At 37.9% G+C, this 511128-nt stretch overlaps 34 protein-coding genes, 2 long non-coding RNA genes and 1 pseudogene across 61 annotated transcripts; 18 read left to right on the top strand and 19 right to left on the bottom strand.

Moving 5' to 3' along the window:
• Nucleotides 1-17740: 17740 nt before the first annotated feature.
• Nucleotides 17741-18627, bottom strand: LOC115770880 (atrial natriuretic peptide receptor 3). Its single transcript, XM_030716315.1, has 3 exons — nt 18255-18627; nt 18015-18198; nt 17741-17951 (listed from the first exon to the last, which is right to left on the bottom strand). The coding sequence occupies exons 1-3, from the start codon at nt 18625-18627 to the stop codon at nt 17741-17743; spliced, it is 768 nt and encodes a 255-aa protein (XP_030572175.1).
• Nucleotides 18628-29900: 11273 nt separating this feature from the next.
• LOC115770840 (globin CTT-VI) lies at nt 29901-35729 on the bottom strand. 2 transcript variants are annotated; one of them, XM_030716275.1, is made up of 4 exons: nt 35672-35729; nt 30638-30868; nt 30414-30575; nt 29901-30346 (listed from the first exon to the last, which is right to left on the bottom strand). In XM_030716275.1, the coding sequence occupies exons 2-4, from the start codon at nt 30794-30796 to the stop codon at nt 30206-30208; spliced, it is 462 nt and encodes a 153-aa protein (XP_030572135.1). In that variant the 5' UTR covers nt 30797-30868; nt 35672-35729; the 3' UTR covers nt 29901-30205. The 2 variants fall into 2 exon arrangements, with proteins under 2 accessions (XP_030572135.1, XP_030572136.1); XM_030716276.1 differs by lacking the exon at nt 35672-35729 and adding an exon at nt 34649-34747.
• A 2039-nt stretch (nt 35730-37768) lies between these two features.
• LOC115770653 (poly(U)-specific endoribonuclease homolog) lies at nt 37769-40339 on the top strand. 2 transcript variants are annotated; one of them, XM_030716019.1, is made up of 5 exons: nt 37769-37993; nt 38059-38218; nt 38305-38477; nt 38943-39175; nt 39246-40339. In XM_030716019.1, exons 1-5 carry the CDS (start codon nt 37861-37863, stop codon nt 39486-39488), a joined length of 942 nt encoding a protein of 313 aa, XP_030571879.1. In that variant the 5' UTR covers nt 37769-37860; the 3' UTR covers nt 39489-40339. The 2 variants fall into 2 exon arrangements, with proteins under 2 accessions (XP_030571879.1, XP_030571878.1); XM_030716018.1 differs by having other exon boundaries at nt 38272-38477; nt 39246-40334.
• A 204-nt stretch (nt 40340-40543) lies between these two features.
• Nucleotides 40544-50240, bottom strand: LOC115770754 (serologically defined colon cancer antigen 8 homolog). 2 transcript variants are annotated; one of them, XM_030716166.1, is made up of 9 exons: nt 50005-50240; nt 48128-48338; nt 47212-48066; nt 46424-46951; nt 45882-45966; nt 45399-45516; nt 42189-42313; nt 41180-41964; nt 40544-41133 (listed from the first exon to the last, which is right to left on the bottom strand). In XM_030716166.1, the coding sequence occupies exons 1-9, from the start codon at nt 50238-50240 to the stop codon at nt 40558-40560; spliced, it is 3519 nt and encodes a 1172-aa protein (XP_030572026.1). In that variant the 3' UTR covers nt 40544-40557. The 2 variants fall into 2 exon arrangements, with proteins under 2 accessions (XP_030572026.1, XP_030572027.1); XM_030716167.1 differs by lacking the exons at nt 40544-41133; nt 41180-41964; nt 45399-45516; nt 50005-50240 and having other exon boundaries at nt 42282-42313; nt 48128-48328.
• Nucleotides 50241-67841: 17601 nt separating this feature from the next.
• Nucleotides 67842-71219, top strand: LOC115770824 (F-box/LRR-repeat protein 7). Its single transcript, XM_030716246.1, has 4 exons — nt 67842-68670; nt 69474-70304; nt 70376-70555; nt 70620-71219. The coding sequence occupies exons 1-4, from the start codon at nt 67875-67877 to the stop codon at nt 71153-71155; spliced, it is 2343 nt and encodes a 780-aa protein (XP_030572106.1). The 5' UTR covers nt 67842-67874; the 3' UTR covers nt 71156-71219.
• On the bottom strand, nt 71091-72248 carry LOC115770827. Of its 2 annotated transcripts, none has more exons than XM_030716261.1 (2): nt 71322-72248; nt 71091-71172 (listed from the first exon to the last, which is right to left on the bottom strand). In XM_030716261.1, the coding sequence occupies exon 1, from the start codon at nt 72158-72160 to the stop codon at nt 71444-71446; it is 717 nt and encodes a 238-aa protein (XP_030572121.1). In that variant the 5' UTR covers nt 72161-72248; the 3' UTR covers nt 71091-71172; nt 71322-71443. The 2 variants fall into 2 exon arrangements, with proteins under 2 accessions (XP_030572121.1, XP_030572120.1); XM_030716260.1 differs by having other exon boundaries at nt 71143-71219.
• Nucleotides 72249-72376: 128 nt separating this feature from the next.
• LOC115770828 (mitochondrial import inner membrane translocase subunit Tim16) lies at nt 72377-73046 on the top strand. Its single transcript, XM_030716262.1, has 2 exons — nt 72377-72657; nt 72714-73046. Exons 1-2 carry the CDS (start codon nt 72495-72497, stop codon nt 72968-72970), a joined length of 420 nt encoding a protein of 139 aa, XP_030572122.1. The 5' UTR covers nt 72377-72494; the 3' UTR covers nt 72971-73046.
• Nucleotides 73047-73129: 83 nt separating this feature from the next.
• LOC115770825 (synapse-associated protein of 47 kDa) lies at nt 73130-108187 on the top strand. Of its 12 annotated transcripts, none has more exons than XM_030716248.1 (11): nt 73130-73514; nt 73874-74534; nt 89559-89606; nt 98445-98678; nt 101225-101322; nt 101684-101784; nt 101856-102130; nt 102194-102312; nt 103100-103420; nt 107309-107519; nt 107692-108187. In XM_030716248.1, the coding sequence occupies exons 2-11, from the start codon at nt 74323-74325 to the stop codon at nt 107732-107734; spliced, it is 1662 nt and encodes a 553-aa protein (XP_030572108.1). In that variant the 5' UTR covers nt 73130-73514; nt 73874-74322; the 3' UTR covers nt 107735-108187. The 12 variants fall into 12 exon arrangements, with proteins under 12 accessions (XP_030572108.1, XP_030572110.1, XP_030572111.1 ...); XM_030716250.1 differs by having other exon boundaries at nt 73130-73659; nt 98445-98669; XM_030716251.1 differs by having other exon boundaries at nt 73130-73659; nt 101225-101301.
• Nucleotides 96988-97511, bottom strand: LOC115770829 (RING finger protein 166). Its single transcript, XM_030716264.1, has 2 exons — nt 97265-97511; nt 96988-97115 (listed from the first exon to the last, which is right to left on the bottom strand). Exons 1-2 carry the CDS (start codon nt 97427-97429, stop codon nt 97074-97076), a joined length of 207 nt encoding a protein of 68 aa, XP_030572124.1. The 5' UTR covers nt 97430-97511; the 3' UTR covers nt 96988-97073.
• Nucleotides 108188-111170: 2983 nt separating the features above from the next.
• On the bottom strand, nt 111171-112790 carry LOC115770702. The gene is made up of 2 exons (XM_030716096.1): nt 112530-112790; nt 111171-112470 (listed from the first exon to the last, which is right to left on the bottom strand). Exon 2 carries the CDS (start codon nt 112453-112455, stop codon nt 111406-111408), a length of 1050 nt encoding a protein of 349 aa, XP_030571956.1. The 5' UTR covers nt 112456-112470; nt 112530-112790; the 3' UTR covers nt 111171-111405.
• Nucleotides 112791-112883: 93 nt separating this feature from the next.
• On the top strand, nt 112884-113820 carry LOC115770703 (zinc finger CCHC domain-containing protein 10). Its single transcript, XM_030716098.1, has 2 exons — nt 112884-113051; nt 113106-113820. Exons 1-2 carry the CDS (start codon nt 113005-113007, stop codon nt 113659-113661), a joined length of 603 nt encoding a protein of 200 aa, XP_030571958.1. The 5' UTR covers nt 112884-113004; the 3' UTR covers nt 113662-113820.
• Nucleotides 113821-113873: 53 nt separating this feature from the next.
• Nucleotides 113874-114272, bottom strand: LOC115770704. The gene is made up of 2 exons (XM_030716099.1): nt 114143-114272; nt 113874-114090 (listed from the first exon to the last, which is right to left on the bottom strand). The coding sequence occupies exons 1-2, from the start codon at nt 114251-114253 to the stop codon at nt 113896-113898; spliced, it is 306 nt and encodes a 101-aa protein (XP_030571959.1). The 5' UTR covers nt 114254-114272; the 3' UTR covers nt 113874-113895.
• Nucleotides 114273-114682: 410 nt separating this feature from the next.
• On the top strand, nt 114683-117665 carry LOC115770912 (retinoblastoma family protein). Its single transcript, XM_030716357.1, has 2 exons — nt 114683-114840; nt 114906-117665. Exon 2 carries the CDS (start codon nt 114913-114915, stop codon nt 117283-117285), a length of 2373 nt encoding a protein of 790 aa, XP_030572217.1. The 5' UTR covers nt 114683-114840; nt 114906-114912; the 3' UTR covers nt 117286-117665.
• Nucleotides 117666-118060: 395 nt separating this feature from the next.
• Nucleotides 118061-123736, bottom strand: LOC115770748 (SWI/SNF complex subunit SMARCC2). Of its 3 annotated transcripts, none has more exons than XM_030716150.1 (8): nt 123524-123736; nt 123306-123431; nt 121987-122914; nt 121598-121928; nt 120677-121454; nt 120397-120610; nt 118504-119484; nt 118061-118447 (listed from the first exon to the last, which is right to left on the bottom strand). In XM_030716150.1, the coding sequence occupies exons 1-8, from the start codon at nt 123638-123640 to the stop codon at nt 118305-118307; spliced, it is 3618 nt and encodes a 1205-aa protein (XP_030572010.1). In that variant the 5' UTR covers nt 123641-123736; the 3' UTR covers nt 118061-118304. The 3 variants fall into 3 exon arrangements, with proteins under 3 accessions (XP_030572010.1, XP_030572011.1, XP_030572012.1); XM_030716151.1 differs by having other exon boundaries at nt 118504-119478; XM_030716152.1 differs by having other exon boundaries at nt 118504-119241.
• Nucleotides 123737-124080: 344 nt separating this feature from the next.
• Nucleotides 124081-137443, top strand: LOC115770601 (TATA-binding protein-associated factor 172). Its single transcript, XM_030715939.1, has 7 exons — nt 124081-124867; nt 130209-130295; nt 130352-131316; nt 132174-134329; nt 134394-136444; nt 136509-136749; nt 136803-137443. Exons 2-7 carry the CDS (start codon nt 130285-130287, stop codon nt 137241-137243), a joined length of 5865 nt encoding a protein of 1954 aa, XP_030571799.1. The 5' UTR covers nt 124081-124867; nt 130209-130284; the 3' UTR covers nt 137244-137443.
• Nucleotides 137444-137846: 403 nt separating this feature from the next.
• Nucleotides 137847-157372, top strand: LOC115770586 (cadherin-99C). 3 transcript variants are annotated; one of them, XM_030715911.1, is made up of 12 exons: nt 137847-138083; nt 138145-138210; nt 148015-148188; nt 148897-149075; nt 149425-149547; nt 151554-151733; nt 151811-151876; nt 152202-155120; nt 155176-155712; nt 155774-155892; nt 155955-156716; nt 156780-157372. In XM_030715911.1, the coding sequence occupies exons 3-12, from the start codon at nt 148020-148022 to the stop codon at nt 156919-156921; spliced, it is 5196 nt and encodes a 1731-aa protein (XP_030571771.1). In that variant the 5' UTR covers nt 137847-138083; nt 138145-138210; nt 148015-148019; the 3' UTR covers nt 156922-157372. The 3 variants fall into 3 exon arrangements, with proteins under 3 accessions (XP_030571771.1, XP_030571772.1, XP_030571774.1); XM_030715912.1 differs by lacking the exons at nt 137847-138083; nt 138145-138210 and adding an exon at nt 143903-143987; XM_030715914.1 differs by lacking the exons at nt 137847-138083; nt 138145-138210; nt 148015-148188; nt 148897-149075 and adding an exon at nt 149296-149376.
• On the bottom strand, nt 138398-140225 carry LOC115770588. 2 transcript variants are annotated; one of them, XM_030715916.1, is made up of 2 exons: nt 140175-140225; nt 138398-139421 (listed from the first exon to the last, which is right to left on the bottom strand). In XM_030715916.1, the coding sequence occupies exons 1-2, from the start codon at nt 140177-140179 to the stop codon at nt 138527-138529; spliced, it is 900 nt and encodes a 299-aa protein (XP_030571776.1). In that variant the 5' UTR covers nt 140180-140225; the 3' UTR covers nt 138398-138526. The 2 variants fall into 2 exon arrangements, with proteins under 2 accessions (XP_030571776.1, XP_030571777.1); XM_030715917.1 differs by lacking the exon at nt 140175-140225 and adding an exon at nt 139769-139825.
• A 427-nt stretch (nt 157373-157799) lies between the features above and the next one.
• Nucleotides 157800-158835, top strand: LOC115770589 (pyrroline-5-carboxylate reductase 3). Its single transcript, XM_030715918.1, has 2 exons — nt 157800-158609; nt 158670-158835. Exons 1-2 carry the CDS (start codon nt 157831-157833, stop codon nt 158731-158733), a joined length of 843 nt encoding a protein of 280 aa, XP_030571778.1. The 5' UTR covers nt 157800-157830; the 3' UTR covers nt 158734-158835.
• On the bottom strand, nt 158829-159948 carry LOC115770587 (pre-mRNA-splicing factor 18). Its single transcript, XM_030715915.1, has one exon. It carries the CDS (start codon nt 159865-159867, stop codon nt 158851-158853), a length of 1017 nt encoding a protein of 338 aa, XP_030571775.1. The 5' UTR covers nt 159868-159948; the 3' UTR covers nt 158829-158850.
• A 68-nt stretch (nt 159949-160016) lies between these two features.
• On the top strand, nt 160017-161009 carry LOC115770590 (coiled-coil domain-containing protein 124). Of its 3 annotated transcripts, none has more exons than XM_030715920.1 (3): nt 160017-160086; nt 160161-160606; nt 160679-161009. In XM_030715920.1, the coding sequence occupies exons 2-3, from the start codon at nt 160161-160163 to the stop codon at nt 160863-160865; spliced, it is 633 nt and encodes a 210-aa protein (XP_030571780.1). In that variant the 5' UTR covers nt 160017-160086; the 3' UTR covers nt 160866-161009. The 3 variants fall into 3 exon arrangements, with proteins under 3 accessions (XP_030571780.1, XP_030571781.1, XP_030571779.1); XM_030715921.1 differs by having other exon boundaries at nt 160040-160086; nt 160158-160606; XM_030715919.1 differs by having other exon boundaries at nt 160049-160606.
• Nucleotides 161010-167547: 6538 nt separating this feature from the next.
• On the top strand, nt 167548-172227 carry LOC115770878 (mucin-17). Its single transcript, XM_030716314.1, has 2 exons — nt 167548-169803; nt 169877-172227. The coding sequence occupies exons 1-2, from the start codon at nt 167548-167550 to the stop codon at nt 171935-171937; spliced, it is 4317 nt and encodes a 1438-aa protein (XP_030572174.1). The 3' UTR covers nt 171938-172227.
• Nucleotides 172228-172834: 607 nt separating this feature from the next.
• LOC115770706 (poly [ADP-ribose] polymerase tankyrase) lies at nt 172835-176012 on the bottom strand. 2 transcript variants are annotated; one of them, XM_030716102.1, is made up of 11 exons: nt 175684-176012; nt 175475-175630; nt 175218-175415; nt 174944-175156; nt 174794-174814; nt 174568-174685; nt 174434-174514; nt 174089-174375; nt 173845-173930; nt 173719-173788; nt 172835-173661 (listed from the first exon to the last, which is right to left on the bottom strand). In XM_030716102.1, exons 1-11 carry the CDS (start codon nt 175810-175812, stop codon nt 173188-173190), a joined length of 1833 nt encoding a protein of 610 aa, XP_030571962.1. In that variant the 5' UTR covers nt 175813-176012; the 3' UTR covers nt 172835-173187. The 2 variants fall into 2 exon arrangements, with proteins under 2 accessions (XP_030571962.1, XP_030571963.1); XM_030716103.1 differs by lacking the exon at nt 174794-174814 and having other exon boundaries at nt 172836-173661; nt 175684-176005.
• A 333-nt stretch (nt 176013-176345) lies between these two features.
• LOC115770707 (rho guanine nucleotide exchange factor 4-like) lies at nt 176346-178553 on the bottom strand. Of its 2 annotated transcripts, XM_030716105.1 has the most exons (5): nt 178472-178553; nt 177969-178401; nt 177752-177914; nt 177586-177692; nt 176346-177515 (listed from the first exon to the last, which is right to left on the bottom strand). In XM_030716105.1, the coding sequence occupies exons 2-5, from the start codon at nt 178178-178180 to the stop codon at nt 176414-176416; spliced, it is 1584 nt and encodes a 527-aa protein (XP_030571965.1). In that variant the 5' UTR covers nt 178181-178401; nt 178472-178553; the 3' UTR covers nt 176346-176413. The 2 variants fall into 2 exon arrangements, with proteins under 2 accessions (XP_030571965.1, XP_030571964.1); XM_030716104.1 differs by having other exon boundaries at nt 177969-178539.
• Nucleotides 178554-179198: 645 nt separating this feature from the next.
• LOC115770603 lies at nt 179199-205469 on the bottom strand. Its single transcript, XM_030715940.1, has 12 exons — nt 204800-205469; nt 187315-188794; nt 185616-185727; nt 184694-184970; nt 184462-184626; nt 181845-184304; nt 181666-181784; nt 181467-181604; nt 181121-181395; nt 180958-181046; nt 180731-180895; nt 179199-180664 (listed from the first exon to the last, which is right to left on the bottom strand). The coding sequence occupies exons 2-12, from the start codon at nt 188496-188498 to the stop codon at nt 180477-180479; spliced, it is 5172 nt and encodes a 1723-aa protein (XP_030571800.1). The 5' UTR covers nt 188499-188794; nt 204800-205469; the 3' UTR covers nt 179199-180476.
• On the top strand, nt 200131-200898 carry LOC115770604. Its single transcript, XM_030715941.1, has 2 exons — nt 200131-200420; nt 200487-200898. Exons 1-2 carry the CDS (start codon nt 200232-200234, stop codon nt 200637-200639), a joined length of 342 nt encoding a protein of 113 aa, XP_030571801.1. The 5' UTR covers nt 200131-200231; the 3' UTR covers nt 200640-200898.
• Nucleotides 205470-209662: 4193 nt separating the features above from the next.
• LOC115770783 (ATP-dependent RNA helicase DDX54) lies at nt 209663-212660 on the bottom strand. Its single transcript, XM_030716203.1, has 6 exons — nt 212589-212660; nt 211983-212529; nt 211579-211922; nt 211109-211519; nt 210766-211047; nt 209663-210708 (listed from the first exon to the last, which is right to left on the bottom strand). The coding sequence occupies exons 1-6, from the start codon at nt 212589-212591 to the stop codon at nt 209806-209808; spliced, it is 2490 nt and encodes an 829-aa protein (XP_030572063.1). The 5' UTR covers nt 212592-212660; the 3' UTR covers nt 209663-209805.
• Nucleotides 212661-214593: 1933 nt separating this feature from the next.
• LOC115770692 (farnesol dehydrogenase-like) lies at nt 214594-215557 on the top strand. The gene is made up of 2 exons (XM_030716084.1): nt 214594-215208; nt 215277-215557. Exons 1-2 carry the CDS (start codon nt 214636-214638, stop codon nt 215451-215453), a joined length of 750 nt encoding a protein of 249 aa, XP_030571944.1. The 5' UTR covers nt 214594-214635; the 3' UTR covers nt 215454-215557.
• Nucleotides 215558-215986: 429 nt separating this feature from the next.
• Nucleotides 215987-217816, bottom strand: LOC115770784. The gene is given in 4 exon segments (XM_030716204.1): nt 215987-216586; nt 216640-216838; nt 216897-217107; nt 217174-217816. Coding segments are annotated over 3 exon segments (912 nt in total). The 5' UTR covers nt 217780-217816; the 3' UTR covers nt 215987-216586; nt 216640-216743.
• Nucleotides 217817-219977: 2161 nt separating this feature from the next.
• On the top strand, nt 219978-220820 carry LOC115770877. Its single transcript, XM_030716313.1, has 3 exons — nt 219978-220142; nt 220205-220577; nt 220642-220820. The coding sequence occupies exons 1-3, from the start codon at nt 219978-219980 to the stop codon at nt 220818-220820; spliced, it is 717 nt and encodes a 238-aa protein (XP_030572173.1).
• A 1931-nt stretch (nt 220821-222751) lies between these two features.
• Nucleotides 222752-223591, top strand: LOC115770876. Its single transcript, XM_030716312.1, has 3 exons — nt 222752-222922; nt 222986-223355; nt 223425-223591. Exons 1-3 carry the CDS (start codon nt 222752-222754, stop codon nt 223589-223591), a joined length of 708 nt encoding a protein of 235 aa, XP_030572172.1.
• Nucleotides 223592-225902: 2311 nt separating this feature from the next.
• Nucleotides 225903-284170, bottom strand: LOC115770647 (putative transcription factor capicua). Of its 2 annotated transcripts, XM_030716009.1 has the most exons (20): nt 283899-284169; nt 282960-283192; nt 253226-253277; nt 241078-242488; nt 240873-241010; nt 239809-240473; nt 238813-239022; nt 238581-238705; nt 235810-236622; nt 233743-235106; nt 233352-233562; nt 232967-233269; nt 230911-231062; nt 230004-230436; nt 229608-229929; nt 229384-229547; nt 229230-229322; nt 228979-229163; nt 228722-228914; nt 225903-227956 (listed from the first exon to the last, which is right to left on the bottom strand). In XM_030716009.1, the coding sequence occupies exons 4-20, from the start codon at nt 242272-242274 to the stop codon at nt 227823-227825; spliced, it is 6702 nt and encodes a 2233-aa protein (XP_030571869.1). In that variant the 5' UTR covers nt 242275-242488; nt 253226-253277; nt 282960-283192; nt 283899-284169; the 3' UTR covers nt 225903-227822. The 2 variants fall into 2 exon arrangements, with proteins under 2 accessions (XP_030571869.1, XP_030571868.1); XM_030716008.1 differs by lacking the exon at nt 253226-253277 and having other exon boundaries at nt 228979-229322; nt 283899-284170.
• Nucleotides 284171-295965: 11795 nt separating this feature from the next.
• Nucleotides 295966-350758, bottom strand: LOC115770716 (neuroligin-3). Its single transcript, XM_030716116.1, has 12 exons — nt 350528-350758; nt 339267-339705; nt 338975-339192; nt 336622-336771; nt 336108-336541; nt 334557-334913; nt 331735-332162; nt 331266-331384; nt 329930-330244; nt 319396-320433; nt 307736-308177; nt 295966-296752 (listed from the first exon to the last, which is right to left on the bottom strand). Exons 2-11 carry the CDS (start codon nt 339518-339520, stop codon nt 307777-307779), a joined length of 3714 nt encoding a protein of 1237 aa, XP_030571976.1. The 5' UTR covers nt 339521-339705; nt 350528-350758; the 3' UTR covers nt 295966-296752; nt 307736-307776.
• LOC115770719 lies at nt 313408-314777 on the top strand. The gene is made up of 3 exons (XR_004018882.1): nt 313408-313443; nt 313495-313672; nt 314470-314777. It is a non-coding gene; the product is annotated as an uncharacterized LOC115770719 (long non-coding RNA).
• On the top strand, nt 344930-346367 carry LOC115770717 (uncharacterized oxidoreductase YjmC). The gene has a single exon (XM_030716117.1). It carries the CDS (start codon nt 344999-345001, stop codon nt 346319-346321), a length of 1323 nt encoding a protein of 440 aa, XP_030571977.1. The 5' UTR covers nt 344930-344998; the 3' UTR covers nt 346322-346367.
• Nucleotides 350759-356267: 5509 nt separating the features above from the next.
• Nucleotides 356268-357711, bottom strand: LOC115770845. Its single transcript, XR_004018904.1, has 3 exons — nt 357577-357711; nt 356659-356776; nt 356268-356558 (listed from the first exon to the last, which is right to left on the bottom strand). It is a non-coding gene; the product is annotated as an uncharacterized LOC115770845 (long non-coding RNA).
• A 24945-nt stretch (nt 357712-382656) lies between these two features.
• LOC115770837 (myophilin) lies at nt 382657-388228 on the bottom strand. The gene is made up of 3 exons (XM_030716271.1): nt 388132-388228; nt 383110-383430; nt 382657-383043 (listed from the first exon to the last, which is right to left on the bottom strand). The coding sequence occupies exons 1-3, from the start codon at nt 388135-388137 to the stop codon at nt 382861-382863; spliced, it is 510 nt and encodes a 169-aa protein (XP_030572131.1). The 5' UTR covers nt 388138-388228; the 3' UTR covers nt 382657-382860.
• Nucleotides 388229-439280: 51052 nt separating this feature from the next.
• LOC115770875 lies at nt 439281-443598 on the top strand (annotated as a pseudogene).
• The last annotated feature ends 67530 nt before the right edge of the window (nt 443599-511128 follow it).

Genomic DNA, 511128 nt, shown 5'->3' with positions numbered 1-511128 from the left:
AGTATTGGTGTTTAGAATTCTCAACAAGTTAAAGCATCGAAACAGTGGCAAGAGTGGACTTGATTGCAAAGTGTGCTAATGATTTTTTTGAAATAAGTAGTAGGTAATCAGATAACCTGCATTTTGCTATACTTGTTCATTGTTTGGTGTTGTTTGTTGGTTATAATATACAAAAAACAAAAATAAAATAAAAACACAATAGCCTTGAGCCGGCCAGCTTACAATTTATTAGCTTATTCTTTAATTTAACCTATTAGAACCTAATATTTGTGAATTAACTATAATAATTGTATGTATATAAACATGTTTTCCATATATAAAATTTCTGATTTTTTATTATTGAAAACAAATTTAAATAAAAATGCCAAAGCATGACCTTTGATTAATTTATATACATTAATAGACTATCCTCAGACTTTTTCAAATATGACATTATTATCACTGCCAAAACGACAAAGTCAATGCTACCCCTTCAAATATTTCAAGCGAGCACAACAAAAGGAAATCATTCAAGTTGAACTTGGAACATAATTTATTCTTAACAGCAGTTTTTGTTGTCGTTGCACTTGATACCTTATCTGCACATTGTGGAGTTTCAATTTGGATACGTGCGTGATGCAGTTCATTTGCTTAGATTACTCAAAGCACACACAGATACACACAAGCACTCATGCACATATCATACATTCTCAGCATGCCACGCCGAAACAGTTGTAACTGAGTGCGGGCTTCAGAGGGTACTGGTGTGTGTATGAGTGTAGGGCAGGATTTAATTCTGTGCTTTTCCTTTTTATACCCCAGTAGAAGGTATTATAATTTTGTCACGAGATGTGTAGCGCATATATGAAGGTGGATCTGCTCTCAAAGAGTACATATATGTTTATGCATGATCAGTATCGATAGCCGAGCTGATATATTCATGTCTGTCGGAATGGACCATTATATCATGTAGCTGTCAGAAGAATGATTGGACCAAAATTAAATGTTTGTTTTTCAAGATATCTTGAGAACGAATCACATTAACAAGCTTTCTATAAATGAACAAACCCTTATCAACATTGGTATATCTTAATAATTTTTTTTAAAGATATCTTGTTTTTCAATATCTCTGCCAATCTGTTTCACATCGGTCTACTGTACGACTGAACTTAAAAGGGTATTTGATCATCTAAGATGCCTAAGATGGCTGGATATCCTTTGTATTTTTTGTTTTTATTATTATTTTTTATTTTATACTGCCGCAAGGCACAGTTGAACTTAATAAATCATATGCCTGAGACGAAGGCGGCTTACGGGCAAGGACATAGCGATTGAGTCTTATCTGGCACGTGCAATTAATATCAATGGGTGTGGCTGTGTGTGAATGTGTGTGTTTGTGAGCAAGCGTGTTATGACACACTTGTTGCCCAACATATTTTGGCAACTCATCTGGTGCTGGTCCGTATTTCATTTATCTTTTAGCAGCTGGATTTCGGTAATTGTTTGCCATAAATTCGCGCTGAGCTGGCAGAATATGCATTTTTTTTGTTATGATGCACACCCACACACAAACGCACTTTGGTACGCTGATTTTTTATTGTTTAGGTTGCGTTTGACTTCGTGTGCACTTGGGACCGGGACCCAGGCGAATGTGATAGAAATTAGTTTCTTGCTCCTGTCTCTTGGCAGCTCGCATAAATTCAATGGCAATTTCCAATTTCCTGACACGAAACCAAATCAATCGACTACGCACAATGCCTGGCAATACTGTTGCGAATAGCAGATAGATAGGATTGCTTCCAGCAAAGAACAGATTTCAATCAAATGGCGAAGGATATCCGGCTGTATACGGCAGATGGAAGAATCAATGCAAAATGTCAGCTTGGGTTGTTTTGATGGACCCAGGTAGTATGGCTTTACGTATGTGTTCGTGTGGTATTAATTTAACATATTTACATGTCCTTTAGAAATAAAATTATTGTATTTTATTCCATTAAATAATAGTAAAATTCATGAACACGAAATGCGAGTTTGCAATCGCAAACCATTGAGCACCAGCACTGTGTAAAACGTTTCAGGCTTGTATACGCAACATGCTTAATAACGTGTAGTTCAAATAATAATTATAATAGTAATAATAATAATAATAATAATAATAATAAAATTAATAATAATAATAATAATAAAAATAGTAATAATAATAATAATAATAATAATAATAATAATAATAATAATAATAATAATAATAATAATAATAATAATAATAATATTAATAATATATAAAGGGAGGCTGATAAGCACAGCAAATCAAGCCGGTCGACTAGAAATCGTACTATTTTATAATAATCCACATGTGTATAACAACAATTCAATTATTTATTTACTATTGCCCAATATGCAATATATACAATATGCGCACCATATTTTATCTCCACCCAAAATTCGCATCTGAAGAATGTTTAGATAAATTATATGGTACATGATGATTATGATTAAGAGCTGAGTCTAATTCATAGGTTTTTTGAAGAATCGCCAGTTTTCGAATTTCGGTTAAATAATATTTCAGTTTTTCTTATTAAGGTTCGGAATTGTCTTACAGGTCTCCGTAAACAATAATTACTGGATCGATGGGAAAGCTTTAAGTTAACAAATTTTAAACTGTTCTTTTAATTTAATTCAAACAATATTCAGTTCACAGGAATAACGATTCAATTGCCATCTGAGTGTTGAGGGACATTATAAAATACTTTGCAGTATATTCCTTATTGATAATAACAACCTTTCCATCAAATCTAATATGCAGCTCCTATTTTCTTCTAACAATACCATTACAACTACGGACAACTACAGTTGGCATGGGTCAATCAGCAGTTTAGCACCATTTCACTACCAGCAATCCACATAAATTGTCAATAAAATGCGTATGAGTCAATTGCTTTGACAAACAAATTGAATATGTTGCGTGCTAAATATGTAAACGATTTGCCTTAATTCGAGTCCGGGCCTTGGGTCTGTTCTGTGTGAGAATTGAAAAAGAACCGACAAGTGCTGAACGCGATGACAAAACAAAAATGTCATAGCCAAGAAAGGCCCTGAAATGTAAGAGTTGAAAATGAAAAGCAGTAAATGTAAACGACTCCCTTTCCGCCTTTCAATAATTCCACAACTTCATAACACTCTTCTAATCGATTCTTGGTGTACATGCTCGACTTTGCCAGGGCGCGTCGACTTTATGAAAAGTGTCATAAACGTCGAGTTTTCACGATGATCTTTGAAATAAGCTTACCATCCGCTCGGATGATTAAGAAAATTCGAATGCAAGCATTTTCCACTCCCTTTCCACAGTTGCGGGTGGAATTATGCAAAACAACCCAGGCTGCACATACATCACATAACGTGACTACAGCAACAATTTAGCGTCCAAGCTCTAGATCAGTCAATCAGTCAGGTCTAGTATTTTTGTATATATAGTCAAATCTTACATAACGGAGTGCTCCTTTAACCCGGCAGGTCCATTGACCAGACAAATTTTATAGATGCAGACTTTATAGTTAGCTTTACTTGTTGTTCATGTTAAATATCAAACAAATATGCGTATGCAAGAACACCCATTTCTAAAAAGGTTTAACTGCAGGTTAAATAATTAACAATTATGTCAAGGGACCACATAAGTTTTCCTATTTCGAAAACTAGTTTCTGGTTTGTTTTTACCACTTTGTAACTCCCAAAGGGTAATTAAAATCAATACACGTCAACGCTTTTAAGTTGAAAAGCAAAGAAAAATACGAAACTTCATTTTTTAATAATGCACCAAAGGGTTCATTAATTCTAGTTGTATTTTTGATAGTCGGAAACTTTACAATTTTTAATAAAATATTAAGCAAAAGTATGTCTCATACAGCAAAGCGCTCTAAACTTGTACGCTTAACTAGGCTTTCCAATAAAATTGGCCCTGCCATTTGGATATGTCCTGGCAATGGCTTCGCTGTGGTCGGCCATGGAAAGTCCTCCCACCGCTGTGCAGGTGTCAGTGTGTGTGTGTGTGTTTGTGCGAATGTTTTTGAGTGGGCATGAGTGGCTGTGAATGCTTTACGACCGCGCCGCGTGGCTGTTGCAAGGAAATCTTGACCAAAACCAACCACAACAAGTAAGAGGTTCTAGTCGGAAGCTCCCGACTAGGGGATACCCTGAAACCTCTTCTTCCAACATCAAATGCATATACATTTATATATTCTATTTTAAAAGCTATATGTCAAGTTTGGTGACTCTAGCTCGTTTTATTTACCAAAATTGTCCAAAAAACAGTATATCGAACGGAGGAAGTTATCGATTATCGGAAACAAACTCGATCCGCGCGGGAACTAGGAGCATCTACTTCTAAAATTTCAAGTCTCTAGCTCTTATAGGTTCTGAGATCCTTGCGTTCATATATACGGACGGACGGACGGACGGACGGACAGACAGACGGACATGGCTAGATCGACTCGGCTATTGATGCTGATCAAGATTATATATACTTTATGGGGTCGGAGAAGCTTACTTCTGCCTGTTACATACATTTGGATTTTTCACAAATATAATATAACCTTATACCCATTTTTAATGGGTTCAGGGTATAAAAATGATTTAAGGAAATGCTTAACTAAATGTTTGTTGCTTCGTATTTTAGCTTATGCCAACATTGCAAACTGGTTTTGAACCGAACTAGTTTGTATCCGAGCCTGATTAATTGTATAATCTAAGCCTAAACTGAATGCTATTTTTTCAAATAAATGGCCAAGTTTAAAAACTATGCTTTTCTTGCTATTTTAAAATATTCAAACATTTCTCAAATTTTTAGCTTGTCCAATTTACAATTAATTATAAAAACCAACCACATGAAACTAAACAAAAATAGAATTTAAGTATACTTGTTTCATATAGCAAATAATTCCAATCCAATTTTACCAACCAGAAACAAAACCGCATTTTAAAATAATTTAAAAAACATATTAATTTTCTTTGTTCAAATTAATGAAGTAAAAAAACACATAAAAAATGTTTTATGAAAAGAATAATGATTATAAAAAGTCAAAAGACTGTTTTTTACAGTGCTAAATGAAGACCGCTACCGATGTCCATTAATTTCATGTTCCTCTGAAAGCCACACTCCTTTTCAAAATGTCATATACTTGCAGGTATTATTTCCATAATATAATCGGTTTACTTTTATTCGCAAGACGGTCCAGTAAGCTGTGAGAATTTGCTGCATGAAGTGTGTATGTGTACTATTGTACAGGTCTCAAGGATTAGAGTATCTCACACCTAAGCGCTGTTCACTAAAATGCACAAAGTTTCTTTTTCCTTATACAATCATTGCTTTAATCGGAGTCGCTCACGAGCTACCGTTTGACATTCACATTCCGAGTATTTGGAGAGAGTTGTGGTCATCAAAGCTGAAGAAGTCGACGAAATTACAATCAGACTTTGCTAATGATGCACAGTTTGCAGTTTGGCTGACTGCCTGACGACTTCTCTGAACTGATTTATGCACATTTGTGAACTGTTCTCTTTGCAAACACCATTATTACAATCATGAAAGTCGATTACGCTATTCAACTGACCTGACAGTCTACTTCAAAATGGCTGACTGTAAATGTTATTCTTCAATTTAATTGGCACAGGTTCAGGTAATGTAAGGCGTCAGCTTTCAACATGCCACAAACGTGGAGGATCTAAAGTGCACATGATACCGTTTTGTTGTTGCTGCCGTGAGTTGTACAAATAACAGGCAATTTTGTAACCCAATTCGCCTGATTTGTTTTTAATTTGCCAATTGGCTGCGTTGGCATGCAGTTGTGCTAACGAGCACACAAACAACATACAATATTGGCACGCTTAAATAAAACAATTCAATTTTAATTTGATGACCCATAATTGATATGTCCTGTGTAGATTTAATGACTATTATTGGCACTGACAATTAAATAAATTAAGTAAATGAATAACTAACTAGAGCTTAAAACTTACACGTTTATTGTGTATAGCTTTGAAAATAATTTTAAAGCCAATCAAACGACACTTGAATTTTTGTGTGTACAACCTCTGTCATCTATATTTAACTATTTCTCTGAAGAATTTAGACAAAAAGCTTTGCCCCGAAACGTTGCCTGGAGGGAGGTGGGAGGTGAATTTTTCGAAAAATGTGAAACAAGTGTCCAAGGAATGAACGCACTGAAATTTGCCTTAAAGTTAACAGTTAACAGAAAATGTTACAAGCCGTTTTAAACCTATTTTCCACAGTTGCGGGTAGAATTTTCAACAACGCTTTTTCAGTGTAAGTAAATATAACTTAGTAAGCAATTTTTTCAATTAAATGTTGTTTTCTCATTTTTACACACTTTGGTAAAATGACTGTACAAAAGTATACTTATGTACAACACCATACACGTTGTAAGAAAATGAACCAGGGTGTGTTTATTCGAATTTATGAATATTAGCTTGTTGACTCATTAGAGATGTCAGAGGTGTCAGGAGTGTAAAAAACACGCGTGTGTTTTTTGTCCGATATGGATAGGCTTGATTTGCGCAAATAAGCTTAATTAAGAGACTAAAACGAACGCAAGCGCACATACACAGAGTCAATCAAAGTGAAAATACAAATTTCATTGCATAACTTAAAGGGCAATTTGTCTATGACAAATTGATTTGAATTTGTGCTGCCGATTTTCTGCTAAACTGTAGGAATTCCAATTGTTTTACGTCCAATCATGTATGGTATATATATATATATATATATATATATATATATATTTAGTATATAGTATATATAGTATAGTATATACTATATATATATATACTATAAATTTGTGTACTAGCAATGCTTCCAGAAGCTGAAAGCTAGTAGAAGACCAGTGACAGCATCTGTAACAATGAAAAATTCCCAGCTCATGTAGAAAAAGCTGTATAATGTTAGATGTTATTTTTGTATAATTTTTTGTATGTTAATTTTGTATGAATAATGAACAAAGATTATAATGTTAAATAGTAAATATCTTTGGCAGACAAAGCTTAAGCCCTTTATATGCATGTGTGGGTGGTTTGTGTGTGTGTGTGTTTGCGTGTGTGTGTGGACTGTGTGAGTTTTACAGTTACCCAGTTAGGTCCATTTCACTGTAATGTTGCCTAATCAAAAATGATTAGCATAAAATTAAAATGCAAACATACAAAGAGCTCTGCGGTTAGAGGGAAAGAAGGGCGGACAAGAGATCATATGTATATACGTTGCATGTGCCATTTTCAAAGGCGTTGTTGAAAATTATAATTAAAAATTAAAATACAATTGAAATAAACAAGGTTATGTATGTGACTAAGCTTATATTGGTATTCTAAATATTCATTTCGATTTGCATACCCCTTAAATTTAAAGTTTTTTAATTGACATCGTTATTTAAATAAAACGAGACATTCACCTATTGTTGTCAAACATTCAATCAAAACAATCCAATTAATTGCAATTTCATTTCAACTTGAAATTCCGGCTAATCGGAAACGAACACAGTTTTTCACTTAACGAATTTATTTGCATTCAAATAAAACTTTTTGCATTTTCGTGCTGTGTGTGCTCAAACCTACTTTTTTGACCGGTTGCACGAGAAGGAGAGCATGCAGTAGCAGGAGCATTAGCAGGAGCAGGAGCATGAGCAGGAGCAGGAGCATAGAGCAATGTAGCAGGAGCAGGAGCAGAGCCATGAGCAGAGCAGGAGCAGAGCAGAAGCAGAAGCATAACCAGAGAGCAGGAGCAGGAGCAGAAGAGAAGGAGAGGAGAAGCAGAATTAGAAGCAGAAGATAAGCATAAAAAGCAGAAGCAGAAGCAGAAGCAGAAGCATAAGCAGAAGCAGAATCATAATCAGAATCATAAGCATAATCATAATCAGAAGCATAATCATAATCATAATCATAATCATAATCATAATCATAATCATAATCATAATCATAATCATAATCATAATCATAATCATAATCATAATCATAACCATAATCATAATAATAATAATAATCATAATCATGATCATAATCATAATTCATAATCATAATCATAATCATAATCATAATCATAATCATAATCATAATCATAATCATAATCATAATCATAATAATAATTATATTTATAATCATAATCATAATCATAATCATAATCATAATCATAATCATAATCATAATCATAATCATAATAATAATCATAATGATTGTTATGTTTATTTGTATAGTTGCCTGAAAGGCTGGGTAACTTAGATCATTCTACCGATGCTTTAAATTTATATATTGCCTTGAATTAATTTTATAGCATGCTTTAAAATTCGATAACAATCAGTTCGCAAATTTGATTTGTTCAGGCGCGAGCCAGCAAGTGGCTATGAAAATTGCAAGATAAACACAATTAGTTGAACGCCAGAAAATTAAAGTTGTCCCAAAGTTTGTGTCAAGAGTTTGCTTTAGAGAGTTTTGCCACAGTATTGCGGTCTTTGGGAGGGCATAGTTATTTGATGCTAAATAAAGCATTGCCAAAAGAAAAATAAGTTGTTATTTTGCGGCAGCTTCTCGCCGCACAGCAAAAGCTGACGTATTATGTATACCCCATGACGACGCGTCAATTGAAATCAAAAAAATCAAGACAGGATGCTATTAAAATTTGCTGGCGGGCAATAAGCAAATGTTTCCCTTGCAGCGCTTTACAATTAAACTTTTTCATCATACTTTTTAAAATTAAAACACAGTGTGAAACGTTTTTTGATGCTTGGCATAAGCGTGTGCTAGAAGTAGATATCCAAATTCTGGAAAACTACTCAACAATTAGCAGTGCTTTTGTAAGTAGTTCTTGATGAGAATATACCCTGCACAGGAACATGAGGAACCATTAATGAGATACATGTAAAGTATATGCAAACATTTTTACTTAGGAAGACATTAGGGACTAAGATACAAATTATAGGGTCGAAGTCATTTTCTTTTGTGCGGGACCAAAACTTTCTACAAGGGTATAAAAATAAACTTAACGTTAATCAAGTTATCAAGACATTTATAAGCATAGTGCCAAAGATTTATTGCACTGTCTGATACAGAGGCATACTGCTTTTATTTGAACGCAATTCATGTCTGCAGCGTATAAAAACAAAGCTGTGTTACACGCGAAAATTGTCACGCGAATTTGGCGTGAACATTTGCTGAAAAGTAATCAACAAAGCTGTCGCATCGTTAAAACTGTTCTGTGGAAAATACGAAGGGGTCAAATTTGAATCAGAAATGCAATTTGTTCTGCAGCAGCTGAAACCGCTGTGATTTGTGACATACTTCAATGAAATGCTTGATTTGTTGTGTGCTAACCTTAAGAGATATTAAAGAAAATGCTGCAGCTGATAAAATTGGTCTTATTTTATTGAATCTGCTAAAGTTGCTTTTTCTTAAATTCTGCTTCAAATGAGTAAAAATAAACCGTTGCCAAAAGCCTGACAAAGGCAGATGCAAACCAATAAATTATGTTTTCCGTATTTTATTGCCTACTTTCAGGCGCACTGTGTGTATATGTGTATTAACGTGCGTGTTCGCGCACTTAGCAGGCCGAAGCCAAGTGAAAGACCAACAGTCGGCGAAGCGGCAAATAAGACAACAACAAAAATAAACAGCTGCAGCGGCCGCACCAGAAATGTCCTGGACTGAAAAAAGTGTAAATTTAACACATTTCAACAGTGCAACAACTGGCACTGATAATTTCTGCGCCCTTATATATCCGTTATTTTATGGGGAAGCGCTACATAGTCCGAGCATATCCTCTATGTTAATTAGGTGCGTGCGAGCCAGCAAAGAGCTGCAGAAAAATACTATAATATATCAAGATTTTATCGGTAGATAGACTCTTCAACCTTTACCATAATTTCAGCTTCCCATTATACAGGCATAGACAATAACACACATATACATAGGAAGGCAGCAGTTGTGCTTCTTAGTTCTTAATTTCCTGTATTAAAATAAGGCAAAAAACTGGTGCATATATACTAATGTGCAAAGCTTGTAGCAGGATAGACACTCTAGCAATACAGATACAACAACATAGATATAGATACGTAGATCAGTCAGTTCCATGTAACATTGTGGTGTGTTAATACTAAAGACAATATAAACACTATATATGCTACTATGCAGCTTGATTTTTCGAAAATTGAGAACGAAAGCGAAATCTGTAGCATTGCGCTCTCACAGCCGAGAGAACGAAAAAGGTTAAAATAGAATTTGCTCTCAGCTTCGGCCTATGAGGGCCGTGCAAGCAAACAAACAATTTTCTTAGTTTTTAAGCACAGATCACGGCCTACCCAAAATATCTGTTGATATATGAATGCATTTTGTGTACTGAGGTTGGCTCCGTACAAAATATGTATTTTTAAGGCAATCTTGAAAGGGCATTGTGACAATATAAGAAGGTAAAAATATCTAATATGTGTATACTTATACTTAAAAATCATGTCTCAAACCATTTTTTTATTGATAATATGAGGGTGGCGAATATATCGATAAAAGGATAAATAAAAGGATATATATTTGAAACTGCACGTTTCTAGTTTTTGTAATTTTCGATATCGATGCTTTTTCACGGACTGAAAGGCAGACGAACATGCTAGGTTGACTCACCTCGTCGTCCTATTCAAGAATATATATACTTTAATTTACGGCAGATGCCGTAAAGAATGTAAAGAATGCCGTTTTACAGCCCAACTGAGAGAAAAGCAGTTGAAAAGAACTTGCATGACTTACTTTGAACATGAAAATGTGAAAATGTGTGTGTACCGTTTATTGTTCTCAATTTTGGCATATGCAAATTACCTTTTCATAACATCCCAATTTACAGTAGTTCCCAAGTTGCTGGACCTATCGATTTCGACTGCATACATTTGCGTATCCAAACAATGATTCAACAGTAGGCAAATAGCCAATCGGTAAAGGACCTTTGAATATTAAGTGCATATTTTGCATATTACCTTCGTTATTTTTGTAATAGCTGAGTTTAACTGACTTTCATATTAAACGGTCTAAATGTCTTGCATTAATTTGCATTTATTGTTTTTTATATGCATTGACTTGTTGGGCATTAAAACAGAACCTTCAAAGTTCGTTATCTTTATCAATAGTCGACAATTTTAAAGGTATATTCGTCATATAGCTCGTTCTGCATAGGCCCAGCTTTCTGTTGCTAGCAATGCATATGTTGCTGTCATAGGGCCGAATATTAAATTCTAGTGCGAAAAAAAGGTTTTGTGTTTACCAATTTTACTATACTTCCTACTAATGATATATCTGTAGTAAGCAAAGCGACTTTACTAAACCGTTAGATATGCTATTGAAAACCTTTAAAGCGTGATAGTCCCACTGGATGTGACGTCAACTCCGTGACGACAGGAATGGGAACCTGCCATTACTTAGGCATTTCGCTCCGGTCAATTTGCTGATACTCCCGGTAGGCGAAATGCTAACGACAGGACGTCGCAGGCAAGCGAGCCACAAGTCAACATTAGCATGAAGGCATGCACTATGGAATACATGGAGATGCATAAGGGTAGACATAAACAATGCGCAATGCAGCTAACAAGCCCGTGCAGCAGAAAGCGGACTAGGACATGAAAACTAAATAGGGTTAGTGGAAACACCCCCAGAAACAAAGCATACAAAATGTATGCAGAGCAAGCCACAAAGTGACTCATGGTTATATCGCCTCCTAGCGTAGAATTTAATTTTCATATTTGTCTAGTAGAGATCCTCTAGGTCCAAAACTGCGTTATTCATATAAATATCAATGCTTTTTCTAATGCTATGAGGGAATTGGCAACTGTAAAAGCAAAAACAATTTAATATGCGTGGTCAATCTAGATTCTATAATTTTTTCATAGTCATCCCGGCTGAGACAGAATAAGCAGTAAAACGAGTACTAATCGAGGCATTCAAATATTTCAGATGCTCAATGGGCAGCACTTGCAACTGAACTGGCATAATGAATCAAAATCAATCAATTAATGATTTTATTCATAATTATCGACATTAAAATCACTTCATTTTAGTATTTCAAGTATGACCGATAACGATTTGGATTCGAATCATTGGAGGCAATATGAAAGTCAATTGCAAATTATGTATATAAGCCCGCGGTCAACACGGCGTATGAGCTATGCGGGGAACAATGTTTCCAGCGTTACGTGCCTTGCGAGTTACGTGACTTGCGCACATTTTCTCAAGAAGTGGCGGAAATGTGCTGGCCCCAACGCACATAAGTGCCATCGTTTGACAGCAAAAGTGTCATACGTATACGCCATGCTATGATAGTTTAATACGCATATATTCATGCTATGATAGTGTTTCATAATACTCATATACACGGTACTATAATTTTGGTGTTAGAAGGAAACTAATAATTGTTGCAAAGATGATGACCATTATCAACAGCCGAGTCGATATAGCCATGTCATTCTATCCATCTGTCTGTTTTTGAACATGTCCAGCTTCTGATACAGAGGAGGATATATCGGAACCACTATGCATAAACTTAGGTAGTAAAGGAGCGATCAGACGCAAATAAAAATCTTCTAACAAACATTTTTGTACCTTGAACCCAGTAAAAATGGGTAAAAAGGGTAGAATGCATTTGTGCATATGTATGTAACAGGCAGAAGGAAGCATCTCCGACCCCATAAAGTAGAAATATTTTTGATGAGCATCAATAGCCGAATCGGCCTAGCCATATTTGTCTGTCTGTCCGTCCTTCTGTCAGTCCGTACGTATGAGCTGAAGGATCTAAGAACCTATAAGAGCTAGAGACTTGAAATGTTCACCCTCCCGAAAAAACTTCTTTTTTTTGGCTGGTGTGGCTTTCAGTTCGAGCTCGAACTTTTATTTATCTGTCCTTTTGAATATAGAATATAGTTTTACCTTGCTTGAAATTGAGTTTGAGGCCAATCGGAAGGTAAACAAAAAAAAGTTGCATTCAAAAGTTTTTCGATATTTTTCCATACTTGCGGATAGAATTTCCGAAATCCCGTCTTAACGTGCACCATCAATACATGAGGAAACTACAGTGCAAATTTCCTAGCTTTCAATCAGTCAGTCAGATCAAACAGTCTTATATGTAGAGATATCCGATAAGATATATATCAAAATGAGTTTGTGTGTGGACAATTTCCTTGCTTTCAAAAATATCTTGACCAAAGAGATTTAAATTTGTCATGGAAAGCAAAGGAGTTACTCATTTTGACAGATGTGAATATAATTTTTTTAGGATTTTCGACACATTTCGAAAAATAAACGCAGCAGCTAAAATTTGAATTGAATATGTGCTAACAAAAAATGGCCACTACACAAAAAGCGAAAAATTATGCACTTTATTATTTGTATGGTGCAGCAGTAACAGATATTTATGTCACAAACGAATTTCTGCAAGGAAGAGCTAGGCAAAAAACCAAATGTGCTTTATTTGAAAAGTGTTGTGTCATCCATTCGGCTTTTAAAACAATTGAAACTTTGCCATCGTAGTCAAATGTCGGCAATGAGGCGTATGCGCAATATTTCAGTTGTGTCTGCAGTTACATTCGTATAAAGTTGGAATTTATCTGTATCTGTATCTGTATCTGTATCTGTATCTGTATCTGTATCTGTATCTGTATCTGTATCTGTATCTGTATCTGTATCTGTATCTGTATCTGTATCTGTATCTGTATCTGTATCTGTATCTGTATCTGTATCTGTATCTGTATCTGTATCTGTATCTGTATCTGTATCTGTATCTGTATCTGTATCTGTATCTGTATCTGTATCTGTATCTGTATCTGTATCTGTATCTGTATCTGTATCTGTATCTGTATCTGTATCTGTATCTGTATCTGTATCTGTATCTGTATCTGTATCTGTATCTGTATCTGTATCTGTATCTGTATCTGTATCTGTATCTGTATCAATATATATTTATATGTATATAAAATTGGCCATTCTACTACAAATTTTTGCTTCTTATCTCCGGTGTAAGCTTCAATGGATTTTTACTCAACTTTAATTAAAGGCAAAGCTCCCTTTCATCCACTTAAGCTATTATTTCTCTAGAAAGATTTCACGAGAGCTGGTCTTTAATATCCGTTTTACTTCTCAAAAATTACAATAATAAATAAATTGTTTTAAGGTTTTACAAGGGTGCATTGAATTAGAGAAAAGTACTATGAACATTTTAAATTGAAAGTGTTTTTAGGTTCTGTTTTGCAAGTTAGCTAGTTAATTTTAAGCGAGAGATAATAGTTTAATTGAAATTTTAAGTTGACAACATGAAGCAAAACAAGTAAGAGGTTCCAGTCGGAAGCTCCCGACTAGGGAATACCCTGATCGCTTGTCCACCAACACCAAATGTAGCTCGCGCTATGCGCTTGTTTGCTTTGGTAGTAAATGCATTGCTTGCTGCCGCCTCTACTCAACAGCCCCACCAATAATTGATTAAATAACAGCACAGAAAACAATACAATCGCCACTGCAATGCTGCTCATAGAATTCATCGAAGACGGGTACGAATGTGTGTGCGTACATGTAACAGAAATGCATGCAATTTCCGCTTGCTGCCAGAAAATCGTGGGCAGCCGAAATACGTTTTCTGTAATAACTTCTGTATTTCTTAACCGATCTTGCTGAATTTTTCTTTAAAATTGTGGCTTAAATACAAGTTGGTTTATTAACTTGATTTACAGATATGAGGTAGTAGCGGGGAGGTGGTGAAAGCTATAAAATGAAGGAAACTTGATATATATACTATTCTTAAAGATACATGTCAAGTTTGGTGGCTCTAGCTCTTATTATTAAGCGAATTTGCTCAAAAAACAGGATTTCGATATCGATTTGTATCGATTACTTACGTACAGGCTATCGATTATCGGAAACAAATACGAACTGTGAGGGCCTCAAGGTGCTTCTACATACCAAATTTCAAGTCTCTAGCTCTTATAGGTTCTGAGATCCTTCAGTTCACACATACGGACTGACAGACGGACGGGCAGACAGACGAATATGGCTATACTGATTCCTTGTTACCCATTTTCAATGGGTATAAAAATATTCTGGACATTTGAATTTAACAAATTCAATCTCCTCAGCTGCATGTTAAGCTAATGGAATCGAGGCTGTTTTTAGTCCAGAAACTGGTAGGGCATGGGTACAAAGGCAATTGTTTTCACTGAACTAACTCGATATATAGTCTATTCTAGCAGTCATTTCCTTTGTAAAGATTTGGCCAAAAGATGTATATATGGTATATTTCGGTATTATTATTTGTTTTAACTAATTCTCTGCACCCGAAGCCATATTCTAATTGATATATACTGGACATCCCTTCCACCCCCAAACTAAAAACTCATTGATTCAAACGTAGCTTATAAATAATTGTGTAATAAAACTTTTGCCTTACGAATGCCGCCTTCGCATGTTTTCAACAGTTTTTTGCTAGTTTGTGTTCTGAGTAGGTGACCGCATGCACTTTTGCTCCTGTGGGCAACCTCGAAGGGGCCAAACATTTTGCAGCTTGTAAAAGGGGCTTAAAGGCAAAAGTCAACCAAAAATGTTTTTTAGCTATTTATTAAATGGACAATGTATTTTTAATCGGCTCTTGAGTCACAAAGAGCAATTTATTTTTAGCTTTAGTAAAACTAAGGAAAACAAAAATGTTATGTAGAAATCACAGTTAAACTAAACAGTATGTTGCTTAAAACTTCTTAATGTGCTACTGAAGGTAATTAAGTCGTGTATTAGTAAGTTACAAAATTAAAGATTTTGTTTTGTATAAAAAAGCGTTGTGTCTTAAGCCCATGGTTCTTAACTATGAGAAAAATCGGATCAACATCGAAGTAGCTTTGGCACCATAGAAGAAATTAGCTTTTATATAAGAAAACTTCTTTTCAAGACTTTTATAGTTTGCTTGAACAAGTCAACAAGTTGAAACAAATATTCATTTGATTAAAGAAACTTGCCTTATTATTTTACTATTTTTGCGGGGTATTGTTTCACATATTTTTAATAGAGAATGCTTCACATTTAAAATACACTCAAAAAAGACAAAAAACTAAATTTTTATAGCTCAAATGAACTCTGCAGTTACTCAACAAATAATGTGTTCTACGTACTTCTTGGGCGACATTCAATTTTTAACAATGAATAAGGAATTGGTAGATCTCGCCTAAGTTCAGAAATGCTAGAAGCACTTTTCAGAAAAATTGTGCGTGTGGCTGACAGGTATACAGGAAATGTAAAATGTGAAGATTGCTTTTCGTTTAATAGCGACAAACGATGCCAGCACAAGAGTATGACAAATAAGTTAACAATCCAAACAAAGAAAAAACAGTCACCCACTTGAATCTCTTTTTTTTGATGATAGAACATTTATCAGAGCGTAACTCGTGACTGACGGCGTTTAATTTGATTAATTCCTGTTCAAAACCTTTATTTAATTGTCTTATGATATTTTCCTTTTCTGTAGTGTATTAATTCGTTACTATCAGGAGTTTCATGTCACTTTCACTTATATGCTTCACCAATTTATTAAACTATTTTTCTAACTGGAAAACCCTTTCGTCCGATTTGATTTGTGGTCCGCACTAAACAATTTGACGCCGGCTTCTGACGGCTGCAGCAGCAAACAGCTAAATTACGGTTGCTTTTCGATATCGAAATTGTTTCTGAATTTACAACCGGCTTTTTTGCCAGCTGCATAAGTGTGTGTAAGCAGCTGATATCCCTCTTCGAGAAAGCACGGGCGAGTCATAAGGCGCTGTTAAAGCTTTTTGAGGATTTAAATTGGGTGTCCTCTGTTTATGTTTCAAACAGAGCTTACTCTAAGAATTAAACTCAAAAAAATTCTGTCAACTATAAAAGTGTAGTTTTATCAGCATAAGCAAAAATATATAAAATTAGCCTTATCATATATATTTTCATTGAATATTCTACATTTTGATAAATAAATATTTTATAAGAATTAATAAGGAATCGATTAATTTATTTTCTGCTGAACCTACTACGAATTTGTATCAATATCAAGAGACAAGCAAAGATTTTATCCACACAGGACAAATATATATACAGGCACAGTCTGAATTAATTTTTTTTTTTTATATTACATTTTTAATTTTTAGTTAGCGACACTTTACACTTTGTGAAAGCATTTTCTTTGTAAAATTAAATGTGCGTAAGAATTGCAAGTACATTTTTATTTACAGAAAGCTCAGCCTTAGATTCAGACTCTTGTGTAAGCAAACCACTTATAGAATACAAAAGTTGCATACATTTTAACTCAAAATAATTTTTATGGATTTGCGTTCGAAGTAACAACTCTTTTCATTTCAAATTGTGGCTTTCGTATTTTCTTGAATTATGTATATTGCTTTTACGCAATGTTAACAATGGAAGCATCTGAAAGCACAGTTGGTTGTGGTCATTGCTAAGCGCCATGTATTGTTGAAAATGTTATTAACAGAGCGCTTTAGTTTCCGCTGTTAGCTGTTAAGTGAGCAGCTTTGCTGACTGTTAACGGATACTAATTTATCTTGCCTTGTTTATTTATTATTATTATCTTTAGAAGTACAGCATATATGTTTTGTTAAATATATAAGATCTTATATGATCCTTTATTTTATACTAACCAAACAACATATAGATAGAACATGCAGTACAACCAGAGTGGATACAAAAAAATCGGCGACATCTGGTTATTTGGCTAGTGGCTTTACTTACTTGAATGTTTATTGCCAATTTCGCGGCGCATTTCCTCCGACCGATTCGTGATATTTGGCTCAAGCGGATATTGGGCAAAGGTCATGTTTTCGTTGCGCATCTGTTTGCCGAGGGATTTCATCATAAGAAAACAGGTGTGCAAGCCTGCCACGTTGCGCTGACCATCGCGTTCATAGTAGAAAATAGAATGGGACCAGTTGTGCCTGGATGGTAAACGGAGCTAACATTGATTGGAAAATGCATAAGAAATACAATTGCCGACTTACTGCTTCATCACATTTATAGTCAATTCGGATAAGGACTCAAAGCTGAGCATTCCTGTGCGCAGTAGCATATAAAACTCATCGCCACAATCGGTTTTCTTCTGCTCAAAGTCGTAGGTGGAACCGCCCACGGTGATGAGGGGCGTGCCCTGGCTATTGAAATACTTGGTAATGCGACTTACAGCAGCTGAAAGTTGTTAAATTTAGCTTACATTTAGCTTAGCTATGTTACATTTAGCTTACCCAGCGAATAGTCGCAGACAGGTCCAAAAATAATCTGCGCACACTGCTTAATGATGCCATCCATGGCCCGGATGACGCCCAGCGAGGCATCGCACTTGGTGTCGTGGGCAAGCCACTCCAGGTCAATATACGATGGTATCAGCGATGTGGCACGGATCTGCTGCTCTGCCACCTTCAGAATTGGCAGCACGCGCTGCAGCGACGCCTCGTACCCATCGTCATTTGGGAGCAGCACCAGGGCCCGTATGGAACAGTTGCCGCCGGTCTTATCGCAGATGGCCTCACAATCACGCGGCGGCTCGTCCCGACACCTGGCCTGGCAGCTGCCCAGGCACTGCAGCCACAACAGCAGCAACAACAACAACTGCTCCATGCTCACATTTTTTACGCCTGGCTGTTGCCGTTTCCAGGCTCCAATATTTCTAATAATTTCAAGTGATTTGCAATTTTTCACGCCTGCATTTTGTAGCTCCGATTTCCTCTGGGCGCACTCTGGGCTCATTTGCATTGGCGCCAGCGTTTTCCTTCGGCCTCTGGTTCACAGCCTGCCTTTGCCTTTCCTCCTTTGGCTTGCTTTGTGAGTGCAATTTACCAATCAATTAAGTTGCATTGATTGCTCGAAAAATGTAAACATTGATAGATTTTGCAGCATGTTGCCGCTGAAAATAAATAATTAAAGAGATTTCGATTAAATTTCCTCATCTTAAATAGTATTTGTATATAATTATATATATAACTAGCGGATATTACTCAATTTATCCCTGGCCAAGTTATTTCTTCAAGTTTTTGGTTTACTTTTGACTCATTGCCCTCATGCAATCTTGAATCGCACGACTTTGAAAATAAATATGCGGCTGAGCGGGTAAAGGATAAAGGACAAGCAGTCTTATATATATAAACTAGCTAGTATTACCCGGCCTTGCCCGTTGCAAGCGTAAAATTTTAGATTTTGCTTCAAAATTTAGATATATTCATTCGCACCGCAGGGTGCGTTTTTAAATTGATTTTGATGCCGAGCAATAAACTTTCATAGAATCGTTTACCGTCAATTTACCATAGTCTAGAAAGAAAATTTCTAAACTCGCTGAAACACGTATTCATTAAATTCTTTTCTAGGGCTTTGAATGTAAGTTTAAGGTGGATCGCACAAAACTTAAAGCTGCCTCCAAAAAAAAAATTGAACGCATTTTCCACCGACGAAGCTTTGACTTTGGGAAAATGTGAGACATAAAGATTGGAAATAAGTTTCAGCTCGAAACGTCACCAACCAAATCTTTGACCCACCAAAGTGTGAAATCTCCTTCAAATGAATTTGAACGAAAATCTTCGAACATGAGTTTGCGGCTGATCGGAAGGTAAACAAAAAAGTTTTATACAAACGTTTTTTTCCCAGACCGTTTAAAAGTTCACCAATAAAATCTTAGCCAAGCAGTCAGTCAGGAGTATAGAGTTAAAAAAAACTTTTAAAAAGAAAAACAATTTGAATCGAAATACCTTAACTTTTTATAAATGGTTGAAAAGACTGTTTTTACAAAATCTACAATGTCTTGTGCTATGGAAAACAATGGCATATCCAAGTATTCTGAATCCCGTTCTGTTAAAATCCGTGTCCAGTTTACTTGCCAGGCATCTGATTCTGTTTGCTTATTTCTTTTAAAATTCTATCGGCTCCCTTATTGCTCGAGTCAGTCGGTTCCATTATCTTTATGACAAGGCTTGTTTTATCGTTGTTTGTAGGGGTGCTGCAATAAAAGCTGTAATTGTACTTTAAAATGAATTATTCCATACTTTCATTTTACTAGCATAGAGCAGACACAATCCCGTGCAATAAAAAATCAAAGACTCCACAATGATATATATTTCAATTTCCCATTGGTTGTAGTCATCAACTTGATACCATAAACTTATCGTACGTTGAACTTCGCTTGAAAATAACCTAATAGGAAACTAGGTAAGTTTCTGTCAGATCAGCAGCAGGGAGACTTACTCTTATAACGGTGTTCGAACTAACAAACTTTACGTTTCCACCCATTTCCCACGCGTGAGAAGCTTAAGTCTATCCGTATAAAAAATGTATATAATTTCAATATTTTCAAATATAAAAGTAGATCAAGCAAAGAAAAATTTTCAGGCCGAAAATGATACTTTCACTCACAAAATATAAGCCCAAAATTTTTGAAAATTAAAATTTTGAAATTAAGCTTCGGTCGAATGGTATGAACAATTTTTCATCTAATCCTCTTCCACCTACTATTCACAGTTGTGGGTGCCGTTCTGTGCGGGCTGTGCGTTGATTACCAGGCAGTTAGTCAATTAACCACAACTTAAAATGTTGTATTATATTAAATAGTATTTATTTTTCGAGAAGAATAATTAAAATCCCAAGCGAGATCAGACATAAATTGACACCTAATACAGCGAACTACTTGGCCACTTTAATTATCATTTACGACGGTCCGTAAAACCCCGCATTCTGGCTATCAAATGTTTGTACACATATGTTCCGATTGACTGACGTATTATGGTTTATGGACGCTCATTAATTAAATGCAATGAATCATGGTGGAAATGTTATGGTAAAACGTGTACAATGTTATTTGCTGCTGAACTCCCCTGAAGTGATAAACAAGTGTACAAGAGTACATTGCACTCGGGTGCAACCAACTGCGCCATACTCTGTTTGTAGTTAGACTCAAAAAAAGAGGCTTTATTATTACAGACTCTTATTAGTCTGTAAAATCGAGGAGATGTACCTGACCTTAAAACTATACATAATAGATTTTCATCTCTAGCTTCTGCTAATATAAAATGGTAATATTAAAAGAATATACTCATTTTCGCTTTATGCAAGGGTATAAAAAGGTTCAATTGTTTATACACATTTCAGCGGAATTGTGTACATTTACGAAACCTATTGATAAGGCCGCAATGAATGGAATATTTTCGGTGGAAATTCAGTATTTCAGAAAAATATAAGTCAGCGGATTTTGGAAATTTTTTAAAGCTCATAGCAACCTTTTCATGTTGAGATGTTAACCTTGTAAACCGATTGATTTCTTTATTTCTAATCTTATCAGAGCGTACTGAAAACTCATGATTTCTTTTATGCCAGCAATGGTTCTGTACAATGGGCCATGAAATACTTGCACATCAAAATTGTGTTGAAAATACGAAGAACTTGACGATTTTAGGAATTTGACATATTTTGAAAATAAATCTTAATCAATATCAAAAATGTTCAATTTAATAATTGTTAATTATAGTCCAAATACAACAACAAGTGCTCTAGCCGAGAGTGCCCGACCAGGGGATACCCTAAGCCTTCTTCTACCAACACCAAATGCCTTAATGATAATAAAGATAATTATAAATAATATAATAATAATAAAAAAAGAGATAGTTCCCTCTACGGTTCTGAAAGTTGTCGCAACTACCTTCAATCAAGCTTGCCACTGCTTCATACCTCACAGACATACCATCAATTAAATTTGATGATGATGAGAAACGAGAAAGTCAGGATATCTTCGGTATGCCGAAGCTTTGATACCCTTTACCCTCCAGTCCTGCAGATATGTAAGAATAGTGAAGCTCGTAAATGCTGAGTTTGAGGAAAATATCTTGACAAACAGAATATTATACCTTGTACATAAAAACTCATTTTACGTCCGATTCTACCTTATGTGCTAGGTAACAATAAGATTTGGCTTATATGTAAAACTCACGTTTTCTGTGTGCTTCTGTGCTGAGATAGGTTATCTCAACGAAAATTTCAGCAGTAAATTTTATTATGGTATAGAATACTTGTTTTTTTTTTTTCAATAAATCAACATTTACAGCGGTATGATCATTTAAAAGATAATTTATCTGTATACACTATTATAGAAACTACTACAACGCAAATTTGGTGAATCTACTGCTTCCTTCTTACATACATTTGCAGAAAAGCATTTTACCCACTTTTTAATCCATGTTTAATGAGTTCAGGGTATAAAAAAGAAGTGTTGCTTTCGAGTTGTTGAACTTTAATGTCCTTGTGGACATAAACCAGTTGTGCAACTTATTTACCTAAAGCTATCACACTTTTCATATAATATATACGTAGGTAGTTCACACACTCTACTATTTTCATATGCTAGGAGTATACCCGTAATTGCCAGTGTAAATATCTTGACAATCAAACGAAAGAAAATGTCTGCAGCAAAACGACAACTATCTTGAACAAACTTATCAAACTTATTTCCTCTTTACATACGACCTAAGTGCTATCAGCATCGAATGATTTACAATATGTACTATTGGAAATATAATATATATAAATCCAGTTTCAACAATATGGGCAAGGGCATTTAATGTGTAGCGTGTTGAAGATATCTGTTCTTATGATCATTTAACATGTTTTCAGTTAAGCGCGATTTTTTAATAGCAGAGATTTTGAATGTAAAAACTGCACTCCAAAGGTCCATTCAATTTGATCGACCATACCATATCTAGTGTTTATATTGTCTGTGACCATACTCTATTAAACCATGTTCAATTAGTACAACTTTGAAAAATCGACGCTGAATGCATTGAAGTTTCTTTATTGCGCGGGTTAATAAAAAAGTTTAGATTGCGTTTACCCAGCGTAGTAGAACTTGGCGACAGGGAGCAGGCATACCACGCGTCTGACAGCTCCGAGCGTTGTTTTGTGGTGTGAAAGTCTGCCCAAGGAGCTATGCAAACAAAATATTGTCAGTTGGATGTATGGGCGGGAGAAAGGGAGGATCTGCTTATCAGAGTCGAATGTAGGCGGGCGCCAGTGGCGCGGAATAGCAGAGCAACAGCTGGTGATTAACTAATAAGAATTCATCACCAGCAATTGACAGTGCAAATAGCGGAAGGCGCAGAAGGTGATTTGCAATTTCGAAAGCGAAACGCCAATGATACCAAATATCAAATCGTTTGGGTCATGTGCTTCATATCAACAGCTCAGTTGAACGCTTTAAATGCCCTCATTATGATATGGCAAACGCCAGCTACAACATGTTCTGAAAGAAACCCCATATCAATCATATAGAACCATGTTAACATCGAGATTTTTACTAATGTGAAATATCTGGTTCGAATTCTTAAATTAGAGATACCCAGCAAATGTCTATACGTAAATACAACAAATAAAGTTTGCTGTTCAAATTTAATTGATCGGCCCTAATATACATCTATTTTGGGATATGCCATTATATTTAAATTCAAATTATAAAAGGGGAGCTCTACTTTTTATGATTATTTGAGAGTAGAGTGTACTGAGTTTACTTAATTTAATTTTTATTTGTTCCGAGTCTTCACCCTAATAAATATCTTGTAAGTAAATTTAAAGTGATATATATATAGAGCCCCGCATTTAACAGACTAGCAGCTATAAATAGCTCTAAAGGTGGTCTCATTATAAAAAATTTCAAAGTGAAAAAATGAAAAATAAAAATCAAATAAATTAATAACAAATTGACTGGAACATGGAAACGCTTATCAGTTGGTAACCGTCAATTTATTTTTAGGTAGTTAACAAAATTAAATAACTGCTGATTGATTAGGATCGGAAAGGCGACAGTGCCCACTCGGGCCGAACTGCAACTCGAGTGAATCAATCATGTTTACACACGGTTCCACAAGTACAAATGGACAAATATTAATAAGCACCACCATACATGTAGACATGGTACATATACATATGTATGGCCATTTATGCCTGATTGGCCATAAGCCCGTGAGCCCAAAGCTTGTACCTAGACACCTCGACACATGTGCACAATTTGTGCGCTTGTTGGAAATATAAACCAAAAATAGAGACACAAGCAGGAGTACTTACAGATACCCTATATCCAGCGTCGTCGTAAGAAACATTCGAACCTACCTTAATATTTTTTTTCTTCCCACACTTTGATGATATCTAATTTAACTTCAATAGTCACAGCCCGATCTTATGAAATTTTTGTAGCTCCATTAGACTCCCCTAGCCTTACCCCTTTTTTATGGATACTGGGTATATACAAAAAATGTACGCATTAAGCTATGAGTTGCTTTCGTATTAACGGCTCGTGTATTACTTACACATACTCTCTGCTTAATTCGAGCGCTTAACTGAAAAGCAAATGAACTTGGAAATTGGCCCTGTGGCTATTCATGAGGCTAGAAATAGAATGGTTTTGTTGAATTGCTTGTCACCTTTGAGAAGAACAGAAATATCGGATTCTCTAAAGTTATTTATCAATTTATATGATTTGAAATAAAAAAAAAGTGATATGTTGGTAATATGTACATTAGTAATATGAGACATCTTGAAGCTTGATGGACAACATCAGCAAAACAGGCTTGGGTCGGGGTACAAACACTTCAACTATCAGTTTAATTAGATTTAATTTCCTTTTAGAAATCCACTTGCTCAATGTCATAAATTAAGTAGCACTTTGTTATGTAAACTACTGGAGTAACTGTGTAGCAATCAAGGCAAAGTCCTCGTCAAGCCAATTCCAGCCAGTTCTATTGCAATTTATCGAATCTGAAACCCGCCAAGACAAAACGTCTCCAGTTCAAATTTACCTATTTATAGGCGTTTGTTTATTTTTAGTTTTCTAATCAATGAGCCGCGTCCACTCTGATAAGATTGCGAAATGTTCACAAATTCGCCCGATTGCCTATGGGTAAACTTATAGATATCAAGCCTCAATGTTTCACACGACAAAGGCTGAAACATTAGCACAATATATATAATGAACACCTCAAACATTCCGTTCTCAATGGTTTTTATTTTAATAAATTGTTTTTAAATCTAGTAATTTGCATGCAACTTAAATGCCCATTCATCATGGCCATAATTAATTACATTAAACTGGCCCGGCTTTGCCGCAACTAAATTTATGTTATTTATGAATTTTTAATGCGTGCATAATTTTATTTAAATATAGACACGTTACCAGGAGCTAAGTACGATAACAACTAGCCCGCAATGTGCACAAAATATATTTTTAAACCTTTTGCTGAACTGAAGACCATATAATCACCCCCTAAGATAAACTGCCGTCGTACATCCAATATCCGGCAGTTGGGGTTTATCTAAGACCAGAAAATTGCTGTCGATATTGTGAATTCTGTCGGCATGAACTGATTTTCAATCTTGACACACTTTCAGAGCAACAATGCCCAACAAGCTGCGAGGGCCGTACTTGTTCTTTGGAAAGGGTTTTCTTATTTTACTAAGAGATATATAACTATTCAATTTCATGCGTCACCTTCGCATAGATCTCCCAAATAACGGCTATGAGAAATTAACAGATCATAATCTGTGTGTATATAGGAAAACCAATTTTCCAAACATTACGGCAGATAGGAGAATCAGACTATAAGATACTCTGTAACAAGCTAATAATTGATAAATTGAAAAAATAGTTATTGAGCATCTGAAATAATAGAAAAAAAGACAAATCATACACCAGCCAGCTTAATTAACATAATTACTAAATAATCTATATTTAAAATTTTAATATATTTTTTGTATTTTGCTGCTTTTCATATACATTTTAAGCTATTTTTACTGAGCACAGGGTATATAAAGCAACATAATGGCGTGTTTGAAACTTTATTAAAAATCCTTAATAGTTGGGCAACAGGAGACTGGCTGCGTGCCTCGACGACATTTTCAATAAAATGGCTTTAAGCGCCATTATAATTAAATTTATTAACATGTTTGGCCATTGGCGGAGAAAACTTTTTAATATACAAATTTATGGCTGGCAATGGGTAAGAACTGTTTCTGACATTTACATAAATTCTTTTAAGTTTTAATGTCCTGCTCTTTAGGTAAGCCGCTTATGTTCTTAAATATATTTTGTTTCTGAAGTCAAGTGCTAAAACTGAAAGTAAACAAAAATTGAACGCAACTCTGGTGCACAGTGTGGAAAACTTAATGATCCATGATTTATGTATCATAATTATTATTTATACAAAGAATTTGACCGTGTTATGTCAACAAATATACAATGGTAAGTATTACAAGTATACAAAATATTTAAAAATGAATTAAACCATCTTTTAATCTATATTTTCCAGCCACAGACAAATGTCCTTCAAATGTATATACAGCTAAGAAGGTTAAACACATACATACATACATTAAAGAGGCTATCGAGCATATCTAAAATAAAATATTCGAGTTAAGCATATGATAGGAAATATGATCAGACATGTAGAAATCCCTGTTGTGAAAAACGTGTGAGTTGATGTTTGCCAAATGGAGTAGAAGGCATTAACAGCACAGAAATACATATGCAAATAAAATATATATGCATACAATTTGTGTTTGGGCTTCTGAGGTCCATCCATATGCTGCACATGTTCACATATACGAGTATGAGTATTAAGGTTATGTATCTGCCGACGGGCGCTTAACTAATACATTCCGATTTCAATTGTTCTGACAAATATTTGCTTTGGTTCTTTAAAGGCTCAACTCTTATTAGACACAAGCTTACGCATTTATTAGGCCATAAGCTGGCGCAAAAGTCAAGCATTTGATACAACATATCTCTGGATATAGTTATTCAGACATGTATGAAATTCCAATGGAGGAGTGGGGCGTCTCGTATGTGGGCGCAGAGGAAAAAGTGCATAATGTAATGTGGTTGCCGAAAACAGCAGGTCCTTTTAGTTCCGCCAGCCATACGGGCTCGCTTGCTTGCATAACAATGCTGAATTGCATTACGCATACGCACTGTGTGGATGTGAGTTAAAGTGTTCGAGAAAAGCTGCATACTTCACTGGGTCGCCAGCTGTCGCAACCCGTTCAGATGTCAAACTGAGTTAACAAATTGATGCGAAATGTGTAAACCCAACAAAAACTCGGTATGTCAGAGAGTGTAGAAATAAATATTTGGAAGCTGCTCGAGGGGGATCAAAGCGTAACTGACTGCAGACCAAAGCATTCAATTAAATGAAGGGAATGTATTAAACTAAGAACAAGAAAAAGACAAATCAGCTAATTAATGTCTGTCTGTTAGCGTGTTTTCTATAAAATGCAGTTGACGGTGCATTTAACGAAGTACATCAAGAGTTTGCACTAAAAAAGGGAAAATAAAAGCAAAATAAATCCTTGCTTGGCAAGATTAAAAGATAATTAAAATTTCTAATTTATTTTTATTATATTTTGTCGGACTGGACTAGCCCATCGCCAAGTCAACGGCATAGTTATACGTATGGTAAAAGAGAATTGAGGGGAATTACCTGACCAGGGAAGGGTATGTTTTAGGGTATATTATTTTTTATAAACTATATATATATATCCGATCTTTTGTATTTTCCATAAGTCATAAAAAGACCTCAAGCTGGAATCACAGATCTAAATGAATACAGCTCGGAAAATTAACATTCAGAAATAAGAATTGTCTATCTTTTCTTAGTTTGATTATAATCGTGTGAATATACAAATTATAGGAAAGTTTAATTGATTTTTAACTGAAAAAAAAAACAACTAATATTTAACTTTAAGAAGTTTATAAAAAATAATAATAAAATAAATAAAATTCCATGATTTTAAGTTTATTTTTTTTGAAATAGAATCGTTGAGCTTTTAAAATATGCATATAATTTTAATTAAGTAATTATAAGTAATATTATACCAAAAGTATTTAAATTATTCATTGAAAGTTATATTTAAATGAAACGTTTTTAGAAATTCAGTTTAATCCTTATTAAATTTGAGAGGAAATTTAAAGCAAGTTCCAAAGGAAAGAGTTTGTTCTCAAATATAAATTTAATCAAATTTGAACTACACATGACTGCCTTTAACTGGATAAACGCTGTCCGAATTGTCAAACAAGCATCCAACATGAAACAAAATGTAAGCGGAAATGCGAGAGGAGAGTTGCGTCGGACCACAACATAAGTGCGTACATGTGTGTCCTGGCAATACATAGAATATATATGCTTGTGAAGTGCCAACGTGTTCTATTGTGTTCGTTAGCGGCAGATGTTCCCAAAGGTCAACAGCCAGGGCAAAACCTTATTTATATCTGCCTTAAATTACAAAAATGTTTAAATAACTTTTAAGCGATAGTAACTGTTATTTTTAATTTAATGAAAGTAAGTGCAAAAAAAACCCTTTGAATCCTTCATGCAGCTTACCTGGATATTCTGCGTAGCTGTGAGACACTATAACACCAGTTTGGATTTGCTTTGATTTGATGTCAGGTATTATATATTTTCATTGAGTAAGACACTTTTATGCTGAAAGAAATTCTATTTATTTCTCAGGCACTTTTACTAACTACACGCAATTAGCTTCTATTTTCGATGATTCAACAATTAGTAGCGCGATAAATATGCTTCTTGTGCCTGCTCAAGAGTTTATGGTACAGAAATAAAGTGCTGATATGTCCGCATTGACATCAAAACACACTATCACACACAATCTCGCGTTTTCGCAAATCGTTGACAGTTTCAGATATTCACGTTTCGCCGCGTAATTTAACCCGAAATGCGCGCTTTCCGCTTAACTGTTATTTTTCGACTATTATTGGCGAAGTATTAAAAAGCTTGCCAACACTTTTACTAACCATCAATTTTAGCACATTTCACCAATGCAAAACCAACTCAACAATGGGCCATGTTAGTGATAAGAAAGCGCCCCGATAACAGGCAGCAGGCTAGTAGATGCTTCACCTTTTGCTGTTAATGAGCAGGCAGTTAACAGAGCCGCTGTTAGCACGCTGTTAATAGTGCTGTTATCTCCCAGGCGCTAATAATCATTTTCCTGATAATAGTACTAATATCGCCTCCAACTTTACGCTTTTAGTTAATTTTTAACAAATATTTTGCAATTATTACTAAATTTGTGGCTTTAATAATTCGTTGGGTGAGAAAAAATAAGGATTTTCGATATGGATTTGAAAAACAAAAATAATTGTAGTTTTGCTTCACATTCACCAGCCCAAAGATCAAATTTTAAACAAACAAATTGTTTGTAGATAAAGCTATTGAGTGGGTAGCTTAGCAAACTTATTCTACACTTTTTTGCAGATCAAACATATTAAGTGTTCTTATTAAGACGTGACGTCGCTATAAAATGAAAAAATCATTAAATTACCTGAAAAACAACACGTCGTATGCGCACTGTAATCCATTTGCACGTTACGCATACGCCGAGTGCTATCTGCCCGAGCACTCAAGAGCTGCAGTGCTTTCTGCTTTGCGGAGACACGATTAACACAAGTGCGTCTTAAAATGCTGCGACGAGTGCCGTTTAAAATGAAGGCGGGTCTATTATATTGTTGTCGCTGTGTTCGGTTTTGAAAGAGGAAATTGGTCTGCATACGTGATGGTATAATGGTATGATGGGAAATGGGTTTCGAGTGTGGCGAACACTTGTCCGCAATATTCATTTGAATGCTCTTCTTCTTTTTGAATGAGCCGTAGGAATGTGCATTTTTAAAGCAGTTACTTTTGGGTATAAAGTATACTCTGTACTTTACATAAAAATTGTTCTGTATGCACTGAACTTATTCAAGAATGCAGCTCCAACAAGGGGGACTAGGAACTGGAATTTTACCGAAAAATTATAAAGTTGTTTCTGTCTAAATGGGTGCGGATAAATCAGCCCTTATTGATAGAACGACAAGCTGCAGTTTTACGGCTACAAGCGACCTTTTTAATTAATTTGTATTATTATTATTAAGTGCTTAAGGCTGACAATGGATTAAAGCTTTACAGAGCAATGTGCGTGTGTGTTAGTGCTTAATATGTGTGTGTTTGCCTGTGTTTGTGTGGGTTGGACTTGTACTGATAAATACAAAATGAAAGTTGCTAACATTTATCATTAATCATTTACTTAAAGCTACATAAGCCGTGCCTTGCATTATGAGCTGCATGCTTTACTCTCTCGCCCTCGCTAACTTTCTCTTTTGTCTATCGCTTTCTCTCTCTGCTTAGATGGCATCGCCGTCTTCGTTGATGGCCTTGAATATAATGTTATAGACGTGATCGATCAGCTTAGTCCACGTTTCTACTTGACTCTCGTTAAGACTGCAGGCAGCGGTGAGCACTTCCAGAATAACTTCTTTGAGTTGCTATAAAAGCACAAATAAATACAAAAATAAAATATTTATATTAATACGCTGATAGCATGGCACTTACGTTGTAAGATTCTCTAGATATTCTTCGTGGTATGTGGTTAACTGCCACCTTGGTCCATATCTCATCCAGTTTCTCCTGATCACCATCCTGGCCGAGCACCCGAATCGACTCGTCGAACACACGAATTATGCGACCGGCATGGGCCCGGAAACGTGCATTAGACTGAAGTGAAAAACGTTGAATTCAACTCCTCAGCTGTGGAGTGATTTTTACATATTACTTACGGGCAACTCTTCCAATGGTACATTATTAAATGGAAACTTATCCAACGAGGACGGAAAACGATTGAAGAACGCTGTTAGTATAGCAGCTCCAGAGTCTGTTGGTGTCGCCACGGGTATTTCCCAGGTCTTCTTGATCATTTCCAACTCATCGCTGTTCATGTTTTCGGCTCAAAATACTCGTCTAATGCTGCTGCTGCTCTTCAAATGGTAGCCTCGGTATTGGGTTTTAAGCTGTCAAACAAATGAGACGTACGCATTAGTATTGCTATAAATCAGAGTACAAGCCCTCACCCTCACTCTCTCCCTCTTACGCTCTATTTCTCTCTGTCGCTCTTTAGCTCTGTCCAGCAGACAATTGAGATTGACAGTTTTACATTGCAATTGTCAGTTAGCATTCGCATTGTTGGGCCCGGCAAACAATGAGCACTCGCTAGCAACAAGCCGACAACAATTGAAAATCAAAATAACAATAATGCTACAACAACAGTGGGCTATATACATGTGCGCGCACACCACGTGCTAAAAGTCAATGGCTTCGCTATGGCACGAACAACAATACAAACAAAGTTCATACATATGTGAATCAACGTTCCAGCGTCCAGTTGGTAATCCCAACAAAACATTATAGATATGGAAGCGTGTCTGCGTTGAGGAGGTTCAACAAAAAAATATTTGCATATAGTACATATGCTAATATATTCCTCATTTTTTAACTACTTTATTCCACTAATAAAAAAGCTTAAATCATAAGTAAATCCGAATGTTTTCAATATTATTATATTTATAAATATATATTTAAGTCGTAATCTGTTTCATGTTAAAGTAATAAAAATTACCATGACATCTACACAAGCAACTATATTTCTGCAATTTATTTAAGAACAAGAAAATGATTTAAATATTTTCTGATCTCTTTATACGTTAATAGAAGCAATTTGAAGATGAATCGTAATGAGAATACAATATTCATTGCATATATTTTTATTGAATATATAACTTTGAATGGAATTAAAACTTCTAAAATGAATTTTGAGCAGAGCTCATCTCGAATCAGGTTCCTGTTCAGCTCTGTGGACTTGGCTTTGCCTCCATCCCACTAGCCCCTCTTTGTTGTGGTCGCTCATCTCAACAAGCAAATCTTGTGGCTTGCTCTCGTTTACATAAATTATGGTGGCACTTGATTTGCATTGTGAAGTACACATCAATTCAGATGCTCGACGGGACTAGGGATTGGAAAAGAGAGAGGGAGAAAGAGAGATCTGGCTGGAGGTTCCCATGCGGAAAACGGAAATATAATCAGCAAGGGCAAAAATACACATGCAAATAATACTTATATGCCCCAAAAATGAAAGCACACAAATCAAATCTCATTTCACAGGGATTGTTAATCAATAAAACTCAATTATTAGGTAGTATATTTATTTGAACTCAATTGGCGCTTATTTTAATGCAAATAACAATGATTATTCAATACGCCTAAATATTTATGCCGCATGCTTAAAAAAATGCCCACGGTTCAATTTTCATGATATATTAACGAATAAAGTGTGAGGAGCTGCCGACAAAGCTAGACTGCTTAGCATAAGCAAAACATAATATATGCTATTTGGTTCCTCTTCCTATGAAATTTAAGGCCAACACACTTAAACAAAAACAACAGCATGGGCAATAAACAAAAATAATTCAGAACGGCAACTGCAAAAGTCAGCTGCAAGTTTATTAAAAATGTACAAGCTGGCAGGCCAGCCTCAGGCAACAAACTCACACAGAGAGAAAGAAAGAGAGAGGGAGAGAGAGAGAGAGAGAGAGACATCATGTGAAAAAATAACAAATAGATAGAACAAAAGTGAACTGGACTCAAGTGCAGCCGCAGCAGGTGTCCACCATGTTATTGTTGCCGCAACGAGGCGGATTGGGTGGGGATTATAAGCTGGGTTGTGGAATATGCCAAGTATAAGTGCGGCCATCAAAAGAGCTCGACTGAAAGACACCCTCTAATATGTATGAATAAGTAATTAACATTAAAGCCCGAATTAGTACAACATACAGAATTTTGAAAGCAGAATATCAGCAGAAACAAGCAGAAAATCTACAATCAAATTTGATGAATACAAATTTATAATGAAACTAACAAGAGGGTACAATTAATATGAAATACGTAGAATTTTAGCAAATAAAATAATACGGAAAATGACCGTCACAGTCACCTAAGAGCCCTTTTTATTTGCAGGGTATCGAAAATGTGCCAACTGTAAGTAACCTTGTGTCGGAACCCCTTTGAGACTCAATCATCATCATCATCATCATCATCAACATCATCAACATCAGCAAGAATAGCAGCAGCTAGCAATGTTCGTACGAACATACATAATTCCCCTCATTCCAAGTGTCCTGTGGCTTTTGTGGTTGATGTCACTACAGGCCTGTGTCCCACTACACATACATCAATATATACATGATATGTGAGTGTGTGTGTGTGTGCGTGTGCTGCTGCAGTCAAGAGTAAAAAGCAACAACAAATCAAGCGTTGCCTCACTTGCCTTGCGTATACTTGTGTGTAGTCTGTAAGGACATTGAGCGCTTAATTAAATTAAGGCAGCTTGATGGACAGCTACTAGACAACGAGACGAGACGAGGCCTGACAGTCCCAGCCACTGCCCCTGCATCTACCTCTGCCTCTGGCCCTGCTACTGCTGCTGCCACCTACCAATCATTCAGGTGTTGCTAAAGGGATGTTCTAGCCTTGCCCATATACATGTGCATGTGTGGGTCTGGCTGTATGTGCCTTTCTGTCTGTGTGCGTGAGTCTATAGTGTGTGTGCTGTCACTCAACTGTCGTTGAGCATTCCGTTGCTTTTCTGGAGAAAAACCCAAAATTATTTATTTGATCAAACTCTACAATGTCACAGTTGCCAAGAGGCTTGATCTTTCGTATCTATATATTTAATACAATTTATAAATAGATTAAGACAGCAATAAAATATTCGAGTAGAAGTACGTGCTTAAGCTGGGACTACAAATACTTGTTAGCATTTTTAGGATTGACATAATAAACTTGATCTGGGTATCATCAAGAACTTAACAAAATAAAACTCTACTGCTTTTCCCAAATATAATAAGAAATCACAGCCAAATAAGTGCACCTCTGACATCCCTATTTTAAAAATACCATAAACAGGCGTAATCTTGTTAGTTCTGACTGTATTTTACTTAATTTATTTCTACTAATTTTTGAACAACAAAAATAAGTTCGAGTTAAAATCTAATATTATTTATGCTTTAATATTCTGACAATATTAACTAAACCTAATACTATATTGTAGAAATTGAATTTATGCAAAAAAAAAATATTTTTCAAGAATATTACAAGGAACATGCAACTGTTTATTTGTACAAAAAGAAAATAAATATAAAAAAAGTCCTAGGTAACATAAACACAAGCCTTTCAAATTGAGCACTGACTGAGAATAAATCGAATAAACAGCATCAAATACTTTTCCTGCTTAGGTAAATCGAGTTAAATTTGATTCTTGCAACCGCCCCAAAAGGCCGAAAGGCTTTTAAATTTAAAGCATGTCCGTTTTATTCGCACACGCACACATTTGCAGAGTGAAGCACACACACACACACACACACACACACACACACACACGAACATACACACACACATACAGATGCAGACATATGCTCATAGGAAACATTAACGATAATGACAAAAACAACAACGAAACGACACTTGTTCGCAAGGACACACGAGAAATCCATAAATTTAAAGCATGCTTTTGTGCGCCAGAGCGCAAAGAAGAGGGAAAACAAAACCAACCAAATACGAAACGGAAACAGAAACAGAAACAGAAACAGACAACTTTAAATCAGCTGTAGCCTGTTGAGCGAGCGCGGCAAATTTAAAGAATTCGTAAAAGACAGAAGCTAATATTTGCACCTGAATTCACAGTTAACTGCAGTTGACATACAGCAATAATTACAGTAATATAGCTACGATAGTCGCACCCAATTCTTTCATAATTCCTCGAGCGGGTTTTCCAATCGTTTTCTGTGGCGTTGCGCCTTAAGGATTACACTTTTTCCTTTTGCAATTTGTTTATTTTTATTATTTATTGTCAGTTCGTTAGCCTGTCGTCGCAGTCGCTGCCGTCGACTTCACTATGAACCGCACGCTTTGCGTTCGAATCAGACACTGAAACTGAGACTGAGACTGAGACCTGAGGCAGAGCTGAGACCAGACTGATTGAGCACGCGACCCAACGGCTCGTTTTCAGCGTTAGCAAAACGCGCTCTCTGCCGGCAAATACAGATTTGCACACTTGCTGTTGTTCCTATTGAGTACGCGCCAAAAACGTGCCAGCCGAGTGGTGAGAGAGCAGCAGCACAGAGGCGTCGCTAGCGGGGGTCATTTAACGATTGCTTATCGGAAATGCAGTGCCAGGTGCCACCTGTAGACTATACTATTTGAGCAAAAGCTTTTGACAGAGAGCTAAACCTTCCTACACAGTCTCTCCCTCTCTATTGCTCCCTCTATCTCTCTCCCTCTCTCTCTCTCCCTCTCTCTCTCTCTCTCTCTCTCTCTCTCTCTAAAAGCTTCGAGTTAAACTTCTGTACCGCCAAGAGAAGAATCACACATTAAATAAATTTCACTTTGAAGTGCATTTGGCCTGCGTTTGACATAAAACCTATATTATAACTATCATATAATATTTTACCTGTCAAATACATATATTTTGCTAGACCTTTTTCTCAAGAGAGTCTCGTTGGTAACCGCATTCCTATAAACCAACCTATCTGACCAAGTTCTGTTGTTTTTTTGTTTCTAGATTTTCTACTTGTTATCAGTTCATTGAATGACGTCCAACAACAAAAGCTTATCGATAATTAGCGAAAACAAAACCTAATGTCACAGCACAGCTAAAAAAAAAAGCGCAAAAGTCACACCACACTGCACTTATTCGATGTTGCTTATATAGATACGATATAAAGTTCCAGTTCCTAAATAATTATTGTCCGAACAGAACTCACTTCATTCACTGTTGCAACCGCACTCAACGCCGTTAAAATTCAAACTGAGAAGCATCGTCGACTCAGGCGGCTTTTAAGCGATTTCCGAACCGAACGAACCAAAAGCAAACAAACGAACAGTAAAAAAAAATTTGCGACTTAAAGGAAGACAAAGCCAAGAACAACTAACACTCCTCCCTTGTCGACACATCTATCTATCATCATTTAGGGAGCGTGGGGGTTATCGAACTGATGTATTAGAAAACAATGAAGCATTTCATCAGACCAAGAAAATATTGCGTGCCCTAGTAGAAACTGTAGCTTAGTTTAAGAGTCATTAAAACCCGAATCGATTGATTGACTTGAACTTAATTTAAGTGTTTTCGTACTTGAAATAGGAACTTCGTAGAGTAATTTCCTGTATGAAATTCTAAATATATTTGTATTTGTATGCATCAAAATATACATCATGGAAAATATTGTTATTTGTTGTGCTCGCTGGGGGCAGGAATTTAAATATTGCCCACACATAAATCTAAGGGTCAAGGGGCCAAGTTGTGCGTTAATTAAAATATGTTCTTTAATTTACGCTGTACATTTTCAAACCTATTTGAATATCTGCTTCTGTTTTGTGTTGACAGACAATAAAATTTGGAATATTCCATTTGACTTTATTAGTTCTTATGCACCTGGTAATTCACATCTACTTGACCTTTGCATAACTTCTAGATTATTTTCGGCTGTCACGAGATATTCGTTGACTTTTAATGTACACTTTGCATGGCTTCAATGAAGTTTTCACACCACATTATGCCACTAATTAATTGGTTTCTGATGATCTAATAACAATATTGTAGCATTAATAATGGTTCCATTGGCTGAGTTTCTACTCGCAATAAAAAGTTTCAATTGTTTAAACTAATGCAAGCACATAGGAGAATCTTAAAGTAGTCACATTAAAACCTGCCAATCGAACACACTCCTGTTCTTTTTTATTTTTGAATTCCGGGTCTTATAAATAATGCAAATTAAAGAGAATCAATTTGAATTGATCAAAATAAAAAGTATTTTTATATAGCTCGAGCTTTTTAAGGGCGAATGGAACCCGCAGAGTCGAAAGCGTATTTACAAGTGTCTATCATTGTTGCTAATTATTCGCCTAATTCAATTAGCATGCGGAGAATATACGATTCAAAAGTATTATTATTCGAACAAATTTTATGTAATCATTTTTGATGCACATCAAACTATTGCCTCGTTACCGTTTCCTTTGCTTTATGGAGCCAATTGTTTATGCCAAAATTGGCGGTCATTATAAACCAGTCGAGACCCAAATACTAATGAATATTCTCTAAAACAGGCAAATAATATGTAGATTATTCCAATTGTATGCTCAGATTTTGTTTTGTTTAAACAATTGCTACTCTATGCCAGTCACGTTGGCCATTCTGGAATGCACGAATTTAATATATGTATGTATACATACACATACATATGCACATGCATGTGTGCATGTGTAAACTCTGGCCAAGCCTTTAGCAAACGTTAACGTAAACATTATTTTATTTATTTAGTTTGAACCATTGTTTGCACTGGACATGCCTTGGCTATCAGGAATTTTGTAGCACATGGCAAATATTTATAGAAGCGTGGAAATGGGCTCAAATAATAGCGCGATTTGACTGACGTATGTAGCTGTAATTGCAAATTGTACAACTTACTTACCACATGTTATTTGTTGTTATTAATTTACCTTTTCTTGCAAACAATTTTTAATATTCAGCAGACAAAAAATAAAAGACAGCGCAGGAACAGAAGCAGAATGCAAATGAAATGAAAACAAACACACACAACTGACAGATGGATGCTCCCCAGCGAGCGCGAGAGGCACACACACGCTCGACGCGCTGAATGTCACAGAGGCAGCGAGAGAGAGAGAGAGAGAGCGGGAGAGAAAGAAAGAGAGATAGATATTTACAGAGTTTGGATATGCGAGCGTTTTTGGTTACCAAAACTCAGTCACATTCAGCGCGAGCGCCAGATCGTATCAGAAGCGGCTCTCTCGCTCTCTCGCTCTCTCTCTCTCTGCGGCCAGTTTTGACAGTTGATGCTGGCACGTTGGAATAGCAAGATAAAAGTAAATCTGCGGAGAGACATCAAAACAGAGGAAACGCAAAAATCAACTGAAAAACAAATGTAATTTGATAATAATGGATACACAACAGCAAGAAAACCAAACGAATTACAAAATCAAATGTGACAGCGATAAGTGTCGGAAAATTAAGAGATTCGTAATTATCGCATTACTTATCACCATTGGCATTCTGAGCTGGCATTTCTACGGTGCGTATCCAGACACACACCCATTCCAATGATACTACCATACCAATATAACCTTCTATTTGTAGAATATTTCCATAGTAAGCCGTTGCCCAAAACGCCAGATGATGTGCTGACCTTGTCCCAAGCACTTTTTGTCGAAGAAACAGCAGCCAGTCCGTATCTATACAATGTAAATCTCCAGGTCAAGACGAGAGCTGGCGCACATGATGATCGGGCACCCCACCCGTAGGTATATGAATATGTGCTATATGGATCTAAAAGCTATGTACTCTTGTTAGTCTCTTTGAACTGCATTCCGATTTGCTAACTAGGGATTCCAACTCCACAACAGCTCTGTTGATGCGGCTCTTCAACAACTACGAACTGGATGTTGCGGTGCCGGATCAGGTTACGGCCGAACATGAGCAGGAGCAGCTGGATTTTCTGCGAGCCGTCATGAGCACACGCGTCATGAAAATCTCTATGCGTTTTCTGGTGAAAAGAGGTAAGCTGCAAGTATTGATTGCCACTGGAAAACTTGTAACAACATTCAGTTTGTCCGTTTATCAATTCAAAATATCAAACCCTGTTCAAAGAAAGTGGGTAAAAAATCAACTCTAGGCATATTCGTCTCTATGAACAGTATATATTCTCGATCTTAGCTGGAAGCCATATTTATGCTTGTATGAACACCTGTCTGTTGTTCAGCATCTTTTGACTGAAATTGGTATTTGCGAGTTTTACCACGCTCCTGACATATGATCCGAATCTTATCAACATACACCTTCTATATCATAGAACCCTCATATGAACAATGGGCCAAAAAAAATTGTTGTATACAAAATATTGCTGTTGCTATAAAAGCAATATGTTAACAAGGGTTGTTATTGTATTCTATTAAAATAATATCTGTCTGTCTTTTGTCAATATAAAATATGATTTTATTCACATGCTGTCTACTTACTCAAAGGCATTGTCAGCAGCGACTATGAAGAACAGCTTAAGTTACTGCAGGAGCTGTGGTTTACTCCGTACTCCAGAGGAAAAGGTATTGTGGGCAGCTCCAGCTTCGAGCACGTCTTCATGGCAGAACTTCGGGATCAAAAGGTGCTTGGCATGCACAATTGGCTATACTTCGCCGAGCAGGAGCAGCAGGGTCACGTAAACTACAAGGGCTGGTTGAATCGATTTGACACGGGAAGGGTGTGTATCATTAGCAATTTAAAAATATTTATTGTTTTTCATAGTTATCAATAATTTAATTTATTTGTAGCATAATCAATTTGCGTTGGCTTTTCGCATGAGCTTCTTTGGAATAGAAAAGTCCTTCAATGGCTTTCTTGTGGGCACTTCGCCAGAGCTGGAAATGAGTCTGTATACAGTATGCTTTTTAGCCACAGCAGAGAAGGAACCTTGCGAAATACAGCTGGGCACGGCCAAGTTGTCCATTGTGTCGCATGTCTGGGACTGGAAGGGCAAGCGACTGATAGCTTCAACATATGTTGAGTTTCCATAAGTGCAACTGAGTCTTGGGATATACATACCACAAATTCTAGTATTCTATAGTCAAGTAAACTTCATTTAGCGCAGGGAACTCTAATTATTAATATTTAAATCAGGATATGCATACTTTAAAGTGTGTATCAATTTGTAATAATTGTGCATTTTGTAGCAGCAATCGTTCATAATATTCCGCGTGAAAAACTTGCACGTTTTGTACTTATTATATTGTATTTTCTCATTGGAAGATGGATAGATTCGGTATAACTGTACTTAAAGTAAAATCCTGTTAATGTGTAAATATGAAGGTCTTTTTCGGACAGGTAATTGGCGACTGGTGACGCCTAAAGTGCGTGCCAACGTCAATTTCTGCGCCTGTCAGTCATGGGCTTCCTGCTAGCCAAACAGCTCAGTTTAATTGTTTTGACAGCTTCGTATGGTATTAAGACGTTCCCTGTTATATCTACCCAGTTGTTTATTAGTTTTAACGTTTATGTTTATTGACTGTGTGCAGAAATATCTGCTCACCTTAAATGGCACTTTTGACATTGAAGCAAAGTGCTTTATAGACGCGAAAAGGTTATCAGAATCGAACAAAAGTAATTTGCAGGCTTTAATATTAAATTGTTAAGAATTATTAATATCGCTTTCATTGGCACGCACTTTTCATTATGAAGGAATATAAATTTGAACCTATTTATTACTTATTCAATTTTTGTCACGCATTACAAAATCTATGGATCGTAGTCCATTTTTGGTTGAATCCAACAAATAAATAAGTAATTCATATAAATATATAATCCTCAGATGCTTTTTAAATGCTTCGTTAAAAAGCGAAATAAATTTTAAAAATTACAAACTAAATTCGCACGTACGTGGGATGGGAGTTTGCCAATTAAAAGCCACACCATTGATTAGTTAAAGTAATTTGTATTGCATTTAAAATGGTTGTAATTACAAAATGTTAATATCAAATGTTGGTTATATTTGTAAAAGTCAATCATATGAGTAGCATAATATAATGAGAAGGTTGGACTAGCAACTGGAAAACGTGTGCTTACAACTAGAATGCACGATAGTCACGCTCAATAATCGACGTTTCGGTTGGCAATTTCACCTATACTCCGCTCCGGCTGCCCCTCAATGATTACAGTCTCGTTGAGATTCTGTGCCTGTTGCACCTCCGCCGGTGCACTTGCTCGGCGTACAGTGACAATGGTGGTGTGTGCTGGTGATAGGCTGGCATCGGAGTCCGCTGCCTGCAGGACGAAGGTTTCACTCAAATCGGCACAAGAGTCGTCGTCATCTAGATTGGAGGCATCGCTGGAGCGCATCAGACTGGGACTGCTAATGCCGAACTCCAGCTGCAGCGGATCGATTGGCGTGCGATCGTTCGACTCGGGACTCCAGCTACTTCTTGCCGGCGGCTGGCGTGGCAGACTGTTGTGACACAGCGGATCTGCCGCCGCCGATGCCTCCAGCTGTAGCTGCTGGCCCCACAGTGCCGCTGCTCGGGCGCGATTGTGCACGGCTCGCTGTTGGTACGGGCACAGAACCGACGCCGGCAACTCCAACAGGGGCTGTTGATGATGTGGCACTTGTCGCTGGCGTCGTCGTTGTTGTCGTTGTCGGCGGTGGCGATCGCGTGTACTCCGTTGCGGCTCCGGCAGTTGACTGATACTGTGGCTGGTTGTTTGCGTTGGCTGCATCTGGCGAGGCATCATACTGATATCCGGACTGCGCATAGTCGCCGGCACTGTAGTCGTAGCCGGCGTTGGCATCGTAGCCATACTGCTGATCATCGTATGGCTGCTGGGCATAGGCGCTGGCATCATAGCCACTGACATCATATTGCTGTTGATCGTAGGCGCTGTAGTCTGTGTTGTAGGCAGCGAGATTGGCGCTGTCGGCATTGGAGACGCTGGCATCTCCAAGTGGTTGCTGTTGCAGTTGCTCTGGCTCGGCATTGCTGTACCGCCGGTTGAGCTGCGCCTGCTGCTGTTCCGTTTGCTCGCGTTCCCGTTCTCGCTTTTCGCGTTGCTCGCGCAGCTGTTGCAGCTCCCGATCTCGCTCCTCGCGTTCGCGCTGTCGCTCGCGTTGTTGCTCCACTTCTTGTTGTTGCTGTTGATGTTGCTGCTGCTGTTGCTGCTGCTTTTCGCCCATGCCAAGGTTGTCCTTGAGATTTTCGTCATCGTTATCGTTGAGTCCATAACTGCGGCTGCTGTCGGGCAGTAGGCTGGCGCTACCATTGCTGTTGCTGCTTCTGCGTGCTGTTGCAGCTGCGCCAGCAGCTGCGTTGCTGTCGGCAACTGTTGCTGCTGCTGCTGTTGCTGTTGCTGCTGATGCTGCTGTTGCCGCTGATGCATCGTAGCCATAGGCACTTGCACTCGGCTTGCTGTAGTCGCGGTCAGCGTTGTTGTTGTGTAGTTGTGGGGTGCTTTGCATAGGTTCAATTGTTGTGCCATATGTGGACGGCTCGTAGTCGTACGCGGCTGCAGTCACAGAAATTTTGGTTAGTGGTTGGCAAGCCAATTGAATGGAAGAATCTAGTCTAGATGCTGTGTGAGTAGACTCTAGTATATGAATGTTAACATTCTCTGGCAGCCAGAGTCTGCCTAGGCCCAGGCAGACTTATACGACTTATGATCGGACTATGTGTGTTGTATGCGTGTGCTAATGGGTAGCTCTAAGAAGCTCGAAGTAGTTCAAGATTTACCTTTGCCTGCGCCTAAGCTAGTATAATCATGTGGTGTGGTATCTAATTTACTCATATGCTCTTCATTGCTTAACATGCGATTTGACAAATACTCTAGATTCGATTGTAAAGCAGATATTTCCTCTCTATAGCGATAGATCGAGAGTTACGCAGAATGTAGCATTGAAAGGTAGTAGAGAAATAGAAAAAAAGATAAAAGAGAGAGACAGAGAGAGAGAGAGAGAGAGAGAGAGAGAGAGAGAGAAAGGGCTTGTTAGTCAAATACATATTCTTCATTGACAATTACCTGTAGGATCTCTGTTGGGTGCATTTTTGGTGAACAACTGCGTTCATCATTGGGTGTTGGCTCTTCGGAACTAAGCTCGTTAATGCTATTGTGAACTAATTGTGACTTATATTTCGTCCAAATTTGCCTGAGACGCGCCATTAGCTGCTCATTGGTAGCGCGTAGTTGTAGCTTCTCTTGGCTGATAAAATTGAGACAGGAAGTTTACAAATGAGCACAAAATACTAGACTAAATAATTCAAATTGTGTTTTATGACAATCAAATCTTAAGACCAATATAAAATGCATTTTAAAAAATTTCAATTTCTCGATCCTTTGAATTGTAAAAAAATAGTTAATGACTGAATATTTATAAATGGTAAATCATTTTCAGTACAGGGTACAACTTGCACCAAAATGTAGAAACATTCTAGGATCTAGAAAAAGGTAATTAACATTATGTTAATGAATATAGACATTTTTTATGTTTTCTCTTGAGAAACATTATTTAAAAAAAAAAAAACATTTAAAAATAAAAAGCTACTGTGCTCTTAAATAAATAATCTGTTATTTCCTAAAAGATCGATGAACGTATTTCGGGGCAGCATATTTTATAACTATTTACAAGATCTTTTGAAAATGAAAGTGAGCACAATCTAATGGTAAACAAAATATTTGTATGCCTCCGTTTTCACATATTTTTCACACTTTTGTGTGGATTTTCCCCAAAACAGCCTGGGCTTGCTATGATATCACATACTCATAACTGCAGTAAATTGAGCTGCAGAGCTTTAAGTTTGGGCTGCGTCAATCGGTCAGCCAAGACAAACAGTTTTATCAGAAACTTGTTCAATTTTTAGTGTTTTTCTGATGGTAAACATTAATGTGTCTTTATCGAGTAAATACATTAGTATGCCATAAGTTATACATGTCTTAAGGTAACTGGAATTTAGCTTTCAAAAAAATACGAAAAACAGTCCGAAATTTCTAATGACTGTGTATCTTCGAAGCAGATCTGTTGAATAATATAAGATAGGTTTGAGATCGAAATAATAATCTAAGAAAGAGTGTGTAGCACATCTGTATACGAAAATATCATACATTGCGACTACCTTGGTGTCTTTAGCTATGAAAATTGAAAACTAATTGTGGGATAAGTTCTTCAAAATGAGATTTAGAGGTTGGTATTGTTTAGGTATATTAACATTATCAAAGTTTGGTGGCTTGCTCCTGTTCCTGATCCTTATCATCATCAGCATCATCAAGGGCATCCTCAAATTGAGCGAGTTGCTCATCAATTTTCGCCAATTCTGGTGCGCTGTCCTTCACAAAAGTCTCGTTTAGGGCTTGTGCAACTGCGTCCAGCTCTTTGACAAATGTTTCGTTCAGTGCATTAACTTTTGGCTTTGACTGTTTCGACGTTTTGGGCACCAGACGCACATTGACATCTACTTTGACTGGTGGGCGTGGCTTCTTGTGACAGCCATCGCGCTGCAACAGTTGCTCAAAATACAGCTGAGGCTTGATGCTGGCACTCAGTGCGTTGCTGTTGGGCCCCTTGCATGTTGCTGCCGTTGCTGTTGTTGTTGCCGTTGCTGTTGTCTCAGCGTCCACCGTCAAATGCGACGTTTGACATGGGGGCTGACAGCGATTGGCACTGCTGATGGTCTGATTCAAAACCAGGTGCTGTTGCAGCCAGGGCAACAGTTCCGTTTTGCATGGATGGCAGCAGTTTGCTGTTGTTGCTGGCGCGATTGTTGTCGCGGTTGTTGATGTTGGTGCAGTGCGATATTGTTGTTGTGGTTGTGTGTCTAGGGTGAATTCATGCGAGTGACAATGTATGCTTTTGCTGTGCGTGGTTTGTGTACGCGCTGCTACAGCTTGCTTTCCGCTGCGACTGCAACTGTTGCTGCTGTTGTTGTTGATATTGCTGTTGCTGTTGCAGTTGTTGCAGCATGCAGCACTAAAATCGCTGGTATTGCTACTGCTGCTGCAGCGCTTACGCACTATTGGCTTCGCATAAACGTGCTCATGCTCGTGCTTGTGACGCATAAAACTGGGGCAAAAACATTTCGGCTTGGAAGCCATTGCTGTTGCTGATGTTGTTGTTGTTGCTGCTGTTGATGCTGCTGCTGTAGTCTCTGTTTTGCTGCTATTGCTATGCACTCTGTGCTTCTTATAGCTTGTGAATTTTGGCAATGGCGGCATCTTGGCCAATTCCTCGGCCAAACGCTCATTGCTCTTGATTATGTTTCTGAGTATCTCATCACCGTGGACAACATCAGCAACATCAGCAGCAACAGCGACGTGCCCAGCCAGGGGCTTGCTGTTATTTAGAATTTCCATTTCAGGTGGCAAAGTGGACGCGCTTTCGCTTGCGTTTGCTGCTGCCGCTGCTGCTGTGGCTATTATTGTTGCTGCTGCAGTTGTTGCTATAGGTGCGCTTATTGCCGTTGTTGTTGGGGCTGCTGCTGTTGTTGTTGTTGTTGTTATTGTTGGCATCGCATAATCGCACACTGATTCTTAATTTTACAATTGGCACAGGCAGCACAAAAGAGGTTTGAAGAAGTACAGCGTGTTAATCCAGTGTCAAGCTCGAGTATTTGTTGTATGTGGTTTACGGATTAATATATCTCAAAACAAAATAAAATGCACTGCGTGCTTACAATACTTAATTGGCTGGCCATGAATTTCATATTGGGTTGTGTTTAATTTTCGGATATGCTGAATAATATAATTGTAAAATGCATAGGTGAGACTACTTTTGCTTCAATCTGAAATTATTTGCTTCAACTTCCATTTCGAACTAAAAATTCAAAACAATTTGCCGTGAGAGTCAAGTTACTTGGGGATGGTTCTCAAAGTATGGTTAGGATTGCACAAAATATTGCAGTTCGTGCCAGAAAATTTGTTGAAACAGTTGATAAAACATATATAATAATTACTTGTGCTTATAAGTTGTATCCTCTAATTTGCCGGTTAACGTTTTACACTCGTTCGTCAGTTTATCCATGAGTTGCTTCTGAGAGTTTATCATTTCTTCGAGCTCATTTACCGTTTCCGCTACAAAAAGTAGACAGACAGACATATTGTTGTGAGTTATTAGTGGATCAGGTGCGAGAGTATACTAACTATATAATATCATTATGGGATAGGCAACGCGCTACAACACAAACTCATGGATAAACTATTGACGTTTTATTTTTGATCAAATTAGATAAGTTTCAATGGAATTCGCTTAGAGTCACGTAGTTACAGAATATTCACGCACACAATATGAAAATCAATAGCTCAACCAGAGTTTACAGAAAATGATAGATTAGAAAGAGTAAGTAGTGCTTGAGAAAAGTTGAAGAACTATCAAATAGTAATAGTTATTTGGTAAAGTGCTTATTTTTAATGAAATACTGAATTTAACTGTCACATACCATGCTTATCCTGCATCTCTGAAATGCGTTTATCCAAATCTTTTTTGGTGGGTCGTATCTCGTTCTTCAGCTCACCGTAAGCCAGCTGCAAATTTGATTTCAATATTTGTTTACCAAACGGTTAATACTGGAGCCCTGCGTCGGTGAATTCATTTGGTTGGATGAGAATCCAATCGATTGAGAATCGATTTAACCGAAAACCGGCAGGCTCGAGCTTCCGATTATCGAACTAAGCAGTGTTTGAATAAACGACTCACCAACCCCGACGGCATTCATGCAAACGAAGTTCGATCTGGTCGAGTCAGCAACATGTTCGAGCTAACGGTAATTTAATCGTGGCTGGAATGCAACCTAAAAAGTCTTCCTCGATCAGGTTTATTTTCGATTTACCCGAGTTTTTGACCGACTCAATTCATTGTAAGTCGACCACGTGGAACTGCATTAATTTAAGTTTTGACTCGCTCGATCGAAATAATTCTTCAAGTATCCGAAACGCATTTCGTTTGACTCGATGCAGGGCTCCAGTTAATACTACTAAATACCTCCTTCTCCAGATTTGCAATGTCATCGTTAAGGCGTAAGACCTCGCGCTTCGAGTGCAGCAGATCCGCATCGCCACGATCCAGACGTTGGCGCAGCGAATTGATCTCCGCCGTAAGCCGAGACGCCTCCGTCTTGGTCTCCCGTGCAGCACGGTCTAGCTGTAGGCGCAGCGCGGTAATCTCCTGCTCGAGCGATTGCTTCTCCGCATTGGCCTGAGCCATGTCTGCCAGGAAAGTAGTACGATTGGCGCGCAATTCCATCTTCAACTCGTCTATTTGCGAATTTCGATTGGCCACATCGCGTTTGAGATCCGTTTCGTAGCGCTTTTGCCGCTCCAGCTCCAGCTGCAGTTTGGCCACCTGCTCCCACTGGCTGCTCAGGTCACCGCCCAGCTGATCCACTTGGCTGTTGTAGCGGCGCTCCGCATTCGCTCGCTCATCGGCCAAGCGTCGTGCCATCTCATGTTGCAGTTCTCGGACGCGCTCGTGCTGCCTGTCAAGCTCATCCCTAAGATGGCGTACCTCCAGCTGCAGAAGTCAAGAAACATGTCAAACACACTGTACAGGAGTCTATATACCAAGTTGGGTGTGTCGAGCTTTTAAAATATTCGAGGTATGCTAAAAAAATCATGTCTCATTATCAATATTTATCGATGTCATGAGTTAGGATGAGGATGATACGAAAATATTTGTTTCAAATTCCAATTCTATTGCTTTAGTAGTTTCCAAGATAGACAGGTGACTATCGATGCTGATTAAGTAAATAAATGAGTTTTGATGCCACTTACCTCAGCCTGAGAGCGCTCCATTTGCACCAGGTCAGTTATATATCGCTTGGAGCTAGCGCTGTTGTGTTGCTGTGACTTGGCCTCATCCAACAGGCGCTGTAACTGGCGCACAGATTCCTCCAGGTTTGTTTTATCCTGCTGCAGCAGCTCCAGCTGCTTGCGATGCGTCTCACAGTTGACGCTGCCCAAGGTGGCCACAGCACTGAGGGGATCCGTGTGGGCCAGCTTGCGCTTCAGTTCCTCATTCTCGGCCCGGACGCGTTTCAGATCAATGTTGGCCTGCATCAGCTCCGCCTCCAGTTCGCTGATGCGTGCCTCGTAGACAATGTTCGGCGCACTGGCGTAGCGCGGAGATGGCACCTTCGGGTTGCTCTTGCGTGGCGTGCCTGGTGTCTTGCGGCCGGCCGCAAAGAGCAGATGCTCATCGCTATCCGAGGAGGGGGTGCTTGTAGTGGGGATCTGTGGAAGCTTGGATGTGCCACTGCCCAGTGCAGCCAGCTCGCTGCGCGCATTCTCCGTGAGATGCTCATTCTCGTTGATCACATCCTTCACCTTACCCAGCAAATTTGTCAGCTCGTTGCGACAGTACTTAGACTCCTTCTCCAGCTGTTCAATGTAATCCTCCTGCTTCTCAATAAAATTGAAGATCTCGACTGGCGCTTGAACGCTATCCGTGGGCAGAGTAGGCGCTGGCACATTGCTTGGATACAGAACCGGTGTCGTGGCTAGATTCTCCTTGGAAGCGGAGAGATAGCCAGAGCCATAGCTCTTCTTGGGACGATAGGTGCTGATGCGCGTCTTCTGGCTGGGCGACAAATACTTGGAAATGTCCGAGAAAACGGGTCGCTCAATGACCTGAATGAATGAAGCAAACAATATCTGGTGGGTAATATTAAATTGCATTTGCTAAACCCACCGACAAATTGTCCGAGAAATTATCGCCTGAGTCCTCGTTGAAGTTGCGCAAATAGGCCGCCGCACTACCGACCATTTTGGGCGTGGCCGCATAGGAGCTATCGGCCAACATTACCTTTAGGCGACCCACCGCCTCGTTATAAGCATAGTTTGTATAATCCATCGTTTTGCTCTTCTTGCTGATGCCCTTCGAGGACTTCATCGAGAAATTTCTAAAGGTAAGAAAACAGAAACAACGCGACTCTTGAGCGATTTACATCTAGACTAAATCACATTTTTTGTATTTCTAGTAAGTAAAAAATGTATCCCTATAAAAGCGCGTAGTGCGCGAGTCGGCCGAGAACTGAGCCTCGAGACCTGAGGCTGCCCATTTTCATTGGGGTGACAAATGCTGCACTTGTGCCACGGGCCTCGAACGGTTGCCAGGACGACGAGTTGGCCAAAATACAAATGTGTTCAGTCCTTTAACCCTGCCAGGTATATACACACACACATGCATACGCTTTTGACCATGTGTGCACGCGTCACGGTTCACTGGACACGCCTAGTTCTTTTTTTCTTGCCATTGCAGAGCGTACCAGCATTTTTTTTAGAAAATAACTAACACATTTGAAACCAAAAATCCCTGACTTTAAAGATATATGAACTATTCCTAACTGATCCTTAAACTGTCCGTTGTTCGGCTCACTGTTCGGATTAATGCTTGTAGGTTTAATGCTTTTGCCTGGTTTTTCACATCCATGAACATATGTAGGTTTTGGTTCATATATTTCCTAAAAATTCTGACGGCATTTTCATTTGTAATTTACAATTCTCCGTATGCCTGAAAATATTGCAAGCCGTACCGCATCAGTCTGAACTACAAGTTTATTATGAGTTTGGGCTGGTCTTCTTCTAATCCTCTAAAAATGTTCGACAGGCTCAAAATATCCTGTTTCTATCTAAATTATAGGCTTGGGGGTATGCAATATTCGATCCCTTAAAGTTTTATGAGCTCACTATTTTCATGGGTAGGTTTATAGAAGGGGGTTATACCATTAGATCCGTATAAACCTTTGATAAGTTTTGGATGGATATATTTTCTATAGCATTTTAGACTCAAGTCATAGAAGAACTATTCGAATAGGACCAGAACAAAGAACAGTCCTCGCTAGATGAGTTGTCGAATTAACTTAGTAATACAGAGAACTGCAATACGTGGATCCGTGTCGGAAATAAACGGAAGCGTTGGTCTGTTCCACGTATTAAGTCTCAATCTCTTATAGTCTTGAGATAAACTCATTCATTTCAATGAAAACAGGGGTATAAATAACAAGAAACGGAACAAAATCCAAATGTATGTAACAGGGAAGGAAGCATCTCCGACCCCATAAAGTATATATATTCTTGATCAGCACCAATAGCCGTGTCGATCTAGCCATGTCCGTCTGAAGAACCTATAAGAGCTAGAGACTTGAAATTTCAGATGTAGATGCTCCTAGCTCCCGCGCAGATCGAGTTTGTTTCCGATAATCGATAGCTTACTCCGTTTCCAAGCAATCGATAAAAATCGATTTCAATATCCTGTTTTTTGGGCAATTTTGGTAAATTATAAGAGCTAGAGTCACCAAACTTGACATATAGCTTCTAAAATAGAATATATATATGCATTTGATGTTGGAAGAAGAGGGTTCATTGTATCCCCTAGTCGGAAGCTCCAGACTAGAACCTCTTACTTGTTATATTTAATATAATTCCAAATGTCTAAGAACTTGGATTTTTGCTGATATATATTTCATCAATTGATATTTGAATGCTACTTAAAATAAAAAAAAATCACACACATCAGATAAACTGATGAACACATAATCAAAAAGTGAATATTGCTGGTGCTCCTACCTCGATCGCCTCTTGATCCGACCACCGGCGCTGCTCAAGCTGCAGATGCTCTCCCTATCGGAATAGCCGGAACCGCGGTTCTGCGACAGATTACGCAAGTTCTCGTTTGTCAACGAAGATGTGAAGTTTTTCAGATTGCTGTTGCCGACACTCTGCGGTTGGACTTCTGAATGAGCGCGAGTACTTTTCAAGTTGTACAAAGGAGCGCCGTACTTGAGGAAATTTTCAGTTTTCATTTTACACACAAATGGCGAGGCCAACCATGGGGGGCACAAAGAAATCCAATAACAACAAAAACTGGGTCTTGAGCGGGTCGGGGCAAGTTTTAAAACTTTGCTGCAATTTGTTTTGCAATTTGACTGGCATGCAATGGATAAGTGTAAGGGAGGAAGGCACTTGTGGTATGCACTTCCTTCCGCTTGGCGGTTATGCTTTAATTGTTTCTTTGAGCAGGCGTCAGGATGCGGTTAAGGAGCGAACGCGACGAACCACGATAGGAAGACAGGACGACAAGACGACAGGACGTTGAAACCCGTTGAAGTTAAACTGAAACGAACGCACTCAGAGGTCAAAGCTTTTATAGACTCGGTATTGCAACACAATCCCCGGACTTGACATAGGTAGGCAGGCAACGGCCCCCGAACTATGTTTATGTATATATAGTTTAGTGTGCTTTTAATGTGTTTGGTGCCATGGCGTTCCCAGGTAGAAATTCCACAGCATAATGTTAACATTTGTGCAAATGCAATGGCTTGCAGTGGCGGAACGCCCAAGGGGCCATGGGGCACCAATCCCAAGCGACCTTTGTGGCAGACGCCGCTGCTCGACAATTTCGCGGTGCGTCTGTTTGATCGATAGCTGAAATGGAAATGGACGTTTGTCGCCACCAAAATGTATTGAAAGCACGCTCAGACATTTGTGCCAATATTTGGATGTATCATCGCTATCCTCAAGCCCTGCCCCGGTTGTTCAACTCGCCCGAAACGGGGCCAAACAACATTTCTAGCCCCACCAAGAAGTGTGTTTTGGTCGGGACTGCCCTTCCAACAGATACCCTAAGCCCAGCGAGGAATTGCAGTTAGAAGCAAGCGAACCTTCTTCTTTTTATACCCTTGCAGAGGGTATTATAATTTTGTCGTGAAATGTGTAACGCATAGAAGAAGACATCTCCGACCCCATAAAGTGTATATAGCCGAGTCGATATAGCCATGTCCGTCTGTCCGTCTGCCCGTCTCTCCGTCTGTCTGTTTCTTTGCGAACTAGTCTCTCAGTTTTAAAGCTATCTTAACGAAATTTCGCGAAAGTCCCTTTTTCTGTTGCACGCAGCACATATGTCAAAACCAGCTGGGTCGGACCACTATATCATATAGCTGCCATAGGAACGATCGGTCAAAAAACAGGTTTTTTAGATTAAAAACCTTTTTTGGTTACCAAGATATCTTGACCAAACTCGGCGTTTACTATTTTCCCTGTGCTTCTTAGATACGGGCAAAGCACTATGAGCATTATGACAAGGTTGGATCTGCAAGGGTATTAGATATTCGGCGTGCCGAAGATAGCCCTTCTTTCGCGTTATCGTTTAAATAGGGCGAATGAGCAGAGGTAAATTTAGAATAATAAGACAAAAGTAGGCTGTTTTTTTTTTGCTGTGCTTCTCCTTCCCATAGTCTTAGACTATGGGAACTGGGGGAACGCGAGAAAGTATTCAAAAAGATATATGTATATATAGAGCGCATGCCAAATGTAGGGGTTCCAGCACAAACTGATTTCGAGTTATCGATTAAATACGTTTTTAAAGTCTCTCTAACAGTCACACAATCAGACAGACGGGCATGGCTAGATCGAGTCAGTTCGTTGTCCTATTAAGAATATATATGCCTCCTTCAGTCTGTTACAAACATTTGCTAAGAACCCATATACCCTATTTACCCAATGCGTTCACAATGCATACACAAATAAAGCAAAAAAGAGCAGTGCATATTTTTAGGGTTTCTGCAAGTGGCTTATAAATACGCGCGAGTTGCCATTGACACTAGCACTTGCCCCTTTCATTGTCTAATCAAAATATTGACAAGCTATCCAAAAATCAGTTGATAAACGCTCACAAGTTAGTGCCTTCAACTAGATTAAAGTTAATGTTTATGTCATTAAGTCCGAACAAGGCCAAATGGTTAGACCGTTTTCCTTAATTATTATTATCATTAATTTTAATATTACTTTTATTTATATATGATTATTCATTTAATTTTATTATTATTATATTATATATACCTAATTAATTTAGAAGCTAAAATTGCGTAAAAAAAATCGTATAAATTGCGAGAGGCCAATTAAGTATTTAAACAATATTTTGGAATATCCATTTTTCTATTCATTCAATTAGAATAATATGTTTATTATATTTATTTTTAATTATTATAAAAGAGTATTTAGTTAAAATGAGATGAACCCAAGTGGTATTGAGTCTTAAAAAGACGTTCGCTCTGTACTAATTTGTGGCGCGGTGAGCACAATAACCACAGATGCACAGGCACATGTGGAAGCGCTCGGGCTGCCAACAATTGATCTAGAGATCGCAACAGTAACTTATGGGCAAATCCTAGACATTTAATAGCTCAAATAACTCAGGCTGAGAGAGTGCCAGCTACCAGGAGGCCAACTGTGGCCAGGCCGGAGTCGGGCCCAGCGCGCGCGCAATCAATCAATGCAATCTGTGTTATCATGAATAATTTCCTAGAGGGCATATTTGGGGCTGTAATTGTGAGTATGAGTCCGGAGCGGAGGAACCCTTTTGCTGTTGCCCGACTACGCTTGTGTTGGTTGCATCATTATCAGCTTCTTGCGATTTAATTACCACAAGACAACAATGCAAGGCCTAGAAAAAAAATATATTAACCCTCTAAGATAAACGCATCATTCCGTATTCCCGTCCCGATGTGAATATCTGCAACACAATTCATAAACATAAACAGTGACTCGCGCATATACGTGTGCGAGTGTGTGTGTTTGTGCGAGTGTGTGTGTGGCTGTAAGTGTTATCGATCGTGGTCAATGTTGTTGGCAACAGCAAATGGCCCGGACTCAAGACCTGGTCAGATCCAGGCCCAGTCCAAGTCCAAGTGGAAGCCCTCGGGGCGCTCTCAGCAATTTTCATTGCTGCCGCTGCCGTTGCTGCCGCTGCTGCTGCTGCTGCTGCTGCTGCCGTTGTCGTGGCCATGGCTCTGGCTCTGGCTCTGGCTCTGGCTCTGGCTCTGGCTCTGGCTCTGGCTCGGCAGTGTCTGTGTCTGTGTCTGTAGCTTTGTATGTTGTGCTCTGATCGTTGTCGCGATCTGCTGCCTTCGCGGACTCTGGCTGTGAGTTGCTCTGATTCTGCGTCCAAGCCAAGCCAACAACGTCGACGTCGTCGTTGCTGCAACTATTTACAACACTGCATTCCTGCGCCGCAGTCATTCAAGAAGCCAAAGCCGATGTCAGAGCCAGAGTCAGAGCCAGAGCCGTGGTATGAACTTGTTTTATGCCACTTTAGCTTATGTGTGTGTGTGTGTGTGTGTGTGTGTGTGTGCGGTTGAGCGCGCGCTCCTTCAACAAATGCTGCCCAAGCTGCCTGCCTTATAAATGCTGTAATAAGCCCACAACAACAACCTCGACAACAACAAAAGTAACAACAACATCATCGAATGTGCGCTCGAAACATGTTTATGAAAAGAAAGAAATTCCATTGCAAACAAAAGAGGCAAAGCGAGCGACTGATCGGTGGGAGAGGCGTTTACTGCGCATGCTCGCATGTAATCCAACTCGCAGAGCACACACACACAAGCACACACAGACACATTTACATATCGATTTGTGCTCTCTTTTCCAACTGTTGCCATTCCATTGTATTTGTTGGCAATGAGCACTATAACAATTTTTATACCTATCTTTTTACACACACGTATATGATCAGCTCTGTTATTCTCTTCTGCCCACTTGGTCTCTGTCTCTCTCGCTCACTTTCGAATAACTGATTCTCTTTGATGACAGCCTGTGGGGATATTTATTATTGCCATGGTGAACTGAGTGGCCACCTCAAACGGGTGACCACTGCAAAAGTAGCACACAATTTTCACCAGGCGATCCCAGTCGAGGGAGCAGCATCTATGGGAAATATCTGACTTACTGAAAGCATAAGAAAAATAATAATATACCTTTTAATGTTGCCCAGACAAAAAAAGAAAAACAATTCTGTAGTAAGATGTCCCCAAATAAAAGTCGATTAATTATTTCTTTATTTATTGGTATTAACTAATAATATACAATTGTCTAATGAATTAAACTAGCAATAGTAAAACATTAACTGAACCGGCGTTCTGTCGCGTCTCAGAAAAGGTAAAAAATTTCAAATCATATTCATTCATAAATCATTAGGCACCAAGATGCATACTTCTGCCCATTTTTGCCTTGATAGGTCGTATTATTCAAGAGGTAGGAATGGGAATAACTCGCAATTCAAGAGGTAGGAATATTGCTATGCCAGTAAAGTTCTGTTAAACTTCCAGGAGAGAGTACAGCTGTTAAATTTTTGCATCTTAACAGGGCAACGTTATCATATTTAAGAATAGTTGGTAAACTATTTAAAATAATTCCCAAGGATTAAGAAGAACCGGCAAACATAGGAACGAATAACCTTCTGATCAGAAGTGTTATACAGATTCACATTTAGAGCCCGTTGATTAACCTGTATAATTTATGTATATATGTACAAATGTGTACAATAAAATTCTCCTCCGCCTTACATACATACATGTATTTCACAAACAAATGAAATACATTGGATCTACAGATTAGAAATAGAATATTATTGTATTATGTTGGGATAATTGTTATTGAAACGAGAAAGAAACACCAAGGCGAAGAATAAATTCCTTTATATACTGCGAATTGCTTTATATATAGTGAATCTTTGAAGGACTGAGTGTGGTGAAGTAATAAAAACAAAAATATACTAAACAAATAAATTATTATTATGATTATAAAATTTTTCCTTTTGCCTACTTTAAATAACTAAATAAAAAGTAATTCTAGAGAAGTACGATATTTAGACTCTATTCACAATCTGCAAGAGTTGACTCAAAATAAACAAAGCTGTTTAATAAGAGAGTCAAGATAGTCTCTGGCAAACTACTGAAGACCTTTCCTAAAGATGAACATTTGCGGTCACACCCACAGCGCCCCACAAATTACAAAAAACGATTCATCCTGCAGTCACCGTTTGAAAGTCACTGGCTTGAGGTCACAGTTTTTGAGTCCAAAACCAATACGCATATTAACTCGTTTCTTACATTATTATTATTTATCTGAATCCTTGTTTTAAATTAATGAATATAAATAACTGACATATACATATATAAATAATAAATAATAATTTATATTATACCATTTCAATGCCGCAATTTGGACAACAAACTTTTGTCTTTTGTTTTTACTGGCAACACCGGCCAACAAAGAGTAAAAATCTCTTGTCTCTTCTGTGCTCACTTACTCTCTCTCTCTCTGATCACATATGCAAAGAGCAGCCACTCACACACACACACGCACACACATACACACCATGTTCACCATGGTCGCCGCTGAAAGAGCGACGCGCTGGCCGCACGCTCAGTTGCCATTTACCTGTTGCCGTGCGCTGTAATTCGTCCAGTGTCGTTGCGGATGAAACTGAATCTTGAGGCGCCGCATTACGTTGCGTGCCTGGCCTGCGCGTGTGTGTGAGTGTAACTGAGTGTGTAGTAGTGTGTCCGTGTAGTGATGTGCTGGTGCTCAAAGCAAAGGCAGCAAAAAAAAAAGTTAACATAAAGCAAAGTAAAAGAGCCACAGTGAAAGATACGAGCACACACACACACACGAGCCCAACTTGCAATAAAAATAAAGTAGAGAAAAGTTGTGTGAAATTGAATAGCAAAAGGAAATTAAAACACATGCACATATATGTATGTATGTGTACGCACATAAAAATCGGAATTTAATGGAGCCGCAAAAACTGCCAAATAATGAAAAGATGTGCGATGCATAAATGAAAACTAAACGAGTGACGTGTATAAAAAAGGTAGCAACTGCTATTTATTAAATTGCAATTCAAATTCAGGTTTTCTCTCTTACTCTGTGTGTCTCTCCCAATCTTCGCTCTCTTTGTCTCCATCTTTTATGTTTTTGTGTGGCTTCAGTAAACGCAAAAAATTCTTAAGCTATTTTTCTCGTGTGTGTGTGTGTGTGTGTGTTTTTTTTAATACTGCATGCCCGTAAAATTGTTAAGATATAATTGTGGCCACACGGATATCCTAGGCTGGCCTTAACTTGCTAAATTATTACGCATCTGCCCCAAAGCTGTTGCAATACGCTGCGACTGTGCAACATTCTCAAACCAGTTGCAAAGTTGTCACATTAAAATCACACCTTCGAAGAAATATTTATTGTTGTTGTTGTTGTTTTTGCGACTGTTGTGGTTTTCTATATATGCACCACTTAGCCCATAACTCGTTCGCGCTCTCACAGATACACACACACGCACACGCACACACACATCTACACCCTCTCTCTGGCTGCCTGGCAATTTCGCATGCAAATTTTACGTAAAGGAAGTCAGACAGCCTCAGTATTTGCTGCTGCAGCAACTGGTTGATCTGCATAGACGCCCATTATAAGTAACAGGCTGCACGCTGTTTTTTTATTTTTTATTTTGCTTTCATAACTGGTACACACACACGCAGACACACACACACACATGCACGAAATATGTTATAAACATTAAGACAGCCACCAATGCTAGTTGGTTCCTCATTAGCGGCCATTTATTCAGCCAGACATAGGATATGATTATTGCCATTTAATTTCATTTTATAATACGCATTGGCTATCTGATCAAAAGCAGCAAATGTACATAAATTACATCCCAATTGGCACAGCGACTTTTCCGTCTTTTCGCTTTCCAGCAAAATGCAAATGCTCGAGTATTTACTATATTATTAGCTAAATGTGTGTATGTGTACACAGTAAAAAATATTGTCTAGATTTTATTTTATTCTTCAATTTGAAATCTTTGGAAATCTGAAATTGCCTGCATTTGATACCACAAACAGTCCATTCCGTGATATAATTATAAATAAAGATAAGTTTTAGAATTTTCAATATTTTTGATTTAAGCAAAAGAGGACTAACATCGCATTTTTAGCCCTATTGCATTGTTTGAAAATTCGGAGACAAATATCAAATTAATTAAAATTCCAATTTTAATTTAAAATTTTTATGAGTAAAGTTTATTACACAAACTCTTTATTACACTCTCATTATTGATGAAATAATATTATAAATATAAAAGAAAAGTAACATTAATTCACAATAATAGAAAATTTCAAATAATAATACTAATGAATTATTTCATAGCTTACTTTGCTTTAATATTTGTAAATATTTATAATTATTTTAGCTTAGTTGAAGTTTAATTTTAATTCGCATTGTGTATTTAATTGGATACCTTTTCCGTTTCAAAACCAAAGACAATATTCAAATTTTGGTTTCGTTTCGGAGCACAAACATTTTGTTTACTGTGCGTTAATGTGCGTGTGTATTTGTGCACCCCATGCTGTTCCATATGGCACACGTGTGTGAGCCAAATGTTTTCAATGCTGTTAACGTTATTCGAATGCCTGCCGGGTATGCGCTGTGCTCAGGCAGCAACGCGGAAAACATACGGCAATTATTTTGTGTGCTGCCCGCTGCAAAAGGTTAAATGTTAATAAATTGTTAATTTGATATCTGTCAATGATTTGACATAACATTATGATATTTGGGCAAAGCACTTTCCATGCCAAACGTCATTATATCAATATATCCCCGCCATTTGCAAAAACAACAGCAACAACAAGGGGCAAGTGCCTGCTTTCTGTTGCCATTTGGTAGCTTTCCAAATGTGCCTGGCTAAACAAAAGACTTAGGCGACAAACTTGATCTGCTCACAAAAATATCATAGGCCAAAGATTTGGCCGCCTGGCGGGACCAGCCATTTTATGCATTTACCAGCAATTTAAAGTATTTAAAAAAAATGTCAACATATGCGCATTGCAATGACAAGCCAGCCAGCAGCCGACCAGCCAGTCCGTTTCAGTCCAGTCAGCCATGGCCCGCAGCCTCAATCAAAGCAATGCCTCCCCCACCGTGCCCCGCACGTACGGGCTATCAAAGCCAAAAAGCCTTCAAGCCAAAAGCAGCCGACAACATCGACAACCACGCCGCCACTGACATGGAAAAGCCGCGCGTCGATTTTATGAGATTTTCAACAATCTTTCAAATATTGCTGTTGGGTATGATAACTATGCCATCCAGTTTGCAAATTGATGTCTGCCCAATTAATATAATGAGCTGACGTTTTATTTAGTATTAAAGTATTATTCTTAAAAACGATTAAAGCTTGTGCCATACTTTCTTCTTTGGGTTCCTCTTGTTAATAAAGGGGTTATTAATAAAAATATTCAAAGTGTTACAGAGTGTGTTTTATAAATACAAATATTTGTATATATTGTACTATTTTAGTTCAAGTCATGACTTAACAGATGAATTGTTATCTTTGGGTAATGAAATTGTAGTACTATAATATATAATAATATTTTCCTTTAAATCTTGAAATGGGCATTATCATGAAAAGAGATAAAGAATGACATAGTTGTATTTGTAATTTTGATTGTTTGCTTTTGTTTCGTTTTCAATCTTTAGTCACAGTCTCAATCGATTAGAATGGACTTATGCCATTTAATCCAGACTCGAATCATGTTTGCTTTTATCAAACACATGTATATTCTGATTAATCTTGAATAATTGGTTATTTTTTTGAAGGCCCTGAGTCTCTAATTAATTTGTTCCTTAAACCGAGTCTTATGCCAAACCAAAACTTAATTTAATTTGTAAGAAAACTAGCTCCAAATAGAAAACACTTGAAGGTCATCCCTTAGCGGGAATCTTGTACATATGCAAAAGTATTCTCAGTTGCAAAGTGAATTGTTTAATAGAAAGCAAATCCTGGTATAAGGGGAAAATAGGTTCCCAGCTGAAAGTTGATTGGAGCCGTGAAACGAATCACTGAAAACTGTATCTTGGATATGCAGCTCTGACTCAATTAGATAATGAATCCCTGTCAAGGCAATGTATGTATTTTTAATTTCAAATTCAACTTTATAAAAATGAACTTGTTTAGTTTTTTTTGTTTGGATTTGTATCATTAGAATAAAGTTTTCACATATTCTACCATTTTTTACACATATTCGAAAAAAGAATTGTTTACATATAACGTATAGAGTAACATACTCTTCGTGGTCAGCCATCTGTTGTATTGACTTTATTGTCTACAATTTTTGTTGTATGGCTTTTTTATATACATACAATATATGATTTCATAGCGCTTGCAACGGCGCAATAGGCAATACTAAAATGCAATGCGATGTATTTTTTACAATTTTTTTATATTTTTGCTGTTGTTGCCAGCATTGGCCAGAGACGGAGTCTGAGATGGCCCGAGCCCGAGCCAGCGACAGAGCCATAACCACAGCCAAAGCTACAGCCAGAGACAGAGCCCAGAGAGTTGCAGTGCAGTTTTGCAGCTCTCACGGCCACAAGCGACAGTTTTGTATTAGAAACGGCAACTTGTAGCTGCAGCTAGTTACGGGCTTGATGACTACTGAGATGTCGGTGGTGGGAGAGCGGGCGACGGACGACGGGCGACGGGCGACGAGCGGCTGGCGGCTGGCGGGTAGCGAAGGTAGCTGGAATGTTGTCGTTGCTAGTTGCCAATGTTGCCAAGTGACTGACATAGTTGTTATTGTTGTTGCTGTTGTTGTTGCTTTTGTAACAGCAGTATTTGTTGTTGTTGTTGGCGCGGCGGTTGTTCTTGTTCTGGGCAACTGCCGCCTGAACTTTAAGTTTTAATTTGTAGAACCACACAATTTATGTGTGGCATATTAGAAAAAAGAGTGTTACGAGAAAAGTCACCCTATGCGGGCGTTGTTGCATGCGGGCAGCCAGCAGGAGATACAAAGATACAGATAACCTGTTGCCGTTGCTGCCTCTCAGCATCGAAATCTCTGATGCATGTGTATGTGTGTGAAGCAGAAATCAGACAAAACGGTTCTTTACATTCGTTTTTTATACCCTGAATCCGTTGAAAATGTATGAAAGGGGTATATTGGTTATGGCAAACGTATGCAACAAGCACCAGAGAACATTCCCTCCATTTTTATCACAGCGTTTAGTTTTACTGCTTAACTTGAAAATTCTAGAAGCTAGATAACCCAAACATAGCATGTAGGTTCTCGTATTGTATACACACCGAGCGGGAATTACCCGGCCTTGCCCGTGTAAGCAATCGCGGAAAATTGAAGTCTGCCCATCTTGATCTTCTGTAGTTAACTTCTATTTAAAAATATGTTTTAATTGAATCAATCGAAAAAAGATTCAAGTGTCTCAACGGAATCAACGCTTTCCGCTCATCTTAGTCTTGCGTTGAGAATCTTGTAGCTGAAGAATAAACTTTAATTTATTAAACCCTTAACCCGCATTTGCCACGCAAGAGCGTATCCAATTCTCACAAAGATATTTGAAAATGATTTTGAAGCCGATCCAAAAAGTTTCATACAAACGATTTTCGCGACATTTCTATACATGCAGGTGGAAATTCCTAAGACGTGCACTGTCATAACAGAAGCTAACTACAATGAAAAGTTCAGCTTCCTAGCTCTTAGTCAATCAGTCAGTCAGTCAGGACAAACAGTTTTATATAAAGTGATTAAGAATATATTACTTTTTGGAAAGTTAGCCTTGCACTTTAGTATTAAGTACCTTATTAAGATCTTAAGTTTTTATACATATCGGAAGACAAATAACGAAGTCATTTAAGAATGAATTTTTCAAGCATAGTGTGTAGTAACGAGAAGAAGAAGCAAAGCCACTTGTGGCGTGTGTTTATGTGAGTGCTAGGGTATCTCCAGGTCGACTTACCTGTTCTTTTTTGTGTGTCTTTACTCTTCACTTGCTCATCAGGCTGGCGGCTTCTGCTTCTTTCTTACTTTCTTTCGCTCAGCCGCGCTTTAATGAAATGTAATTTGAAAAATTGTGCGCGGCAAATTGTTGGCTTGTTGAAGTCAGCTCGTTGTCGTCATCGTTAGAATTTCAAATATTTTGTCTTAATTAAAATTTTAGTGTCAGGCGATTTCTCTCTCTCTCTCTCTCTCTTCCTCTCTTTCAGTCTGTCTCTTCTTATGTCTAACTGCCTCGCATGCTGTGCAAAAGTCGGGCAAATCTTTTAAATAAATTAGCGCTGTCGTTTCGTTCGTCAAGCATTTGTCGCGTTTGCATTTAGTCGACATTTTTATTGGATTAAGTTTGGCCTGGATTTATGCGCTGTCTTGGATTAGATGCGCCATCATTCACGTCCGCAGTTCTTGTGGTTGTTGTTGTTGCTTTTGCTGTTGCTGTCGCACAGCATGTAATTTGCGGTAAGTCTGCTTCTTGTTGTTTCTTTTGGGCTTGTTGTGATTTATTTTGTTTTGTTGGACATTACATTTTGGGTTAAGTGGCGTTTATGCACAGTTGACTGTTGCGCCTGTCGCTTTGTTGGAAATTTAGGTCATTAAACAAAAGACTTAAGCAACGAACTGGTTCGTCTGCTTTGACTTTGCATTGGAATTTGAATTATTCCCCCAGCAAATAGCAGCAAACAAGACAGCAGCAAAGACACAGGGAAAGACCAAGAGAGAGAGAGAGAGAGAGAGAGAGAGAGATTTTCGTAACTATTTTCCATTGATTAATGACAGGTAAATTTCATCCATTGGTCTCGCGATGCTGCGTGTAAGGGAGGAAACCATTGCGAGGCACAAATGCTTGCAAAGGGCATTCGCCCCATGGTCTTCATGGTTCATTATATAAGCGTCGGTTTAATTAGTTGGACTACAGATTTTTTTGCATATTTTTAATGAATCTGCCGACACAAAGTGAAATTTAAATCGAGATAATGATAAAATGCTACAGAATCATTAAAGATATATTCTCAATTGGTGGTCAAAAGTGGGGTATTACTAATCATAATGATCCCGAGAGAAAGTTGACTATATTTCAGATTGTTTAGACTTCGTAAAAATTAATATTAAATCAAATTAATAAATAATAAACATTTAAAGCTAAAACTTTAACTCGAATAAACAGAAGTGTGACTGACACATAATCCGACACGAAATTATTAATTATTTAATTATTACAAATAATAAACATGATTATAGGAATATTTTTGAACCTATAAATATTCATTTAATATATAAATAGAATATACTATACACACTTTCTATCTTCTCTGCAACTCATTCAGACTTTCTCAGACCTTCTTCTAATGAGCTATACACAGGCAATCATCTCCAAATTGTTGTGTCCGTCTATAAATCAATCTAAACAAACAATTTCCATAATTTGTAAGTTCATTTCACACATTCCAAAATCCGCTTCGAGCCCAGTTTCGCACTCTTTCCAGACGTTAACTGTGTCAAAGCCTCGACAACTTTCAATAATTTGTATGCCCATTTACATAAAGCCGCCGCAGAGTTCGTTCAAACAAAATGATAAGCCAAGAAACTTCTATTTACCATATCTTTCGCTCACAAATATACAAAATAAACAAAAATTAATATAAAAATATGTGTTAAGATTCATGTTAATATCTAAGCTAGAGGCTGCATACTTACTATTCAATATATTCCATGAAAGGCTGTGTTAACTCCTTTCCACGATTTGTTGGTAACTTCTTTATATATCTTTATGTATCAAATAGTCAATTTAAAAACACAATAAAAGCCCACTTGCTCTATGTACGTTCATGTTTCTAATAAAATTCTGTCTATAAATTTATAAATAAATTTGCTTCTGTGCTTGAATATGCATAACAAATTGATTTGTTGTTAACTGCTTTATGTATCTAAAATTAGACTTTATATGAAATCATTTAACAAAATAAATATAATAAACTAAAATTACTTAGAGGCAAATTTATAATTAAAACAAATTGCATTCTCTGCTAGATATTATAGAAAAATAGCTAAAAGAGCGACTCAGCAGCTGCACCCACTTTTTGTTTGGCTGCAAGAAATATTTCTTGTTTCTCAAAAACTTGTCAGCGCCACCCACTTTCTGTCCACTCCAGATGAGTGTGTGTGTGTGTGTGTTTGTATGTGTGTGATTGTGTATATGTAGGAGTCCATTTGCCTGACAATTATCGGGCGGGGCGCTGACAGAGACGCAAAGCGGCAACTGCAAAATTTAGCTAAATCAAAATTGACACTATGCAAAAAGCCAACCCACGTAGCGCAAATTGCAACACGGTAGCCACACACATACGCACACAGATACTCACACACACACACTCTCGCACATACACTCGTCCACATAGTTGATTGTCGGGCCAGACTGGGGCCAGGCGCTCAGCGTGCCAAGCCATAGAGGCCAAAAGGTGCTCCTAGCCGGGCTCCATTGGCATGTGTGTTGTTGTTGTAATTATTGTTGTTGCTGCTGTTATTGTTGTTTTGTGGCGCCAAGTAATTTCTGTGTTAGCGTTAGATTTCAGCCATGTGCAGGCAACGAACACCAAGCACAGCAGTTATTAGATTTTATACACCGCACAGTGGGCCAGATATATATATCAAATTTGATATCAACTATAAATTCGATAATCAAATACAGAAAGTATTCAACGTGCTAAAGACCTATTAAACGTGTATCAATTTTAGGAAATTACTCAAACAATCTCCCTCCATCTCAATCTCTAAGCTTTTTATATCTTATTATCTCAAATCCTAGCTAAAGTCGAAAGCTTATTTAATATTATATAATATAAGAGCAATGGAATAAAATATTGAAAGATAAATTTCCAACATGAAAATCACAATAATTCAATAGTCTTTGTTGTGTAAATTAATTATTATAATTCTATTAACTCGTTAAGGTAAATAGTTACACGAATTGGGAAAACAAGTCCGAGTAGCTTTGAACCACTGTGCGGTGGTGTCAGCATAAATGTGAATCACTCTGGTTGCTGCACCAACGTGGCCCCCACCGTGGTGACATTTGTTCATTAAGCATATTAAATAATTAGTACTTGTTGTTGTCATATTTTATGTGCTGGCTGCTCGTTGAGCCCGCCGAGAGGCTTGGCATCTGAGCACAGCTTAAGCATGGGCAAGGACCAGTTTTCAATGGCCAACTCAAGTGTTGGCCTCTTGGCTTCGGAAAAATATGCGGCTTAATTGAATAGCCAGCGACTAGCCCCGATCATAGAGTGATCCATACTTTACAAAAAGACAACAAAGAGTATGCCTAATTTATAAGTTCACACAACTTTGCAACTAAAGGTTTTGATGCGTTCCATTTAATTTTTCAAAATAAATGGACATCTTAACTTATTCTATTCTAGTACCCGATTTCTGACATTTCACCAACACAACCCTCATCATTGTTTCTCATAACACACCAACACGCTTAATGGCTGCATTATTTGAAATTTATATATATATATTGTTCAAGAAATATTTTCAAAGTTGGGAAAAATGAGTAAATTTTTAAAAATAAATGCAGATCTTTACATAAACTTTTATATAACTCGATTTGCTCTCATTACTCCAATTAATCTATTAATCAAATCAAAGAACGGAAATTCATCGCAATTACTTTATAATAAATATATAAAACAAATATTTGTATGAGTGAAAATGAAATGCTGTGCATATTTTTTATACGTTTTCAGAATGTCAAATATGTGTTAAATGACGAAGAAAAATTATATAAAAATTAAAACGGATTTCATAACATAATAAGTATGGCTTAAAACAGTAATTGATGCTATAAATTAGGTATTATCTTAATGGCATTTTCCTCTAGAATCAACATGAAAAATTGTATAGATAATGATAATTTAGTAAACTTAAAATACTTTTCTTACCTTTGTATTTTTTGCGCACATCTATCAGAATTTCAATAAACTACATTTGTAAATTGACTGATAAAACATTTGGTATACATACATATTCCATGCATCATCATAATCACCAATATCATAATCATCATGATAATCGTAGTTTGATTTACGCACTGTCAGAGTTAACAAATAGTTTCGCTGAGAAAATCAAAGTAAAGAGTAAAAGTTGAACATGTGTAAGCGATAGCCCCTTAAAGGAATGAATAAATATGTATCTTGTGGCTTTAAGTGACAAATAACAAATGTAAATTTATGCAAATTGTATGTTGTGTGTTGGCCAATAGGCTATTTGACACTTTTGTCCTCACGCAACTGATTTGGTTATTAATTATTTCTGGTCCCTACTATTTTTGAATTATGGAAAGCAAATACCAAGAAGATCTCTCGGCTTGGAGTCAACTGGCTGTCGTGGCGGCGGCTGTGCCTCTGGGCCTTTTCCTTGGCTCTATTGAATATGTTTTTTCTTTTTTTTTCCCTTTTTTTTTTGCTTTGAACCAGTTGAGCGACATTCCATTTGAGGCGCGACAGGCGGCGTCCATTTGGGGGAGATGCTAAGATTAATCAGCTGCCATAAGCCAAATGACAAGACATATTTTTGTATTTTCTGTTTTTTTTTATTTTTTTATTTTTTGGACTTGTCTCGAATGCTCAGTTGATGTGGCCTTTCGAATGCGGCCTAGTGTTATTATTGTTATAATGTTTATTTATGGCAAAGCTGGAAAAAAAATTAATTTCAAATTTGATTACAATAAAAATAAAGCCACACACACACCTCAGATCCGAGATCGAGCCACTTGTAAGCAGCATTTGATTTACGCGTCCCAAAGTGTGCCCAAAACAGTCTCTCTAGGTAGGCAAATGAAAGACCCATCACAGTTCTCCAGGTGTGTGCGCGTGTGTTTGTGTGTGTGTGTGTGTGCCGTGACGGCCCAACCCAAAATGCCAACCAATACTAATGCAGTTTTAACCATAGTCCACAGCAAGAATAAATTCAAATAAATTTATTGTTTTCTATTTAGATATTTGTCTCTATGTAGGCAAATTATGCAAAGCTGCCTCTAAACAAATATTATAGAGACAAGCGGGACTAAAGTGGCGCATGGTTATGTTTATGGCTGTTCCCTGGATCTATTTGCCGAATTGGGTTACTTTCAACATCATTTTTTAAGGTCTTAGGTTACAGCAACAACAACACACAAACAATGCCAGCAGCAGCCGACTTTCAGGCCAGGCCCAGCTGCAGATGGCCACGGACTAAGATTAGAACAGCCCACGCCTGGCCTGTGATTAGGTTTCCAATGTTCCGAGAGACACTTCAAACTGGTTTTTTGCCAAACAAACACAAAATAAATTAATAAAATAAATAGTAGTATATTTAAGCTGTGGCCAATGAATGGAGCTCGAGCCGAGAGGAAGGCAAATATGACAGCATACGTGTGTCTGAAAAACCAAGCAAGAAAAACACAAGAAGATTGAAAACCCTTGGGTAAAAGTACAATATTCCATGTAAACACTTATTTTGCGATGCTCGTAAGATTTTGCTCATAGTTAAGGAACGTGGTAGGACTCATAAATGCCAAGTTTGGTCAAGATGTCTTTGAGTTTCATATAAACCAAATTTCGATCAATATGTTCTGCCTGGAAACAGTTCAGTCGCATTTACATAGCTACACTTTGTGGGATCGGAGACTTCTGCTATGCCTTACACATTTCGAGGCAAAATTATAACACCCTCCATAATAGTACAAAAAAACTCAACTGTACAGAAGGCGTGGGCATACTGCTTATTAATTGTTAAAATGTTAACAACTTCAGCCAAATAAATATAAGACTGGCGCCGCATTTAAATAGCTAATCATGTTGGCCACATCTCTGCTCTCTGGAGTGGGCTCAACAAAGCTTTTAACCAGCAACATAAATTGGCTAGAATTTAGCTTTGAATTATCTTAAAGGTCAAATCCACTCGATCCACTCGAAGGTGTGGCACTCAGACAGAAAAATATATTTGCAAATAGGTGGGCACATACGCATACAAAATATGTCTCTAATAATTGGCAGCCGGAGTCGTAGGAAACCTACTTTGAACTGCCCACACAGCCGGCGCACAGTCCATTCCCATGGCCAATGAAGCCAACGACTGGCGAGGCTCAGGCTAAATATAATTTATATATACTTCTATTATTATTTATTTCACTTTGCTTTTATGACTATCAATGACCCAAATTCCATTGCTCGATTGCGCATCCACACAAATACTTCGAGTAATAAATGAACATTGTCAATTTTACAGCACTTAAATTCATATAGACATATATGGCAATAGTTCCAAAGCTTTCTGGATTACTAAATGGGTTTTTAGCTCGACAACTTAAAAAAAAAAATGTTATGTGGAATTGTGCAGAGTGCACTTCACTCAATTAATGAGTCAGTACGTCAGTCAGTCAGTTAATCATTCAGTCAATCAGCCAGTCAATCAGTTTGTCAGTCAGTAAGAAGTAAATTCATTCAGCAAGTCAGTCAATCAATCAGCCAGTCAATCAGTCAGTGCGTCACGCAGTCAGCAGATAGGTTCGGTTCAAGTTTTCTTTTGGAGCTGGTTCAAAGTAAAAATAAATTGTCATTCCGGTTCGGTACAGAACCGATTTACATCCTTGGTCCTTATTACAAATGCGTTCATAAAATACAAATGTTTTTTTTTTCTAATGCAGGTTAAATGACAATATTAAATTAATTAAGAACGTGTTATTTATCTTCGCTTTTGCAGACTTCTGGCCCTAAAGCGAAGGTCGCTGTATAAAAGACAATAAATAATACAAAACGTACCGAAAACAAAAATATGTCACACAAGACGAGCGCACGACGTGCCACAGATCTGGAGTGTCCGCTGGCTTCGCTTGGGCGAACCAGCAATGGGGTGCGGGATCAGCTGGCGGCAGCCCACTATCATCATCCGCATCCGTTGAGCTCAAGTCCGTTAGACCCGCAAGCCTATAAGATGTCGCGCAAATCACCAAATCTGGGCCACAATGTTAACGACACCGTCGCCAACGGGGAGCTCTATCCACTAGCCTCGCGCAGCTCCACGCCGCACAGCGACCAGCAGACGCCATCGTCAACGGCCACCACGGCTGCTGTGCTGCACATGGTGCAGCAGAAGGCTGCCACATTCGAGCTGCGTGGCCGGCACACGCGGCATGATCAGTCCAGCTATGGCGCACACTCCACCGCGTCTGTGGGCCGCCATGCGCAAGCAAAGAAATCCCCGGAACTGCAGACAATGCCTGCACCGGCAACCAGAACCAATGCTCCTGTGCCGCAGCCGCGCAACTTTCTTACACTGGACTGGCTGCATGGCAATAGCGCGGACACCGAAGACTCTAGCGACAATAACGCTGGAGGCGCTGCCAGCGCTGGTAGAAGACGCGGACAAGGCCAAGGTGGACGCTGCAGTGTGCCCACGGTGCTGGGCAACGGCAACAGTGCCCAGTATCTGCTGGACAAGAAGATGGAGTCTCTGTATCTGGGCAATGCGCTGCGTGCTCTGCCACTGGGTGCCGAAGCCAGCCAGTACCAAAACGAGCGTTACTACCTGGAGGACTACAGCAGCGGAAGCGGCAACGAGCGATTGCCAGGTGAGTACAGATGGAGACATTTGGCCCATAAATATGGGTTGAAGGCAAATTCAGTTTCTTGACAGTTATTGGAAACAAGCAGGAAAGCTAAATGCATGTACTTTTCAGTTTATCTCATGACAAAAATAAACACCATAAGCTGGTGATAGGGTATTTAAGAATATACCATATATTTTCTATATATTTATATATTTATATATTTTCCCGTTCTATATATTTTCCCGTTTTTATTTGTGTTATTGAACTTAGGTTGTTAAAAAGTGAAATTATTATTCTTACATAAATTAAAAATAGTAAATTTAAATTGTTACAAAGCATAAAGTTAGCCGCTTTTACATAAAATCCAGAATGCGAGCAACTTTCTGGGATGCCCCAACTGATTCTCTTAACCAACCAACTGTCGGTTACAAAATTGGACCTAGCTTTATAAGTTATTTTAATTGTATTATTGGTACTTATATTTTAAGACGCTTTCAATTAATATATTAACTTTGTCATGTAATGACACGTACGAGTCAAAGAGTAATCATATGGTTTGCATGATATAGCCTCAAATGTAGAAAAAAATATATAATCAACATTAGACTATTATTTCACACATATTACCATATAGCCATATAGGAAGTCTCGTCATATTTTTGCAAGGGTATTTAAAATTCAGCACTTCGATGGTAATGTTACCGCTTCTTATACTTTTAAATTACTGTTACAAAAGATATTTTAGAAAATTTGAACTCTGTCTTTGCTTCGCTACAAGCGAAACATTCTTACAAAGTTCTCATTCTCTCCATTTATCTTTATAGAACGTCTGCATCATCCGCGTAACTCCAGTCCCAGTGAGACGAGTGGCTCGGATCGTTATTTGCTAAATCGCAGCACCAACTCGCCCGCCAATGCCTTCCAGCTGGACCATCACCACACCAAAGTCCAAAGTCTATCCGATGGCCTGTGTAATATGGGTCGCTTTTCACCTAGCCTGGACCAAGGATATGCCACGCTGGTGTCACCTTCGCCAACTGGCCATCATCCGAGCAGCACGGGTGGCATTGTTGTGTGTAGCAATCCCAAGAATAGCAGCCCTAGCGTGGTCAGCGGAGGTGTCATTACCAGCAGCACTCCCGCTACAACTCCGCGGCGTGGATTGACCAGCAGCAGCAGCGGCACGGTCAATGGCACAGCCATTGGGCCGCCACCCTGGAACCGTAAGGGTCCCTATCGCTGCGGACCCTACTTTGACCGCCTGCCCGATGAGGCCGTTGTACGCATTTTCAGCTGGCTGGATAGTTGCGAGCTGTGCAATGTAGCGCGCGTCTGTCGACGATTCGAGCAGCTCGCCTGGCGTCCGGTACTCTGGAAGTGCATCACGCTGCGCGGCGAGCATTTGAATGGTGACAAGACGCTGAAGATGATCTTCCGCCAGCTGTGCGGACAGAGCTGCAATGGCGCCTGCCCGGAGGTGGAACGCGTTATGCTCGCCGAAGGATGTCGCATATCAGACAAAGGTCTGCAGTTGCTCACGCGTCGCTGTCCCGAACTGACGCATCTGCAGCTGCAGACTTGCGAGGGCGTGTCCAATCAGGCGCTGGTCGAGGCGCTCACCAAGTGTAGCAATCTACAGCATCTAGATGTGACGGGTGAGTTGGAGCTTATAACTTATTATTTCAATTTTCAATGTGACATATATTCTTACCCCCAACGCACACAGGCTGTAGTCAGGTGAGCAGCATAAGTCCGAATCCCCATATGGAGCCGCCGCGTCGTCTACTGCTGCAATATCTGGACCTGACCGATTGCATGGCCATCGATGACATGGGCCTCAAAATTGTGGTCAAAAATTGTCCACAGCTGGTGTATTTGTATCTGCGCCGCTGCATTCAAATTACAGGTAACACATTGATAGCCAGAATCGTAATTGAATGATATAACAATTCATTAATTCCATGATGCAGATGCGGGTCTGAAGTTTGTGCCCAGCTTTTGTGTCTCGCTGAAGGAGCTAAGCGTTTCGGACTGCGTCAACATCACGGACTTTGGTCTGTACGAGCTAGCCAAGCTGGGCGCCGCCTTGCGCTATCTATCTGTGGCCAAATGCGAGAGAGTCTCTGATGCGGGCCTGAAGGTCATTGCACGCCGCTGCTACAAGTTGCGCTATTTGAATGCGCGCGGCTGTGAGGCAGTCAGCGATGATTCCATCACAGTGCTAGCCCGCTCCTGCCCCCGCTTGCGCGCCCTCGACATTGGCAAGTGCGATGTGAGCGATGCGGGTCTGCGCGCGCTCGCCGAGAGTTGCCCGAACCTGAAAAAGCTCAGCCTACGCAATTGTGATATGATTACGGACCGTGGCGTACAATGCATAGCCTATTACTGTCGCGGCCTGCAGCAGCTTAACATACAGGACTGTCAGATATCCATCGAGGGCTATCGGGCGGTCAAGAAGTACTGCAAGCGCTGCATCATTGAGCATACCAATCCAGGTTTCTGTTGAGGGATCCCAAGCTGAAGCTGGTAAACGTTAAAGCAAAGAGGCAGGCCATATGAGCAAAGATGTTCTAAACAAAATATAAACATGCACACACACACACACACACACACACACACACACACACAAAATGTTAATTGTTAGTTGTAGTTGTTATTTTGTAAATACATACTTAAGCAGCTTCTGTATATATGGCTGGAGAGGAGTAGAATAGGCCATAGAGCATTTTGCTAGCATTTAAGTAGCGCGGCTTTTAGACTAATTCTTGCATAATAAATTATTTCATATAACCCCCTAAGTCTTCAAATAACTATACATATTGGGCATCATTTTTGGCACATGCTTCAGTATAAAACGTGGACGCACGTCTAGCAACTTGCGATGATTCTTGTTCGTCGTGGCAATAGTGGCCTTCACATCAGAACCGTGTTTGGTGGGCTCCAGCCAATGCCTGCGCACGATGACGGGTGTGATTCGGAACTTGGGGGCTTGCGAATTTTGGACATATTTGATTATTGACTGCAAATCATGGATATCACTGATGACGTTCAGCATCTTTTTATTGATCCGATCCAGTCCATGCTCAAGACTCTCCAGCCGTTGCAAGTCCTTTCCATGCCAATACCGCAGCCAATCGACATGGAGATCTTCGGAGCTACCAGAGTATTTGGGCAGCTTTACCAACAACTCCATTAGCCTGATGCGATTCAGTAGCGAACTGGAAGGAAGTTGCATCTTCATTTTGCGTAGACTTTCCTTTTTTTTGGGACTCAGCTTTAGTTTTTTTGAGTGCAACAATTTGTCCAGTAGATGGCGCATATTATCCATCGTTTCAAATTTCTCAGCATATTTTTGACCCTCCTGTGCAATGTTGAGCTTTATAGCCGCGTGCTTGATCAATAACCTATGGATCTGGTGGCTTAAGTTCGTCGTTTTCACCTGCCCATGATGTTGTCGATAGACAAGCTTCGCGTAGTTTTTCTGCCATTGCCCCGTTTTTGGCTTAACCATTTTTATAAAATTTGAACTATTTCAATTTCATTGCAAATGTTGATCAAAAGATTTTAAATTTCGAATAACTATCGGATATTTTTCTATCGACGGTCCACCACAGCTCATGAACGGTCACACTAAACTTCATATGCTAGCACCAAGCTGTACAGTATCAGTGCTACCCATCACACTGCATACAGCTGATTAAGCTTGCTATGCGTGCCGAGTCTGGTTGGAGGTTAGGTACGTTGTATAATGACAAGCACGTAGATTTGTTTGAACTTGCTTATTAGTGTGTAAAGCTAAATTCACTTGCGAGATTTGACGACAAACTAGTGCAACCGTAGCAGACATGGCAAAATACATTGCTCAAATCATTGTGCTGGGTGGTCAGGCAATAGGACGCGCTTTTGCCAAGGCGTTGAAGCAAGAAATAGCCGCATCGCAGGAGGCTGCCAAGCGTGCCGGTGGCGGTAGGCAAGGGGATCAGAGTGCCGAGTCGAACCTTCGGACGGGTATGTGAATGTGATTTTAAAATAGCCGTTACCAGCAATAACATTGTTGTATTCAGGTATGACCCTCGAGGAGGCCAAGCAAATTTTAAACGTTGAGGACCTCAAGAGCGTCGATTCCATTGTCAAAAACTATGAGCATCTATTTAACGTCAATGATCGGGCAAAAGGCGGCTCATTTTATCTGCAATCCAAAGTCTTCCGCGCCAAGGAGCGTCTGGATCACGAGTTAAAAGCACAGGAGCAGCATCAAAGCCCGAAACACGAGCAACAAGCAGAAGAAGCGCCCCAAAGCAGAGCTAGGCAAAGACGTTAAGAAACTTATGTGCTTTCTACCTCCGAATGAAATTAGCTTTAGTTTTACATTGATTAAACTAGATTCTAAGTAGAAATGCGACGTTTTTTTTTTTATTGCCTGTAAATAGATACAAACAACCATTTAGCACATTATAACAATGTTTTTAATATTGCCAAGAATCAGCTGTTTGGTGTATGACAGCCCTGTCTTGTTGCTACCCAAAGTTGACTGCGCCGAACAGCTGATGCTTGGCAGCACTGGAAGGCACACAAAGACAAGATCCAAATTAAATGCTACGTTGTTATTAAATATACGTGTTTATTTTTTGCGTGTACAATAAGACGTGTCAAAGTTTTGTTTGCTTTATTTGCGCAACCCAAGTAGCACTAAGGACGCAAAACAGCTGGCACATGCGCGAAAATACACAGAAATTCCAGCACAAAGCAAACGCTAAAATCAACCACCAGCAAAGTCAACGACAACTGCTTTCCACCAGTGGAGGTAACATCCATAGCATCGTTCTTGGAGCTTTGACTGGCGAGAGAGCACACACCAGACAACGGTATTTGAGAAATGAAAATTCCGCTGCTCAGTCAGTTTTCAGAGGACCTTCGACACAGGCAGCCGAAAATTCCAGTTTCGCTCGTTTAACCAGGCAGACAACAGACAAAAAAAAAAAATCAGAAAAAAAGAAACTTTCTGAAGTGGTAATTTACTACGTTACGTTATAAAATTATAAAGTCGGAGGCGTGAACAAATATCGATTTAGCGCGACATTTTTAAAGTGCCAATAATAATTTTGACAGTTAACCGCAGTGTACTTAAATAGTTTCATTTATTTGCCTATTTATTGATTTTCCTCGCCTCTGGCAATAGTTTAACTTGCCCTGCAGTTAATTTTTATTGTTTTCCATTTTACAGCGTGCTAACATAATTAACTGTGAAAAAGCAAACAAATTTACATAACTTACCAGTTGAAAGTGAAACTACATTGATGCAAAAGAAAAACCTATTACAAAATTTCTGCCAAGTGTAATAAAAGTCAAGCGAAAGAAGGGGAAACAGCAGCGACGTTTGCAGAACACGACAAGAGAGTCAATTGAAGCAAGCGAGAGGCAGCGAGAGAGGGAGAGAGACAGAATTGAGAGCAATAGAGAGCGACCAGAAAGTAACAACACCCCACAAGCAAGCGCCCGCTTTGTGCACGTTTGCACGTTTCTGCCTTCTCAGTTTTTTCGTCGCTTCGCCTTCGGCAACGGCTTCGTGTGGCAATCGTTTTGTGTGTACACGACGACGCCAGGCTAATCCTTTAGAGCGTACGCAGGCAAAAAGCACACAAAACACAACACAACACAACAAAGAAGCGAAACATGTTTTCGGGTCTAACAAATCAATTCACCTCGCTGGTGGGCGCAGTCAAGGGCGGCGCTGGCGATGAGGATGTGCCAGTGCCCACAGCCGATGCTGCCGGTGGCGCTGCAACCACATCTTCAGCCGAGGTGGTGGCCGCATCAGCGGAACAGGAAGCTGCAGCCGCTGCCAGCGGCGAGCAGGGACTCGAAGGCGATGAGGGTGCCAAAAGGTAAGTCAACTATATTTCTATCGCCTAGATTGACGAATTTATCTCTCGCATTCTTTTTATGACCGATAAGCGCTCTGTGTGTGTGTTTATCTCTTGCCAGCTGCCATCCAATGCCAATTTCTGTTATCTGCCGGCGGCACATACGTACATTCATATATACATGCTGTGCTAACGTCTATAACCCATTCGAAACGCTTCGTACTTTGTGCCACTGCAAAGACCTACGGACAGCCCCTAAAGTTTTATGGCGTGCTAATTTGACCTTCCAATTTGTACCTTTTAGCATTCTGCCAACCTTTTCGACTCCCCGCACACCCCGTTTGCTCTTGCTTAGCCATATTTGGATTTGGTGTCTGGATTTGACTCTCGTTTCGTGACTGAACATATAATTGCTTTAACTGCAAGCAAATAGCTGATCAATTTGTAATACATAGTATTTGGCGCAAGAAGTTGATTTATTGTTTGTTCCCACAAATTTGATAGCTCTAAACGCCAAATGGTTCTGCAGAATAATGTTGGCATTTAGAAAAATAGTATATTATTCATATGATGCCCATTTAAAATGATCTAAGAATTGAACAAATTATGTCTAGAAAAAGGATGCATATTTGTTCAATCTTTTACGGCATTCAGTGATTGCTCGGAAACTCTATTTTGTAGAAACTTTAATTCGTCAGAACTTGAATAGACATTTTCGATGCAATCAAAATATTCAGTTTTGAGCAAAATGTGGTGTGTTTGTCAACATTTGTTTGCATATTACGCTTGCAACTAAATTATTCCAATTTTGTAGTTTCCTATGAATTGCATAAGCCAATGGCTTAGCAATAAGTGTATTTCAACTTTATTTCAACTTGTAAATATTTCTTGTTGATTTGTAGAACTGAACATAAGTGTATGGAGGTCAAGTATGGAATCCGACTAAGGAAACTGTTTTTTTAGCCCTTATTCAAAGCTTTATTCAGTTTTAATAACGCAAAATAAAAAAATACGCAATAAACTTATTTACAAAAGGCTCAAAATCATCACCACATCTTTTAATTCAAGAACGTAAACCCAAACTGTTTCTATTAATTTAAAAAAAAAAGAATATATATTTTTCTTATTTAAGAAAAGTTGCTTAAATTTTTATTTATTTACGCTTCAAAGGATTTATTCCTCCCATATGAATCTTTAGTATAAGGTATTAGACTTGTATCGTTCCGTCTGTTTTTATATACATATATGTATATCCTTTTCTTTTAGTATTGCTTGATTGCATTGATGAAGTCAAAAACATATTAACCGAAATCCTTACCATTTGATTGAGAATGAATTTTAATTGATAAACTTCTCGAACTTTATATGAATTAAATATATTATTTCCGCCTAAATACATTAAAAATGGGTAACAAATATGTATTAGAGAATTTGAGAGCTGGAGACTTTGAAACTTGAGTTTTACTAGAGCATTATTATTTTAATTTTTAATTATGATTATCTCTAAATATATATTTTATATCCCAGAGCTTATAGAAGCTAGGGACACAAATCGATCAAGGGCCTCAGGTTTTTCACTTTTCGTTTCCGCACAAAATAGAGAAGAAGCTTATTTACTAAAATATAATTATTTGCAATGGTATTTTTATGCACATTAAATTTCATTGAGAAGTTATTTATCATTGCACTTAGAATTGGCCTGAGGAAGAGGAACATACTCCCTCCATAAAGAGTTTTCTTGCGGCCTCTGTGCTTTTTGTTATTGTGAGGATATATATGTACGGAACCGAGTTCGAATGCTTGGAGCGGCAAGTCGGGTCTGGGTTCAGTTGGGCACTCCCGACTGAAGCGCTCTTACTTGATTTTAATTTATTTGATATGAAAAGACATCTTAAGCCCAACTGACGGCATCTTAATGCCACAAGTTGCTACCTAATCCTACACACAATCGACAGTCAACCCATTGGAGGTTTTTGAGCAACGCAATGAATTTCCCGACACGCCTGTCGACAATGCTCACCATCAAATGCCATTTTTCACCTAATTTAGCACATTAATATTTAATTGTGTTTGTGTGTGTAGTCAATTCTGTGCACGTTCTGCCAGCAGCCTTTGCCAGCTGCCAACAGCTGCTGCCAGACTTTGAAGTGCGCCTCTTGCCTGTACCCATCTCTGCTATTGCCTGTTGTTGCCTTTCTCAGTCAAGTGACATTGACAAGTTGGGCGAGTGTCGCGGGCATCGTATCCGTTTCCGCTTTTGTTTCGCTCCCTAAACATTGCACGTGTGTCAATGTACACATGCATAACCACAAAATGTTGAGTCATAGTTCCACCCACACGCACGCCGCTGCTGTTGCCATTTCCACTCGGTCTTTTTGGCCAGTGTAGTCGCAAAAAAGAAAAAGCTGTCATCAATGTCAGAGATATTTGCTCCATACTGAGAAAAACCGCAACAGAACAGGATTCTGGTGGTTGTTTTCCAGTTTCCAGTTGACTTTTGCATGTTTCACAGATCGATACCAAAGAGAGCGGCGGCACCAGCAGAGCGGGATAGAGGGAGAGAGGAGTTAGTGATTGGGTCGCTCTCTCTTGCTCTGTTGCGTCTGCAAAACAACCAAATGTGCACATGTGATATGCCCACACCAATAGAGGAACAGAGGACGCTATCGTCGCCCTCTGCTGCTCGAGCAGTTGTTGTTTTCCTTTTGCCAGCCTATTTAATAATTGTGCATTCAGTAAACGTGGCTAGGCATTAGTGAAACAAGGGCTTTCTCCAGAAAACGGCAATCAACGTTAAATCTCTATAATTTTCGTTGAATTAATTTATTTAATTTTGCCTGCCATGCATAAATGTTGCTCATTAAACTGACAAATGTAAGCCCGAAAATATTAACGTTAAGTATTTGGGCCTAATAACACAATATTTAATATTGTATAGGCCTTATCGGCCTGAATCATAAGAAACGCATTAATTTAAAGGTTTTCAAATCAACAAATTCAAGTCTTTGCTTCGAAAAATTCCCTAGAAATATTTTGCAGTGACTTTTATATCGCCTCTTAAGTGTGTTCTTGACAAATTTCCCAGTTTTTCGAAGTTAAAAAAAATATTATTTACTTTCAATTTTAGAGTAAGTAGCTTATTCTTAATAATCTTAATAAGAAGAAAACAGAAAAAGCCCACATTAAAAAATCATTTAAAATAAATATTAATGTTCTGTAGAATATCTAGTACCATGCTAAATTTTTGAAGTTTTCCGAAAATATTTTCCAAAAAGGTACATTTTAGAACCATTTCTTCTTCTTAATTTAATAGAATTAATTTTTTGAGTCCATGCATACAAAAGAAAGTGTTTTAACTGAATGCTAACAGATGTAATCATTACTTTTGTAGTTTTCTACAACTTGAAACGAGCTCAGAAATATGCACTGTATGGAGTAAAAAAGAATTTGGCCCCGTTTTCGTCCTGCACAGCCTTCACCTGTTTGTGCGTCGCCAGGGCCAAACCATGTTAGCTTTGCCATTTGCGCGATTTCAAGGACATTTTCACTATTTGCAGTTGCTTTCTGTGACTGCGAGTGTCTCTGCTTGTGTGTGCCTGTGTGTGAGAATGCCCTTGCATTTGTTGTTGTTGTTTTCACTGCGAATGCTGCCTGCGTATTTATAAATGATGCCAAAAACAATGAAAACAGAACTTGCGCTCAAATTGCTCCGCAAATAAGCAGGACGAACAGCTAGCCCTGAAGTATTCTATGTATTTTAATTCTCTTTGTCACAGCTTTTTATTAATTTATGCACGAAAAGATGTACGTCTTAATGTATGTACATCGTGTGTGCAAAGTCTTGAAAAGTTTTGATTGCCTCAGCAAAAAACATGGACATGGGTTAGCATGAAATCGAAAGTCGCAAATATTTGCATTGCTTCGATTTAAAATTGTTTCGGATTGTTTACCATTTTATCCAAAATTATTCCCACACACAATTTTATGGGATATTAAAAATAGGATTGCTCGGGCATGAATACAGTTTTATCATATAAATAACCCCGTCTTAACGTGCAACTACATCACATGAGGTAACGACAATAAAAATTTCAGCTTTCTTATACTTACGGGCTGTGCGTTGATTACCAATTAGTCAATCAGTCAGGACAAACAGTTCTATAATAAGGATGTACAATTAACATTCGTCGTCCAATTCTACGTCTCTTTAGAAGGAGCTTTGAGAGACAATTTGGATGATTTCCATCCATCGCGGATTGAACTTCGTAGACTGTAGACTGTAGACTGTAGACGCCTAGGTATTAAGGGTATGCAATAATCCGTAAGACACAAATTCTAACGAGAAAATATGAGCGATAGCATATTACAAATGCTTTATAGCGCTATTCATTTAATATGCTCTTCTGTGTGTGTATCTTGCATACATTTACTTGTCGTCATGTACTATAAAAATAAACATATATGTATTTTAATCCGTCAACGACTTCAAGGTTTGCATGCACTTTTCATAGCCTACATTTTTGCGCCAGTCGTTAGTGTTGTAAAGCGAGCGTAGGAGTAGTAAAGCTGCCTTTTGACCACCAGCGGCAGTTGGGGCTGCGAACACACGGCAGTACAATCGAATCAAAGCGATGGCCTCAAAATAAATATAAATAAATAAATAGAGCAAAGGCAAGACTGAAAGTTTATCCTCGAGCGCCCGTCCAACAGTTGGCAAAGAAATAAAAATAAAATGCTATGCTGAATTGAAATGCTTCCAAATCAAACGCAAAGGCCACCGACAACTTGAGGCTATTTAAATTTAAGGACGATATTAAAATTGCCAAGCAGAACGGCAGGACATTGGACACAGGCACAGACACGGACATCGCAATCGCATATCGGCGTGGGCGCAACGACGGCTCCGCCATTTGGCACTTTAGGCAACTGAGGTGTCGACGATAACCTCCTTAGGAGACTTTTTTTGTATTTCAAGGAGTGGGAGAAAAATTTGTGTTTGTGTCACTTTCCAATAAATTATGGCTTAATTTCCTGTGCGGTCTTATGCAGGTTAGAAGCCGCCTGAAAGTATGCAGCGTAATTATTGAATGCGATTTCGACCACACAATTAAATGCTAAATAATAATTGACCTATTTATTATTTTTATAAGGCTTTACGATTTTGATTGTACTTTTTCGACTGCTCCACAAATATATGGGAACATCCCAGAAAACGAAACGTTTATAGTTAATCGAATTGGTTTTTAAACCCCTTGCGGCGCCTGTCTCTGTATTACAAGCTAGTGCCTTGTGCGAATATAGATATATTGTATATTTATTACAGAAAACTGTATAATTAAACGTTCATACTGATACCAATTGATTGAAAGTCTGCTCTCAAATTTGTAAGCACTGCATTGCTGTCAATTCGCTCGCAATATCGATACACTTATCCTTCACCCAATTGAACAGATGCGCAATGGTCAAACCAAAGTCCAATCAGTTTTATTGTTTGAATTTAATAGACACAGTTTGCCGTGAAGCAGTTAGCCTAGTTTTTATCAATTGACGGCCAATTACAGCCTTATTTTGCCAGCTTTTGGCAGCTGTTTTTATGGCACACGCAAAAAAAAGTAGTACCTTTATCGATTTTGCTATGCCAGCAGATACCCTTATATCAGGCACACTTTGAAACATGGCTGAAAACAAAATAACCAATTTGCTTGATTTCTATTTATATTTTTCACATACATCACATTTTTCGGTTGTTTATATAACATTTACAACACTGAAAACATCGCTAGCACAATATCCAAAACTCAAATATGTTGCAATAATAAGTATATAGAAATTTCCCAAATAAATAATTGGAATTCCAGATGAATCGCCTTCAGTTTTAAATCGATTTGCTGTGCATTTTTTTAGGCTTCCCTAACTGACGTGTTCTTTCTGACAACGAGACTGTCACAATAAATTGTATTTATTATTTTAAAACCCGCTGTAAAGCAGCTTTGAAAACATGATTGTAATAAAGTAAATGATATTGCCAACATATTAATGCAATTCATTTATCATTCTCTCTCTTGTTAATTCGTAACTTTTATTCAGACATAATTTAATTGATATATTATATTTAACTTCTGTGTATTTACATGCCCTTAATTGGGCGCTTTTTATTCGTTTGATATAGAGACAATTTTGTTTTACTTTTTATATTAAGACCTGCCACGTGTTTTTTGTTGTTTTTTTTTTTTTTTTTTTTTTGTCGAAAAAAGAGAAGCGTTTTATCCCAGTTAAGAGTTACCATCAGCCACGAAGCAAACGATATTTGTCACAAATGATACTTTTAGATAGATAGTTTGAGTTCATAGATATTGAATACCTGGCTTACAAATCAAAACGAAAGAGTATAGCGCATGATTACAAACAATTATAAGTGAATCAATTTTAAAAACTATTCGAAGTTGGTTGCTGTCTGAGCATATGGACGATGCTGGCAAAACATATGCTAACATATTCCCGTCGTTATGATGCCTAGCAAAATAAAGATAAATGTGTAAGCGGCACAAAGGGCAAAGTGCACGGAAGTGGCGTAGAGCACAGGAAACGGAAAAACTGGCAAAAGTTACGCTTTTCATATGTGAATGTAACTAGAAGTAGTTGGCAGCCAGAGAAAGAATAATACAGCCGAGCAGGGACCAAGACGATGCGTATCAAGGCAGAAATATTAACGCACAGCGGAAGCGATAGATAAACTTATGCCAACAAATGACGTGAAAGTGAAAACGAGCCAGTTTGTGAGTTTGTGGGTGTTGAGACAATGCACGCACGCACACCCACGCACATAAAGCCTCTTATATCTCTTCTGGCGGCCAAAATGATACAAAATAGCAAATTACGCCGTATCGTAAAAGTGCTACGTGCTTTATTTTGCGCAGCACTGTTCGGTGACAAGTGCGACAAAGCGCGACATTTTATTTACGTGGAAAGTTGAGACGTTGCAAAACAAGACAATATTACCTAAAATGTATACTTTATTTCATTAAAAATAATTGTGCGAAACAAAAGTCAGAACTGAACAAAATGATAATACAAATTCTATTTAAGTTGCATAAAATAAATTCATGAATTGCAAAATGCAAATATTTGCAGCACTTACAGTATACTAATATATACATTAAGAAACTGCTTACGATAGATTGTCATTTTCGTTTATCTAGCTAGTAAAACTCTCTAACGAACGTTGATTTAACGTTATATAACTGTAACTATCAATAGAAATCTGTGCTGTGGTAGAGGCATTTAGTCGTTCGGGTTAGTTGCAACATTTAAATCTTTTTAATATAGTTTAAATTTTTAAACTTGACCTTTTAGATAACATCAATACAATAATATTTGTGCAATGTTAGTTAATGCTTTAAATTAGCATACATATTTATCTTATTCGCGCTTGTTCCAGCTTGCGTTACATGCTCGTCAGAATACCCGCTTACAACTTTCATTTATTTAAACGTAGAAGGTTGCATAATATTTTAACAGATATGTTAATTTCGATGATATGTCTATAAAGCACACAATGCCTAATTTCTCATATCTATTTTGTTTATTCAACTATGCAGTTCCGCTTGTCGTAATAAACCCCCAGCATACAACGTTCCCTTTTTGCTTAAGTACTAAACAAGTGAAAGCTCTCTAGTCGCGATTCTCGGACTGGATATACCCTGTAATCAGCTCCGCACACACAAAAACCTCAGTCCCGCATTTTGGAACACAAGCATTGATTAGCTTTGAAGTCAATTCTCCGATCTCATTCAAGTTGCAAAGACACTGTTCTCTTTGCTGTTACACACATTACCAGAAATCCTTTATAACTCTTCAATCCAGTTTGAATGGGTGCAGGGTATAACAATGTCAATCATTGTTATGAAAATGTATTCAGAAAATAATCTGGGAAACCGTGTCCCCATCATTCTCCGCCCCATCTATGACGAGCCAGTCGAACTGAATACTCAAAAAATTAACATAAAACTCGCACGCTCTATAAAACGCCAAAATGAGTTTGATAAGAGGCGCACTTACTAAAATTTTGAAATTATTCCCGGGCTAATACCGATGGTTGGGGCTTGGTTGGGTTTCGACTGCGCTTGCTTCTATTTGCATAACATTAATGGATGCTGAAGGATGCTGCTCATATGTGTATGTGTTGTGTGTGTATGTGTATGTGTGAGCTTGTGTGTGATGTTGGCATAAAAAGGTGATTTCGAGTGTAAAACTCACCGCCCAAAGCGTAAACGTTGGTCATTTCAGCTTTTCCGAGCCAATTTTAAAAGGGGGAAAAAGTTTCAAATCAGGCTAGTAGAGCGTAGCATTAAATTTAAAAAATGAATAAGCTCTTATTCAAAATTAATTAAAAAAAAAAAAGCATGACCAAATAAACGTCCTTCTATTATGCTTAATTTCGAAAAAAAAAACCCTTATCTTAAAGCGTTCAAATCCTAAATCAAAACAATCTTAACATAACCGAGCGCTGTACTGCCATTAAAAATATTTTAATTTCATATGTACATACACACGCACACACACCTAAAAAAGCATTTACGGTGCAAGGAAAATGCGTACCTAAGTAAAGTGGAATATTCTAGACTTGTATACATAATACAAGAGCCCACATTCTAAAATTGGTATCTGTAGCTTTATATGCTGCGAAATATGGTCAGCAATATGGAAATCTGTTTGAAATAAATTCGATCTAGGCGCGATTTAGGAAGACATAGTTTTACTATGTCAAGCCTCTAGCTCAATAACCATGGGTTCCGGTTATAAAAATTACAGCATCAATTATATTGCCTGCATCTACCCGGCGTATACGCAATTTGCAAATGACAAACCCTTTAAGAGCCATTGTTTCCAGCAATTCCGTGGCCACAACTGCGCGTCGTCTATTGGCTCGGCAAATGTGCTTATAGTTGAAATGAAAAACAGCGCCTAACTCAATTTCAGTTTTAGGCGCCTGCGGCAGCAAGGACCCAACTCGACGGCGTTACTGTTTTTCCTGCTACTGCTACTGCTACTCCTGTTCCGGCTGACGCTGCTGCTGCCGTCGGCACGTCGTTTTGCAATTTAATTTTGTTTGGCGCGCTCTTCGCTAACGTGCGCAATTAATTCTGTCAACAACAGGCTGTCTGAAGACCAGGACGACACCTTGTGGCTATGCCGAAACATTCTTCTTCCTGCTCTCCCATGCAATTTGCAATTTAATATTGTTTGTCTTTTCTTATCGCAACGCAGTGCTTCTTTGTAGCCCACCTTTTGGCATTGTCTTGGACCACAGCTTCTTTAGTTTCGCTTTTGTCCTTTGTCTTGCCGCTCGTCTAATCTAATTGTTATGTTCTCAATAATTTGGCGACCTTTTTGGTTGTGGGTTGCATAACTTTTAATGACCATAAATTACTATATAATTTTGCTATTTGCTAATTCTCGAGCTTCGATGGGAAAGAAAACGAACAAATTTAGTCTAGGCTATCGATTCATGGAGATATCCTACACAGCACAAGGTTTGCTTTCTTTTAACACCCTCGGTTTCGGAAAAGTCAATATCAAACCATATTTATGTTCAGTTAACGGACGCCTATCTCAGAGCTCAAATGAGCTCGACCATAAGTATTTAGCATTAATATTCGCCCATATCATAGACATATCAACTATAATTAACTTTTTTAATTTAGGGCCCACAGCATAATGGGCCGTAGGGCACAAAGGATGCAGATTCTTTAGCTAGAATTCTGGCGTAGTTGCATGATTAAAAAGCAGACAGAAAAATGTAAACAGTTCCTTTGTAACTTTCCTGCACTTTTGAGAAAGCGGCTTTTCGAAAAACCGTTTTTCCAGGAACTGTGCAACCACTGGATGGCTTGTCTGTTTCCGTTGACTTCACAGGCTTCAGTCGTGCGAAACCGTCGGAAAAAAAGACACAGAACAACAGTGAACAATGGGGAGAAAAGCGGCTTTTTTGAATAAGGGTGCATCGTCACCAAGGTTGACTCCGGGGCGTCTTCTCTGTCTTATTTGAAGGAGGTCCTTAAATGATCTTCTCTTGAGCCTCCTGACGACACACGACACACAACGAGGTCTCTTGCTACCCGGCTGCAGTGTCGCTGCAAGCGTTCGCTATACCGTTTGGTTAATGCTCCGACTTTGCTTTCTATGGTCTCCATATTGAGGCCATTATTCAAGGTAGAACTTCTGACGTACCATTCAGCTCTAGTAATTCGGCGCAGGGCCAAGTTTTGGAATAATTCAGACATTCTCTTCGTCTTCGATTTGTCCGAGACGCAATGCCCCAGAACTGGATACTGTATCTCCAAGTCGGCGCCACCACGACGTTGTGAACTGCCCGTTTGCAGCGATATGGAAATGGGCTGTTGGGGTTTAGTAGCCAGTTGGTCTTGGCCATCTTAAGGCGGCACTGCTTGAGCAGGCTGTCGATGTGCGCCCGAAAGCTAAGCCTCTTATCCAATACAATTCTAAGGTACTTTGCGCTTCTGCCAGAATAAAGGGGGATGCCATCTATCCGCCTGGCAGTTTAAGGTGGATGGAGTAAAATATTGTCATATCATCGGCAAATGTGGCCATCAGGTTTTTGCCTGGAGTGGTAGGTATAGGTCGTCCGGTATGGGGATGTCTGCCCTTGTACAAATTGTAGAGAAAGGGGCCTACTACGCTGCCTTGTGAAATACCCGCCTTCATTTTGCGAACATGAGAGATACTGCCCTTGTCTTGACTTCGAACTTACGCTCTTATAGATAAGAGCGCAGAAGTAGAAAGAAGGAAGCTGTGAGACTCATCTTGATTTTCTAGAGCAATCCGTCAACCCAAACGCGGTAAAGTCTAAGCGGGCATATTTTACAGTACTCTCCAGAAAAACTTTAACTTTAGATTGAATCGATTTTGCTTTGCTTTTTGGCCAAGTCACCTGAGGCTAGTTACTTGTCTTCAGATACGCAGAAACCACAACTACTTATCCGACAAGCTCTTAAATTGTTAGTGGCAACTCTTCCACGGAGTTGTTTGTTTGTGCACTTGACAGGCAATCATCAGACTGTAAAACTTTGTCGATATTTTTGACAAGACTTATTATATTTTCAGGCTGTTGGGCATCTCCGTGCGCCGGATCCAAAAAGTGAACCAGTACGACCTTTGCCCTTATCTAAAAAAAAAGCTGTCGCAGTTTCTAGCGTTGTGCACGTTGGAGACCGCCGCACAAAGCGACTTCATTACTCCATATATCGTGTTTCTGAGCCAACACAATTTCCGTCTCGAGCCACTTCCTGCCGTTTCATGTGGGACATGACTGTCATTTGTGCTGCCAAGCAAATGCGTCCCACGGCTCCTGCTTGGCATCCTAAAGTTGTGGCCGCCTAAGGAGCGGCTAGAAATGTTGACTCTCAAAGAGAAACTGACAAGATGTTTATATTAAATGCAACAAGCTGTCTCTAATTGTCTTTCATACACACACAAAAAGTCATATGTACATACCAAAGCAAAGGGAACTATCTTCAAGGATGAGTTTTTCCGTATTTTGGGAAATTTAATAATAGCTCGTAAAATCTGCAATTTTTGGGGTATTCTAAAAATAGTTTGAATATTAATAAAAACTATATTTTAATGAACTTTTCTGTTATATAAAATTATATAATATCTAATAGTTTTTGTTTTCTTCTTAGCCTTTTAACTTGTCTAGTTTTGATGCTTATAAAATTTTAATTTGTTTAGTGCTATTATCTCCGTTTCTATTAACAGATTAATGATTTACCTTTTTATTTAGCCTCTAACATGTCATCCAATTAAAATAACTGCAATTTCAAGTTGTATATGAAGATTTTACCTCGGGAACAATCTCCTCAGCATGCCAATGCAATAACATTTTTTAATTAAACACTTGATGCTTTGAGCCACATCATGGTGCCGTTTTAATCGGATTGCATTGTCTCAGGAAATGCTTCATTCATTAAGATGTTTTTTTTTCTGATGCCGCTCACCTCAATTGGTTATCTAGCGCTCAGTGGCCTTCGTGCCCTGTGGCAATGCGACCTTAGCTATATTATAATGCAGGATGAGCTCTGATGCTTGCCACTCAGTCCTTAATTGAAAATTGCAAGCGACAGCTGCTTTAGCATCTGTCAATAGTTTGCTTTGTAATTGACTAATGAAATATGCGCACACGCCGCAACAAAGCTGAAGCCCTCTTTTAAACCCCCTCCTCTAAATACCTCTTGCATAGCAATTGAAAAAACACCGAACCACTGAAAGTTCAAGAGGGTATTGTCGACCTTAAAACTTGAACAGCATCTCCCTTTCTCACTCATACTTACGACATATGAACTTGGACTGCAGTCGTAGCCGCAAGTCATAAAATTATCTGCTTCAAAAGAATAAATTAACGAGACTTTCAATAGCTCCACTTTATATGCTAACTAGACATGGGTAGACGAACTAAATTGTTATTTATTAGTATCAGAATCTCCCAGCCATGCAATGCTCAACTGAAAGGACTGTTTCGGATTTAACTGATTCGCAAATGTTCAGATTCAGTGTCATATAGATAGTTAGTTAGGAGAGGAAGCCAATAAAATTTTTTTATGCCCTTGAATGGGATTTTATTATCTTGTCATGTCATGGAAGTAATCTCCAGCTAAATTAAGTATATTTATTCTGGACCAGTATACACATCCGAGTCGATAAAGCTTCGTCTGTCTGTTTCTATTCAAACTAATTTCGTTGGATCGGCCCACAACAATATATAACTTTATAGAAGTCATAGGTCAAATATAAAAGTAATCCATAAATAACATTTGCTTGTCAAAATATCGTAATTAAACTTGTGATTTGCAAGATTTACGATGCTGCTCAGATATGCGCAATATCTTATGAACATACAATACAGTTTAAAGAAATAATGACAAATGAAAAATATTCCATTATTTGAAAAAGTGCTTTCATAAACGCATTTCCAAGCCATATATCCACAAGGGTATTTTACCTAATACGTGCTCGAAATTAATGTTCTTTTTTCTTTGTATAGATAATTTTGTTAAAATTTATAATTGCTTATCTAAATGATTGAAATTGTTCATTGAATCAAATAAAACTTTTAAATTGTTGTAATTGCGAACATTAAGGACGACTGCTTGTTTATTTGGTTGATTGGAGTAGTCTGCCATCCATTCATTATTTTCGCATGGCTCAACTCATCAGACTAATTAAATTAAATTAATTGCATCATCGCTTTGTTGTGTCCCTCAAATACAAATCAAATGACAGCTCGTATACATGGCGTATACTTAATTAGCTTTATAAAGACAGGCATGATATGCTATACTGATGTAGTTAAAGTTTAGCTGTGGCTTCAACTACGTTTTGCATAGGTGGTTGAGTTTCGTCTGAGTTTAGTTAAATAGAAAATACTAGGGCTTTGATTGCAGCATGGGGCATTATTTTGCATAAATTGTGAAAGTCCATGCATTTTTTGCTCTTTTTGTGCGATCCTTGTGGCAGCATAGAATTAAATTGGCCTTGCTATTGTTGCCGTACTTGCAGTTTAGTTGTTGCCTGCCCTTTAATGGCAGTCGTTCGTGTTTTGTTTCAGTGCTTTATCACAGGACTAAGGACTCAGGCATCAGGCTTCAACATGGCGCATGCATTGGGCCAAGGTCAGCACGATTTACATTTCAATTTCCAGCTCTATTGCAAATTTAATTTTTTATTCTCTATTTGTACCTGAGTGAGTGTGTGTGTTACTTTGAACCGATTCTGTTATTCCTATCAATTGATTGTTAAAACAGAACAAACACAAAATACATTGTGAATGTCCTTGATGGCAAATTGTTGAAATACTCGTCGAGCTTCCAACGCCATACCCGTTGGACACACACATTTTAAGAGCATAACAATATTTCTCTTTGGTCTCACATTAATTTTGATTTACGCCTGGCTGCTTGAAAAGATTTATGTCTTACCCTGATTTTGTTCCGTGGGCTTATTGGCACTTACAGCACTCTGGGGCCGGCTTCCCTTTTTGGTTGCGTGTGAACTTTGAACTTCACCAGTGGTGCAAAAAACAATCAAGTTCCGTTCACTGGCTTTCATGTTGAAGCGCCGTTTAACATCATTTCGCTTTTGTAATCATATCTCGAGACTTAATTAAAAGGAATGACATTCTGCGGTTGCATGTGGAGCGGGTCGGTACGGTCATTAGGTAATCCTTTTTTTGGCGCCTCAATTTTCCCGCCTTCTTAACGTAAAATGTCCAATTAATTTCTTAACATTTCCATCGTTAACGATGCAACCTTTATTAATTTAAAACTTTTCCTCTTTTCAGGTAAATATAAAAGGAAAACTCAACGCATAGTAAACTTAAGGTCAAGATGAAGAGTGCTTGAAGAATTAGGTATTTGATTAGCGCATTTTTGTGTAATATTTTTATTAAATTGACAATCAATATTCTTAGCATTATTATTATGATTATTATTATTTCTTTTTCTTTTATAATGTATGTTATTAATATTATTATTATTAAGTCCTGCTCTAAAATCAAAAGATGAAGGTATAAATAGACAAGTTTCGGGAATTGTCAAATATTTATATCATAAATATTCTAACTAAAAACCCTTGAGTATAATGTATTTGTGCAAATGCATGTAACAGGAAGAAAGAAGCATTTGCGACCACATAAAGTACATATATTCTTGATCGGCATCAATAGCCGAGTCGATCTAGCCATGTCCGTCTGTCCGTTCGTCCGTCCGTATGTATGAACGCAAGGATCTCAGAAACTATACGAGCTAGAGTTGGTGTTGGAATAAGAGGGTACAGGGTATCCCCTAGTCGGGAGCTCCCGATTAGAACCTCTTGTTTAATCGATAAACGTTGCAAATATAATTTCTTATATATACTTTAGATTAGATTCATTTTGTTATTTTCTATATATTTTGATGCATTATTTTCCTTTTTTGTCATTTTTAATTATTTATTTTATTAATTTTAGTTATTGCACATATCTTTTTTTAGCATACCCAAATCAGCTTCCATGGTAGATTCATTAGTCAGCGAAGCCACGTAAGTTTGCAATTTTATTTTAATTTGATACATCACACAAAATATTAAATATAAATAATTTGCTTGACCGATTACTTTTGTTTATCTGTAATTAAACAAATTTTCTCTCCACATTCTTTAACTTGGCTTATTTTCGAATTAGCTTCAATATTTATTTCCCTCATATTATCGGCACGTCTGTACGATGAAGTACACATAAAACATAACTATTAACTGAATGGTGGGAAAACTCCACACCATAAAATGCACACGCGGCCATGCCCTCCGGCAGGCACTTAAGCCTCAAAATGGCAAAAGCTGAAAAAACTCGGCTCTATAATTGTAGAAGTCAAATAAAAGCTGCTGCCATGGGACCCGCGTCCCGATGGCATTTTGAAACTTTAATTGCGCCAAAGTGCTTGTGAATGTAACTGCTACGTCACACACACACACACACACACACACACATACGCTCATGTGAAGAGTTGCGCAATTTAATCGCTTGCCTGGCAGCCTCAGCGCCAAGTCGTATGCAACAAGATTTTGTAATGACACTTTGGACGCTGTCCCCGTTGGGCGATATTTAATTTGCGCGGCCTGCGAAGGACTTGGTGCTCGGTTTCCTACCATCTGTTGTAATTATATTCTGGGCTATCATGCGCTTCCATTACAGTTCCCAGCTCTGTGCCCGCTTATGCCCGCCCACATGTTGAGCATTAAATTACCGTAGCCACGGCTCAATGGCAATCCAAATGGATCAAAATTTATTTATTCACTTCTTTTTTTTTTGGTCATTCATTTCAAGATAATTCATCTCAATCAGCTTAAATATCATACTAAATATTTCACTTGTGATCTGGGTTCGATTGCTACCTTTGAGTCTGTTTCTTTGTCCTGGCGTGCCTTTAATTAATGCGCATAAAATCCTCGACATTTTGCACCTTTTTTTTGGGCTCACGTGCGTCCGGACACATCCTTTTGCTCGTCCTTTCCTGCATTTGATTGAGTGCGTTGCCATGGACACAAGCAGAGTCCTGATTGTTTATCATTCACAAATTTGTCATTACCTCGTATACCCTACCCTGGCAACGGGAAACGCCCTCATATTAGAATTCATGGTAGTTATCATTTACAAGATGGGCATTATTATCAGTTTGAGTTCTAAAATTTTATTTATTTATTTATTTATTTAAAAAGAATCTACAAACCAAATCCTGGAATTATCGACGTGAACAGTTTGGTTCACGAACTGCCCTGAAACCAAATAGATCCATTCAGTTTATTTTAAGGAAACACAGTTTCTGATATATATCTGGGTTAGTTATTTATGCGCATTTGAATGTGATGTGAATGGAACTTGCCTTCGACGTTCTTGACATATTATCCAAATACACGCACAAATCAGAAAAGGTATCAACTGCCGTTAATGCGATTTATTTGTTGCTGTGTATCGAGCGTGTGTGCGTATGTGTGTGTAGGCATAAGTATTTGCTTAGTCCATGGCACATCATTACATTGCAGAGAGATCAAAATAAAATTAAATACGCCAAACGAGGCCATATAAGGCACACACACATAAACCCCGTGTGTGTGTGTGTGTGTGTTGTGTATTCGTGTAAGCGTGCTTCGGTAAATGTCAAAAGTTTTCGAGCATTTGTAACACACACGGACATATTAGGCACAACCAAAGGACATCTCAGAGCCTTTCTCTCCTGTCACTAGCACGCAACATTTAGGTTTTCATATTTTTAGACATTTGTGCAACTTTTTAGTTTTTGATGCCCTTTTGTAGTGTAATTATTATATTATTTTCTCATTTTATGCGTAGAATGATTCAAACTCAGTGTTGTACTGGTACAGAGTATCTAAAATGTTGGCTGTGCAAATGTGAAGTCTCGGTTAAAGCCGCGACAAACATTCAGCAATCGCATTAAGTGGATTGTGGGCGTCGACGACAACACCTAAAGGACGGAATGTAATAAGCGGGGATTGAAGATGAGGTGCGCTCATTTCATTTATATACCCATAATGCTGGCAGTGTCGTTTACAAATGTATTGCGGCTTTTCGTGATTAGATGTGCGCCTTGGGCTGCAACTAAATGATCTGCACATGTCCCTGAAACACAATCTAGCTTCTCTCAACTATTATGAGCCGTCGCTTAGTTAATGGACATAAACATACCCGGTGTTAACGCGGATCCATTTAGCTGCTCAGGTGTGCCAGAGAATTTTTCATTTCATTTCGAAAGCAGTCTGAATTATTTAAACGGAAACTTATATTCAGCTTAAGAGTCAATTTGATGGGTTAACCTCATCAGGAAATCCGAAAGTATGCTTAACAAGAATTCATTACTCACCGATTTTTCTAATAAAGCTATACTTTATAAGAGTCGGGTGCTAATACGACTTCAATCATATGTAAGAAGATTGGCAAAACAGTCAAATGCCAATTTAGGTCTCAATCAAAAAACCAAAAGAGTTTTTCTCACAAAAATTAATTTTTCATTGAGCTTTAGATTTGAACTTACCCTCTATAACAGGGAACAATAAATCTATTGTGTGACTAATGTTTCGTCCTGCATCGCAATTGCGTCAATGGTAGTCTCAGCTGATAAAAATGAAGATGATAATGCAGTCATAAATAAATAGGATAAGCAGCTGTCTATATTATTGTTGACTTTTCACCAAGCCATGTAAACAATTTTAGCGAATTTCTTCGGAAAAGTCCTAATAATACTTGCCTTTTGCCTTTGCGATGCTGCGCTGCATATTTTAATGCACACTTTTCGGCGGCTGCACATAATAATACGATAGTTGAAAAAAGTCAGCGAGTCTTCGTAGCGCATAATAATAAATGCAAGGCTATACAAAGAGGAAATTAAGAAAATTAATTAAAATAATTAATACCATAAAATGTTCAAAAGAAAATAATCGAAAGTCAGAAAAGATGAGAAGTCAAATGTCATATGACGAGCAAAAACCATTATTCCTATTGGGTCGGTGCGCGTGGGAGGCGTTGGGAGTTGGCAAGCGTTAAATGTGCCTTTCATAAAATATTAGTAGCTCCACATGGTCATAATAATAGATATATATATGTAACGTCTTACTGACTGACACGTTCATAACGTCCTGTTTTGCACTGTCTACTTTGAGGGCGGCATCCCTTACAGGACCTATTCTACTCTATTTACTTGCCACACCCCCAGCTGTCTCTTAACCTGCTTTTTACCTGCTTGCTGGTAATTTGTCAAATGTGGATTTTGCCATTCTTTTTCATTTCTTTAGCTCGCTGTTGCGCCTTTGCCACGTGCAGCACACGACAAGCGAGGGTAGCTCGAAATGATTTTTATATAAAGTCTACAAATTAACTTTCTTTTTTGAATAGAAGCAAGCTAGACATTTAAATATATCGTGCCCACACACACTGTGGAAAAAGTTTTGGGCTGTTATCGGACTAACTACAGAATACATGAATTATTTATTGTGCGAATTCATCAAATATTCCTGTTCAGGCAGCCTTTTTAAACTTCCGAAGTGAAATGGCAGATTCTACTGAATTCATTATAAGGTACACTTCGGCACTTAAATTATTTAATGTGAAGTCAATTAGTAGTACATTCCACATTTTGTGAATTTTCACACAACTCAAAGAAACTTTTGTGCATAAGCTAAAATGTATTTGAAGACGGTGATTTGGTGCAAGGCTCGATGCATCTCCCTACCTTTGGTTTTTAGTGCAAACCTTGGCTTGTCATATTTGTTAAATAATAAAAGTCTCCGGGCTGGAACCCCTCCCCTTTAAAAGCTAGCTTGCACCCTTATAAATATGTACGTTAAAATGTTCCTATGAAAGCAGTATCAATCGTTTGTTAACTTTTCTCAAAACCCTCGCACAGTGTGGCCTGCTGAGCTGTCTAAGCAGAAAGCCTCGGCTTCATACCACCCGACTGGTTGCTATACTGCGTGATATTATTTAGCTTTTTATACGCATTTAGTGTTATTTTTCTGCGCAAATGCAATAAATTTCCTTTAGCATTATCCTAAATATGCTGGGCGCGTGTATATGTGATTCTGTGTGTGGTGTGTTTGTGTGTGTGTGTGTGTGTGGGAGGAATGTGCGGGTGTTGTTTGTGCACGTGTATACATCAGAGGCTTAGCATAGCAACGGGGGCGTTGCTGGCGACTGGTGGGTTTTCCTCAGCTTTGACTTTACTTGAAAATTGCTTATCTTGGCGCCTTTGAAATGGAAACTTGCGAAATCTCAGCTCGCCAATGCAACCCAATTACAGCACGAGCCCACGCGTGACTCTCGACACAGACTCAATTAAAAATAGCACTTACAGCCATTGAAATAAACTCTACCACTTCTAACAAAACCAGCCCCGCGCCCCTATCTCACCCCTCTCTGGTGGCTATCGCTATTTGTTTTTTTTCCAGCGAACAGCCATAAAAAGTGGCGATAAGCAATCAGCCAGTTCTCCTGAAAAATAAAAGCCATATAAGCTGCGTTGGCTCGCAATGCAATTTGCGCATCAGTAAGCACGGGACACTGAGGAAGGGAGGGGTCTTCATTCCATAGGGGACTTGTCACATGGACATATACTTCTTTTCCCACATTTGCGATTCTCTGCAACTGCAGTTGTGTATTGCAGCTTGGCTACTCGCTTTACTGACTTCAATTTGCATACTTATACATTTAAATGTCTTGCTATCCTTGGCGTTGTCCTGATTTTAGAAACATAAAAACAAATTCGTTTTTTGTATCTAATGGTACGTTTATATTGCTAAAAACATTGAATCAGAAACAACATGGTTCATATCATCGACAGGATGCTTCCCAGAATACAATGTCAAGCATATTCTGCTATTTAAATGTTCAGTAAAAGCTAAAAACATGTTTAAAACATTCAATCATGCACCTTTTTGCTACACATTATACAACTGCTGTAGAAACTGTCAACAGGAAATTGTATTTTGTCAACATTTTTTTTTTCAAGTAATTTTGACAAAACGTACCATTCACGACAGTTATTAATCTTCTTAACATTTCAAAGACTTTAGATCTTTAATAAAAGGTTGTTATTCAAAATGTACTGACAGCGATTAAGATTGGCAATGCTAAATTTAAACTAAATTAAGAAAAGCTGCTTGATTTTGTAACTTAAAAAAATGAACTTAAATTAAAAGAGAATTTGCAAATTCTTGCTTAATATAAAAAAATCATTTGTAAAAAGTCAAGTGATATCTAGTTAGTATAACTCAACTAGTGTATATAGAAAATAAGTGTGCATGCATGATATATATATATAATAGACTACCCTTGCTCATTGCGCAAATGGCGAATAGGAGAAAAAATGCCAATAATTAGTTTTTTCCTAATTTGCTTTGCGAATTGAGGACATATATATTAGTATAGCCTAGGCCAACGTAATTAAAGCAAGCATGTTCTTGCTCAACTACTTGCATGGCAGTAAGATTTTAAAAGCCATAAAGCAGTGTTAAAATAACTTAAAACTTGAGTTGGGTTGGTCAGGCCTTAAATAAAAATATGTTTCTTTTTTGGATTTGTCGCGCATTCAACGCCAGAAAATATCCGTAGCTGAAAGTTCAAAACCTTTGATTCCTGACAAAATTCCATGTCCGTGTGAGTGGGATTTCACTTTTACACTTTTCATTTTAAACATGCTGTCTTATTTTTCTGTGCGCTTTCTAGGTTTCCCGCAGAACGCTGCGGCAAACTTTTATAATTAAAACTTTCCGCTGCGACTCGAGTGAAAAATGAAGAAACAAGCAACTGCGTATATATGAATTGTTCAGCAGTATACGCGCCAAATATTTTCACTGCACGGAACCAAGAATATTGTACAGCATAGAAAGTCAAAGTACATACATAAATCAGGTCCCACAGAGAGATTCTTAGGGTTTCCGCGCAGTAAAAATTTTAAACATTTGTGATATTAACGCACCAAAAACAGTAAAACAAAAGTGAGCATATGTATAGAAGCAATTTGTGGGCAATTAGCAGTTTTTAAAGTAATTTCCAAATTACAAAAATAAGTATTATTATGTAATGTCTAAGCACTTTAATCAACTTAAGTTTTGCCACCCTGATGCGGCTGCTCAACTCAGAAAGAGATATCTTTAAGTATGCCACTTATCAGAATCTGGGCAGCATTATACGGATGTTGGATAGTCCTAGGCGGCCCATAAATAAACACTGTTGCCGCCTGTCAGGCGAACAAAACTGCGTAAAAGCGTCGCGCCCCCAAAACCCATAAATCACACCAGAAGGTAGAAAGGGGCTGAGGGTGGGACGGGCTGGAAAATGCTAATGATAGTTGTACAAGGCTTATCAGCTACAAGGAGCCGTAAAAGTTGCCTTGAAATGCTTTACACGAGCAGCTGCAAAATGAGCTCTGTATATGGCTAATTGAGCGCAACATGGCGTATGCGCTTTATATACATGCTATATACGACTGGCATATGCCATATTTACACTTAATAATTAAATGGATCGTACAGGCCGTCTATAACAAAGCTGAACACAGCGTAACTCAATAAATATTGCAATGCAATGAAATAAACTTGCGTCAATTTATGGCCACTTTTTGTACAAATGAATTCAGTCCTTGCCGCTTCACTGCTTCAGCGGTTGCTTCTGTGTGTCGGTCCGTCTACGTATTCCAACTGGTGGCTAGGGGGTGGAGGTGGTGTACCCATTATAATAATGCTGCAGCCCTGGCTTTGGCCTTGCCTTGTCAATGCGCCAATGGAGCTTAATAATAAAGTGGAATGTCGGCTAGGCTACAGAATTCCTTTGCTTGTCAATTTGATGTCGTTTCCTTTATCCTTCACAGCACTAACGTGTGCATCATCAATATTTTGCATGCACGAGCTAAAGCGACGCTTGTGGGCGTGGCAGCACGGTGTTGAACAATACTTGCGCGTTGTATTGCCGCAGGCGAAGCATTCAATATTTCAATAGATTTCGTCCTGGCATTGCAAGCTCCCTATAACTAAATCGAATCGCATCATATCACATCAATTGTGTTATCGTTGTTAGAATAGAAGAGTGGCTGTGGCCAAGAACGCATCATGTGAGCTCTGCGGCACATATGGGATTGATGGGCGTAAGTCGAGTCACTTTATAAGAAAAAGCTCTGTCAATTCACACACACAATCCAAGAAATTGTATTCTTCGAATCACTCTGGTTACACTTTGTTTTAAAATGAATTTCATTATATTTTTTGGTTTCAAACTAATCAATTAAAGTTAAAATTCGATAGTCTGAAAACATGCAGTCCTTCAGAGTCTCATGAAATGACTAAAAAATAACATGAACTTTATTTAAACAAATGTAAACCAAAAATAAAAAAATGGAAAAACCAAAAAAAAAAAAGGAATTTAAATATAAAAACCGCTAAATTTAATTAACTAAACATTATGGTTAGACAGTTATTGTCAACTTCGACTATTGGCACAGGCCACTATGTCAAAAATACGATCTTTATGCCAGAGCCACGTTCACGCTGTGGTATAGGTGTATATATATATTGATATATTAGATGGAATTGAAAAAGTTTAAGCTTGGACAGCAAGCAGCCAATTAGAGGGGTTTATAGAGCAGTCTCTGCCTAATTGGATGTTTGCCGTCCGTCAAGTGTAGCCAACTACTTACAATATAATACTCGAAAGGAGCTCGACACAGCGGACAGACCTTGGTGGGGCAGACATCGTAGACCTTCTTGAGACAGCGCTTACAAAATGTGTGCTTGCAGGGGGTGCTTACAATGCGATGTTTGCGGCACAGACAAATTGCACAATAGTCCTCAGTATCGTCCATTTTATGGTTGTATTGAATTTTTTTGTAAATGTTAGTTTATTCTATGTATGTGCTACAAAAATGACGAGTCTTTCGTACACCCAAGTGAAGTTTAGCGCAAAGACGAATTTATTTGATGATGTGCTTTCTACTTTCTACGCTCCTTCTTTCGTTTCACCAAGCACATATTAAGCATACGCCACGTATTACATGAGCTTGTCAGAGACATTTTATTTATGACAGCGAGCACATAACAAAGGAAGGAAACGGCTGCAAAACGGCTGATTCAATAAATCGCAGACTTATCAACGTAGGAAAATTGCACACACACACACACACACACTGGCAGACATCCTGCATATAGGGTGTCAAGGCAGTGCAGTCCAAGTGTGTGTGTGACCTAAATATTAAGTAAATAATATTAAATTGATTTCTAGTTATATGAATAACAAGACACATATAGGTAACAAGGAAGCTTTTTCTATTACGACTTTTATAAGATACAATATATTGAAAAACTTCTTAATTGGGCACGAATACTTGCCATAGCTTTTCTTAACAAGACGATCCCAGAAAAAATTGACAGGCGTTAAAGGAAACAACTTTTGATCAAAATCCAAGTTTAATTCGCTCCAATGTAATCCTGGTTAACGATAATGGCAAAAAGATTAGGTACAATGCAAATTGAGGAACTGCTCTCGACGCTTTAAGCCGAGTTAAAACAAACTCCATCTAGTATACATGCATTAATGGGTACATTATAATTTGTTGCTATATTATTTTTGGAAGATTATGAGTTACTTCTCTGTTGTGACACCCTGTAAGGGCATGTGCTTATATGAAGTGGGCTGCTCATTGTTTGACGAAATACATATTGTATAGATATTATCGGGCCCACTCATGAGCATCCAAGCAATGAACTTTGTCAAATTAAGGCAAGATTGATTATGTGTCTGGCTGTCGGTCAGGCTGTCTGATTATTGCGCAATGTCCAAGAGTTTCGTGCACATTATTAAATTAACTTTTTCTTTTACAGTGGCTGGCTAGGCAGCGCCAAGGGCTGGCTGGGCAATGCTTCGATACCATCGATGCCAGCCATGGCAATGCCATCGATGCCTTCGATGCCAGCGATGCCATCAATACCATCGATTCCGGGACTGCGTAAGAGCGGCGCTGCCGATGGATCTGAGGGCGGCGAAGGTGCTCCAGATGTCAATGCTGCGGGTGCTGTGAGTGCTGGCGAAGAAGACGACAAGTCGAGGTATATTAGGTATGGGCCCCTGCTTAAGAATGACGGAATTATATACGAAAAGAAACTGCAACAGCGAAGAGAAATAACTTTTATGAAAGCGCGTTTGTATTTTAGTTCAGAATTTTTGTTTTATTTTTTGTTTTGTTTGTTTTAGTTTTTGTTCAACTTGATCAAAATAATTGTTGCGTCCTTTGTTTGGAATTAACCTGTCGTTCAACGTTCACTCACTTGACGGCTATTGTTCGTCTGTTTTTTGTTCACACCCTTAGGAATAAAGGCAACTTTTGAATTTCAACAAAGTCCCAAACTAATTATTTACAAGCCTTTACTAACCTCGCTACAATAAAACACTTCCAGAAAACCATTAAAATATATTTTAAACACAAGTTAACTTAAATATATGACTATTGTCATTTAGTTTTGCTTTATATATTCACGTATTTTCCTCTAATAATTATTTAGCTTTTAAAATAACTAATACAAAATATCACTGAATACTGCTACTCACTTAAGCCTCTACCCATATCCGTTTTAACTTGAACTTCATAATCTTACACTCGTGCTAACTTTAGTTTTACTCTTTATAAACTTATCTTAAAATCGTATACTCTTAAAACTGTACAGACAAATACCTTAATACAAACCACATATATAACATTTTAAACGTTTTTGTATGTATATATATAATATATATTGAGAAACTTACAAATTTTTGACGAATTGATAAATGATCGGATATCAAAAACAATTTTGTCCCTTAACAAAGTGTTAATATATACTTTAAGACTAATATCAATTACAACTTTCAAGAATAAAGGTAAGTCATTGTGTATTTCAGAGTTCTATAAATTAGGCATTTTGTAAGGGGACACAGTGATGTTTAGATTCTAAAAAAGTTGTTCTTAAAAAACGAAAACATAAATAAACCATTTCATAAAGCCCTTCATCCAGTTATACAATCACTTAATTTAAATTCATGCTGCTGTTACACATGCCCCCGACAACATATTCCAAGTTCATCATTAGTTGATTTCACACTTTGATTCATTTCATATTTTCGTTTTGTAACGCGTTATATAAAAATAAAATCAATTTGTATACCATTTAGTAGAGACAGAAATGTTCAAGTATCAGATTCCATCATTATTGAGCGGCCCATCAAACAATCTCAAGGATCTAAGCAAAACCCATAATAAAATCTGGAACTATTCTTGTGGCAACGCAGTAGATAAAAACAAAAAACTAATTGATGTTACTAGTTGTTATCATTTTTATTTTCGTCTTAGTTATCAATGATTTTTTATATGCCACCCTAATTTCTCAGTGTCGATGTGTAGCTCATCCTGTGTCAGTAATTCGCTTTTTTTCGCTATACTTTTTATATATTTTGTGTGTGTAGAGACTATATAATTTTCTTTGGCAGCTCCTTCCAAATAAACTCTCTAAATGTGTGCTCTACTAGAGTTCTCTGTCACTTGATGTCAAAAGAAGAAAAACTTAAGAACCGATCTGAGAATACATTCATTAAAGATGATCCGAGTGTTAGTGCATGCATTATGTGTGTTCTCTTTTGGCCTCTTCATTTTCGATTAATGCATTTTATATAATTTCCATCCCTTCATAAACAATTCATTTGAATTATCTACTTACATTGCATTTGCATCGACAATCAACATAAATAATTGTCCTGAACTAAAACCAAAAACAATGTAAATATACATAAAACGTGTAAATATACATAAACGTTAACGTGAATATAAAAACAAATATGTAGCTAAACATAGACTAAGTTAATAACTGAGGTTTTCAACAAAAAACAAAATGAAAGTCATTTTAATACTAAATAAAGCTTTGTGTGCATATTACTAAATATTATCAACCAAACATTCATATTAATTAGTTAAAATCGTCAGCGAGAACTTAAATACAATAAATTAGTCAGTAATAAATATTCCTGTGCAACCTTTTTAAATAATTAATGCTTGACTGCAGACACGTAAAAACAATTTGAAGCTCTCTCTTAATCAGTGTATTACAAGGCGGGCTTTACCTACCTTACAAATGTTGCCAAGTAGACTTTGTTAACATGGACCCTAATATGTATGAGCATGAGAAATCACGCATTAATTCAAAAGAAATTTGTATAATATCAATAGAAATTTAAAAACGAATGCTCAGGTATGTTTTTCTTCGAAAATCCATTGGCCGACAAATATTTGTTTTGAGAACCTATTGATTTAGTCTATGATTACATTTAGTACCCAGACAAGCTAGGGACTCGGACTTAAATCGCACGCACTTTCAGTCAATATCTTTGTTGCTGATCGAGTCAAATAGGACTACTGCCAAATATCAACTGGTCGGTTTTAATGTTGCATGCTGCATGAGTTGAACTGCAATATCCACACTAGATATCCTATGTATATATTATGTATAAACGTTTTCCCAAATTCACGACCACAAATCTGACACAAGCTTATTTTGTTCTCTCTCTCTCTCTCTCTCTCTCTTTCTCTATTTCTCTCTCTCTCTATGATGCACGCTGACGCAATTTCTAATTACAGTGCTACAGAAGGCGCTGATTCGCATCCAGCATCGGGCGGCGGCACGCCCACTGGCGATGAGGGTCAAATTGGACAGGGTAAGGGCGATGAAGTGAAAAGTACGTGTCACAGTTTGATTGGTAACAAAAAAAAGTTATATAAATGTCAAATGAATGTCAACCTTAAAAACAAGAAACTCAAATGCAATTTGCCAAAACAAAAAGTGAATAAAATGATAGAAAGCGGTGACAGGTTACTAATCAGCTTACAGTACTATACGTAGTTGATATGCTCCCGAATTCATAGTGCACACTTATTTATTCACCCATAGCTGAAAGCCTTGATAACCCCACACCCAAAAACAATTTCCTTTTTAGCCTAGCTATTTTGGTTGACTGCATTATTTAGTTGCAACCACTTTTACTTGCTTTGTATCTACCCGAGCAACGAAACTAATTTAAAGGTTTATCACTTCAACAGTTACCACAAAAGTAACTCAACAGGCCAAACATTTTGGATCATTCTTGTCATCGGCCATCAGCAAGGCTGGCAGCAAAATCAAGGAAACAGTCAAGGATAATGTGAGTAAAATCGTGAGATGCTTGAACAGTGTTCAAAATACATTACCTTGTACCTTTGTTTTTGTACTTAGACCATTCTCGACTCGTTCAATAAGGAACAGGAGGCATTCATTAAGGGTCAAGGCGGTGCTGGCAATGGAGCCGCCCCCTGGATTGGACATGCCAATGAGACAAAGATAAAGGAGGAAATTTTGGGATTATCACAGGATCGTCGCAACTTTGTGCGCGCTCCGCCAGCCGGCGTGGACTTTGAGTTTAGTTATGACATAGCATATCCCACTGCCATAGCCATTATGGCCGAGGATAAGGCGCTCGAGACGATGCGCTTTGAGCTGGTGCCCAAGATGTGAGTAGCCATTACCTACACCAATTCGAATTACTTTCATTGATATCCTTCAACACCGCGCAGCATTACTGAGGAGAACTTCTGGCGAAATTATTTCTATAGGGTCTCACTAATCATTCAGGCCGCCGAGCTGGGCACTTTGGGCGCTGATGGTGTGGGCCAGGCTTCCAGCGGTGAAGATGGTAAGTTCATAGTCGGTTACTGCTCATCTATCAGCTATCACACCGAAGACCCAAAAACAGAACACAATTAAGCGCTGGAGCAGAAGGAGGCTAAACTGCCCAATTTTTTTGTTTTCTTGCGCTTGCCTCTTCCGTAACTTTCTCTACTGAACTCTCTCTTGCTCTTCAACACACATACAAACACTCGCTATTCGCGCGCTCTTTAATTTAAAGCTCTCAATCAAACTCTATTATCCTCTCTCTCTCTCTCTCGCTCTCTCTCTAAGTCTATGTTTCAATTTCTTGATTTTGTAAATGTTTCTTTTCACACACGCGCCTGTTCTTTTAGTATTATTTTTGAACTAGCTCCAAGTTCTCCAAGCTCCCTAGTTCTTTTCATTTCAATTTCGGCTAGAGTCTGTAATACACCGCCTATAGTATGCTCTGAACGTTAAGTTTCTGTCCTTTTAGGTTTTTTTATTTACCTTCAGTTCAGTTTTAATTTATAATTATAACTGCACCGGCTGCTGTCGCCTGTGAAAATGCCGCGATTTCCTTTCACTTCCGATTCTCATTTTCACTTTTCACCACGTCGCGCGTTCAGTTCTTAAAATCGATAATCAAAAATCAACCCAATTTCTCAATTCGTCTATCACTTGGCCTAATTTTCTTTAATTTTTTTATTTTAATTTTCTTTTCATGATTTTTGCTTTATTTATACACAAAATTACAACGATATTGTGAAAAACATAAAAACAAAAATCAATCAAACTCAACTGTGATGATTTGAAATGCCTAAAAAAAACAGCTAAGCAATTGCCAGATATAAAAGATATTGATAAAAATATGAGCCCTGCGAACAGTGCGCCAATCGCCGATTCCCCATCAGCAGAAGCAGCAGCAGCTCAGGCCGCTGTCTCTGACCAGCCCAAGCCTGTTATAGAGATTGCGGTCGCCGAAGAGCTCATGGCTAGCGACAAGAAAGCTTTGACCCAAAAAATCTCCGAGTCCGAGTTCGTATCGGATGAATTTCAAACATCCAATGATACCGATTTGGCCGAAATCAAAGATGGCATGCGCAAGCTGGGCATTGATAGCATGACCCAACAGGCGCTTGCCGCCAGCGATGGTAAGAGGTCTTAGCCTGCCACTTTTACTCTGATTTAATTAAGTTTTCATATAATTAATTATTGGTTAACTTTGTATTATTTATTAAGTTTTCATATTGATGTTACTTATTCCTTTTTAAGTTTGTAAATTAATTTTATTGCCTCGTCCGACTTATGCCCTTTATGCCGTTTGAATAACTAAGAAAGTAACTCGGAATAACTTGAAGCCAAAATAGTCCGTATAAATTGTTCTCTCTAAGAGAAATATTACTGAAATCCCATCATATTCTGGCGTTCTTAATAAACGCCCTTTTTTATTTCTCCTTGCAAATCAAAAGCAGGATAACAAAATCATTTCAATAAAGTACACAAAAATAACGTCTAAATATATAAACGAAATATATAAACGAAAGAAAATATTTTACATAAACTTTTGCATATTTATATATATACTTACATTTGATTTTTTTATTTCAAATTAAAGGTTTTCCTATCTAGATAACTTTCTACAAATATGACTAACCCATACCGCAATCCTTAGTAGAGGGCATAAAAAAGTCGAGCAAGCTTGATTTAAAATTGTTTTCGCTTATTAATTTTTAACATTTTGTACATACATTTCTGGTTTCATGCTGTGCCCTCTGTGAAATCTGTTTTCCTAAGCAAATCCCTCTACAAATTTCAGTTGGGACTGCATCTAGCCAAACACATACACATACAAAAATATACACATACATAACAACAATTTGTGATAATTTCGTTATTTCTTTGATAAGAGACGGAAATACTAGAAAATGAAATAGGTTGTAGGTTCGTAGCTTGCCAACACACAGATTATAATTCTCTAACGGCACTTAAATAAATGTAGCTATATACGAGTCGACATATTGAGTCGAGTCTAAAATATTCAAGTCTCACACTTTGTGTGTCCGTACATAATGTTCACTTAAAGAATTCGTTTATCTCAACCTATATAATCTATATTACATAGATCATTTCATGCTCCATTGCATCGTCTCATAAATGAATTCACCTTTTTGTTAGTGTCTATCCGTATTTGTTATTTGATTGCTTTTCGGCCCTTGCCTCATTTGAACTGTTTGGCTGCGCGAGTTTTAATTTTCATTTCTTATCATACATAAACTAACTTTAATCAAATACCAAATGTGCATATTTATTTTACAATCTTCACAAAAAAAGACAAAATTTAATATTTCGAATAAAACACAAAAACAAATAGAAACTCTTAACAAAAAATGTGTGTACAAAACAAAGTGTAAAAATCAAACAATTCTCTTTTTTCTCCTCTGCTCTGTTTCTTTCTTTTGTATAAATTAAATTTTGTCGAATCGTTTTCTTTATTGTCGAACAATACTAACAACCAACCAAAGCTCTGGCATTTAATTATTAAATAATAAATATCAATTGAAATGAAAGCAACAACAAAACTAAAAACGTATATGCAAAACCCTATGGCATCTAACGGATAACAAAGTATTATAAATTATATAATAATCAATATACTTATATATATATATATGATGTATGTATATATATATGATAACACAAACCGACATTTAAAGTCCAGTCTAAACTGTTGTTGCCATTCTTTTCTAACTAGCATACAAAATATTTAAATAAAATTCTATAATTTCCACTTAAGTATCTATGAACTATAACAAACTAACATGATTTAAATATTAACTAGCCACAAATCAATTTCGAACAAGTTGAGTATGACCAAAATGATACAAATTCTTATTATTAAAATACTCTTTACAATCTTGTGCTTTTTCAATTGCAAATCCATTCAATTATTGATGTTCGCTATACAACATTTTTGTGTTTATCAATTTTCGAGTTTTTTATTTATAGTTTATACACATATTCTTTCCCCAAATATTTCGGCTAAATTTTAAACAAAATAAATATAGATTTGTATGCCCAATCACAATTCGCGTTTTCCTCTTTTACACAAGCACCAACAACACGAAAAACTTTAAAAAAGAAATCCAAAAAAATCTATGCAAATTCTTAGTATTAAACACAATATGAATTATATTGAAAACATTTAACAAATATTTATTTTTCTTCATGTATTTCTTAATTTATTTTCAAATCATCTTGCAGAAGATTGAACGGATAAACGCTAAATTAACAAAAAAAAAAAAAATTAAAAAATAAAATATATACAAATAAAAAACCCACATGACAGAAAAACAACTAAAAAATACAACAAAATGTTAAGCGATTTACAAAAACCAAAAGCAACAAACCAAATTATATACATATATATAAATATATATATATAAATATATATATATATATATATAGATATATATATACATATATATAAATATTCACATGACAAACATTTAAACAAAACGCATTATTTATATAAACCAAAATAAAAAAAAAAATGTTACTTAAAAACTGAAACAAAATTTTGTGTGGTAAGTTAGAAATTGTTGGTTAAAAATTCCAATTTTCACTTATATAAAAAAATTATAAAAAAAAATTATGTAAAACAAAATTGTTCAATATTTCGTTGTTGGTTTTCAATTGCATACAAATTGTGTTCAGCAAAATAGTTGCCACAGATTTCTAGTTTATTTACTATCTCTGTTGTGTCCATAGGAGTGTCCATATAAGTATTATAATATTGTCTGCATCTGTGTTTATTCCTTTTTGTATTGACTTAAGTTCCTTTGTTTTTTCTTCTACAATAAAAAAATAAAAATAGAATTTTCATAAGTAGTTGCTATTTAATTCCTCGAAGTAAATGCAATCCTTCTTTGAGCATAGCCTTTATTTATTTCGAGTATTTTTGCATATTCCAAACAATGCCCAAAAAAAAAACAAACTTTTCAAAATTGAAATCAAGTAATCAACATTTATTGTCAATTCAAAGTTTCAAAGCTTTTTAACTGCACAAAGGTGAACAGGTTTATGTTATAGAAAACAATCCGATTTCAAAAGTGTATTCGAATTCGTAATAAAACCAACTCATCACACAAAATCCAGAGAAAGAATTACAAGCCCAAGCAAAAATATGTATGTTTCCTTAACAACGTAAGTCAGTCTGTCCATATACTGTATACCCAGACATTTTTCAATTTTGATTGTTGTACAGAAACCTAAGTTATTAATTTTTTCGAGAATAATTGTAAATTTTTGAATAGCTTTTAGTTAGTTCTTATCATATATTTGGCGTGCTTTGTATAAGTAAATTTTGTAAAAACAATAGCAAATATTTAGCTTGCTTTTCATTTCGATGTTAAATATGCTGTAAATACACACAATATTTTTACTTTCGTACTATTAAACATTTTAACTGACATATATATATATGTATACCTAAACCTTCGGTGTCACCTCTGGCACTCGACTTGGGGTTAGAACAACAAGCAAGTCATGGCAAAAGGGCACTTCGTTCACTTCTTTAATGGCGCGGTGCGTGGGTATTGCACGCTATTCTTTAATCAGTTAATCAGGCTGAGGGGAAACTGTATTGTATTGGCCTAATTACCATATTAAAAGAACATTTTTACCTTTTGTAGACGATTACTTTTCAGTTACGGTGCGCATTCCAAAACGAATTACAGTCTGTGAAAACCTATGCCTTAGTTATATGCCACGCGATTAGTTACGAGGTGTCCAAGGTAAACGAAAATGACAAAGAATGAACAAATGATCCATGTACTTGCTTGGAGTGTCACAAAATGCCAAACTTCAATGCTTGCTAGACACACATTAATATATATATTTAATCAATAATATAACATGATATGCCACAATGTATGCTATACTTAACTTATTTATATGAACTTATATATGTAACCTAACCTGTCTATAAGCCCGTGTAAGCCACACACATAGTAATGGTCAGTTTGATAAATCTTTCTCAGAGGAACAATGGGAGAAGGACCTGGAAGCTGAGCTCAAGGACTACGAGGTGGTCGACGAAGGCGGCACTGGTGGTGGTCGCAGAAAACACGGCGTTGAACCGGATCTGGAGGAGGATGAGGAGACACCGACAATATCAAATTTGCGCACACGTTCGACTAACAACGATTGGGAGGAGTATGCTGATTTAATTGAGGATACCGATGATTTAAAGTAATTAAGAGCTTATATCGTAGTTTCTTCTAAGTTGGCTCTAAGTTTATAACTTAACGTTTCTTTCCATTCCTTTCTACCCCTTGTTTCTCTTTTACAAACACATTATTTGATTACTCTCATTATTGTTACGAAACCCGAAACCCAACCAATCCAATTGCCGCATCAACAGAACTTTGAAGTGCCTAAAACGCACCATGTTGGGCTATCAATGAGACGAGGCATTCTTTACGCTCTTCTAGTGTTGGCGTAAAATGTTCGTAAATGTAAATAGAGTTTGCCTCGATTCCTATTGGAAAAGTTGGTTGAGATCTGGCCATTGGCAGTGCCCAAAAGCAAAACCGTTTTATTCAGTTACCTTTAAAGATGATATAAGACACTAAACTCAAGTACATTATGTAATGATTCAATCAATCCGGTGCGTCGAATTCTCCTTTTCGTTTTTTGGTCACATGAGGTGACGAGTCGGGAACTTTCGCCAATTGTTCAGCACACGAAAAATGGCAAACAGTTAACTATAATTAAATATAAATACATACACAACATTTCAAGCTAAACAGGAAACTGGTTAAAATATAATTGAAAGCAGCAGCGTATAAATCGTATAGAGACATTGAAATTAATTCAATATAAACAAAAATGGTACATAAAAAAGCTTCAAAGGAAAACATTTTGTTATTTATATTTATAAATAAATTATATATATATATATATATATATATACATTTACATACACATATACATATATATACAGAAACAGATAAAATTAATGCATTTGAATTTAATGTGTAAAAAATTAATATTATATACATAAATATATATATGCATGTATATCTATATATATATATATATATATATATATATATATATATATGTATGTATGTATGTATGCAGGAATGTATGTATAAATATATAAATACATACACACTATATGTACTCTGTAAAAAATATAAATATAAAAACCATATAAAAAAAATAAATTAATAAAATTTTAAAATAAATTTGCAAAGTTTTGTTTTAAAAATTTCAGTTTCTTTACAATAAATATATGAACTTTGAATGAAACTTAAATTTTTTTTACTTTAAATCAAGTATGTTGACGAATTATTCGCATAACTTTTGAATGATATTTGTTTTAAATCAAACACAGTTTTATATATATATATATAGAGGCACAGGCAAGAATATTAGAAATATTTGAAAATCAATGTATTGGTATTGCTTTTACCTTAGGCTGAGTTTACCAATCTTTTCAACAACACCTCACACATATTCCTTCTAATATGAATGCCAAAAATAATAATTAAAATCAGGCAACAGTTTTGACAAAATGAAATTAACATGGCAATTGACAAAAAGAAAACAAATAACAAAATCGCAATTATAAACAATAAGCAGTTCAAAAACCTTTATAAATATATATATATTTACATATATATTTCACTAGAAAAATTTTTATGCATAAACTAAAAAAGAAAGCAAACAATCTATATTATCAATGTTTTTGCTCTAAATGTCTAACTAATTGTTAAAAAAATAATAATGAACAAATTATTTTCAGCAGGCAAGGACGTGTTAAATTAAATATAACGTACGCTATAAATGTGTAATTATTTGTTAATAATGGCAGATTATATCGATACTTGAAAGTAAAAAGTTAATAACACGTTATGACATTTCACAGAAACTGTATATTGTACATTTTACTTTAAACCTAATGGAAAGTATTTACATTAACAAGCAAGAGTAAAACTAAACATATTTAAAGTTTGTTTTCAATTGATTCGTTTCTCAACAAGTTGGCGGCACTATAGAAAGCGATTTAAGCATAATTTAACTAATACGAAAAACATTTTACTTACGCATAATATTAACAAGGAATGACAAATAATGAAATGTTAACAACATATTTTACAGTGCAGCAAACTCAAATAAGATACCAACAACTAAGAAACACATATTTTATTGCCGGCAAACAATTAACAGGCTTTTTATTGAAAATAAAATATACGAAATAAAAACGTTAATTAAAGGTTATGAGCAAAGTACGTTGAAGCATTTGCATACGAAAATAAAATTACACGCAGCAATTTCCATAAATATAACATCGTAAAAAAAATAAATCAAACAAATAACAATATCAAATATTTATTGGTATATGTATGTATCACAAAAAATATATTATTTAGTTGACTTATTAAGCTGGACATTAATTTATAACATTTAGACAAAAGAGCTGGCCAATAATAAAATTGGAAAAACCTTAAAGTTAGCGAGAAATAAATAAATATATCCATAAAATGCCACAGAAAATTGAATTTCAAGTTATATTTAGAGCGCATACTAAAGGAGTACCAGTACACGAAACCCCATGCAAAGTTTGGAAACAAGGCAACCAATAAACTAAACACGAAAAGAAGATCATTTGTATAAGATTTAGTGACAAACCGACAAATTATACTAGTCTACATATATAAATACATAAATATATGACAACAATTTAATGAGAATAACATCAAGTAACGTAATAAAATGAAAGTGTATAACTATTAAAACTAACAAAACAAAGAAGTCTTTATTTTATTCACAAGCTAACAGTATTTTTTTTTTCAAAGATCGAACGGTAATTAAAAAACTTTCATACAAACGTTTTCCGCCAATTTTCCACTGCTGCGGGTGAAATTTCCCAAATAGCTGAAACACGTATTCTTATGTCGTCTTAAGTATGTAATGCAAATCGGATAAAACTTAAAAGCCCAAACAAATTTTTTGAATCGCATTTTCCACCGAGGAAGCTTGGATTCTGTGAAAAGTGTGAAACACGTCTCAAATTATTTTTCTAATAGATCTTTGAAAATAAATCTAAAACCCGGAACGTCACCCACCTTTACACCAAGGATGAATGTATTTTTCGAAAAGTGTGGAACACCCCTTAAATACATTTGAACAGAGATCCTTGAAAGTTTATTTGAGGACGATCGGATGGTAAGCAAAAAGTTTCATACAAACGATTCTCGCCCAACCGGCCGAGGGGCGGAGTCGTGCAACAAATGCGAACTACGAATATACACTAAGACTATCTACTTGCTTAATAGTATAGAATAGATGACCTTATTAGAGGAAGAAAAGATTCCGAGCAGAATACTCTTAATGCTTGTTATAATAATCACACAAAACCCTGTCATATGACAACTTTATGATATAGTTTGTCTTATTAAGTTATATGACTAATTTTCGATTATTTACATTTTTAAAGTACTTGTAAGAGAAGTTCACACTTTAGATTCGAACTAAAAACATGAGAAGTGGAGAGTATATGCTACAACATTTTGTTCTGGGCTTAAAAAATATTCAGGTCAAAAACTCTTAATTGCCGTTTATGAGAATGGCTTGATAAAGTAATCGGACGTAGTCTGAAAGAATAGTTGTACAGATCTGTAGAACTGATTTTCTATATATTCCATAATGCCTACAGCGTAAATATTAAAACGTGCTTCTTGATTCATAAACAAAATAGTTTTATACATTTTTAACAGATTTATTCACAAAAATTTAATAACATTTACTAGACAGGCTATACAATTTTGAAAACAATACACATTGAATTAATCTATAAAAATTAATAAGCATGCGATTGTTTAAAATACAAAATACATAATTGCCCAATAATTACAAAATCTTAAAATATTAAAAATCTCTAGTTAAAAATGTTTGCCGAACAAACATCTACGAAATCCAAGGGACTGACTGCCATATATATTTTAATGCTAATAACACAATTTTTAAAGGGAAATGCCCTGAACCCCTACCCCCAGTGACTAAATGCAGGTGCAACTCCACTAGACAATTTTGACAACATAGATATAGCTACACAATTCAATTAGGATTACCGATAATGTGACGATCCATAGCGTGGACTGCGACGATGCGACTCGGATTTTTCATACGTAATGCTCTTGAAATGATTGCTTGATTCAAGTGGCTGCCTGGGCGCAGATCCACCACGATTTACTACCAAATCCTTCCATATCATCGCTATCAATATAAAGAAAGCGCCGACAATCTTGTTGAAAAACTCGATCAACTTAAAAACGATTGGTGTGGCGGTGTGTGTAAATCGGCTGAGCTCAAAAAGAAAACGCACCGCAAAGATGCCCATGAAACGGAGCGCAACAACTGCGCCGCTCAATATCGAAAAGATAAGCAGACCCAGGAAACGTAGGGTTCCCATTATATTGCGCTTGTTCACATCGTTGGCCATAAATTCGTACACAGTCGTTACAACTGACTGACGCCATTGCTGTAGAACAGCCAGAAAATCATCCAGACCAATTTGCGCTGGCTTTTCCTCGCTGACGACATCATCAGCTCCTCCTGCCTCAGCACTAACACCAGATGTAAGCGCTCTGCTGGGGCTGCCTCTTTTCATCGAAAGAGAGTGTCGTAGTGTCGGTGTTGAATCTGCCTCAACTGCGCGGATCATTTTCAGTTTAAGCTGCACCTCCTGACCTCGAAACCGTAGTGTTCTAATGCTGAACCAGTATTCCCCAAATGCCAAATCACTGAGCTCCGTCCAAACGCAGGTGTCCAGCTGTGCAGGATGCGGTGTATGCTTATAGCTGCCCACGCTGCCTTTGGTAATACCCACCCACATGTTGGGCACGAAGCGTTGATAAAACAGTTGTAGTTTCGCTGCGCTGCTTAGCAACTGCTTCTCCAGATCACGTTCACTGCGCTGCAGGGCTATAACATCGCGATACCCACCAAGCTGCTCGACAAAGCAACGCTCGAGGTAAATGCCTCGAAAAAGTCGCGATTTGTATAGCTGTTTGGTAAGCGATTGCATGGCTAGCTCCTCGGGCGGCATGAATCGGACCCCAGCTGCTGGAACCACACCTGTCCCCGCTGTGCTGACAGCTGCATCCGTTTCGGTCATTGTTGGGAGTTGATTCTATGTAAATGTTAAGTGTGCACAAATTAGGCTATCGACAGTGCTCAGTTTACCTTTACCTGCTTTGCTGCAATTGTCTCTTGGACTTCAACTTTCGCCTCTTAGTCACCAAAAGGTTTTGTTATTGTTATGGGTAATCTTGAACAAATCTTGGCACTTGTAAGGCAAAATTGTGTCTGCCTGTCCCTTAATTACGCAAAACCTATGTTATATTATTGCCTAATGTGGTAGGTAGCAATAATGCATATTTGCACGCAAATAACTCTATAACAAATTGTTTACAACTAGTTGCAAGAAATAATGTTTTAATGTTATCGACTTTGTAATCGATTACAGTATACAATTAAATACCATTTTGGCATAGTCGGTATTTTTAGGGCTTTTTGGATTACTGCGGCCACACTCAGTGTGTGACAACAAAACAAAATAGTACCAAAAACATTTTTGCATTTTATACATTTTTCTATATACACGTTTCTACAAGTCTCTGTCAAAATTGGCTCCAAACACCGTCTCAGAGATTATTATATAAGGATGACATTGGTGGGGTTGGCAGCCCGCAAGCTGGCTCAAAAGCAGCGGTAAGCTAATCACAAAATAACCAAAAGAAACGTAACTGAGAATTTTATACGCAGCTCTGCAAAGTTGGCCGCTGCTTTTCCAAACGGCATTCGCTGTCAGAAATGTCTGAATTTGGGACACTGGAGCTACGAATGTAAGGAAAAACGAAAATACGTGCACCGTAGCTCACGCACAAAGCAGCTTAGCAAACATTTAGCTGAGAAAAGCGCGAACGCCGCAGAGTCTACGGCGGCCAGTGAGGCACGTTCTCCAGATGCCGGCACAGAAGTACGTCTAGATAGCGAGAAGCGCGTTAAACGTAAAAGAAAGCGCAGCAACAGCTCTTCATCATCAAGCTCTTCAGATAGCTCGAAAGGCAGTTCGGAGTCATCAAATTCGGATTCCAGCAGCAGCAGTAGCGACTCGGATAGTTCCAGTTCCGATGAAGACGACAATGGCAGCTCCTCCGATGGTGAATCTAGTTCCTCTAGCGACAGTGAAAACGACGACTCCAGTTCCAGCAGCAAAAGCAGTGACAGCGCCGACGAACAGGAAAACTCGTCACCTAAAAAGAAAAAACGGCGCGATAGCTCGGATGAATCGTCCGATGGCGGTGTCCAAGATGCGTAGAGCTGGCCCGAATAATAATAATTGTAACAATGCGTATAATACATAGCATAGCTTTAGCAGTTTAGTTTATTTTTTCCCGGGTGCTTTCACCAGATTAACAAAAAATTGCAACATGTCATAATTCATTTCTTTTAAAATAACCTAAGTTACCTAAAATTAGAACGCATTTGTGTTTGGAATTCTTTTAACTTAGCTAAATTCGTACCAATAAATGACTAACAGCTGTGAAATTGATTAGTCCGAATCGGTTTCCACTTCAAACGTCTGCAACTCGCTTCCGAATAATTCCAAGTCAATTTGCTGCCGATTAATTTGCTCGTTGGGTGTAACTATGCTTTGAGCAGAGGCTTCAACTTCAAGATTAGAACTGGGTGGAACCATAGAAATCGTTCGATGTACCGACTGTGATTTTAAATGCAGCTCCTCCACCTGAAAGTGGGAAATGTTCTTTCAACTATTGCGTCTGTGTGGATGCCCTTACCTTAAGGGAATTCAAGGCTTCCTGAACAACTGGAAGCACTTTGACTAGCTTCCTTTCTATGGCATATAAGTCAGCCTGCTCCTTTTGTAAGACACGGTTCGATTGCAGCATATTAACTAAGTTGGCAGCAAAGACAAAACAACTGTAGAGTTGCCAAGTAACGCTTGTTTTTACACTGTTCAGCTAACATTTTGCCCAAGTGTTATTTTCACTTTACAATAATCTTAATCTTTCTCTTTTGCAATGCATTGTAATGCAGTTCACTGTAAAAATTACTAAACCCCTTATGCTTAATATGAAACAAATTATTTTCGATAATAATTGTGAAGAATTTGCGAATGTTAATTTAACAGGCGCAAACTAACTTCCAACGCTATCTGTAGCAGAGCCATAACAGGACCATAACATAGCAAATAATTATCGCACTTATTTTAAAGTTTGTATTTTGCAGTATAACGCGCGCATTCATAACTTTTAAGAATTATTAAAGAATATTATGTGCATTTCGTAAAAAATTGCTCCTAATTATTTGACGAAATTGAGAATATATATTTAAATTGATTGCTTTAAGAAACGGGACGGACAGGCTTCATTACAAAAAAAAAGTGTGACCAACCTCACTGCGCTGCGTCGCATTTTGATATTCGCGCCGAAAGATACGTAAAATTAAGAACTTTTCGAGCAATTTTATATACCAGGCAAGTAATATTGCAAAGTAAAGTATGCACTGTACAGCTAAAACATTATTTTCTTTTTGTTGCAGCACACGAATGATGAAGATCGAGGACAAGGGGACAATCCTTCAGCGCTTCGTTGCAAACTGTCAGAAACTAAAAATTGAGCAGAATATTTGGCAAAAAGCTATTAAAACATTTCATAAACTAAACGTTGATGGCGTCCTATCAAATGAGGCTGACGACTGGCTCTGCTGCGCTGTATACAGCGAGCTGCAACAGACCAAAATGAAGGACATGCGGCAAGAAGTGGTCAACACAAAAACAGATGACAATGAACCATGGGATAAAAAGGCGCGATGCCAAAGCTGGAACATATCGCTGACCAAACTGCTACGCAGCTTTAGTATAAACATTAACAAGTTCCTAAAACGCATGGAGCATTGGAACTGGCTCGCGCAGAATGGGGAGGTCTTTCAGCAGGAAGTAAACGACCTGGAGCGACGACTCGGCATCACGCTACTTCTACTACAGCACTACAAGCGCATCTTTCAGCAACTCTTTGTGCTGCCCGCGACAACAGACAGTCGTGCTTATTACCAAATGATCTATGAATTTGGCTGGCTGCTGTTTCTGGTGGTGCGCAACGAGCTGCCCCCGTTTGCAACAACCAATATAATCAATGGCTGCCAGGTGCTGGTCTGCACCCTGGAACTGGTCTATGTAAATGCGCTTGAGGTGTACAAATCAGATGTTATCAACACAGCGTTTCAGGGCGTGCCCCCCAGCTGGTGCAACAAGGATTTCGACATTGATCTGCTGCACAAGTACAGTGCCATGGATGCCATATGCGGTCTCATACCGGAGTTGCCAGCAAAGGGTGCTCGGATCATGAAGAACGCCTTCTTTCACAAGGCTGTGATGGGCTTGTTTATGGATCAACGTTTGCTGGGCAACGATCGGGTTATGCGCGAACTGATCAAAGATGGCATCTTAGAGGTAAACTTGGCATCTTTGAATCGCAGCTACGCTGTGCACGTCTCGGATATCAGCGAAATTGACGAGAGGGTACTTTTGAAGCACACACCACCGTCCACAGCAGACAAGGAACCAGCGCTAAGGGAAGAGAAACATCAAAATAACATAAGCGAAGAAAACCGCAAGCTAATCTCTGAGCTTACAAGCGACACACAACGCGATAATCTCACCAAGTTGCTAGCAGACGCACTGCCGCAAACGCTGGCCACTTACATAAGCGGTGCTCTGGGCAAGAGCGATGTCAAGCTCTTGCAGCAATCCTTGCTTGAGATGTGCCACAAGTTTGAGAGTGCAGCGGCTCTAAACACGAACACAGCTGATAGCCGATTTAACCTGGTTAGGGGCTTGTACTATCAGTTGCTGGACAAGATCATTGGTGCCGAGCTGCGTCGCAGGCCAACGATCAAACTTGCGCAGCTACTAATCCAGCTGCAACGCACCTTTAATGTCGCACTCATTGCCTGCTGCCTGCAGCTGGTACTGCATATCTTTGAAGCCCAGGATACGCAGCTTAAGTTTCCCTGGTTGCTGAAATGCTTTAACATAGATGCTTATGAGTTTCAAAAGATAATTGAGCTAGTTGTGCGACATGAGAGCGGCTTGCTGACGCGTGATCTCATCAAGCATTTGCATGACATCGAAGCCCAGTGCCTGACCTCGCTTATTTGGCAAAATAACTCGCAGCTGTGGCGTATATATGCCAGCACGGGGCTGCCACGTTGCCAAGACGTGCAATCAAGCTCGGGCCAGGAGAATGTAAGAGCTGCGTCTGGCGCAATCAACATTTGTTTGCGCAAATTTTATCACCTGGCTAACCAAAGGCTGGCTTACCTTTGCAAAAGTCTATCCTTGCTGGCCAGCTACACGAAAATCTGGCACATTTTAGAACACTCCATCATTGTGCACGGCTATGAGCTGCTGCGGGAGCGTCACCTCGACCAGCTGCTCATGTGCGCGATCTACCTCTGCGTGCGCAAGGGACAGCTGCGAATCAGCTTCAGCGATATCATTCAACAGTATCGACGCCAGCCTCACGCCCAAAGTGCCATCTATCGAGCCGTGCATTTGGCCGATGGGCAGCCGAACACGGACATCATCACCTTCTACAATCGAGTTTATGTGCAGCGCATGGCCGAGTACGCGTGTGATTTACACTGTGAGCAATCAGCCGGAAGTGTTTTTGTTCAGCGGCCACTGCAGGAGCTCACAAGCAAAATGCGCTTAAAAAGCAACGGCAACAACACGAATGTCTTCGTCTCACCGGAGGCGATGCCACGCATATGCATGGCCAATGGCTGCAGGGCCAAAATTATAAGCGAGACGGCGACGCCTAAGAATCTCAAGCGTGCACACTCCAACGAAGAGTTGGGCAAGCCCACATCCTCATCCAAGCGACCGAATATACTCAGAAGACGCACCACCTTCCAATGAGCACAGGAGTACGGCCAGAACTGGGTTATTGCATGTTAAGTTCTTTCGAGGCCCATTCGCATGCGTGTGCTACCTTTTTTTTTGTAGTGTATAGACTACGCTACCTAAAGTTAGATTTTTAGGGTATATCATTGTGAATGAATCTGAAAATTGAATTGACTGGAAACTGAATTTATTAATAGCTATATTGAGTAGAACGATTAGATAGGCCAGATGAAAAGACTCGTTTGTTAGTTTTATGCATGTCAATCACCTCAAATTCAATATACATATATTCTTGAATAACTTTTTTTTCACACTTCTACTTTCGCTTCCGCTAATTACTGCAATTTAAGCGGCATATCGCAGTCGGATGCATATAGAAAATTAATTATTTTGATTATCCCGAAAGCAACAGATTTTTTTTGCGTTTCCTATGGAAAATTAAAAAAGTAAATACAGTGAAGTTGTGCAAATGTAACATAAAAATAAATATACAAACGTAAAATATTTTATTGTAAAACCTTTAAATTGATCAGCACCTTCTGTCCGACCGTGTCAAAATAACTGAATATCGATTTTGACTTTTTGAGAAAATCCAGCAGATTATAACATAGTGAATGTATACAAGCACGTTATCATCATCGTGATTTTTATATGTATACACATGCATATATCGTGTTCTACCAGATGCTGTTCAAATACTCGACGTAAGCTGACAAAATCATCGAATTATTGTCGTTAGTGCACACATTTTAAATAAATAATATTGCTCAATTTCATACATATGAGTAGACTTTATTTTAATGCAGTTTTCGGTTTGAAACTTGGTTCAAAATTGTGTAAATAAATGAAAGGGCGCCTAGTCAGAACAAATGAGCAGGCGCCACAAAGGGACTACAACAAAATATATAAGTACACTAATGAAGGGATTTCAAGCGGGAACAGACAATTGGGTTACGGGAGGGAAGAGTATACAATACATACTGAGAGCGTGCAACTTATAACTACAGTTTTTTTTCATGCCTACACACATAGTTTTAAGATGAAGGAGGAGGAGGAGGAGGATTAACAGCCGGAACGCTTGCCGCTGGAATGCTTGGAGCAGGCGCAGTACTGGGCGCAACTGCTGCCACGCTGGCGACCTCGGCAACAGGTGCTGCATTAGCTGGCGGTGTAGTTTCTAAAACACAAACATGTCAATTTGCATTCTAACTTGAATTTTAGCACTCTACTCACCCATTGGCGTAGGCGCTTGAGCTTGCGCAACAGGTGCAGGCAGCTCGCCGGGCGGTGTTGGCGGCGCAGCGGCTGCAGGAGGGACAACTGGCGGCGCTGGAAAAGGTGCACCATTGGCACCTGCAGCTATGTGCGCCGGCAACGGTTGATGCTGTGCTGAAGGCGCTCCCACCGGTTGCGGCTGCTGCGACTGTTGCTGCTGGTGATGATGCGGCGGCGGTAATGTCTGCTGCTGTTGTTGTTGTTGTTGTGGCGGCATGATCATGGCACCCGCAGCAGCGCCAACTTGCTGTCCCTGTTGCTGTAACTCCTGTTGTAGGCGATGATGCGCCTGCTGGCGCGCTCGAAATTCGGCCGCTTTCAGCTGCTCCAGATGGAATTGCTGGCGCTCCGTGATAAGCTGTTGTCTCTGGTATTCAAGACCTTCGCGTTCACGCTCCATGGTTGCCTCCAGCTCCTCAAAATGACGTAGTTTGATTTCCAGCTTCTTCATTTGTGTCTCCACCAGTAATGCTACCAGCGACTTAATCTTGCGCTCCTCCAGCGCTGCCAAATGCTTCGCCTTGACGGCCGCCGAGGCCAATGCTGCGGCTGCTGCTGTTTGCATATTGTTCTCGCTGAAGGCCCCGTCCTTGGCTGTAGCTCCACCGCTGCTGGCATCGTTGCTGCCATCCTTGGTCTCGCCGTCCCCACTGTTGTCTTCCGTTTTGATCTCAACATCGCTGTTGGTGCTAGTTTCTGTGGGTGAGGAGTTGGAAGCCGTTTTGTTTGAGGCGTTGCTCATTTTGTCGATTTTATTGGCTTTGTCGCCGCCGGCCAACGACGACGACGAATCTTTAGATTTTTTATCTGTGTTATTGGTGGTGGGCGTGTTGCTTGTTGCTGTTGTAGTAGTTGTTGTTGTTGATGTGGAACTTGAGTCTGTGTTTGTGTTGAGCTTATCCGATTTCGTTTTGTCTTTGGACTTGGCTTCGTCTGTAGCTTGTGTGTTAACAAAGGCAACACAAAATAGGCCAATTTTTCATCATGTTTGCAAATTTTGTAAATAAAAGAAATGTTAATGAGAACTGAAAAGGTTTTGGCAAGACAAACGAAACTTTTATCGGCAAGCCGACGAAAATCATAGCTTTGCAAAATAATTTGTAAATTTGATTATTTTTGAATATGCAAGACGAAGTTTAAACTTTTTTAGAGATAATGTAGTCAGCTATGAATAAACTTTCGAGGAAACCTCTGTTACCAAATCTTAAATACTAAAGAAGGAGGTCTCTAAAGTTGTTTATTCACCACAAAAAATAAGCTTAAATGCTTTGTTATTATAAGGCGCCTGTTAATGTTATTTATAAATGTAATTTCAATTTCAATAATTTGCATTAAGCTGGTCGTATCGGAGTCATTTGGTACATAAATGGGATAACATATAAGGTATTTCAAGAATCTCCCGGTTCTATTTTCAGCAAACTTTGCACTCGACTCTAAAATTAAAAATGACTTTCACCCATTTTAAAACTTTAACTTTAAAATTGCAGGCGTCAGGTAATGAAATAATTACAGCGCGCACACCAGAGTCACTTTTTTGTTACTTTTGTTTCTTATAACACTAGATATTTAATTTTTGTTTGCCAACAAAAGAGGATGAATGGAAATTTATTGAGCGAAGTAGTTCTAGCTGTTAACTAATTAGATAAAGCAAGTAATATTCGCTAACACAATACATTAAATGGTGATATTTTTCTTCAAACACATTTAACTATTTAGAAATATTGCTACTAAGAGCAGATTACTATACAAAATGAGGAAAATAATTTTTTTTCGATTTAAATTAAAGGTCACAAAGTTTTAAGCACTCACAAATGCATAATAAAATGTTGTTAATATTGTAGATCGGCTTACCGTCTTTTTTGTTAATATCCTTCATTTCCTCATCGTTACCGCCTGCCGTGGAGCTACTATTGTTTCCCTCCTTTGATTCGTCATCGTCTTTGTCATTACCAGTGCCGGCAATGCCGCTGTTTGCCAGACCAAAGTTGGGATTGAATTTGCCACCAGCTGAGGCCTTCTCCACGTTCTTCATATGGTTGTCCATAATAGTAGCTGGCACCTCGTCCTGCGGGTTTGAATATTCATTAATTAGTTTAATGCTTGTTTTTTTTTTTTTTTTTGGGAAACTTACCTTGATGGCGGCGAATTCCTCCATGGCAGCTTTTGCAGCGGCAGCAGCAACACGCGGATCCACCACGGATGCAAGAAATGCAACTGTCGACATAATAGGATTGCCAGACTTGCTGAATGGAATTGGCTGACAGCCAAGAGGGCCCAAGAAGCCGCCATCATCTTCAAGGTACGGATCCTCGATGGGCAGGCGCAAAAAGTGCAAAATGCATTCGTCTTGGGTGCGGGTACCCACATGTTCGCACACTTTATTCCAGTCGTCTTTATGCATCTCAAGGCCCTCAAGCAGCAGCAACGTCTCCTGGTCAGTCCACTCGCGCGACATGCTCGCCGCAGTGCGATTTTTCATGGCCGCCGGTTTCTTGGCATATTGATCCAATTTCAGGCCAAACTGGCTAACCCCAGAGGCTAAACCACTAGTGGCGCCATTCTCCAGTGTCTCTGTTTTGATGCCTAAGCCGCCGCCGCTGGTCTTATCGCAATCGACGCCAGTTTCCTTACCCAGCGGTTTCTTATCAAGATCGAGCAGTGTCTTGGCCGCCGACGGTTGTTGCGTCTTTTGTGGATTGATTGCCTGCAAACCAGACGGCGTATCCGAGAGTATGTGAAAGTGTGAGGTGGGCGGCGGCCCCATAGGAGTGGGACGCAAGTCGGCATCAATCTGATAGTTGATGAGACCCCATTGTTCCAGGAACGCGTGTACGCGCATTATGGCGCACACATCCCCAGCCAAATTGCGCCGACACGCTGTGCTGGTCAAGTATTCTGTGGGATTAAGCCTGCAAGCAAAAATCAATGGACAGGTTAGAATTTGAGTTTGAAATGACTCAACGCCGCACAGATTAGAAAAGGTGAAAAACTAATGTTTAACAAAAACCAGGTTAAAACCGGGCTAAACCAAGGCTATATCTGTTAAACGCACCTGTAGGTGTCTATCATAAAGTTGCGATAGGCCATATAAATTTCTGGTGTCTTGGATTTGTTCTTGCTGTTGAAGAACTCGGGCATGGCGCGCTTTTCGATGACATGAATTGAGTTGTAGTCGAACCAGGCCGAATATGAGGGCACAATGATGTGATGCGTCTGTTCGGTCACATTGTCCTCCATATCCTCCTTGGCCGAGGATGAAAATTCCTGGGTATTACTGTTGTCGCTGGTCTTGCCCGTTTGAGAATTGTCGCCGTCGCCGGTGGACAGCGCCTGGGCAGCACTGCCGCCAGTCATTTCATCGTCCAGATCAGTCATGGTGCCACCTGTTTAACAGCGATTAAGATAAATATAAAACGCCAATTGGGTAACATGATAACTTACCTTTAATAGGCATCATATCGTTGTCACCTCGTGATTTGCCACCGGGTGCTGGGCTGGCTGTCGATTGCAGCGCCGAATGCGTTGCCTTATGCACTTCCTGGATGTTAGGTTCAGCCGGCGGATCGTCGAGATCCCGTGTAAGATCCTCATCGTCGTCATCGTTGCGCGATTTCTTGTGAATGACCGCAGGAGACCGCTTTCGCTTTCCCGGCTTCGATGTAGACGTTGAGGTTGTGGGTGACGGCGACCGACGTCGTTTTTGTTTGCCGCTGCCGCTGCTCGTGGTGGGCTTCTTTTTGTCATCACCAAAGGACATAATGTCATCGATGGACATGCGCTGTTTGTGCGTCTTTTTCTTTCCCACCTCATCCACCTCGTAATCTTCCTCGGCCATCCACTCGTTGTACTGCTCCAGGTCTAAAATCCATGATGCAGCCACCCGCCAACGTTCTGCAGGCGATTCTGGGTTCTCGGGTATATTCTCCGGCAAATCGAAGCTATTCAGTGTCCAAGAGTCATATGACTCAGGAAAGTAGTACCAGTGAAGCATGACATGATTGCCACGCTTGAAAATTGGGCGAGCATATTCATCAGGATGTGGATCCACGACAGGATACACAATATGCGTGGCATCCTCCTCATCAGTGACGATCTCAACACGCCGATTGTCAAGAATCTCACGCAGACGTGCTTCAAAGCTCTTCTCAATCTCTGGTCTTATATAGATGTAAGGTATGCGATAGAGATCTGCCTCTACAAGGGCCTGTTCGATCTCGATCAGCAATTGAATGTTGGGATCCTTGCGGGTAGGATTCTTCCCAATTGAAAAGTCAAACTTTTTGCCACGTTGCTCGGCCCGAAAACGAAACATGGTGGAGAAAATTATGCAGAGACCTCCACCGTTTTTGAAATCCAGAAAACAGCGCATCTGCAATAAAGGAATTTATTAGTATTTTTCATTAACTTTTGGGTACTATTTAATAAATTATTACTTTTTTGTACATAAAACAATTTAAAATTTATAAACAGTTTACATATTTAAATACAAAAATAAGTTAGAGGTTTATCACTATTTTTAAGAATCCAAATATTGTTTTTGTACCCTATGATTGCCGCCTTTTATGTTTTATTTTAATATAGGACATCATGAAGCGTGTAATTTTTATTTAAAAAAAAAAATAAATAAACATGTTTCGTGCCTGAATAGGTCAACTCGTGTCCGTCTCGAAATTCTCGCATGTGCGCATCTCTATTGCGCGTGTACATACAAAACATTTTGCACACCCAAAACACCCTGTTCCCCCCCAACACACACTTACCGGGATTCTCGTTGCCGGCGGTTCAGCCGAGTTTTTTCCCAATTTGGCCTCCACATATTGCAGAAATAGTATTAGCAATTGTGCAAGGGATTCCTTTGTTACTGGCTCTGAGCTATGCGCCAAGTACTGCAATACAAATAGACGTAAGTTGTCGTATGTTTTCAATTTGAGCGAAGCGCCATTTTTGTTTTCGCTTACGGTGGCGGCGTTGTACTCACCTTTTTACAATTCTTTTGTAGCCATAGTCGTATAGACTCAAAGCCTTGCAGCGTCTCCGGCGATTGGAAAAATTCAATATTGGGACTTCCGTCCTTTTTAGGACCGAGTGTATTCATTGTGCAACACTTTTTTTATGCTTTTCTTTGATTTGGTGCACAGTTTCACGACGAAAACGAATATTGAAAATGCTGCAGCCGCAATAGACGCACACAATTGGGGTGGCGGAGTATCGATACCATTTAAGTATTGACGTGCATTATTATCGATATAAAATAATTGCTCGAGTCTAACCAGTAATGGATCTAGTTCCCAAGTTATTGAAGTTACATTATTTTGTATATTCTCTTATATATATACAAATTTTATTTACAATAAATATAGCGAATTATATTATTTCATTCTCTTTGGTTTTAGATAGTAATTCAAGTAATTGTTTTTCTAAAATTCGGTTCATTTTACTAGTTTATATTTACTAGTTCAAAACAAAAACTTCCATCTCTAAATATAAATAGTGTTGTCTATTAACATAAATAAATACGTCGACCAATTCTGTTGTAAAAAATGTTATTATTATAATTTGTCCAACTTTTAAATATATACGATAATCTTGCAATAATTATGACATTTGTTTGCTGAAATTGTGATTAGTTTTTTCATTGTATTATATGGTAATAAAAATTATGAACTGGTCAGTGGCAACTCTGTTTGAATTTTATTTCATGCGCCATTCGAGCACCGCACAGTATAAATGTGACTTGAACACCGCGAACATGGCTTTCCCTGGTAATATTTATATCCGAAAATTTGAGAACATTCAGCGGACTGAGTGCATTTGTGTCTGTGTCAAACCAAATGTTAAATTAAAACATTGACTGTTTCGGCCAAACGACGTTTGCGACACAATCGAATTCGCTGCGCTCTTCACGCCTACGCCGGCGTGTATGTGTGCGTGTTAAATCGATGGGTTAAATTGGCTACTCGTGCGAGTGAATAAGAACAGTTTTGTGACGCTTGCAAAAAAAAAGTGAACGCGTAGCAGAGCAGCGCTGCAGCAGAGCTTAACACACACATATGCGCAAGCAAAAGTGAACTGTACAATCTAAAGCTATAAACAAAACATTAAATAGGAAATTTTTTTCTACAAAAATTATTAGCTATCGGTGAAAAGTGGACAAAAATGCATCAACTAAACACAGCGCGCATGAGTTGAAGTGACAGCAAGCAGTCGCAGTGCTGCCGCAGCAGACGTCGACGTCGACGCCGCCATAGGTATGCTGCAGTAAGCAGAGTTGCTAGCTCAGCACGCCGCGACAGCACCAGCCGAATCGTAACATTTGCCAAAGGTAAGTGCCGCGTAATGTGTTTAATAAATATGGAAGGCTATTAAACATCAGTGTGTTTGTGTGTATATATTTGTGTATATAAGCATATAAACTAATTACATTAGTACAGACTATTCCGTGGAGACGCGTCCCTCGTCTACTTATCGTTGTGGCGACTGCGCTGCTTTCCTTGACGCTGCCGACACAGCGCGTCTTTTTTGCTCTGCAATTGTGTATGTATGAGTAGAGTGTGTGTGATTTCGCTGCCTCTGATACTTTTCTTACTGCGTAAGTACGCCAAAGGAGGGGCAACGGGGCATGCTGTGCTGTGATAAGCTAACATTTAAGAAATTTTATTAGTACATATTATGTGTGCACATGTACGTACGTTTGTATATACATACGCATAATTTTATATACTCGTGAATGTGTGTGAGGTTATACAGAAGAATATAGCAAAGTTAAAGGTCCTTTGTTTAATTCATTTCATTATTTCGCTGTGGAGTTTAGTTTATTGGCTTTTTTTTTTTTTATTCTTGGCAGCGTTTGACATGTCATTGTATTTTTAGTCACAACCATTTCCCAATACTTTTGTTTTTAGCATTTTGAATTGTTTTTCGGCTTTTCGCTTTGGTGTCTGGCAATCTCCCGAGTGCTGCCTCCCATCGTTCATGTACTTACTTTTTGGGCGCTCAATGCGCACCAATTGACGAAATAACGGCGCAAAGCGTAAATGTTGAATGTTGACTACGAGCTTTTGGTTTTGCCTAATATTCAAGTGCCTTCGCTTGACACTACCACTACCGCAGTCGAAAACTCAGTCAATATGCGTTGTCCACGTTGACGGCGACCCAGCAGCAGCAAGCGGCATTTATATTTATTTATGGTCTGCTACCGTAATCGACATTGCCGACTGAAGCATGGGGAGCGCCCCAGCTTTTTCTCTTTCTTTTATATGTATATGTGTACTTACATACACATGCACATGTATGTATGTGTGTATATATGACTCTTTAGTGGGGTAGGGCACTTGGACTAGCTATGTATATACATGCATGTGTGCATGTATTTTGTTTCAACTATGTTTTGCCATTTTATTTATTTTTGCCGTTTGGCATAAAAATGTAAAGTGCGTGCAAACCTTTTCATTCCATCTGACCGATATTTCTATTTATTGATTTTTCTATAGACAGGTTAGTTCGAAGAACGTAAGATACGTTCCTAAAAATACGCTGTTGATTTTCGTCAAAATATGTATATATAACATACATCAAATTGACTCTCAATTTGTATATAACCATTTTCATAAAATGTCATATTCCTACAAAAGCGTAGAAAAAAGGTAAAATAAAAAGTTCTCAAGCTATTTTAAGTTGATTTTTTTGTATATTGTTTATTTTACCTGTTCCCATAAAATAGTTCATTTCGTGCATACTTTTATCAGCATTGGATGCATTCGAGATGGATCTGTGTATACAGACCCCCTCAATAATAGCCCGTACAATAATTTTGAATGTATGCAGCAGCAGCTGTTATAATATTTGTTAAATGTTTCTGCCATTGTATGAATGCAAATTTGAACTGTTTAATATTTAAAGACATTTAGTGTTTCCATATGTGCAAAATTTCTTAAAAATGAATTCGAGCACACGACTTTCGGTAACTTGTTTTAGTCTATGAATGCGTTTGCCTAGATATATTTAATGACAGTTAACGAGATTTGCATATTTTCAATATTTGTCAAGTTAAACTTCCATTTGTGAACTCAAGTGTACTTGCCTACATATATTTTGATCCATATTATCTGTCTTCTACTTAAGCGATGTCTGACCTGTTTTTTGCAGGGAACCATATCTGGGAAATCTGTAGGGCCTGGCTAGCTTGGAACTTGTACCACTTACCATACAATTTTCTAAAAAAAATTACAATTAATCCACTTGTCGTGGTGATATATACGTTTATATATTTTTATTCTTATTTTTACATTAAGTCTTTTCAATAGTGTTATACATTTCGCAAAAAATCTGTAGCACGCTCACAAAGAGCATAGAAGGTCGTGCTTTAAATATTCAAAATTAATTAAATAAACTGTACAAAGAATACGCTCGAATCTTTTGAAGAAAAGGGCAGCGTTTCGTTTGTTATAACAAAACTCACATAAATATGGGAATGATGACTCAGAGAAGTAACGAGGGATATGGGGGCTTATTAAAAGACGCTTATTCGAACCAACGTGGACTTAAATGATTGGTCACAATTTGAAACTGTTTCGGACAATTCTTGAAAGTTAAAGTTCAACACTGTACAACAAATGAGCTCAAGTAGGGAGTGTAGTCTGTACATATGTATGCAAGTATTTATGAATGAATGTTTGTACATTTATACATTTTAGCTGGCTTTTCTGATTGTGTGTGTCCCTCTCTTGCTAATCATTATATGCCCATTATTGATAATACAAATTTTTGCTTTGCTTATCTGCAGCTACAAAATGTCTGTTAATAAATTTATGAATACGTGAACCGTAGGCGACAATAAAAATAAGTAAGAACGGGTATTACCGACCCTGGCTCACATGTTGAACAGCGCCTTTTACGTCGTTATGGACGCACATTGCACAAAGCCAATATGCTCTATTTCATTTTGTGAACAGGGTATGCCAACCACAAAAACAATTATTAGTGGAAGATGTTGACATTCAGAAATCTATTCGAATATGATATGATGTTTCTACATATATCAAAATCGATCTATTTCTTATATAGCCCTAGCTCATGTCAATCGTAATACAAATAGAATTACCATGCAAGGTTGTTGTTGTTGCTTTATTGACAAACACAATAACTTATTTATTGCTGTCAATTCGTGATCAAACCATGTCATACAAATGTTTTCATTATAACTTTAACGATGTGCACTATCTATGTATGTAATCGGAGGCTCGATAAAGCCAAATCAATTTTACATTAAATTGTCATTTGTATTGCATTTCGTTTTATTTATTCCATAGTACGCTCCTAATAAAATTATCATTAATTTATTGGGGATAGTGAACCCCACAACTATAGTGCTTATATTTTTGTTTATGCATGTATATTATTTAATTGTTTTTATCAACATAAGAACTCCTTACCAACAACTATTTGTTGCTTATCTCTATACTTCCTTGCATGTGTGGGTATATAACATTCCATAGATAAGTTCAGAGAAATAATATTACTATGCGCGCACGAATGAGTGATATGTGCTCAAATCTTTCCAAAGTACAATTATATCTGTAATTAATATGAATATGCAAACGTTTATAGTTTGCAATTTCTTGGTTTACTCGATCGACTTTTGTACATATTCACGTATTTTCAATAGTTTAAAGTATATTGCTTACGAACAAATAAATCACGTCCCATTTACCACGTGCAGTAACTGTTGCTCGTCCTTGTCAATATAAATAATAAACTCAACTCGATTTTACTGTGAAATTGGGTAGTACAATTAGAAAGTATTTCTATAGCTTTAACCAATTATAATGTTTGCATATAAACTATTTAGCTGCCTGTGTGCTCTAATCTTATATATTTTTCCGATACATTTCGGACGCTGACACCAAGAGACAAAAACAATTAACATTAAAATCAATGTAATTAAATAATTAATTTAACATTCGACACACAATATTTTACACGTACGCAGTTTTTGAGATTGAAAATAAAAGCAGCAATAGATCTTGAGAATATTTCTTTAAAATGCAACTAAATCGTTTAATTAACTCTTCTGCAAATTAAAAGTAATTCCATAAGTGAAATAATAATAAATCGGAGGGGCCAGAGAATATTCCAATTTCACAAATTGTATATATATATTCAAACCTCATTATTTCCATAAATGAGGTTTTCTACTTGTGCTTCCAATAATTATCAACCGAAATACTATATATACATATATATATATATATATACAATATATACAGAGTACATACAAAATTGTGATTTATGCTGAAAATTAAATAAAATGAATTCTTACATAAACGATTTGAGCGTAAGCACCTGAAATACGTGGGACTGCATTACGTAACGCCGTCTGAGTCCTGGTTATGACAGATTGTCCCATTTTAATAGAAATAGCCGACTTATATCGTTGCAGATTAGCAAACGCTTCCCTGAAACCACCCCTAAACTATTATTTGTACATGTATAAATACATATTTCAAAAGAGTTTTGTGTGCAGCATGTAATCAGTCTTGTATGTTTATTCCTCTGATCGACTTCTAGCTGTCGCTTCTTTGGTTACTCGTTGCGTTTTTTATGAGCTCGACCCAAAAACCGAAAGAAATAAATAAATACTCTGTTTGCGGCCGAAAATTCGTAATAATGTGTTTCGGTTTCGACGCGCTTGCTATAAAAAATAAGAAACACACTCCGATACGTACATACGTATAGTTATATAAATACTTGATTAATATTCAAGGTCGCAGTAGCTTTGTTTTAGCTTCCTTATACAACTCACACCACGCGAGTTTCTCGATTTCTGTTTGTTGTTTTTTTTTGTTCCTTCTTTGTAGCCGGGTCGGACATTGATGTCAAAAGGTTCATAACCGGTCCACTTTTTTATTGTTAGGTTGTTATATGCTATTTATTGTCTACCTTCAATTCGCAGAAATTTAAAAAATTCAAATTATCCAGGCCAATTTTGGATTAGGCAGGGTCTCTTCGTACTTATAGCTGATTGGTATTTTGTGTGGATCCCATCACAATGCATCACATTAGGGATTATGCATGCTATCGTTCTATATTTGACGAATTTATTACGACGATAGCAAATATGTACACAAATATAATTTATATATATCTATATGCTGACATGCAAAAATATTTGCAGTGCCCTTATAGATATGTTTGTACCTTGTCAAGAAGGATCAAGTAATCCAGTCGCGTAAATTTCTTTTCACTTAAAGGGCCTCTTTTTTATCATACTCAACTAACCGATAAACCCAGCCCAACTGTCTTTTGTTTGTCAAAAGATTTACATCCTTCTCAACATATAAATCAATTTCTATGTATGAATACATAAAACAACTCTTTTATTATCCTCTTCATGACACTAGTATACAGTAGTAAGGTATATATATATATATTGGTTCAGCTGGTGGGTAAACGCCGCCTGGCTTTACATTAACTTAATCAAATATGAATTAATGTATAATGTAGCTTTTCAATGCTAAGAATCGAACTCGAACTAATTTTTATTAGATTCGAATACGTGCTTCGTTTATGTTTGCAGTATTGTCTTTACGGAAGGTCATATTAACAATTGCTAATTAGTTTATAACAATTTTATAACAATAGTAATACTTTGTTTTTATTTGCAGATTAGTTACATATAGTAATTATAGACGAGTTTAATCGCACAATCAACCGAAAGGTATCACAAATCTCAACTGAAGAATGACATCTCGGTAAGTGTTCAAAACTGGTTTTAATAAACTCCATTAACAACTTTTTCTGATTGCAGACTCGATCGTCTTTTTATACTACTCGAATCGGGATCCACCGCAGCCACGCGCCATGCGGCGGCCAAGCAAATTGGTGAGGTGCAAAAGCTATATCCACACGAATTGCATGCCTTGCTCAATCGGCTCGTGGGATATTTGCACAGTACTTCGTGGGAGACGCGCATTGCCGCCGCGCAGTCGGTGGAAGCAATACTGAAGCAGGTGCCGCCATGGCAGCCCGAACTGCATTTGGGTTCCATACATTTTAAGAAAGAGCGCACGGCCAGTGATGCCACTGAGGAGGACAGCTGCCAATCGAATGCATCTTCATCTACCACCACAACGCCGTGCAGCGAGCGATTGCTTAGCTTTGATGAGTTCGATCTACAGCAGATTTTGCAGAAAGGCGCCCGTCTGATCGGCTCCGAGGGCAATGAATTCGATGTGCAGGAGGAGCAGCCGGCTAGTGGCGGCGCTGCCGAGGATCACAGTGTGGCTGCTCGACTGACTCGCCAGCGTGCGCTGCTCAATGACAAGCTGGGACTTACCACAGCCGCCAAGCTGGGCGTCAATCTGACTGACATGATAACCGACGAGGATGTGGCCCTGCAGCGCACTGGCAACAGCTACAATGTGAATGCCGAGAAACTGCCTGTGGAGCAAATACTACACATCAATCAGGCCAATGGAGGAGGAGCAGCTGGTATCAGTGCTGCAGGCCAGCGGCTCAGCTGCCGCGAAATGAATCGCGCTAAGCGCAAAGCACGTCAAGGCAGCGCCACTGCTGTCTCCACAGTTACGCCCACTTGCAGTCGCCGAAACTCAACAGCTGGCATCGGTGCCGGCAGCAACAGCAGCAGCGGCGGCAGCAGCTGCAGCAACAACAACAGCAGCAACAACAACAACGGCAACAGCACAACTGATGAGCCAGAGAAGAAGAAATTGAAGGCAAACGACAGACACGAGATTTTCTACAACTTGAGCGGTGCGTGGGCGGGTTAACCAAAGTCTCAATTTTATGGTAGTTATTTTGAAAGATGGTTTATGTGATTATTTCAATGGTGCAAAGGTTTTAATATCTAGGTTTTAATATTTATTTTGATATTGTACAATATCAAACCTGGCCGGTGAGCCAGTTTTAGTGCCGTTATTTGAGTGTTCAGCCTTATATGATTATCACAAAACAATTTGAAACGATATTCTAATATTTTCGTGCATTTTTATAGATTGTTTTGCATTCAAACTGTAGCGCAATGGCATTGATTTCTCTTTTCAGACAAATTCTGTTAAGAATACTTGTATCCAATTGCTTGCAGATGCCACTAAAAAGTTTGCAATGTGTTGCGTATTGCCTGTTCTCAATTTAAACGAATATCTATGCATACGTACGTAAACTCAGTGTGCATGATGTCATATTACCCCGTAAAGCACTTAATGTTCCGTTCATCAGAATACTACTATTAATACCGCTAAACCGGAATAGGCTTATTATATATAAACGTGCACACATATTAATTTAAAAGAAGGTTTCTGGGTGTTTCACAAAGAGCAACTTTTGTCTAGTTACCTGCAACAACCTTTAAAGAATTATGTACGTTATGAGAAATTGTATGGCTTACAAAATTTTTGATAACACTCCAAATAGCTCGTTCGAAAATTGAGTTTTATGTTTTATCAGTTTTATCATTTCGGCTTATAGATCAGATAAGGGTATTTATTACTGATACTCTTCCGGAAATGGAGATTTGTTATTATAAAAGTAGATTACTTCACACATTGTGAAAACTTCGCTAATACTTCGTTTAATCACGGTTTTAATTAATATTATTTCACTGCTTGCAGCCGCTGTGCCAGATGCAACAGGCACATGGGTCGATGCTGTCTCCTGGCCACTGGAGAATTTTTGTGCGCGCCTCTTTATTGATCTCTTTCACGCCAAATGGGAGGTGCGTCACGGGGCGGCCACTGCGTTGCGTCAGCTCATCAATCTGCATGGCAATGGAGCGGGCAAGTGTGTGCAGCAGAGTCCCGAGCAAATGCACGAGGCGCACGGCCGATGGCTGGAGGATGCGGCAATACGATTGCTTTGTGTGCTATGCCTCGATAGATTCGGAGACTTTGTCTCCGATCAGGTAGTGGCGCCGGTGCGCGAGACCTGTGCCCAAGTGCTGGGCACCCTGGTCAAAGCCATCGATGAGCCCAAGGTTCATCGCATAGTGGACATTTTGCTGCAGCTGATACGACACAAAAACGAGTGGGAAGTGCGCCATGGCGGTCTTCTAGGCCTGAAGTATGTGTTTGTGGTGCGCGAGGAGCTCTTGCCCATTTACCTGCCCAAATCGATATCGGACATACTGCCAGGCCTGCTGGATGCTGTCGATGACGTCGGCGCGGTGGCGGCAGCGACACTAATCCCAGTGGCAATGTGGCTACCCAAGCTGCTCAATGCCACGCAGGTGTCATCAATTGTCAAAATGCTGTGGGATTTGCTGCTCGATCAAGATGAGCTAACTTCGGCCTGCAACAGCTTCATGGGCCTACTGGCGGCCATATTGTGCCTGCCACAGGCAGCCAGCTGGATTCAAATGGAGCCAATAGGCACGCTGGTGCCACGCCTGTTTCCGTTCCTCTCGCACAGCACCAGCTCAGTACGTCGCTCGACACTGAAGACGCTGTTGACATTAACAAGCGGAGGCGAAGCTGAGCCCAAACAGGAGCCAGTCGGTGCCAAATTGGAGTTGGAGCAGGCAACTGACAGTGCCAATGGCGTGCAGAAATCTTTGAAGCTGAACTTTGGCGTTGTAGATTGGAACTGGCAGCTGCTGCAGCAGGGGCTGCGGCATATCTATCAACGTATTCTGGTGGAGCCGCAGGCGGATATTCAGACCTTGGCGCGTCAGGTCTGGTCCAATCTCATTGAGCACGCAGGGTTGGGAGCGCTACTGCATGCTGCCTGCCCGTATGTATCATCCTGGATATGCCTGGCCATGCAGCCGCCACGTCTGGCCTTTGATCCGGCCGTGCTCATCAGAGGTAGTGGTGGCGCCAGCGATGTAGCCGCCGTATCAGCGGCGAGTACCCGCCGCCGTAACCTGCGCATGGGCGATGATCTGGGTGGCGTTGCATTGGCTCACTCGAATGTCATGCAGAAGTTGTATTTGGGCGGCAGTGAGGCTACACCACTGGAGCTGCGTGAGGCGAACTTTATGCGCGCCCGCATCACGGCATCGCGAGCGTTGGGTGCTCTCTCGCACTATCTGGTGCAGCCGGCACCGGGCGTCCTCTATACGCCGCAGATGGAGAGTCCCACAGATTGCTACACCAAGGTGCTGCTGGGCCACTTGAATGCCCATTCGGCGGTTCAGCGGATTGTGTGTGGCCTTATAATTGCATTCTGGGCACTCGAGGATGAGCCCGTGCGACCAGGACCTCCAAATCTGCAGGAGAAGCTGCATCAGTGTGTGTCAGAGTATTTTTATTATGACGAGGTGGCCACGTCGCTAACACGACTGCTGCAGGAGGCGCAGGACTTTATAGCAACGCTGAAGCAAAACAAGATACCCATTAACGACTTCAACAATGCGAAGATTCTTACGCTTGACCAGATAGAGGCGGTGGCCACCACACTCAGTGACAATCTGCGTAGCTATGCGCTCAAGCCAAAGGTGCTGGAAACGCTCCTGGAGCGTAGACGCAGCTTACAGGCCTCGTATCAACAGACGACCAGTGAACAAGGCGCCTACCATGTCAGCGCCCAGGCAGCATTGGCCGGTGCTATTTGTGCGCTGCACTGTCTGCCAGACAAATTGAATCCCGTTGTCAAGCCGCTCATGGAGTCGATTAAGCGGGAACAGTGCGTGCCACTGCAACAATTGTCTGCTGACTTTTTGGTGCATCTTATGGAACAAGTTTGTGATAGAAATCCTAGTCCCAATAGTAAAATATTAAATAATCTGTGCACCCTGCTGCGTAGCGATACAGAGCACACGCCGAAGCTGGTAAGTGAAAGTAGCTTGACATAACCAGAAATACCATACCTAATACAAATACCCATTTTTGTAGATGATGCCGTCGCGCACGTTCCTAGCGACACGTTCCAGTGCCTCTGTCAGTGTCCATGACACCTGCGACTATTATGGCATCCTAACGCTCAAGCAGCAACAGGCGACGGGTGGCAGCAGCGGCGGAGGCGGTGCAGGCACAAGAGCTGGCGGCACGGCTTTAATGCCAACGCCTAGAGGGCCCGGCAGACCGCCAGCCAGTGAAGCCTTGGCTGCTGCAGTAGCGGCTGCGGCTAGCAAAGAGATCAGCACTCAACAGGTCAAAGAGGCTGAGGGGCGACAGTGTCGCATACAGAGATTGGGCGCAGCTTGCGCCATTGCCAAGCTCTGCAGCTCATTCGGGGATCGCATTGTAGAGAAGGTGCCCATCTTTCAGCAGCTGATGTTTGGCAAACTGGAGCAGTTTGTCACCAGCATGGATATAGAGAAGCTATCCAGCACTCTGCCTGAGCTGACGCCATGCAATGATCTGATTAGCTCGTTGCAACTAATCGAAACGGCGGCACCGCATTTGCACGTCGCGCTACATGAGCAGCTTTTTGCACTGCTGCCACACCTCGGCTTCATATTGCGGCATCCGTTGAAGGTATTGCGCCACATGGCAGCTCGTTGCTTTGCTGCCCTGGCTGAGATTGATGCCTGCCGTACCATGCAGTTTGTGGTAGCAGAGCTGCTTGGATTGCTGCTCAAGATTGAGAGACCCATTGAACGGCAGGGCGCAGTGGAGGCCATTGAGCGAGTGGTTAATCGACTGCAAATCCGTGTTGTGCCATTTATTGTGCTACTCGTGGTGCCGCTGCTGGGCGCCATGAGCGATCCAGATGAATCAGTACGCCTGCTGGCCACGCACTCGTTTGCCACACTCATTCAACTAATGCCACTGGACGGTGCCGTCAATGCAAAGACAGCACCACAGCTCAAGGGCGAGCCATTAGAGGAACGCAAGACACGAGATCGTGAGTTCCTTGATTATCTGTTTGCGCCCAAGACGATACCGGACTATAATGTACCCGTTGCGCTCAGTGTGGAGCTGCGCGGCTATCAGCAGGCGGGCATCAACTGGCTGTGGTTCCTTAACAAGTATAATCTGCATGGCATTCTCTGCGACGACATGGGCCTGGGAAAGACGCTCCAAACGATTTGCATATTGGCCGGCGATCATGTGCAGCGCCAAAAGGCCAAGCTGGCCCCATTGCCCAGCCTAGTCATCTGTCCGCCAACACTCACTGGCCACTGGGTGTATGAGGTGGAAAAGTTTCTGGCACAGTCACCAGTGTTAAAGCCTTTGCACTATTTCGGTTTTCCCATTGGACGCGAGAAGCTTCGCAGTCAAATTGGCACCAGTTGCAACCTGGTAGTCGCTTCCTACGATACTATACGCAAGGACATTGACTTTTTCAGTGGCATTCACTTCAACTACTGTGTGCTGGACGAGGGGCATATCATAAAAAATGGAAAGACAAAAAGTTCCAAGGCCATAAAGCAGCTAAAGGCCAACCATAGACTAATCCTATCAGGCACGCCCATACAGAACAATGTGCTGGAGCTGTGGTCGCTGTTTGATTTCCTAATGCCTGGCTTTCTGGGCACCGAGAAACAGTTCATTCAACGCTATTCGCGACCCATTTTGGCCTCACGGGATGGCAAGAGCTCGCCCAAGGAACAGGAGGCCGGTGTGCTGGCCATGGAAGCCTTGCATCGCCAAGTGCTGCCATTCCTATTGCGTCGCGTCAAAGAGGATGTGCTCACGGATCTCCCACCCAAAATCACGCAGGATCTGCTATGCGAACTGAGTCCCCTGCAGTTGCGCCTCTACGAAGACTTTAGCAATAAACACTTGAAAGACTGTTTGGATAAGTTGGACGATACGGAGAATCTCGGTACCAAAACGCACATCTTCCAGGCACTTCGTTATCTGCAAAACGTTTGCAATCATCCCAAGCTGGTACTGCGTCAATCCGGCGATGAGCTGACCAATGTTGCTGCGCAGCTGGCACTCAGTAATAGCACCCTTGACGACATTGAGCACTCGGCCAAATTGCCAGCTCTTAAGTAAGTGTCTATCTTTAAGAATCATTTCCGGAAGCTGCTAATCCTCCACTCTCTATCCTTATAGGCAACTGCTTTTAGATTGCGGCATTGGTGTCCAAACGGAGTCAGTCAGTCAGCATCGGGCGCTTATATTTTGCCAGCTGAAGGCCATGCTGGACATTGTGGAGCACGATCTGTTGCGCAAACATTTGCCCAGCGTTACGTATCTGCGCCTGGACGGCAGCGTGCCAGCCTCATTGCGTCAGGACATTGTGAACAACTTCAACAGTGATCCCAGCATTGATGTGCTGCTACTAACCACTCTGGTATGTTCATGTTTATTGGTAACCATACGCATTGTAACCTAAATATTTTGCAGGTGGGCGGCTTGGGTCTAAATCTTACCGGTGCCGATACCGTCATCTTTGTGGAGCACGACTGGAATCCCATGAAGGATCTGCAGGCCATGGATCGTGCCCATCGTATCGGACAAAAGAAGGTGGTCAATGTGTATCGCCTGATTACGCGCAACTCGCTCGAGGAGAAGATTATGAGCCTGCAAAAATTTAAGATACTCACCGCCAATACGGTGGTGAGTGCCGACAATGCTTCGCTTCAGACCATGGGCACCTCACAAATCTTCGATCTGTTTAATGTCGGCAATAAGGCCAGTAACAGCGGAGCAGCAGCAACAGCCGCTGGTGGCAGCGGTGGCATGACCATGAATACAATCATTGAGAATTTGCCGGAGCTTTGGTCCGAGCATCAGTATGAGGAGGAATACGATCTGGGCAACTTTGTGCAAGCCCTAAAGAAGTAAAGTCACCACTTCATCCCTAATAAGACTTGGAACGTACAGTCTCACAAACTATACTTAAACACACAGACACACAAACCGCATTCGCGCATCGCTAAAGATGAGTCAAGTACTCATTTTAATTTTGCAGGCACATGCTTCATTCTTTTTCCGTCAAAAGTAAACTTCTTTGCAATTTATAATAAAAACATTAAAAGTCAAAATTTTGTGCAAAAAAGTTTTAGTATGGGAGTCAGTAGGTGAAAATACAGTGGTCCCTCAAAGGAAGGGACCAAGCCTTCAAGCTGCGTTCAGGAAAAACCAGAACTATTTAAGACAACACACATTAATCCATTAAATTTAAAATCTTTAGCAGAATTAATAATTCAGAATAAATCATTTAATTTTGCTCATACTATCTTGAACTCCACCTTTATCATATGAAAACATGTTTAAGGACCATCGAATAAAGAATCATATGTTGAAAGCAACAGTTTCCGCCCAATTTAGTCTTGTGAGGAGAAACACACTTAACACACTTGCGACTTGAATCGATGAAACACGTATTCATTTAGTTTTTATAGAGTAATTTGGGGCAGGTCGGACGCAACTACCCCTTCTAATCTTTCACCCGCAAGGGTGGGGATTTTAGGAATTCTGAAACAAGTCTGAAATTAACTTTCGCAAATGTCATTCTAAATGTAAACTAATAAGTTCCGTTTATTTCCCCACAAAAAAATTGTTTGAAAAAAGTGTAAGACACGTCTCAAATGAATTTTTAAAAAAATTCTTAGAAATGAATTTGAGCCCGGAACATCACTTACCTAATATTGGACCCAAGGACGGATGGAATTTCCAAAAAGTGTGAGATACCTCTCTAATGAATTTAAACAACGATCTGTAAAAATGAGTTTTACCATCCAAGAAATTGCATGAAAACGTTTTTCGCTACCGGACTTTCCCGATTTTGCTTACGCCTTCATCACATAAGGTAACTAGAATGAAACTTTCGGCCTCGTAGCTTTTACGGTTTGGGCTGTGCGTTGATCCCCAATAAGTCAGCCAGTCATTCAGACAATTAGTCAGGACAAACAGTTTTAAATATAAAGATAAATATATGATTCTAATTTAAATTTGATTTTATTCACTATAGTTATAAAGCCCTTCCTGGTCTGTTTATCACATTTTATGGGAAAACCGAATGGATTAGACATGTAGAGTAAAGATGTAATTACTTAGTCAATTAATGGAAACCATGTATGCGGCGTTGGTCAGATATGTTACTTCGCCAATCCTACTTTACTCTTCTAGCGAGGATAAATGATTACCCTGCCGGCGGCAGACATACACACGCGAAATACGCTGCCATCCACTTGTCGTCTAAAACGTCTGCGTTGAATTCCGCACATTTCGATATGGTTGAGAACAAATTCGATTAGCATCGATGGGAGGCGTCGGTCCGGTGTGGTTACCCACCAATCTGTGGGCGCTACCATCCAATCCTCCTCTGGCTTTAACTGAACATATGCGCTAGGAGATCCGTCTGCAGGTGTTTCGCAGGTGGAACTGCTGTACCTTGTCGCGACTGATGCCTTTCTCTGCACCATGCGGTCGTAGCCATTGTCCTTGGGAATCGTCCCTCCCAATGCCACCCAGTTGGCGGCTCTTTTTTTTGCCAGATCTATTGCATTTGGGCGCGTCTCGATTCTCCCGCCTGCCTCCCAAGACCTACGTTCTAATGGCAACGGAAACAAACGCAGATGGTTTGGGCCGACTTGGAGCACCGCTCTGGTCTGACGCAAGAAATCCAAGCCTAAAAGAACGTCGTCCGTCACGTTGGGCATCACCAGTGTGACAATATACGTGCGTGTTTGTCCCAGCAGAATCTCCACTGCCATGGCCTGCGATACGTTTGTATTCGAACCGTCAGCTAGGAGGATTTTCACTCCAACCTTTAGATGATTCGAATCTGTTTTGATCTTGTTGGCGATGTCCGCGCTGATAATGCTTCGTGTCGATCCCGTGTCTATGGTGGCAACACGACGGCGTCCATTTATGACAATCAGCGCTGCGATTCTATCTCTATGCATTAGCAGGGTGTCCATAGCTCCTAGATCTTTTGCCACAACGCACTTGGCTGCCGCTTGTGGTTTTTCCATAAGGACGTTTTTCAGAGGCTTCAGTTGGGGCCAATGGTTTGAGCTAGAGAAAAGTAATCAATTATTACTGAATTATACATATATTGCTATGAAATGAGATAAATACAAGTTGGTTGTTATACTTAAGCCCCGCTGCTTATAAAAATAACCGATTGTAATCATATTAGTTGCTTTTCGAACACAATTAAACAAATAATAATACCAAATGTAAGGTTTCAAAAGTAAAATATCCCTATATATAACAAATATTTACTGCATTTAATTGTTTTTATAGACAAATTAAATTTTTGGTTGTTTTTGTTTTTAATTGTTTTTATAGGACCTCAAACAAACAAAGAATGTTAAGTTAAGATTAGGAGAACTAAGAAAATATTTATGTTTTTTACCAACCGTATTCAGTAGATAGCAAATCTATTTTATTCAGATTCTTATCCCTGTTCTCTACGGAACTGCTCTGCGCATTTTGGAAGCTACAAAATCTTACGTTTGTTTGACGTTTGTTTTACCGCAGAGGACACACCTGAGTAAAAAAAATAATTAATTTTCTGGGCCTTAATTTTCATATCGGTACTCACCTCGTTGTGCATTAAATTATGTTGTCTTAGTTTGTCACAAATTATGTTTTTGTTGTAAAATTGCAAGCGCAAGCTTATAAAGGCCCCTGACAACTATTTCACCATTGCAAGTCGGTATGACCCACTCCCCACTAGCCGTAGCTAACCTATTGCACATATAATCACATCATACATACTCCACACATACATACATAAGTACACTAATAAATAAAGTAACTTACAACATATCCGCGCAGTAAATCCTTCTGAAGTGTGCTTTTCCGTACCCGACGGCTTTGTGATTTTATCGGCTTTAAACGGCTGCCTGCATTTTGCTATGGTGAAAATGTATTTTGTCTAATTTCCCCACACTTCTGCTAGCAGCAATGCCGACGTCTCTGGCCGTCGTATTACGCCATTTTTTTTCTTTAATGCTCACCACCCATCGTCACATCTCATTTGTGGTAATGCCAATGTGTTCCTTTTTGCTTTTTTCACTCACTTGTTTATCCAGTTGCACATTTTTGGGTCTTTCCTGCAGGGCTGAGTCGTTTCATTTGATGGCACTTGGCTGCCGAGTTATTGTTGCTTTTGAAAAAGTTAACACGTCAACTTTATACTTATGCTTTTTCGGGATCAGAAGCCCGATTTATTTTCGGTACTAAAATATCAATATGCCATTGATCCGCAAAGCTAGAAATTTAACGTTTTTTTCACCGTTTGAATTTGGTATCGACAGCTGTTTCTCTGCTGTGGTGGTTCGACGATAAGTTGGCAATCGAGAAATCCCGAAAATATAAAAAATACCAAGTTCGATTACGTCGTAAATAACGTAATGATCCGAGCTCATGTCCACATTGATGGCAAATATTACATTTTTTACCTTATTTTAGATGTAATTATTATTGTATTCAAAATAATAATTTAAATATTTATATTAATTATTCAATGAGCTTGTAGTTAGTATATTATATATATAGCTAACAAATATTATATGTATATTTAAAATAATATAAGGTAAAATTATTGACAAAGGAAAAACAAACAATAATTAATTATTTATTACTCTTAACCGGATCAGACTCGGAATTCTAATTTCCTATATAAAAAAAAAAAAAACAGGTGAAGCCAACAATATTTTTTTAATAATTCAGTAGAATGGGCGGAAATTAGAAGTTAAAAAACATTTTTTCATTACGGAAATGTCAATTTAGCATTAAGTTAAGTTGCCTTCATTTTGAAATCAGAACTATGGAAATTTTGCTAATAGTTTCACAGCATTCATTTAATAAAGCAAAACCGAGGCACTGCCTTTAGTTTCCCAAGTCAACTATTGGCTGTTCTAAATACGCATAATGGAAGTAAACGTATCAAAACATCACTAAACACGCAAAGGCAATTAAAATTGTTTTAAAACATGCAAACTCCTACAAGTAATACGTTCCTGCTACTCCAAACAGCGATCGGGGTGTTGGTTAACCAAGTTAAATAGCATACAAGCATGTTCTTCATTCGAGAGTATACGACTGTTGTATACTCTATGTACAGTTGTGCACACATATGAGTGCATTCTCACTCTAGGGAGTAACCGTTCAAATAGTGGAAGCTTTCAGAGTATGTTCGATCTTTTCCCATTCGAGGAATGGGAAGTAGGTGTATTGCTCCCCAATTAATTGCATCAAACATGCTACAGTAGGGTGTCTTTCATTTATCCCAACACGAAATCTAATTCAATTAAGCAAAGTTAATAGCCTCTGCACAACATACGTCACCGTGAATGCAGCCATTGTATGTAATTGATCTTTGCCCACAGATTGCTCTCCGTGCTCTGGCAGTGGTCATTATGTGCGCGAGGCTTTTCAAATTGAATGCGACCGAAGGATTATTCAGCTGCAGCAACAGGCGTGCAGAAATGTCTGCTAGACGCAGCAACGATTGTTTCTCCAATTTTTCACTGCAAATGATCAAATATTTATCGAATTGGGTACTATTCCTAAACATGCACCAACAAAAGTATATTATTTATATTAGATATTATTATTAATTGTAAAAAGACTTCGGCTGAGACATTATTACAAAGTTCTAAAGATAAAGATAAAGTAAGGCTGTTTTTAATTCGTCTATGAAAATACTAAATGAATTCATTGACTGGGACTCGAAAAGCGATCCTCGTGTTTAGTTACCCTCGCCGGGACACTTATGCAGCTCATCAACTGTGGACGGCATGCGCAACAGCTTAATTTACATGAATTTTACTTTTAAGCCAGTAATTGGCATATCATTTATTATAAATGCAGCATAATCTAACGATAAAGTGATAAGGTAACCTAGACAAATGCCTTTATGCTCCTCGCATTTATTTTAGTCAGATTGCGACACTTAAGCGTTGCATTAGCATCGACACCTGCGCATCGATCCGGTTATTGCCTTAACTTTGTTATGCGATTAAAAATAACCATGGCTTCGTCTTCGTCTTCAGAGGAAGCCGGGTAGGTTTAAAGACCTATCCCAAGTTAAAATAGCAAAGCACTAAATTGGCTACAGTAGTTAATGGCGATGGGTAATCATTGGTACTGTTAGTTATACGTAGTTAATTTCGCTTTTTTAGCATTATAACTGGATTCTATACGAATGCGTTTTACAGAATTTTCAATGTGTGCATATAATACAATAAATACATGCATACATGCATATATACAAGCGCAATATGTGCATGGTTGAATTGCTGTTAAGCCATTTTTGGTATTTCTTACAAATGTACATATGTACATACATATATGTATGTATGTGTATATTTTTCGAGCTCCACTTGTCGTGCAAATATTTGGTACCGTTGCATACATATGAACATATTATAAGTAGCATATGCATATACATATGTATATACATAAATACAGGTGTTTAATGACAATCATGTGGCTGTGATTTATGCAAATGGTGCAGCATAACAGCAATAGCCAAGTGCTTGGCAATTTTAAGAAAATGTAGCAAAGCATTAAAGAGACTGGCAGCAGCGGAATACGGACTCGGCGCAGGCAACGCATAATGCAAGTAACCTGCCTTTCTGCAACTTCATTCATTTAATGCGGCTAAAGGTAGGTCCTCAGAGTTTAGCTAAAAAATTTGGTCGACAGCGGAGAGAAGCAGTAGAAGAATAAAAAAAAAGGGGGAAAAAAACACGCTAACCAATAAAACAATTGAGAAGCTGTAAAAACCACAACAAAGAAGAAGAAGTCCGAACTGGTTTTTAACACAACATAACTAAAACAAGTTGAAGCTGTTTATTGAATGTTAATTTAACAGACACTGTTAACCGGTTGGAGTTCGCATTTCATTGGCTTGCAATACGCTGCACCTGCAGATCGCGATCGAATAAATACAGATATGCCAACAGTCCTCGACGTATGAATAGGGTTAGAGAACATTTAAATATTTTGTGGCTACTACCAAGTGCTAAGTGGCAAATATATTATGTTAATAAATCACACTTGTATATTTCTTACATTAACTACATTTACTTAGCTAACACTTGTAATAGAATTATTATTATCAACTATTTCCAACATATATTTACATACACACTGCACACACATTTATAGACACATGCGCATGTACATACTCATTTGTACATAATCCTTTTACTTGTATCACCAGCCAAACAAGTACCAAAACCAGTTTAACACACACAAACCAGATTTCTTAACCGTTTCGAACACAGCGCCCACTTGTTGCCGCAGTGCTGCCATGGTCGCCAAAGTCAGTTCCACGCCAGCTACCTGTGTCTTCAGGTGTTATAATCGTCGTGCGCGCTTACCTCAAATATTTAATACGAGCTCCGCGCTAGCCCCACCAGCTTAACTATGTGTACACAAAACGAACTGTAAAACTAATAAAGAAAAAGCAATCTGGCATTCTGCAACAGTTCGTGGGATTATTAATCAACTAAAATACCTTCTAAATATTGTGGTTTTCTCTGCAAATGAAGGTCTTATATAAAGCTCTGCAATGATGTGCTCATTTTTGTGAAATAAATTATAATTCAAGAAGTTGAAAAGGTAAAAGAGTCAAATAAAAAGTGTGACTAGATGAAATCATCGGTTCGTTATTTGCACCTTAAGAGATTTTACTTTCTATTACCTATATGTTTATAGGTAAAAACCAAAATCCAAACAAACCTGACAATGCAGGAAACGAAATGCAAAAATACATCAAAAGTGAAATCTTCGCGTACAGAATCCAAAAGATCAGTAAATAAAATTAGCATAAAATATGAAAACGTCGCCTCAACTATATATAAAATAGACATCGTTCTAACCAAATACATAATATCAGAATATTATAATAATTGCGTTGGCTTATAATGTGCCTGCACTCTTGTATCTCGGAGACACGGCATTTCCGTCGATTATAATTACAGGACGTCTTGGGTTACTTAGCTGACCTGAATTTCGCTTGGGAAAAGCTACATTATGTTGGGGTTGGCAATTGGGGTCACGTGTGTTGGAGAGCGTTTGCAAATAAACTGCTGTCACATGGGGACTTAGAGAGTCGCCAGACGAACAACATCAACTTGCCACACTACTTTTACTGCCCGCAACCAGAGCCACAGACACAGCCACAGCCACAGCCACAGAGAGTATTGTTGTTGTGCTGCACGTTTCGCAGATTTTTGAGCAGGTTAAAATGATTTTTGGCCAACTGATGTGGGTGCCTGTGTGTTTGTGTGTGTGTGATCGGCCATTGCCATGTTGGCAAAAGTGAAAACCTTAATCTATTCAAATCCTGAATGAATCGGCTGCCGGTGTGATAATTTATACTATATGCCAGGTAGCTTAACGAATATTAATACTTTTTATCGTATTTATGTGATAAAACGAACTCTTATTTCTCTATCGGTTTACTGTGCTCATCCCACTTAAATATAAGTAAAATCAAGTGAAAGTTATCCTTATCGGCGCGACAAACCTGATTTAACTTAAGTCAAACGCATAGTTTCATCAAAAATCCGTTTGAAATGTGCTCCATGTTGTTAAAATAAAATACATCCTACAAAATTCCAAATGTGCATCTAACCCAGGTGTAAATAAATAATATTTTTATTTATATGGAGTTTATGTGCCATTTGTATAATAAATAAAAAATAAATTTAAATAAATATTAGGTATATATATGCATAAAATAAAAATATTTTCACATGTAAGATATTTGCACAGAAATCCCATAACCGCATAACCGCACGTTACAAATCCAATTTTATCAAGGTTTTCAGCAGAAACGAGCCTCACACACTATTCAACCATTTTTTTTTAAATCTATTATACTTTCTCTGAAATTAAATATTCTTTGTGTTAAAAATAATCAGAATTTGCCTTTTGTAAGTTCTTTAAATAACAACAATTAATAGAAGTTGTTCAAAATGAAATGGTCTCTAGCATGCTTGGAGCAGAAACTTGAGGGGTTTCCCATTCAAGTGTCGAGGAGTAAAGGTACTTATCAGAATTTCAAGTACGTTTAGTTAGTCTAGTTTATTTGGCCTATTTGAAATGGAATTTCGAATGATTTGTATAAATACATGCGAATGCGAAGGCACAATTCCTTACATTTCTCTTAATCATAATCAAATTAATCTTTGGCATGATCCTAGCGATAACCCCGACAGTCATGGGCATAAGTATTTTGACGTAATTAGTCGCTTCCTTTTTCCAGTTTTTTTTCTTTAAGTTAAATCGCGCAGTATATACATGCCTCCTCAAGTATAAAGTTTTTCTATCACGGCGAAGCCAAATTGCGATTTTTTAATATCGGCGAGTTATTTTTTCCTGAGCTTATGCACGTACACAGTCCAACTTTTGTATATTTTGAGTGCATATGCATTTTTAATTTTAAGTTGAGAGTGCTGACTTGTACAGTTGGGAACATTATATGTTGAAATTGAGAAAACGACACCAGACGTAACGCTACACGTGGTCAATAAAAAAATTGGTGTCTCCAAATGCTTCAGGCCTTGATGGAAAAATTTGTGCTCACCATCTCAGTTTTAACCTTTGGCATATATACCGTTTTTCCGGTTTAAGCGGAATTCAAAGCTAGTCAAATGTCTGAAACGAAAAATATGCATACATATACATGCATAATAATATTTAGATTTAAACTATATAAGTACAAACTTTGCATAATAATTTTTAATACACGCTGCTTAAGCAGTTATTGAACTGAAGGCGAGAATGTGTACATCAAATATGTCCGATCAAGAAATACCTAGCTCTGAGTTGCTGTAAAATAAACTCGCAGTTACATATACACTTTATACACTCATTTTGATTCTGTGAAATAAGATCGAACTGCGTATAATGTGTCGATTGGGATTTTGCAACAGAGTCATGTAAGGTCTATATAGTATAGAAGATGCCTCCTTTATAAGCATATATCTGTCTTATCATGTATGTAAGCTTGGTTTAATTAATTAAAAGACTAGTCAGTAATCTGAAGTACTCGGTGTAATCATCGCGGGCTATGCTGATGCCTTATCCTAAGACCAAAACAGTCAGTACTTAGCAATTCTTTATTAATAATCATATTAAGAAAATTAGCTAGTCAAAGTCAGAGTCACATCGTAGAATAATGCGTTATATCATTTTTTACCACCACACATGTAGTTAAATTACGATATAAAACCATGAATATGTTCAATAATCAAAACTAATTATGTGTTGCCAACTATTCAGAAGCTATGTGTGAAGTTAACCACGAAATATACGCAAGATTACGTTCTTCTTTGTTGAAGCTCGGCGATGTTGTGTCGTGCACTTTTCACGAATAGGCAGACTACAAAATCTTATCTTCGAGTCCCAAAGGCCTTTATATGGTCAGTTCTAAAGTGGGCAACAAGAAAAACGCGTAGACAGCTCCAAGATGGGCAAGTTAAATATTTATTGCATATTGATGTCATGCCATTTAAGGTGCTGCCAGCCACCTTTTTGCATATATAAATACATACTTATAGCTGCTTTTGAAGATATCCTTAAGCAGAAGTACCTTCTTTAACTGAAAACTTGTCTTTATTTATATGTATTTATGCAGTCCACATTTTAGTGGCGCGCTACTTGTGCATTTACAATTATCAACAATTTTAAAGTGAAAAATTGCAGTTACACATTACGTCTATTATCGTTCTCTGCCGTTTCCACTCGCGTTATTTTTAAAACCGTTTTGTTTTTGATTTAATCCACTTTAAGCCACAAATACTCCGTGGCCAACACCAGCGAGAGCTGAAACTATTATATACACTAATACACAAACTTTCATCTACAAGCGAACCCAACCAAAACAGATTTTTGCTTAAAGCATAAAGCATTATATTTACATACTAGCAGCTATAACCCGGCATTGCCCGTGGCAGGGATAAAATAAGTTTTTTGAAACTAATCGGACGGTAAACAAATAACTTTCATACAATCGTTTTCCGCCGTTTTCCACTGTTGAGAGTGGGACTTTCGCTATACAGGTATTAGTTATGTTCCTATGTAGAGCTCTGAAAATAAGTTTAAGGTAAATCTGATAAAACTTAAAACTGCACCTAAAAAATCTTAGAATCGCATTTCTGCCGAGGATGCTTTGATTCTGCGAAAAATGTGAAACACGTCTCAAATGATTTGTCATATAGAACCTTGAAAATGATTTTGAGCGCAAAACGTCGTCATCCACGAAATCTTTGACCCCCATTTCCACCAAGGAGGAATACATTTTTGGAAAAGTGTGAACTACCCCTTTGAAATTGAGTTTAAGGACCATCGGATGTTAAACAAAAAAATGTCAGACAAACATTTTTCACGATTTTTCCATATTTGCGGGTGGAATTTTTAGAATCACCGTCTTAACGTGCACCTTCATAACATAAGGTAACTACAGTGAAATTTTCAGCTTTCTAGCTCTTACGGTTTGGGATGTGCGTTATCATCAATCAGTCAGTCAATCGGTCAGTCATTCAGTCAGTCAGTTAGGACAAACAGTTTTATATATAGGGATTATTATTGTTATTATTATTGTCAATTACATTTTCTAAGTTATTTTGCTTCCTTGCAGTTAAAATGATTTCACACAAAGCGACCACACCTCTGGGACCTGGCTTTTTGGGACTTCTTCTGCTGCTATGTAGCTGCCAATATACAGTCGGTGTTTTGGGTAAATCCCAAATGTGCGAGGTGGAAACGGGCCAAACTAACATAATACTGGATATAGAAGAGAGTCGAGGGAATTGTAAGTATATTTCAATTCTATGAGTATATACAAAGTAATATGTTAAATCAATATTCCCTGATCTAGCTTATGTAGGCTATCTTAGTCAATAAATATATGCTTTTATTCAACTACATAGGACACTTACAAGAAATAAAATATAATTGGAATAATGAATGCATGGTTCGATAGACTACAGTTTCCAAGACAATCAAATCTAATTAAATACGCGTATTATAACAGCAACAAGATAAAGGAAATGGTAAAGACTCAACTGTAGTTTCTCATCGCATGAGACACAGATTCTCACATACAAATACGATTGGCTTTGTGACAATACTTACTGGCAGAAAGTTTGAGACGCAGCTAAATTTAAAGTAGAAGAAATGTTCTGGTCACACATGTTGATTTCATTTTTGCAAGTATTGAACTTAAATGGATAGACATAGACATGGCCGATCCACTTACGAGGGAAAACGGAAAAGTGGAAATCGAATCCGTAGTTTCCGTTCCTCTGTGTGTCTGCACACATTTTCCAATAATTGAGTAGAAAATGATTGTCCCAGCATTTTTCATATAAATACTTCAAGTCACAAAGACAAAGTGAAAGGTGCATACATGCCCTTCTTGTCAGTTCTGTTTACCAGCTTTCCGACTGAGCTTCGGTTCTCAATAGTCCAAAGATGTCGTCTTTTAAGTAATTATTTATTTTATTTGAATCATCCACAGTCACTGGACAAAGTACAACACCTGCACAGCTGCCTATTTTTGGTGATCCATACACGGAAATTGCGCTCGATCTAGTCTTTCCAAAGGGACATCCGACTTTCCTACTAGAGGGAAAGAATCTGAAGCTGATTCAGCCACTTGATCGCGATGAGGAGAATCTTAGTCACATTGTGTTCCAGGTGAGTTATTGCATTGACTTTTACTTATTCAGTTACGTTCCTGAAACTTGATTTATGTATGTATTTAATTGTCAGAAAGCTCTTATAATTTTACTTAGATACTAACATGAGTAAACGCATCAAATCTACGGCTTATATTCTTTAAATAAGTTATTTCGTTTTTATAAAAATTAACTTGAACGACATCTTTTGTTAAATCAATTTTGAATAATGTCAGCTGTTAGATATATCAAGAACCTCCCTCCCCCAACTAACTTCCAAGTTGCGAATTGTAACGCAAAACAAAGTCTGTAGATGAAATGTAAGCAGAATACTAATTCTAAAACATTCAATATAATTATGTGTTTAGGTCTCATGCACCATACGCGAGTCAAATAAGAAGCGCAATATTCCGATCATTGTAAGGGTATCCGATGTCAACGACAATGCACCACATTTTATGAACACACCCTATGAAATCACTGTACCAGAGGTAAGTAATAATCTCCTATAGCAAGTACTTATACCTTATGTACATCTACTGCGATAAGTATATTTGTACAATTTTAACACTTCTTGACATGATTCATTTAAAACAGATGTCAGTTTTTCCTTTTATTGAGTGCTGAGACCAAAATGTCTTTACAGCAACCTGTTGAAAGAAAAAGAGACATCTCGGATCACATAAATTTTCTTTCTAAATTAAACTTTCGATTTCCGTAAAACTCTTTAGGTCCGTCCTCCTGTCTGTCCGTCTGTCTGAGTACACTTTTATCACATATGCAAATTAAGTATGTTATAGATTTTTATTGGCTCTTCCGTTGTCATAATTGAAATGTATTTCACGTGTTTTGAGAGGTTAAAGGAGCCAGGTACATATATCAATTTTGGTAGTTGTGATTTTTGGTCCATGGAATACAATTGAATGATATGCTTGTGCTCACAGTGATTAGAAAGATATGTGAAAGATAATGTCAGACGTTACGAATATTTGGGTCTGGTTATCTGGGCGCACGCTGCAAAAAGAAATGATAATTAGATATTTTTCTGGTGATCAGGAAAATGTATCATTTATGGTTATACGTTTTTACTGTCACAATAAACATTTGTGACAGCCTTGCGGCCCATTCCTATGGTCATCCAAGCCCGAAACATTCCTCGACATGTTGCACCTTGCCAAAGATCGCATACTACAAGCCAAATAGCAACCGCTTGCCATTTAATATACCTGTGCTCTATGCAGGCAGCGAAACCAATTGAAAAGTTCAATCCGATGACTAAGTAACTTCTCGCCCGCGACCAGCAGCCGGAATGATGGGGCACAGGTAACAGGTAACCCTGAGGGCGGGAGGCGGCTCGTGTACTGCCCGGCTGCAGAGGGGGCCAACATACTTACAGATACTACTTACAAGCCTACATTGTGATAGTTAAATGTAAAAGGCTGTTTGCTTCTTGCCCGTTATATAACTGCACTTTTGGTGCATCTCAATGTGGTTGGGCACGTTTTGTCACCCAGCTTGTTTTTTGTTGTTGCTGTTGCTGTTGTTGTTGTTGTTGTTGGCTTTGCAGCAGCGGTGCCGCCTGAAGCCGTCCGGCACAGTCTGAAGAGGCCAACAACAATAGCAATAGCCGTGGCTACCTAATTTTCATGAACATGCCATTTTTGGTTTCCGGCGCATCGTATTTAGCATATTTGCACGGCATAAAACGGTAACAATCATTATCGTAACTTTTATTGTTTCTCCATCTATAAGTCAAATGTATCAACATTTTGCGGCCAGTTCTAAGGTTTTAAGGCATCCACCGATATTTTCAATGAACAGTCGCATAAGCTTATTTAAACTTAATTATAGCCTTTGGCGAGGTCCGACTAACTTCTCAAAATGGGTAAAAGGGGCACATTAGTTTAGGTTATGTATATATACCGATATATATGTTTATATATGACAAACTTGTATGTATTGTATATATTCTTGATCTTGAATTAAGCGTGTCTGTCGTTAGACCGTCTATGTGAAGGCGCCAATGTCGGAAATTATAGAAGCAGGTTAGGCGCGGAACAATTTTATAAGTTTTTTTAATATCACCCGCTATTCACTGCACAATTCAAAAAGATTAGTTGTTTGCTCCAGAGTATCTTCTACTATCGGCTACTATAATTTTGTCATGAAATGTGTAAGGCATAGAAGCATATTCTAGTACACAGATTCAAGATCGATATCAACAGCCGATCTGTCTGTCTGTTTCTATGCAATCTTTTCTCTTAGTCCATCCGTTTTTTTTTTCAATCTGTTTTTCAAGATATTTTCATTAAACTCAGCACTTATGAGCTTCACTATTCTATTCATATGTGCAAAACCGTAAGAAAAGTGTATTAAATATTTGGCATGTCGAAGGTATACAAATTTATATTGATCAACATATTAGGATCATAAAGAATAAATAGTTTTAAATTCATTTTAACTAATGCTAATAATTTAATTATATATTTTACTATAGAGCACACCGTTAGAAACGACTGTGTATAGGAATATACAAGCGCTCGATAAAGATGCTGGCGTAAATGGTCTAGTCGAGTATTTTATAGTTAAGGGCAATATCAACACGACCGAGGATGATAAGTTGACTAGCGCCGATGGTTTTGGAACTTTCGCAATATCATTTCCCCACCAAGGACAGGTAAATGACAAAGGATCCACATAATATGTACATCTGAGTATGGAATATAATTCGCATTGATTTTCCCATATTTCAAGGTGACAGTGGCCAAGACGTTGGATTACGAAAAGATACAACGATTTTATTTGACCATTGTAGCATCGGTAAGTAAAATGTTATGGCAATAACGAGATTGTTTTATATGTAATTCAGTATTATAAATATAAGATTGAGTAGATGCTTCAAAGGTAAAATAGCATTTTACGCATGAAGTCTGAGTCTGAGTCTGAGTCCCACTATAAAACTTGCCCTGAGGCAATATATCAGGGGAAAAGCTGGGATTTTCTAAAGGGCATTAACTTTTTGCAATTTTTCATTTTGAATGTTCTTATTTATTTATTTTATTTTCTTATTCCTCAATGTATATGAAGTTTATCAAACCAGAAAAATAGTTTATATTGTATTCTTGCAATTTAATTCTTTATTTAGGATCGTGCGCGAAATGTTTCAGAACGTCTATCTTCGACCACCACTCTGACCGTAAACATAGCCGATTCTGATGATATGGACCCGTCTTTTATCTACCGTGGATGTGTGCTACTGGATGGTGCTTGTATTAATCCCGAGTACACTGCGTCCGTACCTGCAGGCTCGGTGCAAGGTGTGCTTAATGTTCTACCGGAACGAATACAGGCCGTGGATCTGGACACAATTAGTTCGCGAATACGTTATAGCTTTGCCAGTGGAATTCCCGGCAACTACGCGGACTACTTTGAAATTGATGAGGAAACGGGTGTTTTAAAGCAGATTAAAGCAGTTGATACATCGACAGCCAAAAGATATGATATTATAGTGCGAGCCGAAGAGATCTCACCGGCTCCACGTCGTTTCACAACGGCTAAACTGACTATTGCTGTGAAGCCAGTGGATGCAAACCCACCGGTTATATCGTCCTCTGATATCGTGGGATATGTTGATGAGAATTCACCAATCGGCACGAAAGTTGTGGATGCAAATGGAATACCAATCTCTTTAAGGACAACAGACGATGATTTGGGTGAGGACGATCCAAAGCCCGACTATATATATGAATTGACGACGCCGTCATTTAATGTGACGAGCAATGGAATTCTGATTGTCAACGAAGAAGGCCTAGACCGTGATCCACCTGCGCCAGGACGCTACAAGTTTCAGGTTGTCGCACGGGAGCCCCGAACAAACGCGGCCAGTGCCCCACTGAGCCTAACCGTACATTTACGTGATGTTAACGATAACGCTCCGAAGCTGGCGATGGTTGCTCCCATTTCAATTTCAGCCGGCGATCAGCACGAACAGCGCTTGGTGGCACAAATGATGGCAACGGACATTGATGAGGGTGCTAATGCCGTAGTCGCTTACTCTATATACCATGTCTCCAATAATGGCATGCAAAAATTCCATATTAACGAGCAAACCGGAGAGATTCAAACTCGAGGACGCTTGCTCGCCGGAGAGCAATACAGCATAACGGTCCAGGCAACTGACATTGGTGGGCTCTCCTCCCAGGCAATTGTTGAGGTGACCGTAACACCGGGCCCAAATACAAAACCGCCTCGATTTACTCACGTGCTGTACGAAGTGCAGGTTAGTGAAGGTGCTGAAATTAATTCAACGGTCACAGTCGTACATGCCGATGACCCGGAAAACGATCCAGTTGTCTACTCCATCATATCCGGTAACGATCTTCGGCAATTCTCTGTTGGCCAGCAAAGTGGTGTTATTATGGTTATACGGAAACTAGATCGCGAGAGCCTCACACGTTATCAGCTAATTGTGAAAGCGGAAGACAACGGTGGCCTGTCCAGCAGTGCCACAGTTAACATTAAGGTTACCGATATCAACGATAAAAATCCCGAGTTCGATGAGCTTAGTCAGCCCTATGTGTTCCATGTGGATGAGGGCTTGGAAGATGCTTTTGTGGGCGTTGTGCATGCCACAGATGCGGACGAGGGTGTCAATGCTGAGATAACATACTCAATACCCACGGATATACCATTCTCTATCAATAATAAATCCGGCGAGATACGCACCGCTGATAAGCTAGACTTCGAGCGACTCAATGAATACAAATTTGTGGTGACAGCCAAGGATGGAGCACCCGATGCCCGGCTGGGTACGGCAAGTGTCACAGTTGTTGTTCACGATCTGCCAGATGAGGTGCCAAAGTTTAATGATGCCAGCATCAGTGTACGCATTCCAGAAAACATGCCCAACTTTCTGGTGGCCACAGTACAAGCCCATGATCCGGACTCCACACCAGAAATCACATATGTGCTGCGAAAAGGCGATGCCGAGCTGTTTAAAGTCTCCCCCGATACGGGCGAAATTCGCACAACAAAGGGCTTGGACTACGAAAAGCAGCAACAGCATCAGTTGATCATTGGAACCATTGAAAATGACGGAGATGCACTGGGCGATACTGTGCGCATCGAGGTCGAGGTCGAGGATCGCAATGATGTACGCCCTGTGTTCATATCGGTACCCGGTCCGGTAACTGTCAACGATGACCAGCCCATTGGATCAGTGATAGCGACCATGCCCGCAATTGATGGCGATGGAACGCCACCGGGCAACGTGATTCGGTACGAGCTAGTTGGGCGTGGCAAAGCCCTGAAATATTTTCAAGTTGATCCAGATACAGGGGCAGTGCGTATTCGCGATGAGCTGCGCAAGCAAGAGGATACCGAGTACCAGGTGGACATCCGAGCTTATGATATGGGGGAACCGCAGCTTAGTTCAGTTGCCATGCTGCCAGTTTTTGTCCGCCATCTGTTGATTGATTCCGACGAAGAGAACTTAATGGAAAATCAGATGAACAGCGAGAAAGGCCCAAATACAAACTCAGAAACAGTCGGACTAGCCTTTGGTGATGACAGCTACGTCCTCAGTGTGCCTGAGTCCACAGCCGTGAATAGCACGTTGAAGTTAATTCAAATCATGAACTCCAAAAAACCATCCAAGGGAGCACCAAACTTTAAGTGCGAATTCGTTCGGGGAAATGAGCAGGGCGTCTTTGAGCTGAGCTTCGAAGATTATGGCTGCCTGCTGATACTTGCCAAGCCCTTGGATTTTGAAAGTAAAATATCGTATACTCTGGAGCTACAACTGGTCTCGCAGAGGTATTTTGTGAGTCCACGTAAGGATCGCACCACCGTCAATATCATGGTGCAAGATGAGAACGATAATCCACCAGAATTCATATTTAATCGACTTCACGGCCAGAATGAAACCTATTATGCGGTTGTCACACCCGAAATGGACGTTGACACAACCATATTGCAAGTACGCGCCATCGATCGGGATTCCGGTAAATTTGGTTTACTAAGATACAAGCTCTATGATGAAGAGGATTTCCGCAACGAAAATCTAGTAAGCTACTAGGACTCTGTTTACTAACAAGATTTTAACTCTAGTTTTTTTGCAGCCTTCTTCATACTTTATGTTAGCTGAGGATACGGGTACTTTGCGTACCGCGAGACCTTTCAATGATGCCAAATTCCCCATGGTATTCTACGTGGAGGCCAGCGATAATGATGCCCAGGAGCAGGGCTCGCATCACACAAGAGCCCGCATCGTAGTGAATCAGTTAACAGATGTAAACCGTTTGGCACTGGCTTTCTCGAATGCCGCACCCAATAAGATTCGGAACCATTACACGGCATTGGAAGAGCTGCTTGAGGAGAGGACCAATGGCTTAGTCAGTGGCATTGAACGTATTAGCAATCGGAAGTACGCAACGAGCAACGGCACGGTTGTCGAAAATCCCGAAGCAACCGATGTCTGGTTTTATCTAATCGATCCAAAATCGGAGAAGCTACTAGGCCGTAACGACAGCATCATCCAAGAGACGCTGCTGGAATCATCAGTGAGCTCGGAACTTAACATGGCGGCATCGAACCTAGCGCACGCTAATGCCGATGGCATACATGCACCAATTCAGATAAAAGAGCATGTGCACAAGGTAAGAAAAAATAGTGGGAGAATCTAGGAGGCAATACAATAATAGAAATAACTCATTAAAGATCAAAGCAGCAATTGCCATCGATGATGAAGTATTTTCTTTTACGCTTATATCCATATCGATTATTATCCTAATTCTGGGTACAGTCGGCATAATATACATATGCATATCTTGGTCCAAGTAAGTAATAAGTACTTGAATGCATTAGGAATTCCCTACCAAATGTTTATTTTCTTATGCAGATATAAGAACTTCAAGCAGCGCATTCGGCATTACTCGGCACCAACTCCGACACGCTACGATCCCGTGATCGTCAACTCGCAAGCCGCAAATTCTGTCGATGCTGTGGCCAACTTGAAGGAGTATGAAACGCAAATGCTGGCCATGGCTGTGCCACCGGATGGGGACGAGGATTTACAACTGGATTTTAGCGCAAAGAACCATGCATTTTCTCTAGACAATGTCAGCTATATAACACACAAGCAGAATAGCGGAGGCGGAGCCGGAGGAGAACTGCAGTCGAGTCCCGCGCATTTGGATGCGAGCACGGGAACAATTTCCACCATTCGCCATAATAATCTCAATAACATAGCCAATAATATGAACAACAATAACAACAACAACAACAATTTAACACTAAACAATCGTCAGAATACATTTAATCGCACACTAGAAATGAATTCCCGCAACAATGCCAATCCCCTGGGCATTCCCGGAAATGGCAACCCAGCCACCCTAACCTTGGGGCGTATCAAGCACCATAATAGCAATCAATATCAGAATGATGGCTACAAATATGACACTTCAAGCCGGAATAATTTGGCCAATGCAAATGCCCAGAACAATGGCTACAGTACGATGGGTAGACGCGGCAATACTTTTGGTGGTATCGCCTCATTGAACGGGGGCAACGAGTTCATGACTAACACTCTGGGTCGGAATAACCAGCAAAACAATCGTGTATACGCTGGCGAATTGCCCATAGCCAATCCGTTGTTTCAAAGGTGGGCTTATTGAATGTTCTCCCTTCTAACTCATAGCATACTTATCAATTTTCAAAATTTTAGATCGAACGGCGATGTGAGTCAAAATCATATGAGTTTCACCAATGAAAATGTGATTTTCGGTAAGCGAGACTACGGACAAATGAGCTTCTCATATTTAAACGACTTGGATCGGTCTGAGGTGGAGACAACAACAGAGCTATGAATAGAAAACTAACTGCAAATTAGTGTCAAATTGGGTGTATTTATTAATTTTGTATTTATGTACATAAGTATGTCATTTGCATTAAATGAATTTAAGTAGCTGTATATTCTCAAAAATGTTATAGATAATTAAACTGAATGAGCTGTTGCCATCATATTGAGAATGTGTATATATAATTTAAAATATAAAGAAGAAACTGATAAGATTGAATTATTTTTGTACATAAGCAGCCACAAACTGCAGTCATTAGTTTTACAAAGTTAAAGTATGCAAGCATATCGCATTTAGAGAAAGATTGATTTTGTAAAAAAAATATTACCATTTTTTCATAGGCAAAATGGGACAAAGTAAAATAAGTAATACAATATAAATTGTAAGTTCTTAAACTATTTTTTATCAAAATTTTCAATAAAAATTTGGTCACAGCCGCAGTCCGTCAGGCCTGTTAAACTATGTGCATGTGAGCATTATTATTATTATAAAATAAAGTTTAAATAATTTCAAAAGTCGAGTTTTATGCGAATACATATCCAGGCCTAGGAATAAATATTTTCTTAAAACCCTTTTATACATAGCTTGTAGTTTTTGTGAATGCTTCTTTATTATATTTAACAGCTATCATATTAGTTGGATTTTTCGTTTACCACGTGCACAGCATATGACTTATTAAATGGCTCTTCCACTTAGTCTTGAATAAAGTCGAATTAGCACCTATTAGTCATACATTTGAAAAGACGTTTTTTTCGTGGACTAAAATACATGCACACTTATTTACTATTTAGTATGTACACATGTATATTCATTTTATAAATATGAACTTTTGTATTTTTCCTTTACCGAGGCATGGTCACACAATTATACAAATAATAATCGATAAGTCAATTTTTCGTGCTTCTGCAAACCGGCGAGATGGCAAAGTTAGATGAGCGTATTGGATTTATTGGAGGCGGAAATATGGCATTTTCGATTGGTTCCGGCCTTATTCGCGGTGGAATTGTTAAGGCCAGCCAGGTGATGGTGTCAGGACCGCATATTGAAAATCTGTCCCGCTGGCGTGAACTAGGCGCAACTACAACTGATGAAAACAACGACGTATTGGAGCACACCGATATTATTTTCATCTGCGTAAAGCCTCATATGCTGGAGCCTTGTGCAGCACAGCTTAAATACAAACACGTTCCGTCGGCAAAAGACGCAAACAAGCTGTTCGTCTCAGTTTTAGCAGGCACAACCCTACAAGCGTTAGAGGAGACATTCGCGTTCATAGGAATATCGGGCTTAAAAATGATACGAACAATGCCCAATACTTCTATGCAGGTAGGAGAGGGATGCACTGTTTACACTGGCAATGCGCATGTCGCACACCAGGATCTAGAAAAAGTTCATTTAATGCTAAACTCATTGGGTTTGGCGCAACAAATACCAGAGCCAATGATCGACGCAGTCACTGGTGTGACCGGCTGCGGACCAGCTTTTGTTTATACCATTATTGAGTCTCTTGCCGATGGTGCAGTGAAACAGGGAGTACCACGTCAGATGGCATTACAATTTGCCGCACAGACTTTACTAGGCGCCGCCAAGACGGTGCTTTTGACCGGAAAGCATCCAGCTGTCCTGCGCGATGAGGTATGTTCACCTGGTGGCTCAACTATCGTCGGCGTACATGAGCTGGAAAAGGGAAACCTCAGGTAGAGAACACACAAATCAAAATCCGGGAAAAACCAATTAGATTGCATTTTCTTTTGCAGAGCTACGATTATTAATGCCGTGGAGAAGTCTTCATTACGCTCAGCTGAGCTGGGCAAAAAGTAAAGTGTCCCAAACCATTGAGTGTGTTCCTCTACAGGTAAACCTCCCTAGGCATATACGACAAAAAGTTCCATTTAAATATACTAAAGTCGGTGATATAATCAACTCATGTACATATATTTATTCACGATCCTTTTTGCTTACATACTCGACACATTTGGATGGATCGGTTGGAAAGTATTCCTGGCATTTGGTCATCAACCGCTTCAGTCCCTGAATATACTTTCGCTGTGTTTCGTCGTTCATAACATGAGCGACGTTTTTTGAGAAAATCTTTTCGCGTCCTGTTCTGGCATGTATGCCCACCATGGTAACTCCAATTGGCCATGGAGCATTGCCTATAGCCATTTCCAAATAGGCATCACTTGCTGATATGTAATTGCGATTCAGCAAATGCTTACATATGTCCCGTAAGCTGTCAAGAATGTCTTCGGGCAAGGTGTGATGCTTCAGTTTACGAAATAATGGCTTCACATACTCCTTCGTCTGTGTGTAAATGACTCGAGTCATTTTCACTTTCGTCGACATTTTCTCATGTTTGGTGTAGCTGGCGATCTGTGCGTTCCACAACTTTAGAAGAAATGTTAAAAGGGTTATGATGACGTCCATATCATAGTCTTTGTTTCGGCCCATTTTTTGAGCCATCGCCTGTATACTCTCCCAGGAAATGGATTCGTCTAGCTCCGTGAAGTCCGATTTCTTATCCTCCTTGGCTGTGGGTGTGTTGGCGAACATTTCCTGCAGATATGCTGCATCCACCTGCTCCATTGCTTCCTGGAAATCGTTGCGGAAGCCGCGGTTGGCTTCGGGCTGTGAAATCTCGCAAATTCGTAATCTATCAAATGCTTCCGGCTCAGTCTCGCCGAATAATAGCACAGGTTCGCCGCGCTCTCGTAGTCGACGTATAACTTCAAGGCGAGGTAAAATATTCTGTCCATCAGCTACAAAACTGTATGCGCCCTCAGCCCTAGGCTCCACAACTTGCTCTTGTTTCTTGTAGCCCACTTTTTGTAGTACTTCCTCGGTGTCCTTAGCACTGAGGTCGCCGCGGCGAAAGAACTTCTTTTTATCATCCACCAATTGCTTTTCCTCAAGTAACTTGCGTTTGCGAGCGATTTCGGCTTTTAATATCTCCATTGCTACTTATTTACAACGAACAAACTGTAAATAAAATTACAACTAAAGGGTATGACCATCTCTCAAATAAATTGGTAATTGAAATGAATTTAAGTATCGGTGTGACCGTTTGTTGGATGAAAATATTTATAAAATACTAAAACCAACAATGAAGCCCTGGAAACCATATGTTATCAAAATTTTGTCATTGTTCAGAAAGATAGTGGATTGTAAAATCAGGTAGACATAGTGTAACGCGGTTATACTGCTTTTGTAAACAATCAATTAGTAAAGTATATAAAATGCCTAAGAAGATGGGAATGAACTCAAAAGCAGTGGAGGCTCGTGACCGCAAGGATGCCAACAAGAAGGCCATCCAAGAACGCAAAGCAAAGGAAGCCGAAGACCGTTTGTGGCACGACGATGACAAGAATCTTGCCAAAAAACAACAGCGTCGTGAAGAAGAAGAAAAAAAACGGGCTGAAGCTGCCCGTCGTAAGGCGGAATCAAAAGCGTTATTGGATCAGGAACTAAGCTCAATAAATACCCAACGCAAGCAGCCGCTGGCTAAAATTAATCGTCAACAAATAATAGAAGAGCTGGAAAAGAAACAACGTGTTATGGATGCAATCAATGAAGCCAACAAGCCCTTGGCCCCTCGTGTTGTACTACAGCATAACACCATTGAGGAGAATCTGAACAGATCTCTAGCTGATGCCAATGTTGCCACAAATGTTGACCAGGCCCTGGCAGTGCTTAGGTAAGTGCAACAAGTTAATTCAATTCTTTTTGTTTTGTTTAACAAATGGCAAATACAATTATCTATTTTTAGTGTCAAAGATAATGATGACGACAAGCATCCAGAAAAACGTATGAGAGCGGCCTATAAAACATTCGAAGCCAATAATCTTCAACGCATTAAAGCTGAAAATCCTTCATTGCGTATGTCTCAGTGGAAGCAACTTTTGATGAAGGAATGGAATAAGTCTCCGGAAAATCCGTTTAACCAGGCTTGTTGAAAGACCGCAGCCTATAATTTAGTTTGTGAATTTATCGTACTATTTTGTTCAATTTTTGACTGCCTAGCAGAAGAGCCCATCAATTGAAAAAAAAAAGAAAACTACAAAATGTAAAATAATTATTTAGTTTATGCTTAAAATTTAATTTTAGAATGCAAAAATAAATTTGCCATATTTATTATCCAGATATTACTATTGTCATATCGTTTATACGAGCACATACACCCTATTTCATTTGCAGAAATTTCAAGCCCTCAATGATGATGCCATTTACTGCCAAATTACTGACATTACGGTTGTGCAACGAACGAGCAATGGTACAAACCTGATGGCACCTAAATATGTGTGTACCAACTACTTTTATGTGTAATAATGGCAAATATAATTAACGATCGCTTTTCTTTGCTTATTAAATTGTTAATGTTTTGTTTGCTCGACTTTTTTAACTCAGGTCTAGTTCCGGTTACGTTGGTTCGAGTAGCTATGAATAAGATATGAATGTGCTTATAACACAACCATTAAATTTCCGCTTTCACTAAAATTAAACATAAACATACACAAAGGATATGCATATTCGGTTCATCATGATCTTTGAGGATGAAACAAACAGAAATCAAATATACAAGATACATAAATGTTAAGGAAATATAAAAAGATGTAGTTATATTTGTTTTGGCTTAAAGAATTAATCAAATTTTTATTAGACATTAATTTTGAAGTTTTTATTTACATTTTTTAATGAGAAGCTTAAAAACGTTTTACTAACCGCTGCTCGGTCAAATGTTTCACAACATAAATCCACATGTTAAGTTAACAGCAACAGCTTTAACAGCCTCTGTTAAGCGGGCAGCTGGTGTACAGCTCATTGAGCCATTCATTGGCAGTGCTTTCTTTTTTAATAAAATTTCTTTAGACGCATCGGTGCTTCATTCTTCATTCAGTGCGAGACCGTTAACAGTAACAGACGCGTCTTCCAACCATAGAGTCATTAAATACGTGTAAGAGAAATGTAAAACTTGAAACCAATACAATATTAAAATTTGTTCGACGTGTGAGTGTGTCGAGCTCGAGTTCAACTAAAACTAAAAACAGAAAAGAAAATTGTCAGGCGGCAGAGACGAAAGATAGAAAGACGTGGTTGGAAAATAAATTGAATTTTGTATGCCGTCGACATCGGAAATCGCAAACGGTAATTGTGCCCTCTCGCTCTGCAGTGGATTTTAGCGTTCGGTCATCGCAGGTGTACCGCAAGAGGATTTTCTACGAAATAAATTTAACGAAAGGATTGCCAATAGCTTGTAAGCATAAAGTGGGAACTACATACATCGCTTAGTGAAATCACTATGACCAAAAAGATTGGGCACATATGAAAATGGTTTGAACAGTTTCATCTAATTAGTATTCCGCATACCACGCCTAAAACGCATTTTGTGAAAGAATGCCAAAATTAAACGCAAATTACTCAAATTACACTCAAATTTTACTGTGCGGCGTATTGTCCAAGTTTTTGTCGGCAGTCTTTCGTTTCATTCCGTGCCCATTAAATTGTCTGCCTTTGTTGTTCTTCATAGTTAAAGTGGGACTTATTAGTCTAGAGCTCTTATATGTTGTTGACATTGTTTTTGTACCATTTCTTTGGCCTTAATACATGTTGCACTACTTGGTGCTATATTTTTTGTTTGTTTGTTTTTTTGTCATCTTTTCTAGTCGCATTGACCTTAAATGTGTAACGATTTCTTCAACTTTTACGTATGTTTAATTAACGCGTATGCAGTTTAATTTGTATATATTTGTACTTTATGCGAAATGTCTTCAATTCATGTATAAGTCTTAAGCAAAATCCCAGAAGATTGCGTGATTTGTGTTTCTTTGGTTATACAACACAAAATTATGGAGATGCAGAGGTATGCACGCGAAAGACGTTGCATATTACCGCGTTATACACATTCTTAAAGTAAACAAACTAATTTGTTTTTAAAATTAGATTATTAGATCGCATTGCCTCAAGCCGTAACTAGCTGCAATTGAAGCAAAGCGAAACGCATCTGTATCAATTCAGTCGGCCAAGTTATGTAGGTTTTACCCAGTTATGTGCCATAAAGTCAAGTGACCATAAACAAGCTACGTAAGTACCAACAAGTCCAACCAGCGCTGAGCCAAATTTCTTAATAGAAATCTGAGCAACTGAACACATATAGTTCTGGATGTTTTTTTTTTGTTTTTGGCTAGCTCCGAGGTCTTTTAATTAAATTTAACCTGAGTTGTGTAAATGCATAATGGGCATATGGAAACTGGCGGGTGGGCACATTTCGAACTCTTATTGGGCTTATTTTATATAGTGAGTTTGGCATTCTGATTGGTATTTCGCTTAAATAGTTTTGTCCACTCTCATAGCTCTTTCCCTTGATCTTGTAGTTTGCATTGTGGTAGCTTTGATTGGCCAACTAATTACGGCTAGTTTATAGTTTCTTTGTGACTAACCCTTTATGAGCAGCAGCACGAACTTCACTTCGTAAACCAACGACAGCGACAATTTCACATATCTTTTGAATGTGGTATTTGAATAAAAACTTAACTTATAAACTTATTTCTTATAGCCAGCTTGTCAATATTTACACCCATTTGATTTATGGCATAATGCATTTCTGAATTTTCATTTTAAGGCTCCTTTTAATAACATTTAAGTTTTCGATGAATCTCAGATTTTTCTTGCTATTAATAGACATTTGAAATGATTCACAGCAGTTTCCCAAGCCAAATTTAAAAATTTCAATCAACGAGCCGAAACCTGCTTTTAAACAACCACAACGACAAATCATAAAAAAATCATATACATACATCCATGTATTTGTATGAGTGTGTGTTTGTGTGTGTATTTCTGCAAGTGTACGTCTTTATGTAAATTTGAATGACCGAGGCCGATTACGCACCTTAAAAAGTGAAAATTTTGGCATTCTTTTTTTTTTTTTTGTATTTTGCTTTCTGTTTTTATGAGATTTGATGGCAAAATAATAAATGCTTTGAAGAAACTACCGATTTTGAAGACAAACTTTTCAAATAAGTTAGAAAAAATGTGGGTTTAAAGTGCGCACAGTTAGATCCTTTGTTTTCTGAATCAATCAAGTTAACATAATTTGATTATGTAGTACAAAAATGTTAGCAATACTTTAAAAAAAAATGTATTAGCAATAGTTATTGCCAGTTCCAACTGGAATTGAGATGTTTGCTACTCAAACATCATATAAATACTCAGAGACTCGGCCAGGCCCAGGTCTGTACAACTGTGCACATTCCATTCTCGAAGGTAAAGAAGAAGAAGTAACAGCGCAGTGGAGGCAGGCATTGGCCATCTCCAGTACTTGGTCTTAACGGGGTCAGCTTTTTAATGCTTAGACGGGGTTTGTTTTGGCAGGGGTTTAGTTGTCTGGCGTTAATTCAAAAAAATAAAAAGTATGTGTTGCCGATAAGAGAGCAGTGTGCAGCTATGAAGAACTAAATAAATTTCACTGATTTTCATGAAATCTTTACGGGTCTTACCACTTCGGCTTTGCCACTTAGTTTTGGCTACTCTGCTATATAAAAATTATTTGGTTTTTTTCTTTCTTTCTTTGTATTTGTGGTTAAAGTTGAGCATAAAGTCGTCTGCGTGTGCGCACCGCGTCAGAAGTTGAGCGAGAAATTTTGACTGTCAAAAGTGAAAGTTGCAGCTGCAGCCAATGCCGTTGAAAGAAATGTAGAAAAGCGGTAGCTGGGGCCCCGCCTGATGAATCAACTCACAAGCGGCAGTTTAAAGTTGAGGCTTGCGAAGCGCCAAGGTTTCTTTAAGCTGTGATTTTTTGTTTCTCATATTATATTTGTTGCTTAGCAATCGCTTTAGTCTCAACATTTTCGTAATTATGTTTTGTGTTTTACATTTTGCTGCTGGAATATTATGTGATTATCCTCATTAACAAATTGGGTTTCTTTTTCTCTAAATATCAACAAATAAATTCCCAGGCTGTGTACTCAGTTGAAATGCAATTCAGATGCATCTTCGGTCAATAATTATTATACAAATTTAACATATTTTCGGCAATACGTGAAAAATGGGTCAAATATAAACAGTTCATCGAACTTTAAGCCAGTAGAGAGCAAGCAATGCCAAGGCGAGCCATAACTCTTTTCAATATTTAAATTTAATTAAATTAGCACTTTCTACACGTTTCCCCTGCAACGGCCGGCCGTATAAATTGTCGGTGCTTCATATTGAATAATAATTTTAAGCAATTAGCACAGTGACCCAAATGCATACATTAAAACATAAATAATTTAATATATAATGCGGCGACAGCTAATCTCAAATTAGTAAAAATGTACATTTTGGCTCTCAGTGACATTACATACATATCATCATATCCATACATCAAATATGCAGTTAAAGAATGCGATTAACACACAAGCACTCAAGTTTGTGTCTTCAGTTTTTCGTTTTGCACCCTATAACTGACAATATGTACTGGTCTTGAGGAATGCATTATTGACAGGTTTTTCGTGTTTTTTAACATTTTTTTTTTTTTAACAAAACCAAACGAATTGGCTTCATTTCTTGCTCCGTTGATATCTTTATATCCTGTGTACCCAAAAATGATTAAAAGGGTATCAACAAATATTTGTGCACTTAAATGTTTAGAGAGCATGATGTATTTCTTTTTCTGTGTGAACATAGATCTATGTGCGCTGTGTGCTGCTTGGGACAGTTAGCTAAGCATTTAATACTAGAATAGACAAGTAATAGGTAATACTTATCACAATTCCCGTTGGCTATGAAAAACTTACTATATAGGATTGCAAATTTGAAATCCCAATTGGCTATTGCCCAAGAAAAATCTCTGGTCAGCATTAAGCACGAACTTAAATACTTTTGTATTTAGTTTCCAGTTGAATAAGGCAGATGACTAATTTAGATCTGATCATAGGGTATTTTCCTGCCGCATATTTACAACTATATCATTCTTTCCTGTTCTTACCGAGCATGGCGATAGAAGAAACTGTCAGGTTGTCGTCGACGGCATTATCGATGGTGCGTATCGCATATTGTAAAGTAAACAAGTTTCCTAAAATATGACCCATTTACCCAGTTAACCAGTGTTATGATCTGCGATATTGAGGCATTCGCGGTGCGTCAATACAGAAGCAAATGCAAATAGCTTCTTTAGTTAGCTTCGTGTTTGATTGTAGAAATACTCGCATAAAGCGCAATTACTGCAAGACATGGTCTTTGAGAATAATTGACTATTCGTTTGACAATTTAAATGAAAGTTGATCGGTATCCACACGCACCACTTGCACTCGCTGAAAGCGGCAATAAAACTTGTCCCAGCTTAATGGGCATGCAGAGCAGTTGTGGTAATGTGTTGGCGTTGACAATTGTCTTGCCACAATTGTTTCTTGGCTTTTGAGAGCAAATCTCTGCCAACTTCCACAGTTTAACTAGAAGAAGGAATATTACTTTCGCCTATCTATTAAGAAGTAGCCGCTATCAAAAAGACCTCCCCTCTCTCTCTTTTAAGAATCTAAGACTCCTCTGCATTTGGTGACTTTAGCAGGGTTGGTGGATGTAGTCAGCCTTGTCTTAAAAGAATACACGTGTATATATGGCGATTGTACGGATGAACAGCTGGGCGGCGTGATAGACAATGCCAAAAACCAATTTCCTTTTTATTTTCAATAAATAATATAAACGGGGACTCTTTTTAAATAGGCAAAATCCCTTAAAATTGTATAAGTACAGTACATTACTGTATACAGGGATTTCTTTTAGAGTGCTATCTATCCGACAAGATTGATTTTACTTAGGGATATGAATTTAAGATGTAGAGGGGGAGGGGTTGAATGAGGCAGCGACACAGAGAGAGAGAGAGCGAGAGAGAGAGAGAGAGAGAGAGATAGATAGAGAGGCATTACAACTTGTTAATAAAATATTTATATTATAAAACTGTAAGATTTACTTGAATTAATGAGAATGTCATAGTAAGGCGACCTTGTAAGATACTCTTTCTCTATTTGGCAGCGTGGCAGGAGGTGAACACACATACATGCATGCATAATGACATTCAGAAAAGTAATGTTAACCTGGTCTCAATTTGGTACAAAAGTTAATAATAACAATAATAATATTACATTTGCCCAGCTTAAGTATACCCTAGCTTACCATTTTAATGGGTGCAGAGTATTATAACGCGTATGAACCAGCCAAGCAGCGTCTATTTGAACAATTTTCACTTTTTCTTTTATTTGCTGATTGTTTGTTTGTTTGTTGGTTTTTGTGAAAACCAAGCATGACAGTCGCTCCGCAAGAGTGGAAGTGCCATTACTAAATTTGGTGAGCTCTAGTTGAATTGAAGTCGGCATCATAAGAGGTGGCATAATCTTAAACTGTTTAGTCAGGCGAGAGTGTTTATTAATTCTATTTTTAAATATGTTTAAACGAGCTTACTTATAGCTTATCAGCATGGGAACACAATATTATAAAAATGAGCGAAATTTTCTATTAAACGAAATATTGACAAAATTGCGAGCTGAGTTTAATATAAATCTCTTGTTAACATTTTTTTGCTACATCATCCTTAATGAATAAGTTTCTTTTTAATGTAGTAACATATTTCAAATGTTTTCACTTGTAGCTATCAAAACCAACTGCAATATGAGAGCCAGATGTTGGATCGTTGGGCTGCTCATGCTTATATGCAAAATAAGTCAAAATAAGGTAATCGCATCGGACCAAACATCCTCTGCCCTGTTGCCATTGGAGGCACGCAGTGCTGATCTTTCTGCCGAGGAGGACGTAATTTCCAGCAGTTATGTTCTACCGAATCAGATCTTTAATGATGGCAAACCATATTACCCGCGGCAAGATCCGATTTCGGGTCAATTGGATTTCTCTGCTAAGAAACCTGCTGGTATTGAGCCAGAGATAAACGAAGTTCTTAACTCTAAAGAGAAAATTGTGCTTAACGGTATCTCCACTCCGAACATTCACGACTTTCTCAATCTACCAGTCAAGTACTCCTCATCAAAGTTCGTATACCCGTTAGTCTCTAGTTCGTATGCCAATTTAAAGTATCAAGGCAGCAATAAGAACTACATAACTAACAAGAAACCAACCACGGTGGTAGCGCCTGTAACACCGATGGCGCCCAAATACCACAGCGAGAATTATTTCACGGTGTCGTCAACAAAACTTATGCCCGTCGCGCCCACAGAATCGAGCTCAACATCTACAGTAGCCTCCACGTCTAGTCGCCCAACAAACCCAACTGTGTCCTCCACGTTGGCTACAACAACCCGCACTCCAACTACGACAACAAGACGAGCAACCACTACACGTCGACCTGTTCCCATATCCGTAACGACAACGAGTCAGCCAGTACGATCGAGTACCACACGGAAGAAGTTTGTCCCAACAAGAAAACAATATACGCACAGTACAACCTCAACGAGCAGCCCAAATACGACTGATACAATAGTGGAGCAACAACTGCCTAAACAGCAGCCCAAGCCAACACAAACTAGCAGCGCTGTGACATTTACGACCCATCATCCAACGCCACAGGCCGACATATTTCCCACTGAGCCAACGACTAGCGCCAAAATGTATTCAACCCCTAGCGTGCGACCACTTCTGGTTAGTGGCGATGATTTTGGCTCCAGCTCAACCACGCCGCAAGCATTGACACCAATTGTTGACAGCACGAAAATTCCAAATCTTGACCCGGCGGATGTCTACCATACACTAGGCCAGAAAAATAACAAGGCCCAGCAGCAGCAATCGGCTGCTAAGCCAACGATGACTTTAAGTGACATTTTTAACAACCTAGCTGAGGAGGAGGTAGCAGTTGCCAATAATTACCAGCAGAATCAAGGCTTCGATTCCCAGGGTAATCTTATAGAGCCAATCGCACCATCCCAGCCGTCGCCATTTGCTATGCAGCCGCAGCAGTCACATCCGGCTACGACCCAGAACCAGAACCCATACTCTACCGACCAGAAACTAATATCAGCTGGCCCCGAAAGTGACGACAATCAGTATGTTTCGTACCAGGTTCAGCAGCCAAATGTTATGCAGTACCGTCCCATACCGGGTCAGATCAATAACGTGGTCATCTCTCCTGGGCAGCAGTCGGCATCCTTTGTGCTTGGCAGTCAGCAGCAAGTGAGTCATCCCAGTAATGTGAAGAGCGAGGGACAGTTTTCGGTGGATACCGGCAGTGTACAATATGGTCAGGTTATCAACGAGGAGATAGCCAACATTAAGCGTCCAATGCCTTCCAATCAACACCAACAGCAATTTTCATCGGCACAACAGCCAACTCCTCCAAGCATCTATCAACAAAGGCCCAACTATCATTCCAATACAAAATTTCAAACGAACACTAACATCGCGTCTGTTGCTGCTCCTGAGACTCCTCTGACTGGAAACGCAGCTGGCCCTGGTAGTTACCAAGAGCTACCGCCAGAGGCACCCACTCCATATCAACAACTGCCGTTGATTGGCTCAAATTTGGGTCTGAAGAAACAACCCTCAAAAGTAGCTGATGAAACCTTTTCCACGGCTTTGGCTACCCCACCGAAAAATCAACCAGTGCACTCCACAATGTCAACGTCAGCCCAAGTTCAACCGCTAGCCACTAGCCAAGATACTAAGGAGCTGTTAGTCTCTACCAATATACGGTTCCCGTCTAACCAAGATGATTCACTTAATATGCCTCCTGCTGGCGTTGCGCCTGGTCCACCAATCTCTCCACATATCAATGGTCATGCACAGCCACTGAGTCTACAGCAGATACAAAATGCCAATCCGGTGGTGTTTCCGAAGATCAGCGACGAGGAAGCTACTGGCTCAAATGTTCAAATTCAACAGCACGAAGTAGTCAATATCAAACAGCACCAACAACAATTGGTAATCTTAAAACTTAAAACTTGCCTTGGCTACCTTAATTATGTACTTACATTTAATTCCTTCCATTTTGCAGACATTCCCCACACAACAGCTGAGCAAAAATGAACAGCCCTCACAAGAGATGGTACCACCACCCCGCTATGCTCCATTGCATCACTCTCAGGTGCAACGGCCAAACGATTCACCTTCAGCGCCCTTCTACAAAGAGTTCGATCGCAAGTCTCAGACTCAACCTCAGGCCGGCCCACGTCCCAATGTAAATCTGCCCAACATTCTACCCCAGTTCCGCCCCAACGCTAAAATCTCCATTGGTCATCCGTCAAACTTGAAGCAGGAGCCCGGAAATATACGTCTACCCACGCAAGGAATGAGAGCGCCCTACAACCCTTCCACTGCACCACAGTTTTCGAATAGACGACAGCCCATGCAACAGCCACAGTTGCAGAATCGTTATCCCTTAAACCGCATCTCAGAATATAGCGCTGTTAATAGACGCGTCTATCGACTGCCACCCAATGGTGGTCAAAGAATGCCTCAATTGCGGGATCGCATGTATTCTCGTCGACCCAACGGTCCGTTGCGTGCGATCGATGGCTACTACCCAGTCGAGCGTCACGCGCCGATTACTCCGCAACCATCCAAGCTGAATAGTGGCGATCTAGACGATTATGAGGAGGAAGATCTGGTAATAAATGATCCACCTCAGACACCAAACAAGGATATCCAGAATACGAACGAATCAAAACTGGAAGCAGTCGTTACGCTGCAAATGCTGCAGTCACAAAAGAAACCTCTGAACGGTGACGACACTGGAGCCGGTGAAATACAAGTAACAGCCGAACATAACCCGCAAGAAGCTTTGGCCACTAAAGTAATCGAGCAAACGTCTCATCCAAAGTCTAAATTAGCAAGTCAAAGGGAAACTGAAGGAATTGCCAGCGAAAACAGAGACTCGATGCTACATCCAGAATCGGCGGCATTGACTGCCGTTGAGTATCAGAATACACCTTTCTCGGTAATTCGCGAACAGCCCCAGGAGCCCATCTTGAAGAACAAAAAGCCTCAGTCCCTTCAGCAGCAGGCAAAAATACAGCCTCTACACAAACAAAAGTTCCCATATCCGATTGAAAAGCCTGATCCGTCATACACTGAGCTGCAACCCTCTCTACAAGTCCCGGGTGTGCTCGTGGCGCCACGAATTATAACGGCCGCTCTCAATACCGGAACAGAAGCTCCCATTGCGATTGCATATACCCCAACAGAGCCGAACCCTTACCCACGTAGCGATCCTACGAAACAGGAACAACAGATTGTGAACGTCAAATATGAAATGAGGCCTGAAACACAGACCGAGGAAATACTAGGGAATGATTTTGATTTACGTGGCCACAATTTCGAGAAGGACTTTATGGCACCCTTTTACCCAAGCGTTAGTTTAGGAGGCGCAAGCACTGGCGTGACAAGTAATCCTACGCTGAGCAACTGGAAGATTGTTCCATCTGCCTCTGAACAAAAACTGTACGAAAAAAATAGCATAAGTCGGGCCGATATTGAGGTTGCGGCAGATAAGAAGCAATTACAACCTGGCAATACGACCAATTCATCCACTGAAAAGCATTCTGAACTGGACAGTTTCCAGCCGCAATTACAGGGAGGCTTCAAGCCAATTTTCCCAGCTGATTACGTGCATACGGAACAGAAGGACACAAACTCGTACGGCGAAAAGGTGCAATCCACTGAAGATAATAACAGGCCCATCGCACTTGCGCTGGTCGGATCACAGACAACACCCCCACAGACTATAAGGACAAGTGCTACGACTTCTGGTAGCAGCACCACAACTGCCAGCACAACAACAACAACAACAACACCAACAACGCTTATTCCCGACAATACAAATACCTCAACAGCGGAAATTGATAAGAAGGGAGAAACAACTACGAAATCGCCTGTGAATCAAAGTGGGCCAACTATCAAAAAAAAGTCAACCTTTGAAACGAGTCTAGCTGCTCTACTTTTCGGTGATGATGACGAGCTGGGAGATGGAGCACGCAAGTCCTTTGATAACGAAGAAGCATCAGTTAGGCCTATTAATGTGGCTCGCATGGGACCGCGAAGTCTTGTGCTTAGCTAAGTGGCAAGGGAATGATTGACTTCGCTTAGCAGAATTATAGTTTGTAATATTTATTAAAACAAAAAAAATGTATAAAGCTTGTGAGCGAATACTGTTAAATTGCGTAACTACAGCTTAACTTTAGTTGTAAGCTCACAACATGCTAGACGCTAGCCACCAATGAACTTACACTTAAGACTTTTGCGAGTCTGATTCGAAATATACCCGTTTTCGTATTGGACTCCCGAATCGTCGCTATCGAATTACACGCATGTATTCAAATCTACGTACAAACCTCTTAAATGCATACCTAAATACATATACCGAGACGCATACATATTTATTATACCTTTACCTGTAATAATAAAAAATATGCATATATTTTTAAAAATTAAACAGAAATGAAAATTTTAATATGAACTTTTATCGTAATGGGAAGGGATCTTACAGATTGTTAAAACCCTTTTAACCTTTATAAATTCAAGTGCTTTTTGCGATTATTCGCTAACACACCTATGCGTTAATTTTAATTTTATTCATTTAATTTCGAAAAAGTTGATTTATTTTCGAAGATTTTAATAAAAAGTTATTAACATTTTCATGTAAATCGAACATACGATATTTATGTAGGACTATCGTCAATACAAAAATCTTTTATCCTGTCACCACGAGGCGTTAAACAATAGTCCATAACTGTAACAATAATTAATATCATAATTTGTCATCGATACTTCACAACTATCGTTACTTCATTTTGCAATGGGTCATCGGTATCATTTATAAGCATTAAGTATCGATACTATCGCTTTGTTGAAAAGGTTGCGCATTTTGGAAGTGTACCCAGAGCATAGCAATTAATAAAAGTGACGTCATAGCTAAATCTTTCGCATATTCATTCCGCAACATTCCATCCAATCGTTAAGCTCTATTTTGTCACAAGACTTTATTAAATGTAAAATGAATGAATATGTACATATATTAAAATCGATATAATTAAAGCACTTAATAAATGCGTGCACCTTGTTCAACATTTTTATATATGTAACATATAAACTTGAACATATATTTTTCTCTTACGTACATATATGTGTATCTACAGCTTACCTCAATATATTCTTATTAGTTTGTGTTTCTTATTGGTTTTGTAGAACAAATTGTGTAGGGGCAGTCAAAATAGAAAATAAATGTTTTTTTCTTAAAGTGAAACTTAACTATGTTTACTATCGTAATGTTAATCATATTTACAATGTAGATAATAAACTAAACCTTCACTAAATGTTAACATATTTCATTTCTGCATCAGAATCTCGAATCAACATCAGTTGTTCCAATCGTTCGATTCGTAATAGCATATCCTCCTTTTCCTTCTGCACCACATCCATACGACGTCGTAGCTCTTCATTATGTCGCCGCAGCTCGTGCAGCTGCCGACCAATTTCTGACGATGTCGGCAATGGCATCACGTTGGGACCCTTCGTTGTATTGAATTCATTGCCAGTGCGTAAATTCGAACGCATGGGTGCAGTGGCTGAAGGCTTAAGAACAGCTCCATTGTTGGTGGATCCCACAGCAGTTCCAGCTGCTAAGGAGGGGCGCAGTTGAATAGTTTGTACGGTGCCTACTTGCCCACGCAGTGTGCTCGTCGTTGCGGGATTGTGTGTAACTGTTGAGGCTATGACTTCGTTCAGCAACTGCTGCTGCTCATCAATAGCACCGCTGTCAATAGGTCTGGATGGTAATTTCAGCTAAATATAAAAACATCTGTTATAAAATATATTGTCAATAGTAACATGACAACTCACCTGACGAGACTGTAACTGTCGCATGTTAACCAATTTGGTACCATCGGCAAGTTGGCGTACCACTCCAGAGCTACACAATAATATATTAATGTAAATATAATCATATAAAAACACACAAAAACTTACCTTGCTAAGGTTGCAGGTATTTTTTGTAGAGATTTTGGCTGGTCGCAAAGTTTCTTGAAGTCGGTCAACGATATAATTCTTATGTTCTGTAAATAGAAGCACAAGAAAAGTTACAATTTTTCATTGTTATCAAATAACTTTTCGACATGGCAGCAAACAATTAAATAAAACCGGGTCACTTATATACATATTTTTTAAGGACTGCAAGAGTCAAGTAGAGAATGGAAAATGTTATATTACTAACCTTGTTTTTTGTAACACCACCTGCTGGACTAGCTGACGATGACTCCTTTTGCTTGATGACGTTCATCCGTATTTTTTGAGGAGACGAATTTTGGATAGCTTGATTTGTACTGGGATGCAAACTGATTGCGTTGTTCCTTAAGTTATTGTTAATAGATCCGTTTGTACTTTGTTTTACATTTGAACCACGGTTCGTTTCATGCAGCAGCATACGTCCACCCTCTGAGAGCACCAGCTGTCGGCCATTTCGAAGAGCAGTGTTTAGCATCTTTTTCGAAGCTTCATCGTCTAGAATATCGATCAATTTACGAAAAGATCAACTTCCTTGGAATATAAAATATACTACCTATTTGATTGTCTTGCATCATGTCTGCAATACCATGCGTCTTAAGCATATTTAAAGCAGAATTTCCCAGCATGTTAGTGTCTATTAGAAGAAATATTATTTTCACTTGTGATATTAGGGAAAGAAAAACTTACGGCCGCGTAATGTCTCTAAAACATCCATCTTGTCCTCCACCGACATGTCGGCGTCGTCAAGACTTCGTATTGACTTAGACTCATCCATAATAGAATTAACTGCATCGCTGGTTTCTTTCTAGAAATTATGAAAAAATGTTTTTGGACAGAATTGGATGTTTTGAAAAATAAAAATTACATAGTTGTGATACGATTAACATTCTTTATATTATAATATGTCACATACTTTTATACAGCGCACCTTTTGCTATGGGTTGCAGTCAGGAATAATAAGACAAAATTAAATGGACATTTTATTTTGATTCTACCTTGGTTGATTTTTAAAGTATTTAAAATCACTGGCTTTTTGATAAAAGTGTGTCGACAAGGTACTTACCTCTGTCTCCTCGTTGAATTTGCGGTTAGCCTGAGACTGGCGAGCAGCTTCCAGCTCCGCCAAAATATCTGCCTGTTCAGTTAGCACGGCCAAGGCGATGGGGGTTTTGCCAAATTTGGAGACTAGTGTTACGTCTGCCTGACTTTTAAGAAGCATGCGTACAATACTCTTGTGCCTTTTCTCCACAGCCCAGTGCAGCGGTGTCATGCGAAGCTGTGCAACAAGAATAACTCAGTTCAAAAGCCAATCCAGGCCGTAATTAGCTGGCTCTCACCATATCACGTGCATTCACGGCACACCTCAGCGCCAGAAATAGGCTAACAATTCGCTCGTGTCCGAAATAGCAAGCTAAGTGGAGTGGCGTTCGGTCCACTTTTGTCTTTGCCTCCATATTGATGCCGCCTTGCAAGAGAATTTCGCAGATTTCCAGCTGATTGTTCATCGCAGCGAAGTGAAGCGCCGACATACCCAGCTAAAATTGGAATATTGCAGTTACATTTATATTATTATACTATTATGTGTTTGACTCACCCAGTCTGATGAAAACGGAGCGCCATGAGCAAGCGCAGTCTTTACGCCAGGAACATCGCTGTCTCGAGCACATTGTAAGAGTTGCTTTCCCAAATCAACGACTGTTGTTGGCCCGGGCCCGTTGCCCTTCTTTAATAGAAGCTCACCCTCGGTGCGCTACGGTGTTTATTTTATAGTTGGAAAACTTTAGAATATGCTTTATTACTTACAATTTTATATTTTTTTAGTAAATTGGATAGCTGCTGGTTGACGGATTGCGCCTCCATTGCCACACTGCCATCAGCGCGCAATGTGGCCACAACTTTGCTGTTTCCCGTGGCTCCAACAGCGCTGTGCATTTTAGCTAGCAAACACACTTTCAACAACACATGCGACGTTTAAATAACATTACAAATTGTCAATATTTTTGGTAAAGTACAATAAATGCTAACAATTTATATTGATCATCTGTATTATGTGCGAGAGTGGGAGAATACGATCATCCATTTGTTGATCTTCTATCGATATGAATATCGATGTTTACAGCGTCCTCTATTTTTAGCAGTGTTCTCTGGCTACTATACATTGGCACCCTCTTACTTAACATAGCGTCCTCCACTAGGCTTACTTGGTACTCCGCTACCGATAATCATAAAAAGTATCGATATATACCAATATCAACTCTTCAGATATTTACCTTCAGCAATGTTAACGATTGATGGTAATGTTAAAAGTTAGGCAGAAGGAAACACTCGTTAGCAGACCTGTTCCGCGAGTATGGGCTCTCTGTTGTTCGACGGGTAAACGACAAATAACGGCATTTTTTGTATAAAAAATGTTAATTACCCGTTTTAAAAATAAAAATATTTGATATCTTGCATTTTCTACATACCGGCATACCCATATATTTAGCGATTTGTAGTTTATATGATTATAAATAATAATGAATAAAAAGATTAATTAAGCAAACGAGCTGCCAGTCTCAATTTGCGCGGAAGCAGCCTGTACGCTTTCGCTTGTTGTTGATTTTGAATCTGCGTCAAAATCTGGATTGTGAGTTGGTAACGGATTCGCCGTCCCGTTAAAGTTTTTCAACTTGCGGAACCAGTTGCTTAGACGGCGAAGACTCAGCGACCAGGCTGAAGATGATATGAGCATCTGCCCAGACCCATGGCTGGTACTGGCAATATCATCGTTCCACTGTGCGCAAGAGCGATAGGTTGACTTGACCGTGAACTCCGCTCCTGAATTGTCACCACTGGAGGATAAGCTGCCCATTGTGTGTTCACAATCTGGGTACTCGTATTCCGATTGGTCAGAGAAGTCACCCGGCTGTTCCTCATCGAATTCATTAAACTCAAATCCGGTCATCTCGGAAACTTCCAGAGTCTTGCCACTAAACTGTCGCTCCAGGGCAAGCGCATTGAGAAAGGCATGTTTACGAATGGCGGAGCGAAAGCTAAAGTCGTACCACTTCTCCCGTGACTGGCAATAGAAGCGTAGCATGTTCTTGACAGTGGGCCCAAACATGTTTCCATCCTGCATGTTCACGATGCGACAGCGATCCAAAAAGATGCGTCCCCTATAGATGAACTGGCTACGCTTGATGATATCCCGTTTGCAGTATATCAGCTGGTTATCAAATAGAAACAAGGTGCAACTGCTGTTCCACATGTTCTGGTTTTGGCGCATGGCGTCCCCCTGTAAGAAGAAGCGTGTGCTGTGCAGGCTCAGCAGTGGTCCTTTAAAGCTCTGGAAACTGCCCTGAAGCCGTGCAAGAATCTCGCTTTGGCGTCTACCCTCGTTTACAGCTTCAGTGATGCCACGCATCTTCTTAAGCGCCATTTTAACGGTGGAGTGCGTATCAGGAATATCAAACTGGAGCACATCAATATGTTCATAGTCTAATATATCAGTTTGCACACCAAGCTTATTCCCGTTATTCTTCAAAGCATTCCTAAGTAGTTCGTTGAGGTGCAGAGGATAGCGACAGATGCGCTGCACTGGCGCTAGCAGATGCGCAGATAGCGGTAGTTTGGCCAGGTTATCGGATTCGCGGCAGCTTTGCGATTTATTGATTAATAATTGATTAATGGATTTTGCAGCTCAAATTGAAATGGGCAAAAACTCACTTCTCCAGGATTGTGCGAGCTTCCGTGATGCGTTCGTAGGTTTCGAGCTCGACAAGAGCACGCGAATAATCATTGCAGTAAGATAAATAGCATAGAAATCCTTTATGCTAGTGGCAGGAATTTCACTTATATAGAAAATTGCTATTATTTGACGGTACACACTCACCATCTTTAGAAACACCTTCGATATTTGATTCTGCTCAATGCCTTGGCGCAAAGCTTCCAAAAACATTCGCTGAAATTTGTATATGGCCGTTATATTTGAAAATATGAGCCCTATGCTGCTGGCAGAGAAGATGTCGAGGCGGTTGCTCATGGCAGGCAAATAGCTTGAGATAGAAGTGGAATGGTTATTTGCTTGGAGACTACAACCGGTGACTCACCCGTTGCAAATGGCAGACAGTAGCTTCACGTAATTTATTTCCTTTTCAAGCAGCTCATGTATAGCAGCGAGCCGTAATGCATCGAAATTTTCGTGTTGGCAGGACGAATGGGCCAAAAACAGAGATGGCTCGATGACTTTGGGTGTGATGTTTTCCTGATTCTTCATTGTCGTGATAGTCTTGGTTTTGTTTAAATCTCTTGGGATTACCATGTTCACAATGACCGAAGACAATCTATTTAACGACTGTGAGCAGCAATACGCATAAAGCTTTGACAAATTTCAGAATCGAGTATTCTATAGGACTAGCATGCTCCCTACTAACGCATCCAGGTCTCCAGGTTCCCAATTCCTTTGACAATGTCTCGTTTGAAGTTTCCCGCTCCAAATGCAGCTCTTGCGGAGCAGCCACTTCCGCATAAACGGGATAACAGCTGTAGGATAAGTTCATGTGCATCAGTTACGCATGACTCATCGATAGCCAATTAATGCGATTGTGCGTACGCGTTAAGAATTTTCAGCTATATTACATAATTTTACCCAGGAATTTAGAAACAGATTTTGACAAGCGTTTTCTAAAAATTAAATTTTCAACAGTTTTTGTTTAAATACATAGCCTATGTATATCAGGAGCGAAGACTTGTGACCGTCTATGTTTAAGTTACGACTTGAATCGTTCGTGGACGGGATAAAGTTTCGATTTGATATTGCCTTATTTACGAACCGATCATTCCTTTAGCTGATATTGTAGTAGTACCATCCGTCTGACTCCAACATAGTTGCTGCACGCAACTGACTTACTGATCAGGTATTCTACTTCGAAGTCCCTGAATCGACGGTGTTTCGTGAAAATAGAATGTAATATAATAGAGGAGTAAAGCTTACCAAAACAAGTTCCTAAAGAACCCTACTTCTACCTGTTTAAATTGTTATTACACCGTAAACTTTCCGACTGCGAAGCTTTAAGTGCTTTAATTGTTGAAGTACTTCTTAAACATATACTTTTGCAGTCAAAGAATTCTTCGGGTAACACGAACAATTTCTCAAATATCTCGATTATCGATCAGGTGCATCCTGATATTTCCAGAAAGCGGCAGATAGTACTTAAATTTGCAACCAATAAGTATTATAGCTCTTGATATTCCTTAAAAAATCAGTTCAGTTTATGTTGTAATGATAATTTATAATACACATTATCTATTTGGGTACTTCATGTTTATTTTTAATTTTATAATGTAATTTGGAAATTTTAAATGATTTTTATATTCAGTGCAGTGGTCGCTTAGAAATTATAACATCTCGAAATTACAGCTGCGTATTTTAATTCAAAGAACGTATTTTAAACTAAAATTCGAATTCCTATTGTGGTTTTGATTATTTTAAACACTTTTCAAATTGAGTATTTTAGTAATTTTAATTTATGCTTTTTCGCATAAACATAGGACTCCCAAATGAATAATGAAGCAAACTAAAATCAACCTAAAGCGTTATAATTTGCGAATCATTATAATTTGCAAGCGATCACAGTTATTAAATATCTTGTCGATCGAGTTTATTAAATTAACTGTAGAAAAATGCAACCTTTATTTTATAATATTTTTAGCTAAATTACTTTTAGGTAATTATAATTATCATACACATCATTTGTTTTATGTTTAAGCCGTACATACGAGTACTTTTTGATTGAAATTAACACTTCAAGTGTCTAGCTATTAGTTTATGTTCATTTGAATTTAATTTGATTTTTGCCAGTATTTTGATAGCTTAGTTACTATAAAGTAAGAAAAATGTTTGGCTATATAAATATAGGAATATATTTATATAAGTATATATCCGTACATATACATATATGAGGACTTTGGAGGGCGAAAGCGAACAGATATTTTAATGTAATTCCCATATCTACGTATATTCATATTTGCTGCATATCTGATCAATATGATTATTGGCATTTTATAAATAAATATGAGTCTGTATTGTTGGAAAGTATTTTAGTTGCTTTAGTAATTAATAAAAAACCCTATAAATGTTGGAATTTCAATTTTAATCGTTCAGACATGCGAATAGTAAATTTGTTTTGCATTTAGTTTTGTGAATAGCTGAGTGAATTAATGATAAATGTTTAGCTTATGCAATAATTTCTTATAAAATGAATATGCGTGACGACTTAGCGATATTTTCTAATTACAGTCATAAGTTCTTATATATATGTACAAGTCGATGATTATTATGTTTGCGTAATGAAATGCAATACAAGACCGAGACAAGACAGACAGACAAATACAGTCAAAGGCATTTACACTTTTACTTAAAAGCTAGACAACATTCACTTTGGCCTAACATAATATAATAGAATAATAACATTGCCACAACGCATAATGAACGATTCTGGCTACAATAACAGTTATTGTTTTGATTTCGTTTTATATACATATATATAAAATTTTTCTTTAAACATACTCTTTTGGTTTATCAGATCGGCATTTTAGATTTTCATAAAAAACCGTTCTCACAAAATGCCATTCGTATAATATTGATAGCCATCGTACAGTTTGGTTGATAGGCTCTTCAGTGAGTCCTGTACAAGCTGTTCCACCTTGCGTTCCATTTCCTGTTCAGTTAAATTCATGTGAAAGCGTTTTCGGAGATTCTGTACTGTGCCGGAACAGCCATTCTTAAAGCACGGCAATTGTGCATCTAAAAGGGAAATCAGAAAACAAATTTCTTAAAAATGTTTCCAATATTCTTTTCATTCCTACATACTACTGCGCATGATTTCCACAAAGTTTATAATACGATCCATATGCTTGCGTGCAGACATCATGCCGACGAGAAGCAGACGATTAAATTCCCGCCAATGCACGGATCCGGTTCCGCCCATAACATCGACAAATTCATGTGTAAGCTTAAAGGGTGATTGCTCGAAACCTGCAAGAGCCAGAATAAAATGAATATTATCAGATGCAATACATTATATTTTCAATACTTACCCAAATTTTTGGGAGATATGCTTAGAATGAAGCCGAAGTCTATGTGTATTATATGACCATCCGAATGAAAGAGTATGTTGCCATTATGCCTATGGAATGCAAAAGGCAAATCGGTATGTAAAAATAGCTTCCACATAATCCCATTGCACGTGTCAACACTTACCTATCCTTAACCTGAAGCAGATAGGAAATCAGACAATATGCCGCACAACTCTGCACGAAATTCTTTTGGGCTTGACGAAAACTGTCGCCTGTTGGTGCTCCATATTCGTCAATAAAGTAATCTCGCAAAGATTTGTTTGAGTTCTTTTTGATTTGGTGCAGCGAAACGGTGTTCAGTATAGGCTCAATCAGACCACTGTCATTCGACAGGCAGATTATCTTATATGGCCGAACCCACAAATCCACATGCTCTTCCTCCCAAATAATCTTAAACATCTTTAAAAGAACAAAAAAAAAAAAACAATTGAAAGAGTAATCATTGTAAACGGATAGTTAAGTTCACTTACCTGCAATAGCTGCGTGGCCATCAGTTCTTGCCGCAAATCATCTCCACATTTGACAATGGCCGACAACAAGCGCCAGTTTGATAAATGGCCATAGGGCGAGGATTCGCGAATGAGTTTCTCCTTTTCATGCCAGGGCTCCTATAAGGGATAAGAAATATTAGATCGGCACCTGAAATGCATACTTTTTGGCTGTACAAACCTTTAGAGCTGCCGCCGATGGATCCTCTGGATCATTGCTGAAGGATTTTGTATTCTCGCAGTTCAAATTGTTGCAGTGTCGCGTGCGCACATCACCAATATTGAAGACAATTGGTTGACCTATGTAGACAGATTTGTTAATAGTAACTAGGCCGCTAAAGATTAATATTTCACATTTACCCTGATCTCTGGAGTCGCATGAGTCCATTGACATCTGTGAAATGGCGTCCCTTTCGCTGATCTTGCGCATATACAAGTACTGCGCCGTGATCTGGTCATCCTCCTGCGACCAGACATCATCCTCATTTAGCTGTAGCCCGCCCAATGATAGCAGATGATGGCTGTTGTTGCCATTGCAGCAATTATAGGTGCCCGGCTCGCCACAGCCACCCTCCGCATGCAATTCAGTATCCTTTTTACGGCGGCAGCTAGATCCATGATGAGTGCTACTACAGCTGGAAGTGCGGCTGCAGCTCTGATGTGTATTCAGGCAGGCTCCCTCTAAGTGCTCCTCGCTTTTTGTGTGTCGCAGCGATGGCATCATTTTAGGAATTAGCGTCGATGTGTAAATATCTGGCACTTCCACCACCTCTACATAGATGATGTACGGGGTTTTGTCCTTGGAGTTGAGCACAGCAGTCTTCTCCTCTGTGATGCGCACCACGTGATGCGGAATATCCGAGTAGAGCGGCAGCCAGACACGAGCGGGCAAATTTTTATTGATCAGATTTAGAAACATGCGCAGTGCCGAAGTCTTCTCTGCCTTTGAGGGTAACGAGATCAAATTCTTGCCCACATTCATAAGCGCCTTCATGAATTCTTTCTGCGGCGCTGTCTTTGGTGCGCCGCAATTGCATAGCGTACGCTGTCCCAGAAGACCATTCACCTGTCCACGCACCGTCTCAAAGCAGGTGCACCCATTATCGAAGGCAAGACCCGAACTCAGATCGCCGAGAAACAGTTTAGCGGTTGTTGTGGGCATCGTTTGTGTGGTGTACGGCGGCTGCTGGTACATCCGATGCGTTATGCTGAGCGTGTGTGGGCTGCGGGAGTCGGCGAGCAGCACTGTGGCATCAGATTGGGAGCGGTGATGGGTTTTCTTGACGAGCGCTGTAGATGGACCTTGGCCATCATCAGGCTTAGTTTGCTGCTTGTTCTCCTTCTTGGGAAATATCTCTTTCATGAGCGCGAGCTTGGACTTACGGCTGTTGCTGCCATTGCCCAGCGAATCCACCTGATAGTTGTACGCCTCCAATAGCCACAGGCACTTGAGGGAGAAGTCCACGGACTTGCGACAGCGAATGGTAAGATAGGGATCCAGCACTTCGGCTAGTTCATCCATTTGAATATACATTAATATCAGCTGTGGTATATAGAGATCCACTTCTTGGTCCGCAAAGCTGAAGATCTTATTCCCAATGAAACTCAACACACCCGGCTCCTTCGAGTAAAACAAATAATGCACAGCAAAGTGAATATTGAATACGGGCGATTCAAAAAACCGCAACAGGCCACTGGGACCACGCTCCGAGTTCTGCAGCGGACCTGTTGTCGGAGCCCGGTCGCTGATGAAATATTTTACCACGCCCGGCACTGGCATTTTCAGTTGGTGCAGCGAGCTAATGGAGGAGCTCTTCGGTAGCGTCGCATCGTGACTGGCATCACCAGTGTCTACTCCCGGTAGCCGCAGGCTAAGCGTGCGCTCCTTAATCTTTACATCCATACCAGTATCCCACGTGGACACAACTTTAGTGGCGTCGATCGGCGCTTCTGTGGTGGGTGTTGTTGTGTTAGCAACAGCTGCGGCAGCAGCAGCAGCAGCTTTCTTGCTGGAGTTGGAGCTGCGAAGGCTAAAAAACTCTTTCTTTTTGGAAATATCCGTGGGCGATTTTACCAGATCCTGCGACATTTGGTCTGTACTGCTTGGCGCGGTGTTCGCCAAAGATTTCCCCTTTAATATGTCCTGTAATTCGCCAGTTTTCTGCTTGGCCGCATTCTTTTTCTCATGGTTCTCAATGATGCTTTGCGCCGTGCGGAAAATAGCGTTTTTCGTGGCGCCGAAAAAGTTCTTAAATAGCACTTGATCGTTCTTGCTACTCTCAGTGGGCGTGGCAATGGGTGTGGGTGTGCCAGCCGGTGTCATTGTGGGCGTATTTGCTGCTGGCGCCATACTGTTATTGGGCATGATCTGTGTTGTGGGCAACGGCTCGTTCTCCCCCTCATTCTCGTCTATCAGCGGCGCGCTGGGCGCCATGCCGAGCTCAGTGTTAATAGCAGCCTGTGACATGTTCATTACGCGATAACGCATCCTATCATCCCCATCGTGTTCTTCCTGATCCTCCAGCTGTTGCTGCTGTGCTGCCGCTAGCTTGGCTTGTTCCCGTTTTTGTTGCTTTTGCTTACGCGAGGGTCGCAGTGTACGGCAGTCGAATTCGTTGGCGGCATGCGACGGAAAGAAATATAGATCCGGTTCCATTATATTGTATTCTTCGTCCATGGATGTTGTTTCCAACATATCGATGCATTCCGCCTCGCCATCCGCGTCGGCATCAGCATCCATTTCACCCGAATCGAGCGATTCATGTGAGTGGCATATGCGATTCAGAGATATTTGGTCCGACTCCGATCCACATATGATGCCTGACGTGATGAAAGGGGTGAAGGGTAGGGTGTATAAATAATTATGCTCACATAATGTTCAATAAAGAAAATAACATGGAATCTTGACTTTACATGTGTCAAAAATTCAAAAATATTTCCATTCGGAGATATCTTCAAAATATTTCAATAAACCTACCGGAATCATCAGATCCAAGGCTAGTTAGATCCTCACGTTTCTTGTAGCTGCCTGTTCTGCTGCAGCTGTTGCTGCTGCCAGCATTGCCATCGACCGTATCCTGGGCAGCCGTCGTCACCGGCTCGTTTGACTTGGGTCGTGTACGTAATGTTGGACAGGACTCAACTGAACGGAAAGAGCACAGTTACAGAGTTAAACAAAACTTGCATGTCCGCCCGCTGTATATACTTACTAACTCCATTGGGATTATAGTGGTTCCTTTGCACGTGGAGTGTGACTGCAGTTGTTGGTGGATCCGTTGCTACCGTGACATTGGCAACGGTTCCAGAGCCCGGCACTGAATTATTATTGTGTGCAGCAGTAAGGGCTGGCATTGGCGGGGATGTGGCAAGTGCGGCCGTTACACTGGCCGCAGTTGTTGCAATTCTCGAACACATATTGGTGCTGAGTATTGTTGATGGTGAGCAAAATGTGGTCTCACTCTCGGCATTGGGCGAGGAAATCTCGACCTGTAGGTGTAAAAATGTTCATTTAACAATAATAACAACTTTTTCACAAAAGCATTTTTACTTTTCGGCAGCTCCGAAAATGTCAAGATAACAAAAAACAATTCAATAATATAAAATGCTATCTCAAAACGTTGCAGTCGAACTTTAAACAATAACAGCATTCACGAGAGTTGCGCGCGTGTCTGTGCTGAGCAAATAGGTTCGACGAAATAAGTGTTCGTGTCACGAAAAAACTAAAAACCGACACGCACTCAGCTCTAGTACAAAGCATACTCTCTCTCTCTCTCTCGCTCTCTCTGAATATCTTAATTTACACTGTTTTTGGCTCTCGATGTTGTGGAGAGTTCAGTACAACTGGCGTTAAGTATTTCTTTTTATTTTGTCGCTCTTGATAAACACAAATGTAAACATAAAGAGTGCAAAAAAATAAAAATGTTACTTAACATGCTACGAACATACATACATATATGGAGCACAATTTGTACGCGTGCACTAATGCAAAAACACACACTCTGTAAATATGTATATGTATCCAACTCCGTAACTTTCCAAATTCAGGTGCGCCCACAATTTGCAACATTATTCAAGTATTGTAGGCGGGGGTTGATTGGGGCTTTGCATCTGAAAATTTCTAATATTACTCACCTCGGGAATGCGCTGCAGGGCGCTGTCCAGACTTCGATTGCGATGATGTTGGGTGTGATTGATACGAGTGTTGGTCACTTGAGAAACGGGCGGCAGCATAATGCCCATTGATCTACAAATGTAGGAAAATAATAAATTTTATCAGCATCTACTGTCTGTAATTATTGCCAAGCAAAAACTTGCCTGCACTCATAACATGGAAAAATGATTAAGGTAATTACTTTCTTACTACGATTGCCTCGTCGATGTTGTGTATGCCAAAGAAGGAGGCGCACTATACATATAGCTATGTCTCTTAAATAATACATTTTTCGTAGGTAAAACGCAAAACAATATATATCAAAACACTAAAAACAATGACAATGAGAGTTCTCTAGTATTCGGTGCCTGACTAAGAAATACCCTGTATGCACTTTCGAGTATCGGTAACAATAGTCAAATAAGTACTAAGTACCTAAGTACTCAAAATCCAGAAAAGTTATTCTTTTGCACCAATTTGGTGAATGGTCTTTATAATCTGCAAAATATACACAGGCACAACTCAAGCTTATAGTTGATATTCATTTATCAATCTTGCACAGAATATATCAGAAGCTATCGAATAGTTAAAATGATTTTTATTAGAAACGTAAATGTAAACCGACCCACTTGTATGGAGATTACAATAATCTACCTTTAGGTTCTGGATCGACGCGTTCGGACGAATATACAACAAGCTCAGTTGATGATCCTGATCAAGTATGTACTTTATGGCTTCCTGTTTGTAACTTACATTCCAACAAATACAATATACCCTTTTTATTGTTTATCAATGGGTACAGGGTATTAAAATAAGGCACGCGAGCCCATATAAATGCAGTAGCAGCCGCAGAGAAGAGAGAGAGAGCAACAAGTGCTCGCTGTACGAGTAGATTCGTGGAGACCCTCTGGCAAACTGCTGCTGTTAGAGCCAGTTTCTGTTTTACCATTTTAACAGCCATGTTAACAGCAGAAAATATTGCTGGTTACTCAAAATGGAACGTTTATGCTCAAAGTTCTCACAACATTCAGCCGCTTTTGACAATTTGCACAAAAACTACGTATTGCTATTGATAATTTTTTATACAGATAATAACAAAAAAAAAAACAGTTGATGGTGTGTCATTCGCACTCTGTGTTTATCACGAAACAAGCCAAGCGAAACAAATACAAACAAAAACAAAAATAAAAAGAACTAACTGTTTGGTATGCCGAAGATGAAATACCCTTGTCCGCACTTATCAGATATGTCCCTATTGTTATAACTATCATTGCACTTTTTTATTAAATATTTCAATAAATATATGGGATTCCGATATGGATATGATTTTATATAAAGATTCATACTTAGGAATAAGTATTAAGACATCATTTTTCTAGCGGCTGTTCCCATAAGGGCTATAGATATATATGTATGATACAGTATTCGAAATAAACATTTGACTAGTGTAATTGGTAATCGGAAAGTTATCTTCGAAACCACCAGAGAACTTTATTTTCGAGCGTTAATTTCTATTGCAGTTAAATGTTTAAATAATCTGAGCCGATCAATTCTGATTGCTTTTATTTATCTATTCAAATTGATGCATGGAAATAGACAGGATCCTATCCGTTACACCCTTAGAGGGGAAATCGCAATACCGTCGAGTAGAACGTGCTGGGGTAAAACTTAAAGACTCACCTGAAATCTAAGCTCAAGTTTCTTTGGTGAGTTGAAATGCGTTTTGGTGGTATACCGCCCGTCTGGGCTCCAGTTAGTCCAACGCCAGTTGGCATCACGCTTAAATTCGGGCGACCATGCACGGAGGGCATGGATTGATTGAATCCACGGCTGAGGCTAAGGCGAGGTTTCGTGTAGCGCACGTGCTTGGGCGTGTTGGCCGCCGAGCTGATGGTTGGCGTTGAAGTTGTGGAGAGGCTACACTTGTTGCCAATGCCAATGCTGCAGTTTTGAATGCTGAGGGGCAATGTAACGGGCGGTGCTTTAAGGAACGCAGGCACATAATCGTCATGACCTTTTGTCAACACGGGCGATGCAAGCGACGGCTGGCAGTCATTTTCACTATTTGTGGTGCACTCAGCGAGTGGCTCCTCCAAGTGAAGGGACGACAGCGTTGTGGTTGACGTTGAGTGTGGCTCACAATTGGTCGATGATGTGCTGGTCAAAGATACGCTAGAATCCTTGACAGGATTGGGACTGCAACTGGAGCTGGTCTGTGGGTTGGCGCCCACCACCGTCGGACTGTGCACCACGGTACTGTTGCTGTGTTCGCTGGAGCTGCTTGTGCTGTTGCAAGCGGCCGTCGAATGATCCGAATTGTCATCTTCATCCGGCGACGTTGGACTATGTAGGTCGCAAGGCAATGCGTAGATGTCCATGTTGCCATTTTCAGCCATCAACATATTGGAACTACTGCTGGTTAATCCGTTCATCTTGCCGTTCATATTGTGATCAGATTGCGGTGCATCGGCACTGGACAAACGGACCTTAGCGGGTGCACAATGATCGACTACATCAGCGCTTGCGGCAGCTGCATCCACCGCTGGACGGAAGTGCAACTTATCGCTGCTCTCCAAGAACGAATTGCTGCTGCGCATGTGGAGATCATCGGCGGCAACGGCTACAACCGGTGACAGCATTTTGTTGGCAGTCTCAATTTCACGTATTTGTCGCAGGTATTGATAGCCGTTGTCTTGGGCCACAGGCTTCTTTCTGATGCCGCCTCCAACGCTGGCTATGCTTAGGCCAACAAGGCCGCCGTTTTGCTTACCGTCCGTTGTTGCAACATTGGACGTAGCTGCCACAGCTGTTGGGCCGGTCGTATTGCTCTTCTTGGTCTTAAACGCTGAGATGACGGAGTTCATATTTTTTTTGGATTGCTTTTCAGTGTTAGGAAGTAGGGAGTCTTGAGAGTCTCAACGTTCAGAGTGAGATTGTTCAGTCTTAAGACTTTTGATTAAGTGCAGGTTCCTTTAAATGGTTGAATTTAAACTCAGATGTTGAATAACCGGCTCCATTGTTAGCTGCTGTTGCTCGATGAGAAGGTGTGCCATGAACTCATGTATGAATTGGGGTATGAATATAATGGTTGATGTGTATTTAAGTCATCCACTCGCCGAATGCTTTGAGCGGCTGCGTGAAATCAGCATATTTAGGTTCGCTGCAAAATACAAATATAATAAAATTGTGTTAATTGGTATTTTGTTATTAATTGTAGACAAATTTCAGTGGTTTTTTATACACTCAACCCATTGAAAATTTGTATGAAGTTTTTATGCAAATGTAATAGGTACAATGAAGTAGATTCAGATATCCCATAGATATCAGGATGACGAGCTGGTATGTACATAATTTTGTATGCAATATACAAGGTGTAAAAAATTCAAAAAGCTCTGATAACGAACTTTAACAAATATGCATTCCAATACATGATGCGGGAAAGGGAGTACAGGTTTCCTGTGTTTCAGAATGTTTGTTACGGCAACTTGTCTTGGATTTGGGGTATCTCATGACGGCACTCCCGAAAAGAGTATACATACTTTTATTTTTCTCATAAACCTACATGAAACTAAACTTTTTATTTTGCAACTAACCCCTCCCTATCTCCCTCCCATTGCCACTCCATTTGTTTTTACTGAATTGCCATAATCATAACAGATATACAACTTTTCTCTTAATTCCCAGCTATACGAATAAATATTTATGTATATGTGCAAAAAAAATCTCTGGCCCATACCAAATGCAAATCAATGACGGCAAAACCTCTGTATAAATACATTTCGTACGTATTAAACTGTAGACAGTCAAGTGGCCTTGGCAATATATAAATGTATGAGACATTCAAAAATATATGTACGTATGTATGCATGTATACATACATACATACATACATATACATAATAAAAGCGATTTATCAGTGGTCAACATTTTAAGCAAACTTGCTATTCACTGATAATACCGAAAGATATTCCGGTTATTTAGCACTATATTGGAAAAATTGAGTGCTGTTTAGGCACAGAGTATTCCAAACATTTGTTTATATTTGAAATTTCAGTCGTCGCAAGAATTGACAACTCGGCAACACGCTTTCTTTGCTGTCGAGTGTTTGACAGCGGAAGATATAGATTCTTAAATAATTGTGTATTATATCATAAGTGCTACAAGACGATCTTATTTCGACTAACAGTTAGTCAGTTTGTATAAAATGGTTTTAATATGTTCTACATTTTTAATCCAACCGAGCATGATTGTTTCAATATATTTAGAATCTGAATCGGAATACCATCTGCGAAATTGCCGATCTGACTAGGAAAATCTATTTTTAATGGTGTTACACATTTTATGGGAAATCACGAGGCCCGCTTAGACAGCATACAAGTTAAGGGGTTCCTCTCGTCAAAAACAGCAACAACAAAAAGTAATAATAATTAAAATTGAGACAGGCAGTAGAGTGGAGGCAGTAGCGCCACGCGCATTTTATTATTTTAAGAATGTAATCTTTTTAATTAAATTAAATATAACAAGAAAATACATGGAACGCTAAGCCAGCAGATTAAGTTCGCACCCTCAGTTGACCTTTCGACTATCAAAACTGTCCATTGTCTACTTGCCACCACGTGTGAAAGATGACCTTCTGACTTTGTGTGGCGGCGCATATCAACCTTCAGTTTACAAATTGTAAGGGGAACAGGTCAACTTTATTATACCCTCGCTGGTTAATGTTTTATTTAAAAGCTAAAATTAATTGATTGAGTTTATGAACTAAATGTCACATATGCCACGATTCTTTTTGCAATTGTCTTTAATCTTTGGCATAGTTGTTGTTCTTACCACTTCCCGAACAAACATTTACTATGTTTAAATAATCCAAAGGTGTATTCAGATCATATTAATTAAATTTTCAATGAGTATTAGCAAGGCAATCGGAAAATGTTTAAATTTTATACTGTCTTTTGCGTAAATCAAACCGTTCTTTGGATTTTAGGCAATATATTTTACCCCATCTTTCATATCGACTACATCAGCACTAAAAATAAGTAAGAGCATTTCCAGAGAACCCATAACTTAATGGATTATTCAATTGCTTCTGAACAGCTCCACTTGAGAAAACACTTTTCTTTGGTCGTGGGAAGTCGAATACATATGCGTTTGTGACTCTCATCGGTAATATGAGCTATTGAGTTGTAGGAGACCCAATTCTCATATCATAAAATACATATTTAAGTTTTTTTCTGATTTTTCTTTTAATGAAATGTAATTTTGTATATGTGTTAAGCCCCTTTTATTTGATAAGCCATACAATAATATATATCAATTGCAGTCTTTGTTAGTTTTCTAAGTGAACCCTGACATGTAGGAAAGTAAACAACGAGGATCCTGAATCGAATCCAAGGCTAGTGCATGGAGGCTGTGTGACAACCCGAACACACATGCCACAGACAGCGCACTTATAATCAATGTGATAAAAGCAAGAATATTATGAGGTTAAATTCAATATTTATCAATATTATGAAAATCAAAGGATGTATATATATGGTCTGAGATTCCTGTGTGTTAAAACATTTTCTTATTTTTCCATTTTTTATGGGTTCAGAGTAGGGGAGAGTTAACTTGTTGGTTAGTAATGCACTAATGTAATAATAATAAAAACTATATTAATTCTCTGCATAAAATCACACGCAACATATTGATGTTGCTCAAATATATTCGGAGAACTCAAGAAATATAGGATTTCGCTTAAAGTGCATATAGGCCTGCTTTATGTGAGTCGGTCAACTTGCATTTCCCTAAATCATTGGCTTTTTCTAGTTAAAACGTTCTTGAATTCGTCGTGTAATTACAATAGTTTCACTAAGTTGTCTCAGTCAAGCAATACCTGTTTACGACTATCTCATTTCAAGGCAATCGGAGTTGTTAGTTTGGCTTGCCGTATGGTCGCTCACCTGTCACATATCCATATGCCCATTAAAAGAGTCGGCGAATTAAGCAACAAGTGCGACGACATTCGGCATGTGTTCGACGGGCTTGATGTTGCAAGCACGCGCTGAATAAATTTGATGCTTTTTAAATAATTACTGATGAACTTGATCCAATTAAGAGTCAAAGAGTTCAACAACTGTACTAAACAATGCCAAGAACCAAATAAATAAACACTAGAAATCTCAACAAAAATACATAGGCGAAATTCTTTAAATTGACTTCTCAATGAAAACTTATAGACGGACATGGCTAGAGCAACTCAGCATCTCGTACAATAATATATACAGACTATTTGATGGGTTCCTCCTGTTTGATTTATACACATATTTGCACAGCTTTATAATACTCTGTTTACCTATTTGGTGGGCACGGGCATATAAGTGAAGAGCAACAAAAATTGACCCCCGAACCTGCTACATTCTTAAATTAATCGTCACATCAATCAGTCAAGGCCCCCGAATCACAAACAAACGAAAACAAGTTTTTTTCTCGATTGGACATCGCAATCCAGAGACAACCAGAGCTACCCGGTTCGTGAAAGTCGTCGGTCTGGCAAGAAAAATTACTCGAAGTTGACCCCACAAAATGCACCGTCCGTGGTTACATGCATCGCTGCTCGACACCCCACACGAAACGAGAGTGTTCGAGTCGTAGATACCAAAGGGAATACTCTTAACCAACCAATTGGTTGTATAAATAGTCGTGAATTAGAAATGCGAAAGTCCATAGAGACAACAAAACCCTTTCGAAAACTGATTAACTTGATAAAAATGAATTAATACACTAAGTTTAAAGTAATAGAGCATATCCGAAGGTGCAGATACCATATACTTGTAATGGGTACATGGCTTTCGAACTCTCTCGAACACAAATCGTTTAAATAAAATTGAAATAATTGTCTTATAGTCGGGACGATTGGATTAGCAGATTTCTTACATATCCTCTTTGCTTAATAGTAATAGTAATGACAGCCGGTTAAAGACAGATTCCGAGATATATTCTTAGAGAAAAGCAACACCTGCCCCAGCACAAATTAACTGAATAAAATTGAAGTTTCTTGCCTTCTTCCAGAAACTGGCGCCACACACAGCAGAGATACCCTATGTTCCCATTAACAGGGTATCCACAAGGAAACCAACATTAAGCGAATAAAATTAAAAACAACCTTTTGCGGTGCAAAATTTCCAAATGGAATCGTCTAGGAAGTGGCACAACATCAACTTATCCATCTCCCCAACTGCAAACCCAACTGCAACTCCAGCCAAGCTCAGAAAAACCAAACAAGTATATATTATTACAACATGATAATGCTGTATGGACTTCCTGTCCGGACTGTGCAAGCGACCGACTACTTATTGCGGCCACTGTGGATCGAATTGTTCTCATGCTGATTTTGTTGTGTAAGCTTCCCGTTTTACCTCGATAACATTGCCTGACGAGTTGACTGGCTTCTCTCTGTTTAGTTATTCAAGTCATGTCTTGCTTGGTAATTTGTTTTGTGTTTTACTTTTTGTTTCAAGGCAAGTTTAAGTTTTAGTTTGTTTAGTTACTTCAATGATTTAGCAGCTTTTCGAATGATGATGTTGTGAGTGGCAAAAAAAAAAAACATGGAAAAACTGTTGGATGAGTTCCGCTGAATATCCCAATATGCCCGGCGAAACACGGTTCTGTATATTTACGGCCAACAACTGTACTGTACATATTTTTTTCCGTTAAAAAGAAATACCGTCAATTTAGAATTGTCAGCGGAACAGTTGGGTGAAAAAATAACTTTCCAAAAAGCTTGCACAGACAGTTAAAAATAATTTCAATTATTTTTAATGCCTCATTAAAAGGTTTCTACATTTTATGACAAATTAGTGACTATGCTGGATATAGAAAGTTTTGCAACCCGAGCTGCTTGATAAATAACTTCGCCTAATACATCTGAAAATAACTCTACGATGTTTAGTTTCCTTGTGTAAGCTTCGATTCGCTTTGTTTTATGTGCCCAGTTGAGGCACACCTCTGCAGTCTGTACTTGCTGTGACTACCTGGACCTGCTCTTTGTTTCCACTACTTGGCTACAGCTGAGATTTTCACAACTTTTGAGGCCATTCGGCTGTAGAGCAATGCACTGAGTAACTGTGGTCTTCAAATTTCCATATCTTTGTTTTTATCTAAAGCAGTATAGGCAGATGTTTCTGGAGCTAAATATGGAATATATGAGAACAAGTATCGATTTCTCAATCAAGTCAGTGTCTCAAGCTGCTGCTAAAAGCTTAAACACCTTTTTGAGTTGTAAATCATTCATCACTTATGATGTGTGGGTGAAGCGCGTACAATAAATGCTTCCGTTTTTCCCACTACCTTATGTGTTTCTTTACCTATCCTGATGCCACCTTCTGCAAAAGGTTCTTATAAGGCTTTAATAAATTCGCACCCAATGACAGGAAAATATGCTTTAAACTGTGAATGTTATTGTTATGTGCAATCATTTAAATATGCTTGGTATACGGTAACCAAGCTTGACTCATAGTTTTTATACTCTGATCACCAAATAAGGAAATGTATATGGGATGTGTGGAATATTCAGGTTGCTATTCGCCCGTTTGTACGTACGCTGATCAAGAATATATACGTATATCTATATATACATACGCGTTGCAGGATCTGAGCTTTATTGTGCATTTTGAATGGAATTAGGGTAAAACAATTATTTTTAATGCAACTAATGAACTGTTCATTTTCATCTGCAGATCCAAGTGCATTGTCGGCAAATTGGAGTTGGAGTCATGGCAAGACTTGGACGCATTCTCAACATATGCCTGGTTGCATAGAGTTGAGGGGGGCGTCGCCAGATCTTTGGGTATGCGAGTGCACTAATTTTCTGAATTTTCTTTTGCCATGTCAGCAACAACAACAACAAAAACTCTGCGAAAGTAACACTGCAGCAAATAAGAAAATTTCTTCAGCTGCCGACGATGCTGATGATGATTTGTAGGCAGCACAATAATTTTATGCTCCAAAGCACTTACACAGACCGCACAGTTTTAAGAGCTTACACACACAGACAATGAACTTATTTATATTAACTATGATTGTAACCATATGTCTTCACATGTGTTGGAGTATGCTTACATTTGTTAATCTAGAACAAATTCTTTCAGGGTTTCTGACTTTTGTTTCGCCGAGCCCACTTAACAATATTTACGCCATTTACTGAGAGAACCGCTCTGCTCTTGCTAGAGCCAGACTCATACCCATTCGCTGGTCTCTAGTTGTACTCAGTGGATCTGATGCCATTCCAAATGCCAGGCAACGTGGGCTGCAGTTTTGGTTTTGTTGCTGCTGCCGCCTCTGTTGCTGCTGCTGCGACTTTTATGGCGGCATGTGTCAGGCAGGAGAGCAGCTGAGCGCTAAATTGCTTTTGATTGTTCTTAAATATAAAAATAAAAGAATTAAACAAAAATATGTAGTGGCGCACACAAAAATGTCAACCTCCAATTAAATGTTTATTTGTTCGATTCAATAAATCAACTAACAATTTCCATGTATATTTAGACACATGCATTCGAGATGTGGTCATATGGTAAAGGTGTCCCATGTTGATCCCTAGATATGATAGGGTTGTGACATTCAACATTTGATATTATGTCGACACTGTATAAAGCAAAAATAAACATCTTATGAACATCTTATCCATTTCTAGATAATCCGATTCTAGTTAAAGAACAGATTGAAAAAGAACCTTGCCGATTGCAAAGGGTATTCCAATGAGTGATGAAATTTTTCATTTTATACTTCATTAATGATGGAAATAAGTTTATGAAAGAAAAGAACCAACAAACATTTTCGGTCGTTCAGTTCATGGCTCGAAACTGTACCTCGTACTAAGGTTCGGTTCGTAAACTCCGTTTAAAATAGATTTCATTTCAAAATTTTAAAACATGAGAGTTTGGATATTTCTCACACAATGAATTCTATCATAGTTTCAGTTTGTTGCATCGGAATCGTAAAAGTAGAATTCCAAGTCCAAACTGGTTGAAATCCGATTTGCTCCCTTCAAATGAATTATGATGGCATAAACAATTTTAAAGCTAAATATATATTTTTTGACAGAAAGTACAAATTATGGACTGCATGTTTGATCATCCACATCACATACATACGATTATTAAAATTAATTATTTTCAATTTAAGTTAACTTTAATAAAAGCCTGCATGCAGTCATTGTCAGACTGCGGGTTTAGAAAGTACAGACACGCACTGTATGCACAAAAATAAACTTCCCCTAAATTAATAATAATAATAATCCCATTGCGACGGGCTGGAGAGCAGGGCGTTGTCAATCTAAAACACATGGCTGAAGATCTGAAAAAGTTTCAGTTGCACAAAGAAACGAAGAGTGTTTCGAGCGAGCCATTAAATGTGAGTTTTCAAAAGGATGCCGTTCCCTCGCCCCGGCAGGAATCTCTGTTCCTTTGTCCTCTGTTTATGTTCATTGTCTGAATCAAAAGTGTCGGCCAACACAGACAGCTCCACATGTTTGTAATCTTGTGTTTCATCCATATATAATATCTGTTATTGATTAATTGGTTATCAATGCACGGACCGAACAGTAAGAGCTACAAAGCTGAAATGTTTACTGAAGTTTCAAGTTGGTTCGAGAGTGAGCACTAAGACGGGGCCTTGGAATAATAGTCCTGCGTCGCTTAGGTAGGACAAAATATATTTTTGGGGAACGGCTTTGTATGTGCCTGGAGTTGTCGCGAATTACGTAAGTGATTAAGATAGCATTTGCATTTCAAAACTATTCAATTGATCCGGTCGAAGCCGGGTAATAACCTCAAGTTTCGATTAAATGTAAATTATCATCAAGTCTTAAAAATGTGAAATATTCGACTCTGTGGCACAACAACGCTTTCTCGCCGCGTGTGTTTAGTTAATGCGCAACATGAGGGCTGTTACACTTTTACACACATATTAACTATGCAAATTTGCCAAACAAACAAACAAATAAATAAATAAACGGCAAGCAAAATTTACACAATTCCAAACGCGAACACCGTTTGGAGTTTATAACTGTGCATGTGTGTGTGTGTGTATGTGTGTGTGTGTGTGTGTGTTGTTTGTATCTAAGCAGCGGATATGAAATCACCAAATTCAAACGAACGCAGCTCTACAGTTCCACAGTTGGAGCTATTACTAGGTCTGAGCTAAATGCAATTGAGAAGTAGATAGAATCAATTGAACAGCATCCGCAATTTTTCATCAATTGCCTTTCGCCAAAGAAAATGGAAAACTATGCGATTCATGTTAAGCGCACTAAAGTGGATATCACTTGAAAATCCCGAAGCAACTTTATAACCAAGCTGCGATATTCCAACGCCTGTAACAGGTGAAAATTATTTACAATTTTGTCTTAATATTCAACTACGCAGTTTCAAATAGACGTATTACCTTTCTGCACTTATGGGAACTATAAGATGTTTGTGAAATATAGAAACTAATCGAAATATTGATTCCATACCTCCGGAAAATAGTGTCAACCATCTTGAGACTTACATTCTGTCAGTTGTGGTTAATAAACCGCAAACAAAACAAATATATATGTGCGCAAAGATAAATCTAGCCAGTTCACGAGACCCACAGCGAAATTCTACGTAACATCTTACCTCGTTGTATAATCTGAAGGTCAAGAGATATTAGAAAACTGGTAGAACACGTAGAAATCAGGTTGAATAACATTAAGATAGTAAAGGGTAAAACCTGGACTAGGGCCACGAATAACACAAATTGTTAAAGGCATTGTTAAGACACTTTAACCAGATACTCCGCATCCGACCAGATTGAATATCTCAATAATATGAAACAAAAAATATAATAAAACAGTGAAGAAATTTTTAAAAATAAATAAGCTTTTTAAGATGCTGTAGCTTTTAAATGAAATTTAATTGCACTTAATTAGGAAGTGCAAGAAAGTATTTGCTTTATGTGTTTTTTTTTTTATTTTTAAAGCGTATTTTCCGAGAATCCAAGGTAAACATAATTGAGTCTTAGCATCAGACATATGCCATACATGTAATTTGCCAAATGAAAGTTGGTTAGGTGATGGTTTTCAAGAGATTTGGGTTAACCGAACCAAAAACGTAATGAAAGAAAGATAAACGTCAGAGGTTAGTAAAGTATCCATCCATAAATGGCTGTGTGAAAAGCGTGACTATGCGTAAACACCATTTAGATGTTTTATTGAGCATTTAAAAATAAATGCTTGCGCATTTCTGTAATTAATGAAATGCTAGAGATACGACACGGCCTGAAACTAACTAAATTACACTTTCAGTAGGCAATATGATGCGATTGAGCTGTGCTGTTTGATCAAGTGCTCCAATATTTAACAAAGGCAAACATTTTGTATATCATAATTGGCAAATACACTTCAACAATCACAATAATAGGTTGATTTATGGATATTAGTGCGAAGGGTGGGAGCTGTCGAGAAGGTCTTAGATATCATTGAGTTAAGAAAAAAGATTTAGGAACTGAAAGAAATACAAAGTATATAAAATGATTTCAAACTTTATACATAAGGCTATTCAAATGGTAATTTATATTTTTATTGCTATTAATTGGAAATAAGAATCATTCTGTAAAGAGAAATTAGTGTGCTTAGCTATAAATCATGCGAGAAATACACAGATTGTTGATGAGTTACACAATTCTGCTTATTTCTTATCAAACTCTGTAAGTATCCATAATAATACAAATCTTACTTAACTCAAAGTCTAAAGATAAGGCAAAGAAAATTCTTTAATAAAGGCATTTGGGAAGAGGGAAATATAAATAACAGCAAGGTCTCGATTTGCACAATTTAAAAAAATTAAAATACCAATGTAGACCATGCATACATACATATATACACATTCATGTCCACATAAGTACATATCATGCCAGTGGAATGTATAATATGCATATACAATACGAAATTAAATATACTCAATGAGTGCTCACTATGGCGTCACAGCCTACAGCAATAATAATAGTGAAATAATTTCCATATATAAAAGAGAATTATTACTGTACGCCCCAAACATAACAATTATAGTATACATATATATTTAAATAAATATATATGAGTGAATTTTGTAAGCCGGATGGAAATTTCAGCATTACAAAAGCCCTTGCCTCAGCAGGGCTGGCGAAGCAGCTGGCGATGCTTCATTCAACTCGGTCGATCGCTATGCAACAGGAAACAGACTTGACAGAATTTATCATTTACTTTTATATAGTAAGTATGGCCAATGGGGCTTGCATTATACATTAAATGTATATGTATGTATGTAGCAGTAAGGCAGACAGAGTCAAGAGAGCCAAATGCAGGGTGCAGGGTACCGCGCGCAGTGTATTAAATGTCGGCGAGTCGGGCACGCCAATTGAAAATGATTTGCGTCTTGGACTTTGCTCGGAAGAGCGGGGCAGATGACGAAAATGGAATTGAATTGATTTGAATAGAATAAAGAATAGAATGCCTTATCAGCTGCTGAGAGACAAATGAGCAAAAGTCACCGACTGAATGCAGCTATTTAACGAGTACATACAGTAACGGAAACAAAACTCCGGATTGGGATATGTATTTATATTTCTTTAAATGCAGAAGAAACCCCCTGAGTTGTTTTGAACCGAGCCTTGACACGGATTTTATTCTTCCGGGTGATACATAAGATTTGTTTCAAAATGTATTCAATATCCGGTTTTCTCACTTATTTGCCGGATAATCAAATTTGCTGACAAATCATTTTCGATTATTTTAAGAATTTTTTGCTAATATTTTTTTTTTGTTTTTTTCAGAACCAAATGTACTTTCACTTAAGGTGTCGATGCTGTACATTGAACCTTCTATATGTACATGCAATAAAAAAAACACACTTTCGGTATTATATGATATGTAGATCACATTCTCTCCAAGGCAATGCAAAAGTTGTTGTCTCGATTATTTTGACCGCCACTGTTTATATATATTTATTAATAACAAAAGGCAAAAGTAAATGATAATTTGCATAAATAATACGAAGAGAGAGAGAGAGAGAGAGAGAGAGAGAGAGAGAGAGAGAGAGAGAAAGAGAGAGAGATAGAGAGAGTTGATTTTTAGTTAACAAATAAGTCTATATATATATATATATATATATATATATATATATATACATATTATATTATGAATTCCTTAATGAGAATACTTGAAGTCTCTAGGCCTAGCAGCCTGAGAATAATGCGGATGCCAAGTCTCATATCTACCGCTTTGTGTGGGTATGCCCAAGGAATTTGGTGCTGGAATGTGTGGAATTTTTATGAACTGAAGAAAACATAACAAAAAATTATAATTTTATGCGACATGTTTCTATTTGCATGCAAGCATACACAAAGACTTATGTATTTGGGTTGCTGCCGCATTTATTTTATGGAAATTCTCTAACAACACTTTCTCAGCAGGCATTTGCGTGCTGTCATACCCTATAATTTAAGGCATAAGTCGCTTTGTTCAATCTTCAAACTATATTTGTAATTTCATGTGTTGTTTTATCGGCACATTAAGAAAATATTTTGGTTTCTGCTGCACTTGTCGTTGATTTCATGTTAAAATGACAGAAATCCCCAGGGCTTACGACATTTTGGACAATCCGAACTTGGTAGCACCGCTGCCCTATCTGAACTTTTTGCGTTATCTAAAACGCAAGCACCCACGTTTTGGGTTCCGGCGCCTGCTGCAGGAGGCGCCCGCGCAATGGGATGCACTGAGCAAAGGACAAAAGAATCTATTTCAAAAGCAGGTGAGCGCATGTCCAGCATAACCAGTCTTCACTGTATTGTGTTATTTTTAATGCAACATCTCTCAGCGCATCCTGGCAAGAATTGCACGCTCTACTCGCGCTCGCCTCCGCCGCGTCCTGCAACGAAACAGGGCAAGTCCGCGAAAGCGTAATGTAGTCCGACGTCCCATATACGGCAAGCGTCCGCGGGCGTCCCGTATACGCAAACGGGCACGTTAACTGTAATTATCTTTAAAATCTACAGATATTAAGAGTTATAGTTTATGGATTCCCAAAAAACTGGACCTAGTCGAAAACAAACATTAATCCAAAGCTGAAAGTCTGAAAACCTGCAGTGAAAATGACGTTACAAATTTAACTAGTGCATATTAAAAATGTTTATCACAAACACACAAATATTTCGGAGATAAACATGCTTACATATATACAATTAATCAGTTTGCTTCCGAAGTAAAGTTGACAACAATATTAATAAATATAAACATAAACAAAAGTCATCGAACAGGCATTTCCAGTTCGGGCAGCTTACTTTGGATCGATTTTATATACCAGACGAGGAGGATTTCGGTTCCGCTCAACTGGCGCTTGGGTAAGTAAACGGAACAGAAGACAATGTAGACATGGGTGCCGCCAATCCGCATATGATATGCAAACACCTGACGATGGCTTTCACTTTTGCATGCTTCATGCGTCTCTTCGCCTATTGCAACATGAGAAAGACGCAGAAAGAAAATCCATTTCATTTTATTTTGTGCCACACTGGTTGCAGCTGAGAATTGGTTAGGATGCACTCAACAACAGATTTTGAAGTCTAGAAGAAACATTGGATGCATGTGAACTTTTTAAGTAGATAATAAAGTCCCAAACAAAAACTCAATTTCAATTTTAATTCCACAAAAAAGACGTCAAATTCCACGAAAGGTCAATCCGTGAACTAAGATTCACCAACGCTAAGAATAGGAATAGTTCTAGAAATGTTAGGTAGGCTTCATAAAATCTATAAATTTTCAAATTGTATTTTTTTTCGATTGGAACAGACAGCCTAATAGACACTAAAAGAAGACTTTCAACTTGTGAACAGAGAATGTAAGCCTGATCTGAACTGTCACATATAGTCTTTTTACAGTCAGGCAAATGGCAAATGGATCTCCTTATCTGGCGCCTATTTCACACTTTAGCACAATTCTGCTATGCTAAATAAATAATGTTGTAATTTCTTATAAACAAAAACACGAAAAAAATGTCTGGTGATCTGAAATTTGTTCTGCTCTGGTCTCTCTGGTCAAAAACAATGGCTTTCGCTTGTTTGTTACTTGCCCGCACATGTGCGCCACAGAAATTCTCTACATAGGAATTTGATCCCCAACCTCGCTGCTCATTTTATCGCCTCATAAACAATCTTTTGCTCTGCCTGACCGACTACTACTTTGAGCACAATGGAAAACAACATCAATAAATGCAGCAGGGTGCGTAATCCAGCAGGAATGCGGGAAGGGACAGCTCGCATACTCTCACACTCTCATACTCTCATACTCATTGCAGCAGAAGTACAAATGAAGCGAACCATTCGGCTGCACCGTTATACATGCGGTGCATACAGTGCTCGTCACTTAAATAGGGAAGAGGAAAAGAAAAGTGTGCGCAGTGTTCAATAAAATATTTCAATAGGCAAACGGGCTGCCAAGTGAGTGATAAGAAACGTTTAAATATAATTCCATATGGCTTCAAATTTATGAAAACGTTTTTGAATAAATTTAAACTAGAAACTCAACGTTGCATCTAAGACCCTTACTTAGACAGGGATACAAGTTATTTTTTTTTATTTTTAATTCACATTTTTAAAGAAATATAATTTTACTGTGCATCTTAATTCGTATTGAAACTAAATTAGCAAGCAATACATAATATTGGCAAACTGTTCGAAGTTTCAACTACTTGATTACAGTATTGCAATAACTTTATAATTGTAGTAGTTAACTGTCACTGCGGTTAACAGTTAGAGAGAAGTTGGTATTTCATCAATCAGTCATTTTTCGATTTTTATATTCGTTATATAAAAACAAATGCTCGAAGCAATAACCGATTGATTGACTGTTAATGTATTGCCTTATCGTCTTATGCTTTTATTACGAAATGTATAAGATATGTTAGTTAAGATCTCTCAACAGGTTCGTATATGTTTAAAAGGGTACTTGTAATTCGGAATTCCTCTCTTTTGGCTTCTTCAAATTGAGCGCCTCTTAAGTGGCCAATTGATAAATGGAATTCGAATCAAACTGAGTAGATCAGGTGGAGACTAAAGCGACAGGTTTCAAACTGACTCTGACTATCGACACATTTAAGTCGGAAATCATTAGTTGAAATTCCAAACTGGTTCGCTTTTATGACGACTTTTGGATGGGACAACAAACAAAATTTGATCGCTTCGCGTGTTTAACTCTCTGTTACTGCCAGTTGAGCAACAATTTTTTTAAAGTGTTGGTCAATTTTGTCTAAAAGGGGGACTAAGACAATCTAAGCGCTTATGTCACTTTGCCATTTTGAATTGTTCGCCATATTATATCATTAAGTATTTGGAGAAGCTACCTTTTCACTTTTAAACTGTGCTTATGGAATGCAATAGAATTATAATGCCCCCACCCTAAAATGTTTGCCAGGAAAGCACAAGACATAATGTGAGACTTAGACTAGCAAAAAACAACAAAGGATAAACTATGGCACGATATTTGGGCGAAACGAAACGAAATTACAGTTGAGACAAAAACAACGCGTCAAAGATCAAAACCGAAGCGAATGCAAAACGAAAACACAGATAACGAAGCTTTGCACCGAAGCGACGCTTCGGCAAGCTGAGCTTTGTACGAGCGGGCGAACGTGTGTTGTGAGACAACAACGGTAAAGATTTGTGTACCACACAGTTAATTTTTGTTTTGCGCCTCGTCGGTATTTTCGTACTCGCTGTTTGTTATGCTGTTACTGTTGTGCTTGAAAGAGTTCAACGACATACGCGCTCTCTGTGGCTGGCGTAAGGTCGTCGTTAAATTTACCATTACATATTAGCTTTCGTAGTGCACATAGATAAATAAAAACAACAACAAAGTTTCACTTTCGTAAACCTTTTTTAAACGATGCCGCTGGAGAGCGAGAGAGAAAAGCTTACAAAAGTTGATCAATTAAAGGGGAATAATGGCATGGGGCCATGATCACAGCTGGCAACTGCCAGCAGCTGGCACTAGGGCAAGTCATACTTATACATACATATATACAGCAGCCAATACATCGATAAGCGGTCAATAGGCACCAATTAAACCAGGAAACGTTAAATTCGTCTTGCCAGACAAAAATTGCTTAAATGTCACTTATCAGTGAATGCGTCTGTGTCCGCCGACACGAATGCATACATTCATACATACATATGTATGTACATGAGCAAGTACAGTGAAAGCTCTATTAGCGGACAGCTAATAAGGGGAGGACATTTGCTTTTGTTCACCATTTCTGTCAGTCCCAATCTTTTTCAATTGTTAACTTTATTGTTTCGACATTTCTTGCAAGCCATCTCTGTTAACAGACATTTATATATGTTATATATATGTGTGTATTTGTATGTAAGTATTTATGTATGTGCTCGTGTTGATGCCATTCTAAGTATTTGTATTTGAACTTTTTCCTGAATGTCTTTGTCTCGCTGATTGTTATCAATGGGAAAAGCAAGTTTATAGTTTTCGCTTGGCATACAAGCGACAGGAGCAAATGTTGGCCCTTTTCGGGAGACGAGAACAAAAGAAATTCTATGAAATGGACCAAAAAAGCAATGGGAGTATCTTATCAGGAACTATCGAAATACAAATACAAATAAAACTAAATACGATATAGATTTTTTGTATTTTACTAAATACCGTAATATACTTAATATATCTGCAAGAGCTACATATGCTCCAACGCGTAAGATATTAAGCCAATATGTTTACATTCTAAATATGGATAAACAATAATGTCTGGTCAAATTTTACCGCGTTTTTCCGAAACCAATCAATCACTTTTTAGTTTCGGTTTTTAATTTTTTAGTGTTCTTTGCAGAACTAGCGACATTTGTGGTAGATACGTTTGTATTTATGAACATATAAAAAAAAAATGAAGAAATAGTTGTATTTTGCGGCAACTTGAGTATGGGTACAGGATATCTCTTATTCAGACACACATACATGCATACTTGTTATACATCAACTCATTTAACGACCGATTGGCAGGTAGGAGAGACAAAATCGACAGCAAAAACTGGTGCGAAAGAAGACCCAAAACAAGTGTCTGCGTTTGCATGCATACATATGCATGTGTGTATGTATGTATATGTATTTATACAGTTGTGTGGTGATTACCTTTATATTTGCAACAGTTGCAACTAGCGAGTATTAATTCCTGGTTGTGCAGTGTAATCCACAGTTTGTGCAATGTGTACAGTTGTTGTTGGTTTTCTTATTAATTTTTTGCAGTTTTTATTTTAACATTAAATGATGTTAGTTGTAACACTTTCACTTGATGTTGGGCATTGTTATTAGAAATCACATACAAACGAGGCGAAAATATTTCAATTTTATATGTTTCGCTCTCTTACGCTTACATACATACACCCACACTTGCACATACACTTGCAAAAACAGTGTGCACTACAAAACGAAAACAAACTGCAGGTTAATTTTATGCGGCAACACTAAATATTTGCTAATTTAAAGTGCCAAATGCGTAGAAATACCGCTTCCACTTTTAAGGTGCTTACAATTGTGTTTTTGTTGTTGCAAAACAAACTCAAACAACGACACAACAAGAGCACATCGTACATATGTATGTATGTATACAACCTACTACTACGCACACAGCGACTCACACACACAAATTGCGGCTTGCAAAAAATCTCGTTTTGGCTTTCGTTGTATGTATCAGCGTGCTAAATTCCACTTAAATCGCAATTTGACATCAGCAGGCAACACTTGTTTCAATATTTGAAACGTAACACTTTTTATTAATCAATGCATTATTTTGATTGCATTTAAATATTTGTTTAATTGGTCTCGCGCATTCTCTTTTTTTGTTTACCATGTATGTTAATACACATACACATTCATATAAAATCAAATGAGACGCAACGTACACTCCTTTCTGTATGTGTATTTGGAACTATATTGCATGCGTCAACAATATTCTAGGTTTGTCATAGCGAATATTATTGTTAAGAAGCGCGATAAAAACTTTTTTGCTTCGATTGCTTGGATTTTTCACTGTATTAGCAAATTACGTGAAGCAACTAGGCACCGACGCACACACCCAGTTCGTTCAATTATTTTGTTGCTACTGAACGATAGGGATGATACATTGTGGGCTTGTCGATATTTTCTACTAGTGGTGTCGCACTATCGCATGCTATCGATAAGTACACAATGCCAAACAATCGAACAAATTTAAATAGTTTTATAATATTATTTGTAAGTGAATTACCAGAACTGCTTACTCAAACCATATTAATCTGGTATTGAAAAATATCTATAATTATTCCTTATTAAATGAATGCTTACTTGTTTCGTTAAATGCAATGCTAAAGTAAGTGAATCGTTTTTAACGGTTCCTTTTGGAGTTCAACCAACCCCTTATAAATATATATATATATATATATTATATATACAGCAGTGGAAAGTGTATAGGGAAAGCGCTGAATGTCTCATTGATGAGATTTGCAGACATTTATCTTCCCTTCATTGATAAAAATAACATGCAGAAGGAATAAGAACAAAAATGAGAGAAACCACCCAAATAGCGAGCCGATATCAAATGAAAGAGACAATGAGTCATCAGTCGCAAAAAGCCAATCGGACTTTCGACTTTAAAAGGACGTCCTTTAAAGCTGATGGTATTCTATTTATAATGATTTGCGCAGAAAATAAACATTTCGAGTATAATATGTAAGGGTCGCTTTCCGCCAAACACTTGCACACACACAATTAGTTGCAGTCCACTGGTTTGCATCTCAACAATTTCTTTGAATTAAATAATGCGTTTTTAAGTGACGCTTAGAAGCATTCTTCAGTAAATTGTGCAATTGTTAAAGTGGCCGTCAACTATGCGACATAAAGACAGCCCAAATTAGATATGAACTCCAAGTGTGTCAGAAGCATTGCAGTCGCACACAATAATTTACAAGCATAGCGAAATAAAAAACAAAATTAATGATAAGATGTTGGGCCGCAGATAACAGCCGTCAAGTGGTCCAGCTGCCAATGAGTGCCCATGGCGACAGTTCAACAATCTGTAAATAAACAGGGGGCGAGTAGCTGTTATCCGTACTTAACATTCGGCGCTTAGCTGTACTGTTAGCTGGCTGTTGTCCTTAAATCCATATCAATATGCTTTACATTGTTTATCTCAATACTGAGACAATACTGAAGAACACTAAAAAAAAATAAAATTCTTGACGAAATTCATAGTTAAATAGGATGGTATTAACAGAAAAGTATGATGCTAAAAAGTTGAGTCAATTATTAATTAAGCAAAATTGTTAAATTAATTTAATGATGAAATAGTTCTTATTTTCTTTATAAAATCTAGGTATATCAAAATAATAATTGCAAAACTAGCGGAACCCAAATAAACAGCATTTCCATGGTATAGCTTATACCAATGAGAACACTTACATGTACATGCATATCTTGTATATAAATATAGACTGCAATATATAGATATATTCTTATGAGAAGAACTCGATTGCTGATTGTAAACATGTGGACAAATATATGAGTGTCAGCTTGAGAGCTGCTCTGACAGCGTCCGAGCCACTTGAAGCGCCTAAAAACGAATAAAATTGCGATTACATCTGGTTGTTTTTAAGAGAAACATATAGAGAACTGAACAGATACAATGAAAATGTGCACAATCGACATCATTGTTTTCACAATTGGCCTTGCACTTTTTTTTGTAAAGGGGAGATCTGGAATTTTTGACTAATTTATAAATGTCTGCTAGGCGCCAGATTCTGTTGGCTAACAGACGGTTATTATTGTTGTTGTTATGATGTGTGCTTATGGAGCATTTGAATCTGAACAGCAGTATCTAATCTTTGGCACCTCGCAGATAACTGTTCTGGCTTGTTTTAAAAATTCCCAGGCTGTATTGACTTGCAAATTGGTGTGGGCTCCAATAGTTTGAGACAAATGTTGAGTAGCAGTAAAAGACAGCCTCTGAAAAAAAAGGGAAAATTTTGATGTAAACGCGCACATAAAATAGGAACTACTTCCCGTTGCCCCAGAATAACGGCAATGCACTTGTGCACAGCAGGAATTTCATGCCTTACACTAGATGGGGGCATCCCCCTATGTATGTGCTACCTAGTGTATTTTTAGGCGCTAAAGTCCCCCAACTAAACGTTTTGGTATAGGGCGAACAAGATGCTTTAAATTCAACTTAATAGGGGCGACATTTGGCTGCCCTCCTTGTGTTCTTTGCTTTACGCACAAATTGAACTTCTTTGTGTTCCACTTTAAGTTCTGAAAATATGTTTATGGAATGCACACATACATATATATATCAATCTATATTTATATATATAAGTAAAAAGAGACACATAAATATCTCACGTTTTGACCAGGTATCTAAACACTTAGGACCCCTCTGGGTGCGCCCTACGGTTCCACTTTGATGGGGCTTGTTATTGAAGCAATATATTTAATAGACTGCTAATCCATTTCAAGGCATGCCTAATGTCTGTGTTCTGAAATAGGTTTAGTCCAAATGTTGCAAAATTGCTGCATCGAGATTGTAAACATATACTAGTATAATTTAAAACACAGATAAAATGAACTAATTAGTTGTTTAAAATAAGCAGCAGCTGGAGAACAAATTTAAATCACAAACTTATTTGATCTAAAGAGTCTTGATTGCAAAGAGATTTACATTATCCATGGTCTGGACTCAATAAGCTGATGTACACATTTTCCAGTAATTATAATAAAACTCTCATTAACATTATGGCTTTTCTAGAACGCATCCAGTAGAATCGAACAGAATGAAATATGAGTATGTGAAGAGTCCCTGTCACAAACTGTGCCAGGGGGTTGCTGCACATTATTGTTTGTTGAGGACACTCGCTGCCAGCATGTGAGCCGCGCGTCTGTCATGAGTCGGCATGACAAACACCCTATCCAAAGTAATAATCAGTACAGTCATGCCTGTGCCTAAGGGTGGCAAAGCAACAGTGGGTTCATTTAAATTGTGGCTTGCGCTCGACGTGACTTTAACGCCGAAACCACCATCTGGTTCTGGTAATGCGGGCTACAGACGTCGAGTCAATGATCTAATAGAGATTAAGATGAATGATCTGCTCAGCTGAGGCTTTCTGTGACAGTGGGTAGTTTTTTCTCAAAAAAAAAAAACAAGAAAATTAAAAACAAAAAGTAATTACTAACAACATTTGTTTGGGATGCGCACACGCACAAGTCTGTATTTGCCCTAGTCCTCGTACAGAATGTGCGTGCCATTTGGTTAGAGTTTGGGTTTGGAGTTTCGAGTTAAGGTGCGGCCGGTCCAACGCACCCTAACACTCGGCTTTCCTGGAATGGTTTGAATGCGCTGTGTACAGCAACAAGCGCAACCGTTTGTCACACACGCACTGGCCCATTGTCTAAATGCTCATTTAGGTCATGTTCCGGGCAGGGTTACCATAGGCTTGTCACATATTTAACCTCACGTTATGGCAGACCTTTGAGCTAATTGTGGGTGTTATCCAGATTGCCAAAAGACATTCAAAATTTGTTGGAATCTTTACACCAACTAGGTATATAATGTACAAGTTGTAAAAAAGGAAATGATTGTTGTTTTTATACTTCCGCTCATTCAGAATTCACAGTTTACTTATAAAGTGCTTGGGTTCGGGACCGGCGCACGTGCATGGCTTTTAGGTTTCAGCTCCAACCCTTAACTGTGTGCCGCACCCATTTTTTATTAGCTCTTCTTACGCACCCACAATAGACACTGTGTAAATTATTGTGGCATGAAAGCCACTCATCTCACACATTCCACTTTGGTCTTTGCAATGCGGTTCTATCGAATCCGAAAAATGTTCTCCACACCCGCTAATTGCTTGGCTTGACAGACAAAGGCTCAGTCGTGGAGTCACTTGAAGCGAAATGCGGATGGATGAAATTAGTTTTAGTCTAAGAATACATCTGGAAACCAGCTCACCAGGATATATTTCTTAGTTTTTTTTTTTTTTTTTTATAATGTCAAGAGTGTAGGAATATATTCTTTATAATGATAGCTAGCGCATGTATAAAAATCATACTTATTTATTATATTTTATATACAGCTGCAGGTGACACCTTGCCTTGATTCATTCTCTAGCCTACTTGCGCTTCCTTGTCACTCCAGATTTTTTCTGGGGCGCTGCTTTTGGTCTTTGATTTTTCCGCATACTTCGCTTACGGTTCTCGGTTTTTTTAGTGATATTCTCCTCTTGACGCCTCTTAATGGACTCAAGACGCATTCGCGCCTTTACTATCTGTTCGGGCTTACGCAGCTCCTTGTCATTGCCGCTAATGCGCTTCTTCAGCTCCAGCTTGGCATTATGACGAGCATGTCGGCCCACCGGATAGCGTTGGACATGGGATAAGGGCTTGAAGTTTTCATCATCGCTGCCAGCGTTTTCGCGTTGTAATTGCTCTTCAATCTTGGATTTCTCCTTCCACTCGTTGTAGCGACCTGTCTTGAAGGAGGCGGGTATCCAAGCGCCAGATTCTGTGCGTATCTTGTTTGCGCGAGGATCTTGAACTGAAACCATTTTCTTTTTGATGCGATCCCATTTCTTAAGTCCTGGCTTGTGCTTTGTATCCTGTGCTGCAGAGCGATCTACCACAGAAAACTCGGCATTCCGTGCTTGTCGCTCGAATGAGTTGATGGCAAGGCCATCCTCGGTGTGTTTATCCAGTGACTGATAAGGCACATAGTTCTCCTCATCCTTGGTTTGCAGCTTGCGTTTCTTTTTTTTTGGTTTTTCCTTGTATAGAGCCTCCATATTCTGCCGTTTTTTCGGCGCTACAACCTTTTTAAACGTATTATTTATCGACTCATCATCAGCAGTTGTAATGGGCTTTGTTTTCTGGGAATCCGCTATCTTTTGCACTTCATCAACATCCTCCTTATCGCGTTGTTGGCGAAACTTTTCGATGACTTCGCTGTGATGTGAACGTTTGTTCTTCATAACAACGAATGGCACAGACTTCTGTGTGGTGTTCAGTTCAAAAATCGTCTAAAACATGAATACAATATGAAAAGGGGCTTCTGATTAGATATAAGCTCGACTTACACCACTTGGCCGAAAGTTTCGCATCTTGACTAATATGTCATGCTTCTCATTTTCCAATTTACGCTCAGATTCTGCTACTACAGCCTTTGAATTGGCATCTAGCTTTTGGCCAGATATTTTAGCGGCTTGCTCCAGCACAGGGGCAGCATCGAAAAAATCCTCAAGTGATTTTAAAGCAAAAAATTTAATCTTCTTAGCACGTGCATTAGCATCTGTAGATGCTGTGGGACGAGAGCTCAAGTATTTTTTGTACGCATTCTCACTGGTGCGTAGCACGCCCGCCTGTTTGTAAAATACACAATCAGATACATAGCTCTATAGAAATGGAAATGCAATAACTTACTATATGATGACTCTTCTTGATCTCGGCCACGCCCAGATACTCCTCTTCAAGCAGGTCTTGTGGTATGGTACCTATAGATGAACTATCATTGATATTAAACGGCCTGTTTAGAAACAAGTGCAAGTCTAGCAAGTGTGCCGTATCATCCGTGGAGAATATAGAGTAGGCAGTGCCAGTACGTCCTGCACGTGCACAACGTCCCACACGATGCACAAATAGCTTCGGTATCCCCGGAAAATGTAAATTAACAACATAATCCAAGCTGGGTATATCAATGCCGCGGGCGGCTACATCTGTGACTATAAGAACAGAAACCTTTTTGCTAGCAAATTTTGCAGTATTGATTTTACGTGCGGCTGGGTCCAAGCTGGAATACACTGAAGTGTTGGATATGCCCGCCTGAGTTAGTATCTGAAATGAAATTGATAATAGATACTATTATTTCAAAAACTGAATTACACTTTACTCACATATGAAATTAGCTCGACATGATGCTGTGTACCCGCAAAGACGACTGTCTGTGCCTGCTGGGGTATCACATATTTCAACAGAACCACCAATGCTGTATAGCGGTCATCTGGTCGACAGTACAAAAATTTGAGGGCCAGAGTTTCTGGCAGCTTAGATTCAACATCCAAACGTATAAGCACCGGATCACTGAGTCCAGCCCTTGCGAATTCCACCAGAAGCTTGGGCAGCGTGGCCGAGAACATAACCATTTGGCGAGAGGAAGGCAAGCGATGCAACGTTTCGTTCAATTGCTCGCCAAATCCCATTTCGAAAAGCCTGTCGGCCTCATCGAACACAACATACTCTATGGAAGAGAGCAATGTCTATTAGAGTTTATTGGAAATAATTATTTGCTGTGACATACCTATTGAGTTTAGTTTCAGGTCCATTTCTACACACAAATGCAAAAAGCGGCCCGGCGTAGCTACAATAACATCTGGACAAGTATGTATAGCTGAAAATTGCGAATCCATGGAATCACCACCCAGTACTAAAATCGTCTTCAACTCCATAAAACGGCCCAGATCCTTAATGAATTTATATGTTTGCACAGCCAGCTCACGTGTTGGCGATAGGATCAGAGCACGTGCTCCTTTTGTGGGCTCGCGGCGCTGCAACTTCTCAAACATAGGTATAAGAAAGCAGGCGGTTTTGCCGGATCCTGTTTTAGCCATGGCCACAACATCACGTCCCTCCAAAATCAATGGAATGGTTTTTCGCTGAATGGGCGTGGGTACCTTGTATCCACGTTTAGTTATGCCCTTCAGCAATTCAAATCCCAGACCTAAGGATTGGAAGCCACCGCTCTTTTTCGATTTTGGTTTGTTTTTAAGTATGTCATCGTTGCCGCCGCTGGTGCCACTCTGTTCCAATGACGGAAAGCCAGGTATTTCATCGTGCTGCTTCTTACGCTAAAATCAAACGTTGATTAAATATTAATTGTTAAAACATTTAACACAGTTGTACTCACCATTTCCGCACTATTCAAGTAAAATAAACGAAAAATTTATTTACACGTGCATGTGGACAGTGTGCCCTTAACAAATTTAGCGAATTCTAAAATACCGATAGTTAAAATATCGATAAGGTCAATCTAATTTAACTTCATAGTATCGATATTACGTCTTTCTGATTAACAGTTTGAGTATTACCGGAGTGCATAATGTGGACATGCAAAAATTTCGACACGTGATGTGTCATACGCCGAATGTACTTGCTAAGTTTTATTCCCGTAAAAAGTAAAATTTAAACTTAAATAATTAAGAAATGCGAATAATTATGCTAACAGTGCCATAACGAGTCAAGTATCGATAAGATTCTTACATGAGTATCGTCTGAGGGATCATCTACCAACGGAAAATTCAAAAACTTGCAGCTAAGAATAAAAACTACATTTTGTAGGGGGAAAAATGGTGTAATTTTTCAGGAAAATATCTATTATTTAGTAATATTAAGGCCTAAACTGATCACTTAAATAATTTGTCAATATTGTCATAAACCGCGAGCCTAAACCATTTATGGCGAGAGACTTGCTATCTCTTTTACAAATTTGGTTTACATATACGTCCAACCTGTATTTAAACACAAGCGCACGTAAATAATAAATATTTTGTTTTTGTTCAGCTGATAGGAATTGATTACAAAGACAATATAAACACCAAGCTCAGTTATTCCCAAACATTTGAATGCGACGGAAAATTTCTGGTGCCGCTTTTCGCTCTGCAAAACTAACGATTGCCGGGAATACAAAGTTTGGGTAGATCACGGTCAAAAATTAATTTCTTCGCCAGCAAAAAGCCATTACAGTGGATCACACATATACAAATATGCTTCGATATAGTATGTATGCATGTTGTTCATATACATGCACACATCATGAGACCCAAGTCGAGAGTACATTCTATTTTTAACATTTTTGGGGGAGCGAAGGGTCGAAGGGTTGTATGCCATTATTCATCTATCTTTTGCTTTACCCTATACCCTAGCCTCCTATGCTAAGAGGTAACTTCTGTCGGTAGATAGATCATTAAATTAAAATAAATGAATAAAAATATGTCAGAGCATGTTAACATGCTGTCCGGCATTTAACATAAGCTTTTACCAAATGTTAGTTGTTATATGTTGTTCAATAATTCTTTTGATTCTGTTAATACACCCTTCATTAACATTACCAGAGCATAGGGTATATGAGAAAAAACATTTCATGCATAAAACATGTGTTTAATTGCCTCTCGGCTTGAGATTGTGTGTGTGTGTGTGTGTGTGTGTGTGTGTGTGCGTGCGTGTATGTGTGTGTGTGTTTGTGTAAATTTATAAACAAATTGTAAGTCAAGCTTATGAACTGAATTTCGTTTTATTTCGCAAGAAATTCAAAGCTAATTTTCAATTTCTTAAAAACAAAAGTATTATCAGCAATTTTGCATGGGAATGAAACTTATCAAAATGTTTATCTTCGAAATTGGTTTCCTTATTTAGATTTTTATCAAATTGCTTATATAAAATTATCTATTATATGGGGAGGGTATTAAAGTTAAAAAATACCTGATTTTTCATTTTATCTAGTGAGTTTCTTATAGCTTGCACAGAATTTATATGTACAAAAAATGTATACCTTAAGTGATATATGTATAGGTCAAAAATTTTAATCAATGATAGAAGCTATCTCCTACGATCATGAAATTGAAGAGAGCGAGCGAGAGCGAGAGTGTCATAGAGAGTGAAAGAGAGAGCAAGAGAGAGGGTTGGGAATTGAATATACAACGGGCGAATCAAGGTAAGATTCTATCGAGTGGACTGCAGGTAATAATGCTATCAGCATTACGTGACGCTTTTCAAATCAAATAGCTAAATACTTATGTATTACGATTGTTATTATGAGGAGAGAGAGAGAGAGCGAGAGACGTATATGACGAGTAGCCAAACAGCTGCTCACGCACAGCCGGCTGTGCTATAAAAATGACGCCATCGGAGACGTTGGCGTTCAGTCAGAGCGTTGATATTCTGCAAGTCGAACTAAAATGAATCGTTGGTTAAATCGTGTTGCCGTTGTAACTGGCGCCAGTTCGGGCATTGGTGCGGCATGCTGCAAAGATTTGGTGGGCAAGGGCATGGTCGTGGTGGGTCTGGCACGTCGCGAGAATCGGCTTCAGGAGCTGAAGGCCGAACTGCCGTCGGATCAGGCGGCGCGCTTCCATTTCCGCACCTGCGACGTGAGCGTGGAGCAGCAGGTGATCGATACCTTTGCCTGGATCGATAAGGAGCTGGGCGGCACAGATGTGCTGATTAATAATGCGGGCATTGTGCGTCACACCCAAATTATCAGCGAGGGCAACAGCGCCGATCTACGGGCCACATTGGACACCAATGTACTGGGTGTCTCCTGGTGCACACGCGAGGCGTTCCTTTCGATGGAGCGACGAAAGATCAACGATGGTCACATACTCATTGTCAATAGCGTAGCCGGACATCAGGTGCCCATTATGCCGCAGATGAGCTTCAATATGTATGCGCCATCCAAGCATGCGATCACCGCACTGACCGAGGTGTTGCGCCAGGAGTTTCTCAACAAGGGCACCAAAACAAAGATAACTGTGAGTGAGGCACTTGAAATACCCTTTATCTGTATCGATTCTTATATTGTGCATTATTTTGACTATAGAGCATTAGTCCTGGCGTTGTGGATACCGAAATTATTGATAAGGACAAACTATCCGCCTTGGGTTTTCCCATGTTGCGGTCCGAGGATATCGCCGATGCAATCACCTACTGCATCCAGACACCTCCAAATGTCCAAATACACGAGCTGACGATCAGGCCTGTTGGTGAGAAATTCTAGGCTCACCAAATGGAAACAATGAAACCATATAAAACTATAATTTAATATCAAAGTAAAATTCTATTTATTAGTTTTGATCTTCTAACAATTATAATCTGCGACTATGTTTCACAACAAAATGTGTTTTCCTTTAAGCAAATGGGAAAAATAAATGGGTTAAGTAGAGGGAACTTCTAGGTTACTCTCCACACCCAATGACACAGGTGAACTTTTGATTCTAACAATAGTTGCTTATTGATTAAATAAAAAACACAAGATATTTAAACGAGTAGAATGCCGATGGATAGAGAGCCCGAGCTATATTCAAAATTAGTGTTACCAGACTTATCAATGACAAAATACTTTAATGTATGAATTTCTGTAATGCCAGATCAACACGATTATTCAGTTTGCATACGATTTATTTCTATGGTTCTATGGTACAAAAAGGACGAGTTTTTATGGGGTCTATTGACAAAAATTGGATTGTGCCATGTCGGCACGCCGAGCATAATATCCGTTTTATATATATGTAGATACTTGTAAGGTGCCTAAATGCCGAGTTTGGTGAAAATATCTGAAGAACAGACCACTTATCCATACAAAGACTCATAATCGACCGATTTTTCCTATATAGCACTACGATACATACGTTGATATATGAATGGAGCGTGGTTTCGATGGGCAACAAATCAGATCTTTAATTTTGAAACAAAGTGAAATGACTGCCGAGCTTAACTTAAAGTTACTGCGCGGGAAATTCAAATTAATAAAGCCGCCTTCGTAAATACCAAATCTTAAGACGACAATTTACTATCGGCTAAGCAGTTGTTGCGATGCGCCTTGGTTTCGATTACTATAAGGGTTGCATTTGCATTTGTTATCGATACGGTTGGGAAAATTTAAAAGTATTTTGTTGTCGAAAGAACAGTAGGTGCAGAATGTCTTAACTGAATGAGCAGGTCCAGTATGCCAATGGAAATAAACATCCAGTTTGGTAGGAAAGATCCAAATGTGGAAACGGGAAGCATCGGTTGCCGTGTCGAGAAAATGTAATTCCATGTATGGCGGCCAAAATCCGTTGATATATACTTAATAAATCTATTTTCTTACTGTAAAATTTGTTTCGTTTTTCAGTATATCCTTTTTACGGGCTATAACTGATTGTGTTTTTCAAACTTATTAATCAACACTTAATAGTATTCACCTGTTTTATCATAACATTTGTAGGTGGATTGGGCAGGCTAAAATGCTAGTTGTAAGATGAGGACCATGTCGATCGACAACTAGACAAAGCGATGAAAGACTGAGCTACTCCTTTCCCGGTTGAGATTTAGCTTGATTTAAGGATGGTTCTGGTGGCGGCATCAGTTCGGCTTTCTTGATTAAGCGTTCTTGCCGATTACCTAAATGAATTTTTGCTTGTTTACTTAAGTGTCAACATATAATTATTCTTCTACATACTGAACGCTTGTGTTACAGCTTGACTGATGTCATCTGTTAAACTCCTAGCTGCTAGGCAGAGCGTATCAATCTCAGCAGTTACACATTTCAACATATCGTTCGGCTGGTTTCGTGTTAATGCAGCAAATAAATCCAGATGGGGATCCCAGAATAGTGGAAGCTTACCATTTTTTCCCGGCGTAACCAAGCAATTCGCCAACTCTCTGAACATCTGCACAGAAATAGGAATTCATGAATAAGTACTAAGGGTCTCACGTACCAACTTATTTGCACTTACATCGATCAATATTTTGTTTAGCTGTTGGGTTTTCCAATAGGTCGTTGGCCTGGCATCTATTTGCCATAGCAATAAGGTCTTGATATAATAGCTCTTCAAGGTGCTGATATTTTGTTATGAGTCGTGGAACTTCTTTATAAATTTAATAACATCCTTTAGCTTATATTTATCCTTAATCATGGCATATTCGGCTTCATAGTACGATGCCCTAAATGACACATTGTTTGGCTCGAATGGCTTCAACGGTTTTGGAATCGCACTCCAATACGGAATGTTCTTGAAGTACTTGAGTTTTTCTTGACCCAACACAATTTGCTTTACATTTAGCTTAATGGCAGGCACAAAATCCACAGAGTACTTCATATCGGATTCGTTAATAAATATTGTATGTGCCGGTCCACATCTTTTATACACCAGTTGGGCAGTTTTTCCATCGACCTCAATTTTGTTTTCCATTTTATTTAAGGCCCGTGTTACAGTGCCTTTTATAATATCCTGCAGCTTATTCTCTAGAAGTAGATTGGTGGGCGTAACTAATTTTTTTAGAATGGTGAATGTAACTTTATTTTGATGTTGATTATGCAAAATATTTAGCACTTCCGTCATGTCCAAAGTAACATTACCCGGTTTACCACAGTCTCTCCTCACAACAATCCTGTCATTCTCTGGAAACTTTAAATGAATTACCAAATCGAATTCATCGGGTTTTGTTACTTTCAGTTTATCCGCATAGCTTCCTATATAGAAAAAAATATTAAATTACAAATGCATTTTCGGGATTCTGTACATTTTGAAAATCGCAAAGAAAGGCGGTTTCTTAACGAAGGGGAAAGCCAATGTGATAGAGAGCCAGAGGGAGAGAGTGAAAGAAAGAAAGAGAGGGACAGAGAGAGCATTGCACTTGTTTGTTTTTCTTTGGATTAATACATTCACCCATTGAAGAAGGTTGAAGCACATTATTTCTTAAAGGAGTGCATTGTGTGTGTTGATATCAGAAATGGTCTTCTTCATTCACGTACCTCCTAATTTATGTCCGCATAACCATTTTCCTAGTGGATTCTCCTGTTGCAACATGGAATAGAGCGTATCTCGTAACTTTCCATAATGATTTGTGTATAATTTCCGATGCGCATTAATATTTATAAAATTTGCGCTGGTTGACTGAAGATGTTGTTCCAGATTGGTCATTTTTGTGTACTCTGTTTGGGAATATTGAACTTTACTTAAGCAACACAAGAACCACACTAAAAGCGAGACTCAAGCGATAAACAAGAAACAAAACACAAGCCAAGCAATAATTCAGTTGGTTCGATCGAGCAGATGCCCTGTATCAAGGCCGAAAATAACGGAAAATATAAATTTCTCGGTGATCTGTTGAAAGAGCCGCAGATATATTATGCTATAGTTATAGTTATAGCTATAGTTTTTTATTGGATTGCACAAATACAATTATAATATATTAACGCTGAACTTGATCTGGTAAATGATATCGTATGGGTATTGTAAGGTTCTCTCGAAAGAACTGTTTTTATTCAAGTCTTCGACTTAAGCTCTTGCAAGTGAACAATCGTAAACAGCGGAAACTACTATAAACATGCGTGTGTTTGCAGCTATAAGAAGTTGGGGATTTCCCAACTATTGTACTTAGTAAGACATCTGATGCGTCAACTTATAGAATGAAGGGACCAGAGTAAGCCATAGCCTAAATATCAAAAGAAAACAAGTTGCAGGACTAACTAAATATGTTATAATGTTTTACCATAAAGATGTTTTTCTTAAAATTTGTTTAAGCAATACTTAAACCAACAAAATATTTATTTATAGGTGATAATCCAAGCGCAGTTCTGAATTCATTTAACATATTATATTCTGATTTACGCATAAATTCATGATTATATATGTACTTGCCCAAATTACAGAGTTATAGAGAGAGGGAGGTAAAGGGAGAGAGACAGAGAGAGAGAGAGAGAGAGAGAGAGAGAGAGAGGCAAAAGGAGGGAAAGAGAAAAGGAAATAGAGTGCAATAGACTGTATATCTTACTTGAATATGTGAGAATCACATAGAAGGGCCATAATCAAAAACATCTGAGCTAACAATACCTAGCTTCAGTCAGCCAGTTATTCAGAACACATGGTATATTAATTAAGTAAGCTCCTCGCCTTGTTTCTTTTAGCTAGTAACAAACCTGCAATTTAAAGAACTCAAGAGCATATTTGCCCCAAGTATATAATGAGGTGTTTGTCGGAAACTGTCAGGAACTGGTGAGTTCATTCACAAGTCAGTAAGCCAACTGAAATGCTTAAAATCAGATAATCAGATAATAATGCTGTTGATAAGCATGTGAGTAAATCAACAAATGTATGTGCTGGTAGATTATAGTATACTGGCGGTAAAGCCAATAGGTAGATCTGCTGAACCCCTACCAAGTGCTTTACGATTGGTATTTATCTATAAACAAAAGTGGTTCAAATTCTTTGCACGCCGTTTGCATTCGGTTGACATTTTTATGGGGTTTCTTTTACAGTGCCAATTATAGATGCTTATCCAGGCTCTGTGCGGATCGGACTCTTAAATGGACTTACTGGCACTTCTTAAATAAACAAATTAATGTTATTGTTAATTTTCGCGTAAATAAATGTTGCGTGTTGCCCTCAAATTGATAACATTCGGTGGCAGCTGAAGAGCGGTCGTAAAACTCTTCAGCCGATAATCGGGGTCCCAGATAATGCCGTTTGGCCTGTGAAATATAAGGCCTGCGCCCGTTCACAGGGGCAGACATAGTGAAAGTGAAATTGGTTAAAACATGAAGTACCTGCTTAGTGTGACCCTCCTGCTGGCCATTGGCTTCCAACAGATCGATGCGCACGGCATGATGTTGAGTCCGCCGAGTCGATCCTCGCGCTGGCGTTTCGATGGCTCAGCGCCGCAGAATTACAACGACAACGAGCTCTTCTGCGGTGGTTTATATGTGGGCACTTGAGCACCGATGTGAAGTAGGTGTTCGACATTGATCCTTTCCCACTCTTGCAGACCCAGGCTAATAATGGGGGACAGTGTGGCCTGTGCGGCGACAACTTTTCGACTGGCCAGCCGCGTCCCAACGAGATTGGCGGACAGATTGGCGGCAGCGGCGTAATCACCAAGAGCTTTACGGCCGCTAATGCCATTACCGTGGGCGTCAAGATCACCACCAACCATTTGGGACACTTTGAGTTCCATTTGTGCAACTTGGATACCTTTGGAGGCGAATCTGAGGATTGCTTCAATCAGCATCGCTTGCGTTTCCCCGATGGCAGCGACAAACTTGAGATTGGCACCCAGAGCGGCGAGTTCGATGTGACTGTCCTGCTACCGGAGGGTCTTACCTGCCAGCACTGCGTCCTGCGTTGGACCTATGTGGGCGGTAAGTGTGTACTTTTGTGTATTTCCACACTTCCCACTCTCATAAATTGGAACTGTTCGTATAGCCAACAATTGGGGTATGTGTGACAATGGCACCGGTGCCCTGGGCTGTGGTCCCCAGGAGACCTTCAAGAACTGCGCTGATGTGAGCATCTACTGGGGCCGCAACATGCTCAAGGAGCTGGCGGCAGGCGCCGCTGCCAAGCCCGCTGTGCCAGAGGAGGTCGACTCCGTCGAGGCATAAGTGCTGATGGCAAAAGTCTGAACATTTTGTACTGAATCAAAGCCAAATATTTAATTAAACGAAAGCATTTTTCTGCAAAACTGACCTTTATAATACAAACAACTCTCAAGTTGAAGAGTTATTGGATTTCTCTGATGTTCTATGCTTTTCTTCTTGCTTCGGTGCACTGCTTGTCATACATTGCGTTTATTGTTAACCCCAGACACAAACCACAAACAATAATAAACTGCTTGGCAGCTGAGCTGTTTCCGGTTTATTATGCCTCTTTGTATACTTCCTGTACTGCTTGAACTGCTTTCATTTTACCTAAGACACACAGTTTCATAAACGCTTCTTGATATTTTGTCCCAATTTTTGTTCAGCATATTCACATTTATTTATACCTATAACAAGAATAATCTTTTGGATATGGTAGAACTGCATGCTCTGTTCAAAAAATAGAATATTTCGAATTTGCGCAATGTCCAGCTGTCCGCATGAAAGCAAATGTTTGGTCAGAATTGCTGTGATAGCCCCCCGAATCGGCCTGGAAAATATTCAAAATCTATTAGGGTGGGGTGTTTGTAAATTGTATGCAAATACAAATACATTGCAAAGAAAATACCACTCATCACGCATAAATAGTTTAATATTTACTTGAATTTATGAGAATTGAGGTATATTAAAACAAGTAAGAGACTCAAGTCGGGAGCTCCCGACGGGTGGATACCCTGAATACCCTCTGTTTCCAACACCAAATGCAGCTCGCACTACGCGCTCGCTTGCTTTTGTAGTAATATAAATCAATTAAAAAAAGGGGTTCCTCGGTAGGGTTTGAACTCGCTGAAGTGTACTTGGTTTCCGTTTGGTACAAGAGAACAAACATAGATGTAGTACACAAAAATGTAAAATGTCCATCGATGTGAATTTCCATAATCCAATAATTACATTTTGAATGATATTTTTCATAGATGTTTTCAAATTAGATTGAGTAAATGATGATCGGCTTTATTTAGGAGTATATTTTATAGCTACAATCAGATACAATGTGTTGAAAAAAACAAAAGTAGCCGAGTTTACAGATTTATGGTAAAGTGGAAAGGTTAGTTTACAGCATATCGCATGAAAACGCAAGTGGGACAGACCTTGGCCAATTTCCAAGTGCTTCAGTTCTTAAATGTGCCCAATACCTACGATATCAATGATTTCATATGTTTTCAAATCACGATTATGAGCCGAATATCAAGATTGCCGGCAATTAACTGTTCCAAAGCACCAATAAACACAACTAAACTAAACTCTTATCTCTTTAACTTTCTTTAAAACCTTGAACCATTCACTTTTTTTTTTTGGCAACAAAACTAAGTTATATCGAAGGCTGCAAAATAATTTCGCCTGGTTTACAGTTGATTTATCAGCAAATTTAGCCAATAAAAAACATTCTCAGGAATATACAGTGAGCACTCGTTATTTAACTCGATATTTAAAGAAGCGCGAAATTAAGATTATATAAAAAACGAGCCGTCTTATTGTTTAAAAACTGCAATCGAAATTGGAAATTTCCAAGTTAATTGTTTTGAAAATGTGAAGGTATCCAATGTACTTTATTGAGACTTTCTGAGAGTTTTAAAATTTTATGAGTGAAATAATATTGCAAATATTTGGATTGTTTGGATGTGTCACTCTTGTTTTGATCAATAAAGAACGGTATCATTTCTCGGAGTGATATTACGATTCGGCAAATTTTGGGCAAGACCAAAATGATCGTATACCTGCTTGATTGACGCCTGATAAGAGGCCAATTATCTTTATATGATCGCTTTGATCGTTAATAGCGTTGCCTAAAAATCCGAAGAGTTCCCTGTAAACCGATAAGGCCGCAACAATGTGCAGCTATATAAGACTCGCCCACTGGGAGGCAGGGCCCAGTGAAAGGGAAAGTGCCAAAGAAAATGAAATACCTCAGTATTACCACGATGGGGGTGTTGGTCTGTTGCCTCATGGGGCAGATCAATGGCCATGGCATGATGTTGAGTCCCGTGGCTCGTTCATCACGCTGGCGTTACGACTCCTCGGCGCCCACAAACTACGATGACAATGCGCTCTACTGCGGCGGCTTTTGGGTATGTGTGCCTCTGCTGAAGGTTCTTGGATGGTTTTCAAACAAATATGTCCACTTTTCGCAGAAACAAACGGAAAACGACGGCCAGTGCGGCTTGTGCGGCGACGACTACAGTCTGAGCGCGCCCCGGCCAAATGAATTGGGCGGTAAATATGGTGCCGGGGTCATAGTCAAGAGCTACAACGGCGCCAGCTCGATTGAGGTAAATGTGCTCATTACCGCCAATCATCTTGGCCACTTCAGCTTCCATCTGTGCAGCCTGGATGAGCATGGCAGCGAGTCGGAGCAGTGCTTTGATAAGTATCCGCTGCAGTTTGCCGACGGCAGCCTCAAGTATTACATTAGCTCCAAGACCGGCAGCTTCGATGTGACCTTGAAATTGCCCAGTGGAGTCAGCTGCCAGCACTGCGTGCTCCGTTGGACCTACACGGCGGGTAAGCGCAGTCGATTACCAGAATATACAGGCCAGATTATATAGGCGCAACTTTCCGCTCTTTCATCAGGCAATAACTGGGGCGTTTGTGAGGATGGCAGCGGTGCTATGGGCTGTGGTGCTCAGGAAACCTTCAAGAATTGTGCGGATATTAGCATTTTGGGCTCAGCCCGGGGCCTGTTCGAGGACTCTGTGCAGGCTGAGTTACCTGTGCTGCCCGAGGAGGTTATTGCATAAGGAAACAGCTGATGCAGATGCTCCTCATTTCCCATAGAATTAATATTAATCTCAAAATTTGTTACAATTTGTTATAGATAAGATTCTGTAATGAATGCATGTTTCTTTTTTATTTAATAAATTTTCTTTTTATATTTTATATGTATGTATATATATGCCTGTGGTTTGTATGTATATACTATGTATATAAACTTTCTGCTTGTTTTCTTCGGCCTGTTCCTGTGGCTCTTGTGTGTGTGTTCGTGTATGTGTGTGCGAGCTGTTATAAATTGCGTCTGAAAAATATGCAACAGTTTGGAAACAGTGTTGACAACTGCCGCCGCAATTAAAACCTGAATTCAGTGTTGAACAGCTAAAATTGGCAATAAACAGTGTTGTTAGTTTACAACTTCAATCGTTTCCCGCTGACGACCTCTGCAAGTAGCCGAATCTAGCTAGAAAATAATCGCATTGGCAACACGACTCGGCACACAGCTCTGCATTAAATATTTGTGTGTATGCTGTCACTACATATGTATGTAAATGTGTATGTATATATGTGTATATATAATATATGTGTATATGTATATGTATATGTAGATGTAAATGTAAATGTAAATGTATATGTATATGTATGCTATGTAATTTGTAATTTGTTTCATTCGCTTAAAAATATGTTCACAATAACTGCCTTATTAATTAGGTTCACAAATAAGTTTGTATATATATTAATTTTTACAAAGCGTTCAGGTCGTTGGCAAAATCAAAGAATCGTAATCCATAAATTCAAATTGTTATTTTCGCGTATTGAACTCAATTATATCATAGCTTTAGAATTGTGCAATCATTTACTTAATATAAGCACATTGTCATGCCTACACGAGTGCCTGCATGTATTTATGTAGTTAAGTATATATTTGTTTAACAATTAACCAAAACAAATCGCAAACAACATTGTGTAACTTTTGGGGTTTTTTTTTACTATTGTTTATATTATATTGTATTTTATTTAAAGGATTGCCACTAGAAATTTCATCAAATATTGTTTTTTTTTTTTTTTTGCTTTTAGCTCTATTTTGCTTTAATTATGTTCATTTAAAACTCTTTGTAACCTCAAACTACTTAAGTAAATACATTGCCAAGTTAAAAACTATAAAAAACACCTTGGGCTCATGCATACTTTATTTTTTAACTCTTCGAAAGTGTGCGAATTGTTCACAACTGAATTTATTTATTTTTTGTTTTTTTTTTCTTTTGCATTATTTTAATAATGTTTATTTTCCATACGCAGTTTAAAATACAGTTTTTCTTTTTGAAAAAATATAGTACATACATATGAAATGTATGTATGCCTATTTCCAAATGTGATTTCTGCAACCATTTGTAAAAGCACGTTGTAAATTTTGCACAAGCTTCTGTAAAATTTACTCACTTAATTTTTTTTTTACGATTTTTTATTTTTTTATAAATAGCTAAATATTTCATCTTCATTTAAAAAAATGTAACATTATACAACACTATTTGTTTTTTAATACCTGAATTTTAGAATTTTGTATCCGAAACGCCATTTTTGGTTTGACTATGTGTGTGTGTGTGTGTGTGTGTGTGTGTGTGTGTGTGTGTGTGTGTGTGTGTGTGTGTGCGTGTGTGTGTCGTGTGGGTGTGCTTGCTTGTTCGAGTTTTGTTTGTTTTCTTGTAATTTCTGGTAGTTTTTTCATCATAAAAATTTTTGTTAGGTCGAAATTGTTGTTTGCCAAAAGTTTGTGTTTCGCCCTTGTATACTATCTGCTTTGTATTGTATAAGTTCTCAAGATTGGTTGTAAACAAGTGTGTCAAAAGTTTGTCAGCGGTGATTTATTTTATTTTATTTTTTTTGTTTTGTTTTGCGATTTGCCAATATATATGCAGCTTGCACTTATCCTTAATTGACTAACTTCAATGCCGACAGAGTTCTGGAAGGATGTTGATTGGATTAACCGTTAGTTGGTGTAAGTTTGTGGATTTGGGTCTATTAGACTAACTTTTATGTTACGTATTAAGTTTAAAGTTGCTTTTTATATTTAATCATTGGCACAAATTCGCTATCTGAGTTCCTGTCTATCAGTTGCTTTTTAGCCTGTGGTTTATTTATATTAGGTTTAAGTTAAAACAGAATTCACTGAACTGAATCTGCAAAGAACAAAAGGGAAATGAACATAACTTTGTGCTCAATTGTTTGTGAGTTGTTTGTTTTGTTTTCCAATATGCATCACGACAATAATTTCACACGTTTGTTTTGCTTATAAACTTTGTTTTATTCTTTTTATAAACATTAACATGCTAAAATGTACTTTCTTTTTATTATATAAAATTTTGTTTTCAACTATATTCATTAAAAAACATAATAGCTAAACGAAACTAGTTTGTAAATTATAAGTAAGTGCGGCTTTAAAAAGTTGTAATTAAATTTGTTTAATAACTAACTATTACACAAATAAAAAGTGTGCGTGTACGTGTGTGTGTGTGAATTGACTGTCATTTAAAAACAAATAAGGGCAAAAAATGAAGACGGCTTTCATTTTCAACTATTTTAATTTGCAACATAATTTGATTTGAAAGTTTTGTTTTATGCATTGTTAGCTATTATGCGTAAGTATATCTTTTGCACGCACTGTAGCAATGGCCAGCTGAACTAAAATACAAAAAGAAACTAAGCAAATAATGTATCAAAAAGAAATGAATTGTGACAGTAAACAACAGACACAACAGCACTTTAAGTTTAAAACACACACGTGATAATACAGAAGTTTCTGGCATTTGGACTTCTCGAAAAATTGGGGCATTTGAATTGAAATTTGTTTAAAGCTTGTTTAAGAACTACTTTTACAAACTAGAAATATTATCATTATGATTGATGAAAGCCAGAAAAATATTTAAAATTAATCGCAGTCACACACTCTATTTATAAAATAAAATTTAAATAAGCGAAACTACATAGAGAACTAAGTTATGCTTGTAATTATTCGTAATACAAATAATAATCATAATCATAATAATAAAAACAATTAAAACATTTATAATTCATATATTGCAGCAACAGTGGAAGACAGTTTTCTGTTTATAAATTTTTTCATGCTGTTTCGCAATTGCAATTCTTTTCACTTTTGTTATTGTTTATGTTGTTGTTGTTGTTGTGGTTGTTCTTCAATATTTATTTGCTGTATACAGGATTAAAGTTAAAGGTTGCTAAAGCATAAAGAAACAACGATCTAAACTAAACTAATTAATTATTAAATTAAAAATTGCTTATTCAAATTAAAATATACAACAGCATAAAAATTAAGGGCCAGAATAATAGTGGAATAATGTACATACAATTTAAAAAATGTTTTCATTTTCAATGTGCCAAAAAAAAAGAAGACAAAAAAGCAGACAATTTAAAATTTCTTTCGAAAACCGTTAAGACTAATTAGTTATATAATTAGTTGTATATATATATATATAGTTGTATATATATATATATATATGTATGGTACAATACAACTACAATTTCTCCATTCAGCCTACAAATTGAGTGTGTGTGTGTGTGTTATCGTGTTATTCGACTTGTGTTCATTTTCTTTTGTTTCTGTTTTTTTTTCTTTTGTTTTTTTTTTTTTTTTTAAATTCTTTGCTTTTTACTTGTGCTAAATACACTTCAAAATTAATGTGCAATTTGGGTTAAGTTTAGATCTTAAATTATTATTTCTTTTATGGGGTATTCATTGTGTTTGCTTGCTTATTGTTGTTGTTTGTTGTAGTTGTTGCTTGCCTGTAAATTATTAACTAAGCCATTATACAATAATGTTGCCATAACGTATGTACTTCATATATGCTTCAAAAAGTTCTATCTTCCAACTGGTAAACTTCTTCATTTCTCGATTTATTAAGCTGCTTAATAAACTCATTCCTACTGTCCCTCTATCGTTTTCTACTGTCTCGCTGTCTCTGTTACATTTGTAGTAGTATAGGCCTATTGCAATTAAAAAATTTATCTTTTCTTATAATTTTGTTTTTGTTTCTGCATCTCTTTGATTTTTTCCTTCTTGTTTCAATATAAATTTTATCCGCATGCATATCGTACATGCTCAGTATCTATGTGCTGCTGCAATTATTTCTGTTATCCGTTTGTTTACTTATTTTAAGTAATTTGTCACTCGTATTGTTTCCAGTTCATGCGTGTCCTTATTGTGTTTTCCTTCTTTGAACCAGCGACCTCACTTGAACCTCCTTCCTACTTGTACTTGTTCTCATTTTCGGTTAGTTTGTTTAGATGATTCACCTGCTGTTGTTGTTGCTCCGCAAGTTGTTGTTGCTGCTGTTGATGTTGCTGGTGCATACCTGTCGTATAGTAATACGGAAAAACATCTATACAATGTTTTCACAATAGAAAAAGGAAATTCAAATTACAAGTTGAAAACGAAAATGACAGAGGAAAAGTACAGTGAGAAGAGGGTGTGTAGGGACAAGACATTGCACACATATGGCATACGATTGTTCCTATAGAATATAAAATATTTGTCCGACATAATTTTGTTTATATGCAAGCTGCAAAGTGAAACTATTAATTGCGGGTTTTGAATAATAAAGTGTTTCCAGAACTCAATTTTTGATTGATCGTTCGATCAGCCGATCCCCAAATATGTACTGATAAGGAATGATATTATAATGACCCGAGTCTACATATGTATATACTTTCTTAACTCGCAGATGTCTCTTTCAATGCGTTAATATAAAATTCTGCATATATAATCTCTGCATAAATATAAAATTCTATGTTATATTTGAAAAATTCATAGTTTGCGCTAGTTTTGTATAATGTTGTGAATATTATTGTGAAGGCATTTAGTGTTGTAAAACTGGAAACGAATCGCCAATTGTGATATACTATTATTTAAAAAATAACTTATTTGGTGCACTTTTAAACATCATTTTACACAACAAGAATAAAAGAAACCTCTTTTCGATTGTTGACAAATTGAGAATTAAGGAGTAGCAAGAAATAAGGAGTAAGGAATAAGGAGATGTACAATGTGTGAATGTGAATTCGCTGACAATACACATTTTTTTGCATATAAATATGAAGATCGAATTTTCTGCTTCCAAATGGCCTTTTTACTCCCTGTTTATTACCTGACGCTGCTACAGCATTGTTTTGGGCATTTAGACTAGCGCTCAGCGTGGCCGACGAGGAGTTGGAGTCGGAGAGCGTGTTGGGACCAGCCGAGTGGGGTGTGCAAGGCAGAGCACCCATGGCCTTTTGGCGCACCTCGCGTATCTTCAGCTGCAGATCTTGTTTGCGTGGAAAGAGATCGATGTGCTTGGTCTGTGACAAGAGGATAAATACGATTAGGATTGAAAGTTCATATTCTATGCTTAGCAACACGCACCTGAAAGGCAATAGTGGCCTGAGAGGATGGGAATACGCCGTGCTCATTGAACAGCTGCATGACTAAATTGCGACGCGCTTCCAGGACCTTGCGGTGTCCCTTTTCGCTGGCATCGGATCGAGCGCTCTGCAACGGCGTTTTGGGCGTGCGTGGCGAACGGCCTGTTTGATCGCCGGTCTCAAGTTCTGCAGCAAATTGGAGATTAGTTCCAGGTGCATTTTGGCAAATACTACTTGGACTAGTTGGTTTACCTCTCAGATCATTGTTAAAATCGGCGCCAAAGAAACGCTGCGTGGTAGTTGGCGGCGCCGAGGCAGGCTCCTCAATCGAATCATCCTCGCTCACTAGAAAAGTTGCTAGTGATTAGCAATGGGAAATTATAATGATTGTGTTATAAATACGTACTTAGTTTCTGGACCGGCGGCTGCACTGCATTCTTTTTGCGATAATTGGTGCCATAGACGCGCGGCGGCGACGGCACAGCAATGGCGCTGGGCGACTGGCAATCCTCTGGCTTAAACTGTGGCAGCGCCTTGTACTTCTTCTCAAAGTCCACTTGCTTGAGCACACTGGAAAGGCAGTAGGAATTAGGTGGTGGATCATTTAAGATGCGACAACGGGCAACTTACTTGTTTACTTCATCGCTCTTCTTCTTGTGCGACACCACTGCAGGGGCAGAGGCGGGCACGCCCCTTATTGGCGACTTGACCGCCGAATTGTTGCCAACGGCCGTGGGCGTTAGTGGCTGCTGCTCATCACTGTTGGGCGTTGTGGTCGATGAGGTGGGCGTGGGCAGAGCCGAGCTGAGGCTGCTGCTGTTCACATGGCCAATGATGGGCGAGGAGGCGGCCACCTCCATCAGTGTTGGCGAGTGCAGCTGGCGTCCAATATGCTGCCCATTGCTGACCCCATAGCCGCCGCCTGTGCTGTTGTTGTCCGATTTGCTCTGAGCTGCATTTACACACACATACACACAAACAATAAGATTCAGTTAGGTGTTCCGTCAATGACTTTCGGCTACTCACATAAATTCTTGCGCCGCTGCAGCGGAGCACGTCCCAGTTGCGCTGGAGTTGGCGCCAATACAAACTGCTGACCATCAGTGTCCACATCAACATCCACGTCGGCATCTTCAGCAGCAGCATCGCAGCTGCGTTTGCCGCTCGTCAACTCGGACGATGCACTCAGATGATACGAGGCCGATTTGGGAGTGGATGGCATCGACTTGAACGACGGCGAACTAGCCGGCGGCTGATCCTGGCCATGGCTGCTGGGCGCATAGCCATGCAGGCGCATTGCTGTCTGCGCAACAACCTGCGGCAGTGGGGGCGGTGGCGCACCCTGCACGCCCAGACCACCATTGTGCTTCTTGAAAAGGTAGCCGGATCCAAATGCGTCCAGCTGCAGGTGCTCCAAGCCAGGCGCGTTCTGTTGATGAGGCGGCGGCAGCAATGGGTACTATAAATAATCCGAATTTTAGCAATTGCAAATATACCATGCTAGCGCGTTTATAATTCCTAACAGGATCAAGGTGCGCAAGTCAGACGCTAATTTGCAAAAATGCTTTGATAGCAAAGTCTGTTTATAATATAAGCAGGAGGTTCTTGAAGGAGTTATACAAAAATACTGCTCAGTTAAAATTCGTGATAAAACTATATAGATTTACTAGCTTGCATTCCCTGGCGGTACACGCTCCAAGAATAGAATTTGCCAAAATGGTCTGCTTACTACAGTAAAGTTCATCTTCCTAGCTCTTTTGTCTTTTCCTTTGGTCTATTCTACACCAAACTGCGTTTTTGTAACTATTATTGACGAGTATCCTGAATTTGCCGCTGATGAAGAATTTTTTTCAAAAACCTATTGTAAATACTTTAGACAGTTTCTTTTCCAGTCGCATAGACTAAATGTTTTCGTTTTTTTTATTCTACTTACCGGATGACCCATGGCAAAGAACATTTTCTGAGCTGGCGCTGGACCCGCCGTGCCAAGAATCTGTGCTGGCGCCGAGGCGGGCGGTGTGGCAATGCTAGCCGCATGCCCCAAGCTAACGGTTGCCGGGGAGTTGGGCACACAGGCCTGATGGGCTGCGGATGAGTTGGAGTTGATCATAAGAATGGTGGTGGCATCGTTGTTTATGCTCTTGTTGTTGTTGTTGTTGTTGCTATTATTATTATTATTAATGTTGTTGTTGTTGTTGGTGCTGTTTTTGTTATTTTTGTTGTCACTGTCGACAGTGGCTGTAATGGTTAGTTCATTGGCTTTATTAATATTATGATTTGATGCTGTCGCCATCGCCTTGGTTAGTACGGTCAGCGTGGGCGTGGTCGTGTTGGCCGTTGTGGTCAGAATGCGCGTATTGGCCGGCAGGGTGATTTTGTTGCAAGCATTGATGCTGATAAAGGATAATGGGCGCAATGTTGCGCCAGAATTTGAGACTGCAACATGCTGCTGATGATTGTAGCTGTTGACATCGGTGATGAGCAACATAGTTGCCGGCTGTTGCACAGTGCTTGGCGTTGTTGTTGCTGTTGCTAATTTTTCGATCGGTTGTTGCACCTGTTGATGTTGTTGTTGTTGTTGTTGCTCATTCGCAGCGTTGTCGTCGTCGTCGTCGTCATCGTCGTTCCCGTGCAACGTATCCAGCACTAAAGCGTCATACAAAATGGCCGCACGACCTGTGGCCTTGCTGGCATCTTGCAGTGTCAACAGTTTGCGGATTATTGAAGTTGTTGTTGTTGGATGGGTGTTAATATTGTTGGTAGTTGTTGTAGTTGTTGCAGCAGCAGCAGCAGCAGCGTTATTAGAATTATTGGAAAATTGAATAAGTTGCTCGTTACTGTGACTAGTTGTTGTTGTTGTTGTTGTGGTTGTTGTTGTTGTTGTTGTTGTAGTTGTTGATGTTAATGTTGTTGATGTCTGAGCTTTTGAACTTTTGAAAAATAATGGCGGCGGTGTGTTGTGTTTTGGTGTTATTGTTCTTTGTTGTGTGCGTATAATGGTAAAATGATTGCGCGGCAGCGACGAGGGCGTCGCTATGACCGTTGATGTTGGCGTCGACGTCAGCGTCGGCGTTGGCGTTGGCACGCGTGTTATAACTGTTGGCGGCGTCTCGACACGCCGCTGATGCAGATGCTTTAGCTGCTGGTGTGGTGAATTTGCCGGTTGTAGCGGCGTCAGAGAGCGCACTATGGTGAATTGCTTGCGCTTCAACGTAGGCGGATTCGCTGGCATGGCCGTGGGCATGGGTGTTGCTGGCTTAGCGATTGTATACTGTGCAATGTCATCGAAGTCTGTGGTCACACTGGCCAGCTCTGCCATAAACTGCTCGTCGTCATCTTCGTCATCGTCGTCATCCTCTTGGTCGTCGTCGACGTCTGCGTCGTCGGCTGCGCACGCGTCGTCGTCCTTGTCCGTTGCTAGATCAGTGCTGGGATTGACTTTGTCTTGTTTTTGTTTAGGTTTGAGTTCTTTTGCTTTTCGAGTGTGTGGTGAAATGTGCGTGAGAGATAGCAATGGACGAGGTAAAAGCGTAAGTTGAGCAATTGTGAATGGGTGACAATTGTGTGTTTTTATGTGTGGGTTTTATGCGAGCGTTTGGAGAAATAGAGAGAAAGATGTATTGCATAAAGTTTTTGTTAAAAAAAAAAAAAAACAAACAAACAACTTTTAAGATGAACTTCAGTTAAATACGTTAGATGCAAATGGGTGGGGGCGCGGCGAAGGTTAATTGGATTCAATTTTGCCTTTGGTATACAATATTTAAATAAATTAAGTACTCAACATCAAATCATAGTCATAAATAAAGCCAATATATATGTATATATATATTTTGGTAATTAATAAAAGCAAAAACAACAATATAAGGCTACCAACAGTTTAAAAATAAACAATAAGAAATTAAACTCAATAGAGGAATACAAATATACATATGTATATATTATTATGGTAATTCGTATTTTTCTGCTTCTGCTTCTGGCTGTAAACTCACCTCTGACATCGGTCGGACTGCAGAGCGTATGCGGCATGGGATAGTGATATTGCTTTTGACTGAGAGCCGGCGCAATTGGCACATTGAAATTAAAGATGGCGCCGACAGCGCTGCTGGGCGTTGGTGCGCTAATCACGCCCCCCGAAGTCGCTCCAGCATTGCCACCATTCAGTTTGTAGGGCGATGGCGGCTCCTGTTTGATGTCTTCCTGCTTGATGTGTGGAGGCAGCTGTTGCTCATCCGATTTGGAACCGGAAGAGCTGCTGCCCTTTGGACTGATGGGCATCGATTTGAAGGCGCCGCCTAAGGAACAATCAAAGATGAAAAAAAGAAACAATGAGCAACTGTTGCTTATTGAAGCTAATTGAGATTTGTGCTTGCTCGCCTGTGGGTTGGAATGGTGTTACACCGATTGGATTCTTGGGACTAGTGTAGTGCGTGAACATGGGCATCTGCGGATACGGCAGCATGGTGCTCTCCAGACCCGGATGGGCCTTAATGGCCTTTGGCTTCAAAGTTATCTCGCGCTCTGCGCTGGATGCCGGAGCGGACATAGTCTGGCCATTGCAGAGACTCGCATGATCTTCCTGGGTGCGCTAAAAAAGTGTAGGATAGAAATGAATGAGCACAGCTGGTAATAAAAGTGAGGCAATCATACACCCGAATACTATAACAGTTACCCTGAGTATGTAGTATGAGTAGTATGTATTGCCCAGATTGATGGGAATGGGGATTTTGACCCGCTTTCATTTTAGTTGGTCAGTTTTAAAGCTTACCTGTTCCGCATCCGTCTGGATCTGTTGCTGCTGCTGCTTGCGATAGTCGTAGGGCGCTTCATCCATGTCCAAGTCGTTAACGCGTTCGCGGCATTGCAGATCCAGTTTCGTGGGCTGCTGCTCATCCTCGACGACAAGCATTTGCTCATCCTCATCGGACTGCAGTTCGTTCTTGAGCTGCTTGGTCTTGCAGTTACCTTGCGACTGGCCTGCAATGGTTGTGGGCGTCTCTTCGCATGCAATGTTGTAGGTGTCAATGGTCAGTGGGATGATATCGCCCTGTAGCTCGACGGCTTGGGCACCGCCGCTGCCGCTGCCGCCGGGTGTGGAGGGGCACAAGTCATCCTCCAACGAATCGGAGCCATCCACAGAAACCAGACGCTGTTTGTCTTCGTTTGTGGCATTGCCGGACGAGGAAGCGCCACCCTTGCCCGATGTCGAGGATTTGCGGCGATCCTTGGAGCACCATTTCCAGTCCGGATGCAACTGAAAATGCGCATCCTTCACTGACTTGGCCAGCTCATGATACTGGGCCTTCTGGTCCGGCTTCAACGCATACCACCATTCGCCCAAGATTTTGCTAACCGTGCGATTGTCCTGATTGGGATGCTTCTTGTGCACCATCTTGCGATGCTTCTTCGAGAATATCATAAAGGCGTTCATCGGTCGACGTATCTTCTTGCCTGCGGCCGCCGCAGACTGTTGCTGTTGTTGTTGTTGCTGCTGTTGCTGCTGCTGCTGCAGCGCACTAAGCGACTGACTGCGCCGCTTGGCCGCCGAGGTCGTTGGGGCACCGGCTGCCCCTTCGCTGGCATCATGGCAGTCGTCCAGTTTGCGTATGTTGCTGTTGTAGGTGGGCAGTCGCATGGCTGCCGTCGGTGCCTTTTTGCCATTCGATATGGCTGGCGCGCAGGTCGTGGACTCAAACACATCATCGTCCAGCTGTTCATCGGGCTCATCAGCTTCATCCGGCACACTGGTCGTAGATGCTGCTGCTGCCGCCGCCGCCGCCGCTGCTGCTGCTGCAGCTGCCTTTGCATCGTTCATGGAACAGTTAAGCGGCTTGCCGGGCGATGCCATCGGCGCGGGCACAATCAAGTGATTGTTGTTGTGATTGAGCGGCGGTTGCTGTTGCTGTGCTGCTGCTGCTGCTGCTGCTGTTATCGACGGCATTGAGGGAGTTTGCTGCGACGACAACTGTTGCTGCTGTGTGTGCTGCTGATGTTGCTGCTGGTGGTGCAACATGGCCACGCTGTAGTTGCTGTTAGTGGTTGTTGTTGTCACCGCTGTCGCTGGAGGTGCTTTGGTCATGGCTGGCATTTGCGGCAGTAGCTTTTGCCACGGATAGCTAGCCGCATTGTAGCCTGAAAAGGACAAAAAAGAGTGTAAGGATTCGAATACAATTTTCAAAAATTTTAACGCGGATCGTATAAGATCTTATAATGACTAACTTTCGACTCATAACCACAGATTTATTTCCGTAGAGATATTTTCATTGAGCCACCTGAAGGCGAAACATGTGTGAAGTCGGTTTGGATTACTTTAAATGAAAGCTAGGCTTAGGCAAAGTATTAGAAGAAGAGCACAACTTTGACTTATAGATGAAAGAATATTTTAGAATTCTTTTTTTTTTTTTGGCGGTTTTTAACAATACAAATACAAGAAGTTATTGCTTTGGTTGATTTGCGAGACCTGATGATAAATTACAACGGAATTGCAAAACTTATTTTGGTTAAACAAAAACTAAATCTGTAGAAACCTGAAACTGTACATTAATATTTTGTTTGCAATGCGTAACTAATATAAACAAATGATTGTATATTTTTGTATTTTACAATTTACAAACTCGCATCGATTCGCGAAACTGTTTAATATTTTCGTTTTAGGTAAGCATTCTATAACAACATTTAAGCTGAAAGTCCAACTGTCCCCTTTTACATCGTCTTTAAAATTATAACTGCATTTAACCGATAATTCATAATCATAGAGTCAAATTTGTTAACGATTTGTAGGCACGCGACTATTTAAATGACTCGCAAAAGGTCAACCGTTTTTTGTGGCACTCACCGTTTTTTGGCAATGCATTGTCCGTGGGCACAGCCACTGTTACGGATGTAGGCGTGGTTGGCGGATGTGAATGAAACGTAACCGATGTGGGCGGCGGCGGCGGCGGGGGTTGCTGCTGCTGCTGCTGCTGCTCAACGGAAGCAGGCAATGAATTCTGCGAATGAATCTGCGTCTGTTGGGCCGCATTCACGATGACAGGATGAAAGGTCTGATGCCCGGCCGTGGATACAACAACATGCTGCTGCTGCTGCTGCTGCTGTTGATTTGGTGCCGACTGTTGCAGTTGCTGCTGTTGTTGTTGTTGCTGCTGCTGCTGCTGCTGTTGGCTGCTGGAGATGCGTATGACGCTGGTCGCATGGCCGACGGTGCTGCTGCTGGGCGGAGCTGGTGGAGCCGGCAGGGCATTGAGATGAGCGGCAGGTGGCTGTTGTTGTTGTTGTTGTTGCTGCTGCTGCTGCTGTGTAGGCGGTGCATGCATCACCAGCGAAACGGCCGCCGTTTGTGGCGGTGGTGGAGGTTGTTGTTGCTGCTGCTGCTGCTGCACAGCTTGACTGCTCTCCCAGCCATTGTTGCTGTTGTTGTTGTTCGTATTGTACAACACTGGACTGGGTGTTGTCGTCACATGTTGCTGCTGCTGCTGCAGTAGTTGCTGTTGTTGTTGTTGCTGCTGCTGCGACTGGTTCGCAATGGGCGTAAAGAAATTTTGCCTATGATTGGACACATTGACCGGGGAGTGGGCGATGGCATTCAGTGGATGATGATTCACGGGTGATGTATACGATGGCGTTGCAGAGCGCGAGCTGCTCAGTGACACTGCAGATAGAAAGATAGAGTGACAGAGAAAGAGAGAGGGCGAGAGAAGGGGAGGGGTAATATTAGATATTTGTTGGAATCACGATTGTTTTCGTTTTAGTTTTTATTACATAAGCACTGTAAATATAATTTAGCGCCCAGCTCAAAGTCCTGGAACGCGTTCATATCGCTGTCGCTGCCACTGCCCCCTTTGCTGCCGTTGCTGCTGCTCACTGCTTGGCTGCCCCCTCCTCAGTTAAAGAACAAGCACTTTGATTGGCATCACTTTCGGCGCATATTTTCGTATTTAATTTGCTTGAAAACTTTTTGTCGTCGTTGTCAAATTCGTTTTGTCTGCTGCATTCGCATCGGTATTCACTTTTTTTTTTTGCTTTTGCGCCGCGTTCTGTTCTGTCTTCTTGCCTTGCCTTTGACAGTTTTCAACATAAAATGCGACGACGACGTCAAAAGAACAGCCAGCAATTCAAGTGAGCGGCCAGCAACAGCATAAACTGAGCGCCGCTCTCACAATCGTCAGTTGTTCGCTCATTTTGCTCTCTTGGGCTCACTCACGACGTCCATGTTTGTTTACCTGTTGTGTCTGTTACTGTTTGGCTGTGTGGGTGCTGTGCTGCTAGCTGTTGTGTGTTGGAAATGTCCGTGTGTGTATGTCAGTGTGTGCGTGTGAGTGCGCTCTCTCAAGTGCATTTTTGTTTAGGTAAAAACGAATCAAAGGCAGGGCAAATAACGAGAAAAGAAGAATCTGTTGCGCTTCGCACGCAGCGCGCTTTTGTTTCGGCTGCGCTGCATTGTTCGTTTCAAGTGGCGGCGTCGACGTCGCTGCATTGATCGCTTGCAGGTGCATTGGAATGCGTACGCGTCGCTGTCGACGTCGCTGCGTCTGCATTTTGCTTTTGCGTGTAAATCACGCTGCGGTCATACTTTCAAGTGGCTAGAAGAGCTAACGTTGTTGTTATTGTTGCTGCTGCACGCACACGTCAAACAATAGAACCCCTCATCGGCCACGGCCCCTGAGAACACCTTAACAAAACCAACGACCTTTATCCAGAGAGTTGTGCATGTGTGCCTATCAGTGAGTGGTTCTGTGTGTGTGTATGTGTGTATTGATGTGTATAATATGGTCAGCAACGGCGCTGTTGCTATAAAACTTTATGATAGGCATTTTTATTAGGAATTGGAAATTCATTCGGACCAATGTGAAAGTCTAAGCAGCACCAATCTTTCAAATACGCTACACCCAAATATGTCGGGTACACTACAAGTTTAACTCCATTTACGATATATTTACATGTATATACTAATTTTTCGCATGTACACCCTAGAAAATTTGCATTAAAGTTACAGAATAAATGATGATTGTTCGCTCTTCGCTCTTGAGAACTCTACTTGTGGTTTTGTGGACATCATAATCATATAAAAACAATTATTTTACTCCGATTGTATGAATAAAAAAAAAAAAAAAATATATATATATATATATATATATATTTAAATATATTTTTAGCCAATGACTAATTGAGAGTTTGAACTATGTTTTGCTAACTTTAATTTCATTTAAAAAAAAAAAATCTCTCAAGATGCTTAAATTATTTGAGTGTAGCGCATTAAATAGTCTCTTTCGCCGAAGCTAAACGCACATTTCTAGAAGCGCCTTAGAAAACAGGCCAGAACCGCCTAAATGCAGTCGAACCTGCGCCGCGCTCCGATCTGCTTTTGTGCGTTTGTAGCTGTGTGGGTAATTGCGTGAACACAGACAGATTAACAGCTAAGGCTGGCGCTCAGTTGGGAACGAGGACTAGCTGGGAAAGCCAGCCTTGAAAATGAATGCAAGCAAAGTATGAATAAATTTCGAAAAAAAAAAAAAAACAAAATGTGTTGCTTTTATGATTAAACTGCGGAGAATCGACAGCAACAGGGCTGCGGCGTCATAAAAGTCAAGAGGTGTGAGTTGCACTTACCTAACATGGCGGCCACATCGGTCTCCTCCTGATCATAGCGACCCGTGACCCGATGGTTGGGCGACGTTTCCGAATCGCGAGAGTTGTCCTCATCGTTTTGCGTCTTGCTGCTCGAGCGGCTATCACTAAAAGAGATTGAAAGAGAGAGAGAGAGAGAGAGAGAGACCAAAACGATAAAGAGAGCATTAGAACAGCAGCGATCACCGCAGAGCATTTACGTTTAGAGGCGCACCTGAGAAAACGACCCGGCCCCGTTGAAGAGGGCAGCGCATTGTTGCCCTTCTGATTCAAATGTCTCGAACAATAGCCCCGCCGCTGAGATTCTTTCATGCACAGCATGCAGAGACGTCGCCATTGCTTGCCATTGTACTTCTTGCGCACTCCGGATTCCGATTCCACAATGTCGCCCTTCTTGAAGCGATGCGGCGTCGTTGCCTGAGATCTGTCAACGAAAATACTCTCCTTAATACACACACACACATGCACATTGGTTGTAATTAATGTATTGAGTTTAAGCAATGCTCGAAATAACGTCAACTAAAAGGGTTACGACCGCAGACCGTGCAGTCAACGCCGGCAGCGAGCAAAGCTTTTGCTGCTCTCTTAATAACAAATTCAAGAGAACGTGTGCCGAAATTATAAATATAACGAGATTCTCTTAAGCGCCAGCATATTGATATGGCAGCATTTACACCCTTTCCCATCCAGAATTGGCATCATTCCAGGCAGCCGAGTATATGAACGCGTCGATCTCGATAACTACGATGCTTGTACTTCTTTCGATATCTTCTTCCGTTTCAATAATATCGATACAAATCGATTTTGGTACATGGTTCATAAAGGATAATTTGAAAATTTCTGTCCGTACAGGCATAAAACTTGTTATCTAGTTGTTTGTAAACCAAGTAACTGAATATCTCTCTCTCCTTACTATCTTGTCTCAAATGATGTTCCACGCAGATATTTCAAAACGAGTTGGAGATCTATCGCATGGTAAACAAACAATCGATTATTGAAAACTAATGGAGTTTCCTGGTGGAATTCCTTCCTAGTTCTTTCAGTTTGTCGTTCATCAATCAGTCAGTCAGTCAATCGTTCGGGGCAAACACTTTGACATAGATTTAGATATATACGTATTAGATTTTGAACTTTCGTTCCATATCTATGACGTAGGCAAGTTAGTTTTCTATCTGATGCACTGATGAAATATCCATATAAACGTTCTTACCTTGGAGTTGCTGGATGAGATCGTGGTGTCAGCCTCTGATCAAGTAAGCTGGATGTGCTGCCGCGGCTCTGCATGCTGCTGCGCTTACTGCCGGCGCTCATCTTCTCGGCATCCACATCCCCGGCGGCCGGTGAATAGTCGATGCCGACGCGCTTTAGCTCATCATCGGAGTCGTAGTCGTCGTAGCCGCGCTGCTGCTGCTGTTGTTGTTGTTGTTGCTGTTGTTGCGCTGGCGATGGCACGTGCATTTTCAGTGGCTGGTGATGGTGCTGCTGCTGGCCATTGCTGCCCGGCGAGATCACAATGTCCGGCAGACCATTGGCCTGCTGGTGGTGGTGGTGCTGCTGCTGCTCCACAAGGGCCAACGGCGGCGGCGGTGGCACCGCACCGCCCTGGAACGGCGACGTGGCAGCCGCTCGATAATACTCATGTTTTTGGAGCTGCTGTCCACCGGTTGGCGCGCTCGTTGGCAGCTTGCCATCGTAGCGCGTGGCCACAAAGGCCTTTGGGTATACCACACTGCTGCTGCCACCGGTTGACGGCTCCGGTTTCCGTTTGATGCCTATTGCCGGCGGTGTTGCCGTGGGCGTCAGCTCGTTCAGCTCATCCCACCAGGGCGGCAGCAGCAGGCGCAAATCCGCGCGACGCACAACTTTTGTATTGGGCTACAATGGAAATTCAATAAACATATTGCAATCAATACCTGACTATTTCCTCAAGGGTTTCTATCCTACATAATACTAGTGGAATTTTCCGAAAACCCTCCTGTGGCTAAAGTCAATCAATAAATCTAAACTTAGAGGAAATCTGAGAATCTGGAAGTTTTTCGAAATACATTTAAATGAGATTTTCAGTTTTACTTCTATTTGTTTGTTTTAAAGCTTTAAAATTTATTTGAATTTTTTTTTTTGTAAATTTTAAACAATTATTATTTAAATTTTTAATTAGTTAGGGTTAAAATTCAAACCGATCTATAATCAAGTAAAAATATTTCTGTTTAGAACTTAAGCTTAACTATCGTATAATTTTAATTTGAGTTGATATATTCTCCACCTTGCACTTACCAATTCATCATTGACTAATTGCACGGTATATTGCTTGGTTCCCTGGTTGATCTCCATAATGATGCCCTCCACATATACACAGTCCACGGTGCGTCCTTCCAGACTTTGACGCACACAGACGCGAGCCTCCAGCGTGATCTGCAGTAGCAAAGTTTGAGTTAGGATTTCTCGATAGATCTGTAAGAGAGGGTAGTTTGGCACTTACATCAGCCATCGGTGGACTGGCATCCAGTATCACATTGTAGCGTCCCTGCTGCAGCACATCCTGATACAGTTGCTGACCAAATTCGGTGGCATCGAATTTCACGAGTATTGAGTGGGGCGTGGCTGTGGGCGTGGTCATGTTTGTTGCCTCTTGCACTTGCTGTATTTTGCCGGGCGCATAGCATTTGCCCACTTTGGCTAGGACACGCGTGTTGGTCCATTCGCTGAGATCGAGTAGAGCAACAGGCTCGTGTTGCTGCTGCGGCTGCTGTTGCTGCTGTTGGTGCAACTGCAACTGCGTCTGTTGCTGTTGTTGTTGTTCCTGTACATGTTGCTGATGGTGTGAGTTAAAGCTAAAACGTGGTTGCTGCTGTTGCTGCTGGTGTTGTTGATAGTAGACGGGCGTGTGTGTGCGCGAATGATTGATTGCTGCATGATTGTTGATGTTGCTATTGTTGCTGCTGGCAACATGTTGCTTGTAAGTACTAGTCGCATGTTGCAGCGGCGAAGCGATTATAATACGTTGTTGCTGCTGTTGCTGCTGCTGCAGATGTTGCTGTTGCTGCCTGATTTCATTGCTGTTGCCGGCGCCTGCACCTGCACAATTCAATGCTGACGGTGGACTGACAATCATGCTGCGCAAAGCTAACGCACTTTGCTGCACGGCAGCAATATTGCCATTGGAGAGCGCATCGTTGCCATTGCCATTCGTCTCGGCGGGTTTTTGTTGCTTGTACATCGTGTGCTGTTGCTGATGCAATTGCTGCGACTGGTGTTGCTGTTGCTGTTGCTCGGCTTTGTCCAGCTCAGCTGGATCAAATTTTCGTTTCTTGGGATGCTGGCGCGGCTGTGTTGGCTGCTGAGGTGTTGTTGCTGTTTGTAACTGTAATTGTGGCTGAAACAAAACATGTTGCTGCTGCTGCTGATGCTGATGTTGCTGCTGTTGTGGTGTCTCGACTGCTGCTGCTGCTGCTGCTGCTGTAGTTGTTGCCGTCGTTGTTGTTGTTGCTGTTGGTATACCGGCGGCTGCAGTTGTTGGTATAACCATTGTGTTGGCGGCAACAACAAAATGTTGCTGCTGCTGCTGATGGAGATGTTTATTTGTTATGACATAAGTTTCGCCAGCGGCAATTGTGGCAACTGCTGCTCCAGTGTGTGTTGCTGTTGCTGCTGCTGTTCCATGGGCAGCGCTGAGCATCTTAGTTGATGTTGCTCTCCTCGTTGTGGTCGTTCCAATTGTAGCAGCAACATGTGTGTGGCTTATTTGTTGCTCTCGTTGCTTTTGTTCCTAATGTTGGCTAGTGTCGGTCGGCCCCTTGCTATTGCTGTTGCTATTAGAATTGTAGTTGTAATTGGTGTTGTTGTGCAACGATATTGCCCGCAACATCTGCAACATCATTTGGCATGGCCGCCTGCAAGAGAAGAAGAAACAAGCATTAATTTGCATTAAGTTGACAAGCGAAAACACATTTAAATCGGCGCCCAATGGCCAAAATGTCATTTCATAATTAGCGCAATCCGCATCCTGACAATTCTGACATCCTGGCGCTACAACTTCGGTTAATGGCGCCTGTCGCCAGGGCAATAAAATTCAATCTCGGACCAAAAATACAGTTGCAATGCTGAGTATATACACATCTATGCTTGTTTATATACATGTTTGCGTACTGTGTGTGCGTGTGTGTGTGTGTATTTGTGTGCGACGACGACGACAACGGAAACAATTTAATTTACACAGCCGTCCAGGCGTGGTCGGGTGTCGGTTCTGGGATCCTGGCGTAGGAGGCGTTTTTATTTGCAAGGAGTAAAAATAAAATACTCGCATAAGTGATACTTGAAACATTTTATGCCAAAGCCGCATACCATCAAAGCACACCCCACACACACACACACACACACACAGCCACACTCACACACACAGACGCACACAGCCAAACGTCATTCATTTGCACAACAACTCAGTACAGTCGCATGAAAAATTAAAATCATCTGGCAACCCCACACAGAAAGAGGCAAACAGCTAAAAGCCCGAGAAACCAATTTGCCAGAGCTGCAGACGTCGAAGGGCGACATTAAATACAGTGGGCAATTTCTCATTGATTTTTATTAAATTTGGCAAAGCTACATTTTGTAAAGCTTGGCAATTTAATAACAAATTAAATTTAAGTGATGATTCAATAAATTTAAAATTCAATGAATGCAACAACAATATAAATTTCCAATCTGCAAACATCCTAAAAATGACATTCTGTGAAATTGCAATACATTGTATGTTTAATGGTGAAACCCCCGAACATGTCAAATATATCGATTAATCGACACAAATCCATTATTTGAATGGGTTAACTAATCAATAATCACATATTATAAAAGCAACTCGTTATTAATGAACATAAATGTGTGTTACTATGATATTTAACAGATTGTGAGTTCTAATTAGAAATAACAGCCTGTTTTATAGTTTGCCAATTGCTAAAATTACAAAGAAAAGTTGGTCTAATGAAGTTAATTTTATGATCTACAGTATTTTGTGCTTTTCTGCTGATTTATGTCATGTGTTTTGATTGAAAAACCCCACTGCGCTTGATGCTGCTGCCTCGACATTGACAATCCAAGTACAGTGAAAGCTCTTCTAACCGAACTCCAATCGTTGCTTTCTCCGTTTATGGGATCGGTCCGCAATGGAAGCTTTCCCTGTAGTTGGCGGGGGAGGGAGTCTATTCAGGCGCAGAGTTACCAGATGAATTGCAGACATTGCAGACGTAAAACCAGTAATAAATTTGCTTTTAAGAAAAAAGTGATTTTAGATATGCAAAACTAGAATCTGTCGCTGGCAATTGATTGGCCATTTGTCATTATTTGCTGCCTTATCTGCGCCTCACTGTTATCGGTGCAAGAACAAATTCAGGCCAAACATTCTTATGAAAAACATATTTTTATTACCTAAAATTTAAAAAAGATAATAAGAATCAAAATAAATATTCTATCTACTAAATTAATATTCTATCTCTTTTGAACCAGTCTTAAGAATATTAAGAATAAAAACATCATTTTCTTATGCATTCATCTGACAGATTACCTGAGTCTTGTTTGCCTGTACAAAAATTATAGCATACTCCCAGGCTGGTCGCGTATATCTCTTGCAGCATATACATATGTATGTGTGTGTGAGAGACGCAGTGTTGCCATATTTCGTCAAACCAATGCAATCGGCTTATCACTAATTTCCAACAAAACATCAACTCACTCGCTCGCTCTTTCTACCACATTTTCTCTGCCAGTGTCTATGACTGCAGGAAATGACTGCCACGCCCACTTTGGGCCACACGGTAGGACAACAACATAATAAAAAGCATTTGAAAAAAAAAGTTTACATAGCAACAGGAACAGTCTCGCGTTGTCCCGTGAGTTGTTGCTGCTGTTTATTTTTGCTGCATCTGTGACTGCGCTGCTGCTGTGCGGGACAAGTGCAATGATTGCTTTATTTCTTATTTCTCTCTTTGCTCTTTACAACTTTTCTTTTCATTACTGTTGGTTGCTAGGCTCAATCGCCTTGCAATTGTATGTGTGCGTGTGTTTCGGTGTATGTGGGAGAGTTTCTTAATCTGCGTTCCTTTCCATTCTCTCTTTATTATTGTTTTTGTATCAAGCTATGAAGCAGATTCTCTGATTTGGTGGTCAGCTTTTATGCAAAGAACAGCAATATATATGTATGCACATATTTTCTATGGCTGAGTCTGAGTCTGTGATGGTGTTCAGTTATAAAACACGACTCACAGTGTAGGCGAGTGGGTGGGTATCGAGTTTATTTTGCTTTGCAGTGCTACCGATGCGTGCTTAAGTAAATTTACCATATGCATGGCTGGCTATTTGGTGTGACCTCCACAACTTCACTCCACTACCTTCAGTCCAGCCAACTGAACTGCAGCCACTCGTCTGCCAATCAGTCTGTGCTTTGGCTCGCATGCACACAGCTTCTGATACAGTGACGTTCAAAAAAGATGCCACATTTTCTACTCAACTCGTTTATGCTAACAATATACACATCTATCCCAGCAAATGTTGTTTTTATTTAATTCGAGTTTGTCAATCGATTCCCTGTTTGTATGTATGCATGTATGTATATGAATCATTCAGAGCTTGACTTAGTGAAACTCGAGAAAGGGAACACATATTTATATTAGTGGTTGCATTTATTTGGCCACTACTGTATCAGTTGGTAGTTGTGGGTCACTCACAGTATTCATTTTAAGTTTTGACCACAGACCAAAAAAGTGATTAGGTCTGTGTGCACTTATTACAGTTATCGGCGCTTTGCTCAAAATCTGTGACCGTCAGTGATAATCCAATTTGTATAATTACAATGCAGATGGCAACAACGCCACAGTACACGTAAAGGTGGACTAATAGAGTATTATAAGTTATGGGTGAAGTATATAACAGGGTATCTTCTTGTTAAGCATTCTTGTTTATTGTTATTGATCATGGTCATTATAAAGTGCTTCGCAAGTGCAGTTGACAATTGTTCTTTGTTGTTGTCTATTGACATGTTCAGTTTAATGATGCTTTAATTCACTCACGCCCGTTACAATGTGCTATTGATTCAATGCAGTCATGTTAAATTCTAAGCAAAGCATTTATGGGTAGAACACACACACACACACACACACATACATACATATGTATATGTTTGCGCATATATATATATTGTATGTGAAATAAATTTGTTATGATTTGAATCGTAATTAGTCCAGAGAGTTCTTTGAACCTTAACGGTAGTTGTTTTCGTATCGTGTTTTGGCGCCAAATCAAAACGAAAGCGAAGCAAAAAAGCAGAAGTGTAAAATGCACTCAACACTCAGACAGGCGCAGAGGCTGCGCACAGAAAAACCGAAGCAGAGCCAAAAATGCAAGCCATAAACTTAATGCAGACGGAGCGTACGTCGTAGCCGCTGCTGGTGTCGCTCCTTGCAGCCATACTCTTCCCACGCATACACACATTGCATTCGATGCTAACGGCGCTGCCCGCACGCACTTACATTGACATGCACACCTATGCATATACACAAACTTGCACACACACTTACATGCAGAGCAACGGTAGCAGTCTGACTGTGCTTGGCTGCTGCAAAGTCAGTAACCCCACTCGTTGACAGCAGCAACAAATAACAACAAAAATGGCAGCGGGAGCAGCAGCACTAGACGAGAGCGCAAGAGTGGGGCAGACAATAGCGGGCACCAGAGAGCGAGAGCAAGAGCGAACGCTCAGTTGGCATGCGAATTTGTGTGCTGTGATTTTTATGTTGTTGCCAACTCGTCAGGAGTCTTCCCATTCTCTATAATAGCGACAACAACAACAACCGCCGCAACAAAACTCGTTGTCATTCAAAGCATAGCAAAATGTAAAAACTGCAAGCGCAGCATCATCAAGTGAGAGTGAGTTGGCCGCAAATGTTTCTGGTGAGCGGAACGGGGAGATCTTTTGCGGGTGCCGACCCACACCACATACACCCTACAGCATCATAGCGCACCCCACACTTGAAAAAAAGCGACAACAGCAACGCCGCTCATTTGCGTAGAGTAAATGCAAACAAGTCGTGCGTTGTTCGTCCCATACGAGTCACACACACACACCCACGCGCACGCATGAATGCAATTCGCGCCAGAGGCAGAGAGATATAGAGAGAGAGAAAGAGAGAGAGAAAGAAAGAGAGAGAGCGCGAGAGAGAGAGAGCGAGAGAGGGGAGAGAGAAAGAACTTACATTGGCGCGTGTAACAGCAGACTTAAACACAGTGCCGCGTAAAAAAGTGAGTACAATTCGAATTCAATTAGGTGAAAAAACAAAATTCAGTTCGTTTTTGAAGCAATATTGTGCACGCCTAAAATTTTGTGAAACCATTAGAATTTTTTAGTTTTTAGTTTTCCACAGCATTAGCAATGAATAATGTGATGCAAATATGTGTACACATTTTATTTGCCATCAGTGTAGGTCAGCTCGTTCCCTGTGAGCATGCAGTTTTGTTATTGCTGCTGCACCAGCCTTTACTCATTTTTAGCTTTTTGCCTTTGCATGGCGTAAATTATTCGTATGCGCTGTGTTTGAGCTTGCGTTGTTTTTGTTGTTATTGCCAAGTGTGGGGTGCACTGGTAAAAAAAAAAAGAAAAAGAAGAATGAAGACTGCAGAAGAGGCGCGGTGCGGATTAGGGCAGCAGATTGGGGGTCGCACTGCACAATCCGTGTGCACTAAAAGAATAAGTATGTGTGCAAGTATGCACATGTGTGCGAGTTATTTCATCTGTGTGTTGGTTTGCTGCCTGCCTGGCAACGAGCAGTGCGAGAAAATGTTAAGCAAAAATCGACGACAAGGAATATGGTCGAATGAAAACGTACGAGAAGTATCAAGGCCCTTGCAAGGGTTGTGTAGGGACAATGGCGATGGTATTAGATGTGCGGCGCACTTTTTTGATTGCAATGGACAAATATGAGATGACTGAACAGAAAATGCAAAAAAAAAAGACAAAACAAAAATGCTATAGAGATACCCTGTTCTGCTTTTCTCATCTGCATATAAAAATATATTCATATGGCAAGTTTAAGGAGAGAACAACTAGTTAGTATTTATTGGATCTTGCATCGCTTGCCATTTTTTTCAAACATTGTACAGAAAAAGCCGGCACAGTAGCTTTTCTGTGAACAGGCAAACATTAACGGTAGTCTACTCACATAATCGCTGCGTCTTGCTTACTATTATTACAGCAACGGACAGCAATAACATGCTCAGCTCTTCGCTGAAGTGGCGAGCGCTTCTTCGAAGCTGCGCCGCGACTGTTATTCGCATTGTTGACTTGTTCCTTTTGCTGTTGCCGTTCGTTGTTCTAATTGGCTTTAATGCCTTTCGATTAATTAGCGGCGATGCTGCTTAAATTGATGCGCACACACTAATTAAAATTGTTGTCCTAGCAACTCAAACAGCACTCGAGCTATTACGCTTAAATGGCTGCAACTTGGCTATGGATCATTGGAGCTCACTTATGTATGTGTTTGTGTGGGGGTTCAATGATAATGAATGAAAAGTGTAATGAATATACAGGTGCTTTGTCATATACACCTAACCCCGCTTAATTGCCTGCATTGGGACCAAACAGTTGACCGTTAACAGAAATGCTGAAATGCCGAAATTCTAGGCAAACATTTGGTTTGGTTTTCTTATCAAAATTGATTTCATTTATTTCTTTTTAACTTACATAATATTTAAAAATGTATTCAGTGAATAATCTACGCATCCAATGGATTAAAGGGTATAATGTATTTGTGCAAATGTATGTAATGTAACAGGCAGAAGGAAGCATCTCCGACCCTATAAAGTATATATATTCTTGATCAGCATTAACAATTGAGTCTATCTAGCCATGTCCGTCCGTCCGTATTTAGCTGTAGGTCCTCCTAGTCCATGCGATAATCGAGTTTGTTTCCTATATTCGATAACTTGCCCCGTTTCCAAGTAATCGATCAAAATCTATATCGAAATCCTGTTTTTTGAGCAATTTTGGTAAATAATAAGAGCTAGCGTCACTAAACTTGACATGTAGCTTCTAGAATATTATATATATTGGCATTTGGGGTTGGAAGAAGAGGGTTCAGGGTTCAGTCGGGAGCTCCCGACTTATTTTTAGATAATGTGGCGATGATCTATTGGCTGAATTATGACCGTAGTATTATTTGGTAGATATTCTACGAGTATCTATTTAAATACATCAGTGAGGTCAGATAGATGAGCAAAGCTTATTACGTTGTTTAAGTAGGCTTTAACTCAAGTGCAAAATCGTGTTATAATGCACTCATTAAAATCCAGTCTATTGGACAGGGTTTAATCAGCAAAAAAAAAGGTTAAGGATGCGTTCAATATTGGCTTTGTGTCTTGGCATTGGCTTTACGTTTTTCTCGTTCGGGTATCCGTTTCCAATACGGCCTATTCTCATCTGCTTTAATAACATGTGTGGGATGATTCCTTCATTATGTTTTTTTTTTTTTGGATATTTCCTAGCAGTCTCCTCGTCTATACTGGTCCCCTCTCCCTTAAGCTAAACGTGATGTGGCCTCTTCGCTCAAACCAACTTTTGCTAGATGTAAATGTTTATATAGACAGAGACTCTGTCTGATTGAGCATTTTGATAGAGTTCTTTTGCCTTTTCTATGATAGCTGTTTGAATATCCACATTCTCAGTAATCTTTTTGCAGTTTTTTCTGTTCAAATAAACACTTATCTTTTGTTTATTAACAATTTTATTTCTTACCCCAAATTTAACCAAATTCATTGAATTTAGCATCCCATTTACTTTCTTGCCAGCCTGCAGACTCCTTAAAACATTAATTTTTACATATTTTCTTTTACATTTTTTTGTGGTGGCATTTTTGCTGTTTATCAAATAGTATTTCTGGTATTTGAAAAGGTATTTTTGATGCACTAATGAATAAGGCCGTTAAGTGAATCTGTTAACAAACCGCCGATGAGGGTGGAATAGGGTATCTCAAGTAAATGAATATAAACAGAATATGAATATAAAATATAAAGCGGGAGCCACTCTCTTTTATTTAAATACAAGTTCATTCAAATTTCTGATAAAAACAATTTAAGAACAAAAGATTAATTACTCTCTATATGTATGGATCTCAACACAGTAGCATTAAAAGCATTAAAATACAAACAAAAATGCTTCGAAAGCGTTGCAAAATGTATTAAAATGTTGCAAAGTCCATGACGATGCAAAATGCGAACAGTCAGAATATCAGACGCTATGTGTACATCCGTACATATGTATGTATGTATGTACATATATAAAGTAAAGAGAGACAGCGAAAAGGGAGAAACGTTTTGCGTGCAAAAATATGGCGCATCAAATTTGCATTAAATCATTTCATTTGCCCCAAACAGAAACGTCAAACGGTAGCCAAAGCCAAAGAGCCGAACAACAATGTGGAATGTGTTGCAAATTTCAATGCAATGTGCCCACGACGATGAGTCGAAAGAGTAAATGCGAGACTGAGTTAAGCGAAAAAGTATAAAAATAAACAAAACAGAATGCGCTCGACAAGAATAAACAGAGTTGAGGCTTTGCTTTTGCTTTTGACTGCTCTGTTGACGCGTTCCAGCTACTGTTATGGATGCTGGCGCTGGTTACTGAGCGCGCGTCTCTGCCGCCGCTGGCGTCGACGCGACGTTGACGTTTGTCAATAGCTGAGTTCACGAAGCACAACTGGAGCTGAGCTTAAGTTGGAAAGATAGTGTGAGAGGAGACAAAAATAAAATGTATTTGTGGGCAACAGTAACAGCAACAACAACAGCATAAAACGATTGCAGCCAATGTCCAAGTTTAGCGCAGCAGTCGTTGTTGTTGTTGTTGTTGTTGTGGTCGCTACTTTGCTACTTTTCTGTTGATGAAATTGATTTTAAATAGGACAAAACTAGGATTAGTTTTCAATTGCCAAGAGAGACAGCGAACTATAAGCATAAAATAGTTGAGATGGCGTTTCAACAAATCAATTGTTTGTAGTCATAATCTTGCGGTGAGTGAAAACGTGCCCAACTCTCAGTTGCGTTAATCTCTCTAAATCACAAACAGTCTGAGCAGAGCTGCTAAATAAGTTATCGATGATTATCGATAGGCGATGCAACAAAAACCGATAGATATAAAAAAGAGAATCAATGAAGAAAATCAATTTGCCGTTGCCAATTCGAATCGTTTAGTTATAATGACATACTCGGACTTTTCTAACGGCTTAATTACAAACTAAACACATAAATTTAAAATGTAAATTGTTCTTAACCACAAATTGATTGTGCAAGCTGCTGACACCCAAGAAATTTCCCAGCCATATTTAATGGGTTAGTTAGGGAAAGTGTAGACGGGGCACCATTATTATCTACCTATAATTGGGTTAATTTTAAATCGATAGTTAAAGGACAACTAAAGCTGCATCAGCTCCAGTTCCAAATTATATAGTTCAATATGATAAGAATATCAACCAAATGGCAAAGAACAATGAAATGAAAACAGATGGCAACCCTGCCCCGGGCAGCGTTGCATTTTCGCACTACTTATGCAAGGCAAAGAAACATTAAATATTTATAAAATACAAAAAAAAAAACAACACACAATCGCTGAGTTTATTTAGTTGTTTTTTTATACCATTTTTTGTATATATTTTTTTTGTTGTTATTTCTTCTCTTTATACGACATGCAAATTGCATTTAATTGAGCTCTAAATGCAAATTTCTGGCGCTGCTGTGTTTTGATTTCATTGTTATAAGCGCGTGCGGTTTAAATGAATGTGCACCAGCATGCGGGTATTTATTTATTTTTTACTTTTCTCCATTTTATTTCCTCTCTAATATTTTTCAGAATGCATCATGTAGTCTATGCGTCTATATGAACAAGCGAACAGAGCGACGGGTGGATAAATGGATGGATGGATGAATGGATGACTGGATGACTGGATGGTAGATGCCATATGGATAACTAACCGAGCGAACATACTCGAGAGTATTTATTGTTGAAATCGATTTAGAACTGGAATCGCACTTAAATTGCAAAGTGCAAATAGTGTCGGGATTATAGGAGATTTGGTCGACTGAGAAAAAACAGAATCAAAACAAATTAACTTGAAATTTATTTATTAAATATTTAGTTTCCCGACCAAGACTACTTTTAAGAAATCTATAGAACATTTACATTTGTATGCGGTCCATAGATCTTATGTTTAATAATCAAACTGCAAACCGAACAGACCTTTAAGGTGGTTCGGTTTACGTTTTCCGCCCTAATTTAGATATTCACCTCAATGAATCTAGGTTACGGTTCCAACTTTTGTTTGACACATACATATAACACCTTTATTCGATTACTAACTCTTTATAATAATAATAATATTTTCAAAAATATTTAAGACAATTATGAGATTAGAAGAGGAACCACTTGCCTAAGGCAAAGCCGTATTGTTTACTTTATTAACATATAAGAGTCTTGTGCTATGAATTTGAGAACACTTTAATTTTATTTAATAGAAAATCTCTATATTTCCAGTTACGTTATTTGTATATTGTTTGCTCAGTCAGCTTTATTTTGTGCAAATCCGTCCGTATATAGGAATATCTTGTTGTGTCCACTTTTTATATGCTAGCACGATGCTGAGTTGGGCCTGTCTCTTTTGTATATCCCAGATGTCCAAGAGCATTTGCATAAAATAGACTTGCGTTTTTTCTTTTTTTTGTTGTTGTTAGCAAATTAGACAAACAAATTGCAAACAGGATGGTTCTGGACCAATTTACCCTAGGGGCCTGTCAACGGGAGGGCAACTTGTCAGCTGCCCGGCTTAACAGATTTTGCATTGTCTGCTTTAGTTTTTTTTTATTTTTTATTTTGCTTTTAGCTTCACTGAAACATCCTATAATTGGATTGACTTATTTAATTGAGGCACGCCACGCTCAACAGCCTATAAACTTTTCTCTGCTGCCCACTGATCAGGTTGGGGATGCATATGTTTTAATTTACGCCCCAATAAAAAATCAATAAGCCCCACAATCAAAATTGGACACAAGCCACTGGCACGCCCCCGCATTGGGTCACGGCTTAACTTTATTATCAACTGTGTCTAACAATGCTAATGATGCCCCAAGTAAAAGTTGCCTCAAAGTCTTCCAAATTGTCGAAGGCCCAGAGTTGTGTGTATCGGTGAATATGAGCGTGGGCCGCAAAGCTTGTAAAATTATAAGTTAGTTAATGCCAACCAACCACTTTTGGTTGGAAAACAAAAGGAATAGAATTAAATTTAAGCGATAGGATAAGGATAGGTAACATAATAGTAATTTTTTTTTGCCACAGAAGCATATTTCTAGGAGTGTATTTTATTTCTTTCACATTCGAGCTTATTTGGAAATTCGCACATAATTAGGAAACACTATAAAGCAAAATATTTAGAAGATTTCGAGTTTCCAGAACCAAAGGAATGCAAGATGTGTATAAAATTTGCATATTCAAATAAATTCTTTTTTAATTTAAGCACAAGTACTTTGTAGGTACAGGTAGCTAGGAGGTAGCCTGTGGCCAGGTCCGCTTTTATTATATATTAATATATTATGATACAACTTACCCAAAACTTCACATATAAAGAAAGGAAGATAGTCAATTGAATATGCACATGACTAAAAAACAAAAACAAAATAAGTAAAGAGCTGATTAGAAAAATAAGAGAAGGATGAATTAAATGAGAAAAAGGGGAGAGAAAAGCAGAGAGAGAGAGAGAGGGAGAGAGAGAGCAAGGGCGAGAATGCTTGTAAATAGAGTGAATATGAGCAGAACTAAGTTTATAAGATTGTCAACCAAACAAAGCTTGAAAATCTGTACTTCATGAAAATCGTATAGAAGGGCATTTTTTAAGTAAGTAAACTTTGATTGAAAGATCCTTACCCTTACAATAATTTAATAACATTTGGCATAGATTGCTTTAAAATGAGCTTTGAGTCGATCGGGCTTTATAACATAGCGTTGTCAACTATATCATATAAATGTTGAGAGAGAGAGAGAGAGTTTGAGTTTGACTGACATATATATGCTTTATATAGGTATGGGAAGTTTCCTTATTAACGAAATGTAAACTTATTTCCAAACTACAATCTGATGTGTAAACAGCAAATAATTTGTATTAGTTATGATAAATGGTCATTCACATAAAAGATCTATGCCTTCTTAACAGGTATTTTATTTTGGGCTCGTAACTGGTTGCCTTTGACAAAATATTAATGCGCAATAACCTAAAATATAAATCAAACCCTCTCATCAACAGCGAACAAAATAAAGAGGGTGAAACCTTGCAAGAACCTGCCGCAACATCAAACAACCCACACACACTCACACACACACGCGCTCGCTGCAGATACATTTCCCGCTCACACACTCATATGAAAGTCATGTGACAAAATATATTATAAGGCCTATATATGTAAGTATAAAGCAAAAAAAGGCAAACTTTATATGTATATAACAAAATTGCTGTTGGGTTAGCTTTCAAATGCGAAAAAAAAAGAAAAAGTAATATTTCAATTGGCAAGCTCAACTAATACACATACACACACACACACACGCACAGAAAGAAAAGGGGAATGCGGGCAAAAAAGGTATCTTTAGAATTCTTTCTTAAGTAACCGCATAAAACGCTTACACAGCAGCTGCCTAAGGGGACGAGTGGTGGGTGAGGGGTTTCGGGCTGCAGTAAACTTGAATCCTTGCGCACGGATTAGGGTTCCTCTCGGCCATCGCCGCTGAGGCGTCGTGCAAACTATAACGTCTATAAGTGTCGAAGGCGGGCGGCATCGTATTTGGGGGAATGAACTGTGAGTTACTTTGCACTCTGTTAACATTAGAAAACCGCCCCTCAATTGATTTACATAGAACATCTTGGCACAAAGGAAAATATTATACGAGTATTGCAGCTCGTTAAGTGTAATCGACACGACTGCGAGATATCCATCAATCACAATTTACATTAACACTTTCAATATATAAATGTTTTTTTTATTTTTCTTTTAATTTTTTTTTTTTTAGATCAACAAGCAAGTATTATGCCTAAGATCCCACTGACCTAAACATGTCATTTAACTGTTGTGGAAGAAAAAGAGCTTTTACAGGGTATAAATTCGTACATAAAATAAAAAAGTTATCTTCTGTGAGCCGACATACATTAAAGAAGGTGAGTTGCATAGGTTAAGGAGCTTTGCAAATACTAAAACAGTTTTTAACAATAAAACTTAAAAAATAAGTGTTCTAAACGGAGTTGCTAGGCGAGAAGATACCCTGTACTCAGCAGAAGAGCTGCCGTTATAACCAGTCTAACTTTTTTTTATAAAAAAAGGAAAGTATTGCACTCTTCCCCTCTGACATTCCTAGTTCTTATATTCTCCGAACCAAACATTTATATGCCATGTCATGTCATTTCACATTTTCTTTTCTTCAATATGTGCCTCTTTGTTTTCACAATATATATAAATATATTTTTAAATATATATATATTTAAATTTCAAGTATATAGTTTTCGAATTCTCCGAGAATGACATGCTTATACTGATTAAGATGCCTCCTGCCACATACTTTTTTTTTACCAATTTTCAATTGGTGTTGGGTATACAAACATAAAAGGTAGCAATCGAAGATGTATTGTCTAAAGCGTTACATATTTCGTGACAAAACTATACAAATATCCCCATATAATACATGCAAGTCGCTAGAGCTTTTGCCCATCAGTGAAACGGGAAGTATCAAGGTCTGTCTCCTATTGGTGCTCTGTGCCAGGTCCTTACCCGGATATTAAAGAGTGGGCTTGTCAGGCTAAGACCTGTTGGGCGGAAAAGCTTAATGTGCGGTAACTAGGTTACCAGAATGATTGCCGCAGGGAGCTTGCAAAGCGCCAGTCGCAATTAGCTAAAAATACCATCTAAGATGGGTCCAGATACCCGTGTAAATCTTTACTTTACGCTGTGTATAAAAATAATACAAAAGTAAGTAGAGTAATATGCGAGGTAGCTGGCACGATAATTTACTCAAGTAAACATGTTTTTATTGCGTTTTCTTAATTTAAAAAAATTTCCATAAAATAAACTATTTCCAAAAAATGTATATTTCAAATTTTTAGTTTTAAAGGAGAACAACATTTTATAAAATGAGGAGAATACATTTTGTGAGCCCAAAAAATACTTTATAGATGGAATGCCATTCTACGGGCTTTCAGTATATTTAAATATGTTTATAAATAATATCTTAGCTGAAAGAACTAAGTGTTTCATTTGAGATATCTATAGATTAAAAATTGTATCTTTTCGGGCAAAGGGTATTCAAAAGAAATATACCAAGTTCAATAAACTATTATAATAATCGCGCATATTAAACAAATTGGAAAACATTTGTCGTTTACTTAAAAATTAACCCAGAGGTCACTCTGGGCTATATGTATGTGCTGTTACGAAGTGAACGAGTACTGGAAAGCTGCATGGAAACGACGCTCAAAAGTCAAAATGTGTTTAAGGTAAATAGAAAATCGAAATATAATATCACGCAAATATTTGACACCACTTAGCAAATGCGTGTGCACTTTGTTCGTCTTGTTTTGTCTGAACATTTTTCCCCTATTTTTATTATTATTATTTTATTTTTTTAATGATCTATGGAAGATACTTTACTCATAAGGCTGCGCGAAACGACAAGGAAAACATAAAAACAAATAAATGTTTGTCTGCGTGTGCGTGGTATCTGTGTGTTTTGGTTGATCCAACTCCGGCCGTCAGTTAGTTTGAATTAGGAGACAGCCTTTCCCTGGGGCTTGTCAGTCTATATATTTGACCACAACGGAGTGAGAGGTGGGCAGAAGGTCCCCTCTTTCGCGGCCTGAAGTGCTCTGTTGTTGCCATTTCTGTTTATATAGCCACTAATTGATTGTGGCTTATCTCGATTTTCAGATCGCCGAACGAGGCTCTAAAATACAGTGCTGCTGTAGATTTTTTTGTGATGATGAGATGAAAAAACAAAAAAATAGGTGAGCTAGAATATAATAAACAAGCCGAAGGGGTGAACAGTAAAGTTATTAACAGACAGAAAAGCAGATTGAATACCCTTATGTAAAAATATGTCTATCGATTTTGCAGGAGAATTTTGAAGCTAATTTTGTGAGGTTAGCAGAAGATTGAATATCCTAGCAAAGATATGTCTTACGATTTGACAGGAGAACTGAGAAACCTATTTTTCTGAGTTTGGTGAAGATATCATACAAAAACGATGTTAAAAAGATGTGGCTCCCCCTTTGTGAGGAGCATGTAAGTGCTTAGTTTGTTAAAGATATCCTGACAAACAAAAATAATTCTATTTATTGATAAAATAGCTGTCATAGCTGTCATTCTAATAAAAGACTTTAGAGAAAAAATCGTTTTCATACAAGAACCTAATTCTTGATCGATTATTCCAAAAATAGAGACTAGGTCCCGTAGAAATAGACAGACTGATTAATAAGGCGATACACATTTTATGACAAATTCATATCACCCGCTAAAGCAGTCGACGTGATACATGTTCATAATCAAGTGTAAATACTTATTTTAAGCGCATTGTGTTACACGATTATGAATAGTATTTTTTTATGTACACAAGTTTGCAAATAATTGCGTGGTTTTCATTTTAAATAAAATGTTCTCTGAAGTTTATGAATTATCAAATTAAATCAAAACGTTGGATAAAGAACAGTGTATTTAAACTCGACCACACAGCTTTAGTAAATACTAAAACTAATATTTAAGCTTTGTTTAAAAGAATATACCCTTTTCTGGTATTATATTGATACTGAAACCCATATTTGTTTGGCAGTTATTTCTGACACCTACAAGGTTGCCCTGACTGTGAAAAGATATGTATCTAAAATTGTGGGCGTATAAAATTATGTATTTACGCAAGGCCACTTTATTTTTGGTGCATTGAGGAACCTTTTGTGTGACCCCAGAAACAGACCTAAATAAATAAGCGAGCCCAATGAAAATACGAGGACATATGCACACACATGCTTCCACAAATTCCATGTGGGTTGTACTTTGTGAGGCTTGAGCATTTTCTTTTTTTTTTGACTTTTGAGAATTGTTTGTCCAAACAGAAAAGTGCGAGTAACGAGGATAATGTCAAAGGCACACAGAACCGCAGGCGTAAAGAGGATTGTTAATCATGTATGTAATAATATGCACAGGGACTAAAGCAAATTTGGACACTTGCACACAAAACAGCCCACATTATAATTGTCCATTACTGAACTTGATTTGAGTCACGGCAAGTTTCGATTACTCAAAAGACCTTTATGACATCCCAGAAAAAAAATTGTGAAAACTTGTTCCACACGTAGGTGACTCAGGTGAGTCTCTTCTGTCAGCTATCGGATAAAACCTCAACATCCAAGCGTCGTTTCGATTTCACAATCGGTGGAAATTGAGCAGCCGTTCAAATCGAGTGGGCTGCAAAACGATAAAGCTGTTGAAATTGCTTTACCGCTTTGAATAATTGAATAGGCTTAAGACGGGGATAAAGTTTCCAGCGGATGAAGTAACAGAGAGGACTATTCAGATAATAATTAATATGACTAAGAGCTGAGAGCTTAAGAAGTTTTTTATATTAATAAAATATTATTTTGATTATTATGAGGTGGAAATATGTATTCATTCAGTAAGGAATAGGTTAAGACTGATCGATATAAAACTTTTTTGAAAAACTCTGCTATCGTGCTCAATCGATATTTTTTTAAATTCACTGCCATTAGTGGAAAATGAATGGAAAGCATATAATTTAAGTTAGTCTTAGCGAAGCCTTCTAAAATAAGTTTAAAAATAGTATATTACGTGAAAGAAAAAACGCGAATGTAAAAAAAGAAACAATGTAGTTGTATCCACATAGTTTATAAGACTTACTAATGAAATATGTGTATTAAAGATCAAAACTTTATGTAGGACATTTTCGGATTCTAATAGCTTAAGGCTATTACAAATTTGTTTAAACACAAAAATATATAAACCCTCCTTAAAAAAAAAAAAGCACCCACGCACGCCAAAATAAATAAAAACAACTACTGCTGCGGCTATCAGACCTTGCCTAAAGCCTACGCTTAAAACCCAACAAAGCATTAATTAATTTCATTGAATTTAATTTCTTGTGCTCTCATGGCATTGTGTTAATAGTGTAGATGCCTGGTCCCGCTCCCTCCTAGCCATTGTATACCCTATTGTGGCTGGCGAGTAACAAAATTGTGTGTGTGGGTTGGGTGGCGCGCCTCAACTTTGGCTTGGCTTGACTTAGTCTGGGTTCGGATTGGGTTTGGGTTTGGGTCTGGGTCTGGCTCGTTACCGGTTCATGTGCATGCGTGGGCCGGCCGGTTCATATGTAACATACAACGATGCAATATATGTATGTATATATGTCTTCTCGCTTACCCTGGTTAGCTTGTGCATGTGGTCACATACTATGAACGTAGTAAATGAAAAGTGCAATCACGAAACCCAAGCACGCCGCTGGCAATGCTATAGTAACTGATTAGCTGGGTAAAAAATGTGCATGCGAAAAAATGCAACAGAAAATATTGTTGATGCATGTGAAAAATACAATTAAAAGCCAAAAAAAAAAGTATAAAATAAACGTATATATATATGACTGAAGCAAAAAAACTGAGAAAAAGAATCAACAAAATGTGCACGAAAAATCAAGGTTGCACTTCAGTCACATAAGGAACGTGCCCATCTAGAGCCCCAAAATGCACAAAACTTAAACACGAGAAATATAGATATGAGTAGATATGTTCGGTATTTGACAAATATTTCTTCTAATGAAGAATGGATGCAGCCGTCTTTAAAGCCTTAAAGTCTTCAAACTCCGTTTTTCTAGAAGAACATTTCTGTTTATAAATAACAATTATTTTAAACCTTTTAAATTAATATTCGGTTTTTTCATCAATGTGAAAATTTTTACAACAATCATTATTTCAATAAAGCAAATGTAAATTGTACGCATAAATAAATTAAAAATAGTTTTTAGTACTATGCACCCCTACAAACGCACTTCGATTAGATTAAGTGTAAACTTCAGACTTTCCTATAGAAAATCTTCCAGTCGAGAGTTCTCGACTAAATCATTCTTAAATATATATATTTATTTAAATATATATATATATATATATATATACATACATTCTGTGTTCCATTTATATAAATGAACTGAGGTCTACATTCTAGACAAATAATTGATTAGGTAAGCGTTTTTTGCTTTGCACGATTTTTTTAATCGAAAAAGTTTAATCATCAGCAAATAGTACATGCGACAGAGTATGATGACAATATGCATGGCTTCTTGAAAATCGATTAAGCCGAGTTGTTTACAATTGTTTTTGTTGTACGATTCCGAATTTCCATTTGATAAGATTTTAGATATTAACCCCCATTAAAATATAGTTTTTAGTTTCTTCTACAATTGACTCGATGACAATCTTAGCTAAATCATTAGGAAAATATATATTTCCCGTGGTATCTAATAGCTGTATCCAGTTTAACTTATATTCAAGTGTACCCTAACCAATCCCATCATACTCGAAAAATATAGTTATTAGCAGTTTTTGAAAATAATTAAATAAATCGGTATGATTAAGATATTCATCACAAAAATATTAGTTAATAAACAGCAAAATGCTCAACCCTCACTTTGTTAAGTATTATGCACGAGTAGCTAACCCATGAGCCCATATTGTTTTATTGGTGACAGTCTGGTGTGAATTATTAATTTTTTGTTTTGTGCTTCTTAAGCAGGCCATCAAAACAAACCGCTAAATGCCTTTTAAGAAATATTTTTGTATGTTTTTCCAAGAAATTTGCCAAACAACTTTTGCAGCTTATAATTACAGGCAGTGTTGATTTTAATTCGTATATGTATAAATATTTGTTTGTATACTCTTGTAGAGTGTATTTTAGTTTTGTCATGAAATTTGTGAAACCTACAAGCAGATACCTACGAGCCAATCGACAATATATATTGCTGATCAGTATCCACAGCTGAGTCGATATTTCCACATCCGTCTGTCGAACCACAATATAATATAGCTGACATATGAATACTATCTTGACCAAATTCATGATTTATTTTCTTTCTCTATGTCAAGTTTTATCAACCTCGGACTATTATCGATATAGTATATCAATCTATAGGAATACTTAATAATTCCTTACCAAAGGGTTTCAGTGTCAAAGAAGTATCTCCTCGCATTTCTGCAAGACCGTAAGAGGGTATCATATTCGGTGTGCCGGAGCAAGACTTTTCCTGTATTTTTTTTTTTTTTTGGCGGAGTTTTGCATACTTATAATAAAATAAGACGGCAGCTGTGGCGGTATATTGTGTGCCTGTGTGAAACTTAGCACAGCTCAATTTGGTCAAAATATATTCGACGGGCACAACAAAAACGAAGAGTGTGTAAAGACAATTGTATAACAGTGTATGTATACATAATTTATGTACACAGACACATTCCCATGCACACTCACAGATAAACATGTAAATCAAACATGAACTTTGACTGATGGCGACAAAACGACGCCTTCTTAGATTTGCTATAGTTATCCGCGTTGTGGCTGTGGTAGCCTAATTGAGTGGCGCCAACAATTGGGGAAAGAAATTATTATTATCCGCAACCCCACAAGCTGTTAAAGACGATATTTTTATGATGTGTGCGAATTCTGTTGTATGCTGGTTAGTCAAAAATTAAAATCAAAATCAAAAGCTGCAAGCAAAATAATAACATTTCATTAGAATTCAAAATATGCAGAATGCATTAATAAGCCAAAACAAAAAAAAAATTGTTTACAAATAGCAGCTCAATTGATCAAGTGGGAAATTAACAAAATTTAATGAAGAAATAAATTTAGTTCACGGTAAAAACCGTTCTTTCTTCTTTTAGGATCAAAATGTTATTGCTGAATAACATAAAATAAATAAAAATAAAATGTTTGGTCTTCTGAAAGGTTCGAGATTTCGGTCATGTTGAACAACTCAAATACGATTGATTTACGACGATGTCATGCTTAATGAAAATATTTAATAGAACAGAAAAGCTGATGACAAATAATTGTTTTTGTCTATTTAGATTATTTAATAAGGAATACAATAACCATTTCAAACAGATTGCTTAAGAAATTTCGCTCTTCAACTAGTAAAATATCTATATATAAATTGAAACTAATAGAAACATTTTTCTTATTGTATTCTATATTAACCAAGCTGTTATGCTGAAGCATTTTGGCAAAAAACCTGATTGCCTGATTTTGTAGAGCAACGAATACACGATTATAGGCATTTTTCCGGTATGTGCAAATATTTGCCTTCGCATAAAAAAAAAAAGAAAACAGAAAAAAAATAACAAAAATCGAAACGAAAATATAATGAAAATATTTATGTATTTATTTATTTTCTTTTATCGTTTTGCCTTAATTTGGGAGAGCACGCGGTCGCGGCAATTGGTTCGCATTATTTACGCAGCATTTAAATGTATTAAACAACATTTTTTTTGCTGAAATATGTGTCCGCCAGGTGGGTGGGCGGCCGCTTAGCTTCGCCGGGGCTTGGGGCTTGAGGGCCAGTCCGCGAGTGTTAACGCGTGTGGAGCGTACCAAAAACAGACGTCAAAGAATGGCAAAGTGTGTAAATACTCGTACATGTATATCTATACACACTCTTGGGCACTTGTACACACACATATATCGTCTGAATATATATATTTATGTGTGTATATTTGATATTGAAATGTTGCGTCCAACGATTAGCGCATGAATGAAAAATCACACGAACATTACTCGTACCGAGTGTTTCAGGCATTGGTTCTTCATTATCGAAGGGGTACTTTTATACCCTGCAGTCATTGAAAATGGGTAAAAAGGGTGCTATGTTTTGTTTGTATCGACTCCATAGAGTTGAAATATTCTCGATTAGATATATATCGATCTTGAGATGAAAAGCTACATAATCCAAACTTGGTATATAAGTAGATTAAGAACATTTGTACTCAGATTAATCAGATTCATTTCAACAATTGGAATTTGGTTTAAAGTTAAACTAAATGCATATATTTATAGTCTGGGGTAAGGAGAAAGAGATGCAGTCATTATGTATGTTTATAAGAAAACTAGAATGTTGCCAACGGCAACTTGACGTTCTGTTCAGGGTATCGGCTAGTCGTGCACTCCCGAATAGAGTACTTTATCTTTTTGTGTTTTTTTTTTAAAATTATTTTTATCGAAAATTTGCCTTATATATGCAATGATCATTTGCTTGGCGTAAAAATAAAATAGGTATACGATAGATTGGCACCTATGCATATACAAATATATGCATATATATCTTTGTTGAGTGTGCGTTGAAATAGAATCGAAACTTATTGCAGATAAACTGCATTTGGTTGTTGTTTTGTTTGGCAATTTTAAAGACAGACATATGGCTGGCGCAGACACATACATATAGTCATTGAGCGTGTGTGTTGGCTATCCAAATGCGAATATACTTCTATAAATTGATATGGCAACCGACAGACAGAACGCAACGCGTTTGAATATGTATGTAGACAGTTTGTTATTATATAGACATATATAAATATGTGTCTTTATGCATAAATAGTTTGGTTCTTTTTCTCTCTTTAATTTGCCATTTTAATTTTGTCTTCGCAGTCTGGTGCCTCGAAATAAGTTTCATGAATTAAAAATGAACGAAACGTGTTGTGTGTTGGTGATTTATACACATAATTCTATATATATTATTAATTAATTTAATTATATTTTGCACGTACGCCTTAGTCGTAGTTTCGCAAAATACGATGTTGCGAGTTCTTTTTTTTATGTTACTTATTATTGGTTATCACATATTCAACGTCGGTCGTTCTTACGCACTTTTACTCTTTTATTTAAACAAAAGATTCTTTTTAGTTCTCCGTATTTAATTCCTTACAAAACATATTTAAATAAAAGTAAAAGGCTTACAGGTTTTAATAGCATAGCATTATTGACACGAGCTGAAGAAAACAAACGTGGCTTGGGAGAAGCTGTTTTGAAAAATGATAAATGGTAATAATGCTTTTTGTTTTACATTACCTATTTTAAGTGTTGTTTTATGAAGATTGATAGTAAAACTGAATAGGATATAGGATAGGATATAACTAGCCATGGCTAGTTACCAAGTTAGGAATATGGTATTAGAATATGTTTATACATTTTTGGATATACATATAAATGTATCAATTGGATATATAAAATGTTAATTTATTTCGCAATATTTAATGCTAGTTCTACTAAGCATGCGTTTATTATTATAAGCCAAAAGGATTTTCTATTAATTGAAATAAAATTCGTTTGTTCATCCAATTTGTACAATTATTATTCTAGCATATATACTCTACCATATTTCAAGAACAAGTGTACCTTATTGCGAATTAAGTTTATGGCTCTAATACGGTGCGAGTATAGCGATAATGCCGTTAAGAGTCTGGCATTTTATTTTGGCCTAACAAGAACATTGCTGTCATGCTGATCGACAATAATACTTAGATGTCTTTCTTAGCTGAGTTGTTAAATATTAAATTCGATCGTTAACATAATAAATAATATTACAACCGGTTTAAAACACACACCCATTTCGGTTCACTCCACCAATAGTTGCTAATTCTTTTTAAATGAGTAAAGGGTAAAGACGACTTGTATCGAAAATAAACTACGAGAAGACCGTACCCATAAGATGTGCTAGTTGTGCCGGATGAATATGTTCCTGACTGCACATTTGTTGGCAATAACAAATAATTTGTATATAAGCTTAAAGATAAAAAGTGACTGCGCGTGTGTGTATGTGGTGTGCGTGTGTGTGGGTGTATCGGTTGTTGTCGTGGTTGTTGTTGCCTCACTCTCATTCCTTTGAAACGGCATACATACAACTCTTGCTATGTGCTTTTCAGGTTTGTTTTTACGTTTTTACGCGCGCGCTTCTTAAAGAATTTTTACGCATACGACGACGACGACGATGATAATGATGATGATGATGATGATGATGATGAGAATGATGATGGCAACAACAGATCCCAGTGCCAGTCCAGAGTTGTGGAGCTTCTCCACATTGCCATCACGCCCCCGGGGCAAAATGAGGCGATGGCGATGCGTCGCGACGCGCATGTATCTAGATAAGCAGACGGGGCAGCGTGCCACAAAAACAATCTCGAAAACAACTACAAGTGGACTACATGCTCGACTATGAGTTACCCTGCACACATACTAAGTAAAGTATATATGCATTGTATACGATTGATAATAGAAAGAGCCGACTCGCCATAAACAAAGAATGAGTAATTTGTCAAGAAATTTCCGGTTCAATCATTAGCAGACTTTACTGTAAGCTCTGGCATTTCAAATGCGTTATTCCCTTTTCGGGAATTTCAAGAGAGAATTTCAAAACAAGTCGAACCTAAAGCGAGCAAGGACTCTGCCCTGCATTATCTGTGGACATAACCTATTTGTGTATACAGAGAGTCGGTATACCAAAGGAATCTTTTTAATTTATAGGTTACAAAAAGAAAATTCAAGAGTTTAAAAATATTGACAGCACCTATATATCGTTGTTTATAAGATGTATTGTGTATTCTCCTTAGAGCTCTTCCCTAAAACCAATTTCATGCACGAAACTCGGTTGGCTTCAAAAATATTCCCGAAACTGTAGAATATACAGGTCACAAATAATATACAACTATGCGATATATCGTGCCTAACAACTTTCGAATGTGTCATAGCTATGACTTGGTAAATATTTCTTTTCAAACGGACTACACCTGTTGGCGGTCATTACAGGGTATCACAAACGCGAACGACGGGTTGCTCGAGTCCAACACAACACACTAACGATGCCTTCTTTTTTCTCAACCTCTTGTTGTTGTCTCATTAATATTTTTTCTTCTCATTTCTGCTTTTCTTGTTGTTATTCGTTTGCTTCTTTCTTTCCAGGCAACCAATTTTTGCTGGCCGTGTGTATTTTTTACGCGCATTTGTTTACTATAGATACACAACAAACAGAAACCAACACACACGCAAACACACACATAATACACATGGCCAGCGTTATATACACAAATGACTAAAGTTTTTGATGCGCTGGCTACTGTATGTGAGTAAATATGTATGAACACGTGTGTGTCTATCTGTGTTTGCAATTGTATCTGTGTTTATATCCCTTTGCCATTAAGCTTAAATAATACCAAAATAAATAATAGTGGTGTAGTCAAGCTGAAGAAGAAGCCAAAACAGAACGAAAACAAGAGGTTTTCCTGTAAGTTTCAAAAATATCTGAAATTGCTGCACTTGTGCTTGAGATACATTTGGGCATTGCCGCCGCATTAAAGTGAATTTTGTGTCCATTACATAAAACTAAAAATTAAAGGCCAACTACGATTATAGCCGTTGTTGTTAGAGAAGCGGGTAAAGGTGGGAAGGGAAAGTAGTGTGTGTGTGTGTGTGTAAGCGCTACCGTGCTTCAGAAAACTACACACGAATGGAGTGGGAGGCTGGCGGGCACTCGGGCTTATTGGTCTAACGCGTGGAGCAGCAGGAGGGGTTTTGTGTGTGTGTGTGCGTGTGTGTGTGTTATTGGATTGTGCTCTCTTAAGTGTTACCCATGCCCATTGTTTACTTTACGATTTAACAGGTAGCCCGCAGCAGTAAATTGTGTGCGTTTCCCCCGAAACCCCAACTAACGGGTTCATGCTCAGGAACTTGAGTCCATACCCTAATTAGATGTTTAAACCCTACCTTACCTGATCGGTGTCAGTAAGGCATATGAAAAGACCAATGAAATGTGCAGATGGAAGAGAATCGCACGAGTGTTCTAATTATTCTAAATGGAGTAAGAACTAAAATTTGGAAAGATTAGTACAAATACAGTCGGAAAATGAATCTCAGGAGGCATCTTAAATAAAAATTATAGTCTTTCTAAATTCAAGTATTTAACAGTCTCAATTGTAATACCCATAAAATAATTACTAATACAAGAATGCAAATATTTCAGCATTAGTTATTTTGTAAGATCCTACATTATATTTTACACTTCGATGTATTTCAGAAACACTCAAGTAATCATCGTTCGTCCCGTTCTCTCTTACAACAAGAGAACCCAGTGCTCTAGCTAACTTTCGAAATAAATAAACATGCTATCAAAATTCCATTCATCGTACAGAAAGTACGTTTTCTGTTCGTCTTGAGATTCTAGCTCTGCCATTAATATTATTGTGACCCGAAAATCTAAAGTAAAAACGTGTCTATTATTATTGTTGGTATTCGGTGCTTGGGTTGGGGTTGACACCACTTTGTCTTGATATAAAGTAATTTATTATATGATTTATTGGCTACTTGATTGATGAAGTCGTTTCAAGTTGATTGCACGATAATTTTATTGTTCGCCTCATGCGTTCCCCGTTTCAAATTGGGAGCCAGCAGAGCTAGAGCCAAGCCCCGGAACACACTACACGTTCTCCTACATCGTACACCTGCCGCCAGTGATTAATATTTTAAGATAAGTTAAAATCAGAAGCAAAATAGTAAACAAATGCGTCGATCGCCTGATATGTGGATGTTTAATCGAAGAAAAGCAGGGGGTCAGATTGAAGGAAATAAAGAGCACATCAGCACACCGAGGAGTAAATGCTCTCAATGTTTGTATAACACAAGTGTATATAAAATGTTTGTGATGTAAACATATATGTTTTATTGTTTTTTATTAAGCCCTGAACCTATTGAAAATGGGTAAAAAGGGTATAATGTATTTGTGCTATTGTGTGTAACAGTCAGAAAGAAGCATCTCCGACCCCATAAAGTGTATATATTCTTGATCAGCATCAACAGCATTTCGATCTAGCTATGTCCGTCTGTCTGTCCGTATGTATGAAAGCAAGGATCTCAGAACCTATAAGAGCTAGAGACTGAAATTTTAGCTGTAGGTCCTTCAGTGCCCGCGCAGATCGAGTTTGTTTCCGATATTCGATAAGTTGCCCATTTCCAAGTAATCGATAAAAATCTATATCGGAATCCTGTTTTTTCAACAATTTTGGTATAAAAATAAAATCTAGAGACACCAGACTTGACATGTAGCTTTTAGAGTAATATATATATATATATATAACAAGTCTCTTTCATTTTATAGCTATCACCACCTCCCCGCTACTACCTCATAGATATCAATCAAAAAAATAAAGCACTCTGTGCTGCCCACCAATATAAGCCACAATTTTAAAGGAATTGACTTTTTGAGGATATATTATTCATCATATATAATTTCATAAAGATCGGTTAAGAAATACGGAAGTTATTAAAGAAAACATTATTTGGCTGGCCTCGAGTTTGGGGTAGCAAGCGCAAATTGCAAGAATTTCTGTATGCATGTACACACACACATTCATCGAGTCTTCTTTGTTTTCTGTGCTGCTATTTTAATTCGTATTTTCCCATTAAGACTCAATTGGAACCTACATTGGTGTAGCTGTTGAGTAGAGGCGGCGGAAAGTAGTGCGGTCTGTTGCGAGTTAGACCCCTACTGGGGAAAATATATATTTTTTTTTAATTTTATTTTTTTTAATACTAAATCAAACAATAGCGCGAGCTGCATTTGGTGTTGGAAGAGGCTCTCGACTAGAGCCTCTTACTTGTTTTAATTTTCCTGCTACGTTCTGTTCCATTACGAATAAACTATAAATTAGATGTCACAAAGATAAAGCCAAGCAGCTCAAAAAAATTTCAAAATAAACAAATAAAATCATTTTCAAATAAAAGTTTGAAAATGTAATTAATTACTTGTAAAGTCCGGCTCAAAGGTTGATTGTAATCAAATTATTTTTTATTAATATTAATCAAAATTGTATGCAGGCCAACCATAAAAACGGTAGATCAACAAATATTACTATTGTGTGTTTTACGAAACATCTATTTTAAAAATGAATCGTAGTAGCACTTTTTTTTACCATTGACAGGAAACTGCAGTTTTATAGAAAATATCTGAGAGTTAATACAAAAATAGCAAACATATTAAGCTGATTGAACTCTTCAGAGAGTCTATGGCAAAATAAACAATATACTAATTCAATACATTATTATATTAAAAAAAAAAAACGTGCATTAAACTTTTTATCTTTGCTGCATTTAATAATAGATGTGGCATGAAACCAATGCTATTATATATTTTACAACGACCTCAAAGAACCTTATAAATATTTCATTTAAGATAAATCAATGGAAGATGAATAACTCTATTGATATTCGCCGACATTTATACCTTAATTCCTAAATAAATGCATCATTCAGCAACGCTTTAATGTCGATTTGAACAAACTAAGAAATCTGTCAAGCTAAAAACGAACAATGTAATAAAGCACGCGTCGAATATACATTTAATTATTCGAATGTCAATTATAGAATTATTTTTCGATTTTTAGAACCACACCTGATTTATGTACACTGTCATATTGAAACGGAAATCAATATAATTATTATGAAGCAGGGGTAGATACACTTAAAAATGTTGTCAACACAAATATCCGTTGAATTGTATTGAATCAAATCATTTTTATTACAACACAGTTGACATAGTTGATATTTCGCCAAGTCCGGTTGGGCGAAAATATAGAGAAAATTTGTATGTGGGACGGAGTAAGTGGGGATAATAACCCAGAACTTATAACCTAGAGCCACAAGCCAACATTTTTGCACTAATAACACACAACATGTACACATACGCGTATATATGTGCACTAAGATACATATACGCACACACGGTTGCAATTTTAATAATGATGTACAATTTGCATAAGTGAATTTATAATATGGTAGTTTAGTCACTGCTTAAGAAATGTTCACAATTACAAATCGCTCGTGTTGATATGCACACAAGTATGCATGCATATGCATGTGTATACTTGATGCACTCACTGTATTCAATTGGCATCTAAACAACTTATTAATGAAGAACTGGCTGTTCGAGTCGACGACTACGGCTACAGTTTAGAGCTTATTGCCGAGCAAAATGTACAACTACTGCCGGCATTATAATGGCGTTTATACATACTTTTATATTTGTACTCGCAACAGCACACACTCTTATACATATATATACACATACACATGCTACGTATATGTGTATTTCAAGAGTGTGCATAGCACTTGAAATGGCAAATGAATGACACCGATGCGTACAAATGAGCGAGCAACTGATTGATTGACTGACTGACTGACTGACCGACCGACCGACTGACTGGCTGAGCGTTCAATCAGACAAACGAAACGATCCGCCAAGCGACAGACGGACGAGTTAAGACTAATCAGGCCCCCATGCCATATATGTATTTATAATACTATGATATGGCAAGGCAGCAAAAGCAACAATAATGGTTTAAACGCCATATCAGCAAAGAGTATTGCTGACAACAAATTATACACTAGCGAGGGCTGTTTAGCAACTTATAAATAACAGACATGTCATATCAAGATATATATATGAAATGGCTTATCATAGCAGCAATTCTTAAAATTGACAATTTGATTTACTAAGCAAAAAGCAATAATAATAATTTAAAAAGAAAAGAAAAATCGAAGAATAATGGTTATTAGCAGTAATTATTCATATATGTATTGTTTTGTTAATTACTTTTGTATGCATTCTTGAATAGACCCCAGCCATTCGTTTTAGGAATCGAGCCCCCATGAAACTTAAACTATTTAAAGGAATCTACATAAGAAATTTAGAAATATATATAAAGATAACAATTATGGTTAAATCAATAAAAACTAAAATTAAATATTTCCAACTGGTAAATTCCAGCACAGCACAGGGTAAAAAGTAAAAGGAATATATAAATGTGTTTAATAAATTACTTTGAAAATTAATATAAAAAAGTATGCTTTTTATTATAGGTAAAAACATACATGTATATTTTGCGTAAGATTTGATTCATGACTTAGCGATCCACCCATTGCTAGAACAAAACGCACCGCTATTCAACACATACACACAGACACACGCACACACACTCACACACCCATAAATACACACACACACATAGAAATATAAACACACTTTTTATAGATAAAGTAACAGCCGATTTTCAACAACACCCAACAAAGAAGCACACACACAAACACACACACACACACACACACACAACGATAATCGAGCAAAGTTGTTGTCAACAAGTTTACGAGGCAACTGCCAGCGTCTCCACTGAATAAGCCACCTCCCCCGCGCCCAATCGGCCAACGAGCCCCATAAACGCCCGCCCCTCCTCTCCCACACACCACCCCATAACCAAGTGCGAGTTTCTTGTGCTTTTTAAGCATATCTTAATTTGGAGTTATCGTTGACTTCGTTTGTTTTTAGTTTTCGTTTCGTTTTCGTGTCGCGGCGAGTATTTTAATATTTTATTTATATTTGTTGTGACGTGCCGTGAGTAATAACTATAGATATGCTCACATACCTATATCCATTTATATACATACATATATATGCAAATATAGGTGGGCATGCATGTATGTATAGATACCTGTATTAAACGTGTAGAAACCCGTATTCAATTTTTTGGCACTGTGGCGCTTTAAAGCACGCACAACTCGGCCGAGACGCCAAAATAGTCAAGGAAATCGCTTAACCGCTCTTTAGTCTATATACAATTATAGATGTATATATAAATTATATATCTGGCCATTTGTATGCATAGAACTGATGATCAGTCACTAAATGAGCACGACTAGAGTAACCAACACAACCATTGAGGTTACTTTTGTTTCGCTTTATTTAAGGTCTTTGCATGGTTAATGATCGCAAGCTTTTGAGAATTTCAATTTTTGTTGATCATTAACTGTTTTCAATTGGTTAAAACATTGATTCAATTAATTTGTTGTATGATTGCAATTAACAAACAAAATTATATTTTAATTCAGGTAAAATAATCAATACTATAAACTAAGTAAACATCATTGGACTAAACATTATGCAACTTAATATAATTTATAGATTAATTGAAGAGTTCGTAGAACTAAATTCGTTACACCCACGAGTGTTAATTGACAAGTTTTAATACAAGCTTGTTTGTTTCAGATAAGTGTAACAAACACTAGAAATATTTATTTCTATATGGTTTTTATTCGAATTAATCGAGCCCTTAATGATAAGTCCCACAGCTCAAAAAGAAGCTCGGATAAGCTGAGGGAGTTTTATGTATTTGACTGTGGCATAAAAAAGAAACTTTCTTCGGGTTTAAAGAAAAATGTTGCTGAACAATCCATTCAAAAATATATAAGATTAAATCATTTCTTTTCAATATAAGGTTATTAATGAAATTAAGACCGAACTGTTTATTATTGTTAAGTTAAAATTATTAACACATGAATTGCATGAACTCTTTCAGAAAGCGTTTAACGAGCGGAATTTATTATTGTGAGCTTATGGCGCAATTATTTAATAACTAATTATATGTTATATAAATACACAAAACGGTGTTTATTAGACATTATTCTATATGTAAGCGAACACGACGAAATGCATGCAATTCGCTGTTTGTGCTCAAAGTTGAAAAACTACTGATACAATAAATTTTATGACCCAAGCGCCTTTCATTCATTGCGCTCCAAAGCAGATAAAACTTATACTCAAACTTTTCGATGTGTGTGTGTGTGCGCGTTTGAGTGAATGATGTGCTCTTTATTAAGAATGAATTCATCGCATGTGTGCGCACATAGCCACATAGGTTTGTTTGCACTACTCCACACACATACAAAGATACATGTATATGGCAACATACTCGTACAGCTAAAGAAGTATTCGACAGGCCATATGCAGTTGCCATGTGCCTCTGGAATTATATTTATCGTATAACAAATCAGACAGACATACTGACATACACTTGGCACTAGCAGAGCAATAACAAGAGTGCTTTAGTCGGGAGTGTCGGATTTGAAGATAACCTGAATCCAGCTTCAAGCTGCCGTTGCAAACATTTTAGCTGTCTTTTGTACATACACACATACATACTACATACACCACAATATCTATATAAAATGAACTCTCTTTAGCTTTCTTCAGTGTTAGTAGTTAAATCTTTATGAAACTTCCAGGGCATGAATACGGCCAACAAATGAGTGTGTATACCGAAGCCCAAATTAATAGCTGCGTTTTTTCCATTTAGCCAGCTTTTGGGTAAATAGGGGAAAGCATCGAAACTTTTGATGATCTGTGTATACTATACGAGATCATACACACCAAATTAAATGAATCAAACTGGTCAAATATTCGAATTATATGATGCGAATGCTATAAGAGAATACATATTTTACAATTTCATATCATACAATTTCAAATTGATGCGTCCAAATCCTGATCGAAGATGCTTCCTTATGCCTGTCGTATGCATTTTTGACCAAACAAACATTATACCCTTTTTAGACATTTATAACGGGTTCAGGCTATACAAATGCCAAAAGTAATCGTATGAGAACTGGTCGAATCAGATATAATTTTGTATCTTTGAATTTGCATATACGTATATGCATATTTGCAATTGCGTTTAGCTTGCCTATTTAACTAAAAGGCAATAGACACACATATATAAAAGTATTTCAAGACAGACAAACTGATAGCACAACCGAACTAATTGATTGACTGACCAACTAAGTGACTGACAGAGTGCACAAAAGACAGTGTGACAGTATTAACTTGATTTTCCGTGTGTGCCCAACGGGCATTGAAATCAATACAATTCGCTGTACACATGCACAACACGCGTCCCAATACATATATATGTGTGTTGTGTGTAGACCCTATGCCTATATGCCTTATATACCCTTCTGAAGTATTTGTGTGCCGGCTTATCATTATTAAATACAAATTTGAATTACATACGACTTATCAGCGTGTTTCAGTCGATTTCTGTTGTTGTTCTTGTTGTTGCTTCAATATATTTCTTGATTATTTTGTTATAATTTTCGTCCGCTTTTTTCACCTCTTCTTTTCGGTTTTATACTCATATATATTTCTATAGTATAAGGTATATATATTTGAATGTTTGCGCCGCGTTTACCTCGTAAACAGTTTTGTCAGCCTTTTCCAAAGACGGAATCTTTGTAATCGAACAAAAATCTAAAAAACTTTGCTGTATTTCAAGACCTTTCAAAAGGTATAACACCCGTAGCTTCAATTTGTTTTATAATACTTTACTTTATTGATGCTCCAGAAAAGATTTATGTAATTCTTTAAAACTGGACTTAAATTCAACTAATAAATTAATCAATCAAGCTTTTTGTCCGTCTTGAGCCAGTTTTTAATAGAATTTCTGATAGGAACGTGTTTAATACTTATAGTGCAGCGAGTATAGCAAAATTTGAGAATAAACCATATTTGAGTTACAGATAAATTAATTTGACATCGCATAAGATGAATCGATTTAGGCGCAGCAATAAATAAATAAATGCCAGACCCCCTGCAGTTATACATCTTCAGAATAATAGAATAATACTAAAATATGCCAAGGTATAAAATAATAATATCTAGAAATCCGGTTCTAAATGGTCTAAGTAATGTTTAAAATGTAATTATTTGAATTACTTAATGTTTACGGGTCTTATTTGTCGCAAAATAGGTTGGCATTTCGCTGGCCTACGGCTTTTTGAAACCGGTTGAGATTCACGAAAGTTATGGCGAATATATTCAACAAATTTCCAATCCATTTCGGCTTTAGGGGCAAATAATATCTATTAATAATATCTGTTTCATCTAATGCGGTAACAAAAAATGTAATTCTGTGTAATTGTGTAATTAATGCGACAATACTTTTCCATTGTGTATAGTATATAAAATGTAGCTTTTAATTTAATCATTACACAGCAAAATAAGATTGTAGTACCGTAATACTCAAGTGATTCAGGTGGTATTCACACATAGCTCGGAAATCGGAGTATATATAAAATGCCGATGTTATTTTCAACAGTTTAATCTACTAACTTATCATTTTGATACATTATAATTGACGCCACTATTTTGTTTCTTATTTTCCATTTATCAGAAAATATTTGCCCAATACTTTGGTTCCCTTTCAAAACATCAAGGCATATATATATGTATATATAATATATAATTATAGAAATAAAAGGGTATTAGATCGTTACGTATTTATGTTAACATGTGCTAAGTAACATAGCAAAAGTCAAACACAAACTGGCAGTACGAAAAATAACATGTGTTTAGCTCAGACCGAGTTATGTTTGTGTATTAATTTGGATTCGAACTTCATTTACTCATAACTCTGTTTCAAATGTTCCTTTGCTGCGCTTTACTATATTTGATAATCCTTCTAGAGTCTATTCACTTCCAATTGGTTGGACCTGTGCCAAAAACAGCTTTTAGGATCCCAAGGAAGATGTTAATAATTATTTAAGCAGATATGGAAATTACTACATTTTTTATTTTTAAAGTTATCTTTAAGATGGTTGAATAACTATTGTCTGGCACTTTCTGGGTTTTACCTGCAAGAAAGATCTATCCTAAAAATATCTAAAGCGTAATTTATCGGCTTAAAACTGCCTCGCAAGGCAAAGACAAACAGATCTTTTTTAGAAGTGCATATAAACCCATCAAGTTTATTTCTGATACAAAATTTATGTAATACCTGTTGCAGTTGTTAGGCAACAATTTTGAATCCGCAAACATTTATAAAAATCCAGTAAATAACCAGAAAATCACTAAACAATCAATTCACAATTTAAAAGGCAACGTTTTTGGCTTTATCAACAATGTGCTACAGGCCAGGTTGGTTTCCTGTATGTTTGTGGATTTTTATTACAGAATATTAGCCGAAGACTGGTTTTCTTTTATGTTTTTTTTGTTTTGTTTTTTTTTTTTTTAAGAGTACCAAATTCTATAATTTATGACATTGTGCTGGCAAACATTGAAACTTATTTTGGAGCCGGCATTTGGAACAAGTTTTGCTTTATTTCTTCTTTATTTGGATATTCTAGGAAATGCGCTGAAAACTCGAATTGAAGCTCGGAGAAGAAACCCACTGCCGCATGATATTTCTCTCTTTTGAAGTAAGTCTCCAACGGCTTATCGCCTTATAACAAGAAAAAAAAATTGTAGGGGCTTTTGAGTGTTGTGAATAATGCTCCAATGCTAATGAGGGCGCGCGCTTACTCATCGGTGCCAGGGCAAAGAGGGGGACGGACGAGGAGGAGGCAGGTCAGCAGCCAATAAAAGGAGAGTAAAAATAGGCATAACGCATGCCTCAAATATGTATGCGTGCGATATATGCCACAAAGGCAGCACCACAAGCAGCAGCAGCAGCAGCAGTGGAAGAGGCTTAAACTTTTGTAGATACAAACAAGTAAAATGCGCTAGATAAGAGTGCACGACCATGAGATACCCTGTGTCCCAGACAAAAATGTATACAAATTAAAAGTAATTCTGTTTTTTTCAATAAAACTTTTTTTACAAAAAGGTTTCAGTTTAATTTCAGATTTGGCTATTCTTTATTCAACTAATTTGCTTACACGAATAATAATTAAAATTTCTGGTTTGATTCGGATTTGTGTTTTTCAATCGAACCGGCTCGTTAGTTATGTTATGTTAGATATGTTTTCCTCTAATATTTCTTATTTTTTTTTTGGCTACAGTGTATGAAAATCCCAGACGCTGATGAAACTGGTAACTACGAACAATGCAAGATCGAGTTTGAGTTCGGGTCTTCAACTCGAGTTCCAGTTCGCGCGCGCAGCAGCAGACAAAGAGCAGCCTTTGTGCAGACACAGACAGCAGACACACACACACACACACACACACACACACACACACACACATACAAACACAATCAAGTTCTAATAAGAACGTCGAGCCGATCGCATTAGAAAAGTTCGAGAAAATATCGTATGGGCACGGAGCGACAGTACGAGAACGGCATAGGGAGCGGGCGTAACAGGCAACAGGCCCGTCCTCTCAGTTGGTGAGTGCCAACTTGTTGTTTCCTTCTTGAAAATTCCGGTTCTGTTTGTTGATGGCTGCTGTGAGGGGCAGTGAGGGGGGCAGATAGAAACAGAGAATGGGCGACAGAGGCAGACGTAATTAATGATCCGAGAAACGCCGACAGCAGCGTGTTGGAGATTGTTGGAGACTACGAAATGCATGTCGGAGTTGTTCTCTTCGAAGAGACCAAACGATATACAGGTGCGGATTAGGGTCACTCAGCATGACGAAGACTGAGGAGTAGCCATAAATTGTGCGATTGAAATATAAAATACCAGAAAAGAAAAACAAAAGTTGCATTGAATTGGGGTTTGACTATGTCAACTGCAATTATAATGTTAATGATTGTAAACAATAATACCACATATTCAAACATTTATCGAAGCTTCCATATAATTTGAAGCTTCGTTTTTGGACCTGTTCCGGGTGTTACCTTTATTTTAATTTTCTTGCGAGCTTTAAGATTTATTCTAATTTAAGCACTTCTATTACAAATTAAAACCGGAGTTTCCCTTTTCGAATATAAATATAACTTTATTGTGTAATTAAATGTGGTATAAAATATATTAAAAATTAATTCAAGGAATTTCACTCAATTGATTAAGAAACTAAATCTTTAAATTGGTTAGACGTAAGACAGGGGCAATGAATGGAATAAACTCAACTAAGCATTCACAGTGCGGTTAACTGAATCATAAATAATATTTGAATCAGGCAGAAAAACTATGGAGGTTCAAAAGAATGTTGATTCATTATTATAAGCAGCAAAATAATAGCTTGATATTTGTGCTAAGAGACTGTTTAGACATATTAAATGAGTTATTACTCGAAGTTTTGTAATATTACTGATGAAATTATTGTCGTAATACATTGGATGCTGTAGTATTGGAATATTTACAAAAAATAAGACAATAATTTCGGAATATAAATTTGTATTTCAGTCATTATAATTTCAATTTCCAATATTGTTCTTATTTGGCCAGTTTTTTAACTTTTTTTTTTTAAGTTTTCTAGACAGATTTCTATAAAATTTGAAACAATTGATATTTGATTTGTTTAATATAAAATCAAACAATACCAATGCAGTTGTCGTGATTTGATATAACACTTTGTATGACTACTGCATTATGTAATTTTTGTGATTGTTGTATTTCTTTTTAACTAATTATATTGCACATACTAACTAAATCTGATCAACTAATTTTCAATATTCAGTTGAACGACTTTATTGTAACTATTAGTAACTATTAAATACACACATGGGTTATTCCAGTGTTTTGTTAAGCCTTAAACTGTAAAAAAACAAGATCTAGACACACATATATAAAAATACACACGCACACACATACATTCACAGAAAAAGAAACAGATTATTTACAGGCTCCAATGGTCGAGATGTGGTCGAAGAAGTTGGTTGTAATACAACTGCTTGTATTTGTAGAATGTGGCGGCGAGTCGGAGCAAGCGAACGAATGAGCAGCAACAACAACAACAGCAACAACAACAACAAAAATAAACGTATCGACAAGTTACACGTACTACAAACACAACCACAAGAATGACAGGAGCTACAGAAAACAGCAACTAACGCAATGTGGAACCGGTTCAAACTAACACAAACAATTGTGTGTTTGTGAGTGTGTGTGTGTGTGTGTGCAACAAATCTAAACAAAATGACCAAAAGCCAACAAGAAGATGAGACAACGCAGCAACAGCACGAGAAGAAAAGCACCAAGCAGAAGGAGTGCGAGAGGCAGCGGCAGCGCGTTTACGAGGCATGTGTCTATGTGTATGTAATCGCCGCCAGCGTCACACATATGCATGCATACACACATATAGATATATATATATGTGTGTATATATAAACGCTAAAGTACACAGAGAGCATGCGTTGGCAACATCATATAATCAGCTACCTTTTTTTTCGTTTAGTTCATTTTACGCGTTTTGCTTTTCATATTCTTGAACTTCAAAAAAACACAAAAAGAAAAGAAAAAAAATCGAACAAAAAGCCAGCATAAAATAAATATAAAAAATCAACAACAACAACGACGCGACTCTGTCGGCAGCCAAGCTGTCAGACAGCTACTGGTGTTAAACGTACATAGTACATACCATACTATAGTATGTAGTAGAACGGCAACAAAAACAACAAGCACAATGGCACACAAACACACACGCACACATGCATGCACACATGCATACATACCAATGCCCACAGGCAGGCGTTCACTACGCTGCGTATACGCGACGCGTCGCTGCTTATCGACTCTTTTTTTTCGATTTCTGCCGCGTTTGCTGTAATTTTGTTGTTGTTGTTGGCTCCATCCGCTTTTTAATGCAGCTAATGCTCAAGAGTGCTTGGATCTTGGGCTGATTGCTGATGAGATCTGCCAGCCCATCGCCAATGGCAAGAATTCTTTTGGTGCCCTTAGCACAGGCATTACAAATGATATTCAACTCGCAGAATTCCACAAAGCAGCCCGAAAGAAGTTCACACCGACGTTTAAAGTATCCTATTCCAATTAAAGTGTTGGAAAGAAAGTTTTGATTTTTTACAGCAACATATCAAACCAAACGATTATTGTGAAGTGAGGGCCTTAAGATCTAAATTTCATACATGTTCAGAATTTGCTCAAGTTTTTTAGCCTTATTATTTTGGCATATAGCTTGAATATGTGAATTTTATTAACCGAGAAAATATGATATAACATATATTGAATATGTAACAAATATTAACGATAAATATTTAGTTAACCTTTATTTTAGTTACTAATACTATCGATTTTCATAAAATATAAATAGGAGTATACAGCCTTTTAGCCTGATTCCCCTATGCTCAAAATATGTTACATTTACAATCTTCACATTCTGCGATTCCACAATGACAAAAGTACCGTTTCTTCAAATAAACAGCTGATGCGTTTTCGGCTTTGAAGTAGGGATTCCATTTAATGGATTTTTAGGGATTTGGGCATCTTAATATGTTAAAAACTGTGCGATTAGTATAATTGAAAACTAATATTTAAAGTTACCGCTTGCCTTCGTTGCTCTATCAGCTGTTTATGGTAATGCTACTTTTACTCGTACGAATACCAACATTTCTGTCGAATGTTATATTTTCTTAAAATGTGGATTCTAATGGGAAAACGTACACGCAACATATTTCACATTAGCAATAAATGTTACATTCGCAAAAATGTACGAAATGTTGACTTCGAAATTAGGCTATTTGATCAGGTTGCAAACTTGATCATATATCAAGTAAAACCCACTTTCCGATAGCTTCCTAAGAATGCATCATTTAGCTGATTTACTACTGTCTGCCGTTGGCGTCGGTTCTCTTGCGTCTTCTTCGCATCAATCTCCAGCGTTGATGATGATGATGATGTTGTTGGTGTTGTTGTTGTTGTAGCTGCTGCTGTTGGCCCCATGATGCCATGAGCATTTGGACGTGAGCATGGAGTTTTCGTATAGTCGCTACAATAGAGCTCAGACACATAAGACCATTAAAAATGTTTTTATTTTTATTTTGTGTTTTTATTTCGGATCTTTGCAGCGATTCGTTTTTTTTCACTCGTCTGTCTGTCTGGGCTTTGTCTTGTTTGGCTTTGGATTTAGCCAGTTAAGTTTTTTTTATTTGTGATGGATTTATATTAAAGTTAAGCATAAATACATGTGTTTGCGTATGCTCTAATGATCTCGTAATGTGAACAATAATCTATTGCGGAGGTTTATGTGAGACATATTTTGAAACAAATATATGACAAATTATATGAAATACAACTGTAAGTCTAAGAAGACAGCTTCAAGGTTTAAGTCAGATTAAAGATTGAAGTCTTACATTAGTAACATTTGTTTACATTGAGATAATTGATCTTAAATTATGGAAAAGCTATTGTTTTTTTCTTTTTTTGATGTTTTCTTTAAATCAACTTGCAGTCTATTAAAGCTATCTGCTTATTGAATTAAGGAAATATTTGGAAATACATTTGCAGCCCTCCTTGATTAAATCAAATTCAAAACTTACTTGTTTTAACAGTGTAGAATAAAAGATTTGCTTATATTTTTCTCAGTGTAGTTGAGAAACTTGCCCCTAGCCATAAGAAACGCACTTGTCCTGCCATAATAGGCCCAACTACCACAAACAGAATAAAAACAACAACAACAAAAACTAGAAAAACGTGCGCAGTATAATAAAGCTGATTTCTGCCACAAAATCAATTTGTAAAAGAAAAAATAGCATAAATAAAACCAATTTGTTAATCAACAATTGTCAGCCATTGCAATACCAAACCTCATCAAGTCTTAATAAATATAAGCAAAGATCGTGAATGTGCTTTAAAGTTAATTTTATTTATTTAACACTATTTTAAAAAGCGAGTATATTTGCGCACTGACTATTTTAGTGAATTAATTCATTAATAGTTTTTTATTTTTACTGAAATATTTTTTTCTATATATATTTAATTTACGTTTAATATAATAGTTCAATAAAAATAATATAAATTGATATTCCTGAATATTTGTTATAAGAGAAACTTAAACTAAAGCAGATTTTCGACCAAGGACCTAAAGGTCATCGTTATTAGTTTTCAAAAACACCTTTCAGCGATAGCAAGAACAGGGTATCTGGCAGTCTTTAACTTTCGACTGCAACGTTCTTGGTTATTTATTGTGCAAAGACGACATCGGCGATTGCGCCGAGTGTCGCTGTCGGGTCTGGCAATTGTTTCAAATGTTATCGGTGTGTGTGTGTGTGTGTGTTTGTGTGTGTGCCAATTGTGTTTATGTGAAACAAACAGTTTTTGCGGGCTTCATTAAAATTCCTAGAAACTCGACCACTCCGAATGTTCTCTAATTACAAACAATTTCAATGCAGCAGCAGCGGAGGCGGCGGCAGCAGGCGCAAGTGGCAAATTGTAGCTATTGTTTTTATTTATTTTTTCATGTAGTATTTTATTTTTATATTTTTTTTTTCATTTTTGAATTGCCAAACAAAAGCATCGCCCACACACACACACATATACAATCACATACATATGTATATACACAGAAGAGTCAATAAAAATAATTAGTTCCCGAGTGAGAATAAAAACTCAAATAATAAATGTCAATTAAGCACGAGTTGCGGTCTTGTCGTATATGCCGTTACTGGCTCATATATGCACCGTACATCGATTACAACTCAGTGCCATTGTTGTTGTTGCTAAGTGCGTTCAGTAATTTGCTGGTAATTATCACTCACGCACAATCAAAAGCAAATAAGAATCGCGAGAGGGAGAGTAAGAGAGAGAGAGAGAAGAACGGAGTGCGATACACAGTTGCTGCAGTGAGTGAGTGCTAATTATACAGGCACTTGCATACACTTGCACACGTGTTCGTGAAGTGAGTGAGCCAGCGCTCGTAGAGAGTAAGCGAGTGAGTTGCACAGTGGTGCGTAGGCTGGTGGACAATGTTGATCGCACATTGGCAGGAAATTCATTTGCATTGGCCTCTAATTGCATTTGTGTGCATTGTTGTGTAATTGTCAGCTCAATGAAAAATTTAGATATATCTATTTACATATGTTTTTAGAATTTAAAATGTATAATCAATAATTCAAAGCATTTCGTTGAACATACATACATATGTATGTATGTAGATTTAGATGTAAATAATCTGTACATTGTTCAACTTAATTTTTACGAATTGTATTTAATTTTATTGTCAAGCCGACAAGCTTCTGTGGCTTTTGTTTTGCGCTCAATATTATGCGAAAATTGTAAAGCGAAAAAATAATAATGGGAGACAACAACAAAGGAACAAAAATTAGTATTGTCGGTATAATTTGTATGTCAATATAGTAGTGAGTAACAACAAAAACAGCAACAACAATAGACATGTTAGAATATCAAAAGATTTCTCTCTGGCCTGACCAGCTACAACACAAAGCAGATGCACTATGGTCACTCTATTTTAGCCAGCATGAGTGAACAGGCGAGCGCGAGAGAGTGCGAGAGTTTCACAATTTACGCCTGCTTATTCCTGTCTGTATGTGTGTCGCAACGCAGAAATGAATGAAGCGAGCGCCGCAGCCGCTGCCGCTGCCTATCGTAAGAGCAAGTGCTTGTGTGTTTGTGTATGTGTGTAAGAATATTTTCGCATGTTGGAAAACAAAGTTATGAAATTTTCCAATTGGCAAATATACAACACGAGCCACGACAAGGGCAAAGAGAGCAAGCTAGCGCGAGGGAGAGAAAAAATTGTGTGTGAGAATTTGCGCTTACCGTTTTGCTTATTGACGTAGGCGTCCGTTTGCTGCTGCTTCTGCTGACTGCGTATACTTTGGTAAGTCTGTATGTGTGTTTGTGTGTGATTCTTTTTTTTTTGTCACTCGTGTTATTTTATTTTGCCAGGGGCTGGTTGCGTTGTGGTTTTTGTTATGCAAAATGGCATAGAAATTTTATTTCACAACTCGCAACACTAACATATAAATTATTAAATTCTGCTTCGGTTGCTGCTGCAAATATAATACGAACGCAATGCACAGTGTGTAAAATCGATGAGTGTGTGTTTGTTTGTATTTTATAATATTTGTATTTTATTTTACTCGTTCGACTCCGCCGCGCTGCTCGCGTAAACGGCAAAACAAAACGACTGCGACTGGCACAGCGACGACCACTTTACCGTGAAAAATTTTCATTCATTGAGGAAAATTAAAACGAGCGGCAATAGAGCGAGCGAGCGAGCGAGGCACGACGACGACGACGACGACGGCATGCAGTTTGGCTGTGTGCGTGTGTGTGTGTTTGCGCTCTTTAACAGTGTTGCCAACTCAGCAGCGTCCAACGAAATGCTCCCAAAACGAGGCACAAGCATTTAACATGCAATTTGTATAAAAATTAAATGTTAATCGCCTGCACACACATTTCCTTTTTTCTTTTCGTTTACTTATTGCCGAGCAGCTTCACCGCCCCCGCAGCAACACTCTGAGAGCGAATGAGAGTCTCAACTCTGGTCACACAACAGACGGCGCGTCGACGTTGGCAGCGGCACGTGTGTGTGAGTTGTTTTGTAGTGTGTGTGTGTGTTTGACGTTTGCCCAAATTTCTTTGCTCTCTCACTCTCTTACACGCGCATTTCGTTTTTGCTGCTCGATTCGATTTTCCTATTGTTGTTGTTATTATTTAAATTCCTTATTAATTCAATATTCAGAAGTTACCCACTGCATTAGATTACTCGTAGTTGGCGCTTTTTGCTCACTAAAAGCGTTCTTTCACACACATACACATACAGGCACCAATGCAAATTATATTTCTTGTTGCTACATTTTTCACTTGATTCTTTCTTGCTGCGATTTTTTGTTATATTTTTTTCGACTCGCACGTTGAATTTGTTGCTTATATGCACTGCAACTGCATATGTTTTTATTTATGTATATACATATGTATTTTGAGTTGCCAAGTGTTAGCACAGAATTAAATTGTTGCTAACTTCCACATACAAAAGTATGTTCACACCACGGATGTCTCTAGCAAACTAACTCGCAGTGGCAACTCTAAGCCAACATCTTGTGAAATACTCAGGCGAACTGAAAATACCGAAAACGCGTAGAAATATACTAAGCGCGTATTTTGTAAGGCAGCCCTGAAAATATTGTTCAAGTATTGATTTATTGATGTGCTGATCCACATGATATATTAAAAACTATTAAATTTTAAATATTTATATAATATTATATTATTTTTAAAATTATTTCAAGTCCAATTTTACAAATTTTCTTTTTTAAACTCTGAAATAAGTTTAAGCACATATGGCAACGCTGTCGGTGCAAACAAAAACGGCGGCTTATTCTAAATAATAATATAAACGCTTATTTTACTGCTATTTGGAAGAAATTAAATATATAAGTAAAATTAGACAAGCCATTTCGCATATAAGCTATTTTTCCATTTATTTGCAATATAGTAATTATAAGAATATGCTCATTTGCTTTGGCGGGACCACGACGAAATAGTGTGACCGTTGGGCTTAAAGCTTAAAGTTATCAAACTTTCAACGGACAACAAGTTTAAATAAATTTTTCAATATTGCCAATTATGATATGTAGTTAAGAAAAAATTGATATGATATGATATGTAGGTAAAAAAATAAAAAGTATAACAATATATATGCTGTACAGGCAAGAATAAGTACTGATTATTTGTGTCTTATGCACTTTTAAGTTTGACAAGCTTTAAAAGCTTTCGGTAAATAAAATATTCTTAATTAGTTATCTTTGCAGTTGATTTTCTCCAAATTTAAAACTATTTGTCCTGACTGACGGTTGGTGATTAAGGCACAGTAGTTACCTTTCGTGATGAAGGTGCACATTTAGACGGGGTTCCGGGAAATTTCAGCCGCAAGTGTGGATATATATATGGCGAAAAGCGTTTTTATGACACTTTCTTGTTTACCATTCAATCGGCCTCGCTCTTTTTTAAAGATTATCAAATTCATTTTAGGAGTGTATCACACTTTTAAAAAATTTGCATTCCTCCTTGGTGGAAATGGAAATTAATTTCCAAGGATCTATATAAAAAATCATTTAATGCGTGCTTCACATTTTACGCAAAATCAAAGCTTTCTCGGTGGAAAATGCGATTCTAAGATTTTTTTGGTGAAGTTTTAAGTTTTGTCCGATTTGCATTAAACTTATTTTCAAAGGTCTATTTAAGAACCTAATGAAAATGTGTTTCAGCGAAAATGGTTGCATGAACGTGTTTTGTTTACCGTCCGATCCGTAGGAGAATTTATTTTTTACGTGCGACGCGCAAGACTGAAGCCACCCAACCCCAAACGTTCTCGATGAAATTTAGGTCAGGTGAGTATGGTGGCCACCTAAGGACATCAACTTTTTGGCTCTGAGGCCACGCTTTCGCGGAACAGGCAGTATGAATTGGGGCATTATCGTGCTGGAAATGCAATTTCAGATCACCAAATACATTTTGGAAGTGGGAAAAAGCATTCAAACGCGATGTTAAAAACTGCAATTCGCAGGTGACATAGTATGATATAGGTCCCCGCACTATTACACCCCCCTCACGGCTGTGGAGGCAGTCCAAATGATGCTCCGCTTTACGTAGATCATAAAAATAATACGAAATTAAATTTTTTTTCATTTGAAAAGACAACGTAGTGTCACTTAGAACATGTGCTTTCGAGCAACATTTAATCGCATTTCTTTTCTAAGCATATTAAGTGGTAGTTTTTTTTAGTTTGAATCTTTTTAAGTGATCTGCTTTCTTAATCACTCCTTGCACCGTTCAAAAGCTTGATTTAACTTCTGTTTTTTCTTTTATTATGGAAGTCGAATTGTGCGAATTTGACGCTTCCCACAGTATAGCTCTGCTAACTGCTTGGTAAGCCACACGATTGTTGCCGCCTCAGATGTTTTTTCCACAGTCTTCCTTGCTCCGAAGAAAACTGGATATCGTTTTTCTGTATCTTCCCGATTTTGTCAGCAATTTTATGGAAGGATAGTCCAGAATCGAAGTATGCTTCAATCTTTGATTTTTCTTCCAAAGATAAGACTGTTTCTCTCCCTATATTAAGCGTTAATTTAAAGAAATTTTATAGTTTAAGCAGCAACATAAATTTGATATCCGTCACTGCCAAAATAAGTAAATAAGTAACGAGTGTAAGGGGCGGGGGGGCTAATCTGATGACGCGCAGTGTATTTATAGCTTTTCGATCTTCTGGCTGAGCAATTTGGGCTCTCCATTCAATCCGCCAATCCGCAAATAACAGCACACATGGTACACATAATAAAAATATCGGCACTCACAAAATGGAAATGCAAAGGAAGTCATCACATTTGCGCCAAAGTTTAGAAATATTAAACCGCTTATGCGAGCCACGCAGCTGCTGTCTGCGCATTTATTTCGACCTGGTGCAAACATCTACGGCATAAATTACGCATACGTCATGTGAGCCGTGTGAGAATAAACAACTTTACACCTTCGGTGTGTTGTTGTTGCTGTTGCGGCTGTCGCTTCTATTATTGCTCGCTGTTGTTGTTGTTATTGTCAACTTTTGACTTTTATTAGGGGCAAAGGCAGAATGAAAAAATTCAGGCCTTTTCAAAACGCGCCTATTAGAACTTGGACCCAAAGTTTAATGAGTCACAAAGAGTAAATTGCTCGCAAGGAGTTGTTGCAAAGTACAAAAAGTTTAATTAATCAAAGTTATGTTGACAAATTTGACTAGGCAACTCTCTCTTTCTGTAGCCCCTATTATTCTATGGGTTTTCAACAGGACGTAAGGAGGAAACCTGATTTTCAATATATTGTGAGTAGGCAATTATTCAACACTCTTAAAGATTTGGATTGGAAAATCTACTCTACAAAAATATTTGTAAATAATTTATTATGTTTTGTACATAAGAATGTGTGTCTTATTTGACTTATGTGGTGAAGGATCACGGTAAGGCAGGACTTTTAAAAATGCCACACGTAAGATTGGCCTCAAAATCATTTTCAAACAAGTTTTTTCAAATTCATTGGAGGAATGTTTCACACTTTCCGAAAAATCCATCCCTCCTTGGTATAAAAGGGCGTCAACAATTTGATGGGTGAATTTTCCAGTTCAAGTTCATTTCGAAAGAGTTTTCATGAAAATTCGTTTGAGAGGTGTTTCACAATTTTTACGAAATCCAAGTTCTATTGCTGCAAAATGCAAAGAAAGATTTTTGGGTGAAGGCTTAAGCTTTTTATTTTCAAAGTCCCATATAAGAAGTTTTATACGTATTCAAATGTTTGAGCGACTTTCGAAATTCCATGTGTAAATGTGTAAATTTAAATTGTGTACAAATTTAGCAGAAAGCTATTGCATCCAATTTCTTTGTTTACCATTGGATCGGCTTCAACCTGATTTTTAGATATATTTGTTAAAATTTACTTGATGGAAAATGCGGGTCAAAGGCTTAAAGTTTATTTATACAGCTTCAAGATTCTCATCACAAGATAAAAACTTAAAAATTAATTTTTATAAATGTTGGCACAAAACTTGCCATGGGCAAAGTCGGGTAATACCCTAAGGTATATATATATATATATATATATATCGATGGATTTTATAAGCACCTTACTTCTTTAAGTTCTTAAAATTGTACTTAAAGAAAATAAACTTTTAAATATGCCAAAAGCAACGCACAACAGGGAATACACACATTTCACATAGACTCCCAAGCTCAAGCTCGATTCTTCTTCCTCTTTTGTGTTTTATCGATATATCGTTATTATTTTTATATTCTCCATAGCAGATCTGGATATGATAATTATTAGACTCGCCTGATTATATTAAAAAAAATTCGACTACTTTTGTTTTTTTTTACATATCCTACACGTAATTGAAAATATTGTTTTAATAATTGTTTAATATTTGTATTTTAAGCATAAAATCCATAATAGACCTTGAACCACTGCACAAATAAAGTTAAACTAAACAAATGGAAAACTATGAGATTATTTTTAATTTTTTTTCCATCCACCTTTCCACCCTTCTATTTCAAGAAAATTTTACGTGAGATAACAAAGTTGAGCTCGTTAATGCTGGCAAAATACAAAAAGGGAAAACGGAAACATAAAAAGCACGCAAACGTGAATTGATGATTTGGTGTGTGTGTTTGGGAGTGTGTGTGGGGGAGGGGTAGGGTATTTAAAATAATAATCATAATTTGCTACACCTGTCATCAAGTTTTTATGTGCCTCGTTTACAACGGCAAGGATAATGTTTTTGCATAATTCTCCATGAAAAGTAATATGTAAAATTTTCAACAATAAAACATTCAGTAAAAAACAAAAAGCCAGCAAGTGTCAGCTCGTGTTCGCCTTGGCCCAACACATTTTTTGCATTTAGTTTGGCATGAAAAGCGCATGTTAAAAAACTAACGAGGCGGACCCGTAGGGAAAGTTTGGACTTGGGGTCGAGAAATTTGTGGGATATTACTTTAAAACTAGAAATAAAAGAGAACGGATAAAAGTAAAACGCATTAAATGAAAGAGGAACAGAGAGATAGAGAGAGAGAAAGAGCACAGCAATTATTACCAAAGCATGAAAATCTGATAGTTTTACCTGGATTCACGAAATTCTCATAGCAGCTATAATTTCACCGTGCCAGAAGCAACAAGCACGCATGGCCCCACATATAGCCACATATAGCCGCAATGCAATGCAATAATACGTAGAATTTTGGTGACCAAGAGTGCTTCTATATAACCTATAACTTTGGCATGCCAATGGGAAAATGGACCCTACTAAGCCATCCACGTATCTAAACAGCAGCTACACCTTCGTTAGTAAATCTGCTAGCGATAATAATAGCGAGTTCAAATTAATATCTTCCCAAATCGAATATATTAATGGTGCATCGTGGACCGACCCGACAGTAGATCCAAAGGAAGGAGTGACGGGGTGAAATTTTAATTGGAGCGCTGACTTTGAATTAATTCTAGTAAATATATATTTTAGTAGACAAGTTAAGCAGGCAGGTTATATATTAACGGATCATGTTTTTTTTTAAATGATTTTTGTAAGGAACGGTATACTTACTTGTAGAATGTAAGTTAATTCATATATTCATCATAAACATCACTTTCATAAATCATCGTTCATCGTTCACCTTGATGTAAAACTCATATAATTTACATACGAGGATCATGGCGTTGCTTTGAGCAGAGCAATTTATAGGAAAAATTTATAGGGAAAATTAAGTGCGTAGCCTCAGTAACGCCATCCATGATTGGTGTGAGTATGATCAGCATCAAAGAGACGGACAGACAGACGAACATGGCTAGATTGACTCGGCTATTGATGCTTATCAAGAATATATACACTTTATGGGGTTGGAGATGCTTCCTTCTGCCGATTACATACATTTGCACAAGTACATTATATCCTTTTTACCCATTCTTAATAGGGTACAGGCCATAAAAAACGGTTACAAATATATTTGTTTTAATGGTAATGTGGTAAAAAACGTAAACTTATTTTAGTTGCAGTGTATATATTCCAAGTGTATTTAATTTTAAATTAATTATGCCTGCAGGCATAATTGCATATGTGGCCATGTGTGTGCATATGTGTACATATGTGTGCATGTGTGTGCATATGTGTACATATGTGTGCATGTGTGTGTGCTCTTACATCGACACAATTTAAATATATATAATGAAATTTTGTGCATAAAACTTTGGCTTTGCGAAAGTTAAACTTTGCGAAACACAAAAAACAAAAAACAGCAACCAAAACAAGTTAGCGTGTGAAAGTCGAGAGTGCGCCACTAGCTGATATCCTGTGCTTACACTCGTTGTTGGTTAAATGTATATATCATAAGGCCCACATACACATGGCGGTGGCTTTTGTGAGCTCATTATTATTGAAGTATTTTGAAAAAATAAATGATGCTGATCTGTCAAATGTTGTATTTCAAATTTTGCCTTTAGCTTTCTATTCTCGAAGATAAACAAAGCTGCAATTTGATTGGGATCGATTTCAGGATATGAGTAGAAGCTATCGATGAATGCAATTGCATAATATTCCAAATTCAAATATATAATAATAGGGCTTCATTTCTTATTTTTTTCTTATCAATTTGCAATAAAGTAAAAATTATATTTTGAAATATGAAAATAAAGGTCGATAATATTTAAGCTACAGTAAATGTATCTCCCAGGCGATACTCTTCATTATTTACCTATTAGCTAATGTATGGAAACATGAACCTTAAAATCTCTTGCCAGGTGTCCCAGTACTTTGTCTGAGAACCTTGGCTTGGAAGACATTTAGTTTTTTACAATGGGATGCATAGCGACAAACTGGGGCAAGTAGGATTTTGTACAGTAGGACCTTTTTGGGCGGAGAAAGTTTGTTCTCGATCGATGTATTTTGTGTGTTATCGTGACGCAAAGTAAAGGATTTTGCTGTAACAACAAGCTTAGTTTGTTCCAAACAATAGATAGAGCTTCTCGAGAAGGACAGACTCTGGAAAAGACTGTATAAATACTTTCTGTACCGTCTGTTTGTATTATTTCTACATTTGGACAATTTTATTGTATCCTAATTCGTTCTTTCTGCATGATTAATGGGTATCAAAGAGTGTTTCCATTAAAATGTTCGCTGTGTGTTTTTATTTTTGTTGGTCGTGTCGCCTACATCAGCAGACTTAACAGAAAAGACAACAACAACAGCTGCATGAACAACGCAAGCGAGTTGCAACTAAATATCCAGGGGGCATTTTAAAGTGTTTTATACATATAATTTTTGTTATTTGTTGGCAATTTAATTGGAATAGTTTTGGCCAAGCATCAACATGCTGCAAGAGCCGCCCGAATGTGCCCCAACGGATGCAGCGGGCTGTATCGAATGGCAAGGAGTGAGGGGGGGGGGGGGGGGGTTAAAGAGCTATAGGTCTTCAAGGACTGAGAGTTTGAGAAATGTTTTCATTTTCATGTTGAACGGAGCTCGATAATAATTTCAATGACTTTGGCAACCTTGAAATGGCTCCCCTCTATTTTTGTCACCCTTTTGTGCAAAAACATTCGCTTGAAGGCAAAGGCCAGCCTCATGCTGGGTACAGGCATCCTCGACACGTCCATAAAAATCAGCCATTAAAATTGCAAAGGAACTGAAAAAACACAAGCACAATTTCTCTAGTCGGGAGTGTCCAACTAGGAGTTGCCCTGAAAGCAGGCCAGCTGCCATTCAAAATTCCTCCAATACGGTACTCGTCGCTTCATTTTCCTTTGGTCACACTCTAGAGGTGCTTACGGTCCGACTCTTTTAAAATGTTCAGGTTTTGGATATGCTATGAAAACGTGCGATTATATCCCACTAATATACCTCAAAAAGGAGTGATTTTCAATTTAATAGCGAGATGGGCAGAATGGTCCGGATCTTCAAGTTATGCTTGAAAAACTTAATATTAAATAGATTTATATCGATTTCGTGGACATAGAGTGAGCATTTGCGGACGTGTTCAAACATAAGGACAGACAAACACAGAGATATGACTCGGCCTCTTCTGCCTGCAACATACACTTGCACGAAACTATTATACCCATTTTTAAGGCGTTCAGGGTATTAACAACAAAAAAGGAATAAGCGAAAACATTTAAAATATAATCAAGCCCGAGCCCTTTGAAGGCGGAACAGAGGGCGGCGTTTTATGGTCTTTTAGCCTTTAATGGATGTTAGTCGTGCTTGTCCACGGCTCCTCCTCCTTGTCGACTACGATATGCCAATGAAGACATCGCAAGGCAAAATATTACAGCAAATAAATGACGTCAAGGCATTAAAAGAAAGGCTTAATATTATTATTTCCAATTTAAGGCCCATGATTTATGAACTTGTTTTTCCAACTGGAATAAAAAAATTGTTTTACTGTAATCGTTGAAGCTAAGCTAAGATTCATGATTTTAAATTTACTTTGCAATTGTATGTAACAGGCGGAATTGAGCATCTCCGAACCCATAAATTATATATTTTCTTGATCAGCATCAATAGCCGAGTCGATCTAGCCATGTCCGTCTGTATGTATGAACGTAAGGATCTTAGAACATGGTGCGCAGTACAAGATTGTATCAGATAATAAAATACTTGCCCCGTTTAATAGTAATCGATAAGCTCGATTTCGAAATCCTGTCTTTTGAGCAAATCTCTAAGGTTCTTAAAAAGTCGAGTCAGCAAATGTAGCTTCTTGAATAGAATATACATATCAAGTAGCTTTCTTTTTATAATTTTTGTTTTCTTTTTATGTTAAATAATTTTTTTATACTCTGAACCCATTAAAAATGGTTACAAGGGTATATTGTATTTGTGCAAAATCCAAATGTATGTAACAGGCAGAAGGAAGCATCTCCGACCCCATAAAGTATATATATTCTTGATCAGCATCAATAGACGAGTCGATCTAGCCATGTCCGTCTGTCTGTCCGTCTGTCCGTCCGTATGTATGAACGCAAGGATCTCAGAACCTATAAGAGTAGCTCCCGCGCAGATCGAGTTTGTTTCCGATAATCAATCACTTACTCCGTTTCCAAGCAATCGATAAAAATCGATATCGATATCCTGTTTTTTGGGCAATTTTGGTAAATAATAAGAGCTAGAGTCACCAAACTTGACATATAGCTTCTAAAATAGAATATATATATGCATTAGATGTTGGAAGAAGAGGGTTCAGGGTATCGCCTAGTCGGGAGCTCCCGACTAGAACCTCTTACTTGTTTTTAATTCTGCTAAGGCAAAAGCGTTTGAAGCGCGAGCTGCATTTGTTGCTGGTAGAAAAGGGTTTATGGTATCCCCTGGTCGAAAACTCCCGACTATAGCTTCTTACTTGTTCTACTATATGTTTGTGGCACATTCGGGTTATAACTGTTTCAAATCACTTCCTATCGAATATTAAGAAATCGATTATTTTTAGAATTTTTCCTCGTCGTAAAGCAATTTTTATTATAGATCGTTATTCAAAAAGCTGCACGCTTGTTGAAATTGTAACAACTGTTAAGCTTTTTTATAAACTGGCAACATTGTATTGGCATTATACTCACTCTGTAATTAAGTACTTGATCGTTTTTGCTTCACAAGCTTCAGTTTCTTTTAAACGTTAAGTCAAAACTTGCATCAAATGAGCGACGGTGACTTTGCGTATATTTTTAGAACTTGGTTCTGGAGCTGTAATTACTCAAAAATAAATGCATTTATTTATTTTTGAAGCACAAAACCTAATTAATTATGCTGAATTGTACAAAATTAAATTACTTGTTGTCTACATTTATTTTTTTAATATCAGCTTATAAGTCGGGTAAGCCAAGGTGTTAAGAAGTTAGGTTTTCCCCGTTCTTTAAATAACCTAATTCAGGAATAATGGCCCCAAAAACCAAACCAATGTTGAAAAAATTATAAAATTGATTAGAAAGTTTTTGAGTTATTTGTACAACAGTGCCGGAACCTCGTTAATAGCCCCATAGAAAATGCCTGCGCAAAATAAGCCTTGCAATTGAACGCTTATTTATTTCTCAGGGATAATGGCCATCAACGCACGCTATACCAAAAAAATGTAATTAAATGTAAGCGCACCTCATATTATTCATTCAAAGGTCTTTCGAACTTAACCATTGCTTGGATTCAGTGTTGAATAATTTTATACAGAATTGAGCGGGATCAAAATAAATTCAAACTATTTGTATATGTTAAGGAAAATAAGACTTATATAATTGGCCCTTACAATATAACACACTTTCTGGCGATATGTTATGCTGTCATATTAGGAAAAGAAAGTACTTCTCAAACCCCTTAAAAATTTCGAGCTTAACCAGATATTACTATTACTATTCTAAACTTTAGCATTCATTATTTTCCACATCTTTGTTGTTTTCAAATTCATTATCATTAATTTTTGCTTTGTGAATAATAACAAATTACAAAAAAAAAAAAATATTAAAATTGACAATTGGTGCTAGAGTTGGACCACTGACCTTCCGCTTGCCAACCCGACGCTCGGATACCCAACAGCCTAGTTTAAATATTCATTTTTGTTGAAGTTTTTCCATAAATGACCACATATTTAGGATTCGCAACATAACATGTAACATTTGCAGAAAATGATGTGGTTCGCCCCGAGGCATTCGAACTTTTTGCGAATTATCGAGTTCAATATCGATGTTATGAAACATCTGGTATTATTTTCAACCCAAACAGCTGATATACCAACGAAGGTAAGCGGAATTTGAAAATTAAAATTTAAAGTATTTAAAAATTGCCAAATCTCGCAAAGAGTCCATTATTTGACGTTTGGAAGAAATACTTTGCAGCTCTTTGGACAAACGAATCAAACCTATCACTGCTTATTAAATGAAGACGTATTTTTGCCAATCATATTTTACCGAAAACTGACACTTTCTAAAGCAATTTCCAGAATGTGAAGCTTGTAAATGTTAGAAATTTTGAGCATAGTGGAATCAGACTATTAAGCTCGTGATATCAAATGTTTTTCAAACAAACCCAGCTCAGCTTTCTCCGTATTTCGTTTGTTCATGAAGACTTTCCACCCAAAAGAAAGCTTCAGTGAAAATTTCGGGTTCGTAGCTCTCTTCCGGGTCAGATATTCAGTTAGTCAGGACAAACTCTTTCATATTATATATAATAATATATATATATAATAATATAATAAGTAATTTAAAATTACGCTTTAAATTTTGTTTAAATAAAAAGTATTTCAAAAGCAAACAAAATGAAGGATTAACATTTAATACTTCAATTTATTGTAGTTTTATATGTTTATTTTATGCACCTTGTTTCCATCGGTTGATTTTTCATTATGACGACCTAGTTTTATAATTTTTGTATATATGTAACTAGACGATTATAAATTTTGCAATAAATACATTTTATATATATTATCTTCGCGTAGGTTGGGTCCGTTAATAAATGTATTTTAATTAATTTGGAAAAACATGGAAAACTAAATTATTTTTAGATTGGAGTAAAATAAAGCGCTAACCGGGTAATTTACAAACAAATCACTCGAAATGTGTTAATAGGGCTTATAGGGCTTTATAAGGTTAATTTTCTTTTTTGCTTTTAATTCTCTTGTATTATTCCAGTGTTTTTTTTTGTTATTAGCTGAATTAATTCTTTCTGGATTCTGTCAGGGCTGGTTTTAATTTATACAAACATTAAAATGTATGCAATTTATTGCCCGCTATACAATTTCAATTTAAAGCGAACACATTAAATAATAATAAAATTAGTTTTTGTTGCAGGCTGTCATTTAATTCATTGATTTTAGCATTTGCATTAAATAATAGACATTTGATTTGCTCTGAAGTATTGTAATTGTGTTAATGTTTGTTTTGAATGCAATTTATGTTGAGCCATTGTTCTATACTTTAATTGTATGCATTTTGGATTTTTTGTTTTTGGTTTTTCCTTTTTTTACTTGAAGTAAACAATACCACATTGTATTTTGCTTCTCTCTTATGTCTAGAGGGTTTTCATTTTTCACTAGTATTATTTACATGATTCAACGCTAATACTTATTTAATTTTTATATTTTCAAACTCTTGACTGTGCTCTCCAAATCGTCAATTTATTGACACATTTATTTGAAAAGATTAATAATCTTTCGTATTTATTCATTTTTTGTATTAACTACTCTCGATGAATGGTAGAAAAAATTGTGTGCTACACTTAACGACAAGAATGACTGATATTTATACATACATATAGCTTACAGATGCACTATATTGTTATATATATGTGTGTATATATATTTATGCATATGCTTATAGTTCACAACAGATTTAATTAGTAACTAAACACTAACATTGACTAACACTTCGACTTTATTTACAAGAGCTTAAGTTCTATAAATTGTAACTACATGTGTGTAATCTTATGCTTAACAATGCTTTAATATATTCAGATTTTCGTATTTTATTTTAATTTTTAATCGTTTTCTCTTAACCTATGAAAATGTTGCTTAAAACTAAACAGAGATTAGGTGCAGTCTAGTAATTAACGAGTTCTTTCGGCTTAATCCGAAAAGTTCTTCTCGTCGGAAAAGCGCACATGATGCTGCTGCTTCAATCGTAAGCCGGCAGCGTTGGCGGCAGAGCTGCGCTGTTTCAATGTCGCCATTTTAACAATACCGTTTCCATTTCCGTTTCCGTTGCCGTTTCTGTTGCGGCTGTCACGGCCGCCGCCAGCTTTGGCATTGGCACTTCTGGTCGTCAGCGTGGGCGATATGGTCGCCGATGTAGTCGTGGATGTGGGTGAGGACGAGTTCGTCCACTGTTCATCGCAGGAGCAGTAGCCGCGTGCCACGTCGCCGCCCTCGAGCGCCAGAGCATGAATCTCGCGTTTGAACTTGAGTTTCTTCAGTTGCAGCTGCTGCTCATCGCCTGCTCCTCCATCCCTTGCCGTACATACTGTTGTTTGGTGTACCGCATTGAGTTGGCTGTCATCGGGGTCGTTCAGTTTTTGTGCCTCTTTCAGCGCATAGAATTCCTCAGGCGTTTCGGCACGCAATGTCTCTATTGACCTGCAAGGGGCAAAAAAAGGAAAATTAGTTCTCTGAAATGAAAAAAGGAGCTTTCTAGTCGCGATTGCTCAACTACAAGATACTCTGCCAGCAGTATTCACAAAACACACACACATGAAAATATGCAACGACTGTGCTGTGATTTTTCTCCCTTTGGCAAGACGCTCTGAGTATGCCTGCTATGTTTAGAGTTAGATGTGAGATGTGTTACATACATTTCCACAAAGCTAATAAAGACGTTTAAGCCTTTTACAAATTTAGTGTACACAAATGACCATGTCGTCATCTAGATTTTTGCGCAGAGTCAAATAGGAAACCCTTTAAGAGCACTCAAAAATTTGTTTGGCCCTCTCTAAAAGTTAATTACGACCAAGCTAAATAAACAAAAAATGATATAAATATATATGATTGCAGCACGAGCAGGGAATTTTGATGACCCTTAACATCAAAGCTGCAGCTAATTAATTTTATTATAAAAGAACATGTTTAATTATTTTTGCACCCCTTAATAAAGGTGTATTTATGGAAAGCTAAATGACAGATTTCAGTTAGTTTATTTCTTAATCAAAATCCCATCTCAAAAAAATATTAATAATAAATAATCAATTCTAATATTAAATAAGTTTGTGCCGAAAATTCGCCTAGCTAATTCTTGATTCCCGTTTTTCACAAGAAGGAGTGTATCTTGTGAAAAGTGTGAAGTATCCCCGCTCCTGTCTGAGCGTCGGGTTAAGTCCAGTCAAGATTTTCAATGTTTTTAATTGTTTGTTGATTTAGCTCGTCACTAGTCACAATGTATTCTATTTTTAAGCATAATTTCAGCCTCGTTGTATGTAAATTAATAAAATTAAATATGCATTCCCCTTTTCTTGCGAGAGCAATTGGTGTCAAGAACATAAAAAGCGAATCTGTTGAGCGCATAATAATAAACTTTTAGCTCGAAACAGCTATTTGTAAGTTATGAAAACATGAAACCAAGTATCTGCAAGAGGTACTAAATTAGCGCAACATTTCTCTTCTCCGTTTTTAGTTGCAGATTTAACTGAGCGCATCGATGTTGGCTTTGTAGTTGCTGCTGTTGTTATTATCCCTGGCTGCCCATCAAACTTTACGATCCATGTTTATGAACAAGTTGCCTTGGCAGCTGCCATTGCCACGCCCAAGCCTGTGTCAACATTCTGGCATAGTCGCAACCAAAGTCACAGTCAGAGTCGCAGTCGGAATCACATGGTTGCATCATTCTGTTCATTTGTGGCTGGCCCTGAAGCTCTTTGTTCTCGTATTTGTATCTCTATCTACTTAGTGTGTGCATGTGTGTATGTATCCGTATCTGCCAACTATTAGTCCATTTGAAGCTGGCGTTGCCATTATGCCTAGCATACTTTATTGCGCTATGTTGGCGTTTTCCGTTATGCCTTTTTCTGTGTTGGGCTTACAAAAAATTCAACAGCAAATCTTGCCCTGCCTTGCTTATATCTGGACTATATATGCACAACACCAACCCCCTCTAGCCATTATATATACGTATATTTTTTCTGCGTGCTGATTTTTGCACTAGAGTAAACTCAGCTTGTGTCTGGTCGCGCGAAAATGTATGCAAAGAAAGCGAAAAGTGCAAACTAAAGTGCAGCTGCTGAAAGTGCGGCTGCCTTTTGTTTTGGCCGCCCGCTGCTGCTGATGCTGCTGCTGCAACTGTCAGGATGGCATCTTCCGGCTCCTGCGGCTGCTTCGCATCCTCTGCTTTCTCAAGTTCCCCTAGTTACCCTGGGATGTGGGATGTGGCCTGGTGGCCGCGTGGCATACAGTTGAGCGGACAATTCTCCGCAGATTGCCAAATGCATGTGGGAGGGTTAAAACTTTGCAGGCGGTCGACGTTAGCGCGCTCAGAGTTCAGACTTTACCTACTGCTAAAAAGATGCAAAACTGAGCAATTCCCGTAATACGAATCTTGGCTACAATGTGTGCATTGTGTAAGAGCCAAGGAAAGAATATATTCAGTGAGTCTGCATGTGTGTGTGTGTGACCATCATTAACGCATTACACGCGTGTTTGTGCAGCTACTTTGCATATTTTGTTAAAAAATAAAACAAGGTAAACTTTTTTCGACACGCCGAAGATTAAATACCCTTTGACGCAATATGACTTAGAAGTGGAAGGCTTTATTGCCGACCGACTTATATTAGCCATATAATATTTATCAACTAATGAGAGGATTTTGAAGATTTTGTAAAATTGAAGAAGTATAATGAAACTTGCAATTGCTATTTTGAATAAACAGGTTTCAATACAAAGTCGAATTAAACAAACAAGTTGTATTTTGAACCAATTTATTATTTGACTACTCTGGGCCAGTTTCCTTCAGCACTTAAATTCGTATATTACACATCTGCGCTGCTAAACGTCAAGTTGGTCATATTATGGACAACTTTTTAAGATTTACATATAGTTAGTTAAGGAAGTCTAAATTATATATGACACCCGGGCAACCCACAATTAAAAAGCATTACCTTTTATAGTATTATTATTTGACATGTATAGTTGGGAGGATTCATATGTGTTATGTGTCTCAGTGTACCCTGTGAAAAGATTCATGCTTTCTAACGGCTGTACAATAACTTAAGCGCATTTCCGTGTGAATACGAGCATATTATCCAAAAAGTTTTGCTTATTCCTTTAATAGTGATTTGTATTTCTGTAAATTCCATTAAGATTTAACCAGGCGAATCTTAAAACTTTTGCATTTAGCTCGCATTTCAAATTAAGTCCAGCAGACAATGCGGTTCCGTACGTTTTATTTGATTACCAAATGCATTTATTAATAATTTAGGCACAGAGGTATGCGTTTTCCCCAATGCATTTCCCAGCTGTAGCAATTTATTTAATTTCAAGCAATAAGAAATTTAATTTAATGAAATTGAAATGAATTGAAAATGAAAACACTTGAAAATGAAGAATAAGCTAACATATTAAATAGTCAGATATCATGAGCTTATAAGATTTACACACTTTCGAATAATTGTATGTAAGTTAACACATCCGGCCAATCATAAGTCTATGGCCGCTTGATAATGCAGAATAAGAATAATTGTGCAGTTTTCAAGTAACCCTCTATTTGTTATGTCACAAGAGTTTTTGCTATCGTATTCGATTATGCTGAGTCGGCTTGCCTACCATGACTTTGTAGAGTTGCGCATCAATTTATTGTCTTTGGCTTTAGCTGCACCAAAATTGTAATTGCAGTTCAGGTTTGTTCATGAATCCGGCAGGCGCACTGCTTCTGAAATATCTTACTTTGTTTTCTGCTGCGCCACAAGGCCAGCGATTGGAAAGCTTCAAGCCACCATCGTAATCTCCAGATAACCAGCTCTAGACAACTTAATCTTCAGTGATCCTGCAATTGGAATAAGCCTGGAGAACTTAATCTTCAGAGACTCTGCCATTGGACTCTTTGAATTCTTGCAATCTCTCCAGCGACGACGACGCCTAAAGGAGTGACGGCGCACGCAGGCAATTGCGTAATTTGTACACAGACGTCTTGGTTTTCAAGCCAAATAATTACAAACTGAATTGCACGCTAAGCCCGACTAAGCATTTACAGCTAATTTGAACAATCAATAAATTTTGTTAGTCTTAAGGTCAATTATGAGCCGTTTGAAACTTAATATTTGCTCATAAAATAGTCGAGTAAATAGTTCAGAAGTTAAATGACTTTAACTTAAAGGGTATCTTGTAGTTATAGACAATGTACATATCTGTAGCTGACTTCATGTCAAATTTGATAAAACTGAGACTATATTTTGAAAAGAATCATGATTATACACATTTAATGCGCAGAAGGATACAGATATTTAATATTCAGCTAGAAATGTGCAAATTTTAAGAAAATATTCATCTCAATCCAACAAAACGAGACAAGACATTTTCATGTTAGGTTCAGAGCATTCATCAAATGAATCTGTCCGGCCGAAAGTCTCTGGTATCGCAAGGATAAAAAGATTTATGAGAAACATTTTAACTTGATCATACTCTGTATTTGTGCAAATGTATGTAACAGGCAGAAGAAAGCATCTCCCACCCCATAAACTATATATATTCTTGATCAGCATCAACAGCCGAGTCGATCTAGCCATGTCTATCCATCCGTCCGTATGCATGAACACAAGGATCTCAGAACCTATAAGAGCTAGAGGCTAATATTTGGTATGTAGGTCCGCCTAGTGCCCGTGCAGAACGAGTTTGTTTCCGATATTCGATAACCTGCCCCGTTTCCAAGTAATCAATAAAATCGATATCGATATTTTGGTAAATAACAAGACCTAGAGTCACCAAACTTGACATGCAGCTCCTAGAATAGTATATAAATATATATCAATCGTCCATTTTATAGCTATAACCACCTCCCCTCTACGACCTCATAGATATAAATCAAGTAAATATAAGCCACATCAATAAAAACCACAATTTAAATTCATTTTTGGTACTAATAAAAGCATTTGGTGTTGGAAGAAGAGGGTTCAGTCGGGAGCTCCGTATATAGACGGACATATGTTTGTTTCTATGACAACAAGTCATAAGAGATATCCTTATAAAACATTCTTTATATACAGTCGGTATTTATCGTATCACTTAACATCTGTCATAGCATAGATGGGACAAAAGCTATTTATTTTTCAGAATATGCTGATTAAACTTGAAATATATTCTGTTTTTTCAAAATACTTTCACCAAACTCAGCAGCTCCCATTTGTCTTTACCTATGCATTTCTTCTATTTCATTTGTAACCTTAATGTAAAAAGAGTGTTTAGCCGTCGACGAGTCGACTATAGACTTTCTTTCTTTCTCTTTCTAGTTTTCTCAATTTTAAATCTCTGCAGCTTTGTTAAAAATGAGTTTCCAACTAGTTTACTTTTTTTTTTGCTTTCTCTATCAGGTATTCTTAGTGAAGCGACCATTACTTAACCAAGTGCCAAAATATGCACAGCTGGCAACAGGAAAACTGAAACAAAACGTAAGAAATACGAAAAATTAATGTTTATTGTGCTCTTAGCACATATACACGTTGGCGGACCCGACCCCAACATTCCGCAAAGTAGCTTCTACTTGTATATAAGTATGCACATAAGTATACCCGCCATATATGGTGGGTGTAAATTTACATAAAGGTTGCCACTTGCTGCTGTTACTTTTTTACTTTGGCAGGAAAATTGCATTTCCCTCGAGCACAAGAGCACAAAAGAAAAGAGCGCAAATGTTAATCAGCTAAAAGTCATGAAGGTGATGCTGCGTGGAGAAGCAAGGGTCTGGGATAGCATGTTGGCCAATCTGCAGGTACTTTCGCCAGGTGTAAGCGAAAAAAACAAAAATGAAAGAAATGCAAATTTAATTGTATGCCAGCTGAATAAATGGGCATCCGCAAACCCAACAACACACAATACAACACCAATTTTCCCAGACTATGCTAAATTTAAAGGGCTGCAAGTGGACAGCGCCGCATAACCGGCTGCTTTGAGTATAGGATATCAGAGTTGCCATGTATTCAAGCATCTGCTAGCATCGGGTATAGGTGTTTACTGATAGCATAAGTTACTTTCTTTATTCAGCTTTTGCGAGAATTTTAATTTATTTTTGATTTATTGCTCGCCCTCTCAGCATAAATATGACACTTCAATTGTTATTATATGTAGATCTGATGGTTGAACAATTTAATGTTCTCACATAATACTTGCAGCTGACATAAAATCGTATTGCATTTAATTAAATGCTGCTATTGCACCCATAAATCTGACATGCGGCTGAATTTTTATTATTATTGCTGGTAATCCAATTAAAAGCTTTGAATATTAAAGCAGGTTTCAGCAGGACGGAGATATTCTCTTGAGGCCTATTTGACTGAACACTGTAAATAAGAAAATTTACAAATTTTCGTTTTTACGTGAAGTTCTAGTAGCTGATAGTTTCTTAATCTGTGTTTGTGATTTATCTTATTATTATCTGTGTTTGCTTAATAATCTCTATATATATAACTATTTGTACTGACTGACTGAATGACTAAATGACTAAATGACTGACTGACTGACTGACTGATTGGTGGCCAATACCGTAAAAGATAGGAAGCTGAAACTATAGTTACTTTATGTGATGAAGGTGAACATTATGACTGGGTTTCGGGAAATTCCATCTGCCTGTGTAGAAAAGTCGCGAAAAACGTTCGAACTAAACCATTTTTGTTTACCATCCGACCGGGTCAAACTCATTTTCAAAAAGTTTTGCTCAAATTCATTTATGGTCTTTTTGAAATACGTGAATATGTGTTTAGCGATTAGGGAAATTTCAAGAAACGCAGCAGTGCTTTAGCACTATGAAATTCTTGTTTACCAACTCACTTTCAATGATCTTTGAGAGAATTTATATAATAATTTTATTTAGCTATATAATTAGACTGTCTTTACTCATTCTTACAATTAAATTCACGTTTAAAACTGTTCACGTACGCGTTTCGACGGGCAGTTTAATTATTAATTTTTATATATTATTCCTTGCTCATGTGTTGAGCTGTAAATAATGAATTTTTTCTGGCTAAAGTTAGAGTGCTGCTGCGCTCTTTTCCACCCAGTAGCGAAATTTGAGTAAAGGTACTTTATTGGGATTTTATTTAAAACTTTTCTTTATTTTTGTTTGTATTTATTTATCAAAAAAAGAAAAAAAACTTTTTCAGCCGAATTTATGTCATGCTGCCTGCAATATATTTGCTCAGCACTGTGGCCATATATTCATATTTTATTTCACCTTTACGTCAACCTTGTACATTTTTCAACCGCATAAGGGTTTCATTTTGTTGTCATATTTGCAATCGTATGTTGGTGTGTTGAATATATGTATGCAACCTATACATACACATACATTAAAGGTGAAACTTTAAATAAACCCGAGAGAAATTCAATGAACGCTCAATTAAACTTTTTGTTTGCCTTGAGCTGACAATAAACATGTTCAGTATTTTTGACGCCGTTTTTATACCCTTGCAGAGGGTATTATAATTTTGTCGCGACATGTGTAGCGCATAGAAGGAGACATCTCCGACCTCGTGAATTATATATATCCTTGATCGGTATCAACAGCCGAGTCGATATAGCCATGTCCGTCTGTTTGTTTATATGCGAATTGGTCTCTCAGTTTTAAAGCTATCTTTAAGAAACTTTGCAGAAGTCCCTCTTTCTGTTGCAGTACATATGTCGGAACCAGCTGGATCGGACCGCTATATCATAACGCTGCCATAGGAACGATAGGTCGTTAACTAAGTTGTTGCATGAAAAACATTTTTGTTTATCAAGATATCTTGACCACACTCGGCATTTATTAGTTTTACTATGCTCCTCATATATTTGCAAAATCCTATCAACATCGGACCACTATAACATGTAGCTGCCATAGAAACGATCGGTCGAAAATTTAGTTGGAAAACTTTTTTGTCATTCAAGATATTTTGATTACTATGCTTCCTTCATTTTTGCGAAGTCTTATTTACATCGGACCACTATATCATATAGCTGTCATAGGTCGAATAGGAAGTTCTTGTAAAAATAACTTATTTTTTTATCAAAATATCTTGACCAAATACGGCATTAACTATTTTCCCTGTGCTTCTTAGATACTTCTTAGATACGGGCAAAGAACTATGATGTTTTATCTACGTTTTTCACATGGTAACTGCAAAAAATATAGGACAAATGTACAAAAACATCCTGTTTTCAAATATGCAACTAGATTATTATTGCTTTTGTCGCCGCCTAGGGTTTTTCCATAAGTTCATTTTTTTCAACTGAAATATTCAGTTCAGTTCTTGGGATATGGGCTGTAATGTAATCACCAATTAGTTAATAAGTCAATCTCATTTATTCAGTACTAACGTTTTTATACCCTGAACCCATTGAAAATGGGTGAAGAGGGTAATATATTTATATTTGTGCAAATGTATGTAACAGGCTGAGGGAAGCATCTCCAACCCCATAAAATATATATATTCACAATCAGTATCAACAGCCGAGTCGATAAAGCCACGCCCGTCTGTTTCTATTCTAACTATTCTCTAATTTTGAAAGCTATCGTCATGAAACTTTGCAGAAGTCCCTCTTTCTGTTGAACGCAGTACATACATTTGTCGGAGCCGGCTGGATCGGAGCACTATATCATATAGCTGTCATAGGAACGATCGGTCGAAAATTAGGTTGTTGTATAAAGAACATTTTTCTTTATCAAGATATCTTGATCAAAATCGGTATTTCTTAGTATTACTATGTTCTTCATATAAATGCAAAATCCTATTAAGATCGGTACATTACATCATATAGCTGTCATAGGAACGATCGGTCGAAAACTAGGTTTTTGATTAAAAATCTTTTTTGTTTATCAAGATATGTTGACCAAACTCGGCATTAACTATTTTCCCTGTGCTTCTGTCAGGTCTCATTTCTAAGCTTCAAAGCCTTTTTATGGCTAGCACGTCCTGCTATTCGGATAGATTAGCATTTTCAGAAACATGGTTTAAATCAACCATATCTAATTTTGAAGTTTTTTCGACTCCTTTTTTATTTTGCATTCCTACACGGAATATCTATATTACATGCTCCTATGTTCCTCCTTCTTCTGATATTCAAGTTTATATGCATCATATTACTTGTTTTAAATAAGTTTCTTTACATGTGCGTGAAAAAGACCTATTTTTAGTGTTGGGTGATTTTAATTGACCGAACAACTCTTGGTCATTATTCACAGCCGAAAATTATCTAGTCCCCTCATCACAGCATGACTTTATAGATTGCATGCTATACCTTTCGTTGTTTCAAGTTTATTCAATTTCTAAACATTTGAATAGACCACTTGATCTTGTATTTGTTAACGACAACCTACCGTCGTTGCTTTCGCAAAGGAAACTATTCCTTGCCTGATTAATGTATTCATGTTATGAATACTGCTATTAATTTTTTTTAGAGCACCCTCAACTCCCTCTTAGATATGTGCATTCCCAAGTCAATGTGCCCAAAATCGAAGACAGTTTTACACTCTTTTAAACTTGATGGATAAAGCTTGCAATGATTTTGATTCTGCCAACCTCTTTGCTATTTTTTTCCGGTCAAGTTACTCTTCTGTTTGTCCTAATAATAACTTATACTATTACTTGCACTAGTTCTATACCTGCTACTATTATATCCCCTTCCTCTCTCTATTTAGCTATAAATTCATTAAAATCATCTTACTCTCTTGGGCCTGACAATGTTCCTAGTTGTCTACTCAAGGAGTATAGTTCTTCGCTTATTCACCCATTGCTAAAGCTTTTTAATCTATCCCTTGAATCTTCATTCCACTCCACAAAGGTGGAAAGTCCGATATACAAAATTAAAGGGTAGTTGCAAAATTCTCCGCTATCCTTAAATTTTTTGAAAAATAATCACTCCAAATTTGCAGCACTTCTGCAAATCAGTTGTGACTGATTAGGTTTCCCTCCGTCTGTTTTGCTTTGGCTTAGTTCTTATTTACAAGGTACAAGAGTAATGCTGAGCCTGACTACCTCTGGTGCTCCTCAAGGTAGTCATCTTGGACTTTTACTCTTTACTCTATTTTGGATTCATTGAAAGTTGGTCTAAAGTGTTTACCGATCCTTTTATAACCGAAGTCCTATACATCTCTTTTGTTCACCCTATCCTTGAATAGAAGCAGAGCTCTTGCTCTGGTCTTGCAGTATATCAATTGCCAGGATCGTGTTGAATCAGCTCAGAAGCAATTTCTTATTTTTGCCTTACGAGGTTTAAATTGGGACCCCAATCTTCGGTTGCCGTCCTACTACAGTAAGCCGTTTCTTCCTAATCTTCTGTCGTTAACCAACCGTAGGACAACCCTCGGTGTTATCTTCATACATTAGTTGATTGCTGGCGACATAGATTTATTTTTTCTGTTAGGGCGTTTTCAATTCTCTGTTCCGTGTAGTCCTACCAAAAATTATCGCCCCTTATTCCTACCTACATGTACAACAGATTACGCTATGCACAGGCTATAAATTTTCCCCCACCGGGTCTGTGATTTCCCATTACAATCTATCTAGTATGCATTTTCTTACTTTATTAATAATTTCGTTCTATCTTTTTTCCAGTTTATTGTATTTGCTTAAATAATATAGTAAATTTAGAGTATTTTTAACTTTTACTTGAAAACACTATTTTATCTACCTACACCCTTCTTCTTAGCAGTAGGAAAAAAAACAAATGTATACAAAAGTCAATTTATATCAGATCACTATATGATATAGCTGCCATAGGAACTATCGGTCGAAAAGTAGTTTCCTGCATCGGATCACTATATGGTATAGCTGTCATAGGAACGGTCGATCGACAATTTCGTTTTTCAGGATATCTTGACCATACTCGGAAACAACTATTTTCCCTGTGCTTCTTAGATACGGGCTAAGCATTATGAAAAGGTTGGTACTGCAAGGGTATTAAATCTTCAGCGTGCCGAAGATAGCCCTTCTTTCTCGGTATTGCTTCTTAATGGTCAATCAATTTATAAGGTGTTTTGAGTGCTCATATTATAAAATATATATCATACAAATCGCCAAATCCTTGATGCTAATTCCTGACATAGATTGATGAGGTTTGATTCGAGCTATTGAGATTAATTTTTTTCATAAGGAGGGACATACTCAGCGAACTAAGGCAAAATATTTAATGGATCGATCTTCAAATTATCAATTTAAACATTAACTTCAATGCAAATATGTTTACTCTAAACAACTGCACTTTACAGGTATTCGCAATTTACCACGCTGCCACAAATGCTTAACACTTGATCAGATGCTGGGATGGGGGAGTGAGTATTCCAAGCTTGAAATCTCGAGGTCCCCACGGACAAATAGTCGGGCATTGGCCAAACACATTTGTAATATAACAATTATACTGGCCGAAGCTGGAAGTAGCTTGAGGTCAACTTACCCCGTTAATGACTATAAGTCCAACTCAAAGACCGACACCTATCAGACACGCATTTCATCCATGGCTGCCTGTGGCACTTGCTGCTGTTGCTGCAGCTGCGATGCAACCATTGGGTCACCATGGGTGTTCGTCATGTGGCTGTGGGAGTGTCCGTGTATGTGGCCCTTGAAGGAGCTGGGAGCGCTGCTGACGCCGCTGCTGCTGCTGCCGCCCGATGGCGTTTGATCAAGCAGCATATTGCCTCCGGGCCCGTTTGCAGCCATGCCGGTGTTAATGATGCTGCTGTTGCTGGTGGCTGTCGTTGTAGATGAGGAGGCGGTGCGCAACGGTGGGCGTGGACCGCGTATATAGTGCGGTTGCATGCCAGTCAACACAGCCCCGTTTGCCTGATGTTTGCTAACCTGCTGCTGTTGCTGCTGCTCTTGTTGATATTGTTGTAGTTCTGGAAAAAAAGGGAGATAGAGCAGGGAACTTGTAAGCTACTTATGTCGTTGTGCATATGTCGGCATATTAGCAAGCAAATGTTTGCTACCGAATGGCACGAGGTATCAGCAACAACAGCGCCAGCAAACAGCGCCCATAACAAAAGTCAGTTTGTAAACAAGAACGTTGAACATAAACTAGTAAGAATGTGCCCCAGTCGGGTGCCTGACTATGAGTTACCTTGGACAAGTGCCGAGCTGCCTTAACAAATATTTTAGATTTATTTTATACTATGTTATGTACGTACATACGAAAGCATTCACGAAGGCTGTGCTTTTTATGCAACGGCCGTGATTCTAGTGCCCTTTGGCCAACCTTATGTATGGTAAATGCATTCTTGATAAACACGGGTATTGAGAGTCCGATTTTTATGAACATTTCAGGGATTACAAGTCAGGGATCCTAAGCCGTCGAGCGTTATATTTTAAAATGAGTTTTGGGGGAGGATCTAAAAAGTAAAATATATTTTGACTTATCATGTTTGGTGTATCTAGCACTTCCAATCTCCGAGTTTTGGTTAAAAACCGATTTTTAAGATGGATATCGAAAAAGTATCGACAAAAATGATGGCGGAAACGTATTTTAAATTTCAAAAGGACAGATGAATTTGGCTAGAGCTATTCAGCTCGTTGACGTGATCAAGAATATATAGTTTATATTTGTTCGGATACGCTTCCCTCTTTCTGTTATTTATATGTGCACAAAACCAGCATAACCTTTTCTCACATTTTCAATGGGTTCAGGGTATAAACACACAACGTCGACATCGTTGTTGTCATCGACATCATCATTGGTTTTTTTTTTTGCCTTTCAATTGCCAACCAGTTAATGTCCTGACACCAGCACTTCTGTCCCCCAGCCCTCAATATGTCGTTCAATCCATAGTCCAAATAGTGCAAATGTGTGCAGTTATTGACGCTGCTAATATTTTGATGTTTTTCCATACCTCGCGACCGCATGTCAAATAATGTGACAATAACCTCTACCCCCATGCTGTAACATGCGGAGTTCTATGTGGGTGTGTCTGTGTGTTAGTTAATTTGTTTGCCTGCGCTGCAAATGGAATGCAGTTTTATTGTTGAGCTTGCGAAAATGTCACGCAATATGACACGTCCTGTCTGTTGATTAGCGTAAATGAAAGGAGAGCTGTAGCTTCATTAAATTGTTGATTTTAAACTAAATCGCAATAATTAGTTGCCGTTGACAATATTAATCAAATGCAGATCTTCTAATGCAACTTCAGATATTGTTCAAAAGGCGATGTTAAGAAGAATGAGCGTTAATTTCTTTAAAATAGTGAAGTTAGGTTTATAAATAATCCTCACTTTGCAACCCGGCATTAATACGAGATCAGATAAGAGGCTCTAGTCGGAAGTAGTAATAAAAATAAATTTAAGAACAAGTAAGAGGTTCTAGTCGGGATCTCGCGTCTAGGTGATACCCTAAACCTTCTTATTTGCTTTAGTAGTAATAAAGATAAATTAAAAGAAAAAGTTCCCTCGCAACTGGCCGCATTACTTGCCGCCGCCTCTATTAAACAGCCACACCAGGCAAAAAAATAATAATGGTTTGCTATCTTAGTTTGATATTTTCTCATTAGAACTCAGTTGTTGGTGTAGCTGTTGAGTAGAGTCGACGTCAAGTAGTGTGGTACGTTGCGAATTCGAATTCTACCGAGGAAAACATCTTTTTTTTACTACCAAAGCAAACGAGTGCGTAGCGCAAGCTGAATTTGGTGTTGGAAGAAGATGGTTTAGGGCATTCCCTAGTTGGGAGCTCCCGACTAGAGCCTTTAGCTCTCATAGGTTTTGATATCCTTGCGTTCATACATACGGACACACGGACGGATAGACGGACGGACATGGCTAAATCGACTCGGCTATTGATGCTGATCGAGAATATATATACTTTAGGCTTCCTTCTGCCTGTTACATACATTTGCACAAATACATAATACCCTTTTTACAAATTTTCAATGGGCTTATAAAAAAAAAAGTAAATTTCGCAAAGGTAGGCAAACGATTAATTTCAACTAACAAAATTTAGGCTGTTGTTGTGCCTTGTCAATTTGAGAAGTAAGTGGATGGATAGTAGCTGTAATAAAAGGTTACAGGCGATAGATTGGGCGGCAAGATGAGGCAAAATGATGTGCCAAAATTATGCCAACAAGTCCCTTAGCATCATGGCTTGATTCTAATTGCGATAAAGCATCGAAGCAAGCTGTTTACTTTCATAATTTTATAGTGTACGCCAGTCAATGGACAATTAAAGCCGGAATAGACGCACCTTAGAGAGCAGTCCAATTAAAGTTAAGGAGCTAGCTGGAGAAAGATCAAAGTAAGTTGTGGCTCACTTTAAGTAGCGGCCATTTTGCTAAAATCTACACACACACATACACGTCCTGCGTAGCAAATTATATGGTCAAAGGAAGTACTAGCTAGAGAAGGAGCCCATGTATAATTCCGCTTTAGGGCGCGTTGAGACCTGCCCTAAATTTGGAATATTAAATTAACAACGGTGCGTATGCGTATGTTGCGAAATAAAAGCGACCGGCTGTGTGTGGTGTGCAATAAATTTTCAATTTCCATGCATTTTGTTAGTTTTTTGTTGTCCAAAATACGATGAACACGCAACGATTCTAATTTATATGCGCGTCACTTATACGCAATGTTGTACAAGTGCACAAATATGACCCGCATGCAATTACAATGCAAATGCTGTAACAAATGGCCATAATAGAAATGAAAAATATTACAAGCTAACTCCACAATCCGCAATTTGCAATTTGCTTTTTTCGCAAAAAGCGCTTTACGGACGTTGATTAGTATGAAATGACAAGGCCTGAAACGCAGCATGCATAACTCGGCTAAAACGGGGCAGCCCTACGCAGCTTCAACATGGGATTCACGACTCAGTTGACCACTGCACTGGGGCGTGGAGTCTGGCACCAGTGGACATTAACTAGTGTCCAATGCGGCGTTGTGGCTTTCCAGTTCTAAGTGGTGCGGTACAAGTGCAGCCAATTGTGCATTGTATGTCCAGTGTGCATGCGAGTATGTGTGCATTAATGAGCTGACCTCCGTTGTACGCGAATTTATTGCTCAAATTTGGTTGTATTTTTTTCCTTTGTTGCTTTTTGCCATTTTGTTGGACTTATCAAAAAATTACATGCAATGAGCTGCGTTCTGAATCGGGGGGGTGGGCGGAATCTATGTTTGCGCTCCATTTGGTCAAGGCGTGCAATTTATTGCCGAACGATAGGGAAGTGGTCTCCGGAAAAGCTGTGCCTAATGCGCGACATTATACAGGCAACCGAGCTTAAGTTAATGTGAGGTGCGGAGTAGAGTGGAAGAAAATATGATAGCTTTGGTCCTGATCGACCACATGAATTTGATTTTATTTTCTTTATATGTACGGTTTTTTATATCAACCTCGGACAAAATTTATTTCACTATTTTTTATAAGCATGCCAATTTTAGTATTACAAAATGCATTGCTAAAAAATGATGATTAGTCCCAACTAAGACTTATAGGCTTTCATATTCTGGTTATAAGTCTTACTTTAACAGAGTTTTAGTGGCTTTTTTATCTCGGCCTTTTGCTTACTTTCTCTCCTTCCTTCTCAGTGATTCGTTTTGCTTTCATCTGCAAGTTGATAATAATTCAACTCTTGCCTCTTATTAAATAAAATAAAAGAGCTGTTGCTATGTTGCTGAAAGAAAGCGTAAATTCTTTAATTTGGCAACTGCCATTATAGAAGTATTCGTATGTGTGTTTGATTCGATTGTTGATAAATGATATTCAGTTATTTAAAACGCACATTCAGCATAGGCCATAACCACCTAATGACACTCCAATTATGTATCGCTTATTCGGGGAGTGGACTGCTTAAATTTAAGCTATACAAATGACTCCGTGCCAGCCCAGATTAGCATTCAATTCAAAGCTTCGCAATCACACAGTTGACTGACCTGGCCGAATTTATACAACAACATAAACGGTGAAAACTAGTGCAAGTTGGCAGTAAACTGTGCGTAGTAAATCAGACAAGCTACTGCGTGGGGAGGGGAAGTTGAAAAGCGGGCGAGGAGTTAAGAGTAAGGCAAAAGTGCAAAAAGTCTATTTTTCAAAATTCCATGTGAAGAAATCAAACGGATATCGAAGAAAATTTATGTGCGTCTATTTAGCTTTGAGCCGAGCAAGAGCGAACAACTATTAAGTAAACGCAGTGTGAAGTGTGCCAATCCAAGCATGTGTGTGTGAGTGCGTGTGTGTGTGTGTGTGGGCATGGGTGAGCGAGTAAGCAGCACAATTAAATTGGATTTATGCTGCGCGTGAACACAAAATGAAGTTAATGTGTATATCAATATAAGAATCCAAAGAGGCGGACCTTGTGAGCTGCGAACTGGTCGCCAGAATAAGAAAAATGATTCTTGAACTTTTTTAGTGCTCAAAAATCGTACCTTGTTTGTCATGTCATCAATAAACGACACATAGAACGAGCAGCGGCAGACGCAGGGGAGAAAGCAAATTGAATGAGCAAATTAAAAATAAAAGGAAAAGTAATATATGAGAGCATTATTCTAAGGAACGACAAGCCATTGGAAGTCTGTACGCCCAACTGGACATATTTTTCTTATAAGCAGTAGAAGCTACAACGACAGAAAAAACTGAGCAGTGAAGCGCATCAATGAAATATTTATGAGCTCCACCATGTAGATTTATGTATGTTGCCGGAGCGTCCGAGCTGGGAGCGAATTGAAAAATATATTAGCTGGATTTGCCGTCGGGCTACGATGTGCCATTTGGGTTAAAGTTGCTTAAGTAAGGTTCAAGTTAAGTTTTACGCTTTATGGAATACTTAATGCGACGAAGGCTGAACAAGTTTTTGATTAACTGTTGCCAAGCCTAGCAACAAATTGGAAACTTTTTATTAACACAATAATTGAAAAGAAATATATTATGTATAAAACAAGGTAAGCTGTTAAGATAATTTATCTTAAGTTGTATTTCAGTTTTTAATGTAATTAAGTCGTTTACATACTTTATATTACAAATATCTCTATGATTATTTTATTCTCATAGATAAGCTACAGGTATTTCGACTTTTAAATTTAAATATGCCAGGGCTTAAATATTTTCTCTAATTTTCAGTTAAGGAATTTTGCTGTTGCAGTTAAATGCAGTAAAGTAAATATTTTTTGAAAAATGTGAGCGTGATACTTGTAAGTAAAAATTAAATTGAAGCAATTTAATCTCACAAGCTTTCTGACCAGCATCTTTAAAAGCTGGCCCTGTACGATGTCAAATCTTCCTTCTTGCACAACTGACGGTCTGGCACAGTGACCATTTCTTGGGCCGAGGCAATAAAATAATATTGTTTTAGCTAACTAGCTGCGCAATGCACAAATGGACAAAAGGACAATTGAGGAAATGGCCAACGGGTGGCAGAGGGTAAGTATTCGTTCCCAAAGATATGCGAACATCCCTCAAAAAACACAAACCGCAACTACATCAGAGGCAAGCTGACATTTGTATGCCAGCAGTTCCGTTTGTCGTATTGCTGAAATAATAAAACTAAGAAAAGCGAAGGGAAACAAACACATAAAAACTGCGGAATCAGACGCGACAATACGGCGGAGAGATCGAATAATGCGCTTGGGCTTGATGGGCTAGGGGTCGGCTCGTTCCTTTCAGGTTGGGACAGAAAAAATACAGGCAAATATATGTTGGCTGCGGTTGCCATAAATATGGACCAAGTGGGGTCCGGCTGAGGGAGATGATGGGCAGCTGTCTAACGGAGCTGGCTTGCAAATAGATTTTTCATCATGTTTTATCTTATTCGCTTTGCTCACACGGCGTATGTGTGATAAATGCTCGGGATGTGGGCGTGCTGTTGAAATTTCAATAATAACTTTTGTATGAAGCTGTTTATGTCCTCCAACAAGTTCTGCTGGTGGTGGTGTTGTTCTTGCCCTACGTTAACAATGTGGCTGACAATTACGTCACATTGGGCTCTACGTTCCACACTCTCTTTTTCTCTCTCGTCTGCTTGTTTTTCCTCGGGCTTAGCAGGCGAGTCGCGTTTGCCTTTTGCTTGCTGCTTTATTTTTATTATGTTCATTTTTCCACACAAATACACCACCACGCACACACAACCACGTGCACACATGTCAGCAAAAATCATTTACGCTTCATTGTTTTACTCAATTTGGTTGATTTTTGCTTGCGACCTATTTTTTTTGCTACAGCCTCTTGTTTGACGAAAGCCTTTGAATTTATCGCGAGCTTACTCAACATTTTATGGAAAGTTCAATGTTTTCCCGCCACGTTTCCTACAAACCAATTGAAGAGTAGGCCAAATGTAGAAGAAGAAATATAAAAAGAGCTCTCGCCTAAATTCAGCTTTTAGAGCATTGCCTAAATGGTTAAGCCCCAAATGGCTGACGGTAGCATTTCTTAGATTGATTTACAGTACAAATAGCTGCTTAAGTCAACTTAGCGGCTAAGTCTGGAGATCAAAACTCAAAAGGATCTGATGTGAAGAGGAGAGAGTATGGGAGAATGAAGAGAGAAGGAGATAGAGCTAGAGAATAGTCCTTAACTTACGTTTATTACATTTTAATCATAAATGTCGCATGTTTCCAAAATTATAAATATTCTTTTTAAATGTTTTGCACTTTAGAGACGCTGGCTTAACTCTTAATAGTTCAAGTCCACCCCTTAAGCCTAATGAGTCATTAAACTGGCGTTAAACAACGTAATCCTTTTAACGACAACAAATATCAATGTGCTACTTGAGTGCACAAAGCCAAAATAAAAAAATTCAAACAGCCCAAATCTCGGAAAAAGCATTAATTACGTGAGGATTTTTTCGTACTGAGACAAACTGTAGTTGACTTTAATATTTATGGTCTGCGCGAGGAGGAAAAATGTGCAGCTTAAATAAATAACTGAATGGAATGCCAAGCAGCGTCAATGGCAACCAGCTGGCGGGCGCTGACGCATAATTATATGAAAATTCGCAATAATTATAAATAATGCAAATGGCTTGGAATATGTTAACGCTGAGCGGAGCACTCGCCACCTCCGATAACGCGGTACCAGATGCTGAAATGACGATAATGATGTCGAGGGACGAGCTTTATCCATCTACTACTCAGCGGCCACTCAACGCCAGCACCACCAGCACCACTCAGCCCCCCTCCCCCACCTACCTTACGATTAAAAGATTTACGCTTCCAGTCAGAGAATCGGTGTAAAATTAAATCAGTTATGACAGCAGCAACAGCAAATGAGCAAGATTATATTTCATTGCAATTTTGCACAGCTTGTAACAAATGTTGTTTGGCTTCTCAAATTTATTCTTCTTACAGCCATTATCGAACAGCAATTAGAGCTGACGAACAAAGTGCATAGCCTTTTGAATGGCTAAAAAGCGACAAATTCCTTGGCATTTCCTTGATACGCAGCATGAACTTTACCGAATTTCCACTTAACTGGGCATGTCATTCAGATGGGCGCACTTTAGTGCACCAAGAGGTGAAGTAGGCGAGGAATGGAATCAATAAATCAGAGAACTCAAGTATAACATTTTGGAATAAAAATTTAAATAGGAAATATATGTTGCCTTAATGTTGGTTTAACAAATCAAAAAATATAGCCGGGTCTATCTTTACAATCTTTATATTTTTCTTCAGATATACTTACTACAAGCAAAAACTCAACGGACTAAGCTGGCGCACTTCCAATAATCAGAAAACTACTTATTATGTTGGCGTATATTCTTTACGTTTTGACAATTTAATCTAAACTACAAACATAAATCTAACATGGAATCATTAAATAAATAAAATAATGTCGAGGGGCATGGGTAGTTGAACTGAGCGTTGGCCAACTAAGTGCAGTGATTAATGATATAATCTTGTTTTTGGTATTTATTTAAGCTTGTTGAGGCCATGTCTAAAGCACCTTACCACACAAGAAAAAAAAAATGATTCAAAATAGCCCACAACAGTTTTAGTAGATTATCTAATTTCAAAAACAAAAGTGAATTTGCGTTGTATTCAAATTGTGCGCACACGAACAGAAAAACGAATCATTTTGGAAGTTTCAATCTCTTTATGTACTAAATAACATTTTCTGCCACAGTTCACAGAATCCCGACCCTGTTAGCAGTAATTTGATTACCAACACATTCACAGCTCACACACTCTCAGGCAGGTTTAAGGCAGATCTGCACACTCATTGCGGAGTTAAGAACTGTTGGCTTGCTTATCGCGCGGTCATTTCATAAACAGTCGATATAAAAAATAATGCGAATTACCTGAAGGGTCTCGCCTGTGCTACGTATTTGTATTTGTTGCTTTTGCCTACTGAAATTATTTATGATTAAAAAATGTCAACGGCAGATGCCCTACTCAACTCTTGGCTAGGTGGTCTCTCTCTGCGGGCGTCATAATAAAAATAACATTATTCGCAGCTCCAGTTGACCTCATCGTAGCCGCAGGGCCGCGGCCTTGTTTTATGTTTTCATTTTATTATGCATACATATATGTATCCCTTTTTTATTTTTTGGTTTATGTGGCCAAGTACTAACTGGAACTACAAACGATGGTCACCGAATGACTTGGTATCTAGGCTGAAAACTATATACAGTTTATATGGCTTACGGCCAGGAAATCATATCATTAGCTATTGGTTTTCGATTCAAAATTGAAAAACTTAACTTAAACATAATTTCGTGCCTATATAGTGGCATGCAGCTTGATAGCTTTATCGGACTAATCAAATTTATCGAATGTCACGGCAGCTCTACGGGAAAATTATTATTGCGGACAAATTTTATGAAGTGCCCTTAGGAACTGCATAGCGTGCTGACTGAGACAGTCCTGTCAAGTTGACATAACTGCAGTTCACATTTTTCCCTAATATCATATCAGACAAAAGCAAACGATGGAGGCAAATGTTTCATGTCAGCCGAAAGGAAGTCTATAAATATTATTTAGACTAAAATTGTGAGCCTTTTTATTTATTAATAGCCCCAACGTTCAGCATATGCCTTGAAAATGTTTTTTCTTCCTTTAAATAACCAAAGGTTTTGCATGACACAATATGGATTTTTCTGTTCTTTTTTATTCCCGACCCTTTTCGTTGGGAGAACTCTTTTGGCCATTCCTAGCTTTAGCGGGAGTAGTTTCTCAGGGTGTTTTTGTGGTGAACAGCCGTTAGACGGACTTTTATGCAGTTTGTCCTTTCCATACATTTTTGCACATTCGTTTAGAATCCTAGGGCATAGAATTATTTTCATGTATGTTGGTATTCTCTTTTATTCCATTTTACTAATATATTTAAAAACATATAATATTGAAAGCGATAACTTTAGTTTCGATCTGGAATTACTTACAATGACATACCTTTCTGGCATTAGTTTTACAGGGTATACATTCAGTTAAAACCTTGGAAATCATTGGAGCATAATTTGTACAACAATTTCCGCCGTGCCCAGGGATTCGGATTGAATTGAACGGATGCGCAGCTAAAGCTGTTGCCGGTACTCGAGCTAAATACGTGGATGCTGCGGAACGGGTGGGTCGTTTGCTGTCTGTCAGTTGAACTGTGGTAAAAAGTCACAAGTGCGTTGAACTTCAGCGAAGCGTAAATGTTTTCTCGGCCTTGTTTATTTTTTCCTTTTGGCTTTAGTTTTGGCTAAAGCCCATCCGGATATTTGCTACGGACAGGGCAAGGATAACTTTAGCCTCATCCTTGGACAATTGATTTTGTTCGAGCGGGCTCTGTGGCTGATTAGTACAATTTCAATTTTCACGCGAACATATTTGAGCATGGCCAGTGGTTGAGATTTTGGTCTTGTCAGACCCCGCACGAAGGTCATTTTATGTTTGATTGAGCAATATTTTTGTTTGCATGGGGTGATTTCGAAGGAAATGTATGTTTAGCTGCGGTTCCTTTTCAATGTTGCCCCGTCATGTAATTTTCAAAAATTTGTAATTTTTTTATTTTTGTTGAGGAACCTAACAAGCAGCCAGACTTCCAGCTGAGTTACCAATAGCATATTTATGGATGTATACGCAATATTCTTACTGTGCGAGCCATTTCTGAATGTGAAATTAAATACTAAAGCAGCATATTCTTGACAAGTTGGCGCTGTGCGTATTAAATTTACCGACTTAGCTTTAAGAGCTATTTTTAAATGTTTTCTAATATCTAATGGAGTGTCGAAATCCTATATATATTTATATCAAAATGGTTATATGCCCTTGTAGAGGCCATTGTAATTTTAACGTGCAATGTGTAACGCTTAAAAGAAGACGTCTCCTACCATATAAAGTATAATATACAAGATCAGCATCAACAACCGACTGTTGCTAAGCGGACTAGTATCTCAGTTTGTATAGGTCCTTGTTTCTGTTGCAGGCAGTAAATATGTGGGAACAATCGATCCAAAAACATTTTATTGTGTAAAAATATCTTGACCAAACTCGGCATTAATAAGTTTCGCCCTGCTACGTCCATATATGCAAAATCTTGTTAACATAGGCCACTTTATATCATATATCTGCCATATAAACGAACAGTTGCAAAAAGAAGGTTCTTATTGCAAAATATTCTGTTTTCCAAGCTATTTTCATCAAACTTAGCATTTACGAGCCTCACGGGATTTACGAGCTTTCAAAACGAAATTTGCTTTTGAAAATTCATTGGGGTGAACACAGATATTTGTGTCTTTTTTAGGGAAATAAAACCAAGGCATATATTAGGTGAAACACGCATGTTACAAGAGGACACAACTCACAGTCCTTAAGACAAGAATATATTTTGTGCTTTCATTGAATTTAAGCTTGTGGTCTTTTAAGCAGCCTCCTTAAATCAAATTAAAATGAAACTTTTGCGCTTTTTAACTATCAACAAAAAAAAAGGAAGAAAGAACAGACGTTAACAAAATTTCATCATATTACAGCCAAACTGATACCTCACCGCAAAATATTTTGCATGCTACGTGTCTCACACAAATGGGGCACGTAGCATGCATAAACCAAGAAAAGCAGAAAGTAGAGAAAACATCATTCGCCTGGCCCGCATCAGAAATCAATTCGCTCAATTGGACTTGCCGCAGCAGCTTTCATACACGCTTTTAGAATAATGTTGCACCGACTCACCTGTCGTTGGATTATGGCGCGCCGCTGACGACAGATTGAGATTCCGTGGCAGTGTCATGCAATCCCCGTTGCCGCCACCGCCAGCGCCGTTGCCGCCTGTACTAGTGAGCAGCACATTGCCGCGACTGTCCACGAGGGCGGTGCCACCGCCCGCCAAATTTAAGGCGGCCGTGTTGCGCGCATAGTTCAAAGTTGCGGCATGATGCAATTGACTTGCCTTGGGCAATGTCATTAGTCCGGGATTGTAGCTAACGCTGCTGCCTGAGACAACAACTGAGGCGCCACTGTTGCTGCTGTTGCTGACACCAACTGCACCACCAGCAGCTGCTCCATTGCTACGTCCAAAGGTTTGGGTACCGCCGCCTATGCCCTTGATTTGCATATGCTCGCGCTGCTGTTGTTGCTGCTGTTGTTGTTTGCTGCTGGTGCTATAGGTGACATTGGCCAAGTTATCCGCAGGCTTTTTGCCATCCATGGCCATATTATTGAGCATACTGCCACTGCTACTCGCTTGCTGCGACTGTTGCACCGCCGTGTTGCCGCAAATGTGTGGCGGGGGCGGCTTCCCAGCCTCGTTGGCTGCTGCGGCAGCCGCCTGTAGCAGCATGACCGCCTGGCCGCCAGCCTGATCTTGGCCATGGCTCTCCACATCGACAATCACATTGGCGCTCTGTGAATGGCCCATATGATAATGTGCATGCTTAATGGGCTCCGGTGGATATGGCACCTGCTGATGCATGCTGCGCTGCTGGTACTGCTTCTGCAGTGTCTTCACCTCCAGCCGAGTCTTGTCCCGCTGATAGTAAACGCCCGCAAAAATCAGCACATTCAGTATGAGCAGGCTGCAACCGATGGCAATCGTTACGCTCAGCGCCGTCGAATATGCTGCATAACCTGCCGCCTCAAAGCCGGATGCTAGGGTATCAGTCGAGGCATTGGCCAATGTCGTCGGTGAAAATACGCCGCCTGCGCTGCCTGTGTAGTTGCTGCCAATTGGTATACACGTTGTGTACATGTTGTTTGGCTCTACAGTGGTAACTGCAGAACAGAGAGAAAAAGAGGAGATGAGAAAAAGTAAGAGCGTAATTGCGGGGAATAATTGCATATAAATGTGTGACTTATGCTACTCGATTGTTACATGGCTGGCGATAAGACCTGGGCAGCAAGTCGGTTACAAATAAGTCGAATTGCTCTTCACGCATAAGTAATGTGCAACTTGTAGTTCACTCGCTTTAATGCTCTCGCGATCCGTAAGTTTAAAAATACGTTATGAGTTTAATCAAAATATTTCGTACAACCGTTTTTTGCAAATTTTCCTCTGCGGCTAATCGAATCTTCGAAATCCCTAAAAACTCTTTTATTTAGTTTATTATACCCTGAACCCATGAAAAATGGGTATAAGGGTATATTGTATTTGTGCAAAATCCAAATGTAGGTAACAGGCAGAAGAAAGCATCTCCGACCCCATAAAGTATATATATTCTTGATTAGCATCAATAGCAGAGTCGATCTAGCCATGTCCGGCTGTCTGTCCGTCCGTCCGTATGTATGAACGCAAGGATCTCAGAACCTATAAGAGCTAGAGACTTGACATTTTAGATGTAGATGCTCCTAGTTCCCACGCGGATCCGATAATCGATAACTTACTCAGTTTCCAAGCAATCGATAAAAATCGATATCGATATTCTGTTTTTTGGGCAATTTTGGTAAATAATAAGAGCTAGAGTCACCAAACTTGACATATAGCTTCAGGGTATCACCTAGTCGGGAGCTCCCGGCTAGAACCTCTTACTTGTTTTTAAAGATGAGATAAACTGACCTTAGAGATAAACTGACCGACTACTGTTGGTTAAATCTAGATGAAACTATCTTTGTACAGGAAAATATTTGTTTTGGACGATTTGTATGCTGAACATGCTTTTGATCTCTAGTTGCCAGTTCTGTTGTATTTATTTCTGTTGTGGCAAGCACGTAAATACAAAATTGGAATGTAAACACCTGCCAGAAGAGATGTGCTTCAATGCTTTTGAAGTTCTCTTGCTTGAAAATGTGTTCAAGTGTCTGAACATTGTTTATTGTTTTTGCTCTCCCCTTGTTGCTATGTTTATGCTTTGTCTCTGACTGTCTCGATGGTGTGCCTCAAGTGCTGCTTTCACTTTGCAATACATGTATATGTGTGAGTGTCGATGTCGTCTGTCTTATAAGTTTTGCTTTTCACTTTTCTGCATATCGAACAGCTCAGCAAAGTTCTGCACGAAATTAAAGTCTTGTGCAGGTATTTGCATAAATATTTAGAAAATAAAAAAAATAAACAATAAGCATCCGAGCATTGCCATATTGGGTTTGTTTCCAAAGCAGTTTTTTGGCCTACGGCCAAAAAAGAGCTTTCAATTGCATTTTAAATTCAATTTGACAATATTTTATTGTGTGTCAAAATATCAGCCAATTTGATAAACTTTATAAAATTTTGGTTGAAAACTCGTATCTGAACACGAATTTCTAAATTCGACAGGAGCTTGTGAAGCTCAAATAAAGACATTTAAAGAAGTCTGTCAGCGCAACATGTGAATTGTTTTGTTTTCTATCTGTACCATATAAATATTTAATTTAAAAAAATTAATAAAAGTCAAAAGCCAACACAAAGTCGAATATTAAATTGAATTGAGATACAGATAACAGGGACGTGACTTTATGATGGTGCTCAAAAATAGCTGAATACGGTGCTGATATACGGCAACTACTTTTGCATTGCTTAAGGCAGTTACAATCAACAATTCATATTATACCAAAAGGATTTTATTTGATTGAATAGCACATATTTGAATTATATGAAGCGAGTTTTGCCAAAATCAAATATGCATTTAAAGGAGCCAGGAAAAGCTGTTTCGCCATTTAGAACCCGCACGTTTAGAAGTGTTGACGACACTTATTACTTGCATACCATGTTGTACGACTCGATAAACATGCATTCTCAGCGAATCTGAATATGAATTTTTGATGATTTTTCCAACGGCAATGCTAACCCTAACTAGTCTATGCAGCTCGCCCATGGCAGTTGGTAGACACTTAACCTGTCACTTGATAAACTTAAGGAGGAAACACTTGTAGACCCCCATGTGCTGGCTGGCAGCCCCCTTGCTAAATGGCCCAGCCTGATAAATTGCGAGTCCTTAGCCACTAAATAGGTATGCACACACACACAGCCGTAGCGCAACCGACCTGTGGTAACTTAGTCGAATATTTTTGAATGGCTTTTAACTAATCTTTTTATCAAAAACTCTACATTTTGCATTTATTTTCAAGCGTTTTTTGTCATGGCAAATTTTCTATTTTAATTCCTTATAATTTTTATGGCCAAGACCGAGCGTTTGAGTTAAATTCTTACCGAAGGCAACAACCGCCGGCCGAATGCTCTCAAGTACCCTAGATAATTATGTACGAGGACACAAGGCTTGAGTCAGATAACCAAAAGCCCAAAGAGATTGCCTTGGTCTGGTAGATAGAGGCAGCCTAATGTGCCTTTAATTAGTGGAATGACAAAAAACCCAACCATAAAATCAACTTAGGCTGCAAGTGGACACTCCCAAACGTCCGCCAACTCCCACCCGCTTAGTCAAGTGGAATGCTTGGCGTGCAAAATGTTTGCAGTGCTGCGTAGATTCAATTAAATAACCTTGCATAAATTAGATATCAGCGACAGCAGCTGCTGATGCTTGCTCCTGCCAGGGGGAGTCGGGGCCTCATTTAATATCCGTGCATTTAAGAAGCGATTACCTCAAGAAAGTATGACATTTCAATATATTAGTCCGCTTATGCCTATTCATAATCAAAAACTAATGGCATTTCGGCTTAAAGAGTGCTTCTGCCTCGTGTCATATTTTCATCTACATACTACATGCCTTATTCGTTCTGAAAATAGCAGGGATACTTCCTACCTTGAACTAAGTAACATAGAGTTATGCTTCCATCATAAACGATGCTTGCTTCTTCTTCTTTTAGGAGAATGCGTAAATGAGTTCAGCGTTGGCTCATAAAACTCAGTTATGTGCTGAATAAAGACTGGTTAGGACTAGTATGAATTGTGATGGTAAGCAGAACAACAAGCCGTCAGAAAATTTGTCGCTACTTTAATATACCCTTAACCTTAAGTTTCGGTTCAAGAAACTTTTAAATTTTTGGTTCGGTTCAATTATTCTACCCTTTCATATCTTAAAAACTTGAGAACTAGTAAATAACAGGAATGGTATTCTAACATATTTCAAGCCAAGATGCCGGAAACAATTTGAATAGCAAGTAAAGACAAAAAGAACCCTTCAATTTAAACAAGTAAGAGGTTCTAGTCAGGAACTCCCGACTAGGGGATACTCTAAACCCACCAAATGCAGACCGTGCTACGCGCTCGTTTGCTTTATTAGTATCTAATCACACTACTTGCCGCCGCCTCTATTCAACAGCCACACCAGCCAAAAAAAAAAAAAAATAATTTCCTCTATAGGGGCTCGAACTCGAACAGACCGCGCTACTTGTAGCCGCCTCTACCCAACAACCACACCACTATTTGATACTAAACGAGAAAACACGAATTAGATAGAACGAATTGATAGAATTCGAAGCAGACGCGCATGAATGTGTGTGTACATGGATATATAAATTCTTGAAATTTGCGCTTGCTGCCGCAAACACGTGGGCAGCCAAATCAATTTTCTTTTGTGTTTTTTAACCGATCTTGATGAAATTTTCAGCAGAAGATCTTATTTTACTATAAAATATTCTTGTATTCTCAAAATTACAATTGCATTTTAATTGTGGCGTATATTGGAGGGCAGCATAAATTGGTTTATTTACGTGATTTATTACTTTTCGGTCATATCGGGAAGTACTATTTTAGAGTAAAAATATCACTTTTGTTGACTCTATCTCTTATTATTTAACCAATTTGGTCAAAAAACTGTATTTAGATATCGATATATATGCCCCATATTTGCTTTATGGGGTCGAAGATACTTTCTTCTGGCTCTTAAATACATTTGCACAAATACATTATACCCTTTTTACTAATTTTTAATGGGTTGAGGGTACAATAAGAAAAAGTAAGATGAAATTAAAAAGAAAACTTGAACCTTTAGCACATTTCTCATGCTGTCACCACCAACCTCAACTTCAACTGCACAACGGTTCTTGTGCTGCTCAACACTGTTGGGTTTTCCGATTTTCGCTCTCGCTTTGTTAACGGAGATTTTTCTTGAAGGATATTTCGGTTTGTAGTTGCTTACAACTGTGCCCATTTCGTTTTATATTTTTGGCTTATTTGCGTTTGTCTCCGGGCCAAAGTCACGAAGCTGAGGAGTTAAAGTCTTCTTCTGGGAGTGCCTGACTAGCAGATACTCTTAACCCAGCGTCAAGCGACCGTTACAAACATTTAACAGTACTGCCTGCATACACAAAAGGCGCGGATGTGATTCTTCTTCCTTTGCCGCATATTATGTATGGGAGGTACTTAATTTAGGTTTAATTTTTGGGAGGAATGGAGGTATTTAGATTTTGTAGTTTCCATGCTCGTTGCATTCACACTGACGGTCAACTCAGCTCGTCATCTTGATCAAAAATATAGAATATAGAACTTATGCCTGTTACATAAATTTGCACACAGTCGTTATACCATTTTTATAGTGGGTTCAGGGTATAAAAACGACAACAACAATGACAGTGGTAGACCGGAGCGCGTAGTTGGCGCAGTCAGCGTAAATGAAAGGCATGTCAAAGTATGTCGAGTCCGTATGACACTAGGACACTGTCGCTATTGCCATCTCCCTTTGCTCTGTTTCTATCTCTGTTTCTGTCCCTCACTCTTTCAGGGTATGGGTGCTGGTGTAGCAGTGTTTTGTGGCTTGGCCTGGCCTGGCCTGGCCTGGCGTAACCCTGACTGCCAGTCCCTGCGTCCTTGACTGTCAGGCTGTCAGCTGTTTCGCTTTTCAGGCATTTTATCATTTTTCATCATTTAATGCTGTGTTTGCAACGAGTTTTTCTCAACCCTTTCAGTGTGTATTTTGGTAACTTTCTTATGATGATGCAGCATTCCTCCCTCTTGCACTAATTAAAAAGAATATTTTGTATATTCTTGCTGTTGGATCATTCCCACACATACTTCACCCCATCTCAGTTAACTCAGTCGCCAACCACAAGTCGTTCTAGTTCGTCTCGGTTGTTAGTTCCGAGCCTTTGTGGCTCTGCTTTAGTAAGTAGCTGTGTTTTTTCACTAAGTCGTCTCGTTTGTAGCTTGCCAAATATATGTGCATAATAAGTATAAAAGATACAAAAACAAAGCTATTTCTAAAAATATTTAAATACTGTAGCATACCCTTCTAAATCTATATAGTTATATTGGATAAAAAGCCTTTAGCCTGTACTTCTTGTGCAAAATAATGGCAAAAGTGTGCAGATATATGTATAAGGGGTTCAGTCCTTATAAAGTATAGGTATTCTTTATCCGCATTAGTCGATTATTTCGTATTTGGGGTGTCTGTCTTCCCTCAGTCTCAGTCTCAGTCTCTATGAACAAGTCGGTCTAAGAGTCTTTAAGAGCTAGAAATTTAATCGTGCAAATCAATTTGATTTGACTTGAATTCTCACGAAATCAAAAAAATATCGATTTTCTGTGCATATAAGATGAATAAGAATTAATAAATTCCCTTATAAGATACACTGGCCAGGATTATTAAAATAGAATCAACTTAATTTTTAATGAATATAGAGCACTAATACACTTATTTTTTCGAAATCGATAAATATCGAAAGTGAGCATATAAAGCAGGTTGAAAAAGAAATGTAATAAGTATTTTCTCGTATAGGATACACTGATTCCTTTTGGATAGCCTTCCCTCCAAATCAAATAAGAGCACATTTGAAAAGATTCAGCCAGGTTTTGAGAAAATCTTTAATAATGTAGTTTTCTTGAAGATTTTGGATAAGTCCACAGGTTTTGCCTCTAAGTACATTCAAAGAACTCAATGCTTCTTATGTGCAAGTTCCAGAGTAGCAGTGTCCCCGGGTACCCCCACGAGCAATTTGGAGTGCAGATGCCTAACTGCATCTTATCTATAACATTCAGATCACTTTTAATTTAAACAACTTTAAAGGCAAGCCAGCTTCAGAGCAAATCCGAAACGCAACTGCCAACGCGCCCATCCACGCCCACATCACCGCCCTCGTCGGAAGTCCTGTCATCTAATGCATATTGCATCGGCCAAACTCAAACTGAGGGCGAGCAACAGCGAGAGTTTCGTTCAAAATTGACTGTCTTACTTTTGACTTTGTGATAAGCGAGCAGCTGTCGAAGAGGTGGATACTTGGGACGCCCGCCAACAAGCACTGGATGCTTGTTTGAGTTGCATTCGACGTTGCCAACGTTGTCGCTGTTGCGTCGCAAAGCTGAACAGCTGGGGACTTTGAGTATATGAAAAACGCAAAGACCATCATCAAAGTTTGCTGTTAATTTAGGGTAAGTGTTGGAAAAGTTCACAACGAGTTTTATATAAACTGGTTTAATGAGTTTTTTGCAACTTGGGCGGCAAGTGAATAGAAATTACGCACAAGTGGTTTGCATTTGTGGCAGACCCAAACGCGTCTAAGGATAAACACACAAGCGAAGCATATTCCAAACCCCGAAAAGCAATGAAAACGAGATATTTTTGGCGTCTTCGTCTAGGGCGATTCGCCCAAAAAGACAATATGGAAATGTCTACACGGAAGATGTACAGGGTGGAGCCAATACAGATTACAATTGAGTTCAATTTCAAAAGTCAGCACTCGACACAATACAAAGGCCGAAAACAGCCCGCATGGAAGTAACTTCTATAAACAAAGGCACAACTGGGGTCGAGAGTCGGGTCATTTGGTCACACAAATGGAAATATCATGGTTCAGGCAAACACATATTCAGACACAAAGTGCCAACTTAACATTTTGCTATTTAACTTGACAGACCACAAACTGAAGTAAACACTGTCAGACTAGGCCCACACTCCTTTCAACTAAACAAATCCCCTTGCTCCAACCCCCTCAGCAGCTAAAGTGTTGATTTTAAACGCAATCTCCGTGCTTAAGCAAGCTTGGCAACAATTTGCCCAACGATCTCGCATTTGCTGACCTGTCACAACCCATTGCCTGGTCTCACATGACGTTTGCATAGCATTTGATTTGTCGTCTTTTCTATTTCCCAACAGTTACCATCGCGTACATTTGTACATTCTACGGCTTTTGGTATATGAAAAGACTATAGATTCTTCAGGGAGTACATGCGAAATGAGTATTAAGCAAAACCAGTTGATGATAACCGAACATCATAACTCAAGATTAATTTACAACTCATCGATTTTCAATTTAAAAACACAAATATTACCTGAATCGTTTGTTATTAAATATTATCATATTACTTTCCAAGTCAATAATTTTTATGTTCTACATTTTTTTTATAAGTATTAAGCTTTTTCGGGCTTAAAGTAGTAGGGGAAGACTTAGATTTTTCTCTGGGCTGGAAATAGTGGAAGGCTCAAGCTTACAATTTATTAAATTTAATTTGTTTGCCTAAATGAATGACGTGTGTGCTCAAGAATTAATGTTTATGTCTATGCTTACGTTTGTATGTATCTGTGTCTGTAGGTAAGTATGTGTGCATTTATGTTCTCATAGAAGTGGAGAAAAAAAGATATATTGCTCTGCAATGCGATTCTCAGTATTTAGTAATTAACTATGTATCCCTTAAAAAACACAGAAGTTATTAAAGAAAACGTGTTTTGGGTGGCTATTTGTGCGGCAGATAGCGGTAATTGCAACAATTGCTGTATACATGTACACATTCATGCGCATTATTGAAATATTCATTGTTTACGATTGTATTGTTTTCTGTACTGTGTGAGGTACTGCTATTTTAATTTGTTTTAATTTAAATAATTGTTGGTTGGGCTTTAGTTTGGAGATATGTTATGAGTTCAAGTCCTATTGAGGGAAAAAAATAATTTTTATACCCTGAACCCATTAAATATGGGTATAGGGGTATATTGTATTTATGCAAAATCCAAATGTATGTAACAGGAAGAAGGAAGCGTCTCCGACCCCATAAAGTATATATATTCTTGATCAGCATCAATAGCCGAGTCGATCTAGCCATGTCCGTCTGTCTGTCCGTCCGTCCGTCTGTATGTATGAACGCAAGGATCTCAGAACCTATAAGAGCTAGAGACTTGAAATAGATGTAGATGTAGATGATCCCAGTTCTCGCGCAGATCGAGTTTGTTTCCGATAATCGATAACTTGCTCCGTTTCCAAGCAATCGATAAACATCGATATCGATATCCGGGTTTTTGGGCAATTTTGGTAAATAATGAGAGCTAGAGTCACCAAACTTGAAATATAGCTTCTAAAATAGAATATATATATGCATTTGATGTTGGAAGAAGAGGGTTCAGGGTATCCCCTAGTCGGGAGCTCCCGACTAGAACCTCTTACTTGTTTACTTTGAAATTATGAGTGCGACCGGCAAGTTCAGTTGACTGTTAAACTTATGTATCTCATTTCACATTCCACAAAATAAAAATATCTGATTAAGTGAAGCGTTCAAAATGTATATTCTTATTAAGATAAAGTTTCCACTTTGGTGTATTTTTGATCACATTTAGCATTTACCCTCTGCAATAACTATTGCTACTTTTATTCAAAAGATTTTATTTGTCCATAATACATTTAATTACATTGCAGAATGCAACACAAAAGTGATTCATCTAATTCACAGATTAAATCTAAAAATTGTGTACTGTTGAAAGAAAAATAAATTGCAATGGCTTTCAAAGGCATAAAAAAAACTTTTAATTAGTCGGTGTTGAAAATATGATTTTAGCTTTGCCAAAAATTTATTAACGTTGGTTGTGACAGGTGGCAATCCTTTTAGTAATTGTAATTTTTCGTTAATTGAATTTGGCATTTCGAGTCAAAATTTAAATTACACTAAAATCGGGAAATCATATCAAAGCAAAGCTTTAATATAGTCATTTATACTTTGAGACTGACAAGTCACTTTTATTTTCGGATAAATTTTTATTAAAATTTTTCCTTAGAACAACTAACTAATTTTTAGTTTCGGTCTGGTGAAAAACCAACTGGAATTTCAGGTACAACCCGGTTTAGTAAAGACCAGAATTGTAGTATCTAATTACATATATAATAGCCAATGGCATGTTTTTTTCCAAGAAATTAAAGCCTAAATGGGGTGCATTTCTGACCCAGGCTTTAACAATCAGTTACTGCTACTGCTACTGGTTTTCACTTTGACTTGGCATAGCTAGCCTTTAAGATTCTTATTTTTTTTTCGGAGTTAAAGCTTTTGACAAGCATATTTCAACCTATGTGGGGTTGTCTATTTGTCAGTAGCTGAGGAGATAACCTAGACGACTGTTGGTCTTTTATTTTCCACTGCCAATTACTAAAAGCTAAAGTTACACAGCAAATGGCATGGTTATTTGTATTGTATAGGGGTACTTACCACCCAATATGCTATTTAAATAGGTCGAGGCATTCAGGCCGCGTCCTTTCTTCATCATCAATTGCTCATCTATAAGCAGAAGGCGCGACGAGGATGACGACGAGGCAGAGGATGACGATGTTGTTGTGCCTGTTGAGAGCCCAAATGGATCTGGCTTCACCGGTCCCTCGTACAATTCCATATCTTCGTGATTGCGAAATAGATTGTGCCGTGCTATCACATCCTCCATACCAGCGCGATGTAGCTCGGGTATCAGACGCAGCCAAATGGAGAGTTGGTGAGCCCGAAAGTGATTCTTAATGCGCGGCTTCATGCCTTTCAGATGTTTGATACGTGTGTTGACGTTTAGGAAACCAACAATGAAAGGAAAACAAGAAAAAACGAAAACAACAGCGTTATATAAACAATGTTATTTCCATGCGAGGTGCGGTATTCATGCATGCATAGTCCAACAACTGGCAACTATTTCAGTTCCTAACTCTTCATACTGTAGTTGTTGGAGGCTCTTTCGAGAAATTTGCATGTCTGAAAGGTAAAATACTTTGTAAATGAGGACGCCTTATTCGCATTTACCGGCTTGTTCAGTTTGATGTCTTGTTTATTAAACCGACGAGCGGTTTAATTTTTGACGCCTTTTGCTGGGTCACAGGGTGGAGGTTTTGTCTTGACTAACTCAGTGATTTACGTGTCAGCTTTTATTTTCGCTTATAAAATTATTATTTATGCGCATTAATCCATTGAACCCTTTTAAAATGTTTTGTTGCTGCAGCCTACTTACTTTATTAAAAATTTTGTTAAAACTATTTATTTATAAAAGCAAAAGGGTTGTGGCTGTCATATACTGCGAACTTGATACTATAATAATGCCAACTTTCTTCTATTAATATTTATATACGTACAAATACTCGGGTCGCAAGTACCTGCTACTTCTCCTGTCTTCAGGCCTATAAACAATTTGTTTATACGCCGAACCTATTGAAGATGGGTAATAAGAGTATGTATTTGTGCAAATGTATATAAATAAAAATTGATATCGATATCCGGTTTTTGGGCAATTTTGGTAAATAATAAGAGCTAGAGTCATCAAACTTGATATATAGCTTCTAAAATAGAATATATATATGCATGTGATGTTGGAAGAAGAGGGTTCAGGGTATCCCCTAGTCGGGAGCTCCCGACTAGAACCTCTTACTTGTTATACATTTAAAGTGTGTTCGAACTATTTGGAAAGCAATAATGTTGTTGCCTAGTGTAATCATAAAGTGCCTGTTCTTAAATCCTAAGGAATAATGATTCTTTTTAGTGTATTTTGTTCTGTTTTAAAATAGTTTCTCACCTATTTCCAAATACTTTTGATGCAATGGATCATAATTCTCCCATGTGATACTGCGAAAACGATTGCGTTCCTTTGAAACAGGCAGCACAGAGTCCTGACGGTGATGCTCGTTCGGGTTGCTAAAGGAGGGGAAAAAAAAGTAGGAAATAATGTAGAAAACTTTAGTGGAATGTGCTTAAGCAAATTCTGCACGCCCGCCACAGTCTAATTGTTACTGCCACTGCTGTTGCTGTTTTTACTCATGCAAACACAAGGTAAAATTGTGCAAAACCAGACACCTTTGTTTCATAAGAAGTGTTGGAGAACTGTTGCTGCACCTGGGACCAGTTTCTCCACACAGACAATCATCACTAAGTGCTGCCCATGAAAGAAGTGCTTAGAATAGCGGAAGCAACTTCTCTCAGATGACAAATTACGGTAAGTGGCTTAGCACTAGATGGGAATGAGTAAATGCAACTACTTAACTTACCCGGTGCGCGCGAAATTCGTCCAGTATATCATCACGGCCTCTGACAGCGCCATCTCCGACTTGGTATAGTTCTGCGGGAAGTGGCTGAAGCCGTCGACAAGCGGCGCACCAAAAATGTACGGCAAATCCTCACCATGCACCGTTCCCATGCGCTGCGGATAGTCGCCATCTTTGGTCTGGTAGTCGAACACGTAGAAATAACATCGACCTGATGGCTGTGTCGAAACTGGAAAAGTCGAGGCGGCCGCGTTTGCTGCCCCACTGGGCATCGATGAGCTCACTGGCGGCTGCGAATTAGCTGCTAAAGTGTCCCCAGTTCGTACTATGGGCGCCACGAACTGAGCATCGGATAGCGCTGCCACAGCCGTATCACGTGTGTTAATCGGATGCTGAGAGGTGCGATCCCAGTCCGTGTACTCGTTGACAATCTGTGCACGGAATTGTGATGTATAAATTTATTTCGCAGATAACCATATTTAATTTAACCAAAAAGATACGAGTCACCGAACGATTATTTCACCATTTGCCTATTGGCGCCATTCCAGAATAATTATCTATATCTATATATAAAACTGTTTGTCCTGACTGACTGACTGACTGATGGGTGATCAACACACAGCCCAAGCCGTAAGAGCTAGGAAGCTAAGTTACCTTATGTGATGAAGTTGCACGTTAAGACGGGCTTCGGGAAATTCCATCCGGAAGTAGGGAAAAATCGCGGAAAATGTATGTATGTAACTTTTTTGTTTACCATCCGATCGCCCTTAAACTCAATTCCAAAGATTTTTGTGATTTTGATTTTTATATATATATGGGCAATATAAGTTGAGTTATTAACTTGATTTATAGCTTTTAGGTGGTGGTGATCGGTATAAAATAAAGATACTTGATATGTGTTCGGTGTTCGGTGACTCTAACTTTTATTATTTACCCAATTTACTTAAAAAACAGGATTTCTATATCGATTTTTATCGATTGCTTGGAAACGGGGAAAGTTTCAAGTCTCTAGCTCTTATAGGTTCTGAGATCCTTGCGTTCATACACACGGACGGACGGACGGACAGAAAGACAGACGGATATGGCTTAATCGTCTCGGCTATTGGTGTTGATCAAGAATTGTATACTTTAAGTGGTCGGAGATGCTTTTTTCTGCTTGTTACATACATTTGCACAAATACATTATACCCTTTATAGCCATTTTCAATGGGTTCAGGGTATAACAAGTATATCATTTTAGCAGATGCATTTCTTGAGCTTTCGACAGAAGCACTATACTGTACTCGTACTGTATACTGTATACACTATAACATATTACATACATACATGGACACAATATGAATGCATGACACATTTGAATGCAGTACAAACCTCATCGCGGAATTGCAACGGGCTTGACATTTGCTGTTGGCTGTGTGTGAATATAATAAAGTAAAATAAATACAAATGTATGCGCTATAATCGTGATATATGCGTTGGTAATTTACGGCTTCTTTATATATATATTTGTGTATATCTGTGTGTATGTGCTTTAAGTGTGCAAACAGATACACACGTGTACTTGGTTTTAATATGGCAAATGGCGACAACGTCAACTGTTGATGGTGTCTCTAAGGGTAGGGGTGGGTACGACTCTTGTCGTTAGATGCGGCTGATGCTACTGCTTTTTCTACTGCTGCTGCCGTTGCTACGGGCACTGTGATTTGGGTTAAGTGTAGCCTATTCGTTTTTAAGTAGGTGTGTGGCATGTATATATCTACATATAGATACATACCTTCATACAAATACAAGTCTCAGTGTCCTTGCCAACGCACACACCCAAACATACATCTACTTTGTATAACAGCCTTATACATTTGCCAAATAAAGCGTGTTAATGTTTTAGCTGTAATAGCGCGGTAACTGCCTTCCATTTTGCTAGCTTTCGCTTAACCAACAAAAAACAAATAAAATAAAAACAAGTAAGAGGTTCTACTCAGGAGCTCCCGACTAGGGAATACCCTGAACCCTCTTATTCCATGTCCACAGGCAGCTCGCGGTTCGCGCTCGCTTGCAGTAATAAAGATAAATAAGATAAAAGCAGGCTTCGAAATCGCAACTGACCGCACCAATTGCCACCGTATCTACTCGACAGCCACAACAATAATTGAGTCCTACTGAGAGAAAAAAAAAAAAAAAACAAATTAAAATAGCAGCACAGAGCCCAATACAATTGCATTTTCAATGCTGTTGATAGGATTCGAAGCAGACGCGCATGAATGTGTGTGTACATGGTTATAGAAATTCTTGGAATTTGCGCTTGCTGCTGCCAACACGCTCGCAGTTAAAACACATAATTTTTGTGTGTTTCTTAACCGATGTCAAAGAAATTTTCCACAGTATATCTTATTGTACCGTAAAATATTTGTGTATTCTCCAAAAGTCAATTGCATTTAAGTTGTGGATTAAATTGTTGGGCAATACAATTTGGTTTATTAACTTCTTAACTTGATTTAAAGCTTTGCGGGGGTAGCTGGGAGGTGACGATAGTCAGTGAGTGAAAGGGTTTTTTATATTGGCCTTCTAATTACTTGTAATAATTTGTGCCAACTATGTAAGTAAACAAACATATAACGAAGAAACACAATTTGAAATCAAAACCACAAGCGCAGCGCAGGGAGGCTGCATTCTGATTGGTAGAATTATGTGACAGACTGCAAACCACATCCTCCGCGTTTCCCTTGCAGAGACTCTGACCGAGAGACCCGGTTCCGGTCTGGCACTTTTGGCATGGCAAATGGTGAAGTTAGTCGGGGATATTTATGGTACTTACTTAGCGTACTTACCGTATAGAATATCTCATTAAGGTGGTAGTTGTAAGCGTTGCGCACATAAGTTCGTATAATTTTATCGCGCCTCTCGCCCTCGAAGCCATTTTGGATGTCATGAGCGCTGAATCGCCAAATCGATTCGCCCGTGACAACGCCAAAGAGTACGTCATAATGGCCGCCAATGTTGGCCGTGGCAGCGGCTCCACCGAAATAGCCAGTGCCACCGCTAAAAGCAGATCCAGCACCAGATGCACCGCCGTTGCCACCGGCTGCCTGGGAACCACCATCGGCCGATGAACGCTTCGAGTTGCGCGTCATTAAATCATCGATATCGAGACTAGAATGTCCGGGTCGTATGACAACGCCATCAACCTAAATTAAATTCGAGAGCCAGAGAGAAAGCAAACAAAGAGAAAAGTGAATCAAAAGTTAAAAGCATTCATTTTTTTCTGTACTCTAAATACATTTCTCAGGAGCACAAAAAAGGCAGTTGAAGTAAGTAATAAAGTCCGTTTGGCCATTGAGCTGAGCCAAAAAGGTGGACAAACGAAAATCGGCGTGAAAAAATGTCAATGCTTTAACACATAACAACACAAAAGGCAGACACTAAATAAGAAACAAGCACATTACTCGAGCAATTCATGCAGAAGGTCTCGAAATGCAAGCTGGTATCCAAAATGTGAATTCTTATCCCTAAACATATTTTGTTGCTACTTATTAGAGTCCACCTTGGTGCACATTTCAATGCCACAAGCTATACAGGGATTACTCTGAAAGTTTTTAAGCTCAAGAAAATTAAAACTTTATTCAACGGGCATGCGGGTTCATATGTCAGGCACGGGGCAGTATGGTTGTAAGCAAAAAAAATAAAGATACAATATAATAATAATAATAATAATAATAATAATAATAATAATAATAATAATAAAAATAATAATAATAATAATAATAATAATAATAATAATAATAATAATAATACTAATAATAATAATAATAATAATAAAAATAATAATAATAATAATAATAATAATAATAATAATAATAATAATAATAATAATTATAATAATAAGAATAAGAATAATATAAGTTTTAGATTTCAATTAAGATTTCTATCGATTACTTGGAAACGGATCAAGTTATCGAATATCGGAAACAAACTCGTTCTGCGCGGGCACGAGGACGACCTTCAGTTAAGTCTCTAGCTTTTCTCTAGCTCTTATAGGTTTTGAGATCCTTGCGTTCATACATACGGACGGACTGAAGGACAGACAAACGGACATGGCTAGATCGACTTGGCTGTTGATGCTGATCAAGAATATATATAGTTTATGAGGTGGAAGATGCTTCCTTCTGCCTGTTACATAAATTTGCATAAAAACATGATAATTATACCCGTTTTACACATTTTTAACGTGTTCAGGGTATAAAAATATTATTTATAGCTAAAAAAAAAGATATGTTTTTTGTACGATAAAGACTGCGATAAAGATTTTTGTATAAAACATTTATATTGAGAAACCTTAAATGTTTATTATAAGGTTTCTCATAGTTTTGATTACAACTTACCGAAGGCCCAAACGAAGTAAGGAAATTTGGCGCCTGTATATCGGCGCTATATAAATCCTCCAATGGTACATCTCTCAGACAATCGACAATTTGCTCATGGTTTCTATTCAAATCGTCAGGTATGGTACAGTTCACCTCTTTGGCGAGCTTAATGGCAAACAACACTGGATCCTCGACCAGGGCCCATGACGAATATGCTGATCCAGACATGAGTATGGCCCGATGGAAGAGTCCACGCACCATTGTCGGTGAAGTCATCAGATAATTGATGCAGGCCGCACCTGTGCCATGACCCGCCAAGGTAACAACATTTGGGTCGCCGCCAAACTTTTGTATATTCTGCTGTATCCAATGCAGCGCCGCCATCTGATCCATCAGCCCATAATTGGCGACACGTGCGTGGACATGCGGACTGGGATTCGCATTGAGAAAGCCTGTCAGTGGGCAGGGGGAATGGACAGGTAGTTGCCGATTAATTATGAATTGGGCCATAGCACACTTGCATTCTTCTTACCCAGTATACCCAGTCGGTAATTAAGCGTAACGACAACCACTTCACCATAGCTCGCCAGCACACTCCCATCGTAGGGATTGCCGCTGCTCCACTCAAAGGACTCGCCGTGTATGAACACGATGACAGGCAGCTTCTTCTCATTAGCGCCAGCTGTCGAAACAAAAGGCAAAACTGAGCTACTGAACAGGTTTGAAAGTACAGAAACAGAAGCTCTTAAATTTATTTATATATTTGGTAAAGCATGCTTCTTTTGTATATAAGTGTGCAACTTAATACAACTTGTGATCATTTTACAAATCTGTTTTCTGAAATGCATTATATTTAAATATATTTAAAAAGAAGAATAATTAATCATATTATAAAAGTTAAGTTTCAATATAATAATAATCGCGGAAAATAAAATGTCCAGGATCTTTACCCTTTCTGTTGTATTAATATTTACGAGAAGGGTTATAAATGAATGAATATATTATTATTATAAATGTTATTATTATTGTCAATTTTATTATGATTATTAAATATGCTGTTCTTATCATTATTATTATTATTATTTATTATTTATTATTATTATTATTATTATTATTATTATTATTATTATTATTATTATTATTATTATTATTATTATTATTATTATTTTTATTATTATTTTTATTTTTCTATAATTTGTTTCAAGTATTTTACAGTGTTGTGATATGCAGTTGACTATACATAACTGTTTGCCCTGACTGACTGACTTATTGACTGACTGATCAACGCCCAGCCCAAAACTTAAGAGTTGGGAATCTGAAATTTTCACTGTAGTTACCTTGTGTGATGAAGGTCCACGTTAAGACTGGGTTTCAGGAAATTTTACCCGCATTTGTAAAAAAATCGCGCAAAACGTTTGTATAAAACTTTTTGGTTTACCATCGGATCGGCCTTATACTCATTTTCGAAGATGTTTGTTTAAATTCATTTGAAGGGCGTTTCACACTTTTCGAAACATCCATCCTTCCTTGGTGGAAATGGGGGTCAAAGATTTGGTTGCTGACGTTTCGCGCTCAGATTCATTTCCAAGGATATATATAAAAAAACATTTGAGACGTGCTTCACACTTGTTGCAGAATCCAAGCTTCCTTTGTAGAAATGCTTCAAACTTTTTTCAAAGCTCTACATAAGAACTTAATGAATACGTGTTTCAGCGATTTGGGAAATTTCCCACACAAGAGTGGCTTATTAGGGAAAACTGTTGTATGAGTTTTGCTTACCATCCGATCAGCTTCAACATTTTCATGCTCTTTGTCAAAACTTATCTGATGGGTGTTTCGCACTTTTTGGAAAATCCATCCCTCTACGGTATCAAATTTTTCGCAAAATCAAAGCTTCCTCGTAGGGAAATGTGGGTCAAGAATTTTTTGGGGGCAGCTATCCATTTTTTTAGCACAAAACTTGGCATGGGTAAAACCGGGTAATACCCGCTAATATATATATATATATATATATATATATATATATATATATATATATATATATATATATATATATATATATAAATATGCTCTCGCAATGTGTGATATCATTCCGACTATACTAGGTTCAAGCGAACCCCCAAAGATAAATAATTCATGGTATCGCCAAAGGTTTTTGCCCCCCAACTTTGGTTTCCGTCAGCATGACTATGCTTAAACCAGTTGAATCGTAGAGCACTATTAAATTTTTCCGTTCGCTTGTGAAGCTGATTTTGAATCGTTTTGAGTTATATACGATATAGCACTCTCCAAAGAGTGCCCAGGCCCAAAATCTTGAGATAAGAATTGCCAATGGCTGTGCGTATGGAGTCCCATTGGAATTTGAGAACAAAATTCAACAATGTTGGGAGTAGAGCCGACTTCTTATAAATTTTTAGAGGCCGATTTGCTTTTTTAAATTCATTTGAGTGATTTGAATGAGACCAAAGGGATTGAAAGTCAGCAGCGTGTATAGTGTCGATACCTTTAGTGATATGTGGACTATAGCTACAAGCCATTTACTCGTTTCCGATCATTTGAAAGAAGCTGTCCAAAATATTTTCGGAAATTTGGTATGTTCATATATTGAAAGCTGTTTAAATTCATTCATTGAAATAAGCTGCTTATATATTTCAATGTCTATGATATCGAATAATTTCAACTATAAACCTTATATTTAAAAGCTGTTTTAATTGAGCAAGCTAAGTATATTTATATTTTTAAGATCTATCAATAATGTTTTTTTTTTTTATATTTTTGGATAAATTTATATCATTTACGGATCAAAATTAGAATAGAACTAAAATAATTCACTTTCACTTTAAGTCTCATCATAAAATTAAATGCGACAATTTTTTTTGGCTTACCATTAACAGGTGAAAAGATATTCAAGTACAAACAATCTTCGGATTGATTTTCCAAAAATGGCAGCAATCTTTTCAAGTACTCTAAGCGACCTTTCGGCATCTTCTCTAAGGCGGCGGTTTCATTTTGGATATTGGGCAATCGTTGCGGGCACACTGGACTGTATTTGTCCGAGATTCGTATCCCATCCCAGGGCGCTGGCGCACGCGTTGGGCTAAAACTACAATACATATAAGTAGATAGGCATAAAGACGGAAGGTGATAAATCGATTAGAGTTATTAAGGGGCACGTACCGGTTTTGTTTGGTTGGAGGCGTGGCATAGGGCACACCGAGGAACACTTCTACCGAACGCAGGAAGCGAAAGTTGTCCAGGGGCAGAATCATACCATGTAAGCGGCCATAGCGAGTTTGCACTATGCGATGTCCTGGTCGGGCACCGTTGTAGACGTCGTGCGTAGAGGCCGAGGCGTAACCCACCCAGCCATTAAGTGCAGCCAAAATTAGCAGCAGTCGAGGCTGCAGTGCCATCTGTTGGCAATGCCACATAATCAGCGCGTTCAACTTCTGCTCAACAAACAACTCTTAAGTATCTTTGGAATTTGTTCTTAACGCTGTTACACGGAACCACAGCTTTTCGAAATCCACTATCTATTGTTGATTGCTGAGCTGGCTTGACCTTGATCGTCAGCTTCCAAGTGCAAAGTATTCATCTTTCTGTAGCTGTCCTCGGGCTGAAAGGTGTAGAATTTTATAATTTTTATATAACATTAGATATAAATTTGTCTGATTAGTGGACTGTTCGTTGATAATAATCAATATATTATTCGAAGATTTTTCCTGTTTCGTTTCTTAAGTTTATGTTCATGTCATAGGTATAAATTTTGGGCGCTTCTTTGAGAATGAGTGTGAAGAATTACTAAAACAAATTTCCGCGCCTGAGTAGCAGTACATATTCGCAGATTAGAAAGCGACTATAAGTCGCACACACTAGCTGTGTGCTGAGTGGCTGCTTATCGGTTTTTGGTGGAATAAACATATATTTCCCCACAGCTCTTTATATGTAATACACTGAATGGCTCTCAGTTGAACTTAAAAGCTCGCGCGAAAAAGTTTGTGAAAATGTGCGGATGCTTTGCTTGGATCCTGATGTTCATGGTGATCAAATCAATATATAGTTATGGACATTTTACATGTGAAGAAGACGGAATGAGCAAGAAGTTAAGTTTAGCCTGTAACGGCGATAAAGACTGTTCCCATGGCAGCGATGAGTCATACATGAAGTGCAAAGAGCTGGTTCAAGAATCCCCATACACATTCTTCTGCGCCTATGGAGGTCAAATTAGTCAGTATAACTATTGCAACAAAGTGCCCAAATGTGCCGATGAATCTGATGAATCTGCCAGTCTATGCGAGAGCGAAAGTCAATTTAATAAAACAAAGAAGGGCAACTGTAAAGAGTACGTCAAAAAATAAAACAACATAACATTTCTACCTCGATCTTAAAAGAATATCGTCAGGAATTCAAATGCCAATTTAGTTTCTCAGGGTGCGTAACTGTGATAGCTTTAGATGATTGTGATTCACACTGAGGGACATTGCCATTGTAGAGTAAGCAACAGCTTGGGTCGGTTTTTAGATAATCAGTGGGAATAATGTGTAGATTTTCCAAGTAATTAGCTAACGCAATAATAATCATAACTGGTTAATGCTATACAATTCATTAATACGCAATTTTGCAAATGTAAAAATATCCTTTTGCGGAACATATCCATCGAAATGAGTTAAATATTCTAGTCGCGAATGCCTGGCTTACGTACTTGGATTTTTGAATTATGGGTTTGTTGCGGAATGTCAGAAAACTTGTTGCAAATAATAACATTTAATTATTTATATATCGAGACTTGGCGAGTTATCAAAAAACAGATAAGCAACTTGATTTAATAATCTAAAAATAAGACATGGCTGGTTGCAAGCCATTGCTGATCAATGGTCATAATTACTTAATGATTTATAAGCAGAAGTGAATTTAATGTTTCAATAATACACATATTCACTATGCAGATGTGCATACATTATGAATTATAATACAAGAGCTTCTGAATAATATGTATCTAAAAGATCTAAAATTCGATCAATCAATGTCCATTATCGATTTTTATCGATTTATGAGTAGTAATTTTTCATGAGTAGTAGTTTTCCAATCTGTAGCTATCATTTTCTGATCTCATATTGCAAACAGATTCGGCTAAAAATGCATAATAAATTTATTTGTACAAGTTCTTTAAAGCATTTCTTCAGCCGCGTTATGAAAGACAGTTAAACTTTATTTGCAGAGGTGAAATGGAATGTCTGTCCGGGGAATGCCTTCCAGAACAAAAAATGTGCGATGGGAGGAACGATTGCATCGACGGGCGGGATGAGTCTGTGAATTTATGTATGAAACTTTATAAATCGGGTCATTTTCAATGCGCTAATGGCAACCTTATTGAAAAAAGAAAAATCTGCGACAATGTATTCGATTGCCCCGATGGCTCCGATGAGCTGTTAAAATTCTGTGTTGGTAAAAAGGATTGGATACGGAACCCACCTAAAACGTGTGTGGAACCAACAGAGAATGGACTACGATTTACATATGACACAAAGTATCATTTGGCAAACGGAACCCGATTCGTTTATGCCAATCAGGCGGTTGTCTTTGAGTGCTACGACCGCAATGCTAAAATGATTGGTAGTAAGTGGAATGTATGCCTATATACGGGTGAATGGAAAAACTCTCAGATACAATGTCGATCGAAGCCAGTGAACAACAATCCCAGCACGAATGGGACTAACGGATGTCCCATAAACACATACGTCAAGGATCTATTGCTGATCTATAAGTGCGTGGATGGCAATTGCTTAACACGGGTGGAGCCGCCTATAAATGATATGAGAGTACAGTTTGCATGCGCGAACGGGTACTTATTGACACCACTTGACTTTGGGGAAAAGATTTTCAGATGTTTACATAAGCAATGGAATTCGAATAATGTCTACTTCACGGACCCAGTCTGTAAAAGTAAGTACATTTCCTTAAATATAATAATCCCGCTTGACTGACTGGGTGTGAATAACGCACAAAAAATTGATTGAAGTTTCCATTCGCAAAGTGTCCAATCGCGAAAAAAGTTTGGGTGACATTCTTTATACCCTGAACCCATTAACAATCGGTGTAAGGGTATATTGTATTTGTGCAAAATCCAAATGTATGTAACAGGCACAAGTAAGCTTCTCCGATCCCATAAAGTATATATATTCTTGATCAGCATCAATAGCCGAGTCGATCTAGCCATGTCCGTCTGTCTGTCCGTCCGTCCGTCCGTCCGTCCGTATGTAAGAACGCAAGGATCTCAGAACCTTTAAGAGCTAGAGAAATTTTAGATGTAGATGCTCCTAGTTCCCGCGCAGATCGAGTTTGTTTCCGATAATCGATAACTTCCTCCGTTTTCAAGCAATCGATAAAAATCTATATCGATATCCTGTTTTTTGGGCAAATTTGGTAAATAATAAGAGCTAGAGTCACCAAACTTGACATATAGCTTCTAAAATAGAATATATATATATATATATATATATATACTTGATGCCCCTAGTCGGGAGCTCCCGACTAGAACCTCTTACTTGTTTTTTGTTGTTGTCTGGTGTGGCTGTTCAGAAAAGACGGCGTCGTGTAGTTCGGTTAGTTGCGAGTTCGATCGCTTAATTTATCTTTATTACTATATACTAGCGCGGCAGGGTATCCGGGAACTCCCGACTAGAACCTCTTACTTGTTTTGTTATCATATTGAAAGATACTAATCAAAGTTAATTTAAGACGGGAGCTCAGGGTAGTATGTGTTAGAGATGGGCAAAAGAAAATTCGATCCCGCCCTGCCCAAAATTTTGTTAGCAGTGAAAATGTTATTCATGTTTCAATATTCCCATGCAGAACTTTTGTGAAACTTCAAAAATAATTTGGTCACGGATGACTGGGTAATATATCCTATAGCTTATGTAAATATAATCATAAAATGCCATTTCTAATAGTAATTTATTTAATTTAAACAGAACCATGTAATCGGACTAACTTATTCTGCAGTGATTCAATGCATCCGAGGTGCGAATATAATGGTATTGAGAACTATTATTGTAATGGGACGCTATTGCCAGGCACCAAAGCCAATTATTTCTGCAATTATGGATATACAATTAACCCGAATATGAGTAAATTGCAATTAGAGTGTCTTGAGGATGGAAATTGGTTGAATAGCAGAGATATGGATAAGTTCTGTCAACTGAATTGCGGTAAAACTGGAGGAGAGAAAAATCCATTATCGATAGGGGCGTATCCCATAAAATCTAACAAAGCCCCTTGGACTATAGCACTTTATATAAAAATAGAAACCAGCTTCGAATATGTGTGCAGTGGGGTCAGGTTAAACCCCAATTTAGTGCTCACTGCTGCACATTGCGTTGTCAAGACTAAAACCAAGGAGTTGTTGCCTTTTGAGTTTTTCCGGGTGGGCAATTCTAAGAGTAATCTCCGGATAGTCAACGAACATTTTGGTTGGGCGGTTGAGGATGTGATTCTCCATAGGTGAGTAATTCCCAATGTGGCTTATATAATATTTGGATTAAGTCGTTAATTATTAGTTTGTTTTCCATAAAGGGCTTATCTTCCGGAATTTTTAAATGGGGATATCGCTCTGATAAAACTGAAATACAACACCAAAGACGTTAACGAAGGGCCGAGTACCATTTGTTTGCCTTGGGCTTACAACAACCATATGACGGAAATCGACAAAGAAAGTGGCATGGTGTTCTCGTGGGAAATACATAATTCAACGTTTTTAAACCTGACACTAGTTACGACTGAAATAGAAGAGAAGGAGTCAGATGGCTTTCGCATAAACATACTTAACAATCAAAAGATCTGCAGTGGTGACAGTGGCAGCGGCTTCGGCGGGGACTGCTATGATGAAAAAAATCAGAAGACTAACCAGACTTGCGTGTATGGCGTGGTGAGTTATACAAATGCGGGCATGGATAATGATAAATGCGCTAAAAACATTGTTGTCTTGGACATACGCCATGCCCAAAACATGGATTTCCTAAAAGAAACTATCAAAATGCTATCGAAAACTTGTGAAGATATTTTGTAATTGAATAAACTATTTTTCAACACATAACCCATTATTTTCGTTTGTATGTTTCATATATAATTTGTATAATGGAAGTGTTGAGAAGTTCTGGCCAAAGTGCCTAAATTATGTTAAAGCATGAGATTGTTGTTATTTCAATAACAAAAGTATTTTCTATAAGTAAGCGCTTGACTCATTCACTCTTCATTTCAGTCTAAAATAATGATATGAAGAAAGCACCCAGAAAGTTTCATACCCTTGCAGAGGGTGTTCTTGTGAGAATAGTGAAGCACTTAAATGTTGAATTTAATGACCGATTTATCCAATAGTGCTGTATAAAAACAAGTAATTATTCCAACATCAAATGAAGTTCGCGCAATGCTCTCTTTTGAAGTGATAAAGATAAATTTAAAAAAAAGTTCCCTTAACAGGGTTCGAACTCGCAACTGACCGCATTACTTGCTGACAACTCTACTCAACGCCACACCAGCAAAAAACAAAAAAAAAAAAAAAACAGTTTCCCCTGTAGGGCTCGTACTCGCGACAGACCACACCACTTGATATGCCTCTACTCAACAGCCAAACCGATAATTGTGTATAATTGAAAAAAAAAAAAAACGAATTAAAGTAGCAGCACACAAAACAATACAATCGCAATTGCAATGCTGTTGATAGAATTCGAAGCAGACGCGCAGGAATGTGTGTGTGTACATGTATTCAAGATATACAACTTAATAAAAGGGGTCAATATATTCTGCCTACTCAAGTAGACATTGATGTTCTGATCAGTATACAAATCAAACATTTCCGATTCGTATAAAGACAATTATATTTTCACCATATGTAAATATTTTTATAGTACGGAATGCGTAGAGTACTCAATTACCTTGAAACACTTCGAAAAGTGCGCCCCAAACCTTGTGTCGAAACCATTGTCACCGCCAACTCAATTGGCAAGAAAAACACTTCATCCGGACACAAGCGCATCACAGCTGGGAAAATATCCGGATCACAGGCCGCCGATGAGCGCTGGCAGAATTTGAAACGTGTTCTACTCACATGCGGGGGTCACCAGGAGCCAGAGGCAGCCATGCACTTGGGGGGCTTTGATGGAGAGGTCCTGGTAGATGTACTGGAGGTGCAGCGTTTTGTGAGCGATGTTTTCGCGGCCATGGACGTGCCCGATGATGCGGCAAGCGAAATGGCCGATGCTCTCATTGCTGCCGACTACATGGGGCAGCGCAGTATGGGAATTCATCGACTGCCAGCCATTGCAGCCGATCTGCTCAACTTAACGGTCGACCCCCGCATGCAGCCAAAGTTACTAAGTGAGCGCGATGCGCTGGCTCTTGTGGATGGCCAGAATGCACCCGGGCCGGTGGTGGCCAATTTCTGCATGGATTTGGCTATACGCAAGGCGCGGAATCAGGGTATTGGATATGTGGCAGCTCGTCGCTCAAACACTATTGGAATGGCATCATGGTACACCTGCCAGGCGCTCTCGCATCGCATGATCGGCATCTGCATGTCAAATGGTCCACCCATCCTTGTGCCCTGCGGTGGGTCTGAGCCGCTGCTGGGTGGGAATTCAATTGCCTGTGCGGCGGGCAGTAAGCAGGAGCAATTCCTTATGGACCTGGGAATGTCCGCTTATCCCATTGAGCAACTGCAGCTGGAGTACTCCAATGGGTATTTGCGCCAGCTGCCCGATGATCTGGCATTGGATAGCAGTGGTAAGCCCACAAACTGTGCCGCGGAGGCGCTGCGTGCTCAGCGCCTGCGTCCTTTCAACCCCGAGCACAAAGCCTTCGGTCTGGCTGCCATGGTGGATATACTTTGTGGGGTTATGACAGGGGCCTGCTATGCAACGCATTTACGCCATCGCAGCTTGTTTAGCTCTGACAACGAGTTGGCTGATCTAGGCCAGGTCTATATAGCTATTGATCCAATGCGCTTTTGTGTGTCTTTTGAGGAACGGCTTGCTGACTTCCATCAGCTGCTGCGCAATGTTATACCCTGCGACCCAATGCAACCTCCATTGATACCTGGTGACAAGGAGTTGCAGCATATGCAAATGGTTGACGATCAAGGTGGATTAATTCTGTCACCTAGTACGCTCAGCGTCATACAGGAGCTTGGCGAACGTTTTAACATAGATCCTCTTAATCATAAACAGAGTTTAAAGTAAATTTCTTATGAGTGCTGAAGGCTACATCAAGTGTTGCATGAACAGATAAAAAAAATGGCTGAATTTTATTTTATTTTATTTATATAAACTAATCATATAGTTGAAACTATATGATAAGTGGATATCGGCAATGGCTGCCAGGGTCTTCAGCTGGACAGTAAACACTTAAATTTAGGTATTATACTGTTGAACAGTGGGTTTGGTTGTTTAGCTTAGTTTACTTAAAAATAGTCATATAACTGGGATTTTTTAAAAAATTTTGTAATTTTACATATATTTTCTTCATTAGCGTTATTTATCGGATTTTCGTGTTTAAAAAACTCTTTTCTAGTGTTGTTTAGGGTGGGATAGGATTCAAGTATGTGTTTTATGTCAACTGTTCTGTTGTTGTTATGACATAGTGAGCATGTGGGTAGAATGTTGTGCTTTAAATAGTGTTCATGGTTAGCTCGGTGTGGCCCAATCGTAAACGAATTATTTTAATTTGGTCAAGTCGGTTTATGTTATTGTGAGATGTTTTGTTCATGTAATCATTAATGTGTAATGAATTGGGATTTAAGTGTCTGTACCATATGTTACACCGTGAAATTTGATTTTTTTTCTCTATATTAACTTTGTTTTTTAAGTGTCTGTATTTATCGTTAATGTTATTATTTTGTTTGTAGATTAACGGCATTTGGGTGGCTGCTTTTGCTATGCGATCTGCTAACTCATTTCTTTTAATTTTGGTATGACCAGGGATCCAAATAAGCTTTACTTTAGGAAAAAGGTTACTTAATAATGATCTGATTATGGATGGATAATGGTCGTGGTTGTTTATGTTTGAGATGGAGTCTAGGGCGGATATGGAGTCGGAACATATTATAAACCTTTCTCTCATATTCTTTATTAATTTGACGGCTTCTAATATTGCTACTATTTCAGATGTTAATACTGTTGAGTACTATGGTAGATTTCCATATTTTAGTGTGTGTGTTTCTGTTGTAATTGCAAAACTAGTAATGTTGTTTTGCTGGGAGCCGTCGGTGCAGATAAATGTGTGTGTCTTGTGTTGGTTTTTAATTCTTAAAAAGTATTGTCGGAAAATATGTGATGAAGTTTTTTGTTTTATATGTGTTCTTAGTGAGGTGTCTATTGCGTCCGTAGGTAAAAACCATGCGGGTTCAAGATATGGAATTTTGTTAAGTGTGCATGGAAAATTGTTTGCTATTGATGTATTGATTGATCGTTCGATTGATGAGGTTGTTTTTGCGTTTGTAGTTATATGATGGTGTTTGACGATATAAACTATTGGAGGGTCTGTGGAGCTTAGAAGATTTTTGACAAGTTTCGATAATAAAAAGTTTCGTTTGAGTTCTATTGATGGGATATTTGCTTCTAGAAGGATGTTGTGGATTGGTGTTGAGCGGAAGGCTCCGAGTGACATTCGAATTGCAGCGTTGAAAGTTGTTTTTAGCTTATTTAAAATGATTTGGGTGTGAAGTCATATATAAATAAAGCGTAATCTATTTTAGATATAATTGTAGCTTTTGTAACTGAGAGAAGAGTTATAGTGTTGCAGTTAAATCGTGGGCTAGCGAGACATTTTATTACATTAAGTGTTTTAGATAACCTATAAGATACTTGACATTTTAGATACTTGACATTTTAGATGTAGGTGCTCCTAGTGCCTGCGCAGATCGAGTTTGTTTCCGATAATCGATATTTTACTCCGTTTCAAAGCAATCGATAAAAATCGATATCAATATCCTGTTTTTTTGGGCAATTTTGGTAAATAATAAGATAATAAGTCTCCAAACTTGACATATAGCTTTTAAAATAAAATATATCTATTTATTTGATGTTGGAAGAAGAAATTTCAGGGTTTCCCCTAGTCAGGGAGCTCCCGACTAGAACCTCTCTTGTTTTTTTTAATAAATTAAAGTGGAAATTGTTTCTTTTGTCTATTTAATCCAAGGATATTGACGCAAAGCAAAAAGCGGCGTCTTGAATGACAATCGCCAAACTGTTTCGCTGTCTAATTTGTCAAATGAAAAAAGACGGGTTAATTTATGCAAAATGTTATGAATTGGTTTCAGCTGACTCGAATAACGGCAAGTCAAGACACCTGCTTTAACTAAATATAGCAAAATATTGGATATTAATATAATTGTGTGCGAGCTCTAGTGGTTACAAATAAAAATACTGACGGAAGCGAAATCGATAAAGAGGAAAAAAGGAGAAATCATCTAAATCATTGCCAGAATGATTAATTTGATTTCGACACAACCCTGGCTCAACAGCCCCGACCGACATGGCGTCTGAATAATAAGAGTAAACTTTTAATGACAGCCGTCAACGTGTCCTGAAGCCCTAGTAAATTATGGCACCTTCCCCTATGGCAGGTCCTAGTATCTACGTCATCGATAGTCTCAATTGCTTCCCAATTGCTGCCTAGCGTTAATGTTGCTGGGAGCCAACACCTGAGTTCTGATATCGCCTATTCCACAAGCTGCACACGTGACTGAGCCGCCTGCCAACAAGGGCGCGCGTATTGCGTGGTGTGTTGTTTAGATTTACGACACTGTAATCGTTTATTTGTGGCAATGACAAGTGAAAGACGCACCGTAGATGTAACAGATAAGTCTCGACGTCGCGACACTGGCGCCTGGGCACTCACTTTTAACTCATTTATCTTTTTTGAATTGATTTTTGTCCTTTGACGCTATGTAATATGGGAAGCCTCTTGATTGATATGCTAAAAATCTGATTATAGCGTGGAGTAGACGCATGTATATTTTCTGCGTGAGGAACACGAGTTTATTTTCGAAGTTGACAGATACATCTGTATATCATAAATTGGCAATTAGCATTTTGCTTAACAAAATAAAGAAAGACAAAATATATATATTCATACCCTATACTCAAGGAAGCTCTTACTCTTCCTTTGTACCATTTTAAAATTTCATTGACTATGTTGTTTAAGTATTTATATCATATTTGAAATATTTGAAGAAAAAAACAAGTAAGAGGCCTTAGTCGAGAATCCCCTCTTCTACCAACACCAAATGCAGCGCGCGCAATGAGTTCGTTTGCTTTAACAAAAAAATATTTCGATCAATCGGACTCGAACTCCTACTTTCAACGGCTCTACTCAACATTCACACCAGCCCAGAGAACAACACAATCATAATTGCAATGATGTTGATTGCATTCAATACAGACGCGTATGGTTTTGTGTGTGTACATGTATGCAAAAATTAGTGCGCCTTGCGCTAACTGTCACTGACATTAGTAGATCTTTTTGTGTTATAGAATATTGTTTCATTCTCAAAAAGTCAATTGAATTACACTTGTGGCTTAAAAAAGTGGGCAGTACAAATAATCAAATTAATTGAATATATATCAATTCACATATATTAATAGTCGATAGTATAGTTAACAATGCCAACAGGCTTCTAAGTTCAATATCTGAAGACCTTAAAACCATCTTTCATCATTCAGTCATCGGATTATAACTCTAGCTAATGCAAGTCTGGCCAAAGTTAATGCTCGCTTGTATGATATATTTTATTATATTTAGCTTTTCTAATGATACATTTATTTTTCAATTGTTGCAAATTAGAGATATAGCTTCAGTTCTATTCATATAAAACGCGTTAGCTAATGCAGGCCTTCGTCATAAATAAAACACAGCTTAAATTAACCAAACTTACAGTGGCTTGTATTTATCGACTCTTCCTCTTACATACATATCATGAGACAAGTTTACTAAAACCAGCTATATAGTACCTAAGTTATATTTCTTGGTGGGGACATAGATAATTGACTAAGCGCGTGTGGTTTAGAACCCCAATTTTATTCAATACTAATAATTCTCATTTCTTAACGATTTTAAGTTTTAAAATATTTATTTTTTCCAGTTGATAGTTTTTGTAGCACGTTAAGCAGATTATTTCACAGTTAGGATATCTCTTATGCAATTGTTAATGTTCCCGTAGGTATAAAAAGTGAATGATTTTATGTATGTAAGTAACTGTGAAATTATCGCGTAAGCTTGTTGGACCTGTTATCTAAGTCGCATTTAAAATGCACAGGAGTCTCTTAGAAAAACGGGTGTTGCACCTAGATGACGACGTAACAATAAGTTATGGACATGCTTATGCTTTTCAATTGAAAACTTAAGCTCATTTTGCTTTGTAATGTTGTTCTTTCTGCCCGATTTACCTTGTGAACATTTCTATCTGTTGGTCCTGATGGGCGTTACTGACGCCAGCGTTTTTATTTTATGACTACTGCCAGTGCTTGTTGCTGTTATTCCTTTTTCGTTGATGATAATCCTTAGCGCCCTCTTGTTGATTTTATCAATGTCCTTCCGTGGCCTTGTCGGTCTCCAAAAATCCTTTTTTGTACAAGCGCGTAGTCGTTATGCTTGTTTTATTTTTCTTTCTTTGTATTTATATTTCTTTTGGGTGTTTTAGGTTTATACACATATACACACATACATATATGAACACAGTCTCATATTTACTGAGAAACCTTTTTATAGATTTTTCTTCTGTTGAATTTGCACGATATAACAAGCAAGAATTTAATTTAAAATTCTTGACATTAAACTTGTTTGCGTTACATTTTGCTTATTTTTATTTTGTGTTCTGCCATGTCAGACAGATTTAAGGTCAAACTTGTTTGTTTTTGCACTATTTAAATTAATTGTATACCCAATATAAATAGTTCTGATAAAAAAATGATGACAAAGAAACAAAAAATGAATATGATGCGTTTAAGCAAATGTAAAATCAATTTTCGTTTCAATATATGAAATTGAAAATATAGATTAAAAAAGACACTGACAGTAATTGTTTGCTTAGATTGAATTTAAAGGAATTTAAATTAAAAAATGTTTTAATTATAAAAATTAAAAAAATAAATTAATTTATTAAAAAATTATTTAGTGGGATAAGATTAAACTTTAGGAAATTGGTCAAAATATCGTTATGTTGTTGAGGTACGCCAATATATCCATTTTATCTATGGCTTAATTAATTAGCAATAGCTTTTATAGTTCAATTAAATCAAAGTAGTTTTCGTTGTTAGCAATATGTTCAATTAGCCCTTTAATATTCCGTAGAAATTCCAAATTTCTCGTCTGTGCTCGCCGTTTGGTCAACACGTGTGTTGACTTTACTTCATTTGTTCGCGTGTTTTTTAGGTGCCTTTGGCATGTTGACTTATTCTAAGCGCAATGATTAAAATTGCATGCAAGGCACAGTAAATAATACAAACACATACAAGCACACACGAAGAGGCATGCAATTGCCTTAATTGAACGCAAACGTCAATGACCGTTAAGTCGGCTGTGCGAGTGTGTTGAGTGCTTGTAAACGGATGTACAAAGCGGATGCATACTTTTGGGCGCCAGTGCCACGCACAATAAGATGATAACGCGAACCGGTTGGCAAAATCGACAATTACACGCATGCTGGCAGCGCGGCTTTCTAACGTTAAAAGTAACGATGATACCAGATAAGGCAACGACCCATTCACGCCTAGAAACTTGCAACACTTTTTGTTGATTTCCATGAACGCATTTTCAATTGCCCGCTTTAGCTTGAACTGCTGGCCCCCTTTCTCATTTGTTGGCATTGGCCGCCTGGTAACTGCAAGCCATTCACAGAGACGGAACACACACACAAGCACACGCACATACACAGAGAGAGAAACTGGCCAAGTGCGCGGAGGACCTGGAGCGTCTCATTTATGTCCACGACGCACGAATGAATTCCAACGACTGAAGTCGAAACTTTGGGCCATCGACTTCGGTGCTGGCTGTCAGGCAGCAGCGGCTGCTATGTGGATTAAGCTTCAGATAGAGAGGGCGAGAGAGTGAGAGAGACCAATAGAGGAGCAGAGAGCGTCCACGCATAACTGGAAATGGAACGCATTCAGCATGGGAGCTTTCGCTCTTAAACTTTTCTCTTATATGTCTGTACAGTTGTTCAACCAATGGCTTCTTTCGTTCGTCTCTTTCCCTGTCAAACTGCTTTTTGTAATTTTTTTTCTCTTATCACATACACAAAGATATTGTGGGTAAGCTGCCAATGGGGCAGGTAATAGTTAAGGGAATGAAATTTCAAATTTGCCGCTATATATAAAACTGTTTGTACGTTATCTGGTGAAAGTGCACAATAAAATGGGTTTTCCGGAAATTCCACCCGCAAGTGTGGACAAATAGCTAAAAACCTTTGACTGTAAGTTTAAAAGCAATTGTAAAAGTCTTTGTGAAAATGCTTCTGATATGTGTTTCCTCTTTTCTGTTATGGCGTCTTCAATTCTCTGTTCCATCTAGACCTACCAGGAATGACCTCCCCTTATTCCTACCTACGTGCGTTAGAGATAAGGTTTTACACAATTCTTCTCGCATACTATAGTTTGTGTCACGATTTCTTCTCCGGACTTTCCCTACCCATAATAAAAAAGTTCCTTTCATGATACCTACGGGAGCTGACTGACCATTCTCAGCTATGAGTAGGGGCATAGCTTGCCGGTCAGGCAATACATTTTCCCCCACCGGGTCGGATATTTCCCATTACTATCTCTTTATCCTATCTAATTCAGTCTCTATAAATTTGGAATAGATTATACTTTATAAAAAACTTCTTTCTTTCCTTTTCCCTATTTGTTTTATTTTCCTAAATAATATAGTAGTTTTTTTTTTTATCCTTATAGAGGGTATTATAATTTTGTCGTAAAATGTGTAACGCATAGAAGGAGACATCTCCGACCCCATAAAGTATATATATTGTTGATCAGCATCAACAGCCGAGTCGATATAGCCATGTCCGTCTGTCCGTCGGTCTGTTTCTATGCGAACTAGTCCCTCAGTTTTAAAGCTATCTTTATGAAACTTTGCAGAAGTCCCTCTATTTTTATTTCTTAGATACGGGCAAAGCACTATGAGCATTATGAAAATGTTGGGTGAGCAAGGGTATCAGATCTTCGGCGTGCCGAAGATAGCCCTTCTTTCTCGTTAATTTTAACTTAAGAACACTATTTTCTCTACTAACACCCTTCTTGTGAACCGTAGTCTCTAGAAGCGTTGCTGAAAAAAAGTTTCTGTAAAAAGAGGCAGAGCTGCCCGGACGGGCCAATAAAAAGACTCCCTTGGTCGGCTAAAACGGTATAATGTACTTGAGCAAATATGCGTAACAGGCCCCATAAAGTATATATCTGGCCGTCCGGCCATATGTATGAACAAAAGGAGCTCTGAACCTGTGAGAGCTAGAGACTTGCAATTTGAAACTTAGGTCCACTTTTGTGTTGGTAGAAGAGGGTTCAGGGTATACCCTAGTAGGGAACTCCCGGCTACATGTTACGTGTTATTTATGCCTTCATGCACCGCACTTTAAAGGTCACTAAAAAATAAATAAAGAAAACTGATTATGATAAATATTTTTGCAGATCTTGAGCGTGACCCACTTCAATTGCTGCTTTATGAGACTAAAATCAGTGTATAGAAAATCAGAGCAGGAGCTTAACAGCCAAATGTGTCGACATAGAAAATTAAACGCGCAATTAAAGCTTACATCCACAAATTGTTGCTGGCCTAAACGAATTTCCGACCGAGAGCTGCTGGGTCAAAAAATGAAACTTTTCCATACAAATTGGAAAATGTTTGCTGTCACTTTTCGGGGCGACAGGCAATGCGTACTTTATAGTTAATGCAGGGCCCAGTCTCAAATCACGTGACGCAGTTTAATTGCGCCATTGCAGCTTCATAAAATAATCATCTTGAGGAATTTACCGGAGCTCTATAGGCCGTGGGAGGCGCCACACTGAAGCAGGCACAGCCATGGCAGAAATTGTTGCCATCCGGATGAATCAGGCTGGACACATGGGGGTTCGTATATCGAAACTTGTTGCTTAATGAATAAAATGAAATGGGATTTTAATTTTATATGACAAGTGAAACAGCTGCAATTGACAAGCAAGGCAAAAGGAATAAGAACCAGAACATTAATGTGACTGGAGTGCGATTCGCAGTGTAACCTTGCAACGCCTGTTTGTTTTACTGTACCTTGCGTGTAATTATCTTTTTAATATCCTCGCAGAGAATTATAATTTTGTCGTGAATATATTTACCACTGTTGCGGGTGGGATTTTCCAAATCGCTGAAACACGAATTTATTAAGGTCATACGTAGAGCTCTGAAAATAATTATGAAGCAAATCGGACATAACGTAAAACTTCCACAAAAAAATCTTAACCTAGGATTCTTTGATTCTGTGGAAAATGTGACACACGTCTCAAATGATTTTTATATATTGAAAATGAATTCCAGCGCTAAACGTCATCCACCAAATCTTTGGCAACCATTTTCAACAAGGAGGGATTCATTTTTGGAAGTGTGAAACACCCTTCAAATGAATTTAAACAAAGTTCTTCGAAATTGAGTTTAAGGCCGATCGGATGGTAAACAAAAAACTTGCGTACAAACGTTTTTCGCGATTTTTCCATACTTGCAGGTGGAATTTCCCGAAACCCTGTCTTAACGTGCATTTTTCAGCTTCCTAGCTCTTACGGTTTGGGCTGTGAGTTCAACACCAATCAGTCAGCCAGTTAGCAGTTTTATATGTAGAGATATATACTAATGTATTTACCTCTGGTGGCATCGACATACCGACATTCGTGATATTCACAGCGACACCTAATAAGAAATATTGCGTTTGCAAATGAAAGCAAATAAAACGCGACAAAAAATGACTTAGCAAGGGAACCTAAGTCGTGGCAGAATATGCAAATAACTGTGACCGAACGGGGCAGAGAACTCTGGGCCCAATGACGACTGGCGATTTCGCTGGATCTTCCGGTTATATATTACGGTAATAGATGCCGGAAATTGCAACAGAAATACTATGAGCACAAACACACTCACACTGAGTGAGCATATGACGTAGCGGCATGTGGATGATATTTGTTTGCAAATTTTAGTCGAATGATTTGTATATGTTTGTTCTTGGAATTTGATCTATGCGTGCTTTCGCTGCCAGAGGTATTTTCCACTCAATTCCTGGCGTTACGTATGCATTGCAAACATTTACCCCCCCTCCACGGGGACGTCCGCGTCTCATAGGGCAGTCACATTTGCATATTTTCTGAACTACTAGTTGAGAAGCATCTGAAATATTCGCAGCGTTCACACAGCAAAAAATAAGTAAATAACGTTGAGCTTGAAAGACTAAAGATAATCTTAAAGCAGGTGCTTTTCTATGTAATAATTCTGTTTCCTGTGCGCTATCCTATCACACTATTTTAAGGGGATGTATATAGCATTAGTCAGAGTTTGAGAAACAGAGATATTGAACTAGGTAATTACCTATTTATTTGTTATGAACCGTCACTTAATTTTATTAACTGTATCATATACCAATATTAAGGAACCAGGGTTAGTGATATATAAGTTTAATTTACATTTAAATTGTTTGCCAAAGGCAAACAACTAAATATCCAAACGTCAAGCCATAATTAAATTTAGGTTTCTGTGGAGCTCTGCTTGTCGGAACAACAGCTATTAACAGACCATCATCCAAAATATTCCTGTCCCCAAACAATATAAAATAAAACCCTAACTGCGCAGCGTTATGCTCAAATGAAATTGATATCATTAAAAATATAGAAGAGCAGACTCATCGGCGGTTGACGCCAAATAAGCAAGACAATGTGGATACCGAGCTGAGCTGTGCTAATAAATGTCCTGGCACTAGAAAACGAAATAGAAGAAAATAGGCGCATGACAACAAAAGTAATTGTGAACGGGGCGTGCGCATAACGTAGATGAACAATCGAGTACACTTTGGAGATGTCGTTGTTAAGCCAGCATAAAAATTTTATTAAATGATTAAGCCAATGTGTCAGTCGAAAGAGAGCCGCCTAAAAGCAGGCAGTGGAATTTATCAAAATTTGCTGCTGTGCACAAACACACACATCTTGGACTGGGACTTTTGAAATTCTGTCATCCTTGCCGTTGTGTCTGATTTGTAACTGCTAACTGCTCGGCGCCAGCTCATACCATATAACATATAACATCATTAATTATAACACTAGCATAGAACGCCTTCGTTGTCATTTTCGACTCGGCTGGCGTTGGCGACATTCATGAATTATTCAGTTTGTAGGCTGTGATCCTTGCTATTTCTTTTGTCTTTGTGGCGGCGACAGTCGTCTGCATCTCCAGGCTCATATACTTGTTACTATTACCCTTAATTTTCATGTAAAAAATGTACTTTTATTTATTTTAATAAGCTTTTTGTTTAAAAAACTGTAATTTTTTCTAAACTCATAATCTTGATGTAACTAACCTGGTTTGGCTGGTGGTCAGTTGGAAGTGTGTTCTTTAAATTCATTAAAATTTAAAAGATTCCTCTGCATTAAGCATCGGCATGTGATTTCGCACTCTCCCTAACCTTTGGTTACAATCTTAAAAATTAAAATTAATAATTATCGTAAGTTGATTGGATTCAATTAACATTAGGGCATAAAAGCTAATGAAGATTATAAAAAAAAAAACAAGGGGAGTTTTCTGATGTGCAAGTTAAGTTGTTAAGTTAATTAATATCATTCGAAGAATAGTATTCCTATAAAAATGCATTCTCAATCACCATATCAATAAATCACTTTTCAATCCAAAAGTATCGAAGACATTAAATAGCTTCGATTTAAGCAAACAGACCAAATCCAATTCACAAATCTCCCGAGTAGATATTAATCTATCAAGTTGTCGTCGGTCAACTGTTGACTAAAGTCTTGCAATACGAAAACATAACTCAGCTCGAAACTTCCGTCTGCATATAGGCCTGAGCCTTTATGTAAATGCGTATCCTCACATATCTGAAGCGTTAGCTCGGTCGCAGTCGCCGCGACAATTCACGGGGTACCCAACTTATACTTATTTCCGCTTCCGGATGCTTGCTGACTATAATTTGCGTGAGCCCCGCGGATGCTCACGCCCACATGCGCTGTTAGGGGCAGCCAACAAAAGCTTATGCATAAATTATGAGCAGAGCCGCCAGATAAGTGCGATAAATTATCAAACACCAAAAGAGCCGAATGCAATCTGTTGCAGTTGTCCAAACTCCGTTCTCTCCCTTACGTTGCTTGCTTTCCTTATTTTCTTTCTACACACACAAACTCACCCACACATAAGTACGTGTAGTCCAGAGGTTTTGTTTTGGGTGTCAAAAAAATACTTACACACAAACAATGTCAAAAGCACATACCCAAAACACACACACACATACACATGTTCTTTGTTTTGTCTTAAGCAGCCCTGCGGCAGTAGCTGGTGTTGTTGTTATAGTTGACGCCAGCGCCTAACAAGAGCCGGAAGTTTCAACGCACTGCGAATTGTGGAACTATTGTTAAGCTCCATTGTCTTAACTGCTTTAGAAATTTGTTTTTCGAATCATTTTCATTCATTCAGTTTTATCGTTTCGTATTCAAGTCGAATTCTGTGTCGCTGCGCTATTGCCTTTTGCCTGCGCTACTCGTTAGCTTGCGTTGCTTAATTTTCTGGGCGTGTTTTATGCCTGTAAATTTATGGCAAGCAAAGTTTTTGAAATTGCGTGTGAAAACACTTACACACTTGCATACTCTTACACAGACAGGCTAGCTGGGTCTTCCCAGTCAAGCTCATAAACATTCTGATTCATATGCAGACATGGCTCCCAGGCAAAGAAAAAGTCTTTCACTTTAAGCTGCTTGAGGGCGGGAGACAAGCTTGTGAAGAATTTTATTGTATGCATCAAGAATATACTCCAAAAGTTTAGTGCTACAGCCAGCAAATTCGGCAGCTAATTTTTGGTGAACCTGGCTAAAGTGAACCTGGCTAAGGCTAAATGACAAAAAAGTTAGGCGGTTTTCTTAACAGACAGTTAACAAATTAACAGTAATAGTTCAGTTAACTATTTTTTTTTGCCTGATAGACAATTGGCAAACGTTTGTCTCAAATTTTCTCTCTCTGGTAGTTGGATCCTTTCAGAAGAAGCTTAAACTGAACTAGAACTCTTTATTTTGATTGCCATTACGGAAAGCTTAAATGAAAGTGACTGCAGACTGGTATTGAGACTGACAATGCATGGATATTGTGGGTAAAAATTTAATGCACCTATTGGGCATCTCCCGCGTCAATATCCCGATGTTATTTGCTCACATAATTTTACCATGCTACACTTTAGGCAATTTAAATATTTATACAAATATAGGTTGTACATTTATTTACTCATATATACCAGAAGCTAAGAAAAACGTTGAATTCAGTTGATTTCGATTGCTCACGGCAAATTTCGTTTTCTATTTTCTAAGTGGAACTGCACTAAATGTGACAAGATGTCCACTTGCAACTCCAACTGAGTCGTTGTGTGCCTGGCCTGTTGGTCCTAACAGCTATGCTCTCTTATTAAAAGGGAAGCCACCTCGATGTTCTCGACTATCCACAGCCAACTTGAGATTTTTCTGGTTTTTAATGCCAGTTGACTTGGTCTGTCTCTGTGTCCTGTGTCTTCTGCTTTGTCCTGTGACAGCCCCTGCTATACTTTTTGCAGCATATGAAATTTCCTACTGCCTTTCTGTCACCCTCTCTCTCGTCCAGCATTAGTTTGTTATCTTAACTTGGTCCAAGTTGGTATATTAATTCATCGTTGAAAATCAATTGTTTGTCTTCCAGGCAATACACAATTCGTTTACAAATGGAATATATCATTTAATTTAATAATTAATATAAATTAAAAAGGATACTCTTTCTGCCAGAAAAAAAATCGACATACGTTTGTGTAATGACCATGATGGCAAAAATGATATAAAAATAATAATTTTATGTTGATAAACAAGGGCAAGTTTAAGCTAGACAAAATATTTAGCTATTAAATAAATAGCTGGCTATTATAAACTTATATCATTAACAAAATTCTTAATCGTCCTAAATTAAAAGCAAATATAATTTTTATTTTTGCATTCAAGTTGTTGATGTCAGGCTGTGTTTCTATTTTATTACCTAAGTGAACAGTATAACAATTATACACTGAACACACTAAATATGGGTAAAGAGGGTATAATCTTTATCTTTATTACTGCTAAAGCAAGACAGCGCGAGCTGCATTTGGTGTTGGAATAAGAGGGTTCAAGGTATCCCCTAGCCGCGAGATTGCGATTATAACCTCTTACTTGTGATTTCTGCTCAAGTAAACGAGCTCGTAACGCGAGTTGTTTTAGCATGAAATGTGTAAAAAGGTGCTTGGTCAAAATCGTAGCCACTCTTCAAAGAATTTGCAAGATTTTATATATCTTTTACTGCTGGCGAAATGGAATATTTGCCTATATTGTGTGAGATTTTATTTGAAGGAATTGGCAATGAGATATTTAAGAGAATGTATTATCTTGCTATACGCATTTGGTGTGCATTGAGTACATTTATCCGAGAAATAAATATATTTTATCTACAGACGGCCAGACTGGTTGCCTACTACAAGCAAAAACTTATATTGACACACTATAAATAACATGACAGAACTTCTGATCCCTAGCAAAAACAAAACTAAATTTTTAAAAGAAGAAAGTGTTTGTTGTGTCGTCCATAAGGACGAATGGACCCCATTCTAATATGCATATCTATATATTAAACTAGTTGCCGTTACTGTTATCCGCTTATTCAATGTTATAGCACAGGGACCTCAATGCGGACACGGACCTTTGAGCTGCAACAATACAATAACAATATCAAACGCGGCACAAAATAGCAAAACTAACATGTATCTATGGCAATCCGTAAATAATGCCGTTGGTATTTGAAAGTACCCCATGTGATGTGTGCGCGTGTGTGTTTGTGTGAGTGCCATTTATCCCGATGCAGCATGCAGTGAGGACGTTGGTTGCATTGTGGGGCACTTTATTGGATTTACCTATGTTTAAGTTGTGGCTTAAATTAAACACAGCAGCTGCTGACATGGCACGATGGTTCGACAAAAGCATGGATGAGGGGGCTGGACAATAGCTGTTCCAGTTTTTCTGTAGCTTCAGGTATCAGCTTAGCTCACAGCATATGCCATAGATAATTTATGTTTTAAACGCGTGCTCCCAAGCGAAAGGTGTGTTTGTTTGAGCAAGGACAAGTGCAGCTGAAATCGTAATATGACAACAATAAAGATTCCCAAGATTGACTGATTAGACTCTAATTGTTCAATAAAATATCATTCCACTTATCAGACAATTCAGCATTTAATGTACTTAATATCTTAAATTTAGTAAATATAACTAATAACTACACTATATTGAATTTTTCTTAAATTCATAAATTTTATATCAATGGAATATAATAATAATAATTTTGAATAATTACAGAGCGAAATGTGAAGAGAAGATTTTATTATGAGCTCTATTTAACAATATATTTGTTGTTGAACTTTATAATGTGTATATAACATTTTTCAACATTGTGTGTTTTATTATGTGAATATTCTATTATTATCATATATATTTTATTGGCCTCATCTTAAGCGGCCCTGTTGACTATAAAGCTCCAGCCTGCTCCCATGCTGCAGCAGCCGGCTTACATGACTGTTCAGCTGCATACCAATGAGGCAAAAACACACATGTATTGGCTACAGCTGGCAAATGATGTGCCTTTGTTTGGGCTGGGCGTGACCTACGGAAGGCGAGACAAGAACATATCAAAAATGTTTCAGCCAATTTTATTTTCATGCTCGTTTATAGATTTCTATAAAATGTTGGATAGATATTGCTGATTGCACGGTTAAGAATTTAGCCTGTAGCTTTGTATATATTGTGAATTCATCTGTTGCTATATGAATGTATGGTTGTATCCGCTTGTGAATAATATTCATTATATATTCTCTGACATGCACACAAGCAAACAGAACAATACGAGAGAGAACAGAAAAACACACAAAAACCTAACCAAGCACAATAAGCTTAAACATTTATGCCTTCTGCCACACATGAATACGCACTATGATTTATGCATTTTTCCTATGTGCCACATTGTTGTAATGTACGAAAGTTCCACATACACACATAGACACAGCATAAAGCATTTTCTGATGATTCATGAACAGATACAGATGTACTTCTACATTTGTCGACAGTTGCTCCAAAACATGCCACACATAGTCACTTGCAACTGCAGCAAGTCTTTCGACACTCAGCACGACACGTGATTCAAGCTTTTCTTCCTAATTTTAGGCAATTATGTGTTTCAAATGGTAAATTTAATGGGTATACATGGACTCGAATTCGTAACAGACCACGCTACTTGCCGCCGCCTCTACCCCACAATTAAACAAACAATGACTCTTTGCAAAAAATTATAGATACTTGATATATATATACTATTCTAGAAGCAACATATCATTTGCTAAAAAAACAGGATTTCGATATCGATTTTTATAGATTTGTGGCGATCTGGCAGCACAGAAATTGATACATTTTAAGTTTTTGTCTTTGATAAGTTTGATTACACCATTTTGTTATTTAGCTCGAGCTCTCTAGCCATCAACATCTACGCATCTTAATATTCACTTTTTGATGTCTAATAAATAAAGCTACTATTGCTAAAATCGAAATATTATTACTTGTGTTAATGGATGTTGAATTTAAATTGTAAGTTCCATTCATATAACCAAAGATTGTTTGGAAACGGAGTAAGTTATCGATTATCGCAAACAAACTCGATCTGCGCATGGACTAGGAGGAGAGATCCTTGCGTTTATAATTACGGACGGACAGACGGAGATGGCTAGACCAAGAATATTTACATTAAGGGATCGGAAATTCTTTCTTCTGCCTGTTACATACTTAGTTATTGTTGTGGCTGTTTAGTAGAGACATAGAACGTGTTGCGGTCTGTCGCGAAACCTTTTTTGTTTTTTTTTTTGTGGTTTGTCTGTTGAGTAGAATCGTCAGCAAGTAATACGGTTAGTTCGAACCCTGCCAAGGGAACTTTGTTTTTATATTTATCTTTATTACTTCAAGCGAGCGCGTTGCGCGAACTGCAACCTGCAAGCGCTAACAAAATTACTGGCCAACAAATACAATTAAAATTATTTGGATTGGTAGAAATGCATGAATACAAGAGATGCTGCTTCCACCAACCAGTGGGTGGGGCAATATTTGGCTTGAAAAATTGTATGTATCAATTTTAGAACGTATTCTGCATTTAAAAAAACTTTATTGTCTTAAAAAAATGTTTACATCTCACTGAAATCTAGTTAATTTAAATAACAACATTTTTTGAGTATATTCGTCCACTTAGCCATGGTCGTGCTCGTAGCTTGCTTTGACTTGGCTTGGGACTGAATAAACTTAAAAACAAATGTCAGGATAGGGCAAAGGAGCTGCATTCAATTTATTAAGCTCAAACGAAAGCAACGCAAAAGGCAACAGCAACGAAACCAAGAGGATTTAATACAGCAGCAGCAGCAGCAGCAGCATCTGACATTTGCCCTGAGAGTAGCTGGCCTTCATTTACTGTTAAGGCTGCTAGCTGGCAAGCAACTGCAGCTTGGCTCGTTGTGCCACCTGAAGTTGCGCGGCTGGGTGAGAGGAAATGAAACGAAACGTAAAACCGTTTCCATCTACATAATGGGATCAATTCAATTATAAAACCGGTTTTCCCAGCCCTTGTTGAAGCAAAACGTTAAGGAGCCTAGAGCCTAGAGCCTCGAGCCCAGAACCACCAACCAATTCAAAACTCAAATCGACCCCACTCAGCCACTATTTTTGGCTTAACTGTTCGTGCTGTTATTCCAGTTGCTGCCACATACGGTTTACGTTTGCTGCACGATTCACTGCGCGCCTGCTGCTGTTTGATGAATAACTTGAAATGGATTTGATTCATTTAACTGTTGCCGTTTGGCATTGCCAGTTTTCTAACTGCTGTTACACACTATTTGAGTAAAGCGAATTACAGCGCAATAAAAAGCAACAGCAAAAACAATATGACCGAGGTCGGCGTCTGAAACTGGCAGATACTATCTTAACATTGCTGTGTGTCTTTATGAAATTCTATTATTGCATAAACACCAATTGCGATCGTATTGTTTTCTGTGTTGCTATTTTAATCAGTTTTTTCTCATCAATACCTAATTGTTGAGTAGAGGCGTCTGCAAGTAGTGTGGTATCGGGGAAACCTTTTTTTTTGTTTTATTTATTAGGGTGTTACTCTTACTTCTCACTCTAACTTGTTTTCTATGAATTACGTACAATCTTTTTTTATAGTTTCAACAATCTTTTGAGACTTGATTACATTTTCGAGAGATTTTCTCTTAAAATTTATTTTATTTTAAACTTATTTGTGTAATACAGTTATTCGATCTATGTATTTAGAGAATACTTTAAATTTAAATCAGCTATCAGCTAGAGTAGTCTGCGATACACATTTATGTTTAACAAGGACTCAATTTTCAGTCGACTATTCCTTGTAGAGCATTATTTTTAATTAGATTCAATGGTATATGCTTAAGGCATTGTATATGTTAAAATAAGATATCTTGAGAATCAACAAAATAATTTTACTTCCGACTAATGGTTTCTTTTCTACTTTTTGCATGATTGACAGTGCCGGCAGGCGTCTCGTATGATTAATTAGGTTAGCTGCCCGCTGCTTTGCGCGACACCATGTGCAGCAGTCACTCTCAGGAGCTTGTCAGCTATTCTACTCTTGACATTTTCAAATGGGCGTCAGAGTCGATCCGCTGCACTTTGGCCTAATTGCATGCATCTTGGCTGCCAACTATCAAAACTGTCTTCAGCAGAAACAACTTAAAACTTTCAACCAATATGCTATGGTGTGTGTATATGTTGGAGGGTCTGTGCGTGTGCGTTAAATCTCCAAACTTTGGCTGATACTCTTGCCAGAATGGCAGCCATAAAAGTTTCCTTTCTTGTGGTTATTCAGCCGACAGCAACAACAAAGGGCAGAAACATGCGCAAAAACATTGCCTGTTTAGAAACAGTTTTCAAGCCAAGCAGCTATTTTAATTGATATTCCAGCGCCATTGCTGTTGCTGCCTAAACTCTACACACACACAAAAACGCACACATGCAGCCTTGCAATCAAATAAGAACTTTGTCACCACGCGCACTCCGATTAGGGTATGTTGGCTGGGTATATGCGTGCGTGTTTTTGATTGCTGACTTGATAATTAAAAAATTTTTATTCCTTTCTTTTTCCCTCTTGTCCTTTTCTTATTTGCTGTACAAATATAAAGTTCAAAAATAATTTTGAAAGTTTTAACATCTCTTCCTCGTTTCCGAGCCCACCACGCCCACCTTTTCCAGTCGATGGCCGTCAACTAGCTGGAGTGAAGGACAGGCGCACCCCACGCGCAGCTCATTACGAGAATATTTGTCGGCCTAAAGATTTAATGCTTAATTAATTTATTTTTTGTGCGTTTCTTGGCTTTGGTATTGTTTCGCAATGTGCGTTCCTTATGGAGTTTTTTCAAAACTTTTCGTTTCGCGCAAATTAATTAATTAATTGAAATTGGGTTTTGCGTTCCATTTAATTAGAAAGCATTTCGGGTTGCTTGTATATTTCGTGTATTTTGTTTTCATTGTTCTAATTTTAGAAATTGTATGCTCCACTCTGCTGATATGCAGTTCGCACACACCAAAAACGCCGAAGATCAATACCATTGCAGACCCAACCTTTTCATTATGCTCATAGTGCGTTTGCACGTATCTACGAAGCACAGGGAAAATACTTAATGCCGAGTTTGGTCAAGATATCTTGAAAAACAAAAAGTTTTCTATGCAACTTAATTTTTGACCAATCGTTCCTATGGCAGCTATATGATATAGTGTATATAGGATTTTGCATATATATGAGGAGCATAGTTAAACTAATAAATGACGGGTTTGGTCAATATATCGTGAAAAACAAAAAAGCAACAAAAAGAGGGACTTCTGCAAAGTTTCATTAAGATAGCTTTCAGAGACTCTAGTTCACATAGAAACAGACAGAAGGACGGATGTGACTCGGCTGTTGATAGTGATCAAGAATATATACTTTATGCGGTCAGCGATGTCTCCTTCCTAATTAGTCGACGGTGCGCTTTTATATATTTGCCGCTTAATTAGAAATCCACGTGGGTAAAACTAATCCCCCTGCCTTCTCTGAGCGGTTTGCTACGTGACACTGAATTTAGCAGGCTAAATACTTTTAATTTAGCAGACTAAATACTAACCCCTTCCGCTTGAGAAAGGCGCTCAACATTCTTGACATCCTCTCATAAACAACATCACACACTTTCAAATTTGCTTATTATGCGCATATATGTCTGGGAATTTTGCCCATTATGCTCACACGCATCTCATTGAAGATGCACTCTCAATGCATATTTAATGCCCTTTATACACCCTGTTATGTCTAACTTAAGGTGTCACGAGAAGAGCATCGATTGCATACTCTGGCATACCGTAAGCAATCTAAACATGAAAGAGCTTCTTGTCGAGAGTTTCCGACTAGGAATTCTAACACCTAATGCAGCTCGCGCTCTTTTGCTTTAGTAGTAATAAAGATTAATTAAAACAAGTAAGACGTTCTAGTCGGGAGCTCCCGACTAGGGGATACCCTGAACCCTCTTCTTCCAACATCAAATGCATATATATATTCTATTTTAGAAGCTATTTGTCAAGTTTGGTGACTCTAGCTCTTATTATTTACCATAATTGCCCAAAAAACAGGATATCGAGATCGATTTTTATCGATTACTTGGAAATGGAGTAAAATATCGATTATCGGAAACAAACTCGATCTGCGCAGGCACCAGGAGCACCTACATCTAAAATTTCAAGTCTCTAGCTCTTATAGGTTCTGAGATACTTGTGTTCATACATACGGGCGGACGGACGGACGGACGGACAGACGGACATGGCTAGATCGACTCGGCTATTGATACCCGCTAGTGTTCAAAGCGAGTTTTACTCGGCCTTGTCCGTGACAAGTTTTGTGCTTAAAAACTATCATTTATCATCCACGAAGGGTTCTTTTGATTTTACCGGCGATTTACCGCCAATTTACCACAGTCTTGAATGAAATTTCTTAAATCGCTGGAACAAAAAAAAATTCAGCCCGCATTTCCACCGAGGAAGCTTTGATTTTTCGAAAATTGTGAAACACGCCTCAAATGATTTTTTATTGGAAAAGAATTTGGGCACGGAACTCACCTACGAAATCTTTGACCCCCATTCCAGCCCATTCAACTTTTAAGCAAATCGGACAAAACTTAAAACTTCACTAAAAATTCTTACAATCGCAGTTTCCGACGCTGAAGCTTTGATTTTGCCGCTCGGATGGTAAACAAAAAAGTATCATACGCAGGTTTTCCGCGATTTTTCCACACATGCGGGTGGAATTTCCCGAAACCCCGTCTTACCGTTCACCTTCATCACATGAGTTAAATACAGTGCAAATTTCAACTTCCTATCTCCGTCCTATCCGTCAGTCAATAAGTCTGTCAGCCAAAGCAAACAATTGTATATATTGAAAAACAAAAAATACCCAAATGTTATAAAAAATTATTTTCATTAATTTAATATGCGGTTCAAATGTGTATATTATACAATCTATATATTCTCGAAATCTTTTTTTTGTATTTTTACCCTTTGGGATTTATCCAAATAGAGTACTTTTTAACGAACAGGTGGCAGACGGACTTTCGGGATCTACTTACATGTTGAAACTCCCAAAAGAGGGAAGGGAGACGACACCGCGACAGAGAGGTACCCATGCAAATAAAATACTTTATTTATCTTAACAGGCTGATTTGATAATTATTTAAGTTACTTAATGTACGGGTAATCCCCGAGGCAAAGAGTACAAAAAGCGCAGTCAGTATTTAATCCATGCAATCCAACACAAAAACTAAACCGAACAAGGCAATTATCCAGCACAGTGACCGCATCGGCTGGGCACTCACAACCCGCTAATTGCACTGGCGGATGGTGACATGTCGCAAAACAAAGGGTACTATCGGACCCAAATACGCGCCCACACAGCTGTGTGTATTGCCCCGTTAGATAAACGTAAAGGGTAAAGTCAGAGCCTGACCTGCCATTGCGACTGTCAAACTTCCAATACTTCCCCGGCTCAAGTCAATGCTGTTCTTTTGGCTGTTCGATTCGGTGTGCTTAATTGTTGCACCATCCCGCTGACCCGATTCCGCACAATTTTCACAATTAGGGCGAGGAAAAAGTGAGCAGAACAGCTACCAAGGGCAGAAAACCCGCATCATTCGTAAAGCCTGAGGGGCTACCCGATAAAAGCGTGAGCGGGAGGCATTCGGCGGGTGGGCAATGAAAGCCAGCGAGAGCCAATTGTCGACGCCGGGAGAGAAGCCAATCTACGGTGGGCAACAATGCAAATGCGAAGGTCGCGCGGGGCCAGTGTGTGGAAAATTCGCAATTGTTATTTGGAATTGGGACAGCTGTTCATCGGTCGAAATGGTTGATTGCGTTCGCTATTTCATTCTATGGGGAGTACATCTACCGTGTTGCAAAATTATAATCACATGATTTTGTGCCCTTCTTCAAAATCAATATGGAATCAATTTCAGGGCTCGGTTTTTGTGTGTATATAAAGCTAATTAATTTGTTGTGTATATTCTTGAAAAGCATACGCAGATCAATATTATTTCTAACTTTGTGAATAGTTATTATAGGTTAATAAAACCTTATTTCTTAAAATTAACAAAATACGATTGATATTGCATTATTTGCTACTTTTTTAGCCTCCTTTGTTTAACCCAAACGGCCAGGCAGGATTGTTGAACGAAAGGTTGAAATAGGTGTGCGTTGCAAAACCCACTGCAGTAGGGTGGACACTGGCCTGGGTAGAGAACACTTTGGAAGAACATTGTTTGAAGCCCACTCAGTTGCACAGCTTCGAGTTGAGTTTGATTAATTAGTTTGCTTTTCCTAAGCGGGCCCGGGTCAACCTACTTAGTTGTAGATGTAACAGATATCATTTAGTTATAGACCGGTTACAGCTATGGCCCAGAAACTTTGTGTGCTCAACACATTGGCCCACCTGCAATGCGTATGTTTGCGTTTTGTCTCTTGGCAGGCAGGCTCCGCAGATTCAATTCTTGTTGTTTGCTCGAAACTGGGAATGGGCAGCTCTCGTGCGGTCTACAAACGCCAGTGTATTCACCGCGCTGCGAAGGACTCTGCCTTCATCCAACCATCTTCCGTGCCATCCATCAGCTCAGTCGAACTAATAGAATTGAATACTCGATCGCTTAAAGATGCCCAAAAATAATTATCGGTAAAGTTAATTACAACAAATCAGGCGAAAAATATACACAACATAACGAGCATATCTACATAAAAAAACTTGTTAACAAAAATTATTTGAATTTACATCAGCTAGAACCTAATTCCTCGACCATGGTGTATCCTCTAGTTGGCTTATAAAAGCAGCCGAATAAAAATACTTAATTTTTAAATACATTTATAATTTCCCTTAAAAATCGTATTTATTTTTGTTTTGTTTAAACATATTAACAAAATGATGCCTTTTTTTTATCCTTATTTTTCAATATTTTTATTTTACGGAGTATACAAAAACACCTCTTTTTGTTTTTTTTTTTTTTTTATTGTATCGTGCCCAAACTGTCTCTCAATTTATTCACCACCCATCAATTGTTGGCAACACCTTTTTTATGTTAACTTGAAAAGAAACTTTGACAGGAACAGTAACTTTTATTCCTTCGGCTTACTGTGATTTTGATTCTTAGATTTTTACGCGACATGTAAAAGTTAATTAATTACATTTTACGAGCGGAGGCAATTTAAAAAAAAAAAAACAATAAATGTTTAAGTTAAAAAAAAAACCTTTATTATTTGAATTAATAACATTTTTGCTTTGGAAATGTTTTTCGGGGAACGTCTACTAGTATATGGGTATATGGCAAATGAGGAATAATAGTAGCCTTAACACTAGGGAAACTTTTCCATTGTAAATGGACATAGCTATCTCAGGGAATGAAATGAAAATCGAATGTGGTAGTTGAAGGGATAGAGGGCATTAATTAATAATTCTATGTTCAAGATCAGAGAGATCAGAGTCACTTACTTTAGACTTTTGTAATATGAATTCATAAAAAATGTCATTAAACAAAGAATTAAATTAAATTCACTTCCCGACATAGCCAAAATTATTCACATATTTTTCCGAAACTGTGCAGCAAATGCCGAAGAGCAGTCGGCGAACCGCGTAATCAGGTCCCAGCACAGTGCTCCAGTATTTGGGTCGTGCAACGTGCCACAATATTTCAGAGGCAGCAGCAACATATCTAGCGCTTAAATCAATACAATCAATATTACTGTACCACACCTCACCGCAGTCAGTTGCCATGGTACACAGCAGCTGCTTAGCCGCTCGGTCCGTGCCGTGTCAGACGCCAGAAACCTGTAGTAGTAGTATCTGGAGTAGTTTGGACCCGAATGACACCTCACACCCCACAACTTCAGTGCAGTTTCCACATTCTGCAATTCCTTTGAAGGCTCTCAGCGTCAACCAGCGAAGGACGAGGCAACGTACTTCGAGCGTTGACTGAGTGTTAGCCTTCAGTTTGCCATGCAGCTGTGCGTATACATATATACCTTGTATGTGTGTTTAAAAGACACGTGAGACAAATTTAAGGTAAACACGCTTCATCCGCCTGGCGGGCCGACTGCCTGACTTTCTGACTGCCCAAAAGTCATTACCCTAGCAGCCGGCTTTGCTTCGGAGGCGTCCTCAGGGCTCGTGAAAGATGCAGATTCAGTTGGAGTCTGTGCGATGCACCATGAGTAGATTTTGTTATAAGGAGCGTTAACCTGGCCTGCCTTGCCTCGGGTCGATTGCAACAGCCTCTAAATTAAGATAAATGTCCAGTTGCCTAGAAGCAGTGCCCCGACCTGCCAGTCTTCATTCTGCTGCCATGCAGTGCGTGCTGTATTAAAAGTGGCAGATGTGAGAAATACAAATTTTTACGTATATATTCCATGACCATTTTTCTTGCCTCTCAGCCCCTTGGCTATTTGCGGCGTAATTTGTTTCTTTGGTTAAAATGCGTTAAGCCAACCTTGCCACATCTTACACACGATCCTGCACACCACGCCCCAGCTAGGCGTTGACATTTCAAAGGCAGCAGCAATTCAATTTGCATTTTGCATGTCCGCCGTGGCGAATTGCGTTGCGAGCATTATTTAAATATTTGTTAATTTGCATAGGAAAATGGAGTGCAGACTGCAAACTACGCGAGCACCTAACACCTGAATTATAGCACTAAAAAAAAAATTTTAAAAAAGCCATCAAGGCGATCGTATCCAAATTAAAGAAGTATTGATTGGTGAGCCGGATAAATTGTGTGGGGCGTTTTCATATTCTTCCACGTCCGTCCTGGAAATGAGTAAGCAATTTCAAAATATTTGCCATCTTTTGAGTGATTGTAAAGTGCAAATTTTATGCAGCAGTAAGGCAGATTTTTGCCATTGATTCAAACTTGGTTTCGTCTTTAGCTATATTCAAAAATCGTGAGGCAACATTGAATTTTAACATATTTCATGTCTTTAGCCTCATGGTAATTTCATTCCTCAGAACAATCAAAAATCAACGTCATTCCCAGGAGTTGCCCTTTCAGGCATTTTCAACAAAACTTGTTTTGCCATCACATGCAAATTGAATGTTGCAAAAATAAAAATTTGCTTAACCCACACATAACTCAGTAGCTTAGTCATTGGCGAGGGTTTCCTGATCCTTATATGTGTGTACATTTGAACTAAGAGTTCTCTGCTCTAATACACATATTTTGTGTTTTGCTCTTTTAAAAAACAAAAAATCTGCACTAGGTTGTAGTGAAGATTCAGTTGGTGTTGGACAATAATTTAAAACTTTTATTTCGAATTAAGAGAAATATAACTGAAAATCGTATTTTGAGAGTATTCATTTAATAACTTAAATAAATTGGTCCTATGATATTGTCAAACTCAAAGTAAATGTTGCTAGTTGAATGTAAAAATTATTTTAGCAAATATTAAACTCTGAACAAATGTCAACATTCAATTAATGTGTATGTATATGTAGAGTCTATATGATGTGATGATAATTTAGTTAAACTAATTTTTTTATTGTATTCATTTTTTTTTTGTAAATAGACAAGAAGGGATAAAGCGATTAAATTAATACGATTCTACGTGATTTTACACATTTTTTTTAGGTTAATTCCAAATAATATTGTAGGCTTTTGTTTTCCTTCCGCCGTTTATTATTATATATTCCGATAACTGGTATGGCAACCTGCGTATATAAAAGCCGCCACTTACACCTACATTTAACTAGATGCCAAAAAGTGACAGGCGCACATACGCAAACGTAGCACATTTTTGGCATACCAAACGACTTGAGCGATTTTGACAGCTGTCATTGAGTTAGACGCCAGCCTGGAGTGCCCTGCTGCTGCCCTTAAGACACAGACAGTTCATTTAAGCCCCAAAACTTACTCAAGCCGCCCGTTAATCTCCCCAATGACTTATGTGCGCGTTCCGTTCCTTACATTGTTGAATGCGAGTACAGTAACGCTAAGTTGCATTTGAAGTAATGTAAATGATATACATGGGAGTACCCTAACTGCGGTGTTTTTCTTAGATCATCAAGCTCAACTCGAGTCTTTATCCTCAAAGTGCATATCGTGTATGGGATGTGGATATATACACTAACAAAGAAATGGGTACTTTAATAGCGCGAGTTATATTTGGTTATAGAAGAGGAGGGTGCACAAAACGGTATTTGATGTTGATCGAGAATGTATATACTTTAGGGGGTCGGAGACGCTTTCTTCTGCCTGTTACATACATTTGCAGAAATACATTGTACCCTTTTTAATCATTTTTAATGAGCTTGGGGTATAAAAACTTTACTGTATAAAGCTTTAATATATGCACAATATTGAACATAATAGGTATAATTCGTAAATAAAAAAAAAAAAAAATAAATCATATTATTTATATATTTGAATTTAATTAAATTTAAATTTAAATACTCCAAGGTAAATAAATTATACGAGCTTTAATTATTATGTCTTTCACGTGATGAATAAATAAATTGGCTTAGCTTAAAGAACTTTTTACAAATGGACTTTTAATTTTGAAATGCTTTTAGATTGTGTATTACCTGGAAATTTCTATTACTTGCGTTTTTGCAAAGGAACTATAACTCAAGGAACTATAACTCATTTAGATTGAATAGACCAACAAAATAGCTGCATTGACCGTCAATGTCGTCGTCACTTTTTGCCCACTCGCATTTTTTCAGCAATTCTTATACATCCTCGTCATTTAAGCCAGCCAGAATTAATATGAGCGTCCCAGTTCTTATAAATGTGGTGCTCTGCCTAGAGCTCGTATCTCAGCTGCATCATGCTCGGCATAATCATCGCAAGGCGCTTCGACTAAAACCCTCTCGCAGCTACGATTCAAATACGGGGAAGTGTTCGACTAAAGACCGCAAAATGCATAGAGCGCTCCCCTAAAACACACCTTCCACACTTCCGCACACTTCTTCTAGCACCGTGCGAATACTTTTCTCTGATTTTGCGCGTTGGCACCTGGAAAAGTGTTGACACCAACACAGAGGCATAAAGGCGCGCACAGACACGCACACAGCCTCACACATTCTCGTAACTTAGCCCTGTAGATATCCTTGACGCAACGATTCTCGTCATCTCCGCGAACTTGCATGCTCTTAGGCACGATTGAGGCAACCAGGAGCATGACTTGCACTCCCATAAATAATAGCTAAATTAGAATAAATGGGTACATTATGCCCTTTTATTTAAGAGGCTTACGCGCCTATAAATATTGATTTAAGAATATCAAATTGGTTGCTACCTTGGATAACCATTCTATCAATTAGATTATAATAGTGACCAACAAACATCAAAGGGTCGCAGTAATTACTTGGTCAACAACATTTTCAAAAACATATTTTCTACGTAGCGCGAATTCAATTAAAATTAATACTAAACATACTTCTTAGAGGTTTAATTAAGTAAACATTTCATTTTAACATACTAGCAGTATATCTATGTTACAAATTTTTTTTCTATATGCTAACTTATATATATTTCGAATAAGTAAAACTTTTTGTTTTGTTGTGCAGTTGAGTTATGCAGCTCATTGAAAGTCTGGAATATAAAGTGCACTTGAAAACGTGTTAACAAAAATTTCATTTGTAGTTGCCGTGCGGAAAAGCTCATTTTCAATTTGCTCCCGAGCGGTACTGCCCGGGTTGTCATCGTGTTTATTCCATCCGCACTGAATGCAAATGATACTTAACTATTCATCAGCATATATATTTAACACGGGGCTTAACAACATTAGTAGGTCATATCGATTAATAAATTAAGTAAAAAAGTAGCTAACTAAGCTTAACATTAACCACTGCAGGGCCACACAGGTTCTACTTGCCCAAACAGTCAGTAAGATACGAGCCGACTTTGAAATACTGAGCGAACCTCATAAAGCCATATCAGAAGAGACCTGGGTCGACCCACCGCAGGCTCCGGGATACGCAAGAGTCAAAATCAGCGCTATGTTTTGTACAGCTGCTATCTGGTCCGCAGCACTAAACTCGTTGAATGCATATGCACTCCTCATAGCAATATAAACGAGAAAAAAGGGCTGTCTTTGGCACGTCGAAGATCTAATACCCTTGCAGACTCAACCTTTTCAAATTGCTTGCCCGTATCTAAGGAGTACCGGGAAAATAGTAAATGCCGAGTTTGGGCAAGATATTTTGATAACCAAAAAATGTTTTTAATCAAAAACCTGGTTTTCGACCGATCGTTCCTATGGCAGCTATATGATATAGTGGTCCGATCCAGCTGGTTTTGACATATGTGCTGCGTTCAACAGAAAAAGGAACTTCTGCAAAGTTTCATTAAGATAGCTTTAAAACTGAGAGACTAGTTCGCATAGAAACAGACAGACAGACGGTCAGACGGACATGGCTATATCGACTCGGCTGTTGATACTGATCAAGAATGTGCGTTACACATTTCACGACAAAATGTGCTAAGGTCGGTATAAAAAAATATCATGTATTTCATAAATCTCGTTGCCAGATACCTTAAGAACCGAATACTCGTACAATACGGCTGCAGGACGATGCAATTATGCCGTTACTCATCTGCAACGTGGTACACTCGAAGCTTCTCTACTCGTCACTGATTTGGGGACCAGCAATGACGATTCCTACCTATGTGTGGTTAAGCCTAACGAAGTATGGACTAGCTGACTTCTACCTGTATCAGCTACTTACAGGACTATAGAGGAGAACTCTTCCTTATCGTCTGTCCTAAATTTTCTGCTGAACGAGAAAAGCTATGCCAAAGTATTGCGAGAACTTTTACAGTCATCGATTTGATGGAAATCCTACTTAGCTCGCAAAACAATTGGATTGCAATAACCAACAGAAAAGCTACAGAAAGCATAAGACTATTGCGCCCAGCTGAAAGGCAAGGCGATTCGATCTCTATCTCTAGTTAAGATTTTATGCTGCTATGCCATCTTCCCCTCGTGAGGTAATACTTAGCGGTCGTTCCGCGAGAGAGAAACGGGGTGTAGGTGGTGGTTTTTGTTGTTGCGTAAACCGTTTGCTCATTCACATTCAATGAAAATCCTGTTCCCCAGCGAAATTAGAACAGAAATATTTGTGCGCATTGTGGCATGGTCGCACCCAGCACTTCAGTCGAAGAACTAATTGCAAATTTATTAGCTACAATAAATGTCGAGGGATCATCAAGTTGCATTAAACAAATGCAGTCGGGGCATGCCTGCAAAATATGCGCCTTTGGCCATTGGATTTTATACCCTGAACCCCTTAATAGGAGCTAAGAAGAGTTTTTGTGCAAGTGAATTTAACATTTAACTGCCCGTCCGTCCATCTGTCCGTATATCTGAACGCAAGGATCTAAGACCCTATAAGTACTAGAGATTTGAAATTTGGAATGTAGGTCCTCCTAGTCCATGCGCAGTACGAATTTTCTTCAGGTAATCAATAACTTGCCCCGTTTTCAAGCAATCGATAAAAATCGATATCGAAATCCTGTATTTTAAGCAAATCTTGTTAATTATAAGAGCTAGAATCACCAAACTATATTATACATACATATATCAAGAATCTTTCATTTTAAAACTATCGCCACCTCCGCACTACCACCACTTAGCTATAAAACAAGTAAATAAACCAGTTTGTATTGCCCACCAATTAAAGCCAATAATTTTAATGCAATTGACATTTTGAGCATAAACAAATATTCTATGGTACAACTGATAGAACTCGGTTAAGAAACACAAAAATGATTAAATAAAACATGTCAACAACAGCTAGCGCAAATTGCAAGAATTTCTGTATACATGCACACAAACATATTCTTTCACGTCTTTATTGAAATCTATCAACAGCATTGCAATTGCGACTGTATTATATTCTGTGCTACACTCATTCATCATGATTCTATTTTAATAAGGTTTATTTAATTGATTATGAGTGGTTGGTATTGCTGTTCAGTAGAGGTAGCGGTCAGTTACGAGCTTGAGTCCTATTGAGAGCAATACTTTCTTCTTTTTTTGTTAATTTTTGTCTATTACTGTTATTACTGCTACTGAAAGGGGTTAAGGGTACCACCTAGTCGAAGACTCCCGACTAGAGCCTCTAACATGTCTCGAACTGCTGATGTTTTTATTAATGCGAATGTAGTTATGCACATATATTTTTAATTACATACAATTTTGGTTTTTATGTTCGTTATGATTATTACTATGCTTTTCATGTTCATTATGAATACCCTTGAAACTCCTGATCCCATTGAGAAAAATCTGTGCTGATACTCGTAAAAAACATAAAGGATAAGCTTGATGCACTGCAACAACTTGAATTCCAATAGCCAACGTTAAGCATATACAGAAGTAGCCACACCACAGAATGCAATTAACGAACGCCGAACTCCATTGAAAACTCGAGAGCATGCAGTCAATTGTAATTTCGAGCCGTAACAATGACATTGCCAGACAGCGAACCAAATGAAATTAATTAAAATTGTTTCATAAGCCGCATCTGAGTAAAACAAAAAAAGAAAGAAAATTAAAAACCGTTAAAAATGCTCCCATATTAGAGTGTTGTGGATAAAATTTCCCAAATCAATGGAACTCGTATTCATTAAGTGCTTATGTAGACCATTAAAAAAAGTTTAATACAACTTACAACTGTTTTCCACAGATGAAGCTTGGATTCTGCGATAAGTATGAAATGCGTCTCAAACAATTTTTCGTATAAATCTTTGGAAATAAATTTAAGCACGAAACGTCACAAACTAAATCTTTGACACCCATGCATTTTTCGAAAAGTGTGGAACACCCCTCAAGTAAATTTGAACAAAAATATTTGAAAATAAGTTGTGTTGTACCTAGATCACCAATCAGTCAATCAGTCTTATATATATTATTTTACTCACGACGATGAAAATTGCATAGCAAAGTAACAGAAAATTAGCTGTAGTTAAAGAAATTTTAACACCACAAAAAAAAAATAATAATAAAATAATATTTATATATCATTTTATATATATAGATATAATATCATATTATATTATATTATATGATATTATATTATAGTTATAGTTATATTATATTATATTATATTATATTATATTATATATTATATTATATTATATTATTAATTTATGTTTTTTTTTCATTTAAGTTTGGGAGGTTGGGTAAAGGAGTACGGCTCGCGGTGGGCGGGAGCTCGACTCAACAGCACTTTTGCACGATATTACATTTTTCCTCTCTCCTTTTCTATCTATATATCTCTGAGATAATCTCTTTTTTACTCGGATTTGTTATCTTTTTCCATAGTATACTCGTTCACAAATTAAATGTGCGACTGCTATAATTATTTTGCAAATCCAAATTGATCCATCGAAGTGCTTACAAAAATGTATAAGCAAAAAATGTCGTAATGAGCAGAGGCAAAAACACCAAAATCCTACCTCAACCAAAATGCTGAGATTTGGATTATTGAAAAAATTCAACCCATAAATCAAGCTATAAGCTGTCGTTTTATTATTAATACGCTCAGCAGAACGTATTTTATGATTTATTAGCATTAGAAAAACGACAAATGTGCAAGTCCCAACTCTGGAGAGCAGAGCAGCGCTTATTCCTAGCAAATGCCACAAGGGATAGCAAGCGTGTACATGGGTAAGTGTGTGTGTGTGTGTAACTAGTGAATTTGCAGAGCAAATTTAAACGTTTTGTGGAAGAACAAATAATTTTTGGTTTCCTGCATGCAAGTCAGGGATGAATTGTGCGAAAGTAACTACATGTACATGCGTGTAGGGAGACTGTATTTTGTAAATATGTACCTTTTTCCAACAATTTTATCGAACAGCTGCACTTAGTCGTCAAACCGAAACCAAATATACCATATGCATATGCAATCCACAGGGCATATTAACATATAAATATAAGACCTACATATTTCAAGTTACCTAGAATCTTATGACCAAGGGCTTATAAATACATAAATAAATAAGTATATGAACACATAAATACATAAGGAAATAAATAAATACCATAATAAAGAGGCCAATTAAAACATAAATAAGTAAAATATCATTTTAAATCAAATTTTCAATCGATCTATTTTAAAACAATCCAAACCCCAAGACAACCAAAGTTTTAATAGAACGAAAAAATATTAATTTGTTATTTTGGTAAAATTGTGTTGCGAACTGATTGCTAAAGAAGCTTAAGGCATAAAAATTCTTTTGTTGTTTTATTTTTAAATATCCAAAGCGCACACATTACCAGTCCAGGTAACCATTTCCTTAATTAGCACGACAAACGTTCAAAACCCTTATTAAGAAAAAAGCAAGAAAGAAGGGCTATCTTCGGCACGCCGAATATTATACCTTTGCAGATCCAACCTTTTCATAATGCTTATAGTGATTTGCGAGTATCTAAGAAGCACAGGGAAAATAAGATTTTGAATAAATTTAGGGACCATAGTGAAACTTATAAATGCCAGGTTTGGTCAAGATATCTAGAAAAACAAAAAGTTTTTCATACAACTTAATTTTTTACCGATCCGTCCTATGGCAGCTATATGATATAGTCAAAGGCAATATAAACACAGACGGCCATGGCTATATCAACTCGGCTGTTGATACTGATCAAGAATATATATACTTTATGGGATGTCTGTCCGTCTATCCGTATGTATGAACGTAAGGATCTCAGAACCTGTAAGAGGTAGTGACTTGAGATCGAGTTTGCTTCCGATAATCGATAACTTACTCCGTTTCCAAGCAATCGATAATAATCGATATCGATATCCTGTTTTTTGAGCAATTTTGGTAAATAATAAGAGCTAGAGTCACCAAACTTGACATATAGCTTCTAAAATAGAATATATATATGTATGTATTTAATGTTGGAAGAAGAGGGTTCAGGGTATCCCCTAGTCAGGAGCTCCCGACTAGAACCTCTTACTTGTTTTTTTTTTGATTAATCTCATAGTAAATTTGAACAAAAATATTTGAAAATAAGTTGTGTTGTACCTAGATCACCAATCAGTCAATCAGTCTTATATATATTATTTTACTCACGACGATGAAAATTGCATAGCAAAGTAACAGAAAATTAGCTGTAGTTAAAGAAATTTTAACACCACAAAAAAAAAATAATAATAAAATAATATTTATATATCATTTTATATATATAGATATAATATCATATTATATTATATTATATGATATTATATTATAGTTATAGTTATATTATATTATATTATATTATATTATATTATATTATATTATATATTATATTATATTATATTATTAATTTATGTTTTTTTTTCATTTAAGTTTGGGAGGTTGGGAAAAGGAGTACGGCTCGCGGTGGGCGGGAGCTCGACTCAACAGCACTTTTGCACGATATTACATTTTTCCTCTCTCTTTTTCTATCTATATATCTCTGAGATAATCTCTTTTTTACTCGGATTTGTTATCTTTTTCCATAGTATCTTTTCCATAGTAATTTTTTACCGATCCGTCCTATGGCAGCTATATGATATAGTCAAAGGCAATATAAACACAGACGGCCATGGCTATATCAACTCGGCTGTTGATACTGATCAAGAATATATATACTTTATGGGATGTCTGTCCGTCTATCCGTATGTATGAACGTAAGGATCTCAGAACCTGTAAGAGGTAGTGACTTGAGATCGAGTTTGCTTCCGATAATCGATAACTTACTCCGTTTCCAAGCAATCGATAATAATCGATATCGATATCCTGTTTTTTGAGCAATTTTGGTAAATAATAAGAGCTAGAGTCACCAAACTTGACATATAGCTTCTAAAATAGAATATATATATGTATATATTTAATGTTGGAAGAAGAGGGTTCAGGGTATCCCCTAGTCAGGAGCTCCCGACTAGAACCTCTTACTTGTTTTTTTTTTGATTAATCTCATATCTCACCTCACTTTTCAAGACTTTGTAGCTCGACTTTACAAATTCATAGCCGTTGAAGGACATCTCATAGTCGAGTAAGTGTAGCTTATTCACTGGTAACGCGGATTTTGCACGGTTTTGGCTTAGTTGTTGGGCTCCCCTCTAACATTTTGCGTACTAGATTTCAGGACAAAAAGCAATAACAACAACAAAGAACACATCACCAACTACGACTAGGACAATGGCATTTGGTTTCGGTTGTGGTTGTAGCTATGCCACTGGGCTTTAGCTTAGTTTATGATTACAGCAAGCAGTTGGCTGGCAATTAAGGCTACGGTCACTTGTGGGCTAACAGAGAGAAATGTAGCCAAGGGACGAGAGAGAGAGGGAAAGAAAATGGGTATATATATAGGTATAGTATATAACTACTGTTTAATGCTCTTGTTTTAGTACCATTTGCCACATTGCTTTGTTTACAATCCACAGTCAAGCATGAAATATGCTTGAAGTGCCTGAGTTCGTTTCCAGGACTTGCCCGAAATTCGGTTTTGTGCAAATCAAAAATTCCAAGCGACAGCAGCGCAAAATCCGCTTAAGTACTATGCACACCTTGGCTGCTTAAGCCCAAAAAAGTCGTCTGCAAACTTTTTATAAGTTACGAACCGTTTCATTTAATTTAAAGTCAAGTTTTGGCATGACTTCGGTGGGGAACGGATTTGGGTCCAACCACATTGCAGCTATAATTTGTTACAAAGTTTTAGCAATTAGCCCGAAATATTTTGTGCAAGCTCTGCCCGAAAACAACAACAATGTGGTCGGCAACAAAATAAATGCGCTTGCATGCTTAAGCCAAATCATACTACAGAAAACAGCTGTATTTGTTTCTGCTATTAACTTTGGCCTGATTCCCGCGCATCGCTTTCCGCTAACCACCGGCCAATTTGTTTTAGAAATTATGACCAACAAATAGAGTCCAAACATTTTGCTAGAAGCGACGAAGTAGACACGCAATATACTAAAAACTTTATAAAACCAACACACATTAGGCAAACAACAGAGATAATCCCTAGAAGAGCGAGCACATCATATACATATACATATCATATAAACAAGTGAGAGGTTCTAGTCGGGAGCTCCCGACTAGGGGATACCTGAACCCTCTTCTTCTAACATCAAATGTATTTTAGAAGCTATATGTCAAGTTTGGTGACTCTAGCTCGTATTATTTACCAAAATTGCCCAAAAAACGAAGTGAGTATAGGAATATATAAAAAAAAAAACTTGTTCTGCGGTATTGTAAGAAATAAATTCAAAATTTCGTTTAGTTTCTTTAAGGTTACCAAGATCGACGCGATTCCACAGATATAACATGGCTAGATCGACTCAGCTCATCCTCCTGATCAAGAAAAAAAAAATTACATAATTCAATGGGTACAGGGTAAAACAAAGAGCTTGAATATGAATAATTGAATATAATAATAAATAAATAACCATAAATAATCATTACGTTCAGAAAATATTTATTTGTCTATGAAAATGAATTAAATGCATTGGAACAACAGCTACATGAGCCGCTTGCTCTTCCTGTATACTATTCTCGAACAGACACAGAGAGCAGGGTGAAGGCGAGCCACCTACAAAAGGACAGAGAGTCCACCAATGTCATTGTCAACTTTTGTTGCCAATAAATTACATTATTATAGCACAATTTTAGGGAGCAGTGACATGAAACTATTTGCAATAGAATCGTCGTTTCTCCAGCTGTGTATGTGTGTGCGGTTGTATTTATTACGTGCTTATTTGTTACAACAATTGTCAACATAAATAAAATTAAATGTACGTTTCTGGCATTGCATTCGAAGAAGGGAACTAACTTACGCAGGCTGTCAGAACACTCACATCCACACACATAGCACCTGTCAGTGCCTGTCAAAGTGACCAATTCATTTAGTATAAGCGCATTTATTGCTTGTTTTGCACTCGATAAGTGGAATTTAACACAAGCTTCACAGGCACACACACTGGTTCATGTCTGGGCATATATCTCGACCTATTTCTCTTACACCGATTTGATGGATCAGTGGAGTCAATCCACACGCATTGGGCACACAAAAACTGTCTTTCTTTTGAGTCTTAAGTTTTGTCCGATCGGGCGGAGAGTTATTTTCAAAAGACTAGTGGGTAATTAGCGAAAAGCGGTTTCATAGAAGTGATTTGTTTATCTGATCGGTTTCAAACGCATTTTCACAGATCTATGAGAGAGTTTATTTTATACGTACCATGGGCAAGGCCGGGAAATACATTCTAGTTATTATACAAAGCAGAAACTCAGCTCATACAATTTTAAGCTATTTTGTACTTGATTTTAATTTTTATCGTATACAATTTGTTAGTTTTATTGATTTTGTGTACCTTGTACCCTTTCCCAAGTTTTGTGAAGTGTAGGCAAGCTTGTCAATTGACATTTCTCATGCTTATCGCAGTCAGAACAGGCGTCAAAATTTGTTTAATCGCAGGTGGGCAACGAGAGGGCAAAGCGTAAACAATTAAATAAAGGTGTACTACGCGATATGTGTGTGTCTTAGTGTGGGTGTGTGTGCGTGTGTGTGCGTGCGTCGGGATATGACTTTATTTGGCTGGGGTGCTAAAGGTCTGATGGGGCACAAAAGCCACTTAATTCTTGCGGCAGCAGTGTGTTTTTCCTAATTAACAGCAAAAACAATGCTAATCTTATTTGAAATGCAGGAAAACACTTTTAGTGAATATAACAAGATGATGATTATATTAAAATTAATTTTTTTATTTATTTCATAATATATAAATTACTTTAAGAGTGGCCCGCTCTGCTAATTGCAGGGCTTTAATTATAAAAACCGCAAGAAATTATAGATATACAAATGAACATTGTTTTAACTAAATTATTTTTGGTGTAGCTGTGAGAGGTGTGTGGGTGTTTGCGTGTATACCTGAGGGTTTCACCGTCTTACATGTGGCGCGTGTTACTGAAGCCACCATGGCCCGCCTGGGAGGCGCCCTTGTTGAAGCCCATCTGCAGATTTAGCTCACCCTCATGTGCACGCAGTTGTTCCTCGGTGAATGTGCGCTCGTTCTTGTCGGCCATTTTGGGGCCCAGGGTGGGGCCAGTGAATTCGGGATGCTTTTGTGTCTATCATAAATTTGGTAAATGTAAATATAAAATTGCTAATCTTAACATCGAAAGTCAGACACTTACAATGCGACCAAGTGCATACAGCGAAAGGGTGACTTGTGGAATATTGCGACGTTCGAAAAGATCCGCAGTCTGGAATATCTCTTCCTCGGGCACACCGTACTTCTTGACAGCCGCCTGGAAACGCTGAATGTTCTCCATCAGCTGAAAGTTGGTGCCACGCTCTTGAATCTTCTTTACAGATCCAGGGGCCAGCTTATTGGCCAGCTTGCACAGCCAGATACCATCCTTAAGGATATCCTCGTACTGGCCGCTGGGCACCTTTTCGCCGATCACTGCAAAAATCCAATTGAGCACCTCCTGTTCCTGTTCCTTATTGCGTGGCTGCAACAGAGTAAAACGATAACATGAGCCGAGTGCCAAACAAATAAATTTGCTTTAATTGTACTAAATTTTCTAAATATATAGTCTTGTGAGTTCCCTACAGAAAACCTGGCCTAAAAATAAACAAGAGTATATTACAGACTGCGCGCATTCGGCCACAGAATGGAGGCTTACTTTAGTCTATTTTTTTTTACTTGGTAAAAGTACCATAGCTAAACGCAAGTATGGTTAGCTTCCGACTAACTGGTGGACCTCAGGCTTTGAGCTGGACATTAACCCTCTGGTGAATTGCTTTTAAGCCCGGCACCCAATTTACATTACGAGCAAGTGGGCAAATGCCCAGAACAAAGAAGCAAAAACAAAAATGAAAACGAATAAAAGTACATATATTTTTCAATTCATTAATTTCAATTTAAAAGGCGCGGCATGTGAAAGGCTTAAATAAAGCCGCGGTCACTGGAGCCGACAGCCGCCGCACTTTATGTGACAGTTTAGGCTGACAGTGAAAGCGACTGTCAGACAGTGGTTCTTCCGAATTTGGGTTAATTTGTCTTAGTTTTGGCTTTGGTGAAACTCATTAGATTTCCTGAAAAATATGAATTAATATTCAAATTTCTATAGAATTTGTTTTTTTTTTTTAAATTAATTTATTATTTGACCATGTCATATTAAAGCATGTCATATGAAAAACATAAAGAAAACTAATTAATTCTCTTTCGGCTTATAGTCAAAAAGGAAATCTAATTTATCCAACTTGAATTGAAAATAAAATCATTGCCGCTTTTACAATTATTGTATTTAGCTTTAAGAATAGACTGTCGTATATGCAAGAATTGAATTATTAAACGATATACATATATTTCATTTAAGTCCCATGCGAGCCGGATTCATAAATATTTTGCATATTTTTGTTAATTTATATTGCTTTGTATTTTGAGTTGTAGCCTTTGTTTATACATATATTGAAAACTATTATTTAATTTGCGGCAATATGTGCAAATTGAATAATTTTCGGGGAGCCCCGCTGCCAAAACCAAATTTTCCGCAAAATGTCACAATGGATCGTGGTGGCCCTGTACTAAATATATATATATATATATGTATTTTTAGCTGGAATAATATTAATTGTATAGTCTTAATGCTATTTTGTGTTATTTATTAGCTGCACTTTATATTTCATCGATTATATGCAAATTAATTATTATTATTTCATACACATATATTTTTTCCTTATTTGAAGTTTTTTCGTCGATATTTCAACTCGAGCAGAGGCACGCCTGAATGGCAGGCAATGAGGCGATGGCACTTTAATGAATTGCACATCAATTTGCATTCGCAATGGCTTCGATTTTAATTTCACGGATGGAATATCAATGCCCAATGCCCCCACTGAGGGTGTAGTTTGCCCTTTTTGCTTTTAATTTTTAATTGAATATATACATAAAAAAAAAACAAAAATTAAAAAAATACAGCACTTATTGTTCGTACTGTTGGTGCAACTGTGGTCGTTCTGCAATTGTATTTGAAATTCTTAATTGGTTCATTTGGATGTCCACCTGATGTTAAATTTTTTATGTAGCTGGCACTTTTAATGCTATTAAAAATTATCCAGCGACATATTTTTGCATGGGTGACAATCCCAAAAGTGATGCCAATTATGGCAATAATCTGAGCTAATATGCTGAGAATTAAGGTCTAATTTATGTTACCGCTATGAAGCTCTTTCAGTTAAAAACTTTTAAATTAAATTTTCCTATAAAATAATATGCTACCACCACCTCCTTTTTTTTGACTGCCAAGAAAAGAAATGAATATCAAAGAAACTATTATCTAGTTAAGATATTTATTGATTGCTTTCTTTATAGTGATTTATATGTTTACATTTTATTTGATTATTTTAAGGATATTATAGTTATTATCGATAGAGCTTTGAATGTGTTTGTATTTATTACAATTATTTTTTTTCTAAGTTACGCTCTCAATAGTTATTTATATCATGTCAAAAAATAAATATCTATCACTAAAAATTAGCAATAGCTCAGTTGATTTCTGATCGCTGTTACAATTTAAAATATACCTTTACTTTGTTATATCCCATCTGATCATACTGCCTTGCAGTTGTATGAAAATATAAATGTTACAACTTTTTTTATACACTTGACACACCCTGTGCTTCGGCCTTCCTGGCATGGTCTTAATGTTGACGACCCGGACAACCGTGACCTTTAAATAACCCTCAATTTGTGCTGGCAGGCGACTTTTTAGTTTTTTCAGCTGTTTGCCTTTTTTCTGCCGAGGGCATAAATAAAAATTTTCATTTGAACATAAAGATAAACGTTTATTTCGACGCTTATTTTTGTTGATCACCAAAAAAAAAAAAAATTGCTGCTGTTTTGTTATTGTTGTTGTTATTATTTTAATTTGTCATTTGGAAAACTGCCAATTGGTGGCCGCCGCCCAACATAAACCAACAAATTGAATAAAAATGTGCATTTGGCGCCCACACGACTAAACAGACCGTCCAGAGGGGGGTGACCCGGGAAAAAGTTTTTACCAATATTGTATCGTCGGCTTGCGCAAATAGAATGTATGTATGTGGTCAGCTAAAATGTACTATTAGGAATTTATTGGATAATTAACACAATATTTTGCAATCCCAAATACGTTGGGTGATAAAGCATTATACGAATACAAAATTTTTTGATTTATATCTCAGTCAAGATTTTGCTAAGTTTGAAAGTTCGAACCGAAAGTTCGAGAAGAGTTTTACTTTCTAAATCTTTTATTGGGCTGTTCTTGAATTATCAAGCTAAATTGGGTTAAAAGTTTGTTTTATAGACTTTGCGCTTGACAGTAATTTTTTGGATTATTGCCAATAAAACGGCAGACGGCAGTCAATCATTTCCCGGGCTCATCCTCGCACTGCAACAGTTTGTTTGTAAACTATAAACAAAAACTTAAAACTGTACAGTATATAGAATGATGTCATCACTAAGATACATAAAGGTCAGTTAAAACCGACAGGTTAACTAATTTCAAGTCATTCGAAATGCAGAATTAAAACAATTTTTTTTAAATATATAGAAACTTTTTCTGAGCGAATTAAATTTGAAATTTTAAGATGTTATAAACCTTTTTTTTTCATTTGGCTTAGGTGATTGATTTTCCATAGTATTAGTTAAAAATATTGCATTAATACGCTAAGAATGTGTATATAAACAAAGAGAAAAGGGCAAAGGAACCAATTTATGCAATGTTATATAATATTCTTAATTGTACCAATGCCGAGAGATATGCAGGACCTTAAAAACAATCTCGATCCAGCGACTGACAGCACATAATTTATGGCATGCGACTGTTACAAAAAGAGGCCTTGGGTGACGGCTTTGGGGACCAATCCAAGGCCAAAATGTCAACAAAGTGATTTTTTATTTTAATTTACAAAAACGAAAAAGTGAAGAGACGTAAAAATGATACACGAGAATGAATTATGGACAGAGCAGCTGTCGCGTGTGGGTGTGGAAAGTGTCCGAAATACGCCAGAATTGTGAGCGCAGCGGATTGTGAATATGTTTGTGAACAAATAATTATATGTATAAATAACTATGGTATGTCGCCTCTGTATTTATTGTTAGTTGACAATTAAAACAATTAATCAATGAAGAATTTTTAATAAGGTTGCCAAACATGGCGTGCTTTGCGCTTTAATATTTTTTTCCTTATTTGTTTGTTTATTCGATTAAAAGAACAAAAAGCTTTTAATATATTCATTATTTTAACAATATGTGATTCTACATAAAATTAAAACTCTGCATTATTCCCACCATCTCGAAATTCAATAATCATTTCAAAAAGGGTATATATGTTAAGGGTATATATGTATAAAATATATATATATATATATATATTCATACATACAATACAAATATGAATCCGACTAGGGCATCTCTAAAATTAATTAAAATTGATAGAAGGGCCGGACAAATTGCATTATATTTGTATATACCAGATTGTAAAACTACATTCCTATAATAAAAGGTTGCTACTTTGTTTACGTAAAACATTCAATGTTCATGTTGAATTTACATAGTTATATTGAATTCTAACTTTTAAAAATTATAAATTCATTTCTGGTAATTGAGATCTGGTTACAGGATATCTCTCTGTCGAAATTGCATGGACATACCGCTTTAACAATTGCTCATTTATTTTCGTCTGTACGTGATCTTAACGAAATTTAAACAATTGAAATTCACATAATTAAATTGTTATGTGCATTTTTTCAAAAAGGCATTTTAAGTATATTATATATATAAGCAGCTATACGCTTGATTTCCATGCCTGGTTTATGATACTCTTTTGGTAAATTGAATAATTTAACATTATGATGCATTATTTTACTTGCTTAATTTTTTTTTTCAACGAAAACTGGAAACATATTTACCAATTGAAAAGGATAAACCAAATATAAATATAAATACATATACACACATACGATTGACATATTATTGTAAATTCTTTTTAGGCTAATCAATAACATTGTGGATACCAAAATATTGATTAAACTTATAACTAATTCAATTTAACACCAAAAATTAAATTTCACATAATCTAACAACACAACTTTAATTTAAATTGTCAATTTTTTTATAATATATTTTTCCATTGTCCATTGAAGATAATTATTTCCTTTACACTTACAGCCATTTTAAGTTTAGAATAAGAAATGTAAACGAAACTGCTGAGCTATGCGCGACTATGGCGAGCAAAATATAATTTTCGACTGACGCAAGTTGCTGAAACAGTTTTCCATTTATCCTAAGAGGCCAGAGATAATTTACGAAAATGCTGAAAATGTTTTTGAGTTAGCCTAATGCCACTGCCAGTAGCAGCGTCCACAGCGACAGCGACAGCGACGCCGACGCCGCGTTCGGCATTAGACGGAAGGTTTTTATTTTTTTGTTTTTCGAATGCCAAAATCGCCAGAAATAAAGCCAATGTAGGAGGCAACAGACTAACAAATTTAGATATGAGCAGCGGAAACTCTTAATGACGTCACGATGACAACACAACAACAATTAAAAATTTTCAAAATACTACAAAAATATGAAATCAAATTGAATCTTAAGCAAAAGTGTGGCCAAGTTCTAGTGCCAGAAAACTAAAAGTATTTCCCTTTCTTTTTTCGGGCGAATACATTGAACGCAATTTGCCAGCAATAATTTTGGGTGCTGAGTGCTCATTTGTATCCGTTGGATACCAGCTTATCTATATATATATCTATATATTCATATGTACGTGGGCGCTTTCAGATGTCAAGTTCAGCTGTATTATATTTCATTTAGTTTTGATGCATTTGCGCAAATCTCTTACACTTGCAGGTAATTTCAAAAATGATGTTGACATTGAATTTTTTCTGCATTTTTCATATTTTTATATTTTTTCGATGTCACTTGCCAAAAAATAAAAACGCTAATTAGCTTTTAGCTTATTGCAAAGTTTTTTGTTCGCGGTTCATTTCAGCCAATCGACGGGCCTCACGAAGGTAAGACAAAATTAAATTGTAATTTCAATTAAAAGTTTTCTTGACATTCAAAAACGCTGAGTCTGCTGCAATCAATTTTGCTAAGAGCAAAAATATTTCAGAGCTGGCCCAGCTGGGTATGGTGCAGGTGAGGGCAGCAAGGCACATGATGCTGGAAAGTTTGTCATTCCATTTGTTTATTTGTTTTATTTATTATCTAGCAAAACATTTTGATCAAGTTCAAGTTGAAGTGTGCTGCCATTGAACATATTTCGATACACTACCACAAATAAATATAAACAAGGCATCTGGAGGCACATTCGTTTATTTTCACACCTGTGTCTCATAAATTTTCACACCTCTGATGTTTCTGTGTCTTTTATATTTGCTTTGCTAATATTTTTGGGGGCCGGTTATGTGGTGGCATTTAATCAGAACTCACAGAGATTTCTCTCTGTCAAAAATCAGATCAATAATATTATAAAGAAAAAAAATTTTAAAAAACTATAATTTAATTCAAGAATAATAATTTTTTTTATATTTGTATACCCCGTATCCATTGAAAATGGGTCAGCGGGTATCTCGCTTAATGTAATTGACAGGAAGTAATCGGATTCTCCAACCCCGTAATATATATATTCTTGCTGAGGAACTAGTGCCGAGTTGATCAGCACTGGGTAGCTGTGTAAACGATAGAAGGTTCGGTTGTTTGTAATGGATGGGCTTGGGGTATCTTCAAGTCAGGAACTTTCGACTATAATACTCTAAGTTTTATTTTACCTTTTAAACAAAGTTGGAAAAAATAAAAATAAAAATTAAGTTTACACTGAACTGTAATAAACTGGGCATAAATTGATTCAGAAATATTCTTTGAAAATACAAACTTGTTAGGGAAAAACAAAGCAACACCTACGTAAAAACATTTTCATAGAACTTCTGAAGCAAACAGTTGCCAAGGCTGCAATCAAAACTAATTGTGCGACTCAGCGTTCAGTGCCAAATCATATGTGTGTAAATATATAGACATATAATTGTGCCTGTGTGTGTTTGTGAGCCAAAGTGAAGGCGTTCGCGTGGGCGTACACATATCGACCTACATAAATACATATATGCTGCTCTGACAAGTGGTGGTCGATGAGTATATTTGTTTTGTAAACGCCAGGAAAAACATTTGTGTATTAAGCATCAGATTTATTAAAGCATAAAAGTGTATGCAAGGTATATGTAATATTTCATCACAACGAAACTTGAATGCTCTTTATTTTCATGTATTATAAAATACAATAATGATTTTTAAAGACTTTTAAACTTTGAATTAAGTTAAGTTATCAGCATTCATTTTGTATTTCATAATTTACTCTTTAATAAATATTTACTAAAAACCATTAATAACCTCCAAATAAAAAAATTGATGCGTCGACTTTAATATTTATATTATATCTTTCATGAACTTTTATATTTTATCAATACTTTAGATGTTTTAAAATATATATGCTTTTTTCCGTTAGAGTATTCAAATCAGCATACAGCTGTTGGGCAACACAAACAACTGTTGCTCATAAATATTAAAAATTGTATAATGAAATTGTATAAAGGAAAAAACAATGGAAAGAGAGAACTAAGCTGCTTATTCTCTCCAATCCACGCAGTTTCAATGAAACCCGCACTTGAATCGAGGTCAAATGTATATGGGCCACCATTAACAAATATGATCTCCATATTTTTGATGGCACATTTAAGTTGTTTTTTTCTCTGTTTGTAAGTTAAAAAAAAGTGTATTGCAATTTATGCAAGTAGATTTTAGTTGACATCCTCTACAAATTGAGCCCGATAAATTAAGTCTTACGAGTCGGCTGTTTTGATCTTTTTGTTAACAGGATATTATTCATTCTGATTCACCCAAACTATTTATACCCTGAACCCATTGAAAATGGGTAAAAACAGTACAATTTTTTGCAAATGTATGTAACAGGCCGAAGGCCCATAAAGTGTATATATTCTTGATCAGCATCAACAGCCGTGCCAATCTAGCCATGTCCACCTGTCTGTACGCCCGTCTGTCCGTCCGTATGTATTGGAACTGAGGCTGAAGAAATTTGTGCGAATTTCTCATATAAATATACCACATACATAATAGAAAAAACAAATAACAAGACTGTGTGTGGCCTGTCCAATATTTAGCATCAGATGCACATTGCAATGCAAATAAGACCCATAGCATTTGGTGCTTGTTCTATCTGCTGATTTATGCAGTGTGGTCTATTGCTGTGTGTTGCTCCTAAATAAGCGCCTTGGCTGCTTGGCTCTAAATGTTTATCTCCGGTTGGTGCCAGCAACTACAAAACAAACAATTTTCAATTTATGTTATTTCGCGGGCATATCTTTACCTCTCCGTTTAAATTCCTATGCCCATTAAAAGTGAGTAATAAACGGCATATTGCAATTGAGCAGAAAAAACGCAGCGTTTTGCATATAGGTATTCTTGATCAATATAAACAATTCACAAATTCTAGGTTTCTATCTGTTGTCTGCTTGGGCACCAAAAGTGAAATGTAAGCTCTCTTTTTTATTATTAAATATTATAACTATAATTAATAATTATTAAATATTATCAACGACTTTTAACCCCATAACGCACTCACTAAGAAATATAGATGATAATATATTTAAAACAGCTGCACGCTTGTTACAGGGTATCTTTTAGCAGTGTAGTGTAGTGTCACACGATAGCGCTTTAGCTTTCTTTTAAGTGCAACCCCAGTAAGTAGTTGAATATATATTGTACAGCAAAAGATAACTGCAAAATATGCAAGCTGCGGACAACACACAAAATATTTACAACAAAAATCGGATAAAAACATAAATATATGACACATACGTACACATATGCTGCTTGAGGCTATATTTCTGGCACGGGTGTCTGTATTTGGATCTGTATCTGCCGTTTCTGCTGCCAAGCCATTTATATTATTTTTCACCAGTTCACCAGTCTGCTTACTAATAAGTCGCACCATTTGCATTGTAAATATGGGCCGCACTCTTCTTTTCCCATTCCAAGCAACTGCATCGCGTTAAAAATTTGTTGTATAATTTTATGGCTATTAGTAAAAAGTTGGATGTGCTTATGTTTAAAAATTGCCAGCCCATTTCCGTTGCGCGCCCACGCACGGTTCTTTTTTATGCTCTGGCAAAAAAGGCAGCTGACATAAGTTGTCTATCGGCTTTGGGTTCAATAATTCAATTCCACCAGTCATTAAACATACACACAACACGTTCATATCATATACAAATATATATATGTTATTTTACGACCAATTTCGGATTTGCCTCGCATATATTTTTTATGCGTTTTGATGTCTTCACCTTGGGATTTTCTACTTTTCTGGCATTTATTATTTGACGCAGTTCATTAGACTTAATATATTGCTTGCAATTAACTAGCAATTAAATTTTGCAAAGATCCAAGCATCACTATGTTCATACACTTAAAAAAAAACTACAATAAGTTTGGAGAAATCGGCATCAAATTAAAATATGACAATGTTGAAAATAGTCTTAACATAAAGGAAAATTGTCTCAGTTAGAAAAGTTTTTATTCCCTTGTATAGGGTATTATGAGTTGGACCCTTCAAATAAAATATTAATAATTATCATATACATATAATCATTACCATATACATATATATTTCATGATCACGATATTTAAGATATCTATAACTCGACATCAATTAGGTGCACTATGCTTCTTACATATATGCAAAATCTTTTTAAGTTCGGATTACTATATTATTTTGCTTAATAGGAAAAATTGGTCGAAAACGATTTTTGTATGGCAAAATATTCCTCTTTCCAAAATATTTTCACAAATCTCAACACTTACCTCCCTATCCTCAAATTACCTGCAAAGCCTCAAGCCAAATATCTACAAGGGTACTATGTCTACGACGTTTAGTAGATAGAAGTATGTAGTTTATTTTTTATAATATAAGATTTTCTCATATTGAGGGTAAACATTTTTTAGATATTTTATCTACATAGTTAATCAGTCAGGTCGGAAATAAACATTTGAAAGCCATGTCTGTAAGGGTATGTACTGTTTGGCGTGCAACCAAACGCGAAAATTTGAAAACAACTTTACCTACAAAAATAACTAATTTTAATTTTTAGTTCTTTAAGACTGGTGATTGATTTAAAGCTGAAATTTTTACTGAAACTCCCTAAATAGCAACGAGTCGATGAGCGTGCTTGGATATCTGCCATGTTTTAACGGGACGGTGGCCGTAACAGCATTTGCCTAGCAGTCATTTCGGACAGATTTCACTCAACTTACTGAGATGCTAGAATACTGTCATCCGACAGCCCAGGGGTCGTCTAATCCTATATGGTTATCCTTTGCTTATAACCTAAGACGTAGCTGATCTCAGTCGCAGTCGCCTTTTCGTTTTAGCTAGGCTCGTCACGGGTGTGCAGCGCCAATCCAGGGGATACCTGACCAATACCAGAGGTCACGAGTTGATTTAATTACCCAAGAACGGAATCGATCTGGCAATTGCCAGGTTATTGGCATTCAGAATCTTTTCGCCTACTACAGCCACCTCTCCGAGCAATTACATTCCCGTATCATTTCAGTCACCTCATACGACAAGCAAGGACTAACTGTGGTAGTATTCTATAGGCTGCTTTCCACACAGCTTGTGTGTGTGTGTGTGTGTGTCTTCTTTGTAATCACTTTATTAAGCATATATGAACGCTGTAAAGTGTATAAGTATATTTAAGCAATCTCTATGTGTTTGTATGACAGTGTAGTTTGTATATAAATTGCACAAATATTTTAAAGGTTGCCAAAGCCACGTCGCTCTCAAGCTTAGCCTCACTTTCTACATAAGGACAACGACGTCAGAGCACAGCAGAGCAGGACCGAGGCAGACAAGACAAGGCTAGGATTATAAAGTTTCCCAAGGATTTGTAAAATTTATCGTAGACATAATTATGCGAATATTTCAGTAGATCTCGCTCCACCCAACAAGCAGCTCCTGAGTTGTTACGGGGGTTATTACGGGGAATTTGAGCTTGTCATTTTTACATTTTACTTTTTACATTGGCAAAATCGTTTCAAAAATGTAAAAATATTGAATCTAAATTATTCACAACATATGCAAGCTATGATATGTTAAATATGGGCACTGTTATGCACAGTGAAGAACATATAGTGTGAAGCAGCTTCTTTTACGCACGATCTTCGATTAACTTTGTAACATACAACTTAATGAAGCGAAGTCTGTGTGGCGTTTAGCACTGATTCCGGCTCTTTGACGTCGTCTGGGGTGGATTAACAAGAATATTGCTGTGCTACCTACTCTCAGGCATGCATACTTTTATCAAAACTCGGGTGTTATTAAGACGTCGGGCTCGAAGAAATCTAAGTTAAAAGTTTTATTAATAAGAAGAGAAAGCAATATAGTATTATCAATATTATAATATATATACACAACTTTTTTTAAATGTTTAATATTCTCAATTTATGCATGACAAAAAAAAATCAATATTAAGTTATTATTATTTATTTGTTTATTATTATTATTTTTTTTTTGTATCGGCCGGAATTTATTTAATCTGGCAAAATGAGTATTGCATTATTAAACAAGTAAGAGGTTCTAGTCAGGAGCTCCTGACTAGGGGATACCCTAAATATTTTAGCAGTAGCAGTAGCAAAATGACTATTGCATCAAAATTGTGCCTTTAATTGGAGGGCAATATAAGTTGGGTTCTTAACTTGATTTATAGCTATGAGGTAGTAGCGGGGAGGTTTTATATGAAATATATTTGATATATATATGCTATTCTAGCAGCTTCATTGCAAGCTTGGTGACTTTAGCTCTTATTATTTACCAAATCTGAACAGAAAACAGAATTTCGATATTGATTTTGATCGATTACCAAACCAAACCAAACCAAACTCTAACCGCGCGGACACTAGGAAAACCTGCGGTCCAAATTTCAAGTCTGTAGTTCTTATATTTTCTAATATCCTTGCGATCATACATACGGACAGACGGACGGACAAAAAGACGGACATGACTTGATCGACTCGACTGTTGATGCTTATCAAGAATGTGTATACTTATATACTTTATGGATTCGGAGATGCTTCCTTCTGCCTGTTACATACATTTGCACAAGTACATTATACTATTTTACCCATCAATCAATGGGTTGATGGTACATATAAGTTAAAAGCACTATTTATTTTATATGTAATTCCTTAAATTACAATTGGGCAAGACTATTAAAAGAAAAACCTGCTGCAGACTTTTGGACGTTCACGTATGGGAATAAAACGTAAATAAAATAAAATATTTTTTCCGGTGGATATCGCCGAAAATCTAAGATGATACATTTGCAACGACCGCAGAAGGTCCCTACTCAATATATAAAATATACAAAAATAAATAACAATAAACGAGACGTAAGCCATATTTTACCCATAATAGCTAATAAAACATAGAGAAAACTGGCGAAGAGCAGACCAGCGGACATGCTAATCATAAAAGCATAACAACAACGACATCGCCTTGTCCGATTACATTTAAAATGATAAAGGCGTGCCACAATAAGGATGCACGCCTAACAAAAAAATGAGTCGACAAAAACAAGCACAAAAAAACAAAGAAAAATTGGATATAAAACAAATAAACGAAAACACAAAAGAATTCAGAAATCTCCCTTCTAGCTAGAACCAAGAATAAAAGAAAATACAAACATTGCCAAATGTTCCATTTTGTGTTCACTCAAGCGTCTGGCCTTGCGTGCTTACCTCTTAGCTTGTTCTGTGGACCTGTCCGAGCAGTAACTCCGACTATGGCTGTGATTTGTGCAAATTTATTTCACGCTCGAGCATCTTTGGGGTCACGCAGATCTGTACTAAAATACTAAAAAGTGCATAAAATTAAAGAGCATGGCAAAATCTAACGCTCAGTAAAGGATACTGGAGTTACCCTACTTCTCTGAACTGTACCTACCTAAGATCATGCGAATTCACGATAAGTCGGAGCTTCGGACAATTCCACTGAAAAACCGACGGAATAATCTTCATTACAACTGTCGGTTTTTCGACCGATCGACTTCAATCTCAAACCTATACGGAAAATGTTATGTAATGTATGCCTATATGATGTATTTATGTGAATGTATGCATATATGCAAGTCTTTTATAACAAAAAGTCTTCATCACGAGTTTGCATCGTAAATTTTTCTAAACAGAATATCGAATTCTGAAACACGACCGAATAGGTTTTCATTTGGAATTTAATATATTCTGAATAATATACAAACAACCATTAGTTGTTGTAAAATTTAAACTCTTTAACCCCGTTTAAATCCTTTTTATAACAAATCCAAAATTTGTTCATTTATTTAATCGACTACTTAAAAAAGTTCCTTCCCACTAAGCGTAGAATACTAAACTCTTTATTATTTGTTCAAGTGATTATATAATATAAGCCATTTCAATAAACTAACAGCATTCCTTAGTGGTAATAAAGTACACAAAAACTACCTTACAAAACTAAAACAAAGGACAAAATGTTAAGCAATAGCAACTAAAACAACGAAATAACAATATTAATCACGATTATTTTTTATTATTTTAAAATTCTTTGAAATGAGTGGATGGAAGCGGTAGGAGGTGCATTTGACATCCTTGTTGCTATCTTCTTTATTTTTTTTGCGCAGGTGCTTGTGTCTGTACCGTGTTGAGAATGTAAATTGCTTGGAAAATGCGACATATACAGGGACAACAAGAGCAAAAGCAAAAGTAGCAACAAATACAACAATAATGGACGAGCACGTCGCAGCAGCTCCAAGGACAAACGGCAGGTACGTTGTTTCGGCGTGGGGCGTGCTTGTTGCCACAAACGCCTGTCACTGTCAAACTAAAGTGTAAAAAAATGGCAGCACCGGAAGCAGCAACTGACTAGGCGAGGTCAAAAGGGCTTGCTCCCCTTCCCCTATCCATACAGACAACAATGTAGCATAATGACGTGTCTACATAAATCCATTTAATTTAAATATTTTACAGTCGCAACACAGGCGTCCTACCCTTGCATGTCTGCGTCCTTTTAACTGTGCGTGTGTGCTGGGCCTAAAACGTGTCCCATAATAGGAACGACTGAAAAATACAAAAATGTTCAGCACATGTTGCAATATTGAAGTGTCGGAGCCAGCTAGATGGTAACTAAGGCAAACAGCGCGCTATATGCGTGTGTATGTTTGTGCACGCAGCGACAACCGGAAACGGAATTGGCGCGTGAGGTAATCACCAAAATGAAAGATTAAAGTTATCGTGGTGTTCTTAATGTGATGTCTGCCTTGCTCCTTCATGGGGTATATAGCTTGTGTTTATCGTCGAATCTCCCACCTCCACCCTTATTCATTCGTTAGCCTTCTATTGCGAATATCGAGGAGGAGGCGTATTCAGCTCAAATAAAAATATTAATGTTGAATAAAAAGTTAGAGAAGAAAATTAAGAGACAATTTTAAGGGAACATTTCATATTATCAATTTTAGAAACACCCCCTACTACCATACATATATATTCATATATCTCTATATATAAAACTGTTTGTCGTGACTAACTGACTGACCTATTGACTGACTGACTGATACATATGTGATCAACGCACAGCCTTAATCGTAAAATCTAGGAAGCTGAAATTTTCAATGCAGCTACCTTATATGATTAAGGTTTCGGGGAATTCCACCCGCAATCGTGAAAAACGTTTATATGAAACTTTTTTGTTTACCATCCGATCAGCCTTAAACTCAATTTCAAAGATCTTTGTACAAATTCATTTTAGGGATGTTTCACACTTTTCGAAAAATGCATTCCTCCTTGATAGTATGGAGGTCAAAGATTTGTATGGGTGACGTTTCGCGCTCGAATTCATTATTAAGGATCTGTATGAAAAATCATTTGAGATGCGTTTCACATTATTCGCAAAATCAAGCTTTCTCGGTTGAAATGCGATTCAAAGTTTTTTAAACGATATTTTAAGTTATGTTCGATTTTCTTCAAATTAATTTTCAAAGCTCTACGTAAAAAAAAACTACTGAATACGTGTTTCATCGATTTAGAAGATTTCGTGCGCAACGATGGAAATTTGCCGAAAAACTTAACTTAACTTTTTAGTTTATTATCAGTTTCAAACTCATTTCCAAAAATCTTTATCAGAACCTATTTGACGCGCTTTCGCAAAGGTTACCGTAGTTGGATGGAAAATGCTGGTCAAAGGTTTAAGAAACGCACATTTTTTATTGGACCTCAAGATTCTTACCAAAAGACTAACAAGGCTGGAAACCTCTGATCAAATATACTATTGAATAGAAGTGCAGATCAAGATGGTACGGGTAGATTTCAATTTTCCACGGGCTTAATGAGAAGGTAATATCGTAAATTTGTAGCGCAAAATGTTCCTCGTGCTACTGACTTCTGTACCTAGGCTTTACATATATACCAGCAACAGATGCCGAACATCATTGTTTTTTATTCTTGCCTAATTTGATGAATACATTTGAAGCATTTGACAAACATAAATTTGTTTCTAACAGATTACACCTGTTTGAATATATAACTACCTTTGCGAGATAAAAGATGGCTAAAATCTATGATATCAAAGCGACCTGAATCAAAGTCAGATTGAAACCAACGCGACCTTATTGGGAATGCTGACAATTTGTTTGTGGACTCAAATGTCATTGAATTGTCAAAAATAACAAGCTAGCGCTTAAAAAAACAGTATGCTTGTGTGCATTGGAATGTGTGTGTTAAAACTTTGCATATCAACACCCAATAAACGCTATATAAACAACATGGAACGGAAATACCACTATAACTGCACTATAACATTGGAGATTCAAAAAATGGGACCCATTAAAATCGTTAATCATACGTTAAGCGGATATACAATAATAAAGCAACTAAGAGGTTCTAGTCGGGAGCACCCTCAACCTTCTTATTCCAACACCAAATGCAGCTAGCGCTACGCAAAACAGAATTTCGTGATCGATTTTTATCGATTACTTGGAAACGGAGTAAGTTATCGATTATCGTAAACAACCTTGATCTGCGCATGGACTAGGAGGACCTACAGCTGAAGATTCTAACTCTTATTCATACGGATACATACGGACAGACGGACGGACAGACATCGACTCGACTGTTGATTCTGATCAAGAATATATATACTTTATGGGGTCGGAGATGCTTCCTTCTGCCTGTTACATACATTTGGATTTTGCACAAATACAATATACCCTTGTACCCATTTTTAATGGGTTCAGGGTATAAAAATTGAATGTGTGCGCGTTGTTGCTTGTGCGGACACATACATACATTCATTTAAACGATCCCAAGACATAATGATAATTTACAATGATGATGTTTAAGTCATACGCCCTGTAAGTAGGTCGTCGCCTCACTGTGATGGGGTCAGCCAGGACCCTTGCGGCCGCGTTCGGGTGTTGCAGCAGCTTGTCAGCGTATCGGCTGCTGAAAAAGTTATATGCAACTGCGCAATTGAATGGGGCAGTAGCTTTAACAATTTCTGTATATATGTACACACACACATTCATGCGCGTCTGCTTCGCATTCTAATAGCATGGTAATTGCATTTTTTTTTTTGTAATGTTATTTTAGTTCCTTTTTTTTATCATAATTACTTAATTGTTGGTATGGCTGTTGAGTAGAGGCATAGCGAGTGGTGCGGTCTGTCGCGAGTTCGAGCCCTGCCAAGGGAACTTTTTTTTATTAATTTATTTGGTGTTGGAATAAGAGGGTTCAGGGTATCCCCTAGTAGGAAGCTCCCGACTAGAACCTCTTACTTGTTCTTAAGTGTCGGAGGCATTTTCTCCCTTTTGAAGGGACAAGTAATATTAAATATTCAAAGGGTCTGCCACCTGACTTTCTGAAAACATACAAATATTCTATAGCACCTTATGATCTCCTATTTCTTCAAGATCGATTAAGAAACACAAAAGTTATTAAAGAAAACGTGTTTTGGCTGGCCAAGAGTTTAGGGCAGCAAGCGCAATTTGCTAGAATTTTTGTATACATGTGCACACACATTTTTTGAATTTGATCAACAGCATTGCAATTGCAATTGTCTTGTTTTATGTGCTGCTATTTAAATTCGTTTTGTTTCTCATTAATAGGTGGCGGCAAGTAGTGGGGTCTGTTGCGAGCTCGAACCCCACCGAGGAAACTATTTTTTTTGAGGTTCAGGGTATCCCCAAGTCGGGATCTACCGGGTAAAAATTTCTTCATTAAAGTTCAGATCATTTTAGATTAAATTATTTAATGTTACATTATTAAACCATTTTTGGTTTTAAACTACGTCGAGACGTTTTTGAGTACGCTGTAAACTTATACATGAAGAATTTAATAGCGCGCTTCAAAATCAATTTTATATGATACGAGGTAACTTTCTTGTTGCAAAATTTTCGAACACACGGAGGCACGAAGCCGAGGGCCAACTCTAAGCGAAGCCTTTGTTAAATATTTAGCGACTTGATGGCAGAGCGGGTTTGAATTTCGGAATTGTATGTCGCCTTGGGTCCCGTACCCTTTATTTAAAGATCAGAGTGCTTTAATAAATAGATTTCTATAACTGCCTCTACAAGACTATAATCAAATGTTCCTAAATTTGAAAAGAATTTCTGGGAATTTCTTTAAATGGGTTATAGTTTTTCTATCCATAAATTACACTTGCAATTTAATAATTGTCTTGCTTAATTTTTAATTACATTTTTGAATGTATTTAAACTGATTACTGATTATGAACTTATAATATGTTTCTTAAGAGGTATCTAATGGTCGTGTTCCGGGGTGCAGACTCGTGTGTATGAGGGCTACATGTGGGCCACATACAAACGGCTTTGACAGTAAATTATTAATACATGCTAAATATTGAGGGATTTTACATTTTCGGGCCATCTGCCGTTACCTCTAGTCGGCTTCGTTGTTGTTTGTAATATAGAAGTGGCTCCTGCAATATTCAATGGCAACTGTGCTTCACTTTCTGTTCTCTCTTTTGTCTCCCAGCTGGCAGATGCAAATTTTTATTTCTTATCAGCTTAATAGCGTTAAATGGAAAATTTTCTTTAATGTGAAATTTCTCATGTGCCGGAAATGATTACGGGCCAAAGAGGGCGGCCTCGAGTGCCTCGAATGCCAAGGGCCGTAAATTGAATGAATGACGCGTACTTTCTTTTGCGCTGGCTCCTCCTTCCCGCAATGGAAAAGCGTAGACGGTGTAATAAGCAGGGTCTCTGCGAAAGCTTTATTGACACTCCGCTCTTCCCCCGCCATTCAGGTACCATACTTGCGCGGCATCTTAATGTGAGTACCTGCGGTTCCGGCGCAATTGTAATCTGCTCTAAATGTGAAAAAATGCAATGCAAACTTTTGCCAACCTTCAATCATAAACGGAAAATGCATTTGTATTGCGTGATTCCCTAAGTGCTTAGGGAACAGCGTTTCGAAATAATAAAAAAACTCAGACTTTAGTAGAGCCTTTAGAAGGAAATTACGAAAGAAAATTGAGATCGCTTTTGAAGTGGTAAATGATAATAAATGAAGGCACTTGGGAAATACCGAAAAGTAGATCCCTTGCATATTATACCTATTGTGATTTGTTTTAATAAAAAAGTAAACTAGTTGTTGCGATAAGAAATATGGAAGTATTTATATTTCTTTACATCATGCAATAGTCGGATTCAGTTCAATTATATGTTATTTAATGCTGAATTTGGCGACCTTTCCGTTTTATCCGTTTAGCTGGCTCGAGTTCCGAAGATTTTTTTTTAGCCAAAACAAAAAACCCAAATTTGTTGTATTTCACCGACATGATTCGGCTGCGCATCAGCAATTATTATAAACTGCGCTCCTTGACGTGGAGTATATGTGAGAATATTTTACAGGCTAATAAGATCAACTGCTGAAAATTTCATCAAGATCTGTTACGAAACAAAAATGTTATTAAATAAAACGTGTGGGATTATATCTATATTGGCAGGACACGTGTCAACGGCAGCTAGCGCAAGGCGCAGGAGTTTCTGTATACATGTGCACACATATACACACATGCATAAAAATGTTAACACACAAGATAAGATAGATAGCTATTAATAATAAATTGTTTGCAGTGCTTCGTAATAATTTTATTAACAACAGGACATTATCAAACAAATTGTTTTCGGCCGTTACTATTTGCCGAATGCCGTTCGCACATAAATTAATGACTCCACAACGTATATGTATATACATATGAACGCAAGGATTTCTGAACCCACAGAAGTAAGAGACTTAAAATTTTGAACGTAGAGTCACCAAATGTATTTTCTTGAATAGTATATACAGATCAAGGAGCTTTTAATTTATAAATAAAATTTGTGATTTGAATATGTGCGTAAATAACGCGCTAGTAATGCGAGCACTTGATGTTGGTAGAAAGTGGTTCTGTATATCCCCTAGTCGGAAACTCCCGACTAGAGCCTTTTGTAAAGTTTTCGTAGGTTTGTGTGCTACTTTTACTACATGTTTGTTGTTGCAGTCTGAGACATGCGCTCTGATAATGATAGATACCTGTGTTACATATGTTACATTTTTATATATCTTCGTAGCTACTGAAGGCTTTTGGGTTGTGCTTTATTGCCTTTGTAATAATGATTCTTATGTTAATAGAAGCGATTGCAACCTTTGCATTTGCAGTCTTTGACGGGACTAAAAGAAATAGAGAAACGAATGCCCCAGTTTTGCTTGACTGGCTACTGAACATAGACCAACTGCGCTTAAATGCGTGTGCGTAAAACATTTTTTGTCTGGTCAGTCAATCTGAAATGCAGACTTGTCAGCTGTGTTCGATGGATCTAAGCATCAGATGCAGTCTGATTCACTCAGTACATGAACTCTTTTAAGTTTTGTCTTGCTGCCAAAGTTGGCTGCAATATTACTGTTTACAGAATGAACAAAGCAAAAAGCAAACAAACAAATTGCCAAAGAAAACTTTATGTTGTGTTCCTTTCGGTTGGCAAAAGTTTAAATGCAATTTTGTACAACGCTAAAGTATGGAATGCTTTCGCTTAAGGGGGTAAAAGAAATTCCTTCGTTGGTCATTAAATTACATTTAAACTTCTTTTGCGATTTTTCATATTGTTCAGGTTCTATTAGTTATGCGCCTTTCTTTTCTTCACAATTTTCCTTGCCATTCTTTAAGTTGGGAATATTTACTGCAGTTCCTCAGAAATCTTAACTTAGAAATGCTCTTAACATTTATCCAAATTTTATTGATGCTGACAAGGGCAGAAATGAGATGTAAATAAGATTTTTATTCGAATCTCTTCTTGCGGGCTGGTAGTTATTATGATGCAATCGATAAAAAATATATTTTGTTAAGGGACAAATATATTCTAATCAAACTCCCGCTTATTAATAACTTTAATTTAAGAGTCGATAAGAAATAATAATACTAGTAAGAGGTTCTAGTCGGGAGCTCCCTACTAGGGACTACACTGAACCCTCTTCTTCCAACATCAAATGAATGTATATATTCTATTTTAGAAGTTATATATCAAGTTTGGTGACTCTAGCTCTTATTATTTACCAAAATTGCCCACAAAACTGGATATCGATATCGATTTTTATGGATTGCTTGAAAACGGAGTAAGTTATCGATTATCGGAAACAAACTCGATCTGCGCGGGAACTAGGAAAACCTACATCTTAAATTTCAAGTCTCTAGCTCTTATAGTTTCTGAGATCCTTGCGTTCATACATACGGACGGACGGACGGACGGACGGACAGACAGACGGACATGGCTAGATCGACTCGGCTATTGATGCTGATCAAGAATATATATACTTTATGTGGTCGGAGATGCTTCCTTCTGCCTGTTACATAAATTTGGCTTTCGCACAAATACAATATACCCCTATACCTATTTTTAATGGGTTCAGGGTATAAAATCCGTAGAATCCGCTACAGTTTCCTTCTTAGTTCCACGATAAAAAAGATTATATAACAAGCAATTTACAAACTGGAGCTCAATTTGATGGAAATCACAAGGATTTTTTCAATCTGATTCACATAGCATTTTCCTGCGTAATTTGCTTATATCTTGGTGCTCGCTTCGCTGGTGTTGATTACAGGAGGACTGAAACCAGCAAAAGGAAAGCGAATGGAAAAAATTAAGTAAATGCATGCTTTTGGAGGAGTATGTAAGTTTGGCTTATGGCGTCCTCTCAGAACGCAGAATGAAATTCATTGGAACGTATAATAAATTTACATACTTTATTATACACAGTCGTACAGAGAGAAGCAAAGTGAATTGCGACAATTAATTCTCATGTAATTAGCGTTTTTAAAATCGACGCTTATTTGGCAAACGGGTGTTGCCTCTTAATATCTTTCCCGCTTACCCTGATTGCAAGAAAATTGAAGTGGGCAGCATTTTCGGGAATTGCGTTAAATTTTACGGAAATTGACTTTAATGAAAATTCCAAAAAAAAAGAATAGTTTCAATGATAACATAATATTGCCCGAACGGTTGGCGTCCTGTGTTCTTATTAGTTTCGTGGCAAGTGTAGGTGATTTTTATACCCTGAACCCATTAAGAAGAGAGCCGTAAAATATATTTTTAAATCAAGAACATAAACTAAAATATACTGCCCACCAATTTAGGCCAGAATTGAAATGCAATTGAGTTTTTGAGAATATACAACTATTCTATAGTACAATATCTAAGATCGAAAATTTCATCAAGGTCGGCTATGAAACACAACAGTTATCAAAAGACATGTTTTTTGGGGACATGTCAATTTTAGTGACTTTAGCTCTTATTATTTACCCAATTTGCTAAAAACTGGGTTTCAATTTTTTGGGATTTATATCTGTTACTTGGAAACGGAGCAAGTTATCGAATACTGATATCGAATAAATCTGCAAATCTCTAGCTGTTATAGGTTCTGAGTTCCTTGTGTTTATACATACGGACGGACGGACAGACGGACGGACGGACAAATGTACAGACACACGGACAGGGCTAGATCGACTATTGATGCTGATCAAGAATATGTATACTTTATTTGGTCGGAGATGCCTGGCTTATACATTTACACAAAAACATTGTACCATTTTACCCATTTTCAATGGGTTCAGGGTATAAGAACCATTCACCATTTTTTTTAATACTCCCGGACAGATTCGCCTTGACATAACTGAGCCCAAAGTGCTCCCAACTTAACTTGTGACAGTTCTGAACAGATGCGTGTTAATTGGCGGAAGTTTAAATGTTTGGTTTTATTTAAGGTATCATCAGTGACCGCAATCAGCGCGTACTTTTTGCCACTTGACACACAATATACGATTCTATATGCGGCAGTTGCTGTGTCTGGGGAATTAGGTACAAAAAACATTTGTATTTAATCTGCTGATCTGCTCATGTGACAGGCCTGAATATCTCGAGGGAACGAGCCAAGAAGTTTTATTTGCTGCCCTCAAACTTTTTTGCAGAAATTTTAAGACTGGTTATTGTTTTTTTTTTTTTTACACAAAATTGAGAAAAACAGTTTTTAAAAGTAATAGAAAATGAAGAAAATGAAAGTCGATTGTGAGCTTAGAATTCTCTGCAATTTTTTTCCACAAGAATTTAGTAAAGGTAATAATTGTAAACATTCTTTTAGCAGAAACCCATTTGTTACTAATCAGCAAATATGTAATATTATATTTGTATGTCTTATAATATAATGCATACTATATATTGCATGCACTTATTTATCCTTCTGTATAAATATCAATTCCATAATTATACCAAAATTTAAAAAAGTTTACACGTAAATAGCCGTTATACCCTTACTTCGTTAGGACATGCCATAAAAAATAAAAGGCGTGTGCTTGGTTTTTGTTCAGAGTACGGCTATGGGTTGACAAATGCGCCAAGGGCACTTTGCTGCTTTGGGGTCGTCTCGTCCTCTTCCTCAGCAGGCTCGTTCGATTACCTTGAGATTCGCTTGAGACTCCTTCAACTTAACAAACTGGGCTGTTGGGCTGTTTGGAAAAAGCTGGAAAAGCTGGCGGCGGAGGCCTAACATTTTCGGGCTTTTGCGAAAAACACACGTGGCGTGTTAATATCTTATCAACAAATTAAGAAGCCTCGGCTTCAATATATGTGAGTGTTTCAATGTGTGTGCGTAAGGGAAATTAAAAGCAAAAAGCGTTAATCATAAGTGAGCTGAGAAAGATTTCTCTTGCACAACGCAATTTAACTTGCGTTAAACGAGCTCACGCCGCTGATTAAAGCAGCTGAGGCTGCTCCTTAGCTTCGGGCTGTTGCCCCCAATTTTATGCAACAACAAAAACTTTTCACGCGCCGTCGCCTTCATATGTGTGTGTATGTCAAAAGCCTTGGGCCAAAGTTCGTTCCTTAGCACCAAACAGTGGCAACAACACAACGCCCAACAAACATTGAAGGATATGTGCTTAATCCTAAATGACAGCTGAATGACTTTAACGCAAATGAAATAAGAAATACTTAATGGAAAGGTAATATCTAAAATTCTTAGCATAAAACGTTCTACGGGCAAGGCCGGGCAATACCCGTTAGAATATTATAATATTCCTTTCTATAAGATATATAATATTTTATCAATAATGTAATCCATGTGTAGACCCTGTCCTTTATCCTCCAGGGCAAAAAGAGTCCCGCGTTGCAAAAATATTTAAAATTCCATTCAGTGCATGCCAATTTCACTGCAATATATGTTTCATAGCCATATCTGTCGCTAGGTAGCAATAAAAATAAAAATCTCCAATCATATAGCTTTGCGATCGATGTGTTTTGCATATAAAATAGGGATAGGAGACGGGAGGTGACATGGACTTTGAACGGGCATCCCAAACAGTAGGCAGAACCGCTTGTCTCAGTTGTTTATGGAAGACAAAAAAGGTCAATTAGCATCGCTATGCCAAAGAGTCTTAGCGATATGTGAGACGAACAGTTTAGCTCGTAAATTTTGTAAATAAACTATTATAGTAAAATTAAACGGGGAGTTTCGTCAAGGTATCTAGATAAACATAAAGTTATTTAGTCAATAACCTAAATGCTGACCAATGTAGCTCGGCTTTTATTCCTGATCAAGAATCTATTTACTTTGTCGGAGATCTCTGCCAGGAATATATTAAACATTGATTAGAACATCAAGTAACACACAAATCGAAACTATTTGTGAAGGATTACTTATGAAATACTCGTTTGGGTCTGTTATCCATTTTCTAAAAACAATAATATTTTAACAGAGCAGAGCATGAGAAGTAATGGTGTGATTGTGCGAAGGTAGGCAACGGAAAATGGGATATATCTCGGCAACGGCTTTGTATAAGCGGCAATAAAAACAAACAAGAGGCTCTAGTCGGTAGCTCCGGTAAGGGAATACCCTCAACCTTCATCTACCAACACCAAATGCAGCGCTCGTTTGCTTCAGCAATAATAAAAGCTAATTAAAACAAGTAAGAGGTTCTAGTCGGGAGCTACCGACTAGGGGATACCATGAGCCCTCTTCTTTCAACATCAAATGCATATATATTTTCTATTTTAGAAGCTATATGTCAAATTTGGTTACTCTAGCTCTTATTATTTACCAAAATTGCCCAAAAAACAGGATGTCGATATCAATTTTTATCTACATCTAAAATTTCAAGTCTCTAGCTCTTATAGGTTCTGATATCCTTGCGTTCATAAATACGGACGGACGGACGGACGGACGGACGGACGGACGGACGGACAGACAGACGGACATGGCTAGATCGACTCGGCTATTGGTGCTGATCAAGAATATATATAATTTATGGGGTCGGAGATGCTTCCTTCTGCCTGTTACATACATTTGGATTTTGCACAAATACAATATACCATTATACCCATTTTAATGGGTTCAGCGTATAGAAACTAAACGAGAAAGAAGAGCTATTTTCGGCACGCCGAATATTTAATATTCTTCCAGACTCAACCTTTACACAATACTCAAAGTGCTTTGCTCGTATCTAAGAAGCGCAAGGAAAATATTTAATACCGAGTATAGTCAAGATACCTAAAAGCTCTTATAGGTTCTGAAGTCATTGCTTTCATAGCTAGATCGACTCAGCTGTTGCTGTTGAAGAATATATATATATATACTTTATGGGGTCGGAGATGCTTCCTTCTGCTTGTTATATACATTTGCACAAATCTATTATAGTCTTTTTACCCATTTTCAATGGGTTCAGGGTATAAAAATGCACACATTGCTGCTTATTTAACCTATCCATGTGTGCATGTGCATGCGTGTGTGTGCGTAAGTACGAAGCAGAATATTAATTAATTTCACAACGCAGTTAAGAACCACAACAATGCGTGACACAACGCGCTCTGATGTATCAGCTTCTAGAATTATGCTATAAATATTTCACTTGCCACATTAATGCGATGCGCGGCGACAAGGGCAGCGGCGTCATTTTAATAAATTTCAATAAGGCGTCAGTCAGCCCCAGGCCATTTTTCCATTCGTGCTCCAGTGTTTGTGCCTGCCCCTATCTTTGCTTAATCATGTCCGTGTGGCATCTTGCAAAATCCTTAACACATCCTTGCACTTGATGGCTGTTAATTGAAAGCCGCTTAGAAAGCTTTCGCTCAAGCGAATCTAAAGCCGCGTCAAACCCTTGACAACTTTTGAGGTCCTCAAAATCGTGTGCATTCCAAATGGATTCTCGAGTAGAGTCTGCATCATGTTTAAACTAAATTAAGTGCCAGACTCCCAAGAGAGGTAATTCATTTTCGATAGTCTGTGTGCATGCTTAAGGCCGCAAGCGTTGATTCTCCTCCGAATCGAACATTTTGATTATGCCTGTTTATTCGATGCGCCGTTGGGTTATATCACTTAGATATGTTGTTTGTTGGTCGCATTAAAAAATTTCATTTTGCAGCAAGTCACGAATAATGTTTATCTGTCATTTCAATTGCTGCCTGGAAATTTACAAAACAACCCGACAAAACAAGAAACTGTAATGTTCATATTCCGAAAATGTTAGTTAAAAATCAGGTAATGGTACTATTACAGCTCAGCAGAGAACTTATTTCTATTACTATTATTTCTATCTGATGCCGACAACCGAAAAATATTGAATATACGAGAAGGGAGAGAGTACTGACACTACAGGTATGTACGCAACAGCAAGACAACCACAAACTAAACCCAAAAACTACAACCAATAGACTCTATTTAAATCCTTTATTTATGTGGCGTGAAATATAGCATATAGAAATGCAGTAGTAAATAAAGTTCGTTTCTGAATCAAATTAATTATTTTTTAGATATTAGATATTTTTTAGCAGCTCTTAAGTTTGCTAATTGCCTTATGCGCCATTTGTTTGTCTTTTGTTAAAGTCGCCAGGTTTTTATAATGAACACATTTCAACATAACGTGCCCAAACAAAATCGATCCTTCCTAGCTAGTTGGAATTCACCAGTATACTTAGCTAACTGGTAACTTACAGATTTACAGATAGCTCTAAAAAGCCAAGCTGAATCTAAAGAAGTAAATATATCGAAAATATTGAAAATATTCGCAATAGCTTTCTTGATTGTAATTATTATTAAGTCTGTTTTACATTTTATTTTATTATTTATTAAAGCAACCAAAGGGTTGATAGTTAGCCGAGATTTTCAACACACTTTCTGTGCCCGAGACAATTACCAAACTGAGAAATTCACAATTCAGTGGCAAATGACATTACGTTCTATTATTGGCTAGACGGCGGACACTCAGCGCGAGCAAGTAAAGATACAGTGAAAAATAAGGGGGTATATATAAGAGAATGCCAATGGGGAAAGGGTCTTGGAGGGAGTACTGGCTGCAGGCTACCAAATAAAAAGGGCCACAAAATCCATTTAAACACAGCCCTCGGCAACGCTTTTCAGTCGCGTACATTTTCCTAAATTCTCACCCGAGAGTCTCTTTTAAGGACGCGCATAAGAGTTAGTTCCTGTCGCCTGACGGCCGGAAAAGGCTAAAATGGAGGCTAACAAAACTATTAAAGTGCCAGATATAGAACACCATACCACAATATATATAAATCTGTATATATATTATTTATTTTTCTCTGCACATTTGGATCTGTGTATCTATTTGAATGGGGCTGTGCGCCTATGGCTTTATTTTGTTACGTTTGGCTTTTGTATTTTTTTGGGTTCTCTGACTGCGGGTTAAAGCGGAAATACAAATCCCTTAACAGTGAATTGTGGACTAAATTTTTCACTTTACCACGTCCCATAAATGTGGAGTCGCCTGCAGCTTAGCCGTGCATCGTTCCGCAATGACGCTCCGTCCCTTCTACTAACCACCACCCTCTACTTACCCTGAATGGGCATTTATGTTTTTTTTTTTTGCTTTTAATTGGAGCTGCTGCTGCATTTGGCAAGCAACATAATAAAACCTTTGGTATTTATTTTTTGCATATCCGCTCAGCCTGACTTTGTCATTAGACTCCAAGGGTAAGGTATTGAAAATTCAAGAAATTGATTGAATAAACTTGGCCAAGAATTAGTTTAACCATAAACAAACTCAATAGAACAATGACTTAAATATGTTCTTATTTGTTCTTATTTTCAATTTTGCAGTGCGCTGCGGATACGCACTGTTGGCCAAAGCAAATAAAATTAAATAATGCGTCCGAATTGCGATTACGTTACGTGGCTGGAAGGGCAAATGAAGGCTGGTAAGAGAGAAAGTTTCTAAAATTCAGAAAAGGGTGCGGCTGTATAAAATGAGAGAGTTGCCTTGATGTGAGCAAAACAAAAGCAAAGCACAAGCGGAAGTAATTGATGGACATCAGTGTACGTAATATGATATGCACGCAAATGCGGAACTTCAATGCAAGCATCAACAAACAGAGAGAAGGTTGCCTAACATTTGGTAATTAATGTTTGAAATGAAAGCAATATCCAGCCATCGTGCCATATTCGTGAAATTCGCATATTCTTATGAATCAAATCGTTTATTTGATTTCGAAAACAATATTATATGATTGAAAAACATTTTCAATTATTTAATTTGAGATATGTTTAATACGAGTGCTACTAATAATAAAATTTACAGAAATAACTACAATACATTAAAACTTCTATGTATAAGATATATAATTATTGTTTTAAAGTGTGCAAATGTTATTATCCCAATAGGCATATAAATACATATATTAAAACCTGGCCAAATAACGCCATGGGCCTTAATATCGCCATGTCTAAAATAATTGTATTGCCAGCTGCATGCCAAGTTAATTAGCCAAAAAATATTTGACCATAATACACAAACCAATTACAGTCCAATTACTGGAAAAGGCTGCACCTTCCATAAAAATATGCATGTTTACATACATATACAAAATTTGCTGTCACAATTTATAAGGTTACATGCCCTGTAAAATTTTAATCCAGGCGATGTTTTGGAAAAATTTGTACGAGCCAAATGATACAAAAATTGTTGTCCCCTAAAATATTTCAATCAATTCTAATTTGATCGAACTCTGTACGGCTAGCCATTAAAAAGGTAACCACAGAAAGAACTTTTTGCAAATTCAGTTTTGGGGAATGTAAATGAAAAACAACAAGTAAGAGGTTACATAGTCGGGAACTCCCGACTAGAGGATACCATGAACCCTCTTCTTTCAACATCAAATGCATATGTGTATTCTATTTTAGAAGCTATATGTCAAGTTTGGTGACTCTAGCTCTTATTATTTACCAAAATTGCCCAAAAAACAGAATATCGATATCGATACTACTGCCTGTTATATACATTTGCGCAAATGCATTATACCCCTTTTTTCAATGGGTACAGGGTATAAAAAGAAAATCATTGAGAAAATACAATAAGCTATTTACAAATATATTTTACACACACATTATCATACCTTTTCTTCTATGCTTAAAATTGCATATTTTTTTCCACATAAATATCACTACATTAAAATACGAATACGATTCTTTTTTTTACCCTGAACCCATTAAAAATGGGTATAAGCGTATATTGTATTTGTGCGAAATCCAAATGTATGTAACAGGCAGAAGGAAGCATCTCCGACCCCATAAAATATATATATTCTTGATCAGCATCAATAGCCGAGTCGATCCGTCTGTCTTTCCGTCCGTATGTATGAGCGCAAGGATCTTAGAACCTATAAGAGCTAGAGACTTGAAATTTTAGATGTAGGTGCTGCTAGTTCCCGCGCAGATCGAGTTTGTTTCCGATAATCGATAACTTCCTCCGTTTTCAAGCAATCAATAAAAATCTATATCGATATACTGTTTTTTGGACAATTTTGGTAAATAATAAGAGCTAGAGTCACCAAACTTGACATATAACTTCTAAAATAGAATATATATATGCATTTGATGTTGAAAGAAGAGGGTTCATGGTATCCTCTAGTCGGGAGCTTCCGATTAGAACATCTTACTTGTTAAAGTTTTAATCTTGTAGCATACTATTTTAATAATAATAATATATAAAAGTTTTCGGATGAAGGACTAGTAATTTAGAGAAATATTTAACAATGGCATAAAATTTAGGGTCTCTTAGAAATTTCCATTAAACTGAGCTCAACTGAAATTTATGGAAAAGTCGAGAACATTCTGCTTAAAGTTCAACCTGGCTTGTTTAGGAAAATATATTACTTTGAAATAAAGTTTTTTAAAATTGTGTCATGCTATTCGCTTCGTTTTCTGCTATTCGCAATCGTATGGTTGTTATTCGTCCTCTTAATTTTCACAAATTTCAAAAAATTTTCACATCATTTGAAAAAAGGATACCAAATGCAGGTAAAGGCCGTATGTATATTTGTTATTCTAAAAGCATTAACAACTTTCCGACTATTCAAACAGCAGCTGAATACATCCACATCAATTCACACCAAAAAGCAATCGGCAATAACCGCTGGTCAATGGTGGATAGCCACTTGTCGATATATCATAAAATGTCTATTTGTTTAGTTCATTCACAGTATACTGGCCGTGAATGGGGCTGCGTTTAGTGTATGGAAAAGCGACGAGTTCTGTCCAAAGCAGGTTTATTATTATTTGTGCCTTTATATGTGGTTATAAAATGTGTGCGAGTTCCTCCGGTTGTTGTTGCTGTGGGTGCTGCTGTCCCTGATTTTGTTATTTTTGAACTGGCAATGGAAACGCATTCATCAATTTAACAGCAGAACATTGGCAAAGGCAGCTAATGTCTCCCAACGCACATTACAAAGTGTTTACAGAACACTATGCATATAATCGCCTGTTCTGGCTGCCCACTGTATAATGTGGAGAACTGTATTTTTTTCAAGTGCTCGTATAACATTAGTTCCTACTAGGGGTTCTCATTAACTTCAAAATGTTTTTTTAATTTAAGCTGGCCACGAGTTTGGGGCAGCAAGCGCAAATTGACAGAATTTCTGTATACACGTAGACACACGCATTCATGCGCATCTTCCTTGAATTCCTAACAAGATTGCAATTGCGATTGTATTGTTTTTTGCACTACTATTTTACTCCGTTTTTTTTTCTCATTTTCTCATTAAAACTCATATACTGATGTAGCTGTTGAGTATAGGCGGTAGCGCGAGGTGCATTTGATGTTGGTAGCAGAATGTTCAGGGTATCCCCTAGTCCAAAACTTGCGACTACTTGTTTACATAATATCCACAAAAGGAAAACCGGTGAAAGACATTTCGGTTGGTTTCAAACTGCCAGTCAATTTGCAATGCCGCGTTTCAGCTAGGGCCGAGAAGTAAACGCAGAATGCTAATAGAAAAACCAATGAGAGTCTTTTATTTGCACTTTCGAGTAAGAGAAAAATTACGCATACGCCCCGTGGTGCAATCACAAGCAACTGGCACGCTCAGCTACAACTGTGTAGTTTGCGTGCGTGTGTGTGTGTCTGTGCGTGTATGTGTATGCTAGAGAGAGTTTGGCATTCTTATATGCTCTCCACGTGTTTTCTGCGTATAAGTGGAGCTGAAAGTTGGCAAAGATAAAATACAAATTGAAAAGTTTTCAAAAAAGTTTCAAATGTACAATTATAGAAGAAACGTAGATTGGTTGGACGTGTGTATTTACATGCCTCATGCAAAAATCATATGCTAATTGAATTTTCTAACACCACTAAGAGCAAAATGTAGTATGGCAGTGACCAGTGCTAGCAATGTGGGGGGCCTGTGTGACCGAGTTAGAGCTGTCCGCAGCTTCATTTATTCTCGTTGCCATTGTGGTTATTTTTGCTGTTCCTCTGCTTCAGAGGCACGACCTCAGCTCAACATAGCTACAAACAATCGATGCTCTCGTGATACACGTTATAGAGTCCAGCCCAACTTTTGCTCCTTTTTTCACCATCACTCCACATCAACGATTCATTCACCGACAATTTGTCCTTTTGCAATATCTGCTGCTACACAGATAGTGTGTGTATGGGTGTGAGTGTCAGTACACCCTCTGCTATTGATGAGATGGCATTTATACTTGTCGTTTACTGTCGTTGCGATATATATTGGCAGTGGTAGACCTCTTCGGCCACACGCACTTGATGATGGATTTTCAAGGTCTATTCGGCCTTAAATCTTGTGTTGAACGTATCAACTTGGCATCAAGTTATGTGAGTGTGACCAAGCGAAACCGACCAAAGACTGACACAGCAGTCTTTGATTCATAATTATGTCCAGTGCCAGACTTTAAATGACAGCCCTTGCCCTGCCGGTCATCTGTTCTGACTTATATGGCACTTCTGCTCAAGTTATTGGAATAATGCCAACCAAATCTATTTTTTTTTTAATTATCTTTTTGTTATATAACGCGGATAATCTTGTTGGTGTTTTGGCCGTTGCAGCCATCCCACATCAGGGGCTTATTCGGATTTCAACAAATGCCGCACATCTAGTCAACTGCTTAGCCCTACCCTCTCTCCTGTTTCGATATACACTTCTTATTTTGCCCTCGTTGACAAAGTTAGAAATTAAAAAGTAAGAGGCTTTGGTCGGAATCTCTCGACTAGGGGATAACCTGAACCCTCGTCTACCAACAACAAATGCTGCTCGCGCTACGCGCTTAAGCAATAATAAACATAAATTTAGAAAAAAAAATGTACTCGATAGAGTTTGAGCTCGCAACAGGTTAGGGTTCAAACTTGGCGCCGCCTCTTCTCAACAGCCATACCCATAAAGTTTTAATGATAAAAAACGAATTGAGATAGCAGTACAGAAAACAATGCAATCGGAATTGCAATACTGTTGATAGAATGCAAAGAAGACACGCATGAATATGTGTGTACAGAAACGATGCCAGCCAAAACACATTTTCTTTTATAACTGCTGTGTTTCTTAACCGACCTTGATGAAGTTTCCAACAGCAGATTTTTTTGTGCTTTAGAATATTTGTAAATTCTTAAACAGACAATTGCATTTAAATTGTGGCTCCCCGAACGCGTCCGCCATGATCCTGGCTGACCCCATCAGAGGGAGGCATCTCTCAAGTCTACACCCCGACGACCTACCTACAAGGCGTATTATTTAAACATATCCGTCCCTATCATTGTAAATAACTGCATTGTAAATACCATATGAGTCACATACTAGTAACTATACATACTTCCATTAGTTATTCGCTTGGTGTAATTAAGAAGCCACCAATCGATTCCAGAGCAAAAAAAAATATATTTTAAAGAAAAATTGTGGCTTAAATGGGTGGCCAATACAAATTTGTGTTATTGAAAGCTATAAAATAAAAGATACTTGATATATATAAACTGTTCTATGCAGCTTGCATATCAAGTTTGGTGACTCTAGCACTAACTATTTACCAAATTTGCTCAAAAAACAAGATTTTAAAATCGATTCTTATCGATTACTTGTAAACGGGGCGAGCTATCGATTATCGAAAGCAAGATCGTTCTGCGCTGGTACCAGAAGGACCTACAGCTAAAATTTCAAGTCTCTAGCGCCCTATACAGGTTCTGAGATCCTTGCGCTTATACATACGGATAGACGGACGGATAGACGGACAGACAGACGGACATGGCTAGTTCGACTCTGCTTTTGATGCTGATCAAGAATATATATAAGTACTTTATGAGGTCGGAGATGCTTCTTACTGACTGTTACATCCATTTTAACAAAACATATACCCTTTTTACCCATTTTCAATGTTAAGAGTATAAAAATAATACCAAAGATACGACGATTATGTAAGACGAACTAATAAATCGATTGGAAGAGACCATCGCAATCTCCTCCGTATTCGGACTCCTCCATGATCATGATTTCCAAGCCGTTTTCAGTTTAGCTATGCTGGCCTTGCTACATGGTCGGTCAAGTTGTACAGGACAAATTAAGTTAATGTTTGTACAGAATGTGTATACGTTTAAATAAAACCAAATGTAATATAATTTTATTTATAGCCTGTTAACGGCGTCAATTCTAACACGTGCTTAAATGAAATTTTCTGTGAACGGTAAATCTAAAAGCAAACAAAACAAAAATGAAAAAAAAAATGTTAACATAAAACATAACCCGAATACGAAATGAATAATGAGCCTGGAAAAGAATAAAGCGCGACCTCAGCAGTAACAGCAATAAACAAAAGCAGGCAGCATAAAAAAAAAAAAACACAATGAGACTGCGCACATTCAGATGGGGTAAAAACCTTTTTATTGATGCTTTTACATGTATAAAAAAAATAAAAAATAAGCCCAGACCTATACATTTTGCTAATGCTTTGCACAGAAACAAACAGCGAAGAGACGCAAATGCAAACGCACACCCAACCAAGCTCACTCTAGACGGGACCAAGAATGGTTTTTACGTAAACATATATATATTCAAGCTCAGTAGATAGGGGCTTTAGCGCTAACACAGATGGCAACACAAATATGATTTAAACAATTTAAACTCTTTAATTCTCTTTAAAAACTCAGACAGGCGATTGACTTTTAGCAAACATATCGCAAGCGTCTCAGGCGCCCCGAAAAACTGGTAAAGCAAACTTTGATGAATTCTTAACAGTAACAATGCGTTGTCTTTAAAAAATAAAGTTAGCATCTAAAAAATCTGCTTAGCTACTGTCCGGCGTTACGGACTTCCAGTGTAAGGGATTGCAGCAACATCCCGTCTTGTGTTTTATAAGCAAAAACGCTCGCAACCTGTCTGCCCCCTGGTACATGGGAACTACAGATTTGGAATGAGAATTAGGCGAGCCCAAAGTCGGGGACATTATATATATACAGGCTGCGAATTATATTACGCGGCTTGGAATTCATCATCATGGAGCAGTCCGAATACGGAGGAGATTGCGAAGGTCTCATCCAATCGGTTTATTAGATCGTTTGTAATTATTTTTATACCCTTAAGGGTATATGTTTTGTGCAAATGGATGTAAGTAGGGAAAATTCGGTAGAGAAAATGTGCTGCAAGCTATTGTAATTTTTTCATAGCACGCGTAGGAATACAAAACCGAGAATTATCGTACGGTTGGTTAACGACAGAAGATTAAGAGTAGGATGGCAACCAAAGATTAGGGTCCTTATTAAAACCTCGTAAGGCAAAAAGCAGAAATTGCTTCTGAACAGATTCAATATGATTTTATTTTTATAATCATATTAGCTTATCTGATATGATACCGAATTTCTTGATGTTAGTCGAGACAAACATACACACCTTTTTTTTTGTGTTGCTTGTCATGGCAGAGAGAATGAGATACAACCAACAGTTATCTTACTTAAACGAAATTAAATTGTTTGAATTTGAATATTCGGTCGGAATACATTAATTTTACACATATTAGGAGCTTGCTTTTTGACGGATTTATTAAAAAAGGGTATATTTGTTGTTTTGGGCTTGCTTAAACTATGTGTAAGTGCAGAAGGGAAAAGAAAATCCCCGACCAGTCCGACGAGCTAATTGAATGAATGAATTTGCATAATAATTGATATACAATTCTTTTGCAGGCGAATATACTCTGAAATAAGTATTAAAACAAAATAAAGTAATTAATGCGATTTTATATCGACTGCAGAATATTTTCATATTTATATGACAAATTACATTATTGAAATTTAATTTGAAAAATAAATGTGAAATGTGTATATATGTATTTGTACGAAAACTTTAAGTATAAAACTCAAGAGTTAAGCCCTTTTATGAATGGGAATTCATTGTTTATTAATTCCGTTGGCAATTTCATTGACAGTCAAAGTTAGAGTGCATATTCTTAATACACAGAGTACGTGCTGCTCCGCAAAATAAGCATAATAAAACTCACTGTAAAAAAAAGAAAGGAAAATGAGAACACATTTAAACCGACCGATTGATACATTTCACACTTCTGTCCGGGGCTTGGGTCACAAATGTTGAGCTGGAAGAGGGTTACGGCCAGAAAGCTGAAATTTCGGTACGTGAGGTCAGTTGGTAAATGTTGTAACAATTTTGATAAACTTAACACATTTCTGGAGCACACTGAAAATAGCCTCACAATTAGTTAGGTCCCTCTACGCGCACACACGTCTGCGGATGTGACCAAGGGGAGCAGCTGGTCGACGGATGGCCTTGACAAACACACACACAATGAACTTGGCCTATAGTTGGCAAGGCAAAAAATCTTATTTTTATGATACGAATATAAAAACAAAACAGAACCGAGCAGGAAGCATTCAAAATGTTAGTTGCTCCTTTGTCTACAACTTAGTCTTGACCACGACTGTGACTGATAGCCGAGTGGACAGCAGGAGTAAATAAAGGTCCTGCTGCTTGACATGCAGATGAGCTCGCAATTATAATTTACTCTAAAGTTGGGCTACGTCCGCTACTCGACTGTAAATTCTATTCGGCAATTTCTTTGTTGTTGCCCTCGGGCATATGTGTGATATTTTCGTACTCCGCATGCAACAATTAACGGAACGAGTGAACTTCTTAAATGCTTGGCCATATACATTTAGGAGCTAGCAGTATAAATTAGAAAACCCTGAACCCATTTAAAATGGGTAGAAAATCTCGTTTTCGTTGCTATCTGACTAAATTTTTGTTGTATATTTTTACAATTTGTATGTCAATCCCGAAGGCGTGTTGGTTTTGGGATAGATTCACATATCCAGATAAAAGTACTCTTGTAAAATATTGAAACATGTCGTTTACTTTTAGATAGCGAATTTATGTGGCTTTCGCATAGATCTGCAACGCGCCTTTTGTCCATTATCAGTTCAAAATTACCAGAACACAAAACGACCACAAATTGTGATTTTATTGCACATTTTTACTGCAAATGAAAACGTATATACACTAGCAAATTCAGTAAACAACATAGAGCATTTAGCTTAAGACAACCCATTATTTATGCAGGCCATGTGCTAAGTGTTCGGCGCCGGAGGAACAGGAAGAAATGGCGGCTGTCGAAGAAACAGCTTCTGCAATGGTTACAACTATATCTTGGACTCTAGCATTAGCATCGCAAGACGTCGTATCGATGGACAGGACAAAAAGTTGGACAGAGGAAGAGATTCCGTAGCGAAGCAGTTATCAGATTGTTGTTGTGTTGATGAAAATAAACGCAGACCAGCAAACGAAAAATGGGTAACTGCTCGAGAAATAATTTTAATTTTTTTCCAAATATAAATAGCTATTTTCGGCACGCCGAAGATTAAATACCTTACACACATGTAGGGAAGTCAATTTAAAATGAAAGCGTGCTGGTGATAAGATTTTACAGTCCTGATAAAATATTAATACCTTCTACAAGGCTATGTAATAAGGGGTCAAGTGCGTTGGCAAAATGGATAATAAACGCACGAGTTTGGGGTAGTAAACAGCCTACTTCTGACCATTTCCCAGAGAACCGGGCATACTTGCTGCATGCTCCACAGATTTCAATTTAATTGACGAACATACTGACTGAGTGACTGACTAACTGACAGATCCAGTGGATAATCGAATTGTTCTTCCTGTTTTATTTTTGTGCTGCTTTTCTATTTTCCATTCTAATTGTCACTTAAATTCGGAACTCATTGTTCGTTTTGCTATTAAGGCAACGTTTCGAGTCCTTGAAAGGCAATTCGAATGTTATTTAAAAAAAAAGCAATCATCAAGTGCTTTGGCTCTGATGAACAGGCTGAAAATCCACTGCAAAATTTGAACCATCCCTACGCCTATATTCATATTGTGATACTGACTAGCCTATTCGTCTTGCCTTTTAGTCACTCTTTTATTTAGATAAATGGGTCATTTTCTTTTTGCAGTATACCTTAATTATTCAAATGGGTTCGATTACAAATCGAAGACTTATTACCAACGATTATTATGACACAAAAGTTCAGCCATCTGTTACTAGTAGGCAATCAGTATTCCATATGTGCAAAGCTCAATCTCGGTAGGCTACTCTCCCACCAACTTACAGCCTTACATTTAAATTTCACTTTCGATGTGCCCCATCGTTTTTTTGCCAATGCCCTTGTGACCAACCTGCCTGTCTGGTTAAGAGCGCTCTGCTTGCTCGGTTTTAGGCTCTGTTCAGGCACATGTATTTAAGCGATTTTATTTACATGCGTGTTAAATGATATTTGGGTCGAGCTCCATGTTGTTACTGTGGTGCCATTATTCTTGTTGGAATATGGTGTGTGTTGGGTGGACTAGACCCTGCAAATGTTTTGCCGCTGGCGCTTGAAGGTGTTGTAGTTGCCGAGCGTTTCTGCGAAAAAGGGAGAACATTTTACACGCTCGCTTTGATTAAGTTAAAGGTTTCGTAAATGTACCGAAAAAGCGAAAGGCATTGAATAAACTGTAGTTAAAGTAGTTCGAGGCGCGAAGTGTTTTTAAAATCGATTAAGTGCAGACATATTATCATTTGTATTGAGAGCAAAGGCTTCTAAAAATTATATATTGCAAGATTTGTACCTCACAAATCCATTGAAAATAGGTCAACAGGGCTTAATGGCGTTTCTTGGGACTTGAAATGCGCAGTAAGAATTTGCTTCAAATCTTCAAACACAAGCCCCGTTTCCATTTATTCAATAAACATCAATATCAATAAACAAATTTTGTTAATATATCTTATAGACCCTCGTGTAGTATACGGGATATTTCAATTTGTTATTTGAATTTACCCACAAATGTGAAAAACTTATAACTTAGACCTTCGGTAAAATTAGACCCCATTATATTGTACCGAACTGCAAGAAGCAGAATGAAAATAGGTAACGCTCACGCGGTCGCTTAAGATTGTAAAGTGGCCTACGCTAAGAAATTTCATGTTAGACATTTAACTAGCAAGGATAAGAAAGATAACCTAATTAAAAACAATAGTTTATGATCGCTGCTGCTGATAATGCATCGACAGCAGAGCTAAAATAGTAAATAAGGCCCATGATTTGTAAGAATAAATCAGTATATATTAAGTATTCAATAAGAACACAATTGATCATAAAGCAAAGAACATTTGAACGAAATTTATAAAGCTGATGATTTACAATTTGAGACATGCGAGGCAAGCAAAACTCGAGCCTACTTAAAGGCATAATTATAAGTTGAATTTTAGCCCACAGCTGTATGCAACACCGCCAACCACATGAGCAGCAAACGGGACAGGTAAACGGCCGCGCGAAAACCGCATTGCAAGTAAAATGAATGCGCTTAAGACCGGTATGGTCATCATGATGATACCGATGACACAAGATGACACCACAGCCTATGCTGATTAGACCATTTAGATACCCAGAAATGGGCATTGTAAAGCAGTTATTGCTGTTGTTGTTGTCATTGTCCGGAAGAAATTAAAGCTCAAAAATGACAGAGGTGTCAAGTCAATTGTAGCGAACGATAAAATTAATTTCTGTAGGTGTCAAGTTGAGCGTTGAGACTGCCCTGCTTCCTACCTCCACAGGGCAAATTAATGAAGGTAGATTTTTTCTACCAAAGCCCTAGCCACGGCTTCCAATGGCATGCATTATGATTTGGCCGTCGGTTTATAAGGTAAGAAAATCATTGAGCGAAATCATCCCACATCTATCAACTTCTTACTAAATTATCTTATCAGACTCAGACGCCAGCGACTACTGGCAAGAGTTTGCGATAGACGGGACAGCATCAGGTTTCCATGTCAACATGCCCCGGACCCTCGTCACCAATTGCTATTTCTAATTAATCATCCAAAAAAAGACCATGCCTCAGGCAAATGGTACACAATGCTTATTTTCAGCACGTGACGTGGTGGTTGCTAGACTAAACCTAGACTTGAGCAAGTGGCTTGACACCAGGGACGGATCATTGATGCAACGGTAAGTTGTCAATGTTAAAATTGACAACAAATTATTTTAGTTAGCTATTCTAAATAATGGAAATATTCAGCTTAATGGACAAACACCGTTATTATAAGCTGAACCCATTGATATGAAATTTTGAATAGTGCCAATGTCGGCATTGATTTTGCTTTAATTATCACCTCAAAAGGACAATTGTTAAGATGGGCGTAGGGAACTCAGCACAGCAGATACAATGAACATTGACAGCTTGGGAAACATTTAAATTATGTTTTATACAATTTGTTCACATATTTTAATATTTAAATCTGTTTTTATAACCTGCGATATTTGTCTTAACAATACGTTGCTTGCTTCTCATCTTAATAATGTCCGGAAGAATTTGGCCATTGTCTGCAGCCTTGGCAACGTAATTGGCTAAATTAATGCAAAATGCTTACATTAATTGAGCACACGCAAATTGGATCAAAGTATATTAAATAAGTTTCCATTTTGATTTAATATACTCTGCCAAAAAAGGCATTTGGAGCACATATAGTTGTCATACCAGACCCAACATACACCTTATGCAGCTCACAACTAAGCTGCTTACAAAAGGACTTAAATAATGACAATTAAAAATAGTTTGGAAGATAGTAGAACAGATTTGAGTCTTCAAAGTCGCCGAAAACCTGTTTGTTGGTTGTCAAACATATTTCTGAAGAAGTTTAAACAGTCGAGGTAAAAAAGGTCTCGATATTGTTCAATGTTTCCCCTTCTCTCAAATTTACTTTTTGCGAAATAGAATATATAGATAGATGGAATGAATTTATGTATCGTGAATCCTTTAGATGCTAATACTGAAGGATAAGTTTTATTAAAATAGTAGCTACGATTATAAATAAACTGCGATTATTTGTATATTTCCGCTGCTGCTGGTAAAATCGGAAGATATCGAAAACGCACAACATGCTCGACGAGCATTGGGCGGTTAATTTCCTTGGACGGCGCATAATGAGTAATATACATAATGAAAAACAATTAACGGTTTCTGCCGCACACCCACATCCACAGACAGATCCCTACCCCATCCTCTGGCTTTTGCTGACACGTGCACAAATGAACATAAGACATGCGGCAAAATTTATGCGATTCACTATGTACACTGTGCATTACAAAAGAATCTACACACACACAAGGTGTTAATATGTAGACTCACACATTAATTAGGAAACATTATTGATAAATATGGCTTTACATGAGGAAAGTTCAATTCGGCAACTGTTGCTTTTGAAATTAGCAATGACCAGCTTTAATTTGTTACGTTGCATAACGTTAGGTTGTGACTGAGAGCTTATTTATTAGTTCAGTTCAGTTTCTCATGATATCTACACATCATTAAAATAATGATTAACGAGCAAGAAAAGCTATCTTCGGCACGCTGAAGATTTAATACTCTTACAGACCCAATACTACTCATGTAACTTTCGCCGCGCCTAAGAAGCACTGGGAAAATAGTTAATGCCGAGTGTGGTTAAGATATCTTGAAAAACAAAAAGTTTTTCATACAACAGCTTAATTTTCGACCGAGCGATCCTTTGACAGCTATATGATATAGTGATCCGATGTTGATAGAATTTTGCGTATATATGAGGAACATAGTAAATTAATAAATGCCAAGATTGATAAACAAAATATTTATTCATACTAGAACCACCTTTTCATACAATCGTTCCAATGGCATCCATATAATATAAGGGTCCGATGACAACAAGATTTTGAGAAAAATTTAGGGAGCATAGTGAAACTTATAATTGCCGATTTTGGTCAAAATATTTTGAACAACAAAAAAGTTTTCCATAGAATATCGTAAAACATTATGCCTTTTTTACTCAACTTAAATTTACTTTAAAACAAATTTTTCTTTAAAGGTAAAAAATAATGATATTAAAGTGTTCTCAACACTTCATTACAATGGACGAAAATAAAAAAAATTTTAAAATAGAAAATAAATAAAATAAACTGATTCTAAAAAAATTGTTCAATTTAAATAGTACCTTTGATAAATGCAAGAAAACCATATCACACGCCGCTCCAAAAGAAATACGATTCTTTAACAACAAATAAAACTAAATTTCACCCACATACATGTGCTTTAATATTTTCTTAACATTGAGGACTTATTATTTTGGTAAATTTGCAAGACTGCAAGATTCACAAAATATAATATAGTCTATGAAATAAAAATGTTAACTTAATATTATTATATGTTTTAAAAGTTATTAATATTACTTAAACTTTCTTACGTAATAAGTCGGCTAAGTTCTTGACAGAAGCACATTTTAAATTAATCATTTATTTGCAAAACGTTATGCATTTGTTTTATAATTTAAATTCAATTAAAATAAATGTAAAATCAATCTTGTTTCTGTCCAAAATGTATAGCTACAAATAGTGCGAACGGCTTCAATCTGGCAGAGTGCGAGTGCTTGGACTCCTCCTCATATAATGTTGTCATTAATTTTTACGACATTTACCAAAGTGAAATGCATTTTGCTGATGCTTGCGCACAAGTTTAATGATGGCAAACACATGAGATACCCAAAGCTTGGTGCCTTTGAAGAGGGCAGGCAGTGCGGGTTGCTCGACATACATATGTATGTCGTGTATACATATACTGCATATTTCTTCACTAGCTCAGCTCAATTCATATATGCCACAAAAGTAAAGTTCTCGAAGGCTCGAATGGCATAGCCCGCAGGAATCTCAGTACACACTCGCAAGCGGAATTGTAGTGGGAGGTAGGGGTATTGACAGGGCTGGGGCACGTTGGCAAATGTTTATCATGGAATGTTTTAAAAGCACTTTGCAGTTTGCCAGCTCGGTTGGAGACGCAGACGGGCAACTAGACAGCGCTAAGGTTAATGGTATAAGGTTTATCTGCAATTACGAGGGGCAATCCAGTGGGCGCGCTCTCAACTGCTGCCATTTCACGCAGTTGAGTAAATATTTATTACTTTATTTAAAAATGCACTTTAATGACAGCGACGTTGATGACGTCGAGAATGAAAACGTTAATGTTAAGTTATTGTAGATTCTGATGATGCTGACGATGGCCATTGATTGACATTAAGTACAGCTAGTTTTGAGACTTGATTTGCTTTATGATGGGTCTTATACAAAATAATAATTTTCTTAATCGATACAAATCGATTTTTATCCCTTTTTTATTAAGTTATGTAAATAATAAGAGCTAGAGTCACCAAACTTGACATGTTGCTTCTAGAATAGTATACAGACAAAAGGAAGCATCTCCGACCCCATACAGTATATAAATTCATGATCAGCATCAATAGCCGAGTCATTCTAGACCTGTCTGTCCGTCTGTGCCACCGTTCGTCTGTCCATATGTATGAAAGGATATCAGAACCTTTAAGAGCTAGAGACTTGAAATTTTATAGCTATATGTCCTCCTAGTGCCTGCGCAGATCGCGTTTGTTTCCGAATACAGATAGCAGCACAAAAAAACAATGGCATTCGCAATGCTGTGAATAGAATTCAAAGAAAAAGTGCATGAGTGTGGGTGTGTACATGTATACAGAAATTCTTGCAATTTGCGCTTGCTGCCAACAAAAAAACACATTTGTTTTAAAACCTTTCGTGTTTCTTAACCGATCTTAATGAAATTTTCTACAGCACATCTCATAGAATGAAAAATTCATAGAATTTTTGTGTATTCTCAAATGATCAATTGCATTAAAATAGTTACTTAAATTGGTGGAAAATACAAGTTGGTTTATTAACATGATTTATAGATAATTGGTGGTTACGGGCTATTGGCTATAGCTATAAAATAAAATATGCTTGATTCATATATACATGTCAAGTTTTGTGACTCAGCTGTTCTTATTTACCTAATTTGCTTAAAAAACAAGATTACGATATCGATTTTTATCGATTGCTTGGAAACGGAGTAAGCTATCGATTATCGGAAACAAACTCGTACTGTGCATGGACTACGAGGACCTACATACCATTTCGAGTCTCTAGCTCTTAAAAGTTCTGAAATCCTTGCGTTTATTCATACTGGCGGATAACGGGCAGACAGACGGGCAAGGCTAGTTCGAATCGGCTGTTGATGTTAATTAAGAATATATATACTTTATGGGGTCGGAGATGCTTCCTTCTGCCTGTTACGTACATTTGCGCAAATACAATATACCCGTTTTACCTATTTCAATGGGTTCAGGGCTAATAAATATAATTTAATTACGCTATGAATTTACACAAATTTATAACATTTTTATTGAATAGACCCAATTATAAAATTTTCAATATTCTCTAGCAAGAGAAATATATTCAAAATCCGTTGTGACAGTGTTGCATTATAATTAAATTTATATATACAAATTAACATTTTATATGCTTTTCTCAATAGTGCAAGCTCAATTAAATTCACATTTGCTTGGAAATAATTAAATTTTGTAAATATATTTCTTCTTAGCCGAAACTGTCACAACAAACGGTTGCCTGCAAGCCAGAACGCAATTAAAACTTCTATTTGTCTCCAAGGGAGATTCAATTAATCAAAAAATAGAACGAGTTGAGGCAGAAGCAGAGTCGTGGAATGACACAGGGGCAGAGGCAGAGCATGAATTGCGGCATGAATTATATACACGGCAGAAGAAGACAGCAGGGGTACCATATTGCATCAAAACGTATTTACACGATATATATGTACATATTAAAAGCACACAACCACATTGAGAAATAAATGGTTCCTGGCCCGAAAAAGCTAGTGCATACAAAATGTGGATCAGCCCAGACTGGAACTTGCAGCAGAAACATGTCTATAAGGCCTGGCCAGCAGCAATGGTGGCCACTGACCGAATCAGACGCAGCCTCCTTCCAGTCAAGAGCAGGAGTTGCGCCAGATACGCAAACATGTCAAGCAAACGATTATAAAATCCTCATTTATCACATTGTGTTACACTCTTCGCCAGGCGGCCTGCCAACAGGCTGATGGGCCTGAATCACAGGCTCTGGCCTAACCTCTATGTCGGCTTCTGGCCCGACTCCTCACTGATGTATCTATGCATGAAAATTAAATTATGTCGTCATGTGATAGATGGCACATAACTAGTGCACATTTTCGGGCATTTGTATAAAGATATTACAAGTAACACATATTCGTTATAGACACAGTTAATTAAGCGAGGTTAGGCTGCTGAGGATTAGGGTAGAGTTAGCATGAAGATATTTCACAATCGTTAAACAATCGTATTAACATTTTTTTCCGTAATAAAGTCATTTGCTTAATATCTACTATCATGTCTGTTTGTTCTAACCGTCTATTACTAAAATTACTATTATACTATTATTATCGTATACCAGAGAAGTTTCTTTTTTAATTCTCGATATTCCATTATCAATAAATGTCGATTTTACGACATTGTATTTAAGCACAACTGAAAACTTAAAGTTCGTTTAAATTGGTATGCATATTTTCGTATAGTGTGTACTTTACTTTAAACATGGAAAATGATCAAGAATACATTGCAGGCTGCAAGTGCGATTCCCCTGGCCGAAATATGTGACTATATGTTATTCTATATATATGAACATTATTTTTCCACAGTAGTGACGTTCCCTGATCTCTTAACACTGCCAAAAAAAGGCAAACTAAATGCAGCTGACGAAACTCTGCGGTCGCAGCTTAAAACTTTTTCATTCATTCATTTTGTTTCATCCTTTTCCTTATTAGCCAAATGCAACCTTTTTTTTGGGTTTCTCCAACTGCATAGCTTAGAGCATGACAAAAGTTGACTAAGGGACCGACTAAGTAAGAACGGACAACGGGCGGTTAGTGTTGACTAGAAATGTCAAGTCATCAAAGCTAAAAACATTTTAAGCTTAGCTCCCAGTTTACATGTATTTCTCATACGTTTTCACTTGAAAAAGTGTTAGCCATTTAAGCGAATCGCGGACGAGCAGAGGAATAGGCAGCCGAACGTAAAGATGAAAACTTGTGCGTGCTGATGTCAACACGTCAGTCGAGTCCGAAAGCAATTTGTCAGCCAGTTGTGATTGACAGCTAAGGCGACGCAGCGATGCATGAAGTGCCCCAACAGACGCTGAGCCGGAAATACAAATAGAGAAACAGACACTCTCGCACACACACGCCCATATACATATATGTTTTGCTATGTAAGCCGAAATTCCCCTGGCACCTGTCAACCTCATTTGTTCAATATATCGTAAAGGCAATCGAAGCGTTCAAATTATTATGCAATAATGCTTAAATGAGTTTGACAATTTAACAATATTATGCCGACAACCGTTGCAGTCAAAAGTGTGTATTAGCAGACGGTGCAAGCAAACTGATATTTCTCCAGTTGCCATCAAGATAAATCTGTTTCAGACAAACTTTCTCCTCTACTGTACTTGTGTATTTCAAGTTTACCAAAGATCGGCAGTAGACAACTTACCGCCAAACGTAACATTTAATATGTCCAGTAGTTCTGCAATCGGGTTCGTTATTCACGTTGGATCTGCGTGCAACCAATGCAATGCATAGCTTTTTAGCTTGGCAGTGCACCACAAACGTGGTTGCGTATGAGTCGGCTTGTATGTTATGCATACTCATGTATGTAGCTTAGAAATGTTCTCAAACTGCTCAATCCAATTAGGAACAGACGCAACCCAGACGTAATCCATGCCAATTGAAATGCTGGAGAGGCCCATTCGCTGGTCGCCGTCATCGCCGTTTTCTCCTAAAACTGCACATTCGCTGCTGTCGGCGTTCTCGTCTGTTCCGCTTCGCAAGCGGATGTCGTTCCCTCTTCCTACTGCTGCTGGCCTGATCAGTTGTTACTGACGGCTTGTGTATGTGTAAGTGTGCAAGTATTTTTTTCCCAATGACATTTCTGCGCGTGAGTTTTTCAGACATTCATTGAGGCCGATTGAATGGTAAACAAAAAAGTATCTTAAAACGTGTATTCGCGATTTTTTCACACTTGCGGGTGGAATTTCCCCAAACCCCTTCTTAACTTGCAACTTCATTACATAAGCCAACTACGGACAGACGAACGGACAGACAGACGGACATGGCTAGATCGACTCGGTTGTTGACGCTGATCAAGAATATATATACTTTATGGGGCCGGAGATGCTTCCCTCTGCCTGTTACATAATTTGCACAAATACATTATACCCTTATTGCCCATTATGGGTTCAGGGTAAAAAGACGAAAGTGCCGAGGAGATACAAGCAGATAGCATAAAGTCTGAACATATTTTTCTACAGATTGCTACGGAACATTTGAAAAGATTTTTGAAGAACAAACACACTCTAGATGCTATCAAGCGTAGTCGATTGCGTTTCGACCACAATTAGGGCCTAGTCACTCATCAGTTAAATGTAACCTGCAAGTTGATAAAGACATGGTTTTGTTTGTGGCCAAATGGGCTTTATGTGCAGGGGTCAGCATGTGTTAAATATGTAATTACCGTGCCGTGGTCATAATGAAAATAAATATTATTGGCCCCCTGGCTGGCATGCTAGCAACATATTTCAAAAATTAATTTAAACTTTTGCCACATTTACCCATTAGCGCCAAGTTTTGGATACTCGAAGAGCCGTTCATAAGAGTCCCTACTAGCAACTCAACAAGTTTGGCTGGGCTGAGAGTGCAGCGAGTGGGAGTAACTAATTTGCCTATGATTTGTGTGTGCAAGCAACAGCAGTGCAGCGCACTGGCCCCAAGATTTATTCGAGTTAACTAAAGTAACATAATTTTCGAATAACGCCATTTAAAATTCTTCAGTAAAGCAAAGTGCAAAATGGCTGCCAGTTTAAGTAAATTGTGCTGCTCGAATAGAAAAAAAGAAAAGGAATATACCAAAAATTATTTAAAAACTGCGACAAGCTATTCTCGACACTTACAATGCGTGGCACCAGCCTTCCTACAAGCCAACGGAAGTTTGCCGTAAATAACTTTTTTCAACTAATCCCGCGATGTTCAGTTGCATTAGCTGCATAATTCGAAGCGGCCCAAATCTCTGGTTTTGCCGAGTTCAGAAAGTGTGTGGTTCGAGAAATGGCAGACACAGCTGGGAGACCATTAATCACACACGCTTTGTATGCTGTGTGTGTGCGTTTTCGCTGTTTTCGCTTTGCTTGTGTGTTCGGGCTAACTTGTTGGAAGGATAAATTTTAAACCGATTTTTGTTTAAATTTGATGCCAATTCGAGTGCCCTCTGAGGTCGTCACAGAGCAGGCTAATCATCTAGCAAACAAAATGATCAGCAACAATAAGAGCATTACTTCTAAAGCGAGCATACTCTATATTTTAGAGTCTATCCAAAAGAAATAATTTCATAAAATGTAAGTGAAATGATTGAATATATGCAAATGATCTATATCAGAATAAGATCTACTGTTAAGAATTTCATCATGATCGGTTCAGAAACACAAAAGTTATTATCGTGTGTGCGGCAGTTAGCGCAAATTGCAAGAATTTCAGTGTACGTGTAAACACACGATCAAACGCATATTTATTGAATTCTGTTAACAGTATTGCAATTACGATTGTAATATTTTCTGTGCTGCTATTTTCATCATATTTGTGTAAATGTATTTAACAGGCAGGAGGAGCATCCCCGACCCCATTAAGTATATCTTGATAAGCATCAATAGCCGAGTCGATCTAGCCGTACCCAACTGTCTGTCCGTCTGTAAATAAAAGAAAATATGTTGCCTTACCATTTAAGCCACAATAAAAGTGCAATTGTCATTTTGAGAACAAAATAATATTTTATAGTACAATAAGATCTACTGCCGAAAATTTCATCAAGATCGGTAATTGGGGCAGCTAGCGCAAATTCCGAGATTTTCTGTTTACATGCACACAGCCATATTCATGCGCGTCTGCTTCAAATTCTATCTAGAGCATTGCAATTACAATTGTATTGTTTTCTGTGCTGCTATTTTAATTCGATTTTTCCTAATTAAGTATCAATTACTGGCGTGGCTGTTGGGTAGAGGCGGTGACAAGTAGCGTGGTCTGTTGCGAGCTCAAACCCTGCCGAGGAAACTATTTATTTTTTATTTGGCTGGTGTGTCTGTTGAATAGAGGCGGTGGCAAGTAGTGTGGTTAGTTGCGAGTTCGAACCCTAAAAAAGGAAGAGGGTTCAGGGTATCCCCTAGTCGGCAGCTCCCGACTAGAACCTTTTATTTGTTTTTTATTAAACCCTCGAAACCCGTATACGTTTAAATGCCAATTATTGGTGAAGCTTTTTGTTTCTTTCAATTTTAAACATAACAAAATGCAACCAACGAAGAAGTTTGCCTCTACTTTGTTTGCTGTTCGATTGTGTGTGTGTAGTTTGCATGTTTGTGCGTGTTTTCTCATTCTTTATATTTGTTAACAGTTTATGCCTTTGTCATCACGCCTTAATGGCTGATCCTTTGTTTTCGTCATTGTAGTTTTACAGCTTTGTTCTCGCTCAAACGAACATCAACAACATCACACCACCCACTCGCACACATACGCACACACACACAAATACGTGCATAACACTTTTCATAGTCATTGAAAAAGACGGGCACTTTTGTAATGAAATGCAAAAGTGCAAAATAATACTCATGGACAGGCATAAACACATGCGGCGTATACTTAATGTGCAGCGATGCCTTTTATTTTGGCATAAATATGTATGCATTTGTATATATCTATGTGTGTTTATATGTGTATAGATGACTTTAATTTGATTATTATTGGGAAAGGCATTAAGGAGCGTGGTGAGATTACTTTTACTAAAACTGATTATAGCTTTGCAATTAATTTAAAATAAAACTTTTAAATAACTGAATAATATAATTTCTTTACACTGATTGAGCTTTCTTATTTTAAATAAACGCTCCGGCTCCAATAGGTATGCACATACGTGCGGACTCACTGATAAATAGAATAGAATATAAAGTCATAAAATTGTGTTGAGGTTTTGTGGGAATTGTCTTAAAAGCAAACAAAGATCGTTATACCCTGAACCCATTAAAAGTGGGTAAAAGGGAAATAATGTATATGTGTAACAGGCAGAAGGAAGCATCTCCGATCCCATAAAATATTTATATTGCTGATCAGCATCAATAGCCAAGTCTGCCTGTCCGTCCGTCCGTCTGTTCGTATGTCTGAACACAAGGATCTTAGAACCTACACACATTCATGTGCGTCTTCTTTGAATTCTATCAACAGCATTGCAATCGCGAATGCATTGTATTCGGTGCTGCTACTTTAATCGATTTTTTTTTCACTGAGGCTCAATTCTCGGTGTGACTGTTAAGTAGAAGCGTTTGCAAATTTTTTATACCCTTGCAGAGGGTTTTATAATTTTGTCGTGAAATGTGTAACGCATAGAAGGAGACATCTACGACCCCATTAAGTATATATATTCTTGATCAGCATCAACAGACGAGTCGATATAGCCATGTGTGAGAACGATGGGTCGAAAATTAAGTTGTTGTATGAAAAAACATTTTGTTTTTTAATATATCTTGACCAAACTCGGCACTTATTAGTTTTACTATACTACTTATATATATGCAAAATCCTATCAACATCGGACCTCTATATCATATAGCTGCCATAGGAACCACCGGTCGAAAACCAGGTTTTTGATTAAAAACCTTTTTTGGTTATATTATATTCCCTATATTCCTATATTCCCGGTACTTCTTAGATACGGGCAAAGTACTATGAGTATTATGAAAAGGTTGGGTCTGCAAGGGTATTCTTGTTATTTAATAGAAGCGAATTTAATAATTATAAACAGCCAATCGGGTATTTCCTTTTTATTGATGGAAAGTTTATAAATTTGTATGTATCTAATTTCGTTGTCATTCCAACCTGTTGAGGGTGCTCAGCGACTAGTGTGTACCCAGACAGTTGGGTTAAAGGACTTACATAAGGAGTAGCCACACCACAATTACGTGGGACAATGGCTAGGGCACGGCCGGGGTGGTAGGGTTCGTCAGATGAGATGGCACTGTTGCAGCGCCATATATCTTAGATGCGGCTCCACAGAGCCAGCGAGCAGTAAATAATGATGTTCATAATCAAAGGCGCGTGTAGAAGGATAATGGTCAAAATCTTATTAACAGTAGGGGGTGAAAGATGTGAGTGTGTGTGTGTTTATGTGTGTGGCAGAATCAGCTGTATGTAGGTAGTGTGGGCAGCGCCTGGTGTGTAGTTGGAAGCATAGAATCTAGCTCTAACTTTATTAAACAGCCACAATCGTGTGTGTGTGCGCGCGCCTGTTTCGGAAGTATTAGCTGTGGACGCTATTCATTTAGCGGAAATAAACAAACAAAATCAACAAAGTAACAGAAATCGCAAACGAAAGAGGTAGACACAAGAATCCCGAAAGTAATCCGATACTTGGTTAAACCAATCCCAATCCTGTACTCCGGTACTTGGTTGAACCTGATACGCTTGAGTGCTGTCTGTTCACATAATTGGAGCATAAAGTGAATCTGTAACAAGCGCTGCGGACGTAAAGCGCAAGGCATGAAAATGAATCGAGCCAAGCCAAAAGCCGGAAATATATGTGGTTGTGGATGTGGCAGCAGAAGACATACATTTACAAGTTTTTGGCTGTCCTCGTTATTGCACAAACAAAAAAACACATACAAGCACAATGAAAAGATATGGTTTACACTTATTTGGCACAATCTGGAGATCCGGTTCCCCATAAATAAAAAGCCGAGGTTTCTTCCAAATGCATTTACCGCGAGTGCCGCGTACTGCTTATTTATGACCAAAATATATACAAACTCTCACATTTGAGCAATGTTTACGCTTAAGTGTTAGGCCCCAGCCCGACTTGAGTTAAGCGGCATGCCATGAATTTTAAGTGATTTTCTTTATTTATTCTCTCCTTGTTCTAAATATATTTTTCGCACTTGATAACAATAGATCAATTAAACGCTATGGATTTGATTGTGGTCTCCTATTATAGTTGAGCCCAAATTAAAAATATTGTCTTTTGCATAACCTAAGTTTTTATTGTTGGATGATATGGAAATGATACGATTATCAGCAAGCCCCTCATCAAAACTGCCAAATGCGATACACATAGCCCAGTTGAAACGTTATAATCGAAATATTCGCAGAAAATCTGGGATTGGACATTAGAATAAATGAAATTGTACGAACTATCCAAATAATTAACCAAGGCTGCGAGCCACCGCTATCTATCGATATACATTTGATTTTATTTGAAGCTTTAAACCAAATTTACCTTATCAAGCCCTTATCTAACATACTGTGCCTTGGATTCCAATGTATTGCATTCAATCAATAAAAGGAGCTTTTAATTTCATTTTCAGCACAAGTATTTATACAAACATCTAACACATTTGCACCAGTTTTCAAACAAATGTGGTGGAAGTATTCTGACTAGCATTGTTTGAACTTAACATATTTTCAATTCTCTTCAGTCATCGTGATTTCTGTATGCTACCTTCATTTTTGCAAAATCTTATTTACATCGGACTATCATATATCTGCCATAGGAACGATCGGTCGAAACTAGGTTTTTGATTATCAAGATATCTTGGCCAAACTCGGCATAAACTATTTTCCTTGTGCTTCTTAGATACGGGCAAAGCACTATAAGCATTATGAAAAGGTTGGGTCTGCAAGGGTATTAGATCTTTGGAATGCCGAAGATAGCCTTTTTTCTGGTTTAAAACGAATTTTGATTTTAATATCAAATTTTAGTGCATATTTTAAACCCGTATGTCGACGGATAAATAAATCTCATAGATAATCGAGGCAGATAAATTATTTTTAACAATGTCGAAAGCAAAACTTGTTCCATATCCCTCTATGTCCCCCTCTCTTTAATAAGTGTCCACCACGTAGCTATAAATCTAGATCTTTTTGCCAGCCACGTTAATAAAATTTTCTGGTCTTGCAGTCTAGCTTATGTAGCAGGCAAATTAATGAATTGGCTTGAGACAAACAAAGATAGAGATACAGATAAAACTGATATAAAAGATAAAGATAAATAAAAGATGAAATTGCACAGACAACAGACAACCAATTTGCAATCTATTCTGAAATTGTATATTTCTATTCTTTTATATACATACATTTTCGCCCAAGCACACACATACACATTCACACCTGGCATGGAGGAAAGTCAAGTGTATTCTTTTGCCGCATTCTATTTTCATTTGCTTGTGAATGTCAATGTGAATGCCTTTGTATGTTTCTGTGTATGTGCCATGTGCCCATTGCCATTGCCTCTTATGCAGTTGCCTGCAGTAAATGTGGGCCATATGTGGCATAACACATGCTCTTCGTGGCATTTACGCCTTCTCCCACCTACAGACTCCATTCCTAGAATGGTAATTGATTATCAAATTCAGCGTTGCGTTTCCCGTTGCTTCTACTTTACATAGCACCGCAGCGTCAGCCACAAAGCCATTTTATATGACCTGCCTACACACAAGCACACACAGGCACACAGGCACACAAAAATACAATTGCGACTGCTGCTGTCCCTGCTAAACTGCAGGCGAAATTTTCATTTTTTCCTATTTTATTTATTGCTTTAAGCTTAAGCCAGGAACTTTTTGGTAAGCCGTAGAATTTCAAGGGGCGGACCAGTATTGTAAAGTAGCAAGCATATTTTTAATGCGCAAAAATCAGTGAAATTTATGAAATGTCGCTTTGGTTTCATTTTCTCAAAATATTTTATTGTGTTTGCTCTCAAGTTTTTTTATTTTTGCATTTTGGCACTTAACGAGCAAAGTACGGAGGTTATATTCAGTAAAGCTAAAAATACATTGCTTGTATAGCGACTAGTCTAAGGTTGTGTAATCTATAATTCAGCCGCTAAATAACTAATAATAAATGCCATAATTTATACAGAAAGAGGGACTTCTACAAAGTTTTATTAAGATAGCTTTAAAACTGTAGTAGTAGTTCGCATAGAAACAGACAGACGGGCAGACGGACGTGGCTATATCGACTCGGCTGTTGATGCTGATCAAGAATATATATACTTTATGGGGTCGGAGATGTCTCCTTCTATGCGTTACACATTTCACGACAAAATTATGATACCCTCTGCAAGGGTATAGTATAATAAGACACTTTTACTTAGTTAGAAGTGAAACTCATAGATCAACAGCAAAATGTTTATTAATAATAATAATGATAAACTATCCGCAGACAGTATATGAGGTTAGAGCTCCGTTGAGCATTCCCAAACATGCACCCCTGTTGGCACTTGTTGCCTCCCGCAGAGATTAACAGTTTTGAGGTGTGCCAGTATTGTATATCTGACATCATCTCTCGCACAAAAGGCATTCTTGAGGCTGAAACTACATATATACTAATTGCATTATTGCTAATAGAGCTTTGGGCTGGCATCTACTCACAAATAAGGCAAAGGTGATAAGATTCAAGAAATGCTTGCAGCAAACGCAGTTCAGGTTAATTAATTAACAGCAGATGAAAGAGCCTGCCTCGATTGCAGGACCCCAAGTTTAATTGTAATGACAGAAACCGCATTTGAATATTGTGGAATTGTGTCAAGCTTATTTGGAATAACTAAGGATTGCTTGCTTGCGGTTTAATTTGGGTTTGAGTTGTCTTGCAATTGATTTCGTGTTGAACTCGGCTTGTAACTTCAGTGGCTCTATATTTTCCTCCTTGCTCATCGGACTATCCCGAATATTATTCTGATCCTCATCATCATTGTCGTCGATGCATATTTATAGTTTTTTGGCTTAATGTCCGTGCTCCGATTGGTGCGTATGGCTGGAGCACGTTTGATTTCAGGCGGTACAGTTGCAGGATTTGGATTCTCATCCTGCTCATCGAGATGGATAAGATCGTTTATCTGCAGAATGACTTTATATCGTTAGTATCGACCGTGCAGTGACGCATGGGCTTCACACTGCGCTGGCGTGGTCTCTTCTAATCTCGACGTTTGTTCGATTTCTCCTTGCGTTCCTGAAACTGCTCCTCCTTGGCTATGCGTTCGCGATCGATCACTAGATTGGTGCTCAGATCCATAAGTACGTTAACAAAGCTTTGAACTTACTTATAGAATTCAAGTGCCCAAAATTCAATGACAACTTCAAAACATTTTCCATAAGAACCAACGACAACCATAATCAAAACAAACGACTCGAAAATGAAACAAGTAAGAGGTTCTACTCGGGAGTTACCGGCAAGGGGAAACCCGACACCCTCTTATTCCAACACCAAACGCAGCTCGCGCTACGCACTCGTTTGTAGTAATAAAGATAAATTAATAGAGAAATTAAAACGAGAAGGAAGGGCTGTCTTTGGCACGCCAAAGATCTTATATCCTTGCAGACCCAACCATAATGCTCATAGGGCTTTGCCCGTTTTTAGAAATACTGGGAAAATAGTAAATGCCGAGTTTGGTCAAGATATCTTGATAAACAAAAAAGGTTTTCAATAAAAAACCTAGTTTTCGATCGATCGTTCCTATGGCAGATATATGATCTTAATAGGATTTTGCCTATATATGAGGAGTATAGTTAAACTAATAAATGACGAGTTTGGTCAAGATATCTTGAAAAACAAAATGTTTTTTTCATACAACTTAATTTTCAGACAAACTGACTGACTGACATGGCTACATCGACTCGGCTGTTGATGCTGATCAAGAATATAATACGTTATGGATCGGAGATGCTTCCTTCTGCCTGTTACATACATTTGGATTTTGCACAAATACAATATACCCTTATACCCATTTTTAATGGGTTCAGGGTATAATTAAACCCACTTTTAATGGGTTCAGGGTATAAAAAGCAAAACAGTTGCATGTATTGTGGACACCCTTTGTCAGGTTATCAATCTCTTCAACAGATATAAGCTTTGAAATCAAATTTTTGAATCAAACTGTTAAGTTTCTGCAAGTAAAGAATGATTTAATAATATCAATTACATTTTAGGAAGCATTTTATAAAAACATAAAATTGTACATCTCTGATTCTCCCATTCAGTGGTCTTTAAAATTAACTTTTGAAATTAACCCCATTTCAATTGCACAATCAAAAGTGGGAAAAAAGTCTCTGTGCAACTTTAATCCAAGAATAATACCATATTTTATGGCAAACAAGATAAAAACCAGCGCGCTCAACATTTATACTAAAGACGCGAGCAAACGTGAAAACCCTTTTAACAATTTAAAATAATTTCCACAAGGATATTCACAAATAGAGCGATAGTAACATACGCCGCAGCCAGGACACATACATTTGCTGTCCAGAATTTGTTGCAATTGTGTTGTTGCCGTTGTTGCTAAGCGTCAGTAGTAGTCACTGCTGTTTGCCAATTGTTGGAAGAGGAGTGGGGCAGAAACAAATTTTATATGCATATACAAATAGAGCAGCAATTATGTAACAATAAAGTTTTATGAAATTACAAAGAGAAGGGTAACTAGTCTCCTTGCAGTGTGGCAAATAGCTAGTTGCTTGTTGCACGTCGTAGTTTCTACTACATAGTTTCTTGCTGCTGCACCTGACGTTACGTTAAACTCATCTGCGTCTATGGCGCCGTTGCTGCCGGCTGTTTCCGTCAACGAGCGCACTTAGCCACCAAAAAACACGCACATACATTGAGAGAGAGAGAGAGAGAGAGAGAGAGAGAGAGAGAGAGAGAGAGAGAGAGAGAGAGAGAGAGAGAGAGAGAAACTTTATAGGTAATGACGAAACTGTGGCGTGCTTGCAAAGTGTTGAAATTGAAATTATACATTTAGGGCTGTTGTTGTTGCTGTATTGGGGAATGTTGCTCTAGCTGTTGCAGTTGTTGTCGCTGCTGTTGCTTCAATGCATAAAACACATTTCAGTCAAGTCGCAGCATTGTCCATCGTTGTTTCTACTGCTGCTGCAGCAACAATAACAACAATAATGCCAACGCAAATGCATAAGTTCAACCACTAACCATGCAACATGCAACAGCAGCAGCCAGTATCAGGCAGCAGGTGCTTGGCAATGGTAATGCAGCAACCAAAACAACATCAACATCAATTGCCGTTAGCCGCATTGGCCTTCAACTAGTTGTGCAATTAGATAGAGCCCACGCAAAACAAAAAGTTATCTACCACTAGAGCAGTACAATATTAATTTAATTTTCACAATTGAAATTCTTTAAAAATAATTGCATTTGACGTAGAAAAATATATTACCTAAAGCAAGCTAAAAATGCGTTATATTATGTCGTTTTCATTACATTGAAATCTGCGTCTGGGGACGCAATGGAATGAGTTCCAGCTTAGGAAAATGATAAATATATAAATAATGAGGAACATCTTTCTTTAGCACGGCACAGGTTTAGTGTATGTCATCTAAATATATAAGAGTTATTTGTGACCCATTGCTTCAATAGCTTTCATGTGATAACGAAGTTTGTTTGGTACGGTTTCGCCGATATGTTTGAGTATAGGGAAGTTGTGTTATTGTTTAAAAAAATTCTTTGCACACGAATTTTCAAATATGCTCTTAAACTGAGGGACTAGACATCAACCCGGCGGTTTACCTTAATCAAGAGTTTATTAGGATAATTGTATAGCATACAGTTAAATAATTAACCGGAAAACTCAGATTGTGCAAAATACAATCCGCAATCAATAGTTATTAACAAATAATTGGTATGGCCCTGCATAAAATACAATTTCTCCATTAACACAGTCAAATGTCTTAATGATTTAATAATGGCAGCTTTTGATAAGCTATTTAATTTTCCCGTTTATGTTCTTGAAGTTTTAAGATGTGGGACTTCTTTTTTTTTTGTCAAGGTGCCATTGGTTTATCAAATAATACGGCATCCAGTTTTAGATAAAATGTAATCTCCATCTAAATTGCAGTGGCAGTCATTTCCGGTTGCTATCGCTATTTCCGCAGATGTCTAATGTAATCCTTTAATCAGTGTTAAATGCCAATTATCAAAGTGAAAGAGAGAAACGCAGAGTTACACAGGCTATGATCAAGTCACAGCACCTGGACTCCACGAGGGCATCACATGCCAAAATAACTTTACTTAATTACATGGCAATGCAACCGACCTTTTCCCCATCTTGCCACGCACATGTAATCCACTGGGAATTATTTGCCCTCGAAGGAGTCATTCACCCGGCAGCCAAATAAAAAGAACGCAACCCAGGAATCGGATCCAGCAAGTGCTTAAAACATACTCGTAATTATTATTGCAGCAGGCAATATGTACACATTATACTCTGGACCGCCCACGGATTCTATATGTTGTCGTGTGGCTTATGGGCCAAACTCAGCGGGGCACTTGGGAGTGGGTGTGGTGGGTGGATTGAGGAGATGTCGCATAGGTCGGCGCTAAGTATTGAGGTGAACATATCCCAGCGCTAAAAGGCAAACAAGAGAAAATCTTTGTGGGCACTTCGGCACATCGGTAGGCATATATATACATATCCGCAAACGCACACTCATGCCTTCCTATATATATTGGAATTATAAATTTAAGTGTAATGTATGTTGTGGAACATTTACTTGCTTTTGTGGTCTTTTTCCATATGATTTATGACCTAAATCGAAGGTGTACACTTCTACATCACATAACTTTTCACACACACAAGCTCACCTGTGCCAGCATGTTTTTCATCGCCCTGGGGCGCACGAGAGTATGCTACACTTTTGTTTTATGATATGTATTTATGGCTGCATGTGCGTCGGTGTGTTTGCATGCCTTGGGTAGTCCTTTTCTATTGTAAATTATCTCCTAATCAATTATTTTGTATTATTTATTAATTCCTAAATATTTTATTAAATTGCGTGTGCCAAAAAACATATATGTATATCTTTTCTATTTAGATTTATTTAGTGAAACTTCCTAAAAATATTCAATGCAAGTCACTAAAACCGTTGGCTTAAATTTTAACTATGTTTGGAACGTTTTTTATTTAATTTCAATTTATTATTATTATTATTTGCTTTATAAGAGCAAAAACTTCTTTCGCATTTTCAGCGCACTACTCACCTCTTTCTGTTAATTTCACATAAGCTAGACAAAGGCCTACAGCTCATTTGCTGTACCATTCAGACTAGATTAAAGGTCCCCAATATTATTTTTCATACAAAAACTTAATTTTCGACCGATCGTTCCTTTGGCAGCTATATGATATCGTGATCCGATCCAGCTGGTTTTTACATATGTGCTGCGTGCAACAGAAAGAGGGACTTCTGCAAAGTTTCATTAAGATAGCTTTAAAACTGAGAGACTAGTTCGCATAGAAACAGGCAGACGGACAGACGGACATGGCTCTATCGACTCGGCTGTTGATGCTGATCAAGAATATATACATATACTTTATGGGGTCGAAGATGTCTCCTTCTTTGCGTTACACATTTCACGACAAAATTATAATACCCTCTGCAAGGGTATAAGAAGATGATTATATTTTGTTTCAATTTGCTAGCGACATTTCAGTTCTTCAGAGCCGCCGGAGTCGTTGATCTATCAGCTGGGCCCACGCTGATGTCGCTAATTCATCGCAGCCAAATCGATGCGAACACCCTTGAACATACTGGTCATCAATCTGGCTATCTGCGATTTTCTAATGATGAGCAAAACGCCCATATTCATTTACAACAGCTTCAATCAGGGCTTTGCACTGGGCAACCTGGGCTGCCAGATAAATGGCATCATTTGCATCTCCACGGTCGTCAGCGGGGAGGGTAACATGACGCATGGCAAGGCAAGGTTTGTGGACACAATCTTCTTATTCAGATTCCTGTACTATTGTACCTTATGTAGAGCCATATTGTGGGCCATGTTTTCAGTCACGAGAAGGCGCTGAGCGACCAGGCTAAGAAGATGAACGTATTAACACTGCGTTCCAATGTGGACAAGAGTAAGGAGACGGCTGAGATACACATTGCCAATGCGGCCATAACAATTCCTATTTAACACAATGATTCTAGCTTGCACCTATAAGTTGGTAGCTTGGGTAGATCCGTTTGTGTATGCAATTAGTCATTCCAAGTACCGCATTGAGCTGCAAAAGCGTTGTCCCTAGCTAGCATCCAGTTGTCTGTCAAACCCCCAGTCGTGGTCAATTAATAGCCTTTTGTCTGTCAAATCTGTAAACTCCCTCCTCATGATAGATACTGCTAAAAGCGAAACAAAAAAAGCAATAAATGAAACATAACGACTGAATGCCTTATATTTTTGTGCCTGTTTCCCTTTGAATACGCCGAATACAATCCCCAACATAATCCAAAGCAAATCTCCCTCTAAATCATAATCCAAAGCAAATCTCCTTCTCACTCTCACACGCAAGAGGAACGAAAGGTAGAAGGCAAAGTGAACGCAGACCCTAATCAGAACTTGGCATCCGCCGGCTGATAACAGCATTTGGGCATATCTTTGGCCTCAGCCCCACATGCACTCTCAACTTGAACAGCTTCCACATTTGCTCTACATGACAAACATTTCTCTTTTCAGTTAATTCGCTCTACAAACAATCCACTTTAAATCCACAGCCTCTCAAACCCATCACAACCCAAATACATATAATTGCAATGGCAATATGCTACTGACCCCTTGCCCCAGAAGACGCTTTATTGTACATTCGACACACAGCTCCCGCAAGGCTCACAAGTTTTTTTTTAATAACCCGCCACAGTGTTGCGCCGTTTGTTTATGTGGCGCCTCATAAGTACACTCGCTAACTAAGGGAACAAGAGTTTATTGGTATCTTAGTTCAAAATTTTATTCGGCTCTATTATTTTTAATCTTGGAATGTACAAAACGCGAAGATCTATAATTTCTAGAAAATTATACAGATAAAATGTTCAAATTCGGAATAAATAATGAAGAGTAGGAATCGCTCTTAAAATCAACAAAGCTATATTTATTTGTAAATTGAATGGTTACTCTGTTTTCATCTGACTGGGCGAGCATAAAACAGTCGGTTACACCCGACTGCATAATTCTTTTTAGCTATCCATGGCCACAGACACAGCTTCTCTTGCTTCCTTACTGTCAGTGCCTGGCGTCTAGCAGCCGTCGCAATCTCCATTTCATGCCAAGTCTTGCGGCAAGCCCCAAACCGCGAATAGAACAGCGGCAGCAAGTGGCGCAGAAAATAAGGCAAAATCTTACGCAGCCACGGACCGTTGGCACAGCAAAAACGAAGCAAAATTAATGAAAATCACCCACAAGCACGAACCCTTTCCCCCTCTCTCAAATATATACATATATACTGGCGTGTATAACCTGGCCTTGCCCGTGGCATGTATAAAATAAATTTTCTCAAAAAGCTTTAAAAATGATTTTGACACTAATCAGACGGTAAACAAAGTTTAAGTTTTTATGTAGAGCTTTGAAAATAAGTTTGAATCAAATCGGACACAACCTAAAAATTCGTCCAAAAAGTCATTGAATCGCATTTCTACCGAAGAAGTTTGGATTTAGCGAAAACTGTAAGGCACGTCTAAAATGATTTTTCATATAGATCCTTGGTAATGAGTTTGAGAGCGAAACGTCATCCATCAAATCCTTGAGCCCCAATTCCACCTTGAAGGAATGGAATTTCCAAACAGTGAGAAACACCCCTCAAATGAATTTGAACAAAGATCTTTGAAAGTTTGAGGCCGATCGGATGGTATAAAAGTACATAAAAGTTTCATACAAACGTCTTTTGCGATTTTTTCACACTTGCGGGTGGGACTTCCGGAAGCCCCGTCTTAACGTGCACCAACAGCACAAAAAGTGACGACAGTTAAAATTTCAGCTTCCTAGTTCTTGCGGCTTGGGCTGTGTGCTGATCACCAATTAGTTAGTCAGTCAGTCAGTCAGTTTGGTTCGTTAAGGAAATATCTAAAATTTTAAACAAAACATATTCCACGGGCAAGGCCGGGCAATACTTGCAAGTATATTTATATATATATACAAAGCGAGGCAATTAATATGTCAGCCACAAACGTCTTTGCGGTTCACGCCAGCTGAGTGACTGCTGCTAGGACCGACAGCTGTCTCCGGCACATTTGTCTTTCCCGAATTTCACTTTCGTTCTCATTAATTAAGATAATTGGGCCTTTTCGGCGCCTTTAGAGTTCAACCTGCTAAATGGCACCTGACAAACGAGACACCAGCCGACCGAAGGACTTGCTCAAAGGACGACAGCACAGCCGCTGTCGCTATCGAGGTCGCGCCTTAAGTGACAGTTTGAAGCTCGTCGAATGGCGCTTGTTATAGTCCTGGGCGTGAAGTGTAATTTTGAACGATTTGCGTGGGCACTTGAAGTCTTTAATGAGTCGTCTTAGAGCATTTTGGGTTCCTTGTTCTTAAGTCTGATTGGGGCACATGCCATCCACACACTCTTTGAGCAGTTGACAAATTTATTTACTTCACTTGCTTTAACTGGTTTTCATATAAAATTAATACATAGTCAAAAACGAGAAAGAGAGGCTATCTTTGGCACGCCGGCAAACCCAACCTTTTCATAATGGGTATTTTAATTTTGTCGTGAAATGTGTAACGCATAGAAAGATACATCTCCGACCCCAATAAGTATATATATTGTTGATCAGCATCAACAGCCGAGTCGATATAGCCATGTTGTTGTATGAAAAAACAATTTGTTTTTCAAGATATCTTGACCAAACTCGGCATTTATTAGTTTTCCTTTACCTCTCATATATATGCAAACTCCTATTAAGATCGGACTACTATATCATATATCTGCCATAGGAACGATCGGTCGAAAGCTAGGTTCTTGATTAAAAACCTTTTCTGCTTATCAACATATCTTGACCAAATTCGGCATTAACTATTTTCCCTGTGCTTCTTAGATACGAGCAAAGGACTATGAGCATTATGAAAAGGTTGGGTCTGCAGGGGCATTAAATCTTCGGGGTTCCGAAGATAGCCTTTCCTTCTCGTTTTTTTTTAATTATATATTCAAAATGTATACATTTTAAAATCTATCTGCACAGCTTGTCAGTCTCTCACAGTCTCGCTCTATATCTCTATACGTCGCTCGCTATCTCTCTCTCCCCTCTTCTTAAGACCAGCAGTATTGCAGTGCCTAAATAATGTTTTGCATAGCAAATATGTTTCCAGTTACCTTTTGTGGGTCTGGGCCAGTCCAGTGTTGTCTGATCTGTTTTGTTCCGGGATCTCACGCATTTGTGTATACGCCCGCTAGTCCCTCGTTAATTGCAATGCTTGTCATTTGAAAGTCAATTTGCATTTAAATTACAAAATTGTGTGTCCTCATACTTTACGACGAGCAGGAAGCAACCAACACAAATTGGTGGCGCTCGCTGCAGCGGAGCATTTGCATTGCGACTATTTAATTGAAATGCGAGAGACTCCCGTCATAAACAGCATATGGTAGCCAAAACTGAGACTTAGCCCAATTTTTTTTTTAATCTGTCACTTTGACCAACGGCCAGCTAATGTAGATGGGCAGGGTCGGCCTATAAAAAAGAGCAACGAAATTACGGTGTTATGGCACACCCCGGCTTGACCTAATACTCTGCTTGCTGCTGCGGACACGAAATGCTGGTCGCTGTTTTCCGTTTAATAGAAGCGACGCCCAGCACGAGGCATGCAACGCACCGCCAAAAGGCAAACTCACCCATTCCCGCGTCCTTTGCGTTAACCTTATTATGTTAACTTTGTGTGCTGCTCCACGGAGCTGGCCACATTTGAAATTTATGTTGGCCGTTAAAGTGACTATCGGTATGAATTGCTTTGGCTATGACTTACAACAATTTGATTCCTTACAATTATTCAATCATATAATTTATGGTTTTTTTAGCTTAAAACACGTAAGAGGTTCTAGTCGGGAGCTTCCGACTAGGGAATACCCTGAACCCTCTTTTTCTCTTTTGTAGAATATAAATGTGAATAAAAAAAAAATGTTCCCTTGGCAGGGTTCGAACTCGCAACTGAGCGCATTACTTGCTGCCGACTCTACACAAAATACACACCAACTATTAATTAATAACATGAAAAAACAGAAAACAATAAAGTCGCAATTGCAATGCTGTTGATAGAATTCGAAATTCGGTTAGGGTGTCTTCTCTGTTCCTTCCAGACCTACCAGGAAATATCGCCCCTCATTGCTACCTACGTGCACAACAGATTTTGCTTTGCACAATTCTTTCGTGTACTACCTTCGGAATATCACTGGCCATCCCCAGCTTTAAGTAGGGGTATAGTTTGCAGAGCAGGCTAAAAATATCTCATATTTATTCACTTTATTTATAACTTCTTTCTTTCTCTTTTCCTACACCTCAATCGGTCGGTGATGCTATTAAAAAATAGTGTTCTTTGCATTCAATTTTAATAATTTGATCTTTTAGGAACACACTCTTTTTTTGGCCATTAATAAATATATTAATAAAATAGTATAGTAAACACCAAAAACACTATAAATCAGAAAAATCAAAACATCAAAGCAAAATATAAAAGTAAAATTCTTTGTTTTTATTAATCCTATTAAATTAAGCTCAGCCAACTCTCTGATTTATTTATCTAATTGACTCAAAGCAAAATGTAGCGTCAAGCTGATACTATTGGCAACGGATAATTTAATACCAGCGCGGCCTTGCTGGTAAAATAAATTCTCTTAAAGGGCATTTATAGCTGATTGGATGGTAAACAAAAAACTTTTATACAACTGTTTTTCGCCAATTTACCACTGTTGCGGGTGAAATTTCCCAACTCGCTGAAACATGTATTTATTATATTCTAAAGTAGAGCCCCGAAAAGAAGTTAGTAGCAATCGGAAAAAAATTAAAACTTCATCAAACAAATCTTTGAATTTACTGACCACTGAGAACTCTATTATTTTGCCAATAATGTGAAACATGTCTCAAATGATTTTTTATGTAGATCCTTGGAAATGAATTTGAGGGCGAAACGTAACCCACCAAATCTTTGACCACCATTTTCGGATTTTTAAAAAGGGAACATCCAACAGCTGAATTTTGGCAAAGATCTTTGAAAATGTTTTTGTAACCGATCGGATGGTAAACAAAATACTTTCATACAACCGTTTACCGCCAATTTACCACTCTTGCGGGTTGAATTTCCCGAAACCCCCCGTGCACCTACATCACAAAAGGTAACTACAGTGAAAATTTCAGCTTTCTAGCTCTAACGGTTCGGGCTGTGCGTTGATAACCAATCAGTCAGTCAGTAAGTCAGGACAAGCAGTTTTATATATACATATATGTATACAATAGCCTTCAGCGTTTTTGTTTCTATTCGCCTTGGGTTTTTTGCATAGGAATTTTATTTTCTATTGGCAGTGCTATATACATATATATATATATATATATATATATATATATATATATATATATATATATATATATATATATATATATTTATGTATGCTTATATATGTTGCGCGGGAAGCAATTTAAAAACTGATATGAACAGAAAATTGTTAAGTGCCCTGGGCCAATTCCCAAACAAGCAAAAAGAAATTGGCTAAAAAATACAAATCCAGAAAAGCAATAAAACTTTGGGAAGCTGCAAGCTTAAGATACTTTAACATGTTGAACTTTAAATTGAAGTGGAAATCAATATCGAAATGGAAATGAAAATTCAGGTTGAACATGACTCGAACGAAATCAAACGCTAGACGAAGGTGCAACAGAAAGCAACGCTTCCCCTTTGAATTTCCATTGTAAGAAGCCTTGATGTTTTCCTAATGCAGTTAACAATATTCTCAGCTGAAACTCTAAGAACTGCTAACAAGCAGCAAATGGCAACTACTGCAACAAGCTCGTAAAACAGCCGCCAAGCGAATTGCACTGGTACGTACGTACGTTTCATATGAGCTATATTTGCCCAAAGAGTCAGTCAGCCTGCCTAAAACATTTCGTATTCATCACATTGCATGATAAATTAACCATTAACTTATTGCTCATTAAACAAATTTGGAACTATATAGATATGTACATTATCATATCAAGCTCTTCCACCCATTTGGGAAAGTCGAAAACGTGCAGAAATTGAGTGAAGAAAATTTAATGAAATGTCAAACATATTCAGAAATAATAACAAAATATTGACCAAAATATTTAAGATACAAAATTCGTTTGTTTTTATTGTTTTTGAAAATTAGCAACATTTTGTTTCTTATATTTTCGAAATTCTCTTATCTTAATGGGTATTCCACCCAAGGTTTGTGAAAATTTTACATTTTTGGTCAAAGTAAAGCGACGAAAAAAATGAATCAGTAAAATATCAATCGGTAGACGGATTTTCCAAAATGTGAAATAACGAGATAATAGGGATATCTTTAGCACGCCGAAGATTTTATAAATTTGCAGACCCAACCTTTTCATAATGCTCATGTATATATATAGAGCAAAGTGAAATCGCTGAATGGTGAGTTTGGTCAAAATATCTTGAAAACAGAAAAACATTAAAAATGGGTTTAAAGGGGTATTTGTGCAAATGTATGATAGAGGCAGAAGGATGCATCTCCAACCCCATACCGTATATATATTCTTGGTCAGTATCAACAGCCTAGTTATGTCGGTCTGCCCGTCCGTCCGTCCGTAGGTATGAACGCAAGGATCTCACAACATACAAGAGGTAGAGAAATTTGGTATTTAGGTCCTACCAGAGCCTGCGTAGATCGAATTTTGTTTCGATAATCGATAATTTTCCCCATTTCCAAGTAATCGATAAAAATCGATGTATACTTCTATTAGTTACACATTTTACGACAACATTATAATACCCTCTGCAAGAGTTTAAAAAAAGAAAACTCCCCATACTCCCTGTAACCAAAAAAGTTAATGTGCTGCTTTCCATGGAAGTTAGAATTATTTTTGAACTAAGACGATAAACGACAGGGCAGAGTTGAAACGAATGTGTTGCACACAATGCCTGCATGTTAAGCACACCAGACACGTATATATATATATATATATATGTGCTGCCAAGTCTTCCAAACGTAAACCAAAAACAATTTATAGTTGAAGTTAAAATTTTTATGAGTCGTATCGAGTCAAAGCAAATATGCGGGCCGGCAGTCTGACAAAAGCGAATCTTGTTTCTGGTTCTGTTCCGGACTCTGATAATACAAAATCAGAGTCAGAGGAGGATTCAGTTGTAGTCGCCCACATCAGAAAACTGATACGCTGCGGTGATGGGCATGCGAATGTGGATGCTGCTGTCAACAATATGCTACAACGATGGTATTTTATTGAAAAACGATACAAAAGGTTGATTAAATAGAAACACCTTTTATAATTTAGTAGTATTTCTAGCAAAAGGGAAGTGTTGGGTAGTCTCGAAGTGTGACCAGACAGTTGGGAATATGTTGCACACTCAGGTTTCGTCCGTATTTAAATTATCGAAAGCGAATCCGTTGTCCTTGAGAAAAAACGCCTCAGGAGTGCGTGACAGATGACATATTAACACATGTTGCCGCCATAAAAGACGCTGCTGACATTCCAGCCACATGCCTGTCAATTTGACCACAAAAAGGGACCGAAAGATAACAATCGAAGTACTGTCATGCAGCCGCAGAAGTCGTAGCAGCGGCAACAACAAATGAATGCAAATTAAAGGGAGGCGAACGGTTTATATTTCGCTTTTTATTCGAAGCAGGAACTTTTTGTACTTAACAGACTTCATTCCTTTCCCAGCTTAAATTTGTCGAAGGTGCCTTTCTTAAAACATAGAGTTTAAAATTATACCCCTAATGACCACTTGCACCAAGCTGAGGATATTTAATGTTATGAATAATTTTAGTAATAGTCGAGCCCATTAGCAGTAAAAAAATAAATTTTAAAAAATTCGTCCCCTCACTTGGAATTGAACCTTTAACGCACCTCTTGCAAACGCCTCTACTTAAATACAGTTTTCAGCTCGTTAAGTGTAACTAAAAAGTTTCCAGTGTCCTTAGGCTGCTTTTTTCCTTCCCTATTGTTTGTTTACTTTGTCGCCCTCTCAATTCAGATTGCCTGTGTCAGCGTGCGTCGATCGATAAGCATAAACTCAATTGCTTTACTCAATTTCGTGTGAATTAAGGACCCAAATGTAATTTTTGAATCATAGCAGTTTACTGAAATTAAAAAGGTTCTTTTCCTTATGCTTTAATAAATTAATATATATGCAATGAATGCAAATTTAGGCTACACATGATGAAGACTTTGTCAGCTGTTCAGACGGCTTTAGCGGAAAATATTATACAATGAAAATGTAGTGGTAGTTCATAACTATACAAAATAAATGTTTATTATTTGAATATATCTTTAGACACATTTCACATTAAAACAAATACAATACTTCCAAACCTATACAAATAATTTCCTGATTAATGTATCACACAATTCACAGCTTATCTTAACATTTTATTAATTTTTTTAATATTACCTTTGAAGTATAATAACAATATTCGGAAATAAATATTTGGTTAGTTCATTAAAGATGATTCGAAAAGTCAACCTTGAAAGCACAAACACTTTAAAGAGAAACAAGAAAAGCTAAGAACGCACATACAAAGTAATGCATGCACAATAAATATATAAATGATAGTATGAAATAATCATGTCACGTGCGAATTGATTGAATTACCTTTGAGCCATTTTGGTTTCTTCTGGAAGCAAATCTCTGTTTGTCCCTTTTTCGATAACCATCCCTGTATTTTATTTAATGTTCGCCACTTGGTCAGGTAATTTAAGCTATGGGCACATTTAAACTATGGGCTACACTCGCAGAAAAAGTCGAAGAGCCTTAATTGCTGTGCACAATGCGAGCAATCAACAAAAACCCGTGGCTTAGATCGTGACAAAAAGCCAAAATCACCAGGCTACGTGTGTGTACGAGTATCTATGTGTGTGCGTATGTGTATGTGTGTATAAGGGTGTATGGCTAACCAGCGTGCGCCACTTGAACCGACCAGTGCATAAAAAGTAAGTAACTATACTTATTTGAGTTATCTTTTTAACCAACCTTTTCTTGAATGTTCACAAATTCAAGCATTGTGAAATGCAGTTTTTCTATTTTCTGTTAAAGAATTCCAATTTTACATTGCATAATATTTACATATCAATCTAAATTTTGTATACTTGTCTATTTCAATGCAAGCTAGTTTCCCAATTTTCAGATAACAATATTTTTCATCTTAATTTATACTTATACTTAAAAATAATATTCTTCTTTTTAGGTATAAAATACACGCATATGTCTTAAGGGTAAAGGTATATAAAATATGCGGTCGTTATACTCAAAGACGTGAAATTTAAAAAAAGTTTCGTAATTATTGTTTTAATTCGGACCGCAATAAATGCCCCAAATGGGCCTATAAAATTGATAACATCCGCGGTTGCACAGAAGCCAAAACTTCGATGTACACGCACACACCTACGCCCCCGCAACGTGCCAAAAACAGGGCCTTCAAAAACAGTTGAGAATCTCCATTCTTACAAGCTGCCTTGGTCATTGTTTCACTTGTAGTGAGGGTTCGGTTAAAACGGTTAGATTAAAACGAAAGACACCATAACTCTTAATATACTTAAATTTCCAGGACATTTTGTTTTAGTTAGGAAAAGTCTGCAGAAATATGAACCTCTTTGTGTACGATCTCGTAATTTTGGTTGTATATACACTGCCGCTCACTTGAATACCGCCCATTTTCTAGATATGTGAAAATGCGTATAGATCATAGATTAATGCACTTGGATGTCAAATTTCCACGAAAAGCAGTTCTACTGTGGGAATTCGCCGGATTCTTAATAGACAATTCCAACTAACTTACGTAAAAACCGCACAACATTTTTGTCAATGTAAATGTATGTAACAGGTAGAAGGTAGCATCTCCGAACCCATAAAGTATATATATTCTTGATCAGCATCAATAGCCGAGTTGATCTAGCCATGTCCGTCTGAATGTCCGTCCGTCCGTCCGTCCGTCCGTCTGTCCGTCCGTATGTATAAACGCAAGGATCTTAGAACCTATAAGCGATAGGGATTTGAAAGCTGTAGGTCCTCCTAGTGCCTGCGCAGATCGAGTTTGTTTCCGATATACGATAACTTGCCCCATATTCAAGTAATCGATAAAAGTATAAAGTGAATAATAAGTCACCAAACTTGTATATAGCTTCTAGAATAGTAAATATATTTGCATTTGGTGTTGGAAGAAGAGGGTTCAGGGTATACCCTAGTCGGGAACCCCCGACTAGAACCTCTTGTTTTATTTTTGTGTTTTATTTTAGCTTCAAATATTAAAAAAATATTTGTTATTGTATACACTTTAAAATCAGCTGTGACAAGAAATTCATTCTGGCGAATGTTGAGAAACAGCAGATTTCAAATATATCTCAACCAAAGGCGACAGTTGTACTGGGGGAGTGGTACCAATGAAATTATTTATAATAATAACAATCATTAAAATATTAAATGTTAAAATGTATTCAAACTGTTTCCAATAATGCAGACTTTTTAATAACTCCTTGTTATTAACACATTTATAATATATAATATACACAAGCATATCTTATTTTATCAGTCACAAATTAAATTGCTTTGTAAGATGATAAAAAAAGAAAACAATTATTAGCCTGTTTCTATAGCCAGCACAGCTGTCTTGAAATACATATTATAAATTTGTCAAGAAATCAGTGCCATGCACAGTTCGCCCTTTTGTTATTGGTCGTTGCGACCACTAAGAACATAACGTAAATCAATTTATAAAATAAAATAAACTAGAATTTCTTGACTTTGGTTTGGCGTCCTTAGACCCTGGGCAGACATACACACACAGCACACTTCGAACAATGAAATAAGAGCCAAGGCAGTAGAATAGTTTAAGCTATGAGAAAAGTTTGAAGTAAAGATTTCTCCACATACACACACCGGAGCAAGCACACTCAGCTGACACATTCAACTTACAGTCAAATTGCCACAATAGATGAACTAGCACACACACTCGCTGGCTGACTTTCTTGAAGTTCCGTTGTGTCCTGCTCGCTTCAGTTGCTTGGCGGTAAGGCCATAATTGCAATATAACTTTGCAGCTTATTATTTTTTGTTGCAGCTAATAGACTTGACTTGCCGGCTTAACGGCGCATTTCTGTTTCCGTTGCGCTCAGCACTGTGCACAATAAACCTATCGCACTGCTTATAATAAAAATATTTCAGCTGAGAATGGAAAATAGCAATGCCAATTTTATGTTGTGCCAAATTGTCTCAGACCTACAACGTCCAAAGTACACATTAAAAGCAACTCACACGCAGACTTTGCAGAAGTTCTATTGTTTTCCACACTTTTGGGCTTATTAAAATAAAATATCGCACACTTTTCATTAATTTTTGGGAGCATATTTCCATACTCATCCCCGACAAACGACACCATTAACTAAAAAAAAAAACAGCAGACCAGAAAACCAAAAATACCCTCTTTGTTTTTGTTGTTTGTTTATTGCTTTTCATAAATTATTGTGTCTGTTGCTGTGTGTGCTTGTATGTGTATGTGTGTCTGGGTGTTTTGTACCTCATTTGTATACTTGACCGGAAGCTATTATGTCTTCAGATAACATACATGTAATGTTCATGTACATTTCCGTCTACTGTATCTGCCCATCCTGAATGAGCCTGCTATAACATTTAGCAGCAGCAGCCTTGGCGATTTGAAGCTCTTAAAATACCATATAGTGTTTCCAGTGAGCAAGCGATCTCATTGTGGTACTGATCAGTTTTGCTTAATCTTTGTAGTTAATTTCAGCTTGATACGAAACGAATAATGTGCGGCCATTTCACCACCTTCGGCAGAAGCTGCCCTGGAAAGAAGCATTTACCGTACGACAATCTATACGAAATGAAAAATATTACAAACTTTATCTTGTTATTCTGTTGATACATTTAAAGAGCATTGTGCTTGCTTTGCCCCAACAATTATAGTTCAATTTATTGCCACATTATTGTGAAATTATAAACAAAAAGCAACAAAAACAACATATTCAGCTATCTCCTACATATAGCAAATAAACTTAAGTTACCGAGCAGAAAGTAAAATAAAAACAATCAATTAATTATGAGTTATGTTGCGCGATAAACAAGTATCAAATCGTTAGCCTGGGAAAAATATATATGATTCTGATGCTCCAGGTCTGAGTAGCGCGATATAGAGAGCTCGCTCGTGTGCTTTTGCACGAAAAAAAAGTTATGCGAAAAGTTGTGTTAAGCAATTTGTTTGATAAGAGTGCCTGGTTACCAGGTTTCTGGTCTTAATTTAAACATTATTCCCATTGCAGCGCCAGAATGTATGCCGAATCTCTGCCACTGGCATTCCGGTCAATCTTTTGGCATCCAGCCAGCATGAGAAAAAAAGGAATCTATGTACCAACAACAAAAACAACATCTAGAAATAGAAGAAAGTACTACTTTCACAACACTAACAGAGCAAACATTACAACGAGGAAGGAGGGAAATCGCTGCAAACAAACCGGCAAGCACCAAGTAAGAAACTTTTTAAGTTTTCTTCAAAGCAATCCGCAAAAATTCTAGCCGCCAGTTGGCTGCAATGCAAATACAGATAAAAGTGGACGGACATTAAAACTAAAAAGAAAAATATTGCTTTCAAGTTGGAACAATAAAAAACTCTTTTACCGTTACGCCATTTCAATATTGATGTTTGTCGATTTCTCTTTTTTTTCACATTTTCGACTTGTCTTTTCATATGGTTGACATTTTGTGTTATTCGCATAAACTTTTCGTGCACTTTATGATTGTTGGCAAAAGTTTTGTCACCTGCAGCTTGTGAATGTTTTTCTCCGACCTTCTCAATTTTATTCGGTCCAGCCTGACATCATGCCATACTATATTATTGATCACCATTGTTAGAACTGATTCGAATCTACGAAAGATATGCAACTATATAAATGCCGTTAAAAGTAACATTAAAGATTTTCCTATTCAATATAAAGTCACACAATCAGGGCTGCAAAACGAAAAACAAAATGTTGGTTTTGGTTTAAGAAATCCATTACCACATGTTTTGCTTTATATCTTGGGTATTCATATCTTTGTAAATTTTAAGAATTTTTTTTTTAGTTTGATTTGATTTAACATTTATATTTGATCAAATCTGTTTGAAAAAAAAAATTGTTTCGGTTTTAAGTAGTTACCAATCTGGGCAAGTCCATAAATGTTAATTTTAATACTGATATCATACAAACTAATTGCTCAAGTCGGTTATAAAAATAGAAAAGAGAACTCCCATTAAAACTCAATCAAAATAAATTTCTTTCTCAACAAATGTGATCAGACGTGCACTGTGTCGGTCTTTAAGAGATTGTGAAACAGACAGGGAAATTATACGCACAAGCAATATAAATTTATATTGGGGCGTACATGCTTCAAAGCTGGGGGCGTGCAGAAAGTGGGACAATCTGCAATGTGCCTTTAAAATATCAGGCTTGGATTAAATATTATTGATGAAAATTTGACATTGACAATAACACGGTAAATACTTGATCCGCATATACTGTTACTAGCCGGTATAAGCTGGCCTTGTCCGTGGCACTAATGAAATGCATTTTCACAGAAAGCTTTGAAAATAATTTTGAAAGTGATTGGACGGTTAACAAAAAAAGTTTTATTCCCACTGTTACTGGCGAAAATTGTACCAAAAAATCGTTAAATTGCACTTTCCACCGTTAAAGCTTTGATTTTGAGAAAAATGTTTAACATGCTGATCAGGAATATATATACTTTATGGAGCTGGCGATGCCTTCTTTTGCAAAAAAACAATTGTTACACGTTTTGAACGGTATAAAAAACTAATATTGCAGCTAGTATACTTGTTAAATCTGGCAGCTGCTATTGTTGAATTAATAAAACATGAGATGGAATTGATTGTTTATAAATAGCATTCAGGTATTTTAGCCGCACACTCAGCAAAATCCAAAACCAACTATTTGTACTCCAATCATCAGTCGTTCAGTCAAAATGCGAACCATTTAAATTAAATTGGAGTGGCAGTTGTATAAATGACTGCGTGCCAGCCCAGATTAGCATATAATTTATAGCTTTTCCTTCAAACATAAATCACAACAATTGACTGACCTGGTCGAATAGGAACAACAACATAAGCTGGGAGAGTTTGTGCAACTTGGCAGAAAATTCTACTCAGTAACTCAGTCAGAAAAGCTATAGCGTTGGGGCAGGTGGAACAAGGGGGAAGAGGAGTCTGAGGCAACACTATATAAGGTCTACTTTTCAAAGTGCAATGCGAAGAAATCAAACGGATATCGAAGAAAATTTATGTGCGTCTATTAAGCTTTGAGCTGAGCACGAGCTAACAAATATTAAGTATACGCAGTGTCAAGTGTGCCAAGCCAAGCGTGTATGTGTGTCGGAGTGCGTAAGTGTGTGTGTATGGGCATGGGAGAGCGAGTAAGCAGCACAATTAAATTGGATTTATGCTGCGTGTGATTGCAAAATTAAGTTGATGTGCATACAAATACAAGTAGGCACAGAGGCGGAATCCTTGAGAGGCGAAATAGTAGCTAAAGTTAAACAATTTTTTTTAAATTTTGAGTGCCTAAAAGTCGTACGTTGTTTGTCATGTCATAAATAAACGACGAACGAGCAGCTGCAGACGCAGGGGCAGAGTGAATAGAATGAGCATATTAAAAACGAGTAAGAGGTTCTAGTCGGGAGCTCCCAACTAGGGAATACCCTGAACCCTCTTATTCAAACACCAATATAATTAAAAAAAAAAAGTTCCCCTGGCAGGGTTCGAACTCGCAACTGACCGCATTACTTGACTCTACTCAACAGCCACACCAGAAAAAAAAAAAAATAATAAAAAAATCGCAATTACAATGCTGTGAGAATGCGATAGAGTGCGAAGCAGACGCGCATGAATGTGTGTGTGCACATGTATACAGAAATTCTTAAAGCTGCTGCACCATTCAATTGTGCAGTTGCATATAACTTTGGTTTCTCTTAACCGATCTTAATGGAATTTTCTACAGTATATCTTATTGTACCATAGAATATTTGTGTATTCTTAAAAATTCAATTGCATTTTAATTGTGGCTTACATTGGTTGGCAATATAAGTTGGGTTAGGGGAGGGGGGTTAGCGGGGAGGTTGCGGTATGAATAAAATCAAACATATTTGATATATATCTCTTAATATTTATCAAAATTTCTAAAAATAAAACAGGATGTCGATATTGATTTTAATCGATTGTTTGGAAACGGATTAAGCTATCGATTACCGGAAACAAACTTATTGGTACTGATACATACGGACAGACGGACGGACGGACAGACAGATAGACGGACAGGGCTAGATCGACTCGGCTATTGAAGCTGATCAAAAATATATATTCTTTATGGGGTCGAAGATGCTTCCTTCTGCCTGTTACATACATTTGGATTTTGCACAAATGCAATGTATCCTTTTTACCCGTTTTTAATAGGCTCAGGCAATAAAAAAAGAAAAAGTAATATAAGAGATTATTTTTGCAAGGAAATGCCAAGGAAATCGAAGTCAGCACGCCTAACGTACGTACGGACGTATTTAACTGGGACTTACTGCCACAGCAGCAGCAGCTAAAACAACGACGGCATGCTGGGCAGTAAAGCGCAGCAATGAAATATTCATGACCACCTTATGTATGTTGCTGGACCGTCCAAACTGAGAGCGAATTGAAAATATATTTGCTGGATTTGCCGTTGGGCTACGCTATGCTACTTGGAATATGAAATGGAATGTTTAGGGCGACGAAAGCTGAACAAGGTTTAACTGTTTCCAAAAGTAGCAACAAATTTTTAGATGCATATTTTGTGTAAATTAGACTGTAAGATTTATTATCTAAGGCTATACTTTCGTGGCGCAACTATATAAAACATGATATTTTTAAGCACCAACAGATTACTTTACAATTTTGAAAAAATGTCAATGGCTTTTATGTTGATAAATTTAATAAATTCACGATAGAACCCAAAAAAAAGTTATTTGTTTTTATTTTTATTCGTTGGCTTTGTAGCAAAGTTTTCTTATTTAATTCATCAATATTATACCAGTTTTAACAAGAAATTGTTACAAGCTTACGGACTTTCACTCCATTTAATTATCTGTATTACTTAATATGAGTTGGTGTTTTTATTTCTTCTAAACATCTGTTGTTTTTGTAATTATTCTTTGATCTTCTTTGAATCGATTATTTATAGTAAATAATAATTAATAAATTAGTTAAATATTTAATTTTGTGAAAATATCAAAATTATTTATTAAATTTAATCATACAATAAAGGATTTTCGAAATAGTTTTGAATTGATATATGGCAAAGCTTAAACTTTTTTTTAATTTCAATAGTTTTGCTATACATATAATTTACTGGAGTAGAAAAGCATAACTTTGCTGACACCTTATGACATCAAATCGTCCGCCTTACTTTGTCTTACTGTACAAGCCAATCCACCACAAGTGATCACTAAGGATGTGGTCAGTCAAATAATATTGTTTTACCCAACTAGCTAGTTGCGAAATTCACAACGGGTGACAGGGCTTAATGCGCGTCCCAAAAGAACAGCAAGTATCTCTCAAGGGAAATGAACCACAACTATATGGGCTATGGGTTGGCGCTTTCCTTTCAGGCTGTGACAGAAAACGGCAAGAAGACAATAAGGCCAAAATTATGGCCGGGGTGGGATTAGGCTGAGAGAGATGATGGGTACGTCTATTTGGCCTGGCTTGCCAATAGATTGTTCATTATCTTTTTTTTGTCTTTTCTGTATTGCTCACACGCTTTTCGCAATTTTCCACATATAAACACCAACACATACACACAACCGTTTCATTGATTTACTCAACATGGTTGATTTTATTGAGAGATCGATTTTTTTCTTGCGGCTTCTTTTTTGACAACAGCTTTTGAATTTATCACGAGCTTATGCAAATTGTATGCAAACCAAATGAAAAGTAACGAAAAATATGAAAAATTTTCCCTTCGACCTGTCGCCCAAGTTGGCCTAAATTGATTAGGCTCGAATGGCTGTGTGAACCATTTTCCTGATTGATTTACAATACAAATAGCTGCTATAGTCAACTATGTGAATTGGCTTTAAGTCTCTAATCGAATTTAATGCCAAATTATTACTTGCCTTCAATACTTATTCCGAAAAAGTTTAGTTTCAAAGTCGATAACTTGCAAGAACCATAATATGTATTTTATAAATTAAAAAATTAATAATCTATAATCATAAATGTAGCATAGTTTCAAAATTATAAATATAATTTTATAACTGCCTTCCACTTAAAAGATGCTGTCTTACATCTAAATAGTTCAAATCCCCACTCTATGCCTAATGAAGCATTAAACTCCCGTTAAACAACGTAAGTTCAACGAGTTATATAATCTAAGCGCTTTAGATAGCAACAACGACAACAAATATTAATGTGCCACTTGAGTGCACAGGGCCGAAAAAAAAGAAAGAAGAAAAGACGGCCCGAAATCTCCGAACAGGCATTAATTATGTGAAAATTTTTGCTCACAGAGATAGACTGGGCCAATTCCTGGGGCTTTCCTTTATATGCAACATAAAATATTCAGAACTTTCACTTGACTGGGCATGGCATTCAGTTGTGGGCATTCGAGTGCATCAGAAGGTGTAATAGGTTAGAAATGCAATCAGGAAATCGGGGCAATCAAGCATATATTTTGAATTAATGAACGCTTATGAAAGAAGCCAATAACTAGATCTATCTTTACTATCTTCAGATATAAAAGCATCGAGAAAGAAAGGCTATCTTCGGCACGCCGAAGATCTAATACCCTAGCAGACCCAACCTTTTCATAATGCTTATAGTGCTTTGCCCGTATCTAAGAAGCACAGGAAAAGTAGTTAATGCCGAGTTTGGGCAAGATATCTTGATAAACAAAATGTTTTTACATACAACAACTTAATTTTCGACCGATCGTTCCTATGGCAGCTATACGATAAGTGTTCCGATCTTAATAGGATTTTGCATATATATGAGGAGCAAAATAAAACTAATAAATGCCGAGTTTGGTTAAGATATCTTGATAATCAAAATGTTTTTTCATACAAAAACTTAATTTTCGACCGATCGTTCCTATGGCAGCTATGATATAGTGGTCCGATCTTAATAGGATTTTGCATATATATGAGGAGTAAAGTAAAACTAATAAATGCCGAGTTTGGTCAAGATATCTTGATAAACAAAATGTTTTTTCATACAAAAACTTAATTTTCGACCGATCGCTTCTATGATATAGTGGTCCGACCCAACTGGTTTTCACATTTGTGCTGCGTGCAACAGAAAGAGGGACTTCTGCAAAATTTCATTAAGATAGCTTTAAAACTGAGAGAGTAGTTCGCATAGAAACAGACAGACGGACAGACGGACAGGGCTCTATCCACTCGGCTGTTGATGCTGATCAAGAATATATACACTTAATGGGGTCGGAGATGTCACTTTCTATGCGTTACACATTTCATGACAAAATTATAATACCGTCTGCAAGGGTTTAAAAATGCATCGGACTAAGGAGCGCACATCAGAATATTTGTATGCCAGGATATATCTTGTGACGTTCATTTAAAAAAAAAATCGTATCCACAAATATAATACATGGATATAATATTTTATTTAGAAGTAACTAATTTGTCGAAAAAAATAAGAGTCAAATATTGCGTATATTTGTTATGCTTTTCAATTCTTTTTTTTTTGTGTTCGATGAAATTAACCTGCTCTAAAATAGATAAATAAAAATTGTTCAGTTGCATGAGTTCGTTAAGCATTTGCTAATTGAGTACGAAGCTTGATGATCTATGCTTTTTATACCCTGAATGGGTAAAAAGGCTATATTGCATGTGTGCAAAATGCAAGTGTATGTAACAGGCAGAAGAAAGCATCTCCGACCCCATAAATAATATATTTTTTTTATCAGCATCAATAGCCGAGTCGATCTAGCCCTGTCCGTCTATCGGTCTGTCCGCCCGTCCGTCCGTCCGTCTGTCCGTATGTATCAGAACCTATAAGAGCTAGAGATGTAGGTGCTCCTAGTTCCCGCGCAGGTCGAGTTTGTTTCCGATAATCGATAACTTAGTCCGTTTCCAAGCAATCGATAAAAATCGATATCGATATTGTGTTTTTTGGGCAATTTTGGTAAATAATAAGAGCTAGAGTCACCAAACTTGACATGTAGCTTCTCAAATAGAATATATATATATGCATTTGATGTTTGAAGAACAGGGTTCATGGTATCCCCTAGTCAGGAGCTCCCGACTAGAACCTCTTACTTGTCTTAAATGCAGTATTGTACCCACTCCCTCTGAAAAGGGCAGGCAGCGGCTGGCTCCAGCTGCTGTCGTTGATATCTAATTTATGAAAGGTCATTTAATTGAGGCTATGTAGCATTGCAAACATTATGCACGCCAAGCATTTCTCTTGGCAAAGTGGGTGGGAGTTGGCGGACGTTTGGATGGAACCTAGGAAGATTTTGTGGATGGGTTTTTTTTTTGTCGTTTTACTTATTAAAGGCACATTATGCATTAGGCACTACCTGCCTCGCTCTCACTACCAGGTCAGGGTAATCTCTTTGGGGTTGTTGTTATCTGCATCAAACCTTGAGTCCTCTTAATTATCTAGGGTCCTTGACAGCGTGCGGGCAGGGCTATTGTCCTTTTTACGATATTTACTCAAACGCTCGGTCCTGGGCATACAAATTAAGTGGCATTAAAATATAAAAATTTTCACGGCAGAAAAAGCGTGTTTCAGCTTGAAAACTTCAGCAATAAAATTCGTTTGATCAAATTTGTATGTAACAGTAATTTAAAGATGCTCCCCAATGTAATGTGAGGTCATTTCGTATTCTCTATAGAGTTCGGTATCTCTTATACCTTACCGAGTTACTATAATATATATTTTCGAAATATATTGGTTTTGAAATAAATAATTCATTTATTGTATCCTGCAATTCTGATTGATTAATTCTTTATACCTCCATAGCAGCATAAAATATGTTAATACACACGGCTTTTTCCAGATACATATTTGTGGATTTGACTTAATTTCTTTAATTGCATTTGCCCACAAAGCCGATAAATGAAAAAATAATCGCTCAACTTCAGAATATTTTTATAGGAATCGTTCTTAAATCTCTTCTGGTCAGCAAACTGTAGTCGTGCACGATAATACATAAATTTATTATTGTTATTATGTGTATACTTATGATCATTTTTCCTGACATACATTGCGTACCAATTGCAGTTCATCATATGTTTGCATACAAACATGTATATCAGATGCATTTCATCAGCCTCGATAGAATACAATACAATATAATAGCACTAATTACATTCGTGAATACAATAAATGACTTTCTGATTTGCAGTATAATTGCAGCGGTTGCAAATTGCATTTGCCGCTGGCAGTGTGCGTGTATAATTCAGCAAAATAAATACAAGTGTATGCACTTTAATCGTGATATATGCGTTGGCCATTTATGGCTCCTTTATATATGTGTGCATCTGTTTATATGTGCCTTGAGTAAGCCCACAGATATGGATATGGCAACGACGTCGTCTGGCGTTGAAGATGTGTCTTTGGATAAGTGTGGGTACTACTCTTTTCGTTGGATGCGGCTGATGCTGCTGTTGCTGCTGCCGTAACTGATACTGCTACTGTAATTTAGGTTAAGTGTAGCCTATTCGTTTTTAAGTAGGTGTGTGTGTGTGTTACATGAGTATTTCTAAATATAAATACATACCTTCATACAAATCAAGCCTCAATGTCCTTGCAAATATACATACATATACATATTTTTACTACCCTAACACATTTGCCAAATAAAGCTTGTTAATGTTTAAGCTACAATAGCGTGTTAACTGCCTTCCATTTCATTCGTTTGCGCTTTACAAAAAATAAAATAGAAATAAAAGCAACTAATAGCCTCTGTGCAATGAACACATTTCTGAAAATGTCACATTTTTGCAAAATGTGTAAAATGCGGACTGTACGTTTTCCCATAAGAAGACACATTTCACACATTTTTCAAAAATGTCACATTTCATTCACAGGATATCCCCTTGTCGGGAGCTCCTGACTATAACCTCTTACTTGTTCTCTTTTCATTTAGTATAAAATAATAATTCTAGCTGGTGTTTCCATGTGTTTTGTATTAATTCTTAGATATCATAAATTTTCTTTTTTACTATCTTAAAAGCGACGTCAGACGATATGATTTGCATATGTATTCATAATTGAGTTTGAAAACTGTCCATTAGAGGACCAATACTGAAAAAAACAAAAATTATTATCTAGTGTTTTGAAAATAAGTTGAAGACAATCGAAGAAGGCTTAATTAGATCAAAAACTTTTTGACCCGCATATTCCAATTATGAAACAATTGTTAAATGAATATGTTTGGGGCTAATAGTATGGTAAAAGAACAAACATAAAATAATTCTGTAGTTATGGTTTGTTTTAAAAATGTAAGTTTCCTCGCTTTTACTCTTGATTACCAAACAGTCAGTTGGGACAAAGAGGTTTTACATTAGATATAATTTACCTTCCAATTTATATAATAATTTGCATCTGTTTTAAATGTAATATCTCTCAACTTATAATTAATTAAAAAAAGGGAAAAGTCTGGTCAGCAAAATTTACGTCGAAAAGGGATTGTGTACCCATCTTAATTAAAAAGAAAAATCCTAAATAACCCCAACAGAAAAAGACAATAAAGTAAAATATAAGACTCAAGAAAAGGGTAACTGATGCCCAAGGACACCTGTCATCCCATCTGGGCCAAATGAAGAAATGAAATTCACAAGCGCAGCGCAGGGAAGCTGCAATCTGATTAAAAGATTTATGTGACAGATTGCAAACCGCATCCTCCGAGTTATTCTTGCATGTAGAGAACCCAGAACCACCCACCCGGTTCCGGTCAGGCATTTTTGGCAAGTTATTCGGGGATATTTATGGGCAGGGCGTACTAACCGAATAGAATAGCTCCTTACGGTGGTAGTTGTTAGCGTTGAGCACACTTTGTATGTCGTTGACGCTGAAGCCCCCTTACCTATGTAAGACCGTGCCAGCGCAGAAGATTTTGTCATGTAATGTAATGGCAACCAATGTTGTCCGTATCAGTAGCTATTCAAAAATAGCCTTCGAATAACCACCGCTTAAAAGAGGTCCAGCACCAGATCCATCGCAGTTACCACTGGTTGCATGGGCTCACACAAATAAAAATCGGAGTGAAAAACTGTCAATGCTTAAAATCAAAACAACTCAAAATCCAGATAGATTCATACATTGTTCGAGTAATTCATGTAAAAGTACTAGGAGAGGAAAACGACGTCCAAAATGTTAATTCGTATCCTGCGTGTTAGGTTAAACACAATTTTTTATTAGAGTTCAACCTGCTGCATAGTTACCAGGCCAGATATGGTACACCCGTTGATAATGGTTGATAATATCAATAAAAATATTGAAAAAATAATCAGAATTAACCGAAAATTGTATTATATAATAAAAATATTTAAATGTATAATAACGTTCAATTATTAATTAATTTAATTATTAAATTCATAGTTAGTATTTTTTAAATAATTGTTATAGAAAGCTGAAAAGACTGTTGTGATTTTGTCTGCTATAAAAGAATATGGACCAAAGAAAACCCAATGTGTTTATAATAAGGTTGCTTTTAGTATTGATGTCAACTTACCGATGGCCCAAACGATTTTTGGCTCCTGTATGGCCGCGCCATATTAATCCTATTTCACATCCCGCAAACAGTAGAAATTTTACTCGAATGCTCGAACTTAACGTCTAATGAATATAAAATAATAAAAATTGAGCTTGCAGCCGACCCACTGATAATTGCGTATGGAATTTCCAAAATTGCCAAAGTTCTTAAGTTTAGCTTTGAAAATAAGATTGAGACTTACCAGACACAGCCTAAAGCATTTAAAATTTTAACCCGTTTTTCAAAGAGGTGGATTTGAATGAAAAAAGGATATTTCAAAGACAAATGAAGCCGATCGAAAGAGAATAAACTTCCATAGACGGTAAGTAACATATATGCAAAATCTTATCAAAATCTGACCACTCCAACATTTGAAATATCTTTATGAAAACTAGTCTTAATCTAATTAAGATGATAATACTATAATAAATTATATAGCTGTATTCTTCTTATACAAAAGTGCAAAAGTTTTTCTTACCTTCTCCCTTCCAACAATTTTTAAAAATACCTCAGGTAAATCCTTACTTTACACTAGTCGGCATATATATTTTGACATACTTAGCAATGCATCAATTTCTTTTTCAATTCTGAAATATTTTAAGAGACAACAATTATTGAATTTTTAATTATAGTTAGCTATAATGTATAAGACTATAATAATAACAATTTTTCATTTGTAATATTGATCTTTACTTTATTTTTTATTTAAAACTAAACGTAACGAAATGCCATAGGTGGCATAAGTATTTTGACATAATGTTGCTAAATATAATATTGTATTTTATTAATTCTATTTAAACTTAAAACTAATATAAGGTATCTAGGACCTTTTGGAGGCGGGTTGGAACGGAATCCACCAAGGATTTGGAGGTACTTTAATGGAATAGTTTTCCACTCCTTTGCGACCTCAGTGATCGTTTCGTCGTTCTATTTTGCTTTATTAGGGACCACACATTTTCAACAATGTTCAAATTTGACATAGGGGGTCTCCAATGTAGTGTTATTGTTTATATTCTTACATTTCAGAGGCTCCAAAATTATTAATTTAGTTTTTGGTATCATTTGTGAAAATTATAGTATGACATTTACAATAATTAAAAATTAACTTTACTTTCAATTTGTAAGACTTTTAATTGTGTCTTACACATTTTTTAACCTGCACTAGCCTAGATGCAGAGAGCTAGAGACATAAGTTCTAAAACGCTCTATTAAAGACAAACAAGTAAATTACTCACACCGTAAATTAAAAAAACCTACAGAGGCTTGTATTTTTCCACTCTTTCTTTTTCTTATAGATTAGAACGGTGAATAGGTTAGATCGATGTTGGGATGCTTTTTATCCGCGTAGAGATAACTGTGAAAGTCTCATATATGCTTGTTGGAGTTGTTATTTAACCACATTTACAATTCACAGGAATCTGACGGAAATACGAGATTTGCTCCTAGAATACTCTGTAATTACATGTTATGGACAGCTCTATGCATTGCATTGAAAATGGCCACTAAAGCTCATTTTGCTTTGTAATATTGTTCTCTGCAAGGCTTACCTTGTGAGCATTCTCGACCTCCTGGGCCGCTGCGGGTGTTGCCGACGTTGTTGTTGATTTTATCAGCGACCATCCATGGCTATGCCGGTCTACAGCAACATCAGCTGTAAGAAATCATTTTATTTGGCGCTCGCGTAGTTTTTTGGTTGCTTCGATTTTCTTTTTATTTATTTTATTTTCTAGTGTTTTAGGTATACATAAACACACTAACACACATACCTGTTAAAATAAAATCTTATATTTATTGGGAGGCTTTTTTTTAGATTTTTCTTCTGTTGAATATTCACGACATAACAAACAAAAATTTATTGCGTTGGATTTCGCTATTATCTTAATTATAGCCACCATAGAGTGCTTGTAAAGTTAAAAGTTACGACAACGTCAGAATAAACCACTGCCTACGCGAGACTTAACTTGAGCTGCTGGCCTCACAGAGACAAAAAAGCACGCACACATACAGAGAGGCCAAGTGAACAGGGAAACTGCAGCGACTCATTTGTGTCCACGACGCACGAATGAATTCCTACGACTGAAGTCGAACTCTTGGTCCGTTGACTTCGCTGCTAGCTGCCAAAGCAGTAGCTACTGCTATGTGAATTAAGCTTCAGATAGAGAGAGCTAGAGAAAGAGAGTAATACAGGAGCAGAGAGCGTGCACGCATTTCTGGAAATGTAACGTATTCTACACGGAGAGCTTTCGCTATTACAGTACTCTCTTATATCTCCCAAACCTTGTTTAAGCGGTGGTTTATTTTATTTGACTCTCTCCTTTTCGAGCTGTTTTCCCTCCCTTCTCTTTCCTCTCATGTCACATCCACATAGCGATTGGGGGAAAGCTTCCAACCCGTATAGATTAAAGTGGTAGCTCCTAAAATAAAATAAAATACTAAAATTTCGCTTAGCAGGGTTTCAGGTCGCAACTAGCCGCACTACCCGACGCCGTCTCTTTTCCACAGCCACACCAGCCAAAAAAAAAAAAATGGTTTCCTCGGAAGGGCTCGAACTCGCGACAGACCGCACCACTTGCCACTGCCTCTACTCAACAGCCACACCAAACTTGAGTCTTACTGAAAAAAAAAAAACTTAAATAGCAGTACTGAAAACAATCGCAATTGCAATGCTGTTGACAGAATTCAAAGAAGACGCGCGTGTGGACATGTATACGAAAATTCTTGAAATTTGCCCTAGCTGCCGCAAACACGAGCCGAGCCAAAGCACGTTTTCTTTGCGTTGCTTAACCGATCTCGATGAAATTTTCAGTAGAGTTTATCGTGCTATAGAAAATTCGTATGTTCCTAAAATTGCAATTGCATTAAATTGGTGTGCAATAAAAATTGATATTTTCTCTTGATTTATAGCAATATCGTGATAGCGGGTTAATACCTATAAAATGAAATGATACATATATACTATTCTAGAAGCTACAAGTCAAGTTTGGTGATTCTAGTTCATAAAACCTAGAGATTTACTTAAAGACCACCAAGCACCTACGGTCCACTAGGAACACCTACTGTCCAAATTTTGGTTGATAGCCAAACTTTGCCTGAACATCATACTAGCCTGGCTGCCGCAAAAATGATGTTTTTGTTCAGCCAACAGCGACAACATAGGGCGGAAACATGTTCAAAAACATTCATTGGAAACATCCATATAAGTATACAGTATAAAAGTATAAGTCAATCAACATTTTAATTGATATTCCATAGCCATTGCTGTTGTTGTCTTTAGTCTTCAGCATTGCAATTGCGATTGTATTGCTTTCTGTGTGCCTATTTTAATTCCTTTTGTTTTCTTAAATCTCGATTATTGGTGTGGATGTTGAGAATAGTTGCCGGAAAATTTTAAGGTCTTTAGCGAGTTCGGACCCTACCGAGGAATCTTTTCTTATTTTTTAATTTATTTGTTTACCCTGAATCCACTGAAAATATTAAAAAAGGGTACGATGAATTTGTGCATATATATGTAACTGGCAGAAGTAAGCAATTCCGACCCCATAAAGTATATATATTCTTGAACAGCATCAATAGCTGAGACCGCAAGGATATCAAAAACTATAGGAGCTAGAGACATGAAGTTTTGAACGTAGGTCCCCCTAATTACCAATATTCAATAACTTGTCCCGTTCCCAAGTAATCGATAAAAATCTATTTTGAAATTCTGTTTTTAGACATGACTCAATTATTGGTGTGGCTGTTGCGTTAAGGTCGCGGCAAGTAATGCGGTCTGTTGCGAGTTTGGACCCTACCGAGGAATCTATTTTTTTTTTAAATCTATTTTTATTACTACTAAAGCGAACGAGAGCATAATGCGGGCTACATTTGATGTCTTGAAGAAGAGGGTACAGGGTACCCCATAGTCGGGAGCTCCCGACTTTAGCCTCTATGTTGTTTTCTGCATTTACTGCATAGGATATATTCAAAAGTGCAAATTAGTTAGGTCTGCAAGTTAAAACTTATCGAGTTTTTAGAAAAGGAAAGAGTTATCGAAAATTTAAAATAATTAATTAATAACATTTAGTTATTAATAATCTATTTGAGAAAGCTGTTTATTTTTCTATCAAATGCAATATTGCTTAATATTTAACAGCCATTAAAAATTATTTAAGTGACTTAATTATGTCCCCTAATCCACCGCCATTTGTCGTAATCTTCAAGGCAAATGGCACGAAACGTGTACCGAGAATTCAATCCATGATATGCATTACACTTTGTCGCAACTATACCACTCAAGGCAATTAGCCAGCACAGCGACCGCATTTGCCCAGTACAAACACCTTAAGCCAATTGCACCCAATCAAAAAAGCGGATGATGACATGTCGACAACAGCGAACTATTGCCAAAAGGCACTATTGGCCGCAGTGTTACACCCAAACAGCTATGTGTATTGCAACTCCCTCTTTAGAGTGTAATAAAGGTAACGTCAGAACCAGAACTGCGATTGTGATTGTCGCACTTCCGACAGTTCCCCCGCTCAATTCGATGCCGCCCATTTTGACTGTTCAATTCGCTGTGCCTAATTGTTCAACAATCCTGCAGACCCTATTGCGAACAATTATATAAGCTTAAGGCGGGGAAAGACCGGGCAGATCTGATCACGCACCGAAGGCAGGAAACCCCCATCATTCGGTTACCCAGTAAGAGCGTGACGCAGAGAGAACAGCCAAGCTGAACAACAATGGGATTGTCGGAGGTGGCGCGGAGCCAGAACCAGGTGCGGAAAATTCACAATTGTTATTTGGAATCGGGCCAGCTGTCCCTCAGGCAAAATTGTTGATTGCATTCGCCATTCTATGGGGTGAGCATCTACCGTATTGTAAAAAATATCAGCACAAAATTTGGTACCCTTCCGGAATCGAAAATATCGAAATCTACGCACGACTTTTTGAGCGTATCTTAGGAGAAATTGTTTGGAGTGATCAAAAATACTTTAAGCCTTATGAACAGTTGCCCAACTCTTGGCAATCTTATCTGGCACTCCCAAAATTTTGAAATGAATCTTTGTATAAGCACGAATATATCGCCTAAAACCTTAACTGTTACTAACGATATGATCCAATCGAATTATATGCTACGGTTGCTCTCCAATTTAGATTTAATAAATATATATATTCATATATTTTTTTATATAAATGTTTATTGTATTGATTCAAAAAATGCATTCATTATTAATGACACAAAGTTGGCTTAGGTGATATTTCTTATAGATTTATGTTGCAAGGCATATTTCACTCCTGATTTTGGTTAACCTGGGAAAAAGGACTTGAGGATGCCGGGCAAGATTATGAGTCAATGAAAACAAATTAGGCGTGGCTATCAGAAGACCTGTTCCTCGCTCGCTAACCAGCGTTGCTCGGATAATCTCAGTTCACGGCTGAATTATGGTGGCTTTAGGTTTTGGCCTAACGAAGCGAATCGTTGCGTCAGCTCAACCCAGGCTATGCTCTCGTTTACTCACTCAGTGTTGAGTCAAAGGTTAAAATGGGGAAAGAGCGGCGTAGCGTGGTGCAAATCCCAATTGCAATTAGTTCCAATTCGTCTGGGCTGGGACTGGGCGGCCACTAGAACATGGAGCATTGTTTGAAACTCACTCAGTTGTACAGCTTCGAGTTGATTTTGATTAATTTGTTTGCTTTCACTAAGCAATTTACACGCGGTGCAAGCTCAGCCTGGTTCAATTTAGTTGTGGATGGAACAGATACCAGATAGAGTTATAGCTAGGTGACGGCAATGGACCAGAAACTTTGTGTGCGTAACACATTTGCCCAGCTGCAATGCGTATGTTTGCGTTTTGCCTGTTGGCAGACAGGTGCCGCAGATTCAACTCTTGTTGTGTGTTCGCAACTGGGAATGGGCAGCTCTGCAGAGGTCGGAAAACGGATGTGCGCATATTTGTTAGCTGCCAAGGGGATTACACAACAAACGACAGTGTATTTATACCAGCTGTGAATGACCCTGGCTTAACCCAACCCTCTTGCATGTTTTAACATGCTGTAGAAGCAACCTTGCCAGCAAGGATAAAATTTGCGGTTGAGTATGTACGCGACAGTTGATAGCGCATCACCGTTAGATGCTTATTAAGAAACTGTTAACAAACTTTAAAAGTGTAAATAGCCCGCTTGCGATGGATTCATTATTTCTGACAATTGACAAAATTTAATACATGAAAATGTCCTTCAAATTTTGCTAGAGATAGATACGCAGCTCCGATCTTAAGATGCCCATAAAAAATATTTATCGATAAGCTAATATATACAAAAAACATCATAAGAAAAATATGCATGTATTCGTATTTTCATACTGACCTAAAAATTGTTTTGTTATTTTCTCGAACAAATTAGCAAAAGTACCTTCAATATTTTCGAGCTGATTTCTGTATGCTTATTTTTCAGGGTATACAAATGCTTATTGTTGTTATTTTTTCTTGTGTCGTGTCCAAACTGTCCCTTAATTAATTCGCCATCCAACAATTAGTGGCAACACTATTTTCATGTTAAAAGTGAATTTTTATGTAACGCCTTGACAGCCTGACAGCCTTGTGCGAAAAGGGGAATAATATTCTCCTTAACTGCGTTAATGGGAAGACTATTCAGAATCGCGAATGGATGTTTCAGAGGCAAGCGTTCGAATGAATTGGAAAACTGCCAGGCATGTCCGTGAAGGACGGTTTGACCGTCAAATATACCTTTTAATATTTCAAAATTCGTTTTAATTCCTGTTAAATCCTAAGGTGGGGAAAATTGTATTTTTGTTAATTGCTTATTCTTTTTTTTTATGTTTTTTGTTTATTTCGAAATCTGGCATCCTGTTACTCTATGTTAGATTAATTGCTTATAAAAATGATGTTATGTTCATTGCACTTGCCTTTCCCATAGCCAAATTTGTTATTTTACACTTTTCCGAAACGGTGCAGTTAATGCCGATAAACGTTTGCCGCAGCGCATAATCAGGTCCCGACAAAATGCTTCAGAATGTGGGTCGTCCACAATATTTTAGACGCAGCAACAACAAATCGAGCGCTTAAATCAGTGCAATCAATAAAACTGTGCCACTACTACCTTGCCGCAGTCGGTCGCCACGGTACCCAGAAATTGCTCCCTAGCCCGTCCGTGCCAGATGACACCTCTTACCCTACACTCCACACCCTAAAACAATTCCAATTGCACTGCACGGCAATCATGGGATGGGATGGGGCATACAATTTCCAAATTCTGCAGCTATTTTGGGGGTACTCAGCGTCAGACTGCGGTGGACAAGGCAACGAACTTCAAGCGTTGACTGAGTGTTAGGTTTCAGTTTGCCATACAGCTTTACGTATACATACCATGAATGTGTGCATACACACCTGTGAGACAAATTTCATATAAACGCCTTCAGCTTCGAGGCGGGCTTGACAATCTGACTTCCTGACTGCCAAAAAAGTCATTACCCCAGCAGTTGGCTTCGCATCGCAGGTGTGCCACTTGAATGATTCAGACTCAGTAGAAGTCAGTGCGATGGGCCATTAGTAGATTATGTTATAAGGAACGTCAAGCGGTGGACTCTCACTGCCTGGTCTGCCTTGCCTCAGGTCGAATGCAACAGTCTTTAAATTAAGATTAATGTACCGCTGCTTAGAAGCAGTGCCCCATCTGCCAGTCTCCATCCTACTGCCATGCAATGCGTATGAACAAACCAGTTAATAATATTATGCTTAGATAATATAAATTAAAAATACTAAGAAGAAATACACACTAAATGATTGTTTATGTCGCAAAGTATGATGCACTTCTAATTTAATTAAAAGCGTTTTGCTGTAATAAACAATTCTCTTCATAACATAAGATAATTAAATAAGCAACAATTAAATTATAATCTAATCGGAAAACCCTTTGTTCTTGAAGATATACGAGCCAATGCTACAATTTTTTGTTTGAATCGGATCATTATAATCTGGTAAAGTTTGAAAAAAATCTGCCATGGAATCATCAATCAAAGCTACAAGACAAAAGCCTTAAACTGAGAGACTTGTTCGCATAGAAACAAACAGGCCGAAACATATGGAATATCCGAAGACCCTATCTCCTAAATCATAAAAAATAAACTTTTAAAACGGATTGCGATATCTATTCTTATCGATCGTTGATTTAAAATAAACGCTCACGTAAAAAAACAGTCTAAACGGCTAGGCTATATACCGATCCTCGGCAAGATGCCTTAAAAGCGGTCTCGGTTTGTTTTAACTTAATTCCAATCTATGATTGGCACCCAACTGCTTTGAAACTGTCAAGTAAGCCTGACATGCCATTTCCGCAATTCAAACCTGGATAAGAAAGTTATTTGTCTTGTCAATAGCTACATTCAAAATTCCTAATGCCAAAATGCTTAGCTTCCGTTTATATAAAAAAAATAGATATATATATGTATAAAATATATATATATGGGAAGAAGAAAGTATCTTATGATTTATAAGTATTAGAAAAATTTCAAATGTGCAATCACCAACTCTAACAAGATCCAATGCTGGGGAAGATGATTTACAGAGCGATAATTAAGTAGATCCCGAATGCCATAACATGTGTGTGTGCGATCAAACAGCTGCATTTAGTCGCCAAGCCAAAATCAAACATACCATATACATTTGATATCCCAATGGCTTATTAGCATGTAGAAAATATTACCATAGATATTTTTTGTAATTAAATGAGCACATAAATGAATAGATAAAAACGCATCTCCAATCAATTTTTCAATCGATTTTTTTTAAGTAATCCAAATCCAAAATAGCCATATAATAATTGAATAGTTTTGTAAAACTGGGTTGCCAACTGCTATCTGAAAAGATTCAAGGTACTTTTAAATTGTAAATACTTATATGGGTCAACACTCCTTGTCCAGCAAATCGGTTCTTAAATTAGCTGTGAAAACTTTCGAAGCCTTAGCTTTCCAAAAAAAAAATAAAAAATGTATTTACTTTTACTATTCACTTAAGAGATGGAATGGATCCTTACGGTTTTCAGTAGTCAAAATGTGTTTCCTACGAATTGTTAAGTAAATCTCGGTCCATGACAAATTTTTTATATGATAAATTGATTTTATATAAAATTATATGAATTAAATTTAAGAGTTAGGATTACAACTTTAAATTCGAATCGGCTTTTTAGTTCCAATATTTATTTTCAATTTTATATTTAAGCTCGACTTACGGGGTCATAACCGTTGAAGGGCATCTCGCAGTCGATCAACAGCTTATTCACTTGTTACACGCATTGTTTCATGGCTTCGCTTTTGCTTTCGGGCTCTCCTCTGGTATTTAGCGTACCTGGTTTCAGGTCAAAAAACAACAACAACTACGACTAGGACTCCAGTTCCTGTTTTTGATTGTGGTTCTTTGGCATCTGGGTTTCAGCTCAGTATATGCTTGCAGCAAGCAGTTCGCTGGCAATAATAGCTTTTGGGGTAACAGCGAGAATAGCCAAAGGGTACGAGAGTGGGCAAAGTATAAGAAAGACTGTTTAATGCGCTTAATTTAGTGCCATTTGCCACATTACTTTGTATACAGTCCAGAGTCGGGTAGCAACTGACCATGAAATATGCTTGAAGTGCTCCAGGACCTGCCCAAAATTCGGTTCTTTATGCAGATCACGAATGTCAAGCGACAGCAGCGGGCAATCCACCTTAGAACTATGCACACCTTGGCTTCCTAACCCTTAAAACTTTCTGTTCTATATGAACTGTTTCAGTTACTTTTTAATCTTGGTTTGGGTATGAGTTCCGGAAGAGAATGCGCCTTGAAATTGTCTCCAGTTTAAACACTGCATTGCAGCTATAAATTATTACAAAGTTTTAGCAATTAGCTCGAAATATTTTGTGCAAGTTTTGCTGCAGACCGCATAACGGAACACAAAAAGAATGTGGCCGGCAACAAAATATGTGCCCTTGCATGTTTAAGCCAAATCATATTACAGAAAACCGCTGTATACGTTGCTGCCATTAACTTTGGCCTGATTCCCGCACATCGCTCACCGCCCACCTCCGGCCGACCCGTGTCCAACTCATCTATTTTTGGCTTGCATTTATTGTGGAAATCGTTAGAAATTATGGGCAGCAAATAAAACTCAAGAATTTTCCTAGAAGCGACGAAGTAGACACGCGAAATGTTAAAAAGTCTATAAAAGCAACCATAATTGGACAAACTACAAATAAGCTTTAACAGAAATAAATTCATCAGTTACAGAAATCTCGGCAGTTGTTTATAAATAATACCAAATATAATAGCTGAAATATAATAAGGACAAACAGCTGAAAAATAATAAGGAAAACACAACCTCGGTAGATAAAATGTCTAAGTCACCCCAATTCGACAGCTGAAAACAGGGATATTGCAATGATAATCATAGCTATAAGAAAAATAATAATTAAAATTATAGTTATAATAGTTATTAAATGAGCTACACTGATTTTTTTTTGTTTTCTGGCTTTTCATATATCATCAATTTGAGTTCCTTTAAAGGCAGCTGCTGATCACAACCTCTTGGTGGTCTGACAATGGACCGGTTTCAAGAGCTTATGTTGCTTAATTTAAAACAAATACAAATTGTGTATTCAGCACTCTTTGATTTAAGTATTTAATTCATGTCGATATGTAACATAAATCTTATTGCTATAAAATGTCAACCCGTTATCAGACGTACAAACATAATAATAATCAAAAATTAGAATATAAAAAGCAATTATTAATTAACAAATTCAGTTTATCGGGCATTTACACAAATTAGTGAATAAGGAAAAAATCACTTTGATTCAATGAAATAAATAATTAAACAGACATATGTTTAGTGTGGCACAATGCATGACGAAACTCGAACAATAAATTAGGGAACTCTACTCGAAATTTTCCAACTAGGAAATACCTTGAACCAATCTGCCGTAAAGATCATTTACATATTCCTCATATTCTCAGCGAAATTTGCGCAATTTGCACTAGCTGTCCCAGCCTTGTGGCCAGCACAAAGCATATTTTCTTCAATAACTTTTGTGTTTCTTAACCGATTTTAATGAAATTTTTAGCAGTAGATTGTACAATAGATTTTCAAAACGACAATTGCATTTAATTGGTAGGTAATACAAACTGGAGATTTTACTTGATTTTTAACTATGTGACTGTAGCGGGGAGGTGGCGATAGCTATAAAATGAAAGATGCTTGTGTGAGTTATGTTATGTGAGTCTAGCAATTAAGACCTAGAGATTTATTGAAAAACAGGATTTCGATATCGATTTTGAGCGTTGACTGCGAAACGGGAGAAATTATAGATTATCGGAAACAAACTCATACTGCTCGGGCAATAGAAGGACCTACGGTCCGAACTTTAAGTCTCCAGCTCTCTGATATCCTTGCGTTCATACATACGGACGGGCGGACGGACAGACAGCCAGACATGGCTAGATCGATTCGGCTGTTGATATTGACCAAGAATATATATTTAATAGGGTCGAAGATGTCTTTTTCTATGCGTTACACACTTCACGACAAAATTATAATACCCTCTGCGAGGGTATAAAAATCAGTGCAGCAATAATTCCATTTGGATTTTGGGATAACGTGTCGTATACGCATGAATTGAATTATTTAACAATGTGCATATATTTTAATTTAAATTCGATAGGAGCCGGATTCATAAATATTTTGCATATTTCTGCTTATTTATTGTGCTTTGTATTTTTAGTTGTGGTCATTGTTTATACATATAATGAAAGATGTCATTTGATTTGCGGCTATATGAGCAAATATAATCGTTTTCAGAGAACCCCGCTCCCAAAAACCAAATTGTCAGCGAAACGTTAATATAAAATACTTTTTTTAAATAAATTATAATAAAATAGGTTATACCCAGTCCTGGACATTATATATATGCATGAATATGCATGTTTTAACAGAAATAATACATATTTTATAATATGTTTGGCCATTTTGCATTATTTTGTGTTGTGTATTAATATATTTTTTTTTTTTGTGTATTGCATTGGTCTACATATTGATGCACTTCCACTTAAATATTTCAACGACAATTATATGCCAATTTATATATTTTTATACCCTGAACCCATTCAAAATGGGTAAAAAGGGTATATTGTATTTGTGCAAAATGTAAATGTATTTAACAGGCAGAGGGAAGCATCTCCGACCCATAAAGAATATATATTTTTGATCAGCATCAATAGCCGAGACCATCTAGCCATGTCCGTCTGTCCGTATGTATGAACGCAAGGATCTTAGAACCTGTAAGATCTATAGACTTGAAATTTTAGATGTAGATCCTCCAAGTGCCTGCGCAGATCGAGTTTGTTTCCGATAATCGATAACATACTCCGTTTCCAAACAATCGATAAGAATCGATATGGACATCCTGTTTTTTAAGCAATTTTAGTAAGAGCTAGAGTCACCAAACTTCATATGTTGCTTTCTTAACATTATATATATATCAAGTATCTTTCATTTTATACCTATCGCCACCTCCCCGTTAACACCGCAGAGCTATAAATCAAGTTAACAACCCAACTTAAATTGCTAACCAATTTGAACCACAATTTAATTTGACTTTTTGAGATTACACAAATATTCTATGATAAAATAAGATATGCTGTAGAAAATTTTATTAAGATCGGTTAAGAGAAAGCAAAAGTTATATGTAACTGCGCAATTGAATGGACAGCTAGCGAAAACATCAATGCAACAACTGCATTTGGTGTTGGAATAAGAGAGTTCAGGGTATTCCCTAGTCGAGAGCTCCCGACTAGAACCTCTTACTTGTTTTCTTTATTTCAAGGCTTTTTTTATCGATAATTCGACACGGACAGAGGTACGCACTAATGGCAGGCAATGAAGCGAAAGCATTTTAATGAATTGCAGATCAATTTGCATTCGCAATAACTTCAATTTTAATTTTACGAATCGAATAACAATTCCCAAAGCTCATCCCACTGGGTGTGTAGCTTGCTCTTTTTGCATTTAATTTTTAATTGCATGCAAAAAAAAATTAAAATAAAACCATAAAGAAGCGCTATCTTCGGCACGCCGAATATGTAAAACAACCTTCTGATTGAAATATGCATAAGTTTTCGTCAACTACTAATATTTGAATCCTGGTCACACTCAAGTCTTCTGTTTTGCTTTGTGCTTATTCTTATTTTTAAGTATTGTCTGTCGCTTACGATCTATCGAACGATGTAGACAGCCTTCAAGATTCTCACCACAAGAATAACATGGGCAGAAGCCGATGATTCCAACATTTGGTTCCTTATTCAATGCATTTTCAACACAATTAGCCACTTCGATATATTTGGCTGAAATGTATGCGCTAAAATGTTTGCGCTTAATGTGGCAATGGCTATGGCAACTAAAACAAAGAAAAAACAATATTAGTTACGATTATTTTTTATTATTTTAAAATTGTTTCAAATGGATGGATGGTGAAGGGAAGCGATGGAAGGTGTAGTTGACATCATTGTTGCTTTCTGCATGATTTTTATTGTTGCTCAGGTAAAGATCTCCACTTTGCTCTGCATGAGTGTGTGTGTTTGTGTCTGTCCTGTGATGAGAATGTATAATGCCCGAACAATTGCTAAAGCAAGAGCAGAAGCTCCAAGGACAACCGGCAAGTACATGGTTTCGGCGTAGGGTGTGCCTGGTGTCACTGTCAAACTTAAAGGTCGAAAGGGCTTACTTCACTTCCGCTATCCATACAGACAGCAATGTAGCATGACGGCGTGTCTACATAAGTCCTTTCATTTTGAATACTTTACGTTCGCAACTTGGGCATCCTACCCATGCATTACTGTGTCCCATGTAACTGTGTCCCATGTAACTGTGTGTGTGTGTGGAGAGCTGAGCTGGTCCTAATAACTACTAAAAAAATAAAAATCTTGAGAACGTACTGCAATTGTGATGTGTCGGAGTCATCCAGATGGTAACTAATGTAAGTGTGCTCTATGCGTGTGTGTGTATGCGACGCAGCGACAAACGGAAACGGAAATAACGGGACAGCGCGTGAGGTGATGCTCTTGTTATCAACAAAATGAAATATTTAAGTTGTCGTGGTGTCCTTAATGTGATGGCTACCTTGCTATTTCATAAGGTATACATGTTTATAGTCGAATTTTCCACGCCTGTATGACCCTCATTCTTTCGTTAGCCTTGTATTGCGAGTGTCGTAGGGAAGGCGTATTAAACTCAAATAAAAATAGAAAGTTAGAAAATAAAGTTAAGAGATCATTGTAAAGGATCATTTCATAGTTTTCATTTTAGGAGGAGCCTCTCCCACCTAACACGTTAATATATATGCATATATATGATATTTATACTTCATTTATTTTATTTTGGGGTTATCAAGGAAAAGGTCACATTAGTACATTGGGAAATTAACAAATGGGAATCAAATCATCAAAAAATGCGTTCATCATATGCCACATATATCGGATATACAATAAAAAGAAAAACTCAAAAGAGCAAAAGCTTAAGGAATACATTCATGAGTCAAACAGACACCGTCAACTTAGCTTTTTCAATTTCCACGCCTGTCGTATTCTGCTTGCCGGCTGAAAGGTGTTTGTTGTCGGCTGCCCTTGTAACCTAACAAATGAAATAAAACAAGAGTCAAAACTTCTATGGCTTCTATTTTGGCACCTATCAACATATGATTTAAAGAATATGAATATTAAGAAAAGAAACAGTGAAACCTCCCGTAACCCAACAGTCTGCGTTGTCCGGTTTCGAGTGTTTTAATGACAAAAAGCTTTCTTCTTGTCCGGTTATAAAACTGAGACTTAGAAATTTGCTCAAATTAATTTTTTGCATTTTAAAAATCCATCCATCCTATGTGGAAATGGGGGTCAAAGATTTGGTGGGTGACGCTTCGATCTCAAATTAATTAATCCACTGCTGAATCCAAGCTGGTTGTTGGCATGTCAGCTGTGTAAGAAAATATGTCGAGCTGTAAGAAACCTTACACGTTCAAGCAGGCTGATGATTAATTGTTGGCTGTGTAAGAATATGATGTATGCTAAATGTGCAAGACTCACTGAGCGTGATTGCAACAAGATCGCTGCTATTGCCAAGAAGGGCTGCCCAGTATGCATCGACAAGCAAATTTATTTCTCCAAAATATAATTTTATAATTCTGTGAGAAATCACTCATAAAACCTAATAATGTGGGTAAGCAGCTTTCGAGTAACTTTGACTTGAGATTCGAGTTGCTAAGATCGACTCGGCTATTGATGCTGATCAAGAATATATATACTTTATGGGGTCGGAGATGCTTCCTTTTGCCTGTTACATACATTTGGATTTTGCACAAATACAATATACCCTTATACCCATTTTTAATGGGTTCAGGGTATATTTAATTAAAATCGAAGCACAAGAATGAACAAAATGCAGAAAACATCCGGTGGCAGCTGACAATCACCTGGACGCGTCTTTGGCTCAACTACATAAGGCTGAGAAACGTGTAGCAGTTAATTTAACAGATTTACATAGGGGACGCGCCACTCCCTGCAGGTGCAAGTCAGTACGATAAGAGTCGATGCCATTAAGTATTATGTGGTGACTGGCTGCCTGCTGGCCAGACAAGACGGGATGCCAAACAAGGATGATGGATGACAAAGTTGTTGGGCATAAGTTTTGGAAATCCTTTTTGAAGCATTTTTTATGCTTAAAAAAAAGAAATGCGCCTATACCATTAAAAAATGTTTAGAAAGTATTTTATGGCAGCAATGCTTGGGGGAAAAAGTTTTTCAGGGCACTGCAGCTGTGCGCCCACATCAAGGTGTTTGTCCGTCAGCCCTTGGAATAGGCGACAGAAAAGACAAGACAAGACAAGACTAAATAACCAGACACAAGATAAATTAAAAGTTCGTCTTGGCAGCCTGATCCTCACCACCTTTAAATTCGGTATGTGAATTTATTTAAAAGTTGGCAAAGTACTAATTAATATGTGAAATAACATAAACATTGCCGAACTTCATTAAATTCCTCTCACAATAGGACTTATCGGTGCAACGAAGTCAACTATAATTGGTTTAATGCGTTAAAGGCCCCCGAATGCTAATAATTGTTAAGTACTTTGTTTGCGCTGTTAATGGAGGTAATTGTTCAGGATGAGCAACTGCTATTGATTTAAAGTTTATTTTAATATTATATTAATTGCTAATTAAAGCTTTACATTTCTTATTATAACAGAGTATAAGGTTATGTCAATACATTTGTACAGCAGTTAAACTAGTAACAATTTAAAATAAATGTTTATCAAATTATTTTATTATTTTCTTAAATTTAATTTGTACCAAAATGAAATTGGATCATGAGTCAAAGAATGTTTGAAATTCGACGATTTTATGAGTTTCGGAGCTGCTTGAACGTTGATGACGTCACCTATCATTGGAACCTTAACGTCCTTCGCAATGTCCCGTTTACGAATATATCATTCGGCTCCGGAAAGTTTTCGCAATGTCAGCAGCTTTTTAATTCGGACAGCACCGAATGTATTTACACATTGATGATTTTTATGTACAAAACAATATTGAAAATTATATTATATTTATAATTAATTTATAATAATTATTTATTAATATTATTTTCTAATCTGACTTCATCCAATTGAAAATTAAATTTATTTAGTTCAGTAGAATGATTAATTGTTGGGAGTAAACACCTACATACATATATGCAAACCCACACATAAACCAACTTTGATATACACAAACAGAAATGTGCGTATATTACCAAATAGCTTTATTGCAAATGGCACATGCCAGAGTCAGAACAACCGCACATAGAATAGAATGATACATATGAACGTACAAAAACACTTTCAGGATAAAAGTGCCTCTGCCTGGCATATAAATATATACAGAACGCCAACGTCAACGAGTTACGCAGATGACAACAAAGGAATTTTTCCTTATTGCAGTACGTTGCGCATACTCGCTGGCGGCCAAAACAAATAAAATTAAACAAAGCGATAGAGTTCCGATTGCATTAGTTGGGTGGCACATATATATATTTATTACTCCAAATAATATATATTTATTTATTTATTTGTATTTATTACTCAATGGGTGGGTGGAAGGTGCACTGAATGGTAGAAACGATAAATGTGACTTTAATTCAGAACAGGCTGCGGCTGTATAAAGAGAGAGTCGTCTGCAGTATCATGTGTGCGAAAGGAAAACAAAGCTCAAGCGCACCGACCACCTGTGCACGTAATATGATGTGCATGCAAATGCGAAACATGAATGCAACCACCAACAAGCTGAGAGATATTTTGCGCAATATTTGGAAATTATTATTTCAAACCAAAGCAATATCCAGCCATTAATATCCAGCAATTAGTAAATTTTTATGAAAAACCCGTCATATCGTTTAAGTTCAATTAGAAAATCTAATTGCAAAACATTTTCAATAATTCAATAAATAATGTGTATAGTACTAATGCTGTTTAGAAAAATTACAGGAATAACTATAATACATTAAAATTTCTAAATATAAGTTATAAGGTTATTGTTTTGAAGTGTGCAAATGTTATAAATAAACAATTAAAGCTTGGCCAAATATCGCCATGGGTCTGAATGGGCCATGTCAGAAATGATTGTGTTGCCAGCTGCATGCAAACTTAATAAAAAAAGCTTTTTGTATTTGCCCTACTATTTATAGTAGCGTTACTTCTTATAGTTTAATCTTTTTATAGCTTAAAACGTATGACATACTATTTTAATATTTTTCTTGAATATGATATGTGAGAATAAACAAAACTTTTCGGGTGAAGAGCTTTTAGTACGTTCTACCATTACACAGTACCTATTTGTCAATTAGAAAAATACTTAACAATGGCGTCGGGGCTCTATAATAAATACTATTGTAATTATGTAAGAAAGCTAAGAATTAATTGTTTTTTACTTTAGCTGGTTTGCTTTAGTAAATAAAATTGCTTTTGGTAAGGAATTTTAAATTATTTCAGCAATCACATGCTGTTCACAGTAGCATGTTGAAATTTATCCTTTAATTGTCAAGAGTTTGCAAATAAAAATAAAAAAAGCAAACACCAACTCAACTTCTAAAAAAAACATATAAAATATGCAGGCATATGTATATTTATTATCCTAAAAGCATTGACAACTTCCCAACTTATCAAACAGCAGGTGAGCAAAGCAACAATGTTGAGCCCGTATCCACATCAATTCACACCAAAAAGCATTTGGCAATTGCAGCTGGTCAATAATGGATAGTCACAGGGCCGGGAGGAGAGAATACCATTGATATTGGGAGCACCCATGATTGAGACCACTGTTATCATGAAATGTTGACTTGTACATTTCATTGTTTACATGCATCACAATTGCAAGCTACACCCACAACCGTGCATATTTAAAGAGATAAACGTACACGCAAAAATGCTTTAGCCGTGTGTAGGGCTGTGCTCATTGCCAAGAGAAGTGACGTGTCCTGCTCACAGCACGCTTACATTATTGACACCTCCATCAGTGGTTATTAAATGTGTGCGAGTTCCTCCAGTTGTTGATTCTGTGGGATTTGCTGTCCCTGATTCGGTTATTTTTGTGCTGGTGATGGCAAGGCATTCATCAATTTAGCAACAGGACATGGGCAAAGGCAGCTTACGCCGGCCGACACACATTTCTGATTATGGTTTCCTAGCAACTGGAATACGTATATAGATGGCGGCACTTTTTTACTTTCCATAATTCTGTACCACGGCTGTGATTCACGGCGGCTCAAATTACTGGTACTGGTTTACTGCGAAGATATTTTTTGTTTTATTACAAAGTGTGATAACTAGGTACTACTTGTTCTGATTGGCACACCCGCTGAAGAACGCAGGGGCAAGGATCACTTTAAAGATAAGGACCTTGTTTCGGAGTGAGAGTTTGTTGTTTGGGTTTTGTAGCCAACTCAATCGCCTGATTTTTATTTTTTTGCTGTTGGTTATCTTGATGACATGTTTCTCGAATGTATGTCATCTTCGAGAGTAACCCCAAGGTATTTATGGTGACGCACCTTCTCTAAGAGCTCACTGAGATGTTCCACCTCCAAGCCCAGTTCTCGAAGCGCTTGAGGTTCTCCTGCAGGATGCCAGTTGCTTAATACACACATCTATTTTGGCCAATGATTGCCTTGTTAAAGCCATTTCGTTTCAGTCGCTTGAAACGTTTGCATTAAACGATTCAATTTTCTGTCGGCTAACCCATATAAAAGTATAAGCATCATTTATAATAAGTGTTCATTTCATTTACTTGCAGATCTCGCCAATGTGCAGTAACTTTATACTGAATTTATTCAACCGCATTTATTCACTGTTAGCTCTTGATTAAACATACTCATTTGCTGTTGCAAGTATGTTGTTCTCTCAGTTTGCCTCAATCTCATTCGGAACCCTGTTATATGGGGTCCCTTGCTTTGTTCTAATGAAAAATGTCCAGTTGGAAAAATGTTGTTCAGCGGGTCATAAAACTTGTGCAGCTTCACCAAATCCAACAACAACTAAATAAAAATCCCGCAAAATAGGGCACATGGCAGTTGCTTATCTATGCTTGCTTTCTTAATTTCAGCATCTCGCTAGTGTTATTTTCTTTTTTCTCTCCTCTTCTTTTAGATATGGTCTGAGATGAACGGGCAACTTAATTATCCAGCACAGCTGAAGTTCAAACTTGCGAGCAGCTGTAATTTGCTTAAATTTTCTGTTTAAACTTTATTCACTAAGAGAAAAGTATGTATTGGTCAGCGCTGTAAGTCCCAAAACAATTACTTGTGCATTAAGAAAGGAAGATTTTGCGTATGTGTGTATAGAAAAAAGCTTGAACCTTTGTGACGGCATCTAAACGTTTATTTTAGGGCATCTCTTATTCGTATACTTTCGTCTAGAGCACACATTTTTACTTATATATATTTTTTTGTAGTTCCTGCTCACGATTAAGGATTTTTTTTGCTATTTTATTGTTTCCGATAGCTCTTTAATTTCCCCGTTTCCCTGTATATACAGATTCAGGGCATCTCCTAGTCGAGAACTCCCGACTGGAGCCTCTTGTTAGATTTGTAATTTTTTTTTCATTCGTTGTGTGCTGGGGGATAAGCCTGGGTTCAAGTCCTGCCGCTTTTTGTCCGTTTGCTGTACAACTCCTTGCTAGACGTTGATGGAATTCTTGGCAGACTTCGGCTGCCGATTCTGCTGCAGTTTCCTACCGCTTTGTCATTTTGCATTCAAACAGGTCCCAGCTCGCCCCACGTACCCTTGATTATGTGCATTTACGTCGAAATTAATTTATACTTTAAGGTTGCCAAAAAAAACACACGATAATATATATGAGTAAGCCCGAAAGAGTTTTGTTTCGCTTGCGGCACAAAATAAACAGAAGTAAAGAAGAAACTAAACAAAATCTACATGGCCTTAAAAGTTGCGACTCTATTTGAGGGCGCTTCGGTTCCCATGGAACTGTATGCAAGCCGCTTTTCAAAAAAATTGTTTTTACTCTGTATATGTGCAAATGTATGTTACAGGCAGACCACATGAAGAGTATATATTCTTGATCAGCATCAATAGCCGAGTCGATCTAGGCATGACTGCCTGTCTGTCCATCCTCAAGGAACCTATAAGAGTTAGAGTACGAGCACTAACCATACAATGCATAGCTACGTCAAACAGCATTATAATTGAAACACGATAAATCGCAACGAGGGAACCCCAAGGGTGCTTGCGACCACTTTGTTATGCCCGGAGAGAGTAGGACTGCTGAGAGTGGCAGTAGTATGAAGCCGCATCTCGCTCAGCGCACAACGTCGCTGCGGCTAATGCCTTTGCATGATATATAAATTCCAATAATATGTGTGTGTATGCATGTGCAGAGCGAATGAGCAGATCAAGACTTTGTCATGAGTCAGAAATATTTTCATCATAGGGTGCGTAAATTTGGGCGGTCTTTGGTTTTTTGGCATGCCTGCGGTGGGCTTTCGGCCGCAAAAGGCAAAAATATGTGAACAGAAAACGTGCTTTGGCTGGCAGCAAACGCGAATTGCAAGAATTTCTAGATGTACGCACACACATTCATGCGCGTCTTGTTTGAATTTCGATCCTGATGAAATTTTAAGAGTAGTATTGTACTTTAGAATATTTGTAAGTTCTCAAAGAGTAAATTGTATTAAATTGTAGCTTGAATTGGTGGACAATAGAAATTTGCTTATTTATAGATATGGGATGGTAGTGTGGAAGTACCGACAGCTATAAATGGAAGATACTTGCTATATGTGTGTACATATACATTTCTAGAAGAGATTTCCTCAAAAAACAGAATTTCGATGTATATTCTTATCGATTTCTTGAAAACGGGGCAAGCTATCGATTATCTGAAACAAACTCGCGGGCGGATTTTCCAAAGGCAGATCAGACAAACTTTACATTTTTGTGTGTTATTTGTAAAAAGTTCCTGTTCTCGAATTTAAAATGTAAATCCCTTTAAATTCGCAATGAATTTAATTCGCTTGTACTCCAGTTTATTGACAGTTTTAAACATAAAACTCATGTAATTTAAATGTATTAAAGCCGTTTGAAATTTCAGTAAAATTTAGAGTAAAAAAAGCCAGGAAAAGAAGGGTTGCCCTTCTCGCAATGTGCATCAAAATACATCAAAGGACACGAAGAAGAAGCGAGAACAGCGCGGCACTGAATGCTAAATGAACTGTATCTGCCCCAGCTAAGCAATACCTAAAAATTCTGGCATTTTAAAGGGGAACACGTCTCAAGAAGACATGGACGGCGACAGTGACTACGACATAAAACCTTTCGCCAGCCGATCGAGTGATACACTTCCCACACTATTCATATGTTGGGCTTGGGTTTGGGTCACAAAATGTTCAGCTGGAAGAGGGCTGCAACCAGGAAGCTGAAATTTCGGTACGTGAGGTCATTTCATGAATGAAGTTAACACATTTCCTTAGAGGCTGCCGCTTTTCGAAAAAGGGAAAAAACTTTAGAGCACTGTGTATATGGCCACAAAATTAGTTAGGTTACTCTAAGCGCACACACGTATGAGAATGTGACCAAGAGAATAGCCGTTCGGCAGATGGCCTTGACAAACACACACACACACACAAACGCAAACGGAATGACGTAGCACACTGAACTTAGCATTCAGTTGGCAATGCAAAAACATTTATTATGTTGATACGAATATAAAACAAGTAAAAGGTTCTAGTCGAGGGCTCCCGACTAAGCGATACCCTGAACCCTCTTCTTACAACATCAAATGCATATATGTATTCTATTTTAGAAGCTAATGCCGAGTTTGGTGACTCTAGTTCTTATTATTTACCAAAATTGCCCAAAAAACAGGATATCGATATTGATTTTTATCGATTGCTTGGAAACGGAGTAAGTTATCGGTTATCGGAAACAAACTCGATTTGACATAAGCTTCTAAAATATAATATATATATGCATTTGATTTTGGAAGCAGAGGGTTCAGGGTATCCCCTAGTCGGGAGCTCCCGACTAGAACCTCTTACTTGTTTATTACTATTTAATAGGCCCTAAGTCTGTAATTTCCATTTTGCTAACCCTAAATAAGCATATGAGTATGATTATAAGTCGGAGACTTGCGTATTTGCAACAAACGACTGTTATGATATGCAAATTTAGCCGCCAGTTACTAATAGGCAAAAAATATTCCCAACTTCTTAGCACGACTGTGTGCGGTAGTCCACTCCCACACTCACTTTCAGCTTCACTTATACATTTCATTTTCGATGGGGCCCACTCCGCGAACTGAGATTTGTCTGTATGTCCTTAGCCGTGTACGGTACTCGGCTCTTTTTACTCATATAATTAAGCGATTTTATTTACTTGTGTGATAAATGAGATATTTGAGTTGAGCTCCAGCTTATTGACGTATGGTGTGTGTGTGTGGGTGTGGGTGTGTGTTAAAGTTGACTAAGTGAAAAAAAAATATAATTTGTATTGAGAATTAATGCGTTTAAAATTACATGTTTTTAGCATTTTTAACTCCTGAATCCATTTTAAATAGGTCAACTGGGTCAACAATAAAACAATTAAATACATAAAAAAATCGATATCAAAATCTCTTTTTTTATATATCACGTAGACGCTTGTATAATATCCTGGATTTTCGTACGTTATTTGATATTCGACTTTCTCATAAAATTGTAAAATCCGATTTAGGGATGTGTGCGTCATTTTAATGAGAACTTTGAACATGTTGCATGACGAGCGGAAAAGTAGTTTCAATATATGCTTTGCCTAGGAAACGGGCCCATTCACCCAAAAGTAAGTCTAAGGTTGTGAAAACAAGCAGAAAAAACTTTAACGAAGTTCACAAAGCTGAAGATGATTAAGCTGGCATTTAATAAGCATGTAGTATGTTGTGCGAGACTAGCAAAATTCGACCCAGCCTAAACGCAGAAAAGCAAATTGAATTTTGACCCACTTAAGTATGCAACATTTCTTGTCAGCCGTCGCTCTCAGAAACGGCAAAAGGGGCATGTAAATGAGCCGCGCGAAAAGCGCATTGCAATAAAATGAATGCCAATAAATGAAGTTCATGACGGCTATAATGGTCATCATAATGCCACACCGGTGCAAAAGCCTATGCTGATGAGATCATGTGGTTACCCAGACGTGGGCATCGTAGATCATATATTGCTGCAGTTTTTGCCGTTGGTCGGTTGAACTCGAAATCTTAATAAATAGCTATAAGATAAAAATTGGAATTGTTGCGTTGTGCGTTGAGTTCGCCCTGCTTCCAAATTTCACAGGCCAATATAATAAACGTCGAGTGATTTTAACCAAACCCTGGCAACCGTCACCAAAGAGAACAGTATAATGATTTGGCCGTCCGGCTTATAAGCTACAAAAGTCAGTGAGCGCCCATGTCTATTAACAATTAACTTAATTTGATCAGACTCAGAGGCCAGCGAATGCTGGGAGGAGTATGCGCTAGACGAGACATTACCATGATTACAAGCCCGACACGCGTCACCAGTTCTGATTAATCATCCAAAATTGGACCATGCAAAAGGTAAGTGCCACGCAATGCATATTTTCAGCGCGTAACGCGATTATTCCCAGACTGAGACTAGACTATAGTAAGAGGCTTGGCCAGGGAAGTACCATTGTTGCAACTGTTAATTATCAATTTAAAGATTGACTCCAAATCATTTGAGTTAACCTTTCTAAGGTTTGATTTAATATTGACACTACTCACATAAATGGACTAACATCGTAATTTAACCTTTTAGAATGGATTTTTAACCAAACGATATTATTTTTTTATTTTGGGATAATTTTCGAACCAACCTTTAATCAAACGGGATTGAACTGGCAAATCCAAGTATTTTTTGTTAGCATAAAACGAGAGACGAACCGAATATTTTGTATTTGAATAGCTATCTATGCTGATCAATAATATATATAATTTATGGGGTCGGAAATGATTCCTTCTACCTGTTACATACATTTGCACAAATACATCATACACTTTTTACCCATTTTCAATGTGTTCAGGGTATAAAATATTACAAAAAAACTGCTGATGTGTAAGCTAGCAATATTGTCCAATTAAACAAATTCGCATTCAACGCACAAGAACAAAAGTTATAATGCAAAAAATATGCCATAATCTCCCAATGATAGCGCAAAGTGCACCGGGAGATGTGTTAGAGGACACATCGACGGGGAGTTACATAGATTTGAACAAATGTCCGTCTGTCTGTCCGTCTGTTCGTTCGTATGCATTAACCTGTAAGAGCTATAGAGTTCAATTTTGATCGTAGATCCGCCAGGATCGTTCTCAGCAATAGACAAATTTCAATATCGAAATTCAGTTAGTGGCGCGAGATATAGGGTTCCCCTAGTCGGGGAATCCCGACTAGAGCCTCTTACTTGTTTCTTTTGTTTCCAAGTAAAGAATAGTGACTGCGTTTGAAGATGGAAAATCGCTGGTGAATACAGCATGGAGCACCACAATCAACGTCATTACCCGTTTGCATTGAATGTGCTTAAATTGTCAGTCCCAAGGACAATCAATGAAAGAGTAGGTTGGGGGGCCCAGCACACCACAATGAACCTTGACAGCTTGGGGAATATTTCAATTACAGTTAATACATTTTTTTAAAAATATTTTCAAATATTTTTAATAATAAGCGTTGCTGCGTTAACGAACATCCAGGGCCAGCTGGTGGCTGCTATAATAAAAGAGAATGTGGTATCTCTTCTTCATAATAGGAAATGTCCATGACTTTGTATTTGAGCTGCAGCTTTGACCAACTAAATTGGCTAAATTAATGCAAAATACCTACGTAAATTGAGCACACGCAAATTGGTTCAAAGTTATATAAAAAAAGTTTTTATTTTGATTTAATATGCCAAAAAAGGTATTTGGAGCAAACATAGCAAGCATACCATACCCACCATAAGCCTTATATAGTTCCCAACTAAGCGGCTCCGGAGTTCCCGACAAGGGGTACTCTGAATGCTCTTCTACCAACACCAGCTTATTGATTATCGGAATCTTGTACTGGCGGCCACCAGGCGGTGAACGGTAAAACAAAGTTGAATATATGGGCTTGGATATTGATGCTGATCAAGAATTTATATACTTAATGGGGTGGGAGATGTCTTCTTCTATGCATTACACATTTCATGTTAAAAATATAATACTCTGTGCAAGGTTATAATGACGTGTTCTTTATTCGTTTTGAAAGTGACGTTTTGTATACCCGAAGCATTTTCCCGGGTTTTTCAAAGATGTGGATCTTTGCCTGTATGAGTCGACTGGGCAGAACTTGCTAACCATTTTTTCAAGGTAGCCACCGTCATATCTTTGATACTTATGTCCATGGCGTGTTTTTCACTATCCTGCTTCTGAGATTTGTAGGAGCCGTTACAATCCAAAAGTCTTTAATGCCCTCATGTCTTCTTTAATCGTTCATTTGCTAAAGACTAACTCTAACATCTTCTATCCTTGTCTAACACACTTTTCTTAGTTATTGCACAGTACTTAACAGCTAGCTATCGATAGGAGGTGCAGCTTCACTGTTGTGTCGTTATCAGTCTGCTCCAACACTTTATACATATATATGTATTATGTCATGCAATATTTAAATATATAATTAAGTATTAATCAGAGATATTACTAATGATTAAGCTGCTCTGTAGTACAATTAAAATACATTTTGCTAGGGTACACGACATATTAAAAGGTATTCTCCATTAATTTGATTTGGCTAAAAACGAATGGCATGGAAAAAAGAAATATAAAAGAAAAACAGAGAATATAAAGTCTAAACATATTTTTCTCAGATTGGTGCAGCACATTTGAGAAGGCTTTTGAAAATAACAAGCATGCTGCAGTTTCCCGACTGTGAATGCTATCAAGCAGATTCAGAGGCCTTTCGGCCACAATTTTCGAACAGTCACCCATCAGTTAAGTTCGTCCAGCAAGTTGATAAAAGCATAGTTTTGCTTGTGGCCAAATAGGCGTGGGGGTCAGCAAGTGATGAAAATATAATTTATGAGCCGGGGCCATAAAGGAAATAAATATTATTGCCTGCCTGGCATGCTAGCAACACATTTCAAAAAATTAATTCAAACTTTTGCCACACTTACTCATTAGTGCCAAGTTTTGGATACTCGAAGAGCCGTTCAAAACAGTCGCAACTTGCAGTTCAACAAGTGTGAGTGAGGGTTGAGACCACAGCGAGTGAGAATAGCTAATTTGCCTGTGATTTGTGTATGAAGGCAACAGGAACGCAGCGCACTTGCCCCAAGATTTATTGGAGTTGACTAAACTAACATAATTTTCGAATAACGCCATTTTAAATTCTCCAGTGACGCAAAGTGCAAAATGGCTGCCAGCTTAAGCGAAATTGTGATGCACGAATATATAAAATTAACAGGAATATACCAAAAGATTTAAAATACGCAAAAAAGTAGGCGCACCACTTACAATGCCCCCTTCCAACTACCCCACAAACCAACGGAAGTTTGCCGTAAATACCTTTTTTTCAACTAGGGCCGCGACGTTCAGTTGCATTAGTTGCATAATTCCTCGCGGCTGAAATCTCTGGTTTGGCCGACATCAGAAAGTGTTTAGCCTGAGAAATGGCAGACAGGGCTGTGAGACCATAAATCACGCACGCTTTGTCAGCATTAGCGTGTGTGTGCGTGTGTGATTCTCTGTGTTAGCTTTGCTAGTGTGTGAATGCTTACTTGTTGGAATAATAAGTTTTAAGCCGATTTCCGGCACAGAGAATGCTGGTGATCTAGCAAACAAAAGAATCAGTTACAATAGGAGTTGCTCGTAGTCTATCAAACAGAAATAAAGCTTCTCATTATGGCAGTGGATATTCGATGGAAACGAAATTAATATAGAAACAAACTAAACTTCAACGGAAATTCATGCGTATTCATATTTACGGTTACGGTCAATTAATTATAAAACTTAAATCATGTAAGAGGCGGAAAATCCCGCTTTGTCCGTCTGTCCATATGTATGAACGGAAGGATCTCAGAACCTATGAGAGCTAAAATTTAAAATGCAGGTCCTCCTAGTGCCCGCGTACTACTAGTAGATACTATATTAATACATATATCAAGTATCTTTCATTTTATTGATATCACCACCTCTCCGCTAACACCACATAGCAAAAAATTAAGTAAATAAAGCAATTTGCATTGCCACCATAAGATCTTCTGTTGAAAGTTTCAACATCGGCTAAGAATTACAAAAGTTATTAAAGAAAACGTATGGTATATATGGAATATATATAATAAAGAAGCAAAACCAGAATCAAATATAAGGTCATCCAAAAGCGAGTTAAACCTATATATGTATAACTATAGTGTAAGAGAATGTTATTTTTGCTCAACCCGAAACGGCTTAACCTAAGAGGGCAAATAAATAATATTTTAGAGAGTTCTAATGCATAAAATATGAACATAAAATGTTGCGAGTAGACCCCGCAAAAACTCTCAAGTTGCGTAAGCTTTAAAACTAGCACGAAATGGTGTGCGCCTTAGGGGTGTAGGGGACAGCGGCGACAATTTAATTGCGTTCTGAATTCTGTAAATTAAATTTTTAATAGATGTGCATATTTACACGAATGTGAACAGAGTCCTGTGTACAGGGCGAGCCAAACGTAAATGGAGTTTTTTCACGAAGAGTGGAGGCCTTTGACTTGTCATAGACCATATTTTGTTTGAACAGGCGTGACGCCAAAAATTCTTGAATGTAATCTGGAACACAAAACCGAGAATTATGCCATGCCTTTGATCTAGGCCTACTATGCAAAAAAATAGATTTCGCATTGCGTGTTACCCCACTGTCTACCACTCGGGCCTTTTGTCTACCTGTCTCTTTTCCACCCTGCATACCCCTTTCTGACGGTTTGTCTGTGCATTTGGATGTTTATTTGATATCCATGAATCGCAGTCACATAATCAATCAGTCTGTCTATTGGCAAATAGCGTGCGAGCACCTTATGGCAACTGCTAACACCGACATCGACGTATTTGCACTTACGCACATCATTAGAGCACGATGGCAATCATTTTACGCAAATAATGGTTGGGCGTGTCTCGCAGAAAATTTAATTTGTATAGTTAATTTAACATTAATTGGTTGCTCGCAATAAATATGTATTATAAAATCATTGTCAAAAATATGCAACCTCATGATATTATGTGTCAATTAACATCTAGAACAACATTTCTTGGTACTAATGATATTAACCATATTTTTATACCCTGAACCCATTAAAATGGGTATAAGGGTATATTGTATTTGTGCAAAATCCAAATGTATGTAACAGGCAGAAGGAAGCATCTCCGACCCCATAAAATATATAGATTCTTGATCAGCATCATAGCCGAGTCGATCTAGCCATGTCCGCCTGCCCGTCTGACCATCTGTCCGTCTGTCTGTTTCTATACGAACTAGTCTCTCAGTTTTAAAGCTATCTTAATGAAATTTTGCAGAAGTCTTTCTTTCTGTTGCACGCAGCACAAAACCAGCTGGATCGGACCACTATATCATATAGCGGCCATAGGAACGAGCGGTCGATTAAGTTGTTGAATAAATAAACATTTTGTTTTTCAAGATATCTTCACCAAACTCAGCATTTATTAGTTTTACTTTACTTCTCATACAGCTTTTGACGCTTACGCGGACAGCATTTTGATAGGGAGGAGATAGGAAGAGGAAAACTTCTATGAAAGCGATGTGCTAGTCAATGTGTTTTTAAAGAACACTCATAAGACTGAAATTGAGAATATAAAAACTTTATTGCCTGAAAATTTGATGAAAAATAAGAGGTAATTTTCGGCTGCTTCCCTTTCGAAATACTCCATTACTACCACTCACAAAGAACATACCAGGTACAAAGTGCTAGTGCCATTTCTTCCCTGAAAACCATACAAATAAAAAAAGAGAGAGAGAGAGAGAGACTCTGATGCTGAGTAAGGTCTGATCGTATAGCGCTGACTGAAGAAGGGCAACGAAGAGAACAATAAATGTTTTGAGAAGGCAGCATCCTCGCGCTATTGACACGAACAGAACTTGGTGTGCTGCCAATTGCATAATACAATGGATAACAATCTCTATGCTCCGAGATATATTTACACAGATGCAAAATACACATGTCCATTTTGAATTGACAAAGGGTATAAAATGAAAGTTTGCTAATCCGTAAGCTGCAGTACTCGCCACACAAACGGCAATAATTGTTTGGATAAATGCGGCGTTTAAAAACAAACCTTCAGATTCTCATGGGATACATATCCGACGAGAGTCGTGAGTGCTGCTTCCGGTTTCGCCAGCCATTCAAGGACCATTGGCCCGTGAGCACGCACACGCCCAGTCACACGCAGTTATATGTATGTGTGAGCATGTTGGTCATATTGTTTTGGGAATGTGCATGTTTTTGATGTCAATAGAAAGCTTTACTTGAAAATAATTTTATGTTTCCTTTGGTTTTCTTTTTGCTGCTCCTGCCGTTGTTATTGTTCATTTGAATGACCCTCTGGCTGTTGGTCTTAATGTTGTTATTGTTTTTGTTGTTGTGTAAAGGCATGGCGACAATTTTCTTGAGTCGTAATCAATTAAGCGACACTTTGCTTAGCAAGGCACAGTTGTCGTCCATTGACTGAACGGAATCGCCCAAGAAGTGCTGGGGCAGGGCTTTAGCTGAAACTTGTATTCGAGGGCAAAAACAGCTTGCAATCGCCTCGAATAGACCTCAAGGCCATTAAAACAATACATATATAGTTATTGATGTACAAATTGCTACCAAGTGCTGTTGTTCTCTTGGATTTCAGCATGAACATTTCTTGTATTTATATTGCATGTATGTGATTTTGCACACATTTAGTTTTTATTTTCACAAGAAAAATTCAAAGAGCTGCGTGGTAAAATATTTTTCAGCAAAAACATGAAAAGCCCTAATTTTAATCAGAATTTGGATTTGTGTGAGTGGAACACACATTTCTCACATTTCATCAGAAAATTAAATGGAAATTTTAATGGAATTAATTAAGTACTTGAAACTTTTACTGAACAAATCTTTTGTGTAGTACCCCTCAACAAAGTGGGCCCCTTTTTTTCGAAAGTTCCAAAATTAGGTCACGATGAACTGTCATAGTAACCCAGTCAAGAAGGTAACTGACCAACCAGAAGGTAACTGACCAACCAGAAGCGTTCTACCGGAACAAGAACGTACAACAAAATCATTATAACATACTAATCCCATCAAATAAACAAAAAATTGTTTGTTTAATTTTTCCATCTACTTTATTAAAACGAGTTTAATATCAAATTTCAGTCCATATTTTCACCCATTCGCTGGCGGGTTAAGAAGTCTTATCTATAAGATCTAGAACAGCTTTATCTTGTAGCTGCTGTTCAAATCTGTTTAATCCATGTTGAAAACAATACTTTTTATATTTCAATGTATCTCCCCCTCTCTGTTGCTCCTCAAGAAGTTCCCACTAGGTAGCTATATATATAGATCCTTTTGCCAGCCACGAATTATCCACATAAGCACATAAATATATTTTGATGGCATTGCAGTTCATCACTTGTGGCAGACAATTTATTAATTGGCCAGAGACACACAATATTTAAATACAGATAAACACGTATAAAGATAAGATTGCATATGTAATCGGTAATCAGCAGCTGTACAAAACAGCCATCCAATTTGCAATCTATTATGAAAGTATATACCTTTTATATATATTGTTTGCCTTTTTAGCCACACACACTTATATACAACAGCACACGCACACGCTTATTCACACCTAGCAGAATTGAGGCTACTTAATTCTTTTGCCGCTTTCTATTTACATTTGCCAGTAAGGTGGCTATGTGATTACCCCTGTGTGTGTCTGAGTGTGTACCTACTCCATTCCTGGTAAAGTAATTGATTATCAAATTAAGCGTTGCATTTCCCGGCTTCTCTATTTAAAACCGTCAGCCACAAGGACATTTTGTATGTTCTGCCTTACACCCAAGCACTCACATACAGGCGATAATTTTTGAATTTCCTTTTTTATTTTTTAACTCTAAACTTTGGTCTCGCAGTTTTTGGCAAGATGAAGGGGGGCCACGAGTAACAAGCATTTTTTTTAATACGCAAACATTTGTGAAATTTATGCAATGTAGCTTTAATTGCATTTTCTCATGTTTGCTAGTAAGTTTTTTATTTCATATGTTTCCAAATTATAAGGACTTTTTAATCATCTTGATGAATGATTACTGAGCACAACTAGCAAGCAAAGTACTGAGGTTTTGCCTATTAAACCTTTAATAATATTTATTGTAATCTACAATTCAGCTACTAAACAGATAACAAATTGCAAGGTTCGGTTCTTTTACACTCATTCAAAGTAAATAAATTCCATATATCATAACATTATATTTTACATTATACTTATATAACACACTTTATTATACGGAAAATAAATATGAAATAAAAATAAAAGAAAATAAACGATAATCGTAACTTTTATATGAAAAAACAATTATTATGGTAAAGCTCTGAATTGCGTTACTTTGTAATTATGGCAATTACCTTTCTTACATATTTTTTATATTAGCGAAAAATGTCCGAAAGTTTTGTTCAAAATCAATAGGTATCGTTATTTTATTATACCCTGAACCCATTAAAAATGGGTATAAGGGTATATTGTATTTGTGCGAAATTCAAATGTATGTAACAGGCAGAAGAAAGCATCTCCGACCCCATAAAGTATATATATTCTTAATCAGCATCAACAGCCGAGTCGATTTAGCCATGTCCGTCTGTCTATTTCTATGCGAACTAGTCTTTCAGTTTTAAAGCTATCTTTTTGAAACTTTTCAGAAGTTCCTCTTTCCGTTGCACGCAGTACATATGTCAGAGCCAGCTGGATCGGACCACTGCCATAGGAACGATCGGTCGAACATATTCAGCAAATTGAAGTAAAAATCCCCACTCTATTAAGTATAATAGATTATATGATTAGAAATGTACGTAAATATTTACGCTTTGGAAAGAGCCGTAAACTTGTTATGCATATATAAACATATATTTTAATGGAAGCTATTAAAGGACCTCACATATAAGATACCTTTTTGTTTGACGTTAAGGAAGAGTTGTTAAAATAGCTTTTAAATAGTTTGTTGTAGCTTTTAAATAGTTTGTTATTGGATTGTAGTTCACAAGCTTCAAACTGTGGTTTTGTATGCATATACCTCTTCGAATATTTAACATTTCTGAACTCAAAATAAATATAAAGTACCTACTGATTTCAACATAAAAAGTTTCCTATAAAAAACATTCATGAGCCGCTTAAAGGCGTGAAATCATATACGACATTAAACTTAAAATTATTTTACCAACTGACAACAAACATGGATTCTTGTGAGTCTCATAAAACCTATATTGGATACTCTGTACTCGTAAAAGTATAATAATGTATTTGAGATCTTTCCAGTAGAGAGATTACAAATCATTGATGCATAAACATTTGCTTTTTTTTGTCAATTCTGGTTAACACAGATTGTATTTATAATATAATTTTATTATTACATTGAGTTGTCGACTGATGAAAACGTGCAGTCTATTGACACCTGAGCGTCAGGTTTACGCATCTGGCATATGTTCTTTCATATTACGACTAACAGTAAATCACATATATATAAATTATACATACACTCAGTGGGTAAAAAATGCACATAAAAACCTGCAAATTATTGATTATTTACTAGTAAGATAGTGCCCGACTAGAGGGTAGTCTGTAGCCAGATGTTAAGTACAATAAATCTATTTTTCCGAACTGATTTATGATCAAGGCACAGTCGAAACCGTCATGTAATCTGAAAAATTCCATACACAGCTGTTGAAAATTAATGTAGTTTATTATTAATAATCCTGAAAATTATTTTGAAGATGCCTTAAAAAATAGATGGAAGAAGGAAGAAGGAAGTTTGGCAAATCCATCCCGAACTATTAATAACGCTGTCATCGATTTTGGAGAAATGGCCCATCCAGACCATTCCAATACCCAATAGTGTATGCATGCAAAATATCCCTCTATAAACATTTGCACAGTATTAATATACCCATTTCAGAAACCTTTTTACTGTCCAGGGTATACAAAAGGTGCATTAATAATGCGGTTACACTGGCATCAAGCTGTGTAAAGCTTTCTATATGAAATACCAATTAATAATTGAAAAGTGGAAAGTTAAACTCATCGTCTTTTAATTTGCTGATGACACGCACGTGACAGTTTTTCGCCTTGAATATGAAAACGAAAAACCCATAATAACTTTTAACGTTTTTATTAACACTCGAAAAATTAATATTACAACAAACGCTTTTTCTTTATTAAATTACTTTATTTTAATTTTCCTGTTATGAAAACAAATTAAATTAAATTTCTATGAAAATGTACAATACTACTCAGTCTACTATTAAGGATCGATATCGAAATCCTGTTTTTGAGCAAATTGGGGTTATAATAAGAGTGATATGTTTATTCTATTCTATTCTTTCCTTTTATACCTATCGCCACCTCCCCGCTATTACCTCACAGCTATAAATCAGGTTAATAGCCCACTTGTATTGCCCACCAATTTTAGCTACAATTTTAATGCAATTAACTTTTTTAGCATAAATAAATATTCTACGATGCAATTAGATATACTGTAGAAAATTTCATTAAGATCGGTTAAGAAACACGTGTTTGCGGCAAGAATTTTTGTAAACATGTACACACACAAATTCATGCGCGTCTGCTTCGAATTACATCAACATCATTGCAATTGTGATTGTATTGTTTTCTGTGCTACTAAGGCAGAAGAACGCGTAGCGCGAGATGCATTTGGAGTTGGAATAAGATGGTTCAGGGTATTCCCCAGTCGGGAGCTCTCGACTAGGACCTCTACTTGTTTTGCCTTAACGGTTGTGGAAGTTATCCCTATTGCTGCTGGATGCGGTTTACGTTTACCGCACGTGCCTTGTGGCATATGGTGAATAGATTGAAATGAATTTGATTAATTTAACTCTTTCCGTTTGCCGTTGCCAGTGTTTCAGCTGCTGTTGCGCACAATTTATATAGATAGAATCACAGCACAATTAAAAAGCAACAGGAGACACAAAACTGCTCCAGGTATGCGGCTTAGATTGGAAGATACACTCTAGATATATTTTGAAAATCAAGGATTACCATTTTACTTTAAACATACATTATTTTTAACATAAAATATGCTGTGACCTAAAATCTCTAGTATTTTTGTTTTTTAATTTTTAGTAACTATATATTATTAACAAAGGATGATCCTTATTAAACTAGACATAATACACTTTAAAATGGTACCAAAATCTTTATTCAATTCCTAAAAGTTTTGTTGCTACATACCTCTTAAGTCGTGAGTATGCACTGCATAAAATATGTTTATAAAATGTTTTGTTACTGATTCCTCGTCACAGAGGACGCCTATGCTACAAGGTGTGCCGCAAGGTGCACAGTTTTTTTCATAGCTCCCCAAAGTGTTGCGCTGCTTGTTTATGTTGCGCCTAATAATTACACTCGTTCACGAAGTGAACAAGGCTATATTGGGTTTATAGCTATTATTTTTTTTCAGTGCTGTTAAATGTAATCCAGGAAAGTGTAAAAGAGTACAGGGATAAGATTATAGGACACGCTTTCTGGAGTCGTGGAAATTGCAAAAATCTGTCATTTTTAGAAAAGTTTACACCTTAAATAATTAAATCATGTTTATTAATAAAAGGGCGGCAGGACTGCCGTAGCCCCATTTGCTGCTTCGCCTTCTTGCCAGCTCCTTTTCCTGCCACGTTTTGCAGCAAGCCCCAAGCCATGAAAAGAACAGCGGCAGCAAGAAGCGCAGCACATAAGCTGACATCTTTCGCAGCCACCCACCGCTTTAACTGGAAAAAATGAGGCAAAACAAGTAAGAGGCTCTCGTCGGGAGCTCACGAGTAGGGGATATCCTGAACCCTTTTATTCCAACACCAAACGCTAGCACCGACAGCTAGTCCCCGGCACTTTTGCCTTTTACGAATTTTACTTTCGCACTCATTAATTTTGATAATAAGGCCTTTTCGGCGTCTTCATAGTTCCAAAGAAATGGCAGCCACACTAAGGATTTGCTTGTAGGACGACGTCACAGCTGCCGTCGTAGTATTATTTCGGCCTTAAGTATTATTTGATAGATCGTCGAAAGGTGCTTGTAATATTCCTCGATTTGGACTGCATTTTGAACACGTTAGACTTAGAGCACTTTATACTTAAGTTTGATTGTGGCACATGCCACACATAGTTTTATTCTCTTTGCGTGCGTTCCCGACAGCAGTTGACTTATTTGTATTAATGGACATGCAGTGCCCCAACGAGTAGTGTCCCATACAGCATAAAATTTCATGTTATACAAAATTAATATGTGTAGCTTAAAGATATAAAGATTTAAGATATTTTTTAGCGGTTAAAGATTTTATTGTAAGTATTTTGTACTTATCCGCGAAACCAATTTGTTTCTATTAGGGCCTGAATCTCAAAGCGAGCTTAAAAATGAAAACGTTGGATAAACATTTTGCAATTCAAAACTAGCTCCAATTTTTGTGGCTAATTGAAATTTGTACTATTCTTGTAATCTCTCTCTCAGGCTCTCTCTATATATCTATATATATATATATATTAGTTTCTCTCTCTCCCCCTCCTTAACTCACGACTAGCCGTGTTGCAGTGCCTAAAAAATACGTATACGCCCGCTAGTAGCTTGTTAATTGCAACGCTTCTCATTTGCCATTAAATTTGCATTTAAATTACAAAATTTAAGCGATATTTTGATGTTGTTATTGCTTTGTGTGTCCTCTTACTTTACGACCAGCAGGAGGCACCACAAATTGGTGGCGGTCGCCGCAGCAGAGCATTTTTCATAGCGACCATACACGTAAAAATGATAATATAAAATTATATAAACTTTCTGTTACGGCACATGCATAGCCAAAACTGATGCTTTAACAAATCATTTCATTTTTGCTTCCACGAAGGAGATTAAATGGAGAATTCTCAATGAGCATTTTGTTGCAAATTGCTGGACTGTAAATGATAGAACCGAAATTGCACAGCCCGGCTAGACCTCGAAATTAGCTCACTGAGATGTTGGCCCCAGTTTGCCCTTAAGTTGAAACCACGGCCAGCAAGAGGCGCGCACCACGCCCTCAACAAACAAACCCACCCTTTGCCACATCCTATGCGTGCAGACCTTATTATGTTAACTTTGTATGCAGTGAATAAACTATGATAAAAATCGCATATTCTACGCAGCGTTGCCTGCCCCATGTTGCCTATTCCATGTTGTTGGCCAAATTTTAAATATCTATAATTAATGTTGGCTGTTAAACTAGTTTTCTGCTTGGCTTTGCTTGGCTTGTGTTTGGCTAGTTGATGGTATACAATTACTAGTTCGTAAAATTTATGGCTTCATTTAAGCAACGAAGTTGTGCCAGCCAGTTGTGATATATATACAGATAAAGCTCTTGGTATCGCTCCACTGATTTATAACAAATTTCGCTGGATTTTATATGAGCAGCGCTTTGAGTATTGATAAACAGCAGAGATAAGAAAAATGCAAGCGATCCAAATTTGTTTCAAAGAAATTAAATTGCTAATTTAAAGTTGGGTCGATCTCTTTGCGTAACTCATTAATTAATTATCCTGGTCAAGTTTTATACAACTTTGTCAGAGAGTCGATGAAAAATGTATTTTAAAACTGTTTATAAGAAAATGAATTTCAAAATTTTTCGTTGACAAGCTTTTATAACTTGAACCCATTGAGTAAAAATGATATACGGTATGTATCAGATAGAAAAAAGCATCTTCGACCCCATAAAGTATGTATATTCTTGGTCAGTATCAACAGTCGATATAGACATGTCCGTCTGTCTGTTTCTATACTTAGAATCGCACTTTTCACCAAGGATAAGGTAATTACAGTGAAAATTTCAGCTTATTATATTATCAGATACCACTTGTGTTTTATCAAAATCCTCCAACGGATTTTCTTAAACTCAAAGTAGCATTTCGCTGAGTATATTCATTTACATAGCCATAGGTCACGTTCGTCAATTTTCTTTGACTTGGTTTGAGACTGAATGAGATCAAAATCACATGCCAGGACAGAGCAAAGGAGCTGAACTAAATTTACTAAGCTAAAGCGATATCAAGGCAAAATCCAATGGCAACGAAAACAACAGGAATTGTAACAGCAAATGCCCTGCATTTACTCTTTACGCTTGGCTTTTTGTGCCACCAATAGTTGCACGGCTCCTCCACCTGTCCACCATTTTTTTCTCTGCACAGCGAGACGAAAAGAAACGAAACGAAAAACCGTTTCCATCTACTAATTGAGATCAATTCAATTATAAAACCAGTCTTGCTTGACTTCGTTACACCACGTTGAATCGTTCAAGCTAGAGTTCCAAATCACCAACCTATTCGAAACCCGAGTCTACCACATTCATGCCCTGTTTATGGCTTAGCTGTTGTTGCTTACATTTCCTGCTCGGATCACGATTTGATTGATTTAATTGTTTGCGTTTGGCGTTGCCAGTGTTTCAGCTGCTGTTGCACACAATTTGTGTATAGCGAATCACAGAGCAAGCTAAACGCAACAGCAAAAACAAAACTGCTTGTAGAGCGTCTTAAACCGGGAAATACCCTCTATATTTCTTAAATGATTCAGAGCTTATGAATTACCGAAAATTAATTATTAGCATTTTACTTAAGAAAAAAGATGCAGATTCCTTTTTTCGAGCTTTTTATTTATTTTTAAAAATAAAATTGACGTCGTTTCTGCTTAAATCTCCAGAGGAAATATTTTCTTTTATTTTCAAGCATCTTATAAGGCTTCTTTAAATTATATATTCTCCTTAAATGATTCTTGAATTTTAACATATTTTTGTTATACTTTGATCTATTGAATATAAATTAACCATCTTGTAGAAAATAGTTACATGAACATCTGTTCACAATGCATAATGCTGATTGACATTGTCGGCAGGCGTTGTGTGATTAATTAATTAGCACTTTGGCCAAATTGCATGCAGCGTTGCTGCCAACTAAACTGTCTTCAACAGAAACAACTTTAAACTTTAAGAGTGTGTGGGGGTGTGTGCGTTTGATTGCCAAACTTTGCCTGAAACTAGCCTGGCTACTACAAAATTTTCTTTTATGCGGCTATTTAGGCAGCAGCAACTACAAAGGGCAGAAACATGCGTAAGAACATTGCCTGCTAAGAAGCGGGTTTCAAGTCAAGCTGCCATTTTAATTGATTAAGCTGTTGCTGTTGTTGCCTAAACTTTTCACGCACACACAAACACACATACATGCACCCTAGCATATTAATAAGAACTTTGTCAATATGCGCACTTGGTTGGGCTGCTTGGGGAAGGAAGTGCTTGATTTTGATTGCTGACTTGTATATTATAAAATTTGTGTACTTCTCGTTTGGTCTTTTGGGTTTTTCTTACTTGCCTGTAACAAAATGAAGTTTAAAATTGATTTTGAAATCGTTGACCAGTTTTGTTGTGGTCGTGTTTGGAACCTAACATCTTTTACCCTTTTTTAACACTCCCCTCCAATACCCATGTAGTGCCCCTTTCCAAAACTTTTAGTTTTGTACAAATTAAGCAATTTCTTTTTACTGGTAACATGGAGTTTGCACACCCATCAAACACTAATTATTAAATAATCGGCTGCCTGCTTTGATATACTTGTCGCTTAATTAAAATTCCACCTGTATAACGTTAGTCATCTCAGCCTTCTCTGAGTGTTTCGCTACGTGATACTGAATTCATCAGGCTGTCTACACCGCATGCTCCTCGTCACTGCCAACGCGCTCAACATTGTTGACATCTTTGTCATTCACGTGCCTTTCATAAACAACATCGGCAACTATAAAATTGATTAATTAGGCGGCATGTGCGTGGGCCTTTCACACATTATGCACGCACGCATTAAAGATGCGCTCCCAGCCAGCTCATCTATGCATATTTAATGATCCGCTACACCTATTCACAATTATAGAATCAGCTTTTGTGTACATATTTATAAACACAAAACCTTATATATTATCACTAGCGTGTATAACCCGGTCTTGCGCGTGGCCCGTATAAAATAAATGTTCTCAATAAGCTTTGAAAATTATTTTAAAACTGATCGAACGGTAAACATACAAACAAACGTTTTCCCCACTGTTGTGGGTGGAATCGCCCAAATCGCTGAAACACGTATTCATCATGTTCTTATGTAGAGCTCTGAAAATAAGTTTGAGGTAAGTCGGAATAAATTAAAAACTGCACCAAAAAAATCTTTGAATCGCATTTCTACCGAGGATGCTTTGATTCTGCGAAAAACGTGAAACACGTATCAAATGATTTTTCATATAGATCCTTATTTGATTTAATTAATTTGAGCGCGAAACGTCATCTACCAAATCTTTGACCCCCATTTCCACCAAGGGGGAATACGTTTTTGTAAGTGTAAAACACCCCTCAAATGAATTTGAGCAAAGAACTTTGAATTTGAGTTTGAGGCCGTATTTCGCGATTTTTCAATACTTGCGGGTCGTATTTCCCGAAGCCCCCTCTTAACGTGCACACTCATCACAAAAGGTAACTACAGTGTAAATTTCAGCTTCCTAGCTCTTACGATTTGGGCTGTGCGTTGATCACCAATATTGTTTTGACCGTTATTTAAGTGTATTAACTTTGGAACTTAGTAGAATCTCGCCCCTGACCCATCGAACTTTTGTTGTTATCTCCGAGGCAAGCGGTACAAAAAGTGCAAAAAGAATTCAATTTATTATATGCAATACAGTCTACGCTGACCGCAGGCTTTTCGCATTGGCGCCTAGAGCTGCACAAAACCAAATTGGCAATTAGCCAGCATAGCGACCACATCGGCCCAGCATTGGCAATTCGTTCTGTTGCTAAAGGTCACTATTGGACGCAGTGCCACGCCCACACCGCTGTGAGCATTGCAACGCCCCATTCAGCTTGTGTAAAAGGCAAAGTCATGGTCTAATCTGTCATTGCGATTGTCACACTTCCAATACACACTTCCCCGGCTCAAGTCAAACTCACCCTATCGGAATGATTCTATGTGTAATCACGAATGTATCGCCTAATGTATCGAATTTATCGCATTGCATATTTCAAGTCTGCTTTCGGCTTAGCAGTAGAAAATTATTTGAGGACTGCAAGCAAATAGATAATGAGCCAATAAAATAAAAAAACATCAACTTTTCAGCTGCTTTGACCAAAGGAAACCAATCGGTGGAAAATCTCATACTCCTCATGGCGAGCAGATTCCGCAATTTCAACTCTTGTTGGTTGCTAGCCACTGGGAATGGACAGCTCTGCAGCGGTTTGAAAATGGATGTGCCCACATTTGTTAGCTGCTAAGGGGATTGTATAACAAACGCCAGTGCATTAACCACAGGTGTGCTTGGCCCCGACTTTACCCAAGCCTGACGTGTCCTGACTTACTTTACAAGCAACTTTGCCAGCAAGGATATAGATTGCGCCTTAGGTCTGTACACGGCAGTTAATGGCGTTAATGTTTGTTAATAATTGTTACCAATTTTACAAGTAAAACAAGTAAGGGGTTCTATTCGGGAGCTTCCGACGGGCATGGCTATATCGACTCGGCTGTTGATACTGATTAAGAATATGTATACTTTATGGGATCAGACATGTCTCCTTCTATGCGTGACACATTTCACGACAAAAATATAATACTCTCTGTAAGGCTATAAAAAGCCACCTCTAAGTTAAATTCTGTATAATTCTCTATCAATCATATTAGATCAAATTTAATATCAATATTCCTTAAGACAACAGCAAAAGTTTTTATTCAACTACTTAGCTATTTCTGAACTTAAAGTGACTTACATTAGAGGAATATCTTACGTCTTATGCTTCACTCGACATATAAAATTGATGTATATAAAATTATGGCTAGGGCACATTTTCTTTTTTATAACCAACTTAGGTTTTGAATACGTTTTTAAGAAATGTCGATGTGCATAATCAGGTCTCGACACAGTGCTCCCAGATGTAGGTCGTTCAACGTGCCACAATATTTTGGAGGCAGCAACGACAAATTGAGCGCTAAAATCAATGCAAGCAGTACAACTATGCCACACCTCAGCGTATTCGGTCGCCGCGGTACCCAACAGCTGCTCCGCCGCCCGTCCATGCCATGTCAGAAGCCAAATAACTGTGTTCCACATGACACCCCACACCCTGCAGCACTTTCCAACTTCGCTGCACGGCAATCATGGGGCACACAATTTCCACATACTGCAGCTCTGTAAGGGGTACTCAAAGTCAGACTGCGGCGGACAAGGCAACGAATTACGAGCGAGTGAGCATTAGGTTTCAGTTTGGCATGCAACTTTACGTATGCATCTGTATGTAACAAATGTATATGTATGAGTAAAATACATTAGTGAGTCAAATTTCAGAAAAACAGACTGGTGGGCCAACTGCCTGACTGTCTGACAGTCTGACTTCCTGGCTACCAAAAAAGTCATTACCTCAGCTGCTTCGCGTCGGAGGCGAATGACTCGTTAATGATTCCGATTCAGTAGGAGTCTGCGATGCGGCCTTAGTAGATTTTGCTATGAGGTGCGTCAATCAGGCCGATTGCAATTGCCTCTGAATTAAGATAAATGCACCGGTTTCTAGAAGCAGTGCCACCATCTGTCATTCCCCATCCGACTGCTATGCAATTCGTGTTGCAATGAATGTGAAATATTTGATGACTATTTTTCTTGCTTCTCAGCTCCTTGTATATTTGTTCTTTTGTGGTTAAGGTCCCAGAATGCTTTTGCCCACCTTCTCATATCTTATATAGAACCTTGCACACCACTCCCCGGCCAGGTAGTGCCAATTTAAAGGCAATAGCAATTCAATTTGCATTTTACTTGTCTCCCGTGGCGAAATACGATCCAACCATTATTTAAATATTTGTTGAGTGCCGATTACGCTGCTGCAGATGACAAAACTATACATATATATATCACCTATACCGAACGCCTGCATTTTTCCACTGAAAATAAAAAAAATGTGAATAAACACATATATAAATATTTTTTAATGAAATGTACACTAAATTTTTCTCTATCTCTTCTTAAATACCTCCACCTATTCGTGCCAAATAGCCATATAGCCATAAGATAAACAAAAACGCTAAAATTAAATGAAAAACTTATCGTAATATTGTGAACCTTTGGCAACCAAAGTCCCCAATTTTTAACTAGAATAGTATATACAGAATCTGGCATATTCATAAAGCTGCCATATGGAGCGTATCATAAGCCCGGCCCATTGGTATATACTTAATTCTTTCGGAAATTTATAAAAAATGGTTTTATAAAAGCAAATAATATATTTTCTAATAAATTGATATTTTAATAATATGTCGAGGAGAATATCGACTGGATTTTCTTTGGTGTAAAGCTTTTAAGATACGGTTGTGACGAAAGCTATGACGAAAATAGTCACCCCCAAAAAAACCAAAGTCAAATTTTAAAATTGTACAATTTTATTTTAAACCCAGTAAGAGGCTCTTGTCGGAAGCTCCCGACCAGGAAATACCCTGAATCCTCTTCTCCCAACACCAAATGCAGCTCGTAATAAAAATAAATTAAAAAAAAAATTTTTTGCCTCAGGAGATGTCGAGCTCTTAACAGGCCACACTAATTGCAAACGCCTCCGCTCAACTGGCACTACAATAATTGACTCATAACGAGAAAATAACGGATTAAATTAGCAGCACAGAAAACAATACAATCGTAGTTGCCTTGCTGTTGATAGAATTCAAAGAAGACGCGCATGAATGTGTGTGAAAATGTATACAAACACGTGGGCAGTCAGAACACGTTTTCTTTGTGTTTCTTAACCGATCTGAATGAAATTTTCTACAGTACATATTATTGTGCTATAGAATATTTGACTGGGTATAATCGGATCTATTATTGTCACAGAAATGATAACGCATTGGAAAGTTATTGGGTACTACCCAAACCCTAATTGTATTTTTTGGCCGATCTATAATCTTCTTATGACGTTTACACCTGTCTCTTTTTATGTCAGAAAATACGCGTAAAGTTACCCACAGACGGGCACGGCACTCTGACAGCTAACCAACATCTTTATCATCTTGTGATTCCTTTAGTTGACCCACAATGCCTGCAAACATGTCAACAGCAGAATATGAAACTTCATTTCTCAGTCGCCTGGCTAAAGCTGCAGCAAATATTCACATTGCTGTTGCTGTTGGGGTAGTTTTACTATGCTCCTCATAGATCGCACCACTATATCATACGGCTAAGCACCATGAGCATTATTAAAAGGTTGGGTATGCAAGGGTATTAAATCTTCGGCGTGCCGAAGATAGCTCTTTCTTCTCGTTTTGTTTGTGTTTAAGTTTGATACCGTCCCAAAATATTTAATAATGACTTATACGAACTGCCTGTTTACTAATGTGCTTAAATTTGGACCATAAAATTTTATGTAATCTTAATGTTTACCAAGTGTATGGTCTTCGCTTACATTTCGAGATCCAAATACATGAATATGATTATGTGTCAGTTAACCCATTCCCCTCCCGGTACCTACGCAAGCAAGCCCACCGTAAAATACACATTGTCAGTGTTATGGACAAAACGCCATTAAAACCTTCGGGATCATCATTAGCATTAACATTTTCCGATCTTACCGCCATTATTTTAAACAAATATTAATGCATTAACACATACACACAAACGCACTTACGTACAACAACAAAAATATTCTCAACCTGAGGCCTTTTTATAAATTGTCAATGGACGGCAATGAGCACTTTACAATAACCATAAACCGACTAAAATATAGACAGAGACTGTAATGCAACCCAAAGTGCTCACTTAAAAGTATAAAAGAGTGTGAGAGAAGGGGAATGGCCTTGCTGGACCCCATAGAATCACCAAAGTTAATGTTTCTTCCATAATGTGGGGCTAAGAAAGAATAAATTAGCGGAGCACGTGCTTGTGCGTGTGTAATTAAAGTTGTTGGCATGGTGACCACGGCGGGTGCCTTAGGGTATCTCCTAATAGGGGACTGGCGATTACAGCACCCTTACCTTTTTTATAATGCACACCGTAAGACATAACCAGCTACAAAGCCACAGTACTGGGGGCATTTTAAGCTTCTGGGCGTGCCAGAAAAGCACAAATATAATAGCGTATGTATGTGCTTACACATATGTCACTCACAGGGACACGCCATGGGGCTCTTTCTTTTCTGTCCTTGCTTGTCTCAAATTTCAGCGTTAACAACTGACACGCGGTAAGGCCCAGAGTGTAGCTCATTACCCGCATCTTATAAACTAACACATATCTATACAAATATATCCTGCGACTCATTTGTGTTACGTTGGCTATATTATGGCCCTTAATTACTTTGCCACTTGACCGTCCTGAAAGTTTAATGTAATTTTGCCAATTCGGTTGTTTGAATTTCAAAACTCGTTTAGCTAGTGCCTGTAAGGTATGTTAACTGTGAGTAAAATAAGCTTCACATATGCTATAGTAAATATATATATATTTATATATATATATATATATTTATATATATATATATATATATATATATATATATATATATATATATATATATGGATGAACATCTTTAATACATTTAAATGACCCGAAGTGTAAATGTATTTGCATACGTTTGAAATTCATACCCAGCAAAATACATGTTATATCAAGTCAGTACAAGGGCATTAGATGTTAGAGTAAGAGTTCATTTTCATAGACGCCCATTCATAAAAGTAGTTAAAAATTTAAAAATTATTGTGTTGCTAGCAAATAAGAAAAGTCCAAGAGACCAAAAGAAAAACATAACAAGTGAGAGGTTCTAGTCGGGAGCTCCCGACTACGGAATACCCTTATTCCAACACCAAATAAATTAAAAAAAAAAAAGTTCTCTTGGCAGGGTTCGAACTCGCAACTGACCGCATTACTTGCTGTCGACTCATCTCAACAGCCATACCAGCAAAAACAACAAGTAAGAGGTTCTAGTCGGGAGCTCCCCTGAACCCTTTTCTTCCAACAACAAATGCATAGATGCATTCATACATACGGACGAACGGACGGACGGACGGACGGACGAACGGACGGACGAACGGACAGACAGACAGACGGACATGGCTAGATCGACTCGGCTATTGGTGCTGATCAAGAATATATATACTTTATGGGGTCGGATATGCTTCCTTCTGCCTGTTACATACATTTGGATTTTGAACAAATGCAATATACCCTCTTTACCCATTTTCAATGGGTTCAGGAGGGTATAAAAATTGTGTAATAAGACAGTCAGCCGTCAAAAACA

The sequence above is a fragment of the Drosophila novamexicana genome, unplaced genomic scaffold, assembly GCF_003285875.2.
Source record: "Drosophila novamexicana strain 15010-1031.04,08,12 unplaced genomic scaffold, DnovRS2.1 tig00004560-arrow-pilon, whole genome shotgun sequence".
NCBI lineage: Eukaryota > Metazoa > Arthropoda > Insecta > Diptera > Drosophilidae > Drosophila > Drosophila novamexicana.
Note: the sequence above shows the minus strand (reverse complement) of the source record. Positions and strands in the feature narration are given on the sequence as shown.

Coding starts and splice junctions, on each gene's coding strand:
- LOC115770880 (XM_030716315.1), bottom strand. CDS start 18,627: ATGGAGCAGTTGTTGTTGTTGCTGCTGTTGTGGCTGCAGTGCCTGGGC. Junction 18,199..18,254: donor TGTCTGCGACTATTCGCTGG/GTAAGCTAAATG, acceptor AACAACTTTCAG/CTGCTGTAAGTCGCATTACC. Junction 17,952..18,014: donor ACTATAAATGTGATGAAGCA/GTAAGTCGGCAA, acceptor TTTACCATCCAG/GCACAACTGGTCCCATTCTA.
- LOC115770840 (XM_030716275.1), bottom strand. CDS start 30,796: ATGAACAGCGATGAGTTGGAAATGATCAAGAAGACCTGGGAAATACCC. Junction 30,576..30,637: donor TACCATTGGAAGAGTTGCCC/GTAAGTAATATG, acceptor TTTTCACTTCAG/TCTAATGCACGTTTCCGGGC. Junction 30,347..30,413: donor TATCTAGAGAATCTTACAAC/GTAAGTGCCATG, acceptor GTGCTTTTATAG/CAACTCAAAGAAGTTATTCT.
- LOC115770653 (XM_030716018.1), top strand. CDS start 37,861: ATGGATACACAACAGCAAGAAAACCAAACGAATTACAAAATCAAATGT. Junction 38,219..38,271: donor GATGATCGGGCACCCCACCC/GTAGGTATATGA, acceptor TACTCTTGTTAG/TCTCTTTGAACTGCATTCCG. Junction 39,176..39,245: donor ATCGATTTGACACGGGAAGG/GTGTGTATCATT, acceptor ATTTATTTGTAG/CATAATCAATTTGCGTTGGC.
- LOC115770754 (XM_030716166.1), bottom strand. CDS start 50,240: ATGAAAACTGAAAATTTCCTCAAGTACGGCGCTCCTTTGTACAACTTG. Junction 48,339..50,004: donor CGGATCAAGAGGCGATCGAG/GTAGGAGCACCA, acceptor TCTTACCTTTAG/AAATTTCTCGATGAAGTCCT. Junction 41,965..42,188: donor TAGCTTAGGCGCAGGCAAAG/GTAAATCTTGAA, acceptor CTGTGACTGCAG/CCGCGTACGACTACGAGCCG.
- LOC115770824 (XM_030716246.1), top strand. CDS start 67,875: ATGTCACACAAGACGAGCGCACGACGTGCCACAGATCTGGAGTGTCCG. Junction 70,305..70,375: donor ACAGCATCTAGATGTGACGG/GTGAGTTGGAGC, acceptor CAACGCACACAG/GCTGTAGTCAGGTGAGCAGC. Junction 70,556..70,619: donor CCGCTGCATTCAAATTACAG/GTAACACATTGA, acceptor TCCATGATGCAG/ATGCGGGTCTGAAGTTTGTG.
- LOC115770827 (XM_030716261.1), bottom strand. CDS start 72,160: ATGGTTAAGCCAAAAACGGGGCAATGGCAGAAAAACTACGCGAAGCTT.
- LOC115770828 (XM_030716262.1), top strand. CDS start 72,495: ATGGCAAAATACATTGCTCAAATCATTGTGCTGGGTGGTCAGGCAATA. Junction 72,658..72,713: donor CGAGTCGAACCTTCGGACGG/GTATGTGAATGT, acceptor TGTTGTATTCAG/GTATGACCCTCGAGGAGGCC.
- LOC115770825 (XM_030716248.1), top strand. CDS start 74,323: ATGTTTTCGGGTCTAACAAATCAATTCACCTCGCTGGTGGGCGCAGTC. Junction 101,323..101,683: donor TAAGGGCGATGAAGTGAAAA/GTACGTGTCACA, acceptor TCACTTCAACAG/TTACCACAAAAGTAACTCAA. Junction 101,785..101,855: donor AGGAAACAGTCAAGGATAAT/GTGAGTAAAATC, acceptor TTTTGTACTTAG/ACCATTCTCGACTCGTTCAA.
- LOC115770829 (XM_030716264.1), bottom strand. CDS start 97,429: ATGGACGATACTGAGGACTATTGTGCAATTTGTCTGTGCCGCAAACAT. Junction 97,116..97,264: donor CTCCTTTCGAGTATTATATT/GTAAGTAGTTGG, acceptor CCTATACCACAG/CGTGAACGTGGCTCTGGCAT.
- LOC115770702 (XM_030716096.1), bottom strand. CDS start 112,455: ATGACCGAAACGGATGCAGCTGTCAGCACAGCGGGGACAGGTGTGGTT.
- LOC115770703 (XM_030716098.1), top strand. CDS start 113,005: ATGACATTGGTGGGGTTGGCAGCCCGCAAGCTGGCTCAAAAGCAGCG. Junction 113,052..113,105: donor AAGCTGGCTCAAAAGCAGCG/GTAAGCTAATCA, acceptor TTTTATACGCAG/CTCTGCAAAGTTGGCCGCTG.
- LOC115770704 (XM_030716099.1), bottom strand. CDS start 114,253: ATGCTGCAATCGAACCGTGTCTTACAAAAGGAGCAGGCTGACTTATAT. Junction 114,091..114,142: donor AAGCCTTGAATTCCCTTAAG/GTAAGGGCATCC, acceptor TCCCACTTTCAG/GTGGAGGAGCTGCATTTAAA.
- LOC115770912 (XM_030716357.1), top strand. CDS start 114,913: ATGATGAAGATCGAGGACAAGGGGACAATCCTTCAGCGCTTCGTTGCA.
- LOC115770748 (XM_030716150.1), bottom strand. CDS start 123,640: ATGAATACACTCGGTCCTAAAAAGGACGGAAGTCCCAATATTGAATTT. Junction 119,485..120,396: donor GGATATTAACAAAAAAGACG/GTAAGCCGATCT, acceptor TTAACACACAAG/CTACAGACGAAGCCAAGTCC. Junction 118,448..118,503: donor TCAAGCGCCTACGCCAATGG/GTGAGTAGAGTG, acceptor TTTGTGTTTTAG/AAACTACACCGCCAGCTAAT.
- LOC115770601 (XM_030715939.1), top strand. Junction 131,317..132,173: donor GATTTTCTACAACTTGAGCG/GTGCGTGGGCGG, acceptor CACTGCTTGCAG/CCGCTGTGCCAGATGCAACA. Junction 136,445..136,508: donor GCCAAATTGCCAGCTCTTAA/GTAAGTGTCTAT, acceptor CTATCCTTATAG/GCAACTGCTTTTAGATTGCG.
- LOC115770586 (XM_030715911.1), top strand. CDS start 148,020: ATGATTTCACACAAAGCGACCACACCTCTGGGACCTGGCTTTTTGGGA. Junction 151,877..152,201: donor ATTTGACCATTGTAGCATCG/GTAAGTAAAATG, acceptor TTCTTTATTTAG/GATCGTGCGCGAAATGTTTC. Junction 156,717..156,779: donor GCCAATCCGTTGTTTCAAAG/GTGGGCTTATTG, acceptor TCAAAATTTTAG/ATCGAACGGCGATGTGAGTC.
- LOC115770589 (XM_030715918.1), top strand. CDS start 157,831: ATGGCAAAGTTAGATGAGCGTATTGGATTTATTGGAGGCGGAAATATG. Junction 158,610..158,669: donor CTGGAAAAGGGAAACCTCAG/GTAGAGAACACA, acceptor TTTCTTTTGCAG/AGCTACGATTATTAATGCCG.
- LOC115770587 (XM_030715915.1), bottom strand. CDS start 159,867: ATGGAGATATTAAAAGCCGAAATCGCTCGCAAACGCAAGTTACTTGAG.
- LOC115770590 (XM_030715919.1), top strand. CDS start 160,149: ATGCCTAAGAAGATGGGAATGAACTCAAAAGCAGTGGAGGCTCGTGAC. Junction 160,607..160,678: donor CAGGCCCTGGCAGTGCTTAG/GTAAGTGCAACA, acceptor ATCTATTTTTAG/TGTCAAAGATAATGATGACG.
- LOC115770878 (XM_030716314.1), top strand. CDS start 167,548: ATGAGAGCCAGATGTTGGATCGTTGGGCTGCTCATGCTTATATGCAAA. Junction 169,804..169,876: donor AACAGCACCAACAACAATTG/GTAATCTTAAAA, acceptor TCCATTTTGCAG/ACATTCCCCACACAACAGCT.
- LOC115770706 (XM_030716102.1), bottom strand. CDS start 175,812: ATGCACAGCGCTGTTGGAGCCACGGGAAACAGCAAAGTTGTGGCCACA. Junction 175,416..175,474: donor CTCCGTTTTCATCAGACTGG/GTGAGTCAAACA, acceptor TTCCAATTTTAG/CTGGGTATGTCGGCGCTTCA. Junction 175,157..175,217: donor CCGTGAATGCACGTGATATG/GTGAGAGCCAGC, acceptor CTTGTTGCACAG/CTTCGCATGACACCGCTGCA.
- LOC115770707 (XM_030716105.1), bottom strand. CDS start 178,180: ATGGTAATCCCAAGAGATTTAAACAAAACCAAGACTATCACGACAATG. Junction 177,693..177,751: donor CGAAGGTGTTTCTAAAGATG/GTGAGTGTGTAC, acceptor TCCTGCCACTAG/CATAAAGGATTTCTATGCTA. Junction 177,516..177,585: donor GCTCGCACAATCCTGGAGAA/GTGAGTTTTTGC, acceptor TAAATCGCAAAG/CTGCCGCGAATCCGATAACC.
- LOC115770603 (XM_030715940.1), bottom strand. CDS start 188,498: ATGAACTCCGTCATCTCAGCGTTTAAGACCAAGAAGAGCAATACGACC. Junction 184,627..184,693: donor CTATAATCCCAATGGAGTTA/GTAAGTATATAC, acceptor CTTTCCGTTCAG/TTGAGTCCTGTCCAACATTA. Junction 181,047..181,120: donor CTGCTTCAGGTTAAGGATAG/GTAAGTGTTGAC, acceptor TGCATTCCATAG/GCATAATGGCAACATACTCT.
- LOC115770604 (XM_030715941.1), top strand. CDS start 200,232: ATGACAGAAATCCCCAGGGCTTACGACATTTTGGACAATCCGAACTTG. Junction 200,421..200,486: donor AGAATCTATTTCAAAAGCAG/GTGAGCGCATGT, acceptor AACATCTCTCAG/CGCATCCTGGCAAGAATTGC.
- LOC115770783 (XM_030716203.1), bottom strand. Junction 211,520..211,578: donor ATGTCGAGCTAATTTCATAT/GTGAGTAAAGTG, acceptor ATTTCATTTCAG/ATACTAACTCAGGCGGGCAT. Junction 210,709..210,765: donor GAAACTTTCGGCCAAGTGGT/GTAAGTCGAGCT, acceptor TTCATGTTTTAG/ACGATTTTTGAACTGAACAC.
- LOC115770692 (XM_030716084.1), top strand. CDS start 214,636: ATGAATCGTTGGTTAAATCGTGTTGCCGTTGTAACTGGCGCCAGTTCG. Junction 215,209..215,276: donor GCACCAAAACAAAGATAACT/GTGAGTGAGGCA, acceptor TTTTGACTATAG/AGCATTAGTCCTGGCGTTGT.
- LOC115770877 (XM_030716313.1), top strand. CDS start 219,978: ATGAAGTACCTGCTTAGTGTGACCCTCCTGCTGGCCATTGGCTTCCAA. Junction 220,143..220,204: donor TCTTCTGCGGTGGTTTATAT/GTGGGCACTTGA, acceptor CCACTCTTGCAG/ACCCAGGCTAATAATGGGGG. Junction 220,578..220,641: donor GCGTTGGACCTATGTGGGCG/GTAAGTGTGTAC, acceptor CTGTTCGTATAG/CCAACAATTGGGGTATGTGT.
- LOC115770876 (XM_030716312.1), top strand. CDS start 222,752: ATGAAATACCTCAGTATTACCACGATGGGGGTGTTGGTCTGTTGCCTC. Junction 222,923..222,985: donor TCTACTGCGGCGGCTTTTGG/GTATGTGTGCCT, acceptor CACTTTTCGCAG/AAACAAACGGAAAACGACGG. Junction 223,356..223,424: donor CCGTTGGACCTACACGGCGG/GTAAGCGCAGTC, acceptor CTCTTTCATCAG/GCAATAACTGGGGCGTTTGT.
- LOC115770647 (XM_030716008.1), bottom strand. CDS start 242,274: ATGCTCAGCGCTGCCCATGGAACAGCAGCAGCAACAGCAACACACACT. Junction 230,437..230,910: donor TCTTTGCCATGGGTCATCCG/GTAAGTAGAATA, acceptor GATTATTTATAG/TACCCATTGCTGCCGCCGCC. Junction 229,323..229,383: donor GCCGCCGGTCCAGAAACTAA/GTACGTATTTAT, acceptor CAACTTTTCTAG/TGAGCGAGGATGATTCGATT.
- LOC115770716 (XM_030716116.1), bottom strand. CDS start 339,520: ATGTGGCATTGCCAACAGATGGCACTGCAGCCTCGACTGCTGCTAATT. Junction 332,163..334,556: donor TTAATGAGATATTCTATACG/GTAAGTACGCTA, acceptor TTCCGTGCACAG/ATTGTCAACGAGTACACGGA. Junction 320,434..329,929: donor TTTAAATAGCATATTGGGTG/GTAAGTACCCCT, acceptor TCTGTTCTGCAG/TTACCACTGTAGAGCCAAAC.
- LOC115770717 (XM_030716117.1), top strand. CDS start 344,999: ATGCGTAGAGTACTCAATTACCTTGAAACACTTCGAAAAGTGCGCCCC.
- LOC115770837 (XM_030716271.1), bottom strand. Junction 383,044..383,109: donor TGTATGCACTTGGTCGCATT/GTAAGTGTCTGA, acceptor AATTTATGATAG/ACACAAAAGCATCCCGAATT.